Here is a 541500-nt window from a genome sequence, read left to right on the forward strand (position 1 = left end):
ATCTTCATTTCTCCTTGTTTTTCCTTTTTCTCTGTGTGCTGCATTCTACATCACACTTAGAAAGAGGAAAACACCTCTTATGATTATTTTTGTGCAGGAAGGTTTCCCTTCCTGCACTAAAATAGTCATCCCCGCAACGCAGGCGCCCTTGCACCATTGTGCAAAGATGGCTGCGTTGGCGCACGGCAGCCCATTGTGCGTCGGCGCAGGGGGAAAGGACAGCAATGCCCTGTATCTGATAGCTACAGCAGATTCCTGCCCTTTTTTGTGCCGTAGGGCAGCGCAGCACGAAGGCCTGTAGCACTGCCCTATGGCAAAACCTCATAAATTAGGCCTCTAGTTAGTATCACGTCCGGGCCATTGCAGTCTCTTAAACAACAACAAATGGCCAATATTTCTCTCTTGAAAGGTGGCATAACTACTGGAGGGTAAAAGAAGAGCTGAAGGAGGGTGTTGTATGAGGCTAGCAAATGTGCAGACATTCAATCAAAGCAAACTCTCTCTTGTTGTTGCAACAGGAAGGTCCCTGCATGGAGTATGTTTTGTTGTGGTTTACTGTATTTTCTCATCTTGTGGTATCGCAGCTTTGACATGGAATTCTCTGGTATGTTTTGATATAATGTGATGCCTCATGTTGGGTTATGCTTCGTTATGCTCTTATGTTGAGGTTTGCTGTGAAAAGATATATTTTGCTACCCTATTTTGTATTGTATTGTATTATTTTGTTATCCTGCAATATCATGTGTTGTGTTATTTTGTGGACTTCTGATATATGTTGTGTGCTATGCTGTACCCCAGTGTAATTTTGCAATGAAGGCAAATTGTTTCTGTTCAAAATGTCTGACCTTGCTTTGCGTGGGGTCTCCTGTTGTTTATACCGTTCTTTAATCATGGAAGACATTTTTCAAGAGCCCAGGACTGAGTCAGTGTTGGGAGCAGGCTTACCACCATGTCAGGTTCTAGGGTAAAGCAAAAGCTGGGTGAACCTGCCTCGACCCTTGGGAAACTGCATGTACAAGACTGATAGCAGCCCCTAAGAACGACTCTTCTTACTTAACTGGTAGCGAGCTGCAGCATGTGCACCAGGTCCCTTCAGCAAGGAGCAAGGACTGGGAAACCCCATGATTCCAACATGGCGGCTACAGATTGTTTTTGCAAAATTCGCACAGAGTGCACGTCTGCTGGCTATAGTAGGATGGTCATGGACAGCGGTCTGGGATGGGATAGACACAGAGGGAGGCAGGACACAGAGGGAGTCAGGACACTTTATCAGCAGAAGAACCGCAACCGCTGGCCCTCTTCAAACGTGAAGCCAAGTGTAGACATCTGCGATATACCAAGGACTGGTCCAAAACATTGTGGGCAACCAAGCGAGCCAATGCCATAAGAGGGTTCTCTCTAATAGTCTTATGACTAAAGTGGGTGAACAAATGCCCCTTTCTATATATGTATGTGAGCGTTGTGTGTATTTTGTGTATGCTGAGTGTTGTATCTAATGGCAACATGAGGTCTGCCAAGCATCAAAAGGTGCCAGTAGGCATAACTTAAAATGAAATATTATGTTTTCAAGGCAATCACTGTCTAATAGTTGTCATCGTATGTACGTGTCATGCCCTTTGGTGATATTTGACTGCTAACATCTGAATATTTCAGGTATGTTAACCTCTTCAATGCCTATGACGAGCTGGTCTCGTCATGGGCCGCGGTTGCGCTGTGCCCATGACGAGACCAGCTCGTCATAAACCCCGCCCGCTAATGAAAGCGCCGGCACAGGGCGGGGAAAGGGGCGGGCACTGAAGGGGTTAACTGTTGAGCTTCCAACTAAATCTTGCTTTGTTTTTGACTCATAAAACACAACTGTGATGCCCACTTTCCCATTGTCTATTGTTTCATCGATGAACCTGCAGCAGCTATGAGACACAGTCCACATAACCGGAGACTTTTGAATGATGCAGTCCGTTTCATGCTGCAACGCCTGTCCTGTACAATGGCAGGTATAGAGACGCTATCTCTCGCATCACGTTACATGGCATGTGCACCAGCGCAAAACTCTAGCAGGTTTGGGCTTATGTGTGCATAGTGCATTTACTAATCCATGAAATAAACATATTTGTAATTACAAACATTCATATAGGAATAGACTGAAGCATCAATAAGGGTTCATACCAAGTTTCCATTGACATTATGTCCTCTGTATTGGAACATTGACCTTGGAGTGATCCAGGGTCAGCAATTAGTTGAATGAGGGTCTGCTTCTGATTAAAGTATGAGATGATGGAGCATTCTGAGGTCAGGATCACACAGTGTCTATTTTTCTCTTGATGGCACATTTCTGGTACTGAATGTATTAGGGTGACTTCAATGTAACTATGTGCCCTATGAGACTTCCGCAAAATGCCTGCACAGCCATTTCTACTATTGCTACCTCTTCACTCCTTAGCACTAAATAGAACATTGAAATGAGGTCTTTAGAATCCAAAGGGCTCATTTAGAATGTGGTACCATAGCCCATAATGGACTTGTAATATAGCGGGCGGGATGTCCGCCACATTTGTTATACAGTACCTCGCTCGCCAAACTCTAAATAAGTCCTCAAGTCTTATCCTTGAGATGTACCTCTCTGACGAAGGAGAGATTCAAAGTGCTGTACAATAGCACATTAACCTATAATTAAGGAAACACACTAATACAAGGTAGGTGTAAACTTCCAACAGTGAGGCTTGCATTAGGTGCAAACATCCAGGGCAAACACTTCCACAGTACAAGAGGTTTTAGAGTGAAAAATACTTAAAGAATTGAAGAGGCATCAACTCACAATATACAATGGGCATTTTTTTATTGTAGGCAGCACACTGTTTCTCAGGTCCATTTCCAGTGATAACACACAGACTGAATGCTTACTTGACTGTGCCAATAGAAAGCTTAAAACTGAGCAGTCTGTCATAAGACGTCAACAGTGTTATCCCTGGTCTGAAATGCAATTTTTTATAATTGCCAGCTCTGCAGTGATTCGTATTAATTTGCTTCTCAAATCATACCTGAGTTGCGCATTCTCTTAATGCCGTTCAGTGATCCTGCTAAGTCTGGTGGGAATATGTAAAAGAAAACTGACAGAACCCAGGTATATTCATACCATGGAGACACTCATTAAACCTTCCCTATCACAGACAATATGGGAGTTTTTGAGGTGTTGGAAAGGAAGAAACTATTTTTCCCAATGGCTCTCTGCATTGCTCTTTGTACATCTGCATTGCGCAAGCTATATATCAGTGGGTTGCACATAGGTATAATGGCCGTGTAGAGCACTGCAAGAAATCTGTCTCGGTTGGGGGCATAGGCAGAGGTGGGTCTCAAGTACACACATATCATGCTCATGTAGTAAAGAATCAGGACGGTGAGATGAGAGGCACACGTGGAGAATGTCTGACGCCTTCCATCCTTGGATGGGATCTTTAAAATGGCAGAGATGATGCACAAATAAGAAGCCAGTGTTAACATAAAGTAAGTGAATCCTAGCAGGCTGCCAAGAAGGAATGTGGCCAGAGTAATGGGGTACGTGTCGTTGCAAGCAAGCTTGAGCAGTACAGTAATATCGCAGAAGAAATGATTGATACGGTTAGATGCACAGAAGGCTAGGCGGGCTATTAAAACAGTGTGGACAATAGGATTCAAAAAACCAAGAATCCAGGAAATTGCAGTCATCCAAAAACACACCCTCCTGGTAACGAGGGAAGTGTAGCGTAGCGGGTGGCAAATAGCGAAGTAGCGGTCAATAGCCATAACAGTTAGGATGAGGCACTCAATGCAGGCAAAAGAAAAGAAGAAATATAGCTGGGACATGCAGGCTGAGAAGGAGATGGCATTCTTCCTGGTGATCATCTGCAACAACACGCTGGGGAAGATGACGGAGGTGTAACTGATGTCCACCACAGACAGCTGAGAGAGGAAGAAGTACATGGGGCAGTGAAGACGGGGATCCACCCAGACAAGAACAACAAGAGTTAGGTTTCCGAGCAGCGAGATAAGGTAGATGAGCAGGAAGATGGGGAAAAGGACAAAGTTAACATGAGGGTACTCTGAAAAGCCAAGGATGATGAATTCCGATGCTGAGGTTAGGTTTGAATTGTGCATCTCTTCCATTCTCCTGGAAGCTGAGATGAACATAAATGTGAGTATGCATGCATGTGAACATGTGGCAGAAGGACATATACACATCAGAAAGCTCTTTATAAATGAATATCCTTCATGAACACAGGCTATAAGAGATGATATGAGATGCACAAAAGTGAAGACAATTGAAAGCTTTATTCAAAGACTAGTGGACATAAATTCATATTTTCAAAGACAGACTAAATATAAGTGCACGGTAACTCACCTGCTATGGTTCAATTTAATTTGACATCAATATATATATTTTTACAATGCTTATAGTGCTGTGCCTCATGACACATATTAGAATATATATATTCAGAACAATTTCATTAAGAAACGGTGGCACATGAAGATGTGATAAACTTCTCTTTTAATAATCCATAAAAATGGTGAGAAAAAGGCGGACATGTTTGTACCTTACTGATTGTGATCACGGCAAATTTTTGACCTTTTTAAATTTGGTCTTTCCTGATATCATTATGTGGAATTCTGCGAAATGTAGTCCCCTGCCTCCCAAAGTGAATTTACATTAAAAAACAAAACAACTTTGTGTGTTACCCTCATTTACATGTTGTTTAGCACCAGTTGTATATTTACTGTCATTTCCTGTGAACCTGTCCATGCTCAAGACCTGTTTGGGTTGAATAGCGTCTGTGTTTTTCTCACCTCATTTACTGATTATAAGAGGGAAGTTTATCACCTGTTCTTGTGCCACGATTTATATATGAAATTGTTCTCGGCATATTGCAAATTCGCCACCCATGTTAAGAGCATGCACAAGAGACCAGCATTGGATACGGAGAGAGTGTGAAAGGGTGAGAAGGTGCATATGTTGTGCGTGTAAACTAGAAGAAATTTGAGTAATGTAAATATAATAAAAGCAGTAATTAACAGGTATACTAAAACCCGCAATGGGGTCACAGGTAGTTAAGTGTTCATTAGAGGCAAATACATTGTTTTAAGCACAGATGTAAAAATAAATCAGACAACAACAATGAAATAGGATGTTACAGACATGGATATCAATTATAAATTTAACCCTCTAAGAAGTTTTGAAATGCCCAACAGGTCAGATACCAGCCCTGACCTATTCCAAGAATTAAGTGTGAGGGACAATATGTTATGCATGATACAATTGAGGAGATACTAATAAAGTGCAATACATTAGATTGCAAGTATTAATCAAAGGAATTGAAGAAGATTTGTCACATGACACTAACAAAGTATCTATGGCAAAATGTAGAGAAGCCATGGAATATGGAAATATGAAACTAAAATCAAAATGGGAAAGCAATGAAAATGTAAAAGAGGTGGAAAAGATTATTTGCTGGGTATATACTTTACACTTGCAAAACTGCTTGACAGCCATAAGAAAAGACATATATAAGACAAAACCGCGGTAGAACGGCCTTCTACGGAATTTGAAAATAGATGTGGCACAGATTTGAGTGGGGTTGAAGGTACCTCAATTAACAGGTATGAAAACATGCAGAGAGCATCTATTTGAAATGCAGTGCACCTCATGAGTATAGGCAAAAATCACTGGAAAGGGGCAGAAAATATGTTTCAGCAAAGACAAAGACAGAAAAACCAACAGAAGCAATCGGAAGAAAATATCCACAACAAAACTTGCTATGTTTCTGGGTTCTAAGACTATAGTGTATGAATATAAAGACAAAGTTGTTATTCTGAAGGACTCTTCAGAACACCTATCTTGGTCCAGCTACGCTTCCAGGTCACACTCTAGTGCTGATGTTACATTTTGTGTTTCCTGCAACTGTCCTTTTAGTCATTTCTCCTTGAATTTATACAGGTTGCTAGGTCTCATGCATGCAATATAGCGATAGTACATAACTGTGCATGCCAATAGTTGGTACATTCAGGGACATCCAACCTAGTTTGCTTTCCTTTCTCGTTCATTGTAGAGCGGTGCTCCCTTCCTGAGCGGTTGCCAGGTGTAGGTGAGGTCTCATACCCAGCAGTTGTGGGTAAGAGTTTCTATATTGTGTGGGCTTACTTCTGTCAGGTCCCGTGGTCTTTCAAGTGCTTCATAACATATACTGTGTTGGCATTCATTGTGTATGTTTTTCACCCCTATAGGTATGGAGAAATCTATTCACTGAGAGACCAGAGATTGGTTTCATATATCCTTTGAAGTTATAATCATTTATTTGTTTTTTCACGTTTTTTGAGAGCAGCAGCATTATTTGCGTAGGTCCTGATGAAAGCCTGATACGGCTGAAACATGTCGACCATTTGTCATCACACCCTAGCGGTTTAAATTTATACCGTTGGTGTACTGCTATTTTAATCCTGACACTAGGCATATATTGATTAAAATTGTTTTTTTTTTGCTTAGTAGTCAGTTTTAACATTCACTTACACTTTTCTAGCTTATCATTTGCGCTGCGTCCTCACTCACACGTCAGACTCGTCATAGGTGGGTTTAGGATACCCAATATACTCCATTAAAACATCCCTGAGCTCCTCCCTCACAGTGAGGGGGTTGTAGCCCTCAAAGGAACTAGGTGTTTCCTTTGGGAGGAGAGTCCCTATGATGAAGCATGTCACCTATGGTGAGTGAGGGATTACGTCCTTAAAGGGATCTGCCCTTAGATAACCCCATGAGCACACCTCCATTGTTGTTTATAGATACATTCTCAATTTAGAAGTATTTTCTTTCACATTTACTATTGATTTGTGATCAGACCCTAGGATGTCTTGGTTTATAATAAGTACAAACATTACACAGCTATATACTGTCCAGAACAACTACAAAGCCACATCTCAGAGGCCCAAGTATATCCATATGCACCACAAAACCCAACACATGTCCCATAGATGTAACACTGACTCCATCTGAATCACCCCAAAGGTAGCCAACATTTATAGGGATGTATGTGTCCAGGCAAAAACACTACAACTCCCACCATGCCCCCTGTCCCACCCCTGAGCAGGATGGAGCACTCCACACCAACCCAGAAGCAGTTGGCAGCCATTGGCAACCTCACCTAACAGATAAGTAGCCATCTTCACATGGAGGGCTGTTTGGGGGTGGGAGGCCTGCAATACTACTCCCCCATGCCCACTTGTTACCCAGCTCACCAAGATGAAGCACACCCTCCCACCCAGAAGCATGTGGCAGCCATTGTATGGTTCCCCCTCACCTAACAGGTAGGTAGCCATCTTCCCAGGGAAGGCTATTTGGGGGTGGGAGGCCTGCACTACAACTCCCCCATGAACCCTTGTTCCACACCTCATCAAGATGGAGCACACACACCCCCAGATGCATGTGGCAGCCATTGTATGGTTCCCCCTCACCTAACAGTTAGGTAGCCATCTTCCCAGGGAAGGCTGTTTGGGGGTAGGAGGCCTGCAATACAACTCCCACCATGCACCCTTGTCCCACCCCTGAGCAGGATGGAGTACTCCCCCCACCCAGAAGCATGTGGCAGCCATTGTATGGTTCCCCCTCGCCTAACAGGTAGGTAGCCATCTTCCCAGGGAGGGCTGTTTAGGGGTGGGAGGCCTGCAATACAACTCCCACCATGCACCCCTGTCCCACTCCTGAGCAGGATGGAGCACTACCCCCACCCAGAAGCATGTGGCAGCCATTGCATGGTTCACCCTCACCTAACAGGTAGATAACCATCTTCCCAGGGAGGGCTGTTTGGGGGTGGTAGGCTTGCAATACAACTCCCACCATGCACCCCTGTCCCACCCCTGAGCAGGATGGAGCACTCCACCACACTCAGAAGCATGTGGCAGCCATTGTATGGTTCAACCTCACCTAACAGGTAGGTAGCCATCTTCACAGAGAGGGCTGTTTGGGGGTGGGAGGCCTGCAATACAACTCCCACCAGGCCCCCCTGTCCCACCCCTCAGCAGGATGGAGCACTCCACACCCACCCCCACCCAGAAGCATATTTCAGCCTTGGATCACAACAACCAAACTTACAGTTACGTAGCCATCTTCCCAGGAAGGGGTGATTGGGTTTGGGAGGCCTGCACTACAACTCCCACCAGGCCCCCCTGTCCAACCCCTCAGCAGGATGGAGCACTCCACACCCATCCCCAACCCAGAAGCATGTTTCAGCCATTGGATCACAACAACCAAATGTACAGGTAGGTAGCCATCTTCCCAGGAAGGGGTGTTTGGGTTTGGGAGGCCTGCACTACAACTCCCACCAGGTCCCCCTGTCCCACCCCTCAGCAGGATGGAGCACTCCACACCCGCCCCCCACCCAGAAGCATGCTTCAGCCATTGTCCCACTACAACCAAACTTACAGGTAGGTAGCCATCTTCCCAGGAAGGGGTGTTTGGGTTTGGGAGGCCTGCACTACAACTCCCACCAGGCCCCCCTGTCCTACCCCTCATCAGGATGGAGCACTCCCTCCCACCCAGATGCATGTGTCAGCCATTGCACTGTCCACTCCAAACTAACAGATAGTCAGACATATTATGCTTCCTTGTCCCAACCATGAGCAGGATGGAAGTCTACACCACACACACACACACAGATGTGTCACAAATCCAACCCAAATGTGAAAACATAACAAGTAAGTAGCCAGTACATGCATCCAGCCATTCCTCTCAAAAAGCATGGTGCCATATGACAACACCAGCCTTCTCATCGCACAAATATACACACCAATACCATTGCCTCTCACAGTGTGCAGACAGCTAAGCAAATTAAATTGTCATAGCAACCAAAGTGTGACACACCAATTAACATGCTGAAGAAGAAGACAGTCAGGGCACAATCATTCACAGAACTGAATGCCATGTGTAAGTGCCATGGGGCCAGAGCAGCAAGGACCATATGAAAAGCAAGAAAGCATGGTTGGTGTCACAAAATCAGATATGGACATGACATGACAAAGGTATGCATGAGATGACAATGGCCACTTCATGCCCAGATGTAAAGTCTGCCAGGGCAGAGTAATCAACAAAGAGTTTCACAGAAAATCTCTTTTGCACTAGTCCCTAGATGGCAACATGTCCCTGTAATCACAAAATATGCACGTGGCACATGGTATATTTGGACACCTCACACCATGGACAAGTAATGCATGTACCTCAACATCATCTCAGGAGGCACAGAAGTACACATGCAAACAATGTGATGATTAGTCAACTGTGTGGTGTACAAACAGTGAATAATACACAGCTAACACAAAGCTTGTGGGGTGCACTACAATGACCATTTACCATCTTACCCACAGGTGACCAAGAACTGATTGCAGAGAACAACATCAGCAAACTGCAGAGCCAGTCTCCCACCCCCCGAAAATCGGACTCTTGGATGTTGACTCCCGGGATTCAGAGGACCAGGAGCTCGGAGTGCAACAGGTCTCAGAACATCCTCCACCCTGCCTTATCTGCAGCAACATCAACCTCACTGCAGACCCCTGCTGTTACGGCCTGTGTGTCCTCCACTGCTGTCACCACCAGTGCTGCCTGCAACACTCTCTCTGTCCCAGAGGATGACCACCCCACACCACCAACTGAGGAGGGCGGGGAGATGATGCAGGTGCCTACAGTGGTGAGGCAACAGGTCCGTGGCAGCAGGGCAGGTGGGAGGGGCAGGGTCACTCACAAACAACAAGACGCTGGGACCCAAGCCCTGGACAACATAAACAGAGTAATTGGGGCCGAGGAACAGGCCCAGTGACAAACGGGCCGGTCAGAAGAAGTGTTACGCAAGTTCCTCCTGCTGATGAGGTCCATCAACACCAGCATGGGCCAAATTGTGGACTTCTTGGGCCAGCAAGTGGCGGTACTGAGGGACAGGCCTGAGCCACAAACAACACCTCCACCTGGGCTGCAGGATGACAGTTCAACATCCTCCTCTGCGTCCACAGAGAGGGGTGAGTCCTTAGACTCCACTGCCGCTACAGCAGAGGACCGCCCTGCCAAGCGACGAAGGGGCCGTCCCAATAAATCACTGGGAGTATCCCGTGGCAAAGCACCTGCCAAACGTCAGACACGGAGCCAGCCATGATGGCAACCCTCTTCACTATTGCATTGACTTTTTGAACTGTCTTTCCCCATACTGCCTTGTGAATGGCATCTGTCTGTTGGACTGGGTCACCACATCAATGTGGTGACTACTCGATTCTCTTATTTACCATAACTGTCAACTCGCTGCTTCACTAATCACCCCGATGTAAATGTTCACCCCCCTTACAATGTCACCATTGTAAATAAATACTCCTTACACACATGTCGTTGTTTCTGCTCCGTCTTTGTTCCAGGATGTGCAGTCTTCTCCATGATTACAATGTACCAGGAGTATGGAATGTTTGAAGGCAAGGAGAGGCTGAAGGGACCTAGGAAAACACTACAGAACAACATTCACTAGTCTGGGTGTGGCATCACAGACATCACACAACGCTTACCATCAAGCTAATCCAACATGCACACATTACAATGAGCAACAAGTGCCAACATACACATCCTGTAGAAGTTCCAAACTACCCTGTCCCCGAAACATTGTCAGCCAACACTAAGTCAAGAACTGGCTGCAGTTACAAAGCTCACATACACCTTCACAACAACAGCAACATCATCAGACAATGGGTCCGTTGTACATTGTCACTCACCTTCAAGAGAAGTAGCGGGTGATGAGCTGTTGACGCAGGTCAACACCTTCCTCCTCTACACTGTCCTCATTACTGAACGGGTTGGTTTGCAGGCGGGGGCCTTTGTTACTCATCATCATCCATGATCAGGGGGATCTCCTTGCGAATGGCTAGGTTGTGGAGCATGCAGCGTGCCACTACAATCTGACACACCTTCCCGGGCGAGTACATCAGTGCACCTCCGGTCTTGTCCAGGCAGCGAAACCGTGACTTCAGGAGACCGAAAGTATTCTCCACCACACGAATTGTCCTCCCATGGGCATCATTGTAGCGGACATCATCTGGTGTCCTGGGATTCCGCAGTGGGATCAGCAACTAAGGATGGTTGGGATATGCGGAGTCACCTAGGTGTGAGGAACACAGAGAAGCCTTGTAATGTCACTGTGTCAGAGGACAGCATGTCACACACACACAGCACGCTATTTGATTCTGCATCCTCACCCACAATCCATGCACGCTCAGGAAGCTGATTAGCCATCAGCTGTGGAACAATGCTGTTAATCAGGAAGTATGAGTCATGGGCTGAGCTGGGAAATTTGGCACACACGTGCACAATGATCATTTCCGCCTGGCCCACCACTTGCACATTTATGGAGTGGTAATGTTTACGATACCTGTAGATGTGCTCACGTGACTATGGTGGAGCCAGCCCAACATGTGTGCAGTCAATGGCACCAACAACATGGGGGATGTGTCCAAGGGGATAAAAATCTCCCTTCACAGCCGCCAATTCAGGCCCCCTCTGGAAAGGATATATCTGTCCTTGTAGATCATCATAGCGGACAGAACATCAGCCAGCACCATGCTGAACATAGGTAGCAACATCCCACCTGTGCTGGACACCATGTGCTGGAATGATCCAGTGGCAAAAAATTGCAGGCCCCCATCAACTTAGACGTTAGTGTGAAAGCTGTTGGATATGTTCGGTGAGGCTGCATGTGGGGCTCCAACATAGCACAAAGGTTCTGTAGGGTGGCTCTATCCAGACAGAATTTCCAGATGATCTCCTCATTCTCCATGCTTGCCAGCACTGAGAAGGGATGATCCAGATTTGGTCTATTCCTAGATGAGATGAAAGTGGACACATGTCAATGCAATACATCATGAGATGGGCACAACATCTTACGTTTTGACTGACACAACGCCAACAATGACTGTCATCACAATTGAGTTACAGAGCAGCTTACCTGTAGGGACACCTTCTGCAACACTAATCGTACACTTGTCAACTTTCACACAGCAAGTACCTCCAAAACAACCTCGGTCTATGAGAATGCACATAGGGATATGGCCACATTTAGCATGGGCACGCCTGGGACTCTGTCATCCAGCCTATGTGTAAAAATGCAACACTACTGTCTCATACCTAGCTGTTGTACCTGCAACACCTTCAGGCGTAAGTTGAACATGGCACACATCAACAACACAATTACCACAGACTGGGTGTAAGCAACAAGTGTGTGCATGATCCAAGATAAGAAAATGGTGAAATCTGCACATTCTTAATTAAGACATACATCACTGTGATTTTCACTGCACTTTCAAACATTGACATGTGTCCACATTGGAGAGTCCATAACAACACTGTTCTGTGTACATGCCCATCAACATCACAAGTGACATGCGAGGGAGTACATGCCAATGTACAAAATCACCTACACAAACATGGCATGTGTAGTCAGTTGTGTGTTAACTGTGACATTGGCATTGTGTGCACAATGATGTGCCATTAATCATGTGGCCACTGTGCACTGTTGGTGACTGCCCATTGGCCATTTACACAGCATGATGTGTTCATAGGTGCTGTCAAAGTGCGCCGCCATCCACATCCCGGCACTCATATTGATGTATGGCACCCAAATCGCGTCAGCTACCGCCTGGCCCCAGCGGTGTGTCACCACCAATGCCCAGGACACAATTGCGGTAGTAATAGATATATATGAGTCGGCAAATGGCAGTTGGCATGCTCCGCCACCAAAATCCCGGTCACTCATATTGATGTATGGCACCCAAAAAGCGGTAGCTGCCGCCTGGCCCCAGCGGTGTGTCACCGCCAATGTCCAGGACACAATCGCAGCAGTGATAGATATATATGAGTCGCCAAATGGCGGTTGGCATGCTCCGCCACCCAAATCCCGGTCACTCATATTGATGTATGTCACCAAAATTGTGGTAGCTACCGCCTGGCCCCTGTGGTGTGTCACCGCCATGGACCATGCCATTACTGCCAATGGGAGCCGCTATTGTGGTAGCCTAATGCAATTTTGAAAATCGCGGTAAGCATGCTCCGCCACCGTGGAGACAGTCATTGGATGCATTTGAAAAATGCAGACCTGGAACACCAATTGCAGCAGCTTAGAACTAACTGAAACAACCCCAAGGGGCTATATATGTGTGGGAGAGAGCCTCACATTTCCACTGCTCCCACAGCCTGCTGCCTGAGACCCCTCATCTGCCGCTTCCGCCAGGGACTGCTGCCTGAGACCCCTCATCTGCTGCTGCCTCCAGGGACTGCTGTCTGTTACCCCTCACCACCCACTGCCGCTGCTGCTGTCTCATGTCCACAGTGATGGTGAGGACTGAGAAGATCTGGGCCAGTCCCTTCACCAGCGAGGAGCTGGAGGTCCTAGTGGACGAGGTGCTCACACAGTATCCAAGGCTATATGGTGCCCCAAATGTCATGGTAAGTCTTCAACAGTGGGAGTGAGAGTGTAAGGGGGGCACACAAGTAGTTTATCTGATGCAATATATGCCTGAGAGTGTGGGGTTGTGTCATGCACTGCCTAACATGCTGTTTCCAGGGGTAAGGGGTATGTAGCCGATATCACACGTTTCACTGCCTGCACATCAAGATTGGAGGGACATGTATTGTATTGTCAGCATACAGTGACGCAGCAAGTTGGTAATGCAGGAGTAAGGACAGTGATTGCTTAAGTGAATGGCTGTGTGGGTCCCTGTTGTCCATCTCAGTGAGAGCCCACCTGGCCTGCACAGTCACCGCCCAAAATGACAAGGACACATCACTAAATGGAGTGTTACATGTGACTTTTCTCATTACTTTCCATCAATGAGCCATCTCAGTCCTGTAGCTTGCACACGACAGGCCTTGTGAGAAGGGTGTGCGTTTGTGAGATCATGTCCCTCAATGTGACATCCATGACACAGTGGACCATTCACAGGGCAAGGACACTGTGGGCTGTGCAGTGTTGGACACAGTGAGTCTACACCCACACATATGTTGATATGTAATGTATGTCCTGCTCTACCTCTAAAATGGAGAGTAGATGTGGGCAGACTACACATGGCTTTCTGTTCTGGCATCCTGCATGTATATGAGATGGGCAGGTACTGTGTCCACCCTCAAACCTGCATGCATTTACGTGTGCTTCTCCCATGATGATGTTCCATGTGAGAGGCATTCTTGTCTCTGTTATACATATCTGTGGATTTTGGTTGAGTCTGTATCATGCTACTGTCCTGAGAGATTTTGGTACATAACGCTTTGTCACTGATGTTTTCCCCCTCTTGTCTCCCATGCCTGCAGCTCAAAGTACACCAGCGTAAGGCCGCATGGAGGGCCATTTCGAGCAAGGAGCGGACTCTGGGTGTATCAATCTGACGGCGCACCCACTACCACAAGAGGTGGGATGACATCTGCTGGCTGGCAAAGAATGTGGCAGAGATGACACTGGGGCTGCACCCTCGGACTGGCAGGTTGGCACGACGCAGCATGACACCACTAATGACCCGCATCTTGGCCATGACACAGCCGGATGCACGTTTAAAGGAGCATCAGCAGCAAACTAGGGGTGAGTATTCTGGGAAGGGTGACTTTGGCTGTGAGTGGCTGCATGTGTACACAGCCTGTGCAGCACTGGGCTATGTGATTTGGGTAGTGTGATGTAGTGGCTTGTAGGTGGCCTCTGTGCTGGGTTCAGCTGTCATGCATATGCCCTACCTGTACTTCCTAATGTAATTTGAGTACTGGGCATTTCCACAGCATTCTGAGTCATGGGCTTCATGTATCATCTGCATTGGGGTAGTCTGGGAAATCCTATGGAAGGGAACGGCAGTGTGCCCAATCTGAGTTGCTTTCATCAATGCATGCATTGCCTGACCTCAGATTTGTGAGGCTGAGACATCTGACACCAATGTGCAACAGTAGTTGTGCCCCAAAGTACAACATGGTGGATGGCATGGGCTCATGGCCATTGTGGAATGTCATGTTGGAGTCTGTATCTGTGTTGTCCCCTCCTGCTCCATCCAGATCTGACAGTGGCAACATGCTGTATGGTTCATCCTTGCACCCATCAGGCCCTAGGTGTGTTCAAAGCTATTTGTGTGTATGGTTGAAAGGAGCCATCAGCAGGATGTTGTGATGTGTGGTCATCACATGGCTCACTTATGCCTGGTGTCCTTGTTTACACGCACTGTTCGAGTTAAAAAGTTGAGGTTGCACAATGTAATTGCACAGGATGGTGTGCAAAATGTAGACTTCTTCATCTTCAGTGATCCTTTGCTTGCATATGTTTGTTCTGTTGCTGCCACTGAACTGACCCTACTTCTCTCTCTCTCATGCAGCATCTCCCGTGGGCAATGAGGGACAGGGAACGGACACAAGTGGTGAGGCATCAAGCACAACAGCTGCACAGAAGCACAGTGACAGATGTGACAAGTGCCTCGGAGGGGGACAGGAGTCTGCTGGAGGAATCACAGCCAGAGACGCAAAGCTCAACGTCATCTGATGCCAGCGGTGACGCATCCATGTTGGTGGGCACAGGGAATGGGGAATCTGCCTCCTCTTCCACCACACAGCGTACAGTGCCCACCCTCCCAGCCACTTCCTCTAGTGCTGCCCGTGTTCGCACCAGTAAGAAGGGAAGAGTGTCCTTCGCCACAGGCACCGCTGCCCCTGCCCCTGTCCCCCTGCTGCCATCAGTGCTGAGTCTGTGGACCTATTGCACCAGCTGGGTAAACGGCGTTTACTTAGCATGCGTTACTTCGCATGCCATTACTACACGGACGTTAGTACGCATGCGTTGTTACTTAGAAAACCTTTACTACGCAAGTCGGAACAGCGACTTGCGTTGGGGGGGGAAGGTGTTGGATTTAAAATCCAACACTTTCCCTAGTGTCCGCATGGACTGGAGTTGGAATAGTAAATTATACTATTCCAACATCCAGCACCCCCTACTGCAATTCGTTGTTCCGAATTGCGTAGGAAAGGAATGCGAACTAAAAACGCGGTTGTACTAACGACCGTGTAGTAATGGCATGCGTACTAAACGCATGCGAAGTAACGTCGTATATTCCACCAGCTGTGTGTGGGCCAGACAGCTCTCCTCAATGCCTTCATAAACCATGACAAAAAATTGGCACAAGTGGTTGCTTTCATGGAGGGCATACATTCAGACGTGGGTGGGCTACACGGCACTGTCCAGTCATTGTCCTCCGCATTGACGGCAGCCCTTCAAGGGGCACAATCTCAGAGTCCAGCTCCAGTCCCTTTGTCCACCCCCTGCAAGTGGCCACATCTGAAGATAGTGACCATGCACCACAGACCTCAAGTTCATGATACAGCACACGCAGCACACAGCAGCAGCAGCCCAAGCGGTCCAGGGCGCAGACACCATCCCCACACAAAACTAAAGCCACCTCAGAGCGCAAATACAAAAGTCCGTCAGGTGACACCAAGGGTCAAAAAGCTAAGAAACAGACCTCAGGGTCACATGCCTCAGAGGCATCCCTAGCCAAGGACTCTCCGGTCCCAAAAGCATCTTGCAAAGACAAGCAGACAGTTTCCATGCCCACTGAGAAGGTGGTGCCAGCCAAGAGTACACATAAGAAGGGCTCCAAGGCAGATTCACCCACTACCTCGACTCCCATTCAAAGCCCAGTGAAGCAGGGGAAGGAGGGCACTGTAGGGGGAACATCTGGTAAACAAGGGATGGAGGGACAAAGGGAAGGCCAGGCGAAGCGAAGCGTTCCGCTGGATCCAGCACGTCCCCAGAGGGCGGCCCTGATGCAGCTTTGGTGGTGAGTGTGCCTGTTGTGTCCACACCACTTCCTATTAATCCCAAGACAGGGAAGCCATTTAGAGTCCCCAAGAAGTGGAAAGGCACCCCTCCACATTCTCCCACCCACACTGTGTCTCACGTCAGCATGACTCCACCTCCACCTCCACGTGCCACTACACCATATGGACCAAGCAGCCCTCCGGCTTCCCAAGCCACTGATGCCTCTGCCTCAGCTGGGCCTCTCTCCCCTGTCAAGTCCTCTAACTGTCCCCGACTCACAGACAGCTCCCAGTCCACCCGCTAGCCAATTCTGAGTGGTAGTCACCCTCACACACCTGTCACTCCCACAGCGGTGCCTACACTGCCCATTGTTACACCCCTGACTGTGTTGCTGACCATGGCAGGGTACAATCGCACACATTCCCTGTGCAGCTTCTCATGGACTTAATCTGCACTTTGCCCTGCCCACTGCCCTTGTCGTTCACTGCTGTGTACCCTTTGCCTGTGCAGCTTCTCATGGACTTACTCTGCACTTTGTCCTGCCCACTGGCCTTGACGTTCACTGCTGTGTGCCCCTTGCCTGTGCAGATTCTCATTGACTTACTCTGCACTTTGTCCTGCTCACTGGCCTTGTCATTCACTGCTGTGTGCCCCTTGCCTGTGCAGCTTCTCATGGACTTACTCTGCACCTTGGACTGGCAACTGGCCGTGTTGCTCCTTACTGTGTTAAACTATTCCCTGTGCAGCTTCTCATGGACATACTCTGCACCTTGGTCTGGCCACTGGCGTTATTGCTCCTTGCTGTGTTCAACTATTGCCTGTGCAGCTTCTCATGGACAAACTCTGCACTTTGTGATGGCCACTGGCCTTGCTCTTGTCTAATATTGGTGCCTATCTGTGCAATATGTGAATAAAGACAGTTGTTCCTATTGTCTGTTTTGTCTGTGTCCTTACTGAATAAAGTTTTTTCTGTGTGTATATGGTTTACTGTGCCACTTCAACATTGCCAATGGCTTGTCTCACTTTTTCTAGTTTTTACAGGGGTGATAGGGACTTCAGTTCTTCCTGACTCTGATACTTGTGGGTGCAATGATGGTGGTTTTGGATGAAATACTGTTGTCATTATCATTCTTTGTTCATATTCGCGATATTGCACACATGTCAGGTTTGGGGGCACTGCCAGCACAGGATTGCAGGCAGGCTGGCGAGGGTCATCATGTATGTGTTTTCTTCTTTTATGTGTGCCCAGCAGTGTAGGTGTAAAGTCATCTTGTGATGGTCAGTCATCCTAGTCACTTGGCTTGCTTTCAATGTGTGCAGTTGGGTGGTCAAGAAGTGTGCAGTGTGAAGGGGTGACTTTGTTGTGAGTGTTAATGTGTGTGTGCCCCAGCAATGCCAACTACACACATGTGTCACCCAGGAGTAGAGTACCTGTTTGTGTGATTGTTCAGGCCTGTGATTGTGATTGTGTGCACATGTCTGTGTTGTATGTTGTGCACTGTGTTGGTGTGTCCTTGCAGTTCTGGCTGACTCCTACTTGTTGTTTCTGGCAATTGTGAGTATGCAGAGTGTGTGACTGGTAATTCAGTGTTGTGTTTTGTTAATCAGCCATGTGTCTTGATACTGTTTGTGGTGACTGTGTAGACCTGCTGAGCCACACTGACATTGTGTGCGTGTTTTCTCATGCATTGCTGTCACATGGGGCTTTTTTGGCTCCAGTATGGCATGTGGTTTGTGGTGTCATACCATCCCCTATCTGTGCTTCAGATACCTACCCATTGTGAGTCTGCACTCCATCTATTTGTGTATGGTAGACTCTTGCCATGTCCACTACTGACGTGCACAACACTTCACTTTCACGTCTGCTGTCCCCTTGTTTTGCCTGTGTGTGTGCCTCCCCATCACTTCATTTGTAACACTGTGCTTTGAGGTGCAGATCTTTGCCCAGGAGCAATGTGCCACTCAGGACATTTTCCCAATTGGTTATATGTGATTTTCTTGTACTGTTCAGCAGTCATGGTTGCTCATATGCAGTTCAACAGTTTGTGCCGCACAATCCTCTGGTAATGTTGTTTCCACTTTGGTGTCCCAGACTTGTGCATCTGTGGATGTTGGGTTAGGTGTATGTGTGTTTGTTGAGGTACAGCTTGACTTCCAGAGTGTGATGTTGTCAGTATGCTGTTTTGAATGTTGGTGTGGGTGCTCATGGTGTGTCACTCATATCTGTGTGGGACTGGTATATTTTGTGTGCACACACTGCTTGTCATGCATGCAGTGCTGTGAGTGTATGGTGCCTTGTCCTTGCCTGGTGTGCATCCCCTGATGTCCTGCTATGTTTGCTATGTGATTTATTGGCATGTGCAACTGTTGTGTGTTTGATGTGGCTGTGTACTGTGTTTGGGCTGTGTTGTCTCTTGCAGCTGACAGATGCTCTGTGTGTGGTGTTCTATTTGCATGTCAGTGTGTGTGTTTTGTTGGTGTGGTGTGTTTCATATCGATGTGTGTTGCCAGTGTGGTGCACCTTACTTATGTGTCTGTCACATGAACTTAGGTCCAATCTAGTTCCTGTGCTTGTAGAGGTGCGTCCTTGGTGTTTTCTCCTCTCATATTTGGGCTCTCTCTTGTCATTCTTGTGCATGTGCAGGTATGTGGTACACTGTGACACCACGTAGACTTGATGGGTGGTGTGGTATGTCTGTCTGTGTGTTGTTGAAGGCCCATTTCTCCCAGTTTGTGTCCATGATTGTTTTGCGATGGTGCACTTCTTGTTGGTGTTGTGGTATGTTTGTTGTCTGTGCATTGGTCCTGAATGATGGGGTTGTGCAGTCCTGTTCTGTCTGTGCTCCCATTGCCTTTCCACAGTTTGGCTGCACGGGTCATGTCTGGTCTTGTTGTGGTTCTGTGTGTGTTTTGTTGAGTTATGTGTTTAGCTGTGTTTTTGTACAGACAGTGGTTCTGGCATCCCTGTCTGTGTGTGAAGTTTGTGGATACCCCCCAGGGAGTGTGATTGTTTGTCTGTGTCATGACTGGACATTATTGACGCCCTTCTGTGTGTCTGACACTGGTGTTGTATGTTGCAGGTGTGAGGAGGTATGTGTGAATATTCCTACTTGTGTTTGAAAGTCATGGAGTGTTGCAATGGGCCCTGTGTGTTGTGTTGCTGACATACTCCTGTCAAGAAGTTACAGATGTGTGACTTCATACCCTTCCTTTCATCCCTGTGCCTATACATGGGTTGCCTTGCTGTCTCCCTGAGTTGTTGCACCGAGGTGACTGTGGTTTGACTTCTCTCACTGTGCAAGCCATGTGTGATTTGATGGGCTGAGGGTGTTGTTATATGTTCCTTGTCTTGCATGTGATGTACACATGCTTGGTAGTTGGCTCCTTGGCTTTCCATTTGTGTGCACCTCACTTCAGCTTTCCTATATGTTGTGCTCCATTGCTGCTGGCATGTGGTCTGTGGATGTGGCTGTGTGTCAGTGTGGGGTATGTCTGTGTGACTTGGCAGGCTGTGTGTCCAGTGGAGTGTTTGTTCATTTTCTGTGTGTGAGTTCATTTTGTGCTTGGACTCAGTTTTCTTCCAATGTGTGTGGTGTTGTTGTTGTTGTGTGTGGGTTGCCCTTGCCCTGTGCTTCTGTGATGTGTTTTCCTCTGCAGCCACACCTGCTGTGGCTGTCTCCCTTGTTGTTTGGTGTGTGGTGCAGGGTGTGAGTTCACCTGGCTTGTTTTTGTGCATGGGGGAGCACGGGGGCACAGGTGGGGCACATGGCATGTCCCTTCATGTTTAAGGGGGGCCTGGTGTGTGGAGGGTGGAGGTGTGGCCCTATGATCTTTGTTCACTGCCCATGCCTGGCACAGGCCCTGTCTTCTGCCCTACCTTCTGCATTGTACGCATGTTTTCCCTTGTCTTCACCGCTGCGGTGACGTGACCGGGACATTACTTCATGATCGCGGTAGATGGGTGACCTGGATGCGCAGAGGTGATTTGGTTACAGCTAGGACATGTGTGGGTACACTTGTGGATGTGTTCCTGTCCCCACCAGGGTGTCTGGTGTGGACAAGAACCCTATATCAGCCCATGAGTTGTGTGGTGTGGTTGTGTGCGGGATTGTGTGTTTGCGTACCTGCAGCAGCATCCACAACGGTCCATATGTTGCTGGTAATTTATCAGGTACAGCATCGGAAAGACGTGTAGAGCTGGTTCCATTGCGGTCGGGACTGGGTGGAAGGGGCCGGGACTCTGGTTTCGCGCTCCTCTGTCAAGCTTCCGCCGTCTCTGGTTGGGCGGTTTCTCCGCTGCGGTGCGACTGGCTCTTTGGGGCATCCTGATTTGTACAGCGGACCGGACGTCATTCTGCACAGCGGTGAGTCTCCATTGGCTCCCACCACGGCGGTGGCGGGCGCACTTTGATGGCGGTTTGCGTCGCACCGCGGCGGACAGGAAATGGGCTATGTTTGGCCATACTTATATGGCGGCCGTGAGGACCGCTACTGGCATGCGGAAAAAAGCATTTTCCGCCACCGCCAGCCCCGCGGTGGTGCCTCCGCCCGCCATATTAATAGACCCCTTATTGTTTACATATGAGAATATGTGGGTTAAATGGCTATTATATGCACCTGGTACTGTTAATTAGTCATGTAGAAGGAAAATGGGCATAGATTTGATTTGCAAGACGGATTTGTGTGTTCCATTGCCATTTAATCTATTTAGGAATGCCTTAGTATTGTTCCATCTAGGAAATGGGGATAGGGGTTTTATAAATTGGGGGTGATGGGCATTAAAAGGCTATTCCATATACCTGGTACTGTTATTTAGTAATTGGGACTATCTGTGTTCTGCATTGGGGATTATGGGGGCTATGTAATCACTGAATATATTTGGGACTGTATTAGGATTGTTCCAGGTAGGAAAAGGGGATAAGGGGATAAGGATTTTCTACATTGGACATGATGGGCATTAAATGGCTTTGGCATATATCTACCACTGTATTTTTATGATTACTGTAAAGAAAAGATAATAACTACTTTACTCACAGGGGATTATGGGTTTTAAACAGCTGTTGAACACATTTTCAATTATGTTATAATGGTCCTGTTAGGAAAATGGAAATAGATAATGTTTAAATTGTGGTTTAGGGGCATAAACATTTTCGTTAATGATGGGGGTTAAATGGCAGGTAAATAGACCCAGTTCTGTTATTTAGTAAATAATGAAGGTAAGTGGGCAGAGTTGTGTTCTGCATGGGGGATTATGGGTGTTACATGGCCATTGGATATATTTAGGACTGTATTTGGATTGTTCAATGTAGGAAATAGGGTTAGGGATGATGGGTGTTAAAGGGATTTTACATATGAACACATTTTCCCCTATATTATAACAGTCCTGTTAGGAATATGGAAATAGATCATGTTTAAATGGGGCATTCTAGGGGGTGAATGGAAGCTACATAATCTGGACATAATGTAGTGACGTTTGTTGAAGAAATGGGCATAAATACTTTTTTAATGGGGATAATGGAGGTTAAATGGCTAGTACATATACCTGGTAATGTTATTTAGTAAATGTTAAAGGTAAGTGGGCAGAGCTGTGTTTTGCATGGGGATTATGGGTGTTGCATGGTCATTTCATATGTTTGGAAATGTATTTGTATTGCATAAGGTAGGAAGCAGGGATAGGGATTTTCTACATTTGGGATGATAGGCATTAAATGGCTTTCACATATACTGACCACTCTATTTTCATGATTTCTGTAAGGAAATGGAAAAGGCTACTTTATTTACAAGGGTTTATGGGATATAAACAGCTATTGAACACATTTTGCCCTATATTATTATGGTCCTGTTAGAAAATGTGAAAATGTAAATAATGTTTAAATTGGGGATTATGGGTTGGGTAAATGGCTGCTACATGTTCTGGGGATTGTATTTTACATAGCCCTCTTGGGATAATCGCCAGAATGATTTCTTCATGGGCAGATGATGGGTGTTAAATGGCTGTTATATATACTATGTACAGGAATTTAGTTAATGTTAAAGGTAAGTGGGCATAGATGTGTTCTGCATGGGCGGTATGGGTATTACATGGCCATTGAATATATCTGGAAACGTATTGGGATTGTTCAAGGTAGGAAATAGGAATAGGAATTGTCAACATGATTGGCCTTAACTGGCTTTGACATATACCTAACACTGTATGTTTTTGATTTCTGTAAGGAAATGGTAATAGTTACTTTAGTCACAGGGGATTATGGGCATTAAACAGCTGCTGAGCACATTGACCCCTATATTGTAATTGGCCTGTTAAGACAATGGAAATAGGTATTGTTTAATTAGGGGATTGTGGGGGTAAATGGCTGCTACATACACTGGCCATTGTATTTTATGCAGCCCTTTTGGGATAATGGCCATAATGATTTCTACATTGGGGATAGTGGGTGTTAAATGGATGTTACATATACCTGCCACTGTAGAATAGCGATGTGTGTTCAAGCAATGGGCATAAATATTTTGGAAATGGGGGGTTAAATGGTTGGACCATATACCCGGTACTGCTATTTAGTAAATGTTGAAGGTAAGTGGGAATAGCTGTGTTCTACACGGGTGATTATGGGTGTTAAATGGCCATTGCATCTCTATAGACTATAGTAGGATTGTTCAAGGTAGAGAATAGTGATAGGGATTTTCTACATTGGGGGTGATGGGCATTAAATGACTTTGACATATACCTACCACTGTATTTTAATGACTACTGTAAGGAAATGGCAATAGCTACTGTACTCACTGGGAATTATGTGCTTTAAACAGCTGTTGAACACATTTCCCCCTATAACTGAATGGTCCTGTTAGGGAAATGGAAAAAGATAATGTTTAAATGGGGGGTTTGGGGGTTAAATGGCTGCTACATACCGTGGATATGGTATTTCACATAGCCCTCTTGGGTTGATGGCCATAATGATTTCCACATGGTGGATGATGGGTATTAAATGGCTGTTGTATACATATGCCACTGTAGTGTAGTGACATGTGTTGAAGAAATGGCCAGAAATCTTGTTTTAAATGGGGATGATTGGTGTTAAATGGATGGTGCATATACCCAGTATTGTTATTTAGTATATGTTGAAGGTAAGTGGGCATGGCTGTGTGTTACATGGCCATTTGGAGGTTTTCTACTTGAGGACGATGGGCATTAAATAGCTGTCATGTATATCAGGCACTTTATGTAGAATCTTCATTAACTGATAAAGTAGATAAATATGTGTGACCATCTACATATGGGGTTTCTCTCTCTTCAATAGCTATCATGTAATTTGGCACTATAATTTCCAGCAATGGTAAGAGCTATTTTATGTATGAGGGATTAGGGCTTTAACAGGCTGTTGAAAACTTTTGCCCTTCTACAAACTCACAAAAAGGGCCCGATTACGATCTTTGTCAGAAAGCCTCCATGGAAATGCTGGCAGTAGCCCGCATCATGATTTGGTGGACGGTGCCTGTTAGGCACTGTCACCATATCTGGCTTTGAGGACCATCCTCCAGGCAATCGGTGAGATTGCTTTCGGCAGACCGGTGGCGGACGGTCTTTGCGTCCGCCACGGTCCTAGCGCGATTCCCTCCGCCATCGTAATGTGACAGGGGAACAGCGCGGCACGATTGCGGAAGGACCGCCACCGTATGGCTGGCGGTGACGGGCCTTCCGCAATCGTAATCGGACACATAGTCAGTGCCAAAAAAAAAAAACACCACATGTTAATTTAAAAAGTAGACACACTCACCAATACACCTATAAAAAAAATCAGACCATGATCCTTTGCTAATAATACTGCTGAGAGAAGTAGGGAGCTCTTCCTTCAGTTATTGTTGTCAGCCCTGCACACACTCACGCACTGCATTCACATCACTACCTGCACATATCACTTTTTTGGTTTAGATTCCTTTATTAGACACATCTTTTAATTCACCTTCACACTCATACTCACCCTCTCCATGTCAAAGAAGAAGGAGCCACATTTCACAGATGAGGAGTTGAGAGTGCTTGTTGATGAAATCCTCAGAGTAAAGCCACATTTATTCGGGACCTTAGCCCAACAGACCCACATGAGCAAGAAAACCCATATGTGGGACAGGATAGTCAGCAAGGTCAACGCAGCAGCCCCATCCTGCGCACAATGGATGATATCAAAAAGAGGTGGGACGACGTCAGGAGGAGGGTCAAATATTTGCCCAGCAAAGATCACAAGGCTCCACAACAGATTAGTGGTGGCCCTCCTGTACCACCTGTGCACTTTGCTTCCTGAGAGGAGAAGGTGCGTGCCATCATTCCTTATTGGGAATACCTGATGAAATGGAGTCTGGTAAGTGTGCACCTTACATATCACGCTAGTTATCAATGACACTTCTGCAGGCATGAGGATAAAAAGGCTAAAAACTATTGCCATGTACAAATTTGTCCCAAACTCCCATCAAGGCCTTGTGTTTCAAACACCATGCACCAGTGTGAGCCATCTTGCCAGTATATTTACACTCCCTGTCAGGAAAGCATAGGTCCAGGTGGGCTGGGTGGGAGGTGTGTGTAGGACAGGGCCTGAAGCGAGATGTAATTGCAAACACCCCTCCTCCCACTCAGCCCAAACAGCACCCCTGGATCTATGGTATGACTTTTTTAAAGGTCACAGTAGGCAGTTCATAACTGAATTGGACACAGCCATAGGCTGTTAGTTGTTATGGTGACAGTTGCAGATCTCGATTGTGTCCGCCTCACGTGTAAACTGATGCGGTAAACTCCCAATAGTCATATATCAAGGTTACTCACTGACCGCATATATTTTCCTAACCACGCGGTAGGCGTGGTGTCAGTAAGCAATGGAATGCATTGGATGGGTTCGGAAAATTTGAACGATGCAGACCTATCACTTTGGCCACCTAGACTGGAGACCGCCTATGCAGTCTAGATATAAGTCTGGCAGTTTCCGATAGAGTTCACTTGCCTGCAGTAACTGCATTATTTTAGGATCTCTCCATCTCAGCTGCTGTCCACATCCTCTGCACCTACAATTTCTCACTGTACAGGGTGCAGGGCCCCAGCCTTCACAGCAGAGGAACTCAAAATACTGGTCGACACAGTCCTTCCCCTGTACAGGTAGCTATATGACACACCAGAGGAGCAGGTGAGTGATGATCAGACAGCATTGTTAGTTTACATGTACAATAACCATGCACATCTGGCATTAGTAATCATAGGGACAGCCATTTAAACCTGTTTTTAAACCTTGCAAAGTGTGTATGTAACTGTTCTGGGCAGGTACACTGCTGTATATATGTATGTACTGGTGTTAACATTATATCACTGTTCTCATGGGAAAGAGTCCTCATTAACCACAGGTGAAGTGCTGAGAATACCACTATGCTGACTCTTAGATTGTTTGGGCAAGCTGTTCATGACCTACGTGTACAAGTATTTGTATATGTAAATGTTACATGTGAACTAAGGGCCAGTCACCATGCTATCCTTACAGGTCAACTCCCGTCAGAAGGTCTACCTGTGGAGGACCATCACCCAGAAGGTGCGCTCCATGGAGGTCATACGTCGGCGCAGTGCCCACTGCAGAAAATGGTGGAAGGACTTGAGAGGATGGACCAAGAAGATCGCAAGAACCCCGCTGGGCCTGTCACCTCCTGGCACCCCTAATGCTACACATCCTGGCGGTGGCCTATCCAGACCTAGATGGGCAATTGAGAGCCAGACTGAAGCAAGGAGGGGGTGAGCATGTGCCTTGTAGTACAGTATATTAACCCATGCATTTGCAAATATTTGTGCCTGGCATTCCCTTTTTTAGGTCGTGAGATGCACAAACCCAATGTTTAGTGTTAAAAGATGCATACGCAACAAAATTGGAAGATGAATGATTATGTCGCTTTCAATTGGGACATGAGAGGCTAAAATAGTCAGGGTATTGCCAGTAGTCTCATTTTATGGTAATATGAACGCATGAGAACACCATGTGCAGGGAGAGGACCTTCAGTATTATTTGTTATTGCTCAACATTTTTTCATCCCTAATACTCCTGATCATCCCTATTGTCATTATGTTTCCTCAGGACACAATAATTAAATGTGTCTCAGCCTGACGGATACTGTTGAGGCATGGCTATTATAGCTATTAGGTGAGTCCATATGTCCATTACCCTTTGCTACCACTGGAACTCAAGACAGAGATCTCCTAATTGGATAGTCTTTATTTGATAGTTTCTGAACCACATGCTTGTTTTAACTACCATTAACACTATTTGTGACATTGCTAGCCACTCCTGCACACCCTATGGGTCACTACGTCAATTTTATCCAGAGAGAGTTGCGCTGTCAACAGAATAACGCTGTCAATGACGTTTGTGTTTTTTATCTTTTGCTACTATTTGTCTTCTTTTAGGTCATCCTCTGCATCTGTGGGTACTTTACCTGTAGAGCTACAACATGGTAGGTAGGTCAGTTCACTTTTACCATGATGTGTAGATACTTTTATTTTAGGTCCTGACGCTTAATCCTCCAGACAATTAGGCAAGAAACATGTTGACCCCTTAAGAGTAGAGCACTGTTATCCTGAACCATCACTTCAGATAGCCGCGACCCTTACTTTCATTTTAATCAGGTGAGGAGCCAGCCAGCCAGAATAAATTGCTAATTTGGACTTCCCAACCTGTTTTATTCTTTCACCTTCACCGCACCACATCTACACCTTTTTAGGCCCCACTGCACCATACGGCAAGGAACAAAATATATCCACCAAAGAGCCCCACATTGGGTGCCCGTCAGTTATTGCAGCGCCGACCCGACAAGGAGCAGGCCCAATGATGAAGCATGACACCTAGCTGGCTGGGTGTGTGAGGGCCCTAGTTCTGAAGGGAGGAATCCCCCCTCCCGCCCATCACTTCAGGACTTCCTTCAGCCCTTGTGACAGCATCCTGCAAGTCTCTGCCCTTTTCCGTGCCCATCAAGAAACTGCATGTCTCTTTCTCTAGTATCTGCCTGGGCATGTATGCTGGACCTTACAAAAAGCCCTGTGTCCCCCATTTTGGTTGGTTGGTCAACATGGGTCACCACATCAGCAAATGTTTGGCCTGTTCTCTATGTGGCCACAACAACGATGTAAAGTAAATTGAGGTTTGATCACTTAACTGTGAAATGCCATGCTACACTTCCAGGTAGCAGGTAATGTCCATGTTGAGGGCTTGAGGAGTAATGATTGTTCGGTGTGGCAATGTTAGGTCCCAGCACTGGGGCTAAGTGTACTCAAATGTATCTGATGGCCAAATGATAATTTTGCCTACTCATGTCCATTTCACACAGTCCATTCCCAGAAATGAGTGTCAGATATCATCATATCTATTCCAAAGCAAAGCCCATGTTTCTAACTCTGTAAAAGTGACAACACATGTAATTGCATGGCTAACAAAGTAGGTTTTTGTTGTAAACAGTGTTTTAAGTAAAAGGATAATGAAAAACACATTTTCAAAGGTTAGTATGTGTGTAAATGCTCTTGATTGGTCAGACATAATGCTTTGAAAACCATGATTTAGTTGCCTTACTGGTAGATTTAGAAAAGTCACATGACCATCATTTTGAGGTACCTGATATTTTGAGATGAAAAGCATAGCATCTAAGATATACATTGTGGGAGGGATATACTGACTTGGCCTTCTTAAAAGTGGACATCTGCAGAATTGACACAATGGTAGGAAGAGTAGAATATACATTTTCAAATAAGATGTTCAATACTACTATGTTGTATAGAGAATGCATCAAGCTGGCCCAGTTGTATAGTGATTCACATTAAGCATAAGGAAGATGCAGTAGTTGGATCTGGCAGTGTTCTATGCTGCGTTTACAGGCCAAACAGGTATAATGTTTCCAATCTGAAAAACAACCTGATTCATCTTTGTAAAACTGTGCCTAAATGACACAAGACTTGGGGTCAAATACCTTTGATCCTCGCTATGCCTATGTCCTATGTGTGTCCACGCTAAGAGAAACCCATGTGATACTGCAAACAACTACACCTGCTACTGGACATATGAGCAACTTCAATGTGATCTGTGTGATATGGCCCATTCAATGATTACACTAGCTTGATGTATAATAATCAAGATATGTAACCTGCGACACTAGATCTCCTAATAGGCCATGTACAATTTCTATTTAGTGAGTCGCAATTTTTTTGCGACTCTCTAAATATGAATTGCGACTCGCTATTAGGAAGGAGCGTTTCAAGCGTGTCCCTTCCTAATAGCGACATTCAACCCCATGTATGAATGTTTTACACTCTCAATTTTCTGCCCTCCTTTGAGGAAAACGTGCTGCATTTAAAGAAAAAACTGCTTTATTTAAAAGCAGTCCCAGACATGGAGGTCTGCTGAGCCCAGCAGGCCAACATACCTGGGAGGGCCAGCCATTTTCAATGAGGTCGCATATTGCGAGTGCCTCATTAATATTGATAAGGCATGCAATTTCTCTGACACTGTTGTACATGTCATTTTGCGAGTCACAAATTCCGATTCGCAATTGAGCGCAATTTGCGACTTGCAAAATGACATGGTTGTACATCTGGCCCATGGTAACTGCGGCCTACGTTGTTAGTGTCCCATGCATTTTGCGAATTACCGAGGGAATCCATCACCAATTATTTCACTGACAACTGGGGCACAGCCACTTCTAGGTTGCTGGAGTGGGCAGCACTAAAAGCAGCATTGAGTGACGGGGGCCTGGGTCTTTGGTGGGGGCAAGGGTCAATATCCACAGGGCTTTGATGCAAATGGAGGCCCCACTAGGTCAGCAGGAGACTGTGGTCTAGTTGCAGACTGGGATGTTACCCATGCTGATAGATACGTCAGGGCAACTCCTGGCCTGCCTCCTCTGCTGCCTAATGCCAACCCAGCACATGACGAAGATTAGGGATCATCTGAACCAGATGCACAGTAGTCAGGCAGCCATCCATGAAGCCTTCATGGTGTATTGTCGTAACCTATACTATCCTCCATATTCTGAGCGCCAGGAAGATATTTTCAACTTCCTGACTGGATTGAATCTGCCTATACTTGATCGTGCTGTATGTGCTGTGATTAACACCCTGTTGACTGGAATTGTAGATACACAGAGTGATTATGATTGCTGCCATGTTCAAATCTCTGGGGTGGGACGGCCTCCCGTCCAATCTCTACGAGGCCTGTGAGCCTTTACTTGCCCCAGTTTACTGTATCTCTTTTAGGCCACCTTGAGTGAGTGGAGACAACCGCAATTCATGCAAAAATCCTTTTTGGGATCTCTGGTAAAACCCAACAGTGACCCAACGGAACTAACATCCTACCATCCATTGTCCATGCTAGATATGGATTATGGAAACCTTAGTAAGGTAGTGGCGCTCCGCCTGCTGGTAAACAGTGTATAGGGTCCAAAACGTTTTTATCCCTGAAAGATCAACCAAGCTTAATATTCAGAGGCTAAATAGGGTGCTGGCCCGGGGGAGGTGGCCCTACATAGCCTGTCTAGTGATGGACTTAGTGAAGGCATTCCATACCGTTGATTGGGAATACCGGTTTACCACTCTGTCAAAACTGGGCATTGCGGGGCAGCTGCAATAAGAAATATGTCTTTTTCCTACCGAGCCGACTGTCCAAGTCAGATTTTGAAAATACATATCACCCTCTTTTAGAGTGAGCAGGGGCACTTATCAAGGTTGTCCCCTTCCCCACTGCTCTTTGCCCTGGCAATGGAGCCGCTGGCCAGCAGCCTTGTCAGGGGTGGGAAGCATGGGGAGTTCCACTAGGCGATGAGGTACATGGAGTATCCATTGATACAGACAACATGCTGCTCTATTTTCAATATATCCGCTGGGGAATTCCAGATACTAGCAGATTTCCAGAGTGTGTCGAGTTTGGGTGTTAACTGGGCCAAGTCTTGTCTTTCCCCTCTATGTGGACTATCCTCCAAAAGAGGTTATGGTGGGTGAGCAGAGGGTGCTGCGGGAGCTTCGGGTGTTTTGGTACCTAGGGATTTGTAACTATCATGATGCAAAAGATCTCATTGTGGAAATCTGGCCTCTTTGCATCCACAATGGCTTTTTGGAGCACTGTCCCAATTACAGACCAAAGATTTATATCACTTTCCAAGATAGCAATGCTTCCCCGCATCTTGTATTTTTTCCATCACCTAGCGGTAGCTGTTCCTCAAGCCACCCCCAGGGAGTTGGGCACCATGCTGGGAAGGTTCATCTGGAGTATGGGATGGAGAATTGTGGCTTTGTGTAGGCTGCAGCTGCAGGCGGGGAATGGTGTCCTGGGTGTGCCGATTTTTGAAAAATGCTACGTGGCAGCACCGCGACACTGGCTGGGGTGATGGTTGGATGGGAGGCAGTTGTACGAAGTGGGAAGGCTACCAGCATGATATGGCAGGATCGATGTTGCTCTCAGGAGCACAGCTCCTCTGTGGAGCTGACAGCCTGGTGAAAGTGGCTTATTGGGGCTATGAGAAGAGCATGAGGCTACTGATGGACATGATCCCCTACTCTCCATCCATTAGTCTACACTTCCTACCACTTTTCCATACAAGTATTGTTCGGGAAGGACTGACGGCATGGAGGGACACGGGATTGACCTCAGTGGGGGACCTATTCAGGGTTCATACCCTTTGGCACTTGGAACACTAATAGCTGATGTAGGATGCCCGTGGAGGATCACAGACATTGAACCGAAGCATCACCCACTAACCCACGCCCTGCACGTCATGGGTGCAGGTCGGAAACTGGTGACCTTGTTTGTTAATGCATGATCCCTACTCTCCATCCGTTAGTCTACACTTTCTACCACTGTTCCAAACAAGTATTGTTCGGGAAGGACTCACGGCATGGAGGGACACGGGATTGACCTCAGTGGGGGACCTATTCAGAGTTTATGCCCTTTGGCACATGGAACACTAATGGCTGAGATAGGATGGTCGAGGAGGATCACAGACACTGAACCAAAGCATCACCCACTAGCCCACGCCCTGCACATCATGGGTGCTGGTCAGAAACTGGTGACCTTGTTTGTTAATGCACAGATGTACTTGACGCAGTGACAGTTTAGGTCAACCTCCTTCCATTGGAGGGGATGCTGCTAGGGATATTAAGGCAGATGAGGACTCAAAAGATATCCAATCGAATCATTGATTTGGCAATACTCATAGCACGCCAAGTCATTTGCATGCATGGGAAGGCCACTGAACTCCCAACACTGCAATACTTGGGTGCAGTGACTCTCTAATAGGGTAGGTCTGAGGAAACCGCGCATCACAGGGAAGACGTAGTGTGCCTCCACAGAATTGGAATTGCTAACCTGCAGGACAACTTACTACAGGACTTACAGGATACACAGGAAGAACCACTGGATGGGTGAAGGACTTTGAAGGCCCAGGCTCATGGACATGTAGTCATTGACCTATCAGAGGTGGACCAGACATGGCTAGATGAAGCAGCTGCTCTATTATGTGAGTCAGACTGGGTGCCTGACATCTCCTCCTTCGATCACGTGAAGGGTGGGTCTTAGAATCCACATACGCTAAAATGGCAACTGTTAACAATGACTATTGAACTAGTGGCCCTGGTCTCACCCCCCCCAGGTCTGGACTGTAAGGCATTTGGGATGCTGACCGTCTAAATGCCCAGGATCCCTCTGTCATCGGCTATCTTGTTATGGTTATTGAGTTTTTGGAGTTGATCAATATTGAACCATATGCTCCTGTTGTAGTATACTTGACTCAGTGATGAATGTTTGTTATGCACAGCTGACCGGATCTGCATTGCCTGCTTAATGAAAGATGATTTACATCCATACAAATTTTTTCCCAAGACATGATCAGGAGATGAAAGTAAGAGATTGGATTTATTGTTGAAATGTCTTGTAACTCGTGTGCAGCTACATACACTGACCCATATGCCTCCAAACGCAATTCCATGTCTCTTTATTGTCTATGTGAGAAATTGTCTTAGTTTAGTGATGTGTGTCTTCCTTTCCAAAGGTTTTGGATCATGAACCATCCTTTATGTGCGTGCAGAGCTCAAGCCTACTTAGTGTGGACTCTTATTACTCTAGACCTTTTTGAGAAATGTAGCTCCAAGTGGGACATTTTGAGACCATGTCCTGACTGGACAGGTAGGGATTCTAGCTCATGCCCTGCTGGCTGGCCTCAGTAAACAGTGGTGGTGGAATACTACAGGTCCACCGAAGGACATGTTAACCCGGCCTGACAAAGCATACTGGCCTACAAGATAGTTGTGGCCCAGTAAGGTCCGCGTGCAAGCAGACCTGGGTGGATGATAGGGATTGTATTGAAGGGATTCAGATGTCAGAGGCCTGCTTTTGAAATAGGGTGGATCCTTCAAAGTTGTTTATTTCTGACACACACATCATCCCATGGTGGTTGGGATGCCCTATACTGACCTGGCTGCCTGCCCATCGGTGAGGCTGAGATCATGAAGAGCGGAGGCTCTGGTGGATGCCTGCTCCGACACTGCTAAACTCATCAGGACACAGGATCTGAGACTGTGCAATTGGGCTGATGGGGGAGTGGCAGACCAGGCTAGTTTAGTGTTTTGATTCATGTATTAATCTGTCAGCAATTATTGCATCAGATCAAGAAAGTTCTAAGGTTAGAAATGACAAAGGACTAGATTTTCCATCCAATTGAGTGGAAATATTGCATTGACACTTGACAGATCTGCCATATAGTTTGCCATCATTTTAATGTGGTGTTTATATATGTTTTTGTCCAATTTACAGATATTCACACTAGATAAAAGCTGGTTCAACAATGGCAGGGAATTTACGGTAACTTGAAGTCACTTCCTGTAAAGTGACTTGCTTTGACATCTTATGGTTCATATATTTTGCTTCTGCCCGGGGAACTAATAATTCTAGGAGCGGCCCTGGTGCCAATGCATTTATTTCTGCGGAAATACTTTTGTGTGTGCATTGATGTTCTGTTGCCATGAAATGTTGCCTTTTGCACTGTGGTGTACTCATCCATACATTTATGTATACATACATATATGTGCCTATAGCCATTTCTGATCAGACCCTAAATTTGTGTTTAGCCCAGTATTTTAAGGTCAGACTGTGGATTCCTATTACCTGTATTTTTTCCATTGCAGCTTGTGGTGCCGCCTGCACCACAATCCGCACGGAAAAAATGCAGCGTTTACAAATTCCTGCACTGTGTGGCACATATGGTGCAGGGATGGTTAGGCCCCTGTATACCCATAGCGGAGGGCCAGGGGGAAGGGGACCCTGTTAGAGGCCCCCAAAGTCACTTTATGCCTGTCTTTTCATGGCAAGCAGACCTCCATTAAAGGGCAGGTGGAAGGCGAGATTGTAATCCCAACGGTGGAGCCGAGGTTGGCTCCACTGCCCTTTGGGGATTACATTTCTGTCCCCCACCCAGATGGGCTCTGTGAGCCCATCAAAATCAGAGCGGAATTCCCCTGTGGATTTAACTCTGATCGCCAGTATCGTAATGCGGCAGTCGGACGGAAACCTCTGATGTCGGATGACTTTTCGCCTGACATCGTAATGAGGCCTTTTATACTTTTTTTATTGCTTCCAGTAGTTTATGAGGGGTAGGTAGACTTTTTCCTATTGTGGACTGGAAGGCATTATACCATCATTCCACTGCGTTGTTAGTTTTAGCGTGTTGGAATCTTCCCATGCGGCCTGTCCATATGTTTTAATATTAGCTAATAGTCCGGAATTAAACCATATGCAATCTGAGACCACAGAGCAGCTGATTACAAAAATGACTCACTGGCTAACCAGAATTGCTAGGGTGACCTATGTTTTGCATGCAATCAATGATTAGGGACAGTGGGCTTTTGGAAAGGTCCAACGTACCTGCCCCGATATACTACAATAAATAAGTACGAAGTTCCTCTGTGGGTCACAGAACACAGTAAGAGAGTTTATGTGATATCACGTTGATAGGTTGTCTTCCAAAGAGGAGGGAATTCCTCCTTTCGGAACTAGGGCCCTCACACACCCAGCAAGCTAAGTGTCATGCTTCATCATATGGGCCTGCTCCTCGTCGGGTCCGTGCTGCAATACCCGATGGGCACCCATAAAGGGGCTCTTTCCCGGAGACCTTTTGTTCCTCGCCATTTAGGTGCCGTGGGTGTGAGGGGCCTAGTACGTGTAGATGTAATGGTGGATGTACAAGATAGAACAGTGGGGGAATCCTCTAAATAAACTTTATTCTGGAAGGATCTCAGCCTGGTTAAAAAAAGGATTAGGAGAGGCGACTATCTGGCTATAATGTGTCAAAAAAGCGCTCAACTCCTAGATGGTTGACATGTTTCTCGCCTAGTAGTCAAGAATAATCTGTGGCGATTCCTCAGGACCAAATGGAAAGAAAACTATCTAAACCTAATGGTGAGGTGAAAAACTACCTATATAGACAAAGGAGGGACTGAAGGGCTTTTATTTAAGGAGGTCCAACATACATGCCCAGTTAGTCATATAGAAAAGAAAAAGTATGCAGTTCCTCAGACAGATGGGGGGTGTGAAGGGAAAGAAGAGACCGTAAGAAAGAGGAATTCCTCTATTCGGAACTAGGGTCCTCACACACCCAGCAAGCTAGGTGTCATGCTTCATCATATGGACCTGCTCCTCGTCGGGCCGGCGCTGCAATGCCCGACGGGCACCCTGAAAGGGGCTCTTTGGCGGAGATCTTCAGTTCCTGGCCGTATGATGCAGTGTGTGTGAGAGGGACCTAGCGGTGTAGATGTGAGTGCAGGAAAGTGAATTAAAACAAGTTAGAGGGTCCAAAAATAATTTTATTGGGAGTGGCTCTCTACCTGAATAAAAAGTGGAAACAGAATGGCAGCTAGCTGATGTTATGATTCAGCTTGGCTAAGCTCATCTGTGCTGGTCGACATGTTTCTTGCCCAATGGTCCTAGTGATCCGTGGCAATTCCTCAGGACCTATACAAGCTGTCAAGAATCTACACAAAGTGGTAAGTACAGTTGTTACCTACTACCTGTTATATGGGAACGGTCTCGCCATATGCCTAGGGGAACCTAAAAGGAAAGGAAACTGTAAGTAAGGCATCCCAAGCAAAGGCAATAAACGAAATGAGTGAGTACTGTACAGGTATATATCACATAGTGGTGATAACCCCCTAATGACTAGATGGTCTAATCTGAAGTCCTTAATCACCATGTGTCAATGTTTCTATACAGTGAGTAGTGATACTCCTACAACAAGTGAATTAAAACCAATCTAAAAACAACTAAAACAGAAGACTGGAAAGGTCATGGTATCCTAATGGAAACTAGGATAAGGTGACTACAGGTATTACAAGGTTGCACTTATGGGAAACTCACCTAAAATGGTTTAGTACCATGCTCCTATCCGTGGCCGTGGCGCCACCTGGACACCAAGATTCTGGTGTTCTAGTGAGAAACAAGGTAATAAGGGATAACAACAACAAATCCGACAAGTATTGTCAGCAGAAATGAACTATAAAGCCCACGTGTGTCCCTGTCACATGAGCTGCTGTGATGTGAGTCTCAGAACACAGGAGGTAATCAGATGAAACAATAGCACCACAGAACGAACTTCAAAAGAAAGAAGAAGTCACGGAAATTGCAAATGCCAAGCCAGTATAGGTATCAGCCAGTTAAAACCGCGTGACCATGGACACCAGGTACACAATCACACTCGCTCGCTCCTCATGGTGAGTCAAAGGCAAGCCCGAGGCTGCCGTGTATGGTAAATTGGCCAAAATCCAAGGATCCGCCAGCTCTCCGCGAGTACCGAGCGAGAAGCGTAATTTTGCCCAAAGTTTGAGTCCCGTGTTGCTCACTAGTCAATTGCGGTAATAATACCCAAAGTTAAGCAGGCACTGTCAACATCGCGTCTACGTCATGTTTGTCAGTTCGGCGGCGGGGATATGACCACCGATAGACATCCCAACAGAAGCAGAGACCACAACGACACCACTCACCTGATCAGTCGTTCACCTCAGGCCGCGTAGCGATACCACTGATATACTCACTTAAAGGTTGTTGCCAGTAGGGGGTATCAACCTACCCTCGCGCCGCTCGACCCGGGAATACTGATGGCCGGATAGGTGCCAGAACAGATATACCGGCGGAATCGTTCAGCAGGGGGCGTGTCTAAAACCCAGAAGTGTGTATCGTGTGGGTATAGCCTCGCAATAGAATGTCAATTACCGCGGCCATCTTGGAAAGGCCTCTGGACACAATCGAATCTCAGTTTCCCCTTTGAATATGGGTGTGGAGATTACGTGCAAAGTGGCAAGAACCTAGTATTGGGGTTGTCAAATAAGGCGGCCATCGTTCAGCAGGGGGCGTGTCTAATATCCAGAGGTGTGTATCATGTGGGTAGAGCCTCACAATAGGATGTCAAATACCGCGGCCATCTTGGAACGGTCTCTGGGCACAACCGAATCTAAGTTTACCCTTTGGATATGTGTGTGTCGATTACATGCAAAGTGGGAAGAACCTAGCATTGGGGTTGTCAAATGTAGCGGCCATCATGGACCGGTATTTGGGCACAAAGAATCCAAGAGACCCTATGGATATGGGGTTAGTGGTTACAAAGTCACAGAGTGGATAGAGTTTACCGCTAATCACATGGAACACTGATTTATCTCTCCACTAGCGCTGTCCATGGGATCTGATCATTCAAGCCTTCCCGGTCTGTCCTGAGACGGTGCACCCATCGCTGTTCGATCTTGAATAGTGCTCTCTGTGTAATCCTAGGGTGTGTCTCAAGGATTAACCATTTTAGGGAGTCTGGTGTGTGGTTGTTCTCTTTGCAGTGGGTATACAGTTTCGTAGTAATTCTTTGACATCTCACATTGCTCTTGTGCTCTGTTATGCGAGTTTTTACTGGTCGCATGGTCATGCCTACATATCTCTGTTCACAGGGGCAGGTAATCAAGTAAATACATTGCGTGGTGTTGCAATTAGTATGACGCTGTAACCTCCATGTAAATGAGTCTGAGAAAACCACCTCTTTAATCACCGCAGTTTGATGACACACAGCACAGGAACCACAAGGGTAGTGTCCTCTCACTGGTGGGAGACCCCAGAGGGTGTTTTGAACCTGGTGGTTAGTCTGTCTGGGTCTCGTGTTGATAAGAATATCTTTCAGATTTTGGGTGCGTCTGAAGGCAAAGCGAGGGGGCGGGATAGTGAGGTCGCCCGCCGTGAGAATCCCCCAATGCTTCTTAATTATACCCTTGATGGTAGTGGAGTTGGGAGTAAATGATGTGACACAAGTCAAAGTTTCTGTCTTTTCCTTAGTGTTAGGTTGTAGTAAGACTTCTCTCGGATTATTACGAGCCCTCTTCAATGAGTTTTTTACTTTGCGCTCGGGGTAGCCTCTTTGCCTAAGGTTAGAGCTCAGCTGGTCAGCTTCAATTAGGTAATCATTGGTGGTAGAGCAGTTCCTCCTCAAGCGGAGGAATTGCCCAAAGGGTAAATTGTCCCTAAGGGCCTTAGGGTGATGGCTACTGTATAAGAGTAAACTATTCCTATCAGTAGGCTTTTTGTAAAGTGTGGTGCTGAGGCCTGTGTCCCCTAATGTGACCATGAGATCCAAGAAAGGTACATTAGAGTCAGAGATAGTATGTGTAAATTTCAGGAATGGATTCTGGGCATTAATCCAATCGCAAAATGCTAGGCATGTCTGTTGGTCTCCTTTCCAGAAGATTAAAATGTCGTCAATAAAGCGCCTCCACAAGGTTAGATTATTGATATAAGGATTACTGGGGTGCCTGATGACCTCCTCCTCAAAACTGGCCATGTAGATACAGGCCACACTAGGGGCAAAGGTACTACCCATCGATGTACCCTGTGATTGGTGGAATAACTGTGTATTGTACTCGAAGTAGTTCTCAGTTAAAGCCAATGTGGCGCACTCCATCACAAAGGGAATGGGAGTAGGTGATGTCCACTCCTCTTTCATCAGGGCATTCTCGATAGCCACCAAGGTGGCACGTTGGGGGATATTTGTGTATAAAGCTTCCACATCCAACGTTACCAGGAGGTCGATATTGCTTGTGTCATGTGTCTCCTCTATGATTTGTAAGATATCCGTAGTGTCACGGATATAAGATGGAGTTTTTTTGACCAGAGGTTGTAAGAAATGATGAACAAATCTCGAGAGGGGTTCCAGGAGTGAACCTATACCCGATACAATCGGTCGTCCCGGGACTGGTGTAATGCCCTTATGTATCTTGGGTAGAGTGTAAAAGTACGGGGTCTTAGGTTCCCTGGTGTTAAGGAATTCAGCTTCCTTTTTGCTGATCCAACCATTACTCTCCGCTTCAAAAGTGATGGTCGCGATCCTGGTGGTAAGCCTCGGTGTGGGGTCAGTGGAGATCGGGGTGTAGTACTTAGTGTTGTCAAGTTGACGTCTACACTCTCGGTCATAGTCAATGGTATTCTGTATGACCGTCGCCCCTCCCTTATCTGCCTGTTTGATGATAATACTATTATCATTGGCTAAGGTTTTAGCTGCTGACAACTCCGCATTGGACATGTTGTGGTAAAATCCCCTAGCAGGAGTTGCACCCAAGTCACGAAGCACAGCTTTCTCAAATGTGAGTACTTCAGGGGGCACCATGTTGTTAGTGGGAGTAAATCTAGAAGGGTTACGTAAACCCGTATCCATAGACTCAATGGCTGGTTGGTCTTGGAAGAAAGCCTTAAGACGTATCTTTCTAAGGAATTCATGTATCTCACAATTATCCCTGAAATTGTCAGTTCTCGGTGTGGGGACAAACCCGAGTCCTTTTTCGAGAACTACCTCCTCCAAAGGACTCAAGGGTCTGTCTGACAGGTTCACCACTAATTCTTTTTCCCTCTGTTTCTGCCCCTGGGTGCTGACGGGAATTGCTCCTGATCCTGCCACTGAACTCCTTTGGTTGGTCCTCTTTTTCGACCTCTTCCTCTGCCCCAACCTCTGTCTAAAAAAGGAGGGTTGCCAGGGGGATAGAATTGGGGCTGGCCATGTGGAAACATAGGGTACTGCCAGAAAGGAGGTTGTGGTGGACCCGTGAAGACCGGGGCGTTGCTGTAAACAGGGTAAGGTGATTGAAAGTTCCTTTTCTGTTGGTTCCCTCCCCAACTATTGGAACTCGAGTCACTACTCGTTGACCCTCTTCTCGAATTGTCTGAATTCTCATCAGATGAGTAGCTATTCTTGGTTGCCTGGAAGTCTGCTCTCAAATAGGGATAAATCTTCTCTTTATCAAACTTCTGAATGTCCTTCTGAAGTTTGTTGATCTTAAGTTTGAGTAGATACTCTTTGTTTTCAGCGATCTCATTGTTTATTTCCGCCAGTTTTGCTTTAAACGGGGTATTCTGGGTTGTGGATTTTAGTGCACTCTCTGCTGCCTGGATCCTCACTAACAGGGCGTCTGCTAATCTCTGGGCCGTGTTAATAATGAGAACCAAGAGATCTCTGGTGCATTTCCACGAGACTAGACTCCATTCCTTCTTGAAAGTAGGGTCTTCCAGGAAAAGTCTAGGGAAGACATTAATGATGAGTCCACTGGGTGCTATATTCGCTCTTAAATACTTCGTCATGAGGGCCCCATGTAGTGTGATCTTAATCCACTCCCTTTTCAAAGTTGTAAGAGAAGTCCAGTCTTCTGTTTGTGACCCTGAGGCCACAGAAGCCACACTCCCCATAAGGGAGGGAGTCTTTCTTAAAATGTCAGCTACTGCTTCATCATTGAAGCTGAGCCCCAGGTTGTCCTCCATGACAGGTAGGTCAACACAGTGCAACCGTTGGGTGAGCGGTGCTTTGGAGATGGAAATGGTCCACTTAGCGCAATTACACCGTGTGGTATCCTAAATACTGTCCCACAGGGGTCGCCCGTGCATAAGACTATATAGACAAAGGAGGGACTGAAGGGCTTTTATTTAAGGAGGTCCAACATACATGCCCAGTTAGTCATATAGAAAAGAAAAAGTATGCAGTTCCTCAGACAGATGGGGGGGTGTGAAGAGAAAGAAGAGACCGTAAGAAAGAGGAATTCCTCTATTCGGAACTAGGGTCCTCACACACCCAGCAAGCTAGGTGTCATGCTTCATCATATGGACCTGCTCCTCGTCGGGCCGGCGCTGCAATGCCCGACGGGCACCCTGAAAGGGGCTCTTTGGCGGAGATCTTCAGTTCCTGGCCGTATGATGCAGTGTGTGTGAGAGGGACCTAGCGGTGTAGATGTGAGTGCAGGAAAGTGAATTAAAACAAGTTAGAGGGTCCAAAAATAATTTTATTGGGAGTGGCTCTCTACCTGAATAAAAAGTGGAAACAGAATGGCAGCTAGCTGATGTTATGATTCAGCTTGGCTAAGCTCATCTGTGCAGGTCGACATGTTTCTTGCCCAATGGTCCTAGTGATCCGTGGCAATTCCTCAGGACCTATACAAGCTGTCAAGAATCTACACAAAGTGGTAAGTACAGTTGTTACCTACTACCTGTTATATGGGAACGGTCTCGCCATATGCCTAGGGGAACCTAAAAGGAAAGGAAACTGTAAGTAAGGCATCCCAAGCAAAGGCAATAAACGAAATGAGTGAGTACTGTACAGGTATATATCACATAGTGGTGATAACCCCCTAATGACTAGATGGTCTAATCTGAAGTCCTTAATCACCATGTGTCAATGTTTCTATACAGTGAGTAGTGATACTCCTACAACAAGTGAATTAAAACCAATCTAAAAACAACTAAAACAGAAGACTGGAAAGGTCATGGTATCCTAATGGAAACTAGGATAAGGTGACTACAGGTATTACAAGGTTGCACTTATGGGAAACTCACCTAAAATGGTTTAGTACCATGCTCCTATCCGTGGCCTGTATCTACATGGCCAGTTTTGAGGAGGAGGTCATCAGGCACCCCAGTAATCCTTATATCAATAATCTAACCTTGTGGAGGCGCTTTATTGACGACATTTTAATCTTCTGGAAAGGAGACCAACAGACATGCCTAGCATTTTGCGATTGGATTAATGCCCAGAATCCATTCCTGAAATTTACACATACTATCTCTGACTCTAATGTACCTTTCTTGGATCTCATGGTCACATTAGGGGACACAGGCCTCAGCACCACACTTTACAAAAAGCCTACTGATAGGAATAGTTTACTCTTATACAGTAGCCATCACCCTAAGGCCCTTAGGGACAATTTACCCTTTGGGCAATTCCTCCGCTTGAGGAGGAACTGCTCTACCACCAATGATTACCTAATTGAAGCTGACCAGCTGAGCTCTAACCTTAGGCAAAGAGGCTACCCCGAGCGCAAAGTAAAAAACTCATTGAAGAGGGCTCGTAATAATCCGCGAGAAGTCTTACTACAACCTAACACTAAGGAAAAGACAGAAACTTTGACTTGTGTCACATCATTTACTCCCAACTCCACTACCATCAAGGGTATAATTAAGAAGCATTGGGGGATTCTCACGGCGGGCGACCTCACTATCCCGCCCCCTCGCTTTGCCTTCAGACGCACCCAAAATCTGAAAGATATTCTTATCAACACGAGACCCAGACAGACTAACCACCAGGTTCAAAACACCCTCTGGGGTCTCCCACCAGTGAGAGGACACTACCCTTGTGGTTCCTGTGCTGTGTGTCATCAAACTGCGGTGATTAAAGAGGTGGTTTTCTCAGACTCATTTACATGGAGGTTACAGCGTCATACTAATTGCAACACCACGCAATGTATTTACTTGATTACCTGCCCCTGTGAACAGAGATATGTAGGCATGACCATGCGACCAGTAAAAACTCGCATAACAGAGCACAAGAGCAATGTGAGATGTCAAAGAATTACTACGAAACTGTATACCCACTGCAAAGAGAACAACCACACACCAGACTCCCTAAGATGGTTAATCCTTGAGACACACCCTAGGATTACACAGAGAGCACTATTCAAGATCGAACAGCGATGGGTGCACCGTCTCAGGACAGACCGGGAAGGCTTGAATGATCAGATCCCATGGACAGCGCTAGTGGAGAGATAAATCAGTGTTCCATGTGATTAGCGGTAAACTCTATCCACTCTGTGACTTTGTAACCACTAACCCCATATCCATAGGGTCTCTTGGATTCTTTGTGCCCAAATACCGGTCCATGATGGCCACTACATTTGACAACCCCAATGCTAGGTTCTTCCCACTTTGCATGTAATCGACACACACATATCCAAAGGGTAAACTTAGATTCGGTTGTGCCCAGAGACCGTTCCAAGATGGCCGCGGTATTTGACATCCTATTGTGAGGCTCTACCCACATGATACACACCTCTGGATATTAGACACGCCCCCTGCTGAACGATGGCCGCCTTATTTGACAACCCCAATACTAGGTTCTTGCCACTTTGCACGTAATCTCCACACCCATATTCAAAGGGGAAACTGAGATTCAATTGTGTCCAGAGGCCTTTCCAAGATGGCCGCGGTAATTGACATTCTATTGCGAGGCTATACCCACACGATACACACTTCTGGGTTTTAGACACGCCCCCTGCTGAACGATTCCGCCGGTATATCTGTTCTGGCACCTATCCGGCCATCAGTATTCCCGGGTCGAGCGGCGCGAGGGTAGGTTGATACCCCCTACTGGCAACAACCTTTAAGTGAGTATATCAGTGGTATCGCTACGCGGCCTGAGGTGAACGACTGATCAGGTGAGTGGTGTCGTTGTGGTCTCTGCTTCTGTTGGGATGTCTATCGGTGGTCATATCCCCGCCGCCGAACTGACAAACATGACGTAGACGCGATGTTGACAGTGCCTGCTTAACTTTGGGTATTATTACCGCAATTGACTAGTGAGCAACACGGGACTCAAACTTTGGGCAAAATTACGCTTCTCGCTCGGTACTCGCGGAGAGCTGGCGGATCCTTGGATTTTGGCCGATTTACCATACACGGCAGCCTCGGGCTTGCCTTTGACTCACCATGAGGAGCGAGCGAGTGTGATTGTGTACCTGGTGTCCATGGTCACGCGGTTTTAACTGGCTGATACCTATACTGGCTTGGCATTTGCAATTTCCGTGACTTCTTCTTTCTTTTGAAGTTCGTTCTGTGGTGCTATTGTTTCATCTGATTACCTCCTGTGTTCTGAGACTCACATCACAGCAGCTCATGTGACAGGGACACACGTGGGCTTTATAGTTCATTTCTGCTGACAATACTTGTCGGATTTGTTGTTGTTATCCCTTATTACCTTGTTTCTCACTAGAACACCAGAATCTTGGTGTCCAGGTGGCGCCACGGCCACGGATAGGAGCATGGTACTAAACCATTTTAGGTGAGTTTCCCATAAGTGCAACCTTGTAATACCTGTAGTCACCTTATCCTAGTTTCCATTAGGATACCATGACCTTTCCAGTCTTCTGTTTTAGTTGTTTTTAGATTGGTTTTAATTCACTTGTTGTAGGAGTATCACTACTCACTGTATAGAAACATTGACACATGGTGATTAAGGACTTCAGATTAGACCATCTAGTCATTAGGGGGTTATCACCACTATGTGATATATACCTGTACAGTACTCACTCATTTCGTTTATTGCCTTTGCTTGGGATGCCTTACTTACAGTTTCCTTTCCTTTTAGGTTCCCCTAGGCATATGGCGAGACCGTTCCCATATAACAGGTAGTAGGTAACAACTGTACTTACCACTTTGTGTAGATTCTTGACAGCTTGTATAGGTCCTGAGGAATTGCCACGGATCACTAGGACCATTGGGCAAGAAACATGTCGACCAGCACAGATGAGCTTAGCCAAGCTGAATCATAACATCAGCTAGCTGCCATTCTGTTTCCACTTTTTATTCAGGTAGAGAGCCACTCCCAATAAAATTATTTTTGGACCCTCTAACTTGTTTTAATTCACTTTCCTGCACTCACATCTACACCGCTAGGTCCCTCTCACACACACTGCATCATACGGCCAGGAACTGAAGATCTCCGCCAAAGAGCCCCTTTCAGGGTGCCCGTCGGGCATTGCAGCGCCGGCCCGACGAGGAGCAGGTCCATATGATGAAGCATGACACCTAGCTTGCTGGGTGTGTGAGGACCCTAGTTCCGAATAGAGGAATTCCTCTTTCTTACGGTCTCTTCTTTCTCTTCACACCCCCCCATCTGTCTGTGAAAAACTACCTACCACTCAGTGGTCCTACGGGGACTGTACCCGCAGGTTTAGAGGCCAACCTGTGAATGAGACAAATATATTTGAAAACATAATACATTAGTTAGGCGTTTGTGATCACACATAAGTTCACTCCATGACTCTAGACCTATATGCTGATCAAAAGTGACCCAAACAATACGTAGTGATACCTGTAGTTATCACTCATAAAAATTATAGGTATGTAGTGCTATGAAGGGGTAATTTTAGCACACCCGTGATTCTCAATAAAAACAACAGTGATGATGAGGCTGTGACAACGGTGGTGATCAGAGTTATCTAAACCTCACCTAATGTTTGTTACAGCAGGATACTAGACACACGTAGTATTGTGTCTATAAATGAATAAAGATAAAGGAAGGGCAGTGATTAGCTGGTATGTTTGAAAACTGCTATTCGAAGAATCTCGAAACCCAGTCAGTCAATAACAAAACAGTGGTGCTGGGTAAGCCAAGGCGGTACGTAAGATACAATGTCCATCCTCCTCGTATTATTAAAAGACCCCTGCTACTCTAAGCCTGGAGTTATGGGAGGAGTGTAGTACTACAGACGACCGGGGGACCCAGCATGGTCATGGTCATATACCGGAGCTGCAGAACAGACAAGAATCCCCCAGAACCCAGTGGAGTGAGCAAATGGTTTAACCCATTTGCGGTAGGAACTGAGTAGTTCTGAACTCAACCTGAACAGCACTTGATTCTACAACCGCTTACCTTCACCATTTGCTGAAGACTGGGGGAGATTGTCACAGCGTCTTCAATACTCACCTGCTCCGAATAGAAGCACAGTGGTGGACCTACCCCGCACCACTGGAACTGGGATGGTAATGTCCTTCGGTGTGGGCTCGCTCTTATACCTGCCGCAGCTGCAGGCGGGGCCGGGGTGGGAAGGCAATTGGTTTCAGCTGTGGAGGAGTGTGTCATGTGACGTTCTTGTCAGAACGGCCGAAAAGCTAATGAATGATGTTGGCCATCTTGGAGTGTCTGGGATGCTCATTATAGAGATATTAGAGCATTAAATCGATATGGCGTGACGTGTGCCATGGTCAAGAATGGGGCTAAAAAGTCCCAGATTTATGAATGCTATGACAAATATAATCATACAGCATAGAAGTCCGAGGTATGTGACTGGGTTTGTAATGATAGTCTGTTATTATAATCTTTCAATAATTTGGTCTCATGGCCAAATTATGGTGCATGTATATATCTCGATTTAAGCCAACTCGATTTATCTCAGCTCATCGGTTTGAAAATAGCGTGTTGACGTGTGTTCAAGGATGAGGCAGTCATTTGTTGGAATATATGTTACCTCGTCCACGACAGGGTGGTCTGGAGGTAGTTACACAATAGTATGGAACAGTTTTTTCAATCGCGGTGAAAGAGGGCAGAAGTCACCTACTTCCCTCAGTATACAGATTTCTGTCATTATGATCAACCCCGCTAGGGAACACTGTGTAAGGTTTTGGCTTATTCTCAGTTATTGACAAGTGAACACAAAAAGGATTTCATCATTCAGTCTCTGATGGTCTGAGCCCAAACGAAGCACCCATCTTTGTTCCATTCTAAAGAGGGCAGAGTGTGTGATCTGTGGGTGACTTTCTAGGCCACCCACTGTAAGCTTTCTGGTAGATGTTTACAATCTTTGTAGTGTGTATACAATTTTGTGGTGGTTTTTTGGCAACAAATGTTGCTCTTACGTTCTGTTATTCTTGTCTTTATTGTCCTCATCGTCATGCCTATGTAGTTTTATTGCAAGGGCACATTATAAATACACACATCGAGTTGTGTTACAATCTTCCAGGTGAAGGAGTCAGACAGCGTTAACTCCTTTGTGGGTCTTGTTTGAGGGCACACCGCACATGAGCCACAGGGGTAATGGCCCTGGACCGGGGGGAGGTCCCATAGTGATCTCTGTTCATTGGTACTTGCAGGTTTCAGTCTGGTGTGAATGAGCACATCTTTAATATTTCTGGTGCGTTTAAATGCAAAACGGAGTCTGGGGCTCTCTAGGGATCCTGTGTTTAGAAGTCTCCAATGTTTGTTAATAACCCTCTGGATTGTGTTAGATTCTGGTGTAAAAGACGTGACACATGTTAATGTATCTGAGGATTCTTTTGGTTTGACCTCTAGCAAAGTCTCCCGGTGATTATTCCTGGCTCTCTTCATTGATAGTGCTACTTGTTTAGGTCGGTACTGCCTTTCCAACAGATTCTTGGATAAGGACTCCGCCTCCTTCTTGTAGTCATTAATAGAGCTGCAATTTCACCGAATGCGCAAAAATTGCCCAAAACGTAGATTGTCTCTAAGGGCTTGTGGGTGGTGGCTACTATATAGTAGTAAGCTATTCCTGTCAGTTGTTTTTTTGTATATGGTCGTACTCAACTGACCATTGTCGGGTCTGATGGTAAGGTCCAAAAAAGGTATGTTTGAGGATGAAATGGTATGGGTGAATTTCAGATATTCGTTCTTTGTATTAATCCACTGGCAAAAGTTATTGCATGTGGATAAATCACCACTCCAGAAGATGAGGATGTCATCAATGAACCTCTTCCACAATCTCAGGTTATCCTTGAAGGGGTTGTTGGGATGTAGAATCACCTCCTCTTCAAATGCTGCCATGTAGAAGCAAGCCACACGTGGGGCAAATGTACTCCCCATGGAAGTACCCTGAGACTGGTGGAAGAGTTTCTTCTTGTACTCAAAGACATTTTCTGTTAATGCTAGTGTAGCACACTGCATTATAAATGTGACAGGTGTGGGTGATGTCCACTCGACCTCATTCAGGGAGGTTTCAATGACTGTAAGTGTCTCACGTTGGGGAATGTTAGTGTACAGCTGTTCCACATCTAGTGTCACCGTAGGTTTATATCATCTATGTTTCTCAATTCCCCTATTATGCGTAGGATGTCAGTTGTATCCCGTATATAGGAGGGAGTCAATTTTACCAGTGGCTGGAGGAAATGATCACAAAATTTCGAGAGTGGCTCCAAAATGGAGCCTATGCCCGACATCATGGATCTACCTGGAACTGGTGTAGTGCCTTTATGAATTTTGGGGAAAGTATAGAAATAAGGTGTTCTGGGGTGCTTGGTTGTGAGAAAATCAGCCTTGTTTTTTGCTTATCCAGCCATAGGCTTCTGCCTCAAACACTGCACTGGAAATTTCTGTAGAAAATCTAGTAGTGGTTTTGACAGCAATCGGTGTATAGAATTTTCTGTTATTGAGTTGGCGTTGGCATTCAACGTCATAATCTGTAGTTGACTGTATGACTGTCGCACCACCTTTGTCTGCCTATTTGATGGTAATGCTACTGTCCTCTGCAAGGGACTTAATAGGTTGTAGTTCATTTCTGGAAAGGTTGTGAAAGGGGACCTGTCTCGTCTCCTGTCTCAGGTCCTTTAGAACTGCCTGCTTGAAAGTGAGCACTTCCACAGGGACCATATTACTATTTGGAGTAAATGAAGAGGGATTCCTCAGTCCCGAATCTTGCTGGATAGGTTCTGCTTTGTCCTGAAAGTAGGCTTTTAAGCGGATTTTTCTGAAGAAATTTTGGATTTCACAATGTTCTCGGAATCTATCAGTCTTTGGAGTGGGGACATATCCCAGTCCTTTTTCCAGTAGTCATTTCAATATTGGTCAGAGGTCTGTGAGATAGATTCACCACTAAAGTCTCCTACCCTGAGTTTTGCTCCTCATCTCCACTGTATTGGGTGGTTGATCTTGCCACTGCACTTGTTTCTGCCCACCTCTTTTGCGCCCTCTTCCCCTGCCCCAACCTCTGCCTAAAAAAGGAGGGTTTCCAGTAGGAAAGAATTGCGGTTGGCCTTGTGGATACATTGGAAAATGCCAAAAGGGCTGTGGTGGACCATGGTAGTTAGGTATGTGGTAGTTTGGGAGCTGAGGGCGATTAGCATTTCTCAAGTTAGTACCACCCCAACTCCCAGTGCTGGAGTCACTACTCGAGGAGCCCCTCCTGTTGGCATCATTACTTTCATCTGAGGAATAGCTGTCCTTAGCTGGTGTGTAATCAGCCTTCAGATAGGGGTACACCTTTTCCTTCTCAAATTTATGGATATCTTTTTGTAATTTGTTGACTTTCTGTTTCATCAAATAGTCCTTGTGCTCTGCGATCTCATTATTCAGTTCTGCTAATCTTCATTTAAATAGGGTCACCTGAATGGTAGTTTTAAGCGCACCCTCAGCAACCTGAATCCTTATCAGGAGGCCGGCAGCTATCCTCTTGGCGGTTTTTATGATCAGGACGAGCCAGTCACTAGTGCTCTTCCAAGCCACTAGGGACCATTCTTTTTTGAACACCGTATCCTCTAGGAAGAGTCTGGGGAAGTTATTGCTGATGAGGTCATTCGGAGCATATTTGCCCGCAAATATTCTGTCATCATCGCCCCATGTAATGTTATCTTAAGCCATTCTCTTTTCATCGTCATTAAGGAAGTCCAGTCCTCTGACTGGGTACCTGAGGCTGAGCTACTTTCTGCTCCTAGGATAGAAGGGGTAGTTTTCAGGATTTCTGCAGCTATGTCATCACTGAAGCTAAGTCCCTGGGTCTCCTCCATGTTAATGGCGAGCTCGGGAAGATAGCTATGTAGAGGGAAGGTCACGAGGGTTGGGCCAGTAGAGGCAATTGGCGTCTCTGGTATCCTTTTAGAATTGTCCAACGGGAGTGCCCGTGTTTGCAATCAATCAACGATTAGGGACAGTGGGCTTTTGGAAAGGACCAACGTACGTGCCCTGATATACTACAAGAAATAAGTACAAAGTTCCCCAGTGGGTCACAGAACACAGTAATAGAGTTTATGTGATACCACGTTGATAGGTTGTACTCCACGCAGGAGGGAATTCCTCCTTTCTGAACTAGAGCCCTTACACACCCAGCAAGCTAGGCGTCATGCTTCATCATATGGACCTGCTCCTCGTCGGGTCGGTGCTGCAATACCCGACGGGCAACCATAAAGGGTCTCTTTACCAGAGATCTTTTGTTCCTTGCCGTTTAGGTGCCGTGGGTGTGAGGGGCCTAGTACGTGTAGATGTAATGGTGGATGTGCAAGATAGAACAGGGGGGGAATCCTCTAAATAAACTTTATTCTGGAAGGATCCCAGCCTGGTTAAAATAAGGATTAGGAGAGGCGACTATCTGACTATAATATGTCAAAAAAGCGCTCAACTCCTAGATGGTTGACATGTTTCTCGCTTAGTTGTCAAGAATGATCTGTGGCGATTCCTCAGGACCAGATGGAAAGAAAACTATCTACACCTAATGGTGAGGTGAAAAACTACCTACCACTCAGTGGTCCTATGGGGACTGTACCCGCAGGTTTAGAGGCCAACCTGTGAAAGAGACAAATATATTTGAAAACATAATACATTAGTTAGGCATTTTTGATCACACATAAGTTCACTCCATGACTCTAGACCTATGATCAAAAGTGACCCAAACAATACGTAGTGATACCTGTAGCTATCACTCATAAAAATTCTAGGTATGTAGTGTTATTAAGGGGGTAATTTTAGCACACCCGGGACTCTCAATAAAAACAACAGTGATGATTAGGCTGTGACAATGGTGGTCATCAGAGTTATCTTAACCTCACCTAATGTTTGTAAGAACGCGCCTCATCAGTTACAGCGGGATACTAGACACACGTAGTATTGTGTCCAAAAATGAATAAAGATAAAGGAAGGGCGGTGATTAGCTGGTATGTTTGACAACTGCTGGTTGAAGAATCTCGAAAACCAGTCAGTCAATGACAAAACATTGGCGCTGGGTAGGGCAAGGCGGTACGTAAGATAGAACGTCCGTCCTTCTCGTATTATTAAAAGACCCCTGCTTCTCTAAGCCTGGAGTTATGGGAGGAGAACGTATAGTACTACAGACTACCGGGGGACCCAGCATGGTCAAAAGAGGTGGGCAGAAACAAGTGCAGTGGCAAGATCAACCACTCAATACAGTGGAGACGAGAAGCAAAACTCAGGGCAGGAGACTTTAGTGGTGAATCTATCTCAAAGACCTCTGACCGATATTGAAATGACTGTACTGGAAAAAGGACTGGGATATGTCCCCACTCCAAAGACTGATAGATTCCGAGAACAATGTGAAATCCAAAATTTCTTCAGAAAAATCTGCTTAAAAGCCTTCTTTCAGGACAAACCAGAACCTATCCAGCGAGATTCGGGACTGAGAAATCCCTCTACATTTACTCCAAATAGTAATATGGTCCCTGTGGAAGTGCTCACTTTTGAGCAGGCGGTTCTAAAGGACCTGAGACAGGAGACGAGACAGGTCCCTTTTCACAACCTTTCCAGAAATAAACTACAAGCTATTAAGGGCCATATGTATCAAGCCTTTTTCCCCCGTTTACGAATGGGAAAAAGCCTTTTGGGATGTATCATCCCAAAAGGCCATCGAAAAATAGAGAATCGCAAAATTTGCGATTCTCTATTTTGCGAATGCAATTAAGGAATTGCAAATTGCGATTCCTTAAATGCAATTCTGGAAGCACCAGAAATTAGCTATTTGGCATTAAGGAATTACAAATTACCACCAACTTCAAGTTGGTGGTAATGGGCGATTTTCTTTAAAAAAACACTTTTTTTATTTTTTTAAATTGCCATATGTCGCCCATACATGCCCTTAGGGCATGTATGTGCGCAAAATGTGCACACATGAATATTTCAGGGGTGCAACAGGGTGAACTTTTGTCACCTTTGCAACCTTGAAATTGCATTCTCAATTTGCGATTCTCTAGTTGCTAATCGCAAATTGAGAATGTCTTCCCATTCATTCCCATGGGCCTCCTAGCCCATAGGAATGAATGGGAAGGTATTCCTTATTTGCGAATCTCAATTTGTGATTCGCAAATAAGGCATATGTAGGATTCGCAAAAATTTTTGCAAATCCTATATACATTGCATTTTGCAATTCTCTAATTGTGATTCGCTAAAAATCGCAATTTGAGAATCGCATAACTTTTTTGCTACATATGGCCCTAAGTCCCCAGCAGAGGACAGTAGCATTACCATCAAACAGGCAGACAAAGGCCGTGCGACAGACATACAGTCAACTACATATTATGACCTTGAATGCCAACGCAACTCAATAACAGAATATTCTATACACCGATCGCTGTCAAACCCACTACTAGATTGGCAACAGAAATTTCCAGTGCAGTGTTTGAGGCAGAAGCCAATGGGTGGATAAGCAAAAACAAGGCTGATTTTCTCACAACCAAGCACCCCAGAACACCTTATTTCTATACCTTGCTCAAAATTCATAAAGGCACTACACCAGTTCCAGGTAGATCCATAGTGTCGGGCATAGGCTTCATTTTGGAGCCACTCTCGAAATGTTGTGATCATTTCCTCCAGCCACTGGTTAAAATTGACTCCCTCCTATATACGGGATACAAATGACATCCTACACATAATAGGGGAATTGAGGAACACAGATGATATAAACCTACTGGTGACACTAGATGTGGAACAGCTGTACACTAACATTCCCCAACGTGAGACACTTACAGTCATTGAAACATCCCTGAATGAGGTCGAGTGGACATCACCCACACCTGTCACATTTATAATGCAGTGTGCTACACTAGCATTAACAGAAGATTTCTTTGAGTACAAGAAGCAACTCTTCCACCAGTCTCAGGGTACTTCCGTGGGGAGTACAATTGCCCCAAGTGTGGCTTGCTTCTACATGGCAGCATTTGAAGAGGAGGTGATTCTATATCCCAACAACCCCTTCGAGGATAACCTGAGATTGTGGAAGAGGTTCATTGATGACACCCGCATCTTCTGGAGTGGTGATTTATCCACATGCAATAACTTTTGCCAGTGGATTAATACAAAGAACGAATATCTGAAATTCACCCATACCATTTTATACCCTTTTTGGACCTTACCATCAGACTCGACAATGGTCAGTTGAGTACGACCATATACAAGAAACCAACTGACAGAAATAGCTTACTACTACATAGTAGCCACCACCCACAAGCCCTTAGAGACAATCTACCTTTTGGGGAATTTTTGCGCATTAGGCGAAATTTCAGCTCTATTAATTACTACAAGAAGGAGGCGGGGTCCGTATCCAAGAATCTGTTGGAAAGGCAGTACCCACCTAAACAAGTAGCACTATCAATGAAGAGAGCCAAGAATAATCACCGGGAGACTTTGCTAGAGGTCAAACCAGAAGAATCCTCAGAGACATTAACATGTGTCACGTCTTTCACACCAAAATCCAGAGGGTTATTAACAAACACTGCAGGATTCTAAACACAGGATCACTAGAGATCCCCAGACTCCGTTTTGCATTTAAACGCACCAGAAATATTAAAGATATGCTCATTCACACCAGACTGAAACCAGCAAGTACCAATGAACAGAGATCACTATGCGGTGTGCCTTCAAACAAGACCCACAAAGGAGTTAACGCTGTCTGACTCCTTCACCTGGAAGATCACCAAACATACTAATTGTAACACAACTCGATGTGTGTATTTGATAATGTGCCCTTGCAATAAAAAATACATAGGCATGACGATGAGGACAATAAAGACAAAAATAACAGAACTTAAGAGCAACACTCATCGCCAAAAAACCACCACAAAATTGTATACACACTTCAAAGATTGTAAAACATCCTCCAGAAAGCTTATGGTGGGTGGTCCTAGACAGTCATCCACAGATCACACACTCTGCCCTCTTTAGAATGGAACAAAGATGGATGCATCATTTGGGCTCAGACCATCAGGGTCTGAACGATGAAATCCCTTGGGGTTCACTTGTCAATAACTGAGAATAAGCCAAAACCTTACACAGTGTACCCTAGCGGGGTTGATCACAATGACAGAAATCTTTATACTGAGGGAAGTAGGTGATTTCTGCCCTCTTTCACCGCGATTGAAAAAACGGTTCCATACTATTGTGTAAATACCTCCAGACCACCCTGTCGTGGATGAGGTAACATCTATTCCAACAAATGACTGCCTCATCCTTGAACACACGTCAACACGCTATTTTCAAACCGATGGGCTGAGTTAAATCGAGTTGGCTTAAATCGAGATATATACATGCACCTTAGGCCATGAGACCTAATTAATGAAAGATTATAATAACAGACTATCATTACAAACCCAGTCATATACCTCGGACTTCTATGGTGTATGATTGTATTTGCCATAGCATTTATAAATCTTGGACTTTTTAGCCCCATTTTTGACCATGGCACACGTCACGCCATATCGATTTAATACTGTAATATCTCTAAAATGAGCATCCCAGACACTCCAAGATGGCCAACATCATTCATTAGCTTTTCGGCCGTTCTGACAAGAACGTCACAGGACACATTTCTCAGCAGCTGAAACCAATTGGCTTCCCGCCCCGGCCCCGCCTGCAGCTGCAACAGGTATAAGAGCGAGTCCACACCGAAGGACATTACCATCCCGGTTGCAGCGGTGCGGGGTAGGTCTACAACTGGGCTTCTATTTGGAGCAGGTGAGTATTGAAGAAGCTTTGACAATCTCCCCTAGTCTTCAGCAAATGGCAGAGGTAAGCGGTTGTGGAATCAAGTGCTGTTCAGGTTGAGTTAAGAACTACTTAGTTCCTACAGCGATTGATTTAAACCATTTGCTTACTCCACTGGGTTCTGGGGGATTCTCGTCTGTTCTGCAGCTCTGTTATATGACCATGCTGCTTCCCCCATTAGTCTGTAGTACTATACGATCTCCTCCCAGAACTCCAGGCTTATAGAAGCAGGGGTCTTTTAATAATACAAGGAGGACGGACGTTCTATCTTAAGTACCGATTTGCCCTACCCAGTGCGACTGTTTTGTCATTGACTAACTGGGTTTCGAGATTCTTCGACAAGCAGTTTTCAAACATAACAGCTGATCACTGCCCTTCCTTTATCTTTATTCATTTTTAGACACAATACTACGTGTATCTAGTATCCCGCTGTAACTGATGAGGCGCGTTCTTACAAACATTAGGTGAGATTTAGATAAATCTGATCACCACCGTTGTCACAGCCTAATCATCACTGCTGTTTTTATTGAGAGTCTCATGTGTGCTAAAATTACCCCCTTAATAGCACTACATACCTATAATTTTTATGAGTGACAACTACAGGTATCACTGCATATTGTTTGGGTCACTTTTGATCTGCATATAGCTCTAGACTCATGGAATGAACTTATGTGCGATCACAAATGCCTAACTAATGTAGTATGGTTTCAAATATATTTGTCTCTTTCACAGGTTGGCCTCTAATCCCGCGGGTACAGTCCCCGTAGTACCACTGAGTGGTAGGTAGTTTTTTACCTCACCATTAGGGCGTCGATTACGATCCGGTAAAAAACGGGTACGAACCTTCGGTCGGAGTGTATTCTCCGTCCGACTCGTGCCCGGTTGTAAAACATTACAAACATGGAATTACGATTCGCATGGAAACACCATTTCCGTACGAATCGTGAAAAACACCGACCGACGAAAACATGCATACGAATGTGATCCGGGAATGCTGCGACGTGACGTTGGGACGCTTCCAGGCAGCGTAGGTGGCCCGGTAAGCACCGTACCCCCCCCCAGCCCCCGTACGTTCGAGTCGACCCCCCCCAGCCCCCGTACGTTCGCGTCGACCCCCGTGTATTTACACCCGAGTACGTGTCGAATTGTACGTGTCGAACCCCCCCGTGTATGTACACCCGAGTACGTGTCGAACTGTACGTGTCGTACCCCCCGTGTATGTACACCCGTGTACGTTCGAGTCGTACCCCCACCCGTGTATGTACGGTGCGTACCCGCTGGGTACGACACGGGGGTACGACACGTACAGTTCGACACGTACTCGGGTGTACATACACGGGGGTTCGACACGTACAGTTCGACACGTACTCGGGTGTACATACACGGGGGGTTCGACACGTACAGTTCGACACGTACTCGGGTGTACATACACGGGGGGGTTCGACACGTACAGTTCGACACGTACTCGGGTGTACATACACGGGGGGTTCGACACGTACAGTTCGACACGTACTCGGGTGTACATACACGGGGGGTCGACTCGAACGTACGGGGGCTGGGGGGGTCGACTCGAATGTACGGGGGCTGGGGGGGTCGACTCGAACGTACGGGGGCTGGGGGGGGTCGACTCGAACGTACGGGGGCTGGGGGGGGTTTGGCGCGTGCATACGGGGGCTGGGGGGGGTTCGGCGCGTACCGGGCACCTGTTTGGACGTCTCCATTGTTTGCTATAGGAGTTCGGTGCGGACGGTCTTTTAACCATACGGTTGTACAATCGGACGCCCGGGGCGAATCGTACTTGCACGGTCGGACTTCGCTTTTCACGTTTGTACGGTAAATCGTCCGAGGACGTGTCGGACACTTTTTCCGACCCGAGGACGTGTGGGGAATTATTCCCAATGCGACTCGTATGGGCTTTTTACCATGCGAATCGTGATTGCCAGTTTGTACGGCACTTGTACGATTCGTACGGTAAAAAGACCGGATACGAGTCGGACGGGAATTTTTTTTACCGGATCGTAATCGGCACCTAGGTGTAGATAGTTTTCTTTCCATTTGATCCTGAGGAATCGCCACAGATCATTCTTGACTACTAGGCGAGAAACATGTCAACCATCTAGGAGTAGAGCGCTTTTTTGGCACATTATTGCCTGATAGTCGCCTCTCCTAATCCTTATTTTAACCAGGCTGGGATCCTTCCAGAATAAAGTTTATTTAGAGGATTCCCTCCCCTGTTCTATCTTGCACATTCACCATTACATCTACACGCACATGGCCCCTCACACCCACGGCACCTAACCGGCAAGGAACAAAAGATCTCCGGTAAAGAGCCCCTTTATTGGTGCCTGTCCGGTATTTCAGTGCTGACCCGATGAGGAGCAGGCCCATATGATGAAGCATGACACCTAGCTTGCTGGGTGTCTGAGGGCCCTAGTTCCGAAAGGAGGAATTCCCTCCTCCTTGGAGGACAACCTATCAACGTGATATTACATAAACTCTCTTATTGTGTTCTGTGACCCACTGAGGAACTTCGTACTCATTTCTTGTACTATGCTTTGCATGGACATATAATACTAGCCAGAAAAGTGTCATGGATAGGTACAGCCCCTAAGGCTATAAGTGGTGACTGCTTAGTCATCAATGTAGATGATACATGACTGGTGGAGGATTTGTTGAAAAGACTATCCCACATTCCCATTACAGGTACACTTGTTCATGTTCTCCCTTTGGGCTTCTTTTGGCAGCCACTACCCCCAGTGATCAGTGATAAGGGATGGGTCAGTAACAGTAGTGCCACCTATTTCCCCCCTGATGTACAGCAAAACACAGAAAACATTAGGTATGGTGTTAGAGAAAAAGGGTGAGCCAATAATAGTAGTGCCAGCTATATCCCTCAGTATACACAGCAAAACACAGAATACAATGGGTATGGTGTTAGAATAAGAAATTGATATGAGCCACTGGAAGGTTTGGAAACCTGTGATTGATTGGATAGTCAACTGCATCTGTCAAAGGTACCTGGGCCAGATATGCCCAATGTGGAAGCACCTCGGGGGGGCCTAAATTGCGGGTAGAGAGCAACCAGAAGTTAAAATTGATCATATGGAACGTTGCTGGACCAAAACATAAGAGGCGTAATCCAGATTGGCTGAGGGAGGTGGAAGGGTTTGATGTATTATGCGTGCAGGAGACCTGAGAAACTAGTCAGATTTTTTTCAGATTGGTAAAGTTCATAGCAAACACAGGGGGAGTTCTAACCCTGATAGCCAATGCAGCGATTGTAAAGGTTCTAAAATATTGGAATGCATCCACATATTTTCATATCTTGCTGTATGAAGGCCGTAACAATTGGGACTAGATTGTAAATAATTATTATAATAATAATTTGAACAGTGACATGGCAAAAGTGGTCACAGCATTGGAAAAGGAGATAGATTCCTTGTATGAGGCACACTCCAAGCAGATTTATTTGATGTGGTTAGGTGATTTTAACACCCATAGTTGTGATATGATGTACAAAGCAGTCTTCTGGTTAACTGACAAGGAATGGTAAGTGATTCCCCACTTTATCCATAGTGACTATAGTAACTCACTTAATAAGATTCTAATCATCAAGATTTTGGAGTTTATTAACCCGGTTGACATTCGTTGGGGTCTATTACAAAAGACGTTTATGTGCCAGGAAAAGGGTTCCACTATCGTGTGCAGTTTGCTGACTGAAATGGTAGTCATGTACTTACATTTTATTGAGCATACTGCCATTGCTTTCACAACGAGATGGGTAGCCAAAAATAAAATACCAGAGGATAGTGTGCCAAAACCTGTCCTTGCAAGGAGAAATGGATTTACATAAAAATGGGAAAGGGTAGACAAGGATGGGTTTTTATCTATAATTTTGGTCCAAAGGCAGATGGAAGTGATGGCCTGTTTGGACCCTAATCAAGAGCCAGGTACAATATTGGAAACCTTTAACATGCTCTTGGCTGAATTTAAAACTCAACTGATGAGACCATGTTCTCTCAATCTCTCTTCAAGTGCTGGGTGGTTTGATGCTCCTTCTTACGAGCTTTCAAAAGCTTACACAATGCATTGAGTGTGATTCCTAAAGACAAGAGTTTGCTTCGGAGCCTGCATGTGCAGTATAAAGAAGCATGCAGGCTAAAGCTGAGAGACCTCAGAGAGAACACCTGTGAGAATCTGAGAGCAGCAGCGCTTAAGAAAGATAGTAAGGAATTTTAGAATTTGATCAAAGCCCCTTTTCTGAAAGAGGAAAATTATCCCTCAACAGATGTCCATGTTGAAGAAGAAATCTGGTTCTAATATTTTTCAAATATATTCGGGTTGGTAGGTGAGCACTTAACCTCTCCACCCATACAGAGGCCGACAGGACAGTGAGGCAGCCTGCTCTTCGATATAGCCAAGGTCAGGCATAGATTGGCTCTATGTAACTTTACTAAAGCTCCAGGACAAGACGGGGTTTCAGACTCCCAGACTTTTGCACCTCCTTGCTAACTAACATCTTTAACTCTATTGGCAAAGTGGGTCCACCAGAGTCCTGGGCAAAACCTATATTAATCCGTATTCATAAGAAGGGTATTAAGCCACTACCAAGTCATTACAGACCCATCTCCTTGCTCGATAGCAGAGCTAAACTAATTCGGCTGGCTTCTACTGAATAGGTTAGAGGAGTGGGTGGAAGAGAGTGATGCCCTTATTAAGACACAATATGGTTTAACCTCTTGAGTGCCCCGCCCTTTCCACGCCCTGTGCCGGGCGTTTCATTAGCCGGCGGGGCTCATGACGAGATAGTCTCGTCATGGGCACAGCGCAACCGCGGCCCATGACGAGACCATCTCGTCATGGGCACTCAAGGGGTTAAAAAAAGGAAAAGGGGCAGTAGACCAATGTCTTAATCTAAGCATGATAATTGGCAAGTACTAATAGCAAAAAAAGGCCAAATTTATATGGCCTTTGAGAAAAATAGAGATCATGACAAAGCCTATGTGTCCCCTATGTGTTCCCCAACGTTTTTGTGCACATGCATGTACGCCATGCATTTTCCCTCCATGGCCTGTCAACCATGATGCCTATGCTATAACATGGCCTGCCATCAAGTCTCCCATGAGAGAAACGACAAATCTGCACTGAGGCCCACACGTTTTGCATCATGTTTTCCTGCACTCGTGTCATTTTCATGAAAGCCCATTTTGTGGCTCAGCCGGAGCCTGAAAAGAGGTTTCAGGCCTCAGACGCTCTGAGAGCTGCAGCTGCGTATCCTTGGCCTCGCACACTTGGGCCTCAGCCAAAGGGACCCAGTCCGGGGTGCCGAGATAGTATTGAGCACGGTTATCTGCTTACTCCTACTGAATCACATTCCTGCCTGGAAAAGGAGGAATGAACAAAACCCGTCTGCAAAGGATAGAGCCTAGCCTTTCTGTCTCCTTTTGTGTGATTGCAAAACTCACGTCAGTGAAAAGCCCATAGCCCCCATGTAAGGCCCACGCAGTGAATAAAGAAATAGAAGCCACATCGGCTCTTGGTGATGGGCAACCTATGTCACAGATCAGTTCCTGCTCCGGACTTTAGATATCAGATAATACAAGATGTGCTGGTCGTCCTGACGCTGAAGGCCTCTCTTCCAGACTCCCCGGCTGCACAGCAACCTTCCCCCAGTTACACGTCAGTTACACGTCATGCTCGAGTTGAGCACAAGTAAGGCAAAGTTCCAGTAAAGTTCCAGCTGATCACGCAACCCCCTCCAGGTACCCACCCACCTATGACACTCACCTATGACTCATCAAGTGGACGCCCACATGGACACCCACCTTCACGCCTACTTACACGCCCACATGCTCTTATCTCATTCTCTCTTGCTCTGCCTGAAGCGCTCCTGCTTACGTATAATATGGGATGTATATATACTGTACTCTGTGAATAAAGTTGCAGAAGACCCTTCCTGATCCCTTGTGGTGATGGAACCATTCTCCCTATAACTCGAGTTATTGGAATAAAGCCCTTTTGAACCTGATACCACGGACTCAGCCTCTTGCTTTATGCATGATCCTATTGATACCTATAGAAATTATGAGTGCGTAATACTTTATTTACGACATTAATGGCGCCCGAATAGGGACGAATCCCCTTCCCCACGCGCCGGAGATGAAGGTCCAGTTTAGCCCCTTTCTACAGCCGTGACGGACTTCAAGTGTACACGTCGCGGGTTTTCCCGCCAACTCCCTCAGGCCAACGAAGGAGACGGACTGCGACCAGGCATCCATACGAGGCGGTGAGGATTGCGGATCGTCCCGACCCAGAGCCCACCCTGCGAGAGAGCTGTGTCCGAGGTTTCTAGAGATCCACCAAAGATACGCCCTTCCCGCGCAGCGTCGAGTGTCCGAGGCCTTCAAGTTCTGCTTCCCGGTGAGTTTCATGGGGGTTGCATAAAGACGGATTCATTTAATGAACACGGTAAAGACGTGTCTCACTTGTGAGACCGGTATGGTTGTGCTGTATTCCAGTGCATAAAGTTTTCAAGTATTCAAGTATTCAAGTGCATGCATAAAGTATTCAAGTATTCAAGTATTCAAGTATTCAAGTATTCAGGTGCACCGATTCAACTGTATGAATGTTATTGTCTTAGTCAGGTTCAGTTAGGTTTGAATGTGTCAGGTTCGTATGAAAGATTGTTTTATTGTGATTTTTTTTTTCCTTTTTTTTGGTTACATTTCAACATGTCGTTATTTTCAAAACTGCGTAAAATAGGTACTAGGAAAGGTGTATTAGAGAAATCAGTTAACATTCCGCCTAGAGACACACCTGTACATTTCATGTACTGTAAACATGGTTTAGATGCCGTGTTGTTTTTAGAGCTATGGGTGGATTACACGAAGGATTTAGGGATACAGTATAGATGGCCTATCACGGGAACGTGGGATGCTGAATGCATTATGAAGGTGGAGGAAGAGATATGGAAGAGAAAATGTAGACCTGCTCAGAAGGATGCCATTGAGTTTTGGCGCAAGGAGTCACATAGAAGAACAGAGAAAGAGTTCCACAAAGCAGAGAGAAGTAGACAGGAGTCTGAAAAAGCCAAAGAAAAGAAGTTACAGGAGGAAGGGGAGCGGGTAGAAAGAGAACAGGCTGAAAGAGAAAGAAATACTGTCGTTGCTGGTATTTATCCCGTCCTTTCAGAGGAACTAGCAAGAGTGGCCCCAGTAGAAAGACCCGTTAGAGTGCCACCACAAGTACCCCGAAAAATAAGACCAACAGCATCCGAAGCGTTTATTAACACCTACCTAGAGGAATCCCCACCAGCATACCTAGACGGATCTTTCCCTGCACCCCCAACACAGGCCCAGCTCCAGGAGCTCGAGGACGGCGGGGAGGGATCCGGGACAGCATCAGGAGGGGGGCCAACTGTAAAAGTTGACATCTCCGAATGTATATACGATCCAGATCCAGGAAAGGGCAATATGCTCGTGATTTCACTAAGACTTAGACGAGCAGTCGCATATTTGGAAAAATTACCAGATATGGATAAAGACCTAAAGAAAATGTACAAATTCATAAGAACAGGGGAGGGTCCTGAGTGCATAGCAGAGGCCACACAAAACAGAAAAGTAATTATTAAGAACTATATCCTTCGTTTCCTAATTAACTATCTGATCAGGGAAAAAGACGAAGGTGACGGGGACGTACACCCTTGTTATATAGGTTGGAGTGATCACATAGATGCCGGTCAGCATGATAAATCAGGACAGACAGACAGCATGTTGACCAAAATCCAAAAGGCAATAATAGCCTCACACGAAGCAGGACCGGACGGAAAGGCTGAGTCATCCTCTGATGACGAAGCCGGGGACAAAGACAAAGTACTATACATGGGCCATGCCCGGCGGTTCGAGAGGCCCAAGGGCCTCAATTACCGTAAACAGGGAACAGCTATAAAAGAAAGATATTCCCTTGAAAGTTTATTCCAAATTACCGAAAAGGCCCTGAATAAATGGATAGGTAACGACCAGCCCCTCACCCCGACCGAAAATGAATTAGCACGGTCAGCCACCCTGTGGGTGTCCCAATATGATACATATAATAATGATATAGTAGCCCAAACGTTCTTGAGCCTCCCACCGAACGAACAGCGCATAGCTGGTGTTTACATGGTCCAACATTTGATTACGTTGTATGAGAGTCAACATTCTGATCCCGGTCCATTGTATAAGTTGCTGGACGACATAGTACTAGACAGGTGGACGAACATGGGTACTGAATTGATTAATGTCATCCTAGATCAGCGACACAAATATATAGAATTCGTGACTAGGTCCCTGCTTCCCGCTCCACCCCAAGATAGGCGACAGTTATACGACAAGCTGAACCCCCTACGAGAGGTTCATCCTGTAAAGGATACAAACAATGTGCTACAACGGGTGTATGTCTACACCCCCTTGTCAAAATTAGAGATACTGGAAATGAAAAAGATGTTGCCCTCCCATGATAAAGACCCGGGGGGTTTTCACCGAGAACTAAAGGACATTCTCCGCTTAGGAGAGTATACATATGCTGACATTCTAAAGTTATTAAAAGTACTATTGCCTGCTGGTATTTACGAGAAGCTTAAAGAAAAGGACTGGGAGGTGGGAGAGAATAAGATTAGCTGGGATGTGTTGGAAAGAGAGGATGCAGCCAGAGCCGCAGGGGTTGGTCTGGGTCCCCGAGCTAAAGAATTACCTGAACTCCTTGTACAAGTTTTGCCTAGATTATTAGTTACTAAAAAGGAAGACTGGGATGCTATTTCAGCCTGTAAGCAGAAACCAGACGAGGACACAAGCGATTTTTACTCTAGGTTTGAGAAATGTTTTACTATCAATAGTGGCCTTAAGCCCGGTAGCGAATCATATCCCCATCTTTTCGTAAGCAAACTAGTAGAAAATTCCCTACCCGAGATTAAGTATAGGGTACTGAAGGTTGAGAGTACTTGGCAAGCAAACAGCCCTTCCCAAATGTTACAAATGTTACAATATCACCAAAACAGAATTAGAGAAGAACACGACCAGGAAAAGAGACGCATGAAAGACACAAAGATGAAGATGCTGGTGGCCCAATCGGCACCGGCAAATACAAACACGAACAAAAGTAGCGCGACACCAGTTAAAGGGAACTGTAATTATTGCAAGAAGCCAGGCCACTACGTAAATGAATGTGCAGTCCTGAAACACAATATAGCTATAGGTAAAACAAAGCCACGTCCATATCCTCCCAAGGAAAATAACACGCATCAGACATCAGATACGTTTCCACTGCCGCCACCGCCAGTCCATGCACCTGCACCCACCCACGCTACAGCACAAATGTATCAGCACGCTCAACATAACTATCCAGAATACCAAGCATATTCATGAAGCAGCCTAGAGAGGGAATTCGACTTGCCCCTTATTCCAGTTCCTGTGGAGCAAGAGGGTCCCTATGTACATGCACGTTTACTGGGACAGGATAAAAAGTTTTTGATTGACACTGGGGCGAGTAGAACTACCATCAGTCATTCCGAGGTTCCAGGGGCACCCCTCTCGGGCTCAAAGAGCATATCCCTGGGTTTTTCAGGAAAGCCAATTATTAATGAGGTTTCGGAACCAGTCTCTTTAGGAGTTGGTCCACTGATACATACAACAGACTTACTGCTTACTAAATCATGTCCAGAAAACTTACTTGGTATAAAGACATTAAAAGAACTGGGAGCAATTATCTGTTGCTCGCCAGAAGGAGTGCGACTGTATTTACGTGATTTCAAGGGACATTTTGTAATCAAAGATTTTGACATCAGGCTCCAAACTGTACCACAGCACCTATGGGCACAAGGTCCGACTGACGTAGGTTTCATGAACATTACACCACACCAGGTCACCCTCAAAGCAGGAGTAGTGCTGCCACGGATACGACAATACAAGATCCCACCTGAGGCTGAAGTAGGGTTACTGAAATTAATCGACGAACTCATTGCACAAGGGGTGGTGGTGGAGACTGATTCAAACGTATGCAACTCACCTGTTCTTCCTATTCTTAAGCGAACTGATCCCAAAGCACCACCTGTCTATAGATTAGTTGTGGACCTGCGAGAATTGAACAAATGTGTAGTCCCACAGTACCCGGTGGTCCCGGACATTTCTTCATTATTGACTGCTATTGATGCAGAGGCTACGTTCTTTACAGTTATCGATCTGAAGAACGCATTTTTCAGTATCCCAATACATCCAGACAGCCAATATCTTTTTGGTTTCAGTTTAAAAGGCCGCAGCTTCAGATTCACAAGAGCACCACAGGGCTTCACAGAGAGTCCTAGCATCTACAGTCAGGCACTCAAACGACAACTAGACAGTATTCATATGCCTACCACTACAGCACTGATACTGTACGTAGATGACATCCTCATCACAGCAAGATCAGAAACTGACTGCGAAGATGCATCACTCACGGTTTTACACTTTCTGGCTGACAAGGGGCACAAAGTGTCCCCTTCGACGTTACAATTCTGTGAACAGCAAGTGGCGTACCTTGGGCACTTGCTATCCAAGGAGGGAAGGCGACTGACACCGGAACGTATTCAATTGATTTCTGGCCTTTCACAGCCCAAGACACAAAAGGAGGTACGTTCATTCATTGGCCTCACTTCATATTGCAGGCAGTGGTTTCCCCAGTATGCTTACATAGCCAGGCCCCTAATACAGTTCACGACACAGGAGGCAGCTTCTACTAATGTCCTCCCTTGGACACAAGAACACACTGTGGCATTTGAAGAATTAAAAAGAGCTTTATGTCAAGCACCAGTTTTAGCGACCCCTGATTACAACAAATCTTTTATGCTTTTTGTGACAGAGCGGGATGGAACAGCACTATCTGTCCTCACACAAGATCATGCAGGAAAACACAAGCCCTGCGCTTATTTTTCTAGTACATTGGACCCAGTAGCCCAGGCTTTGCCTGCGTGCCTAAAATCTGTTGCAGCAACGGCCTTAGCCATAAGACAAAGTGACTCGATAGTGCTGGGCCACCCCCTGACAGTACAAGTACCGCACGCAGTGGAGGTTCTCTTGAACCGGACACAAACCCAACACCTGACTATAGCGAGACTGACAGGTTATGAGCTGACATTATTTCAACAACACATAGAGATCAGACGATGCAACATACTGAATCCTGCTACTCTTTTGCCCTCTAGTACAGAAAACGTTCCACCACATGACTGTGTTGAAGTGATACATACCGTGACTAAACCAAGACAAGACTTGACAGATGTTGCACTCCCAGACCCTGACCTAACACTCTATGTTGATGGCTCATGCATGAGGACGGGGGCGGGAGAATTAGTGGCAGCATATGCAGTGACCACTGCTACTGAAATCATAGAGACTAAAAGAATAGACATACTGTCAGCACAAGCAGCAGAGCTCATCGCTCTGACACAAGCATGCATAAGAGCTAAGCACTTGAGAGTAAACATTTACACCGATTCACAATATGCATTCGGGGTAGTTCACGATTTTGGAGTACTTTGGAGAGAAAGAGGTTTCTTGACCTCTCACGGGGCCAAGATACAGCATGGCCCCCTTATACAAGCCCTTCTGGAAGCGATACATTTACCGACAGCCATAGCTATCCTGAAATGCAAAGCACATACTAAAGCCACAGATACCATTTCTCAAGGCAATGATCTGGCAGACCGAACTGCTAAACAGACAGCTCAGACCCCACTAGACATGACGAACTCACAGATACCATCAATGACCAAAGCCATGACAGTCAGGGATCCTTCCAGGGATGTACAAGACATACAGACACATGCTACTCTAGACGAATTAAAGAAATGGTCGGAACAAGGAGGGGTACTGACTGATCAGGGTTGGATGACTAAGGGCAAAGCAACATGGTTTCTTCCTGATTCAATGGTACAAGTGATCATAAATACCGCACATAGTCCTGCACACTTAGGAGAGAAAGCAATGCTAGACAGCCTACAGAATATCTGGTTCAACAAGCACCTGCGTGCAGCAGCGAAACAAAAAGTCAGAACATGTATGATCTGTTGCCAATTCAATCCAGGTAAAGGCATTCCGGTGGAACAAGGTGGATTCTCTCCACCTGACCATCCTTTTGAAGTCCTCCAAATGGATTATATCCAAATGAACAGATGTAGAGGTTACAAATATGTTCTGGTAGTTGTATGTGCACTCACAAGATGGACAGAAGCTTATCCAGTCCCTGATTATACTGCTGTAACTACCGCCAGACAATTGGTGCGAGAATTTTTCCCACGTTATGGATTACCACGTGTCGTATATTCCGACAACGGTCAGCCTTTCTCCTCTGAACTCATGAAGCAGGTGTCCCTTCTGTTAGGGTATGCCTGGAAGTTTCATTGTGTTCGACATCCTGAAGCAGCAGGCCTTGTAGAAAGGCACAATCAGACCCTAAAGACAAAACTAGCAAAGATTTGTGCAGAAAAAGGTGTAGATTGGACGGTAGCCCTGCCGGTTGCCCTCTTTTACATGCGAATGGTAGCCCATTCTAGAACTGGCTTATCCCCTTACGAAGTGGTCTTTGGTAGACCACCGAATATGTGGGGCACTCCGATGCCTAAAAAGATTACTGATGTTGATAGTAACATGCTGACAGATTACCTGGCTTCCTTGATGTCTGCACTACTCTCTTGTCGTTCGCAGGTTGCCGCCGCCTTCCCTGACAACACCCAGGTCAAGGAACACTCCATCGCTCCTGGGGATTATATTTTAATAAGGAACTTTGACAGGACGAGTCCTCTTGAGCCGAGGTGGAAGGCGCCGAAGTTAGTGCTATTGACCACAAGGACAGCCGTTAAAGTCGAAGGACGGAAAGGATGGCTGCATATACATCACTGCAAGCGCTACTTCGGGAATAACGACTCTTTTAAAAAGGAAACAAACTTTTCAGACTTTGAGCCCCCTGTACTAGAGGAGACTCCTCAGCAGGAGTACAAAGCTAAACTTAGATCTAGAAAGCCAGACCCCGTTTGATCAATTAAGTCCACTAGGTGGTGAATCGGTTGAACATGTATTCTGGCTTGCATAAGATCTCGGACAATGATAATCATAAAAAGAGCAAGATGAAAAGCAAATACTGTAAAATATTACGTGGTAGATGTATAGTGACTTTGATTTTTCTATCTCTTCTGTGCATCACGATAATATGTATCAGCTTAATACTACATGCTATTTTTCCTCCTATTGCCTCACTCTTACACTCCTCCACTAATGATACCATAAAGCATACATTTAGTGATCTGCCATTCTATGAGCTATCCTATCGACTTGCCCTGCGCAACAATACCTTTATTCAGATGCTGCACCATTCACATCAGACTAGCAATGCTACAGACTGCTGGGTCTGTGGCCGACTTCGCCCGTATCAGAAGGTGAAGGGGGTGTTGCCTCTTTTCCCTTTTACGTTCTCCCATAATGGTTCTTGCGGAGCATGGTTTGCCTTAATGACATCCATCAACGGTGATGCCAAAGAATGTCAAGACAAGGAGTGTAGGGGTGACTGGGTATGGGGTAACTTGAATAAAGTCATGAATGAAGCATGTTTCCCAGACGAAGAAGGTCTTCCCCAAAGAAAAGGTACAGATCTAGAAAATGAAGAGTATCTGCAAGGAAATGCGACCCTCGACTTTATAATGTTGAATGTCAAACCCATACACAATGTAGGTCCATCCTCAATCACAGTCCTGCCAGTGAGAGGGGACTTGTGTGTCAGAAAAGAAGGCTCAGTACATTTGGGGCACAGCGAGTGTAATACTATAATAGAGTTTACAGACAAAGGAAAGTCCTATTTCAGAGCATCACGACACACCTACTTTATTTGTGGCCAGACAGCCTATGTACAACTGCCCTTAGACTGGGGTGGGACGTGCTACATATCATTTCTTTTACCACCCGTTTTCTTGGCCCCATCGAACTATCATCAAGATCTCCAACTAGCACTTATCAGACACAGACGAGGGCTCGATGCCTCCGGCATTGACCAGACCGAGACAGCTTGGGAGCAATATACAGATTTCAACAAAGGATTCTTTTTCTTCATAGGTCCCGTCCAGAATAGTAAACTTATCCGCAGGCTAACAAGGATTCTAGAAACAGTTGTAAATGAGACTGCATCAGCCCTGGGGAACTTGACCCAGGAACAGTCTGCTATGAGAATGGTCGTTCTTCAGAACCGCCTTGTTCTTGACGTCATCCTGGCGGATAGGGGCGGGGCTTGTAGAATCATTGGCTCCAGCTGTTGCGTTTTTATTCCTAATAACGCACCATCTGTATACAAAGCAATAACAAGGCTCCACAAGATTGCCCAAAGCATACATCAAGACCCAGGCGCGTGGACTTGGTCCAGTTGGCTCTGGGGAGTAATATCGGCATGGGGATGGAAAGTGTTTACCGTCTGTGGGTTAATACTACTAATGGTATTCAGTTGTTGTCTATGTCTGCAGTGTGGCCCGGCCATTTGCGGCCTGTGTGCTACTGCATGTGTTCCACGTCCCCATATACAAAGCATTGAAAATGGAAAAATAATGCTGCAAGAACAGATCGACTGTCTCATGAGAATAGATGTGACATAAAGGGTCCACTAGGGGACAAGGAGGGAATGAGAAAAATAGAGATTATGACAAAGCCTATGTGTCCCCTATGTGTTCCCCAACGTTTTTGTGCACATGCATGTACGCCATGCATTTTCCCTCCATGGCCTGCCAACCATGATGCCTATGCTATAACATGGCCTGCCATCAAGTCTCCCATGAGAGAAACGACAAATCTGCACTGAGGCCCACACGTTTTGCATCATGTTTTCCTGCACTCGTGTCATTTTCATGAAAGCCCATTTTGTGGCTCAGCCTGAGCCTGAAAAGAGGTTTCAGGCCTCAGACGCTCTGAGAGCTGCAGCTGCGTATCCTTGGCCTCGCACACTTGGGCCTCAGCCAAAGGGACCCAGTCCGGGGTGCCGAGATAGTATTGAGCACGGTTATCTGCTTACTCCTACTGAATCACATTCCTGCCTGGAAAAGGAGGAATAAACAAAACCCGTCTGCAAAGGATAGAGCCTAGCCTTTCTGTCTCCTTTTGTGTGATTGCAAAACTCACGTCAGTGAAAAGCCCATAGCCCCCATGTAAGGCCCACGCAGTGAATAAAGAAATAGAAGCCACATCGGCTCTTGGTGATGGGCAACCTATGTCACAGATCAGTTCCTGCTCCGGACTTTAGATATCAGATAATACAAGATGTGCTGGTCGTCCTGACACTGAAGGCCTCTCTTCCAGACTCCCCGGCTGCACAGCAACCTTCCCCCAGTTACACGTCAGTTACACGTCATGCTTGAGTTGAGCACAAGTAAGGCAAAGTTCCAGTAAAGTTCCAGCTGATCACGCAACCCCCTCCAGGTACCCACCCACCTATGACACTCACCTATGACTCATCAAGTGGACGCCCACATGGACACCCACCTTCACGCCTACTTACACGCCCACATGCTCTTATCTCATTCTCTCTTGCTCTGCCTGAAGCGCTCCTGCTTACGTATAATATGGGATGTATATATACTGTACTCTGTGAATAAAGTTGCAGAAGTCCCTTCCTGATCCCTTGTGGTGATGGAACCCTTCTCCCTATAACTCGAGTTATTGGAATAAAGCCCTTTTGAACCTGATACCACGGACTCAGCCTCTTGCTTTATGCATGATCCTATTGATACCTATAGAAATTATGAGTGCGTAATACTTTATTTACGACACCTTTATAGACTTTTCGGCGGCCTTCGACCGTGTCTCCCATTCAAAGTTATGGCAAATAATGGAAAATATGGGTATAGATACAGTCATTATTAAGTTCATCTGACAGATTTACTCCAAGGCCACAGCTTGTGTTGTGTGTGATATGGGAAGAATGGAGAGTGCACTAGGTCTTTCAGAATCTCAAAGGGAGGTAGATTGGGCTGCATCCTGGTCCTGATTACGAGTTTGGGCATGTAGGGTCACCTTTGTTTACTCTCTGCCACGGTTTTCATGGAGAAGGAACCGCAATGAAAACTGTGGCAGAGAGGAAACACGTAATATGCTTGGTGAGACCGCTGAGGTCCCGTCAAGCATATTGAGGCCTCATGACCACCATGCCACCACCAGGCCATGGCAATTCCCTGGCAGATGTGGTGGGGCAATGGTGGTCCGACCTACCTAATTATAAAAGGGTGGTCAGAAGACCGCCACTGCCGTGCTCCCGCGAGTCTGGCCATCCATGGACCGTCAGACTCGTAATCGAGCCCTAAATGTTTTTGGGGCAGGTGGTGTTTGAGTGGTGGCTTTTTTTGTTCTGGAAATTAGACGTTTTAAAGTTGGTGTAGCAGGTAACTGACCAGTTACGAACTCTGGGACATGGGAAAAATATCTTTTAGAATCTGAGTTGTTGGTTTTTGAGAGCTAGTGCTTGCTTCTTTAATGTTTTCTAGCACATCTCTAACTTCAATGTCAGTGATGTGGGGGGGGGTGGTTATGTTCTTTAACACTTATAACTGTTGTTTCTCTAGTTGATGCCCTCCCATAGCAGGTGTTTGAGTAATATTTTTTACATTTCAAATTCATGTATTTAGCGTATCTTTTCTCCTGGCTATAAGTGTACCCCATATATCATAGCAAAAGTTTGCCTTTTTGTGAAGAGATACATTTTGTATCTTCTGTCATTTTCTTAATTTTACTGTAAATAAATATATATGTAGAAAGAGTTAAATATGTTTTTTTTAATAGATTAGCAATTCTTGCATTTTTTTTCTGAGCAAATGTGTGTGCTTTTCAATTTCTTGCTTGTTGAGAAAGTTTTAGTTGTATTTTTCTGTTTTCAGCTTGCTGCTTTTACCTGTTGAAATAAAAAAAAATGCTACGTTATGTTTTTGGCAAAAAGTATGGTGTTTAAGGAGGGTAAGATTCAGGGTAGGAAAGTTTTAGTGGTTTCATTGTTAAGTTGCTTTTTAAGTATACTTATTATATTTAGTTGCTTTTGTTTGTTGTTCAGTGAAGCTTGCTTGTTTGAAGTTGGGATAGTCTGCAGAGAAGGGAAAAAATACAAATATAAATATTTATTTAGTGTATAGTGTTTATAAATTTAGTTAGCTAAATGTTGAAATAAACTAGAGAATATACTTACTTTGTACTGTTGACGTTTAATATATTTTTCCAAAGTTGCTTTGTTATGGTGGAAATCAGGCAGAGTTTCATTCTTCTCCTGTGTTTGCAGTTTAAGAGGTAGTTTGTTTTAATTATTTAATTATTTGGCATCTTTTATATTGTTTATTTAATCGGGAGAAGAGTTTTATTGGTTGTTGTTGTTTGTAGTTTTATTCTATTGGTTGTTATAGTGTCAGTGTAATTGGTATGTCAGTTATGTTCTTATTTAGAAAACACTATTTAATTTTGTTTACAGGTGTATGCGGTATTAAATGTGCATTTATTAAATTATGTGCATTTATTTTATGGAGAAAATAAGGCATATTTGACATTTTCCATTGATCTTTATAAATGTTATTTATTTTTTGGTAAATAATGCAAAGTATATTTTTATATTTGTATTTATTTTGCAATTGTGTTTTGCATAGGTAATATTGTTAGTTTCGATATTATTATTTGCTATGTTTATGTAATGATGATGATATTTTTGTTGATGGTATTTGTGTGTTTAATATTAGTAAAATCAATATTTTTTCTGACAATTTTATTTGTTGATTTTTGTGTGTTTTTTAAATTAAATATAGGTTGACAATATTTTTGTTGGAGATATTAGTGTGATGATAATTTTTTAGGTCGATATTAGTAGTGACAATATTATGTGAGTGAACCATGCAGAAATTAAGGAAGAGTGTTCCAGAGCCTGGCCACTAAATAAAAGAATACACAATCATCTTTTCTGAATTTCGCATATTCAGAAGGCCTTCCTTAGGGATGACTGATACAGTAAAATAGTGCTTTTGGCTGGGCCACACAAGGTGTGGGCACAGTCGAGTTAAAGCAGTTTGCACTGCTCCTGCAGTCTGCAATAGCAGGCCGGTTGACAGTAGTTTACTTGGGTCACTCAGGGTTGCACAATCAGCGCATCAGGCTCTGGTGACCCCTTTAACACCCATGCCATGGGTACCACTGGTACCATATACTATGGACATATAAGGGGGTTTAAAGTGCTTGTCAATTTGGGTTGCCAATTAACAGTTACCAATTTATGGAGAGAGCACTGGCCCTGTGGCCTGGTTTGCAGGCTCCCATGCACTTCCAGAGTCATAACCAACAGCATCTAAAGCAAATAGTGTGTGGGTGACCATCTGTTAGTAATTGGGTCTCTAGTTGGCAGAGGATTGCTCCCTGTCCACCTTAAATTAACCTGTGCTCACCCTCTGGTAGTTTGACACAGAGCAGGCAGGCTTATCTTACTTAATACACAATGTGTAAAGTATTTGAGCAACACATACACACACACACAAAGTAACACAATGAAAACATTACAAAAAGACTCAACGCCGGTTTAGAACAATAGAGAATATTTATCAGAGTAAAACAAGACCAAAACGATAAGATTCCAATAGGTTGAGACATGAATTTTGAAAGCATAAATCAAAAATAATGCTTATAAACCGATCTCATTTGAATGGAGAGATGCCTCACAATGTGACAGAGCTCTACCACCAAAAGAATCCTGCCCAGCGCAGAACATAGACACTTCAACAAGAAAGTTCTCCATCACCTGTTTTTTGACTCGCTCCCAAGACCGGCTGAAAAATAATCGACACAAGACAATGCTGTTTATTGTAAAACTGTATAGCTGATTGCATCACGATATATGTTGTAGAGCGCTCCGATACCTTCCGGTCTGGCTAGCGCTATATAAAACTCTTAAATAAATACTAGTTGTCGAAAGGTTACTTGAGGTTGTGACGAACCGGCACAAATTCAAAGTTCAGGCCGACCGCAATGGAGGACAGGCCGGCTACAGGACCCAGACATGTCCCGCTGAAGAAATACCTTGGCTGAAGCAAGTGTTGACATCGAGAGCCTACTCATCATCATCGTCATCAAGCTCTGTTGAAGTGAATGCAATGGGTCATTGTTGAGATGCAGAGCGTTGTGGTCGAGCTTCACATGCTGTGCATCTGCTGTCGTGGAGCAGTCTTTGCATCGGCGTTGAAGGGTGATGCAATGCAATTTCTCACGCAGTAGAGACAATGCATCTGTTTTTGAAGAACCCACTTTTGAAGCCCAGGACTGGAGGGTGCACCTGGGTTCAAGTGAAATGGGCCAGTCCTTGTTCTTTGCAGGGCAAAGAACAGCAGACAGCAGGGCAGCTCAACAAAGCAGAGAAACAGTTCCTCAGAACACTCTGTCAAGGCAAAGTGGCAATCCTTACAGCAAAGTAGTCTTTACTCCAGCAGAGTTCTTCCCAGGCCTAGTAATGTATTGATTTGGTTGCGGGTCAGATTGTCAGTACTTATACCCAAAAGTGCCTTTGATGTAGGGGTAAATTCAAAGTAACTCAAAAGTGCACCAAGATCTCTTTCAAACAAGTCCTGTCTACCAGGCTAACTGTGAGGGGTGATTCAATGTTTTGTGTATCAACAGGACACTGCTTATTGAAGTGTGTCAGCCCCTTCCATTCCTCCCTGCCCAGAAAGACCCAATCAGAAAGCAGAGGAGTGCTCAGAATGCAGATGAGCCTTACCTTCCTGTGTTTTCGGCTGTCTAGAGGGAATGCACAAAGTGTTGCTGTCGCCGAGCCCAGACGTGTATTGGAGAAAGGCTGCAGGCACACAATGCAGTTAATAACAGAGAAATTTCATCTTTCTAAAAAGTGGTATTTCTAAAACAATAATGTCAAATCCAACTTTATCACTAAAGAGGATTTATCATTACCATTCCAGAGATATGAAACATGATTTAGCTACTCCTTTCTAATCAGGAAATACAGCTTTAAAAGGTTTTAAGGAATTCCCAATGCTAGCCTGTGAGAGGAGTAGGGCTCACGGTAGTGAAAACAAATGTAGCTATTTGGCACTACCAGAACATGTAAACCTTAAAAGTACATGTCCTATTTTAGTTACACAGCACCCTGCCCATACGGCTATCAAGGGCCTACCTTAGGGTTGCCCTATATGTAATAAAAGCGGAGTTTAAGGCTTGGCAAGTGGTTTTAATTGCCAAGTCGAATTGGCAGTAAACTGTACACACAGGCCTTGCGATGGCAGGCCTGAAAGAGGTTTCAATGGCTACCTGTGTGGGTGGCACCACCAGTGCTGCAGGCCCACTAGTAGAATTTAGATGACAGTTCCTGGGTATGTGGTATACCCCTTTACTAGGGACTTACAGGTAAGCTAAATATACCAGTCAGGTATATACCAATGCCAACATGCTTTAGGGGAGAAGCACATACACTTTAGCACTGGTCAGCAGCGGTCAAGTGCTCAGATTTCTATGACCAACAAAAAGATACAACAAATAGTGGTGGTAAGCTGACAAAATATTGGAAGAAGACCACCGTAAGGATGAAAGATCTAACACCATCCAAAAAGGGCACTTTCCTACAGATGGGGTCAAGCGTGTGCCCTGCATTGTGTGTGGGGTCGATGAATAGTTGGGTGAGGCTGATGTTGTTCATGATTTTGAGGAGGTTGGCGGCGTTGGTGTTGTTAAGGTCGTCGACATGAAAATGGAGGTCTCCAAGGAAGATGTAATGCTTGGAATCAATGGTGAGCAAGGCGATGAATTCGGGGATGGCATTGCAAAAACTGGAGTGTGGTCCTGGAGGTCTGTAGGTGAGGGTGCCTCTGATGGTGGTTTTCCCATTGCTTCGGAGTGGGAAATTGAGGTGTTCCATGATCGGGCGGTGTCGTCCGTGGTGGTAGTGCGGTAGATGATTTCTTTGTGGAAGATGGCGATTCCACCTTCATGTTTATTGATGCCGTCCCGGTGTGCTATCTTGTCAAGCCTGTTGCATAATTGCCCTACTGCATAATCTCAAGGGTCCTTGGTATATGTAACAGCCATTAAACACATATCATCCTCCAAGTAGAAAATGGCTCTGCTAATTTTCCCAATTGGACTAAGTAGAATCCTATGTACAGGATATGCAATGACCATATGTCAATCATCCCTCATGTAAAAATGTGCAATTCCCATTTTCCTAACTGTAGAAATTAGAATTCCGTGGCAAATGCATTCTCCAGACTTTTCAAAAACATAATCCTGCACTGCAAATATGTTTTACCATTTTCTTTCAGAAATAATGAAAACGAAGTTGCAGGGATATGTAACAGCCATTTAACACCCCTCATACCGCATGTAGGATATCAATGCCCCTATTTTGTACCAGCAACAACATTAACACAATCCCAGTTATATTCAACGTCATTTAATGGCCATAATCCTACATGTAAAAAATAGGTATGCCCATTTTCTCACTACAAATCACTAAAGAGCAATGGCAGATGTAACCAACAGCCATATAACACACATACCCACCCCCCGCATGTACAAAATTACTGTGCCCACTATTTCAAGTGGATAAAACATCATGCCCGCGATATGGATAGGATATTTTCCACACATGTTCCACCATGTAAACATTATCCATTTCCATTTACCTAACAGGAATATAGAATATAGGGGAAAATATATTCAACAGTCTTTTAATCCCTGTCAGCCCCCATATAGAAAACAAGAGTCACCACACTACAGTGACAGGTATATGTAACAGCTTTTTAACATTCAACATTTCCAATGTAGAAACTTGCTATGCACACTATCATAAGAGGAATAACTTGTATCATGTGCCTGTGAGAAGTAGCAGCCATTTACCCCATATAATCCCCCATTTAAACATTATCTAGTTCCATTTTCCTAATAGGACTAGTATAATACAGAGAAAAATGTGTTCATTGGAGAGGATGTAGCCTTACAGCTAGAACGGTCGACCTCGAAGCTCGGCAACGACGCTCAACATCCTGTGATTCTGGGCAAATCACTTAATCTCCCCGTGCCTAACAACATTAAATGTGTCCGTCTGTAACGAAACTGGTGCTCATGTAAAGCGCTCTGATACCTGATATCCTCGGGTCTAGTGTGCGCTATATAAAACTCTAAAAAACTAATTTTAAAAAAGCCCATAATTCCCAGTGGCAGGTGTATGCAACTGCCATTTAATATCCATCATCCCCCATATGGAAATCATTATGGTCATTATCCGAAGAGGGCTATGTAAAATACCATACACAGGGTATGCAGCAGCCATATAATCCCTATAATCCCCCATTTAAACATAATCTATTTCCTTTTTCCTAACAAGACCATTATAATATTGGGGAAAATGTGTTAAACCGCTGTTTAAAGCCCATAATCCCCTGTGAGTAAAGTAGTTATTACCATTTCCTTACAGAAATCATGAAAATATAGTGGCATGTATAAGTCAAAGCCCATTAATGCCCATCACCCCCGATGTAGAAAAAGCCCTATCCCTATTTCCTACCTTGAACTATCCTAATGTATTTCCAAATAGATTCAATGGCCATCTAACACCCATGCACAAGACAGCTATGCAAATTTACCTTCAACATTTACTAAATAACAGTATCTGGTATATGGTCCAACCATTTAACCCCCATTTTCCCCATTTAAAAAATATTTATGCCCATTTCCTTAACACATGTTACTACACTACAGTGGCAGGTGTATACAAAAGCCATTTAACATTCACCATCCTCCATGTAGAAATCATTATGGCCATTATCCTAGGAGGGTATGTAAAATACCATGCCCAGGGTATGTAGCAGTCAATTACCCCCTTAAATCTCCCATATAAACATTAAGGTGCCGATTCCAATCCTGTAAAACCCGGGTACGATTCGTCGTACGGAGCGTATTCTCTGTACGACTCGTACCCGGGAAATCCACCGTACAATCCAGCAAGTAAGATTCGTACAGAAATACCATTTCTGTACGAAACGTACAAAACACCGTATGGCTAAAAAATACCAACGAGTCTGATCCGGGACAGCGCGTACGCGATGTCCGTACGGAGTCAGGCAGCGTTTTACAGACCAGCAAGTACGAATCGTCTCTACGTCACTCCGCACAGCTATTTTTTAACGGCAGGCAAAAAATCCCGGAAAACTGAGTCCGACGCAAAAACGGAGCCCCGGTACGCGACGGACAGCCATGGACCCCATCCTACGTGTCATCCCGGCCCTCTTAGCCTACGAACTGGTGCACCGAACCCGACGCACACGCCGCAGAAGGTGAGAACAACACCCAGGGGCCAAGGGGGGGTGAGGGGCAGGAAACATACCCCCTACCCAAATTAAAACCTACAATATTGAGGACATACATTACCTCCAGGGTCCGGTCACTTCGGGGGGCGTGTCCACCAATCCCTGCGTCCCGCAACGGAAGTGGATGTGTACGCGTACCCCTACGGCAACACTACAATAGTGATACGCACCGTACTCACACATCCATTGCGTGGGTACGGTCCGTATCACTATTGTCGTGGTGCCGTAGGGGTACACGTGGTACAGACCGTACACCGCTCTCAGAGCGTGTGTACGGCCCGTATCACTATAGTAGTGGTGCCGTAGGGGTATGCGTGGTACGGCCCGTACACACGCTCTCAGAGCGTGTGTATGGTCCGTATCACTTTTGTAGTGGCGCCGTAGGGGTACGCGTGTTACGGACCGTACACACGCTCTCAGAGCGTGTGTACGGGCCGTACCACGCGGACTCCTACAGCACCACTACTATAGTGGTACGGCCCGAACAAACGCTCCCAGAGCGTGTGTACGGTCCGTATCACTATTGTAGTGGTGCCGTAGGGGTACACGTGTTACGGACCGTACACACGCTCTCAGAGCGTGTGTACGGGCCGTACCAAGCGTACTCCTACGGCACCACTACTATAGTGGTACGGGCCGTACACACGCTCTCAGAGCGTGTGTACGGGCCGTACCACGCGTACTCCTAGGGCACCACCACTATAGTGATAGGGACTGTACCCACACATTCATAGCGTGGGTACGGGCCGTATCACTATTGGATTGGGGCCGTAGGGGTACGCGTGTTATGGACCATACACGCCCTCTAAATGCGGGGGTACAGTCCGTATCACACGTACCCCTACGGCACCAGTACATTTGGGATACAAGGCGTACACACGCCACAAATGTTTGCTTACGGCCTGGTGCAGCATATCACCATTATATTGGTGTGTGTGTAGGCCCAGGACAGCAGTGTACTGCACCAAGGGGGTGGGTGGGTGGATGTGTGGCTTCATAGGATTCCCAGCAGTGGTCAGACATATATGGGTGGGTGCACATCACTACCAGCAGTGGACAGACATGTGAGGGTTGGGTGTAAATGACTCCCAGCAGTGGCCTGCAATAAGAGGGGTGGGTGCAGAGGACTCCCAGCAGTGGAAAGACATGTGAGGGGTGGGTGTATATGACTCCCAGCAGTGGCCTGTAATAAGAGGGGTGGGTGCAGAGGACTCCCACCAGTGGACATAGACATGGGGGTGGGTGCATATCACTCCCAGCAGTGGACAGACATATATGGGTGGGTGCATATCACTACCAGCAGTGGACAGACATGTGAGGGGTGGGTGTATATGACTCCCGGCAGTGGCCTGTAATAAGAGGGGTGGGTGCAGAGGACTCCCAGCAGTGGACAGAGACATGGGGGTGGGTGCATATCACTCCCAGCAGTGGACAGACATATATGGGTGGGTGCATATCACTACCAGCAGTGGACAGACATGTGAGGGGTGGGTGTATATGACTCCCAGCAGTGGCCTGCAATAAGAGGGGTGGGTGCAGAGGAATCCCAGCAGTGGACAGAGACATGGGGGTGGGTGCATATCACTCCCAGCAGTGGACAGACATATATGGGTGGGTGCATATCACTACCAGCAGTGGACAGACATGTGAGGGGTGGGTGTATATGACTCCCAGCAGTGGACAGACATGTGAGGGGTGGGTGTATATGACTCCCAGCAGTGGCCTGCAATAAGAGGGGTGGGTGCAGAGGACTCCCAGCAGTGGACAGACATGTGAGGGGTGGGTGTATATGACTCCCAGCAGTGGCCTGCAATAAGAGGGGTGGTTGCAGAGGACTCCCAGCAGTGGACATAGACATGGGGGGGGTGTACATCATTATCAGATGACCACAACTCCACGGGTGTATGTATGCATCCCTAACTTTGGACTATGATGATAGTGCCATAACAACACATCACTAACAGCAGTGTCCCACTCCCAGGAGGATGGATGTCTTTCCCCCACTGCATGACACATCACATGTGGGTGTGAGGACAAATAACACATGCATACCCACCCCTGGCGGATGCAGCACAATACACACACTGAGACCATGCCACAAGACTGTATAGTCATGTCACTGCCTACTAAACTAAGAGAGCCAAAGGGAACACACACTGTCACGCACATCCCAGGACTGATAGGAATGTACAGGTACTGGGCCAGCCACCAAGATGTTGTCTCTCATGGAAGGAATAGGGTGAAGTTCCCACAGATACAATGCCCACAATTGTGAGTCAGGTGCCCAAATACCCTGCAGAACAAGTACCATATGTGTGCTAGTCCGGGATTACACACATGCATAGTGATGATAAGGGAGAATTTCTCCATGAAGGCATTTCAACATACTCAATACACAAGTACAGTGACTAGCAAGGATGGCACAGGCGATGCAGCCGGAGACATTGCTGAGCAGGCATGGCCATAGTTGAAGGGATCCGTCACCAACAAAGGAAATGTAGACACAGGTCAGCACAACAATTGTGCAATTCTTTGGAGGGAAGATGTCAGCTGCCACAGAGGAAGGAACACTCCTTGGGACAATGTCTCCAAACCAAAATAACACACACTAACAATGAGTTTTTTGCAGAGACCTTGTGATGGCACGCAGATACCATGGTCCACCTCATGACCATCAGACTAGAACATTTCTCAGAACCATAACACATTACCACAACACCAACTCCTGGAGCCTCAGCACCAACATCAATACCTGAAATGCAATAGTGTTCAAAGTAAAAATAAAATGCTTTATTCAGCATTCAAAAGAAATTGAGAAATAACACTATATACAAAGGCCAATGGCCAGTCCATAATAGAAGTCCTTGTGGGGACAAATGGGCACGCGTCTCCCCTAACTTGCCTGCACAGTGGAACCCTCAGGTTCGTTGACTGGGGGGGCATCATGTGAGGGAAGGACCAGGCACCGCAGGGACAGGAGGGGGAAGGGTAGGTGTGGTGGGTGCAGGGGTGGACGTCTCCACCACAGGGGGTGGGGCAGCGCCAAAGGTGGAGGTGAGCACGGCGCTGCACACTTCTGCCTGGGCATCAAGAGTAACCCCTGCACCGGAAGAAACCCCAGGGCCAAGAAAGGGGGGGGCCGAGGGATGGGGTGCAGCGCTCTTGGGGGAGGGGGTGGACATGGGGGTGGACTCAACACCCCTGCCCGGGGACTTCCTCGCATGCTTGCGTGGTGGTGTCACAGTGGGGGTGAGGGCCAGCTCAGCCATGTAGTCCTCTTTGGGGGACAGTTTGGCAGGGGAGCCAAGGGGAGTGCTTTTGGAGGGACTGGGTTGTGAGGCTTGTGGACTCAGACTGTGGCTGCGTGTATGTCTTTTTGCCCCAGACCCAGTGGGTGTGCCTACATCCCCCTGAGTGTGCGTGCCAGGAGGTGTGTGCTTGCCCTTACCTGGTGGTGTGCTGCCTGTGTCTGGTGGGGTGCGTGCTTGGGAATGTCTGGGTGTGCATGGGACAGGTATGGGAGAGGGAAGTGTGGATGGGGCTGTGGTAGGGGGGGACGAAGCGCTGCAGGAGAGCCACTGCTGCCGTCAGGGAAGAGTCCATGGACTGCAGAAACCTGCGTTGGTCAGACATCGTTGCTGACATGCCCTCCATGAACGACACCATCTGTGTCAGCAGTGTGGTGTGGCCATGGAGGACATGCAGCACCGATGACTGCCCAACCTGCAACTGCCGCTGTATGTCCACAGACTCAGCACTGAGGGCAGCAGGGGTGACAGGGGCAGGGGGTGCGGTGCCTGGCACGAAGGAGACATGGTGGTGCTCTGCACGGACAGAAGGGACCGGAGCAACTGGGAGGGCGGTGATGGGAATGGAGGAGGCGGGGACAGATGTTGGGCTGCTGCCAGGTGTTGTAGCAGCCTCCGCCCACTCGATGAGGTCAGCCTCGGACCCGTCTGCGTCGTAGTTGGGCTCGCCACCAGACAGGTCCTCTGACTGACTCCCCTCGCCCTCCGTGCCACTGGCTCCCGCAGACTCGCCAGCACATTCATAGCGTGTGTACGGGCCGTATCACTATTGGATTGGGGCCGTAGGGGTACGCGTGTTACGGACCGTACACACCCTCTAAATGCGGGGGTACAGTCCGTATCACACGTACCCCTACGGCACCAGTACATTTGGGATACAAGGCGTACACACGCCACAAATGTTGGCTTACGGCCTGGTGCAGCATATCACCATTATATTGGTGTGTGTGTAGGCCCAGGACAGCAGTGTACTGCACCAAGGGGTTGGGTGGGTGGATGTGTGGCTGCATAGGATTCCCAGCAGTGGTCAGACATATATGGGTGGGTGCATATCACTACCAGCAGTGGCCTGTAATAGGAGGGGTGGGTGCAGAGGACTCCCAGCAGTGGACATAGACATGGGGGTGGGTGCATATCACTCCCAGCAGTGGACAGACATATATGGGTGGGTGCATATCACTACCAGCAGTGGACAGACATGTGAGGGGTGGGTGTATATGACTCCCAGCAGTGGCCTGCAATAAGAGGGGTGGGTGCAGAGGAATCCCAGCAGTGGACAGAGACATGGGGGTGGGTGCATATCACTCCCAGCAGTGGACAGACATATATGGGTGGGTGCATATCACTACCAGCAGTGGACAGACATGTGAGGGGTGGGTGTATATGACTCCCAGCAGTGGACAGACATGTGAGGGGTGGGTGTATATGACTCCCAGCAGTGGCCTGCAATAAGAGGGGTGGGTGCAGAGGACTCCCAGCAGTGGACAGACATGTGAGGGGTGGGTGTATATGACTCCCAGCAGTGGCCTGCAATAAGAGGGGTGGTTGCAGAGGACTCCCAGCAGTGGACATAGACATGGGGGGGGTGTACATCATTATCAGATGACCACAACTCCACGGGTGTATGTATGCATCCCTAACTTTGGACTATGATGATAGTGCCATAACAACACATCACTAACAGCAGTGTCCCACTCCCAGGAGGATGGATGTCTTTCCCCCACTGCATGACACATCACATGTGGGTGTGAGGACAAATAACACATGCATACCCACCCCTGGCGGATGCAGCACAATACACACACTGAGACCATGCCACAAGACTGTATAGTCATGTCACTGCCTACTAAACTAAGAGAGCCAAAGGGAACACACACTGTCACGCACATCCCAGGACTGATAGGAATGTACAGGTACTGGGCCAGCCACCAAGATGTTGTCTCTCATGGAAGGAATAGGGTGAAGTTCCCACAGATACAATGCCCACAATTGTGAGTCAGGTGCCCAAATACCCTGCAGAACAAGTACCATATGTGTGCTAGTCCGGGATTACACACATGCATAGTGATGATAAGGGAGAATTTCTCCATGAAGGCATTTCAACATACTCAATACACAAGTACAGTGACTAGCAAGGATGGCACAGGCGATGCAGCCGGAGACATTGCTGAGCAGGCATGGCCATAGTTGAAGGGATCCGTCACCAACAAAGGAAATGTAGACACAGGTCAGCACAACAATTGTGCAATTCTTTGGAGGGAAGATGTCAGCTGCCACAGAGGAAGGAACACTCCTTGGGACAATGTCTCCAAACCAAAATAACACACACTAACAATGAGTTTTTTGCAGAGACCTTGTGATGGCACGCAGATACCATGGTCCACCTCATGACCATCAGACTAGAACATTTCTCAGAACCATAACACATTACCACAACACCAACTCCTGGAGCCTCAGCACCAACATCAATACCTGAAATGCAATAGTGTTCAAAGTAAAAATAAAATGCTTTATTCAGCATTCAAAAGAAATTGAGAAATAACACTATATACAAAGGCCAATGGCCAGTCCATAATAGAAGTCCTTGTGGGGACAAATGGGCACGCGTCTCCCCTAACTTGCCTGCACAGTGGAACCCTCAGGTTCGTTGACTGGGGGGGCATCATGTGAGGGAAGGACCAGGCACCGCAGGGACAGGAGGGGGAAGGGTAGGTGTGGTGGGTGCAGGGGTGGACGTCTCCACCACAGGGGGTGGGGCAGCGCCAAAGGTGGAGGTGAGCACGGCGCTGCACACTTCTGCCTGGGCATCAAGAGTAACCCCTGCACCGGAAGAAACCCCAGGGCCAAGAAAGGGGGGGGCCGAGGGATGGGGTGCAGCGCTCTTGGGGGAGGGGGTGGACATGGGGGTGGACTCAACACCCCTGCCCGGGGACTTCCTCGCATGCTTGCGTGGTGGTGTCACAGTGGGGGTGAGGGCCAGCTCAGCCATGTAGTCCTCTTTGGGGGACAGTTTGGCAGGGGAGCCAAGGGGAGTGCTTTTGGAGGGACTGGGTTGTGAGGCTTGTGGACTCAGACTGTGGCTGCGTGTATGTCTTTTTGCCCCAGACCCAGTGGGTGTGCCTACATCCCCCTGAGTGTGCGTGCCAGGAGGTGTGTGCTTGCCCTTACCTGGTGGTGTGCTGCCTGTGTCTGGTGGGGTGCGTGCTTGGGAATGTCTGGGTGTGCATGGGACAGGTATGGGAGAGGGAAGTGTGGATGGGGCTGTGGTAGGGGGGGACGAAGCGCTGCAGGAGAGCCACTGCTGCCGTCAGGGAAGAGTCCATGGACTGCAGAAACCTGCGTTGGTCAGACATCGTTGCTGACATGCCCTCCATGAACGACACCATCTGTGTCAGCAGTGTGGTGTGGCCATGGAGGACATGCAGCACCGATGACTGCCCAACCTGCAACTGCCGCTGTATGTCCACAGACTCAGCACTGAGGGCAGCAGGGGTGACAGGGGCAGGGGGTGCGGTGCCTGGCACGAAGGAGACATGGTGGTGCTCTGCACGGACAGAAGGGACCGGAGCAACTGGGAGGGCGGTGATGGGAATGGAGGAGGCGGGGACAGATGTTGGGCTGCTGCCAGGTGTTGTAGCAGCCTCCGCCCACTCGATGAGGTCAGCCTCGGACCCGTCTGCGTCGTAGTTGGGCTCGCCACCAGACAGGTCCTCTGACTGACTCCCCTCGCCCTCCGTGCCACTGGCTCCCGCAGACTCGCCAGCACATTCATAGCGTGTGTACGGGCCGTATCACTATTGGATTGGGGCCGTAGGGGTACGCGTGTTACGGACCGTACACACCCTCTAAATGCGGGGGTACAGTCCGTATCACACGTACCCCTACGGCACCAGTACATTTGGGATACAAGGCGTACACACGCCACAAATGTTGGCTTACGGCCTGGTGCAGCATATCACCATTATATTGGTGTGTGTGTAGGCCCAGGACAGCAGTGTACTGCACCAAGGGGTTGGGTGGGTGGATGTGTGGCTGCATAGGATTCCCAGCAGTGGTCAGACATATATGGGTGGGTGCATATCACTACCAGCAGTGGCCTGTAATAGGAGGGGTGGGTGCAGAGGACTCCCAGCAGTGGACATAGACATGGGGGTGGGTGCATATCACTCCCAGCAGTGGACAGACATATATGGGTGGGTGCATATCACTACCAGCAGTGGACAGACATGTGAGGGGTGGGTGTATATGACTCCGGCAGTGGCCTGTAATAAGAGGGGTGGGTGCAGAGGACTCCCAGCAGTGGACAGAGACATGGGGGTGGGTGCATATCACTCCCAGCAGTGGACAGACATATATGGGTGGGTGCATATCACTACCAGCAGTGGACAGACGTGTGAGGGGTGGGTGTATATGACTCCCAGCAGTGGCCTGCAATAAGAGGGGTGGGTGCAGAGGAATCCCAGCAGTGGACAGAGACATGGGGTTGGGTGCATATCACTCCCAGCAGTGGATAGACATATATGGGTGGGTGCATATCACTACCAGCAGTGGACAGACATGTGAGGAGTGGGTGTATATGACTCCCAGCAGTGGACAGACATGTGAGGGGTGGGTGTATATGACTCCCAGCAGTGGCCTGCAATAAGAGGGGTGGGTGTATATGACTCCCAGCAGTGGCCTGCAATAAGAGGGGTGGGTGCAGATGACTCCCAGCAGTGGACAGACATGTGAGGGGTGGGTGTATATGACTCCCAGCAGTGGACATAGACATGGGGGGGTGTACATCATTATCAGATGACCACAACTCCACGGGTGTATGTATGCATCCCTAACTTTGGACTATGATGATAGTGCCATAACAACACATCACTAACAGCAGTGTCCCACTCCCAGGAGGATGGATGTCTTTCCCCCACTGCATGACACATCACATGTGGGTGTGAGGACAAATAACACATGCATACCCACCCCTGGCGGATGCAGCACAATACACACACTGAGACCATGCCACAAGACTGTATAGTCATGTCACTGCCTACTAAACTAAGAGAGCCAAAGGGAACACACACTGTCACGCACATCCCAGGACTGATAGGAATGTGCAGGTACTGGGCCAGCCACCAAGATGTTGTCTCTCATGGAAGGAATAGGGTGAAGTTCCCACAGATACAATGCCCACAATTGTGAGTCATGTGCCCAAATACCCTGCAGAACAAGTACCATATGTGTGCTAGTCCGGGATTACACACATGCATAGTGATGATAAGGGAGAATTTCTCCATGAAGGCATTTCAACATACTCAATACACAAGTACAGTGACTAGCAAGGATGGCACAGGCGATGCAGCCGGAGACATTGCTGAGCAGGCATGGCCATAGTTGAAGGGATCCGTCACCAACAAAGGAAATGTAGACACAGGTCAGCACAACAATTGTGCAATTCTTTGCAGGGAAGATGTCAGGTGCCACAGAGGAAGGAACACTCCTTGGGACAATGTCTCCAAACCAAAATAACACACAGTAACAATGAGTTTTTTGCAGAGACTTTGTGATGGCACGCAGATACCATGGTCCACCTCATGACCATCAGACTAGAACATTTCTCAGAACCATAACACATTACCACAACACCAACTCCTGGAGCCTCAGCACCAACATCAATACCTGAAATGCAATAGTGTTCAAAGTAAAAATAAAATGCTTTATTCAGCATTCAAAAGAAATTGCGAAATAACACTATATACAAAGGCCAATGGCCAGTCCATAATAGAAATCCTTGTGGGGACACATGGGCACGCGTCTCCCCTAACTTGCCTGCACAGTGGAACCCTCAGGTTCGTCGACTGGGGGGGGCATCATGTGGGGAAGGACCAGGCACCGCAGGGACAGGAGGGGGAAGGGTAGGTGTGGTGGGTGCAGGGGTGGACGTCTCCACCACAGGGGGTGGGGCAGCGCCAAAGGTGGAGGTGAGCACGGCGCTGCACACTTCTGCCAGGGCGTCAAGAGTAACCCCTGCACCGGAAGAAACCCCAGGGCCAACAGAGGGGGGGGGCCGAGGGATGGCGTGCAGCGCTCTTGGGGGAGGGGGTGGACATGGGGGTGGACTCAACACCCCTGCCCGGGGACTTCCTCGCCCGCTTGCGTGGTGGTGTCACAGTGGGGGTGAGGGCCCGCTCAGCCATGTAGTCCTCTTTGGGTGACAGTTTGGCAGGGGAGCCATGGGGAGTGCTTTTGGAGGGACTGGGTTGTGAGGCGTGCGGACTCAGACTGTGGCTGCGTGTATGTCTTTTTGCCCCAGACCCAGTGGGTGTGCCTACATCCCCCTGAGTGTGCGTGCCAGGAGGTGTGTGCTTGCCCTTACCTGGTGGTGTGCTGCCTGTGTCTGGTGGGGTGCGTGCTTGGGAATGTCTGGGTGTGCATGGGACAGGTATGGGAGAGGGAAGTGTGGATGGGGCTGTGGTAGGGGGGGACGAAGCGCTGCAGGAGAGCCACTGCTGCCGTCAGGGAAGAGTCCATGGACTGCAGAAACCTGCGTTGGTCAGACATCGTTGCTGACATGCCCTCCATGAACGACACCATCTGTGCAGCACCGATGACTGCCCAACCTGCAACTGCCGCTGTATGTCCACAGACTCAGCACTGAGGGCAGCAGGGGTGACAGGGGCAGGGGGTGCGGTGCCTGGCACGAAGGAGACATGGTGGTGCTCTGCACGGACAGAAGGGACCGGAGCAACTGGGAGGGCGGTGATGGGAATGGAGGAGGCGGGGACAGATGTTGGGTTGCTGCCAGGTGTTGTAGCAGCCTCCGCCCACTCGATGAGGTCAGCCTCGGACCCGTCTGCGTCGTAGTTGGGCTCGCTACCAGACAGGTCCTCTGACTGACTCCCCTCGCCCTCCGTGCCACTGGCTCCCACAGACTCGCCAGCACTGGTGGCACTGGTGCTGGTTCCCTCCTCCAGGTCCGTGCAGGTGTCTCCCTCGGTTTCCAATGATGATGCTGTGGGCAAGGTGAAGATACAGAAAAACATCAGTCACCTGTATACATCTGACACATGAGTACAAAACCAATAGGTCACAGTGCATATCAGGCAATGCATCATGAGTAACAGCTAGATTACTCCGCATATATGTAAGCCCTGTACTCCCCAGTTGGTAGACCCACCATGCCACTTGGACACAAGGAAAAATAGGACACACCAGCCCAAAACTTGAATGAGAAATATGCTGAGAAGCTAGTGTCTGGGAACAGGTGAGCTCAGCAATACAATGAAGTCATGCCACCTCTTATTTACCCTGAAAGAAACAGGAGTGGTGCACCCAAGGCAAACTAACACACCTCAATACTAAAGGTGTCCCCACACTCAGAGACCTGTAAGTACTTTTGAACCCAAAACGAAAAAAGTCTGGTCCCTTGGGAATGACAATACTAAGGGTGGGCGTAGTTCGCGAAGTAGCACTTCGCGAAGCTACGCAAAGTGAAGTTCGCACTACGCGAGCTACGCGTAGCACTTCGCGAACTGCGAAGTAACATGTTCGCACTGTGCAAGATGTTGTTTTCAATGATTGCACAGTGCGGACAAGCATCCGGCACTGTGCAATCATTGAAAATGGCATCTTGCACAGTGCGAGCTGTAGTTTTCTGCTGCTCGAGTAGATTTTTACTCGAGCTGCAGCTTTCTCGACGCGAACTGGTAGTTTCTCATCGCGAGCGGTCGCGAGCATACGCGACCCCTCGCAATGAGAAACCTGACCTTCTCGCGTTGGGAATCTCGCCGGGAGGTTTATTTTCCATGCTCGCGATCGCGAACAAGGAAAAAGCCTCGCCAGGATGTCATTTTGCTTGCTCGCGGTCGCCAACTTGACGTTGAGGACCGCGAGCAAGCAAAAAATGACCGCAGCACTACGCAACACTACGCTACGCGTGTTCGCACTGTGCTACGTGCAGTTCGCGTAGCGCGAAGTAGCGCGAAGTAGCGCGAACTTCGCAAACTACGCGAGCGTAGCGTAGTGCTTCGCCCAGGCCTAGACAATACTTTACACAATTGACATGTTTAGAATGTGGTTACGTGCCATTTTGTGAACAGAACACACATGTGCCTGTATAAAAGATGTCTCCCAAGGAGGTGCACACACGACTACATTTACCCAGTCATTGAAGAAGCTGGCAGCCTTACTTAAAGAAGCCACTGTCCGAAAGAAATGGTGTGGCAGAAAGTACATATACATGGGCCCACGGAGGTCTTGATGACTTGACACTCGTAAGTTGGTATCACCAACAACCAAGGACTTACCCAAATTCCACAACATTGTGGGAACATGTATATGTATCATCTGAAAAACAGTCTTATTAGAACAGTGCCTTCTTTTAAAATGTGCCAGCGTGTTCCCTGAAAGTGTCAAGGTGGTTTGTTGTGCACTTCCTTGGGAGACAACTGTCATGCAGGCACATTATTGTACTTAACAACAAAACATCAAACTAAAGCATAGAAAACATGAAGACCTGTTGACAAGTGTTGTGAGTGCCAAGGTACAATACTTTTTGACTAACAACTTGAAATATGTCAGTTGTCACATGGCCATCCGTTACCTGATGACACAGTTGGCAACACATCTGACCCACTGCCGGTCATGTGGAGTGGCACACATGTCCAAACCCAGGACAATGCATAAGCTAATGGGCCTGCAATTGTGTTGTAAAAAGGCATACCTGCACTGAGGAGACACCCTCATGGCAAGCCAAAATGTCCACACAGATGTCAGCACACAAAGACTAAACTACGTAGCATCTGGACCACACACTGGTGCAAAAAATGTATGAACAGGAATCATGTATTTAAACAATTGACACATGCTGCAATGCACAAACATTAAACCCTGCACAACATGACTGGGTCACTGCACGTTGAGTCTCTGTCCAGCCAATTATCACACACAGGTCAGACCTGGCAAGGAGACATAAGGTTTGGCCATGTGGGCCTCGCCCGCACAAACCCCCCATACCTGAGACAATGTGATTGAGACAGATCAAGAATTGACACCTCTTAATCAGGGTTTACAAAAATGTGCAGCAAGAATTCCCAAATGTACTCCACATCACCTCGTGAGGCTGGCAACACATATTTGTGACAAACAACCATCAACAGATAGTTGTGAATAGACACACAGGCACTGCACAGTGTGAGTATGCACAAGCCAAATGGGGTCTCCCTGTCCAGTGGAGAACATGTAGCACACTTTGGAGAAATACAAATGAGGCCAGGGAACAATGCCACAGAGGCCAACCTATGCTGAACACACAGAGAATGGGCACAGTGTTGGATGACACACATGATTACGAGGCAAGGGTGTCTCAGGGGACTGTAGTGGGCACACTGCTCCTTGTTTCTGGAATGATCTGACTGTAACATGAGCAACCGTCCTGGCACTATGCATATCTCCCACTCATGCACATCATATCTGAGGCCACAACATTGGTCATGCATGCTGGAAGTGTGTCCATTTGAAACCTCACACTCCTATGTTGAGACTCATCATCAGTGCCAACAAATATGGCCCCCCAACAGAGTGAACAGGACAGGGCACAGGCAAGGTACCAACACATGTCACAGACCACCCTCACACATGATGCAGAAAGCAATGTGCACTTGCATTAACTGGCAGCCTAGATGACCTTGTGCAATTGTGATTACACACAGGCCAGGGGACACATGTCAAGGAGGGGAAGGGATGAATAAGAGCATCGGTTGACTTTGGGGAACAGAATATGCACTGCACATATTAACCCTGGCAGTGTATCCAGGCTACAGAGCACTTCCAAAAGCTGGTGACACACAACACAACAAACAGACATTTACTTACCCCCTCCTTACTGCTGTGCCTCCTGTAACTGCCTATCCAGGTCAGGGAAGACCACCGCCAGGACATGCGTCATGTGGGGGGTCAGGCGTCAGTGCCCGCCGTTGGGGCGTGGAGGTGAGAGCCCCAGCTGGACCCGGGCGATCTGCCGGGTCCAGCACCGGATGTCCTGCCACCGTTTTCTGACTTGGGCTAGGCGCAGACTGCGATCCCCCGCAGATCTCACGGCCCTGACGATCCGCTTCCAGATCCCCCCCTTCTTGTAGGCAGTTACCTGTGAGGATGGCAAAGTGAGACAACATCACTACAACTGCTCCATGTCACAGAGACACACATTTGAACATATTTGATATGTTGAACAGGGCATAGGATGCTGCCAAGGAATTGCTTGTTTCTCATATGGACATTGGCCTCTGTGGAAGCCCCAATGCACTACATGGCATTGAAAGTACACAGGTGGCAGAAGGGGTGCGACACACTCCCTGATCATGACACACACTGTGCATCACATGCAACACCAGGCTGATGGACAGCACCTCTAAGCAGTTACATGCCCCAGGCCACTGACGTAACCTCAGCAGAGTACACAGACACACACAGGCACAGATCAATCACCTGCCATTGGCAACAGTGGATACAAACCTCACACTGCACATGTGCCACTTGCCTGTGGGGTGTCACAGGTGTCGGGCTAGCTCAGCAAGTCAGACACACAGCACGGCTTACTTCTCACATCAGATGGGTAGAGCTTTTGCCTCCTCCATGCAGCTGTGGTGCAACACTTCACATAGACACTCACCCACATGACAAGGAACATTCACACACATCAATGTCCAAGAGGGCGTACACATCATTTGAACACTCTCACCACAGGTCCACTCAACTCATACACATCTGTGGGTACAGTCACCTGTCACACCAGGGGGACCACTGAATCACCTCAGGACAATAGCCAAAAAATGCCACCAAGGATTTTCCAGGCTGAATGTGTCATGCACCATGCAGAGAATGTCACAGTAAGCACAATGCAAGTGAGGAGTGCACACAGGAAATACCTCATGCTCTGCATGAGAGACATAACCCTTTCCCCCCCCGGGACCCACTCTAAACAACATTGCATGTCTGTCACACCTGAACACAATGCCAGAAGTGACAGTCACAAAAAAGGTGCACATTCAAAGTTAGTGGAGTCAGCACTCACCTGCTCCCCTGGTCTCCCATACAGGCTGGGGTACTGTGGGAGGAGGACATTCAGCAATGCCTCATTCTCCTCAAGTGTGAATGGCTGGGCCCTCTCCACAGTCCGCAACATGGTGACAGAGGAACCAAAGACAGCAGCAGTGTGGTCGACAGGAGAGTTGTGCAGGCAAGTGCCCTCTCATGGGTGCTGGCTGACTTATATCTGTCTTGCTGGGGGCATTCATTTACAGGGGTACAGAGTGATTGGTCAGACTCATTTGCATCCTACGTTTCCTCCAATCCCTTTAAACATACACCAATGACACGAATTTGCATGGTTCAAATTTTGAGCATCATAGCAAGGCAAACACCACTTTGCAACATTGTAATTTTTTGCCAAACTGACTTTTCAAGCCCACATGATGGCCACATTGCAACAGAAATCTCTGTATCCATGACAACCAGCATGCATTTTGGGCCTAATACTTGTCCCCTATGTAATTTTTGAATCCAAAAAACATGTACGGTGCATTTCACACGTACACGTACACGTACAGCACCACTACAATAGTGATATATGCACCGTACTCACACATCCATAGCGTGGGTACGGTCCGTATCACTATTGTACTGGGGCCGTAGGAGTACGTGTGGTACGGACCGTACATACGCTCTGAGAACGTGTGTACGGTCCGTACCACGCGTACTCCTACGGCACCACTACTATAGTGATACGGGCCGTACACACGCTCTGAGAGCGTTTGTACGGCCCGTACCACGCGTACTCCTACGGCACCACTACTCTAGTGATAGGGGCCGTACACACACTCTGAGAGCGTGTGCACGGCGTGTACCACGCGTACTCCTACGGCACCACTACTCTAGTGATACAGACTGCACCCACGCTATGGATGTGTGAGTACGGTGCATACCACTATTGTAGAGGTGCCGTAGGAGTACGCGTGGTACGGGCCGAACACATGCTCTCAGAGCGTATATACGGTCCGTACCACGCGTACTCCTACGGCACCAGTACTCTAGTGATACGGGCCATACACACACTCTGAGAGCGTGTGTATGGCCCATACCATGCGTACTCCTACGGCACCACTACTCTAGTGATACGGATCGTACCCACGCTATGGATGTGTGAGTACGGTGCGTATCACTATTGTAGAGGTGCTGTAGGAGTACACATGGTACGGGCCGTGCACACGCTCTCAGAGCGTGTGTACGGCCTGTACCACGCAAACTCCTACGGCACCACTACTCTAGTGATACAGACCGTACCCATGCTATGGATGTGTGAGTACGGTGCGTATCACTATTATAGAGGTGCCGTAGGAGTACGCATGATACGGGCCGTACACACCCTCTCAGAGCGTGTGTACGGTCTGTACCACGCGTACTCCTACGGCACCACTACTCTAGCGATATGGACCATACCCACGCAATGGATGTGTGAGTACGGTGCGCATCACTGGTGATAGGAGGCGCACACAAAAGGAATGGAGGTCTCCGACTCGCACAAGGCTGTACATCAAGTCATTGTCATTGCAGACTTTCATGTGCAGGGCCTAGGTGTGTCAGGCAGTGATATTGCACATGTCTTCTCATGTAGTTGCACAATTGATGTGTGATGACCTGTGTACACATGTCATGTGTGATGGGGCACTATGTGGCACACTTCCCCTTCACAGTTTGCACATATGTGCCTGTAGTACAAACGTGTCAAGCACACCATCACTGGTATGGCACACTTACCACCACCTGCAACTGTCCCCTGATGCCAGGGACAGGGATACTAACAACTGACATTTCACGATCAGCGTGCCCCGATGTGACTATGTCATGTGTGTGTCATGTCTTCCCATGAGCTTGCTGTTAGTGCTCCGTCAACTACATCTGCTGTTGCTGCATCCAACATGTGTCTGTGTGGAGATGGGCATGGCACACATACACGCACACCATGCCACATGTGGATTCCCACGTAAGCAGGGTCTGTATGCATCGGACATGATATTTTGTCTGTGCTTTCTGTTTTCACGTGTACCCCTTCATTGCAATGTGTTTGATCTGTACATTTGACATTCCATGTCACCTGTGCGTCTAGCTTGCCGTCAGCTGTCTGTATCAGATGACATCCTTTATATGCAGCTATTTGGATGTATGTCACTCCTGTGATGTCTCTGGCTGTTCACTCAGACTGGCCCCCAGGTCGTTTCAGGGCATGTCATGTAGACTTGCCAATCAAGCGGTGTATCTTGCTTTTTGTAGGAGTTTTACCAAGCTGGCATACGTGTCCTGGATGTATTGCACAGACCAGACTCTGTATTTATCTGATGTGTAGTAGCAGTTTAGCATGTGCTCTGTTTATTGACATTGATGTTGTTATGCTCTCAATCTTTGTTATTCTATACAATTTTCTGCAGGGCACCGCCTGTCCCACAACCAATGCCAGACTTGGGTGCCATGAGGGAACGTGCCTGCATCCGACGTTACACATTCACGCAACAGTTGATTGAGGACTTGACCAACAAGCTGGCACCACACCTCCAACCGCGATACAGGTATCCTACTGTGCTGACCCCCAAGATGAAGGTGATGGCAGCCCTACATTTTTTTGCCACAGGTATGTTTCAATTCACCATAGCTGATTTTGGTGGCATTTCACAGACAATGTTCAGCCGTGTCCTGCGTGATGTTTTGCCAGCCATGTTGGAGCACCTTGATGAATTCATCCATTTTCCTACTCCTGAGGAGTTGACAGGTGTCAAGGGTGATTTTTATGCCCTGGGAGGGATGCCCCATGTCATTGGGTCCATTGATGGGACACATGTGGCTTTGGTACCACCACAGGCACAGTAGGTAGCCTATCGCAACAGTAAACATTGCCACTCTATAAATGCCCTCGTGGTGTGTCTTGCTAACATGCTGATTTCCCATGTCTGTGCACGTTTTCCAGGGTCAGCACACGATGCCTACATCATGAGGCGTAGCATGGTGCCACAAATGATGCTGCGGCTGCACAACGAGCGAGCATGTCTTGTTGGTGGGTATACTCTGTTTGTCCTGTGTGTTGCGGTATATTTGGCTCTTACGGCATCTCCTGACCCACTTATTTACATGATGTTTCCATGTAGGGGACTCTGGCTATCCCAACATGCCATGGCTGATGACACCTCTCCGCAACCCAAGATCAGCTGCAGATCACCGGTACAACAATGCACACGGGCAGACCAGGCGAGTGATTGAGAGGACGTTTGGCCTCCTGAAGAGCCGATTCCGGTGCCTTCACAAGACAGGTGGGTCCCTCCCATATGCACCGGCAAAGGTCTGCAAAATCTTCCTCGTGTGCTGCATGCTGCACAACATGGCAGTGGAGAAGGCAGTGCCACTCATCCTGGAGCAGGATGAGCAGGAACATCCACCCGTGGAGGATGAAGGGCTTGGTCACGAGGCAAGTGAGGAGGAGGAGGAGGATATCCGGAGTCAGCTCATATGCAACTTCTTCTCATAATGGTGAGTCACTGAGTCTGAGTGTGCAAGCTTGTAGCCTTGGGTGGCATGTGTGTCACTCGAGTGATGATGTCATTCCACACATTTTAGCAGAGGCACTTTCTTTTCAATTAGCATGGGGACAACATTGTTCATGTTTAGTAAATGACCATGTATGCAGAGACAAATCTTTGAGCTGACTTCTTGTGTCTGTCATTCCCAGGTTCTTGCGCATGTTGTCTGCTCGTGTCATTGTTGTCCTCCTGCTATTCCTCATGAGTATTGCAACGTGTGCTGAATCAGCGTTCCATGCACGGACATGGGGAAATGTCATTTTGGGTAATGATTGCAGCAAGGCATTTTGAGGGTGGTACGTGTTTGGAATGTGTGGGGACTGCTTCTGTGCATGTTGTGTTACCACAAATATGTAAAAAGAGAGATTCTCTTGGGTATGTATAGCCACCTAGACCACAATCGTGTCAAGTTCACTCAAACATGCAAACAAACAAACTCAACTAAGAGTCTGAAACACCCAAAACAATAGCCGCATATCTCTCAAAGACAAAGAAACAAAATGGAATAAAAATTGAAGTTGTAGTTTATTAATAACGATATATCCACATATCTGCAATTATATAGTAGAGTTCATACAGACAATCAATAAAAAGTGCAAAAACATAAACAATGTCTAAAAAATATATATAATTAGAGAGCAAGGATACGATGTGAAATCGATATTTTCATCACAGAATGGTGTAATTCCAGTATAAATCAATATATATGTGTCACAGGTCTATTCTTAGTACAGTAGATCCAAATATGAGACAGTTTCTGGATTTTAGACCAATTCTGAGTTGTACAGGCGTCGACGCGTTTCGGTGGTAAATTCTAATTAAGATCCCACCTTCCTCAGGACAAAGATAAAAACTCTCCAATTTTTCTAAACAATTAAAAACCTATTGGAACAATAAAAGGAAAAGCTCATTTAGAACCAAAAATGATTTTCCATATTTTAGAGCAACAATCATAGTGGTAGTCATACTGCTGTAAATCATCTAAATATATTATTACAAACATCGACTAAAGTTAACAATAAAGTTTTTTATTAAAACAAGCGGTTTTCTATATCATGTGTTACACTGAAAAAACGGGAATTCCGCTATTTACACACACCTATCGGGCATAAAGCCCCATCTAGTCTTTGTCTATGAGTGCATGCGGCTACCGGTAACAGATCCACCGATTCTCAGATTCATCCCCATACCGATCAAACAAACTATCATGCAAACTAATTATAGGTTTCTAATACAGGAACCAAGACATAGAGATGCAAAAATGCATCAGAGTTACCCAATGGAGCCTAATGTCCATTCATACCACCGTCTTATATTGCATGAAGAATAACGGTAATACATACCCCTATTGCGGGTGTAGTCCATTTGAAAAAACAGATATGTGAATGTTATCTGTTGCGAGTGTGTTCTTAATGAAGTACTTTGAAGTCCCTGTTTGTTGAAACTCTAGGGATCTAATGAAAAGTATAAAAAAGATGATATGGGAAACTTATTAGACTCAGTCCTAGTGTCGACAAAATTTTTTTTTCTGAATAGGGTCATAAGAAATTTCCCGCATTTTTTATTGACTGTCTGTATGAACTCTACTATATAATTGCAGATATGTGGATATATCGTTATTAATAAACTACAACTTCAATTTTTATTCCATTTTGTTTCTTTGTCTTTGAGAGATATGCGGCTATTGTTTTGGGTGTTTCAGACCCTTAGTTGAGTTTGTTTGTTTGCATGTTTGAGTGAACTTGACACGATTGTGGTCTAGGTGGCTATACATACCCAAGAGAATCTCTCTTTTTACATATTTGTGGTACCCTGTCTCTTGGGCAGTGGGGTCCCTCCCATATTTTTTACATACATGTTGTGTTACCATGCATACATGTCGACTCACCATGGGGCACATAACATGTAGCATGACTCCCATGAATTGATATTCACCCTTCGTGACAGTCATCTGTAATGGATTTTGTATTCTGGTGAAGGCATCAATGTGTGTAAAACTTCCCTCTGAAACATACGGGATGCTATGGGTGGACATAGTGTGGGACATCCCCATAACAGGCTCAATGGGGAATTGTAGCCTCTCCGTGTGCAGCAGGAGGTGTTTGGCTCATCCCCTTAACTTGTGTGCCAGTTCATTTGGATTTACAACATCCGTGTTGTGAAGGGGGTGTCCAGCGTAGGTCCCACATGTTCAGTCAAATTACCTGTAAGTCTGTTCATATTGATGCATTTCCCTTAGTGTGAGTTTGAGTAATAAAGGTGTTCCTCACCCTCCAAAGTGCCTCATCTCTGTCAATGCAGGTCTCTTGCCACTTTGCATGCGTCATCTCAGGCGTAGTTGTCAAAGATTGTGCATATGAGTGTATGTGTAGTTCAGCAACATGCATGCAGTTCTTCATGGCTAATGATCTCTATTGTGCATGAAGTCCATGGTTGTGTATGTATTTGGGCAGGTTGCTCCCCCCAACAGGCCGTCAACGCCTGCTGAGGGTGTGTCTCCTGTGCACAGCTTGGACTTCTGTTTCCTGATCCTGTGTCAGTCATCTTTGGTGATTGTTCATCCATTTTCTCTGGCTGAGCCATGAGTAACCTGACACTCCTTCCTTTACGTACGCCTGTTGCAGTTGTCCTTTCTGACATCCTTGTCTTTGTTTGCTACTTTCGGCCTAGTTTCCAGTACATGCCGCCTGCTCCTGACGACCCTGCGGCAAGGGTCCACCAAGTTCCCAGATTCTGCAACCCACACCCATCCAAGATGCTCCTCCCTTCTTCCCTCCACCCATTCATTAGGCTGTCATCAGCTTGTCTGTGCCACTGTTGCAGCCACGCGGTGCCAAAGGCAGGACCGTCAGCGCATGCAACGTGCACATTGCACGACCCTCATGTCCTTGCATGACCCACATCACACAACAGTCTCATGTTGCAGCCACCCTCCAAGCAATGTCCAACCGAAAATCAACCGCCTGCTCTCAGGCATACCCTAAGCGCACACACAACACCTTCGCATGCTGAGTGTGCAACTCCAACTGCCTACACAGCGCCGCCCCGCCTTCCAGGCCCTGTCACACCAACCAGGTCATGTCCCTCCTACTCCACACCGGCTCCGTCCAACAGCACGCCATTGGACTCTGTTACCTCCTCAACACAACAGGCCCACACATCACCTTCATGACAGTGACCTGGATAAAAGCATCCTCAGCACACAACTTCTTCATTGCCATCTCAGAAGGATACAAGAGCACCCGCAGGGACGGCACTAACAATCCCAGAGGATGAATTGATATCTATTCCCAAGTATGCACTCAGGGTCACAAATCCTGTTTGGCACAAACCCTCAGAGTAACACTCATCTACAGATCTCCAGGCCTACAGCCACAAATCCGCAAAGCCATCAACACGTCCATCTTCATGCACGCCCTCACATCCACAGGATACATGTGGCTGTGGGCCAGGAACTTCTGGCTGAATGAGAACCACACCAGCATCCATCCTTAGTCCATCCACATTAGCATCCAGGTCTCCGACAAGCAACACACTGCCACACATCCCGCTACCGATCCCCCAAAGATGCTTGATGTAAGTCAACACAGACATGCTGTGTGGGACACTGGAACCAACACCACCACCACACCCTGCAACCTCACACACTGGATCAGCAACTGATCCAACAATCTAGCCACGCTGACGGACTTTCCTGTGACGCACATCAACAATTAAGCCACCTGGGACGAGGCAGACCTACTGGACTCATACACGTCTAGCAGGACTCTTGTGCACAGCTTGCAACACAAATAACTATCAGTGGCCTTACAACCCTGGAAAACAGCACACACAGCCATTACCATGTCATCAGCAAGGACAATTGGAGATCCTTCAGATGGTGCCGAGGCCAAATAAGCGCACGACTTCAAGGAGCTCATCAGCATTGTGAGTGCACTGACATCAGCTCTCCATCCAAAAGACACCCCACCCTTGCAAGGCTGAGCCAATCCCTTGCAACTTTCTACCACTGCAAGCTCATAGACATACACGCAAGCCTTGGCACACAGAGACAGAACGCACTATGATACGCGGGACCAACCCCCCTCAGGTTTAGCACTTCCATCATCAGGAGATGCAACACCCGGCTCATGTGCAACATCCACTGGGGATCTCCATCAGGCCCCTTCCCACACAACATCTCAACCACATCATTTCCCATCCTTGTAGCCCCCGTCCAGCACGTCATGTATGTATCATTGGAGTTAGCCACATTCCATGGTAGATAGAGGCATGCAGTGACCCAGGCCATTCTTAGACAACGGACGGCAGGAACGCAGGCTCTCAAGGAACATCACCGTGCTTCCCTAGCCAGCAAATGTCATCAGGAAGACAGGCAACAAGCAACTGATAAACTTCCTCCACGCAAAGAGCTCCAGTTAACCTGCAAAGACCATCTTCCACAGTAATCACCCCACTGCAAGCGTCATCATTTCCACCAACACCGACAACTTTGCCCTGCTCAACAATGGTGAGGCAACCCCCCTTGATCCCTCACCAGCATTATACATGATGTGCTCACACACTGTCAGCTCACACATCTCCAACACTGGTATCCAGGGGATGGACCAGGATGAAATCACCAAGTAGCTCACCAGCAAGGCCATGGGAGTGGGACTCAAGCCTTAAGCATGTAATACAGTGGCATCATCTGGCACATGGCCCAGGGCTCATCTCTCAGCGTGGCAGTCTTCAATGTGTCCATGACCCCCCTCTCCACCATCACATGCGCACACAACCTCATCATCATCTCGTATGCCATTGACAGCCAGCTGCTCCTCACCCTCACCAAAGACACAGCCATTGCCAGTTCCAACCTTCAAGAAGGCATGAGGTCCGTTGATGAATGGCTGAACATCAGCCACCTGAGGCTGACTTGGCCAGGACTGAGGTAATCATCTGAGGATTGTCCCCTTACAGCTGGGTCAACTACTTGTGTCCCACCCGCCAGGGCACTGCACCAGCACCCAGTGGCCACGCACACAAGATGGTGTGCATCATGGACTCGTCGCTCACAATTGCCATGCAACTCACCAGCATCTGTACCTCATGCTGCAACACCCTCCGCATGATGCACATGATCCACAGATAGATCCACTCCAAGGCAAGACTGACCGTCCCCCAGGTCCACGACACCAGCCGTGTCAACTACAGGCCCGCCCTCTACGGAGCAAGTACAGCCAAACTCCCGGAAAACTTGTCCACATCCAGGGTGCATCTGCACACCTCAGGTTCAACATCCCGTGCCCCAGCCACATCAACGTCCACCTGAGATAGCTGCAATGGATCACTGTGTGCTGCAGGATGACCTTTACAATCCTCACCCACACTCAGGAGGCAGTCCACAACCCCAAACCAACCTTGGACGTCTGTCATCCAAGACCCCGTTGGGCCAACTCCGTGCATCCAACCTTGCCCTGGCCACCATTCTTCACATCCACCGAACTCCAGCATGCAGGAGATAGTTCTCTCACCTGGCCAAACATACCTGGGACTCCCTCCCCGGGAACCTCCACATGAGCCATGACCTCTATGCCTTAATGATACTCTTCAAAATTGGTCTGTCCGCACAGTATTGCAAGCCCCCCCTCAACAGCTTGAGGCCATCACGGGTGAGTATTGTGCTCCATGTCTGTATTTGATGATACATTGTGAGCCATGTGTGTCCTGTACTGGACTCAGATCCCAGGGTATGGATGGCTGGAGTTAGTTCAACAATAAGGCATAGTTTGACATTTCCCCACACGTATGTTGTGGACTCATGTAAAATGACTGCAACATCTATTTAAAGAAATTTAGTTTTATTCTCGGTGGGGGCGTGTTTTGTGGGAACAAATAGGTGCTATACAGTGTGCCTAGAATCCAAAGTTCACAGGGGAAGATGGGATCCTTGGCATTTGAAGTCATCAGAGTCCAGAACACAATGTTTGTCATCATTGGTCACACTGTGACCAGCAAGTCCAGGTGGCAGAGAATGTCAGTGAATGAGGTAATGCTGTTGCGCATGAAGGCAGGCCAGGTGCCAGGCCAGGTGACCTGGGAGATGTGGATGGTCCGCTGCCTCTCGCGGTCTTTTCCGTGGACGACCCACCTTCCTCGCGGGACCCTCATATGCAGGCCTTGACGATGTTTGTGACGCTCCGTCGGATGAATCCTCCTCTTCCTCCCTCCCTGTGGCTGGTGGTTGTCTTCACCTGGTGGCACAGGGAGGGTTGCCCATGTTGTCGGCGATCCGACGGAGTGAACGGCTTATGTCCGTTTGCACCGCCAGGAGCTCAGCCAGTCTTGCCTCCATCCGTCCTTGGTGTTCTTGTTGACTGGCGTGTTGCTCGGCCTACTGGTTCTTAATCTCTGTGAGGGTCTCCACTACCTGGCTGATGGCCCTGGTGTCACGCCGGTATGCATCCATGATGTTGCGCATGTGTGAAATACCGGTCCCTTCAGCTGGCTGGTTAGGTTCTCGCCTCCGCCTGCCTCCACTTGCACCACCCCTGCCCACATGAGCCTGGCCTGCCGTTGTGGGCACATCGGGTCTACGGGATCCCTGAGGGATGGCAGTTGCGGGGTTGTCTGCCTCCTCCTGGGTGCCCGGCGAACCTTGTCCCTCCAGGTCACACTGGCTCAGTTGTTCAGTGTGAGCAGGGCTCCTGGGTGTCTCCTGGGATGTGGCAGGAATGGGTGTGGTGGTTGGCACAGATGTTCCTGAAGCAGGTGCTGCAGGGGCTTGGGCACTAGAGGGTCCAGGTGGGTTGGGGTCATCCGCGGAGTGTTGAGAGGCGTCTCTGCCGGTGGGCTCAGGTTCCTCCCGAGCCTGGGACTGTGATTCTTCCCTCCCAATGTTGGGGGGAGATCCATGAGGTTGCCCTGTGTGTGAGAGAGAGACAATGTTAATGCTGTTTCATGCGACATCCATGTTTCATACATATTCAAGTTGGCACACTTCCTCCAGGTAGTTGTATGTGCCTAGCTTTCTCCTCAATGTTCACTTGTGAATGGGTGTGTTGCGGGGGACAGATTGATATGTTCTCCTGAGTGTTTGACATGTAGATTTTTGGCTTGGATGCTTCTTTGGCTATGGATTGATCTTGTTGTGTCACATGTCCATTGCTTGCCCCGGGGGTGTGTGCTTGTGTAAGGGGTGTGTGTGACAGTGCCTGCTGGTGGGTGTAGTGTGATTTGGCAGTGGGTCTCCCAGGTGATGTATCTGTCCCCCCATGGAGCATGCTGCCATGACAGTGAGTGTGAGTTCCTGTCCTAGATATCTGAGCTTGTTGGGTTGGTGTTTGAGTTTGCAGTGGTCACAGGAGGGCCTTGTGCTGCCTACAGCAGGGCCAAGTGTCAGCTACCTTGTCAGTACTTTGCCAGTCCCTGTGCATTGAGCATTGTGCATGGGTATGTCCCTGGGCCATATGGGCTGAGGGCAATGGTGTCTGATTCAGAGTTGAACAATGTGTTTTGTGAGCCCCACCCTCCCAGCATCCCGGACATCCAGTCTTGGGTTAGTGCTTCGTGTAGCCTGGGACATGGCATGGCCTTGCTTTGTGAATGGGGCATACACATGTTAGTGGCATCAGTGTTGTTTTTGAGTGTGGTTGTGTCCGGTGAGGGCTTGGGGGTAGTTGCGTGCATTTGGTGTAGTTGGGGTGTGGATGTCATTACCCCCATGTTACGTAAGTTGTTTATGTACTCACCAGGCTCTGCAACTCCTTCGAGTCCATGTACTCCCACCGGCGGAAGCAGGGCCATCACCTTCTCCTCCCAGGGATGGTAATGTACCGGTCTGCGGGGCAGCCCACCTCCAGTGATGTTGCTCTGGGCGTGGTCCTCGTTCATTTTGCGCTTGACTGCCCTCCGCAGAACGTACCACCTGGCTTGGCATTCATTCCTGGTCCTTCTGATGGGTGCAACAGCATTCACCCTATCGACGATCCTCTGCCACAGGCGTGTTTATTTGGCTATGCTGGTCTGTCTGACCAATGTTCCAAAGAGCTGTGGCTCGACTCTGATGACTTCGTTGACAAGGATGTCCAGCTCCTCCCTTGTGAACTTTGGATTCTTGTCTGTGGGCATGGTGTGGGGTGAGGGTGTGGATGGTTGTGGGTGTGTGGGTGTGAATGTGAAGGTGTGTGTGAGAATGTGAAGAGGGGGTATGTGTGAAGGAGTTTGTGTGAAGGTGTATATGTTAAGGTGTATGGGTGCAGTTGTTGGGGTGTACTCTGTAGCTGCAGTGAATCTGTTGCAAAGGCTCATGGTTTGTGTGTGTGGGCCCTTTTTATTGGTCCATTCGTGGGTGTGCCTGAGTTTGAAATTTTGGTGGGTGTGTTATAAGAGGTGGTTGTGAGTTTGGGCCTCTGTTTGCCTGTTTGGATGTGCCAGGTCAGTCATTTTGATGTTTTTTCAACTGTAGACGTGTTTTGTGTTGTTGTGCGAGTCGAATTGACCCTCCTTGTGCTGTTTTACAGTGTCCTGGTTCAGTACGAGTCGTTTTCGCATATGTAAGGTGCGTACATACGCGATGTTGTTGTACCGTGCTCGCATACGCAATGTTGTTGTAAGGTCCGTACATACGCGATGCTGGGGGACGGGGCTGGGGTACGGTGCATACAAGTACGGGGCTGGGGTACGGTGCGTCCAAGTACGGGGCTGGGGTACGGTGCGTCCAAGTGCAGGGCTGAGGTACGGTGCTGGGGTACGGTGCGTACATGTATGGGGCTGGGGTACGGTGCTGGGGTGCGGTGCGTCCAAGTACAGGGCTGGGGTACGGTGCTGGGGTATGGTGCGTACAAGGACGGGGCTGTGGTACAGTGCGTCCAAGTACGGGGCTGGGGTACGGTGCTGGGGTACGGTGGGTACAAGGACTGGGCTGGGGTACGGTGCGTCCATGTATGGGGCTGGGGTACGGTTCTGGGGCACGGTGCGTACAAGGACGGGGCTGGGGTACGGTGCGTCCAAGTACAGGGCTGGGGTACGGTGCATACAAGGACAGGGCTGGGGTACGGTGCGTCCAAGTACAGGGCTGGGGTACGGTTCTGGGGTACGGTGCGTAGAAGGACGGGGCTGGGGTACGGTGCGTCCAAGTACGGGGCTGGGGTACGGTGCTGGGGTACGGTGCGTACAAGTATGGGGCTGGGGTACGGTGCAGACATGGGGGGGACGGGGTGAACATACGGGGGGTACGGTGCTGACATACGGGGGTACGTGCGGACATACGCGGACGGAGGAGGGGCTGTACGACTCGTATCCCGGGCACAAGTTTACCCAGGATACGAGTGGTACAGAGTTCGCTACGTACGGGACGTTTTACATACGCTTGTGTATTCGGAAGGGCGGTACGGATCGTACTTGTGCGCTCGGACTTCAGTTTTACGAATTGTAGGTAAAACTGTCCGGGTACGTCTCGTAGACCTTTCCCGATACGAATCGTATGTATTATTCACGTACGAATCGTACTTCACCGGTGGGATGGGACTTGTACGATTCGTACATAAAAAGATACGGATACGAGTCGTACGGGAAATGTTTTTACCCGATCGGAGTCGGCACCTAAATCTGTCTATTTTCCTAACAGGACCATTATAATGTAGGGGGAAATGTGTTCAACAGCTGTTTAAAGCCCATAATCCCCTGTAAATAAAGTAGCCATTATCCTTTCCTAACAGAAATCATGAGATTACAGTATTGGGTATATGTAAAAGCCATTTAACGCCCATTATCCCCGATGTAGAAAATCCCTATCCCTATTTACTACCTTGAAAAATCCTAATACATTTCTGAATACATTCACTGGCCACCTAAGACTCACTATCCCCTATGGAGAAAACAGCTATGCCCACTTGCCATCAACATTTACTAAATAACAGTACCAGGTATATGTACCAGCTACTTAACTCCCTTCATTCCCATTTAAAAATATATTTATGCCCATTTCTGTAACACAAGTCACTACACTACAGTCGTTCGTGTATGTAACAGCTATTTAACACCCATCCTCCCCCATGTAGAAATCATTATGGCCATTATTCCAGGAGAGCTATGTAAAATACCATGCCCTGGCTATGTAGCAGCCATTCCCCTCCATAATTCCCCATTTAAAAATAATCTATTTCTATTTTCCTAACAGGACCATCATAATGTAGTGGAAAATATGTTCAACATCTCTTTAAAGCCCACAATCCCCTGTGAGTAAAGTAGCTATTACTATTTCCTTACAATAATCCTTACAACACATTGGTAGGTAAATCTCAAAGCCATTTAATGTCCATCATTCCTGATGCAGACAATCCCTATTTCCTACCTTGAACAATCCAAATACATTTACAAATAGATCCAATGGCAATGTAACAACCATAATCCCCCATGCAGAACACACCTATGCCCATCTACATTCTACATTTACTAAATCCCAGTAACGAGTATATGTACCAGCCATTCAACCCCCATCATCCCCGTTGAAAAAATATTTATGCCCGTTTCCTCAACATACGTCACTACACCACAGTGGCAGGTGTATGTAACAGCTATTTAACACCCATCATCCCCCATGTAGAAATCGTTATGACCATTATCTCTAGAGGGCTAAGTAAAATACCATGCCCAGGGTATGTAGCAGCCATTTTCTCCCAATAATCCCCCATTTAAAAATTATCTATTTCCATTTTCCTAACAGCACCATTATATTATAGGGGAAAATGTGCTCAACAGCTGTTTAAAGCCCACAATTCCCATGGCCACCTTCCATGAACACTGGAAACAGGCAGAGATCAATCCCCTGCCCACCCGATGGACCTCAAGAACTACAGACCCATCTCTCTGTTCTCTTTCCCGGGCACAGTCATTGAGAAAGCCATCAACGCCCAACTCTCTGAGTTCATCAAAATGTTCCACATCCTGGACCTCCCCCAATCGGGCTTCAAAAGCAACCACAGCACCGAGACCGCTCTCTTTACCACTATAGATGACATCCACACCCTCCACAACTGAGGCAAAATTGCAGCCATCAATCTCCTGGACCTCTCGGCCGCCTTCAACACCTTCTCCCACCACACCCTCTGAGCAAGACTTCATAACGCGGGTATCCACAACAAAGCACTAGAATGGAACTTTTCCTTCCTCACCGGCCGAACAGAGTCAGACTTCCACCGTTCTACTCCGAACCCACAGAGATCAGCAGTGGGGTGCCTCAGGGATCCTCCCTGAGCTCCACCCTCTTCAACATCTACATGGCCACACTTGAAGCCACAGGCTAAACATTGTCACCTACCCCGACAGCACCCAGCTGATTCTCTCCCTCACAGATGAAACAACAGCCGCAAAGAGCAACTTCCATAATGGGCTTCGCAGTCGCCAGCTGGAGGAAGGACAGCTGCCTCAAACTCAACTTGGACAAGACCGAAGTCTTCATCCTGGGCTCCACCCCCTCAGCCTGGGACAAATCCCCCCACACCCACGACCACACACAAAACCTTAGCATCATCTTGGACCCCTCGCTCTAAATGAACCAGCAAATCACTGCTGTCTGGTCCTCCTGCTTCTGCACGCTCTGCCAGCTTCAGGAGATCTTCAAGTGGATCCTCACAGAGTCCAGGAACATTGTCCCCCATGCGCTCGTCAGTGGCAGACTCAACTACTGCAATGCACTCTACACTGGCAACACCCAATAAGTTCTAAAGAAACTGCAGAACATCCAGAACACCTCCGCCAGACTGGTTCTGAACATCCCCCACCCCCAGCCATATCACCAGTCACCTGAGAGACCTTCACTGGCTACCCATCAACAAAAGAATTACCTTCATGCTCCTCACGCACACCTACAAAGCACTCCACAAAGTCAGGCCTGCATACCTCAGCCACCACCTCTCCTTCTACACTGCCACTAGACATCTCTGCTCCTCCCAACTGGCCATGGCCAAAATCCCACAGATCTGCAACACCATGGCTGGAGGAAGATCCTTCTCTTACCTCACTGCAAAGACCTGCAACTCCCTGCCTCTACATCTCAGGCAATCACCGTTGCTGCCTCAATTCACGAAGGGCCTCAAGACCTGGCTCTCGACTGAACCCCAGATCTACCCCCCTCCCCACTCAGTGACTTGAGACCCTATCGGGTGAGTAGTCACGCTTTACAAGAAACCTGATTGATTGATTGATGGAGTAGAGTATCTATAACCATTTTCTTACAGAAATCATGAAAATACAGTGGTAGGTATATGTCAAACCTAATTAACACCCATCATCCCCAGTATAGAAAATCCCTATCCCTATGTCTTACCTTGAACAATCCTAATACAGTCCCAAATATATGCAAAGACAACATAACACCCATAATCCCCCATGCAGAATACAGCTATGCCCATTTTCCTTCAACATTTACTAAATAAGAGTACCAGGTGTGGGTAATAGCCTTTTAATGTCCATCTTCCACAATGTGGAAAATCCCTATCCCCATATCTAACCAGGAACAATAATGCATTCCTAAATCAATGGCAATAAAACACCCATAATCCCTCATGCAGATAAAAGGTATGCCAATTTTCCTTCAGCATTTACTAAATACCAGTACCAGGTATATGTAAAAGCCATTGAACCCACATAACCTGATAGGTGAACAGTAAGAATTGCTGAAGAGAGTTAACTTTCACTTTGCCAATGTAAGCTAAAACACATCCTGATAGGTAAACAATAAGAATTTCTGACGAGAGTTAACTTTCACTTTGCACATGTCAGCATTAAACTACACTGCCACCGGTGCACACTTTTAAGAATGCAGCCCGTCATTCCTAATGATCCTTTTAGTACGTCCCAATTTTATTACGTATATATTACATGAAATGTCCATAAATATTCATTTTTTCATAAAAAGTATTATTATCATGTTAATGAGGGACACATTTGAAATTGTTTGGTTTCTTAATATAAATTCACTACGGTTGGCATGAGACTACAGTACCCTGAATTCCACATAAGGGATCTGGGTAAGAAAATAAATGGACACTGGAATAAACACAAACTCAGAACACTCAACTTCAGACCATCTCAACACAACTAAATAATAGACATAGAGGTGCTCTGTAGCTGGTTTTCTGAAGGAGTTGAAAGTTTCAGAACTCAATGGTTGGTAATTTTCAGCAGAGACAGGACCCAAATGAGACTCTTGCCCACTGAATGGCCAGCAGTGATGCCATAAACACAAGCAACAGCTATCAGTAACCCGGGGATATGCAGTCTAGGTGTAAGCTCACAGCTGGATTATATCAATTTGGAACAGGACTTCAGGCTGAAATGAGAGAAGAGCATTGTCAGCCTAATTTCTTCCACAGTAACCAAGAAAACAAAGAGTAACTCCAAGGAAGCACATGTACGTGGAGTAGGTAATGGCCTTCTATAAACTCTAGCAAAGTTAGGAAGAACAGGACAAGAATTTAATCAAAAAGAGGGGCCAGAGATAATAGGGGGCGTGGCTTCGCGGGCCGACATGGCGGACGCGTGATAGTTAGCTCCGTCCAGCCCATCACTTATCCGCCATCTATCCTTGCTCCCTCGGACCCGCGATCGGTCCTGGAGGGAGCGCAAGGCACCTGCTACCGGAGGGGGCTGCTCGGTGAGCGGCGGCGGTGATTGGGGCAGCGGAGCGCGGATGTAGAGGCGCTCGCGAGGTGCGGCCCAGTATTCGGAGGTGGAGTCAAGTCTGGCGTGCCTGAGAGCGGACGCGAGCCGCGCGGCAGCCCCAGTGAGCCTGCGGCAGCCTTTGGCTTACACGGCCCGGTGGCGGCAGCGATTTTCACGGGGCAGATCAGCCCCGGGAGCCTGCACTGCGGACACCGGTGAGGAGCTAGGGGGAGGCTGGGTGCCCAGGCCAGCAGAGAGACTCGATTGGGCCTGCCCACCGCGCCCCGGAGTGAGGCCGGTGCCTGGGGCCTCGGGAGCCGGGGGCCCTCCTCCCGGGCATTTTGCAGCGGTGGTGAGGCGGTAACAGCAGGGTGAGCTGGGGGCAATCACCCAATCCCGGGATATGTTGGACGCAAAAATTGGCGCAGTGGGAGCGGACGTTATGTTACTGCGCCAAGATCTTCGGAACGCAGTGTCCCGCATCACGGAGGCAGAGACCCGCATTTCTGGGGTGGAAGATGACGTTGGCGTTCTCAAGCAGAAGGTGGCGGGTCTGGAGAGCATCCAGAGGGGTTTGGCGCTTCGGGTCGAGGATGCTGAAGGGCGGGCCCGGAGGAACAACTTGCGCTTTGTTGGCTTCCCGGAGGGGTGTGAGAATGGCAATATGGAGCGCTTTCTTACGCAGTGGTTGGAGAGTTGGCTCCTGCGGATGCACTATCCAGGTGCTTCGTCGTGGAGCGGGCCCACAGAGCGCTTCTACCGAAGCCCCCGGTGGGGGCTCGCCCAAGACCGGTGATTGCGAGACTGCTAAATTACCTTGACCGAGACACTGTGCTGAAGCAGGCCCGCGCCAAAGAACCTTTGCTCTATAACAACCAACGTATCCTGGTGTTCCCGGATTATACCAGAGTCATGCAGCAGCAACGCCAATCGTTCATGGCGACAAAGGCCAGACTGAGAGACCTTAATCTCCCGTATGCTTTACTATTCCCTGCCCGCTTGCGAGTGGTCTTTCAATCCCGCACCCACTTCTTTGACTCTCCCGAAGAGGTCTTTAAGTGGACTGACGAAACCGTACGGGTGCGGGTGAATACGCCTCCTGGTCTGCAGCCCGACTCCTCATTGAGCGAGGGGCCGTCAAAGAATCCTTGTGGACAGAGCCGGAAGGGGCATAGGAGATCGCGAACCCGGAGGCGCTCTGCTTCCCGTGGGGCCCCGTCCCGGGAGGACCCTGCCTCCCAACTCCGGACATTAAATCCTTGATACTTGTGAATAGGGTGGTGCCGGGGTGCTTCCTTCATTCGACTGTGTGACTGTTTGCTTTCAGGGTCTTGAGGGAGCACTTAGGAGGGCTGAATCCCCACCAACTCAGGGTTTTGTGGGGGGTGGGCCTGGGTGACATGGGCTGCAAGTTGGGGATCCATTAGCGGGCGGAGCCTGTGCCCCCCGGTTGGGGGCATGGAGCCAACCCCACCGCGACAGGTACTTCAGTGTTTTTGAGGTATGGGGAGGGGGGTTTGTTACGGGGAAGGGGTTTGGTTAGGGATATGAGTTGCGATTTCACATTGTGCACTTCTGTCATACACACCCGTGGCTGGGACCTTATATCCGCGCTACATCAAGGCTTGTCGCCCAATGGCTAGTGGGATGGTAGAGACTGGGGCGTTCCCGGGCACCCTTTGAATTGTTAGTTGGAATGTGCGAGGGGTCCTGGATAAAATTAAGCGAGGGGCAGTCCTGCGTCAGGCGAAAAGGGTCGGAACTGATATCCTCCTTTTGCAGGAAACTCATCTGATGGGCTCCAAGGCCCTGTGCCTGCAGCGATATGGTTTCCAGCAGGTCTTTCATGCTGGGTTCATGCAGGGCTCCAGGGGAGTAGCGGTCTTGATACATCGCAGGGTCCCATACGTACATCCGCAACAGTGGCTGGACCCGCAGGGGCGGTACCTGTTTCTTCGGGGCAAGATTGGGGAGGACTCTATTGTGCTAGGCTGTGTATATGCCCCTCCTCATTACAGTGGCCCTTGGTGGAGCGGTTGCTCTCCCTGTGGGCGGACATGCCGGACGTGGCCGCGGTGGTGGGTGGCGATTGGAATGATGTTATGGATTTGGGGAGTGACAGGAGCAGGGCGGGAGGGGGCCTGGGTGGCACCCAGCACACGAAATTGCACTCCCTGGTTAGGAGCCTCGATTGGGTGGACACCTGGCAGGACGTACATGGTGATAGGAGGGAATTTACGTACCTCTCGGCGGTCCATAAGTCTTTCTCTCGGCTAGACTATGTTTTCGTCCCTCGGGCAATTGCAACGCGGGTACTGTCTGCTGGGATTCTTCCTAGGGGTCTGTCGGACCACTCGCCGGTATTCGTTGTGCTGCGGTTAGGTAGGGGGCGGCAACCATTTCGTTGGCGACTAGCAGTGTGGAATTTGCAGAACGCTGAGTACGAGAAGCTTATGATGGAGGCGAATGCGAACTCCTTTGTCGCCAATGTGGGGTCGGTCCCCAGTGCCGTAACACTTTGGGAGGCACTGAAGCCCACTCTACGAGGGGTGGACATTGCATGGTGCGTGGCGGCCCGTAGGAAGCGTCGAGATGGGTTGGTTAGGGCCGAGGCGGAGATTGAAGGGCTTGAGCATTGATGCCGGGAGGAAGGCGGCGGACCGGGGGTGCGACAGCTGCTGTTGGCGAGGCAGTCCTACGCCTCACTCCTGATGGATGAGGCTCGCCAAGCATGGCTTGCTACACGTAGCAGAATCTACCAGTGGGGCGACAAGTCGAGCAAGATGCTACATCGGCTCTGCCAGGGTGTTTTTCATCCCCAGGTCACCCCGGGGGTGCTGGATGAGAGAGGGGTGGTGATAATTGACCCTATGACTATAGCTGAGAGCTTCGCCACTTCTTACGCGGAGCTATACGCCCCTAGGGAGTGTTTGCCGGAGGCTACGGTGGACAAGTTCATTGAGGATCTCCCGCCCAGAGCAGTGTCTGACGAGACGCGCTGGCAGTTGGAGCTCCCCCTCTCGGAAGAGGAACTGGGTAAGGCCCTAGGTGAGCTCAATTTTGGGAAGGCACCGGGACCCAACGGGTTCCCCAGTGAGTTCCATCATCGATATAATCTACAACTAGCGTCTTATTATCGGGCGGCGGTGGAAGAGGCCAGGAAGGCCGGTCGGATCCCATCAGACTGGCGACACGCAGAAGTGGTGGTGTTCCATAAGCCTGGTCGGCCCCCAGAACAGCATGCTTCTTACCTCTCTATCTCCCTCCTCAACGTTGAGGCCAAGGTTCTGGCCAAGGCCCTGGCTAATCGCCTCCTGCCTCACATTTTGGCATTGGTTCACCCGGACCAGGCCGGGTTCATGCCTCAGAGGGCGACACGGCACAACATACGGTGGGCACACGTGGCACTGGCGGCGGTCCGGCAGACGGGGGAGCCAGCTGCGCTCCTACTAGCGGACATGGACAGGGCATTTGATTCCCTGAGCTGGGTATATCTGTTCGCCCTCCTTCGTCGGCTTAACCTCAGTCCTCGGTTCCTGTCGTATGTGATGCTCTTGTATACCGACTTGACAGCTTCGGTCCGCATGGCGGGAGTGGTCTCGTCCAGCTTTTCTATTCGACGTCGTACCAGACAGGGTTGCCCCCTGTCGCCCTATCTTTTCGCACTCGCCACGGAGCCGTTGGCAGCCTGGGTGCATATGGATGCACAGCTGACGGGATTTTAGTGGGCCCCGGGCCTTTCGGACAGGATCGCATTATATGCGGATGATGTCCTATTCTTCTTAACGGCATTGGACAGGTCGAGGCCGCGCATACTGGAGATAATGCAGATTTTTGGGGAAACGTCCGGGCTGTATATGAACCCCCGCAAGTCCACACTGTGGGTCTTGGGTCCTCAGGTGAGAGTGGGTACGTGGGCGTCGGCACTACAGGTGGCGGAGGGAGGACTTAAGTATCTGGGAGTCTTCCTGTCGGAGGTACCAAAGCTATCCTGGGAGCGGAACTTGGCACCGGTCTGGGAGCACGTACGTGCAGATCTTACGACTTGGTCCGTATGCCGCTGACTATCTACGGTAGAGCGGCGATCTTTAAGATGGTTGCGCTCCCCCGCTTGCTCTATCAATTACAGAATCACCCGTACCCAATTGTGCCTCGCTGGTTCCGACTGGTGAATTCGGAGCTGAGCCGGTTCCTGTGGGGGCAGGGGGCAGTGCGTGTGGCGTTGCGCAAATGCTTTCTCTCCACTTATTGTGGAGGCCTGGTGACCTCAGATATCCTTTCATACTACCAGGCCTCACATCTGTTAGTACTCAATGAGTGGTGGTATGGGGACAGGGGGGACCCGGCTTATGCGTTGGAGCGGCACCTCATGGGGCGGTACACTCTACACACAATCCTCTATTCATCGAAATTGCGGGATGCACTGCCGCCGATGACGGGGGTAGTCTTCCAGGTCTGGCGGCAATCTCTAAGAAGAATGGGGTGGTGGAATACACTAACGGGGGAAACTCCTCTGTGGCACAATGGACGCCTGCCCGACCTGGCGGCCCTGCAAGGTTTTAGCGGATGGGATGCTATTGGCATCTCCACCCTGGGCGATGTAGTGCGGAATGGGTCCGTTAAATTGTTCCGGGATCTGCAGGAAGAATTTTGTATGCCTCGGACACAGTTTTACCGGTACCTTCAGCTCCGACATGCGCTTTTCCCCAGTCTGGAGGGCCTTGCTTCCATCCCCCAGTTTAGCCCGTTGGAAGTGAAGGTTTTCATGGGTGACCTTGCAACTAAAAAAATATTGCGGATATACCAGTCCCTGGTCATCCACAGTGTGCCTTCATTGGATAAGCTGCGGAAGGTGTGGGAGGAGGACATGGGTACACTGGAGGAAGAAGATTGGAGGGAGACCCTGGCCTCCCCTCGGGGAGCTGCCAGAGTGATGCGCCTCCGCCTTATCCAATTCAAGTACCTCCACCGGGTTTATTATACTCAGGTTCGGCTGTATCGGGTGGGCCTGGTTGCCTCCCCGGAATGTCTCCGGTGTGGTGGGGCGGATGGCACATTTCTGCATGCGTTCTGGCAATGCTCGTCGCTGGATCATTTCTGGAGGGGAGTCTTTTCTTGTCTGTTTGAGGTCCTGGGGTGGATGTTCCCACGCACGCCACAGCTATCTCTGCTACATGTAATGGAAGGTATCGGGGGCAATATCTATAAACGGAATCTTCTGCAGCTGGGCCTCACTTTGGCGATACGTGATATTGCTAAACTGTGGAAGGACACGCGGGCTCCCTCGGTGGCTGCCTGGAAAAACAGCCTGGACTTCTGCATGGGGCTGGAGCAGCCCATCTTTGTGGCTCGGGGCTGTCCGCGTAAGCATTATAAAATATGGAAGCGGTGGGCGGACTATAGAGGCCTGTGGCTGGAGCCTCCGACTGCAACAGAAGATGTCCGAGTGGAATGAGGGTAGAAATGGGGTGGCTGAGTCTGATGCCTGGGGGGAGGGGGGCACCTGGGGGGTGTGTGTGCTAGAATGGTCTGGTCTTTCCTCGGAGCGGGTAATATGTCTGTTTCTTTCCTTTTAGGTCCTCGGTTATTGGCGGGTGAGCAGCCTTCAGTGGGAATTGAGCAACTCGGGGGCGGGGGAGTTGGGATGTTTGAAGTGGGTATCCGGAATGGCATTTTACGTCCAAGATTGTGAGGCAAAAGAGAAAAAATAGTTTAAAAAAGCCAAGTAGAAAAAGGAAAAAATGGCTAACAACAAAACCAGAAAAAAACCTTTACTCTAGAAGCAAAGCAATATACAATTTTCTGAAGAATCACCTTCCTAAATACACAAAATCCTGTCCAGAGAGCATCACAAACTCCGAGTTCTAAGCTAGACTGCTCCTTACCTCAGGAGTCGCAATCTAAATTGCAATGTGCCCTTCCAAGCCCAGTACCAAACCCACCCAGATATCAAGAGCCCCAGCAAAAATCAAACAAATAAAAAAACAAAATCAGCAGAAAGACTTGAAGATATTTCAAATGAATACTTACGGGCATGGCTTAGCCGGCACACAAGATAGCGCCCTGATCCCCGAATTCCGCCGCACTAGAACACTCACAGACTTCTCATGGTGTTTGAAAGAGGTACAGACGGCAGTCTATATCGAATGAGGATGGAGGAAGTTGCCGGGATGTCATACCGGTAACTTTTTTGATGATTCAAGCACTCGTTGCTTAGTTCCAGTATCGTGGCCGTTTTCTCTATGAAACGGATGTTATTTTGAGAACCTGGAACTCTGCAGATATTCCTCACAGAATTTTTTACGGTCCCCCTGCGGCATCTTGCAGAAGTGCAGATAGTACTTCTAGTCAGGAGAAGATGTCAAGGATCGTAGAGATGCCCTGTTGGTATATTTCTGTGGAATACGAGTAATTTTTACCTAAGTTTGTTGTGGCAGATGTTTATACTGAAGCGGCCGCCATTTTGAGGAAGAGTGGTTTTAATATTACATATCATCAGAACCTAATGAACAAGTGCATTAATTATCAAAGAGGACCTTTCCATCTTCGGTGTGATGTTTATGAGCCCTCAATCTCATAATAAATAAAGCCTTTTCGTCTATGGGCAGTTTAAAAAAGCCACAATTCGTATTTCTGCCCAAAAAACAACTAACTGCTTCTTCAGCAAGTTCCTCCAATAAAGATAATTCACTGTTGGAAACACTAACTTCATCAGAAGAGATGGCTACTTCTTCATCATCACGCAGTTCCTCTCAGCAGTCCACCCTGAGTAAATCTCAATCTCCTGCCTCTTCTTCTAAAAGACTGAAGAAAGACCCTCCTTCACCTGAGAAAAGTATGCCTTCAATTTCTCTAGAGTTACTGCTGGAGGAGATTAGGGCACTGAGACCCGTCGTAGATGAAACGAATAAGCTTTTTCCAAACCTGGATGACAAATGGACACTAATGGATAATCGTATCTCTGTGGTGGAACAGCAGGTGATGGACTTACATGAAGGAACAGCTAAACTCCATCAGTTGGAAAGAGAGGTTGGCCAGCTCAAAAAACAAGCGGAAGACTTGAAAAACAGACACAGGAGGAATAACTTGCACATTTATGGTCTTCCGGAGGCACTTGAGGGGGATGATCCTGTTTCCTTCTTTGCATCCTTCCTTCCAAAACTGCTGGATATGCCATTGTCTACTTCTCTTAATATTCAGACGACTCATAGGCTAGGTCCTCGGGTCACCTCTTCATTGTTGCCTGCAAGAACCAAGGGAGTTATCATACTCTTTCTGCAATTTACGATCTGATGCAGGTTCTTGCTGCAGCCAGATCTAAACAACATATCTTGGATGGGTCATAGGATCTTTTTGTCTCATGATGTCTCCAATACCACTGCTGCCAGGAGAAAGGAGTTTCTAGGTCTTAGCTCATCTTTAAAAGTGATGGGTGCGCGTTATGGTCTCTTTCACCCCTGCATCTCCAAAGTTACTAACCAAAACAAGACTTCCACTTTTGAAGATGCAGCAGATTTATGCAATCTCATAGATCATCTGAAACTATGGATACAGGTGATCCGTCCTCACGTTGACTCTCCTTTCAATAACATGTTGTCCATCTGTTCTTTGTGTCTGTTGGCCTCTTTGTGCTGGATTATATAACATGTGATGGGGGTTCTTTTACTTGTTCTCCGTCATAGTAGTTATTTGCTGTTATAGTTCATTATATTATGATGTATGTTTTCTTGGTTCTTGTTGTCATACTATCATATTTGGTAATATAACTTGTTGTTTTCTCTGTTTCCCCTCTTCACAAATCCATCCTATTCGTCTGCACAGTATATAAGTCTTCATCCTTGTTTGTTTCCGGATGTGGTGTAGACACCCTCCTCTCAGGTGTGTCATCGTTTCTTTTGTGCCGTCACTACCCCAGATCCTTTTCTGTTTCCCTACAGGTATGTTTTTTTTCTTTTTCAGTCGTCCTGTATGGACTTGTACTGTCCTCTCTTCTTACCTTGTTTCTCCCCTTCCTATTTCCTCCTCCTCTCTCTACATAAATGTTGATTGTGTGGTTTTATAGCGAACTTACTCTCTATACATTCAGAGTTTCAAACAAAGGTTTTATTAATCCTATAAGGAGGCATAGAATACTATCCCACTTAGCCTCATATAATCCTGACTTAGTTTTATTGCAAGAGACTCACTTGACAGAGACTGAGGATTTGAAACTTAAACGGCATCGGGTGGGTTTCGCCTTAGTGCCTCCTACGACCACTATGAAAAATGGGGTAATTGTTCTACTTCATAAACGTTTGAAGTGATCTGTTATATCTCAGGAAACTGATTTAGAAGGCAGATGGTTATTATTTAAGTTGCTCATTAACAATATTTCTCTTACAGTGTTTAATATTTATGGCCCTACTCAACCGGATTATTCCTTTTGGCCTAATATTACAAAAAAATTAATTCAACACAAAGACACATTTTTTATTCTAGGAAGTGATTGTAACCAAGTTATCGACCCTTTCATTGTCGACAATCCCAAGTTTGTTTTATTCCTCACAGGACCCACAAACAATTCCAAAGTACAATATCTCAGACACACCTTGTGAATGCCTGGAGACTCTGTAACCCTGACACTACATCATTTTCTTTTTTCTCTCCCCCACATGGCACTCTGACCCAATTAGAATACATATTTCTTTCTTCTACCTTGACACAGAACCTAATTTCCTCCTCAATTGAACCTATTAGTATTATTTATTATAATTCCCATTTACAAGATCCACTTTTTTCTTCCTCTTTCATTTCCTTTATGGAGGAATTCTTTCCTCTAAATGAGGGTCCAGATACTTCTCCCTCATTGCTATGGGACACTTTTAAAGCAACTGCACGTGGCTTTATTATAGACTTTGTCTCCAGGAAAAAGAAACACTTACTTAATCAACAAAACACTTTGCTAGCCAATATCAACCGCTTAGAACACCAATTGTATACTTCTTCATCTGATTCTGCCTTACTGGAGCTTGTTCATGCAAAGCTAGATTTTAATAGAAAAAAACTACAGATAATGCTTCATCTAGTCTTCTTCGTATGAGCGCTCGGTGTTATGATAGAATCTATTTATTCATCAGATGGAAAAGTCCTTTTTAAAGATCAGGACATTTCAAATGAATTAATGACATTTTATAAAACTTTATATACTCCAGAGTCATCTTCACATTCTTCTTCTTTCTATGCCTATCTGAGTCGTGTTCCACCCCCATCTCGTGTAAACCTAGACTTCGACCCTCTAGAGGCCGAATTATCCATCCTGGAACTATCTCATTCCTTAAGTCTTCTTAAGAAGAACAAAACTCCGGGCCCATATGGTTGCACAGTTGAATTTTATCTACACTTCTCAAACCTTCTTCTCCCAAAACTCCTACAGCTCTTTCATTACTTTCATACTGCAGGTGAGGCACAGGCCACTTTTTTAGAAGCTACAATCTGTTTTATCCATAAAGATGGTTGCGATCCTGAACAGTGTAAAAACTACTGTCCTATTTCCCTAGTAAATGTCAACTATGAAATCTTTGCCAAATTGCTTGCTTTGCCTCTTGAGCCTCTTTCACCAAAGCTAATTGGTCTGGAGCAATGTGGTTTTGTTAAAGGCCGGTTCACTTCTGACAACTCTCATATACTATTTAATGTTTTAACTAAGGCCCAACTCTTTCCTATTCTCTAGCTGCAGTCTTTATTGATGCAGAGAAGGCTTTTGATAGACTAAACTGGTCTTTTTCATTTAAAGCCCTTCAGTGGCATGGTTTTGGTCCTAAATTTATTTCTTTGATCTCTCTGTTAAACTAGGTTCCGAAGGCCTCTGTCATAGTTAATCGTCTTGTTTCTCCATTTTTTCATTTGCAACGGGGTGTACAACAAGGTTGCCCTCTTTCCCTACTCCTATTCATTTTATCACTTGAACCCTTTCTATCTCTTATTTGCCAGAATACGTCTATTTCTGGTTTTAAATATGGTGATCAAAATTCAAAGTTATATGCTTATGTGGACGATATCTTACTCTTTATATCTCACCCCGAAACTTTGATCCCTCCTCTTTTGCAAGAAATTTCAGATTTTCCTTTGTTTCAGGTCATAAGATTAATTCTGACAAGACAGAAATTCTCCCCATCACCACATTTTGTTTCAAAAAACATTTTGATGCCACTGGATTCCATTGGAACAGCTCTAAAATCAAGTCTCGAGGCATTTGGTTTAATAATGCTATATTGGATTCAGTTAAAATTAATATGAAGGAACTGCTAGACTGTATTTCTAAACTTTTTTCCTCATGGAATCCTCTTTTTCTCTCCTAATGGGGACGTCTTGATTCTATTAAAATGATGATTAATCCTATTCTATTATATGAAAAAATGAAATGAAATGAAATGAAAAAAGTATTTGATTAAGCGCACTGCGGCCAAGCGGCTTCCTGGCGCTGGTAGCAAGAGCAACAGTCACAGAAACAGCCCGAAGGAGTTAGCCGGAGTACGCCTGAGAAAACAGAAAAGTTTTCAAAGATTTACGAAAATGGGAATAAATGAGAATGGATCGCATGGACAGGGGAAGGCTATTCCAGAAACGGGGGGCCAAAACAGAAAAGCGTGTGCCTCCAGTTCTGGTTTTGCGGAAGCGGGGGACATTAAGAAGGGCCAAAGATGAAGAGCGGAGAGTGCGAACCGTGGTGTGAGAAGAGATAAGGGAACATATGAATGCAGGAGCAGAGCGGGCAAGGGCCAAAAAAACCAGACAACCCATTTTAAAAAGAGAACGTTGAAGAACAGGGAGCCAGTGAAGAGACCTGAGGACGGGAGTGATATGATGGGTTTTGGGAAAGTGAAAAATGAGACGGGCGGCCTGGTTCTGAATAGCTTGCAAGCGGCGTGATTCGTAGGCTGGGATGCCCACGTACAAGCTATTCCCGTAGTCAAGACGGGAGGTAATCAGGGCCGTGATGATGATTTTGAGTGCCTCTGAAGAAAAGAAGCGGGAGATCTTTCGAATAAGGCGAAGGGATAGAAAGCAAGAGGAAACAACAGAGCTGATTTGTGCATGCATGGAGAGATCATGACTGACCTGAATACCCAGAGTTCTGACTGAGGAGACGGGAGTGGGAAGAGGGCCAAAAGAGGAGGGCCAAAAAGCAGAAGACCAGGGACTGGAAGAGCCGCCCGTCAAGACCAACTCGGTCTTGTCCGGGTTAAGCTTGAGATGGTTAGAGCTCATCCAATCCGAGATAAAGACCAAAGTAGAGCGAAATTTAGAAGAAGACAGAGGTGAGGAGGAAAGATCAAAGACAAGCTGGAGGTCGTCGGCATAGTTGTACACGGAGACCCCCTGAGCAAGAAGAGCGGAGATAAGAGGGTGAATGTATAGATTAAATAGCAGAGGAGAAAGAGAGGAGCCTTGGGGAACACCACAGGAAACCAAGCGGGGGGGAGCAGAGAAGCCAGACAGGTGAACAGCCTGAGAGCGGCCAGAGAGAAAGGAGGCAAGCCAAGAGAAAGCAAGGCCCCGAATGCCCGCTGCGCTGACACGGTCAAGAAGGATGGAATGGTCGACCGTGTCAAACGCAGCGGATAGATCAAGGAGAACCAGGGCTTGAGGAAGAGAGGAGTCAGCCTTAAGTTTCAGCTCATCGAGGACGGCCAGAACCACTGACTCCGTGGAGTGGCCTCGACGAAAGCCTGCCTGATGAGAGGCCAGGACATGGTTCTCCTCAATGTAAGCAGAGAGGCAAGAGGTGACATAGCTCTCTAAGACCTTGCCAAGATAGGGAAGAAGGGAAATAGGCCTGAAGTTAGAGGGAAGTGAAGGGTCAAGGCCAGGTTTTTTTAAAATGGGCAGGACAATAGCGGTTTTGAAGAAAGAGGGGACTAAGCCCAAGGCAAGAGAAGCATTAAGGAAAGAAAGAGGGGGAGAGGGACAGTTAGTGAATAGAGCTCTTAAAATCCGGGCCGGAGCGCAGTCAGCTGGAGAGCCTGACTTGATCTTAGCGAGCAGAGTAAGAAATGTGTCCGAAGAAATAGGGGGAAAAGAATCAAAAGTAGAAGAAAGAACCGAAAAAGAGGAAGTAGGAGTAGGGGGAGGGAGCAAGGGGATGTTGGCTTTAATCTTATTGATCTTCTCGATGAAGAATTCATTAAGCGAAGAGCAGAGGTCTTGAGAAGGGAAAGGAGTGGAGTTGGTACGATTCGAGAAAGCCAGATCTTTGACCAAGGAGAAAATCTCCTTGGATTTATTGGCAGAGAGAGCCACTTTCTCAGAAAAGTAATTGGTTTTGGCCAAGAGGACGGCCCGCTTGTATTCCAGGAGAAGATGTTTATATTGGGCCCGAAGAGCGGGGCAGTAATTCCGTCTCCAATGACGCTCAGAGCGTCTCAGATCTAATTTCAACGCTTTAAGCTCGGTATTAAACCACTTATGAGCGTCATAGGGACGAACGGCCTTAGTATTCCCAAGCGGGGCGACCAGGTCGCAAGAGGAGGACAGCCAGGTGTTAAGTGCTTCAGCTTGGGAGTCCAAGGAGAGTTCAGAAAGATCAGGAGTAGAAGAAGCAAGAGAAAGAGAAAGAGAGTTGAGGTCAATCCGATTCCAGTTTCGAACAACAAGGTTTTTGGGTAGGGAGGGCCTGTCGGGAGCACCAAGAGTGATGGAAAAGGAAATAAGGGAGTGATCAGACCAGGTGCAGGGAGAAATGCTGGGGGGAGAGAGCGTACAACTTGAAGACCAAATCTGGTCAAGTGTATGACCCTGGACATGGGTAGGGCCAACGACATGGGGGTGAAAATTAAGACACTGAAGAGTAGCCGAGAAATCCTTGGAGGACAAGTCCTCCTTAGCGTCACCCGGCCAAAAATTAAAGTCCCCCAACAGGAGAACCGAAGAATTGTTGACCACAAGTGTTGCAAGGAGTTCCTGAAGGGTAGCAACGAACAGGGGCATGTGCTGGGGAGGGCGGTACAAAAGGACAACCGTGAGAGGGGCAGGGAGATTAAGTGAACGAGCGACCAGAAAATCCACATTGGGTATAGGTGAGTGAGGGAGAAGCTGAAACTGTAAGCTGGAGCGAACTATCATGGCCACACCGCCACCCATCTTGCCGTCAGGGCGATCCGACCGGAGGGCGTAATAGGAGGAGGGAAGAATGGCCAGGACGTCAGGAAGAGAGTCGGACGAAAACCACGTTTCAGTAAGAAAAAGAAAGTCAGGGGACTCAGTGTGCAGCAGGTTAAATAGTTCCAATTGATGTTTCACAGCTGACCGAGTATTAATTAAGAGAGCCGAGGCAGAATTGGGAGAGATAGAAATAGACGATGCAGAGGTATCTAACAAAAGGGGGGGGTCTGAGACTAAGATGCCAAGCAAGTCCAAGTGTAGCAGCAATGAGGGTGCAAGAGGCTGAACAAATTTACAGGAGTGCAGTTGAGCGGAGGTGTACACCAGCAGAGAGGCAGAGTCCAAGGCCCCTGGTCCCGGCCCGTCGCGGACGGGCGCAGACGGGCTTAACTTAGGCGCAACTTCGGCGCGCCTTCGTCGCACCCGCTGCGCCTGTCCGCTGCGCTGCCGAGGAAAAATGGGCATGTTATAGGCGCCAATGATAGAAACAGGGCGTGGCAGGGGGTGGAGGGACCAAGAGACTGCACCGCCAACCCCAGAGCGTCCAAGATGGCGAGCTCACCCACCCCGCTCCAGTGACCAGCCGGCAAAGGAGGAGAGCGAGGAGCGGAAGGCGCTCGGGACTGCAGGCAGGTAGGAAAGAGCAGTACTTCTATTTAAAAGAGCGCAGAGTCCACAGCGCTGGCAGAGGGACTGCCGAGGTTCCGTTTTAAAAATGAAGCTGGATACAAGCGTTGCTCCCGGAGTCGCGTCGGGAGATCAGGGACGTCAGTCAAGCTGGCCGAAAGGGTCGCCAGGCAACAGATATACCAAACAGATATATTTTCGCTATGACTCCCATTCACATTCTGAATGTTTACTTTAAAAAAAAAATGGATTCCCTTCCCTCTAAATTTTTATGGAACAATAAATACTCTAGGATATCCCTGTCACATCTTCGTAACCTAAATCTACGGGAGGAGTGAATTTTTCCGATTTTTAACTCTATCGCAAGGCCTTTTCTCTTCAACAAGCTTCAAAATGGCTTCCTGCTGAAGTCTCCCCTTTCACACCTTTGTGGGTCAAAATTGAATGATCCTTACTTGCACCTTTTTCGGTTAAGGAATTTCTTGACTTCACCACAAAGGTCAGTGTTGCCTCTATTCTGTTGTTCAAACACACTTGTTCATTACTAAAACCTCACTGTCAATTGGAAATTATTTCTAGGGATGCTTTCCTTCAATCTCCCATTTGGTACAATCGTCTCATTACCATTAAAAATAGACCTCTTTATTGGAAATCCTGGAGACTTAAAGGGGGTTATTTGGAATTTGTTGGATGCGAGAATTATCACCCATTCCAATGTTTTACGGACTAACATCCAAATTCTGGTTTTTACCTCAAGGAAATTTGCAGATCTCATGGGCCTCTTCCTCTGTTAATTCAAAAAGGTTTGACCTGCCAAAATTTAAGAAGGTGCTAACTATATCCTACCTGGTAACTATGGATGCAATAAAGGTTGCCCCACTTATAACTGCAATGCCTGCACTATTGCATTTTAATTGGTGACTCATAATCAGGCTTATAGGATAATAATACAAGTTAAGGTCTAAACTGCACAGGATTTGAGATAATGAGTTGTGTGTTTCTTACCACACTCTCGCAGTTTTGCCCCGATAGATTCTCACAGATCAAATTTGTGCATCATTCCCCATTCACCAGGAGGTATTTTACACACAAGATAAATACATCCTTCTGGGCTAATGGCATTTACCACATGTGGAAATACCAAACCCTATTCTGCCCAGATTTGCAAGTTGCCCCAGTCTTCTTTTGCTGGCAGTATGTGCAGGTGGGTGAGGCTCAGAGGAGCTAGTAGCTGTCCAAAGAATAATAAATGCAATATGCTTCCTCTGCAGAAGCTTGCCTTCCCACACAGAGAATATTAAAAATAAAAAAGGTGTCAGCTCTATGGTCCTGATACTGGCAACTTCAAGCACTCCTGGAGTAGTGGTCACAGAACCTGCTTCGCACAACATGGCAGAATTTGTGTCCCACTCAGACCTTCCAGTGCGTGTGCAATAGTATGTATATTTTTTACTGTTCATGGGCAGATCCCCCCGCGTAGTGCATGATACAGCATTCATGGACCCTCTGATGAATTTCCTGATATGTCAAGGCTCGCTGCGTATCAGCCAATATCTTCCCTGCCATGAGATCTTGTCAGCCCTCTTGCGTTGAGCTCAGTTTTTGATGTACCACATTTCTGGGGACTTTCCTTGCTTTGTGAGCTCCTGACCCCTCAGTATCATGCCCTTGCTGCTGTACCCTGAGAGCTCTATGACTATAATTACCTGTTCTGGCGTAAGTTACTTCGCTGCGCACATCTGGATCCTTTGAAGAATCACATCCTGCAAAGAGAGCAGAAGAAGGGCCATTATCCATCAAGAGTCATTGTCAATGCACGTGCCTCCCAGCCTACACCATTGCCACATACACATCACCAGTCACAGGACTAAACACACAGGCTCCAAGCACCCAGATCAGTGGCAATATGAAGACCAGTATGTGATTTACTTTCTATTCTTTGTATATGCTATTGGCAGGAGTTCTACATGAGCATCAATGAATGCCTACTGAAAAAAATCCTACACAATTCTTATTAGAATTCATCAGTGATGATGCTATTGTAAGTAACTGAACAGGTGTCGTTCATGGATATCTGTCATACAATCTTGCTAGTTTGTACCCAGAAAATGTTATATTCGCTAAACCATGAGTAATATTGTAACATAGGTTTTTGCAAATTTTGTTGAACTGCACCAACTTTCTAAAAAATAATAAATATTTTTTAATAATAAAATGCATTGTAAAGGTCTGCATCATTCCTGCACCCAAAATACCTGTGCTTTTCTGAGGACAACAAGAGATGTGTCTTCTGCTACAGTCCCAAAGGAGAAATCAGCCCACCTTGGAGACAAGAAGAACCAAACACTTCATTCACTTCCATCTTGGCTTTAGAGTTGGCTGTGTTTATTATTGAAGGGGAGATCAGATTGCTACAATTTACCCGGTCTATGATGGTTTCTGAGTGGGGGTAAATTGGACTAAATCTGGTAAAGTAATTGGAACTGCAAAGACTCAAGGCAGCAAGGAGACAGGCACGCAGCTTAGATTTGGCAATGTTTTGGTTCATAGCATGCTACTTCCCATTGTCACTGTCTTTCCATCTGTCTGCATAGCACACCCACATCCACGTCTCAACCACATGTCATTCTCCTGAGATAAGGAGTGATGAGCTGACAAAACCTGTTCCAGGTGTCTGATCCATAAGAATGATGTCTCATTGGGTTGGCCACTATCTGCCCCATTGCTGCACCTCTTCTGTACTTCTGAGGAGAGGTTGGTGTGGCTAGCAGTGGGGACAAGGGGGCCCGTATGTCACACCGGCAAATGCATCTGTTACTCATCATAGTGCACTGATCCTGCACTAGTTCACGTGATAAAGAAGAAAAGCTCTGCAGGCGCATGCCACCGCCACACAATATCAGTAATGAAAATGGCCATCACTTGACAGCCTTTTGACAAACAATACCTTGCAGGTTGGCTGCCTGGAGCTCTCCATACCAATTGAGGCAGCCTTCTTATAGATGGTGCGTATGGATGGTAGTCAAACCAGATTTCTGTCTCTGGCTTTGAGACCATCAGTTAGAGGCGAGCACTTGGATGCGGCTTCAATGAAGGACAGAATCGGAAACATGGCTTCCTAATGCTCATAGGACCTACAGCAGTCATCTAATGAAACTCTTCACAACCCTCCAGTCTTCAGTGTGCAGTCAAACGTTTCTTAACACAGGCATGAGACATAACCTAAGCTGGAGAGGGCATCCTTCAGGCTGACTTGTTCCTTTCAAACCATCAGATGCCAATAGCATAGAATTATAGGAGATATGGAAATTGTGATTGTAATTGTGGCCATTAAGAACTCGTTGCCTCCACGGCAGAGTCCCTTGCAGCTCATGAATTTTGGAGACATTTTCTATTTAGACAGAAAATCTACTTTGGGAGCCTGTTACAATAATATTGTAACATTTACAGAGAACAAGCAAAAATATCAGTCCCCAACTAATTCTAATAGACATTTTTCCTCGTTCTTTACATTGGGAAATTGGATCAATCCAAAGGATTTTTGAGGTTGCAAATGCCCCAATACCCAGAATTCAACTGCTTACGACCGCAGAAAACCTTATTTAAATGTACAAAGGGCAAAGGGCTAGATGTATTACACCTTTTTGAGGTCGCTGTTTGCGAACGCAAAAAAGCATTTTGGTATGTATTAGTCCCAAATTGGGATTCTTTAATGTTAGGAATTGGGTTTCTGGTTGGCAGAGGTATGCACCCTATCCAAGCAGGAACCATAATCCTAGGCAGGGTAGGTCACAAAACAACCTAAATTATTCTGCGCGGACCCTGGTAGTTTGGCACAGGGCAGTCAGGCTTAATTTAAGAGACAATGTGTAAAGTATTTGCGTAACTCCTTAAACAGTAACACAGTGAAAACACCAGATAAAGCCTCCACCCCAGGGTAGGAAAATAGATTTTGATTTATAAATAAAACAGCAGTGATATATTTATTCTGATCTTGCAGCACAGGCTGCATCAGTTCCACTAAAACAAATCCCTAGGTCCACTTCTAAGGGTCCAGGACTGGGGTAGCACCACTTTGCAGGACAGGCTCACAAGCAGATGAGCCTAAAGGTTGGAACAGGAGGGTGCTAAGTCTTTTGTGTCCCTGAGACTTAGGCAACAGGATCAAGCCAGCCATCCCTTGGAGTCACTATGGGCTCAAGTGATGCAGGTTCAGTCCTTCTGGAGGGTTCTTGTCCAGTAGTTCAATGCTTCTGAAGGCACATTGGTCTTTCGAGGGCAGAGACAGATGACCTCTTAGGTGGAAGACCAATGCAAGGCATTCAAAAACTATGCAGCGGAGCAAATATGACTTCCTAGGGTGACGGGATTGTATCAGGTCGAAAGAAGAAAGGGATTAGGAATGGACAGGACAGAGCGTAATGGAAGGAAATAGAAGGCAGAAGGAACAGAAGACTAAACTTTGTTAAACTGGTTCTAGCTTAGTTGAGAAGTACCTTTTCTGATACAGCTCCAGTTTAAACAGGGTGTAATGCAGAAAGTGCCCTTCTCCATAGGTTAGCTCCTCCTGGAAAGTGCAGTGCCACATTGCGGTACAATTTGAAATCTGGTACCTGTATAATGGATTAATACTGCTCTTTGGCGCAAGCCTGGGAGACCTATCAGAGGCCCATTCCTTTTTCATTTTTTAACAAAACAAGTTTATTTGTTTTTGTTATTTGATTAACATTTGCAATGTTTCAACAATATTGAGACATACTATACCCAGAATTAAACCTCTAAATCCGTCATGGCTTCTTTCCTTACATAAGACCATTGTCTTGGCTCTATATACACGTCTTTGCAATTAGCTGCATCTATTGTGTGTGGTTACATGAGTATTCCGGCTTAGCTCCACCCTGTTACCACATATTCCTTATAGTCTCCCCATTGGAGGCGAAAATAAGAACCCACACACAGTCTCACAGTAAGTCAAGGAATTGACATCCATCCATTTCACTTCCCAAGGAAGCTAAGGGCAACAGGGGCCTCCTCTGCAGCCACCACCAAAGAGAAGAAAGACAAGACAGCAAAATCTTGGACAAATACAAATGTTACAACATACAAAATAGTGCATCTACGTGTCCATGACCAGCAGCCTCCTAGAAATGATTTTGAGGAGAACACGATTTTCAAAAGTTCAAGTAATGAAGGTTTTTCTCATTAACACACATTATATATCCCATCCTAGCCATTTAATTTTCTTATTGGCCTCAAATAAAATGTCTTGTATACATTCCACCAGTACACAGGTGCACCAGTATCCTCAGTGGATTATAGAAGTCTGGATTGATTTTCTGTAGCCTGTACTTGACGAGACAAACAGTTACTTGGAAAGGCCATCTTTTGAACCAGAAATAGACCAGCATATTTAGGAGACAGCTTTCCTGTTTCTTAATGAACTTTGAATTGTGACTGTCATGATGTGCAGTTTCCTGATACATGAATGCTACTCTTTGGCATGTACCTCGACCCATCTTTCCTATTCTTGATTGAGTTTGGTTAGATGAACACATTGTTTCTCATTCTGTGGGTGATGCTCTTTATGGAGTTGCTCACTGTGTTTGTTGGTAGTGGAGATCTGCAATGAAAGGTAATGAACATTGTTGTAGAATGGCCCTCCGTGCCCCCGCACCACCGAAACCTAGTGCCTGCAGCCCCAGCCCGCGGCCCAGCCGACCTTTCCCACCAGGACCCCTGCACCAACCCCGGACATCCCCGTCCATGGCCTCTCTCCTTTCGGCCACCCCGGGCCCGCGTGCCCACTCCCTGCAACAAGATGGCCGCCCGGCTCCAGCGCGACCCGGGCCTCGAGGCGCCACTCCGGCTGGAGGACATCCCGCTTCCAGGGGATGAGAGAGGGAGGAGCAGTTTCTATCGCACCTCTGAACTCCCCTGGGACGATGGGTTTCGATCGGCCCTCCGGCCTCCCTGCGAGCTGGCTCCGTGCCTGCTGGGTGTCTGGGACTCCTCCCGACCCGGCCCTGAAAGGATCAAAAGACAATAGCAGGAAACCCCGACAAGCGGCCCCCAGGTGACAAGACCCCTGCCTGCGCAGACTCCGGACATCAAAGCGGGGTCGACCTATAACAAGGGGTGCTCTGAGACTGTCCGGCAGATTCGACGCTGGAACAACGAGAGCCTGCTGACGTGGTCGCGGCTCCTGGAACTGGAACCCACCTGAGCCCTGCTGAGTGACTCGCGGCTCCCTGAAGATCGTAAGACCTCCGAACTTGTACCTGAGCCCTGCTGAGTGACTCGCGGCTCCCTGAAGATCGTAAGACCTCCGAACTTGTACCTGAGCCCTGCTGAGTGACTCGCGGCTCCCTGAAGATCGTAAGACCTCCGAACTTGTACCTGAGCCCTGCTGAGTGACTCGCGGCTCCCCCAGACTCTCACGGTCCCGCCGGACCCCGACTCCGACCACGTATCTCCCAGCTCGAGGATTGTGAGCTGTGCGCCGGATACGTCCCTGCTTTGAACCGTTACCAGAGACAGTCCCGCTACCCCCTACCTTTCCGAGACTCTTGAGCCCGTGCTCATCTTGTACATATTTGCAGTGATACCTATTGTGATAAAGCTTGTTTCTGAGAATACCCAGTGTGGTCTCTCTGTGTCGTGTGGTGCCAGAAGTACGATCCTAGCTGCGAGATTCCTCCCCCTGGGGAATCTCTCGCCAGTGCCCGGCTACAATACAATACGGGTGGGACTCAGGGAAATCAGGACCCCTTTCCGGGCCCCTCTGAGGTCGCCGTCTAACATTGGTGGCAAGCGACGGGATTCGGGCCCATCACCTAGAGATCGTACAGTGAACAACGGACGCACGACCAACAAAGATGGCAGAAGGAAGCACCATGAGCTCCGCAGAAACCAACGCTAACAGAGTGTTCCAGGTGGAGCATCTGGAAGAATACACACACAAAGAGCTAAAACAATTTTGCAAAGAACTTAAAATAGCTACCACTGGCCTCAACACTAAGGAAGACTTGCAGAAAGCACTGAAAACTTGGGTGGAGACCGGGGCATCCCGCCCGGAAGGCACGGGGGAGCGCCCCGACGAAGCCGAACCCCCTCCAAGTGAAAGCAGCGACAATCAGGTGCAAGGCATTGTACCAGACGGGGGCCTATCCCCGGGAGAACTCGCGGACAGAGAGAGAAGCCGCAGTCATGAACTCGAGTTAGCCAAACTCAAAATCGAGGGCGAATTGAAGTTAGCGGAGAAAAAGCTAGCGGTAGAGCAAATGCGCGTACAAGGCGAACTGGAAGAAAAGAAGCTCCAACGGGAGCACGAAGGAAGGAAGCTCCAACTAGAGCACGAATGCAGCTTAAAAGAACTCGAGCTCAAGGCCCGAAATGAGGACGGGAGGCCCTCGGGGAACCGAGAGACGGCCCCCCCAGCGGAACAGAAGGTCCACATCCCCAAGGATGTGGTCAAAGAATATTATAAAAACGATGACATTCAGCAATGGTTTCGGGCCTACGAGGTCGCCATGACCTCCCATCGGATCCCACAGAAGGACTGGGGGGCGGGGTTGTGGGGGCGGTTTCTGAGCGAAGGAAGGGACACCCTGCTCGACCTACCCCTCTCCCTGCAGACCTCCTACAGCCACATGAAAGAGGCTCTCCTCACAAGATACGGCCTCACCCCAGAAATGTACCGCCAACGGTTCCGGGACTGCAGGAAGATCCCGGGCACCACCTGGGTGGAGTATGTAAACTTTTTTTGTCGGGCCTTCGATGGGTGGGTCAAGGGCAGCAAGGTCACCACCCTTGCCGAACTCACTGACCTCATGTTATGGGAACATCTGGCTGCGAACTGCTTCGTAGAACTACGTCAACATCTGCTGGATAGCAAGCTCACAGATCCCCGGAAGCTGGCTGTGGAGGCCGACCGCTGGACCAACACCCGGGTCTCCCGGGGGATGGTAGGAGAGTACCCCCGAACCAGTCAGGGACCACCCCGCCAGAGAGGGGGAGGGAACCAGGGAGGGCCGAGAGAGTCCCAGCCTAGCCCCCCGAAGACACCACCTCCACCTTTCCCGGCGCCCCCCCCCCACCAGTAACAGGGCCCCCTGGGAGACGAGGACACCGGGTGACCGTCACCTGTTTTCGTTGCCAGAAACCCGGGCACTACGCCAATGACCCAGAGTGCCCCATGGCCACCCAAGTCACCCCTGCGAGACAGATAGCCAACGTAGCCCTAGGGGAGGAGGTTGAGGAAGCCGAGGAGTGGGAACCCGCCGCTATGGCCCTAGTATCCCTGGGAGATAGGGAAATGATCCCTGGTAGCCTCCTACCGTCCAACACACAGAAATATGGGCAGCTCGTCAAGATCAATGGCCACCAGGTAGAGGCCCTGCGGGACACCGGGGCTAGTATCACCGGTGTCCTCAGGCACCTAGTTCCCGAGGAGCAGATCCTCCCCAATGTCTTTTGCCCCGTAATCTCTGCAGACAATAGGGAAAGTTTGTGTCAGGTAGCCCTGGTGCCATTTGAGTGGGGAGGGGTGATAGGTAAACTCAAGGTGGCCGTAAGAACATCCCAGCCGGTCGACTGCCTCTTAGGGAACGACCTGGAGAGTTCTCCCTGGAAGCACGTAGAGCGCAAGGCCCACCTAGGAATGATGGGACTCCCCGAGTGGGTGTGTGCCACCACCCGATCTATGACAGCCCGACTCGCTCCTCGGAGAGAAGTCGAGAGCACCCCGGTCGAAGAAGCCCGTACCGTCCCCGCCGAGGGTCCTCCCGTTCCCCCATCGGAAGGGTCCGTCGCCAGCGACGAACCCGCACCATCCGACCCCGCCCCGGTCCCCGAGTTGGGGGATCTACCCGAGTTGGCCCATTGGCGCCACAAGGGCGGGCCCACCCGGGATGAATTTTGCCGGGAGCAAGCCACCTGTCCTTCCCTGGTCGGGCTGCGGCGCCAGGCCGAGGGCCAAGCCGCAGGTGACCAGACCGGAACGCACCGAATCTATTGGGAAAATAACATCCTGTATAGTGAGCAGAAATCAGTGGAGCTGGGATCCGGACGGGTACTGGTGGTACCCCTCCGCTTCCGGGATTTCCTCCTGGGCTTAGCCCACGATGTCCCCCTCGCCGGCCACCTGGGTCAGGACAAGACCTACAGCCGTCTCGTGACCCATTTTTATTGGCCTAAGATGAAAGCAGCGGTAGAGGCACACTGCAAGTCCTGCCCCACGTGCCAAGCCAGTGGGAAGAGTGGGGGGAAGCGCAAGGCTCCCCTCCAACCCTTCCCGGTCGTCAGTACCCCCTTCGAACGAGTCGGAATCGACATCGTGGGGCCACTGGACCCCCCCACCTCCCAAGGTCACCGTTTCATCTTGGTCCTAGTAGACCACGCCACCCGCTATCCAGAGGCTATTCCCCTGCGCACCATTACAGCCCCCGTGGTGGGCCGGGCCCTGATGGGGATCTTTTCCAGGGTGGGTTTCCCCCGCGAGGTCGTGAGCGATCGCGGCACTAATTTTATATCAAGGTATATGACGTCCCTGTGGCAACAATGTGGGGTGTCCTATAAGTTCACCACCCCGTACCATCCCCAAGGGAACGGCCTAGTAGAGAGGTTTAATAGGACTTTGAAAGGGATGATCGCTGGCCTAGAAGAGCCCCTCCGGCGTAAGTGGGACGTCCTGCTCCCCTGCCTCTTGTTCGCTTACCGGGAGGTCCCCCAGAAGTCCTTAGGGTTCAGCCCGTTTGAATTACTCTATGGGCACCCCGTCCGAGGTCCCCTCAGTTTGGTTAAGGAAGGGTGGGAGGCAGCACCCCAGACCACCCCCCGAGATGTGTTCCAATATGTCCTGGCCCTCCGGAACCAGACCAGGAGGTTCCGAGAACTGGCCGAGGCCAACTTGGAGGCGAGTCAAGAAGAAATGAAGCGCTGGTACGACCAGAATGCTACTCTGGTCGAGTTCCAGCCGGGCCAGCAGGTGTGGGTCATGGCCCCTGTGAAGCCTGGCGCTCTCCAGGACCGATGGACTGGGCCCTACAAAGTGGTTGAGAGGAAGAGCCAAGTCACCTACTTGGTGGACGTCCAGTCGCCTCGGGATCCCCTCCGGGTCCTGCACGTGAACCGCCTCAAGCCTCACTTCGTGCGGACAGAACTGAGCCTCCTGCTGGCCACCGATGACGGGGCCGAAGATGAGTCGGATCCCCTCCCGGACCTCCTGTGTGTCAAGGAGCAGGATGGCTCCGTGGAGGGAGTGAACCTCTCCCCAGCCCTCACTGCCCAGCAACAAGCGGACTGCCGCCAGCTCCTCAGACAATTTTCTGACCTCTTCTCCCTGACCCCCCGGGTCACCAACTGGTGTGTTCACGATGTGGACACCGGGGACAGCCCGCCGGTGAGACACCGAGCCTACCGGGTTCCTGACCGGGTCCGGTCCTGTATTCAAGCCGAAGTCTCGAAAATGTTGACCCTGGGGGTGATCGAGCCCTCTGACAGTCCCTGGGCCAGCCCCGTGGTCCTGGTTCCGAAGGCAGCAGCCCCCGGTGTCGCCCCCGAGCTCCGGTTCTGCGTGGATTACCGGGGGCTCAATGACGTTACCCGAGCCGATGCCCACCCTATTCCACGAGCCGACGAGCTCATTGACCGACTAGGGGCCGCCCGGTTCCTCAGCACTTTCGACCTCACCTGCGGCTACTGGCAGATTGCGCTCACCGAAGGGGCCAAGGAGAGGTCTGCTTTCTCCACCCCCGATGGGCACTACCGCTTCCGCGTGATGCCCTTCGGGATGAAAAATGCCCCGGCCACTTTCCAGAGACTGGTAAATAGGGTCCTGGCCGGGCTAGAACAGTTCAGCGCGGCCTATCTGGACGACATCGCTGTCTTCAGTTCAGAGTGGAGTGAGCACCTCCAGCACCTCCGGAGAGTGCTAACCGCCCTGCGCCAGGCAGGCCTCACCATAAAAGCCAGCAAGTGCCAGATCGGGCAAGGATCCGTAGCCTACCTGGGGCACCAAGTCGGGAGTGGCCAGGTCGCTCCTCTACAGCCAAAAATCGACGCCATCCTGGCCTGGGACCCACCCATCACCCAAACGGAAGTCCGAGCCTTTCTGGGACTCACGGGCTACTACCGCTGATTCATTCAGGGGTATGGCAGCCTGGTCGGCCCTCTCACGGAACTCACGTCTAAAAAACAGCCAAAGAAGGTGCAATGGACGGCTGCCTGCCAGGAAGCTTTCGATGCTCTAAAAAAGGCCATGTGCACGGCCCCCGTCCTCCAGGCTCCCGACTACACCAAGGAGTTCATAGTCCAGACCGATGCCTCCGAGCATGGCATTGGGGCCGTCCTGTCCCAAGTGAATGATCAAGGCCTCGACCAGCCCGTCGCCTTCCTCAGTCGGCGGCTGCTACCCCGAGAACAGAAGTGGAGCACCATAGAGCGCGAAGCCTTTGCCGTGGTCTGGGCACTCAAAAAACTACGACCCTACCTGTTCGGCACTCATTTCAGGGTCCAAACTGACCATCGGCCCTTGCGATGGCTCATGCAGATGCGAGGAGAAAACCCCAAGCTACTGCGGTGGTCAATCTCCCTCCAGGGAATGGACTTCACCGTAGAACACCGCCCTGGTACGGACCACGCCAACGCTGACGGCCTCTCCCGGTTCTTCCGCCTCAGCGAAGAGAACCCCCCAAGGTGATGGGCAGTTCTCTCCGGCTTTCAGCTGGGGGGGACGCGTGTTGGACCCGGCCTCGTAGAATGGCCCTCCGTGCCCCCGCACCACCGAAACCTAGTGCCTGCAGCCCCAGCCCGCGGCCCAGCCGACCTTTCCCACCAGGACCCCTGCACCAACCCCGGACATCCCCGTCCATGGCCTCTCTCCTTTCGGCCACCCCGGGCCCGCGTGCCCACTCCCTGCAACAAGATGGCTGCCCGGCTCCAGCGCGACCCGGGCCTCGAGGCGCCACTCCGGCTGGAGGACATCCCGCTTCCAGGGGATGAGAGAGGGAGGAGCAGTTTCTATCGCACCTCTGAACTCCCCTGGGACGATGGGTTTCGATCGGCCCTCCGGCCTCCCTGCGAGCTGGCTCCGTGCCTGCTGGGTGTCTGGGACTCCTCCCGACCCGGCCCTGAAAGGATCAAAAGACAATAGCAGGAAACCCCGACAAGCGGCCCCCAGGTGACAAGACCCCTGCCTGCGCAGACTCCGGACATCAAAGCGGGGTCGACCTATAACAAGGGGTGCTCTGAGACTGTCCGGCAGATTCGACGCTGGAACAACGAGAGCCTGCTGACGTGGTCGCGGCTCCTGGAACTGGAACCCACCTGAGCCCTGCTGAGTGACTCGCGGCTCCCTGAAGATCGTAAGACCTTCGAACTTGTACCTGAGCCCTGCTGAGTGACTCGCGGCTCCCTGAAGATCGTAAGACCTCCGAACTTGTACCTGAGCCCTGCTGAGTGACTCGCGGCTCCCTGAAGATTGTAAGACCTCCGAACTTGTACCTGAGCCCTGCTGAGTGACTCGCGGCTCCCTGAAGATCGTAAGACCTCCGAACTTGTACCTGAGCCCTGCTGAGTGACTCGCGGCTCCCCCAGACTCTCACGGTCCCGCCGGACCCCGACTCCGACCACGTATCTCCCAGCTCGAGGATTGTGAGCTGTGCGCCGGATACGTCCCTGCTTTGAACCGTTACCAGAGACAGTCCCGCTACCCCCTACCTTTCCGAGACTCTTGAGCCCGTGCTCATCTTGTACATATTTGCAGTGATACCTATTGTGATAAAGCTTGTTTCTGAGAATACCCAGTGTGGTCTCTCTGTGTCGTGTGGTGCCAGAAGTACGATCCTAGCTGCGAGATTCCTCCCCCTGGGGAATCTCTCGCCAGTGCCCGGCTACAATACAATACGGGTGGGACTCAGGGAAATCAGGACCCCTTTCCGGGCCCCTCTGAGGTCGCCGTCTAACATTCATGATGTGCGTAGGGACAGTTGAGAGCAATGCCCCCACAGAAGAATGTTGAAAGTCATCTCCATTATTGAGGTGTTTGAGACTCATTCCTCTGATATAGAGTGTCACTTAGTCTTATTGCTTGCCTAGCAGTCTGTGGGTGTGGACAGTGGATGAGACCAGCTCTATTCGAAGACGGTCACAAACCTCTTATGAGAAATGAACAGTACCTCATGTTCCTGTATTTAGTGGAAGTGGTAACATTGTCTAACTTTAGAAAAGTCACTAAAGGAACAAATACACCTAACTCTCCATGGACTTTGCCCTCACCTCTGAGGAGCTGAAACACTATGAGAAGGGAACTGGGAGAAAAAGAGAAAGGGCAGTGGAAAGTCCATGACTATCCACCGGATTCAGCCTCCATGATAGCAGTAGGAGAAACAGGATAGTTAGTCATGACGGTTCCCAAAGCAGGCAGTGATTCATAAACTGATATATACGGAGCTTCAACAACACCTTAGGCTAAAGAAACATGTTGTGTGCAACTCTGGCAACAGAAATGATAAGGAGTGGCTGAAAAACCAAAGCAAAAAAATAGAGTCTTCAACAAAAACTCTACAGACAAGATATTGAAGCCTCTGAAGAAATAAAGTCCAAACAAAGACATCTGAGATTTAGAATATTAACAAAATCAAGTCATTACATCAGGGGTGATATCACTTATTTTCTGGACTTAAAAAGACATGTCAATTTTTCAAAAGGAAAATAAAATGTCCCCTCATAAGTGGTGAACAATGACATTTGCCATCAAGTACCAGCATCAGCCGCCACGTTAGAGGCAACATGTACTTGGAAGTTACAAGACCAGCTGAGAAAAGGATTCCAAGGGATGCTTGTGTTCCATTAAAGGAAGAGATCATAAGTGGATTAAAGACAAAGCCAAGTTAGGGTTCACATTTGAAGACTCATATCCAGCCTTCCAATAGCTTCTGATCAGAAATCCCCCCCCCCCCCCAGAACAGGATGTTTAACATTGCCATCTCCTAATCCACCTCCAACAATTGCTTTTATCATGAAGTCCCAATTAATCTACAGGGTTTTTGGGGTGCACCATTAGGAGGATCCTCTCAGTTAATTATCTGCAATGTATGTATCATCTACTGTCTAGCAAGAAATATTCACCATGCTGACCATCACAATTTCCAGTTAGCTTTGAGGAAACTGTACAGATTCTTGACTTAATGAACTGATCATCACTAGCAAAAAATCCTTATATCGAATATTTTAGTAATTAGAATTTTCCAATTTGAGAGGCTTAAGTATGTTTGCAAATGATCTGCATCTATTATCCTCATGATTTCAAAGTGAAAGCTAGTTTTGCCAAGTTAAACGAGCTAACACACTAACCCCTAACTACCGCAGTCTTATCAACCACAGTTTCCTATATTAAGTATGAATTAATTCTTCATGATGATGGTAATCAGTTGTAATGAATTACTAATCTAATCTAACCCAATAATTTTACATTCATAAAATTATTAAAAGCATGACTAGTCACCTGTTCTATTGATTGAAACTATTATATATATCAAAGAGTTCTGATATTCAGCTATTGCAAATGTTCTTTACTTACTTAGCTCAATGCCAGTCAGTGCAAAGGTGTACCGCTGTGTGCTTCATAAATTGATCAAATACAATGATAACATTTAGTCAATGGTTTTCCTCAGAGACATTTGGCTTCTGTGAATTTGCAAATTTTCTCCGAACTTTGGGAAGTATTCTTCAACATTTTGCAAGCTTTATAATCACTTTGAGGGCTACAAAGCTGAATTTTTGGTAAAATTCCATCAAGGTAAGGTTTTAGGGGATAATATTCTTCCATAAAACATTTTCACATGCATTTTTTGCTGCAAGTGAGGGTTTATGCAGTTTAACAAGTGCAAAAGTGTTGCAAGAAGTTTCAGGATAAATTACAATTTTGCTCAACTCCTTATTGGCACATTACAGTACAAGTTAGGAGGCATCTCTGCTTATATTCTCCATACTCTTGGGACAAAATAATCCAAGATACTCCAGTGATGGATGGAGAGTTTTTATGTTGAAATATCATACACTGAAATATTGTTTAATATACATATAATGTCCTAAATATCTTTTTCAACATTATCGTCCCATTGGGTATAAATTTTCTATTATTAACTCCAGTGTTGCCAGAGGTTAGTCTAAATGTCTTTTCTTAGTTAAAGACTTGGTCAGGCATACCTGTTGTCCAGCGCAGGGGCAGTAGTTCCTCTCATGACATTGTGTTGCTCTGTTCACTGGTACCCTTGTTAGCCCTCTCCAGGCTCTGATGTCGAACAGATCCAGGAGGTGGCCAACCAGGGTAAGAAGAAAAGGACTGGGTCAACTCGGAAAGGATTATTCTTTTTTCTATCTTGTATATCTTGCCTGATTGACTGATACCTGTGATCTAGTGAAATACAGGGACAAATCAGCCTCACAACACATTGTACTTACTACTCCAAACATATCTCACACATTTATGTTGTAATTATGCTTGGTGCTTTAATATTATCCCATGTTCTTTTACCGGGGTAATTTCAATTTTGCTCAATACTCATTAGATTGGTATTTGGTGTAAGACATTCATTAGAGTTGAAGGAACAAATCCACACTAGACCCAGTAGTCCTTTGGTCAGACTCAATTCACATTTTTGTTATCACTTCTTCATCACGTTGACACTAAATATCACATAACTTGACAATGGGAGTGGATAACATTCTCAGTGAAAAGCATGGTGTGTCAAATATTTGTATGTTCTTTATCTTGCTTTCAGGCTAATCCTATCTACTTCACAAAGTACAGATGTGTTGCTCCTTAGGAATCTAGCCAGAACATATACGACATGCAACACAATCTCTGCTGAAGTTTTCTGCTAGAATCCAAACTGGATTTTGATTAATGCAATTTAGTGCACATTTCTGAGAACTAAAATGATTGGCAAGCAAGTTTTAGAAGTGTGGGTGTTTTTTTTTTTTTAATGAGGCATGATGTCTTGTGAGATCTCTGCTTTTGCGGAATTTTCCTTATCTCAAAGCAATTTTGTATGATTTCCAATTAAGTTTGCTTGGCTACAGTAAGGGTAATAGTGACTTGAGCCAGAAGGATCTACACACTTTATCATGTGTCCTTTCTTAGTTAGGATTGCCCACAACCTAATGCTGGGACACTCTGTAACTCATCAGTACTTTTTTGCTGTATTCAAAGAGCACGTTTTTGCCTCACTCTTACAGGGCAAACCATTTGGGGCTGCGTCAGATGACAGCACTGATGATTCCCTAAATTGGGCTATGCCTGATCCTGCTTCACCCCTTGAATATATTTCCTTTTCTATCCTATACTGTGATGGCTGGATGTATGTGGCTGCGTGCTTCAAAATTTCCGAGCCACAGCTGGTTGCCACAGCCTTTCCTCTGCCTCTTTTCCCTTCCTGTCCACAAGTTAATGCCACATATGTTTTAGGTGCAACGATGACTAGCCTCAAATTGTTTTACTCCACCTTCTATATGAAGGAGATGTGGTTAGCGTAACCAAGCATAGTCACTAACGGATCACAGTAAGAAAGCATGAAACTTAGGGTTGGTGGAAAGACTTGGGACTTGTATAATTATTCTAGATGGAGACAGATATTGGAATGTATGGTTAAACTTTTCAGGAACCCGTACATTGCTCATTGACATCCATGCCTTGACCTCTACTACATAAATCTGGGGGGAGGTATTGTGCCAAAATACCAAAGAAAAAATATTGTTATACAAGAATATCATGTCAAAAATATCATCCACTTACAGTTAATTTTGGTACAAAATATATAAGGTAAGAATATTGTTTTTTAAGTATATAATAAACTTGGGTCTGATTAGATTGGCGGTAAAACCGCCACCGACAGCCTGTTAGTGGCGGTCTCACCGTCATCCTAGGCATGTTTTCCGCCCTGCACATTAGGATTGCTGGCGGTTTGTTGGCGGTCTGCAAGACCAACCACAATGCATCTGACAGGCTCCTTGAGCCTGCCGGTGCAGTGGAGGCAAACTAATGCCTACAATGGAGGCGGTGCTGGCCAGGCACCATCGTAGGCATTACGATGTGCCTTTCCGCCGGCCCTTTCATGGCGGTGAACCCACCATGAAAAGGCTGGCCACATAGTGCAGGGATGTGTGCAGTGTCCCTTTTTTGCATTGCGGCAGGTGCTGCAGCCAGCAGCACCCACCGCAATGCAAAATATAGGCATTGTGACCGCGTTGGTGGCGATCACATCAAAATGCCTACTGCAGGACCACCAACAGCATGTCGGGCGGTCCCAGTGCCCGATAGGGTGGTGGCGGGCAGACGTAAGTATGTCCACCATTGTAATCGGTCCCTTTGTTTTTTAAATCATTGTGAATAATATTGTTGTCTTTAATACAGTTGTGCGAAACATCTTTTTAAAATTTTAAAGCTGATATATATTAGTTATTACAATATTATTAGATATTAGTATTATGATGATGTTTTTTAAAGTTGATATAGTTTGTAATTTTGAATGTGAAATGTAAATGTTTCTACTGTTTATTTGTAATTTTTATTTAGCAGCTGGTTGTTGAGGTTTTAGGGGATTAGGGTGGAAACTATTTAAAATATAAACTAAAGGTTTTAAAAAAAATGTATTATGTTTTATTTTAAGTAAATAATGAATTGAGAATTAATTATGTGAATGATTTAATTGATTAACTATTATTTCAGTTACCTTGGTATAGTTTGTAGTTTTAATGTGTCATTTGAATTGAATTACAACATTTTAATTTAGTAAAGCATTGTTGGGTTCATTGGGATCAAGGTGGGAAAGTATTTAGAATACAAATTATTATTTTTAATTTTTAATTAGCATGTTATGTTAATTAAAATTTTAATTTATATTTATGTTAGTAAATATTTAGTTGATTAAATGTTATTTAGATTTTTTATTAATTGCTAAATTGGTAATCTGTTTATTTAGAAGTAGTAATGCTTAATTGATAGGTTTTCATTAGTTTTTTTATTTGTTTGTTGTGTTTTGTATGGGTATCGGGGAGGGTGCACGGCAGCACACAGAAAGAAGGCAATGGGCAGATGATGTAATTTACTTTATTCTGGACCTAATTGACAAAGGCTTGTCAAGGGTCACAATCCCTGGGAAATTGGCAGGGATTGCATTCATGGGCAAGTTATTGTGGGGCTATAAGCCATCAGTGGGTGAAGGGATGAGAATGTTAGAGGGATGGGCAAGGGAGCAGGGACAAGAGGGACAGAAGAGGAAGCCACTGTCTTGGCGGATGCTGAGTCAGGTGATATCGGTGCTCCCGGGAATTTGCAAAGATGATCGAGATATGTTTGTTTTTGACGATGATGATGAGGATGTTCTTCTGGGCCTTCAGGGTTTCGGAGATACTGGGTTACAAAAAGGGTGGGGGAATAACTTGGCAGGACGTGGTAACACACAAAGCATGTGTACAGATATGGTTGAGCCGGTCCAAGACGCACCAGAAGGGGGTAGCAAAATGGGTAATGCTACAGGCAAACCAAACCCGCTTTACCTTGCCCGCTTAGATGGGCATCACGGTGGTTCGGCGCATCAGGTTCAGGCAGGGGGACTAGTATTCAGGCATGCCAATGGGAACAGAGTATCAGCGTACCAGCGTACCAGCTGTTACCAGTACTAAGGAAAGCGATTAAACAAATGGGGATAGATGGAGCGGGTTGTCAAACCCACTCTTTCCGCATTGGTGCAACGTCTTAAGCAAGCAACAGGGGCTGGGGACAGGAAGACATCATGCGACTGGGGCGTTGGTCGTCAGACTTTTACAGGCGCTATGTGAGAAGGGAGGAGGGGGATGAGCACGCAGTGGCTAACAATGATGGAAACTCGTGCTGATTTATCTCATTTCAGTTTCTGAGCTCGGCGGCACCCCCCCCCCCCCCTCCCGGAGGGGAGGGTGCCGGCCGAGCACGTTGCCAGGGCCGGTTGTGGTTCCCAGTCCGGCCCTGGGCAGAGGAGATGATTATTTGGGTCGTGAGGCACTCTTTCATAAAATGGGCCCAAGTTCCGGCACTTCAAAGTTATTTTGGGCAAAATTTGGGATTTAATGAATGATGTTTTAACATTTTTTGGAAAGGGAAAGGGGGTATGTATTGGAAAGAGTTGATTCCTTGCATAAATAGTATGTTGGTGGGTGTCAGGTGCCCTGAGGTTTTGTTGTAACATGTGGGGGAGAACGATCTGTGTAAGGAGAAGGGTGTTGTATTGATTATTGATGCGAAGCATGAGAAAGGACTTGGCTTTCATTAAAGATCAGTGGGCAGGTTGCTTTGTGCTTTGGACAGAGTTTTTACCTCAGAGAGTATGGCGAGGAGCGCTCAACCCGGGCACGGTAGACAGGGCTAGGCGAAATGTGAATACGGAGATGACCCTTTTTTTAAGGGTTTGGGTTTTGGCAAGATTTCCCATAAGGAAACATGCTTTGATGCAGTGGAATGTTTTAGAGGAGATGGTGATCATCTTTCAGGGATTGGCATGGACGTGTACCTGTTAGAGATCAGATTAGAGTTAGAGGTCCCTGGAGTAAACCAAGAAGGGTGGGGGCAGAAAAAAGGGGTCAGTGGTCACTCCCCCCTTTTGTCTGGGTGGAGGGGTTTTGGAAAGTTGGTCAGGGTTGGCAGAAGTTTGGGTTAGTGTTGGAAGTTAGGAACAGGGGCAGGGGAAGAGTAGGCAGGTAGTTTAAGGTAGTTTAAGGGTCAGCATAGACATTTTGTTACTTACAGTTACAGATAGGCAGGTATAGGAGGTTGTGTTAATAGAAGTGTATATATATTTTAACTGCAATATATTATAATGTTTGTTGATATGGTAATGGCAGGGTGGGGTGATGTTGAGGGGATCCTAGGGGCCGGGGCGGGGGTCAAAGGTCAGTTATCAGATGTATAGCAAGGTTTTAGTTTTGTAAGGCAGTTGCCAGATATGGAATTGTAATGTGCACCTGTTTCAATAAAGTGGCCTTTTTCACACACAAATTGTTCTCAGTTTAGTCTGCCCCCCTATCTCCCAAAACTGCAGATGTTGGCAGCATGAAACACATTCCTCAACCCCTTTCTGTTAATTTCAAACCCAAAGCAAGAAAAATATCAACACGTTAAGTTTTGTAAGTCCAAAATGAAGTGCAAGCCCTTATTTTTTCTGTGAAATTTGAAAGTGTGAGCTGTCATTAATATACAGAGCAGTGAATGGAAGGACTGCAGCTAATTAATTAAAAAATAAAACGTTTAACAATGTCAGCCCTTCAAGAGACGGTAACAATGCTGGAAGAGGGCTGCTGGGACCCCCAACACTACTACAATTCAATTATCAGAGGCACGTGCCGTGAAGCTCTGGCCCCCAGAAGAGCAGCATAAACCACGATTCCCACCCTGCTCTATCACTGACATCAGACCGGAAGCACTGATCATCAATGGCAGACCACAGGGGGAAAGGGGTTAGGGTGGAGGGGGGAGGAGTCTGTGACATGGGTGATGAAACACAAGTTTACGATTGTTCATTATTGTAATAAGTCTTGCCTGTTTCCCAAGTTCGAACAGATTTTACATAAAGCTCCCTAATGCGATCAGCTGTACAGACGCCCTGGATAATTCCATCAAATAAATAAACAAGCATTTGCAATGCAACAGGTCTCGCATCAGTTAGAGTTAGAGCTTTTGGCATTGCAAATAATAATGCAACACCAATAGCTCTAATTTTCAGTAATGCAAGACCCAACTATGCCACTATTGCACAAAACGCACACAGAGATGACAGAACAATGGGAGTACGTATTTGGTAAACAAAAGATATGTGATTACGAACTAGGCCATAGAGACAACACATAAATAAATAAAAAATACAACATAACTGAGGGTCGGAGTGTCCTTAATTATTAAAGAGAATCGGAATGTAAATACGCCAAAGGCAGAACAGACTGCAGAAAAAATCAGAATACATTTAATATATAAGCAGATGTGAATGTGTGTTCACACAAACAAATTTGTATAAAAGAGGAGAACATTGCTCTCTCCTTTTCACAATAATGAGACCAGTGGCACAACACAAAACCATGGGTCTTCCCTTCCTAATATGTGGGTCCCCACAGCATCCCTTATCTCAAATATTTATAGGCTTTGAAAGGAATGGGGGTTCCCTGACGGGTAAGCTAAAACTGGAAACACAGAGTCAGCAGAGGACACTGTGCTGACGGGATGAGAACAAAATGGCGGCATGTCATGTGTGCCACCTTCAGCAGGTGCAGGCCAGAAGGCAAATCATACCAAGGCAAGGATACTTTACAGGGTGGGGTACCCAGTGCCACGAGCTAACGGAAACCATGAAACTGCAATACCCAGGCGACAGGTGATGGTTGGAAAGAAAGACAGCAATGGCAGAAGGTGTGTACATGCCACTGCACTTGGGGCGATGTACTGGAAATACATAAGAAAAAACACTGCATTGAATGACTAAGAAAAATCAAACACAAGCAGGCGATTTTGGGGGCAGGGAGGGGCTGTTAGACTCTGCAAATGACAAAGGAAAGGATAGGTACAAAAAGGGAGTTTTCAATGTGACAAACTGGCAGCAGCAAAGGAAAAAAACATCAGTGTAAGGGCCAGTGAAACCATGAATACAATACACATTGATATTATCAGCAGGTGTGGCTGGAGAGAAGCAGGAGTGGGACAGGTACCTGGGTAGGGGGTGGGACAAGATGGTTGAGCGGGTCTTGGGTAAGAGGAGCGCCATCTGCCTTAAGAGGATGCGGAAGGCACAAACAGTATGGCGAAAGAGGGCGAGTCTGCAGGACTTAACAGCTGTGTGGACAAAGTGACACGGGACGGAGGGGCAGAGGGTGAGTTGGTTAGAAAAGCCGAATATCAGAGAAAGCCAGGCGAATGGTAATGCAAAGTAAAATATACAGGACAGGAACGGACAGGGAGGATGGGTGGTGGGGCATAGTTTCTTTCGGCGCAGTTGCAGATTGAATTGTCTGAGGGGTGGGGGGGTGATTTTAAGTGGGGGACAATGTCTACTGAGAGACTCCCAGTGGCTGGGTTGCTAGCTGTGCGTGCAGGAGGGATGGTCAAGTGTGGTGAGGCACAGGCGCCAAGGGGTTCAGTGTTCTATGGAGGTACAACAGGCCAGGTCGAAGTGCGATGGTGCATGGCGAAGGGAAAGACAGAGCTCATATTAAGGTGTAATAATTCCCGCCCTAGTGACTGGGGCCCAGGACGGGAGCAGTGCATGGATGAGATGGAATTAATCAGGGTCCTGGAGGCACGCAGAGTAAGGGGACACGTCTAGAGTGCAGGGTACATTGCCTGGGGATGGACAAGCCCGGGTAAGAGGGACCGAGCAGAGGCCGGGGAGCAGGGGCTCAGGGTCTGGGTGAATAAAGGACAGTCTGCAGCCGGCATGAGTAAGGAGGGCAGGGCAGGGACGAGCTGTGCATGCCAGACATATTGCACCCACCTGGATAAACTGAATGGTGAGCACCGCCTCCTACCACCACCAGCTGGTACGTTTCCTGCAACGAGCCATTCTTCCAGCCCGCCATGGAGGAGGGGCGGTGGCCTGGTGCTGCCGCAGGGGCCATGGTGCAGGGGGATAGAGGAACGATTCCTGAAGCTGAAAGCTGAAAGCTGTGAGCATGCACCTCGGCTGTCCAGGCACAAGCTGGAAGAGACGCCGAGCGTGCACATAAGCTATCCGGGCGCAAGCTGAAAGAGACGCCGTGAGCATGCACATTGGCTGTCTGGGCAAGTGCACTTCTCCTGTCCCCCTTTGACAACCAGTTCGACGACAATATATCTTGCCAAGGCGAGCGGCGCATGCGCTGCGTCGCAAGGCGAGACCTAAAAAGACTAACTACAAAAGATTACACAACGGCTGCTTGTTGAGGGTCATTTATGCTCAGACTTCTTCTCCTAAAGCTGCAAAACGGACCCCTCCTTTCATAGACTGTTTTGTGGGTAAACAGCATTGAACCCCTCCTTGGATGTATTAACAATCTCAATCAAATTCAGCTATTCATTGCAGCAACTTCACAATTCAGCAGGAGAACTAAAGGACCCTTTCCTTAATGAGTTCCTGTGGTTCATTTTAGAATGCTCATTTCACAAATATGTTGCTAAATGTATGTGATTGGGCATCGACTTCCATAGAAGTCCTATTCTCCATCAAAATGGGATATTTGTGTAACTAAACCTCAATAAAGATTCGATGCTGAACCCCAGTTGTAACTGGACCGTGTTAGCATGTGAATGAGTAAGGCGCTTTGCCTGTTTGCTCATGACACGTTTAGTATTACTGACAGTGACGTATTACAAGTCGCGGTTCGATATGGACATTACAGAGCAAGTCTTGAAATGGTCTCCTATTTTCAGAAAGTCACCCTAAACTCGTGCAGCGGAAGGACACTCTCTCTTCATCCTTGCCTCTACAGTACCCTACCTCCACTTTGTAAATTGTTTCATGACTCCATGCGCGGATGACATGCAGATATACTTAAATGTAACCTTGGATTGGGTTTTTCAGCATTTATCACACCTCCTAAACAGATGTCACAACACTTCCTCAAACTCATATTCACTTCTGCCGCCTCTAACCCAGGGGTTGCTCCTCCGCTATGGCGGAGGAGCGTCGCCCCACTGCTTACAAGCAGTGGGAAACATAAAATGACAATAACTTGGAGCCATTGTCATTTTATGTTTCCTGTCCTGCTGCTTTGCGGCGGGTTTGAGCGGGGCTACTCTGCTGTCTGAGCAGGGCAGGGGAGGAGTTGTTTGCCCACTCCAAAGTGCCCAGTGACTGTTTGGTCGGCCCTTTCAGGCCGCCCAAACCAGTCACGCGCACTTCACTGTTCTCCATGTAGGCTGTATTACAGACTGCATGGAGAACATGCCCACCCCTGCAGAATGCAGCACACATAGAAACAGCAAATCACCTTTATTGATTGTTTATGTGCAGGAAGGGAAACCGTCTTGCCTATGAACATTCATTCCCTGCAATGCAGGTCCCCCTGCACTATGGTGCAAGGGTACTTGCGTTGGTGCTAGGCAGCTAAATTTAGTGCAAGCACTAGGAGAAACACAGGGGTGTGCCGCATTCTTGTAAATACAGCACATGCCTGCTTTTTTAAACTGTTAGAGCACAGCATTAGCAATTTTGACTTAACACCGCACTCCGACAGTTTCCTTGTAAATATCCCTCACCGTCTCCTGCATAAAATAAATCTGCCATCCCCATTCCGAACATAGGGGAAGCATTGCTTGGAGTGTAAAACCCTTCGGAAGCAGAACAAAGAGGAGTATATAAGCGAGAGAGGGACTTAGTGGTGTGGTGGTGAGAGCAATGGCACCCGCCACTTGCTACCATGGAGGCTTCTTACCTCCCAAGTTGTAATGCATTCTTTATGGAACTACCAGTAAGGTGTTCCAATTGTCATTTCTTTAATATAAAACTGGGAATTTGGGAAGTAAGTGGTGTCACCCCATATGTATATTAAAGAAATTATTGTGTCTTGGCTTGTTTTGTCTCTAATAAAATCTTTGTTGCCATTTCACTTCAGGATTAAGGCCACGATTACATGTTGGATGATGCAGTATTCCTGGTTGGAACACCGCTCCTCCTTATTATAAGAGGCATTCCTGCACCTGTACTTTCTCGTGGCATGAACACCAGGCCTGAATGTACCAGACATAAATCTGGCCATTCGCAAATATTTGTAGTTGAGCATGTAAAGGAAGCAAATCCCTTTATTCACCAGCTTTAGAAATCCTTTGACATATTGATGCTTCACTCACACTCTTACAAAATGTCTTCAGTTTGCAGTCCAGAAAGGAAAAGTAAATACCGTATTAAAATTATTTTTGGCATTTTTCAGAATTTTACTTTACAAATGTAAATAAAAGTGCAGCAAAAGGTCCATTGTCATCTGTGGGTACTTCAGCACCTCCAGACCCCCTGGATCCAGCTCCCCTGCTCCAGATTCCACTCAGACACCCCTTCTTCCTAACCACAAATGCTACCTACAACTAGAGACCATTGCAACACTTTAACACATTGCCTACTACAAAGCCACCCTTCCCAGAGCACCAGAAAGCTAACTCGACTGAACCACATCTTGAATAAAATCACCATATTCAGCACTTACAATGCAAAACAATTGCATACTCTCCAACCCCATTCAGGAAAAATACACTTCTGAGTGCCATGCGTCAAACATACACACATGCATAAATGCAAAAGGAGATGACAAAATATATCAGCTACCCCATATAGAAGGAGCAGGCAAAGGATTCAGTGGTGTATGCAATGCATTTCTGACCTCAGCAATGAATGTGTGGTCGGTCGCACCTGTGAAACTCCACCTTGTATCTGAGGTGTCAAGAAGGACCAGAAAAGGTAGGGAGCTGGACCTGCTGCATTGAACCCAAGAAACCACCTGTAACTGGACATTGGGAGTTTACCCACCACGGCAATCCATGGTCTGTTGTCCAATAAGAGGTTCCTGAAAGTTTGGAGGGTTTAGAAGCACCAAGATGGAAGTTGCAGAATTGTTTCTAAAAGTTGGCCAAAGAGCCAAATTCACTCAAAACTAACTAAATAGATGCAACATCCCACGATCGTTTGGTTCTGAGCTTCTGACCCAAGGTTCAAGGATACTTCAGGACCATGAAAAAAAATATTTGACCTTGTCAAGCCCTGCTTGGCTGAAGCTTTCAGGCTTGATTTTTTCAATAGTTTGTGATGTGGTAATGGATCCAGATGAATGGAGGTAAATTGAGAAAATAAGTTTATTGAAATACTGCACCCATCACACGGAGCATCCCTTTACGTCGAGACCCAAACAGCAACTGACTCGTACCGTTCGAGACTCTGACAACGGACGCCCCATGCGTGAGCCCCATATTCAAACACATACAAATAAACATCCTACAACAATTGGATGCACGAGTACCGCATCATGTGAATGATGCATCGCGCGCCAGTCACGCGATGCATGACTCACACATAATGTCGTACCGAGCGTAGGTAACAACCACATCACCTTCCCCCTTATAAAAATTAACAGAAGGAAAATATACAAATACATTTTTTTTTCAATATCTAATCAACATATTAAATTTTTCTGGTGCTCTGATCGTACGCCCTCGAGAAGAGCGAGGATAAACCCTTGAAGAATTCTGGTTAACAGTAAGAGGAGCACAGGGTGTAGAAGATGGAGAGGAATTAATAACCCTACCAGAAGGTTCTAACCAGTGACTCCAATGAAGGTCCTCCTCTTCCCTCCCACGCCTGTCCTGCATTATTCTAACTTGGCGTGTGGACACCTTTACCAAATGTCTTTTATTCCACCAGCCTTTTCTATCAATAAACGCAGCCCCCTTTCTGACTTTCATAACTTGAACTGGATCATAAAAACTAGATTCGCCCTTCCTAACACAATTCGGTTTCTTAATAAGAACCCAGTCTCCAACCAGGACATCCTCATAAGACCCACTCTTTTTATCGAAACTTGTCTTCATCTGATCTTGTTTCGTATTCATCCTTTTATAAACTTCGTCCATGTTAATCTTTTTCTCCCCAGCAATATTTTGGAGCCAAGTTGGGAGTAACGTGGAATGTACCTCCCTGCCTCTTAAGTCCCATATTCAAACACATGTTATTGTTATTGTTAAGTGTACTTGTAAAGCGCAACATTCATCCTACCAGGATATCACGGCGCTGCAATATTGAGCAGTAAAACCTAGGGCAGTTTCCTGGGACTTATTGATTATTCTGATATGGGGAATAATGCAGTTTTTAGTTTTTTCTTGAAGATGGGGTGGGAGTCCGTGAGTCGGAGGTTGATGGGCAGATCATTCCAACATTTAGCAGCAATGTGTGAAAAGGCACGTCCGCCCATCCTGGATAGCTTGATCCGTGTGGTGGCTGCTTTGGCTGAGGCTTGTGAACGTAAGTTCCGTGCTGGAGCATAGAACTTAATTCTATTCCGTAGAATGAAAGGGCCAGTATTGTGTATTGTTTTATGGGCGATGCATAGCATTTTGAACGTGGCTCTTTGCCTCATAGGCAGCCAGTGTAAGGCTCTCAGGCAGCTTGTGGCTGAATCATACTTTCTCTTATTGCAAACAGCTTTAGCAGCAGCATTCTGGACCAGTTGTAGTTTTCTAAATAAGTAGTCCGACATACCCACAAATAGAGAATTGCCATAGTCCAGCCTGCTAACTAGTAGCGACTGGACTAGGATCTGTCTGCATTCCAGTGGTATCCAAGGGAAGACCCGTTTCAACCTTTTTAGTATGGCAAATCCTTTGCCACATATTGAGATGACATGGCATTTCATCGATAGAGTGGTGTCCATCTGAATTCCTAAGTTTCTAGCAGACGATGTGGGATTAGGTGGAGAACCTAAGGAAATTGGCCACCAGGTGTTGTCCCAGAGCTGTTTAGTCCCACCGAAGAGGAGAATTTCTGACTTGTCAGCATTTAGTTTTAAATAATGACCATGCATCCAATTGGATAGCTCTGACAGGCAGTTTTGCAGTCTACTTTTGGCGTCATTTTCCCCATTTAGGGTTACCATCAGCTGAGTATCGTCAGCGTAGGAGCAGATATTAATGCCCCATTTCTTGCCAATCGACGCCAATGAGGAGACGTATACATTGAACAATGTTGGGCTCAATGCTGCCCCTTGGGGCACTCCATATATAATCTTTCGAGGGGTAGAGGTAAAGTTGCCTAAACAGATGGACTGGGATCTGTTTGATAGAAAGGACTCCAGCCAATTTAGGGCTTTACCTTGTATTCCTTTTGCGGCAAGCATGTGAATTAACAGTTTATGGGACACGGTATCAAACGCCGCTGATAAATCAAGGAGTATCAGGGCGACCGTTTTGCCTTTATCGACCTGCATTCGGATATCGTCCATTACAGCCAGGAGCGTAGTCTCTGTGCTGTTATTTGATCTAAAACCGGTTTGGGAGACATCTAGTAGATTGTTGATTTCCAGATAACTTGACAGTTGTTTTGTTACCAGTCTTTCTGAAATCTTGGATAGGAAGGGGAGCTGTGAAATGGGACGATAATTGGCTGGGTCGTTTATGTCCGCGCCCGCCTTTTTTAGTAGTGGGATAACCGCCGAATTTTTCCAAACTTCTGGGAATACAGCTTGCTCCAAGGACTGGTTAAGAACTTTTGTGACTGCTGGGCCAATTATGGGAGTTAGTTGAGAGAAAATATAGTGTGGACAGACATCCCATGGCGAGCCTGATTTGATTTCTGACATGGCTTTGGTGACCTCGTCTTCTGAAAATGGGCCAAAGGTAGAGCAGTTGGCTTGCAAAGTGGAGTCCATCTGATACTCCACAGGGGCCCGGCTGTTATTTGTAAAAGAGGCATATATTTTGTCAATTTTATCGCTAAAAAAGTCACTAATTTTTGTGCAATTTTCTTGTGATGGCATTAGATTAGATGTAAGACTGGGGGGATTGCAAAGTTCTTTTACTATTTTAAAAAGCTCCTTGGACGAGTTTTTATTCTCTAGTATTTTTTGAGAAAGATAGTCTTTCTTTGCTTTGCGTATGGCGGTGTGGTATGTTTTCAGTTGATGTTTGTAAGTGGCTCTGTCTTCGGGGTTTCTACTCACTCTCCATTTATGCTCAAGTGTGGTGCATTTTCTTTTTTCAATTTTTAGGTCTGGGCCATACCATTTCTTCGAGGTTTTCGGTTTGGATCGGTTGGTTGCGCGAATCCGCGAGCAATGGTCTAGTGCTTTCTCTATGTTGCCACGCAATAGACAAATTTCTTCTTCGCATGTCATTTCAGAGTTGAGAATATAAGAGAAATCTTCCTTAAATTTATCCAAAGAGAATTTACTCCAACATTTAGTAGAGTTAGTCGGTTGAGCTAGCGTTCTTTTAGTCTTTATAGGTAGGTTTAATGTAAAATCTATCCTATAATGGTCCGTCCATGTCAAAGGGGTTATATTTGTAATGTTAGTCTTCGATATGTTAGTAAATATAAGATCTAACATGTGCCCCGCTCTATGTGTGGGGCGAGCTATTTTCTGCGTTAGTTGCATAATTTCCATGTCTGTGGCCAGTCGTTTAGTTAGGGGATTATCAGCTAGATCGAAATGAACATTGAAGTCACCGATGACTATAATGTTTTTATGGTTGAGACAGAATGGAAGGATTTGTTCTAGAAGTTGGGTGCTAAAGTCAATTGTGCTATTTGGGGGATTATAGATGATCGCGCATCCGAGGATCACCTGAGTATTGATGGAGATGGAGATAATTAAAACTTCGTGTTTGCCTAGTTGTGTGACTGTTCCTTGACGGCATAAAAAACTATCTTTAAATATCATGGCCACTCCACCTCCTCTCTTAATTGGTCGATTGAGATTAATGATTTTGTACCCATTTGGTAGGGCTGCAGTAATATCCGGGGTATTGTGCTCACCGAGCCAAGTCTCCGTAATGAAAGCAAAATCAGGTTTGCTATTCTGTAATATGTCCCATATTTCGATAGAGTGTTTGGGGAGGGACCTTGCATTGACATAAATACATGTGTAGTCCTGGGTAGGTGTGTCTTCAGGTGAGGGTGGCTCCGGGTAGTTACAATTCCATCTACAGTGACGACAGCTAAAGGGGCCCACGGTGTGGGAGGGTCCAACTTTAGCACAAAGGGAATTGTAGGATGGTAAGGGAGTATTAAGATTGAGCAGCTCTCCACGAGAGTATACCAGCGCAGAGTTGCCTGGTCTATCTGTAGTTGGAGAGACAGGGGTTGTGGCCCCTGGTCCCGGCCTGTCGCGAACGGGCGCAGACGGGCTCGCCTTTGGCGAGCCTTCGGCGCGCATTCGGCGCGCCCGCTGCGCTTGTCCGCTGCGCTTCCTGTAAGGACACATCTTTTATGTGAGGAATGAATGGAGGGGCATGGCTATTGGCAGGGGGCGTGCCCTTCAATCGGCCAATGGCGTTTCTGTTTTTGCTAGAGTCACCCGCCCGCGTCAGCTGTCAGGGCGCTGAGCGAGGAGAGATACCAAAGATCGTTCGTTTTTAAAAAGGAGGTAAAAACACAAATTATACACAATTTAAAATTGAGCAGAGGTTCCTACTCCCGGCTGTGCCTCAGGAGAAACTGCTTTCAAAAGATACAAATAAACATCTGCTTTCAAAACATACAAATAAACATCCTACAACAATTGGATGCACGAGTACCACATCATGTGAATGATGCATCGCGCGCCAGTCGCGCGATGCATGACTCACACATAATGTCGTACCGAGCGTAAGTAACCACCACAGTTTGACCTCCAGAATTTTTCTAAGGCCATGATTACAATGTCGGTCGGAGTTGTCTCTGACAAACACCGTTTCAGTGATGGTACCGCCTGACCAAAGGTCGGCACTTCCGCACACTTGATTATTATGCGTCTGCATATGGTGCGGTCACAAACTCCCATTTCTCTCGAAATCCACCCGTAGCACAAGCTCCCATTGAGAAATGGGAATTTAAGAAAATCTTTGCACATTGTGTCAGACAACTCACGGTGCCTGTGTCGTTTTCTGACAGCCTTTTCATGTCGGAAAGGTCGACATGGAAAGACTGTCGGTAACCGACATCATAATCGCGACGGCAGAAACGCCGACTTTAAGGGATTATGAGGAGCCTCGACCGACCGACGGGCTCCATGATCCAGTCGTAAGGCGTCGGTCGGTCACTCTAATGCCTGCCTCTGACCGCATGCATCCTAATGCGTCGTTTGGGCCGCAGCACTAGATGCAGTTTGGACCGCAACCAACATGCTCAAATCTAGTCATTACTTTATCTCCACCCCTTCCAGCATGGCCAGTGAGTATTATTGCCAAATGACAGGCTCTGAGATGTTGAAATCACTTTAAATCATCATTGCAGGTGAACAGCACCCACTTGTTACTTAACATAAAGTCTAATGCGTTTCTGACAGTTGGAGAGAGGATGTGACCTAACGGCCAGAACAGCAACATTTGGAACTGGGGAGCCAGGTTTGAGTCTCAGCGTTGGCACAACAGCCTGTGATTTTGGGCAAATCACATAATCTCCCTGTGCCCACCAAAAAATGAATGTGTCCTTGTGTAATGTAACTGGTGCTCATTTAAAGCACCTTCAGGTCGAGATTGCGCAATATATGAAAAGAAACTGCCACTGGTTCGAAAGAGGGTCGTTTTGTAGACTGAGATTCACAGGTTGATCTAGACATTCTGCAGCACACATAGAAGGAGCAAATAGCCTTTAGTGATTGTTTATGTGCAAGAAGGTGTCCCTTCCTGCACATAAACATTTATCCCTGCAACGCAGGCATCCTTGCACCATGGCGCAAGGGTGTCTGCATTGGCGCTAGTCAGCTTTTTTAGCGCCGGCGCAAGAGAAAACACAGGGGTGCGTCGTATTCTTGTGAATATGGTGTATAACTGCATTTATCAAATGACGCAGTGTGGCGCTGCTAAATTGCTTGCAGTGCTGTGCTGAGCGATTTGTTTGTAAATATGCCCCTGAGGTCTTTCCTATTCCAGTGATGCCAATTGAAATCAGGTGCAAATTTCCCACCAGCTAACTATTCTCCCAGACAGATAAATAGGGTCAGGACCGGCTCTAGGGTGGTGCGACCAGTGCCACCGCACCGGATGCTGACTTCAGAGGGTGCTGAGTTTGCAAGTTTATTTTGGTATTAAAAGTACCTACTGACGCCTTCCTTGCCTCCAGCCATTTCCAGACAACAATAAAAATGTCTCTTCTGGAAGATTAATGTTTTTCCAGAAGAGAGATCAGAGTTTTGTCTAGTTAAGGTTTTGACTGATAACAAAATAGCACAGAGGGTTAATATGCCTGCTGCGAATAACGTGCACCATGCATACCACAAAGTGCATATAATGTAAATAAGTCAGTGGGTTGCTGCTTTTCTAAGAGACATCATTTTGTTACTTGCAGTTTATAAGTTAAAATCCTAATATAGAACAGTGAACTATTAACTGTCATCAAAGAACTGAATGCACACTGCAAAGTATAGATTAGAGCATAGATTGATGTTGCAAAATTTGTTCATTTGGGTAGAATTTATTAAAGAAAACCCCCATTGCCCCCAACTATGGTGCACCGTTTTCAATTCTGAGTTTCTGCCACTCCAGTCAAGCACTCCTAAACGTTACTGCCTACCATTATGGATGACATGTCACTCCTACACCTTGCAGTCCTCTGGCTTATCTAAAATGTCCTATATGCTCATATACACACATATCTTTGATTGTCTCTGTGTAATGTGTGTGCGATGCAAGGTGCTCTGACACCAGACACTGGCAAGAGTAACGCTATGTTACTAATTAAATGCATTTGAAAGAAAGGGAGAGTGTTTATGGAGACTTGAGAGGCACTGTCAAAGGGTGGGAGTCCGTGGTGAAGGTGGTCATCACCTCCACCATGGATGGAGGACGCCAACAAACATTATCGCACCGGGCACCACCAATGCTAAAGCCGGTCCTGAATAGGGTGTTACAGTGTCACTGGAGTCTCACAAATGTACACATGGTTCTATGATAGAGGCACGCATGGTTAAACCACGCATGGTTCTACCACGCAGTCCAAACCACGTATGTGTCTTAACCATGCATTCCTTCACCATGCATGCCTCTACCATGCAATTTCGTGGTATAGGCATGAATGGTAAAGGCATAGGTGTGGCTAAGGGTGCCACTACCCTGACCACCACCTGCCCCCCTGCACTGTCCCTAAACCCCTGCCCCTCTACAAATACTACCGGGAACCCCCCCACCCACATGGTCACTAAACTACCCCATATACCCATTCCCCTCCCCCTGCCCTAAGGCCTAAAACCCTGCCCCTTTGCTTACACTACACTGACCACCCCACCCCCTGCTGTGTCCCTTAAACTACACCAACCCCTTCCACTGCCCTGAGACCTACACCGACCCCCCCAGTCAAAAACGACCCCAACTGCCCATTTCCCTCCCCCTACCCTAAGGCCTAAAACCCTGATTCTTTACGTACACGACCCTGACCACCCCACCCATCGCCATGTCCTTTAAACTACTCCAACACCCTTCCACTGCCCTGAGACCTACCCCGACCCCCCAGGCCTAAAACCTTCCCAGACTACCCGTTCCCCTCCCCCTGCGCTAAGGCCTAAAACCCTGCCCCTTTACATACACTACTCCAACCCCTCCATCCCCACGTTGTCACTAAAACTACACCAACCCCTTCCACTGAACTGCAGCCTACCCCGACCCCTCAGCCCTAAAAACTACTGCAGCTACCCATTCCTCTCTCCCTGCCCTAAGGCCTAAAACCCTGCCTCTTTACATACACTACCCCGACCCAACCCGCACTGTCCCTAAAACTACACGACCAGCCCTGAAAACCAGCCCCCCAGCTCCACTTACCTCACCGCGTCTCCTCCTGGCATCTTCCTGCTTCCGCCTTCACCATAGCAGGAGCAGCCAGCAGCTACACCGCGCAGTGCCTTAACTACACATATGCGTGGTTAAGGCATATGCATGGTTAAGGCAAGCGTGGTTGAGCTTGCGAAATCGGAACGTGCGTGGTTAATACCGTGGTGTTTACAACGTTTCCAGGGCACATTTTTTAACATTAAAAGTAATAAGCCACTGTACATGTTCCTTCAAGGTTACCATTATTTGACCCATCAGTGTTCAGCCGCCATCTTGAGCTGGGCAGTGCAGCGCAAGGAATGAAGGTCCATGCTAAGACTAGTTTAATATTATGACATGTATATCTGGATTTCATTCTGCACCCCGCCCTAGTGCATTGCTACCCAGCTGGCTACTTATTTTATGAAAATGCTGGCCCACCAACATTACTTTCTAAAAGCGGCGGCAGCTTCTGCACAGTGCCGCTCTTTCGGCCGCCATTTTATATTACTTTCAACAAACAGTGCATCACCAGTGTGCCTGAAATGATGTTCATATTTTGTAGATGTATTTTACCATATTGCTAGCTCCCTAAAAATCAGGAGGTCAAGTATGCTTTTAGCATTATCTCATTAAATATTTTAGTATTTTGTACATTTAACTAATATGTTCTTGAAAAATAAAGCACCAGTTGTGTAAAGTTTTCTAAACAATCTATCATTCACATTGTTTGTAATCAGGTACATTTTAATATACGATTAAGATGTTGTAGGCGGATATTGAACATATTGTAATACAACAATACGTAATTACAGTTATTTTGTGATATACATAATTAACCAGATCCCTCTGGATCTACAGGGTTGCCGGTATTTACATTTTAAAAGACTGATCAGGCCGAAATACAACATTTCAATTAAGTTTAAATTAAACTTGGTTGAATTTAACACTGTGTAAAAGGAAATAAATCTGGGCCCAGTTTTACTGAGAGCTTGCATTGTTCTTATGTCATGCACGGCACCACACGCCCCTAAATGGAATTTACTAAACCATGCAGCGCTACGTCGTGTGGCATTGTAAATCTGGAGTAACTCAAGGCCGCGCAAATCACTGCCTTGAGTTACTCTGCATTGAGAAGGCGTTTAGTGGGTGGAGCCTGGGTGTTCCAATGCATCCAGCCATGGATTTTTACGCAATCTTAGATATACTGAGGTCAGTAAACCTTGCAATGCGTTAAAATGCTACGCCTTCCCAATAGAGGCATAACAAGGAGAACTATCTTCATTTGTTCTCATTCATTTCCTCTTTGCACTTGTCCTGCATTCTGCAGCACACATAGAAACAGCAAAAACACATAAACGATCATTCTCCCCAACGCAGGCACCCTTGAACAATGGTGCAAGGGTGCCTGCATTGGCGCTAGGCAGCGTAGTTTAGTGCCAGCGCTTGGAGAAACGCAGGGTTACACTGTATCTTTGTAAATACAGCGCATCCCTGCGTTTTCAAAATGACAGAGTGTGGTGTTAGCAATTTTTGCTTGACCGCACACTCCATATTCTGTTGTAAATATGCCCCACAGGAAGTGGAAAATGCCTCTAAAGATTGTTTTTGTGCAGGAAGGTGTTCCTTCCTGCCAAAAACAATCCTGCATGTAATGCAGGCACCATTACACCATGGCGCAAGGGTGTCTGGGTTGGCGCTGTGCAGCACAAAGTGCACCAGCGCACTTTGGTTCATATCTCACTAGATATGGCACTTTTCTGCTCTCTCCCTGTCACGCAATGCAGCTCAGCAAGTTGTTTCGCTGCGTTGCAGGAATACTTAGAAAATCTACCCCCTGGTGTCTTATAAAATGTGTTTGCCAGCACAATATTGATAACAACAACTTATTTATAGGTATATATTCCTTCACCCAGCCCTATTCATCCATTGGTCTGCTGTTGTGCAGTTCACGCTTTCTTCCATTCACTGCAGCATACAGCATGGGGCACAGGGCCAGCCCACTTTAGCTATTGGCTACCTTCACCCTGTGGGATGGATGTGTCATCTTTCGAGAACTCCCCCAGCAAAGTACTTCCCTTCAGAGAAGATTTTATTTTTTGTTGCATTTAGCCAATGTTTTCAATATAAATTTTGTCAGGATGCAGCAACTCCCCATTACATTTTACAAAGAAATGGCAAAACCAAACAACCATTGATAAAGCCAAAGGCCTGCTACACAATATTGATCTAGGTCACTGTGGTTAACTAAGGGCAAAACGAAAACTCCACCAAAGATGACATTAGGTGAGCGTTCTTCGGGGCATATTACCAAGCACGGCGTTAAAATTATCGCCGCTCTAGCGGCAGGAAGCTGCCGCTAAAGCGGCGATAATGGGCTTGATAACATGCCGCAGAGTATTCCAATAGAAGCCCAGGTTGACACCAGAACATGGGCTTCTATGGGAATTCTCACGGGCATATTATCAAGCCGATTATCGCCGCTTATAATTTTAACGCCGTTTCTTGATAATATGCCCCTTAGTTCTTCAAGCTTTTATGTCGCGGTGACCCTCCATCCCCTCCTGCATGAAATTTCGTGTTTGGACCCACCAATGGGTTCAATATTGCACACAAGCTAAAACTTTGTAGGGGGGGTGTGGACGTCTCCCAAATAATGGAGACATATCTGACATTCACGAATCAGTTTCAATGTACCACAATCAAAGCATACATTGTTAAACACTGCAAAGTAATCCTTTCCTAAGTGAAATCACAGCGGGTGTATTTTAGGAGAAAACCCTCAAATCTATGTTGTGTTTGTTTATTGCAGTTACTCCAGTATTCGAAATTATTATGTCAGTGCCAGGGCCAGGGCCAGGGTTTGTGTTATGTATCTCCCAGGACATTTTGACCGAAGGTGAAGCATTTAATTATCTAGTATTTTCTCCTACGTGTTTCATCTTTCTAATGCTGAAATTATATTCAAGTATCCCTTTGAGAAACGCATTTTGAAAAAATACATAGGTATCATGCTATAGGATGCAAACAGGGAACTTGCCCCCCTTCCCTGGTGTTGTAGTAAAGAAAGGCCACCAATCAAAGTGACGTAGACTTCTTATATGCTGCGGTCCTGGTGTCACTGCACCTGCTGCACTATTGGTGACTATGCCACTATCTTTATGCAGTGCCTTTGTTAGGCCGCAGATGCAACATGTAGCCTGTCATGGAGGGACACTGCGTGTTTGCCTTCCTGACACAATGACATCTCACCTGCTAATGTATGGTGTTATGGTGCTGTTTGTGCCCCTGGCCTGTCACACCCACAGTGATATTCACTCATGACAACTACACTCTCATGCCTTACAGTTTGCTGCCATGAAAACTTGTTGTATTTACAAACGTGTTGTTCAGAAATAAAGACATACACACACACGCTTTCTTAAAGATACAACACAACTACCGGCCTTTAGTCTAAAGAATCTAAAATGCAGTATTTTGGTGGCTGTACCTTTTATGTTTGCAATGAACAGCACTAAATTGATCGTCTCACTTCTTTTCATAACACCCTTCTTCGAGGATACAGCTCACCTCTACTAATCCAGCCTCTTCCCAGCTCCATAGTGTTGTAGCCTAAGATGTTGCTTCATGATGGGACTTTCTTTCTGGGACAGGTGAGGGCAACATGCATAAAGTCGCCCAACGAGTACCACACACTTCCCGTCTAAAACAGCCAGACCTATGGACTTTGCCAGTGCTTGTTTTTAGTGCTGTCTTTTTCAAATAGCAGGCTCGTGCTACAGTCCTCAAGGAGACAATTTGCATGCGCGGATGTTAAGGATCTGTACCACATTAGTCACGGATGGTCGGAAGGCTGCACCCTGCCTGCTCGCAGTGTGCACATCATTGTAGATGTCTTCTGCCTCTTGCTTTCCTGGCAGTGGTGCCCACCCACCCACCGGGTCACGTGATCTGTACTCCAGGTGTTTGCCTGTCCTTCTAGCCTGCAAATGAAGCACGTAGTGTTGTTTCTTTTAACACATTTACTAATGGACTAAGGGGAGACTTACTAAGATCTTACACCGTGTTTGCGTCACAAAAGTGATGCACATCAGCGCCAAATCTTTTTTTCAGATTTACTTTCCAGCATTAAACTTGTTTAGCGAAGGAAATAACGTCCAAGTGATGCAAAGCAGCACATGACGCTGCTTTGCATTACTCTGCGCAAAAGGGAACGTACTATGGGCGGAGCAAGGGCATCCCCATGCAACCACCCAACGTTTCTGACACTAAACCCTATTTACTAAACAAAGTAGGCAGGATTTAGCATCAGAAAACTGCGCCTTCTTGAAGTAGGCGCAAGGAAGGGGAAATGCTTTCTCCGACTTTATACGCACGCTGCGCTGTAAAGCTCACATACAAAGAGAGAAAAGTGCTGAAGTCAGTCCAAGCATAGTATTTTGTATTGGAAGGGTACCCTTCCAGTTCAAAACCTATGCTAGACTCACGGGGCACCCTTGCACTATGGCAGTAAGGTGTGTGTCTGGTGCATAGCAGCTGATTTCAGCGCCGGCGCTAGGGAAAGGGGAGGAGAGTGCCATATTTCTATAAATATGGCGCCCTCCTTTCCACGCAGTGCAGCATTTGCGGCTGCTGCGCTGCGTGCGTAAGTGGTAAATCTGGCCCTAAGGGCTGCTAACTTCAAATGTCAAATGTCCATGGCTGAACTCAGAGCTAAAAGCAGACCTGTGAAATGTTGTCCTACCTGCCAAATATTGCAATTACAGCAAGCTGTGGAACCCGCATGGCAGGGGGTCTCTAACCCCAAGCACAAAGATTTATTTAACTCCACAATTTTGCAGGTATATGTGCTACGAGGTAACATAAATGAGACTAAATGGCAACATTAACACATTTTATTTGGTAAATAATGTTTTAACAAGTTGCTTTCTATGCAAATCGGAAAAGTGTTCAAACTTTTGCACCATGAAAATGTCGGTTACAATTTTTTAATGTATTAAATATAATTGTAGAATATTTTTAATCCATAAACCATAGGACTAGATTTCACACTGTGTAGGTTTGCCCCCTTTTTAAAGCATTACCACGAGGATAAAAGACAGTGTGATCCTCTGTGACAAGAAAAGCTTTGAAAAGTTTGGGCAACTGGGGCACTTTTGAAACAAATGGAATAAGATTGCAAAAATTGCCCCGGCGCTGGGTAATTAGACACTGCTGTTGGACCAGCATTTTTACCTTCCGACTGGAAAAAATGCCTGGTTATTCTTGCCATTGCCACAGCCAAACTGCTTCACATTAGTGCAACATTGCTCTAAACCTGTGCAAAAGTACCTTAAGCTGAGCTAAATCCCCCACCCTGGTGCTGCCTTGGCATTCTGGCCCTTGTAGGAGACCTTGATGCAAAGGCAGGGCTGTGGGTGGCTGATCCCATGTTTTGCAGCAGGTGCACCACACAGGTCAGGATGAAGTACAGAGCACGACCATGCACTATCGCCGCTACCTGAAGCTCCAGCGTAGGACCTGGGCGCCGCTGAGAGGAAGGGCCGAAGAGCCATCCGCTGAAGGAGGAAGCCTCTTGTAGCCGAGCTTAAAAAGACTTCCTCAGGCTCCTCAGGGAGTCCTTCTCTGGAGACCTGGACACATGCTAGGTCTGGAGGCTCTATAGGGTGGAAGCCTTGGGAGATGCTCCTCAGAGGCTTGGGGCTGCCAGGCAGTCTCCTCCTTCCCACGCGAGTAGTCTGTCTGCGGTGTTGTGTTGTTAGAACAAATCCGCAGGGGTGATCTACTCTCATGACAGCAAGGGAGTGGCTGGTTTGTTGTCCTGTTTAGGATCCAATGCTAATAGCACAAATGTGTTTCTCTATTCGGATAATTAACTGGTTTTCCCACAGGAGAGCTGTTAATTAGAATGTAATGAGTACAATACAACATCCCTTAATGATGGAAATATAACCTAAGAGTTACACACACCTTCGCGTGTAAACGTTACATGTGAGCTGGGAGACATAGCATCTACTTTCAATATTCATATATATCACTGGGCTACACAATATAGGGGGCCCGATTCACAAAGGTAAAGTTAGATCAAAAGTCTAACTTCGCTACTTTTCGGTAATCCCAAAGGTAACTTACGAGGAGTATCTTTACGACTGCAAGTACGGAGATTATGCCTCGTGTGTGACACCTCTGCCCGGGTGCGAACTCTCCGCCCCCAGTGCAGACGCTCCACCTTTGACTCGTTGCTTACCCTACTGAATGCCAGAAAGTAGTAAAGTTAGACTTTTGATCTAAACTTAGACTTTTGGAACTAACCTCGCCTTTGTGAATCGGACCCAGGGTGTTTCACTTCAACCTTTTACCCGCGATGCTTGGACAGCTGGAGGAGGCGTCAGCAGTCACAGGCAGCACAGCACTCCACTCACACCTCGCCCTCACACTCAGCAGGCCATCAGGGGAAACAAGGATGCACTCTGCTTCGTCTCTTTGTGAGCAACAGATCAGAGTGGAAGTAAAAGTATTCCCCTGTGAAGATCAGCAGTCTGTTTTATGACAGAGGCTTGCATGGCTAAACCATCCGTGCCTCTTCAACGCTGCCCCAACAACAAATGCGTCTTAACCCCTTCCCTGCTCATGACGGAACCACTCCGTCATGAGCCACGGGCGCCGTGTGCTCATGACGGAGTGGTTCCGTCATGCTGCGGCCATTGGCGGCCGCTCCGCCCTCGCGGCAATGATTCCCCGCCTGTGCGGGCGAACAATGCAAGTGGGCGGAGTCGTGACGGAACCACTCCGTCATGAGCACAGCTTGCCCGTGACTCATGATGGAGTGGTTCCGTCACAAGCATGGCGGCGCCGCGCTGACCCCAAACCCCCCCAGCGCCGCAGCGGAATTCGTGCCGCGGCGAAGGGGTTAACAACTCATTCCTTTGCGACACATGCCTTTACCATAGGCATGATTGGTAAAGGGATATGCGTGGTAAAGATCATGCCCCAGCCCCTTTGCCCTGAGTCCTAAAACCCGACCCACGTACTAAAAACTACTCCAACCGAGTCCCCCATACCCTGATGCCTCAAACTGCCTCCAGCCTAGAAAACCGTTCATTACCCCACCTTCCTGAGCCCTAAAACTGACCTCACCCTTGAAAACGACCCTGCCCCCCGCCCTGTGCCCTAAAACCTGGTCCCTGCTTAAAAGCAACCCCGACCCCACTCACCCGACTGCATTTTCTCCCGCATCTTCCTCTTCCTGTGCCCGCCCATCCTCACATCGAGACTGCGCACTGCCTTAACCTCACATATGCCTGATTAAGGCACGCGTGGTTCCGCTCTGCCCACGTTGCAAAGGCCGTATCCCTCAGCAGTCCATTCGAGGGATTTACAAAGAGGAATTTGTGCCCCTGATGCAATAAAACTAATGAAAGAAGAGAGTGGGGATTTGTGGCCTCCCATCCGCATGAGAGTCATGAAAAAGAGCACATCAATCCAATGTTTTGTGATATAGCATGTTTGCAGTTGTACATGTCACGTTACATTGATAAACACCATTGACACAGCGCACAGTACAAATTGAATTGTTTTCTGACAGTTAATAGCACTTTCTGATTAATGGCCTTTCTGAGGGTCCTAAAGGGGAGAGTTGGTATATAACACAATGTGCTAAGCTATCTCCAAAGATCAATAGGTGTCAACGCTGTCTACTTTAAAAGGGTTGCAACAAAAATAATAAAACTCACTGAGCTATCTCACTAGGATTTACACCGGTGACATGCAGTGTCATGCACAAGCCATATTAACATAGCAATGAATCTGAAAGACCCTGGTAAAACATGACACCTATAAAAATAAAACATTGTGCGGGGGATAAGGATCTCCTACTGCTCATAGCCGGGGTCTGGGGGCTAGCAGATGTGCTCTGAGCATGCGTGATGGGCAGCGTAGAGGTTCTGAGGGTGAGCCGAGATGCCTTTCGGGGATGGGTGGTAGGTTCCAAGAGCTAGTGAGATGTGATTGGGTTCTGGCTGCTGGCAAGGTAAGGATGAGAATCTGTGAGGAACAGCTGAGGGTCTGTTTGGGTCAGCCTAGGGTATGAAAGGGCTGGCTGACGGAATCTTAAGGCTAGCTAAGGACTTCTGAGGGTCAGATAGAGGTCTCTCGGGTGAGCTAGGCGGTGGAGTTCTCTGAGGACCAGCAGTGGTTGAGTTATGGTGGTCGGAAGGAAGCTTGAATGTGACTTCAGGAAAGCTGAGCTTCAGTAGAAGGGGCTGCAAGACTGAGAGGTGAAAGAATGTGAATGTCAGACAGTGGGTCGAAGGGGCCATAGGCGGATGGTCGAGGACTCGTGGAGAGCCTCTGATTGTTGGGGGCATTGGCCTTGAGCATAGGGTGACCATGGGGATCTTAAATCTGGCACAGGATCTTTGAAGACTAACTTAGGGTTGGCAGAGGTCTAGCTTGGGATCCCTTAGTGTTGACTGAGGGCCAGCTGATGGTCTGTGAGGGTCAGAGGATGGTCTGTGAGGGTCAGATGATAGTCTGTGAGGGTCAGATGATGGTATTTGAGTTCTGGCTGAGCTAATGTGTCTCCCAGCTGAAGGAACCGGAGAGCCAGAAGTCAGTCTGTTATGGCAGGCTGATGGCCATCTTAAAAACTTACTGATGATGACTTTGTACAGGTAGAGAGACTTTTAAATTCTACTTTCCCGGGTCCAAAGACCTGTCAAAGATGTTGAACGGGCTGAATCTCCTGCAGAGGAGCTCTGAGGAATGGTATAGGATCTTGGGGGGGTTAACAGAGACCCCAGCAGCAGGCACTACCTCACCATGCCAAGCAGGCTCTCACTACACCATGCCTCCTGCATAAACTGCAGGGGGAAGAAAGGTCCTGGAATAGGAACTTGTGCCCGCTGTCTCTACAGCCCATTCTGTCAGGGGTAGAAAAGATCTGCAGCAATCTGATGGCCCTACACACAATACTTGGTTGTGGTGAGGAGGCCCCACAGTAGTACCCTTTCTCCAAGCTTGGCTTTCTGCAGGTATGCTATAGCTGTTCTTTATGTGAGGTTAGCTTTACCTGACCTGTATACATGAGGGAACCTCACAGTGCTTCTAATTCTGCAGTTCATTTTCTGTGTTTTAAGGATCCACTTCACTTCTGCGCTGCTGATGCTGTGATTTGAGAGTGTGGTGGTATTACTATCTCCCATGCTGTACCTGTTCAGTTTGAGAGCGAAGCTTGCACTGCTGCTGTGCTTTGAGTAAGGTGGCATTGCTGACTTGCGTACTGTACCTGTTCAGTGTGTGAGGGAAGCTTGCACTGCTGCTGCTGTGTTTTGAGAGTGAGGTGGCATTGCTGCCTCCCATGCTGTACCTGTTCAGTGTGTGAGCGAAAAATGCTCTGCTGCTGCTGTGTTTTGAGAGTGAGGTGGCATTGCTGCCTCCCATGCTGTACCTGTTCAGTGTGTGAGCGAAGCTTGCACTGCTGCTGCTGTGTTTTGAAAGTAAGGTGGCATTGCTGCCTTCCATGCTGAACCTGTTCAGTGTGTGTGAGGGAAGCCTGCCCTTCTGTTGCTGGTGCTGTGCTATGAGTGTAAAGTGGCATTCCTGCGTTCCATGCTGAACCAGTTCAGTGTGTGAGTGAGGCTTGCACTGCTGAAGCTGTGATTTCACAGTGAGATGGCATTACTGTCTCTCATGCTGTACCAGATCAGCGTGTGTGAGGGAAGCTTGCCCTTCTGTTGCTGTGTTTTGAAAGTGAGGTGGCATTGCTGTCTTCCATGCTGTACCTGTTCAGTGTGTGAGGTAAGCTTGCACTTCTGCTGCTGTGTTTTGAGAGTGAGGTGGCATTGCTGCCTTCCATGCTGAACCTGTTCAGTGTGTGAGGGAAGCTTGCACTTCTGCTGCTGTGTTTTGAGAGTGAGGTGCCATTGCTGTTTCCAATGCTGTACCTGTTCAATGTGTGAGGGAAGCTTGCACTTCTGCTGCTGTGTTTTGAGAGTGAGGTGCCATTGCTGTTTCCAATGCTGTACCTGTTCAATGTGTGAGGGAAGCTTGCACTTCTGCTGCTGTGTTTTGAGAGTGAGGTGCCATTGCTGTTTCCAATGCTGTACCTGTTCAGTGTGTGAGGGAAGCTTGCACTTCTGCTGCAGTGTTTTGAGAGTGAGGTGCCATTACTGTTTCTAAAGCTGTACCTGTTCAATGTGTGAGGGAAGCTTATACTTCTGCTGCTGTGTTTTGAGAGTGAGGTGCCATTGCTGTTTCCAATGCTGCACCTGTTCAGTGTGAGAGGTAAGCTTGGACTTCTGTTGCTGTGTTTTGAGAGTGAGGTGCCATTACTGTTTCTAAAGCTGTACCTGTTCAATGTGTGAGGGAAGCTTGTACTTCTGCTGCTGTGTTTTGAGAGTGAGGTGGCATTGCTGTTTCCAATGCTGTACCTGTTCAGTGTGTGAGGTAAGCTTGCACTTCTGTTGCTGTGTTTTGAGAGTGAGGTGCTATTGCTGTTTCCAATGCTGTACCTGTTCAGTGTGTGAGGTAAGCTTGCACTTCTGTTGCTGTGTTTTGAGAGTGAGGTGCTATTGCTGTTTCCAATGCTGTACCTGTTCAGTGTGTGAGGGAAGCTTGTACTTCTGTTGCTGTGTTTTGAGAGTGAGGTGCTATTGCTGTTTCCAATGCTGTACCTGTTCAGTGTGTGAGGTAAGCTTGCACTTCTGTTGCTGTGTTTTGAGAGTGAGGTGCTATTGCTGTTTCCAATGCTGTACCTGTTCAGTGTGTGAGGTAAGCTTGCACTTCTGCTGCTGTGTTTTGAGAGTGAGGTGCTATTGCTGTTTCCAATGCTGTACCTGTTCAGTGTGTGAGGTAAGCTTGCACTTCTGTTGCTGTGTTTTGAGAGTAAGGTGGCATTGCTGCATCCCATGCTGTACCTGTTCAGTGTGTGAGGTAAGCTTGCACTTCTGTTGCTGTGTTTTGAGAGTGAGGTGCTATTGCTGTTTCCAATGCTGTACCTGTTCAGTGTGTGAGGTAAGCTTGCACTTCTGCTGCTGTGTTTTGAGAGTGAGGTGCTATTGCTGTTTCCAATGCTGTACCTGTTCAGTGTGTGAGGTAAGCTTGCACTTCTGTTGCTGTGTTTTGAGAGTAAGGTGGCATTGCTGCATCCCATGCTGTATGTGTTCATTGTTCAATGGTGGTTTTCACAGATGTGCTGATGACACCCTTTCCTGGATACAGAGCTGAGGTATAGCTCGCCAGGGAATCTACTTTTAACCTTTTACGCAGTTTAAAAAAAACTGTGATTATTAATGATTATTGTTTGAATCTGTACTCACCCTCATTTGCATGCTGCACTTTGCCTAGGTTAGTGGGATAATGGGTCGGTCCCTTCAAGTTAGAGCCAGGCCGCCGTTTTGGTAAGCGGGCTAGTTGCTCAGCCCAACACTATTTAATGTGCAAGTAGAGGCATATTATGCCCTTCCTACATCTTCAAAGGATTTTATCAATATTTATCAATATTTTTTAAAAGACTGAAGTATCTTGTCGAATTACAATTGGAGGTAGACAGGTCTGTTATCGGGTCTACCACCATATAGGACATTTCTGGGTTAAAATGCGTAAAACGTCCAAACCATTGGAACCTTTGTGTTTATTTATACCAGTTAAATGACAAAAGAATACCAGTATGAGTAATGATTTATGTTGATCATGTTGTGGTGAAAAGGCATTAAAAGTGGGATCACTGACAGAATATGAAATCTGTTAGAAAGGGGGGTCTCTAGTTGGCAATGGTTTGCACCTTTGTCTGAGTAGGGACCCTTCTTCCTGTTCAGGGTAAGGAGGACACACTTCTAAAATAAACCCTACTTACCCCCCTTGGTAGCCTGGCATGAGCAGAAATGCTTTTCTCAGAGGTAATGTGTAAAGCATTTGTGCACACATACAGTAATACAGTGAAAACACTACAAATGGACACCACACCAGTTTAGAAAAATACGTAATCTTTATCTAAACCAAACAAGATCAAAAATACAATTATCAAAATAAGCTTCTTAGAAGGTAAAAACAGTTCTGTCCATAGCAAACTACAGATGCAACACTTTTAACACAAAGTAACTTGGATGTGTCAAAATCAAAAACAAGAACAGTCGCAGGGAAGGTGATGCCTCGGTCCTTACGCGCCGGGAATGTGATGCGTCGGCTCCTCACTGAAGGGGATGTGATGCATCAGTTTCTTACTGCGCAGGGAGGTTATGCGTTGGTTTCTCACTGTGCCCCCGGTGTCCTTGTAGACTTGGCGCCCGGTGCTATGAGTGGGGATATTGGATGCGTTGGTTCTCGATGCGGCAGCGGCAACGGCTCTGAGTTGGTTTCTCTAGCTACGGTCCTTTGGTTCTTACAGCTGCACAGCTGGGCCTGCGTTGGAATCGATGAAGTGATCTTCGACTCCGTAGATTGGTGCACTCGATGCGGCATGCGGCGATTTCTCACGACACCAGCAGGCGATGCGTCGGTTTCTTAAGCAGCATGATGACAATACATGGAAAGTTAGTCCGCACGGTGGTGATACGTCGGACACAGGTGCAGATGTGTTGCGCTTTTCTAAGTAGCGTTGCTTTCCCAGCTCCTAACAGCAAGAACAACTTCCCAAGACCGAGAACAGCAGTAGGCACCTCTTGGCAGGTCACAACTCCCAGCAAGGAAGTTCAGGGGTACTGGGGGTCAAGTCTTTGTATTCCTGAGTCTTCAGAACAGGAGGCAAGCTCTACTTTAAGCCCTTGGAGATCTTCCTCAAGCAAGGGACATAGCACACAGCAAAGTCCTTGTCCTTTCCTTGGCAGAAATAGCCACTTCAGGCCAACCCCAGACAGCACACAACAAAGGGGCAGTGCTTCTCCTCAGTTTCTCCAGCTCTTCTCCTTGGCAAAGGTTCCTCTTGAATCCCAGAAGTAATCTAAAAGTCTGGGGTCTGGGCCCCACTTTATTTTAGCACAAAATCATTTGTTCTCTGGTGGCAGAGAAGCTCTTTGCCGAGCCAAAACCAGTTTCGTCCTCTCTGGAGCAGCTTCCTGGCAGGAGGTGGAGACAACATTGTCCAAGGCTGACCAGGCCCATTCAGGTGTGAAGGAAATCTCCTCCCCCTACTCTGAATGCAGCCCAGGTCTATTCAGCCCAGCCCGGACTCACCCTGGAAAGGCAAGACACACCTCACCCCCCCTAGTGGCTGTCTCAACAGAATGCACATCACCAGCCCCTGTCACTCCAATGGACGACAGTCAATACACAAACCAGCAGAGGCACACAGGATGGCTAAGCAAGAACATGCCTACATTCTAAAAGTGGTATTTTCAAACACACACTATAAGAATCATCTTTACTAAAATATGCATTTCTTTATTTTGAGTTCAGGCATACTAAACTCCACCTTTCTATCTTGTCCCAATGAGAAGTTACATTTATAAGATGTTATAAATAAACTCCCATTCTATCCTATGGGACAGCTATCCTTTCAATAGTGAAAAACAAAATTCACTGTAGTTCACTATCAAGACATGCCACACACATCAGGACATGTCCAACCTTTCACATACACTGCACCCTGCCCACAGGGGTACCTTGGGCCTACATTAGGGGTGACTCACATGTAAGAAAAGGGAAGGTTAGGGCCTCGTAAGTGAATGCACTTGCGAGGTCAACATGGCAGTACCAAACTGCTCACAGACACAGCAGTGGCAGGTCTGAGTTACAGTTACAGGCTACTCATGTGGGTGGCACAATCAGTGCTGCACGGCCCGTAGCAGCGTTTGGTTTACAGGCCCTGTGCACACACATTGCACTATACTAGGGACTTAACAGTAAACCAAATACGCCAATTATGGAAACATCGATCCATGACAATATGACAATAATTTAAAGAGGGAGCACTTGCACTTTGGCACTGAACAGCAGTGGGAAAGTGCCCAAAGCATCTAGACCAATATAAACAAAGGCCAACACACAATAAAAACACGGGAGGCGAAGGCAAAAAATTCAACTGAAACGCACGCCAAGGATGCCAGGTCTAACAAAATCCAATAATATAGTGTAACACAAATATCATGTCAAAAATATTGTTGTCAAAAATATTGTTTCCCTGTCCTTATAATGGTAAGTACATAAAGATAAAAAAATATATTGTTTCACACTAATATTGTTTAATAAAATGCACAAATATTGTTTATATATATATATATAGTTTAAAGTAGTATATCTTAAATATTTTTATATATACCGTTAATATAATGATAAATAAATAAATTGCTCAAATATTTAATACTACTGTATCATTGAAAACTATATTAAAAATGATATTCCTAACAATGATATTACTTACCTGAGAAAACAATATTCTTGCCAATAATATTTTTGCATCATATTTTTATCCTGATATTTCTGTCACCTGATGTTTACAACTCGATATTTTGTCCAAATACCTTCAAATTTCGATTTGCTTAACATATGCTGTTTTCTTGCTACTTTGTTTTTAGCTTCTGGTCATCAGGATGTTGAAAGGAGGATCCTTTGAGGTAACAAGGAAAACAGATGGCGAATCACGAGTAACAAAAAACCTCTACGATTTAAGCAAAGCAACATGACAGCACTCAACCTGGTGTGCAATAGAAGACACAATACTACAACTTACCCTGGTGTGCACCAGAAGACACGGTACTACAACTCACCCTTGTGCGCACTACAAGGCACAATATCTCCTATTATTGTCCACACTCCAGGGAGCTTTCCTGTGGCTCTTTAGCAAAGGGTTTTCACACTGAAATCAGGGCACAGTTGGAATGGTTATAGTCTGCAAATGTTTCAGGAACAATTACGTATTTGCCTCAAAGGGAAATGTGTATGCTTTATTGTAAATCTGCACTCTTTTAGTGAGGCAGCCAGTTCGCGATATGGAAGACAGTGTCCTGTGGTGAGAGAAATGGAAGCCAGTGTCCTGTGGTGAGAGGTATGGAAGGCAGTGTCCTGCGGTGAGAGGTATGGAAGGCAGTGTCCTGCGGTGAGAGGTATGGAAGACAGTGTCCTGTGGTGAGAGGTATGGAAGGTAGTGTGTTGTGGTGAGAGATATGGAAGGCATTGTCCTGTGGTGAGAGGTATGGAAGACAGTGTCCTGCGGTGAGAGGTATGGAAGGCAGTGTCCTGCAGTGAGAGGTATGGAAGGTAGTGTCCTGTGGTGAGAGGTATGGAAGGCAGTGTCCTGTGGTGACAAGTATGGAAGGCAGTGTCCTGTGGTGACAGGTATGGAACACAGTGTCCTGTGGTAAGAGTTATGGAATGCAGTGTTCTGTGATAAGAGGCATGGAAGGCAGTGTCCTTTGGTGTGAAGTATTGAAGGCAGTGCCCTGTGGTGAGAGGCATGGAAGGCAGTGTCCTTTGGTGTGAAGTATTAAAGGCAGTGTCCTGTGGTGAGAGGTATGGAATGCAATGTTCTGTGGTAAGAGGTAAGAGGTAATGAAGGCAGTTTCCTGTGGTGAGAGGCATGGAAGGCGGTGTCCTTTGGTGTGAAGTATTAAAGGCAGTGTCCTGTGGTGACAGCTATGGCATGCAGTTTTCTGAGGTAAGAGGTATGGAAGGCTGCATTCTGTGGCTAGAGTTATGGAATGCACTGTCCTATGGTGTGAGGTACGGAAGGCACTGTCCTGTGGTGTGAGGTATGAAGGCTGTGTTCTAAGGTGTGAGGTATGGAAGGCAGTGTCCTGTGGTGTGAGATATGGAAGGTAGTGTCCTGTGGTGTGATGTATGGAAGGCAGTGTCCTGTGGTGTGGAGTGTACACTAACTGTAACTGATTTACTACAAGACTTCAGCAAGGCTTATGTTAAACCATGTGAATAATAAATGTATTTTTAATGATGGGGCTGCAGACCCCAAGCAAATGCACAATCAAAACTTGTCTAAACAGTGGTACTACCTGTTTGGCCATTTATAAACTATGGGTGTGTCCATCAAGATGCATGCAGGGTACAGAAGTGGATTCTAGACTCCAGAGCTTCACGAGGAGATGGTCTGGCCTCTTATGGTGAAGAACAGGATGCTCAAGATCAGAACAAGTCACATGTGGCAAGTGAGGCTTCACAGGACAAGTGTGACCTTGACTGATGTCGCTGGCGAGGAACATCACAAGTCAATCAACGAGATTACTAAAATAACGAAAACAACATGTGTGCTGGTTACCATTTCTGGATTTATTTCAACATGACAGTACCTCAGAAGCCGACGGACACAGCAAGCAGAAGCTCACAGACAACACTTGCATAGGTCGAAGCACACAAACAATATTGCATCGGATCAAATGGTATTGCTGAAGTGGGATGGTGTGACAGGACTTGGAAACTGACTTCTTTCAGGTGAATCGTCTGTGCATTATCACTTCCTTGGATGGGACCTTCTCATGTTTACAGGCTCCCCTTCATCGTTCAGACTGATAGTAGTGAGGACAATTGAGTTTGACTGGTTCCACAGAAGACAAATCCAGGATGCTACTGAAAGGACCATGGTCCATACACATCTTTAATGAAGACAAAGGGAGTGATTTAAATTTTGACAGAGGGAGTTTACTCTGTCAGGGAGACAGAGTAAATTACTCCATCGCACTGATGGTGTCCCCGTCCGCCAAAATACTTTCTTTGCCCTTTGACAGATCCCTGCATCAAACTTAAAAAGCCTTGACAGTAACTGCTGTGACGGCGGTTCCTGCCAATGCTTTCAAATGACCGTCGGCTTGGTAGCCATTTGTAAATTTGGCAGGCAGGGAATCCTTCAGGGCGAGTAATTTACACTCCCTCCCTGAAGGAGTAAACCCTATTTCGAGGAGAATATGTTTATTGTTCGTTTACTCTTTCAAGGTCTTTTTGTCTTTACATATGACCCCCTAAAATATCAGGTTTCATATTTATGAATTCCTTTCTCCTATACTACCGGTTCACAAGGTATGTCTTTTCTTGTTTATTTTTTCTCACCCTCACCATCAGACATTTCCTGTCTCCTCACAAAAGCCTTGTACTTTTGTCTCTTCCTGTCTTTCCAGGAGCCACACACCAAGCCTTTCCACCCAGTTCAATTTAGCTTTTAGCTATCCTCACTGAACACGCGGCTTAAAACATTGTAGAGTAAGAGGTCTAGGACAACAGCTCTTTGGAGGGATTTGGGTCCCAGAGATGGCTTTTTATGTTCTCTGTTACCTCATTTAGGGGTCCATTGCTGAAATAGCTCCTAGTATAACAGCCTTTGCCCCCTGTGCCTACCAATGAGCTCTCTTTTACACAAGATCTTCCTGAGGTCCCTGGAGAATGCATGAAATGTGTCAATGAGTCTTTTGTGATAACCATCAATGGTGGTTAAAGAGTGTGTACTGGTCATGGCTTAGCAGCTTAGTGTGCTGAGTATTCACAGGCATTGTTGTGATGAGAGCAACCACCACCACAAACAAGAGATCATTGCAAAGGCTCAGAAGAGTGGGAAAGGATTTGGTACATCGCCTTATATAGAGGATACAGAATCCGCAAGACTATAGTGATCTGCATCTTACGGATGTTGCTAGAGATCAATTAATAGCATTAACCATGACTTGGACTGATTAACCTTCAGCTATGGCAATGATGGAGATGATGAGTGGGTTCCATAGGAGAAGCATGAACATATTTTATGCATATACAGAGTGGGCTGCAGGTAATTTTTACTGAATTGGAATGATTTGAACTTGATGGACTGTTGTTTGAGTGCGTGGATGAATGGAGGATAACTACACTCATTCCACATCTGCCCAGCTTAAAGCAGTCTATTTTGGCTCAGATAATTAGTGGGGACTCATCCAAGTTAGATTTGGAAATGCCGGCTACAATCTCTACTGACAAGCACCATTTCAGCTAATGGTGCGTGGCAAATAACAATGACTCCCATGATAAAAGAAGGGCGACTAGTTTTGTCAGTACTTATTAGTGTCTTGTGCTCCTCTGCTGACATTTGGCTGTTTACCCAACTTAATGAATGCTGTCCTAAAACACTAAATCTGGGATTGACAGCTCCTGTGCTGGTGGTGCATGCAAACTTACCCAACCTAGAATTAGCTGATGTTGGCCAAGGGGGAAGAAGTATGCATTCAGGGTGGACTTTCTAAACTTGCAAGACCATTACATAAGTAAGTCTTCCTATAATGTCCATTTTAGCTGCTCACGGGGTGGGTATCCATCAAACTAAACACTGGTTGTGGCAGCTACTTCATTACTGAGGTGAGGTTCATTATCCAGTTTATCTGGCATCCCCTTTTGATGCTGGATTTAAGTTGTTCCTCTAGTTTATGGCATATAGTACAAATCATGAATGTAGTCTGCTGTCCCACCTACCATTTGGAAATGTTAGTCCTATAGCTGCTGGTGTACAGGCTCCTGCCTCATCAATATTTGTGCTATTGTAAATATTTATATTAATGTTCCCAGCATCATTTTCAGGACTGCTGTGCATGAACAAATAAGGCATCACAGACAGTAAGCAGTACACAAGAATGAAGTGTGTAGTGGATAAGAGAAACTGTCAAGACACATACAGGGTGTTAATTTATTTCCATGGGACAGGTGGGATGTGCATTGCATCAAAAGAAACATAATTAGTTGCTGGAAGTGATGGAACATGGTAGTGGCTGCATAGTCTTCCAGTTTGTGGAGATTGTGTTTACGAGTTGTATTTAAGATGTTAGCGATAGCCAGAGGGTTCAGAATGCACTCACGTAGTTGTCAAATGATTAGACTAAGCACTGGTGGGCTTGGAGATGGTGGGTTGATGAAGGATTTGGGCACAGACATGATGCCTCAACAAATACCAATAGATAATCAGTGATAGGCATGAAGGGTGAAGGTCATGGAAGGATCTCAATACCAAAATAATGTCCTTATGTCCTTATTTTGTGATCTATGCCAGACAGAGAGTAACCCAGCCTGACAGAGAATCAGTTTTTTTTCAAGCTTGGAGTAAATCTGTACTGAGGGAAGAGGAACGAGACACTGATGTGGAAGCGGTATGCAAAGAGGTGATTTTAGAAGCCAAATAATGAAATGATGTGACCATTGGAGGGAAGCAGAGAGAGAAGCAATTGTAATTCAGGGCAAAGGCCATATATACTTAAACAGGTTAGTGGCTGGTGACCAATCTGAGAATGCCACGGAGTCGGAATCTGATTAGTGTGTGAGGTAGGACGACATATATTTCAAACCTTCTGCTTTTAAATCTAGGCAGTTTTTAAGAATGTGCCTTGTCAGTTGTAATATAAGTAGTGGATATTTCTAGGAGGATGAAGATGGAGGAGAGGTTGTGGTAGGGCCAAATGATGAAGATGGAAGGATGGGACTTTGTGGTCTTCCCAGAGTGCCTTTTATGGAAGCATTTAATATCATTGAGATCATTCTAAACTTTGACTACTCATGTAACTTGATCTTAATAGTAGGATCCACTTTCCACCACAGCAGGTCTGCTCTCTATCCAACAGAGCTCATTCTCTAGAGCTCCATCCCAGGTGACCATCAGATATTCCCCTTCGTTGGGCTGTGCAGAAACTGTCAAAGTGTCATGACTGCATCTTCACACAGAAGAACGCTTTCCTTTCGATTTCTTATGATCAATTCTCTTCCATGCTGCAGCATTTGTGCCCCTCAATCCCAAAGGAACTTGGGAAGCCTGATAAATGACAATGGTGATTCCTAGAGTCCCTCAGAGGTCAGGCTTGTTCTGCTTGCGGAATGTTATACCAACATCTCTGTTTTTCCTATAAATGCAGATAAATGAAAAAGGGCAAAAACCCATATCCCTTGTAGACCTGCATGGAATTCATCTAAGGGCCTGATTTAAGATTTTGTAAAGAGATTACTCTATCACAACAGTATGGATATGCCATCTGCTTTATTGCAAATGCCTTAAGATGTAATAAACTTGTATTAAGACAGATGGGATATCCATCACCTTTCTGATGAAGTAACTCCTTCGCTAAACTCTAAATCAAGCCCTAAAATACTTGATTTCGGCAAAAGGTGGAGAGCGGACCATGATGTGTCATAAGCACAAAGATCTTTCGTTGTCAGGAAATGTCTTTCTCACATCATTCTATCCATTCTATTTACTAAGCTGCAACAACCCAACTACTGCCTTCACAGATAAAGATGATGACATGAGATGTGATGAGACAGAGACCGTCTCTGACCCGCACTCATGCTCCAACATTTATATATACATTTAAATATGCCTGCACTGTTTATTAGAGATGATGTAGCTAAAATGGCTACTAACCTGCCCGATGCTGCAGCTGGCATGTTACTTTCTCCTTGTAGGACATTTTGTAAACAATAAACAGGTGGTCATGCGAAGAGGTGCTCTCATGGAGTTCTCGACCCTGGCCACACGCAAAAACCTCATATGACTTATATGACAACACTTGGATTACTCTCCCAAGGAGCTGATGGTTTACAGAAGTTAGAAGCATAAACTCCTTATGTTGTATGCACATGTATGGGAATGGTTAGATTGTGCTGCTATTTTCAGCAATAGACATGTATATGAAAGATGGATCTTTGCATGCTTGTGAAGGGAGTTACGGGTTCTCAGTACAATACTGCAAAGTTACACAAAGAACTAGACTCTTGACAGAGGACTGAATGTCCAGTGAAAAAAATGGAATGTTCAGAAACTCTTTCTGATAGCTCCAAATGCAGACATGGCTGCAGAGTTCAAGGAAGTGGCAGCTCAAACTTTCAGAATTGGGTTTGTAAGTACAAAGTGGCTCTTTAACATTCAGGTTGGACTGTTAATTACATAGCTGACTGTTCAACTTGCATAAGTAATGTACGTGTACAGACACCTTCAGAGTAGTTCACAGCCTTGAGGTCATTTTTAAATAAACACAGGGCCACACCTTCAGAGCAGCTGAGCAGCCCTAAGTTCATTTTAAAAAAACACAGGGTCACATTTTCCTTTTAAAGTTAGGGAAGGCTATGTTTAGTTTACATTATTATCTTCAGGCTGCAGATAGCAGGGCCAGATAGAGAGCAGTGTTGGAGTTTGATTTATGACCCAGGGCACAGAGGTGAAGAACTGAAGCACTGAGGTATTGAAAACTTAAATAAGGGTCCTTGTCAACTCAATATTGGAGCATGAATTTGAATGCTTTTAATTGGAAGAAAATGAAAATGAAGAGTTAACTTAATGATGAAATTAACTCTTCATTTTAATTTTATCCCATTTCAAAGTGTTGTGTTTGTAAACAGGAGGACTCTTGATCCTAGTGGCCAATAGACACTGTGCGATATTTATGACAGAAAAATAATGTAATTTGTTTCAAATTGGAGAAATTTAAAGTGGATACAAATATTTCTTTGAAACATTGAGTCAATGTTTTTCTCCACTTTTAATTAGGTCAATCAGGCCTTAATATTTTAACGAAGTATGTTTCTTCACTTTAAATTCCTCTTATTCAAACAAATGGATGTATTCTTCTGTTATAAATATGGCACAGTGTCTGCATAACACTGGGTGCAAGAAGCCTGCTGTTTATAAGTGCACTTTGAAATGAAAGAAAATGTAAATTAAGAGTCTTATGGAAACCATATCAACAAAAAGTTAGCTCTTCAGTTTCATTTTCTTCCATTTCAAAGTGTTGCATTTACACACAGCAAGCATCTTGCTCCCAGTCACTGGTAGACATGGTGTCATATTTATGTTTGAAAAATACAGCAATTTTTTTTTAAGGGGGCGAAATTTAAAGTGCAGAAAAATGTTCCATATTGGGAAAATGTTTGCAGAGCATTTTTCTGCATTTTAAATTTCTCCCATTTAGCAAAATGGTTGTATATTTGTTTTATACAAGTAACAGTGCTACATATGGTAAAATGTATATACTGTGCCACCAGTGCATACAACACAGAATCTCATTCACCCATACACATATATCCCATTCGTAAGCACACATGTTCATACATTCCCCTAAGACCACACTCTCACTGACTTACATGGCAGCTGTCAAAGTGTTCCCAGTCAAAGTATTCTGTTCAAACCCTAGTCTTTGGCTTCATGGACATTAGGCTTAGATTCAATGAAACTGAGTGTGGGGGTGTCTGGGAACATTGCACGAGTGGCTTGGCCTTCAGTAGCTCACAATGATTTTCACTGTTCAGCAGTAGCTCTCACTCCAGAAAAGGTTGGAGACCCCGGGTATACATCAGCGGGTGTCCAGCATATGGAACGTAACATTCAGCATGTGTCAGTGGATGTCCAGCATATGGAACGTATTGTTCAGTATAAAGAAATGGCTCACTAGTGTACATAATGTACAGTTCAGCATCTGTCCGGGATATGGATGGTAGTATTTAGCATACACAACTGTCTGCACGGGACACTGAATGACTTGTGAAAGGTGGAAAATTGGCTTTTCTGCAGAGAGAATCATCCTAAAGAACTGCATATATTGGATACACAATTGCTTGCTGAGACCTGTATTTTCAGGGTAGAGAAGTGCCTGATCCAGATAAACACACTGCTAGTTCAGGGAGAAGCATGAACTACATGTCCATTAAAAGTGGCTGCTTCTTCAGGGTAGAAAACTGCCGGTGGGATACACCTGACTGTCTGTGCAGGAAATGCTGCTGCTTGTTGGGGGTTGAGAGCTGTCTGTTCAATGCAACTGACTGCCTGTGCAAGATATATAGCTGCCTGTTCATTAAGGTGACTGCTTGTGCAGGATAAAGATATAATCTTGTGGTTGAGCCTCTTTGTACTATCAGTATGGCTTGGTTACACTAAATTTACAGCACATATACATTAAGTTGAGCTTTTTGTTATTGCCAACCATCAGGTTCTCATTCTCAAGTGCCTCTTCCCCCAGGGGTGTTAGAAACTTGCTGCGGAGGCTTCATTTATACACTCGATTTCTTGGTGTTGAGCGTCCATGAGCTACAGAAATACAGTGGTCCTCAGATGACTTGAAGTTAGGAGAACAGTACACGTATATATGGTCATCTACTGGTATGAAAATACATATTCATATATATTTGGCGTGGAGTAAAGTTCGTAAGGGATTGGGGATTCAATGGAAAATGGGGAAATATTTTCTTCTGATAAAGCACACATAAATGACCCAAACTCTGGAAGAGTTTGACGAAGATGGTATTTCAGCAAGTTGCGCTTTTGTTCGAACTGTCCCAACAACATGATGCACACATTTTGAAATGCACTGGTTCCACAGATACTCAAGATGGCGGCTTTGTCTCCCATGATACCCTGATGGTCATCTCTTATTCCATTAAGAGTCGTGGAACGTCTCCTCAGCATGGGCGTGCCTCAGGGACCCCCCAAATCTCACTGCATGCCCCCAAAGCAGCAGTTCTGGCCACATGGTATTGGGGGCAGGTGAATTGTTACTTCGTACAGTTATCCTGCAATGACAGAAGAGAATGCGTTACCGTCTGAGGAAATAAGTATGACCAAAGGACAACAAGCCATGGTAAGACAAATAGAGAGCAAGAAGGGCCTATGTAGAAAGAGTTTGGTACACACAGAGGGACAGTCACAATTGAAGTCAAGGCTGAAGGGAAGATATTCACACAGCAGCATGCATGGGAAAGAGATGGAAGCATATGTTATAAAAGGCACAATGGTATGTTACAGTTTGTATGCAGCACGGTGATCATCATGTTTTACAACCTAAGGCCAATGTTTCTGTTTATAGCATGATCTGGTGTTGATCCAGCAAGCAAGATGCTGCTATGCAGGATTTGTTGGATCTACGGTTGTTGACGGCATACCCTCTGGGGGGTAGTTTTGCAACTTACTGTGAACTAGTGCAGGAACACGTGTACCATATTTCAATAGGCTTGCTGTTTGGGTGCTTGGTGGGTGTCAGTGTCCTTGTATTTCTGGATAGGTATACTCACTGATCTTGCGGTATTTGTGTATACCCTCCTCTGGGCTTTGCCATAAATGGACTCAAATTGGCAATGGTTGTTTGGTGCAGGGAGATGCAGAATGTGTTGTATGGTTTGGGACATCTGATGTGGTTCGTATGGTGCAGTGAAGTGCTGCATGGAATGACACAAAAAGTTTGACCACTAATTGGGAAAGACACAGATGTAACAAGAAGACTGAGACACAGAGATTAAAGGCAAATCAGAATTTCTTCAAAGAGCTAGAAGAGCTAAAATTAATTCCTTAAGTGTGATGCCATCAACCGCCTGAACTCATGGTTCCCAAAACCACAACCACAATAGGATAGAGATAGGGGGCTAATGTCCTGATAGTCCCTAAGATTGGATATATTCATAAACACAGCTGTGGGGTCTTAGGGAGTGAGTCAATTCGAACCCCAAAACAGGCGTTGGATATTCATAAGCAACATATATAGGAAGCCACAATTTCCAAAAAAGACCTAAATTAAGTTTCCTTGTACACTTAGAAATCCAGGATTAACTATGAATTCTAACATGGAATAAATCAAAGTGTGTAGGATATTGATAAAAATATACTATGCTATAACATATTTTGGAATTACAGGGCAGGGCCTGAGTGGTCATGTGGGTAGAACTTAAGTTAGGACCCTGCTGTAATACATGACTTTTCATTCACCTGAAGCAATGCGTGATAATGGCAATATCAGTGTTTTCCGGCTGCTGACCTGTGGTATTTTCGCAGATTTGCAATCAAAATTTGACTGGTAACTGGTGATACAGACTGATTTGCGAGTACCAGTCGACGTGATTGCCCCTCTGTGTTGTCCCACATCCAAGTTCTAAAATGTAGGAGACTCTAAATGTCCTAATATTGCATCTGAAAATGTTGTATGTAGTCTCCCGCTCCCTTCATTTTGGGAATCAGGTGATCTGGAGGTGAAAGTGAAGTCTCTGTGTCTTCTATGGGACCCACCATTCAACAGGGTTGTGGCATGTGGGACTAGCTTGAGTGGCCATGAATAATTACAAATTGGTGGTTCTTTTTTCCATTTGATCCCACTTGGATTCAAAGAATTATGAGGATGAAGCTTCACCTGCAAAGAGGAATAGGGTGCAATAGCATCTTAGAGTGGTGGTCATTTGTCTAGGGTGCTCGGTAAAGCAGACCGACTAATCAAGCAAGGAAACTGCCTTCAGTGGCTAGTCATGGAGGTGGCTGTTATCATTACCACTTACTAACTAGAGTGAAATATTTGTATTTTTCAGGGGGATGTTGGACCCCTGCCACTGCTGTTCAGGTCCTTTTTTTAGGGGTCATTAGGGCCCTCTTCAGTATAAGATTAGGTGGGTAGTATGCAGCAATATATATTGTGCCTTCCTATAACTCAACTCCAGAAATGTATTTTAATTGGGTAATGCAGCCAGTATTAATTGATCATCGACGCCTTCCATAACGAAACAACTCAATATTCCTTTATTTGGATATCTCCCAGTCTTCCAAGACTAGTAGGTAAACACTCAAAGATATGTAACACCAACTCACTTGGTCTATAGCTTTGTCAGATTGTGTACCCTTGGATTAGGAGAATCTTAAAATTGACCCTTGTCATGCAATTCCTCCAATAAAAACTTCCCAATAATTTAACCCACTTGGATGACAATATTAAGCAAAAAACAATGCCAGAATTATGTAGGCTGGGTTCCATATTCCTGCCTCGTTTACCTGTGCATTACCCAGCATGCACTGCGACACCCCTCCAGCGATGACATCACACACAGCACAAAATGGAGGCCTGCAGGACAAGGAAATGTCTTCTTTTAGCCAAATTCTGTTCCACCCATAGGACTCCCTGGGCTAGTTGCCTGGGAACCTACACATGCCATCCTTACTTCTATGTGCAGCAGCAGGGGAGGGGAGAGCAGGAGAGCTAGTGAAACACTTACTGGAATATAACGCTGGGATTCGGTCTTATTGTCTTTCACCTTTTCCTCTGAACCAGAAGAGCTTCCAAAGCGGAGGAGTTTAGTGACTAAAAGAAAGGGCAAGAATTTCTATGAAAACCAAGAAAATGCTAAATTGTAGCACTTACATTTACATTTTTATTTTTCTGTCAATCTAAGCAAGCACACACCACCACATTCACACACATGCAAATAAAGGTCAGTTTTTCCCATATTTTTTATTATTTTCATTAATCTATATACCATAGACAAAACAAAATTCAATCAGCAATGCTTCCAGATTGATATTTCTCCATTGAATTGTAGGTGTATGCCAGAAAGTTGTGTGTAATGAGAGTAGAGGAAACATATGGTTAGATGAAACATTCACCCTCCCCTAGTTTCACACCACTGTTCTTCATATGTGTATGTAAAATGTGTTCTGACTGTTCTGTGAAGGTAGTTTCTAGAAATGATGTTGTCTAGGTCCACTTGAGGGGACGTTTGTTGTCTCTCTGATGCTCGGTAAGAGATAATAAGTATCCTGGACGAGTACAGTGGAATTGTGACTTGCTCTTGATTAGGGCTGGTGTTGCATTTACGCATGTGCTGGGTGTTGGTACTTCCACACTGACCTTCTCTTAGGAAAGTGATTGATTGTATTCATAATCTCAAACCCTCATTCATTTAGCCGGCCAAATCCACAACATGAAACCACCAGAGTGAGGTCCAAGAGTTTTCCACCATTGCACATTGCTGGCGGCATATGCCCCCAGACACTAGAGATAAACTAAATAGCACATATTCTGGGTCGAACTGCTAAACCTGAATATTCATATCACATGTTACACCTGGCATCTTTTCGAGTGAGTTCCCCTGACTTTTTTATTTTGGACCTCCTGTTTAGACTGCATGTTGAACCTCGTTTTTGCTGACTTTAGGACTCTGTGCACTTTTTCACTGCTGACCAGTGCTACAGTGCATGTGCTCTGTCTAGAAAATGTAATGGCATTTGGTTTCTCCATGATTATATTTGGTTTACCTAGTACAGGGCACTATGTGGGCCCATGGCCTGTAAATTAAATGCTACTAGTGGGCCTGCAGCACTGATTGTGACACCACACGAGTAGCTCTTTAAAAAATGTCTCAGACCTTCCCCTGTAGAGCCTGTGAGAGCATTTTCAAACTGCCATATCGACCTGGCAAGTTCACCTACTTGCCAAGCCCAAGCCTTCCCTTTTATTACATATCTCACACCTAAGGTAGGCCCTAGGTAACCCCATGGGCAGGGTGCAGTGTATTAAAAAGGTAGGAAATTCACTTTTGAGTTTTATATTTCCTGGTAGTGAACACCTCCTAAATTTGTTTTTCACTAAAGCAAGGCCTATCTTTCCCAGCATTGGAGCTGCCTTGTAACACTTTACAAGTGTAACTTACAACTGGGAAAAGGTAGGAAAAGTACATTTGGTGTCTCTGGACTCACAATTTAATATCACATCTTTAAGTGAAGTTGGATTTTAAGTTACAGGTCTGAAAATGCAATTTTTAGAAAGTTGCCCTTTACTTACTTTAACCATTCTGTGAGTCTGCCTGTCTTGGAATACACGTCGGGTTGGGTAACAGCTGGGCTTAGTGCATTCCCTCTAGACAGTCACACACACAAAGGGAGCTGAGGTGTGCCCTGCATATCATGATGGTCCATCCCTAGGCTGAAGGGTCTTCCTGAGCTAGAGCGAGAGGGAGGAGCTGACACTGGCACCTGAATAGGGATGTGCCTGACCCCACACAAAGAGTTGCATACCTCCCAAAAGGGTGTCTGGAGCCAGGGCAGGGTCTTGTGTGCTACAAAGACCTTTCTTTGAAGTCTCCCTACTTCAATGGCTAAAATGGGTATAAGTACTGGACCTCTGACACCATATACTAAGAACACTTCTGAAACTGAGGAAATTCTACCAGGAAGAAGAGCTGTTGTGCTGCCAGGAGGGACTGCCACTTTGCTGCTTGCTTTGCTCAGTTGGCCTGCTGCCTGCTGCTTTTTGCCTTGGGGTGAGAGGACTGGCCTTGACTCTTTACAGCCTGCATCTCTAAAGGTTCTCCAAGGGCTTGTTGGGCTTGCCTCCTGTTTCTAAAGTCTCAGGGATATCAAAGACTTCACCTGCATCTTGCTACCACTACCTGGGCTCCTCCGCTGTGGGTCCTTCTCTGCCAAGTGGTTGACTTGAAACACAGCCCTGACTTTGCAAACACAGCGCAGCCGACTCACTGCTCTGTGACAAGCTACTAGAGGGTAAGCACAGGTAAACATTCCTGGGCAGATTTACAAGGAAAGTGACTCAGTGCGTGCCACAAGCCATTTGGCTGCACTGCATTGAGTTACTTTCAAAGCACAGGGATGCAACATATTTACAACAATATGTTGCATATCTGTGCTTCCACCTGCGCTGGCACACAAACTGCTGCCCTGCACCAGCAGAGGCACCCTTGCACCAGGGTGCAAGGATGCCTGCATCATAGGGAGATTGTTTATGTACAGGAAGGGTTCCTTTCCTGCACATATAACTATCAGAAATGGCGTTTTTCAACTTCTATGTGTGCTGCATTGGCACACATAGAACTTGCAAAACGTCATTTTTTACTGAATGTTTATGTGCAGAAAGGGACACCCTCCTGTACATAAACAATCACCAGAGGTGATTTCCTCTTCCTCTGTGTGCTGCAGAATACAGCACGCATAGAAAGAGGAAAAAAACTAGGAGAATTGAATACATTTCTCCTCGTTGCGCCTCCCTATGCCTCCCCTGGGGACGTGTAGGACGCATTTTCAGATTTGCAATTTTTCGTAAATCCGGAAATGTGTCTTGTTCCATGGGTGTTGCATGGGAACACCCACAGCAACACCCATGGAACGCCCCTTTCACGCAAAATGCTGCATGCAAAGGGACCATATTTACGAGAACAGGAAAAGTAACGCAGGGTGGCTTTTCCTGTCTTTTTAAATATGGGGCACTAAAATGCGTCGCCGGTGCATAACAAAAAGTGACGCAGCAGTGGCGCAGGGGGCTTGTAAATCTGCCCCTTCATGTGTACTACACTTACCATGGCTAGCATTGTGGTTCCTGCTTGGACAGGGTGCATACCTCTGCTAACGGGAAACCGAATTTCTAACATCAAGCCTTGAGCTTCGTATCTGCACATTACCAACATTTTGAGGTGATTCCACCTCACTGTAGTGAGACCAAAGGTCCAGCGATATGGTGAAGACTGCCTGCTTGGGTCTTAACTCAGCTCTTTACCCATTTGGTATCAAACACGACAGGGTGTGAGTCATGATATCCTGCTTTGTGTTTGCTGTCTTTCTTCTCTTGGTTCTTAGGTTCATCTAATCTGCACCATTCCTGTGTCTCAAGTTATATTTTTTTGTTTCCTCTGACTCTCACTGAGGAAACAAGTGTGCATTCAGGAAAAATGAAGTACCATCAGAAATACTGCAGCGTGACAATGGGGAAAACATTTAATTACCACCATCTTTATATTAACTTGTGTAGCTGTGTAGATACCTGGTGAGCTGCCATTGCTGGGGGTACAAGCGCTATCGTCAAACCACCCGCTTTGGCCAAGGGAGTCCCGCTTTGACTGACCATCTGAGGAGTTCATCATTTCCTGGGGAGGAGAGGAGAGGACAAGGGGAGAAGAGAGGGCAAGGGTAGAGGAGAAGAGAGGAGAGGGCAAGGGACAGGAGGGAAGGGAAGGGAATGGAAGGGAAGGGAAGGGAAGGGAGGGAAGGGAAGGGAAGGGAAGGGAAGGGGAGGGAAGGGGTGGGGAGGGGGACGGGAATGTTAGTCAGCTATAATTGTCAAATCATTAAATGTAAGCAGCACATGGGTGATGGAAATGCTACTGTACACAATGGAGTGTGTGGAAGGTAGACAGGGAGGACAAGATTTATTTGTTTATAGGTAAGATGAAATGGGTGAAAGGAGACATCATGGTATTGACTTTGTTGCAGTATTTTATGTGGCTGGTCGAAGAATGCACCAACCCTGGCGAGTACTTGTAATCGCCTGCAGGGACTTCATGCAGATGCTGCATCCTATATCAGGTTTTCTGTGGATCTGCCTAATCTGTACACGCTGTCCATGAGTTGTAGCCTCCAGAACTGAATCAATATCCAGGTCCTAACAATTACCTACCTGACAGCATCAAATGACTCACTTTACCTGATATAGTAACTACCTCTTCCAAACCCGCCCAAATTATCAATGAATTCCATCTTGCATTTTCACCTTGTTTGGTCAATGTTTGTTCAACAAGAGAAGAAAGAAGCTACAAGCACAGAGAGGCCAAAGCAATCAATTGAAAAGGTGACATGTGATTGAATGCACAGCAGAGACTTCCCTCAGCCTTACCCCATCATTGTCTTCCTCCTCCGATGTCTCGTTCTCCCGTATTCCACTGCAGCAGCTGCTGGCGTTGGACGAAGAGCGTGAGAGGGGCTGCATGACACAGTAACCTGATGTCTGGGTGGACAGTACCCTGAGAAATACAGTACAGATTGCAGAACCTCAGTCCATTTCCATGACATTCTTCACTTTAGAAATAGAAGAAGAGAGCACTCTAAATATATCAAGAACAGCTAGTAAGACGGAAGGTAGGCATGCAACAAACAAGGAACAGCATCCGTGAGGTAAAGTTATTCTAAAACAGAAGGTATATTCATGTTTCATAGGTGATGCTCTCCATGAGGAAATACCAGGAGCATGAGCCTCTCTTTCCATTGAGATGATAAATGAGACATTGAGCTTTGATGGGTACAAAGGTGCTGTCTGTACATCTGGCATCAACAGGACCCAGCTGGTAAGGGTGTATCTGTAAGTTTAGCATCACCAATATACATATGCAGCATATGCAGGGTGAATTTGAACATCTATCAACAGCAATCTACAACTGAACAGGGTGTATATGTACATCTAGGGTCAACAATGCACTGCTGGAAAGGGTGTATCTGTCATCTATAGTTAACAATGAACCGCTGGAACAGGTGTATCTGTACATCTAGATTTAAAAATGAACTGCCGGAAGAGGTGTATCTGTACATCTAGAGTTAACAGTGAACCGCTGGAAGGAGTGTATCTGTACATCTAGAATTAACAATGAACCGCTAGAAGGGGTGCATCTGTGCATCTAGAGTTAACAATGAACCGCTGGAAGGGGTGTATCTGACATCTGAAGTTAGCAATGAACCGCTGGAACGGGTGTATCTGTACATCTAGAGTTAAAAATGAACTGCTGGAAGAGGTGTATCTGCACATCTAGAGTTAACAATGAACCGCTGGAAGGGGTGTATCTGTGCATCTAGAGTTAACAATGAACCGCTGGAAAGGGTGTATCTGTACATCTAGAGTTAACAATGAACAGCTGGAACGGGTGTATCTGTACATCTAGAATTAACAATGAACCGCTAGAAGGGGTGTATCTGTACATCTAGAGTTAACAATGAACCGCTGGAAAAGGTGTATCTGTACATCTAGAGTTAGCAATGAACTGCTGCAAGGGGTGTATCTGACATCTAAAGTTAGCAATGAACCGCTGGAACGGGTGTATCTGTACATCTAGAGTTAAAAATGAACTGCTGGAAGAGGTGTATCTGCACATCTAGAGTTAACAATGAACCGCTGGAAGGGGTGTATCTGTACATCTAGAGTTAACAATGAACAGCTGGAACGGGTGTATCTGTACATCTAGAATTAACAATGAACCGCTAGAAGGGGTGTATCTGTACATCTAGAGTTAACAATGAACCGCTGGAAAAGGTGTATCTGCACATCTAGAGTTAACAATGAACAGCTGGAACGGGTGTATCTGTACATCTAGAATTAACAATGAACCGCTGGAACGGGTGTATCTGTACATCTAGAGTTAAAAATGAACTGCTGGAAGAGGTGTATCTGTACATCTAGAGTTAACACTGAACCGCTGGAACGGGTGTAGCTGTACATCTAGAGTTAACAATGAACCGCTAGAAGGGGTGTATCTGTACATCTAGAGTTAAAAATGAACTGCTGGAAGAGGTGTATCTGTACATCTAGAGTTAACACTGAACCGCTGGAACGGGTGTAGCTGTACATCTAGAGTTAACAATGAACCGCTGGAAGGGGTGTATCTGACATCTGAAGTTAGCAATGAACCGCTGGAACGGGTGTATCTGTACATCTAGAGTTAAAAATGTACTGCTGGAAGAGGTGTATCTGCACATCTAGAGTTAACAATGAACCGCTGGAAGGGCTGTATCTGTACATCTAGAGTTAACAATGAACAGCTGGAACGGGTGTATCTGTACATCTAGAATTAACAATGAACCGCTAGAAGGGGTGTATCTGTACATCTAGAGTTAACAATGAACCGCTGGAAGAGGTGTATCTGTACATCTAGAGTTAGCAATGAACTGCTGGAAGGGGTGTATCTGACATCTAAAGTTAGCAATGAACCGCTGGAACGGGTGTATCTGTACATCTAGAGTTAAAAATGAACTGCTGGAAGAGGTGTATCTGCACATCTAGAGTTAACAATGAACCGCTGGAAGGGGTGTATCTGTACATCTAGAGTTAACAATGAACCGCTGGAACGGGTGTATCTGTACATCTAGAATTAACAATGAACCGCTAGAAGGGGTGTATCTGTACATCTAGAGTTAACAATGAACCGCTGGAAGAGGTGTATCTGTACATCTAGACTTAACAATGAACTGCTGGAAGGGGTGTTTCTGACATCTAAAGTTAGCAATGAACCACTGGAACAGGTGTATCTGTACATCTAGAGTTAAAAATGAACTGCTGGAAGAGGTGTATCTGCACATCTAGAGTTAACAATGAACCGCTGGAAGGGGTGTATCTGTACATCTAGAGTTAACAATGAACCGCTGGAACGGGTGTATCTGTACATCTAGAATTAACAATGAACCGCTAGAAGGGGTGTATCTGTACATCTAGAGTTAAAAATGAACTGCTGGAAGAGGTGTATCTGTACATCTAGAGTTAACAATGAACCGCTGGAAGGGGTGTATCTGTACATCTAGAGTTAGCAATGAACTGCTGGAAGAGGTGTATCTGCACATCTAGAGTTAACAATGAACCGCTGGAAGGGGTGTATCTGTACATCTAGAGTTAACAATGAACCGCTGGAACGGGTGTATCTGTACATCTAGAATTAACAATGAACCGCTAGAAGGGGTGTATCTGTACATCTAGAGTTAAAAATGAACTGCTGGAAGAGGTGTATCTGTACATCTAGAGTTAACAATGAACCGCTGGAAGGGGTGTATCTGTACATCTAGAGTTAGCAATGAACTGCTGGAAGAGATGTATCTATACATCTAGAGTCAACAATGTACAGCTGAAAGGGGTGTGTCTGTCCATCTAGAGTCAACAATGTGCAGCTGGAAGCGGTGTATGGGTACATCTAAAGTCAATAATGTACAGCTAGAAGGGGCATATATGTAAACCAAGCATCCTCAATACACAGCTGGAAGGGGTGCATTTATATATCTATCAACAACAATATACAGCTGAACAGGGAGTATCTCACTTCCAGAATCAACAACATACAGCTGAAAAAGGTGTATCCGTACATCTAGAGTCAAAACTATACAGATGCAAAGGGTGTATCTGCAAGTCTAAGACTAGCCTCAGCAATACACAGCTATAAGGGTTGAACTTGTACATATATCAACAACGATATAAAGCTGAACAGGTCGTGGCTGAGCTTCTAGCATCAACAATATACGGCTGAACAAGGTGTATCTGTGCTTCTAAAGTCGACAATGCACCGCTGGAAGGGGTGTATCTTTATGTTTAGCCTCAGCAATAAACAGCTCAGAAGGGGTATATCTGTAAGTGATGAATCAAAAATGCACAGCTGGAAGGGGTAAACCTGTAAAACTAGCATCAGCAATACCCAGCTAGAAAGGGTGTCTGAAAGTCTATCATCAACAATACAACACTAGAAAGGGTGTGTGTGTAAGTCTAGCATCAACAATACACAGCTGGAAAGGGTGTGTCTGTAAGTCTAAGATCAACAATACACAGATGGAAGGACGTGTCTGTAAGTCTAGCATCAACGAAACACAGATAGAAAGAGTTTGTCTGTGAGTCCTGAATCAACAATACATAGCTGCAAAGGTTGAGGTGCGTCCTGTCCCTGTATGGGGAATGGTTATCCCACATTTGTAGTCATAGTTGCTGGGTCACTTGAGGTGTGATTGGTGATCCAAAGGCATAGGTAGTTTAAATGCCAGTAGTAAAGAGGGTGCTAAGAAATGACTGAGAGTAAAATATATAATCTTGTTTCTCCTGGTAGGCCAGTGAGCTTCACTCAGATGTGGTTTGTGCATATTTTGGTTGTATTTAGCATGAGTTAGCAATCATTTTCCGACTGTATATGTAGAGCACCGATGAGCAAGTAGTGGTGAACTGAGAGCTGCCTCATTTTTTACTGTCTTTTCCTTCTCTAGGCTCCATATATCTGCCTTAGCTCTGGCCACCTGTAATACGATCACTGCTCAGTACTAGGGCCAGGGGGAGGACTAGGAAATTAGACGTTCTGGGTGGGCTCTAAATTGAGAAGATCAGCAGATGTCTCCGGGAAGATCTCAGCGACAGATCTGCTATAGTGAGTGAGTACTATCAAAGTGAGGATCCTGTTTCAAGTGTGTGCACTCGAGCAGGGCACATGGGGCATCTGTACATTGTGCGGTCAGGTGCCAAACTCCTCCTAGCTGGTAAGTAGCTTTGGCTGATGGCAATTGATGGGTTGTTTTATTTTTTATATTTTTAACAAACATAACACGAATATTGCCTACTTTTTGCATCCCAATCAAGGATGTGCCAGAGGTGCAGACCTGGAAATAAAGATTACAAAATCTGACCCATGTGGCTGAAAGAAACATTTTGACACTTCCAAACTACCAAAGTACCGGACCCTAGCCCTGGAACTAACTCTAGCCATGGAACTAACCCTAGCCCTGAGCCTAACCACAGCCATCAGACTAGCCCTAGCCCTGAATCTAAAACCAGCCCTGAACCAAACCTTAGTCATGATCCAAAGACCCACCTGAAACCAACCCTAGCCTTCACCTTAGACCTACTGTAGAGCCCAGCCTAACACTATCTCTGAACCTAAAGCCAAGAGCCTAATTCTAGCTGTGAACCTAACCCTAGCCGTATTCCAATCGTAAGACTTACCTCATTACTTATCTCACCATATAATAATAATCCTTACTTGTTAAGCGCAAACATATCACCCCTTCAGGTTTCAAGGCACTGGGGGCGGTCAGGGAGATTAAGTGAGCTGTTATCACCACAATACCATGACCCAGATGACATCTTGACCATAATATTTCAAACTTCCCATTCTCGGGGTGTGCCCCCACAGGCGCCTCTCCGTCTTCAGACCTATAGATCGGGCCATTGATGAGTCGGTGGCATTCAGGACTTACCGATTCTTTCGATTTGGGATCTCAGGAGAGCTGGGGCTGGAGGAGCCGTCAGACTTCTCAAAGATACTCGAAGGGCCATCAAGGCCTTCGTGGAGCCGCTCACTAGCCTCCCCCTGGGAACTGCAGAAGGAAAAGAAGTGTCTGTAAAGTTCAGATGTCACTGGAAAATTCCAAAGCAAGTCGCGTCATATTCAGAGCACTGCAAGATTTAGCACAAGAACCCAATGGTCTTCTAGGTCAGTTGTCAACAGTAATAGCCATAGGCCCAGATTCACAAAGGTTTAGCGTCGGGTTAGCATTTCTTTTGTAACGCTAAACCTATTTGGGGATTAACAAACCAATGCTAATTAATATTAGCGGTGGTTTGTATGGAAAAGTAACGCAAAGCAGCGTGAAACACTGCCTTGCATTACTTAGCGTCAAGGGGGCGTTACATGGGTGTTACATGGGCATTCCCATGCAACCACCCATGCTTTTTGACGCTAAACCCTATCCACCAACATTAGTAGACAGGGTTTAGTGCCACAAATTGACACTGCTGGAAAGTAGGCGTTAAAAGGAGAAATGTTTTCATTTCTCCTTTCTTTTCCTACCTTGCATGCCTGCTGCACTGTGCTGCACACATACAGTAAGAAAAGGTTTCAAACTTGTCTAGCAATAGTATTTTATACAGGAAAGGTACCCTTCAGTATAAAACCTATTGTAGACTCAGGCACGCATCCTAGCACAATGGTACTACGGTGTGCGCCTGGTGCACAGCAGATGAAATCAGAGCAGGTGCTAGGGAAAGGGGAGAGCCATTTCTCTGTGAACATGGCGCTCTCCTGCTCTCTCCCTGTTACACAATGCACAGCAGAGCAGCCTTTTTGGGTTCTGGCTACGTGACATGGCACCTTTCAGAACCTGGGCCATGGAGTTCTAATTTCAACCAAATATGTCAAGTAATAGAGAAAAGGGCCAGCAGTGAAGTTCTAGCTCCAACATGAGTGAGTTCATGGTTATTCTCTTGCTCATAGAACCTTAGAGGGTTGATCAGTTTGAGACCCAAGCAGTATATAGCTGTTCCTAGAAAACAAGGAGTGGATTTACTAATATGTTGCACAATGCAGCGCAGCAAACAAAATTGCGTTATGTAAGAGGGAGGGAGCAGGTCAATGCCATATCCGCTGATATATGACACTGCGGTTCTTTTCTGCACCAGTCACACTCTTTGAGGTTCCATATCACCACACACCAGAGTACAACAGAGTGAGTGTGATGTGCATAATGTCTAACATAGGTTTTGTACTGGAAGGATACCCTTCAAGTACAATATGCTATACTAAGACATACTTTACAAGTTTTACCACTTTGTATGTCTGCGGTACAGTTCATCAGACATGGAAAGTTTGAAACATTTAGGGGGGAAAAAAAGATTTTCCTACTTTGCCCCTCCCTTAAAGAGGAGTCATTTTTGGTGCAAAGTCTTATCTATTGTTGTTTTTAAATAAAAAACCATGGAACTTAGGGTAGGATCACCCACGTACCACTCATAGACCACATCCCTCGATACAAAGTAGCACAAAGTGCCACTTTGTGTTGCATTAAGCAACTTTCCAGCGTACAAAAGTGGTGTACTGGAATCCCAAAACACTTTGCACCATTTTGTCTCACTTTGGTGACTTTGCATCTACACAAATTGTTGCTAAATCTGACCCCTAGAGATTAAAGGGCAAAGATGCACAAGTTTCTAGTCATGAATAGTGCAAACTCCCAAAGCACACCTTTAGAAATTACACCTGGGTCCTTATATATCAGTTATATACGTTGGGGGCCTATTGTAGGACTTGAGTGACATCACATAAAACTAGCAACACATGGGTCGCCAGCCACATTTTTGTGAGTCTAATAGAGGTAATTTAGGACCATTGAGCAATCCTAGACATGTATGGGAAGGCTGCTCAATTTCCATACTTACAGCCCTCCTGCACGAACCTGCAGGAGGGCGCACAAAGGAATGTCTGATTGAAAAACAGAGGGGCATATCTACAAGGAAATGGTGCAGCACGATCCTGCAGCACATTTTGCAGAGCTGTGCTGCATCATTTAAAAAATGCTGGGATGTATCGCGTTTACAACAATACCGCACACCCCTGTGTTTCCCCTTGCGCTGGCGCTAACAATAGCTGCCTAGTGCCAACATAGACACCCTTGCTCTATAGTGCAAGGGTGCCTGTGTTGCAGGGAGTGATTGTTTATGTACAGGAGGGTGTCCCTTCCTGCACACAAACAATCAATAATGGTGATTTGCTACTTCTACATGTGCTGCATTCTGTAGCACACGTGGAAGTAGCAAATGGCCATTAATTAATGATCACTTATGTGCAGGAAGGGACACCCAAAGGCATGTTGCTCTTTCTTTGGGGCATATGTACATCGTACAAGGGGATTGTGCCACTGGAATGTCACCACTTTGCATGGCTTAATGCCGCTCTGTAAATAAGGTACCCTTTAAAGCAGCTATTTCCTTGTACATATGCCCCGCACACATAGAAAAAGCAAAAACAAGGAGAAATAAAAGTATTTCTCCTAGTTGCCAATCTAATGCATGCTTTTGCATGGGGTTCATTTTTGATGGTGCCTCAAATTTACAGATATTTGTAAATCTGGGGCAGCGTCAAAAAGAAACGTGTGTTGGGGTGGAACGCCAACATCAACACCCGTTGCATGCAGAAAACTGCGTGAAAGGGTACCATATTTACAAAGCGGTGTTTGTAAATATGAGGCAGAGCATTGCGCCACCAGAAAGTCGTAAAAAGTGACATTCCAGTGGCGAAATCCCCTTGCAAATATGCCCCAGAGTTGGCTCATTCACTATACTAAATTAAGTAGCTTGTCATGCCAGGAATAATCTACATTCTAGACATCCGGCACTACCACGCAGTGTGTGGCTGCTAGATGGCGCTCCTGGATTCGGGCCCTACATATAACTACACCTGAGAGCTGAGCTGCCAAGCAAATACCAGAAAAATACAGCCTTTGGCAAGACTCTCTGTTTCTACATATGTGACAGGTCAGTTTTTAAGTTCGAGAGTCTGAAACTAAATGGACAATGTGTACCAGAAAGAGAAATTTGAAATGCGGTATCTTCTGGGGTAATATAATTTAGCTCCACCCTTTTATATTGATAAGGCCACATATATGCATGTGTACTTTTGGCCTCATGTATTTGTGTGGTACAATCATAATCAGAATACGTGGTGCACTGGTATAGAGAGTGCAGTAATGGTGTGTTTTAAAATGTGTGTGCATTAACCTTTTTCCTTTTAGGGACAACTGGACTGCCGACAACACTCATCAATAGTACACCCCTGTCTTGTTCCACGCATAGTACTGAACCAGTCCGTTAGCTCCCCATTTACTAAACCCCTAGCTCTAGGTGAGCGATATAGAAGTTGGACAGCTTTTGTTAAATTGTGGGGGAATCCGAAAGTCTTCAGAGTCTCCCAAAGATAAGGCCAATGAACCTGATTGAACACCTTAGCGGCGGACTGGTTCAGTATTATGCGAGGAACAAAACAGGGGTGTCCCCTGTCCCCCCTTTTATTTAATGTTTATATTGAACCGTTAGCTGCATTGATCAGACAGGATACGTCTATCACCCCATTTAGATACGGAGATTTTAGGGTTAAAGTAGCCCTATACGCAGACGACCTCATGCTGTACACTCTGAACCCCGAAAAGGCTATTCCCATATTGATGGCTAAAGCAGAGCTTTTTGGAAAGGTATCACGGTACAGAGTAAATAAAGATAAAACTGAAATAATGGAGTGGAACCAACCAACACAGACTTTGGGGCAAAGCCACAAATGCGCTATCTGGGTATCACAATTACGCAGAAAGTAGCTGATGTGACCACTGTTAATTGGAGGAAGACCAGCCAGGAGGTAGGGAGGTTGTTGGTCAGGTGGGCAGATCTCCCCCTTAACCTTTATGGTCCGGACAACCTTATCAAGATGATTGTTTTGCCAAAGGTCACTTTCCTCTTTAATTCTATACCACTATCATTTGACAAAGGGGAGATAGCAAAGCTACAGGGTAAGATTGGTAGTTTTATTTGGGCCTCGAAGGGCCCCCGTATGTCGTGGAAAAGATTAAGGAGAAGGCTGGAGAAGGGGGGGAAGGTTGGCACTTCCTGACCTGTTGGCATATGGCCATGCTTTCCACTTCAAGAATTTTCGGATGTTGTTAAATAAACCTGACGAATTTGCAATAGGTATTTTCTATGGGGCAATGCTTAGTGAGTTGAGGGAGGGACAAGGGCAATTCCTTTTTAAGTTCGGAGATCCAACATTTTTTAAGAACGTAAGACTGAAGATTTTGTTGCAGGCAGTGAAAACTTGAGTCCTTATGCAGAAAAAAATAGGAGTATCTTATTATTCTGCTAATGCCCCAATATGGGGCTCTCCAGGAACCCCAGACTGTTTAAATGATCTGCTTAGCCTACCATTGAAGCATGCAGGAATTTCCCGTTGGGGCGATCTGAGGATGGGAACTGACTTGGTTAGTTGGGAAATTCTGAGCCTATGCACACGGGGTCAATTAACCAGATTCAAATTTTATCAACTTTCTGCCTGGTGGGCTACTCAAGACTGGGAGGAGCAGAGGGACGATTCCTGGTTAAACCAAGCAATGAAAGTTGGTACTATTAAGAAGGAGGTCGCTCTGTGGTATCGAATCCTGCTGGAAGCAGAGGATGACCCGGAGAAGGATATTCAAAAGCTCTGGGGTGATGAATTAGCAAACGTAAATCCGAGTGAGGCCTGGATGGCTTTGCATTGCTCCGGGAGGTAGTTAAACCTGCCTTTCTTAAACGCAATCACTTTTTTACTCTTTATAGGGTATATTGGTCCCCAGCAAAATTAGCAAAGCTTTCAGGAACACAGTATGTTTGTCCAAGATGTCAAGATCCCTGAGCAGACGACCTTCACATGTTTTTAACTTGCCCAGAGATTACCAAATTTTGGAGTGAACTCTGTAAATTTTTGTCAGATGTCACAGGCGTACAGGTAAGGGTAAGTCCTTTACTTGTATTCTTTGGAAGATGCCAAGGCAGTATCTCCGCTACAAACAAGAATGCTACAAGACTCATCTTTTATGTGATCTTATTGTGGAGACGTGAGATTTGTAGAGCATGAAAATCAGGTGTCCCACCCCCTTTCTCGGAATGTAAAAAGAACATTATATCTACAAGTCAACAGGACATGGCATGTGACCCCCGTAGTTGGGAAAAAATATGGGCTATGTTGGTGGATTGGTGTCAAAAAGCTGGGGTCCAATGATTAAGCCATTAAATAGCTGCAGGTCCTGTTCCCCTTTTTTTGTACGGCATACCAGAGAAGGGTGGAAGTGGAAACAGCTTGATTTCTTGAGTTGAACGACTCCATCCTTGGCCGGTCCCCGGCAACGGAAAGGGAGTATTGCCAACAAGTAAATTGACAGATTGAGGACAATTGTTTTTTTTTTAAACACATCAATAGGCTCAGATTGTAAGGGGGTGTGTGCTAAAATGTGTTTTAATACAGTGCATTTGCCAAGGGTTAGAAAAGAATGAATCATGTGTGTGTTGGTGTCATTACTATAATGTGGTCAGTTGTTGTTTCAATTAATAAAAGTGTGTCCACGTGAGAAAATACAATATATATGAATAACTTTGCATGTTTTTGATGTATTTACAGGAATATATGTGTGTTGCACAATTTATATGCCTTGGAAAGTAACTTGCTAAGTTACTGTGACTGTGGGTCATAAGCTTACAGTTGGGACATTTAAAACTGAACGTGAAAGCTGGTTTGATATGTTTCTTTTCTTTTGCAGGTGGAGACCAAAGCAATCTTAGCTAGTGAAGGAACATTGACTTTTTAAGATAGTGAGGCGAGGAAGAACTGGCAAGGTCAATTACATTTGATGAGGGAACAAAGGAGTGCTACCAGTTGGCGATATCTATCAAAGCAAGGAATTCAAGGACGCTTGAGAAGCGGAGACTGGGAAATGGGAGTACAGTACAAGGTGCTGGAACTCTTCATGGGAAATGGAAATAACAGGTTGAATTATGTGAGGTCATATGCCGCAAATTTTATGTGTGTGACTATGAGAGGTGCAGATTTTCACTGACTTCTGATTGTGTGGTTTTATGCTATACATGATCTTTTGTTTACGGGACTTCTACTAAGGTTCTGAGGCTGACATCTTTCCTTGCTTCGTATCAATAGGATTTCCTCTATTGTAGTTTAGTGTAGAGATAGGTAGATACTGCAAATCTTTTCCATGTATGGAGAGAAGGGTCGAAACCATTCCGCCACCCATTCGATTTTATTCTTAATTTTGTATTGAGATCACAGAGATTTTGATTTGTTCTTTGTTGCTAAGAACCAATATTGTATGTCTATTTGGCCTTCCTTTAATAATTGTGTACATCTACAGCATGTTTTTGCAATTGATTTATATTACTCTGAGTTTGGAATAAATCCTTTTTTCAACTTCAAGATGCAGACTCCGAATTTCAATGTGCTGTCAGAATGGTCACAGTGTTTCTGAGATTTAAAATTGCCAGTAAGCCCTTTTACTTTCAGGCTACAAAAAGAGGCCATTGATTAAAAGAAAGTGAAGGATGGCACCCGAGCTTTCTCACTTCCAAATCCAGTTTTCAAAGCATAATGTGTATGACTTTTTACATGGAGATCTTTTGCACCATTGGACATGTTTTGCTTTTGTTCTGACCTGATTATAGAAAGTCTATCTTTCTCTGGGGTTTCCTAGCTCTTGTGTCAAGATGGTGCAGGGCCCTGCTGTATCGCTGATGATGTGTGCAGAGAGATAAAGCTAATTCTTTCTGATATTTATAGAACGCCATTGAATGCCCAAGTTACGTATATGCTGTTATGCTTTATGTAGCAGCACCCCAGCTCACCCTGCTTCTGAACTGAAACCCATCCTGGATTGCCCCTCTTCTAGATCTGGAGAATTGAGTTGTCCCTCCTTTGTGTCTTAAATTGTACATTGTCATAGATCAGGTCCTAGGCATTCTCTAGTACAGCTCTCTTTGAGATTCTAGAATGGGATTCCCTCTGGTTTCAGGTAGGGCTGGGCGATAAATTCTGCTCTGCTGGGGGTGATCGTGGAGTTTTGCACACTCTGAATTCGGGCAAAACTCTAGAGTTTTTTCTCATGCGCGGCTTGTCAATGGTAAGCTGGAGAGCACCAGCAAGAATTGGTGTCCCCTAGCACTATTTTTGGGCGCTAGGGCGACATCCTGTGAGATTTTCTCAATGCGAGCGGCCGCTACCATCCATGTTGAGAAAGCTGCTGCTCAAGTAGAAAATCTAGTTGAGTGGCAGCAAAGAAGCAGCACCCTTTGGCACGCACGTGCTGCAGTTCGCAATGATTTTGCAGCGTGGAACAAACTCAAGTCACAAAAAATCAGCGCAACATGCTGATTCCACCCACTCATCGAACTCCTTGGAATCTCACAGAGTTTTCAGGTAACTCTGTGGAATTCTGCAGACTGAAACTCAGCGAGTTACGCCCAGCCCTAGTTTCAGGATGGCCTTTTCCATTCCTGGCTTTAAAGTGAGCTAACACATTTTGGGTTTTGATTCTGAAGTGTTGTTTTATAAATTTCAATTGTCTTCTCATTTTTTTAATGTAATGATTTTATAAAATGTGTAATTGTTTTTTGATTCACTTAAAGTTTGAGCTGTCTGTTTTGCAACCCTTCTGGACCCAAAAGATGGATCTGGACCTGTAGGGAACTGGAAAACAAAATCAAGGATATCCTACCTTCCCTCCTCCTGAATGTTCTCTATCCCGATGGCGCTGCTCCGCCGTCCACGCAGGCGGCTTCCCCTGGACCTTGATGGGCTTCTGCTGGGGAGAGCAAAGGACTACACACAAGAAAACAGGAAATGGAGTGCAACAATTAACCCAGGCATCCGGGGGATACATTTTCTAACTTGATTTTATCAATTTGTAATTCAGGGCATCCATTCTATGTCCAATAAGGTTGGGACCATGGCAGATGATCAGGATAACACACACAATTGTGTTGGTCGCTCAACAGGGTGTTAGAAGTATGTTTCCTGCTGCATCACAAATATCTCAAGAGATTGAATGAGAACTCCTCAAACACAATTTTTTGTTAAAACGTTCATTAAAACCCCTTTCTTCTAGCAGATATGGCTACCCCTCCCTATGTTTTCCTCAACTCTACTTCTTTCCTTCGGAAATTCTTCCACGTCTTTTTATAATGGATTAACTTTAATCTCTCATCATGCACAATGCTGTAGTTTATAGTTTAAAAAATGCAAAAAGAACTATTGATGGACAGAATGCAGAACAATGTAATACATTCACCCCAGTACAGAGATCTGGGCCTAAATCCATTGTTTTTTTGCTCACCATGCCATTCCAGTTTGGATCCAGCCATATGCAAATCAGTCTTGACCCTGTGCCCAATGAGTTATGGTCAACATAGAAAAAAGCTGTTTTACTTCTATAAGGCCTAACTTCGTCCTGCTGAGAGAGAAGGAGTTAGAACCTTATTTAGAGTTTGGAGGTTGGGCCACGGTTGGGCCATGGTTGGGCCACTGTGTCGCCAACATTATGAATGTCTCATCCTCTGTAGCTTATGGCACTTGCAATACGTCAGACAGGATATCAGCCAGGTTTTGACAGAGTATCCCTTCCACTAAACTCAAGGTGAGGTTGTGAGTCTAAAATCAGTGGCTTCCTGGACAGCATACACAGCATGAGTAGATAAACCCCCTTTGTCCTTATCTTCTAGAATTCCTTTTGCAGAGTAGTAAGCTCTTTCCATTCATCTAAGGCTAAGGACATAGACCCTAACTACATACCACACGTTTAGCAGCTTGTTTGCCACTATATTGTGGTCGAAATATTGGTCAACAAAACATTGCATCAACTGTATCGCCTACATCGCCTATGACTACATTGTGAAAGTAAGTATATGCTCACTGTACTTAACTCCACATCTTGCATCTAGACTTATGTTACAATATAGTGTTAGAGCTAATCTAGTGGATGCAATATTTTAGTAGGTTCTCAATTTCACTAACCAATACAAAACATATAGGGGTGTGTACACATGTACTTTATTGTATTCATCAGACTGCTTATGGATTTCCCTACAGGGATCCATGCGTATTGTTCCTAGAAAAATACCCACTCTAGATTGCTGGAGGGGGTTACACCAGGTAAGGGTCTTTTAAGTCCACTTTAAAGGCAGCAATCACTCATTTGGACCCTACAGATAAGCCTTGAGTACTCAAAGAGATGAGGCAGTGAGTGGTCTGGAATGGGGTGAGACAGCATGGGAAGTGAATCATCATGGTCCTTATCATTCAAGTCAGGAAGGACGCCATGTAAACCCAACTGCTTGTCAACATCCCCAGAAGCTCCCTGCTATCCAACTTCTTAATATTGCCATGAGTTCCCACTGGCAACAGGAGTCTCATAGGTTCAGGCATCAGCCACAGCACCTCAGAACATTGTGGTGGTCTTCTGACTTGGAGGACCTCTAGACCTGGCTGCAAGCCAGCTGAGTGTACTGACAATACAGGATGAACAGCAACTGAGCTTCCTAAGAGGAAATTCAAATATACCCACCGCTGAATAAATTATTGTTAAATCAGGTCAGCTTCTGCGCAAGAAAATCAGAGCCATGTTCATTCAACTAAGTTTATCAATACTAAAATCTATGCATTGCCACGTTCTGTTTAGAAGTTCCACAGCACCCATAGTAAGAGCTTCTCCTACCTAGAAAAGGACAGATGTGGCCCTCTGCAGGTTGCACGTAGATACAGGGATGTAGGCTTCGGGCATGCTTTGACCTTTTCAGCCTATTTCTCACTAAGGGTAAGAAATATGAGGCTGCAGTGTTAAGGTCTCAGCTTTGACTTTTAGAGCGGAAACTCATTAGAAGACTCATTAGGCTTGTCAATGTTTGAATGCTATCGCTCATTGTCTAGGCAAAAAAATACCTCTACTGGTTTGAAGAGACTAGTTCTTGATTCTTTACATTATGAGGTGATTCATTTTAGTTGATACGCCCATTACAACTTGTTGTTTGATGCCATTCCATTGACTGTGCCTTCCTGGTTGTGTGTCGGGGCTTCCTCTGAGTGCTTTAACAAAGTGTGACTACTTTAAGCAGCCAGCAACTCAGAGACTGAGGGGCATGTTTTCAGCAAAAGTGGCGGAGCGTGGGTTAGCTCCAAAATAGCTAATGCCGCACTTCAGCACTTTAGAAATGCAGAGATGCATCATATTTACAATAATATGGTGCACCCCTGTGTTTTCCCTGCTCTGGCTCTAAATTCAGCTGTCTAGCGCCAATGCAGGTGTCTGTGTTGAGGGAATGATTGTTCATGTGCAGGAAGGTGTGCCTTCATGCATATAAACAATCATTCATGGCATTTTGCTGTTTCTATATGGGTTGCACAATGCAGTACACATAGAAACAGCAAAATCGAGGAGAAATTAAACATTTATCCTCATTTTGCCATATTAAGACCATGTTTTCCCTGGTCTTAATTTTGGCACTGCCCCAATTTATGCCACCCTTGTAAATATGGGGCAGCATAAAAATCAGTGGGTGTTGCGGCAGAACGGCCACCTCAACACTCATTGTCCACCCTTTTCACAATAAGTATAGCGTGAAAGGGTGCCTTATTTCCAAGGCGGTGTTAAGCTACATTAAGTAGCTTAACGCCACCTTGTAAATAAGGCAAAGCCCTTTCGCCACAGGAACCTCTGTAAATGTGATGCTCCTGTGGCGATAGGGACTTGTAATTATTCCCCTGAATATCTTCTTAGCTCATGTCTCCATAGTGGGAATCTTTTCCCATACATGGCAAAATGAGAACCAACACGATTGTTTACGTTGCGCATGCTGGGTCAACACAATGTGTTACTAATCTCTCGGTTAAATTCATCTGCTATTCCTGTGTTGTGTGCAAGATGGCTTCTTCTTGCCACTGATCTTTGTATGCAGTGCTGTATGTGGATACTCTCAAATACCATACCAAGAGCCATTGAAGTGGTTTAAGAATTCATTTTCAGTGGGTGGTGATAATGAAGAGCGGGCTTGGAGGCTTGACTGGTAAACATCACAATAGAAAGAGACACTAGAAAACAATTATGTGGTGAAAGTCTGGAGATACACTCAACTACAAAGGGGTGGATGCAAGCCCAACATGAAAGGAGGTAAGAAAGACAGTGAGGCATGGAGAATCACAAGAGGGCGGAACGGAAAGACTTACCGCAGCAATTGCCTTTGGTCCCTCTGCAACACTGTGGGTGAGCACAAGGCTGGCCACTGCTGGACGGGATTGAGAAGGGGGTTTCTTCAGGGTGATCCCCAGCGTATCTAAGCTCTGACTGCGTCCGCGGATCACTCTCTGGACAAACATAAGGAGAGACAGACAGACAGACAGACATGTAGGAAGAAAGCACCAAAGTTGGAAGTGGGGAGAAGGAGATGGGAAGAGATTGACCAAGAGAGACAAATACATTTGGAAACGTGCAAACCACAGAGGAAGAGGAGAGACAGCAGAGTGAAAAAGACACATAGATATACACTACAAACAAGGGGACAGCAGTTTTAAGGAAGAAGACACTTTCTCAGTGACATCAGCACTGTATCCATGCTCTCCCTGTATTAGATAGACAGACAAACTTTGCAAAGAGAAAAAAATGGATGGAAACCTAATTAAAACAATAAAAATAATATGGGTGCAAAGAGCGAGAGAGACAAAAAGTTGCTCACCACTACAAATAAAAAGGAAGAGCGAGAGAATGGTACAGAGGGAGAGGTGGAGAAGTGGACATAGAACAAGAAAGAGAGGTGTTCAGTCAAGCCTTCTCCAGAAATGGTGTAGGAGACTCATGCTTTGGTCTAAAGGCCTGCTCACATGCGCAAGAGGAGAGAAGCCGCTCATTTGGTTTTTCAACATGTTTCTTGATAGAAGAAAGAAGCAGAAACAGAAAGTGGGGTGACAGTGTGAAGTCAGAGACACATATGGGAACGTGGAGGGACAATTTAGGAGACATGAAGAGAAAACCCTCATACATGCTATTTTAAAGCTCTTATGAGCATCATTTGTAATTGAAATAAGACTTAATTTTTGATTGCAATGGACTGGATAAAGTCGGTATTAAAGATTTTCACAGTATAAAAATTGTAAAATTTTAAATGATATGTAAACAGAATGCGGGTTAGACCCATGTGTTAAAGGTCAAGGAAGAACCATAGAGAGTTGGAGGTGTTGATAGACTAGCCCATCCCCAGCAACCATCATGACGTCAAGATGGGCTTGACGCGCCACCCAGATTCAATCCAATTCAAATCCAACCACAAAGAACATGGAGGATCAAGCCATGAAGCTGCTGGGCCCGCAATGTGTTGGCATACTGGGAAAGGCCGGCAGGTCTTCAAGGAGGCTTTCAAAACCCAACCAATCTCCTCTGAGAGCAGTGCATTCCCTTGAGGACGGGTCTGGCCCCCATCAAGCATTATAAGGCCTCAACAGCAACAGAATAAGCGAGGTCAGGCAGGACGAGAACCTGACTCCACAGTGATGCCTGGGAGGACACAACTTCAGATTTATCTACAGGCAGTTAAGGAATCTGACATGTCTTGCTCTTTACAAAACCAAATTCATAAACAATTGAATAAAGATACACATGTTGCAAAGAAGCAAATGCAGTTATATTTAGGCAAACCTAGGCTGCTGAGATGAGACATAAAGAAGCAATACATAAAAAAGTTGATCATTGAGAGAAATATCGGTAGTGGCAAGGGGACAGACAGCCCATGAGAAACAAGAAGGTGAAAAGGATGAAATAATGTTAAGCTGGCAAGGGAAATAGATTATTTCCACACAGATAAAATATCGTTCAAGTGAGAGATTTAGTTTTACCAATTCACAAGTACAGTGCCATCTACATATGCAGTTACCCGAGAGATGGTGACAAGGTATGCTGCAACACAGATTTATGTCCAGATGATTGCAACAAGAAGAGAAATGGCATATATCATCCCACTGAAACAATCCCATGGTACTCCTTGATTCAGGTTGCTTTAGGCCTGTGACAGGACTCCTCAAACACAAACATCTATTGTATATGCTTAAATTAAACAGCAATGGAGGTAGGCTTTGACCATACCCAAACCCTCATTTATTTTAGTGTAACAGTTGTAATAGATGATGATGATGCAATCTTAAGAATTTGGTGACTGTCACATTCAGAAATACAGAGTTTATTGTAAAGTATAATCCTTAGAGAACTCCTACCTCCCCAAATCTACTGTAGTCAGAAGTCTTAGTGCTCGTGCTCCTGACGCTGATTTGTGACGTGGCATTTGACTTCCAGCTGGTAGCACTTCAAAAACTTTTTTTACAATTGAATTTGTAAATACTGCTGTACCTAGTGCTTATAGGGAAAAATAATTTGCTGCAACTGGTATCACTCTTGACAAAGAAATTGCTTCGCCCTTTAACTTCATACTCATTGTACTCTGCTACCCAAGATACATATGGTCAAAATTACCGAAGGGTTCAAAAACCACAAGGGTGTCTTGAATCTTCTAGTTTGTGATCTTGAATAAAAACAGCTTTTAGTTGTTTACTGTCAAAGTGCAATTTGGACAAAATCAATTCTTACAGCGGGTTTTGGGTCAGCCCATTGCTTACCATTGGTTTGCCTTATTGTTAATTGCTTGCTTCTTACCCAATGGCTTTTCTTCCTGTTCTTGTGTTTGTCCCTCTTGTTTTGACAGTTCACTCTATGGAAGTGCATGTGTTTTCTTGCCCTCTCCCCTGTGTGGGGCAACACGCTCCCCACATACCCAGCTCTGACTTTGGTCTTTGTGTAGCGCCCCCACATCAAGTTTGTTATATTCCCTACTCCATACCGCCCAACTGTTTTTCTATTATTATTTAATCCATCCACCCCTTCTCTGTTGCGGCATTTCATTTACCTTATTAACCTCCACCCCTGTCCACTCCACCATTGCACCCCTGCCCTTCTCAGCTTGTGTGCTTTTAATAGTTTGCTGCTGATACTTGACTGTCATTTGTCATGTTCTTATTTGAATTCTACAGAAAACTGCATGCTTTCTGGCTGTCTTGTGTATATGTACTTGTGTCATCACCTATGCCTCTGTCTCTGACACTTTTGTCCTCCCCATTCACAATCTGGAAATCACTTGCCTGCAATCTGTAAGTCTTCTGAGCTTCCACTACCCTACCTATTGACCCCACCAATCACTTTCAGGTACTAACACCCCCCAACACCACTAGCAATAACTTCTAACTCCCTCTTCATTCACCACAAACAAATCCATATAAGGGTTTCTTCTGGGAACTCGATAACCAGCAACCGATAAAGTAATCACTAATCATGGGCTCAAGAGTAGTGCTCTACTTCCCAATAAGGGCTTTAATGCCTCATTAGGCATAGTAGGTGCTATATAAATGCAGTTACAACCCAATACAAGATATATGAGTTCACCAGCACCCTGCTTCTAAGTCTGTTGTGAGTTTACTCAGTTGAAATGGAAGAAACTAATAGAATATGCAATTTTTCGCACCCTCTTCAACACATCCAAAGTGTCAGGAAGGTCCATGCTGGCAAATTTCACATTCCATGGATGGCACCTTTGGTTAAATACTTAGAGACATCTCCCCAGTCCTATATGTTTGATCCATGTCAGGGGAATCCCTGATCGGGCTGTTACGTGTCTTGACATCTAACATCAGAGGGGGTGTGCAGCACAACTTCAGATGGTAACATCTTAAAGTCTAGGCTTGATTACATCATTTCAGGCTCGATAACTCCTATGCATTATGATACTTTGAACCCACTTCGCATCGAGTAAAACACTGTCTTATTCTTTATAGTCAAATACTGCTTATGCCCTAAAGATATCTTCAGACAGCAGCGTGTTGTTGCAATTTCCGTTCATTGGAGAAGTCTTATCATTTCACCTTGTCTTAATTGTGCCCCTCACACCACTCAGTTCCTTGGTAAAATATGTATGCTGCCAGTGCCTCACTCTGACAACCCTCTAATAAACATCTATTCAACATCACAGAGGATACTCATTGCAATTTCTTGTAATGACATCATGACTTTCAGGTCTGAAACCTCATTACTTTCAATCTAGGTAACATTTGTACTTTGTGAATCTTTGAGTACAACACCAAAACCTGTTTTATTCTTTCCAGTCGAATACCATATGAGATTTACTAGACTCCTAGATCTCATTTGCAAGACTAAATGCCAAATTTTGTGACCACAAAATCAATTGTTGTGGGGGACCCCATTCTGAATGAACAGCGGCTAAGAAGGATTCGGAGAAAGGCTTTTCGTCCCTAACACAATCACAATTTTCACATATTAAGTCATTGGAGTGTCACTGAACTACTGTGGCAACTCCCTTAAGTGGTCTTCCTGAGAACTCAAGAAGCATTGTGTGGGACTACCATTGATTCACTTCTGTTGTCACAAGGCAAGCTAAAAGTTACTTGGGTGAGAATCTAGTACCAGAGCATATCTTTAGTCACCAGAAGTGAACTTGCCAGGGGCAAATGGAAGCACTGGCCCGAGTGTTGACTAACACAATTGGAATTTTCCTTCTTGCAGTGGGATTTTTATAGAAACCAATTCAATCATTGGATCCCAGAACTTGCAAGATAACTATGTCCAGTCATCGCATGATGCTATTTTTTAAACTCAATCTAAAGGAAGAGCTTTGAAAGAGATAGATGACAGTGATCTTAACTTGACGGACTTGTAGGAGCATTAGATTTAAGATGTCTCGTATTGTAGTTTAGAATGACGGACAGCCTATTGCCGCTCAATTGACTTTACTGTTCTGTTTTAGATTAAGTACAATTGGGGCTACGACATCCATGGCACATTGTAAGGGCTGCAAGACTGAAGGGTTCTACTAGGTCACCGTCCACATGCAACCATACTCCTATTGGCGCAGAGGTCCTAATCTTTTGAACATTGGGTGGAACATTCATCCAGGATTAAGCAATTCCACCAGTATGGCACATATGAATGTGGGATGCTGATAAAGTAGCATTATTAACTTGAGTTGCTTCATTTACCCATTTGACCCTTGACAATTTTATCTGTTAATGTCTTTTCATTGTGATCTAGGACTTGATGGCCCCTTGAGCTCTGCGCCAGGGTTACAAATGAGGCATGATACCTGACATTTGTGGGTAAGTCCTTATACATCTTTTGTAGCACAATTCTGAGTTTCTATAGGTTTTTGCACCTCGTTAACACACATGGTCGAGGTTCTAGGTTACTGATAGTTATGACAGACTGACTTAAGTTCCAGGAATAAACACAGGTCCTACAAATAAAACATTATAGGATGAGTGCTACAGTGTATCTTATCAAAGATAACTTATGCTGATGTTGTTTTGAAACATGTCTTTTTTTTAGGTAAACTACCAGTGGATCCCTAAAAACGTGGACTTCCACAACGACCACTGATTCTGAATAAAACAACTAGTTTCATTTCGCTGAATTTATATTTTGTCTTGCACATACCCTTGCATAAGCTACCATATAAGGTCCTGAAGAAGGCCGCTACACATTTGTCGAGGGTATCAGGCTGAAACATGTCGACCGATTATTCACTCTATGGCAGGTTGAATTCCTTCCTGCTCTAGCTTGGTTTTTATTCCTAGCACAGAGACACCCCAATAATGTTTATTGCATACCCTGGAGCACGTATTGCCCTATTTTTCACACTTTCACTTTTTGCTCCGAACCCTCACCACACTCAGTTCATCCAAAGTAATTAGTTTACCTCTCTCCTCATAAACACCTCTGAGCTCCTCCCTTTTAGAGAGGGGTTTGTAGCCTGCATCATGACTAGGTTCATGATGCGAGGAGTTACCCTTGATGAAGCATGCCACTTCTGGGTGGGTGAGGGAAACCGTCCTATTAAAGGAGCACCAGGGGTTTTGTTTGGTCATTGAATAGGGGAGTAAACCCTTGTGGGTCTCTAAATCTCCTCTGGCCCTCTCAGCTTTTGATTGAAAACTCCATTTAAACCCGAAGGTCAGCTTCAGAATTATTGTCGATTCTAGGCATGCATGAATAAATAAGTAAATGAATGAATTAACAAATGAATCAATGTCAATTTCTGGAGTACATTTTTCTAATTAACTCAACTTCGAGCTCATCACCCCAAGATAAAATGGAAGCGATATAGGGGAAGTGTTTTCGCTATCAAACATTATTCACCACACCTGAGTCAAAATAGACTGTGCCAAAAAAGCAGACTTCCAACAATAAATCCGGGTCTCCCTATGTACACACCTGACTATGTGAAGTATTAGCGTGTAACTAACGTCTTAATAACAGACACACTTAAAAAGGTATGCTAGTTTCTAATATGTGAATCCAGCAAAATATGTCATCTATCAAATTTTAGGGTTCACCATTGTGTGCTTTAAGTCTGCTTTTTCCAGCTATCCTCCCTCATATGCAGACAGAGTAACAAACCTGATGGAAAATCAAATGCACTATAGAAAATATATCAGAGAGTTGACATATTATTGTAATTCTCCCTTTGAACACATGAGCAATCACCCACCAGAATCTTGAATCTAACATCCACTGATAAAGTCAAACATTCAATCTCCCTCTTCATAGCATGACCCACAGCATTCCTTTCACTGCATTTTCTTGAAGTCCACTATCATTCTTAACTGATTCAGTTTATATTTCATCACATAGCACAGGTCTCTTATAGGCACTATTCTTACCAGTACCCTAAAATACCTACTCTCTAGCACCATGTGCAATTCCATGCTTCTTGATTATTGATTTAATATATCAATCCCTCAAAGACTACTCCCTCAAGTCTTCAATGTAGTCCATCCCTTATGTCTTGGAACATGGAATTACAGCACAGGGGTTCAGGAATTGACCCTGAATCACCTGATAACCCCCACCATTTCACAGCTTCATTCCATATCTCCCGGTGGTAGGTGGAAATTAATTTATTTGCAGGTCACCTTTGTCCCAAAAAAGTCACCATTTCATGGAGACCTGTAAGATGTAGCAAGTCAAAAATACCAACATGTTCTAGCACTCTGGATAAGTTGGCTTCCTACAAGCAATGCGCCGGGTCACTTGCACAAAGAAGCAAAGCACCTATAATCTGATCATACCATGAATTCACAATGGTGCTGAACATCATTCTCCTTTTAACATCACCTGTTCCATAAATATATGACTAAACACGTTTTTCTGCTGTAGTGTAATACTCTCTGTCCTGAAGTCTCGGCTTTCTGACCAAAGGCACTTATTGGATGTAGTAAACACAGTGGGCCTAATTCACAAACATAAACCAACACTTTGTGGTAAGTTTACGATTTGTTGCTCTTCGCGAATGAATTTTACGAGTAGTACCTTCACGACTGTTGAGTCACTGCACTCGTGGCAGAGACTACGCACACTTTTGAGATAGTCTTAAAGATACTACTTGTAAAATTTGGTCAAGAATAGCAAAAAATGTTTAACTTACACTAAAGTGCAAGTTTACCTTTGTGAATCAGGCCCAGTGAATCCCTTCTGAGGCCCTGATTTTATTCACTGTGTTACTCACCAGTGATTGACCTCCATCAGAACTACTTGCTAGGGGTCGATGGACCACATCTCACACTCACATACATCAATTTTAAACATTTGATAAGGTATGTAAAGAGTGGTAAACTCTCCTCCTGCATATCTTTCTTCTCTGTCAAACATCCAGTGATACTGCTGAAACAAAAATATGCACAAATCAGTTGAATTTGGCTTGAGGCCAAGGGTTGCTCCAATCACCAAGTTGAAGGAAGCATGGAATTCCTGATGCATTAGATTACATTTGACTGACACCGTATTTTTTTTAGTATATATATATTTGTATTTTGCTATTATATATTTTCACATGATAGAATAGTATTTCCTGTCACATTACACAATCCTATGATACACATATTTCCAGGGTACATTTCAGAGAAGACATTGGTGTTTTATTGCTGCTTAAAGTGCACATGGATGATATCTGTCTTGCATGAAGTTAAAATTTGGTGCCCACATGCAGGAGAAGGTATCCAATCAGTCCTCCATTCCATGACCAAGGGGGGCCATTACGATAATGTCCTGCAACTTTTCCAAAAACTTGCTGATGCTCCAAGGTGTTTCTCAGGCTTTGGCATTGGTCAGCTGGAAATATTTAGACTTTGGCATGTTTCCAAAGATTGGACCTGGCTAGAAGTATTCCTTGTATTGGCCTTATGTTTGCTTTGAAGTTGAAAATAGATGAAGGCAAAGCATGGAAGCCAGTGTTCAAGTTTCAAGACAGGCAAGTTGAAAATACGATTGTGTTCCAGTTATTGGTAATGATGATGATGGAATCAGTGTGACCAGCTCATGCTCTTGGTTGATGAGCCTTTCAAGCGAGAATGGAAGGTGATGGGATGCCCTGCCATTGAACATGTGGGAACTCTCAGGTCTGAAACTGGTGAAAGTTATGAATGGATGATTACCTCCCACTCCTGCTCACCTTGAAGTTCTCAAAGAAGCCCCCTCCACCATTTTCCATCTTGTCATCATCGCTCACAAGTCCCATCATGCTCTGGCTCCGAAGCTGCAGCTCTTCGTACAAGCTTTCCATCAGGGCTCCTCTGGTCCGTTCCTGCAGGGCAAAAATAGAAGAACATCTTCATGTGGGCTGCAGCAGTAATATTCAACTTCTTTTCCAAACTAAAATCCTCAAACGACTTCTCTGATACCATTCCTGCCTCCCAGACAAAGGACCTTAATTCCCATCTCAGACGCTACTGGATGATTGTCATCAACATCTCTCTTGACCATTCAAAAATGGTTTACTTAATTTTTTAGCAACCGTTCACAAAGGATCAAACCTGACTTTGCTCTTTCACATCCGCTCTCTATTTTTTATTGAGTACTTTATAAAATCATCCTTGAATATTCCTTGGTCCTGAACCTGTCTTAACTCTTCCACTCACTTTTGGCAAAACCTATAAAAACATGCTAATGATACACAAATTACTTGAAGATGTCCTTTCTGAATAGTATATCTTTCACATTCACCTCCCTACCCCTCCTGCCCCTCATTTTGCAACTCCAGGTTAACCCTGGTTAGACTCCTTCGACATCCTCAATAGCATTACATCTACCATTGAAGCTTCCAGATCTCTTTGTATCTTTCAATATTCTAGATACAGCGTACATTCACACATCAACAATAGCGTAGTGGGGCTGTGTGGGGGGGGCAGGTGGGAGGGTGGACCGTTGGCAGATGACGGAATAGGTAAAATTAAATAAATAAATAAAACCTATTCTTTCGTCTGTCAAATTCCCCCCACCCCGCTCCACCGCCCCATCACCCATCGCCCCACTGCGCTTACCTGAGCCGGCTGCGACTGGATACAACCTCTGATGTTCATTTATTTTACTTGCACTTTATGCATCCTTTCTGTGTAAAGGACTCTTTCAACCAAGAGCCCTGAGTGTGCTACACAAAACTATATAAATATATACATTAATAAACACATAAACTAAAAATGATAGGCACACTCTTTTCTGAACATGTCGAGGCAAGCTTTCCAAACCAGAAAGATCACCAATGTCACAGAGTAATTGAATGCATAAGATGGCAGAGTTCACAGTGGAACAATATATGGAAAATGAAAGGATGAATCAGAACTTTAAATACTTAAGGAATCATGGGTAGATATAAGATCAATGACATTGTAAATATATTGCAGAAGAGTTGACTAATCTAGGATAAGTTACGTTTGAAGAGAGGAGGAAGGGATACAGGGGCTGAGAATAAGAAAATCAATCACTGAATTAAGAAGATATTTCATATGGAGGGGAATTGATGGAGGTATGAGGCTGAAGAAAACAATGGAGAAGGGCATGGATGTGTTAGTTGTAGGAAAGGAACATTTTCAAAATGATAAGGAATGGAAATATGAAAGAGTTGGATTGGGTGGATGAAGGATGAATGTTTGGCTGAGTTAAAGGAGAAATTGAGGTACATATGCATGTAGGATGAATGAAGGAAAGTTAGAAGGATGAAGGCTTTAACGCATGATTGAATCGAAGTAATGAGTGGTAGAATGTTGGTCAAATGTTGGAAATGTAAAGGTCATATTTGATGGGTCACTTGGAGATTGGCCTGAAGTGGAAGGAAACATAAATGAATATATGAGCTGTAATAGACATGCATATATTGGATTTGATAGCACAGTGGTGGAGTAGTGTGTAGACAACAGGCAGGTGATTGTATGGTGCAATACCTAATTGATGGTATGACATGATGGCTCTCATAAGCCCCGCTGACCCAAACACTACTCCTACATGGTTGTAAAGACTTTCTTTAGAAAACCTATGATTATTATCCCTGGAATCTCAATAACTATTCAGGGGAAAAGTCAAACTAAATGAAATTGTAGAATCATCTATACCATCATTGAAACACAACATTTCACACTTAAACTGATAGGTGAGGGGTTACTTCAGTAGTCTATACTAAAAGCTGCTTTACATGTGTTATGGGAATCCAAGAGCAAGAATTAGACATAAGATTCAGATTTAGATGAAAACAAATTGACATAAAAACCTTGGAGATAGCAATCAAGTATGTACATACAGACCACTCTGCCATGTTCATAATGACTACCTCCTAGAATCAAGTACATTAACAACATGCAGTCATTGCATAAATGCTTGCCTCCAGCTTGGCGAATTTCTCAGCTCGGTAGCAGCTATACTCTGCATTGATGAGTTTGGCCAACAAGAACTCCCGAAACTCTGAGCACTATGGAAATAGGTAAAAGAGAGGGTGGTTAGGTTAACAGGGTATGAACACTGTAGTACAATATATATATATGACTTGTGTGGTATGGTATGGCTATGGTGTAGTAAAGGATGAGATCACACAGTGCTGGATTGGATGGAATGAATTATACTGTTATATTTATTGTGAACGTATCTCCCAAGATGAACATATGGGGGCATATTATCAAGGACGGCGTTAAAATTATCGCCGCTTTAGCGGCAGGAAACTGCAGCTAAAAGCGTCGATAATCGGCTTGATAATATGCCGCAGAGAATTCCAATAGAAGCCCATGTTCTGGTGTGAACATGGGCTTCTATTGGAATTCTCTGCGGCATATTATCAAGCCCATTATCGCAGCTTTAGCGGCAGTTTCCTGCCGCTAAAGCGGGGATAATTTTAACGCCGTCCTTGATAATATGCCCCAAGGTGTGCTTATAAAGATGAAGTCATTACAATAGTCTGTGAATGAGAACACCAGTAACTACAATTTTGTTTATTTATTTTGAATTCTTCATCAAGGAAATACCAGGCAGGTCTGCACCAGAGGAGAGAATGTGGGGTAGAACCTTTCTTTAAAGTTTTGGAAGAAATTTGAACAACCACATGCCCCTTTGCAGATGGTTTGGAAGTCCTGAGGTGAAGTAAATTATGGAAGGTGATGCCATTTGTGTTCTGAAATGGAGTACACAAAAGTCTCCAGATGTTTACCTTTAGAGCCTGGGCAGTGAAGACATTCTTCTTCCAGTTTAATAGAGGTGTCTGTTTACTTGGTGGATAGAAATGTGTTGAGAAGGTAGCGGAGTACACTGACTGTAGATGGCTTTAAGAATCATGACTTTTGCATGAGCATGATTGTACTCTGTTCATGCATGCACTTTTTCTCAGCCTGGAACAACTGATCCTTGCTGCTTGAAGCACTCACAGTTACACATTGTGTCCTTTCAAATGCCCTCAGTATAGGTATTGAGAACAAGGGGTGGACCAGAGTGCATTAGTCCTCAGACGACAGGAAGGGACTGCTCCATATCAAGATCCTCAACCTTATAGTGTGGGAATTCATTAATAAGATGGTGGGAATGGTTAACTATGAGGGGCAATGAGGAAAATGGAAATTGGCACCAAGTCCTTGGTAGAGTGACTGGCATATCCAAAGCACATGCTAGCTGTTCCGGATTTCCCAACTTCACCATGTCTGATACTGCTGACAGTTCTGAATTTACAGGCTTTCCATTGAGACTACATAGTCCCAATTAGAATTGAACCTTGAAGATGAGTTCAGCCAATGTGTTAGAGTGGCCCTGATGGTTGTTACAGAACTCAGAGTATATCAAAGTGTCATCAGCATGCACTGAACTCAGAATGCCAGAAATTACATCCACTATGCATGCCCTAGTAAATGCAAATTGATGATGAACTGCATCAGGAAAAAAAATATATCCCTGAAGAATGCACAGTTCAAAGTAGTCCAGAGGGTGCTGCCAATTCCAAGAGTCAACCGACACTGCCTGGCTTTGTGAAGCAAGGAAGTCATTAGAACAGACATTCACTAATCCCATCTGTGCAGTGTACTCACTAGTATTCACTAGAACTTAGACTACTAAAAAGGAAATGCAAATCACTGGAATACAAGTGGAGATTGTCTAAAGAATGCAGTGATAGACAGCTCTACAAAGGGGAGCTGACGATCCACCACAACGCACTTGAACGTGCTAAGAAAAACTACTATGCAAAACGCATAGAGGACAACAGTAATCCACCTAAAGAGCTTTACAAAAGAGTGAAGGAGCTCTGCAAGCCAACCAGCATGTTCCAAACAATGATCCCTTCAATAGACAATAGCGAGATAATCAGCATTTTATTCATGGACAAAATCTTTCAAATCAACTTCTCTTTTAAAAACCAATCCACTGCCAACAAACCGGATTGGGAAACCATGGCTCTCCACTCTGAAGCACACTCTCACTTAAGCACCTGCCCCCTCCTTCTCTGAAGAGCGGGTAGCAAAAGCAATTACTGAGGTCAAGTGAGGTTCCGCGCTTGACCCATGTCCTCACTTTATCTTCTCTTGGCTCACAATGGTCCTATGTCCGTATGTTGCCCACATTTTTAATTCATCCCTGGAATCTGCAGTATTCCCAGATATCTGGATGGAAACCGATGTATTCCCATTATTAGCTGGCATGGAAGCCCAGAACCCTGCAAACTATCGATCAATCTCCAATTTCCTTACTTGTCCAAGGTTTTGGATAGCCTGGTCATCAAACAATTGGTTAACTTCTTAGAAACCAATGAGCTCCTAGACCCATCTAAGACTGGCTGTATAGCTTCAAACAGCACAGAAGCCACCCTACTCACAGTATTGGACAACATCAGATCTGTGGTGGACCAGGGCAAAACTGCCGCCCTGATCCTTTTGGCCTTTTCGGCAGCGTTTGATACCATATCTCACATACTCCTGCTGAGTATTTTGCACAAAAAGGGACTTCACTCGAAAGCCCTTCAGTGGTTCAACTCCTTTCCATGCAATAGAACACAGAGAGTTCAAATGAACCCCTTTTCCTCTAGTTCAAAAACCATTAACTATGGTGTTCCACAGGGAGCCTCTCTCAGTCCCACCCTTTCCAATGCCTATGTCTCCTCTTTAGCCAAGATTGGCAGGAAATGGGGCTTTAACACCTGCTCCTACGCTGATGATACTCAGTTTATAATTGACTTCAAAGGAAGGCATGAGGACATAAGGAACTACCTAATCAACTGTCTCTCGGAAATAGCAACTTGGATGAAAGAACACCATCTAAAATTAAATGCAGAGAAATCCGAGATCCTGCTTTTTGGAGGGGCTCACCTAATCTGGGACAATACCTGGTGGCCTCAGACACTAGGGACTGCCAAGGAACCAAAACAAGTTGTAAACAACCTGGGCATCCTTATCGACAACGTACTAACCATGCAGGACCAAGTCTGAGCGCTGTGCGGAAAAAGCTTTGCCACGCTAAAGCTATTTAGAAGACTTTTTTCATAGATCCCCTGAACTGTAGAAAGACCATCACTCAGGCTCTAGTCTCTAGTAAGATGGATTAAGGAAATGGGCTCTATGTGGGCATGCCAGAGTATCTTTTCTCCCCACTGCTGGTGATTCAGAACGCAGCTGCCAAGCTTATTTGTAATATAAACAAATACAGCTCGGCATGAGAATGTTTGAGGGAGCTCTACTGGCTGCCTGTGCGCCAAAGAACCAAGTTTAAACTCCTGTGATATGCACACAGAGCGCTACACAAGCGTGGCCCTTGAATTCTGCAGGACAAAATTGATTTCTACACTTTCACATGAAAACTGAGGTCTTCCAATCATGCTTTGGCCAAAATCAAACGTATTAAGAAAGTCAGAGTAGGAGGCCGATCCTTCTCTAATTTGGCAGCCTTCACTGGAATGAACTCCCCTTAGATCTTCGCTTTACGGAAGATTACATGGTATTCAGAAAGAAGTTGAAAACATCACTGTTCCCTAGGATGTAACCGATGACATTTGCAGCTTTTGCCTTGACTCCCCTGCTCAGATATCTGGGTTGTTACTCACTTTCACATAAGGACACAGCTTTTCTAGAGCCGTGATATCCCTCGGGGTGACTGTCGTGCTTAATAAATATAAAATACAAATACTAAGGTCTTCTGGTCCAAGATGTCTGATAATATGAAGAACTTGTTCCACAACTGAAATTCCAAACCTTCATTTACCACCCTGGAGGTCACACAAGAGACTGGTTATTCTGGTGTGCATTGCATAGGTCTGAACTCTGATGCCAAGCAAGGGTCTGAGAATGTTGATTGTGAACTTGTTATCTAATGACTGTTTGGATGAAAGTGATGTTCAAAAAGTAGTTGCATGTTGTGGAGCTAGATATATCTATGATAGTGTACAGTGTCCAGTTAGAGGGAGAGTGTCATTTACAAGTGTGCTATGTTGTGGAGTACAAAGACTCGCAGAGTGTGCAACTTACCAATGTTAAAAATAAATAAATAGGTGCAGCATCAGCAGCAGGTTTTTGTGGCAGCAGCAAACTTTGCTCATGGCCATGGAGATACTGGCGCATTTCAGTAGTTGTCTACCTTACGCCCTGCAATAGCCCCAGCTTGTAGATTCTTAGCTGGCTTTGTCCACCTGCAGCACCACCACCTACACCATGTAAGGCTCGCCTCCCGATACTGTGCCGGGCTGCTACGCTACCCTGTGAATAAAGACTTGTCACAGACTGGAATTGTAAATGGTCATGGTGAGAGAGAGCAGCAGTTTTTAAATACCCTTTGCATAATCCGGGATCCGATAAAATCAGAAAACTCTTGCTTCTGTGCATTGGGTGAATTCCAATTTAGCGAAATACACAAAAAGTGGGCAGGGCAGAATATGATCAAAAGAAAGAGGTTTGCCCTCTGTTTTGAATTATTGGACGCATCCCTTTTTGTATGTCGTGTTGTGTAACAAGCCTGCTTCTTTCTCACATTTCTTCATTACTTTGTGTAGTAAGCTAGATTTTAAGGAGAAAGATGGTTGGGACAGTAGCCTCTTTAAAGCCCTCTATTAAGCGGTTCCTTGTAGGAGGGTGATTTCTTTCAGGTCTACAATCAAGAGAGCATGGCTTTCTCTGCCACAGGTACCACTGTAGATATACCTTTGAAACATCTGCTTAGACCAAAGCACATCTAGTGTCTGATGACCTTTGGCCCTTTCTTTCTAAATCCTTGAAAAGATTTGCTGGTTAAGTTTTTCATTCATCTGTTTATGCTAGAGATGGATACCTCCTCTTTTTTTCATTTTCAAGAGTATCACTGTGGCTTACCATGAACAGTATTTGAATGGCAATCTCATAAAATGGACTAGCTCTCAATATGTCTCTTCCATTGAAACAAATATTGATCTTTTAGTTCTCAAATAAGAGTCAGTGTATGGTGTTGGTGAAAATGAAGACTATAACTCCACAGCTTAATGGGAAAATTTCCTGATCTGTGAGAAGACTCACCTTCCGAAACACAGCTGGATTCGGTAGAGCCGGTCCAAAGCAAGGGACATCATCCCGGGCTGTTACTGACACCTGGGAGGAGACAAAAGACAGAAAGAGATGTTACTGGACCAACCAGAAGAAATCCAGTCACAAACTTTACTCATCCTGGGAAGTCTTCCACAAAATCATCCCTGGTGATGAATACATAGGATGCTCTGGACAACTAACGAGTGAATAGAAAAGTACAGTCAGTCATTTGCCGACGAATCCTAATATGGTCTTATACAACCTAATTCTGTAAGACCTAGATTTCAGTACTAGAATCTCGTATCTGCTTCAGACAAAATTCTTCATATCTCAATGGAATGCTTCTATGACACACAGCAAATGATCATTCAGATAGATGAGGGAGGTGTTTACTATAGTCTAGGTTTCGGGTGGATGCTGGCTGTGGTTGGATGATAGGGGTTAGACTTGATGTGTCCTGTCCACCATTTTGCAGCCATATCAGCTGCCATTCATTATTACAGTCCTCAAAGCTTGTTAGTGTACAGTGTAGTTAACTCTGGCATAAATAAATACAAAGTCTATGGATTTCCATTTCAAGGTCCATGGATTCCCTTGTGTTTTCGATATTCTATGTTTAAGGATCCCAACCACTAACACTTAATGGTTGAATATAGAATGACTGATGCTTAACACATAATGGAAGTTCAGTCTCCCTCCCCTAAGAGCCAATCTTCCCATCTTTGGAGTCAGTCATGATCTCCAGCAAAGGATGCCCCAAATCCTAAATGGACTGGAGGCCAAACTCAGAGGGACATTTTGAATTGACCTATGCCTGGCTAGGGCCCACTCCTGGATTATGCTGAATGGTAGGGGGTCCATAATATCCCAATATGCCACTGCTTACAATATAATAGTCATCAATGACCTTTGACGGCTATCTGTGGGGTTTGATGGTATGACATGGACTTAACCTGGGCATGTCATGCTAAGTCTGAGTATAAGAAGCTGTTTCCGGCATACAGTGCCGTAAGAGGAACATAAGGCCATGCATCTGAACGAGAGACAATATCTCTCTGCATAGATAGCAGTTACTTAAAATGCCCAGCTGATATTTGGGAGACAAATATATACACTTGCTAAAATTGAAAAGCTGCCACTGGGGGACAAAATATTCTTATTTTCGGAAATGTCAAGCCAACATTTGGGGGCAAATTATTTTTTTACTAAAAATTAAAGTTGGTGTTTGAGGAGAAAAAGTTTGTTTACGGAAAATTTCAATCTGGTGTTTTGGCGACAAAGTTAGTTTATTTTCTAAAATTCAAAGAGGGAATTTGGGGACAAGGGACATATTTTCAGAAAAAAATGTTAATTGGTTACAAACTTGTTTAACAACTAAAAATGAAGAGCTGGGACAGGGGACACAATGTGTTTATTTTCGGAAAATGTCATGTTGATGCATAGGGTAAAAATCAGTTTTGTAATTGCATTGGCAAATATATTCAAGCAAACATTTGAGTGATAATTTATGCAGCACCTATTGATTATGTTATATCATCATTGATAAGATGTTGGAGGGCACTTTGTTCCTGCTTCCAAGGCTTTTTCAGGTCTCAACTGGAGGTATTTCATAATCTATTCAGGTCATAAGCCTACTCCTTGAGCACAGGCGCATCACTCAGAGCTCCTCAGCTCAACCAGCTCAAGGGAGCCTTATCAAACAAAAGCACATCTGGAACACACTGCCTTGCCATCTCAGCACCCACTTCTCTCAGATGCATTCTGGTAATTGCAGTGCATGGTAACACGTACTTCCATTAGGCAATATTTCATTTTCACCATGGTAGGTGCCGCCAGTGCTGAGTATCTCTAGACCTAAGCTCATGTAACACTACAAGTAAGAATACAGGTGGATGCCTGAGCCTACTTTGTTTAGTTTTTCCTATCCACAAACATTCCCAGAAGTATGCAAGGTGCAGGTTTCCAGTTGTACCCCTGAGAACACAAAGTGGAAGCAAGAGGAGCTGCAGTACGTCCTCCCTCACAGTAGTCATATAAACAAAAGAGACTACAAATGAATCTTGAAAAGATTCAGAAATGTTCTAGATCACAGGTGTTTGCATGTTTGTCTTTCATTGTATTATGAAGAAAATGAGGGAAACTACTTGCTCACACTAGAGGGGGTCATTATAATATCGGGAAGAATCATGACACAGCATCAGCCATGGGACCGACCAACACCTGGTCGGCGGTCCGGACCGCCTCTTTAGGATGCAACCGAACACTGTTCGGTCGAATTCCTACATTTTACTATGAGAGCATGCATTCCAGCCGTAAACTGGCTGTAAGGCATCCTCCCATAGTGAAATAGGAGGTGCAGTTCATCTCTGCACCCTGGCCACAAGGTGCAGGGATCACCTGGGGGGACACCATTGGTGCCCCCTTGGCCTCCAACCTGAGGCTGCACACCCAAGGCCTTGCTGGGGGGTCCCCAAAAAAGCTTTCTGACATGGTTTCCATGTGGGACAGGCCAGCATGGAAACCATGTCGGAAACCGTCATCGCAATCTCAACGGCAGTAAGGCCTGCCCTTGAGATTACAGGCCAAATTCCAACTGGTGGACAGGTGTTTCTGAGCCCATTGGAAGCCAGCTCAAATGACCGGCCGGTTTCCTTTCTGACTGCATCAATCATAAGGAGGCAGTTGGAAAGGAAACCGAACAGCCCATTACGATGCAGCTGTAAAGGCTCCCAACCACCTATTTCTGGTGGGCTTATCCTGAACTCTTTTTCGATTGAGAATGCAAGAGTGTATTAATCTATTTTTAAGACGTGAGCTCTCTTTTGTAGGTTTCTTTGTCTAATCATCTGGTGGATTCTCGTTAGACACCTGAAAGGGTTGAAAGGGGTATAAAAACAATTTACACAAGTATCCTTCTCATACCAAGTAAAAAACTGAGGATGAGGTGAGGTTTATTGATTGATCAACATGTTTCTGTCACATGAATCTTTGTCTATGGGGAGTGGCTGAAGTGTGAGCCGAAAGCTCCGCGCCGGCCTAAGCAATTATCCTGATAACTAATATGTTGGCCTGAACCCGGTGTCATGCCGAGGAGACCTCTGAGCCCTGGCAGTGTCCCAGAGTATCGCTGGGTACCCCCGGGTGCTTAGAATGCTGTGGTGACCGGCAGAATTGGAAGCGGAGTATTGGCGAGCTAGGGACAAGATGGCGCACTAGAGCTCTGATACGTTGCAGGAAGAGGCGAGGAGGAGCTACTGGGCACCCACGAGCGGTTGCTGCGTCCCCAGCGGAGTCTGGGAGGTCCGGATTAGGAAATGATACGGAACTGCAGTTGAAGGTACGGGGGATCACTCCGGAAGGCGGGCCTGGGAATCGGGGTCCCGCTCTGCTGCTCAGCGGCTGTGCGAACCCGAGCAGGATCGGAGAGCTACACGGCGGGTCACTTCTGTGGCACTAATTTGTGCCTGCTTGCCCAGTGGCCCTTTGCCAGGGACACTTTATGGCACTCTCCCTTTCCCCTGGCAGTTAAGATAGTATTACTACCTTTACAGCACTGACGTGTCCTTATCGGCCTGAATTACCCTGTAGGTGTCATGGCTGTGCTGATTACCGCTGAGGGAGGACTTGACACAGGCGCCTTGACTGCAGACTCCCTGCACCGCGATCCTTCTCTCCCGACAGCAGAGACCCGATGCAATGTATACGCGGGGAGTGTAGCGCCCTACTCCAAATGGTGGCCTTTGCTCTTGGCGGTCCAGAGGCAGTGAAGGTGATGCAGGCCTGAACCACGAGGAGCTGCCGCCTGCAGAAGTAGCCTGGAGCAGGAGGAGTGATGATTGGGTCCTGTGGCACTACTGGGTAGAAGACTGAGTTTAGCAAATCATGGAGAAGGGCCCCGATTGTGCATTGTAGCGTCAGAAGTGCTGAATAGCCCTTTCAACATCTGAGGTTCGGGGAATGCAGCCTCTCTGCTCTTCTTGCCCCTGGGGGCTGTGTGTGGCATCCTACTGCTGGAAGTTGAGACCCTGGCATACAGCGAGGTTAGGGTTGACCGACGACCCCGGGAGGCTGCGGACGTCCAGCAGGGGCTCAGTTCTGACCTTGTGGGTTGCGCCCCAATCGGGGGGTTGCTGTTGAGCACTGCCGGGAGCGTCAGAGCGGCACTGCAGTGATATACTGGCGCTGTTGCGTCCCACTGGAGGTGATAAGCCCAGCTGGAATTACAGAGACAGCGCTTAGCTGATGACCATGTGAACCATTGTTTAAGAACATTGCTAGCAGGGCACGGTGGGACCCTTGTAGGGGCACTGGAAGTGACTGGATAATTGGCATAAGAGGAGTAAACTCCACGGGGAATATTAAGACTGTGCAGGCTTAACCCGGAGAAGTGCGAAGATTATAGGTGGGCCGTAACCCTTTCAGTTGACCCCTGGTGGACTGATAAGAGGGGCTTTACACTCTAAGAAGGACACTGTTCCCGTATGAAGATGGGGAAACCCAGAGGTAAGCATGCGGGAGAACGTATCAGATCAGAAAGAGCCTAGCCAGGCGGCATGGAAAACCCAGTCCAGCAGGAGTTGGCCCAAATCCTGGAGGCTATTGATGACACTAAAGAAACGCTCCATCAGGACATAAGTAATGTGGCGGTGGGGCTGGGTCTTCTGAAAGCAGAGCATACATAGCTGGCAGAAAGGGTGATGCAAACTGAGACAACACTGGCGGAACTTGCACCAGCTCAACTGACTTTGTCTACACAGATGGGGGATATATCTCACAGGGTCCATGTATTGGAGAAGAGAACCGAAGACTCCGAAAGACGAAACCGAAGGAACAATGTTAGGGTTCTGGGCCTGCCAGAAGGAGTGGAAGAGACCAACATGATTACATACCTGGAAGGTTGGCTTCGGGATGTGGTGGCGCCAGAGGGTCTAGCCCAGTTTTTACATTTTGGAAAGGGCCCATCGAGTTCCTGCTCGGCCCCCGGCACCCGGAAGACCTCCATGCCCCGTGGTAGCTAGACTGCTCCATTTCAAGGACAGGGACATGCTATTGCAAAAAGCACGTACAGATGGGCCCTTCACGGTGGACAACAGTAAAGTGTTGCTGTTCCCTGACTATACCTTGAACGTTAAGCAGCGTCGCACCTCCTTCCTTGCGGTTAAAAAAAGCTTTGCGAGATGAAGGGATCCAATATTCCCTGTTGTTCCCAGCCCGCCTATGGATAAAACTAGATGGGCGGACACAATTCTGTGATGGCACTAAGGAAGTGTGGGATTGGATAGAAAACTATAAAACTGGTAGCCTGCCTGAAATGCAAACTCAAACAACTCCTCCTGGAGGGCAAGAATCGGAGAAGAATCAGCAGAGACAAACGCGATGAAGACCTTCGCAGAAGCCAAGTTCCTCACAGGTGGAGAGGGAGAGAGCAGAGGCGTTACAGGTGGTAACAACAATGCTGCAGGGACACAAAACGCCATCGGCGGAAGACACTGGCTCGGAGAAAGGATCTGGTGGATCCAACACGGATAGGTCCCAAAGCGGCCGTGTTAAGCTTCCACATGTGACCCCAGGCACCGCTGAACTGATTGAGTCATTGGACTCTTGATACTCTCTTGTTTTGCCTTTCTCCCTTCCTTTCCTATCCTCTCTCTACTCTCCTTGATGTGCTCCCTCACACTACAGCATTTCTTTTCTATCTGTTTCAACTGCAGGGTGCTTGAAATAATAAATGGGGTGATTGGGTGTGCCCCCGGGTGAAGGTGACCTTGACCATTCAGGGCTGGTGCACTTTAGACTACTACCGAAACCACTGTAAGAACATCTTTGGTGGCAACCGCGCCCTCTTGCACCTCTGTAGCCACTAGAGGACCTTGTGTATTTACCACAGTTTTGATGGGGACTAGTTTTGCAGTACCTGTCCTGGGGAGGGGGAGTTGGGGGTTTAAGTTCTTTTAGGGGTTGTTAATTGGGAACAGGCATGTCACATTAGAAGGAATGACTGGGAGAATGTTTCAACTGCAAGGATGGGTTCTCCATTTGATTTAAAATGTTCATGGAATGTGCGGGGGATGCATTCAATGTTGCGGTGTCACAAAATACACGCATACTTAATTCGCATGGGGGACCAAATTGCGCTGCTCCAGGAGACTCACATAATGGCACAGGAAGGGGTGGCCCTACAGCGCAGGTGGCTAAGCCAAGCGTTTTACACCAATTACTCGGCATTCGCGAAGGGAGTACTGATTTGGGTAAGAGCGGGGGTTCCTTTTGAATGCACGAATCAACTTACAGACCCAGAAGGTCGCTATGTGGTAGTCACTGGGAAGTTAGATGGTAGAGATATAGTATTGCGGAACATTTATGCCCGCAATACAGAGCAGCCTGCTTTTTTCTCGCAGCTTTCTGGGAAGTTAGCTCCTGTACTAACAGGATCAGTAATACTAGGGGGCTATTTAAATTGTATCTCTGATGTTGTCCTTGATCGCTCCCATCCTCCACTCCCTGATGCACCAATCCATAAAATAGCGGAAGCTAGGAGAGACTGGCAACAACGATGGGGTTTGGTGGACACTTGGAGGGCGCAATACCCAGGAGTTCGGGATTACTCCTTTTTCTCGGCTCTCCACGAGCTTCACGTTTGGCTGGATGCTGTTCTCTGCTCACCCGATGTACACAAGGGGGTACAGAGTAGTGAATATCTCACTAGGACCATATCGGATCATAAACCGATCCTGCTCCGGGTGCAATGGTCTCGCACACGGCCTAAAATACTGAAGTGGCGACTACGCCCTGAAGCCTTAGAGGATCAGGTTTTCCACGAAGCGGTGGGAACGGGAGTTGCCCAATATTTTCAAGAGAACGCTGATACAGCATCAACTTCCTCTGTGGAATGGTATGCCTTTAAGGCATTTGTGAGGGGTCACTGCATATCAGAGACGCTGGGAGTTCATAATGTGCTCTTGCGGGACATACAGGAAGCAGATCAGCGTATACGAGAGGTAGAAAGGCAACGTCCTGAGAGGTCTGATAGGCAGGGGGACCTCATAGAGGTGAAAGAGGCGGTTGCAGTACAAGTGGAGTGTCAGCGTTGCTTTGACTACAAGAAGTATATCACTCACGTGCACACGGAAAGGGACAAGTCCGGGCCTGCTATACCCAACAGGGCATTAATGACTGGTTCCTTGCTTACTATGCGGCGCTGTATCAGAGTAAATTGACCCTAGCAGATGACGATGTTAATAGGTTTGTGACTTCAGAAGACCTTCTGCAACTTGACAGAGAGAAAGCGGACATGCTGGGTTGGGATATCACACTTGTGGAAGTGAGGGGGGCAATAAAACACATGGCAAGGAATAAGACACCTGGGGCGGATGGCCTACCAGTTGAATTTTACTTAACATACATCGACTTGTTAGCCCCTAGATTTGTAAAACTTTATAACAATACAAAACAGGCGGGACAGTTGCCTGCGGCAACTCAAGAGGCAATCATTATTCCCCTGTTGAAACCAGGGAAACTGTCTTGGGACAGGTCTGCATATCACCCACTGTCTATGCTTAACACAGATTATAAAATCCTGAGTCGGATTTTAGCTACCCGTCTCCTTCCCTACATGGCGAAGTTAATACACCAGGATCAATCCGGGATCATTCCAACTAGGAACACAGCTATTAACGTAAGGTGCCTATTACGGATCTTAGAAGCTGATTCTTACCAGAAAGAGGCTGCAACCGTTTTTGCAGTGGATATAGAAAAGGCATTCAACAGTCTGGAATGGCCTTACTTGTTCCAGGTCATGCATAAATTTGGACTAGGGAGCATATTTGTTGCTCTATTATACAAAAATTCCACTGCCAGGGTTAGAACGGGCTGGTTAATCTCTGATACCTGTGAAGGGGGACGAGGAACGAGGCAGGGATGCCCATTATCCCCCTCTTATTTGCCCTAGCTATGGAGCCACTTGCGGCCCAGGCCAGGACGGGACTACATTACCATGGCCTTCATGTGCATGGGCAGACTCATTATTTTGCACTCTATGCACTCTATTACTTATGTTCTTAGCGAATTCGGGTGAAGCGCTTATTGGAGTGAAGCGCTTACTTCACGATCTTGGTAGAGTAGCTGGGCTCAAAGTGAATTGGGCAAAGTCCTGCCTGTTCCCAGCAGCCGCGACTAATGCTGGCTCCCAAGACACTGACGGTGTGAAGTGGGAGTATAGATGTTTGTTGTATCTACGAACCCAAATACATCACACGCAAGGCGATTTACTGGAGGGCAATATCGGTAGAGCCATCAGAGGAATGAAAGGCAACTTTGATTTTTGGATTGCATTTCCTCTCTCAGCAGCCAGCCACTTGGCCCCACTTAAAATGGTGACCTTCCCGAGATTGTTGTACAATTTTTAGACCCTACCAATTTGGATACCGGCAAGATTCTTTACACAAATCAAGACAATGATCACAGGGTTTTTATGGGAAAATGGCTGGAGTAGGGTGGCATTGGGAGTCCTTAAGAGATTGAGATCGGAGGGGAGTCTGGCAGTGCCTGACTTCAAGGCTTGTTACCTAGCTCCTCAGCTACAGTGGCTCACACAGGAGGTAGCGTTTGGGTTTCGAGGAATGGGGAGACTGGAGGTGGGGTCCCGTCGCTGCGTGTACTGTTCCAAATTGTCTTGAAATTGCCCATCTGGCTCGATACTATACCGGGTGCATTACGAACAGCACGGCAATGTTGGAATAGGAGCCTGAAACGTGCACGGATTATATATCCCTATGCACCTGAAATCCACTTATCCATGTGTGATGCATTGCCTCATTGGGGTAACTGGCAAGCGTTGACAACCTGGAAAGAGCAGGGACTGTCCACAATAGGAGACATGTATGAGAACAATACTTTGATTCCCTTCAGTGACTTACAGGAACGATATGACTTGCCCAGAGGAGATTTTTTGTTCCACTCTGCACTTGCTGCAGCTATCCAGAAGCATTGGAGGGAGGGCTTAAATGAACCACAGACATCGATGGGGTACCAATATATATTGACGGAGGCAGGAACCTTTAAAGCGGTCACCTGTCTCTATAAGTGCATGACGCAAGAAATGCTAGTTCCTTTGATTGTGCTGAGAGTAAAATGGAAAGAGGACCTGGGGAATGAGATTCCAGAAAAATCCTGGGCTGATCTTGTGGAAAGGGCGTGGAAGAGTACTAGGAATGCCCGATTCCAACTGGTTCATTTTTATGTATTGCACAGAGCGTATCTCACACCGACAAAGATCAACAAATATTTTGACATTGGAACAGCAGCATGCCCACGCTGTAATAAGGAGAGGGCAGATTTTCAACATATGTTGTGGGATTGTCCCCAGCTGGAGAGCTATTGGGTAGACATGGTCACATTATTGACTGAGATCACTGACAGGGAATTGGAGACCCTGCCTCTCACATTGGTTTCCCCATATGACAAAAATAAGGTCACAAGAAAATTCCTAGATTTGGGCCTATTATTAGCTAAACGAGATATCACTATGCATTGGGAAGCAAAGAATGGCCCAAATGTTAAAAGATAGAAGACTGAATTAATTAAATGGGCGGAGTATAGTATATATAGTTCAGCTGCAGCTAGCAAAACAAGCGGGGAGTGAGAAAGAATTGGAGGCAGCAAGGGCATGGGAAACATTGGTGGTGCTTCTGAAGATCCCGGATAATGAGAGCGATGAGGATCCCATGGCTGATGTTCCTGATGAACTGGAATAGATAGTTCACCCCTGGGCACTGTATGGCAAGGCGGACATAGGCTCTGAACATGAACTGTTCCCCTGCACCTGGCACGGATTGGTTTCCCTGAGCAATATTTTAGTATCACTTGTGGAACTAACCTGTAGTAATTCCAGTCGGTAGAACAATTTCTGATTTTATGTGGCACACCTGGTGGGTGGGATAGGAGGGTGGGGGTGTTGTTTAGAAGTGTTAGAAGCGTAGGACTAAATTAGGGTATAGGATGTTGACGAACTGCACGTTATATGATTATTCCTGTATACATAATTCCTACACTGTGGATAGGGAGATTAGTATTAGTATGTAACTGAGTTATTATATTTGTCTTGAATGTAATGTTGATCTTGTTACCTGACTTGTATTAATCCTGACACAGCTCGTATCATAGGAAGTCCCTGTGCAGATGTGTAAAATGCAAAAAACAAATTTTGAAAAAAAAGAATCTTTGCCTACGCTTCAGGGAGTATCAGGACCACAAAGACACCTATACTTAATCTGACCTACATCTCTAACCGTAATCAACAGTGTGTCTAGTGTGGTGAAAGAAAAGGAAAAACTGAGGCTTGAGTTAGCTTTTGCCTGGAGGTTTCTCCTGCAGCATTTAATCAGAGTAGAATTTGCTTATGAAAAAATAAAACAGAAGAGTCTTGTAGTGTCTCACCTCATTCATAAGCCCATTATAATAGAGCATTATTGCAGTTTTGTACACACCACACAAACAGCTTATAATATTGCCATATAAGAGGTAAAGTAATCACATGTTAACAAACTACTTACACTCACCAAGACATAGTTTCTTTGCTAATTAGAGGATATCACAGTACTATCCATAAAGGTTCTATTCTGCTTCTGTGGTGTTGCCCATAGTGGAGACTCAGGGCCTCATTTACAAATAAATGAATCAGCACGGCCATTTTGCTGCGCTGAGTTGCATCATTTTCAAAGTACACTGATGCATCGTATTAACAACAAAACAACGCATCTGCGTGCTTTCCCCAGCGCTTGCACGTTATTAGATGCCATGCGCCAGCGCATGCACCCTTGCATCATTTTGCAAGGGTGTGTGTATTGCAGAGATGATTGTTTTCATGCAGGAAGGCACAACTTCCTGCACAAAAACAATCACTGATGGCATTTTTCTTTTTCTATGTGTGCTGCATTCTGCAGCACGCATAGAGGAAAAAATAAGGAGGAACAAAAGTATTTGTCCTTTTTGCGTCACTCGTATGCCTGCCCAGGGGAGGCATAGAATTCTGACGCATTCCCAGCTTTTCAAAATGTTGTAAATCTGGGAATGTGTCAGGTTCCATGGATGCTGTGTGGGGACACCCACAACAACACCCATAGAACGCCCCTTTCAGGCAGAGTAATGCGTGAAAGAGGCCCATATTTACAAGCCAATGAAAAGTCATGCAGGGTGACTTTACATGCCCATCTAAACATAGGCAAGCCCATTGCGCCACTGGTGAGTTAAAAAAGGTGACGGACTGGCGGCGCAATGGCCTTCGAAATGGGGACCTATGGGGCAATGAAACCTTTATTATTCCCCATGGAGAAAGTCCTTCTCATATGCCCCCAGCAAGGCTAGAGTAAATCTCTGTCTTTTTTAGGGTAAAAAGAAGGCATAGAGGAGATTGCCTTGCAACACCTACTTCTTACCCCTTAAGTGGGATTTTATGTTGCAGATTTCTCAGCATCCAAGTTGGTCGGAGCCAATTCGTACAGCTCAATGGACAGCGTTTCTGACTGACCGATTACGATGTCGGATTCCAACAGCCGTCCCGACTCGGTCTGTCTAACACGAAAGGGCTGTCGGAAACTGACTTTGGGGCACCTAGTAAGGAGTCAGGCGGTTTAATTCCTGACGTCATCGTAATCAGGCCCTAAATGTACATTTATGAATATGCCCCATAAGGCCATAGTTATCAAAACTTTATGCCAGGTTTGCCTCACAAAACCAGCACATAGTATTGATTTTGGGAATTACTTTCCAGAGACACCAAATGGCTTTGCAATACCTTGTGCTAATTTGCATCAAGGGGGTGTACCATGGGCATTGCCATGCAACCACCCATGGGATTAGGATGCAAATGCATATCTACTAACTTTAGTTCATAAGGGCCTCTGAAGGGCACCGCCCATGACCCTGGGGAATGCCAGAGAAGAACTTAGGAAACTCCAGTAGGACCTCGCAGCTAGAGATAGAGATGTTTCCTGTCAGCATTCACTGTAGTGTGTGGCGGTGAGTGCCAGCAGTCTGCACTTTCATCAGTACTTTCATCTGCCGCTTCAAGAAGAGACACAAAGTGGGCACAGGTGCATCCACTCTTTGCGAAAGTACTTCATACTACAGCCTCACCGGGTCAGATTTGGTCCTCCTCGAGGCATGCATAACATGAGAGAAAACTTTACTCTAAACTTTTTTTTAGATTTGAATTTTCTCTAAAACATTCTCAAAACGTTTCTAACTACAACACACATCCAAATTTCAAAAGTTCTAAACTATGTTGAAACACACTGTTTTGCACTGGAAAGGTTCCCTTTCAATCCAAAACCTATGTTTGCACACCCATTGCACTATGGTGCAAGTGTGTGTGTTGGCTCAAGTCATCTTAAAGTGTGCCAGCACAGACGGAGAGAGAGAGAACCTCAGCTTAGTAGATATGGTGCTGTTCTGCTTTATCTCTTTCACGCAATGCAGTGCAGCAACTTCTCTTACTGCACTGTGTTGCATGAAAAAGTAGAAAAAAATGTGCTTCATAGTTTTTAGCTCACTTCTTTGGAATATTGTAATTTCAAACTCACCAATCTTTTACAAATATTAAAACACTCAAATACGCCTAGGGAGAGTCAGATTTGCTTAGACACTGGAGGAATTAATAAGTACCTCTTCATACCACTCCAGAAAAACAAAGATTTTACAGCCAATTTCTTTGAATAGTTATAGTAAATCTATGATTAGGTGTCCACACTGTGTTTCTGTTGCAGTACATTTATATGTCATGATGCATAAATGGCTGGAGAAATAGTTCTCAGTGGTAGAGTCGGGAAGATATCAGGAGATCAGATTGATTCTGTAGGATCTTCGATACACTATAGATATTCCTGTAGTCGCTGGCCTCCTGCAGGAGGCCATTGCCAGGCAGCGATTAATAAACCTTCGACCAACAGACAGACTTCTCCTGAGTCACTCATTTCTCTCTCACCTTGTAGGCAGTCCCCCCTTGAAAACCATGGACTGCTTGCACTACCATGTAGCAGTGGATGAAGTTGGATGCGATCATGTCTGGCACAAAGGGGGTGTTTTCATCCTGGAAGACAATGGTGACGATGTCGTTCCCAATATGACGCTTTCGCTGAAGCTGGATGAGAGAAGGGAGAAGAAGAAAAACAGGTCAATGGTGTGATGTGTGGTGAATGTGATTGGTTCCCATCCCCTCTACATTATGAACCATTCAGTTATCTCCTTTGGTTTTGTCTGCTGGAAATATAGATTGAAAGTAGTTGTAACTACAAAAAATGGCAAGGCAAAGGTGTACTGGGAGTCGGGGTAAGGGGTGAATGACAAGAATATTGAGTCAAAAATATCAAGTTCTATAAATATTGTGCAACAAATAGTCACTACAAAGATATAAAATGAAGAAGGTAAGAATATTGTTTTAATGTATATAATATTGTTTATAAAAATATCATGGTTTCTAATATTGTTTACTTTAATGTAGTTGTATTAAATATGTTTTTCAATTTATTTAATATGCATTAGTTATCATATTAATTTGGTATGTTTGTATTTTTAATATAATGTATGTTACATTTTTGGTGTAGTTTGTAATTTTTTAATGTGCAATTCAGTTTTTTTACATTAAATTAGTCATTTAAAATGTGGTCGCGAGTTGTTTTTTGTAGAGGAAAACAATGGGTGTTTACCATTCAGGGAAGGGTAGAATCAAGGAGTAGTTAGGAGTAGTAAAAGGTAGTGGGACTGAGGGATTGGTAGCATTAAGATATAGGGCCTTATTAAAATGGCCGAAAGACCATCACTGACAGGTTGTCGATGGCGGTCCTTCGGCCATCGGAACAGGGATCTCCGTCCGCCATATTATTATGGCAATTGGACATGTGGAGGTCAGAAACACCGACTGCCATGGTCCCGACAGGCACTCTTGATCCGACTGCCTGTCGGACCTCCCTGTATTCCCTGAATGGCAGCGGTGCCTGACAGGCACCGCTGTAGGGATTACAATATCCCTTTCCGCTGGTTGTGCTGCGGCGGACAAACCACAGTAAAACAGCAGGTGGAAACAGTTTAGGGGCCCATAGTTGGTGCCCCTAATTCCCTGGGCCAGGGACATAGGCCTTGGGGGGTACCTATGGTGCCCCCATACATATCCCTATACCATGTGGTAGACACTGCATGCTGCCTGCCATGTAGTGCAGGGATATGTGTGGGGTGTCTGTTTTGTCTTGCAGCGGGTGCTGCAAAGCGCATCCCCGTCGCCATACAAAACATTGGCAATGTGACTGCCACAGTAGCGGTCACATCCTAATTTACCCTGTGGGACCGCCGCTTTGTAGGCGGGCGGTCCCAAATACAATATGATGGCGGACAGACTGAAGTCCGTCCGCCATCGTAATGAACCCTTTTGTTCAGAGCATTTAGGGTTCCTAAAGGGTACCGCTATGGGGTAGTAAAGGTTTTTTAGAGTTCAGATAAGAATAGTGTTAAGGGGTTGTTCATGATTTATAGTGTCAAGGGATGGGTGGTGTGAAAGTGTAGTAAAGGATTAATAGCATTCAGGGAAGGGTATTGTTAAGGGGTATTAAGATTTTTTAGGGTTCAGGATAGAGTAGCAATAAGGGGAAGTAAGGAGGGCTTAGATTTTGGGAGGATATTGTTAAGACTTGGTAAGGGGGGTATCATTAAGGGTAGTGAGGCTCAGAGATGCGTAGCATAAGAAGGTAGCAACAGCTCTTTATGGTTCAGGGAATTTTAGCGTTATGGGGATTTACATTAAATTGTAAGTAAAGCTTTTTTAGGTTCAGGGAAGAGTAGCTTCAAGGAATAATACGTTTTGTTTTAACGTTTTTGGAAGAGTAGTTTGTAAGTGGTAGTAAGGTTCTGTTAGGCTACAAGGAAGGGTAGGGTTAAGTGGTGGCAAGGGCGTTTTAACTTTCAGGGAAGAGTAGGTTTAATCAGTAGTAAGGGGGATATAGAGTTCAGGGAAGGGTAGCATTAAAGAGTAGTGAGGGATTTGTAGCATTGAAGATGTAGTATTCTGGTTTTAGGGTTCAAGTAAGGGTAGTGTCAAGGGGTAATAAGTATTTGGTGCATTTCAGGGATTGATAGTGTTAAAGGATAGTTAGGGGCTTTTAGGTTTCAGGTATATTTAGCCTTAAAAAGTCACAAGGGATTTTTTTTGTGTTCAGCGAAGTCTAGCAATAAGGAGTGTTTTGAGGTTTAAACATCTCAGATATGGGAAGTGGTAAGAGGTACTAAGGGGTTATTAGGATACAGATAGATATCATAACAAGGCATGTAATAAAAATGACTTTTAAAATTCAAACATTTTTGAATTGACATAGGTAATATTGAAGACCACAAATTATTACCTTGACAATTTTAGCTCAAATTTAATGTAGTTGATATTTTGAAAGTGACTTTGTTACTTACAACCTCTTCTGCAGCAGTGTTCTTGATGCCCCTCTCCTTAGCTGTGTGTATTTCTCTACACTTATGTCTCCATCCCTGTACCTGCACGATGTGAAACCTTTGCATCAAGAATGTCGTCTGCAATACATTTTACCAGATTAATTTTGCCCAGTATTTAATTTGCCAAGCCTTGAAGTTTTGTTCAGGACCCCATGGTGGTGCTGTTGAAGGTCGGGTGCCCGATACCAAGTCTGCATAGTCTTGAGTCCGGCTCATGTCTCTTTAATCCACCACCACACACACCTAGCCTCTTTATCTCACTGCTATTGGTTCTTTTCCATCACTGCTTTTTCCCTGTGTCGTTGTTTTTCTGTCTTTCTCTTTCTCCTTCTTTTTCCCTTTTGTGTTTTTCCCTTTCTTGGTCTGGATCAAAGTTTGGTGTGGAGAAATTAAGGACAGGCCCCAAAAAACATGAGCGCAATTAGGGCACAGGCGCAAATTAAGCATTCATTTGCTCCCAATATCATTTAAAATAAATGTAAGAACTAGTTATTGCCAATGAGCTTACCATCCAACACTTCCTGCTAGTGACATTTTCTTTTCAGGTCCTGGATGGAAGAGGGTATCTGCGGTTGCCCAACCGCCTCTCTAAACGCACCAGGAAAGCCCCTCTGCTCTATCTTCGACCCTCACCAGGCCTGCCCTATCCCGTCAGTCAGAATTATCCCTTGACCCACAATGGCATTCCACTACCTGACCAACGTAGTTCCTCTTATGAATGGCCCAGTGTTGGATGGGATAATTATTGAACCCAACAAACTATGGTACAGAGGTTTTTAGAATTTATCGGATGTGATAATCAGTGCCTTTTCTGAGTTTCCCTACAGAAATGGTCATAACATGCACATTTTGGTGCCTATTGCAGAAAAAATGCACATGTCCCGGTATTTACCCCCGTAAATTTCAGCAAATTTCACCTGCAGAAATTTACCTGGAGAAAATATCAGGGGTGCTGTGTTTGCCCTAAAACTTTATGTTCTGGTGTGTGTGTGTGTGTGTGTGTGTTAAAAGGAGTTTTCTCACTTATCCCACTTGTAATGTGGCTCTACTTAGTGCCCGCTGACAGACCTTCTAAAAGACGCACTATTAACACACCTTCCACCTCTCCATACAGCAGCTGAAAGTGGAACTAAAGATACATATAGGGGCTTTCATCCATCCATTTGTTGGTTACATTGACATTTACACTTGGCTTCTGCCCACCACAGCACATACCATGTGGCAATGTGTCAGTCCACTTCAGCAACTGCCTCCACTCGGTGTGAGTGATGGCTTCTTCCCTGTGTACAATGTACACATGCACCACAGAAACAGTCCTCAAGTGTGTCAGGGCTCATGGAACAACATGTGCTTTCTTTTTTAATTTAATTTCTTTTTTACTTTTCCAAGGGACCAGCCTTTTTACAATCACTGCTACCAGGCCCTCGCTGGCACTGGAGGAGTCTGGCCCAGCAAATCACATCTATCTTCAAATGTGATGTTCATTCACAAACACCTTGTTGAAGAACCATTCCAAGATGGACCACCTGTGCGTTCGCTGGCATGCATGTGGAAGTGTGGGCAACCACCTTTAAATGTTTTGGCATTTTATAACTTTTAGCCATTTTGGGAGATTAAAGTAATAAAGCATGCCAAAATTCAATTGCTGTGCATCCATATATTAAATGGCAGACATATTTCTTTGGCCTTATTTGGTTAAAGGAGGAATTGAAAGGGCATTATAGTATTCCAGAACATGGACTCTTCCGTTATAACAGAATCGATAAATTATGCAGGCATTATCATCTTTTTAAGATAGTTTGCAGACATACACGCTGCCCACTTCATCCCACCTTCCATGTTGTGCTCCCCCTTTCTCTACTTCTCTTCTTCTTCAAATACCACATGCATCCCATTAATGGTGAAATATGTTGGCAGGTGAAATCAGAGTGGATACCAAGGGCCTGATTTACAAGAAATGACGCTTTGCCGCGGTACCGCAGCGCTGCGTAAAAATTTTCTTGAGCCTGCAGCAAAAATCGTTATGATGCTGTGGATGCGCCGTATTTACAATACTGGTCTCCATTGTGCAAGGACCCACGAATGTGTCTGAAATACTGAGGTATCTGTGGGAAGGATGGCGCAAGACATCAGGTACGAAAGTGGTAGTTAGTCATAAGACTGACGCAACTACAGCAATGCATCAAAAAACAGAGGCAAAGCGTCAGTATTGACTGACACAAGTAGTCTACTGTATGGGCACCAATGTAATTGAGTTTGAAAAGAACAACTCACTTTTGACTCTATTACATTGGTCCTGTATCTCTTGCATACGAGTGGGCATAATATACTTTTGTGTGCCACTATACCTACGTATATGTGACATGTTGTATGCAACTACTAGGTGTGTGGATACAAGTCATTAATGTTGTGTAATGTGACATTAACAGTGTTACCTACCTTATGAATTCACTTACGTGTTGAGGGGACGTGATGTTCTTGCAGATTACATTGTCGGAAGGGACTTCAGCTGGTCAGATTCCTATGCCACAGCTAATGCATCATTCCTATGCCTGGGTTTTAGAGGAATAGGAATTTTGACACATTGCAAGCGCAGCAACCCTCTTCCTGACGATGCTTCACTTTTCCAAAAAGTCTTAAGTACCACTCCATCAGTTTTACAGGGGATTTCTTGAGGGAAAGTCAAATTTGCATATAATAATTCAAATACAACGCAGCCGATTCCAACAAAGGTAAAAACTGACGTAGGCCGAAGAAAAGTGATGGATCTGCCTAGATGCGTCTGCTTGTAAATATGGAGCAAAGCAACCCTGCAGGTGCATCAAAAATAATTACGCAACAGCGGCGCAAGCTCCTTGTAAATAAGCCCCAACTTTGGCCAACTTCGGATAAGTGGAAAATATGTGCCTGCTTCTTACACGCCAGCATTTCTCCATTCCCTTCCACACATGCACCTTCAATGTGTAACTTCGATCCACTTTACTCGTGATGGAGCAAGGATTCAAGAGAAAAAACAAAACTTGCTTGGAGCAATCCTTCATTAACTTTGACTAACAGTTAAAACTGTAGATAAGACAAAACTAATATGCACCAAACACCGACACACTGGAAGAGGGCTATACGCATGCTTAATTAATGTGGAATAATATGCAACGCAACTAAAACCGCTTTAAGTTGTAAAAACACTTTTGCGCATGTGCATACTGCAAAAGGGACTAACATCTGGTCCTGCGGAACCGCAGGCCCGGCATCTGCTTGACTAGATTAAAAGAAAAGCCACTTACATTAATGCTTTTGCTCAGAGAAATAATAATAACATGGGACAGAGTAGAAGTGGGTGGTAAACAGTGTGGAATGATATATTTGAGAAAATAACATCTGTTTATGATTCTTTTATCAATAGTGTGCATTTGGGCCTGTTTCACATATGACCGAGAAAGAAAATGGCGCTGAATGACAATGAGTTGCGCATGCTCAATAGATTGATACCATGAACTAATGACCGATAGAATGAACCGCTGCCAAAAGTCAAGGACGGAAGACGTGGGAAAGTGAAGACGTGAAGATTCGTACCATGAACTAATGACCGAAAGAATGAACCGCTGCCAAAAGTCAAGGACGGAAGACGTGGGAAAGTGAAGACGTGTACGCCTCGTCTATGGAGCCTGTATTGAAATTTGTTATTTAAAGTTGTTACATTATATGTATGTGAAAGGAAGTGAATAGGCTAAAGGGGAAGTGTTTCCGAAACAAAGGTACCTTAATAAAAATGAATATGTCAGCATAGCGTGATGAAGACACCCCTAGCCCTGTCCAATCATATTCAGTATTTTACTAATATTTGCAACTATGGAGGGTGGGACATGGGGAAATGAAGACTATAACTAGAGTGACTTTAGAATGAATTTGAGGGAGAGCTGAAAAGTCAAGTAGGAGCTGAAACATCAAGAGAGAGGGAGCTGAAACATTATGACAGGAGCTATACGTGAAGATTCAAGAAAACGAGAGCAGTCTGGGAAGATTCAAATCTGAATGACAGCCTGATTAGTTTCGAACATTCCGGAAGAATATCGAGGAGGGAGAGAGTGTAAGAGAGGGATGTGCCGTGGTACGTCGGGTTATGGCAGAGAAGTCTATTAAGTATCTGTCCTGTCCTGATCCTGTCCTATATTCTCTGTCTCCTGATCCTAATTCAGGGGACCCCCACCAGTCTTTTGACCAGAGGGGTGGTTTTCCATATTTCAAATAGGTAAATATTATTCTGACTCATATATTACATATTTCTTTACCAATGTATTTTGCCTTGAACCTTTTGTCTATCCACTCCTTTTTCATTGATTCATTGAGTGAGTTTGAGTCATTGATTGTATCTGCTAAATGATATTTTCTCTCCCATGTGAAAATGATGGTGTTTGCATTGTGAATTTGTATTGAAAAGCGTTCACCCTTATGACTGAAAATTATAGATAAAACTTATGAATCTAGCCCAGAGTCTGTGGTTATTTCACTAAGATCTATGAATTAGTTAGTTAACTATTAATATCACCATCAACTAACTCATCTAATGGTCCATCGTACAGAGGAAAGAGAGTTGATCCGTGAATGGTTAGTTAGGTATCAAATATTGTTCCAAAATCATTGAGATTACATGAAAATAACTAACCAATATCTAAGTGAATTATAAACTTGATCCCCAGCGGTTAACAGTAAATGTGTATGTGCCTTAGGGTATATTTTTGTGTGTTATCCCTGGTCTTTCGCTTCATCACTCGTGTGCTGAAGAGAGTTGTTCTAGTCTGTAAGTTTGCTATTAAAACAGAGGCTCTGAGTTCTAATCCCATTTTCCTTACATGCAAGAAGGGTCAGATTGGAACTATTTTACCTTTAAGTCCTCCTGTGGAATTAATGGCAATCCCCTTTGCACCTTTATTGAATGAAACTGGACCTCACCTGCTGGACGTCCCCTTCTGTGTAAGGCAGCTTGGTGGAAACGTGAAACATGATCTCCTTTCCTCTGTAAGTCGTGTAGACGGACTCAGATCCCGTCTGACCCCGGGTCACATCCAGTCCCCCGCGGAACCTGTGAGCAGGAAGAAGGGGAAGAAGATGAGAACCATTGTGATGCATCACTAAACGTTAATAATGACGTCATCCACCACTGTCAGAAATAATGTTCATTTTGTTGCAAAAAATGAAAATGTAAAAAATAAGTAAAGTGTTATTATTATTATTATTGTTGTTGTTGTTTTTATTACTATGAATTAATGGTAAATATGATTATTTCTGCTGCTAATAATAATGATAATAATAACAATGACTATTGCTATTATCATTTTTAATGGTGATGATTTAATGTTTATTTTCTGAGTATTATTAGTAGTAGTAGTATTAGTATTGCTATTATTTCAATAGCAAATTACATAGTACAGCAGTAATCTTTTGGTCTTTAAATACTATATACATTTTTAAAAAGTCATGTTATATTTTTGAGTTTTATTAGAATTGTAATACATGGAATTCTGTAATCCCTGTATAAATGCACGTCTCTAATTTCTTTATAATCAGCGACTAGTGACGTGCTCAGTCGCCGAATTTAAAGGAAAGACATCAGAACTCAACTATTATAAGTTTTCGCAGTCGAGTTCTGATGTCACAATGCCTGCTGCCAGCAGAGCATGTGAGAGGCAGGTCAAGTCATGGAGTATAATTGAAGCAGCTGTTTAAAGCAATGGAAACGGTCCTTGCTTTTCTTTCTTCTGCTCGATTTTTTTAACTTATAATGACATGAACAGAGAATATGTTTATGTTTTGCACTTCTTAGATAGAAAAAAGATAGAATCTTTCTGCATGTTTCTACATGCCTAGCTAGTACAACTTGTTTTTTTTTAAACTGACTTGTATTGATCTGTTTCTAATATCTTTTTGCAAAAAATATCTAAACAGGTTTTTGATGTGTTTAATTTTGCACTAGAAGTTTTAGTTGTATTCTTTATGTTTGCAAACATGCTCACTCTTTCATATATATGAAAGTGCTATGTACCAAGGTTTTAAGTGGTTTTTGGGAAAGGTGATTGTGTGACCATGTATTTTATGTGATAAAGTACCCCAGGTGTACATGATAAGGATATTGCAAGTCACCTCGGAAATCCATAATTTTATAAAACAACTGTCTTTGGCCTTATTCCTCTACATGGTTATAGAACTTTTCGGTGACTTGAAATTTCCATATCATGTACAGCAGGGGGTAATTTTTCCCTTATCTAATGCATCTTGTATCTAAAAGGCTAAAATGAATGGGAATGGAGTTCATGCTCACTGCCGGGAGACATCCTAAACCTCCATCACTTTCCTGGACCTGTGCTAAACAGCGCCTTCCACCTCCGTCTGCAGTGTAATCTTCATGCTGAATCTTTGCACAACTAGAAATGGTCTGGTGTCCTCCTGAGCTAATTCATGGGCATTATTACACCATTTGACTATGAATGTTCCTTTTCAGTTTTACATAAGGTGTGTCTTTTGACATGTAGAATATACAGGTTACCGATGTATTACCATCTGTTTGCAAACCAGTAATGCAGACTGCCTACTGACTAGACCAGTGAACAGGATCCAATACGACCTATGTATAAAGAGGTTGCATTGCAAACTGACCATGTGTATGAAGTCACAACACCACCAGCCTAATAAATATTAATCAGGCAGGTCGCCATTTTCAACCCCTTGTGAAAGCAGGAGGGTGGCCTGCAAGGGACAGGTGACCTTCATCTCTACATTGGCCTTCCCCCTTGTGATTCACAGACTACCCAACTAGGGCGTCTATGTCTCAACGATGGTGTGCAACCAAGCAAGAGTAGTAGCAAAGTTTATTGATGACTGCTTGGAAACGCAAGAGTGGTGACAAGGTTCACAGTCTGCAGGCCTGAGAGTGGTTCATTCATGCAGATTGGTGCACAGGACAGTGGATATGCTGGTTACAGGAGCTATGTGCTCATTAGCTCAGCTAGAAGGCTGAATGGTGCTGGTGGGAAAAAGACCTTAACACCTGAACAATCCATAGAGACACAGAGGGTCAGTCTCCAGCGTCCACTCTTCCTCTTTCAAGAAGAACAAACAGAGCAAACCTTAGGCTGAGATATCATTTCTTCCTACCTATGTCTTGAAGACTCTTAGAAATAAAGAATCCCTGCTATTCAGATACCTTGTAGTTTTCCTTGTAGTTGATATGCTCACTCAGTCGGTCTTGAAACAGTATTCTCATGTGCATTCTAGCATCTATGTATAGTGCTGTGATGTCAACAGTGGAGCCCCTAACCAGAGACTTGTGTAAGGCAGCGAGGGGCAGTGAAAGGTGCAGCTCCTAACTAGGATTCCTATTTTGGAGATTGTCTAGAGCAGCAACACCCTCTCCATCCCCCCATCCACTGCCTCAGCATCCCACAACACATTTGCCAGGTTGGTTTCACAGAGAAAAAAGGAGGAACTTCTTTTGATTTTGGGAGATTTAGAATCCTGCAATTAGTTCCCTAGTGCAGGAGAGTCCCACACTTGGGATGTGATGATGCTCGGTGCCTTAGGACCAGAATCAGCATCACGTTTCAGGAGCCTCAAAGACTTGCACACATGGCTTGAAGTAGGCAGACTCTAAGCTTCAAGCATCGCACTCTTCAGGTCTCTCTGTTTCTTCTCTTACCCTGGGTTCGGCACTGCTCCGCCCACCAGGCTTCCGGAGGCTCCACAGCGTGCATCTAGGACAACACAATAGACTCACTGCCCCTGAGGGGAGATGAGGAGGGAGACTCCAAGACTGGAGATGGAGATGTAATCAATGACAGGATACTGGTTTAAGAAAAAGAAGACTCTACTTTTGCTCTTGTCACCAAAGTCTTCCCTTCTCATCTCAGGGATCAGAGCATGGAGCAGACTAGGAAGATGGAGCGGATTAGGCTTGAATCTCAGCATCCCCGGGCTTCCCGTATCCAGGCTCCAGATGGGTCGAGCTGAGTGAATCATGACTCTGAAGAAAGCATAACTTTGGCATCAAGCAAGACATGGTTGGAGCTGTGATTGCTGGTGAAGCAACATAAGGTGTGGGTTTTCTGCCGCTGCCTGGTTTTCTTGGAAACTGTTTGCCTGTCAGTGCTTTACTCTGGCCCAACCAACAGAGACTCCTGAGGGGGGATTGTTACCTGACCAGTTTGGCTAGGCTTGTTGGTGTCTACCTTTTTCAATCAGTGCCATGCAGGAGCTATCCTCGTGTGATGCTGTCCTGAATTTTTACAACAGTGGTAAGCGTGTTGCCTCTTCACCCTCTCGTTCATAGTTTTTCTATTTCTGCACTTATGTTTTGTAGCTCTGAAGTTTCCATCTTACATTCTTCTAAACTTCTTCTAATGGCATCAGCTCTTCCTTTGCCCATCACCCATCCAGACCATTAATGAAATGAAAGAGGTATCTGCCAATCAGACCAGGAGGCGGTAACCACCCACTGAGCTTGGAATCAGTGATCTTTGCTACCTCCTGAGAGCGATAGCAATAACATCTCCTTTAATTAGCTCAATTATAGGTCATCTTTGGTTGCTTCTAGCCTAACAAGCCGCTATGGGAATTTACAATTTACCCAGCATCTAATTTGGATGTCATTTAGCACATATATGCCTGAATAAGCAGTTATCTAGTTAGGGGACTGTTTATATTATCTGACCAGCTAACTGGATTACATTTCAAATGTTTAACCTCTGATAAAATGTACTTCTGAAAAACAATTTTCCTAACTAATTTTATGAGTTTTAGAAACAAATAAATGCACCTTTACAGCTGCTGCCACAAAATAGATACAAAAATGCCAATTTTCTAATAATATTGAGACATATCTCATAAGCACATGTGGGTCCATATTCTGACAAGGTCTTCTAAAATGGCAGAATAAGGGCCATGAAAATGTTTCTCGCCACACGCACAGTCCTGTAAAAACACAGGATTTCTATCTACAGACAACCAGGGCTGACCAGTGCTAGTACATTACCTATTTGCATGCTTGGCTGTATTGCTGTAAAGGGGTCATCCATACCTACAGAAGCATAGGAGGGCTGAGGCAGACAGTATATGCTTTCACCTCAAAGGAGACCCACAAGCAAGGGAAAATGGTTAGGAGTTCACAGTTGGCAGAGGATGGCTTTACAGGTGGCACCAACCAGGATGTAGGTCTTTGCAATGACAAGGATTTTACAGAAAGTATGTAAGCCAATGTCATAACCTCCATGCAGCGGGAGCTAAAGCACTGAAGTATATGGTGAAATGAGATGGCCTTCATACTCAATGATTACTCACCCGCGAAAGTTCTGCAGCTGGACCCTCTCCCCCAAGAAGTCAAGGAACTCAATGAAGCCCAAACTCTCATCGTTGTTACTGAAGACCTCTTCCTCTGTTGTCTACGGAGAGAAAAACAGTGCAATGAAGTAGTGACCATGGGCGATATTGTCGACTAAAGAGAAAGGGGCGTTGGTAGTAGAAGAAAATCCCCTTTCAGGTCTTCTCTTGCCACCAAGTTATAGCCAGTGATAAGGAAGTCTGAGAGGGTGGGACAGCTGTGATGCCGCTCACAGAGTGAGAGTTATGTTGAGATTAAAACTCAGACTAAATGTGGCACTCAGGTCCTTCTGGCAAAAGTCACTTGTCAACAAGGAAAGATTGGCAATCAACAAGGGACTCATTGGCCAGTTGTTCTCTGTGACAAACTGCACGGTGCAAAGAGAAAACTAGTCATCGGTGATGACCAACAATTTTTCCTAATAATATATATGGTGGACATGATTTTAGACACCCTGGGGTATATTTAGTAAAGATTTTTGAGGGCACTCACATAGAAAACACAACATACACTGTAGTGGTGAGGATTGTACTATTGAATATGGACATCAACAATATCATGGTAACAATATCGAGGACATAATTTTGAGCAACAAAATATCGAAGTGCAGATAGGGATGTATAGATTTACTGTTCCTAACTCTACATCTATGTACCTTCAAAATATATGTACCATGGGGATATGTGGATTTAGGTACAGAAATATTAGAGTTGCCTACCTGTCTATATTTTATTTCCAGTATTCTGCTCTTGGTATTCTGTCCCATTGCTGCTGTTGAGTCGATACTCAAGGGCCTACCAGTGCCGAGATACTAGAAATGTGTCCATGTGTGCCAGCCTTAGTAAATACACTTTAATGTGGGAATGGCTGACTGCATTCAGAATCTGATTCTATGGTGTCAGATCTGAGGGTGTCCCTATAGTTTGAGTACCAGAAGAGTCTGCACAGAATTAGAAAATAGTGCCAACCGAGAAGTAGCTATATAATTATCAGCACAAGTGTGATAAGTGTGAAAAAGACACAAGAGCTCCTTCTCCGAGGTAAAACGTGTTCATAGCTGGCACTAATTACCCATTGCAAAAATACCCCATTTCGTTAACACATACTGCTGGCCACCACAATACTTCAACACAAGTATGGATGGAAAAGAAAAGCAAAGAGTGGCAGGGATTTATTTTTAATTGTAAGTACAATAAATGGATTTTTTGTACCTCATCATCTTCTTCCAGGCATTCTCCCTATCAGGACTTGTGTGCAACTTTCTTCAAGTCCAGCCACAGACACGGACTACAAAAATATGCATTTACCTCTACATTTGTGTGGATGAGCTCACACAATGGCAACTGTGGTATATTTTTATAGTTTATGCAGAAACAGGTAGAAACACCAGCCTCTCCACTTCATATCCTGATGGTCAACAAGTGCCTTTCTAAGCCCATATCTGGGATGGGAGAAAGGGGCTTGTGGGCGATGTTGTGGAATCCGCCCGCACCATTTCAGGTGTTTCTGCAGCTACAGAAGGTTCTTACCGGACAGAATTATTGAAGACCTGGGTGTATTTAGTTTTGGATGTCCATGGGCTTTTTTTCAGTATACTATCTGATGTGTATGTGGCCTTTAATTACAGTCATTATTGTCCAGAAGGTATGACAGTATGCAATAATTATTTTTGTAATAATGTCTTAGAGCATAGCACACTTGAATAATAATGCACAAAACAAGGAGAGAGATGACAGAAATGACTGTGCATATATGGTAATACACTTACTTTTTAAATTGGTGATAGAACCTTTACTTTAGTTGAATTTATAATGAGCTGTAAATAAGAAGCCTTGATTGGGTTTGATTCATGGCCATATCCATATAAAATTGAGAACAGACAAGAAGTGCCTCCTGATCTTCTGCCTCTTTTTGCGCTCTTTGGCTACCAGCAGATGAAACCTCTTAGATCTGGGAAATGGTTAGTCCAAGCTGCAATGTTAGTCATTACAGTTTAAATCCTGTGACAATAAACAAACTATTTGAATTCACACTCCATTGAAGTCTGACCTACGCTAAGTAAATTCACAGATAATGAAAGTGGGGATAGCGTAAGAAAAACACATGGTCTGTTTTCGCTTTAGAAAATATAGTTATAGGCAATCCATCCCTCATGTAGTTTCCTGACTGCAAGGTATAGCCAGCAAATGTAAGAGGCTCAACACTGAACAATTTACCCCACTGACTGTAAATCAGTGCAACACAATAGAACTTGATGCACTCCATGAACTACGGAATATTCCAAAACACAAGGAAATTAAAGAAGATAGGCACCTGCAATTCACCTGAATAACTGTAAGACACCAACAAGATTATGCAAATCACTGCAGTTTGCCAAACTAACATCCACCCCAAGAACTAAAAGAGGTCTAAAGACACAGGGAAACAATTGATTATAAACACCTGCAATTTATTACATGACTGTGAACAAAAATATGCAACCTATTGCTGTGTCCCAAGCCAAAGACCATCCAGGAACATCCAGTTATCTCAAGACACAAGGAAATGAAAGAGGATACGCTCCTGAAACTCGCCTCAATGATTGTGGGACATCAACAACCGTATGCATATCATTGTGATGTCCCAAGCCAGGATCCAATCCACGAACTGCAAAATATCCCAAGACACAATGAAATGAAACCGGGTGCACACATGTAAGTCATGTTAATGACTGGGAGACATCAATAACAACAATTAAATCTTTTCAGGATCCACCCTATGAACTACAAGCTATTTAAAGTCACAAGGGAATTTAATGTGATACACCTGAGATTCACTTGAATGACTGTGGATCATTAACAACAAAATGTAAATAGTTGTGATGTACCAATCCAGGCTCTACCCCATGAACTACAAAATATCATAAGGCACAAGGGAATAAAAGAGGGTACACACATGCAATTCACTACATTGACTCTCTAGCCGCTCCCTTCATCCAGAGGTTTCTAGATGTGCCTCACCTGTCCGTGTTTTTGGTAGATAATCCCAAATTTGAAATTATTGCTGATGACATGCTCGTCGAATGTAACCACAAGTTGGGATGCCTGGACAAAAAAGAAGAGTTGAAATAAGCTGTCACCAGCAAATATCTGGTAGTTGATTTTTGTCCTCAAAAACAAGGATCTGTATCTTACCTTCGGGTAGAGTACTGGTAGAAATCTATCAACATTGACCTCCTCACACAGAAGCTGAAAAAACACATAAGAATTAGAGAATGGTAGTCAATCTCTTGCCTCAATGGCTCAGACAGGGGGTTGGGTACCTGTTCTGTGACAGCATCTGCCTGTCTGGCTTGGAGAAGGCTTAGGGCCTTTATATGTTCACAAACCTAAGCTCCAAGTTACCTTGTAATATCCCTTTCATGTATTGTTATGGTATTTTCTTCCTTACCAGGTATGCCATGGTGCCTTCCCAGTTGTGTTAAACATATTGAATTGTTGTGACCTCCCCCTTTACCTAGTTGCCAAGTGGTCTTGTGTCAGGTGTGACACCTTCTGCCAGTGCTGATGTTCAAGGCAGGACGACTTTGAGCAGTAAAAACTAAACAATAAGTCAAACAGTGCAACATGCTTTTGCTAAAAACAAAAAGAGCACACTGAAGATGTCAAACATGACAAGGTGCCAACTGGACACTATGGAGCTGCAGATTATAGAAAGAATAAAAATCAGCACTGACCAAAATTAAGACAAACTTAACTCCTTGTAAATAGAACCGTTTTCTGCAATGAGAAATACAAAATACTCTTCTGGCCCAGATTTGCAAAGCCCGTTTGTGGTTGCAACCCTGTGATACTCTAAAGCACACGGTTTGCAACCACAGATGGGGATTTTGTTTTGCATTAAAACCATTTTGCGATTTGGTTAATGTTTGCTGATTCACATAGTGGATTTAGGAATGCATACATAATCTCTATTTGGAAGGCACGTGGTTAAGATATCCCTTTTAAATTGTGACTGTAGTGCTATGTATCAATGTTTTGAAACCATAACCTGGTTGCAAAACATTAAAAAGTTATTGACTCCTGGGTTGGGGTGGTAACCACATGCAAAAGGGAGGGGGTCCCCTTGGGACCCGTTTCCCTATGAGAACATTAGAAAAGGTTGTTGGTGTGTAGGGAGTAGACTAAAAAGCGATCACAGACATGGTGGCCTGCTGACCCCAGCGGGTCACCAGCACTCTGATGGCCATCAGTCTAACTGAGTAGCAGTCTAAGACCTATCTCATGAGTAGTAATGAGGTAGGTCAGATTGCGACACTTTCCAAATGCTAATTGTGTGACCTAACCTATCAGTACATAGGCTTGTTCACAATATTCTATCCCATTAGCAAGAATTAGTGCGCAATTTGTGAACACTTTTTGGCAAACAGAATTTTTTGTACAACTATGTATGTATGTATGTATGTATTTGCCAAGTACGGCCAGGCTGCTCTTTTTATTTTTTATATCATGAATTGCCACCTAGAGCATGCCAAACATGTTTGCTCCTGCTGCTTACAATATAGCTCTGTGTGCTGCTGCACTGGAAGGAGGGATCCCCGTACAGAACCATGCATTCCATAATTCATGAATTTTTAAAGATAAAAATGCCTTTTAGTTTTTTCCTGCTTGCTAAATCCTAAATTAAATTACATTAATTTAAATTAAATTACATTAAAATAAATTCTGTAGATTTCTTTTTAAATCATTCTCTGTTCAGCAGAGTTTGAGTGTATGCAGATGCAGGAATAGTGTAAAATTTACCCTGCAAGTCTGTGAGAAACAGGGCACATCTGCTCTGTTCTGTTCTCCAGAAGAAGCAGACATTGGCTCTTTTTCTCCAGCACACTCAGAGAGAGTTTGCACAACATTTTTCTTGAACCTTTTGAGGGGAGGCAAGTCTGTCTACTGAGTAATTAGTTGCAGTAAGAAAGAAATGGCATAATTTAATGACATGCTCTAATTTTAGAGCGCCCTGTAATAAGAAAATTAATAATGGTTTTTTATGCGTATTGTGTGCGCCTATTAATCATAGATACATCTTGAAGTAGTCACCTTCCAGGGCTGGACTTGAACCCCACCTCACCTTGGCCATCTGCACAGCATTGGGGAACTCTGTAAGGCAGGAGATGGGGATCAGGTCATGTTTGGTGCTCGTCCGCGTCCTGTAAAAGGCAAAGTCCAAATTAGAAGAGCTTCAAAGGTGGGGTGAGTATGTCATCTGCTAGTCACATTTCCTCTAACCTTACGAAGGACCTGTGCAGTGTTTGAGGGATTTTCACATCACCTGCTCTTCACAGCCTCCCTGTTCTAGGTGTGGTCTAGTCCAAGGAAGTAAGTGACACATTCTGGACCTCTAATGCTCAGAGATTTCTCTAAGGTCTAACACAACATAGTGATATTGCTGATATAGATTGCAAGCTTTGGGCTGATCAAACAGATACAGATGGCAGCTAAAGAAGACCAGTTCTGCTCCTGCTGAGGACCTCTGTTGTCTCCAAATCCATGGCTTGCTGCAATCGATTCACTCTTCCTGAAAAATGGACATTTCTACCCTACACAGCCTAACATAATTTGCCCATGAATTGTCAAGGATCATTTTGACCTCATGAATTTAGCATAACAAACTCCAATATGATCTTTCATGATAAAGGCCCATGAGCTGCTTGGCCATGAGGGACAAAACGTTGACAATACTCACCGCATCAGACCGAACCTATATGACTAGCACAAGAATGAGCATGAAAAGACTGACAAACTATTGCTCCATATATTTAGACAAGGTTTAGCTTTGGCACAATCGACACACTCACTATCCCACTTAATTCACTTGCTTTAGTCAGATTCGCTGCACTAGGCCTTCGCACCTTTGTCCACTGAACTGAAGAGTTCTAAATGCAATAAGTTAGAAAATATGGCCCTGCTTAATTTCTAGACTAATTAGTGCAAATAATATATATTGATTGAACCTAAATTACATCGCCAACCAGATCGTGTCTTTCTTCATGTTCCAGCCAACATTTGGCGAGCCAGCCAAAATTCCAGTTCATCTTCGCTTGACTGCTGATGCAAAGTCGCCTGTCCCTGCTGTACAGATCATTGGGCAGCAAACATAGAGTGAGCAGATGCTATGTTTCCTGAAGTTCTGCCTATTCACGTGAGTGGGTAGGGTCCAGAACCGCCGTCGCTAAGGTGAGGACAACTTGGACTCCGTCCCTCTTTTATAATTAAACCTTATCTGTGGCAATGTTCAATATGGATGATGTGACATGACAAACATATGGATGATTTGAATCAGCAAATTTTTTTCTGTATGAGGGACAGGAAAAAATGAAAACTTGGGAGGCAGCCCGGATTAGACCCAGAGGTATAGAGGATAGCCGGGGACTGAGTAACTGGTGTGAAGTCTGACGTTGCAGCAAGGAGACGGTTATGTAACCCGTGGTGGAAGCCTTTACTCTGAGTAAGATCAGACGCTCGACTCTCAAGTTCCCAGATTTAACATATCTGGAAGGTGGTTTCTGGGGAAAAGTGATCAAGGCTGATGCATCAGTCTAGTCTGACGGTTTGGTAAGGGGACAACCAGATGGTTGGTGGAAACTGGTTTTACCCTGAGCATTGTCAGACCCTTGGTAGCCTGACATTAGTCTATGAGAAGATAAACTGACTTTAATGAGGAGAGGGAGGGTTAGAGTCCCCCATCTGAGGTGAGATAGAGTCCCAACCTCAAATAGGTTTAAAGCCCCTATTCTTATCCTCAGAGGGGTTGAAGTCCCCAGGTATAAAAGGATGGTGGTAGTTCCAACATGTACTGAAACAAGTCAGGCACTGTTAGAAGGAGCAAAGGGGATTGGTTTCCCCGGAGGAGGTTGGTTTTCCCAAATACAGGAGGTTAGGTCCTCCAAGTTAGGATATGTAATGTTCCCAGGGTTTGTTAGAGGTTTTGGAGTACCCAAGAATAATTTTAACAAGGGGTATAGGTTGTAAACTGGATCTAGTCAGATTTGAAACTGCAGTATAAAACAATTGGTGTTATATTGCAATGAGTTGTCTTTGTGAAATGTTTTGTTATATGTTTAAATATTGGATCAAAAGTAAGAGATTCGATGAGATTCTACTCTCACCAGAGCCTCAAATGCCAGCATGGTATATGGTCAAAAAGAAGGGTTATCACATGACTGTGTTTTTAGATAACGCCAAGACCCACATAGAAAATTGTCAAAATGTGGGTCATTTGAAGAAAATCAAATAGACTGTTTGGAAGATTGTTTGAGAGAATGTGACAAGAAAGAGAAGAAGCTAAAGTTATTACAGTGGTAAGCATTTAATGCATGAAATATTATGCAAAAAAGAGAGTGCACAGAGTCAAGAGACACATTGAGAAAAGTAATGGACCCAAATGAATTTTCAAGCAAAATAATGGCTCAATGCAAAGCTGCCTTCCTCGCCTGTCTTGACGAGACAACTTCCAAAGATGACATTTTAAAAAACTTCTCACAGATATCTGGACACATAAAAAAGGCTCTATTTGTGGAAAAGAAAAAATTGCATGCTAGGAAGCAAGGGTGGTTGGAAACAACATGTACCAAGGCCTATACCAAACTAAAACTTGTTTTACATAAATACTACAGAGATAGAGAAGAAATTAAAGAGACTAGAAGAGAGTATAGGTGCGCCCTTAAAGAAAGTAAACACTCACTAAGAGAAGAAGACTGGTCTGCATTGCATGCAGCCTCTGTAAACAGAGATAATACGGCCTAAACGCCCCCTTTTTGGTCAACGAGGCACACCGTCTATTGAGATAGCCATTGCCAAAGACCAATGGGTGGAACATTATTCCAGCTCCATACAGGAGGTAACTAGGGAAACAGGCCTGCTAGAACTTGACGAGTTGCCACCTATTAGACAACAAATTGATATTTATTTTGACCTAGACGAGGTTAACCGCGCCATCACGACAAGTATGGGAGGGAAAGCGCCTGGACCCAAAGGAATACCTGTAGACCTTTATAAATCTGATCTGCCACTATGGGGTCCGCTTTTAGCACAAGTGATTGCAGCGTGTTGCTCCACTAGTTTTATACCTACTTGGTCAGAATCGATATTGGTCACCTTCTTTAAGAAAGGCAACCGTCAGAACCCTGCATGTTACCGACCTATATCATTGCTAGACTTTCTGGTCAAGGTTGTGGGTCGAGTTACACTAACCAGATTACAGGATTGGGCCGAAGATAACTGTATTGTGTCCGATCTACAATTTGGCTTTCGAAAGGGTCTGGGTACTGTGGAGCAGAGTTTAAATTTAAACATTTTCTTGGGTAAATACACCAAGGCTAAACAAGGCAGGCTAAACCGAGCATTTGTGGACTTAACTGCAGCCTTTGACTGTGTCATTCATGATAAATTATGGAAGATACTGGTAGGTTTGGGGGTGAAAGCACCACTCGTACAGTTTTTGAGGCAACTCTACCATGATGCAACGGCAAGGGTTCGTTAAGGGGTTGGCAGGGAGTGTACAGTGCCATTCAACATACGTAGAGGGGTGAGACAAGGATGTGTTTTGGTGCCCTTCCTATTTACATTATATAAACGATCTGGGACAGGTATTGGCGAACAAGTGCCAGGATTTGACACAAATTGATAAATGTCCCATACCTGCCCTAATGTACGCGGATGACGCTGTCCTGATGTCACGAACATCACTGGGGCTCCAACGGGTAGTGTAAAGATTCACCACGTTTATGCACAACTTGGGTCTCACAGTAAACACCTCAAAAACCTTTATAATGAAATGTGGGCCAGGTAGTAATAAATGTAGAGACATCAACATCGATGGAAAATTGGTAGAATTTTCTAAAATCTTTTCCTACCAAGGGATTCTTTTCATCCAGAAGGGGGCTTGGACCCGGGCAGTCCATGCCAGGAAATTATTGTTTTTGGAAAGTGACTACCGCTTTAAGCAACTTTAGTAGAAAACTGAGTAGACGTCCACCCGTAGAATTACTGCAAATCTATCAGGCAAAGTGTGTCTCAACGGCTATATACGGAGCAGGCATTTGGGGCTATGTAGATTCTGAGCCCCTACAGCTAGTCGAGAACACCTTTTTTCAGATTGCTGCTGGCAGTCCCAAACAGTAGGTCCACTCACATGTGTCACGTCGAATTAGGAATATCGTATATATCTGACATAATAAAAATACAACCTGTATTAGTGTGGCATAAGATACGGATTACTGTAAAAACCTCCCATAATCAGAAAATTTTACATGACAGTCGCAAACTGCAAGAGGCCCTGAATATACAGTGGTTAAAGTACGACTAATCTTGGGCATCCTGAATATTATAACGATCCTGACACCATAAGTGCAGTTGTGAGGAAAGGCCTTAAAAGAAGATGCCTGTCATTTTTGGAGACAAGTAAATCCTCTATAAAGATGTCTAAACCAACAGTACAGGCCCATCAGCTAACACGGCTACATACAGAATTCAGCAGTATCTGAGAAACACTTTAGGTGGTTATGATAGATTTGTGTTAACACGTTTTAGACTAGCCATCGTGCACAGATTAATCAGTTTCCCCTACATGAACGACTGGTCCAGATTTATGAGTAAATGCTCAGTCAATGATGTGTCCCAACAGTCGACACTGCACGTTCTTTTGCTTTGCAAATTTTAACCTGTTCAGAGAAGGAGGTGGATTTTGCCAATTTTAAGAATACTTGACTTTAGACAATGTCGGCCTGCGTTATTGGTTATGCAACTACTACAGTACGAATATTTTACCACCTCAATAGCTGTGTTTTTATAAAACGTTATAAAATGTAGGAAAACTATTTTATTATGCGTTATCGACGACTATGATGTGGGAAAGATATAGATGTATATTCATGTACTGATTTTTAGATTGTATTTTTATATGACTTTTTTAAATTATGAATTGTTAATTACGGTGTATGATTTTATGTGCTTTTATGTTTTCTTTCAAGAAATCGAATAAAGCTTTATTGTATTGTATTGAGAAAAGTAATGAAATATGAGAGGGAAATGATGAGAGAGGTACCTGATGCAGCCTGTCAAGAAACAAGAACTGTCAGTAGAGAGATACTTTGTGCAAAAGAAAGAAGATACAAAGGCAGGTAAGGGTGAATTTATGAAACAGGCTTTACTACACTGTCCAACTGCACTACCTCATTCAGAATTCAAAGTAAGACATCTGCCACAAGAACAGTTAGAAAGAGGACAGGGAGAACAAAATACTATGCAGAATGCAGAAGTTGTGGGGAGACAGACATATTTCTCCGATGCACTAGACAAAAGGTCTGCATTAGAAATAATGTTGAGATCAGCTGCGTATTTATTAGTGTTCCATGCAGACTGCTTAAGAGTACATTGACAGTTTTGTATTGAAAGGAGAATTCGATACTCTTACATGTACTAAGGTACAATATTGATGCAGAACATAAATGATTTGTATTAGGTCAGCGCTATTAAAGAACAATACACCACAGATACTGACATATCACTGAATGTCTTAGCTGCACTGGGACATAGGATGTCCCCTGATACCATACACATTTGTTCAACAGGTGGGCTTCTACTTGGGACAACGTTTGTTGAAAAGGCAGAGACAATTGAGCACAAAGTGCATAAAATAAATGTTGGCTGCACCACCACTAAACAGCCGTAAACAAGTCTGCACATTTTTAGGAATGGCTGGCTACTGCCACCATTGGATTTCAAATTTTCACTATTTGCTAAATTATTATTGGCCCATACCTGCAAGGACAAACCCAAACATTGCCTTGGACAGCAGACATGAACGTAGCTTCTTTGCCATTAAGCAAACTTTATGTGAATATCAGAGGAGTAGACAAACGGCAGGATAGATATGCAAGACACATCATTTGATGATGCTGGAAGGGAGTCATGTTATGGATGGATGTATTCATGCTTGTGCACATAAATACCTTGGTCACCTGCATGCCTTCCCTCCACTACCCCTTCTCCTGAGGGTGCTCTAGAAGATTCAGAGGGAATGTGTAAAAGAAATTCAGATTGCATCTTTTTGGGCCAGAAGGACTTGGCCCATATGTACGAAATTCTGAACTTTTGATTCCCAAATAGTGAATCCACAGATATCGCTATTTGGGAATCGCAAAACGGAATGTATGTAAACTGCGATTAGGAAATCACAAATTGGGAAGTCGCAAAAGTACAATTTCCTAATAGGAACTTGCAAAAGGTACACAATAGTTCTTGCACGGCATGATCATGTGTCCTTCTTTTCACAAACTCAGGACTGCTATAAAATCCTCCTTTTAACTATTGCAATAGCAGGGACACTGCAGCACTAGAATATAGACAGAGCCCTCACATAGTAATTGTTTGAAAGGCATATGCACATTTTTTTCTGAAGAGCATCAAAGGAGTGGATGTTCATGTGCCCCATTTCTTGGATCCACTGGGAAGTTCTATTTTAGTGATAGAGGATAATACACGCACACGCGGAAACTGTGAAAAACATGCTAAAGCAGCTAAATTCCATGTGAGTTGAGTCTTCATGTGAAAATCTTGCCCATGTTTAATTTGTTTTGAGGCACCTGTAAGGAAAAGCATAACTTGGCATGCAAAGTGTGTGCAAAATAGTCAAGAGTTGCCAGTGTGACATGGTTTCAGAGTTCCAGTGAGAAAAAGCCAAGCTAGGTATGCCTGGTCATGCGACATGCTTACAAGTTACATCTGACACTTGTGAGAGAAAAGTATATCAGTACATAATGAATGAACAGAATGTTTATTAGTGCAGTGTTCACCCCAACGGCATCTTGCCCTTTTGACTAGCCGAGAGAACAAGTGATTATAGTGACTACCATAGGTAAAAGGAAAAGATGTGCCTTCAAGGCTCTGCAAATAGAATAGGATGGGCTTCGGTAAGTTTTTCCAGAGTTTACTTCCAGTACTGAGAACACCCAGCCTCCTAGGTGCAGGAAACCATGGCCACATGGCAAGCGGTAGAGCAAAAAGGGTCCAAGGAAAGATAGGGATAAATTCAGGGCATGAAAGAAATTAGCTCCTGGCCATATAGAGCACAACAAACTATGCAGAGGGATTTAAATTCAATATTTCTTTCCACTGGTAGCCAGTGTATCTTACGACAAGCAGCTGTTACATGGTCAAACGTCTACAGCCTGAAGAGTGGTCTCACAGCCATATTTTGGAGGGGTTGAAACATGTTAATGGTTTTTACTGGGACACATTTGCATAGTCTAGTCTAAACGAGATGACTGTGCCCACCGATAGAGCTTTTCGCTGGGGTTTAATAATAGAAGGAATAATCTTCCTTAGGGTTCTCAATCCATTACCAGCAGGAGAGGTCTTTGAGATCCAACCACAGACATTACCTCACTGTCCCTCGCTTTTCCAAAGCCAGGCTAGGGAGTAGATCGTTTGGGGTGGGAACCACCAAACTGTGGAATTACTTGCCGCTCCACCTACACATGCTGAACTCAGAGCTGGAGTTCAGAAAGGCATTGGAAGCCTGGCTATTCAAGAATAGGGATTAGCACCTCGTTCGCTCTGCTCTGTTGGCTTCTTCCTTAGCGCTGGGACACCTCAGCGGAGGTAGCTCTGCACTTTATACATGCCCTTTATTATTATTATTATTATCCATATCAAAACAGAATCCAAGATTCTTGACTAGGACCACCAGATGGGGGTTGGAGGGTACCCAATTGTATAGGTTAAAAATAGGATGTTCTTAGAAAATCAAGGTTTCAAATTAATAACTTGCTTTTGCCTGCAATAAGTTTAATATATTCTCTGACAGACAAGATAGAATTGTTAGAAAACAAAAGTGAATAATATGTTGTATCTCTTCAGGGCGTGGTGATCAAATCTGAAGATCAATACAAGGTCATCCACATAGGATACACACTCCATGTCCAAAGATCTAATGATGCCAATAAGAGGCTTCATGTATGTTAATCAGAATGTGTGTTCGTGATGATCTCCGGGACACTCCACACAAACCTTTTTGACGTATTTTGGGTGCTTTTTTAAAGTTTGCACCGGATCACCACCAGATCAGAATCGATGGTAATAGCATTTCCAAAATGGTCATTTTGAGACTAGTGGAAATTAGGAAATGCTATATACATGTGGTTACTGATTCAGAAATAAAAAATTCCTATTTACAATTTCATGTTTACGAATCGCAAAATGCGATTACTACTGGGTAGAAATTGCATTTTGAAATGCGACATATGCCTTTCATACATACCGAAAGGCAATTTTGCATTTTTTATCGGACCGAAAAAGCGTTTTGGACAGTTAAGAAATGCAAATCCAATGCTACATGTGGGCCTTGGTTCCCACTATTACAGAAAATGTTGATGCATTCCCAGAAAAACTTGATAAAGTTGTTTACAAAGTGATAAAAAAGAATAGAATTGTTTATGAAGCATTACAAAATAGAAGGAAAATAGCAAGACAAACTGGTTAGGGATGGGAAGAAGACACCACTAAAAGGTGAAGAATGGGAAAAGCATGTGCCTATGTACAAGAGAAATCTAGCAATTCCACCAACAATAAAATATTATACTGTGGAGTTTCACTCAAAACCCACCTAGCAAGGAGATCTCTCTATATAAATTGAATGTAGGAAGAGCTACAATGCATACATTTGAACAGGGTAAAACTATTTTCACGTGCTCACCCATTATTAGCTTCCTTTGGTGGAAGTGGGAAAGAGAAAAAAAACATCTACAGCTGCACCACATCAAGGGTAGCAAGAGCCATATAAATGCAAACCTTTATCCCTCCACTACCCTTCTCAGTCCAAATAATCTGACGAACATATCCATCACTCAAATTACTTTCATATTTTCACTATACTAATTCACCGCTAATCCTTTCTGGGTTCCGAAGTAGCGTGCTACTCACCGAACAAAGCATTTCAACGCCCCAGCAGGGGTAGTAAGCTCTATATAAATGCAATTACAATACAATACAATTATATTTTGATTCAGAAAATACGACTTTTACTGGGTTCGTAGATTTCTATGGAATACATGACTAGTGATATGATACTGGAAGGTATGTGAGAAATACAGAAAGATGCTACTAATAAGAAAGAAAGATAATGGTTTGTGACTGGCACACGTTTGAATAGGTGCTGGATGGCTAAAACCAGAACACAGTGTATGCTGCCAGACAAGTATCTCTACCCAACAGCATTAACACTGCAAAGCCCTGCACACAATCAGGAGAAGTGCCTTAGTGAATTATGTGATCATGCTTTGAGTAACAAGAACATTGGGAAAACATGCAACAGAGGTGTGTCACACTTGTATGGTGTGTAAAGCCCTAGGGGTGAGCTAAAGTGCCACTGTGCCCATCACCTAGAAGCAGTGGGTGCGGTCAGAAGGAAGAAGGACATGCTCAGAATTTAAGATTTGCAAATATGTGCAGAAACATAATTAACATGGATGGACATTTGCTGATTACAAAATTAAGCCCCACTTAATAATTACTGCCACCATCTAACACACCATCAAATAATTACAGGTAGACCAGTGTCTACTACCATACCACCTACCAGACGTGCTTCAAGCGCTGATGGCACCACAGAAATGCTCAATAATGAAATGCCTGCCTATCTCTCTGAACTAACAAAGGCGCAAAATTATTTTCCAAACAGGCAGCCAGTGACAATAACAACCCCATAGCGATAAAGTTCAACAGGGGGAAGCCATATATCCCCCTGTTGGATGTTTGACTGGACAAGGAGAAAGAGGGAGGTGTAGTGTCCTAGCCACAGAGGACACAGACGCAGGGTCAGGATTCTCTCAACTTTCTTTATTGCTACCTTCCTTAATCGATTCCTTCTCATTACTGCCATTCCCCAGGGCATGACTCCGCCTCTTCCCTTATCCCATCCTCAACCCGCCTCCTCAGCCGAGGAGGTCCTAGTGCCCAATGATTGAATGCAATACTACAGGAGGAAGAGAGGATCAACTGTAAAAACCCCTTCCTCAAACACACAAGTCGCACGATTTTTCGATTCTGCAAATCAACAGTTATGTATTACTGTTTTACTTTTATTTTTATGTCTTGTTATATTGCAGTTTACCTTGCTTTTTTACTACTCATGCCTAAGCTCATGTCAAAATGTTACTTGCTTGCAGAGAGAAATAGCTACATAAAGCAATATACTCATAGTATTCATGCTAGCTTGTTAGACACATGTCAGAAATAGGACAAGAAAGCACCAATGATTCATGCTTTGTATCCTCATTGATACCCCATTTCCGATAGATTAAACTCGATTAAGGAAGTACCCCTGGGAAGAGCGTTATGTTTCTTCCACCTTTATCTCTTGCAGGATTAAGGCCCGAATGCAGCCGACACATGTCCAGGTAGCACATTTTAGGCTTAACGCCACAAAGTATGACTCACTGATCGAAACATTACATGTCCTCACAGATAGGAAGAGCGTTGAGTGTGAAATGGGATAAATGAAGAAAATAGGTCATCACAAGGTCAAAGAATGGATAGCTACTAGTTCGAGACTTAGGCTTTTTACGGGTGGCACACCCGCCCACCGAGTGCAGCAATTACTTAGCAAAACCCTTGCCCCCAGACTTTCCAAGTAGGCCAGGACTCACAATCATTGAATCAGTCTGTGCTCATGACTGGTGGCATCTCGTTATTGAGTTCACCTGTGGGGCCATATCTCTATGGAAAAGCACTAATACTAGTCAGGATGCAATAGGAAAGTGTGCGAGTACTCGGACAACAATATTGTAGTATATGCTTGGGTGAATGGGGTGGTAAATACTTGTATGTCATAAAGTTAACATCGTTTTCTTTACGTTTTAGGGGGAATGGCACCTTCAATGTAGGGAAAAATACCAACTACAACACCACAGTAAACAACGCTGACATCCAGGAGGGCATCTCCAGCCTGATGGACTACTACTGGCAGTGCAGATGGTCCACAATATGCATTGCTCCCCCCTTAGTGTTGACTGTAGTGTTTACTGTAGCGCAGTCCACAACGCAAATTGGGGACTGAATGTACCATGTTGCAAAGGAGCAAACTTTTCTGGGAGATGATGTAGCGTCCGGCCACATCCTTTTCCCTGCCCAAACTGATTTTCATGACCTCCTCCACCATTTATCACATGCTCCTAATGTTCCTTTTTTTTTAAAACCGTATTCCTGCCCATTGATCACACCTCATCCGGCCCAAGCTGGAGAGTACGGTCCGAGCTGGAGAGTATGGCCTGAGCCTGAGAGTCCGGCCCAGGTGCGGAGAGTACAGCCTGGGTACGGAGATTTGGGCCCGACTGCAGACGTACAGATACAACTCGTAAATTACCTCTGTGAATACCAAAAGTCGTAAGGTTAGACTTTTGTCTCGGATTGCTTTTGTGAATCGGGCTCTTAGTTCTTTAGGAGGCTTCCAATCAACATGGATTGAATTTTGGATCCTTCGACTACCTGCTTGATGACTCTGTTATTCCTCAATGTTGTTCCAGAATCTCCACTTAAGGACCGCTGATGCATGCACTTGAGGTACACCAGGAAGCCTTCTTCAGTTCTAATGAAGATAGCAATGCCTTCAAGTATGACCAACTATTATCATCTCTACCAGCTAGCTAAGAGGAGGAGGACCTCTGAAGGGGACAACTGCATCCGCAAGGCCGCCGAGCATTACTATAATGGTATTTGCTACTATATATGAGAACTTCTCTCGTGTACCAACTGATTGAGTCAAGAGTATATGGAATTATGTCATACCCTAATTAGTCAAAAAAAGAAGACCAGTTTGATACAATTTGAATCCTTTATGGTCAACACAGAACCTCAGCAACTGCATCATTAGGAGTGAGCACTGGGTGTGGCAGAGGACTTTCAAAGGGGTAAGTCACCGCATATCTAGCTTCTTTGCTCTTTGTGTTGTCCTTACAATCCCTAACATGGACTGATGCCTGTTTTAATAGCCATACAGACCCAAGCATTGATGCCCTGCACATACCTATTTGTCAGCTCGCAGAATTATAGTTGCAAATTATTATAGTTCCAACATAGGGGCTGATTACGATGTCGTCTGGAAACTCTTCTGACCGAATCGGTTTCAGAATTGTTTCTGACTGAATCGGCTTCTGTGAGTCCGACTGCCCGAGTTCAATGCTTCCGAAAATCGTTTGGTTGGACTCGAATTGACTGCAATGGGAGCCTAAGTTCCGAATTACTAAAGGGGGGGTTGGGGAGAACCTTTGACCCTGTGGCGGCCTCCTCATGGTGCCTGTCACACTGTGCATGCATGGGAAGGGGGACCCAGGGGTACCCGCACAGGAGCGATTTGGAGGGCTCTGGGTGAAGGGGGCCTGCTGCGGGCCCCCAAAGTCAGATTACAACAGCTGATTCATGTTGTAACAACCGATTCAAAAAGGCTGTCCGAATCTGACATCCTAATCGCTTGACTGGAAACGAGGTCCGTACACCTCAACGATTCAGCTCCGACTTGGTCACTCCCAATACCTTTCGGAACTGATTTGGACAGTCTGAATGCTTTCCAGCTATCGTAATCGGTTGTTTGGAAAAGTATTCGAGTTGGTCGGAAAGGTGAGTTCCGAATTTGGACGAATTGAATGCTGCTTGGTGCCTTTCAGAACGACATCGTAATCAACCCCATAGTGTCCAGTGCCTGTGCTGCCTAATGATTACTTCAGACTGCTTAAGGATTGTAAAATATTGGGTATGATTTCATTTGGAATGTTTCATGTTATAATCTTCAGAATTTATAAAAGGAGGGACCTGAGAGAGGAACCAAGGGCTCCGCTGAGAGGACACGCTTTTCTGCAGCATTGCCACACTGCTAAATATTTACCCTCCCTCCAAATAGAACAAAACACAGTGCATTCTTGCCTCACCTACTTCATATCCTCACCGGAGGACTAGGTGACTCAATGCTCGGTGTTTGGTTGTCCAGTTGGTGGGCAGGTGGATTGATGATTTGGGCCTGGAGGGTGACCACAGGGGCCGGTGTCTCACGTTGTGGTACCCAACACCACCCATGAGTTGTATGCTCATTTAGGGGGGGCCTAGAGTGGAAGTGAGCAGCGGTGGGGATCTGCAGCTGCCCACTTGTGCTTCGGGGTTCCAATGATGCGTGTCTGATGTTCGTCAGGGACTCAAAGGTGCCATGATTGTTGGAAATCCCCCATCCTCCAATCTTCCGCCCTCCCCTTGGTGATGTGATGTGTTTGGAACTGCCTGCCTCCTGGATCAGAGAAACTGAAACATTAGTGACAAGGACTGCAACCTGGCGGCCATCTTGGGCTCCCAGAAAAGGCATCTATTGCTTAGATGGTTTGCTAGATACTAGGTTTAGTTAACCCAGTACCTTTCTATATAGAGTTTAGTGGGCTAAGCAAAGATTCTTGAAGCAAGAGCGATCATAGAGTAAAGCCAAGTTCAGTGATAGAAGGGACAGGGTTGGAATGGAAAAAGTAAAATACACCACAAGCTGCGCAGCTCAGACAACTATGTTGTGCTTTAGTGTCTTTGCCAGAAGGTCTGTGTAGTGTCACCCCAGGAGTGAACATAACACTGCAATAACCCCAGAGGTATAAAAGACAAAACACTGGTAACAGATTTGTAAATTTTAGGTACAGCTGAATGTGGTAGAATTGGAAAATATGGGTTGGGTCGACAGAGTATCAATCTTGAGGCACTCCATTCACATTATGCTAAGAATTTTGGAAAAGGTAACAAGTTTGATCTTATTTGCCCTGATTTTCTGGTAGTGACTTCAACCTTTGAAGCGTCTTGCCATATTCCAACTGCAGCTACAGAGAGATGTATGCCAGCTGAAGCTACATTGGATGAGATAAGAAACAACACGTCTGATTGTCTTTGATTCCTTAGGCGAGGAGGATAGTTTCTCTCACTTCTTTTCCTCAGAAAGAGATCAATATAAAATAAATCTTGTTGGATTTGAGGCTAATCACAGTCTGACGAGGTGTGTGCAGGCCAGAGTCACTTTCTAAAGATACCAGTGCTTGAAAAGCTCCTAACTGGCATCGTTATTTGGGTTCCTTATTCTTGTTATACCTCTTCTGTTTACCTATCCACCAACCTCCTCTCTTGTATCTGCTAGCCTTCTCACCTGTCACAGACTTCTCAAGGGGGATATTTGCCTGTAGGCAAATATGAAAGAAGTTATATGAAAGATATGAATTTAAATGAAAGAAATTAAAGGATATGAAATGAAAGAACTGTGAGACTGCAAACAAAATTGCTTTAAAACCATTGTAATAGCTAACCCCTTGCTGATCTATTAGCTACAGTCTTGTTTTTGTATTGTTCCCATGTTATACAAGGGTCTGCACAGTCTTCTCACTTCTGATGCACTTAACCTCATTCTTGTGTTTGGTATCCTAAGAAAGGATTCATATATTGTCTAGCTCAGCCGCATATGATAGTTTACATTTTTGTATCATTCTCAAGGTCCTTTTTCATTCTTCTCGTGATGAGGCTGTGCACCAGCCAATCTTAGAATCTGTTTCTGTCTTGTATTTTCATTTAGAGCAGTGTCAGTAGAACACGTACAAAAGTCATGCCGATAGAGATGGGGTTTTATTTCTTTAGAGTGGACATGCTGCTTCAATGCATAGCAATAGTGTACTTTGCCTGTTTTGCTGAATGAATGTGTGCAGACTTCACATAGGTGTACATGTACATGTGACAATTTGATGCCTCAGCTGAGAACCACCTACAGTCGTCTGAGTTGGGAGAGGCCTGGACCGGACTTCCCACAACGACCTTATGCGCCAAATGTAGTGGAGATATTCTGAGGTTTTGAGGGCACACTGTGTAAATATGCAATGTTGGCTGAGTAGGAGACGATGGGTAAAGCTGGCTTAGGCAGGTAGATCAAAGGGAGTGTCAGGAATCAGGACATTGTACATGCATCCCTCGATAAACAGAATTGAGCATAAGAAATTAAGCAGATTAGGGGAACACAGACAGGAGAATCAGGACCCTAGCACAGACCCCATAAGGATGAATGTGCATGCTACAGAGGCTCACTCATTCAGACACCCAAGAATTTTCATGAGCTTCACAGCTGGGACTGGAAAACTTCCAAGAGCAAGGAGTTCAGTGAATGTGAGTGCAAGATACTTCTGTCCTCCCTCCACAAGAGTGGTAACACAGATAACTGTAAGACCCCTCCTTTGTCCTTACAACTCTGCCTCCATCCACGGATTGAGCTGCAGCACAAGGTTGGCAGATACCTTTACTTGCTCCTAAAAGGGTAAGTGAGCACAGGATTAGGACAAGAAATCTAAGCAAGTATTGGCCTTGGCAAGAGTGACTCCCACAGACACCATGTGCCACCGGCATGAAAAAAGCATTTGTTGGTCCCTGATACATTGGGTGGGACTCACTCAGAAAGATGAATTTGATTTGGAACGCTTAGGAAGCCATCTATAGATCCAAAATAATTAGATAGACAATGAACAATGGCCAGTCTTCCTGAATTGGTATGAGTAAGCAAACTAAAAAAAGCATGTTTCAAACAGGGCTGGTGCATCCACTCCAAACCTCCTCACTTGTTTTCCCAGATTACCACTGACATATTAGAATCAGGAGAAGGGAAGGTAGAGGATATACTAGATGGTTTAAGTTTCCTCATGCTGGACTGTGTTGCTAGGGCAACGCCACCCAGAGCGCTTGTAAATAGGACAGTGCAGGGTGTCCAGCAAGCACAAGGTGCACAAGGAGGTGATGTGCAGTTTTTTGCTGTGCTACAACTTGGGGTAATGCACTAGAGGATGGTGCACAAGACTAGAGGTGTACTCGAGAACCCCATTTTCCCAATCTAGACTATGTGTCAAATGTGTGCAAGCTGGACCCTGAACAACACAAGTTCACAGCCCAACTATTAACTGGGATAGCCGTAAGCGCACTGCGATCTGACTAGCTAAAGCCCCCATACTGTGAGGGACAACCCACACCATCTTCCAGCAACACAGAGCTACACAATGCCTAAGATGGAACTGAAGAAACACTCCTGTCTCTGAGAGAAGAACCAGGATTGGTAGGAACATTTCTATGCAAGTTCCCTAGTCCCTGAAGGTTTGATCGGTTTCGAAAAACAATTTTCCAACACCTGTGAAAACCCTTTCAGATTCAGTGAGGAGTTGCAGGTTATGCTTTAATAATAAAAGCCCAGCTGGGCAAACAGAGTGAAGAGAGTGAATGAGTTTTAGGGAAGGGCATTTCGCCACAACATACACTGGCTGGGGAAGCTTCCTTAGCAGCAGGTATGAATGGACTGTTGAATGTTGTGATGGATGTGTGTCCAGTTAAGACAGATTGGACGGAAATCTGAAATTGTGAACAGAATAAAAGAGAATTGCCCGCTGATTACTTAAAGCAAAAGATGTCTTCAAAGATGTACGTACATTGCCCGACTGCTAGAACAACCTCAGGAAGCTGTAGGTGCTGCTTTTATTCAGGGATTACTACCAAACGTTCATGAGCAGTCGCATACTATCTACATCAGGTCCACCAGAATGGTAAGACTGAGGAAACCAATCTGCATGCCTGAGGAGCATTGACGCAGTCTCTCTGTACGAACTGTTGAAGGCAGGAACTTCGACTAAAAACTGTATCCGAGCGGACTGTGGGTCTGCGTAGAAGATTTGTGCCAGAGCGCCCTATGCAGCTGCATCGAAGAATTGTGCTCATGTAGACTGGGCCCCTGCATCAGAGACTGCACCTGACGCTGCAGTTCTGACTTAAATCCCACACCTGACACAATATCATACTTGAGCCAGTAGTGGGTTTGTCGGCAGCTGGAGGCATGCATTATTATCAAAGCCCCCGCAAGCCTTTGAGGACTCCAGACACTGGCCCCATTGCTACCAGCTGCAGCCTGTGAAAGAGGGCAGAAAGAACCTTCAGCCACCACATCTCCTCCCAGAAGAGGGAGCGAAAAGCACATGTGCTATGTACCCCCTCCAGCTGCATGAGAAGGACTTAAACAACAACACTGTAGTGAGAAGTGTAAAACAGGATTGTGGTAGACATATCAGAGGCAGGATGTTAAAGGGTCACAATACTGTGGCCAGAATATATAGAGAAAAATAAGTAGAAGGGGTAAGTGCATATTCTTAACCCCGTCAGCGATGTACCTTGAAGATATATAATTTACTAAGGCATTTAAATGTGGAGGTATGTATAGAAAATCTATACAAAGTTACCTTTTGATATTTTGTACCTCAATATTCTGGTCAGGACATTGTGACCTTTCAATATTTTGTCTTCAATTTTCCTGAACAGCACCATAAAATGGGAACTATAGTCTGTTTGTGAAGTATTAAGCTTTACAGTGTTTTTCATTACCAAAGCAAAGCTTGCACACTACCTTTTTGAGAACATTGGGCCTGGGCTCCATTGCACCGAATACTGAATGATTTGTATTTGGTCCAGTAGCTCATGCTTGCCTTGTGGCCCCCTGAACGGGGTCTGACATAAACCTGCGACAGGGACTTGCTCTGCATCTCCGCTTCAGAAGCAAGCTGAAGAATCCACTTTAAGGAGCAACTTCCCTGCAGCTTGCAACATTAAGGCAATTGAAAGGGTTTTCGGCTGCTAGGCTAATCCTGGGAAAGGAGTAGTGCCTGGAATTATATTCTACTTAGCGCATACTGAACAGTTTCATCACAACCTAGCTAGTTTGGTACTTATACAAAATATTGACCTGAAAATATCAGGGAAAGAAATTGTTATTCAAAAATATCATGATACAAAAGAAAGTTGTCTAGAATATCGTTTGTTGGGTAAGCGATATCATTTTTAAGAATATAAGTGTTTTTAATATTGTTTTCAGTAATATTGTTGTAAAAAATTATTTTGAAATCTTCTGAATCTGTTTAAGTTAATATATTAATTGTATGTGTTACCATTGTTGGTATAATATTATTTTTATCAAAACATGGTTTTGAATTTTAAGTGATTTATAATTTTTTATTTAATTGCTATTAGTAATTTATTGAGATGTTGTGGGTTTTAGGGTTTGTAGGAGGATATGGTGGGAAGTTAATTCAGTAATAATTAACAACTGATTATTAATTCCTAATAATAATGTAATTGATTAATAGTTGTTTAATACTGATGTTTTTAAGTTATATTTTAGATGCGGGTTTCCGGGTTTTTAGGGGTATAGAGTGGGAAATTAATAAAGTAGTTATTAACGAACAATTATTTTTTAATTGTTAATTCATTATAGAATGTATTGCTAATTATGTAAGTTGTTTTATACTGATTTATTGTAGGTATATTTTAGGTGTGGACAGCTGGGTTTGCGGACATATAGGGTGTGAACTTAATTGAGTAATAACTAACAATTAATTATTCTTTTTTAATTATTTATTTCATTTATTATTGATTATATTAATTGTTTATTGCTGATTTATTTTAGTTATATTTTAGGTGAGGGCTGCTGGGTTTGTAGTGGTATAGGTTGTAATTTAAAGAAATAAATATTTATGATTACATTATTAATTGTTAATTATTCAATTGAATATTAATTATGTAAATTGTTTAGTACTGATTCGTTTTAGTTACATTTTAGGAGGGAGCTACATGGTGGGTAGGGGGATAGGGTGGGAAGTTATATAAAACTAAATGCAATTTAATGTCAATTTTTTCACATTATATGTTATTTGATTACTAATTCTACAGATTGATTTGGTTATTAACAATTGTGTAAATGTTCTATTGTTCATTTTATTTTTGTATGTATTATTTATATATGTATTATACATGTATTTTTAAGAATGTTTTACTTTTTTTGGGATGAGTTGCTTGGGAAAAAAATAAAATAATTGATATGTATATGTAGTCTATTGATTGGTAATTAATTATGTATATATTTTTCTTAACTTATGATTTAACATTTTGAATAACTTTTATGGTAAGTGTTTGTGGAAGTTCATTTGTGCTGTGACATTTGTTATTTGAATTGTTGTTTAATGTATTAATTGAAATTGAATCTATTACTAATTTTTTTATTGAGGTAGTTAGGGAAGTTGAATGTATTCTAACTAATTTGATTTTTTCCTTTCTTTCCTATTTATATTTTTATTTGTTTTAGTGTTTTTGATACATATATATATCTTATGTTAAATAATAATGTTTAAATTTAGGGCCCAATTCAGATGCGGTTTGGGGAGCTTCCCAACCGAATGGGTTTAGGAATGGTTTCCAACCGGATCAGATTGGGAGAGTCCAACAGATCGAGTATGATGCATCCGGATGCTTCCAGATACGATTTAGTTGGACTCCCATTGACTTTGTTCCGACTGAATGCATAGGCTTCCATTGAAGAAAGGGGTGGCTGGGGAAAATCGGGCACCCTGTAGCAGGCACCTCCTGGTGCCTGCCACACTGTACATGGCTGGTAAGGGAAGATCTATGGGTACCCTCACAGGCCCAATTCAGAAAGCTCCAGGTGCAGACGGGCCCACTAAGGGCCCCCAAATTCTGATTCCAAATGCCGATTCTATTGGTACGGCCTTACTGATTAAGGGCCAAACCCTTGTTTGTTATTTGCCGATTCAAGTCAGACGGCACGATTCGGAAAAGTTGTTCAAATTCAGAATTGTACTCGGTCATTTGGAAACGCGGCCCGTAGAGACGCGAAATTCTGCTCCGTAGGCTCGGTCATTCAAAATGCCGTCGGGGTTGGATTGGGATATTCCTAACGCCTAACTCGCATCATACTAGGTCGGTCAGAAACTTTTCCAAGTCGGTTAGAAAGACACATTCCGGATCAGAATTGGATGGAGCAAATGCTGTTAGGAGGCTTCCTAACCGCATCAGAATAAGGCCCTTAACGTTTAAAAGCAATTCTACATTACTAGGGGTATTCATATGTGAAATGCTTTTCCTGCTGTTGCTTGGACTCTCTTCCAAAATCCAAATAATTCCTTGGTGCTGTGCTGACTGAAGTTGGAACACTTTCCCTACTATTGCACTGTTTGGAGTAGGAATAGTAAATTTAACCCCTCCAAGGTGCAACACTTTCCCTAATGTTGCGTAGACTGGAGCCGGAATAGTAAATCTAACCCCTCCGAAGTTTGACACTTTCTCTACTGTTGCATAAAATGAAGTGGGAATAGTATATCTCATATTCCCAGACTCCAATACTTTTCATAATGCTGATTAGATATATTTTATGGTATTATGAGTTTATTGCTTAGATTTTGTATTATTTGTTTTTTTTTACTTGTTTTTAATGCTTATAGTATTTGTAGTTAGTGTACTTATGGGGTTTTAAATTCATTATATTTTATTATTGGCTAAAGTAATTAATTTATGTTGTCATTTAATTGTTTATATTTTTATATAATTGTATTTATTATTTTTCTTTTTTAACCTCTTTTTTCTATTTTGTGTATATACATATCTTAATTTATATGCTTTTTTATAGTAATAAATATAAAAGATTAAAAAATAAAATTAACATAATGTAAAATATATAGTTTTAATACTTGTGTTAAACTATATATATGTATATCTATATATATATTTATAGATAAATAAATATAGATATATGTATCAATGCATATATATGTGTGTGTGTGTTTATATAAGTGTATATTTATATAAAGTATTAAATATTAGTGGGATTTATTTAATTTTACACTATATTAATTTTATATATTATAACATTTAAGATTTAGTACTTTAAACTGTATATATATATATATATATATATATATATATATATATATATATATATATATATATATTCACTGAAAAAACCATAGGTTTCACACATGTTATAGTTAGCGGAAATTTTACTGATAAAAAACCAATGAAATTCCCCCGTTATAGTTAGTGCAGGAAACTATAACTCACGCGACCGCAATCCTCTGCTGATGCTAATACTGTATTTAGACACTTATTTGCCCATGTCTTCTTCCATAAATTTTTAGCTATACATATATTACAAATATTTTTTTTTCATAAAGACACATATGTCATCAGCAGAAGATTGCGGTCGCGTGAGTTATAGTTTCCTGCACTAACTATAACGGGGGAATTTCATTGGTTTTTTATCAGTAAAATTTCCGCTAACTATAACATGTGTGAAACCTATGGTTTTTTCAGTGAATTTGCAAGGTTTTTTAAATGCTAATTCCTAACTATAACGTGTGTGAAACCTATGGTTTTTTCAGTGAATTTGTACGGTTTTTTAAATGCTAAGTTACTTTACGCCATTCGTGGCGTGCACGCCCACTTAGCAGTTCGTTCCGTGCGCGCACGGTGCGCTTCGCATTCCGTGCGCGCACAGTGAGCACGCGACTTTACGCAGTTAGTGCCGTGCGCGCACGGTGGGCACGCGGTGCGCTACGCGCACCGCGTGCCCACGTTACGCTAGATGGGCCATGTACGCACGATGCGCTTCGCGCACCGTGCGCACATGGAGGACATATTATGCGCTTCCTTGTGATAGGTAATCTGTTGAAATTTTTTGGGGAAATGCTGTGCTCTTATATGCCATGCACAAATGGTGGCCTTCGGCCACCATTTGCACACGGGGTGGAGAGAGTGGGGTTTTTTTTTTTTAATAATTATTTACCGTACGCGTACGGTAAGCGTACGGTAAGCGTAATCGGCGAAATTTTCGAAAAAAAATAAATTACCGTTTTTTGCCTTGGGGGATCTTTGAAGACTCAACTAACATGGTTATGTGCATGGGCGCTGTCTAAACAGCCCCTTTATATGTTTTTGGCATTTGCTTATCAGCTCCCCCCTCAGAGTGCGAGAGAGAAAATGGCAGCCGCCGCTTCCTGGTTTCGACCGATTCGAATGTTTACTAAGATCTAAGGGCCAATCAGAATCGTGCTCGCGCACGCCACCGTACGCGTACGGTAAGCGCACCGTAAGCGCTCCGTAAGCTGGCTCAGATATATATATTGATTTAAAGGCTATTTTCTCAGAATCTACTGAACAGATTTACACCAAACCTACAAAAGGCACTTCCTTGACCTGAGGACTACCTCTCTGCCAAATTTCAAGTAATTCTGTTCAGCCGTTCGGGCTGTAGCTGTGTCTAAAGGTCCTATGGAAAAATGCATGGGAAAAACGCGTTTTGGGACCCCCCTTTTATCTCAGCCCCCGCTTGACGAATCCCCCCGAGACTTTCAGGGTAGGAGCGGAGCGTAGCGCCCCACCTATTTTGAAAAATTCGCGAGGATTCGTCAACCGGCGCCAAAGTTATTCAAAATAGAATGTTGCGGATTTCCTATGGAAACGTGGTCCTAACTATAACTACCTACTGGCGACCGCCAGTAGGTAATATATATATATATATATATATATATATATATATATATATATATATATATATATATATATATATATTTAAAAATGTCTATTTTGGGATGATTTTTTGCGATATTAGTGTCAACAGTTTAGATAGAGATCTTATGGGCATATATTTTGCGCTCCCGGGGGCGTTCTGCCTTTCTCATGGAGACAGATCCATGCAATTGGGGAAATGCCTTTGCCCCTGCACCTATGCTGTATTACCAATAAAGGTGCAGGTGCACACTGGCTGTCGGATAGCACACAGACTGTGTCATTCACAGGGAGTGGCACACAGTTAGAGCGTCCTTAGGACATCTGGCAAGGGTCGCCTCACTGGCGGGTGCAGTCACAGCTCAGTTATGCCTGGAATCCCTTCACTCTGCTCTGAATTGAGAGTCTAACTAGCAGTTTCAAACCCCACATCTGTCTTTCAGTGCTACAGTGACCCCAGTGAAGGCACAAATTTGCGCTTGCACTAGAGATTGCACAGACCGTGTGCACGATCTGGAATAATGCAACAGACCTCATGTTTCATTATTTGTGGCATGTGTTCATTGTAATTGTGTACCTTTCATATAACTTTCACTGGGTGTGGAGCAGCGGTCGAAGTGGCAGGATCTGAGGGAAACGACGTGCATATACTTTTCTAACTTAAAAAAACCAGTTCCCCTAGTTTTTGCGAATACTCCCAGGATGGTTAATTTCGATAGTTTAAATGCTTCCGCTGAAGTGTAAGGCAAGGAGTCACCTGTGATCTGAAACCGAGGGTGGGCAGACAGCTAAACAAGCCTTCATGCCAGGGAGCCTGCCTGCCTGAAATAAATCTAAATGTGCACAACCGGTTGCTGTGCACAAGTAAAGGCTGCTTGGAAGCCCCTATTGGCTTTAATTTTGGGAATCACTTGAAGCTTCCTGATGACACAGTTTTATTCTTTTTGAGTAGAACTGCAAGGGAGATACCATCTGAGCTGTGACGGGTGTGCTTTGACTGGACAGTTACAAGGTAGTTGCACTATGTACACTCTGGGTATTACTAGAATCTACATTTTGGAAGCGCTTTATCTTAAACATTTTGGCTCAGTTTGTAGCAGCCTTTCTTGTACTGTGTGTAATGCAAGTTTAAGACAATGACTAGCACATTTACAGTGCTGTATGTTACAGACTGGGACTCCGCAGCACAACACATACACAACTCCCTGTTCTCCACAGCATCAACCAGGTTTCACTTCTGTGGCCCTTTGGTTACAGACACCGACCTCTGCAGTGCATTAACTAATAGAGCTTTCGTAATGTACGATAGTGCATCTCCCACTGATTAACTTAACTTGCATTTAGTTTTCATTTCAGCTATGCATTATTTTATGTAGTTACCTGAAGGTGAAAGACTGAAAGAAGTTACAGAATATTTTGTTTTTTTAGCCATGCATTTGACTCCGCTGCCACGTTCACTCAGCCCGCCCCTTTTGCACACAGCATTACAGTTCCCATACTTTTTTAATGCACTTTGACCTCTGTTGGGGAGAGAGAGGGAACCCACATTTGGGAACGAATTTAGCAGCATTCACTCACCTTAGCAGCAGCCGCAGGTGTTCAAGCTTATCAATCTGCTCATACCTCACGGAAAGCACCATGTGGCCCAGGTTGGCATCGTTGGCATAAAAGTTCTGGTGTTCCTAGGTGGCAACAAATGGTCTGTTAACAACAGATAAAACTTCATGGCTCAGAACATTTTGTTTTTCTACATAATGCTAAGCTTTACTAAGACCCTTTAGGGATTCCATTCAATATTTGCTAGGACATCCTAAAACACTTGGTGCAAAAGAAACAATCATTGGCAAAGACAGTTGGACTCACTTTGCTACTGCTTTGTGGTCAGTTGCTACAATTGTGCTTGCCAAATCTAAATGATTATAAAATGCACCTATGCTGGTAAAGCCAATAGTGGTGACCAGCTGTCGTGAAAGTCTATTTCGTGTACTTTCAAGAGGCGTGACACAACATGATGTTACACAACATAGCAGCCATACTAAAAGTACAGAAGATAATGTTTTCATACATTCAAGATGGCTGAAGCTGTCTTTAGCGAGATCACAAAAATCAGACACGGCAGACTAACAAATAACGTTTTGTTACCTTGGTGATAATTCTGTTCATAGGGTGACTTTGCATTGAGGAGCACGTCCAGCGATAGTGTGGTGAGAGTGCGCATCTTTACAATGTGACTCACTCGGATATGGCTTTTCATTTAGTTTTACTTCTTTGTGTAATTGGTTGTGAGCTGCACTTTATTCAAGAAGCTTGTTTACTGTGTGAGAATGAAGGCACCACATAATTTCCTGATTTAATATTTTATTTCTGCAGCTGCATACGTCACATGATTTCTGTTAAGCAGCCGGTACCTGCTCGGCGCATTTGTGTCCCCTTAAGGCCTTGATATGTCTGGGTGTCCTTTTTGGATGAGGCTCTCTGCCTCCCTCCTCCACCCCCAATCAAATCAATTATTACAAATAAGGGCCTAATTAAGATGTCGGTCGGAAAGCATTCCAACCGACTCCTTCTCAGAATCGGTTCCGACGGACTCAGGGTTGGCAAGTCCGACCAACCAACAATGATGTTTCCGAACACCGTTCGGTTGGACTCCCATTGACTTGAATGGGAGCCTGTGTTCCGACTGACAACACAGGCTCCCATTGAAAAAAGGGGTGGTTGTATAAAACCCTGCACCCTGTTGCAGGCACCCCATGATGCCTGCCACATTGTGCATGGTGGTAAAGAGGGATCCCAGGGGTAACCCCATGGGCCCCAACCGAAGGCCTCCAGGTGAAGGGGGGGTGCTACGGGCCCCAAAAGTCATTTCTGGCAGCCGTTCTGTGTCGGACAGACCAATTCGGAAAGGCTGTCTGAATTTGACATGGTAATACGTCGGTTGGAAATGCGGTCCGAAGAGCTGTACGATTCGGCTTTGACCAACTTGGAGTCTCCCAATGCAGTCCAAAACCGAGTCGGAAAGACCAAACGGTTACCTTCTATCATAATCGTTCGGTTGGAAATGTTTCCGAGTCAGTCGGAAACATGGGTCTCGACACAGGTTAGGAGAATCCGAATGCCGTTCAGAGCCTTTCCGACCGACATCGTAATGAAGCCCTAAGTGTGTTTGCCTGATGAAGAAAGAATATGCTACTTACCAGTATGCATCTGTTCTTGGCATGTAGAGCTGCAGAGCCACACACTTAGGATAGTAGATCGCCATCTGGTGTTGGGCTCGGATGCTTGCAGGTTGTTGTTGTCTTCGGAAGAAGTCTTTGGTCACGAGACAGGTGACTCCTCCCTTGGACTACAGTGCGCATGGGCATCAACTCCATCCTCAGATTGTTTTTCGCCATGATGGGAAATGATGGAGTTTGTAGAAAAGAGAGAGATGTCCATGTGTAATGTCTAAGTAAGACGCTGCTGGAACAGATACAGGTCCCGGGGAGGTGGGTGGGCGTGTGTGGCTCTACAGTTCTACATGCCAAGAACAGATGCATACTGGTAAGTAGCATATTCCGTTCAAGGCATATGAGCTGCAGATCACACACTTAGGATAGACTATATAGCAGTGTCTCCCCTAGCGGTGGTCACCTGTATCGGTTGCAGCAGTTTGAAATAAAGTTGTAAGGACAGCCTGACCCACAGAAGCTTGTTGCTTTGCTTGCACGTCAACACAATAGTGTTTATTGAAGGTGTGTGTTGTAGACTATGTGGCTGCCTTACAAATATCTTCTAAGGGAATGTTTCCTAAGAATGCCATGGAAGCCCCTATTTTGCGTGAGGAATGCGCTCTAGGGAAAACTGATAGTGTGCGTTTAGCCTTGTGGTAGCATATTTGGATACATTTAACTATCCACCTGGCTATCCCGGATTTGGAAATGGGGTTGCCTTTATGTGGTGGAGAGAAAGCAACAAATAATTGTTTGGTTTTGCGGAATGATTTGGTTCAGTCAATGTAGTAAGCAGGGCTCTTTTAACGTCTAAGGTATGAAGAGCTCTTTCAGCTACCGAGTCCGGATTTGGGAATAACACTGGTAGTTCAACTGATTGGTTAAGATGGAACGGAGATATTACTTTTGGCAGGAATTTGGGATTTGTCCTAAGAACCACTTTGCTGCGGTGTAATTGTAGGAATGGTTCTTGTATGGTTAAAGCCTGGATTTCACTTACCCTTCTAAGGGATGTGATAGCAATAAGGAAAGCCACTTTCCATGTGAGGAACTGCAGTTCGCATTTATGCATAGGTTCAAATGAGGGTCCCATGATCCTTGTAAGAACAATGTTTAGATTCCACACTGGGGAAGGTGGTAATCTGGGTGGAATAATTCTCTTAAGGCCTTCCATGAAGGCTTTAATCGCAGGTACTCTAAATAGTGACAAGTGTTGTGGATTTTGTAAGTAGGCTGCTAATGCTGCTAGGTGGAGACGTATGGATGAGTACGCTAAATTACATCTTTGTAAGTGTAGTAAGTAGCAAATGATGTTCTGGATGGATGCATCCAGTGGGCATATATCATTGTTGGTGCAGTAAATGGCAAATTTTTCCATTTTGCAGCGTAGCAGGCTCTAGTGGTAGGTCGTCTGGCCTCTTTTATAATGTTCATGCAGTCTGGTGGTAGGTTGAGGTAACCGAACTCTAGGACTTCAGGAGCCAGATCGCTAGATTCAGTTGACCTGGATCTGGGTGTCTGAATTCTCCATGGTTCTGGGTTAATAAGGATGGGGAGAGGTGCAGTTTTTGGTGTGGAACTAGAGAGAGTTCCAGTAGCGTTGTGAACCAGGGCTGGCGTGCCCATGTGGGAGCTACTAGGATCAGTTTGAGAGACTGTTGCCGGAGCTTGCGTACCACGAATGGAATGAGTAGGAGAGGTGGGAAAAGCGTACGCAAATCTGCCTGACCAGTTCATCCATATCGCATTGCCCTTCGACTGTGGGTGGGGAAACCTGGCGGCGAAGGTTGGGCATTTTGCGTTTTCGTGTGTGGCGAACATATCTATGTCTGGTTGGCCCCATTGTTGGAAAAAGGGGAGTAGGACTTGTGGGTGTAATTCCCATTTGTGGATCTGTTGAGTCTGACGACTTAACAGGTCGGCAATCTGATTGTGAACCCCCGGAAGGTGATCTGCAAGTAGGTATATGTTCTGGGGAACGACCCATCTCCAAATGTTCTGTGCGAGCTGGGACAGCTGGAGAGAATGTGTGCCTCCTTGTTTTTGTATATAATACATGGCTGTCATGTTGTCCGTACGGATGAGGACAGTCTTGTTGTGTAGATGTATTTGGAATGATTTTAGTGCTAGGAATATTGCCCGTAGTTCCAGGTAATTGATATGGAGCACTTTCTGTTGAGTGGTCCATTTGCCCTGAGTGGTGTGTCCTAGGAGATGGGCTCCCCATCCCGTGAGTGATGCGTCCATTGTTAGCACTATTTGTGGAAGAGGCTCGAGGAACGGCCGCCCTTTGGACAGGTTTATTGTGTTCCACCATTTTAGAGAGCGATGTGAGCGGCTGTCCACCAACACCAGATCTGTTAGTTGTCCGTGAGCCTGATTCCACTGACGTGACACTCTTGCAAGGGACGCATTTGTAGTCTTGCATAAGGCACAATGAAGATGCATGACACCATCATGCCTATGAGTTGCATGAACACTCTTGCTGGAAGAGAGTGTTGGGTTTGGGATTTTGCGATCAGAGCTTGTATATTGGCTATCCTGGCTGGGCTGGGATATGCCAGGGCTTTGGAGGTAATTATGGTAGCTCCCAGATATTGATGTATGTGGGAGGGTTGGATATGAGATTTGGGATAGTTTATTGTGAATCCCAAGCTGTGTAAGAGTTGAATAGTTTGGTGAGTGTGTAGAATGCATTTATTGAATGAGTTGGCTTTTATTAGCCAATCGTCTAGGTACGGGAAGACATGAATTTGTTGTCTTCTGAGATGCGCTGCTACAACTGCTAGACATTTGGTGAATACTCTGGGCGCAGTTGTCACCCCGAATGGAAGGACTGTAAACTGATAGTGTTGTCCGTCCACCATAAACCTTAGGTACTTCCTGTGAGCAGGATGTATGGGAATATGAAAATAAGTGTCCTTGAGATCTAGTGTGGCAAGGAAATCACCTTGTTGCAGTAGTGGGAGCACCTGTTGAAGAGTGATCATATGGAAATGATCTGAGTTTATATACAGATTTAGGGGCCTGAGGTCGAGTATTGGTCTTAGAGTCCCGTCCTTTTTGGGGATTAGGAAGTACAGTGAGTATACCCCTGTACCCTGATGTTGTAAGGGAACTGGTTCTATTGCGTGTTTTTGAAACAATGAGAGAACCTCTTGTTTGAGGAGCGTAAGATGGTCTGGTGACATGGAACGCTGCTTGGGTGGTATGTGTGGGGCGGGTAGTGGTGAGTTCCAGGCAGTAACCATACTGGATAATTTGTCTTACCCACTTGCCTGTTGTGATGGAGTTCCAGACAGGTAGGAACTGTTTGAGTCTTCCCCCGACTGGAGTCGAATGGTCTGGGGGGAGTGGAGGAAAGTCACTGTTTTGTGGTGGGGGAGGTACGAGTGTGGGTATTGCCTCGACCTCGTCCCTTGGTGTTGTTTCCTCTATATCCTCCTCTAAAATATCCTCTGCTGGGGGATGTTTGTTGAGAGGTTTGGAAGGTAGAGGAGGTGTCTGCTCCCATATTCTTGGAGGCTCCTCTGTAGAAGGAGCGCCGAAAGGAGCCGCGTGGTTGTGGAGACTGCAATGCTCCCATGGACTTAGCAGTCTCGGTGTCTTTTTTCATTTTTTCGAGTGCAGTGTCTACTGCTGGCCCAAATAACTGTTCTTGTTTAAATGGTTGGCTGAGTATGGTACTTAGTACTTCTGGCTTAAAGCCTGAAATGCGTAGCCAGGCATGGCGTCTGAGGAGTACACTTGTGTTTATTGCTCTAGAGGCGGTGTCTGCGGCGTCAAGTGCGCATTTAAATGACGCATTTGAGATGAGTTTTCCCTCTTGTATAAGGTCATTTGCCTGGGTCTTGTATTGGGCTGGCAGGTGTTGTAGCAGATTCTCCAACTGATCGTAGTGAGCTCTATCATAGCGTGCTAGTAGGGCTTGGGTGTTGGCAATACGCAAATGATTAGCGGCTTGTGCTGCTACTCGTTTGCCCGAGGCATCTAATAATTTAGATTCTTTGTCAGGGGGTGGTGTATCTCCCATGGTTTGGGAGTTGGCGCGTTTCCTTGCGTTGGAAACGACCAAAGAATCTAGAGGGAGCTGTCCTTTGATGTAACAAGGATCTTGTGGGGCAGGTCTATATTTTTTCTCAATTCCTGGGTTAAGCACCCTGGCACGGACGGGGTCTTTAAATACTTCTGTGGCGTGTTTTGTGACACCTTTAATCATAGGTAGAATTTGTACTGTTTTCTGAGACTGTTCAAACGTGTCTAAGAGGAAATCTTCCTCGGGTGCATCGGAGTGCATGGTGACGCCATGGTAAAGTGCTGCCCTGTTTACTAGTTGTCCAAACCCCAGGTGGTCATCTCGAGGTGATGGTTTGGAGGGATATGGTGTAGGGTCAGGCATATCTGGTAGAGGGTATACCCAATCATCCAATGGTGCGGTATCTGGATCCGTGAACGGATCATTAGGATCACCAGGATCACCACCTCCCCCTAGGTCATCATCATCATCCTGTGGAGGTGGTGTATGTGATGGAGATGGTAGAGGTAAGGGTGGTGTAGGCAGAGGGGGTGGGGTAGAAGGTCGTATGGGAGAGGAAGGAGGAATAGGTGATATTGCCGAGTCCTTCTTTCTTATAGGAACTGGGGCAGGTGTTGTGTCCAGTTTCCGTTTCTTATATGGCACTGCAGTGACATGTCCAGTCTTTGGATTAATATAGATCCTTTTTTGTGTTGGATCTGGATGGAAAAGTTCTTGTTCTTCAGGAACAGATTTTGACGCCGATTTGTTCGGTTCCGATCGAGGTTTTGGTCGATCGGTCGAGTCTTTGGCTTTAGGAGGTGTATTATAGTCCTTAGCCGGTGGTTTTGGTGCCGATGAAGGTTTCGGTGCCGATGAAGGTTTCGGTGCCGAAGTTAAGTCTTTCGGCTTGGGAAGTTTCGGTGCCGGTTTATCTATGGGCCTCGATGTTTTTGGTGCCGAGGGTGTCGGCTCTGATTTCGGTGCCGATGGGTCTTTTGTCTTCGGTGCCGAAGGTGCAGGGGGTACCATTACATGCAGCTTGCTCGGGCCTGAGCCACCGGAAGGCTTATGTTTCTTCGGAGCCAAGCCCGGAGGCGGGGCTTCTGAAGGGTGTTTTCGGTCTCGACTGAGGCCAGCTGGCGAAGTCTTGACCAATGCCTTTGGTTTTGGAGGGGTTGGGGCAGGGGCAGTGGTACTCACGCGTTGCCGAGGAGTAATGGGGTCGTCTGAGTTGTCTGCTTCTGAGATGATTTGAAGTTCCTCGGAATCTTCTTCCGGGACATCGGGACCCTCATCAAAGATGTTTTCTGGTTCCGGGGCTGGTTTGTGTGCCATGATATGGCGTCGAGCTCTTCGATCCCGAATGGCCTTTTTGGATCGAAATGCTGCGCAGGCTGGACAGCTGGCTTCGTCGTGTTCCGGCGATAGGCACAGGTTGCAGAGTTTGTGATGGTCACTGTGCAGAAATTTTGCTCCACACTGGGGGCATTTTTTAAACGGCGTCCTTTCCATGAGCCGTAGGCCTCACGGCGTGGATAGGCCCAGCAGCCCGCGTCGACGTCCGGAATCGAGCCGATGAATTCGATGTCGAGTGAAGGTGCTTCGATGTAGTTGTAGAAGTTTTTCGCTTCGAAAAGCTTGTATTTGAGATTTTCAACCGGAGTGGAAAAGTTACATCCGAACCCAATGGCGGAAAGAAACAATCTGGGGATGGAGTTGATGCCCATGCGCACTGTAGTCCAAGGGAGGAGTCACCTATCTCGTGACCAAAGACTTCTTCCGAAGACAACAACAACCTGCAAGCATCCGAGCCCAACACCAGATGGCGATCTACTATCCTAAGTGTGTGATCTGCAGCTCATATGCCTCGAACATGAAGGTTACTATTTATTCCTGCCCAATGTCTCACAGTGAATTTAGGGGAACTTTCTGGTAGCCTGTCACAAGAGAATCTACTTTAAAACAGAGCATCTGTGTCACACACATGTACATCTAACCTTCCCAAATACCAATTGCAAAAACTGATGCATTAATACCAATGATGTAGTCTAGAAAACTAGTGCCTAGACAACTGATGGTCCAGTTATGTGGTCCAAGGGCAACAGAAAGTATGTGGCTCTGGACACCTCAGCTATGGAATATGCTCAAAGTTTATTAAGTTGTCATCTGCACATGCCACCTTTCTACATCATCGCCTACTCCATTGAACGTCCCAAGCAGGATCATTCTCAGAACCTGTGCATAGAATCGAGTTAGCTTTCTGAGGAAGATTCAAACAGAAACATTGGATTTGAAGTTGCCAATTTCAGCCAGTATGTCCATTCCAATTGCCGGCCATTGTGAGTTACGGGCCTAGAATGGGGCAAAACATGCAAGACCAAGAATTACTGGCTCCAGTTCTGCATATCATCCCCAATTATAGGCCTGTTTCCAGGCAGATTTCCCACAAAATGATAAATGGGCTCAGAAACACATTTGGTTTTACCAGGTGCATTCCCTCACACATTAAAATGTGGAATTATCGCCTGACTCATGATGGTTATGCCCACCTCCGGTATAGGATGGTAGTTTCGACACCCAAAGCAACCATCACAGGCCAGTTCATAAATCCAGGGAACAGAAAAACACTCTATTATGATGTGGACACTAAGGGACCACTAAGATATGAGGAATAACAGGGTGAATCAGATTGACTGTCTCCTACTATCGTTCCTCATTTACTGCCACACATGTGTCCGGTAACTAACTCGTAATGGAGCCTACTGTATCAAAACACAGATAAGGGTCATACATGATTTGATGTAACAGAACCGTGGTGTCAAGGTTCAGTTAGAATGTCATTATTTGAAATTGCGTTCAGTTTGTGCCGAGGGTGGCAGGGGAAAGTCACGCTGTGGCAGGCTGAAGAGAAGAACACCTAAAGGCTTCCTGTGAGCAGTTCATCTACTTTTATAACAGTGTTTGGCGACGAGGATGTGAGTGTGAGTGGCTATCTCCTTTTATAACAATAAACTTTACCTTCAGTTTCATAAATTTGGCCACGTGTTAACAACAGTTTGCAATTATGGATCAAAAGCTTGCAATTATGGATAGTGCGCAATTTTCAACACATCTGTGCTTTTCTCAAAAACTACAGCTTCAAATGTTTGTGAGCCGTGAAGTTTTTTAAGATGGCTGCCGCTCGCCTTCCTCCTCGCGGCACGTGCTGAGCCTCAAACACTCTTACCTTCCCTAAGAAGTGGTGGCGGTACAGCTTGGCCGTAGGGTCGCACTCAAGCTTCAGCTTGGTGCAGGGGGAGGGGAGGTCCGTGCATGTCGGGTCTGGGAGGTCATGGCATGTCCCTTCGATCCAGTAACCCCCAAACTGTGGCAGGATGATGAGCGGGTAAGGACGCCCTTTGCGCAACACCTTGAGGAAATAGTAAGGTACAGGAAACAAGACAGGAGAGGGATACAAAGAACAGAAGGCTGTAAGACGCCAGAAGCAGAAGAGACAGATATAAATAACAACAGAGGAAGAAGGCGAGAAAGGAAAGAGACAGAAGAAGAGGCGAAAAGAGAAAGAAAGAGGCAGAGAAGAAGAGAAGATGGAAGTGAAGGGAAGGATGGAGGAAGGGAAGAAAATGAAATAAACAAAACGATGAAAAAATAATGAAAAAGAAATAAAGAAAATAGATAAACGGAAAAAGAAAGAAATACTTGAAGGAAAAAAGTCAAATCAAGTGCTAAAAGGGAGAAATGGAAGGGTGGAAAAAGATAGTATCTGGGTGAAAGGAAGGAGGGATAGAAAGTAACGGGCTAATAAAGGGGAATAAAGGGAAACATACAGAAAATGAAATAGGAAAAGGGTGAAGTAAATGTAGAGAAAGAAAGAATGAAAGAAATAAAGAGAAAAGAAAGAGAAGTAAAGACTCAAATGATTTATACAAATACTTGTTTCAAGTAAACATTTGTTGGCAATGAATGCAGTTATAATGGGCCCAATAAATGACATAATGAAGCCAATCCTTAGTAATACCAATTTCTAATATGGATATTAGGATCCCTTGGGAGTCACAAGCGCTGAGAGCTGCAATGGGCTCTCCCTTCGTCCTTGCGACTTGCAAGTTATTGTGGGCACGCTTTGTGACCATAGAGGCATCTTCAAATTGTGATGGAAACACATCCGCTCTTTTGACTAACCGAAACTTTAAGATAGTAGGCGGATTCTTCATTTTTAGGGGCTTCCATTTTCTTTATGCAATTGAATGTTTTTCATCACTGAACTAACCTTACAGTTAATGACAAACTTCAAGAATGAATCAAGCAATGTTTTGGTGGGAAATCGTTTGCAATCCAAGGGGCTTATTTACAAGCCCCTTGCGTCCGCCGACATGTAAATCCTATTATATCCTAATGGATTTCTATTTTCGTGGCTGGAGTAACCCGTCTGCCGAGATCTAAATCAGGCTCTAAGATTGTTCCGTTCCTTCATCCTAATCCTTCCTCTCATGCAGAAGTAGACGTGCACTCCGTAGATGAATGCAGAGATATTTCGAGTAATCAGGATAGAGTTTCTTCCTTTCATCAAAGTAACAACTTTTAATTAACATTGGTCCAACTGGAAGAAGATTAAGGGCCTAATTTACAAGGATACAGACGGCCCATTTCTCCACCCTGACGGAGGTGCGACCCGCCAAATTGAGATATACATGACTTACAGCACTGGCAGGAACCACAATCACAGCGGTTCCAGTCAGAGCTTTGTGAAGCATCGTGCACGGCTCCATCAAATGATGGAGCAGTGCACCACACTGTTTTCTTTTATATTTTCAAAAATGATATCTCGAAGTGGAATTTTCTTTTTGAAAATGCAATGGAAAATGCTACCTAACCATGTGAGTGCTCTCCCGTGGTGAGTGGAGCATGTAGCAGTTTTGACTGCCCCTTACCGCCAGGGTTTTCCTGGCGGTGACGGGCAGTGAAAACTGACCTCTAATTCCGCCTGATCAAACAAGGCGGGTTGAATTACAGGTCTTCCTCTGACAGCCCTTACTTTGCAGGCCTGTTGGAGGGGTTTAATCACAGCGGAGACAGAGTAGATTCAGCCGTAATAGGTTGGGCAGACCACATTCTTGGCGGTAAGGATACTCCGTCGTGGTTGTGATGGAGTATCCTTACTGCCAAGAATTAAACTAGTTCCACAAGGGGGTATGGCAGCCTCATTGCAGAGTCGGAGGGGGTTTCCATCTCAGACAATTGTGAAGCTGCTTCATTGGCACCTTATACCTTAGTGTCTCACTACAAACTGGATGTTAATTCCCTATATCACTTGGCACTCAGGTATTGCCTGCTGTAACAGGAAGATGGATTGAGATATTTCTATTAATGTACATTTGGGTGTCGCGTGCATATTTCGTGTTACCACTATGTTACTTTGAAATGCTTTGAAGCTGCTTTGGCTTTGGTATGTCTTCACATGTAAACACATGGAAAGAGAAGGAAAATGATGAAGTAATATTCAGATTAATTACCAGTAATCCATCACTCTGATTGATTTGTCCTTCCTCATCCCAGGCCTTACTCCTTCCTAACTGATCTCAGGTTCAGCATCAAGCTTGATTAGTGGTACCAGGATGGATGATGGGTAATAAGCCCTTATAGAGGGTTTCTTGAGAGGAGAAAGGTCTTTAATTAGAAGGATATTGCTTAAAAGGTGTCTGCCTGGAGGAGACTCCTCAAATGTAAGGTTTAGAATGAGGAAGAACAAAATGGCATAATAATAATAATAATATAGATAAGCAATCTGCACATTAGAGGGCAGATAAACTAGCCACATGGTGAAGGACTGCCCCACGCTGTCCTTCTTTTACAGCTTAAGATCTCCAGGTCAACTTTCAGACATTGGTCACGCACAGACAGGGGTGCCATGGTGTTCACACATGTCTGGGCACGTACTAGGAGGAGTGAACCTACACATTCATCTTTCCAGCAACAGTATTGCATTGATCTGGTTTCATTTAAGCTTCATCGCTCATTGACGTGACTGCTTACCTCGTGGATGCTGGGGTAAGGGATGTACTCCTCTTCCTTCTATAAAAAGAAAGACTATGTTAACAAGCCGAACTCGGAAGCAAGTTCTAGAATAACATCCTAGTCAACATCAACACTGCCACAATCCTCCCAAATTCAGAAAGGAACAAAATCATTGAGGTTTCTTAGAATATTATATCTTCCTTCGCTAGGTATCTGTATCCACAATGACCCCCCCTCATTGTAAATGATAGTGATTCATATCTGTGAGCTCAAGCCTATGTTCTGGTCCCTGTTGTTCTTTAACTTGGAATACCCCAGTACACACACTGACATACAGGATATTGCTACATGATTTCCTTTATTACCAGTTTGTAGGATAGAGCCCACTCCTACTCTCATTCCACCCACACTCACCAATTCCTACAAGGGAACTAATACCTCTTTGGGCCATTTGGCTATATAGGATTTCCTGGCTACTAGCCACTCACCTTGTCAGCGTTGATGCTTGGAATGACATCTATGCCCTATGTCACCTATGTTTCCATGTGAGGGTACTAAATGTTTTATTTTTAGATTATTTCAAAATTACATTATATGTATTTATATTTTTAACTATTTTAAATTGTTTAATTCTGTTTCACATAATTTCTAGTGGGTTTTTGTATGTACTAAGAGCCTCATTACTCTGTCAGTGGGAAAGAAATCCGACCAACTCCTTGTCGGAATCGGTTCCGACCGACTCGGGTTCGGAGAGTCCAATTGACCGATTCCGATGTTTCCGAACACCGTTCAGTCGGACTCCCATTGACTTCAACGGGAGCCTTCCGATCGCCAACAAAGGTTCCCATTGAAAAAAGGGGTGGTTGCGGAAAACCTTGCACCCTGTCGCAGGCACCCCATGGTGCCTGCCACACTGTGCTTGGTTGTTAAACGGGGACCCACGGGCAAAGGGGGGCCTGCTACCTGCCCCCAAACTCAGTTTCTGACAGCCATTCCGTGTCGGACAGACCGATTCGGAAAGGCTGTCCGAATCTGACATTGTAATACGTAGGACGGAAATGTGATCCACAGAGCTGTACAATTGGGCTACGGAACGGCTCGTGTTCTGCAAATGCCAGTTGAAACCGATTCAGAATGACCAAACGGTTACCTTCCATCGTAATCAGTCGGTTGGCAATGTTTCAGGGTTGGGCGGAAATATGGATTCTGACACGGGTTAGGAAAATCCCAATGCCATTCGGAGCCTTTCTAACCAACATCGTAATGAGACCCTAAGTCTCTACCTCTGTTATTTTCAATGGGGGTGTTGCAATACCAGTGGTTGAAAATGTGTGTGCTGGATTACTGCTCTGAGCTTAAGTAATTTACTGCTGTTTTGGGTGTAGTAACTTTTGATGTACAGTTTGTGAAGAGCAATGGGCTTACTCTTTTATTGGTGGGTGCATGTCCCTTCATAAACCCCTCCGTAGCCCTCTCCAAACACCTCTTTACTACTCTCCAAGCCAATCCCATTTAGTGGTAAGTAAGAATGCTCCATTTTCCATCCACTTCTCAGGTCACTAACACATTTACTAGGTAGTAAACTTACTTAATCGCTTGGTTTTAACAGTTTTTTTCAGGGTTATGTGTGACAGTAATGCTTTAGAAAAGAGAGTTATAAATACCACACTTTTTGACCAGTCCAATCATCTCTGCAAATGCAAACTATGGGTAGATTTATTAACATTTTGCATCAGGTTTGCACAGGCAGCCGGCACAAATCTCTGTCGGCCAAGCAGGAAGCAGCCAGCCAATCACAATGCTGCAATGTAGCATTGCAATTTTTTCTGAGCACCGTAGTTCGGCGCTCAGACAGGGCCTGGGGGCCTGGTCATGTTTTGCACCCAGGCTGTAATGCAGCATGGGTGTAGAACTTAATAAGTGAAACATCATGCACACTTCAGTGTCCCCACCACTCCTCCCCTGGTCTGCGAGCAGAGCAGCCCCACCCCGCCCCATGCTGCCGCAGCAGGAGCAAATAAAATGATGATAACATCAAGTTATTATCATGTTATTTTTCCTTTCCTTCACTACTGCAACGCAGTGGGGCGACGCTCCTCCGCCTTGGCTGAGGAGCCACCACTGGGTTTGCATTACAAAAATGATGCAAACTGGAAAAAAAATGTATTTTTAGACTGTTTGAACATTGTTGCCGTATGGATGTGGAACAATTGTCTTAAGCTTAATCGGGACAAGACAGAGATTATTCTACTTGCAAAGCCACTCTTATTTGGTACAACCACTGGTGTCCCGGCAGTCTAGGCCCTGCCCCAAGAAAGCAGGAAGGAATGTTGGCATTATTATTGACAGCACCCTGTCTTTGAGAGACTAAATCAACTCTGTATGTGGGACATGTTATGGGATATTGCAAATGCTACACAAAATGTTTAATTGGCTTCCACATAATTGAAGGAAAAGCCCCGATCGAGAGCCATCTTGATTATGCAAATGTCCTATATGTGAACATGGCGGATTATTTGTTTACCGCCTACTGACCATTCAGAATACAGGATCAGGCGTGATTTGTAACCTCCCCCCGAGAACTGCATCAGACTTCATTGGTTGCCAGTGCATACACGAGCAGGTTTTAAAATGGTGTGTCATGCACACAAGGCACTCTACTCTTCAGCCCCTGCTTACTGTCAGAAAAAAAAAATCTTTTGATAGATGCCTCAGGTATTTAAGATCTATCATCTCTGCTCTGCTGTACAAACGGCGTATATGGCTTGTGAGAATGGGAGCCTATTCCTTTTCCTTTTTGGTGTCTCATCATTTGAACTATCTCCCACAGAATGTAAGACTTATCTCCAATTTCAGCCCATTCAAAAAGCTTTTATAAACTTGTATGTTTTGATGCCCTGCTCTTCTCTGTGTCCTTTTCTGTACTTCAGTTTGCTTTGCCATAACCCATTGTGCAAAGATACCCATTTGGGGGTGAATTTTGTGCAATATAAGACTCAACAATATTTTGAATTTACTTTTGAGTGCAAAATGGGTTTTGTACTGGAAAGTTGCCTGAAAGTAGCACAATATAGAACAAAATGGTCCCAGCACAATATAGACAATAAAAATCAAACATAAACAAATCAATAGGCAAATAAATCCGGAAAGAGAGTTCTAGTGTTATTTAATCACACTGAACTTTAAATTTCATATATTCAATTTACACTTTATGCAAAAAACATTTCACGAAACAGAGTAGATGTGCCCAAAAAGGTGGGGAAGGAAGGGTCAGTGAATTAGTGCAAAATTGAGGGACATGTGAAAGGAACAATATATACTTTCATTAACAATCAAATTGATAGGCATGTTTCTTTCAACACCACATATTTTCCATGGATCTAATCTCAAAGTACGATACAATGTACATATATGCCGCCATATAAAATGAAAATCACAGTGCAACATGCACTGTTGATGTTACTGGCAGTTATGTTGTGTCGACGTTTCGACCCCTTGGTTCGTGTAGGCATTCGTTGAGACCTGACAAAATGGGGTCTTCCTCAGGACAGGGTGAAAAGTGGAAAGAAGGACGGGCACCGTTACTGCCTGGCTGGCAGGTTTCTGAGACGCGTGATGTCGTCAAAGAAAGGGGGTCCAGAGCCTCCCAGCGGTACAATGAAGAGAGTGATAGCCACTTTGCCAAAGGGGAGTCAATCCCCTATTATTCAAGGAAAGCAGTTCAAAATACTGCCTATGCACAGCCTTGAGTAGATATAAGTCGGCTGGAGCGGGAAAAAATGTGCAACATCCACTTGGTCACCCTGAAAGTAGCACAAAGCAGCGCTGTGCCCTGCTTTGGGTTACTTTGCCTCAAAGGGGTATCTTAAAGGTGATACAGCCATGCAATCACCCAAGGTTTGTGATGCAAAGCCCCATTTACTAACAATAGTAGACAGGGTTATATGCCATAAATAACACCTCTTTGACATTGACTTGGAGTAATGGTTTTATTTCTCCCCCTTTTCTGATTTTGCTTGTGTGCTGCACTGTATAGCACACATCCAAAGTGTGAAATATTTTAAACTTTGTCTAGGCACAGTAGGTTGTAGTCTCATGCAGACACCTTTACACTATGGTGCAAGGGTGTGTATGTGGTGCTATGCGGCTTGATTATGCACAACAGCTAGGAAAAGAGTAGGGCAATCCTAGTAGATATGCCCTTTTCCTTCTCTCTCCCTCTCATTCAACGCAGTACAGCAGCTTTGGCCGCCACCTTGGTTTGTGTGACATCTCTGTAAATCTGCTCCATTTTGTGAACTAAGGACTGTTTTGCTGAAGTGATGCTGTACATGTGAACATGTTATCGTATCCAACTTTATCGGTATGAGAATTACTTGACAGAGAGAAACACACACTCACACATGCAGACTAATGAGGAACGAATTGTGAAGGATAATAAGAAGAAAGGGATACAATCAGGGAGGGGGGAAATGGAAATTAGAAATTATGGATGAAAGGCAGGAAAGAATTAAGGGTAAATGTAGGAAGATAAAAAGTTATGGTGTGGGGAGCAATGAGGAAGGAAGGATTTAACAACAGACAGAAACAAAGAAGCGATTGAGGAAAAGGTTGGAGGAAGAGAGCGAGAGGGAAAAGGGAGGAAGGAAGGAGGGAAGGAAGGAAGGAAGGAAGGAAGGAAGGAAGGAAGGAAGGAAGGAAGGAAGGAAGGAAGGAAGGAAGGAAGGAAGGAAGGAAGGAAGGAAGGAAGGAAGGAAGGAAGGAAGGAAGGAAGGAAGGAAGGAAGGAAGGAAGGAAGGAAGGAAGGAAGGAAGGAAGGAAGGAAGGAAGGAAGGAAGGAAGGAAGGAAGGAAGGAAGGAAGGAAGGAAGGAAGGAAGGAAGGAAGGAAGGAAGGAAGGAAGGATATTGTGAAATTTAGAAAGTTATGAATGTTAGCAAAGAGGCAGTCAGTAGGAATTTAGGGAGAAATGAAGGTGAAGAAATTCATGAAATAAGAAAAGGAGAAAGTGGAGAAGAATAGATGTAGGGATAAGGTAAGAAACTAAACTAACAAACTGCTGTGTATTTAAAGCAAAGCTCTAAGTGAACACCTGCCCCATCTTACAACTCACTTTCTGCAGACACATACATACCAGCAATGAGAGATACCCATGGCAAGACACTGACCTTGAGAGGGGAAGGGAGAGAACATCTCTGCTCATCAAGACGACTCCCCTGCAACAAAGAGAAGGACATTGGCGATACAGAGTTAGAAAGAGAGAATGAGATGTAGACAAAGGGGAAGAGAGGAGAAAGGGAGGAGAACGAAAGGGGAAAAGAGAGCAAAGAGGGAGTGAGCGAAAGGAGAAACATATAGAGAGAAACAGATGGCAAGTGAAAAAGAGAGAAAAGGAGAAACAACGAGGAAAAGAGAACGAAAGAGGGAGAGAGGAAGGGAGAGGGAGAAAAAGAGAGAGAAACAGAAAGTGAGATAAAAGTGATTTTCAGTTTTTGGAATAAAATGAGAACATATTGATAATGGGCTACTATCTCACAGGACCAATCCTGGACCACTGTCCATTATAACTAGGGCTCCAGGTATTATGGTATTTCTTTTTTTAACATTTACACCTGTATTTATTCATTATTATGATTAAGCCATTTTATCTGTATTTATCCATATTTATTTAGTGTTTTGCCGATAAACGACGTTGTAAATATTTATTTAACTGACAGATACGCAGTCATACTTTGATGTCTGTCGTGTTTTGGCTATTTTAGCTGCCAAATATTACAAAACAATACATCCACTGGTAAATATTAGCATTATACCACAAATGTATGTTGACATATACCGTTATTTAAAGAAATGTCATCCTGTTTTTTTAACTTTCCATGCTGTCCATCTGCTCAGCTGTTGGGCTGTAATTTATGAAAGACAGCACGGAGAGTCATTTAAAAGAAGCTCAGTTTTCTGTATTTATCCACTTTTAACATTTACACCTGTATTTATTCATTATTATGATTAAGCCATTTTATCTGTATTTATCCATATTTATTTAGTGTTTTGCCGATAAACGACGTTGTAAATATTTATTTAACTGACAGATACGCAGTCATACTTTGATGTCTGTCGTGTTTTGGCTATTTTAGCTGCCAAATATTACAAAACAATACATCCACTGGTAAATATTAGCATTATACCACAAATGTATGTTGACATATACCGTTATTTAAAGAAATGTCATCCTGTTTTTTTAACTTTCCATGCTGTCCATCTGCTCAGCTGTTGGGCTGTAATTTATGAAAGACAGCACGGAGAGTCATTTAAAAGAAGCTCAGTTTTCTGTATTTATCCACTTTTATAAATAAATGCAGACAGAAAACATATTGCTTTTTGTCTGTATATATCTGTAAAAATCCACAAAAATGGGAAACCGGGAGCCTTAATTAAATCTACTAGCCTGGTTATGCAGTAGTGTGAATTGTGTCATAATCTGGTACATGGGGAGGGGATCAGTGCCAAAATCTGGCCTGAACAGCAGCACAAAGGGCAAAAGCTAGACCACCCTGTGATAATGCTTGTGCTGCAGGCTGCCCTTGAAATGAGCTCTCAAGGACTCCAGCTCCATGTGATCCTTCAGGACACTTGTCTCTGTAAGACCTGACCAGGGGATCAGAAGACAGTGGCAGTCCCATCAAAGGGCTGTCCTCTTGTCACCAGTATAGTGTATAGAGCCACCAACCTTGCGAGGCCTGTACAGGTCATCGGAAAGCTCTCAAGGTGGCGTAAGAGAGTGGTGTCACCTCAAAGGACTTCACAGATACCACTAAACACTACAGGAGCTGACCTGGGGATCCAACGGTACAGACACGCACCTCTTTACTATAATGAAATGCCTTCAAAGTGTGAGGCTCGCAATGGCACCATTGACAAGTAAAAATGGATCACAATCTATAAAATGCAAATTCACAGCTGTTTGTGCATATCACTGTCATGTGACCTTTAACCCAAGAGGTTTTGAGGGGAACCTGCACAATTTCGCCTCCCTGCTTTTTCTCTGCAGTCTCCCCAGTCTCATGTTTTAGCCCCATCCCACCCAGAGGTGGGCGAAATTGGCAGAATTTGAGTCAGTGGAATTTCTAAGAATTACATTAAAACTCTGCAACATTCCATGAAGTTCTGCAGCGGGGCAGAGTGGGCATTTGGTGCTATTTTGCAAAATACACCCTCCCGTTCAAAAATGGATGCAAGGATGCATTTTGCGCAAAAAAAATAGCAACCAAATGCCACTCTGCCCCTTACATACCCTGCAGTGATTACGGCAGAGTATGTAAGAGCACTGCCACCGAGTGGTATGCAGTGATTTTTGAACTTCAGAAACCCACGATTGGCCCGTGCCGATAAGAGCAGTGGGGTGGTGGGGGCGGGGTGGGTGCGAGATTTGACAGACAACGACGATGGAAAGTTTAATATTTATTTAATTTTGCCTCCACGTCATCTGTCGAATCCCCCCCACCACGCCACCACTGCATATCACTCTGCAGTGCATTCCCCTTGGCATACCCCTCGGCGCCATCACATATTCTGCAGAAATTGCTGCAGTAAGGCACCAAGGGGCATGCCCTGCAGTGGTTGTTTATTTCCAAACAGGGCTGGAGGAGGGAGCAGTCCCTCTAAGTTTAAAAACAACAGCAGATTAAACATTACTCTGCAGTGATTTTTAAACCTATAGGAATGCTCCCTTTTGCAGCCCTGTTAGAAACAAATAATTACTGCAGTAAAAGTAATTCCGCGCTCCAGGAGTAACGTGGAATGACCAAATTTCTCCGATTCCACCAGCATAATTAATTATTCCACCCAGGCCTAGTCTCACCCTCCTGATTGGGTCAGACTGGCATAATCAGGCAGTGCTTGATGGGATGGCAGGTAAGTTTCCTGATAATAAAACAAACATTGCCTGCAGCAAGCTCAAATCCATTCAGTCATCCAGTCCCTGGAAAATACGTATATAGCGAGCCTTTGCGAGTTTACGACTGTCCCCAATTTGCAAACATGGGCCGCTTTTTAGGGTATTTGATTTACTAATATGGGCCACTATTATTTTGGTGCCCTGGCCTATTTTCTGTCCCAGTTCGACCTTGCCCCCACCTTCAAATTAGCCATAATGTATTTACATTTTGTATGGTGAAAACCTTCCTGGACACTTTCACTATTGCTTTTTCCTTTCCAGTTTCCGCCCTCTGTCACCGTCTGTTGCATTCAGTTTTGGTCTCCCCTTCCCTCCATGTACCACGCTTGCTGCTCTCTCACGCTCTTTGTTTCAGTTTTTATTGATGCTGCATGATCATCTGGTTCATGGTGCAAACATTGAGGTGCTGTCAGCAAAGAACAATATTACTGAGAAGCGATGGACTCAAGACTACGAACATGGCTATCAGACACAAACAACTAATGGGTGTCAGGTTAATATTGGGGGAATCCATAAAAACAATGTGCACTAAACAGTGCCTTCACCCACAAACGCAAGCGGCAAAATGGCCAGAGACCCACCTGCATCTTCTCGATCATCTCAAACAGATCAACAGGCTGGAGAGAAGAGAAGAAGAAAGCTTGTTAGGGCAGCAGAGCACCACATAGGGTCTCACCAGCTTAGTCCACCTTTTAATCTGTCCCTGTGGACTGACGACAAAGACTTCAGAGCTTGAGCTGGGAAACAGAAGCAAGATTATCAAATAGAAAGTGAGAGTGGAACCCAACCCCCTGCGTGATCACTCTACTTGGAGGACAGTCAGTGGAACCACTCAGTCAAGTCAGTTCTGTTGAGAAGGACAGTAAATAAAGAGCCCTGGCAGGAAGGAGGTGTGAGGCATCAGTGTCAGCACAACTGGAAACGTACTCCTGCTTCTCCGCTGCCTTTCAAGAATAAGGAGAAGACCGGGAGAAGCAAAGTCAAGAGTTAATGACACACTGCGATATATGTTATGTTATTTGGATCTTGAGATAGCGCGTGATTCATCCCCATAGGGCTATCTCGGCAGGCGATCAGAAGGTAGGTGGAATAGAGGCAGCATTAGAACAACCACAACCAAGCTATAAGGAGTTTTTTAAAATTCAGATAGACTTGAGAATCCATGGATGAACAATGGAAGTGTGTTCCAGTGGTGCGGGCCAGTCATATGTTGGATAAGACACTCACAAGACCAACATACATATGACAGGGATCTGCTTTCTTAAGCTCCCTGAATGGAGTAATAGTGTTGACAGGAAAAAGTTCAGGCAATGTGTAGAAGAACAAGAAAGGGCAGCAGCAATTCCTGAATGACAAATCTTTCTAAGTCGCATACGGGTTGATGGCTCTGCGTATTGTGTTTTTTGGGACACTTACAAACACAATACATCTCAGTGACAAGAAATTCCTGTTATTTCTACTTTTGTAAATCAGCATACAATGTACAAATGTGCGTATGATCATGTTGTCAACTGTTTCTATTTTATGCAGCTTACTTTCACTATTGGTGAGTTCATCGATTAGTTTCTTTGTGGAACCATGAGCGATATACACAAACGATCTCTTGCAGAATTCAGAATTTGGTTTAGTTTTCAGAAATGTATAGCTTTTCTGGTTTACTTATGGGGTAAATACCTCTTTATATAACTATAACCAGCACAAAATATGAAATATTAATTACTACTTAGAAAATAGAAAACAAAAGTCATGAACAAAAACTCTGCTTGTGTCTGAACGGTGGGAAGAAGGCAATGTTTATGCAAAAAACCTCTTGTTGATGCATTTTTATCAGGGGTGGTTTCTCTATTAGGGCTCTGGGGCAGCGCCCCAGTGAAATTCCTACACATTCCTACATAAATATTAAATAGATCGATTTATTTAGAGATACAACCGCATCTCTAAACAAATCGATTCATTTAAGTCTAAGCTGTCTGTCGTAGGCTGCCTGCCCCACCTTGCTCTGAAGCAGTAGACGGAAGCCAGGCAGTAAATCAACTTTAAGAACTGTGACGCACGACGCAGGGCTTACTTTTCTAAAGCCCTTCATTTTCAATGTGGCCAATGGCAGTCTCCACTGAAGGCCAGTGGTGCTTTTAGCATCATGGTTTCAGGTGTCAGAGTCTTCATCCCTGCATGAAAGCAGGTGTCTGTCATTCACAGGCATAGATCCCACCCTTTCCCATTCGTCACACGTCGGAGTGGATCCAAGCACGTGTGATTTGGTGTCTTGTCTTCGGTAATGGTACGAGTTAGAAAGCTAATCTTGGGTTATGTATATTGCGCTTAGACCCCTTGCCACGCTAACCTCCCCCACTGTGATACCCCAGTCCATGGCTGCACGTTGATGGCCCCTTTAGATGTGGGGCTGCTGTATTTGTTCCCCCATGAAATTGATCCAAAAGATGAGCAGGGTTTTTGTTCCCTTGCGAAATAGCTTGTGAGCACTCACTTTAGTTAGTGAATGCTTGTTATCTGTGCAATTAACGTACCCTGAAATTGCCATTCTATTTTATTGTTTGAGATTTGCATTCCCCTCTCTATCAATATGAGGCCCCCGTACCTTAGGCCCTCCCTTGCAGCAGACACCAAGTTCCAGTTTGATACCAGGTAGCCAGGCGGCCTGTAAAGAACACCTTTCGCATTCAAATTAAATATTTAGCCAAATGTCCTTATCTTAATCGTTCATAACGTCTTTCTCCTCAGCTCTTTTTGGTTTTTACATACTGCGCTGCAAAGTAACCCTGGCTAAACATGGGTAGAGGGAAGTTTGTAAATGCTTGCTAGCCTTTATGATAGAGTATGCATCACGTAATTAAATGCTTTTTATAAAACTGTAGGTGGCTCAGTGAGTTAGACGCTCACCCATTAGTAATCTGCTGGTTCAGAGAACTGAACCTGTGCACCGGGGTAGGGTTACAGTGAAATGACAACTTAAGGTAGCTTAGAGAGAAGGACCTTCCAGGCACAAGAGGCTTCCTGGGCATAGACAATGGTTGGTATATATCCAAAAATTAAGAAACGTGAATGACTGCCATGGCCTCACATTCTACCCCAGATGTTAATTAAAGTTATATAGTGCATTAGCAGAAGATGGCTGCAGAGGTCCCTCCTTTTATCAACATCAGCTGCTTGTAACGTATAGTCAAAAGCAACATTTACATATGTAAAACATGGCAGACCTGTCTGTGAACCTGCACACATATTCTTATTCATGAAACCAGTGTGGCGGCAGTGTAGCCAATATTCAAATATCCGAGTCAAGCGCACATGGAGAAATGTATGCTTATAGTAAAGGCAAATATCTGCTGGATGGCGATAAAAGTGGCCCTAGCTTCATGCCCTTAACATTTATTCCAAAAGCATGGATTGATTTACGAACAATGAATGTTAAAAACGTTAAGGCAATGCATGCCTGTGATTTAGTTCTTCTCTTATTTCACATGTTTTACTCAATCTTGCATTCCCCAAGAGTGTTAGCTATTTCATTGTGTTGTGTTTCTGTATTATTTTGAGCATCTTATTACTCTTGTATAGTTCATATTTTGAGTTGGGCCAGGTGTTTATGAGGGGCTTCGATTGAGAGCTCTGGAGCTGAGGCTGAAGGCAAAGCAAAGTGCCTCTCAGTGGGTTGGCCTCTCTGCAGAGCACACAGAACAATTGTCACATATTCCAGTTGCTATTGAAATTCTATAAAAATGTGTGTGAAGAAGGTGCACAGATGTCAAAATATTTTCAAGGCAAAATCAAATAAAGTGCTTAAATGTGAGTGAGTGCAGTATATGTTTGGAAGTGGTGAAGTGAGGAAGATGCGCGGAAGTGCATTCAGGGAAGAGTGAAAAGAGGGTGCTGAAGAGGAAAGAGAGGTGGTTGAGTAGTGCAGATGGATGAGATGTGCAGAGGAAAAGGGCATACATATCTAACATAAAGGGCACACAACTGAAGGCCGAAACTCCTTCCACTGGACTCAATACTATTTATTTCACAGACTTGCAATTTCAGAAGTGAAACATTTACAATGTTAATTATTTCTAATAACTCATTGCTGTTACTCATTTATCTTAAACAGCAAACAACAAGTGATAAAGCCAGTTGTTTGACAGGTTTAGGTGTATCTCAGTTTTCGTGTTCTATATCTGGGTGCAATTACATCTCAGGGAGAAACCAAAATACCAGTCGGGTGGCACACTATGGGAATCAGAAAATGGTTTTACATTTTCCCTTTTAAGGAGCTCTCACTATTTAAATCTCACAAGCCGCCACTGCCCCTGGTGCATTGTAAAAGGATAGTGCCAGTCACAGAGGAGCCCCCATCCTCCTAGAATAAAAACCTACTTTCAGTCCTGTTGGTTGGTCACCATACTTTGCGGTTGCCTTCAGTATTCTGAGAATGGACAGATGGGGGACTTTATCTCATTTATTATGGGTCTGTTTCTACTCTAAATATTCTTTTTATTCTTCCTTTTTTGGAATTTGTATTTTTTAATATGTGTTTCTTTGGCATTAACCAGTACTTTACTGTGCATTTATACATACTTGACATTGTGAATCGAATTGAATATTTTGAGGGCCATACCCCCGTGAGAAGGGTGGGACAAGAGAGCAGCATGAAGAAGCTTTTCTCTATGGGTCATTTAGCAAATTAGCTGCCCAAACCCGACTGACTACAAAACAATGCCATTTTAAAATATTAATACATCATGCAAGTTACATCACACTTTGAATAAGGATATTGTATTTATTTAGAAGAAATTAGGTTAAATTCAATGCGGTGGTGAGGGAAAAAAGTAAAAAACGATACACCCTTTGTACTAGCAGGGAGAAGAGAAACAGACCCATTAAACACGGCGTTCCGACAGTTACCCGGAAATTATTTACCACAACCCCGAGGGGCCATATGCACGCTATTACTAAGGAAAGCTCGCTTTGTAGCTAACGTCAAAAGGTGACATTGTCAGCCAAAAAATTCTCAAAACACATTAACAATCACAGGCGCATGTTGATGGACAGAATGCAGAACAATGTCATACATTCACCCCAGTACAGAGATCTGGGCCTAAATCCATCGCTTTTTTGCTCACCATGCCATTCCAGTTTAAACCCAGCCATATGCAAATAAGTCTTGACCCTGTGCCTCATGGGAACAGTTCAGCCCGAACTGCCAAGCCAGGTCCTCCCTGGACTGAAAACAAGCATCCTAGGACCGGTTTCGGGGTTTCACCCCTCTTCAGCCAGGATAGCTTGATTCCAGTGACATGGAGAGAACGGGACCCACGTCTGGGCATACCCGTCCCACTCGGGGTGACAAATGCAAAACAACAGTTGATAGACAGAGGCACAGGGTCAAGACTGATTTGAATATGGCCAGGTCTAAACTGGGGTGGCATGGTGAGCAAAAGAATGATGGATTTAACCCAGATCTCTTGACTGGGGATGAATGTTTTGATTTGTACTGCATTCCATCCATCAATTGTGTGTCTTTTGCTTTCTTGCCGTAAGTGCACCAGGTATGCCCAGACGTGGGTCCTGGGCTCACTGTTCCACTGGAATCAAGCTATCCTGGCTGAAGAGGGGTGAAACCCCAAAACCGGTCATAGGATGCTTGTTTCTGGTCCAGGGAGGACCTGGCTTGGCAGTTTGGGCTGGACTGTTCCCATGAGGCACAGGGTCAAGACTGATTTGCATATGGCCAGGTCTAAACTGGGGTGGCATGGTGAGCAAAAGAATGATGGATTTAACCCAGATCTCTTGACTGGGGATGAATGTTTTGATTTGTTCTGCATTACATCCTTCAATTGTGTGTCTTTTGCTTTCTTGCCCTAAGTGCACCAGGTATGCCCAGACGTGGGTCCTGGGCTCACTGTTCCTGACTGAAGAGGGGTGAAACCCCGAAACCGGTCCTAGGATGCTTGTTTCCGGTCCAGGGAGGACCTGGCTTGGCAGTTCGGGCTGGACTGTTCCCATGAGGCACAGGGTCAAGACTGATTTGCATATGGCCAGGTCTAAACTGGGGTGACATGGTGAGCAAAAGAATGATGGATTTAACCCAGATCTCTTGACTGGGGGTGAATGTTTTGATTTGTTCTGCATTCCATCCATCAATTGTGTGTCTTTTGCTTTCTTGCCCTAAGTGCGTCAGGTATGCCCAGACGTGGGTCCTGGGCTCACTGTGCCACTGGAATCAAGCTATCCTGGCTGAAGAGGGGTGTCACCCCGAAACCGGTCCTAGGATTCCTATTTTCGGTCCAGGGAGGACCTGGCTTGGCAGTTTGGGCTGGACTGTTCCCATGAGGCACAGGGTCAAGACTGATTTGCATATGGCCAGGTCTAACCTGGGGTGGCATGGTGAGCAAAAGAATGGTGGATTTAACCAGATCTCTTGACTGGGGTTGATTGTTTTGATTTGTTCCAAATTCCGTCCATCAATTGTGTGTCTTTTGCTTTCTTGCCCTGAGTGCGCCACGTATGCCCAGACGTGGGTCCTGGGCTCTCTGTGCCACAGGAATCGAGCTACCCTGGCTGAAGAGGGGTGAAACTCCAAAACCGGTCCTAGGATGCTTGTTTCCGGTCCATGGAGGACCTGGCTTGGCAGTTCGGGCTGGACTGTTCCCATGAGGTACAGGGTCAAGACTGATTTGCATATGGCCAGGTCTAAACTGGGGTGGCATAGTGAGCAAAAGAATGATGGATTTAACCCAGATCTCTTGACTGGGGGTGAATGTTTTGATTTGTTCTGCATTCCATCCATCAATTGTGTGTCTTTTGCTTTCTTGCCCTAAGTGCGTCAGGTATGCCCAGACGTGGGTCCTGGGCTCACTGTGCCACTGGAATCAAGCTATCCTGGCTGAAGAGGGGTGTCACCCCGAAACCGGTCCTAGGACGCCTATTTTCGGTCCAGGGAGGACCTGGCTTGGCAGTTTGGGCTGGACTGTTCCCATGAGGCACAGGGTCAAGACTGATTTGCATATGGCCAGGTCTAACCTGGGGTGGCATGGTGAGCAAAAGAATGGTGGATTTAACCAGATCTCTTGACTGGGGTTGATTGTTTTGATTTGTTCCAAATTCCGTCCATCAATTGTGTGTCTTTTGCTTTCTTGCCCTGAGTGCGCCACGTATGCCCAGACGTGGGTCCTGGGCTCTCTGTGCCACAGGAATCGAGCTACCCTGGCTGAAGAGGGGTGAAACTCCAAAACCGGTCCTAGGATGCTTGTTTCCGGTCCATGGAGGACCTGGCTTGGCAGTTCGGGCTGGACTGTTCCCATGAGGTACAGGGTCAAGACTGATTTGCATATGGCCAGGTCTAAACTGGGGTGGCATAGTGAGCAAAAGAATGATGGATTTAACCCAGATCTCTTGACTGGGGGTGAATGTTTTGATTTGTTCTCCATTCCATTCATCAATTGTGTCTTTTGCTTTCTTGCCCTAAGTGCGTCAGGTATGCCCAGACGTGGGTCCTGGGCTCACTGTGCCACTGGAATCAAGCTATCCTGGCTGAAGAGGGGTGTCACCCCGAAACCGGTCCTAGGATGCCTATTTTCGGTCCAGGGAGGACCTGGCTTGGCAGTTTGGGCTGGACTGTTCCCATGAGGCACAGGGTCAAGACGGATTTGCATATGGGCAGGTCTAACCTGGGGTGGCATGGTGAGCAAAAGAATGGTGGATTTAACCAGATCTCTTGACTGGGGTTGATTGTTTTGATTTGTTCCAAATTCCGTCCATCAATTGTGTGTCTTTTGCTTTCTTGCCCTGAGTGCGCCACGTATGCCCAGACGTGGGTCCTGGGCTCTCTGTGCCACAGGAATCGAGCTACCCTGGCTGAAGAGGGGTGAAACTCCAAAACCGGTCCTAGGATGCTTGTTTCCGGTCCATGGAGGACCTGGCTTGGCAGTTCGGGCTGGACTGTTCCCATGAGGTACAGGGTCAAGACTGATTTGCATATGGCCAGGTCTAAACTGGGGTGGCATAGTGAGCAAAAGAATGATGGATTTAACCCAGATCTCTTGACTGGGGGTGAATGTTTTGATTTGTTCTCCATTCCATTCATCAATTGTGTCTTTTGCTTTCTTGCCCTAAGTGCGTCAGGTATGCCCAGACGTGGGTCCTGGGCTCACTGTGCCACTGGAATCAAGCTATCCTGGCTGAAGAGGGGTGTCACCCCGAAACCGGTCCTAGGATGCCTATTTTCGGTCCAGGGAGGACCTGGCTTGGCAGTTTGGGCTGGACTGTTCCCATGAGGCACAGGGTCAAGACTGATTTGCATATGGCCAGGTCTAACCTGGGGTGGCATGGTGAGCAAAAGAATGGTGGATTTAACCAGATCTCTTGACTGGGGTTGATTGTTTTGATTTGTTCCAAATTCCGTCCATCAATTGTGTGTCTTTTGCTTTCTTGCCCTGAGTGCGCCACGTATGCCCAGACGTGGGTCCTGGGCTCTCTGTGCCACAGGAATCGAGCTACCCTGGCTGAAGAGGGGTGAAACTCCAAAACCGGTCCTAGGATGCTTGTTTCCGGTCCATGGAGGACCTGGCTTGGCAGTTCGGGCTGGACTGTTCCCATGAGGTACAGGGTCAAGACTGATTTGCATATGGCCAGGTCTAAACTGGGGTGGCATAGTGAGCAAAAGAATGATGGATTTAACCCAGATCTCTTGACTGGGGGTGAATGTTTTGATTTGTTCTCCATTCCATTCATCAATTGTGTCTTTTGCTTTCTTGCCCTAAGTGCGTCAGGTATGCCCAGACGTGGGTCCTGGGCTCACTGTGCCACTGGAATCAAGCTATCCTGGCTGAAGAGGGGTGTCACCCCGAAACCGGTCCTAGGATGCCTATTTTCGGTCCAGGGAGGACCTGGCTTGGCAGTTTGGGCTGGACTGTTCCCATGAGGCACAGGGTCAAGACTGATTTGCATATGGCCAGGTCTAACCTGGGGTGGCATGGTGAGCAAAAGAATGGTGGATTTAACCAGATCTCTTGACTGGGGTTGATTGTTTTGATTTGTTCCAAATTCCGTCCATCAATTGTGTGTCTTTTGCTTTCTTGCCCTGCGTGCGCCACGTATGCCCAGACGTGGGTCCTGGGCTCTCTGTGCCACAGGAATCGAGCTACCCTGGCTGAAGAGGGGTGAAACTCCAAAACCGGTCCTAGGATGCTTGTTTCCGGTCCATGGAGGACCTGGCTTGGCAGTTCGGGCTGGACTGTTCCCATGAGGTACAGGGTCAAGACTGATTTGCATATGGCCAGGTCTAAACTGGGGTGGCATAGTGAGCAAAAGAATGATGGATTTAACCCAGATCTCTTGACTGGGGGTGAATGTTTTGATTTGTTCTCCATTCCATTCATCAATTGTGTCTTTTGCTTTCTTGCCCTAAGTGCGTCAGGTATGCCCAGACGTGGGTCCTGGGCTCACTGTGCCACTGGAATCAAGCTATCCTGGCTGAAGAGGGGTGTCACCCCGAAACCGGTCCTAGGATGCCTATTTTCGGTCCAGGGAGGACCTGGCTTGGCAGTTTGGGCTGGACTGTTCCCATGAGGCACAGGGTCAAGACTGATTTGCATATGGCCAGGTCTAACCTGGGGTGGCATGGTGAGCAAAAGAATGGTGGATTTAACCAGATCTCTTGACTGGGGTTGATTGTTTTGATTTGTTCCAAATTCCGTCCATCAATTGTGTGTCTTTTGCTTTCTTGCCCTGAGTGCGCCACGTATGCCCAGACGTGGGTCCTGGGCTCTCTGTGCCACAGGAATCGAGCTATCCTGGTTGAAGAGGGGTGAAACGCCAAAACCGGTCCTAGGATGCTTGTTTCCGGTCCATGGAGGACCTGGCTTGGCAGTTCGGGCTGGACTGTTCCCATGAGGTACAGGGTCAAGACTGATTTGCATATGGCCAGGTCTAAACTGGGGTGGCATAGTGAGCAAAAGAATGATGGATTTAACCCAGATCTCTTGACTGGGGGTGAATGTTTTGATTTGTTCTCCATTCCATTCATCAATTGTGTCTTTTGCTTTCTTGCCCTAAGTGCGTCAGGTATGCCCAGACGTGGGTCCTGGGCTCACTGTGCCACTGGAATCAAGCTATCCTGGCTGAAGAGGGGTGACACCCCGAAACTGGTCCTAGGATGCTTGTTTCCGGTCCAGGTAGGACCTGGATTGACAGTTTGGGCTGGACTGTTCCCATGAGGCACAGGGTCAAGACTGATTTGCATATGGCCAGGTCTAAACTGGGGTGACATGGTGAGCAAAAGAATGATGGATTTAACCCAGATCTCTTGACTGGGGGTGAATGTTTTGATTTGTTCTGCATTCCATCCATCAATTGTGTGTCTTTTGCTTTCTTGCCCTAAGTGCGTCAGGTATGCCCAGACGTGGGTCCTGGGCTCACTGTGCCACTGGAATCAAGCTATCCTGGCTGAAGAGGGGTGTCACCCCGAAACCGGCCCTAGGATGCCTATTTTCGGTCCAGGGAGGACCTGGCTTGGCAGTTTGGGCTGGACTGTTCCCATGAGGCACAGGGTCAAGACTGATTTGCATATGGCCAGGTCTAACCTGGGGTGGCATGGTGAGCAAAAGAATGGTGGATTTAACCAGATCTCTTGACTGGGGTTGATTGTTTTGATTTGTTCCAAATTCCGTCCATCAATTGTGTGTCTTTTGCTTTCTTGCCCTGAGTGCGCCACGTATGCCCAGACGTGGGTCCTGGGCTCTCTGTGCCACAGGAATCGAGCTACCCTGGCTGAAGAGGGGTGAAACTCCAAAACCGGTCCTAGGATGCTTGTTTCCGGTCCATGGAGTTCGGGCTGGACTGTTCCCATGAGGTACAGGGTCAAGACTGATTTGCATATGGCCAGGTCTAAACTGGGGTGGCATAGTGAGCAAAAGAATGATGGATTTAACCCAGATCTCTTGACTGGGGGTGAATGTTTTGATTTGTTCTCCATTCCATTCATCAATTGTGTCTTTTGCTTTCTTGCCCTAAGTGCGTCAGGTATGCCCAGACGTGGGTCCTGGGCTCACTGTGCCACTGGAATCAAGCTATCCTGGCTGAAGAGGGGTGTCACCCCGAAACCGGTCCTAGGATGCCTATTTTCGGTCCAGGGAGGACCTGGCTTGGCAGTTTGGGCTGGACTGTTCCCATGAGGCACAGGGTCAAGACTGATTTGCATATGGCCAGGTCTAACCTGGGGTGGCATGGTGAGCAAAAGAATGGTGGATTTAACCAGATCTCTTGACTGGGGTTGATTGTTTTGATTTGTTCCAAATTCCGTCCATCAATTGTGTGTCTTTTGCTTTCTTGCCCTGAGTGCGCCACGTATGCCCAGACGTGGGTCCTGGGCTCTCTGTGCCACAGGAATCGAGCTATCCTGGTTGAAGAGGGGTGAAACGCCAAAACCGGTCCTAGGATGCTTGTTTCCGGTCCATGGAGGACCTGGCTTGGCAGTTCGGGCTGGACTGTTCCCATGAGGTACAGGGTCAAGACTGATTTGCATATGGCCAGGTCTAAACTGGGGTGGCATAGTGAGCAAAAGAATGATGGATTTAACCCAGATCTCTTGACTGGGGGTGAATGTTTTGATTTGTTCTCCATTCCATTCATCAATTGTGTCTTTTGCTTTCTTGCCCTAAGTGCGTCAGGTATGCCCAGACGTGGGTCCTGGGCTCACTGTGCCACTGGAATCAAGCTATCCTGGCTGAAGAGGGGTGACACCCCGAAACTGGTCCTAGGATGCTTGTTTCCGGTCCAGGGAGGACCTGGATTGACAGTTTGGGCTGGACTTTTCCCATGAGGCACAGGGTCAAGCCTGATTTGCATATGGCCAGGTCTAAACTGGGATGGTATGGTGAGCAAAAGAATGATGGATTTAACCCAGATCTCTTGACTGGGGGTGAATGTTTTGATTTGTTCTGCATTCCGTCAATCAATTGTGTGTCTTTTGCTTACTTGCATAAAAGACACACAAAGGGTAACTGTTCAATGTGATCCATAACGTCTCTGAGGACATAAACCATGCGTAAGAAGAACGTGTGACTTGTACATATCACCAGAACCCCGAACCAGCATTCCTGGACCATAAAACATGCTCCACTTGCTTTGTTTTCCAAAATGATAGGTTAAAGGACCCGCCTCACATTAATTGCCTTGCCGCTGTTGAGTCACGGGGAAGGCTTATAAGCCATCAGAAGTGAGCAGCTGGGAGCAGCGAATGGTGCCTAAGGTGAAGAAGCACCAAAGACATAAACAGGAAACAATAAAAATAAAAACAAGCAAGCGGCGAGGAGAGAGTGGAAAGAAAACATAGTGCACTGAAACAAAACATATGGCCGATAGTGAAAGGATCCATGTAGCAGGGGCAGTCTCCAGGGAAGGAAAAAATAGGCAAAAGGCGGGACAATGTACACTAACCATCAATGAAATTAAAGGAATTTCAAAAGATAGACAAAACAACCAATGAAATGCGCTGGGCATGATCAAAGCTCACAGAGTGACTACAGTATGGCTCGAAGTCTGCGCTTGCACGCTGCCTAGGCTCAACATAAAAAGGGCTCAGCACTGGGGATGGGGTGGTGAAAACATAAGGGGTTAAGCACATGAGATCGATAGTGCAATGTCTACAGTATGCCAACACAAAATCCGCAATTGAAATCCTCCTCAATAAAATTAATTAATATTACATGAACAGTATACATATCAGTGCCACAAAAGAATATGGGAAGCAAATCTCATAGACTATCAGCTGTGGCTGAACACCTACTGCCATGCCTATAGTGATACCTTCTTTGGTTTCAATCTCTGAACAATCAGTCGGGAGAGAGTAAAGGAAGCATGCTACTTACCTTGTGAATACTGGGCAGAAGGGGGGAATGCGGATCTTGGGTGGGCGAGTCTAAGACATCCGTAATGCAATGCTCGACATCATCGGATTGCCTGCTAATAAGGAGAGAGATATCACGTGTTAGAATTTGCACAGTATGTCAACCCCCCTTTTCCTCCTGTTTCACACCTCTTCACATCCTTCCAGTTAATTAAATGCTCACCTGCTCAGCTCGTGGCATAGCAAACTTAAAGTTCTGCCTATATCAGTTGTATTGTTTGCAGTTTTCATATAGCACAAACTTGGCTCGATGGCATTGGAGCGCTTTACATGAGCACCGATTACATTACACAAGGACACTTTCATTTTTGTCAGGTCGGGAGATTAAGCGATTTGCTAAGAATCATAGGATGTTGCACCGATGCTGAGACTCGAACTTGGTTCTCAAGTTCCAAAGCCAGTTGCTTTGCCGATTATGCCACATCCTCTCCCCATGTTCGGTTAGTTGTGTACCATTTATTAGTTAATAGTAACACCTCTGATTTTGAGGTCTTAAAATTGGCAGAAAAGCGATATGAAGCACTTTCTAAAAACATGCTATGTCATTATCATTTAGCCAAAAGTTCTCAACCCCTTCTACCGACTCACAGATGAGCACTTTTGAAATGTACTCATACAGGTTCCCTGGGCAAACATCTGCAAGGGCACTCCCGACTATACTAGCCTACACCCCTGATTTAAATGATTTAAGCAGAGACAATTATCTCTGGCAAGCTCCCACTTCAAGCTTCCTGCACTCAAATGCAAATAAATATAGGAATTAATTCCGCTTTTGTTTCTTTTAAACGTTTCTCTTTGCAGTTCCTTAATGCTGGGAGGTCAAGAGTCCCCCTCCCCCCGCCCACTGCTCACACAGTTATAGGAAGCACCCCTGGCTTTTCCCTCACTAAGTAAGCACATTACCATTGTTGAAGAGGTGCTTGGCAGGGAGTATATCTCCAGATGGAAAGGTACTTTGTTGTGATGCAGGGGGTTGGTGAGGGTGGGTGAGGGTGAAGAAGCAGCAGCCACGCACCTCCCACCAGAGCCAAGTTTTAGGTGGACAGCTGATGCAATCTCTAAACTTTTGAACTACGAATTAATGAGACCTGAGTCCTAGCCCTGCCTTCACCTCATTGTGTGATCCTAAGCAAATGGATTCACCTGTCTTCAACCCCCAGATGCTCTCCTCCCATAAGGCCCTCAAAGGCAGCATGGTGAGCTGTTAGACAGCATGAGATCCTTTTTTTTCCTTTTTTTGTCATGAATCAAAAGAATATCTTTGTCTTATCAAATTGACATGAACAATGTGTTAAGTATAAGTGAAAACGTTCATTTATGAAAAATTGATTTATCTGTTCAAAATTGATTATATTTTTATACAGAAAAAATGAAAATATAAAAAATACGAAAAATAAAAAAAATATTAAGAATACACTTTTGTGCTTTGTGTGCTAGTTTATATATAAATAACTGTTGTTTAGGTCAAGAGGGAGTATTATTAGATAGATTGGCTTCATTTTCCCCTTTTCTCCCTGACCTATTGGAAAATTATCTCGTATAAAGGGGGTCCCAGTATTTTCTGCACAGCATGAGATCAGCTGTATCTTTTGGTTGGAGGCCTGCTCTGCCCCACTGTTGCTTCAATTGGAAGCTGCTGACAAAGGTAGGAGCTGGAGGAGAGGGCAGCACACAGGTCTCTCTGGGAGCCTCAGGTATCTACTACTACAAAGAAGATAGTACCTGCTCTGCTTGTCCCCATAAACACCCCCTATAGTCATTGGGTCAAGACACCCGCCAGGTCAGAACAATGTCAAGATGGACCCAAAGCTTCCTGGGTGTGAAACGAAGCACAGGGCTCCAGGTTGGTGTAGTGAATAGAGGGCTGATTACACCACAGTACACCACTGTCTCTACGTTTTACTTATTTTATTTACTGTACCTACTTTGCTGTAACAAAAAAAGAAAAAGTATTATTAAAGCCAGTAGGTCTTGGATAAATGTGTCAATGCACTGAAATATAGTGTTAGCACATTAAAACATGACGCGTAGCACCACGGGGTTGGGTGTTGGAAAAGTGATGGTGGGTGAGTGGAAGGGCGGGAGGCAAAGGGATGGGAGGGTACAGCACAGCTGGTAAATGAATGGTCCACCTACATGTGTGCCCGCGCTCCTTGGCAGCACGGGCCCGATCCACAAAGAGTCTTCGCACTTGTGACGGAATCTCCTCCGCTGTGGAGCCTCCACCGTGAGTGCAGAGGCCCTTAGTGAATCTGCACTGTATGTGCATTCAGCCATTTTAGGTTTGTCTTAAGCCCATTCCAAAATATAATTGTTGATATACATTTTCATGTCAACATATGAAAATGTAGTAGAATACATGAACTAAACTTAGATAGATGGGTGTCTAGAAAGAACAACCTGTTGAGTGGGATGGAGGTTGACGGGCACCTAGGGACCAAGGAGGCAGAGACACATTACCCGAACATAGAAGGAAGGAATGAGAAGCAGGGAGAAGGAGAAGTGCATCTGTAGCCCAGCTGGAATGGTGGCTTGGAGCTAAGGATGCTGCTAGAACAAAAAATGTTGGGCATGCAGGGACCAACGAGTGGACTCAGTGGAAAGAAGCAACCAGAAGTACAGTTAGTAGAGATAAAATAGTCCAACATACTTTGTAATGTAAGGTGGTGGAACGATACACCCATTAGCCAACAGTGTTTGACTTGGCTCTTCTTGCAGGGTCATCGCTAAACGTTTTGCCTTTTTCCTAACTTTTTCCCTAACATGGTGTTGGTGGTTTTAGGACTCTGGGCACTTTAGCACTGGTTAGCAGTGCAGAGTGCGTGTGCTCTCTGTCCTCCATAGGCTAACATTGGGACCTCCACCGTTATGGGATAACTCCTAAATAAAATAAAATAAGTATGGCATGCTTGGTATGTGTGGAATGGAAATGATAAATGCTGTGCAATGGTGTGGGCAGATTTATTTTTACTATTTTAGGAATGCCACTTTTAGAAGTTGGCATTTCTGTGTGCTGTGTGCCTGCCTGCATGTCTGTTTCTAGAAGTGACCGGGGCTGGTGAGGAGTGGGTGGCTCCAGGGAGGCAGGGTCAGGCTGAATGGGAGGTCTGCAACTCGAGTAGTGGGCGGAGAAATCCCCTGTCCCTGAATAGGTCAGTGCCTGCCCTGTACAAGGCTAGCTCCACCCCCCTACTAACTCCCCTCCCAGTGCCAGTTGGGACTGGAACTTCCAAGACCCTTCCAGAAACCCCTACCCCTAGAACCTTCCAGAAGCTTCTGCCCCCTTCTAGACGCAGGGCAGGGAGGTGTATAAATACAGGGGCTGTGACCTCATGTGTTGTTGTGCTTGTGCTGACTTGAAGGGGACACTCTGCCAGGAGGAACCGCCGCGGAACCCTGTGTGCTGGCCCCTGTGCCCAACTTTGCCCCTCTACCTTCTACTGGACTGGGAAGGAGCTGCGCTGGAGCCAGGGCTACTGATCTTCAGGATTGCCATCCTCTCTGCGTGTGACTGTCCCAAGGGATTGCTACTCTGCTGGGGAAGAGCTGCCCTGTAGTCTGCTGACATTTGCCCAACCCTGCCTGCTTCCTTAGCGCCTCATGAGCACTGTATTTTACCCAGGACAAGAAGGAGCGTGGATCCTGCAGCACTGTGATTACCGACGTGCTGCGAGGGAATCCGGGTGTGGGGCATTTCCCCTGCGTGGGGCCAAGAACAGCGGGAGCCCATCCCACATTTTCAGCGCTCTTATGCCTTTTACAACAGCGGGAGCCCACCCCACGTGCTGCCAGAGAGAGCTGCCTATTTAAAAATACAGCGGGAGCCTACCCCGCACCTTGCCAATTTTGGTGGGTGACCACCCACTTATTTTTATCTTTAAATGGTTTAATTGTTTTAATTTATAAGTGGGTGCCCACCCCGCGTTCCACCGCCAGAAATCACCGCCGCAGCCCGATACGCCCAAGATCACCGAGAACCGAAGCCGGCACCTGGTTGTGGGCGGGGCCGGAAGGAGCAATGCAGGAAGCCAGGCGAATCAGAGGGAAGGAAGGCCGGCCCCCCGTATGCCGGTGGGAGCCCCGCGTGTCGCCGCCAGGAGAGCCCTGCACCCTTTTCCTATTTTTGACCGGAGTGGGAGCCCACCCCGCCGGTCCGTGCCCCCGCAGTCGAGGGAAGCCGCCAGAGAGGTGCTGCGGTTGGCGGGGCTCCGGTGAGCTGAGGGGAGCCCCGCATAGTGCACCTGCTGCCGAGAGGTCGCCGGTGACGGAAGGAGCCCTGGAGCAGTGTGAGAGGACTGCCGGTGAGTGGGGCTGACCAGGGGAGCGAGAGTGAGGCACAATGCGGGTGCCTGTTCACCTGAGTGGCCCCGCAGGACGGCAGGCCGCTCCAACATTGGGGGCAGTACTTGGATGCAGGAGCCCGGAGTGGGGGCTGCCCTTAGAGCACAGTGAGTGCTCTGACCTGGCGGACTATTCAGCGGTGCCACAGTTGCGGGCCGCTGCAATGCTATTGGCAATGTCTATTTATTTTAGAGTCCCAGAGGGGGGGGGCTTCAGCGTGGGCGGTGACAGGGTCCTTTTGGCTACCCAGCGGCGCTGCAGTTGCAAGCCGCTGCAACGTTTCTTCTTGTGGGCATTCTTGGAATTTTAGAGTCCCAAAAGGGGGGACTCCAACGTGCCAGACTCTTTTGGGCCACACAGCGGCACCGCAGTTGCGGGCCACTGCAACGTTGGGCAAGATATTGTTTTTAAATTCCAGTAGGGGCATTTTTGATTACCGAGTCCCAGAGGGGGGCTCCAACTTGTCCAGTACTGATTTAATCTCCACAGCTGCACCGCAGGAGCGGGCAGCTGCAACATGGGCATTCCTTCTTAGAGCGTCCCAGAGTGGGGCTCCCCAGGCGCAGTGGTGCCAAAGACTAATCTGCAATGTTGGTGGCATTTGTAATGTGCACAGCTTTTCCCTAATGTTTCCACTGCTGATTGGGGCATGATGTACATGATGTTGCCATGATGGATGCATATTGTGTTTTTAATGCCTAATGCGATGATGCCTAACATCATGCCATGATGTTTTGGGGTATGCCCACTGCTAATGGGATTTATGCCTAATGTTTTCATGCTAACGAGATGCCGCATGCTAATGTGTTTATGCCCAATGTGACTTATGCTGATATGATGCATGATGTGTTTATATGCCTACGGTTGATGCCTAATGTTTTTCCCCCGATGCTTACATTGCTGGTTGTCTGCATAATGTGCTTATACCTGATCTAAGGTGGCTTATGCCTAATCTAATGTTGTTTACGCCTATGAGATGCATCATGTTTCTTCGGCCTAATGTCATGCTAGGATGTCTTAGGATGATGTCTCATGCCCATGTGATTTATGCCTAACGCTAATGTGATGATGCTAAGTTCATTATTCACCCGTAGCTACTGGCTGTTATTCCTGGTTGTTTTACCTTTATTCTTCGGGGCTTGTGATGGTTCTGGCAGTGACCCAATTGGCATTGCCTTGTACATAATACCCTGTAAATTGCTACCTGGTGCCGTTTGGCATTGTGTATATATGTATGTGATTGCATTCTAATGTGTTTTTATAATACAAAGGCTATTTTTATATAACCTTGTGTGGAGTCTCTTTTGTAGTGTGTCGCCGCTGGGTGTGTGTGTTGTGCAAACGCTTTACCCATTGCCTCTGGGATAGGCCTGACGGCTCATGCCAAGCTACCAAGGTGGTGAGCAGGGGTTATCCTCAGGGTGTAGCTCCCTCACCCCCTGACTACAACTGGGGTTTCTGCCTGGCTTTGGCGCTTGCCCTAGCCTACCGGGAAACCCCGTTTCTAACAAACAGCATAAAGTAAAAGAGACCCATTCATTACACTGAGCCAATCCCTGATTGACAGAGTCTGAAGCCACTGCTTAAAGGCGGGGGAGCTAAAGTCCCTGTACGTTTATAAAAAACAAAATATGAGTTAGCTGTTGACATCTGACTGCCAAAACCAAAACCCATCAAGAAGTTCCATTTGAGAGCAGAAAAGCCACACTCAAAGATGCACACAGGTGACAAGTTCTTCAGATAGAAATCCTTGTAGCCAGATGCCTTCCTGTTCATGCACTTTGAAGGACATTGAAGCTGCAATGGAGTTGTGGTGTCAAAATATATAATGACTCCAAAACAATCAGAGTTTCATACTGCAACAATAAAGTCTACTAGATGCACCATTGTTCGATAGAGCAGCACTATGCAAAAACCGGTCATCGGAGGCGTCACAATATGATCAGAGTGCACATTATTCATACTATGTGGATCTTTTTAAGGGTGTCAGTTGCTTATTCTGCAAAGTCTCCAACTTTCAAAAGGCAAAAACTTATGGCGCAATCTTTCTCATGTAATGCAACTAGAATTTGGAACTCGCTACCTCCAAACCATCGCACCAGCACTTCTTTCCGGATATTCAAAACGGACCTTAAAACTCCTCTATCAAAGACATTTTTCTCAATAACGCTCCTTTCCAAGTTCCTAAGTTCACAAAGTTATTAGCATGACCCTGACTGGTACATGACACTCTTGAGGGCTAAAACAGCCTTTGCACTTTAACTCTGTAAATATGTAATATGGGCCTGATTCACAGAACTAACTTAAGACAAAATCCTAAACTTACTACCATTTTCGTATTCACAGAAGGCACTTACTCATTTTGGTATTCACAGAAGACACTTAGTCACTTCGGTATTCACAGAAGTTAGGAGTCCTAACTTTAGGACTCCTAAATGCCTTCTGTGAATACCGAAAGTCTTAAAATTAGGATTTTTCTCAGTTTAGGAGTCCTAAAGTTAGGAGGCCTAACTTTACTACTACTAAACTGAGATAAATCCTAATTTCAAGGTTTTCGGTATTCACAGAAGGCATTTAGGAGTCCTAAAGTTAGGAGTCCTAACTTTACTACTACTAAATTGAGAAAAATCCTATTTTTAAGGCTTTTGGTATTCACAGAAGGCATTTAGGAGTCCTAAAGTTAGGAGTCCTAACTTGAGTCCTAACTTTACTACTACTAAACTGAGAAAAATCCTATTTTTAAGACTTTCGGTATTCACAGAAGGCATTTAGGAGTCCTAAAGTTAGGAGTCCTAACTATACTACTACTAAACTGAGAAAAATCCTAATTTTAAGACTTTCGGTATTCACAGAAGGCATTTAGGAGTCCTAAAGTTAGGACTCCTAACTTCTGTGAATACCGAAATGAGAAAGTGCCTTCTGTGAATACCAAAATGAGTAAGTGCCTTCTGTGAATACCAAAATGGTAGTAAGTTTAGGATTTTGTCTTAAGTTAGTTCTGTGAATCGGGCCCCCTAATTTTAAGGCTTTCGGTATTCACAGAAGGCATTTATGAGTCCTAAAGTTAGGAGTTCTAACTTTACTACTACTAAATTGAGAAAAATCCTAATTTTAAGACTTTCGGTATTCACAGAAGGCATTTAGGAGTCCTAAAGTTAGGAGTCCTAACTACACTACTACTAAACTGAGAAAAATCCTAATTTTAAGGCTTTCGGTATTCACAGAAGGCATTTAGGAGTCCTAAAGTTAGGAGTGCTAACTTTACTACTACTAAATTGAGAAAAATCCTAATTTTAAGACTTTCGGTATTCACAGAAGGCATTTAGGAGTCCTAAAGTTAGGACTCCTAACTTCTGTGAATACCGAAATGAGTAAGTGCCTTCTGTGAATACCAAAATGAGTAAGTGCCTTCTGTGAATACCAAAATGGTAGTAAGTTTAGGATTTCGTCTTAAGTTAGTTCTGTTAATCGGGCCCACAGTATTTATGTAACCTTAATCCCTTTAACTTTTCTAAATATGTAAACTGTCATGAATATGTCATTTGTAAATAAGTAACCCCTTACCATGAGTAACTGTAGTAGCTTTAAGTATTGTCACCTCCTACAAGTATTGTCACCTCCTACAATGTTACTCTGAATTTCTCATGTAATGGTCTTGGCTCTATTGTAAAGACCTCTGACACCTCTGGGTAATGTATACCCTATATAAAAATGCATAAATAAATATTCCTTTCTATAGTTTTACCATTTGTGTGTGTTGTGTGTTTCCCTGTCCAATGGAAACGTACCTCAATTCTCCCACTTTTGAAAAAAGATAACTTGGACAGCGCTGAGCCGTGTAACTATCGCCCTATCTTGAGACTCCCATTTGCTGCTAAACTGGCGGAGAAAATTATGAATAAACAAATCTCAGAATACATAGAAGTGAACTCGCTGCTAGACAAATCACAACATGGTTTCAGGAAAAATTATAGCACAGAATCTGCTTTAATCATAGCTACGGAAGAAATACATGAAGTTCTCGATGGAGGCAGGACAGCGGTACTGGTACTGCTTGACCTCTCGGCGGCATTTGATACGGTCAGCCATGAGATTCTGGTTGACCGGCTCCAAGATTTAGGGATAAAAGGAACAGCAATAAATCTCTTAAAATCATTCCTAACAAATCAACAGCAAAATGTGGCAATGGGAACGTTTGTCGCCAGGCAGTTTTCCCTACCATGTGGAGTCCCACAAGGATCAGCACTGAGCCCTACACTTTTTAATCTTTATGTCACGCCACTAGCGTCGATTATAAAAAATGCCCGATTTACATTGGCCTCTTATGTAGATGACACTCAAACTGTGGTGTCTCCGACAAACAGAGAAAATAGCCCTGTAGGGGCTTTCAGCGCTTGGATGACAAAGGTGAGGGAATGGATGGAAAGAAATAGCTTGAAGCTGAATGCCTCAAAGACCGAGGTCATCATCTTTGGCAATAAACCCTCCCTCTGGACTCGTGGCTGCCAGAGCTGGACACACTGCCCACACCCTCAACCAAGGTGAAGAACCTAGGTATTATAATAGATAGGGAACCTAAATTCAAAAGAACAAATAAGCAAAATTACATCTGCATCCTTCTGCTCCATAAGGTTGATCAATAAGATCAAAAAATATATACCGGCTGAACCTTTAAAAGCAGTGACCTTAGCAATGGCCCTTACACGGATTGACTATTGTACCAGTCTATCTCTCACTCGTGCAACGGGTCTTGTTAACAGACTTTAGATTTTACAGAATGTGGCAGCTCGCCTCATTTTTAAAATTTCAAAAAACAAATCTGCAAGAGAAGCCATCAAAAGACTGCATTGGCTGCCAGTCAGACAAAGGTGCAAATTCAAGGCCTTCTTCTTGGCTTGGCTTTTAAATCTTTGCATGGACTGGAACCAAACCAGTTTAGGAACAAATTGAAATGGTATACACCAGCAAGAACTCTACGATCAGGTCTGGCAAAGAATATGATGGTCCCCCCCCATCTGAGAAGGCTACATGGGGAGGTAGAAGTTTCTTTAGGACAACAGCAATGCTCTGGAATCAATTGCCATTTGCCCAAAAACAGCACCTTCGTTGCTTAGTTTCAGAAAGGGCCTAAAAACCTGGTTATTTACACAAGCCGGATAAAAGCTTCTTAGTTCTCGTCTCAAGAAGTAACTCCAGCTCTGCCTCACTTGTCTCAGTTTTCTATAGCGCTAAGATGCTCTCGGGCATTAGTTGCGCTCTACAAGTTTTATTTACATTACATTATATTGTGTGTGTATAGTGTGGAAAAGGGGCAGGGCCAGTGCTCATAGGACAGTCTGCAGTCCAGTCCTGCCGCTCGGTGACATAGCATGAACCACCCTGCTCTCTGTCCCCCATCCACATCAAAGCAGTCATGTGATTCCAGCCACAGACATGAGCATGTGCAGCACGTGCCCTCTGACTTTACCTAACTTTGGGGGAACAACTGAAAATCGCTGAGTGATAAGCGTGCGTATGGTGGGGTGGTGGCAGAAAGGACTAGAAGGAGCTTGTGTGCCCACCCTACTTCCTCCCGCATCTTCCCAGCCAGAGAGGCAGGCTGGGTCAGTGTGGCAAACCCAGTGGTAAGGGAACGAGAGTGCTGCTGTAGCTGGCCAGTTTGTAGTGCTTAATTCAGATGGAAAGCCTTATTCTAAGCTTCCCCCAAGGGGTGGCACATACATGAAGTGTGGGACAGAAACAGACAATAGTATGCCCAAGATCACACAATTTTCTAAAGTTTGAAAAATATAAATGGATGTTGGATCTGCTTAATCGACAGCCGCTACCTTCACCTCTAGGGCATGGGCCGCATCTCTAATTTCACAGTAGTTCGATGCCTGCCTTTATTTTCCAACCCCTCCATACAGAGTCAGGGAGCGTCATTTTGCTCCCTGAAGCAGCCGCAAGTATTTCCTCCCTTTCTACAGCTGAGGCTCTTTGTGTTTTTGAGAGTTTCTGACGGTGGGGACAAATGACACAAGCACCAGCCTGTCTTCAGACCAAGGAGGAAACAATGGGGGAAGGTATATTTAAGATGTGGGTGTACCAGGCTGTGACATGAGCAGGACTTAAGTGGGTTTCAAAAAGTGGCTGGTCTCCAAAAATGGGCGTGGCCTGTATAATTAAGAGCATTGTACAACACATAAACTAAATTTCCATGATTCCCATATTTTGCCACTCGACTGGTATGTTGGTTCCTCTCTGAGGTTTCTGCAACTCTATCCAAGAATACAACACAACAACCAACATACAACTAAAACCATCCAGGTCTTTTAGATTTGTCAACAGTTATCAGCTGTTTAATATAGATGAGCGACAACAATGATTTTATTGTAAGTAATTAACATTAAAATGTTTACATTCTGAAATTGTGAGACTCTGAATTAAAGAGTCCTGTGGAAGAGGTAGTGTTGTTCAGAGTGTCTCAGTCACGCCTGCTATGTTAACTCTGATAGATATGTATGTCATTATTCCTTCCACATCTCCTCCATCTGCATATCTTACACCTCATCTCTTTCCTCTTCAACACCTTTTTTTCACTTTCTCTTGAATGAACTTCCTGGCAGCTCCTTCGCTTCGCCTTCCTCAATCACACAATGCGCTCACCCACCTCAAAGCACTACATTTTCTTTTACTTTACCCGTGTCAATATTATGAAAACTGTGCGCTTCCTTCTCACACATTTGCACAAAATCACAATTACAACTGGACTACATGACCATTGGTTGGTGCGCCCGGCAGAGAGGCCAAGAATTGACTGATCATGTATTCTGACCCTATTTATGACCACTGACAGCCACTGTGAGAAACCCGTACTGCCTTCATTCTCTGCTCCAGGGCTCTCATTCATGCCCTGTTAAAAACACCAGAAAGGGGCTTGATGTAGAGTATGTACTGTACAAGAGTAATATGTTAAACCCCCTAGAAAACTGAAACACAATATCCTGGAAATAGCTACTTCCCTTAAGGAATGCAACATTAAGTAAACATGTGAAATGTAAACAGGAACTCATTCTCTGCCATGGATTAGCTTGAAGTTTTTTAGAGTAACTGTTAGGATGTCAATTCAATTCATTAAGCTTTGTTCGATTTCTTATAAAAAATCATAAAAGCAAATACAATAAAATCATTTGTGTTTGGCCTTAATATTTCAAAATCAGAAAAACTCATATATTTACATTATTGTTATACAGTTATCCATGCAGGGTACTGATCTTTTACAACACCTAAAAACAATCACCCTACGGCAGACCGAAGACCTACTGGCCTTCAGAAGCCTCCTCAAGACCTGGCTCTTCGATCAGTAGCAGCCCCCCCCCCCCCCAGCGCCTTGAGACCCTCACGGGTATGTAGTGCGCTTTACAAGTGACTTGATTGATTGTTAAAAATATAGTATGATAGTTTGTCTGCATCTGATTACATTCTTTAGGAAGTATACTATCGACCTAGTAAAGTCTTCGTTATTTAAAAATTGTAACAAAAAAAAAAAATGCGAGACGACATTGTCTAAATTGTTTGGGAGTCAATAGTGCTATTTGCTGTAAAGTTAAGAGCATGAATATAGGGCCAAATAGGGGCCCGCTTCAAGCTCCACTCAAAGCACTAGCCAGTAGTGATTGGTGGACACAAATCATGATGTATGTATTTTGTTTTAGGAGAAGTGCTGCCAGGGATCTGTTGTGATGAGAAGTGATGGTGGTGATGAGATATAATGTATGTTAGTGATGCAGATGTTGTGAGTGATATAGGAGATTTGATGTAAGTGACTTCACATGATAGAATTTATTGTAAGTGATGTGGTGCATGTTGTGTGTGTAGGGGAAGCACTGTGCACCTGTAAGTGCAGGCTGAGTGGTGTGCCTTTGAGTGCAGGCAGGGGGAATATGTGTGTGCCCTTGTGATTTGTGAGTGCAGGGTGAGGTGTGCATCTGTGAGTGCAGGGTGATTATTGTGCCAGTGTGAGCTATGAGTGCAGGGTGAGTGGCATACCTGTGTGAATGCAGAGTGAAGTGCGTGTTTGTGTGTGTCTGTTAGTGCAGGATGGGTGGGGGTGCATACCTGAGGGCAGAGTGAGAGGTGTGCCAGCATGAGGGCAGGGTGAGTAATGTGCCTGTTAAGTGGCGGGAGAGCAATGTGTCTATTTTAGTGCAGGATGAGAGGAATGAGTCGAAGGTGAAAGGTAAGAGGTGTGCTCATGAAAGGGCAGCAGGAGAGGTGTGTTCGTGAGAGGTCAAGGTGTGGTGTATGCCCATATGAGGGCAGAGTAGGAGGTATATATCTATCTGAAAGCGAGATGAGAGCGTTACCTTAATGAGGGCAGGATAAGAGGTGTGCCCTGTCAATGCTGGATGAAAGGTTGCCCATGCAAGTGCACGGAGAAAGGTGCGTCCATCTGAGTGCAGAAGCAAGAGTGTGCTTTTCTGAGTACCGGTGTGTGTGTGAGTGCAGGAGACGGGAATGTCAGTGGTCAGTGTGAGTGCAGTAGGAGACTTTTGCCCATGTGAGTGCAGGGTGAGAGGTTTGTCTGTTTCAGTGCAGGGTAAGCTGTGTGCCCCTGTGACTTCATGGTCAGTGGTTCGCCCTACTGAGGACAAGGTATAAAGTGTTAGATGACCCATTGACACTGCCAATGCTCGTTTTCTTTTTTGTTCTGAAGCAAGCTATGGTTTAGTTATAGCTGTCTCCAACCAGGCCTAATCCAGTTACAGTCTGTGAGTTTAAGAAAATTGTTAGCAGTGCTTATATTCTTGACCAGTAGGTGCCAGCAAATCATTACAAATTCCTTTTATCATCTCGCTGAACGTCTATCTAGTGAATCTGAAGGAAGCCACGTTGACCTGGGAATAAAAAACGTATTCTCACGGAGCAGCTTTCAAAGAATTTAAATAACTTCTGCGTCCAACGAGATCTGGACTAGCTTCCTACACTCGCCAAGGAACCTCAAACCAAAGCATGCACTGCAACCTACCCGTTTGGCAAACAAGACAGACGACAATGTTACCAAACTCATACCGCAAAGCCCTGAAAGGGGCTTGATGTAGACTGTAGAGTATGTACTGTACAAGAGTAATATGTTAAACCCCCTAAAAAACTGAAACACAATATCCTGGAAATAGCTACTTCCCTTAAGGAATGCAACATTAAGTAAACATGTGAAATGTAAACAGGAACTCATTCTCTGCCATGGATTAGCTTGAAGTTTTTTAGAGTAACTGTTAGGATGTCAATTCAATTCATTAAGCTTTGTTCGATTTCTTATAAAAAATCATAAAAGCAAATACAATAAAATCATTTGTGTTTGGCCTTAATATTTCAAAATCAGAAAAACTCATATATTTACATTATTGTTATACAGTTATCCATGCAGGGTACTGATCTTTTACAACACCTAAAAACAATCACCCTACGGCAGACCGAAGACCTACTGGCCTTCAGAAGCCTCCTCAAGACCTGGCTCTTCGATAGCAGCAATCCTCCCCCCCCCCCCCCCCCCCCCAGCGCCTTGAGACCCTCACGGGTATGTAGTGCGCTTTACAAGTGACTTGATTGATTGTTAAAAATATAGTATGATAGTTTGTCTGCATCTGATTACATTCTTTAGGAAGTATACTATCGACCTAGTAAAGTCTTCGTTATTTAAAAATTGTAACAAAAAAAAAAATGCGAGACGACATTGTCTAAATTGTTTGGAAGTCAATAGTGCTATTTGCTGTAAAGTTAAGAGCATGAATATAGGGCCAAATAGGGGCCCGCTTCAACCTACTGCAACCTACCCGTTTGGCAAACAAGACAGACGACAATGTTACCAAACTCATACCGCAAAGCCCCGCCCCCTTCATAAAGACATCCAATGGGATAACACAGAGAGTGGCAGATGTAATGTTGCTAGTACTGCTCATCATCAATTACCACCAGGAGTGCGAATACTGCAAGAAATATTCTTTATTTCTTATCGGCGAGAGAGCGCCGGGAAAGACGCGACCTCGCGGGTCCTGTTCGCTTCGCGCATGCGCCTTCCGCCCGTTTTCACAAGTCCTCGCGTGCTACGTCACCACGTAGCGCGTGAGGACTAGAGCGCAACACTACATATCTCCCTCCTTTTATTAAACAAAGATTTAGTGGTCCATAAAGTCCCTTGGGTCGCTTAGCTACCCTCTTGTTCAAAGTCTCGGAAGTGGCTGGGTCTTACTACCACTCTGCCCGCTCTAGTGCGCCTTACCGGAGTGGAGGAATCTTCTTGGGTACCTTCCTCCGCATGGCTTCCCGCTTGGCCTCTCGGTGTATTCAGTTCCTCTCTCTCCTCGGGGTTCTGCTCTCCTCTCCACTCTGTTCCTCGATCTCAGGTGTTACTTGCTCCCCATGCTCCTCACTGCTTTCTTCTCCTCTCCTGTCTTTCTCTACAGCTGCGTTACTTCCTTCGTTTTCCCTTGCGCTTATGTCTTGTGGTGTCCTTTCACTCTCCTCCTGGGGCCATCGTAGGATCTTGTTACATTTGGACATACGGTCTTGGGACCACACATTCCCATCACTGAGCAATGCAGCCCTATCGTACACTTCTTTCACTTGTAGAGGCAGGCTGTATTTGCTGTCTCCCTTCTTTTTCCTTTTGGCTAATCTGAATCTCACCCATTCCCCTCTCTCCAGGGTTGTGGCCTTCATTTTTCTCCTTTGATTGTAGTATTCAGTATATATCCTTTGGGCTTTCTCAAGGTTGTGATGTACTACTGCCGGAGACCACTTACTGGTAATCGTCTTTTCTCTCCACGTTACACTGTCTTTGGTGAATGGATGCCTTCCTCTCAAGATTTGGAAAGGGCTATACCCCGTGCCTGTGGGGGTGATACGGTATGCCCATATCATGTTCTGTATCTCCTTCTCCCAGTCCTTGCCCATCATGATGGCTGCTTGGATGGAACCATTATGACTCTATTGAAACGTTCCACCTATCCATTACTCGACGGATGATACACGGAAGGGTGTTGTATTTTTATTCCATTCCTCTCAGCATATTTGTACCACTTTTCGGAGGTGAATTGCGGTCCATTGTCGCTCAGGATGGTTCTCGGGATTCCTTCCCTGAGGAAAACTGAAGTCAAGAACTTAATCACTGTTTCCGTATCCATCGCCTCTTGAATATGTATCTCCGGCCATTTGGAGTATTTGTCTACAAGAACGCACAGATATTTGGGCGTCCCTTGGTTGTCCAGCACCGGTCCTAGAATGTCCACCGCCACTTCTTCCCACAGATCCTTCGGTAGAGTGAATTTTCCCAACGCCGGCCTTAAACGATTCATTGTCTTGTCTGCTCTCTGGCATTGGTCGCATTCTCTTACATGTCTCTCCACCTGGATGTCCATTCCGGGCCACCAGTACATGTGCTTCGCTCTCATCTTGGTTTTCACTATTCCTAGGTGTCCTTCGTGCAACAGCACGACCAGGCGAGATACTAACGCTGCCGGGGGGATAACTTTATCACCTCTGTACAGGAAAATTCCTTCGTCTCCCACTGACAGCTCCTCTCTGACTTCATAGAACTTCCTGAGCGCCTCTCGCAACAGTCTTTTCTCAGGCCATCCATGTATTATGTGTTCCTTGACCTCCCTAATCTCACTGTCGTCTTCGTACGCTTGGGTCCACTCTTGCTTACTTATCACCCTTTCGGGGTCTTCCATCACCACTATCATCTCTTCCTCTTCTGTTGCTGGGTTGGGGGCTTCTTTGATCGCTGCCGCTCTACTGAGGTAATCAGCAACTTTGTTTCGTGTCCCTGGTATGTACTCCACATCATACCTGTATTCTAGTAACTTTAGTGTCATCTTGGCGATGCGCGGCGTGGCGCTGGCATGTCCACTTGAGGTGAGTACTTTGACTAATGGCTTGTGATCAGTTTTGAGTTTGAACCTCGTGCCCCATAGGAATTGACGGAACCTTCCCATGGCCCACACCACCGCTAGCATCTCCTTCTCGATTACACTATATTTCTGTTCTGTGGGTGATAATGATCTGGATGCGAAACAGAGGGTCTCCGCCGTCCCTTCTCTCCTCTCCTGCATGAGGACTGCTCCCAATCCTTTCTCACTGGCGTCCGTTGTCAATATTGATTGTCCCAGCGGGTCGTATCCTTGCAGTGGTACGGCTTGGCTGATGTCACACTTCAATGCTTCAAATTCCTTTTGTGTTTCTTCTGTCCACTTGAACGCTGTTTTGTCCCTTATCAATTGTCTCAGGTGGTGTGTCTTGGTGGCAAAGTGTTGCACGAATTTGCTATAATATTCTGCCATCCCTAGGAAGGATCTCACTTCTTCTTTGTTGGATGGTGCCACAGCATTACAGATCGCTTTCAGATTTGCGCGTTTGGGCGTGAGGACTTGTCCTCCTATTTCATGTCCCAAATATGTGACAGACGTCATCCCTAGTCGGCACTTTTCCCATTCTGCGGTCAGGCCGTTGGTTTCCAACACACGAAGTACCTTATCTAACTTCTTATCATGGTCTTTCCTGTCTGACCCCATCACCAGTATGTCATCCTGGAAATATTGGATGCCCTCGATGTCCTTGAAGAGGCGATGCATTAATTTCTGGAAGACCGCCGCTGCGGAAGTGAGACCAAACGGCATCCTGCGGAATTGATAGCATCCAAAAGGCGTTATAAAGGATGTCAATTTCCGGCTTGTTGGATGTAGATCAATCTGGTGATAAGCAGAGGTGAGGTCGATGGTGGAAAACCACTTTATCCCCTTTGTTTTGGACAACATTTCTTCAATGCGTGGCAATGGGAATTTTTCCACTACTAGGCACTTGTTCAGTTCTCGAAGGTCCACACACAGACGAACTTTCCCATTTGGTTTCATGGCTACTACCAAGGGGGCCAGCCATTCCGAGCTGTCTATGGGCTCTATTATTCCATTTTCTTCTAGTCTACGTAGTTCAAGCTGTACAGCTTCTTTTATGGCTAGAGGCACGTTGCGGACTTTGTGTGATACCGGTCTTGAATTTTCCTTGAATACTATCTTGTGTGTGAATTTCTCTAATTTGCCCACTTTCCCGCCAAATACCTTCGGGAATTTGCTTTTCATTTCTTCTAGTTCCGGCCAGCTCCCTGGCGCTGTAAGTAGCACTTGTGTGTCCCCTCCTGGGTCTAACTTGATCCCTAGGTCCCCTTGATCCATCCATCCTAGGACGGATGGGCCTTTTTCTGCTACATATAATTTGCACTCCGCACATCTTCCCTTTAATTCGAAGTTCAACTTCCTGTATCCCACCATGGGAATGGGTTCGCCTGCGTACGACACTGGTCGTTTGTCCGGTGGTTCTAGCCTTGATCCCAAGCTGGGCTCAAATTCTTCCCTCCACACTGCCCTTTGGACTATGGTGTATGGAGATCCCGAGTCTGCTACAATCTTGATTTTCACACCTCCTATTAGCATGTCGCATTGTGGTTTGCGGGAGCGCTTGCCCTCGATGCCTAGCACTTGCTCGTCCACGCATAATACGCCGTCTTCCTCATCTTGTTCTTCTTCTTCCTCCTGTTGGTCTTGCATCACATACTTCACCATTGGTCTCTTCTGAACATACATTTTGCTCGGAACGCTGGGCAACGTTTGTCTTGGGCAGCATGCACTGGACTACCACACCTGTAGCACGTCGTACTGTTGTCTCTATTCGGCATCCATGTTTGTCCCGGTTTCCCTTTCCATTTATTTTGTCCTTTCCCTTCGGGCGGCATGGTTTTGCTCCTTCCCTGCGGTTCAGCGTCATCCACCTTGTTCACCATGGTCTTCTGGATGGTCTCCCTTTTTGCTGCGTCAGCGCACCTTTTCGTCATTTCTGCCTTTTCACCATGGCTATTACTTCCTTCAGTGATGCCTCACTGTTTGTCCACAACTTGTCTTGCACTGTTTTGTTGGTGGTGTGCATAACTATCTGATCTTTTATGAACTCGTCATTCAGGACTCCGTACCTGCACATTAACGCCAACTTCCTCAACGCCGCCACATAATCATCTATGGATTCGCCGGTTTCTTGTTTCCTTTGCTGGAAATTATACCGGTCAATGGAGACACACACCGCGGGGCGGTAGTGGGTGTCGAGGTCTTCTATTGCGTGTCTGAATACGTCATCATCTGTGTCCGGCCTGGTTGCGGGTACCAGGTTCTGAAAGACTCTTATCCCTTCCGGGCCTAAATTGTGAAGTAGGATCCTTTTCTTCCTCGCACTGGGGAAGGCCTCCCCATTTTCATCTACTAGCGCTGCAATATAGTTCTTGAAGTACTCTCTCCAATCTTCCCATTTCATTTGAGGTTCTTCTGGTCTCGTCAGGAACGGGATTGGCGTCATCAGTGAAGATGCTTGCGTGCTCATCGTGGTGCGTCCTTCTGGCACCGCCCCTGGGCCTCTCGGACTGCCTGGCGCGTCCGCGCTCTCACCTTGCGCTTGATCTTGTCGGGGCTCTCCCGCTCCCCTGTCTCTGCGTGCTGCTGCTTCCGCCAGGGTCTCTTTGGGTTGGAGATGGTCTTCTTCATTTTATTTATTTATTTATTTATTTATTTCCACCTGGCACTTCACCCTGTGGTTGTCTTCTGTCCCTTGTTGCTGCCTCTGCCACGCTCTCCCACCGTATTATGCTCCTTGAAGGTGGTTCCCCTCCTGTGGTCCTCTCTGGTGCCTTCCCAGCCAGACAGCACTTCTTGGTGAGGTGACTGTGATTAAGTTCCCCCTTTTTTTTCTCATTACTCCTCTCAGATCCCAACTCTCATCGCCACTGTAATGTTGCTAGTACTGCTCATCATCAATTACCACCAGGAGTGCGAATACTGCAAGAAATATTCTTTATTTCTTATCAGCGAGAGAGCGCCGGGAAAGACGCGACCTCGCGGGTCCAGTTCGCTTCGCGCATGCGCCTTCTGCCCGTTTTCACGCGTCCTCACGCGCTACGTCACCACGTAGCGCGTGAGGACTAGAGCGCAACACTACAGCAGACAGTGGCCGAATGTAACAACTGGACAGGAACAACAAGAAAACACCGAACCACATGGAAACCTACACCTTGCAGGATCACAACACAAGAAACATGCAAAGGAAATGCTAAGAATGATAGTGTCACAAAGGCATGGGCATAGCTTAGTCAGTGAGTTTCGAGGGGCGAGGGGGGAGAGTAAATCTTAAATTTCCCCACTAAAAATGCGGTGTGCCACATGGTGAATGAGTGAGATGACCAAGGTTTGAGATGGACTGTTCCCTTGAAGAGCAGGGTCAGTACTGATTTGAATCAGGTAGGCCTCGAAGGCTGATTAGGAGTTTGGCAGACAAGGTTCTATGTCACAACAGCAACTGCGTACCTTGCCCCCCAATCTCATGGTCTGAACGTCTGATTTTGGGTCAGGTGTACTGCAAATTTTACTTCACTAGTGTGAAACGTCCTCCAATCGCCCGATAGAGCAGGAGCCATTGGAGATAAGTTGTCCGACCGTCCACCCTATTTGGAGTTAATGGTTGCATGACTTCTTTTTAATTGTCCATCACAACTAGGTGACATCCTGGTCAGGCCTAGCCTGGTGGTGAGGAATTATATAAACAGAAAAATTGAATGTTACCCCAAACAATCGCCACTGGTTAGACTATTCGCAAGTATTTATCCCATCCCCTTTTGGGTGTTTGGGTGTCAGAAGCATCCTTGGAAACTGACACTGGCACAGCTTTCCAAGCCGACAGGAGCCAATATCTGTCAATTCCGACATATTGCATCCATTCCAGAAGTACTTATGTGGGTGCCGATTTACTACTGTTTTTTACAAAACCGGTCACCATATATTTAAGCTCCAGATCCAAAAAATGAACAAGTTAAAATCTCAGTGAAATCAGGACAATGAGATAAAACGACACAGACATAGCATACCCACCTCAAGGCCCCTGACCCAAATACCAAGCCAAGAATGGATGTATTTGGGGGCATCACACCCCAACACCCCTTCTGAAGCTACGCTCCTGCACAAAGTGTAGGGACCGGAACATATCAGTAGATACATGTGGAATATGCCTGTCTGAGTGCAGAATAAGGTTTGTACCCGTGTGATATCAGGATATCATTGACATAAATATCGAGTCCTAAATGTCATTTACAAAAATATCTACCCAATGGAGTAGTAATAGAAACTTTACATTAAATGGAAAGAGAATTTTGTAAATGATTTGTATGACCCAAAATGCATGTTAGACGGTATTTATGTATATGATATTCTGACATACAACCTATAGAGTCCTCGCCATCAAATGTTTTGTATTTTGTTGGTTTATTTGCAATTGTTAGTATCAACCAGCAAACTAACTAAGCTATCTCGTCAGCTGACTGGACATTACATCACGTTTTCACAGTACTCACCAACACCCACAGGCGTGACCTCTCCTCCCTCCAGGTTTTGCTCAGATTTACTAAAGCATTTGGTAGACACAAAGTGATTCCAAGTCTAGCAAGGGTAGGGGGGCGTGGCCAAGCCGCCAACCAAGATGGCCGTGCGGCATTGAAGCATCGCCAGCCGAGTCAGCTATGAAGCCCCATCCCTCGCGCTATCGACAGGAGAGCTACCGAAATTTGCGCCGCAGAAGTTGCGGAGGTGCTGCTGTGCGCAATGATCCGCCCAGACGACGACACAGTGCCTCCATGGTGGAGATCTGGTGACCAGCGGGCACAAAGGGGTGCAAATGGCGCCGATGGCCTGAGCCTTCACGGGAGGCGTAGCGGAGGAGGAGTGAAGCACAGCGCCTGCAACCGAGGTCGTGTGGGGACTACAGGCGGCGGTGAGTAGACCGGGTGCAGGTTCAGGCCGCCTCCTCGCTCTCCCTTCCTTCGGAGCATATGTCGACCTAGGCGGGGTGCGGCCGCTCTGGGCTGCCCCCGGGCACCCCACACGCTCCCGCCCCGTCCCTTGGGCCCCGCGTAGACAGGGCCCGCGGGTGAGCCCGGGAGGCACCCAACCGGCCGCTGAAGGGTGCGAAGCCGGGTGAGAAGCTTGTGGTGGCCTGTTTCCCAACTGCGCCCAGATTGCTCCCGACACGTCCCCCGCTACCGCGCGACCCTCCACAGCACACCCTGTGGCCATATACAACTCCATTTCTGGACTCCTTCCACATCAAGATACTGCCTGCCGTTCCACCGAGGCGCACACCACCTTTCAGGTTGCCGCCGGGGCCCGCATTTCACTGGCGGTGCCCCGCCACTACCACATTGTTGGCTCCCGTCTATCTCTGAGGAGTGCCTAGACTCCCCCGCTTTCAGCTGTTGGAGCCTCCCTACTGTGCCGCCTTTGGGGCGATCAGAACAGCGCATTGAACTGCGGGGCCCACGCATCCTCACCTGGCACAGTCCCTGGCTGGTCCCCGGCACACCAAAGCGGAGGCTCTGTTGTCCACCTGGAGAAGTGTGGCTCAATGATTAGAGCGGCAGACCCTGATGCAGAGGTCTAGCCCGGGACCAGGGTTCAATGCCCCGCCTCGGTGGGCCTTGGGCTCAAAAATTCCACGGACCTGATAATTCTCGCCTCGGTGCCTATTCCAATCATGGAGTCCCACTCTGCAACTCTGGGCAATAGCTTGCTTAATCTCCACAACGGCCCCCACAACGCTAAGGATGCCTGGCCTCCACCTTGGGGGTGCCCAGGAGTGGACGCCTCACAGGGAAAGCCAGGATGGGTTCCACAGCGGTATTCGTACAAGCGCCTTGAGACCCTTGCGGGTGAGTAGTGCGCTATACAAGTATCAAATTTACATTTACATTTACATTTACCTGCACCTTACCCTAGACCTGACCTCGAGCAATATATTTGAAGTCTGGACCAGCGCTCCTGCCCTTCGGGGTGTCGGCAACCCCACGTACCTGGTGCCATCAGAAGCGATCGAATACCTGCCACATGGTGCGAAGGGACCCTTGCTCTATGCATTCCTGATCCTTGGTTTGGCCCTGCTCGCCTCCCCCTTCACGTACACGGCCCACTCCTCTATGGCCTAGCTTCCGTTGCTGGGCTGCGGTATGGACGCAAGGATCCCAAACATACGACCCTTCCATTTGAGAAGTTAGTGGAGAGGGTTACCGATGACAGCTCCATCATGGCAGATGGCGAACAGGGTCCGGACCGCACTGAAGATCCTTCCGCCCCATCAACCTCCTTGCTTCAAGAGATGAGAGCGGGCTTTCGTGCCCTAGATGGGTGGTTTGACACCCTTGATAGGAACATGGCGACTTTGGGGGCCAAAATCCAAGTGCATGACAGACGCCTGGATGTCGCCGAGGATATAGAAGATGGCACCATGCAGTCCATGAAACAACTGGAACGGGTGGAGCACATCCTCAAGGAGGTGGCTATTAAAAACGAGGACCTTGAAGCGCGCAGCCGGCACAATAACATACGCATCCTAGGTGTGCCGGAGACCACAGCAACGGGTGGCCTTTCTTTTTTTTTTTTTTGCAGAGTTTTATATAGCGCGAACTTGACCCGATTCCAATCAGGTATCAGAGCACTTTACATAGCACCAGTTACGTTACATGAGGACACACATTAATTTTTTGTTACGCACAGGGAGATTAAGTGATTTGCCCAGAATAACAGGATGTTTAGCATCATTATCGAGACTCGAACCCAGTTCCCCAGGTCCGAGGTCGAGCGCCATAGCCGTTAGGCCAACTCCTCTCCCCGGACTTCTTTGTTGAGACTCTCCTCTCTAACCTGTTTGGTAAGGGGTCCTTTACCCCAAGATTTGTTGTGGAGTGCACCCATCGTTCCCTGGGGCCCGACCCAACCCAGGCTGTCCCCCACGCTCTATCATTGCACGCATCATGAAGTTTCGGGATAGAGACACTGCATTGCGCCTCGCTAGGGAACGTGGCAGGGCTCAAAGCTTGCTTTCTTCCCAGACTTTACCATCATGGTGCAAGAGGCCCGTCGCAAATACAATGGGGTAAAGGCCACCCTCAGGAACTTGGGTTTGAAATATGCCATTTTATACCCCACCAGATTAAGAGTCGACGTTGAGGGCCGGGCTCGCATCTTCGAGAATCCCACCGATATTCAGGACTTTTGCCACGCTATAAACAAAACAACAAACAGGCGGCATCAGGCGGGAGTAGACCCTCTCCCCCACATAGCGGCTCCAAAGCCAGCATGGAACTTTTCTCTAGCTCTGGAACCGGATATCTCTGCTGACTGGTTCTTCTATGTCTTTGCAGAATTCTAAAGGGATGTTAATACTCATAATTTTTTATATGTTTCAAATAGCTGATTGGCTGTCGTGACGTTGCCACCCCTCATGGTGTATACCTTGGGTTTGCTTTTGGTCAAACGGAAGTACCGTTTCAGGGCTTTTTCTTTCCATTTTAGAGTTGCTTGGTACTATACGTTATACTGTCTATTGGGGTTCTGCCTCGCTTTTTTTGTAGTGAGGTTGGGTGGGGGTATTAACTGCCATGACATTGCAGTTGATGTTTACTCTTTGATTTGTTCACTGTCGCAGTCCAAATTTAATGGTTGGTGCCTGCATCTCTTATATGTACCGCGTCCACTAGATGACTCAGCTAGGAAATGTTGACAGCCCCTCCAGCTTATCTATGATGTCCTGGAATGTCCGGGGTCTCAACGATAACCGTAAGAGACGGCAAGTAATTCACTATCTGTTCCGACACAATGTAGAGATTGCTTTTCTGCAAGAAACGCATTTCCCCAAATCCAACTTGGTCTGATTTGCTTCAGGATGGGGAGCTCACAGGTATTTCACAAATTTTAGCAATTATGCCAGGGGCACGGCCATCCTTGTTCATAAGAGAGTTCCCTTTAGTTGTCACTCAGTCATCACGGACAGCGAAGGTAGATACATAATCGTGGCGGGGGCACTAATGGACCTTAGTGTTGCGTTGGCATATGTGTACGCCCCGAACAGTGATTCACCAGAATTCTTTCATGCTCTACATGCCCAGCTTTCAAAATTGGATCCCATTTCCCTGCTGGTGGGTGGGGACTTTTATCTACTCCTTAATCCCGAATTGGATAGCACTGGCCAAATCCCATGGCACTAAGCCCCGTGCTTGCCGTGCTCTGTTGGACCTGTGCGACCAATTCTCTCTAATTGATGTTTGGCGCAAATGCAATCCATCCCACACCGACTTCACATACTATGCAGGCCAATACAACACTTGGACTAGAATTGACTATTGGCTTCTCTCCCCTGGGGTCTCCAGTTGGTACCATTCTATTGTGACACCCCGAGAACGTACTCCAACCACTTCCCGGTAAAGCTCCTTCAGGTTCCACGTCCCGACGGGTATGAGAGGCAGTGGTGCTTTTCTAGTCGCGCCCCCGGTGACGACTTACTCGACGCTGAGGTACTTGAGGCCGTTGAAGATTACTTTACTATTAACACAGGCTCAGTTGACACTTGGGCAGTTTTGTGGGAGGGATTCAAGGCATACATATGGGGAGTGTGCATCGCTAAACATTCAGGGGTTCTTAAGGCTCTCCGCACTACGCTAGCACGGTTAGAGCATGATCTCACTGACTTCAACAATGCAACGCGACGATCCCCCTGCCCTGATGCGACGGGGAAACGATTGACGCTCCTTACGGAATATAGAGATGCAGCGGATCGCAAGATCCTCTTTTTGGGTAAATATCAAACCGCATGGCGCTATGGTGAGGGAGAACGTCCTGGACGAGTTCTAGCTCAGATGCTTCGACCTCCATATAGTAAAGCATACCTCACCGAGCTAAGCTCCTCCACCGATCTGTTACTTCACTGCACCACGGAGATCCGTGAAGAATTCCTTGCCTATTTCACATCTTTATATACCTCTAAAGTAGGGCAAGACCCCAAGGCACAGGAAGCCTATCTCTCCGAGATTGCGCTGGTATACTTTGAAAAAAGTATGCAGGATTTCTTGGCCAAACCGATCTCTGAGGCTGATGCCCCTGGGCTAGATGGCTTTACTGGGCAATTCTACAAAGCCTATAAAGAATTGTTACCGCCACATCTAATCGATGTGTACGCAGAAGCCCTCGAAAAACAGATCCTGCCCCATACGCTTCGCGAAGCAGTTATCATACTTCTACCCAAGCCTGGACCCGACATTATACGGGTCGTACAGACCCTTATCCCTTCTCAATTTGGATTATAAAATACTTGCCAAAATTGTCACCAACCGCTTATCCCAATTGATGGAATACATTATTTCACCGGCTCAATCCGGCTTCGTCCCCCATCGGTCGACGTCTTTGAATCTCAGAACGCTATTCTCGGTCCTTCATAGAATAAGCCCCGAGGTTCCCGCTGCGGCAATTCTTTTGGACTCTGAAAAGGCCTTTGATACCCTGGAATGGCCTTTCTTCATGTCGGTCATGCGCCCCATGGGTATGCTGATGGGACTCATAGCTACCATGGCGCTTCTGTACAGTCACCCCACAGCGAGACTTTGCCTCAATGGCACGCTTTCCCGGCCCTTCCCCTTATCCTGCTGCACGCGACAGGGGTACCCTTTGTCCCCTGTATTATTCATTCTTGCCATGGACCCCCTGATCTGTCACTTCCAGGAGAGGCATCTGCGGAGTGGCCTCCAGTTCAACACTGGGCCCTTATTAGTTTCGCTCTACACAGATGACACCATATTGTATGTTCGGGAACCCAAGGTGAATTTAGAGCCCGCACATTAGAGAGATTCTCAGGTTCGAGCAGCACTCTGATCTTGGCATTAACTGGCGAAAGTAAGTTATTTTTCCCTTAACTTCCAATACGACCCACTGGGAATGTGAGTTCCCTCTTGAGTGGTGCTCAGACTCTGTTAAATACCTAGGCATTCACGTCCACTTAGACACTGATAAGATCATTCGTCTCAACTATGGACAGGCAGTTGAAACACTTGCGACCTAGGTGGAACGTTGGCTTCGGCTGCCTTTATCCATCGCCGTCAGAGCCGCTATAATCAAGATAGTAGTCCTACCCAAATTTTTATATCTTTTTAATAACATCCCTATTCCCCTCCCTAACAGTTTCTTCTCCAAGATACAAACGCACCTTATACGATTGGTCTGGGGGGACAAGCAAGCACTCGCTCGCTGGCAGGTTCTCACACTTCCCTATGAGAGGGGAGGCTATGGAGTGCCAAATTTCCATCTATACTACCTCGTGTTGCAATGCAGCTACGCCTTTGCATGGTACCATCCCGAGGCCAGGATCCCTTTCCTCCGCCCAGAGGCGGATTTTGTTCTCCCTGACTGGCTGTCCACTGTCTTGCCGAAGGGGATTTCCAGGGACCCGAACGATATACAGATGGTCTCCGCTACCAGCTGGGCATGGAGCAAACTTACACGACTCCCTGGTGCCCAGACGCTGCATTCCTCGGCGCTTTCTCTACCCAATGCCCGCTGGCTTCTCATAACAGGTGAGAGTCTGGTACAGCGCTTTCTATCCAAAATTGACGTCACAAAACTGGGAGACCTGTATCCCAACGGACATATCTTTTCTATTACGGAGGGCGACCGCTTTCATGACGCTACGTTCATGGACAGCTTTTTGTTCGGATGGATCTCTGAGCCGCGATTCCAGGGTTTCCCATTGAACCAGATTCGTTCACTCCCCTTTCGCTCATTATTGAAAGCGAGAATGGGGTACACCCTGTATCTAAACTCTACAAGGCTTGCTCCGGGATGCTACCGATTTGTGATGACAAGGTCTGAAGGGACTGGGAGGAGGCTTTGGCCCGCCTCATCGCCGACGAACAATGGGCCAAATGCTGTGCAGTCACAAGAGATTTTTCGCTAAACAGCAGGCATAAATTACTACATTTTAAGTTTCTCCGTAGACTATACATCACACCGGTCAAAGTACACAGACTCGACCCGACTAGGCCTCACACCTGCCGCAAATGCGATGCCCCACGCAGATTTTGCACGCCTCACCTGGATCTGCTCTGTTATACAACCATACTGGGAAAAAGTTCACAAAGCGCTAGGTGACATGACTACACTGTCCCTTATCCCCATACCGGAGGTGGCACCTTTAGGATATGCAGTGAACTTCCCCAAAAAAATTAGGAAATTCGCAGCCCTCAGTTTTTTATTGGCCAAGCAAGAAATAGCGATCCACGGGGGCCTCAAGACAGCTCCCACATTGCCGAATTGGTTAAATAGCCTAGCACACTGTAATATCAACAGTGAGGTTTATTTCAGTACCCTACCTAGCTCCTCCCGCCCCAAGGACATTTGGGGTCCATACAGGGCATATGTGGAGTCTATTCGCCATAACTCTGACACACTGCTGGAATAGGGCATCACCCCCACAGTGGTTGGATAGGATGATTCATGCTCCTCTAAACTCTGTTGCCTTGAACGATCCCCGGTCGAGTGGTACTTGATCCCCTACCTCTCTATGGTCCCTTCTGTGATTATTGGGTTTCAATGGGTCCGGGACCCCGATACAGAGCGACACAGGACATTGGTTGGTGGTTGGAGGGAGGCCGTGGAGACTGTGCTTTCCATTTCAAGGCTATAACCCTGGCTGTTAATCCTTTGATTGTTGATGCAGGCCGAGCCAGACTTTATGTTGTTACTGTATGATACGCTGCACTTTCTACGATTGATCTGTCAAAACTGTGACCACCTATGGTAATATTGCTATGATTTGTTCAAAACGGTAAATAAAGTAAAAAAAAAAAATCTATCAAGGGTATTTCCTATCCACCGCAAAAGGTGATTTGGGCTGGAATGGTACCTTTTTCTCAGTGCAGAAACCTGCTTGCACTGCTTGGTATCAAGGGGTATTACTGGGGTGAAGCAGCATAAATTCCCATAGGTTTAGATGCAAAGTCTGGGCTTTGCATCAACAACCAATGCCTCCTTCAAGCAGGAGTTAATTGGGGAGAATGTGTTACACTGGCGTAACGAAACTCGAGGGGGCCTCCCTGCAAGACACGTGGAGGGGCCCCCTCCGGGCTCAAACAGGAGCTCTGCAGCCTGAGTGCTGTGCTGAGGGGGCCCCCTGGAGCTTGGGGGTCCCCCCGCACCACGGGGCTGCGGGGGCCTGTGTTACGCCCCTGATGTGTTAGTCTCTCATTGCATTTTTGCTGAAGTGCACAGCACACGTCCAATGCGCAGGATCCTGATGAATTGGTCTAGATATAGGATTTTGTACTGGAAGAGTATTGCTCCAGTACCACTCCTAGGCTAGACAGTGCACACTCATCTCTGTTCCATGGAGCAAGGTTGTGTGTTGCACAAGGCAGCCTGTTTGTGCTCCAGGGGTTGGGATGACAGCTACAGCAGGTCAATCTTTGCAGCTAAGGCTCTGTGCTGTGTTTCCTCCCTTCTGCAATACAGCGCAGCACATTTGGTTGATGTGTTGCGTTGTTTAAAAAATGAGTAAATCTGGCCCTCAGTATGTTGATTTGTCAACCCTTCAGAAATAAGCAGCGGAAAGTACTCACCTTGGGGCGGTGCAGGCGAAGAACTTGTCCACCCTGTGAAAACAAGAGAGAGGGGATCAGAGTGAATTCCTCAACTCAGGAGTAACTGCAGCTGAAGTAGAGGAGAACAGCACTGGTTGAGACTAGGCAGTCAAACTGATCCTTCCCACACAGTCCCTTCCCCCGTCAATAATGCTCCTTCCCGCACAGCCACTGACCCCTACCTTTACTGCTCCATCAGCTCCTGACCCCTGACACTGCTGCATCTACAGCACAGCCTCACTGACCTCTGCCGATACTGCATCTACCGCACAGCCTGACCCCTGCCGGAACTGAATCCACCACAAAGCCAAGAAAATCAGCGAGGGATACAGGGCATCGCTCCAGTCACGAAAACCCAAGGGGTGCTGGTAGGATCACTTGTCGGAATCAGCTTGAATAGGCGAGGCGCATCACCATGCACCTCGCCTCTTCAAGCTGATTCCCCAATTGACGTCCCGTCCAGCAACACCTCCACAGGTCCTATCCTTAAACACTTTGGACCTTGCCCCTACCGGAATTCTGAAAGTACACCCTCTCGCCACTGCCATATAAGTAACTGTAACCTGGTCCTGATGATGGCCTAATACCTCTACAGGCCGAAACGCCGTTGACTTCTACAGCGGAATTCTTGGCGCCCCCTTCAAGGACACCCCCCTTGATTATTTTTTTTATTCACTACCATTTAAAGTTTGGGTATCCTAAATATGTAATTTTAACTCCACTTGTTTCGTGTTGCGCCCGTCACTATTGCTGTACATACTTCCTCACGTGTCACTTGTGCTGTCACAATCCTTCACAAGCATTTGTGCACAGTATCTGACAGGTTTCATGTCATTCAATGTAACACAGTGCTACCGTTCCATATGCTTGTACATATGAAGCTTAATATGTCAAATATGTATATTCCCTAAAATACAATTTATATCACAAAAGAAATGTCTCCCTGGTTTTCTCCCCTTTTGATTGAATTCTCAGCAATGAATTGTGCTACATGTATTTGACCTCCAAATAACACCCTTTTGAGACATTGTTGTATGTTACAGATGATTGCCCTAGTCTCCTTAGGGTATATGGGCTACCTCCTGTAGTTTGATACTGATATTGCATCTACGGCACAGCCAGACCTTTGCCGATACTGCATTTACCCATCTTCCTGACTCCTGCCAACACTGCATCCACCCACACAACAACCCATGCCACTGCTGCATTTACTCTCAAAGCCAGACCCCTGCCAATATACTGCATCTACCCTCACAACAACCCAACCCTTGCCACTGCTGCATCTACTCTCACAGCCAGACCTCAGCCAAAACGGCATCTCCCCACCTTCTGACTCCTGCCAACACTGCATCTACCCGCCCAATCCAACCCCTGCCACTTCTGCATCTACTCTCACAGCCAGACCCCTGCTGATATTGCATCTACGGCACTGCCAGCCCCCTGCCAATATACTGCATTTACCCTCACAACAACCCAACCCCTGCTGAAACCCTCACAGCCGGACCCCTGCCGATACTGCTTCCACCCACACAACAACCCCTGCCACTGCTGCATCGACTCTCACAGCTAGACCCCAGCCAATATACTGCATTTACCCTCACAACAACCCAACCCTTGCCACTGCTGCATCTACACTCACAGCCAGACCCCTGCCAATACTGCATCTACCCACCTTCTGACTCCTGCCAACACTGCATCTACCAGCAAAACCGAACCACAGCCAATATACTACATCTACCCAGACATCCGATTCCTGCCTACTCTGCACCTACCCACACTGCTGACCCCTGCCAATGCTGCATCTACCTGTACCGCCCAACTTCTGCCTATATTACATCTACGAACACAGCCCGACTGCTGCCAATACTACATCTATCTAGAAACCCCAACCACTGACAACACTGAATTTACCCATAAAACCCAACCCCTGCCAATTAGGTGTCTATACAGCATTTACGGGTAAAACCCAACCCCTGCCAATATACTGCATCTACCCAGACATCCTGACTTCTCTCACTGACGCATCTATCAATACAGCCGATCCCTGCCAATACTGCATCTACCTGCACAGCCTGACAGCTGTTTATGAGCATCTACCCGCACAACCCACCCCTGTCTATTTTGCATGTACCTGCACTGTCGACCCCTGCCAATATACTGCATTTATCCAAACATCCTGACTCCTGGCTAATATGCATATACCCTCACAGCCTGACAGGTGCCTATACACATCTACCCACACAAGCCAGCCCCTACCAATGCTGTATCTACCTAGACAGCCTGACCCACACCAATACTGCATCTACCCACACAGCCGACCCCTGCCAATGCTGCATCTTCCTGCTCAGCCAAACCCCTACCAACGCTGCATCTACCTGCATAGCCTGACCACTGCCAATATCACTTCAGAAGTCAACTGCACCCGTTATCATGGACAATTGTGCTGGGTATGCCCTCAACAGACAATGTGTCTATAATAAGGAAATCTAATAGAGTTTTAGTATTGATATTGCTCACTGATCTGGTGTTGATCCAATGCAAATGGTAGTCCACTAGAACAAGCATTTATTTGCTGGTAAAATAATGGGTCTCAAAATGTCTGGACCAAGTGTATCCCAGGGTTTAACTGGAACCTTAACTGGAGATATTGGAGCCTTGTGGGTAGACTTGGTCTTGTCACTCAACTTACATTCATAATATTCCCCTCGCCTTAGGCTTTACAATAAAATTGGGGCACCAGTGCTCAGCTCGCACATTATTTTTTGTGAGGATTCTTCCCATTTGACCCACCTGGGCAATATCAGCAATGCGTTCCCACAATACTTCATGGGGTACAATTTTGCATGACCTCATGATAAGATGTCCTTCTATTGTTAATTAATTTCTCACATTCTAATAGGAAGAACATCTTCAGGTAAATCCTTGCACTTTTCCCACCACCCATGTACAATTATATCCTTTACTTGGAAATGCAATTGTAAAAGGATGGCTGGAACACTTCCTGTTCTTTCTCCAGAAGCAGGAATATTCACTGTTAACACAGATTCTTCAGGCACAACGTTTCTCTACTCAGAATCCCCTGCAAACCTCAAATTTTGATGAAAATATAATTTTTTCTCAAATTTCTGTGTGGCTAAGTTCTGGAATCTGCGTGGATCCACAAATACTTGGAAATGCAATTGTAAAAGATTGGCTGGAACACTTTCTGTTCTTTCTCCAGAAGCAGGAATATTCACTGTAAACACAGATTCTTCAGGTACAACCATTTCTTGTACACAACTTTCAACAGGTATGCGGGAAAGGCACTCTGCTACAAGGTTACTAGTATCTGGAACATATTCCTTTTTAAAATGAATTCCCTCAAGTCCCAAGACCATTCTGGCTATCCAGGGAATAGTTCTCTCAATAACATTGGTGAAGAATGCTGATAATAATGGTTTTTGATCCATTCTCAACAGCAGACCCACAGGTAAATTTTGAAATTATTGATTGAACAGCAGTGAGCTAATGCTTCCTTTTCCCCCACACAATAGTTATAGTTATGTTCAGACCCTAAGAGAGGTCTAGATGTTAATTCCATTATTCTTTCTTTTCCAATCTGCGATAATGTAGCCCCTAGGCTTTATTGCTCGTATCAGTGGTAAGTATGGTCTTAAATTTGATACTGAAATTTCCAATGCTGTGAGCACTGACTATGGCATTTTTGACTCTCATAAAGGCATTTTGGTACTCTGGGTTCCAATCAAATAAAATGCCTTTTTTAATTAATACCCACAGGGGATGGGCAAGGTCAGCAATGTTCTTAACATATTTGGGCATGTACTCCGAGAATCCCAAAAATGATTAAATTACCTCTTTATTAGAAGGAGAAGATTGATCTTTAACAGAATCATTTAGGTTGTATTTTGGTTAACCCTCTTCCTGAGAAATTTTGTAACCCAGGTATTCTACGGATATGACTTGTATCTTACATTTAACCATCTTGATAGTAAGACATACATCTCTAAGGTTAGTAAAAACCTTCCTTAAGTAATTATCATGCTGAACTTCTGATGAACCATATATAAGTGTGTCATCTTGAAAACACAGTACGTTTTGCAGACCAAGTAGTACATGTTACATCACCCTCTGGAATACCCCTCGCACGGAAGCTAAACCAAACTGCATCTTACAAAGGGAGACATAAATGACGTAAGAGACTTGAACTCTGTTTTTAGGGCAACCTGGAGGAAAATAGAAGATCTAGAATGTTACATTATATAGCAGCATGAATACCACTAAGCATTTCATTGATCCTTCGTAGAGGGTGTCTATCCACCTATATGTTAGAATTAAGGTCCGTGAGGTCAACACAAAGGCATATGCCATTACCCCATCTTTCGTGGCAATAACTACAGGAGTCAATCATTCAGATTTTTCAATTTGCTCTATTACCCCTTGTTTCTAAAATGTGTCAAGTTCCTTCTTTAAGGGATCTTTCCTGGGAGGGCAATGGGGCATGTTTTATGTTCTACAGGTATGGTGTTAGATTTTAGTTTTATTTTGTGCAGAAATTGTTTCAGCAATCCTAATTTTTTGGAAAACACTTCTGGGAAATCACTACGTACACTCAGACAAGAAACTGACCTACTTTTATTAAAAGTTGCTCTTCATTGTTGGGGTCGAATTTAGTACAATATCTTTTGGGGGTCACCACTCAGCAAGTTGGGCCCGTGTATAGTGATATAACCTTTCCCACAGTGGATGTGTCAGAGTGCGTTAGAAGATGAGTATATAGGGACATATGTAACCATTCCTTTTAAGGGGTAGCAGGAGCCAGGAAACGTGAAATTAGTGTAGAGTTATTGGAGTCACCTTATTAACACCAGAATATGGTGAATATGTAAGTTTTGAGTTCTCTATGTGACCGGGTTCGAGGTACCCCTTAGACATGTAAAGCCTGAGTCCATGGCATCTTAACTGGCATACAATGGTTGCTATTGGCATTGGAATCTACACTTGATGTAAAATGGCTATGAAGTTTTATCGGGAATTTGGTTGCAAAGAAATCACAAGTAAAGAAATATGAAAACCTGAGTTATGGGTAGGCAGTAGTAAAATTAGTGGGATAAAGAGGCAGTAATACAAAGAAAAGAGGTAGTCACCTACGACAAAAATGAAATGTTCAGCAAATGGAAGCACACACCAGAATAAGAGGATACAGCAGAACAACAACATAGAGGAGAAGAGAAAGAGATGACCGTAGAGTGAGGAAGCAATGACCGATAGATGGGAACAAAGATACCTGTGATAGTAGGGCAACTCAGTGGGTTGAGTGTAAGGAGTAGAGGTTTGTGCGTAACCCTCTCAACACAGGATCAAAAAATGGGAGTGCTGACTCAGCCGGTCATCCTTGTAAAGGCAATAGTAAAATCTGTTGCTTATTTAAAATCAAAACACAGTTCAGTGTGTACTGTGCGCTGTACATACAAAAGGTGAGCATTATTCGAGGCAGCATTTTCTGAAAATAGAAAGCAAACATTGTACCAACCAAGACACAGAGTGAGAGTGATGAATATTTGTGGTAAGACTGCAAAGAAATGTATAGAAAATAGAGTTTCATGTGTCCCAAGGAGAGATGGATGATGAAAAGCGCTTATAAGCAGCACTTATAAACAGTGCTTCATGCAGTTAGGTGTCTCTAGGCGCTATGATATAACAACTATAACTAGAACAAAAAATACCCTCTTCTGGCGTGGCTAACAAGATTAGCCCACTGCTTGGGGGAGGAGGTGTTACCATCACAGTGCTAGAGAAATCCTATCATCCCCCAACAAGCAGAAAGGGGCACATGGAATGAATCAGAAACCAGCAGTAGTCAGTGCCAAGAACCTGCAGCCATTCTAAGTAGTCACATATTAAGGCCAGGTGTTTTTCCCTCCTGCCAGGATGTGCCCAGGTACAAGCTTTGAATGCTGGCGGTTTCCTCTGCCGTGGCCTCACCTAATCGAATGATAAGTGGTGTATGATCTGCTAAGGATAGACGGCAAACCCAAATGAGGTTGATAGTCAGAATATTGAGTACAAAAATATTGACCTACATAAACAGCATAGAGCGAATGTCGATTACCACATAAAGGCAAGAATATGTAAGTCCGTATAGATTTAATATCACAACTTACTTTAGCGATAGATAGACAGGCACAGACAGACAGACAGGCGGACGGACAGATGGGTGGACAGACTTACAGCTGGACAGACAGACAGATGGGTGGCTTAGCGATACCGGAAAAGCATCCTTACACCTACAACAATTTAACTCAAAGGCACGTCGACAATCTATACTTTCTGCAAACTCCACGAGAAATTGCACAGTCCAACGAGACTCCCAATAAGAAGAGTCATACAGTCCAAATTAAGGGTATATACACAGCAGGCATTACCTGGCAAGATGGATATCATACTAGAGAAATCACAATGCCAGGTGTACAAATGCATATTTAAGCTACCAAAACACACCCGGAACAGCCTGATTCATTTGGAGTTTTGGTCTGGCGCAACAACACTATGAAGGCCTGGGAATGCAGGTAAAATATTATTATCAAGTCTTGAATGCACCAATTGGAAGCATAAAGGGCATGCCAAAACCCATTTATGAAGAGGCAACCAATCCATGGAAAACATATATGCAGGAAGCAATGGAAACATTGGGCCTGGCAACACAAAACTGGGGGCGAGGGGGCCTAAGTTATGTTGCAATCAAAAGCGCACTTAACAAACATATCTACCAATTGTCATGGGAAGCAGACCTAGCAAAATATACAGCACGGGGAGGCCTCCAGGGGCTGATAACATCATATTAGATAGCATAAAATACAGCCTTACCTGAAGCAAGCAGTGGGGGGAAGGCTTTAACCCCTTCGCTGCTTGGCCGTCCCCCCCCACTCCCCCCCACCCCTCCCCGCCCCGTGCTAAGCCTTTTTTGGGCTATTTGGGGTAGTTCGCTCTTAGGCCCCTGTAACCCTTTTACCACATAAGGTATGTACACCAAATTTGCGTCCTTTTTTTCCAACATCATGGGGATTCTAAAGGTACCCAGGGTTTGTGGATTCCCTTGGAGGGGACCCAGAAATTAGTCAAATTACAGGTACATTTGGGTATTTTGGGGGAAAAATGGGAAAAAAGGGCCACAGATGGAAGCGTCTGTTTTTTTCCCTGCCAATGGTATCAATAAAGGGGTTGTGGTGCTGAAATCACCATCTCCCCAGCTTTCAGGGACATGCAAACGTTTGTCAGAAAACCAACATTTGTATACAGTTTTGGCATTTTTCTGGGACATAGCCTATTTTTGCTATTTTGTGTGCTTTCAACCTCTTTCCAGTGAATGGTAGAAATGAGTATGAAAGCAATAATGGATCTTGAAAAGCTATACATTTTAGAAAAGTAGATAGAATTCTGAATTCAGCAGGGGGTCATTTGTGTAGATTCTTCAAGGTTTCTTTATAGAAACTAACTGTTGAATATAGGAAAAATTGAAAATTAGTTGAAAAAAACAGCCATTTGTGTCAACGTTTTCACCTGTAACTTCTTCTAATTATAACAACTGTTTGAAAGCAATATACTGTTACATCTGCTGGACCTTTCTAGTGGTGCGGATATATAGGATTTGTAGGTTCACCAAGAACCCGACGAACCCAGAGCCAATAACTGAGCAGCGTCTTGCAATGGTTTTTTATTATGTACTGGGTATATAGCAATTAATTTGGGAAAATATATACATGGAAAAATCGGTATGAAAGACACCTATGTATTTCTGAAATTGGAACAAAATATAGAGTTTAGAAACAGTAGATATTTGCACATTTCCGAAATTGTGAGTACCCATACTAGCATGGGAATAATAGGTCATTTTTCAAAATGACTTCTTTTTTACACATTGTCTATCATTTGGAAGGCAGAAATGCATCGAAAGTCAATAGGTAATAACAGTTGCTCTACAATTCTGTATTACCCTAAGTCTCCCGATACAAATGGTACCTCACTTGTGTGGGTAGGCCTAAGACCCGCGACAGGAAACGGCCCAAAACGCAACATGGACACACCACATTTTCACAGTGAAAACCGACCCTTTTTTTCCAAAGTGTCTAGCTGTAGATTTTGAACCCTAGCTCTGACGGCACCTTGGGAAACCTAGCAAACTTATATATATTTGAAAAGTAGACACCCAGGGGAATCCAGGATGGGGTGACTTGACTGTCTCTCACCAGGTTCTGTTACCCAGAATCGCTTGCAAACCTAAAATTTTGTTAAAAGAAACACATTTTCCTCACATTTCTGTGGTGGAAAGTTCTGGAATCTGTGTGGATCCACAAAATTCCACCCAGCCCGCATGCCCCAAAGTCTTCAAAGAAAAATGGTACCTCACTTGTTTGGGTGGGTCAAGTACCCGCGGCAGGCAAGGGCCCAAAACCTATTGAGGCGACTTCAAATTTACCTATCACAAAACAACCTGGTTTTGCAAGGGGGGTCCCCTTTTTGGAGTTTTTGGAGTTTTGAAACCTACCAAACCCACACATTTCTGAAAGCTAGACACCCGGGGTGTCCAGCAATGTATGGCTTGTGTGGGTTTCCCAACATTTCCCTACCCAGAATCCCCTGCAAACCTCAAATTTAGCTGAAAAAAATCCCTTTTTTCTCACATTTCTGTGTGGGAAAGTTTCCCTATGTGCCGGCAGAGCTAGGGTTCAAAATCTACTGCTAGGCACTTTGCAAAATAGTGTCAGTTTTCACTGTAAAATGTGGTGTGTCGACGTTGCGTTTTGGGCCGTTTCCTGTCGCGGGTACTAGGCCTACCCACACATGTGAGGTACCATTTTTCTCGGAAGACTTTGGGGCTTGCTACTACCCCCATCTGCCCCCCAGGAAAGACTGTTGTGCCCAAAACACAATGGGGAAGCAAAGGCCCTTGCCCAAGGGGCCGCTCTCCCCTTCCTGGTGCTAGTGGGTAGATTCCTGCTTGGGGATCGCCCTCCTGGGGTGATCCCCTAGCAGTGATCCACTAGGGAAGTGTACCATTGGAAAGGGGAGATTCGCTCCTTTCCAACGATACCTCTCTCAAGTGTTTCGAAACTCGGGGGGCTGAGATAGCCTCACGAGCACTGAAACACTGAAACTGAAACTAAGTTTCAGTTTTGTTTTCAATGTAATGACGACAGCGCGCCAGGCGCGCAATCGTCATTACAATGTAAACCAGGGAAGGGCCACAGGAGGTTAGGGAAGCTCTTCTCCACCTCCCAAGGCCTCCTCCAAAAAATTGATTTCATGCCCCTGTCCTCATGACGGAAATGGTTCCGTCATGAGCACAGGAGCACCGGTGCCCATGACGGAACCATTCCGTCATGAGCACCGAATGGGTTAAAAAACATTCAATGGGACAGGCTAGTTTCCCTTGACCTTTTTATGGACATTCAATGCGGTAGACCAATAACAGGTCCTCCTACGCACGACACTGTTTTTAAAGAATCTCGAATCTAGTCTGATTAAAAACTCCATCTAGATATACGAGTTTTTTAGCACCACATTTAAGAATTCACTTCACTAGCGCACTCACATTTCCATTTTTTTTCCTGATCACTCCTGCAATAACCAGTGGTTAACCTCCGGATGGGGGTAGCATACAACTAAAGAGAAACCCAATGATGATGCTGTCACGTTTTTAAAAAACAGGGCGGAGAAACAAGATATTCCGCCTTACGACTTGAGTACGTGAATGAGTGTTTGTTTATTGAGAGAATACATGAATGTTGCAAATCCTGGTTACTCAGGTCAAGTGATCCATTCCCTTTTGATATCCAGTATTAATGCAAGGAAGCTGAATGGACCACGATCCCTTCCTTCTCCCTCCTTTTGATTTAATATAGTTTCCCTTCTAACCAAAGAACTAAACCCTGGATGGAAGTCCCTTGCCTGTATAATCAATTGCAGAATCTGCAATTATAAAAAGGAGTCTCAGCTACATTTAGAGCCAAATGTACGACCCGTTTTTGTATGCACAAACGGGTTTGCGAACCCGTTTGTGAATGGAAAAACATATTGGGCCATGTACATAGCCTATTTAGCGAGTCGCAGTTTGTTTGCAACTCGCTAAATAGGTTTTGCAACTCGCTATTTGAAAACGTTTAATTTTTTTATTGCATTCCGGGACGCATTAAAAAATAATAGCTGGCCCAGACATAGTGGTCTGCTGAGCCCAGCAGGCCACCATCCCTGGGAGGGCTGGCATTCACAGCACAATGGGCTCGCAAATTGCAAGAGGTTCATTAATATTAATGAGCCTCGCAATTTGCGACCCCTTTGGGAATCCCAAAGCAGTGTAAACACACTGTTGTGCATTTCATTTAGCGCCTCGCAATTTGCGACTCGCAATGTGTCGTAAATTGCGAGGCGCTAAATGAAAGGGTCATACATCTGGCCCTAAGTCTGCTGTTGCCCCGGCCTGCTACAACAATGTCAGAAGCTGCTAAAACCAATATGTCTGTCTAAAGGGTTTTGAACATGTATAGTAGCGGTAACAGCTCTGTTCGCCAGCACCGTACCAACAGATTTGGCCAAGTTTGGGAAATATATGGCTGATTTGCTTGCTCGGCTCTCCGATAAAGAAGCTTTGGTTGACATCTGAAGAAGCTTGTTTAGCAGCAAAGTAAACAAACAGGAAACCGACTTGTTTTCTAATTTCTACATTAAACTCGCACACAACTCAAGGCGCTCAGTCACCTTAAACCAAGTGGTGCTTAGACACACAGCGGCTGACACAGATGTTATTATCTGTTCTATACTTCCACAGCCGATGGCTTCAAGATACTGAATCGGGCATTTTTTTTTAATTGCTGCTAAAATAATTCATTTTTTAAGATGAACAAGTATTTTGAAACAATTTTACTATGACATCCGCTTAGAATTGTACTCATGTTTTCTATTTACAAATGTAAGAAATATTGCAAATGGTTTTAAGTAATTGTGCAAAAAAAAAATTCAATCCCTAGATTGATAACCGATAGCTCTTGGCTAGAGTACGTCATGGGTAAAGACCAGGAGCATCAGGCTTTAATATTTCCCAATTAACTTTCACATCATCTCATCAAGTGAAACCCCACGCCATGGCCAGCTAAGCCTGACAAACACAAGCAAACATTTAGACACCGAAACTCCAGGCGGGCTGGAGAGCATGGTACCAGGCGCTAAGGCTACTGAAGCACCTTTAAGTCTCTCAGTGTTCCAACCCCTAATGCATTCTGGGACTTGTAGTCCTATTTGGTTCAGTGGAACATGAACACACTCTAAAAATAACAACGTGTAAAATCTTCAAAATCTGTCCATACCCGGTGAGGGAAGTGACAAGGCCAGCTGCATTCCTCAAACTCCAATACCCTCCTCCCCAAATAACCCTTCACAACAACCGAAAGCAGAAATAAGTTATTTCCAGGGGCAGATAGGTGGGTTTAGTTTTGAACTTTGCATGGAAATACAAGTTTGAAATCAAGACAAATGCACATAGTCCCACAAAGAGGCTACCTGTCCCATTTCTGCCAAATCACATCATGTCATAACACTCTACAAGCAGTCCCAGCCTTTTAGCTACAAGAAAATTGCATTCTGGGATTTGTAGTTTTGTTTCTTTTCCTAATTATAAAAAAGGCCAGCAAATAATGGAAGTACTGGCCGAATGACTTACAAAGATATAAAGGAGGCCTCCTTAAAACAACACCATTCCAACAATCACACAGTACATTATAGCACACTGACACTGCCTATGGAAGCAATTCATACCGGGCTTGAAAGTATATTTAAAGCTACTCTGAACACAGGGACATCAGAACAGCAAGCATGTTGGAGGAAGCAGCTCTCACAACCATTAAAAACACATATTTTCTCAAAACGGTGCCTGGAAAATCAATGTTTATTGAACGAATTGCCTGGCTATAAAGTACACCAGTTCCCAAAAATACAACAAGCATTTGCAATGCAATAGGTCTCGCAGTTACACAAGTTTAAGCTATTGGCATTGTAAATGACAATGCCTTTTATGTATGTTTTTAAAACGAAAACAAAAATCAAAGGCATTGTTATTTGCAATGTCAATAGCTCAAACTCGCGTAAATGGGAGACGCATTGCAAATACTTGTTTTATTTACAATAAAATGTCGCAAGCAGAGCTCTGTGCAGACAAAACCTAAAAAGTGATGAAGGACATATCTAAATTAAGCCTTAATGCTCTGTGTTTATTGGAGATTAGGAAGCATAATTCAGCAACATTACACATAGCTATGCGGCACTTTGAATTGGTGCTATCTAATGCGGCATTTCTATTGCTTCCTTCTCTAATAGCACCTGAATGTAATCCAATAGAAAATGCAAATGGTTTCATGTAGTTATTGTGAATGGCATCTGCCTTCTACTCAATAAAGAACACTTTTGATATGATGTACCCTGCTGGCGCGAGTCCAACTGCCTAAGTCTGCACAAGAGTTGGCAAATATGTGGCTAGATCTTCATAGTTCATTAGGCAAGACGGTGTGGTCACTTTCCAAGAAGCAACATCCATTATAGCAGCCCATTGAATGTGATGGTTTCAATGTTCTCCACAATGCGCAGAGTCCATCAACATCCGCTACTTGTCTAAAGAGTGTGAACGGTCAAAGCGCATAATCGCTTATGCATCAGGTGTTCCAGCAGCGATTCAATAATGCAAGTTTTGCAATACTTCTCTTGAGATCAGTCCCCTCCAGGAAATCTGCAGCATCCAGGCATGTCTTAGTCGATATGTTTGCGACTACTCTGGCCTACTGCGTTTTTTGTATGCTCCAGATTTTGGAGTATTTCTTCCATAACTTCCTACAGCTGCTTATACTGACATATTATGCTGCAGAATAGGCTATGCGCAAACAGCTGCTCTAGATTCTCCTTTCCTCCCTGTTGCACTCTCACATGTGCTCTTTCTATAAGGCTGTTGATCTAAAGTACCATCTAGATTCACAGCGCTCTGGCGTGACCTGATGTTCGGCACTAGTACAGCATACCTAAACATAAATGCATGGTCCGGCCGTGCAGGTTTATAGTTCGATTCGTTCATGTTGAGAAATTGCTTTCTCAAGTTGTAGAACTTTAGAGACTGTGCACTCTCATCCTCTTCCAGCAGAAATGCACAGATGTTCTCTCCATAAAAAAAAAGTGCATCGCGGGCAAGGACCTCACCCAAGTTGGGGCCTTGAGCCTATAATTACTATTGGCATCAAGAGAGCGCTCATATTCCCCTTGCAGAAGAAACTCCTCATCAATCGTATGGCGGCAACTATCATTCACTGGAGTAGGTCTACATCACAGTGGAACTCTGGTTGAGGGACTCGGATTAAATCTAGTTTGGACTCCTCTCGGTCTCTTTTTAGACAACCTAAAAAGTGCCTAAATCCTCCGTAAAAGTCGGCCTGCTCTACTTAGCTAGTACTTTTTGGAGACATGCGTATTTTAGATGGGTACACAAAGGACACAGCGCCACTTTTAGTAAATAACAGCTACTCTCCCACCCCGTCTTTGACAACAGGATCAATGTGGTAAATATATTAATGGGGTCGGAAGTGGAGGGGCTGTGGGGAAGTGCAAAATAGACTTATGTTCTGCTGTGAGACACATACCTGCGAGAAACAGACCATCCAGATGTTGGTCAAGTAGGAAGTGATGTACGTCTCTTGCAAACTATGGGGCATATCAACAACAACCGGCGATAATTATCGCTGAGCGCACTTAGCGCTCGGATATTTATCGCCGGCTAGCGCCGATTTTTATCGCTGAGATAGCGTGCCATTAGCAACGCTTATCTCATCAGCGATAAAAATCCTAGCGCTAACTGCCTAACGTGAGATTATCGCTTCATAGCGTGGGGCTTGATGATAGGAGAAATGTCGCTTAGCGACATTTCTCCTATCATGTCAGGTCAGGAACGCCCACTTTGCATCTCATTAGAGATGCAAAGCCGGCCGTTAGAAATCCCCACGCTAAAGCAAGGTTTCACGCGTTAGCGTGACCTTGCTTATATAGCAATAAAATCATCGCCGCTTTTCGGCCGAAAACGGCCGCTAAAGCGGCGATAATTTTTTATCGCCCCGTTGTAACTATGCCCCTCTCATCGGTAAGCCTTGTCAAAAATCAACTCTATGATAGCTACTGTTAGCAGCAAGCTATTCCTTCAAGCCGTGGAGCTAACTAGAAAGCAACACACAGGTCTCCCAGAGAAAAAAACGAAAAACAATATGTACGAAATAGGGCCTACGGCTGATCCTCGCCCAAGGTAAAAAAGATTGAGCGTCATCTAAAAGAACAGAATAAAGCTGCTGCTAGAAGAGCAACACATCCAACCCAGGACACTACGTCTTCCCTGGAAAACAAAATCAAGTCCAACCAAAATTCGGAGGTAACTCTCCAAAGTTTGCCTGCTCAAAAATATGGAACTATCTTCCCTTATGTCTGAGGATCGTATCTGACTGGGCTATCGTAAAGAAGAGACTCAAACACAATCTGCTACACCCAGTGATATACTTGAGCTGCCGCCATTCACCACTTTCCCAGCATGCGCGGGCTGACTTAATTCTGTCCCCATGAGTGTTGCACCTCACTTGTGCATTATATTGACAACGATGTTTGAGTAAATATTGTCTTAATGGCATGTTGCTTTCGTCTTTTGGCATGTAATATTTCCTTTAGTGGAGAAGTGTGGCTCAATGATTAGAGCGGCAGACCCTGATGCAGCGGTCTAGCCCGGGACCAGGGTTCAAATCCCCGCCTCGTCGGGTCTTGGGCTCAAAAATTCCACGGACCTGATTATTCTCACCTCGGTGCCTATTCCAATCATGGAGTCCCACTCTGCAACTCTGGGCAATAGCTTGCTTAATCTCCACAATGGCCCCCACAACGCTAAGGATGCCTGGCCTCCACCTTGGGGGTGCCCAGGAGTGGATGCCTCACAGGGAAAGCCAGGATGGGTTTCACAGCGGTATTCGTACAAGCGCCTTGAGACCCTTGCGGGTGAGTAGTGTGCTATACAAGTATCACATTTACATTTATGTAACTGCTTTTTAGTTGGGTTTCTACTATCGATGGGCACTACAAAGAATACACAAGCAAACAATGCACCTGATAACGCATAGACGGGAACAGAGCTGGGAATAGGTTGGTGTCTAGCCGATATCTGGTTTGACCAATGATAGTGTAGTGTCCTACTTCAGACATCCGACAAACAAACGAGCACCGGTCCACAGCCTTGGACTACAGCGAACTGGTTTGAATTGGCCTCTTCAACAAATGCAGGGAGAAAGGTCCAACTTTAAACAAATAAACAAAAACCTGCTCTGAATTTAATTGTTTTATGAGTGATGTTATTCCTCATTCGATGCGTCACAGACCGTGATAAAAAGCATGAAAGAACAACACTCCCTGCACTGAGAGAAAGAAATTCAAGAAGGCAAACAAACACACAGAAATGGAAAGAAATGTCAGCATTTATCTCGGCTTTTTCCATGCAAATGTGTTTATTGCAGCGTTTTACTAGTATTCGGCCTGACTCTAAGTGCAGCATAACTTGGCAAAACTGAACCACTGGCAGGAAGATAAAGCACATGTGGCCTCCCCACATGTATGGTCTTGTATAGGCAGGTTTTGTTTTCAACTTATAAGTAGTAAAACTGGTCGTCAGTATTCGAATGTGCGCAAAATTTAATTGGATATACAAGAGCAACATTGAACTACTTTTGGTATAATCGCGGCACCTGCGCTTTACTTATAACATTAAAAGTAAAGCGCGGGTGCCTCGATTATACCAAAAGTAAAGAAATAGAAAAAAAAACCAATTTCTTTACCTTTGGTATAATCGCGGCACCCGCGCTTTACTTTTAATGTTATAAGTAAAACGCAGGTGCCGCGATTATACCAAAAGTAAAGAAATAGATGTTTTTTTCTTTTTCTTTACCATTGGTATAATCGCGGCACCCACGCTTTACTTATAACAACAAAAGTAAAGCGCGGGTGCCGCGATTATACCAAAAGTAAAGAAAAACAAGCATTGAAAGCATGCGTCATCGCTGTGAAAGCGAAAGTGATCACGCGCTCTGAAAGCAAAAGTGATCGCGATCCTGATGACGCACGAGTTTTCAAAGTGCTGCTGAAGGCTAGCGGTTCGCGCATGCACGGTCGAGTGAACGCAAGCGCTAGGCCAGCCAGCAGCACTTTGAAAACTAACATACAAAATGTCTCTCTGAGCCAGCGCATGCGCTGGGCTCAGCGAGACCTAAAAAGGACAGGTTTTGAAGAAATATTCCAAGCATCGCACCATCAAACAAGAAGCTGGCGGACGGGGGCTGGTGGAAGGGGCTGGCAGGGGTGGGGGGACAGCGCACACCGTCACCCAGATTCTGCATCTTTGCTCGTTAACGCCTCCCAGCATGGAAGGCAGATGCCTGGGAAGGAAGGAACTCCCTCACCAGGCACCCTGCCCCCGAGGCTGGGAGAAAGATGCAGATCTCCATAAAGGGCCGATGTGGTGGCCCCACAATGAAGCGACAGCAGAGTGAATTTAAAAATCCCTCTTCGATGCGGGGCTTAAAGCGAGCATGCAGCCTGAAAGGTGTCTTTAAGCACGGCTGCTGGTGGAAGAAGGGCTACTCACTTCCTAGATGGGTGCACAGCCACGTGTTTGTAATGAACGGTGGTGGACCGGGGCCCGTGGTGTGTAGGGATGGTACAGGCTGTAGTGGGCAGGCTTGTGGTGTGCAGGGATGGTATGGGCTGTGGTGGGGTGGCTCTGGTGCACCTAAGCATACACGCCCAAGTGCGCAATGCCACCCCAACCCGCTTCTGGGGGAAATGAGAGGCTGTCGCACCTTCATTTCCATTATGTACCCAACCTGCTGTGGAGCAAGCATTCTTAAAGAAAGCCCCATTGGACTGCTGTGAGGGGAGAAACCCCCTTTCTCACACTGCATTACTCTGGAGGGTGCTGTGGGGCATGTGGCTAAAAGACTGCACAGCGAAAAGAAAGGTGTGTGCCACCATTGTTTTTGATCAGGTATGTGACGCTGCATAAATAAACATAATGCCCCCCCAAAAAAACAAGAAGATGGGAAGTTTTCCACAGAAATTCGAACTTGTTTCTTAAAATAACAAGAGCTTTGTTCTTGCTATTAAAGCTCATTTGTTCTTTTTGCCCCTTGGTCAATATTAAGAAGATAAACAAACAGAAACATCCACATAAAACGAGAAAGCATGCTTTTTTTTTAACACAGACACTAGATTTTACAATGGAGAGACCATCATACTTTATAACCAAGAAAAGAGGGTAAAAAGAACGGCATGATGGCTCTGTTTAAATCTGTTTTCTTTGGGGGGTTTTTTCAGTTTTTTTTTTTGGGGGGGGTTTTGAGGTTTTGGTGGGGGGGTCATAGGGGTAGAAGGGTCACCCGGGTGTAATACCATGACACCCATGAATAAAGAAGGGAAGGGTGAAATGTGGTTGGCGTGGTTGGGGTATCCACATTCTAAGGGGTGGAAGGGAGGGTGGGGAATCGAAGCAAAAAAGAAAAGGAGCAGGAGTAGGAGTAAAAGACATAGAAATTATATGATTAGAAACTTAAGTTTATTTGTAATGAGAAATCTAAATGAATTTTAGCAATTGCAAAATCTTATCAGTCAATGCCAATGGAATGTTAATTAAGCAAAAATATGGCGCTCTCATAAAATGGTTAATTTCATCTGACCCCCAAATAGTATATTTTCAAGAGACTCACCTAAAATCAAATTCTCCAAAACTTTTTTTACCTAGATTTTTCTCCCACGCTTTCTTCGCATCAGCTGGTTTGGCTCAGAGGAGAGTCGCAATTTATCTTTCTAGAAAAATACCCTGGGAAATCCTACAAGTTCGGAGAGACACACAGGGGAGATGGATATGGGTAATATGGTTAAATTGCAGGGAAAATGTTTTAATCTTGTTAATTACTACGGTCCTGTTGCTGACGAGACTGAAAGTCTGATCAAAATTCATGAGTCTTTGAGGGGAATACCAGGACAGAACATAGTTGGAGGTGATTTTAATTTTATACAAAACTTGAGGAAAGATACATCAAATAAAAATAAAAAACAATTAAAACCAAATACTTTAAGAGCTGTGGAGGTCCTCAAAAAAGAATATCAACTGGGAGATCCTTGGCGAATTAGGAATCCGGAGGATACAAAATTTACTTGTTATTCACATCGCTTTGCTACTGCATCTCGAATCGATTTTTATCTTATATCAAGATCTCTTCAAATTTAAAAAATCGATAGTGGGTGCAATCCCTTTTCTGATCACGCCAGAATCGAACTTACGATTATAATAGATGGTGGGAAAGGGGAGCGGCCGAGGTGGCAGCTCGACCGTACTCTCCTCCAAAATCAGGACTGGGTAAGGGATTTCAGGGAATGGATCTTGGAATTTTTTAACTTACATTCCAACACCGCTAATGTGTTTTCTGTCTGGGGTGGGTTCAAAGCTGCTGCCCGTGGTCAGATTATCGCCTATACGGCAGCCCAGGCCAAAGCAAGATCGTTCAAAATAGCTCAATTTCAGGCTGCAGTCGAGAAAGAACATATTCTTCGGGATCGGAAATGTCCCAACGAATTCGAACAGGCAAAAACCATCTTGCGGGATTTTTTCGTCTTAGAAGAGATCTGTAGTTCCAAAATGTACCAGCAAAAGGTCTATGAAGAAAACCAGTTAATAGGTAAATTGTTAGCAAATGCAACAAGGAAAAAACAGGAGTCAGCATTCATTTTAAAGATACAAGACCGGTCGAGATGAAGTTGACAGGGAAAGGATCTCACAGATTTTTGTTAAACACTACCACAGTATCTACTCAACGGAATATTTAACAGGCGACAATATGATTTTTAATTATTTTTCCAACGTCGCAATTCCTAAACTTTCTGAGAGTCGGGTTTCCCAACTAGAATCAGAGATTGAAACAGCAGAAATATCAACTTCTGTAAAAGAAACAGCCGGGGGAAAAGCATGTGGGCCAGTTGGATGTCCCATCGAATTTTATAAACTTAAAAGAATTGCTGACCCCTCTGAAACAATTGTTTAATGACATTAAAGAGGGAGGTCACATACCGGCAATATTTAAGGAGGCGACAATCGTATCATTTGTGAAGAAAGACAAAAACCCGGCAAGCATTAATTCCTACCGGCCCATAAGTCTTTTAAATTCTGACTATAAAATTTTAATGAAAATATGGGCCAAACGTTTTACATTTGCGACTCAATAGGTGATTAGTAGCGACCAGACCGGATTCATAGCCGGTCGATCCATGGCAGCCAACACCGAATTCCTAATTCAAGCTTTAGACTATTTCAATACCAACTTGACTCCGGCATGTATTGTCATGGTAGACGCGGAAAAAGCTTTCGACTTAGTCAATTGGAGCACCCTGTTTTTTACCCTAAGACAATTTGGATTTCCAGCCCAGATTGTCGACATGTTACGTAACATTTATCAAGACGCCTCGGCCCTGATTTTTATTAACATGAAAACAGCCGGCTCGATAAAAATTAATAGAGGAACCAGGCAGGGATGCCCTCTTTCACCGTTGCTATTTACCTTTTTTATTGAACCCTTAGCAATCAAGATTAGAAACAAAGCTGCTATTCGATCTCCGGTTTTCCGAATGTCCAAAATAAAATTGTTTGCCGACGACATTATTTTATATCTGATGCCCGATAAAGAAAACATTGAGAGTGTGTTAATAGAATTTAGAGAATTTGAACAAATCGGTGGTTATAAAATAAATTCTAATAAAACAGAAATACTAGCTTTAAATACTGATCTAAATTATCTTTCATCGGACTTAAGAACACAAGCAGCCAATAAAGATCCGATTAGGTATTTAGGAATTTATATTATCTCTCATTACCACCAGCTGTTTGAATTAAATTACATCAGGATGAAAGAAAAAATCAAGAAGCTTTTTAATCAGTGGCTTTTATTACCACTCTCAATTGTGGGCAGGGTATCTCTTATCAAAATGTCAATACTTCCGTTGCTCATATTTTTATTTAGTAATATCCCTATAAAAATCAAGTTCTCCTTTTTTAAAGAAATAGAGACGATGTTCAGAAGTTTCGTATGGAGGAAAACATTTTCTAGGGTTAAATTGCCAATAGTACAACTATCTACCTCACAGGGCGGTCTAGCCCTACCAGTTGCGAAAATATATTATGAGGCCGCCTTTTTAGATATTGTGGCGGGACTGATGGGTTCGACATTTAAGCGAGACAGCTTCTTTTTGGATAAAATGCTACAGGAAAATGGTTCCAACTTACAAGTGTTCCTAAAGACTTCCAAATATCCCATAAAAACCCGATATAAGACCTTAAGGGAATAATATCTTAGACTTCAGTGTTTTTTAAAAAAAACAGACTCCTCCGGCATGCAATTCTTGAGTTTGAGGGAATGTTTCGATCTTGGGCTCCAATTGAACAAAAATCATTTAATTAAATGGGAAAAGTGTGGGCTAAAAGAATTAAGACACTTTTTTATTCTGAATCGAATGATTTCGTGGCAAGAGGTGATGACTAGAGCAAACAGCCCGAATAGACCTACTTTTTTCGAATATATACAAATCGTTTATTTCATAAGGAAAATACATGGCATTTTTAATTCTCCATCCGAACTAGCGGTAGCCCTATACGGGGCCAAAACAATAGGCATAGGGAATTAGTATAGGCTGCTACTTCAACAGAATCAAGCGCCATTGGTTGAAAGCCACCTAAGAAAAATAGACCACGTGACACAATGCAGTCTTCTATGTAAAGACTGGGAGACGATTTGTCGTCTAGGCAATAAAGCATTACGAGCGGCTGACTTTAAAAGGATGGCCTTTCTATCACGTTGGTTAGCCTATTTGACTCCGGAGGCCTTGGGAAAAGATACCCGGAAGTTGAAAATAAGTGTTTTAGATGTCTTGCTAATGGTCAGGGTGGCTGGCACCATACTTTCTTCTCTTGCCCGAAACTAGAACTATTCTGGAATACAATTTTTGTGGACTTGGGAAGGGCAATTGGGAAGAGTATTCAGCCAGAGGCCGAATTGGCTTTGTTTGGCATCGTTAAAAATAGAACGATATTTAGTAGGGCTGAAGAGACCTTTATATTTATTTCTTGCATGGTTGCCCGTTCCTTAATTCTACAGAATTAGAAGTCCACCGATGCTCCCTCTCACTTGAAGTGGTGGATGAAAATGAGAAGAACCTGTAATTTTGAAAGAGCATATGCAAGCCGGGTGGGTGCCATTAAGAAATTTGAGAAAAACTGGAAGTATTTTAGAGAGCTGGAAAAAGATAAAGGAAACTGAACAATGTCTTGGTCATGTTGTTAATAATTGTAGTAGTTTTTACAATCAAATGTTTTTCTTTGCGATTTTTGCACTTCTTCAATAGAATCTATTAATATTTCTGTGACATTTTCAGGGGTAAAGCATAGGAAATTGAATTGTATTTTGTTATAAATTATAGTAGTCCCTGTAGATTGATGCACTAGCACTTTTTTTTCTAAACAATCTATACTTGAAAAGCACTAGCACTTTCCTTTATGTAATTGCTGCTACAATGATAGATATCATATCTTTTCCTATAGCACTTTACTGCTGTTGTTTGGTATATTGAGTCCCTTCCCAGACATTGTCGAGATCGTTGATTATTATTTTTTAGTAACACAAAGGAAGGAAGGAAGGAACATGGCTGGGAAGGCTATTCTATATTTTATAAATGGACGCACTAGCACTTTTTTTTTCAAATGACTATACTTGAGAAGCACTAGCACTTTTCTTTATGCAATTGCTGCTCACTAATTACGGATATTATATCTTTCCCTATAGCACTTTATTGTTGCTGTTTAGTATATTATGTCCCTTCCTCAACATGGATGAGATCTCTGATTATTACTTTTAGTAATATAAAGGAAGGAACTTAGATGGGAAGGCTATCTAATACTTTTTAAAGGTTTCAATAATTGTATTTTTGTATTTATAACACCTTGTCAATATAAATTGTATTCTGTATATGGATGCTATGTCGTTGCTCTGCTTTGCTCAATAAATTTTTTTTTTTTAAATAAAAAAAAAACATTGTGATGGCCAACAGAAGGTTACAGGAAAAAAACTGCAATGTCCGTAGAGGAAAAGGGAAGAGGGGTGGGAAGTGGGTCCATCACTTGCTATACAGTGTGATGGCCAAACAAAATGATGCCTGAGTGAAATTGCCAGAAACAGAGCTAAGCACAAAAAGGAGGGAAAGTTACAGGAATACACCAATAACAAGCAGCTTTTCTGAATGCCACAGACAACAACCAATAGCAATTGGTGGGTGTGCCATAGAATATGGTACAACAGGTCTTGCAGACAGCTCAAGCGCTGTCAAAGGCTCGACCTAAAAAGGTGCATAAGTGCTAAATGAGCCATACAAGCGCGGCAACATTGAACCAATCAAGTTGTTCAAATAAATAAACCAGTTGAAATTAATAAATAGGACAACAGTTAAACTACTAAATAAAGTGTACCAATGCTAACAAGACGCCATTGAGAAGAATACCTTAGAGGAACACAACAGTTCGTATTACTATGTGAAAAGCTGGTCAGGTTTTATGTAATCTAGTTCTGCCCCAGTTCATTGACCGGATAGCCAAGATTAACCCAATTATATTTTCAGCTTGCAGCCTGTCAGACCTGTTCAATGTTCCCTGTGTGCAATAATCATACAGGACGTCCGTTTTTTACCATGAGAGTTTTGTTAAGTACTGTGTGGGCGTGTCGGCGAAAACAGGCATCAGCACTCTAGGCACAGTATTACAGCTTTAGATTGGTAAAAATACCATCCAGGTCAACCTAGAATGAATGAAAGCAACCCCTGACACGTGTTTCGCTCTTGTTATGGGCCTGAAAAGGCTTGGCCCCCCTTCCCTTTGAAAAACACACAGCCCCAAAGGGATGGGGATCACCAGAGCCTAATAAGACTCAGGGAAGGTGGCGTGACAGCCCTACTGCTCTTCCCACTCTCCAACTTTGTTGCCAGAATTTTGGAAACCTCGCAGACTGTTATCGATAAGGAGGTCGAAGATAGACTGAACTGTATTTATTGAGGTATTCTAGTACTACACTTGTGTATAAGGATATAGGCTCTATGTTACAATTTATGAACCAGTCATGTTGAAAATACTTGATAACATAGAACTTCATTGCATAAGTTTGAAGGTGGTTATCTTTAGCAAGCAAAGCATATCAGTGCGGAGTATCATTTGCATATGTTTCATAGGTTCTAATTGTGTTTCGGCTCTAGCTGGATATAGTGCTTTATTCAACTAGGGATTTGGACATACAGAGATTTTCAACAGATATATCACACACAATATCAGACATTAGATGCTGAAATCAGTGTTAAAGGATTATTAAAAGTCTCCTGTCGTGTTTAGATATCAAGGCGCCTGCAGTACAGACCCAGTCGAGCTGTGCAAGCAGGCAGTGTGAAGATTTGCTGTGTCTCTGTTTCTCTCTCCTCTCCCATTCCTCTTTCCCTGGGTCTGCTCCTGGCCAACATATTGTCAGTGTGTGGCTGGCAGGGGATTTACAGATGTGTGGTAGGACACATGGGTTCCATTAGGTCCAGATTGCAAGGTTAGTGCATCTTGACAAGTGACTGCAGACTTCACTAAACCAGTCATTGCTAAGAGGAGCAAAGGAAAGGCATCTCTTGTTTTGGAAATTTTCTCTGAAAAAAGTGTGAACGATCCTCACCAACTTGGGAAGATGCACAGCTGATGAATTGGTACATGCCGGTTCATTCAATTTTCTCACAATTTCAAACACTGCATTAGGTGCTGGGTCTATGTGTTCTTGATAATAATTGCGACAGACTATAACAATGCTTTCTTAGATACCTTGTGTTTCTGATGATGTATACTTTTGAAGTCAAGATCAGTGATGGAAAAAGAAAAATTTCCTCTGGGATCCCATAAACTTTGTAACGTCATGAGGGTCAGATCCCCAAAGACCGAAGTGTGACAGTCAACCTAGACATTTATTTTTAAACTCTTCCCCCAAAAAGTTGGTAACATGAGCACGTGCAACAGTAATTCTGTTCTGGCTTACTTAATTGGTCACACATAGACGTTTTTAACCGGCTAAGGTGCCTGGCCCAAAGATCTTAGGGTCCGATTCACAGAACTAACTTAAGACAAAATCCTAAACTTATCACCATTTTGGTATTCACAGAAGGCACTTACTCATTTTGCTATTCACAGAAGGTGCTTACTCATTTCGGTATTCACAGAAGTTAGGAGTCCTAACTTTAGGACTCCTGAATGCCTTCTGTGAATACCAAAAGTCTTAAAGTTAGGATTTTTCTCAGTTTAGGAGTAGTAAAGTTAGGACTCCTAACTTTACTACTCCTAAACTGAGAAATATCCTAACTTTAAGACATTCTGTATTCACAGAAGGCATTTAGGAGTCCTAAAGTTAGGAGTCCTAACTTTACTACTCCTAAACTTAGAAAAATCCTAACTTTAAGACTCTTGCTGATGAAATCTGTAAACATTTTAGTCACAGGTTTGACTCATCATGAAAGAGCATATTCTGAAAAAGCACAACATGCAACAAGCGGATTGCAGGTTTGAATTATACGCAGACAGCTCAGAGGGCTGTTGCTTTTGCCGCAGAGCTCATTGTATTACCTGCAGGTCCCAAGTTATAATCTTTGTAATACAGTTCAGTGACTTATGAACTGGCATCAAGAAAGTAAACTACAAGGCATAAGTGAAGAACCTTACTGTTTTTTAATCAATCTTTCAATATACTAAGGTTGTGAAGAGGTCGTGTTTGGGTTGTAATAAAAACTTATTAGCAAATGCTATATAAATGGTTATCAGGAGACTTATTCTTATAAAGATATATTTGAAAACCCTATAACCTGATTCCAAATCATAGTTCAGTTCAATCATTTGTGAAGTGACAAGAGGAATGTCTTTGTTTTCTCAATGGCATTGGTATCAAGGTGTTTAAGCGCCAGCCAGCCCTGAGCCAGCATAAGATGCAAACAAAAGGAGAACTGATGGTCCCTGAATTGAGGCATTTGTGTTTAGCCCAGCTGGAACAGAAAGTAAGAGGCCTCCCCGTCTGTTGATGCTTGATCTTCTGAACATAAAGCAGGCAGAGTGTGTGCATCACTGGATGTGTCCCAGAAGCAGTAAATCTGGGATCTGACTCTAGCTGCTGGATCTAGGTCTTGGGATCTAGTGAGATCCTGCTCATTTTCAGCACTGGTCAGGATGAAAGGTGCACCACCAGCATCCCTCCATTTGTTTTGCACACTGTTTTAAGAGGCGCCTGATCACATGAATACCATGAAGCAGAAGGATATGAGGCCTGAGGCTTTGTGGTTTTAAGAAGGATTAAAGATTAATGGGAATTTGCAGACCAGTTATTAGAGGCCTGCATGCTTGTTACTCGTCAAGTTAAGCCGCGAGTGCCGTGGCTAACAATTTCAACGATGGTCCATGAGTGGACAGAGAGGGTCTCCCTCAACAGTAGTAATTGGGGATCTATTGATTCATATATATTATTCCATAATAGAGGCAGGGGATCTTGCAATGTAATTGAAGCGGAATTGGAATAAACACCAGGCACAAAGTAAGACCAGTAATGAGTGTTTGTATATTTACATCTAGGTGTAAATGTCAAATCTGCCAAGTATCCGGGAGACAAGCAGAAGCTTGATTTCATTAGCAGTTAACCCAGATACCAAACATCTCCTGCGATTGAGGCGTGCATGTGGATACAACAGACGTAGATAAAGATTGCCGCAAAAGGCTCACCATGATTAGATCATTCACCTGGTGGATGTATCAAACAGTGCATCATGGAGAAGGTTTTAGAAGCTCTGCCCTTAGCTCATCTGCATGAGAAGGGTTAAGCTTAATTATAGAGATTTCCAAATGTTGATGAATAAATGCCACTACTCACCTGAACTGGAGTCTTGGAAGAGAACTTTGGATGAACGAATATCTGCTGGAATGAAAGCAGGGCCCAAGCACTGTCTATGCCATGCGTGGGAGGGTGCTTATGTATCTAATGTTGGTCCTGAGTGGACCAGGATAGCACGCCCTGGAATAGAGGTAGTTTTTGTGTGACTTTATGTGAGCTGCGCTTCGTGAGTCCCGGGCTGTGAGCTGTGCTTCGTGAGCCCTGGGCTGTGATCAGCGCTTCGTGAGTCCTGGGCTGTGAGCAGCGCTTCGTGAGTCTTGAGCTCTGAACTGTGCTTCGTGAGTCCTGAACTGTGAGCTACGCTTGGTGAGCCCTGGACTGTGAGCTGTCCTTCATGAGTCCTGGGCTGTAAATTGCACTTCATGAGACCTGGGCTGTGAGCTGCACTTCATGAGTCCTGGGCTGTGAGGTGCAATTCATGAGTCCTGTGCTGTGAGCTGTGCTTCATGAGTCCTGGACTGTGAGATGCACATCATGAGTCCTGGACTGTGAGCTGTACTCCATGAGTCCTGGGCTCTGTGCTGCACTTCATGAGTCCTGGGTTGTGAGCTGGGCTCCTGGGTTGTGAGCTGCATCTCATGAGTCCCGGGCTGTGAGCTGTGCTTCATGAGTCCTGGGCTGTGAGCTGCACTTCATGTGTCCTGGGCTGTGAGCTGAGCTTCATAAAAACTGGGTTGTGAGTTGTGCTTCATGGGTCCCAGATTGTGAGCTGCACTTAACGAGTCCTAAGCTGTGAGCTGAGCTTCTTGAGTCCCAGGCTGTGAGCTGCACTTCATGAGTCCTGGGCTGTGAGCTGCCCATCATGAGTCCTGGACTGTGAGCTGCACTTTGTGAGACCTGGGCAGTGAGCTGCACCTCATGAGTCCTGGACTGTGGGCTGCACTTCGTGAGTCCCAAGCTGTGAGCTACGCTTCATGAGTCCTGGACTGTGAGCTGCGCTTCATGAGACTTGGACTGTGAGCTGCACTTCGTTAGTCTTGGGCATTGAGCTGCCATTAATAAGTCCTGGCTCTGAGCTGCTTTTCATGAGTCCTGGGCTATGAGCTGTGCTTTATGAGTCCCGAGCTGTGTGCTGTACTTCATGGGTCCCGGACTATGAGCTGCACTTCATGAGTCCCGGATTGTGAGCTGCACTTCATGAGTCCTAGGCCGTGAGCTGAGTTTTATGAGTCCCGGGCTGTGAGCTGTGCTGTGTGAGTCCCAGACTGTGAGCTGCACTTCATGAGTCCTGGGTTGTGAGCTGCTCTTCGTGAGTCATGGACTGTGAGCTGTGCTTCGGGAGTCCTGGACTGTGAACTGTGCCTCGTGAGTCCTGGACTGTGAGCCGCGCTTAATGAGCCCTGGACTGGGAGCTGCCCTTCATGAGTCCTGGGCTGTGAGCAGCACTTCATGAGTCCTGAAAGGTGAGCCACGTTTTGTGATTCCAGGACTGTGAGCTGTGCTTCATGAGTCCAGGACTGTGAGCTGCGATTCATGAATTCAGGACTGTGAACTGCGCTTCATGAGACCAGGACTGTGAGCTATGCTTCATGAATCCCCGATTGTGAACTGCACTTCTGAGTCCTAGGCTGTGAGCTGAGATTTATGAGTCCCGGGCTGTGAGCTGCGCTGCGTGAGTCCCAGACTGTGAGCTGCGCTTCATTAGTCCTGGGCCGTGAGTCGTGCTTCGTGAGTCATGAACTGTGAGCTGCGCTTCGTGAGTCCTGGACTGTGAACTGTGCTTCCTGAGTCCTGGACTGTGAGCTGCGCTTTATGAGTCCTGAACTGTGAGCTACGCTACGTGAGTCCTAGACTGTGAGCTGTGCGTCATGAGTCCAGGACTGTGAGCTGAGCTTCATGAGTCCAGGACTGTGAGCTGCACCAATAATTCACTGGATGCTAGGCGCACCTATACATGCACACAATAGACATACACCAGAGAAGCCACACTCTGCAGCTGGTGAGTTAGTGAGACGGAGGAGAGACACAGCAAGACCCGGTCCACACTATGCAGCTGGCAATTTAGTGAGACGGAGGACAGACACAGCGAGACCAGGGCTGGACTCTGCAGCTGGCGATTTAGTGAGAAGGTAGGAGATACACAGAGAGACCAGGGCCGGACTCTGCAGCTGGGGAGTTAGTGAGACAAAGGAGAGACACAGCGAGACCGGGGCCAGACTCTGCAGCTGGCGATTTAGTGAGACGGAGGAGAGACACAGCTAGACCCGGGCCACACTCTGCAGCTGGCGATTTAGTGAGGAGGAGGAGAGACACAGAGAGACCAGGGCCAGACTCTGCAGCTGGGGAGTTAGTGAGACGGATGAGAGACACAGCGAGACCAGGGCCCGACTATGCAGCTGGCAATTTAGTGAGACGGATGAGAGAGACAGTGAGACCCGGGCTACACACTGCAGCTGGCGATTTAGTGAGACGGAGGAGAGACACAGCGAGACCAGGGACGGACTCTGCAGCTGGGGAGTTAGTGAGACGGAGGAGAGACACAGCAAGACCAGGGCCCTACTCTGCAGCTGGCAATTTAGTGAGACGGAGGAGAGACACAGCGAGACCCGGGCCACACTCTGCAGCTGGCAATTTAGTGAGACGGAGGAGAGACACAGAGAGACCAGGGCCGGACTCTGCAGCTGGGGAGTTAGTCAGACGGAGGAGAGACACAGCGAGGCTCGGGCCACACTCTGCAGCTGGCGATTTAGTGAGACGGAGGAGAGAAACAGAGAGACCAGGGCAGGACTCTGCAGCTGGGGAGTTAATGAGACAGAGGAGAGACACAGCGAGACCAGGGCCAGACTCTGCAGCTGGCGATTTAGTGAGACGAAGGAGAGACACAGCTAGACCAGGGCCAGACTCTGCCGCTGGGGAATTAGTGAGACGGAGGAGAGACACAGCGAGACCAGGGCAGGACTCTGCAGCTGGGGAGTTAGTGAGATGGAGGAGAGACACAGCGAGACCAGGGCCACACTCTGCAGCTGGCGATTTAGTGAGACGGAGGAGAGACACAGAGAGACCAGGGCCGGACTCTGCAGCTGGTGATTTTGTGAGACGGGGAGAGACACAGTGATACCAGGACCAGACTCTGCAGCTGGTGATTTAGTGAGACGGAGGAGAGACACAGCGAGACCAGGGCCAGATTCTGCAGCTGGCGAGTTAGTGAGACGGAGAAGAGACACAGCGAGACCAGGGCCAGACTCTGCAGCTGGGGAGTTAGTGAGACAAAGGAGAGACACAGCGAGACCGGGGCCAGACTCTGCAGCTGGGGAGTTAGTCAGACGGAGGAGAGACACAGCGAGACCCGGGCCACACTCTGCAGCTGGCGATTTAGTGAGACGGCGGAGAGAAACAGAGAGACCAGGGCAGGACTCTGCAGCTGGGGAGTTAATGAGACAGAGGAGAGACACAGCGAGACCAGGGCCAGACTCTGCAGCTGGCGATTTAGTGAGACGAAGGAGAGACACAGCTAGACCAGGGCCAGACTCTGCCGCTGGGGAATTAGTGAGACGGAGGAGAGACACAGCGAGACCAGGGCAGGACTCTGCAGCTGGGGAGTTAGTGAGATGGAGGAGAGACACAGCGAGACCAGGGCCACACTCTGCAGCTGGCGATTTAGTGAGACGGAGGAGAGACACAGAGAGACCAGGGCCGGACTCTGCAGCTGGTGATTTTGTGAGACGGGGAGAGACACAGTGATACCAGGACCAGACTCTGCAGCTGGTGATTTAGTGAGACGGAGGAGAGACACAGCGAGACCAGGGCCAGATTCTGCAGCCGGCGAGTTAGTGAGACGGAGAAGAGACACAGCGAGACCAGGGCCAGATTCTGCAGCTGGTGAGTTATTAACCCCTTCAGTGCCCATGACGAGATGGTCTCGTCATGGGCCGCGGTTGCGCTGTGCCCATGACGAGACCATCTTGTCATGAACTCCGCCCGCTAATAGAAAGCCCGGCACAGGGCGGGGAAAGGGCGGGGCACGCAAGAGGTTAAGACCGAGCACAGACCCAGGAAGGCTGTGCTCTGCAGTCAGTGTGACAAATGAGAGGTCCAGAAACATCTGGCTGTGCAGTAAGTGGGACTGAGGAGAGATGAACAACAGAGGGAGGCACAAAGAGAGGCCAAGCTCAGCAGTAAAACAGAGGAGAGGCATAGAGAGGCCAGGCTCCGTGGTAAGAGACACAGAGGAGAGAAACAGAGAGTCCAGGCTCTGCAATAAGTGAGACAGAGGAGAGACACAGAAAGGTCAGGCTCCGCAATAAGCAAGAAAGAGGAGAGACACTGTTAGACCTGTCAGCCCTAGGGTGGTCTTTCCCTGTGTTTTTGCCCTTGCCTCATTTTTTCCACCCTCTTTTTAGTTGGCCTTAGGTCTCCGAGCGCCTGCCCATTGCTAATCAATGCTAAGGCGCAGGTGCTCTCTTCTCCCAACATGGCTGCCACAGGCCCCTGCTACTGCAGAGTGGTCTTTTTAGTAGCAGCCTAGTCGCCAGGAGCTGGCTGGGACCTACAACATTGTTGCCACACCAGCCGCCTTTTTCTCCCATAGTTAGAGTAGGGAAGCTCCTGGAACCTTCTAGAACAAGGGCGGGGTCTGCTTTTGCCGCCTTAGAGAGTGGTCACCTGACCTGGGCATACTTAAGGAAAGGAGGGAAACTTTTTAGTCAGTTGGGGCAACGCTGACCTGGGGGAACCTACGCAGGAGACTTAGGCGGTAGGGCCTAGTCAGGGACCTATACCACTGGGAGTGACAGGGCTTAGGTGCTGCCTTCCAAGCTGTGTGAGGAACACTGGACTAGCCCACTGATCTGGCCCGGCGGGAGGAGAACCCAGGGACGACCTGCAGGGACTGACTAACCTACCCACAGCCACCAACTCAGACAACCCCCCCTCCCTCAAGAAACCAACTACTAAGGGCGCAGGAACCAACAAGCGCCGAAGAAGATCTTCTAAAGTTACCTCAGGACTGCTGGGGGATCAACCAGGTATTAGCGCTCTGTCACCCCGCGCTCCCTGACACCACCTGGGACCCCTGTACTGAACTGCCACTGTCGTGTGGCCTGCCCCCCATCAACCTGCCCTGCCCTGAGTTTCCGCGCTCCCCCGCTGGGCTTAGGGGAGCGCTGGGTACCGGTGATATCGCCTACGCTGCAGCCTGGGCCTAGAAGTCCTCTCACCCCGGTTGGGGCGCTAATAATAAACTCACGAGGCAGCCCGGCGCCGCCGACATATCCAGAACCCCCGGGGCGGGAGTGCAGGGCCCCGCCATCGCCGTCGCGACCGGGGCGCCCCCCGACGTGGGTCCAGTTGCTGGATCTCCCCGCGACGGCCCCCGAGCAAGGAGAGGGCCGCCGGAATCAGAAGAAGGCCGCGCTAGGCCCGGAGGCCGTTGCCTCACATCACGTGGCGGGGGCTGCCATTGGCGGCTGCGGGCGCGCCTTCCTCGGGACCTGCGGGGAGTGGCTCCCGGGCCCCAGGGATCAGCGGAGGGCCCGGAACTGGCTCCCCACCACCGCTGGGTTTCCCGGCTGCATCTGGACCCGCCGGGAGCCCCCACGCAGCCCCCGCATATCCCGGACACCGCCGGAAAGCTTTCCCAGCTGGAGGGAGGGGCTCAAAGGAGAGTGAGCCCCCTCCCTGCCTGACATCCACTGCAAGGGCCCCTAGGAGGCCAAAGGTTCAGGTAACCCCCGGGGAGGAGTGCGGAAGGCCCTGAGCTCGCCCCTCCCCCAGGGTAAACTATCGTTGGGCCCAGTTGGCCCCCACTTGCCCCAGGAATGGGGAATAATCTGCCCAAGGCCCTGGTAACTCCTGCGCTATGAAGGGCTGATCGTTCACCCGATGCGTGGGTTATCGTTGGCCTAAGGAACTGTTAGTTGCTAATGCTCCTCAGAATGTAGGAAATGGTTACTGACCGAAAGTTTAATTCTTGCCTAATGAACTGCTCTGATGTTTAATTCTTGCCTAATGAAATGTCATGTTTAGCACTCTAGTGAAATGCCATATCTAGCGCTCTAGTGAAATGCCATGTTTAACACTCTAATGAGATGCCAGGTTTAGCGTTCGAATGAAATGCCATGTTTAGCGCTCTAATGGAATGCCATGTTTAACCCTCTAATGAAATGCCATGTTAATTTCTAATGAAATGCTCTAAGGGAATGCCAGGTTTAGTTCTAATGAAATGCTTTGATGAATACCGGGATTGTTGGTTACCCTGATTCTGATCTAGATAAAAGCTATTTGATTTTTACTCACACTCACTGGTGTGGTGTCAGTCATTGCGTGCGTTTCCTGTCTCAGTGGATGTGTGTGCTGTATGGTCACTTTACACCTAAGCTTTCGGGTGCCTACCTGCTCGCGCCAAGCTACCCCCTGGGGGACTGGTTACCCCAGTTCCTACATTGTTGGCGAGCGATGGGATCAGGACCTGTGGCTATACAGCACCCTCCAGTGAGATGGTGGGCGCCGCATTTGGATGCCTATTGTGTATGTGAGCTGCATCAATTGACCCCCCCACTGTCTAAACTGAGTGTGCGGAGTCCTGGTAAGCCCGATACTGTTGCCTACATCCTAGTGTCTTTCCCCTTGATATCTGGGTCCCCACCTGTTAAAATGGAGTTCCAGCTAGCCAACCTTGAAGGGTATACAGTGAGGCAGCTGAGAGAATTCGGTCAGGAGATGGGGGTGCCTGGTGTGCGGAGAGCCAAAGGAGAGGAGCTCTGTGCAGCCTTGAGGGCATGGGTAGAGGCCCACCCAGAGGGGAGAGGGGATGGGGGACAGGAGGGGCAGGGTGCACCGTAGGAGGAGCTAGACCTACTGCATGTTGATGTTACTGAAAACTTGCTACCAGGGAGACGTTCCGGGGCAAGCAGTAGTGTAGGGTCTAGGAGGAGTGCGTCACCAGAAGAATATGAGGAAAGGAGGGAGGAGAGGAAATTGAGATGGGCAGTTGGCCAAGCTGGACCACGAGAGGGAGAGAGAAAGGGAAGGTAGGAGATTTGCGATGGAGGAGAAGAAGTTGGCGCACGAGCTTCAACTTAAAGAGTTGGAGCCGCGAGCATTACAGTTAGGTGCGCCAGGGAATGCTAATGGTGGCAGCGTACCAAAGGCTCTACATGAGCCTAAGGTTTATTTACCCAAAGATGTGATCGCGAGTTACACTGTGGGGGATGACATCGCCAAGTGGTTGGAGGCGTATGAGGTGGCCTTGACAGCCCATGGGGTGCCTGAAAGCAACTGGGGGGGTGGCCTGTACCGATACATACCTCCCAATGTCAGGGACACCCTCCTGTACCTAGAGAAGGCGGACCAATTCAAGTATATCCCCATGAAGGAGGCGCTACTGAAAAAGTTTGGCCTCAACCCGGAAAGGTATCGCCAGAAGTTCCGTAGCAGCCTTAAGCTGTCCACGCAAAACTGGGTAGATTTTTTTGACTATGCCCGTAAGGCTCTGGATGGTTGGGTGCGTGGCAGCGAGGTGCATGATTATGAGGGCCTGTACAATTTATTTTTGAGAGAGCACCTTTTGGATAAGTGTTTTCCGGAGCTGCGCCAACATCTGGTGGACCGCAAGCTGACTGATCCCCGTGAGCTTGCGGAGGAGGCGGACATTTGTGTTAGTACCCGGGTGTCTCACAAGGGCCCCGGGGGAGATGGCCCGAAAGGCGGACAGGGTTTCCCCCAGAAGAAAGAGGGAGGAGAGAAAAAGACAGAGTTCTCACGAGGCCCACAAACTAGACAGTTTGGGAAAGGAGTAGGTACCCCACCTCAGTCCAGTTCCCCAAAGCCCACTTACCCTGACAAGAGTCAGCAGCCAAGAATTGTCCGTTGCTACGAATGTGGGGAGGTTGGACACTACAAGGGCGATCCTAAGTGTCGCAAGAGACCCCCAGCCCCCACAGGAGGTAAGAGCCCCAGGGTGGCTAGTGTAGCGCTTGGGATCGAGCTGCCCCTAGATAGGGAAGGGGAGTGGACAGGCCTGACCCTGGTTTCACTCGGGGATAGAGAGATGGTTCCAGTGACTTCCCTACCCTCTAACACTGCTAAGTACCAGCAGAGGGTGAAGGTTAACGGGGAGGAGATGGAGGCTCTGAGGGACACAGGTGCCAGCATGACCACCGTAGTGAGGCGGCTGGTGTCCCCTGAGCAAGTGATCCCTGATGTGTTCCATCCGGCCATATTGGCTGACGGCAGTGTGAGCCACTATCCTGTGGCTCAAGTTCCCTTTGAGTGGGGAAGAGTTAAAGGCCCATTGAGAGTTGCTGTGAGCCCTGCCTTGCCTGTGGAGTGTTTACTAGGAAATGATCTAGAACACACCGTCTGGAAAGAAGTGGAGTTTAGAGCCCACACTGAGATGCTGGGGTTACCAGGGTGGACTTGTGTGGTCACGAGGTCCATGGCTGCCCGGCAAGGAACTCAACACGGGTTGGGGCCTGAGACAACGGCCCAACCCAATGCTGGTCCCGAAGAGGAGAATGTGGTGGAAGACATGCCCCGTGTGATGGATGGGGAGCCCGCGGAGGTTCCCCCGAAGTCCGCGGAGGTGGATGTTGTTCCCGTGGGGAACTTGCTGACCCTTGCCGAGTGGCATGTGGAAGGAGGGCCTACCCGGGAGGAATTCTGTCGGGCGCAGAGAGAGTGCCCCACGCTTGACGGCATGCGGCGGCAGGCCGAAGCCCAAGCGACCAATCAAGAGACCGGCAGTTACCATGTGTACTGGGAGGAGGGCCTCCTTTACAGTGAGCCTAAGGTTCCGGTGCATGGATCCTCGAGGGCCTTAGTGGTCCCCCAATGCTACCGGGCCTTCCTATTGGAATTGGCGCATGAAATACCCTTAGCTGGACACCTGGGTCAGGACAAAACCTTTGCGCGGTTGGTCCCGCATTTTTATTGGCCCAGGATGGGAGTTGCCTCTGACACCTACTGCAAGACCTGCAAGACTTGCCAGGCAAGTGGCAAGACTGGGACTAAGGTGAAGGTCCCTTTGGAACCGCTCCCGGTGGTTGGGACCCCTTTTGAGCGGGTCGGAATTGACATTGTGGGGCCGTTGGACCCTCCGCCCTCAGCGGGACACCGGTTCATTTTGGTGTTAGTGGACCACTCCACTCGGTACCCGGAGGCTATTCCTCTGAGGACCATCACTGCACCGGTGGTGGCGTAGGCCCTGTTGGGGATTTTTACCCGAGTGGGATTCCCCAAGGTCGTGGTGTCAGACAGGGGCACGAACTTCATGTCGGCCTACATGCAGGCCATGTGGAAGGAGTGCGGAGTGAACTATCGGTTCTCCACTCCTTACCACCCCCAGACTAACAGGCTCGTAGAGCACTTTAATAAGACTCTGAAGGGGATGATCCGGAGCCTGCCAGAGGACTTGAGGCGGAAGTGGGACGTCATCCTCCCTTGTCTGCTGTTTTTGTACCGTGAGGTGCCGCAGAAGGGAGTCAGGTTCAGCCCTTTTGAGCTGCTCTATGGCCACCCCGTTAGGGGGCCCCTCAGCCTGGTGAAGGAGGGGTGGGAGAAGACTTCGAAGAAGCTTCCCCGTGATGTCGTCAGCTACATGCTGGCATTCCGCAGCCAGATGGCCAAGCTGTGGAAGGAAGCCTCAGACAACCTGGAGGCTAGCCAAGCCGTCATGAAGGAGTGGTATGACCGCAACGCTCGGACGGTGGAGTTGGACGCTGGACAGAAGGTGTGGGTAATGGAGCCTGGGGAGCTTAGTGCCCTCCAGGACCGGTGGACTGGTCCGTACGAGATTGTGGAGCGACGAGGCCAGACTACCTATGTCGTTGATTTGAAGAACCCCGACAGCCCCATTGGGTGCTCCACGTCAACCGCCTGAAGCCACACCATGAGCGATCTGAGCTTGCTCTCCACATGGTGACAGATGGGAGCGAGGAGGAAGAGAGTGAGACTCTTCCTGACCTTCTGGTGGCCCAAGAGAAGGATGGATCGGTGGAGGGAGTAGTCCTCTCCCCATCCTTGACCTCAGAGCAACAAAGAGACTTCCGCCAGGTGTTGGAGCAGTACGCCTCGTTGTTCTCCCTCACGCCTGGAATCACTCACCTGTGTACCCATGATGTGGACACAGGGGACAGCCCACCTGTAAAAGTCTTACCGGCTGTCCGATAGAGTCAAGAACAGTATCCAGGGTGAGGTGGCCAAAATGCTGGAGCTGGGGGTGATCGAACCTTCCAGCAGCCCGTGGGCTGGTCCGGTAGTGTTGGTGCCGAAAGCGGCCCCACCGGGTACCACACCAGAACTTCAGTTCTGTGTGGATTATCGGGGATTGAACTCTGTCACCAAAACAGATGCTCACCCTATCCCAAGGGCAGATGAGTTGGTTGACCGGCTGGGAGCAGCCCGGTACCTCAGCACCATCGACTTGACATCAGGGTACTGGCAGATTGCCATGGCCGATGGAGAAAAGGAGAAAACAGCGTTCTCCACCCCGAGGGCCACTTTCAATTTAGGGTGATGCCCTTCGGGCTCAAGAATGCTCCGGTCACTTTCCAGCGGTTGGTGAACCAGGTGCTGTCTGGCCTGGAGTCCTTCTCAGCGGCATATCTGGATGACATAGCTGTCTTCAGTGACACCTGGGAGGACCATCTGCAGCACCTCCAGGAGGTGCTACAGGCTCTGCAACGTGCTGGTCTGATTATCAAGGCTGGCAAGTGCCAGATTGGACAGGGATCTGTCGTCTACCTGGGACACCTGGTGGGCGGGGGTAAGGTGCAACCCCTCCAGGCCAAAATTGAGACCATCATGGCCTGGGAGCCCCCCAAAACCCAAACTGAGGTCCGAGCTTTCCTCGGCCTCACAGGATATTACCGCCGGTTTGTCAAGGGGTATGGTACCATCGTAGCCCCCTTGACGGAGTTGACGTCCAAGAAGCAGCCACGAAAAGTGATCTGGACGGCTGCTTGCCAAGAGGCATTCGAGACCCTGAAGCACGCGATGTGCACCGCTCCGGTGCTTGCAACACCTGACTTCACAAAGGAATTCATTGTGCAGACGGACGCCTCTGAGCACGGCATAGGTGCTGTGCTCTCGCAACTGAACACCGACGGCCAAGACCAACCTGTGGCCTTTATCTCTAGAAGACTCCTCCCTCTGGAACAACGGTTGAGTACCATCGAGCGAGAAGCCTTCGCTGTGGTCTGGGCTCTGAAGAAGTTGAGGCCATACCTTTTTGGCTCTCACTTCCTGATTCAGACAGACCACCGACCCCTTCGCTGCCTCATGCAGATGAGAGGCGAAAATCCCAAGTTGCTAAGGTGGTCCATTTCCCTACAGGGGATGGACTTTCGGGTGGAACATCGGCTCGGAGTTGACCACGCCAATGCTGACGGTCTCTCACGGTTTTTCCGCCTTAGTGACGAGAACTCCCTAGAGGTTGGGTAGCTCTCCCCACTTTCGGCTGGGGGGGACGTGTGTTAGACCTGTCAGCCCTAGGGTGGTCTTTCCCTGTGTTTTTGCCCTTGCCTCATTTTTTCCACCCTCTTTTTAGTTGGCCTTAGGTCTCCGAGCGCCTGCCCATTGCTAATCAATGCTAAGGCGCAGGTGCTCTCTTCTCCCAACATGGCTGCCACAGGCCCCGGCTACTGCAGAGTGGTCTTTTTAGTAGCACCCTAGTCGCCAGGAGCTGGCTGGGACCCTACAACATTGTTGCCACACCAGCCGCTTTTTTCTCCCATAGTTAGAGTAGGGAAGCTCCTGGAACCTTCTAGAACAAGGGCGGGGTCTGCTTTTGCCGCCTTAGAGAGTGGTCACCTGACCGGGGCATACTTAAGGAAAGGAGGGACATTTTTTAGTCAGTTGGGGCGACGCTGACCTGGGGGAACCTACGCAGGAGACTTAGGCGGTAGGGCCTAGTCAGGGACCTATACCACTGGGGGTGACAGGGCTTAGGTGCTGCCTTCCAAGCTGCGTGAGGAACACTGGACTAGCCCACTGATCTGGCCCGGCGGGAAGGGAACCCAGGGACGACCTGCAGAGACTGACTAACCTACCCACAGCCACCTACTCAGACAACGTCCCCCCCTCCCTCAAGAAACCAACTACTAAGGGCGCAGGAACCAGCAAGCGCCGAAGAAGATCTTCTAAAGTTACCTCAGGACTGCTGGGGGATCAACCAGGTATTAGCGCTGTGTCACCCCTGCACTCCCTGACTCCACCTGGGACCCTTGTACTGAACTGCCACTGTCGTGTGGCCTGCCCCCCATCAACTTGTCCTGCCCTGAGTTTCCGCGCTGCCCCGCTGGGCTTAGGGGAGCGCTGGGTACCGGTGATATCGCCTACGCTGCAGCCTGGGCCTAGAAGTCCTCTCACCCTGGTTGGGGTGCTAATAATAAACTCACCGCCGCAGCCCGGCGCCGCCGACATCTCCAGAACCCCTGGGGGGGAGTGCAGGGCCCCGCCATCGCCGTCATGACCGGGGCGCCCCCCCGACATGGGTCCAGTGGCTGGATCTTCCCGCGACGGCCCCCGAGCAAGGAGAGGGCCGCCGGAATCAGAAGAAGGACGCGCAAGGCCCGGAGGCCGTTGCCTCACATCACGTGGTGGAGGCGTCCTTCCGGACACCGCCCCGAACCCATTGGTTCACCCAGTCACGCCCCGCGGGCCGCGCTGCCATTGGCGGCTGTGGGCGCGCCTTCCTCGGGACCTGAAGGGAGTGGTTCCCGGGCCCCAGGGATCAGCGGAGGGCCCGGATCCGGCTCCCCACCACCACTGGGTTTCCCGGCTGCATCTGGATCCGCCGGGTGCCCCCACGCAGCCCCCGCATATCCCGGACACTGCCGGAAAGCTTTCCCAGCTGGAGGGAGGGGCTCAAAGGAGAGTGAGCCCCTCCCTGCCTGACATCCACCGCAAGGGCCCCGAGGAGGCCGAAGGTTCAGGTAACCCCCGGGGAGGAGGGCGGAAGGCCGGAGGGAGGCCCTGAGCTCGCCCCTTCCCCGGGGTAAACTATCGTTGGGCCCTGTTGGCCCCCACTTGCCCCAGGAACGGGGAATAATCCGCCCAAGGCCCTGGTAACTCCTGCGCTATGAAGGGCTGATCGTTCACCCGATGCGTGGGTTATCGTTGGCCTAAGGAACTGTTGGTTGCTAATGCTCCTCAGAATGTAGGAAATGGTTACTGACCGAAAGTTTAATTCTTGCCTAATGAACTGCCATGTTTAGCGCTCTAGTGAAATACCATATCTAGCACTCTAGTGAAATGCCATGTTTAACACTCTAATGAGATGCCAGGTTTAGCGTTCAAATGAAATGCCATGTTTAGCGCTCTAATGGAATGCCATGTTTAACGCTCTAATGAAATGCCATGTTTATTTCTAATGAAATGCTCTAAGGGAATGCCAGGTTTATTTCTAATGAAATGCTTTGATGAATACCGGGATTGTTGGTTACCCTGATTCTGATCTAGATAAAAGCTATTTGATTTTTACTCACACTCACTGGTGTGGTGTCAGTCATTGCGTGCGTTTCCTGTCTCAGTGGATGTGTGTGCTGTATGGTCACTTTACACCTAAGCTTTCGGGTGCCTACCTGCTTGAGCCAAGCTACCCCCTGGGGGACTGGTGACCCCAGTTCCTACAGACACATTGATGGAACCGGTACTTTCTGGTTGGCTGAAGGGAAGCCCCCACCTAGGAAGAACATACTGCTCCTATCAAGGGTGGGTGATTACACTCACTGTCTAACCTGTGCTCACCCTTGGGTAGCTTGGCACTGAGCAGTCAGGCTTATCTGAGAGGCAATGTGTAAAGCAAAGGCACAACGTTTACTCGTGATAAATACACTGAGAATCACAAAAGAGACTTCACACAGGACGTGTGTAAATAACATTTGTCTCCACGCACATATTCAATCATTATAACATAAACATAAGGTACTTTTAGGAATAAAACGCATTTGAAAATATTACTAGCAGTATAACCCGGATCACTGACAGAATATCGAGGAGGAGAATATCGACCTGCCAAAATATCGAGGAAAAAATATATAATGCCAAAATATCGAATCCCTATCTACACACAGGTAAGTACAAAAATATTGAATCCAAAATATCGTTGTAAAAAATAGAGTTGGTCAAAATATCGAAATTTTTAAATGTCTTAAAAGTAATGTAAAATTAATGAAATAATAAATATAATTAACTGAAACATACTTAAAAATACTTAAATAACTTTACAATTAATAAATATTTAATGTAAGTAAAAAATATATATATATATATATATATTAACGTAATATTAATAAAAAATATTCAATATTTTTAGCGTAGGATAGCGGGCGGGTAAAATTTACTATTACCACTCCAGTAAGTGCAACAGTAGGAAAAGCGTTTGATAGCGGGATGGTAAAAACTACTATTCCCACTCCAGAGAGTGCAACAGTAGGGAAAGCGCTGGATAGCGGGAAGGTAAAAATTACTATTCCCACTCCAGAGAGTGCAACAGTAGGGAAAGCGTTGGATAGCGTATGGGTAAAAATTACTATTCCCACTCCAGAGAGTACAACAGTAGGGAAAGCGTTGGATAGCGGGCGGGTAAAATTTACTATTCCCACTCCAGTGAGTGCAACAGTAGGGAAAGCGTTGGATAGCGTAGCGGTAAAAATTACTATTCCCACTCCAAAGAGTGCAACAGTAGGGAAAGTGTTGGATAGAGTAGGGGTAAAAATTACTATTCCCACTCCAGAGAGTGCAACAGTAGGGAAAGCGTTGGATAGCGTAGGGGTAAAAATTACTATTCTCACTCCAGAGAGTGCAACAGTAGGGAAAGCGTTGGATAGCGTAGGGGTAAAAATTACTATTCTCACTCCAGAGAGTGCAACAGCAGGGAAAGCGTTGGATAGCGTAGGGGTAAAAATTACTATTCCCACTCCAGTGAGTGCAACAATAGGGAAAACGTCAGATGGCGTAGGGGTAAAAATTACTATTCCCACCCCAAAGAGTGCCACAGTAGGGAAAGCGTTTGATAGCGTAGGAGTAAAAATTACTATTCCCACTCCAGAGAGTGCAACAGTAGGGAAAGCGTTGGATAGCGGGAGGGTAAAATTTACTATTCTCACTCCAGTGAGTGCAACAGTAGGGAAAGCATTGGATAGCATAGGGGTAAAAATTACTATTCCCACTCCAAAGAGTGCAACAGTAGGGAAAGCGTTGGAAAGAGTAGGGGTAAAAATTACTATTCCCACTCCAGTGAGTACAATAGTAGGGAAAGCGTTGGATAGCGTAGGGGTAACAATTACTATTCCCACTCCAGTGAGTGCAATAGAAGGAAAAATAATAATTTAATATTTTATTAAAAATAAATTAATTATTAATACTAATAAAAAAGTATTAAAAGTAATTACCAATCACACAATCTTTAATAATTAATTAATTATAAATACCAATAAATATATTTTTTTAATTAATTACCTATTAATAATTAACAGCCAATTAATTTTCAATACCAAAAATTAATAAATACAAATAATACCAATTAATAATGAATTAATAATAAATTAATTATCAATATACAAAAATAATCTCAAAAATTAATTATTTACAATTAAATTACTTCCCACCATATTCCCCTATAAACCCACAACCCGCTACAAATAATAAATTAATACAATTAACATAATTATCAATTAAACAATTAATACAAATTAATTACCAATTAATACACATTAATTACAAATTAATTACCAATTAATACACAATAATTACCAATTAATACTTAATCAACAACCAATTAATTTTTAATACCAAAAATTGATAAATAATCAAAAATACCAATTAATAATTAACAGTAAATTAATTATCAGTACACAAAAATATTTTCAATAATTACTTAATTATAATTAAATTACTTCCCACCCTATTACCCTATAAACCCACAACCCGCTCCGAATAATACATTAATACAATTAATATAATTATCAATTAACCAATTAATACAAATTAATTACCAATTAATAAAAAATAATTACCAATGAATAATTAATTACAATAAATGAATTATCAATACCATTTAATAATTACTTAATAACAATTAAATTACTTCCCACCCTATTCCCCTATAAACCCACAACCCGCTACAGAAGTAAAACACAAAATTAAATAGAAAATAATTAATAATTCCTAAAAATTATTATTTAATATTCTATAATTAAATTACTTCCCACCCTAATCCCCTATAAACCCACAACCCGCTACGGAATTAAATTACACAAAAATTAAATAACATAAAATTCATTACTTTAAAAATATTCAAAGATACATTCCAAAATTAATACATACTTTTATCACATATACTAACACTTAAAACACTATAAAAAAATCGATATTTTTAACAACTATATTATGACTGTCGATATTACTTACTTCTATATTATGTAAATCGATATTTCTTACCTGATTTTCGATATTCTTCACCACTATATTATGGCAATTCGATATTCTGTCCATTCTATATTAAAAACTCGATATTCTGTCCAGTCGATATTTTTTTTTCGATATTATGACTGTTTACCGTATAACCCTACTCAGATTGTTATGATAATAATAGTATGTACACTGTGGACAATTCACAATCCAACCCTCCCAACAGAGCGATGTGGATATCTACCCTAGGCCCACACTACCAGTCCTGATAATACTCTCCGGCACAGTTTTAGGTTACACTCTGGGTCACAACAATATAAAAAATAAATTATGTACATAAAAGAAACAAGAACACTTTTTAGCAACACCACGGGCCGGAGCCACGCGGGTAAACCCAATGTCAAAAGCATTACGCTTTTGGAATGAAATCAGCATATAAAGCTGCACAGGTGGCGAGTGTCGTGAATCACAGACGGTTCGCAAATTATCACTCCCACTCACACACTCACTCGGCACCGCTACACGGTGCGACAGGTATCAGCCCGGTCCATATGGAACGCTCTTGCACACATAGCACTCAGCATCCTAATGTGGTGCTACCGGTACCCAGCAGGTCAGTGGATAATACCATGCAGAATCCGTGGCCCCAGCCTCCCTCCACCCTCTAGTTTACCCCAATTCTCCTATACCACCGGATGGAAGATAACCAGCCCATCCTCCCAGGTACTAGACCGCATGCAGCAGAAGCCACACGTAGTCTGGGTCACTGGAAGCAGGTGGGGATAAGGAGCAAGTTTTAATTAGTAGGTAGACGTAAACAAGGGGAGTTTAGCAGCCACTTAGGAAGTTCACCCACAGGTTTCAAAACACAATGGAGTCACGCAGTCTCTTGACCTACTTCTGAACTGTCTCTGAAGCGCTCCTTCAACCCAGTCAGTCTCTCTCACTGCTACCTTGAGCCAAGATGTCTTCAGGAGGAGCCAGGTGGGAGAGGGCAGTTAGTTTGCCTGGATATGGGTCAAAGGGGAACAACCAATGAAAGGGGAGTAACACAGGGGAGCCTCTCGATGGAAGGAGGCAGCCATCATAAACGTTAATAAGGGTCGTGCCCAGCCAATCTGGGCACAGTGTCTGGTGCCCATTGGTATGGGTCACACCAGAAGCTTCAGGTCTCAAACACGAAGAGTATAAATTTCGTACCTCCCTGGAAATGAGGCACAATGACTAGTGCACATTGAGATGGGTTGCACTAGGTAATTCCGGTCACACAAAACGAAGAGTTGCAATTTCTGTACCTCCCTGGAAATGAAGCACAATGACCGGTTGATGATGATACCGGTTGAACCAGACCAGTCAGGGTAAACACACATGCACAAGTTCAGAAGAGCCACATGAGGTAGAATGAAGCACTACTATGGGTACACCCCCACCTCCACCGGTCGCACCCTGTGAATCGGATACTGCACGCAATGAGTACACAGTCGGCATGATGCACAAGATATATGTGACACGATCGGTTAAATGGGCCACGCGTGGTCCCGCAACCAGTGAATCCGCTCACTACCAACTAGACGCTTATGAGTGTCAAGGTCCTTCGGTACAGAAACCACACACCTTAGATGCGGGCAAGATATCTGGGGCTCCACAGTAGAGAATCCAGTCTCTAGGCAGGAGTCTTAGTTCCACGCTCACACCGGGCTCCCTGTTGGGATTCAGTAGCCGAGGTGGACATCACTCTCCAGATGTCACAGGTAGATAATGGAGGTCCCTTGCTGGAGATCTTTGATGTCCCTGTGATCTCCCGGAGAATAGGAGGCCCGCCGACAGGCCTTTGGAGAGCACAGTTAAGGGTGCCACACTTCATCAGGTCTTTGGCCCAGGCCAGCCACTATTCAGAAAAGGCATGCAGTCCCCTTTAAGGTCAGTAACCCTCCATGTGCACAACAGAGTCGTCTGGCAATGTGCACCACACAGTCTGAGTTCTCCGGTCCTGCACATCCACAACCGTTTCTCCCCCCTTGCAGAAAGATGGCACCAGTAGTTATACTGTTGTGTGTCTTTGAAGTTAGGAGTGGTTTAAAGGGTTTCCCTTTGAACCCCCGATATTTCCCCTAAACTGTAGGCCTGTCTGCCATGGGGCCATGGAATTTAGATCTTAATCTTTAGTGGGGCCATGATCCCGCCCCCAGAGGCCAAGTGTCAAAACATGTCTCTCTCCGATCTGTGCCATCCAGCTCTCAAGGTCTTGTTGTTCTAGTGGTATGCCCATGTGTGCCAAATATGGGCACAATAGGTGCGGGTGAGCATATACTGTGGCCTGCAATGGCAGTCTGCTCTTGAGTTTAATTACAATAGATGTCAGTGTGCATACACTGGTCTGCAATGACAACCTGGCACATAGGCTTACACAGCCACTAGAACCTTAGGTGCGAGTGCACGCATTCCACCCTGCCTGAGCCAGCCGGACATGGGCTGAACCCCTTGTGGGTGCAATTGCGCACACGCGGCCTACGACGGTGGAGCAGGCACCCTGTCTTTTCCTCTCGACCCTGGCACTAGCACCGTAGGCGCAAACGCACGGACACATGCCTGCAATAGCAGACCTGACCTTGGTGTTAGAACACTGAGGATGCAGGTATGCACTCACCGGCCCGCAATGGCAAGTCAGGCACCTATCCAAAATGCCATAGGTGCCACGGTACATCCTCAAGCCTGCAACGGCAGGCTGGACACACATTCAAAACAGCATAAGGGATAGTGTGCACACCCAGGCCGGCAATGGCAGGTTGAGCACATAGTTAACACCACACAGGTGTGAGTGTGCACTCCCAGGTCTGAGTTTGGAGACCAGCACATGGTTCAGAAAACCGTGTGAGCTCCTCTTCCTAGCCTGTGTAGGAAGGCGCATGGACTTCCACACTGCCTTGACAGTGAAGACATGCTCAGAGTCCTGAGGCCACACATGAGAATTGGCACCACAGCAGGAGTATTACCTGGGAAAAGCCACACTCCAAGACAGAGGTGGCCCCCCATGACCCCATCCATATGTCCCTCTCCAGCCTTCAGCCTACCACCCCTTCTAAGCCCGTTAGGGCTTTCCTGGGGGAGTACCCTCATGGTATGGGATGACCCACTCAGGGTTGGCTGAAACTTAAGTGAAGCCAACCTAGACTGGTGAGTAATGGCGCCCCACAGGCCTGCAATAGCAGGCCCATCCAGGGTAGTCCGGCTATCTGGAGGGTGGCACACTCAGAGCTACGACACACTACTAGCCAGTGCCATACATAAGTGGTGTACCTGTTTACGGGGTATATGGAGGTACGGCACCTAAACCCATTGTGTACATGCCCCCTGCCTATACGCGGCATGGTGGGCATGCGTACCTTCTCTCTGCAGTACAGTGGGAATGTGGAGAAGGTCAACAAAGACTAGGAGGAAAATGCTGAAGGTTTTGGGGCAAATTCCCCTAAAAAGGGCCATGTCCAACAAACAAAGACACCAGATTCTACAATAACTGAGACAGAGGACAGACACAGATAGTACAGGCTCTGTAATAAGCGAATAGGTCTCTATTTATTGCGTAACTCATTTAAATATGGACATTCACAAATGCTATTTGCATGTGTTGAAGCACAAATGCTGCTTAGCACCTTAAAGCCAGCCCTACTGAGCTTCTCAAAGCAGTGGGTAAAGTAGGAAAAAGGGATTGCTGTATATAATGCATTTAGGAGATATAGAATTAATGTGATAAACAGTTTGATGACAGGTTATGCTTTCCTTTAAAAAGTCCCTCATATATTCCAATGGGAACACTTCCTGTAAGTTGGAGTGTTACTCCAAATAGCCAATAGCATGTGGTGAGTGAGACTAGCCCTCTAACCAGAGCCACCCTCTGCCTGTTTTAAAGAATTGCTTTGCATTTTCTGAGGGTCATTCTCTTCTCCATCGGCCACAAGTCCAGGAGACCACTCGCAGGTTTCCGTGTTTCTCTTCTGCTCCCTAATGGAGTACTATATTATGCCCCTGTGGGTGACACACAAAGTGCGCCGCTAGTTCACAATCGAGGAGGGTGCCTCCTCCTTGCGAGGTGATGGGGTGACCGATTGCCAATAGCACTGATGAATACAAAAAAGTGATGGGTGGGATATTGAAATAATCTCAGCTACTGGTAAGCACTCTGGGCATCACCCCAATCTATTGTTTTCTTGTCCACCATGCCAGCTCAGACAGGAAATATACAAATCAGCATTGGACCTGCTCCAATAGGAAGAGTCCAACCTGAACTGCCACGCCGCGTTCCCTCCGAGAGGGAACACGAACAACACCAGACTGGTTTCGTCGATAATGTGCAGCCGGAGTCCTGTGGGGTAGTGATCCTATGATCCACGTATAGACACACCCGTTGCACTTAAATCATCAGAGGAATAAAAAAAGTAATGGGTGGGGCCTCTCAGTGTGCTTGTTAGAGACTTTGGGGCAGATTTATGACAACTGGCGCATCCCTGCAAATCAGCAGGGATGCGCCAGGTAAGATGCGTCACGCAAGTTTACCCTTGCGCCACCACAGATGCACCGCATTTACTATGTGGCCCATCGTGGTGCAAGGATAAACAGATGCATGACGCATCTCCCGTCGGAAGGGTGGCGCATTGCTGGAGTCATGTCGCAAGCACGACGCAACTCCAGCAATACTCGTGGCCTGCCCATACATAATGTGGTGTGTCACACCTTACGCCTGCTTTAAGCAGGCGCAAGGTTTTGACGCATCGGCATCGGAAAAGTGGCTGAGTGGAATCTTGTAGATTTCACTCAGGCCCTTTACCGAGGCTTTACTGCGCCGGAACGCCCCCCCCCCCCTGCGCCGGAACGCCCACATGAAACCCGACGCAGGTTTCATGTGACACAGGGCTTTACTACATGACACATCTCCCTAGATGCGTCACGTTGTAAATAGGGCACAACGTGGCACATGGTTTTTGCCGCCGCTGCGTCACAGAAGTGACGCAACGGCGGCGCAAAAGTGGCGCAAGGGGCTCGTAAATCTGCCCCTTTGTTCATGCCATATTAAGTTCAGTATTTATTGTATATGTGTTTGTCTGTTTAATTATGCACAGCACTCTGACACCCACTGAAATCTGAGAGGCTAGGTCCTTACGGCCAGAGCTGCCGATTTTGAAGCTGGGGAACAAGGTTCAGCGTCGGCTCAGCATCCTGTGATTCTGGACAAATCACTTAATCTCTCCAGTGCCAACCAAAAATGAATGTGTCCTTGTGTAACGTGACTGGTGCTCATGTAAAGCGATCTAATACCTTCGGGTCGAGTTTGCGTTATATAAATCTGCAAAAAAAAAAACTTTTTAAAACTGGTGTAAATGCATAAATATCTTGAGTAGAAGCAGCAGAGGCGCTGTGCTCTGACCCATGTTCTCATCCAGCAGGTAGCAGAGATGGAGAGTTGAAGGGGTGTGTCTCCTTGAAGCCATCTGTTGAGAGGATGTAACTCTGCTTGAAACAAGACAACATGTGCATGACACTAGTAGGGTGACCAACCGTCCGTAAATTTCACGGACAGTCCGTAATTTCGGCCGTCTGTCCGTTGTCCGTGAAGGATTCTTTAACGGATGCCATTTGTCCGTAATTTTAACCGGGCACCGGTCGCACCACCCTAAAGCCGGCACAGCTTCCACCCACCTCCCTTCTTGACTCCGATGCTGTTGAGGTCGGGTGTAACAGACTCCGATGCAGTACCAAAGCTCAGATACCCAGCAGCATTGCACAGCAGGATGGCAACCCTCACACCTTCCGCCCTTGATGAGCTATTAAGAGGTGCTTGAAGGTGACGGAGAGGGAGGGGCTGCAGCTTCAGGAGCAGGGGCGTCTATTCAGATGCAAACAGCCCTGAATGCGTCATGTCTCTGCAATTTAGAGGGGCCTCACACATTCCCTTTCTGCCCAGGGCCCCAAACGTCCTAGAACCGCCCTGATTACACCGAGGCAGCAGGTGGTTCTCTTCACAGAGCTTAATTACTGTCACTAAATTGTAAGCAAACCTCAGTTCTTCAAACATGCAGTCTATAATGTAATATAAAAAAAAAAAGAAATGGCACAATCGCACCCACACTGATTAACAAAGTATGGAGGACAATCAGTTAAATCGGTTCTCTTGGAGTATCTCCTTTAAGTACTGTACATCACAGTGGGGGGTGGCAAAACTAACATTTTGGAAAGAGAGCCTGTCTTCTCGATGTCCTGTCCAGGAGGGGTGACGAGCCCTACCCCACCCTGGAAGAGACCAAGATGATACTAGAATACTGCATGCCCACCCCTGTGCCCACCCTGGTGGATCCTATTCACCCTCCTGTGATTGCTCCTGTCCCCCCTAGTGATGGCTCCAGTCCCCCATGTGGTGGTTCCCCCCCCCCGCCTGTGATGGCTCCTGCCCCCCCACCCCTGTGGTGGATCTCGTCTCTGCCCTGGGTGGCTTCTGTCCCAGTCCTGGAATGGCTCCTGCGGCGAGGGTGAAGTTCTTGATGGGCCTCTTCTCAAAAAGGCTCAGCTCAAAATTAATATGAAAAGTTGGGCGAGTGATTAGTGAAGGGATGGGTGGATGGCTGGATGAATGGATGAATGAAAGATTGAATAGATGGATATGAGAGAGGATGGATGGATTGATGAGTGAGTGGAGGGATGGATGAGAGAAAAGGTAAATAGCTGAATGTATGGGTGGAAGGGTAGCTGGATGGGTAAAAGGGTGGATGGATGAGTGAAAGGATGGATGAGTGAAAGGATGGATGAGTGAAAGGATGGATGAGTGAAAGGATGGGTGAGTGAAAGGATGGGTGAGTCAAAAGGTGGATGATGAGTGAGTGGGTGGATGGATGTGTGAAATGATGGATGGATTGATGAATTGATAAGTGCAAGGGTGAATGAATGGATGGGTGAGTGAAATGATGGAAGTAAGGATGGATGAGTGAGTGAAAGGGAGGGTAGATGGACAAAAGGTTGAATAGATGAGTGAAGGAGTGAAAGGATAGATGGATGAGAGAAAGGATGGATGCGTGATAGGGTCAATGGGTGGATTCATGAGTGGATGAGTAGATGGATGGGTGGGTGGATGAATGGAAGGAAGGATGGCTAAGTGAAAGGGTCGATGGATGACTGAAAGGGAGGATGGGTGGAAGGATGAGGGACTGGGTGGATGGATGAGTAAGTAAGTGAAAGGATGGCTGGATGGGTGAAAGGGTAAATGGCTTGATGGATGAGTTAATGGATGGATGGGTAGAAGAGTGGATGGATGAGTGTACAGATGGATAGGGTGAAAGGGTGGATGGATGGATGATGGATTGATGAGTGAAAGAATGGATGAAGGGATGGATGAGTGAAATGATAGATGGAAGGATACATGATGGATAGGTTTGCAAATGGTTGAATATATTTGGATATGGCTGGGCTTACTTGTATACTATTGCGCGACCTCCTCTGATGTGTCTGTAAAACGTACCTATTGTCCTGAATTTTGACCTCCTGTCCTGAATGTGTCCTGAATTTTGACCCTTTGTCCTGAATTTCTACACTCACCGTCCTGAATTTGCACCAATGCCAGTTCGTCACCCTAGACACTAGTGGTGTACCACATACTCAACCCCCAAACTGTCCATGTATATATGCATTGAGAACATAGTATCAATTCCTGAAATATGGAGCTATGGACATACTGGGAAGATGTCCACTCTGGAAATATCCTCAGGGCGGAGTTAATTGTTTATCTGTAGATCAATGTTTCAGGGGTGGTTATTGTGACAAGCAGCCACGGCACCAAATACAGTGACAATCCCCAGGGCCTCCACGCGTAGATATAAAGTTCTCTGTATATGTGTGCAGGTCTGCTCACCATTTGAGAGGGGAGACCCTGCCATGGAGGGGCGGAGCCTGGAGATGGGGGCGGGGCTCCCACAGCATCACAGCTTGAGCTGTTGTACAGGAATATTGGAGAGGTTGGGTCTTGGGGAGAGGGTGTGGCCTAACGGCTAGAGCGGTCAACATTGAAGCTGGGGAACCAGGTTTGAGTCTCAGCAGGGACGTTCCACATCCTGTGATTCTGGGCAAATCTCTTAATCTCCCAGTGCCTGATCAAATTAATGTGTCCATCTGTAACATAACTGGTGCTCATGTAAAGCCCTCTGATTCCTGATATCCTCGGGTCTAGTTTGTGCTATATAAATGGTTGAGCACCTGAACCATAATTGCCAGGTATCTCTTGAACCTTCTATGGTTAAGTCTAGGGCTAGAAAACAGAAAAGCAGATTTCGGAGGGGTGTTTTTAAAAAAATGACTAATACTGTGGGGGTGCTTTCAAAGAAGCGGACCATCTTTGTTCAAAAGGTTTCACAAATGCCTTCTGTGTTAGAGTAATTTAAGAGCTCTCTTTAAACTTAAGAGCGCTCTTTAAATTTAAGAGCTATATTTTAATCCTATCAGCTCTCTTAAAACTTAAGAGCGCTCTTAGAATTTAAGAGCTCTCTTAACCTTGACATATTGCAGGGTTCCATTTCGGATGGCTGTTCAACAAAGAACATTGGGGCATATCAACAACAACCGGCGATAATTATCTCTAAGCGCACTTAGCGCTAGGATAATTATCGCCGGCTAGTGTGAATTTTTATCGCTGAGATAGCGTGCTATTAGCAACGCTTATCTCAATAGCGATAAAAATCCTCACGCTAACAGGCTAACGTGAGATTATCGCTGGAAACCCAGCGATAATCTCACGTTACCTTGTTGATAGGGACAGGCAAACTTAGCCATGATATCCTCCTCCCATAGGATATCACTGCTAAGTCAGAAAAATACCAGACGTAAAAAAGCAGCGTTTACCGTGGTTAGCGCTGCTTTTTTTGTCTCTAACAGGGTTAGCGATATTCTTGATAATAGGAGAAATGTCGCTTAGCGACATTTCTCCTATTATTTTACTCTGGAACGCCCCCTTTGCATCTCATTAGAGATGCAAGGGGAAGCGTAGAGTAAAAGGGTGCTAACATGCAAATTTGCATGTTAGCACCCTGTTGTTGATAGGGTGCTAGTTTTATCTCTGCATTTTTGGCTTTTAAAGCCAAAAAAGCAGAGATAAAGCCCTTGTTGATATGCCCCATTGAGAGGTTGCTCGGTGAATTTCTTGAATAAAAAAAAAAATCTAATAACAAATTACCGCCACAAGGGCTAATATTCCAAAATTGGGGGTTGATGTGATCCATTTGCAAATGATTATTTGCATCCGTGTTTTGTATAAATGAAAGCATACGTTAACACGTTTAAAGATTGTGCGTTACAATAATATCGAAGGACTCATTTTAAAAATCAAAAAAATGCATCAATACGGAGTTAACTCTAATTTCCCGAAGACAAAACTGCTGATGCCCCGCACTGGATGAAGAGTCTCTTATAAACTGCACTCCTTGGAAAATAAAGGGACTATCACAGGGACTCGGAGGTATCTGCCCAGGGTCACACGGCGGGTGTATGTCACGATATCAAATACCAAAATGTCGTGGCACAAGAACATCGTAAGAAAAATCTCAACAACCACAATATTGTGTCAGTAAGTGTAACTTCACTATTCCGAACTCCACAGCCAGGTGCCTTGAAGACTATGGGGCAGATTTACAAGCCCCTTGCGCCGCGCATGCGTCACTTTTCCCACGTTAAAAGCGACGCAAAAGTGGCGCACGGGGCTTGTAAATCTGCCCCTTGATGTGCAGACAAGGACAGTAAACCTGTACGTACCTCTGTGTACCTACCTTGTCGATGTTCTGGTTGTCGATATTTCTGCTGCACTATTTTTGTAGAACGACATTTAAAATTCGATCTTCCGGAACCATAGCACCAAGCTGTGCATGTGTGGTTTCATAGGCTGAATCTGTCTTTCAGAGGCAGCGCGGCGCTCTACACAGGACACACTTCTTCGGCGCTAGAGACTTGTGAGAGGCGCAGAAGGAATTAAATGACCCTTGGCGGGGTTCACCTGAGGACAACATCCTAAATTCTCGGGGAGTTGTTAAGTCCTCTCAGTACATCTGCATTGCTATAGACGAAATGCTATTTCTTCCCACGGCGGCCTTTGAACTATACATTCCTGCGGGTGACGCGCTCCATGGTTTTGTGTCGAATCCCTGAACTGTACATTCAGAGGGTGAGGCTTTCACCAAACGTCGTGGCGCTGGGAATAGGCGTGCGGGGGAGGTGGGGGAAGAGCGCTTTTGCACCCTCGTAAAACTTGAAACAGTATAGACCGAGAATAAACAAATAAGGAACACTTTCGATTTGTTCGACTGGTAGGCTGGCAATCCCCCCCCACTGCCTTTAGGGAAGTGGTGTCGGCCAGCACCCCATCTCTAAAAATTGTTCCAGGACCACTCCAGAAGTCAGCCCCATCACCCCGCCCATCATAGAAGCGAGCAACTGCATGGTTTGAGTTCTAATCCCAGCTACCACACTTTACAACTTTGTGTGATGCTGGGCACATCCCTTAAAATCCGCGTCCCTAAAATCACCTCATTATTCGAAGTTTTATATCTGTCAAAACTGCTCTTTTACCTCCTCTTCTGTTCCTTCCTCCCCATGTCTACAAGCACTCTTACTTCTCTGAGGTCTTCGTGGCACACCAGTCAGGGGCACAGAAAAGTCACACTTACCCTCCATAGGCACCAAAAGTAAAGCTCCTCTTCCTGGAAAACATGGCCGCCTCTCGGGGTACAGAGCAGCTGTCTAAGACCTCTCTCGTGCCCAGCCGGCTGCTTCTCTGTGCTGGCGCGCGGCATCAGGGAGGGCGGGAGCGCGCGCTGCCCCTGGGCTCTTCAATGGAAGGGCAAGAATAGCGACTCCCAGCTTGAGGTGAGCCGACGAGCACTGAGGGTGAGGAAGCTCCCGTGGAGGGCTGCCCGGGGAGGGAAGGAGGGAGGAGGGGGAGAGCTGGTGGTTTGCAGCCACATTATATGATAGCTAAGCTTCTGGGAAGGAGCGGGAGGCGAGATTGAAACCAGTAAAAGGAGATGTGATGCATATATTGTATTGTAATTGTATTTATATAGTGCTTACTAGCCCTGACGAGGCATCAAAGCGCTTTCCGGTGACTAGCACGCTACTACGGAACCCAAAAAGGATTAGTGGTGGATTAGTATAGTGAAATTTGAGTTAATGTGCGCGGTGGACATGTGAGTATGTTAGTTGGATTGAAAATGATAATGGGGATAGAAGAGGGAAGAGTCTAGAAAGTGTTTATTGGGAGATCATAGAAGCAGGCGCGCAACACCCATTGGACTCACAGGGCTTCAGCCCCCCCCTTCCCCGTCGTGTGTGGCAGCCCGGGATGAGACAGCCTCGCGGCGCACACAAAGCCGCACCCGAGCACTTCACAGGTCTTTAAAAGACCATTTGCATGTTAATGAGGCCTCGCTGTTGTTTCACCCCTTCTAAGAGCCCCTGCAGCTCCGCTCTGCCTATGGCTTAAAAGATTCAGCCCCCCCCCCCCGAAATTTGGCTCTAGTTGCGCCTCTGCATAGAAGTAAGATGAGGTTTGGGATGAGTAAAGGAGAGATGGAGGAGGAAAGAATCTCTAGAAATGGATTATGGAGATCAGAGTAATAAAATGAGTTTCAGGAAAAGTCAAAGGAGGCATAGGCGAGGGAAGAATTTAGAAGGGTCGTTTGGAGGTCACAGTATTAAAATGAGGTTTGGAGTGATCCAAGGAGGGTAGAGACTAGAAAGGGTTATTTTGGGAATCATAGTAGGAAAATGAGGTTTTGATTGCGTCAGAGAGTGGAGGTAGAGGATATATTGTGAGAGGTGTAGGGTGAAATATAGGGTAGTGCATTGGAGACAACATGGCTTAAACACATTCTCAAAGGAAATATCTGCTGCATGGGTGAGATTTATTGGCTTTGCCAATGCTTGTTTTAATTTAATTTTATGGTCCGCTTGATTTATGGCCAGAGCATGTGCAATTTTTACATCACTCCCAGTTGTGCCATTTTAGAGGTGCCATTTTGGAAGAGTGCTCTCTAGGCTTTGTCAGTTGGGTTATGGCATCCATCCATGCTGTATTTTAGACTGGCAGCAGAGAGAAGCGCACTAACGGCGAGCCCGTCTGCACCCTTCTATGCACAGACCGTGTCCAGGGCCCGGGACACAGCCAGTCTTTTTTCCGCAGCCGGTAACCAAGTATTTACTACTTCTGTTAAATAATTTGCACCTGTGTAGGACTGAACCTATCAGTCTGAAGTTCCTCACTAGTGCAACGGAATATCTAAGGCGCGGCACACACATTTCATCTTTACCCCTCCCCCTTATCGTTCTATAATTTCTAATCGCGCTGTAGATCATACTCATCAGAACCCCAATATATCATTCATTCCAATCAATGTCTGTTTGATGGTTAAGGCTGTAACTGAGGGGAGGAATCTGGAAGAATCATTTTTATTCTGCATTTATAACAGAAAACTGCTTCAAGCGGACTCGGCCCCCGATCTTACATTCCTCCCGGTTATCTTTTCATATTAGCCAACGGACCAATGCGATTATTCACAAAAAAAAACATTTTTAGTCTCCTCGTGGACTATCAAGTCACTTTCCTTTAAAGAATATATTCTCAATATTTCTCATTCAAAATTCCACTTAATAAAAATTAAATCCAAGAAAAGTGCATTAATTTACAGACTCTCTGGTCCTGTGAAGAATGCTATTACTTCAATGCTAGAGTCAATCGAACCCCAGAGGCCCAGCATCGAATGCAGTTGAAAGCAGCTGAGTATAAGGCCATAGCTACCGAGGCAGCTAGAAACCTAGCGAGGGATAGAGGAGGCCGACTCTATGACCAGGGGGACAAAACGGGCAAATTAATTGCCTGGATAGACAAAAAGCAGATGACGCAGAGGGTAGTGGCGGAGATTCGGACCGAGGGGGGCCCCCCCCCCTTACTGAACCCCAAGAGATAGTTAGCGAGTTTGCAGCACACTTCAACAGAGTATATAGCAGAGGGACGGATCGTTCAGAGGTGGATTCCTCCATTCTCTTAGCGAACATCCAGCTGCCCACACATACTGAGGAAGATCGTGAGTCCTTGGATGGCGAACTCACCGCTGCTGAACTGGCAAAAGCCATTCATGACCTGCAGCACGGGAAAGCCCTAGGCCCCAACCGCCTCCCTATTGAGCTGTATAAACTCAAGCCTGATTGCCTGGCCTTGCACCTCAAAAATATATTTGAGGAGAGTAAAACTTTGGGGAGGCTACCGAGGACCAACGTATCGCCACTTTGGTGGCTATCCCTAAAGAAGGGAAACTTAGAGACCTTTGCTCCTCATACAGGCCGATATCGTTATTAAATGGGGAGCCCAAGATACTGGCGAAGCTCCTTGCAAATAGGATCAAGCCAATCATTACCAAATTGGTCCACCCAGACCAATCAGGCTTCATGCCGCACTGTAATACAGCGCTCAACCTGCGACGACTCCACGGCGTGATGGATCGTCACCGCATGATTCAGGAGGATGCGGTTGTGGTATCGTTAGATGCCGCTATGGCATTTGACACCCTTGAATGGCCTTATATGATGGCGGTCCTTAAAAAGTTGGGCTTTGGGCCTAATTTTATCGGATTGGTGCGCCTCCTCTACACTGAGCCCCTGGCCCAGGTAGCGGTGAACAACAAGAGCTCTGAAATTTTCACATTGGGGAGGGGGACGCGACAGGGCTGCCCCCTCTCACCCTTGCTCTTCGCCCTATGGGAGCTTGAGGTACCGACGGAAAGGTGAGCAGCTACCATAGAATATTTTTAGAATATTTTTAGCTATACTATGCTGTAAACTTTAGCAAATCACAGGTATTGAAGATCAGTATGTTGTAAAATTCCTGAATAAGCATACAAAGGAGTTTTAATCTTCCTTTAAGTTTGGTGTCTTAGTCGAGTTTCTGGTTCATTTTGAGGCTTGGTACACTGAGTTTGGGGTGTTTATCTACCTCATATGTTTTGCCTCTAGATACAGGGCATTTGGTTATAGGAATGATCATAGGCAGGGTATAAAGCGGAAAAAATTTCTTTACAGTACTTTGCCACATTCTTGTTTTCCCTATATCTTTGTAGTGCGGGGCCTCTTAGTACCTGAGCAGTGTCCAGGTGAGGTGAGGTCTATTGCCCTACCAAAAAGGGTAAGCATAAAAATTAATTGGTTGGTTTGGTGACACACTATGCATATGAGACTGATGCATCGAATACAGTACTAATGATATAACGTTTTCCTTCACAGAATTCACAGTAACCATTGTGAGTCGGAGGGTTAATGTCCATGGTTGTTACAGGTTGTACCGTTTCTAACCAGTTTTACTATAATTTGTTTTTGGTGATGGTGGTGAATTCTATATTTCACTATTAGGAGTGCAACTATTATACGAGCAAAGGCCCTGACGAATGCCAAGGGATTAAATACCCGTTAGGCAGAAACATGTTGGCCCTTATGTAGACAGATAATTGTCACTGTCTTCTTTTGCACTGTTCTATTTTTTAATTAGGAGGCGTGTCCAGTCCGTAGAATAAAGTATTTAGAAGGAGGACATTCCATCCTATTTTAAATCACTTTCTTGTTTGTTGCACTATTTCTTCTTACTTTACCATCAAAAGATCAGTCATCATGGACGGTTTGTGTATTTGGTGGACCAAATCCTGATACAACAATAAGGTGCGGAGCTGAGTGTCCCACTGATCAGGGGACCAGCCTCATTTGCACATGGGTTTGGCCAAATGATAGGACTGATCATTGAGTCTAATTTGATGGAAACCCTTTACAATCTGTTGTTGTGGATTAATCAGCCATTTTACGAATAATCGATGATGTACCGGTCTCCTCTATGCATGTAGTGTTAGCCTTTTTTCCTTCTTTATCCTTATTAATACGTTATGTGTGTGCGATAGATATTTTGAGATCTTGTTGACTCAGTATCGACAGTGTAGCCTCTCAAATTTGGCTGTTAGACCCCCTGTGTTTCGTGTGTTATACATTCAGTTGGTGCTGGGGATAAAATCAGGTGTGGGTCTTTAAAATATATATCCCTTGGACCCTATTTTAAATGGTTTTGTTTAATCTATCAGGGGGTCAAGCCAGGCTGTGCCAGGCCATCAGAGAGACAACTACAAAAAAATGGAGCTCTAGGGGCAGAGAACAGGTCGTCCCCCACTCATACGTTTCTATACAGCAATTGACCTGTTCCCAAGGTGAATATACAGTTCATACGTCTATACCCGTTGTCATATATTTTAAGACAATCTCTACAGCATGTGGTTACACCATCTATGCTACTTATGGGTATGGCTCACCAATTTAGAAAGAGAAGAAAAGTCATACGAGGTACAATAGTCTCTGTAATCCCCAGGAATCTGTCTCTAAACACCCTATAATAGTGAAAAAGTGTAGGAAAGGAGCGAGGAAGCCTCACGGTAGCAACACCAGGGAGGTTTAAGCAGGAAGGTACTCGCCTGCTACCTCAAGGTCTCATCATCAGCTAACCTCGTTCTGAAAAGTAAGATTGTGTAAGGGAGGAAGAATGGGTACCAACCCAAAAGATAAAGTGCTTAGGTATGTGTGAAAGAAAAAGTAGTGCCAAAATATGTGCAGGAAGGTACTCGCCTGCTACCTCAAGGTCTCATCATCAGCTAACCTCGTTCCGAAAAGTAAGATTGTGTAAGGGAGGAAGAATGGGTACCAACCCTCGTATGACTTTTCTTCTCTTTCTAAATTGGTGAGCCATACCCATAAGTAGCATAGATGGTGTAACCGCATGCTGTAGAGATTGTCTTAAAATATATGACAACGGGTATAGACGTATGAACTGTATATTCACCTTGGCATCAGAGAGACAAGCCAGGCTGTGCCATCGGGGGGGCAAGCCAGGCAGTCTCAGGCCATCCGGGGGGCAAGCTAGACTGTGCCAGACCATCAGCGGGGCAAGCCAGCTCATGCCAGGCCATCAGGGGGCAAGCCATGATTTACCAGACCATCAGCGGGGCAAGCCAAGCTGTGCCAGGCCATCAGTGGGCCAGGCAGGCTGTGCCAGGCCATCAGGGGGGCAGCCAGGCTGTGCCAGACCATCAGGGGGCAAGCCAGCCTGTGCCAGGCCATCAGGGGGGCAGCCAGGCTGCACCAGACAATCGGGGGCAAGCTAGGCTGTGCCAGGCCATCGGGGGGTAAGCCAGGCAGTCCCAGGCCATCAAGGGGGCAAGCCAGCCTGCGCAATGCCATCAGCGGGCAAAATACAGGCTGTGTCAGGCTATCAGGGCAGCATGCCAGGCGGTGCCAGGCCATCAGTGGGGTATGCCAGGATGTGCCCTTTTCGAAATGCTTTCTGTTTATTTATACACAAACCTCAGACCTTATAATGGTGGTGACCAAAGGGACTCCAGGTGACAAAGACATAAGGGGTCCTGTCCTGGGCTTACATTTTCCAAATTATTGTTTGACAAATACTTGAGTTGTGTAAACCTGAGACGTATTTTGTTGTTGTTGCAGTTTTATAACGCAAACTCGACCCTTACTCAGAGCGCCTTACATGAGCACCAGTTGCATTACAGACGGACACAGACAGACTTAAAATCTGATAATGCACTAATGTGTTTATTAAAATGCCAGCAACATGGCCATGGTGTCCGTCAGCAATGAGTCATCTGGTCACCCTATGGAACTATCCCCTTTTGACATTTTAGGCTTGTGGTAACTTCGTGCATACCTTTATTGCACTTTGCTTCAAAGTGACTGTTGGACTTGGCCCTTTTTGCAGGGTCATCCCTGAACTTTTTGCCTTCCTCCTATATTTTGTCTGACCTGGTGTTGGCTGTTTTATGACGTCTGGGCACTTTACCACTGCTGATCATGCTAAAGTGCATATGCTCTCCCCATTGTAAATTGATGTATGGATTAGTGATTCCATGATTGGCTGGTTTGATTTACTTGTCAGACCCTAGTACAGTGCACAGAGTGTGCCCAGGGCTTGTAAACCAAATGCTGCTAGTGGGCTTGCAGCACTGGTTGTGCCACCCACAGAAGCAGCCTGTTAAATTGTGTCTAAGGCTTGCCATTGCAGAGCCTGTGTGCAGTCTGGTACTGCCATACTGACTGGGCAGATACACCCACTTTCCAGTCCCTAAACCTTCCCTTTTCTTCATATCAGACACCCCTATGGTAGGCCCAAGGGCAGGGTGCATTGTAAGTATAAGGTAGGATATGCCCTGGTGTGTGTGGAATGTCCTAATAGTGAATTACAGCCATTTTCGTTTTTCACTATTGCAAGGCTACCTGTTCCCCATAGGCCAGAATGGGCAGTTTGATTATTACATCTTATAATCCTAACTGACTCAGGGAACATGGTGGAAATTCGAGTTTAGTATGCCTGAACTCAGAATGATAAAATACATCTTTTAGTGAAGTTGGTTTTAACATTTTGTGTTTGAAAATACCACTTTTAGAAAGTAGGTATTTTCTTGTCTAACCATCCAAACCTGCCTCTGCTAGGTTGTGTATTCCTTGTCTGGAGTTTGAGTGACAGGGGCTGGGGAATTCCAGGAGTCAGGGTGAGTCAGCACAGGGCTGAATAGAGAGACCCGCATCTAGATGGGTGGGAGGAGTTGCACCTGGGACCTGAATAGGGCTGTGCCTTCCCTCCACAATGCTGGCTCCACCTCCTGTGGTGTGTCTGATGTCTCTGCCCTGCACTGTGAAAGGAAAGAAGGAGTCATGTAAATAGAGTGATCCAGGACTGACCAGAACTGGTTTGGACTAGGCAAAGGCCTCTCTACCTTCAGAGAACAAAGAGAAACTGTGTATAAATATTGGGACCCAAACCCAAGAACTTTAGATCACTTTGGGAAACAAGAAGAAACCTTTGCTGAGGAGAGGAACCAGAGAGACTGAGGAGAGACTATCCCTAAGCTTGAGGGATTGACCTGCAGTGTTTGCCTGACTGCCAAAGAGAGGAGGAATAACTTTGTATACTTTATTCAACTTGTGAAGGATCTCCAAGGGCTTGAGAAAAGAGCTTGCCTCCTGCTGAAGTCTCAGGGACAACAAACTTCACCCACCGGCTCCCCAAGAGTTCTTTGGAAGTGTCTGCTGTTTTGCGAGGCTTTTTGAGGGACTGCGTGTCGCAAGGAGCTGAAAGCGCGACTCACAAGCAAGAAGCGTGTCGCCGCACTGCCGCTGTCGCTTCACAACGAGAAAGCGCCTAGCATCGCCGGAGAAGAGGATCGACGTCGCAGCAGACGCCGCCGCATCATCGGGAACCATGTCGCAGGGTCTGACGCGGCCAAGAAGAACCGTTGAGTCATCGCAGGGTCCCTGAAGCGCCTTGCATCGCCGGAGAAGAGGATTGACGTCGCAGCAGACGCCGCCGCATCACCCGGAAGCGTCTCGCAGGGCCTGTCACGGCTTGCATCGTTATCGAAGCAACTCGCATCGCTGGAGAAGAGGATCGATGTCGCATCAGATGCCGCCGCATCACTGGGACGCGTGTCGCAGGGCCTGTCATGGCTCACATCGTTGCCGGAGCGTCCCGCCCCATCGGAGAAGAAGATCGACGTCGTAGCAGACGCCGCCACATCACCGAGAAGCGTGTCGCAGGGCCTGTCGCATCAAGAAAAGACGCCATCTTTGTTTCTTTGCACTGGATCTGCATCGCATCACGGCGTTGCGTGCCACATCGCCACGGATGCGCAGTAAGAAACCGACGCATCACCTCCCCTCGCAAAGAAGAACCGATGCATCCCCCACGCAGCAGTAGGGACCCGACGCATCACAGTTCTTGCGTGTAAGGAACCAACGCATCATCTTCCCTGCAAAACTTTTGTTGTATTGCGTTACGCATCTTAAGGTACATTGAACTCAAATTGTCGCATTTTAACATCTAAAGAGAACCTCAGCGAATTCTACCATTTTAAGTACAGTATTGTGGATTTTTGTCATTTTGTGGTCTTGTGATAAGTCTATATCAAGAATACTTATTTTTGATATAAAACTTGTTTGGCGTCCATCTGTAGTGTTGTCACTTGATTACTGTATGTGTTCACAAATGCTTTACACACTGCCTCTGAGATAAGCATGTCTGCTCGTGCCAAGCTACCAAGGGGGTGAGCAGGGTTTATTTTAGGAGTGTACCCCCTTACCCTGACTAGACGCAAGGGTCCCTATTTGTCAAAGGTACCTATCTCTGCCAACTAGAGACCCCCAAATCTAACAGTGACCTTTGATTCATAAACATATTTTGCGTTCACTGATCTATATCAAGGCATATTGTGGATAGCTACACTTCTGACCAGTTCTGTCTTTCCTTCTGAAGATCTGTGCCCACCGCCTGAACCTCCTGTAACAGGAAGGCAAACATGCTAGCGTGAAGAGCTGCTAGAGTTTCTAAAAAGGGTAATGGCAAGGCTTTAATTAGACTGCATCTTCAGCACGGAGAGGATAGGCTGGGTGCATTTTAGAAGCAGCTCCCTCTAATGCCGCCTAGGGTAGACCACAAGAAATGGCAGGCAGGAGGGAGAGCCAGAGACACTACTTTCCTCTTCACAACAGCACAGTGGGCAGCCTTTCCCTGAGTTTCTAGAACACACACAGGTAGGGCAGATTCAGGGTCGAGAAGTCTGCTATTTCCTGGTGGGCTGCAAGATAAGGGGATGCTTCTGCGACGCGTTGTCATCGATGTCATCAATGATTTCATTTGAGATGCCATGAGTGATGTCATTGAACATGTCATGAGTGATGTCATTGAACATGTCATGAGCGATATAATATGTGAGGTCATAAGCAGTGCATGACCGGGGACGTATAGTTAGCTCACTGAGCTGTAACTGGCTAGGCCCTGAGCCCACCTTTTGCAGGTGTCCGTCCTCCGCTGCAGACCACCTTCGGATGTGCACAATGAGAGTGGAGCGAGCAACCTGGAATTACAGATCTGAGTTTGACTCAACAGTCTGGACTGTAGTGCCGCAGTCGTGTGGAAGCTTCTGTCGCTGTTGCGGGTCACCGTAAACTAAGCTCTGCATACCATCTTCTGTAAGTAACAGGCCTTATGGCACACAGTGCAGCCAGGTGTGCACCGCTACCAGGACAGGTGACCGACGGCTCTGTGTACAGCCTTTGGCCGTGCCCAGAGGTGTCAAAAGTGTGGGGCCTGGTGTGGGGCAAGGCCCTGTGCCCCACCCTCAGTGGACACCCAAACCCTCTGTGCAGGGCCTCCATGGTCAACTGACCTTACTGCGTACGGGCTTCAGCCATCCACAAGCGACTGACCCCACTGTGTACAGGATTCAGCCGTCCACAAGCGACTGACCCCATAGCGTATATGCCTCCAGTCTTGTGCCTGACTATGATAGGCGAACAACCCCCACTGTGCAGGCCCGTCCTGCACCCTCTGAAGTTCTCCAATTCATCTGTTCACTGCCTTGGCCATGCACAGTGCGTCCAACCCCACTGCGCACTGCTTTTGGCTGCGAGCAGTGGTGGTGGAGCTTAGAGCCTTGCCTGTGGCAAAATCATGGACTTTGCCACCTACAAGGCACGTTCTCAGCCATGATGAGAGAGGGCAGGGCCTCACCTGTGGTCAGGCCCTCCGCCACACCTTCTGCGGACACCCTGACCCCGCTGAGCAAAGCCTTCGAGCGTGCACAGCAGAGTGTTGTACAGTCTTGTCTGTGACCAGGTCCTACACCCCACTATCTACCAGACCCCACCCCACGTCACATGGTCTTTGGCTGGATGCAGCAGGGCCTGTCCTGCAGCCATTACCTGCACCCGTCCTGCGTGGGTGCCCTGATCCCGCTGCACACAGCCTTTGGCCATGCACAGCTGGGGTGCAGCAAAGAACGAAGGCCCAGCTCCGTGCTCTCGGCAGATGCCCACTCCCGAATACCCTACGCAGAGAGAGCGGTGCGTAGGGCCTAGCCGTGTACCCCCGTGCTCCGTAGGCATCAAGCCCCAATGCACACTGAAAGGGTTCTAATATTTTTAGAGACCGGGAACCCTAGTTTGAATCTGTTGTACCTCCATAGCAAACTTTGTTACCATGTAACTGCGATCTGAGAGTCTCACTGTGTTCTGCGATACCAGGCACTGGTACTGTGGATCCAGTAACAAAATGTAACTTTTTTATTTTTAAATATTGTGGGGACCTTTTTGTACCTATCCGCATGGACCTGAGGGTCAGGGGGTGCTCACCCGGATGCCTTATGCGCCATTTCATTTTTTTCAGGATTCAGAGACCGAGTCCCCTGGTTCTGTGATGGTGAGTGCAACATTATCTCTTGATGTTTGGCCAGCCAATCAGATGATTTCAGTATCACGGATCTGTGATACAGAAATGGCCAATGGAAGAAAAAGCTCTCTCAGCCAGTCAGAATCGAGTATTTTTTAACTCAGTACTGCAGATGCTCTGTCACTAAAAAATTCAAAGAGCTCTAGCTTTTTTCAGAATTAACCTGTAAGCACATTTTTTAAATGTTAATTTCTCAAAAACGACTGGATTGATTTACACCAAAGCAACAGGTGCACAAACCTTGAGTGAAGTTTTAACTTTGTATAAAGTTGAGTAGAATTCCTTTGTTTCTCCATTGGAGAAGAAGCTTCCCGTGAGAATTAAAATTGGAAATTGTACTTTTGAGACCCCCCTTTTTCTTCACCCCTGCTTGACTGATCAGCACAGACCTTTATATAAAGGACCCAAAGTGAATGAACTTCGGTGTTTTCTGAATATTTTGTGCTCATTTTCAAACAAAGATCATTGAGAAAACAAAAAATGCCTTTTTCCCTGGAAACTCGGACCTAACTACAACTGCGCCGCCTGTCTGAATTGTGTATATTTGGATCTGTTTCACCAAACTGCACCAAAATTGGCAGAAAACTACCATGTTCAATTCATTATTAGTGTATTCAGTTGTGTGCTGATTCATCAAAAGGGGGCACTTTTACAAGAGGGGAGGTTCAAAAAGTTTTCATTTACTATTCACTTTATCACGTTGCGTGAATCAGCATTAAACGAAGCAAACCTTTAGCATTTAGCTCTTCTCTTGGTATGTTAAGTTTTATACAAATCAATCAAAGGGGAACACACTTAAAGGGGGGTTTACCAAATCTTCCTCCATATGGTAGTAACTTTGTTACCTTTTCCCAGTTCTGAACAAAATTTGACAGGGCGATTTCATTTTCAGCCTACTCTTGATATATTGAGTTTCATGAAAACCTTTCAAGGAGGGCAGAGTGAAATGGGGGCGACGCAAAAGTGTTCATTTACAAATAATTTTGGCACTGGTGAAAGAATTGTCATATTTTGCTACCAACTTCACCAAGGGCATGCAATCAAGTTTAAGGCAGATCTGACAAAGGGACAGACTTAAAGTTAGGGTAAAGAAAATGCTTCTTTGTTAATATCTTTGGTGCCGTATGAACTTTGCCAGAACCTTAGAATGTTTACCTTACCCTTAGCATATTTTGAGTTTCACGCACATCCATTGACAGGGGTACCGTTCCAGAGGAAGCACAAAGGTTTTCATTTGCTAATGATTTGCTAACCTTCTGTACTCTGCTGACCCCCGATGCGCACGGCCTTTAAACATGCAGGGCCCGATTCACAGAACTAACTTAAGACAAAATCCTAAACTTACTACCATTTTGGTATTCACAGAAGGCACTTACTCATTTTGGTATTCACAGAAGGCGCTTACTCATTTCGGTATTCACAGAAGTTAGGAGTCCTAACTTTAGGACTCCTAAATGCCTTCTGTGAATACCAAAAGTCTTAAAGTTAGGATTTTTCTAAGTTTAGGAGTCCTAAAGTTAGGAGTCCTAACTTTACTACTCCTAAACTGAGAAAAATCCTAACTTTAAGACTTTCGTTATTCACAGAAGGCAGTTAGGAGTCCTAAAGTTAGGAGTCCTAACTTTACTACTCCTAATCTGTGAAAAATCCTAACTTTAAGACTTTCGTTATTCACAGAAGGCAGTTAGGAGTCCTAAAGTTAGGAGTCCTAACTTTACTACTCCTAAACTGAGAAAAATCCTAACTTTAAGACTTTCGTTATTCACAGAAGGCAGTTAGGAGTCCTAAAGTTAGGAGTCCTAACTTTACTACTCCTAATCTGTGAAAAATCCTAACTTTAAGACTTTCGGTATTCACAGAAGGCATTTAGGAGTCCTAAAGTTAGGACTCCTAACTTCTGTGAATACCGAAATGAGTAAGTGCCTTCTGTGAATACCAAAATGGTAGTAAGTTTAGGATTTTGTCTTGAGTTAGTTCTGTGAATCAGGCCTGCAGAGCACAGGTTGGCTTAAGGGCCTGGCCTGGAGCCTTGCTGGGAACTTTATTGGTGGACCTTTCTTTAATGGATTTGTGAACCAAACTTTACTACCACAGACTGAAAATGCACAAAGTGAGTTAAAAACGTCTTTGTCCAGACGGGGCTTTTTAATATTTAAATGTAGATCCCTGTAAAGTCTGCAAACCTGGGTTGAAGGATTACCCACATACTAATGGTTTAGCTCTGTATATCTTTGAACCCTTTTGATCCCACAGAAACATTATTGTAATGCTAATTTCTTGAAAACTACTGGGTGGATTCACTCCACACTAAACAATGATACTTCCCTGAGGGAAGTCTTACTTTCATTCCAAGATTCCTATAGTTCCGTTTAGGGTTTCTTTCTGTAGCAAAGAACAATATTACCGATGGGAGTTAAAATTGGAACTGCTACTTTTTGACCACCCCTTTAAGTGTACCCCACACTCAGAAAAACTATAAAAGCTAACATGCTGAGGGTCCGCCGAGTACTGTGCTCATCCTTAAAACTGCACCCACGTTATTAGCAAATCACTGGTTCTTTGCAGGGCCGGACTGAGAATAGCAGCCAGCCATGACAGACTGCTGCTCGACCGGCCCCGGTGGAGGGTGGAAGCGAGAAACACTGCTCCTGCTTTTGTTACAGAGGGGTGATGGTGCAGCGCTGCTGCAAAACCAGCCCCATGAGTACAAAACCGCCCCCGTGAGTACAAAACTGGCCTCCACCCCCCTGGCCCACTGGGGAAAGGCCTGGTGCCCGCTACGGCCAGTCTGGCCCTGGTTCTTTGACACCCCATTTCATTTTGCCCCCTTCTCATATCTGCATGAAACCTGAGATTCCTGAACTGGGTTTAACGTAGTAAGCACCTGCCAAGGTTCATGCAGATCCAGTACAGAGCACAAAACTTATTAGCACCTGAAACCGTTTCCCCCCCCCCCCCACCCTTTTCGACACTGCCCCCCAGGATGGGTCTGCAGGAATATTTCCGCACCCACAGAAGATTAAACTTGCGAAATATCCGCCAGATTTCATGTGGATTCATCACATGATACCCTAGTTGTTAGCAATGGAACACATTTTAGACCCCCTTTTTAAAAGTGCCCCCACCCCCCCTTGGCGCATCTGCACAAATTTAACAAAACAAAGATGAAGCGAAACATACTAAGCATCTGCTAAACTTCGTGCAAATTTGTCAAGGAGCACTAAAGTTACGGCAAATTAAAACCACAGGTTTCAGCTGTCAAAATATCACTAACATGTAACCTTTCCATGCGCGCGGCTCAACCACCTCTTTAAAAGCTAAGGGGCATATCAGCAAGGCGGCGCTATGAAATGATCGCTGTTTTTGCGTCCGTTTTCGGGCAAAAAGCAGCGATAATTTCATCGCCTTATCAGCAAAGACACGCTATCGCGTGTTTTGCTGATTTAGCGCCCCTTACAACAACGCCCAGCTTTGCATCTGTAATGAGATGCAAAGTGGGCGTTCCGTGCCAAAATAACTGGAGAAATGTCGCTAACCGACATTTCTCCAATTATCAAGCTGCACGCAAACAAGCAGAGCGATAAGAAAAGTAGCGCTAACCACAGTTATCGCTACTTTCCTTACGCCTGCTTGTAATCTGATTTAGCCATGTAATCCAATGGGAGGTGGATTACATGGCTAAGACCACCCTGCCCCATCAGCAAGGTATCGCTGACGCAGTGCGATTATCGCTGGATTTCCAGGGATAATCACACTGTTTTCCAGCTAACGCATGGATTCCTATCGCTTGGGAGATAAGCGTTGCTGATAGCACGCTATCTCCTTGATAGAATCCAGCGTTAGCCTGCGATAATTATCCTCGCGCTAAAAGCGCTGAGCGATAATTATCGCAGGCGCTTGCTGATATGCCCCCGGGTTCTCAAAAACTGCTCAACAGATTTACACCAAACTAATCAAACCATTACCCTTTCAGTAAACCTCTGACTGGGGTAATTTATTTCTGTCAATTTTTTCTGTATCAAAGCACTGAGAACCATATAGGAATGAAAATGGGAAAGTGTTGTGCCAATTCCTGGTCCCGTCCTCAATGCATCTCCGGACTCAAGCTGCACCTTGCAGACGAAGTCCAAAAAGACTGGTACCAACCTGGGGTCTCTTCTTCTCCTGTTTGTTGGGGGGACGGGGGGCAGGTCTTACCTGATGGCTTGGGCTGGATTGGTTAATTCCTACCAAATGTAGGGAGATGTTTCAGTGGGTCATAATAGCTGATCAGGAGAAGGGAACCACTGTACACCAGTGCAATTTGTGACTTTGCACATCTCACCTGGGCGGGGGGGGGGGAGCAAGGGATAGAAGACTTCAAAGCAACACGTGCACGTCAAATGGGCTTCTGATAGAGAGTGAAACTGGCCTGCATACAAGTCATTAGATCTTTAAAGGGGTTCATATTTAAAAACTGTCAGTAGGCTATACAAAAAAGGAAATATTGTCATCAAACTGAGGTGTCTTGCAGAATAGCACCTACCGCACACTATACAGAGGTAGCATCTCGTATTCAAAAGATGTGCCTTAGATGAGCTCTGCTTTATAACTTGGTATAAAGTTATGACATCAATTTTGCAAACCTACATATGTTAGAAGAGTGAGTGCAAATTATAATATATCAGAACAAGACTGAACTTCACACAATAGGAGATGCATCTAATATAAGCTGACGGCCTGGTGTACAAAAAGTAGGAATTGCGATTCTTATTGAATCGCAATTAGGAAATTGCAATTCCTTATGTAAAAAAATTTTCAACTTCTAATTAGCAATTACTTGTGGGTCACAAATCATTTTTTTTTTTGCAGAGTTTAATATAGTGCGAACTTGACCCGAAACGGGTATCAGAGCTCTTTACATAGCACCAGTTACGTTACATTAGGACACACATTAAATTATTTTTGTTAGGCATGATGAGATTAAGTGATTTGCCCAGAATCACAGGATGTTCAGCATCATTGCCGAGACACGAACCCAGCTCCCCAGATTCAAGGTCGACCACCCTAGCCGTTAGGCCAACTCCTCTCCCCACTTACCTTGTGAATATTAATGAGATAGGCTGCAATTAGCGATTCATTAGGAAATGTAGCCATCACAGAGATAGTGGCCTGCTAGGGTCAGCAGACCAGCATGTTTGTGATTGCAATTAAATAAAGCAATCTTTTTTTATTTTAAATGTAGCCCATTTTCTTTAAAGGAAAAGAGGATGCATTTAAATTTTTTTTAAATGAAACTTTGAAGTTTATTTTTATGGGACCAATGCCTGCTTTAAAAAAATATTTTTTCACAATTCTCAAAGGGGAAGGGTTTCCAAGGGGGGCCCTTCCCATTTGCGAATGGGTTACCACTACTTTCAAAATGGTGGTAAAGTATTACTGTTTTGCAACCGGAATTCAGTGGTTAAACAGTAATACATACCATTCTGATTCGGTATTTGGAAGGAAAGCCCAAAACACGCCCCTAACAAATACCAAATCGCAAATGCTAATTACAATTCTGTAACCAGGTACCAAATCGCATTTTACATGTTGCATTTTGTACATTTGAAAAAACATTTTTCTGGTTGCAAATGGCCCAATTCTGTTTGTGACCAGAAAAATGCTTTGCACATCTGGCCCTCAATATTTAGAATTAATGAATTAGAAACCAATTAATAGGTTGTTTATGTAAACCCTAAAAACTCATTGATTTACATTGATGAAATTCTTCATAGAGAACAACTGTGATGCCCCACAGTAACTGGCGCCGCTTTTATTGATGACAGAAAGATGGGCATGGACTTTAACCCAGTACCCGGAGGGACGGCAGCCAATCGAGGTATCTCATCCGCTTGGCATCAGGACTTCTGGGACGCGTCTGTTGCCTTATGCAATAACACAGGCGCCGCTCTTACCTTGAAGAGGAGTCTCTGAGGATCTCCTGTGAAGCAAATTATGCAGCCATGACATTGCTTATGCATCAAAAGACGTCTCAGAGGAGCGGCTGTTAACTTACAAGACTAATGTGATCATTGCGCCAGCATCACGCGGCATGCTGAGAGCAATGCCTCTTCGTTTTAAGAGAAGGAGGCCCCACGCGACATGTGTCTCTGAGGAGCCTCAATTCATTCTTGGTTAATGATGACTGCTCCAGTCACCAGAGGGGGGATGGCGGAGTGCGCTCCCTTTAGAGAGAATGTGGTCCACATGTGGATAGAGAAAGGGAGGTGCTGCTTTCAAGGAGAATGTGGAACAGCAAGTTACGCCTTGAGTTAGAACGAAAGTCATCACATTATTGTGAAATCCACCACTTTTTTTCCTAAGGTGCACTTACTAGTTTTTTGGCTTCTTAATGTTGGCCGCAATAGTCGAACGTGAGTTAGAGATTTCAGAGCACGCCCAGAATCAGCTGGTCAAAGAAGAAGGAATTCAGTGCTTAATTTGAGCCAGTGGTTGCAGGTGTGGCCCATTGGCACTTATATTTAGATCTCGCCTGCGACAGCGCATGTGCTGCATGCGCTGTTGCTTGTGAGAGATATTGTGTACAACAAGGGTCTTGCAGCCTGCCCATTGCTCAACACTCATAGACTTGATTGTCACTCTTATTTGCTGCCTTCTAATTGGCCAGCGGATGCTGGTGTGATTTCCTCTTCTTTTGACTGGAGCAGAGTCCAAGCTTTATTACTCCTTCTGCTGATCTCGCCCCTAATACAGACCATTGAATTGCCCATGGCCCCATTCTAGCCTCAACTCAAGGCCAATGCCTACACCTAACAGAGCACCCTACTTCCCGCCAATGAGTTTGGTAAAAAAAAAAAAAGAAACAAATTGATAGGTTGCAAAGGGGAGAGGATGCATTGAAGCAGATGTGGTGGCACGTGATTTGCCTGGCAGGAATACCACCTTCCCGGTTGTTCCTGTGAACATATGAAGTAGTAAGGGTGGATACAGACTGTAATGATTGAAATGTAAAACAAAAGGTAAGGAATGACTGGGAGCAACAAGGCAGCCCTCTTGGAAGTATAGAAAATAAAGTTCCAAGCTGGCCTTCTGCCACTATTGGCTTTTTCAACACTTGATATACGATTCTATAAGCTGTGACAAAGATAAACATGGCAATTTTGGTACTTTATTTTCTATACTTCAAAGATGGCTGCCACAATGCATATATATTGAAAATGACTGCCATCTTGGAAATATATCAAAAAGAGTTCAAGATGGCCGCTCGCCAGAGTTGGCTTACCCAATGATTGCACCGCATTGGCAAAGCAAAACCGGCAACAAACAAGCATTGGTGAAGCACGACCAATTGACTTTGCCATTGCTTGTTTAAAGTACACTTCATTAATATTCATAATCAATTAAAGCTGGCAGGTCCTTCACAGCTTATTGCCGCTGTCACACACCGCTGGGGGAAGTGTTTATCTATCCCTCGTTTCTAAGCCCTATCTACCAATCTAGCAATTGTGTTAACACTTGTGAGATAAGAGGAAACGCATGACCAGGGCTTTAAGTGCGATGAAAAAACTGGGGGGTCTCTCAAAGGGGCGTGGCCAATGTAATTAAGGGCGTGGCTTAAAAACACATAAGCTAAAAATCTGTGCTTAGCATAGTGTGCCGCCCAACTTGTATTTTGCTGTTTCTGTAATTGCATCCAGATATATGATACAGCAAGTAACATCATACCTACAACAAGGCAGGACTATTGGCTTTGTCAGTGGGTGTTAGTTGCATAAGATAAATAAGCAGCAACTATGGCTAGTTGTATATAATATTGAAAAAGCTTCCACTTAAAGCCCTGGTCACACCACGACAATGTTGCTGCTCCTGAGTTTCAAAAAGAGAAGGGAAATCCAGAGAGAAAAAGACATTCTTGCCGTAACTTCTCCACTAGTGAGAAGAGCAGTGTGAGCAGCGTACATCGATGTGCCCGCTGTCACTGCAGTCCAGGTAAAAACGGACCGCCTGTGCCAGGGCACAAAACAGAGACCCGTTTCGAGGCCCCCTTAAAACAAGCATTGGCATAGCCAATAGGTCTCGCCTTTGGGACCTTATAAGTGTTTAGCCATGCAGCAGTTGCATAACTAAATACTTCTAAGGTCCCAAGAGCGAGACCTATTGGCTATGCAAAGCGGTCGTGTGCGGCCGCGAAAGTGAAAGTAATCGCGGTAAAGTGCGGCGCACGCGCCCGCGCACATGCACTGTAGCTCTAGGCTGGCCTGGTAGCACTTTTTGGAGCCCTCTCAATAAGTATCGCCAGACCAGCGCATGCGCTGGGTCAGGCGAGACCTAAAAACTGCAGGTGCTCCGACCGGGTGAGACCCGGCCCACTTAAAGCCCTGTGCATGACAATATGCATTTAGTGCTATGAAGAGATGATCATGTTGCAGGTAGCACTACACAAATGCCACGTTTATTATTAGCCTTCTAAATTTGAAAGTCATTTTATTGGGCACTGGCTGCCCCTCTTGGCCGTCTCGCTGACAGAACCCTGGGACAGCGCCAGGATTCCCCATCGAGCAGTGATACTCAAAGTACTGGGGGGGCGGGAGGGGGGGGCGCTTGTGGCCGGCCCTTCTTGACCTTTACACGAGGCCCCCCTGGTGAACAGCAGCACAAGGTGCTGTCTAGTTGCCAAGCATTAATATTCAGAAAGAAATGTTAAATAAACATGCAAGTATTTATTATCCTGCAAATTCATGCTTGCCCGTTTATTTAACTTTTCTTTAGACCTCCTTACACAATCCATGACCCACCCACATCCACTACTGCTCCCCAGCTGGCATCGGTGTGGCCCTTGGTCACACCACAGACAGTGCTTTGTAGCCCCCGGGCAAATGTTTGCGAGTACCCGTGCAGTAGAGTGTCAGGAAGTGGGCGCCGAGGTGGCAAGCCGTCAAGGGCACCTTGGACAGCAGTTGTTGTCTGAGGACCGGAGCGTCAGCCGCCCCGCCCCCCTCAGCTGTGATGTCTGCTGGACTAATTAACACATTTTCAAAGCATCCGGAAATGTCAGTGTGAACAATCAGGGCTGGTCCTGCTGTCAACACACACGTAGGGGGGCAGCCGGGGAGGGGGGGTGGGGGGATGCTGCATGCGCGCGTGCTGCATCCCTGTTCTCCATCCCCCCTCCGCCCCCACCTCTCTTGCACTGTGTGTATTTATAACCCTTCCCTGTCCGGCCGCCTGCTAGGCCGGGGCCAAGGGCCCACGCAGGGAAGAGTTATGTATCATGGTGGAAAGGAGGTGAGAGGGGTGTGGGCGACGGGGCGGAGGCGGGGGGATGGGGGCCGGTGGGTCTGGAGATGCTGGTTGTAGGCGTGCCCGCCTGGCACCGCTGCGAGGCGTCTAGCTGTGCTCTTGTGATGGAAAGGTTGCCTCCGCTCTGCCCGTCACCCCTCACTCGTGGGCCTGCAGAGGTTTCAATCACAGCATCTCACACCACAGGGACTCCAGCATGTTCACCTCTCCATGAATCCTCCCTCACAAGAGCTCAGCCTCTTATCAGTGTGTGCTCGTCACTGGGCTGCACAGTGAGCTGATAGGAAGGAGGGGCTGGGGAGGTCACGAGGTCACATGGTGAGTGTGGAGGGGCAGCGCCGGAAGCATGTAAGAGACGTGCGACATTTGCTTCTTGCGCCACAAAACAAACCAGAGCTGCAAGATGTTAAAATGAGGAGCAGGTGCCAGGTGAGCATTGAGCGAAGGGCCTTAGGCCGTGAAATAATGAAGAAACCCATGGAAGTGGAGCTGAACACAACTATAAAGCAATCACCAATGTGTCTGAAAGAAAATACATTTCTGTAAGTGTGAAACCCTAATAACAAGAAAAATTGCAGCTGTGACAACACAAAACACCGTATCCTCAGTGCTTGATTAAAAAAAAAATAATAATAAGTGCCAGGGCTTTCGCCAGGAGGCCACTGCAGCTGGCACCACACATTGCCCCTGCCATGCGGCCAGTGATAGCAACAACACAACTACTATCCCTCACACTCCTACAAGTGTGACAATTCGGACTATTCCGGGCCCTGAAAGCTATAAGAATGGCTTGGGTGGCAGGTAATAGTAATTTTTAATGGATATTGAATTAATAATTGAGTGTTGCTGTGGTCATCTCTAAAGTAGCCAGACAGCGCCACCTTGTGGCAGACGGTCACAAGCGCCGGTGTTTACATTTACGTACCAGTGCCGAGCACCGGAAACCACCTGCTGAAATTAAGCACTGCTTATCCCCAACAACTATGTTCTGTGACAACCCATAGCAAGTCAGTGAGTGATGCTGCAAGGGTCAGGCAGGCCTCAGTCGCCGGGTCACTCCAGCAAACTCCAGACAAGCCAAAGTCCCAATGTAGGGCTGTGACAAGGTCACGCCCATGGGGTCAGTGGGCCGGGAGACGAGTCCCGGGAATGGTGGTGGTGAGTGTTGAAGAAGGTTCAAGGATGCCCAGATGGATGAGGGCCAAACAGAGCAGCAGACACGCCGGTAGGTACCCTGGCCACCCTTCCCCCAGCACGCAGTTAAAGTCACACTCCCTGTCTGGACAGGACTCTTCCACTGCAGGAGAATCAGTGCGTCTGCCTCAAGTCTTGCAGCTGTGCAGACCTCTTCTTGACAGAATGTGTTTAGTTTGTCTTCTTGTAAATTCACGAGCAGTGTCGCTTGGATGGAATTTTGTCCAGAATCGTCTTTTTTGTGGCATTATTCAAGAAACCAAGGCCCAGATTCTGAAAGGTGTCATGGAACACAGTACAGCAGCCTCAAATGCTGCGCTGCGCTGCGCTGCGTTGCGTGACAGGGAGCGAACAGGTGAGCACCTTATCGACAGGGATATGGCTCTCTCCTCCCCTCTCCCTAGCGCCAGCGCTGATTTCAGCTACCGTGGACCACACCTTAGCGCCATTGTGCTAGGGTGCGTGCCTAAGTTTAGCAGTTTTGTACTGGAAGGGTACCCTTCCGCACAAAATACCATGGCTAGACAAGTGAAAAACCCTTTCCTACTTTGTATGTGTGCTGCACAGTGCATTCATGATTTTAAGCAGCGTTAGTTTTGGGTGTTAAACCCTGTCTACTACTGTTAGTTTATAGAGTTTAGCGTCAAAAAGCACGGGTGGTTGCATGGATAAACCAATGTACCACCCATGTAAGTAATACAAAGCTGTGCTTCACTCTGCTTTGCGTTACTTTTAGGATACTTTGCAACACAAAACAAGATTTGAACTGGAAAGTAAGTCAGGAAAAAAACATTTTGTGTTGGTTAGCTTCACTTTTGCGACGTTAACTCACTGCAGAATGTTTGAGTATCCACCCCCAAGGATACAAAGAGGGCCGGGGAGTGGGGTGCAACAGTCTTTTCAGTCAAGTAAGTAGGCCATGTGCCCCTTCTCATCACCCATCCACACAGACTGGCAGAAGGGCCCTTGCCCCCCAGCACATGTAGCGCCGTGAGAGCAGTGTGGAGAGCTGCAGGCGCATCCTGTCTCGCCTTTCACTACCCGGCAGGAAGAAACCCAGTTCATGGCTCTAACATTGCTGAAAGAGATGGGGGGCACCTATGAGCTGTTAATGACTGTAGGGAGGGAGCCTGGTGGCTCCCCAAGTGCCCTCCTGGAGGTCAAACAAGGCTGCTCCAGGAGACATGCAAGCCGGGTGAGTCTCAGTGTGGCACTGGCCCTCTCTTGGACAACATGTTAACAGCATTTGTGATTCGCTACTCAGCATCCAAGGGAGAGCGTGGTAGGGCATCCTACTTTTCAAGTAGGGTAGCATTTCACCTTGGGTGAATAAAATGAGGTGAATGTAGTCGAAGGCCAGCAAGAGAGATGACAGTGAACTCCGTCTCCCAAATATAGACATCAAACCTGAAGTCCGTAACACCAGCCATCTGGTTTACAGAAACCCTTCATGGGACGCTATGGTAGGCGTCTAGGAGCTCTGAGCTTGTTGCCCTAGCAGACTTATGATTGATGGCCCAGTGGGTAAATTGCAGAATTTCGATCATACGGACATCCTGGCTTTGGCTTTATGTTGTAAAAAGCCGAAGTTCTAGTCAAATCGCTACACTGTGCCCAAAAACGGCAAGGGCCTGATTTACAAAGGTAAATTCAGCCCTGAAGTCTAACTTTAGACCAGAAGTCTAAGGTCCTGATGCACAAAGGTAAACTCAGACCTGAAGTCTAACTATAGACCTGAAGTCTAAGGGCCCGATCCACAAAGGTAAACTCAGACCTGAAGTCTAACTATAGACCTGAAGTCTAAGGGCCTGATGCATAAAGATAAACTCAGACCTGAAGTCTAAGTTTAGATCTTAAGTCTAAGTTTAAACCTAAAGCCTGAGTTTAGACCTAAAGTCTAACCATAGACCTGAAGTCTAAGTTTGGATCTTAAGTATAGACCTGATGTCTAAGGGCCTGATTCACAAAGGTGAACTAAAACCTAAAGTCTAAGTTTAGACCTGAAGTCTAAGGGCCCAATTCACAAAGGTAAACTTAGACCTAAAGTCTAACTATAATCCTGAAGTCTAAGTTTAGATCTTAAGTCTCAGTTTAGACCTAAAGTCTAAGTTTAAATCTTAAGTCTAAGTTTAGACCTGAAGTCTAACTATAGACCTGAAGTCTAAGTTTTGATCTTAAGTCTAAGTTTTGACCTGAAGTCTAAGTTTGGATCTTAAATCTAAGTTTAGACCTAAAGTCTGAGTTTATACCTAAAGTCTAACTATAGACCTGAAGTCTAAGTTTATATCTATAGTCTAAGTTTAGACCTTAATCTGAGTTTAGACCTAAAGTCTAACTATAGACCTGAAGTCTAAGGGCCTGATTCACAAAGGTGAACTAAGACCTAAAGTCTAAGTTTAGACCTGAAGTCTAAGGGCCCAATTCACAAAGGTAAGCTTAGACCTAAAGTCTAACGATAGTCCTGAAGTCTAAGTTTGGATCTTAAGTCTAAGTCTAGACCTAAAGTCTAAGGGCCTGATGCACAAAGGTGAACTAATACCTGAAGTCTAAGTTTAGACCTAAAGTCTAACTATAGACCTGAAGTCTAAGTTTGGATATTAAGTCTAAGTTTAGACCTAAGACCTGAAGTCTAACTATGGACCTGAAGTCTAAGTTTAGACCTAAAGTCTAACTATAGACCTGAAGTCTAAGGGCCTGATTCACAAAGGTGAACTAAGACCTAAAGTCTAAGTTTAGACCTGAAGTCTAAGGGCCCAATTCACAAAGGTAAGCTTAGACCTAAAGTCTAACGATAGTCCTGAAGTCTAAGTTTGGATCTTAAGTCTAAGTCTAGACCTAAAGTCTAAGGGCCTGATGCACAAAGGTGAACTAATACCTGAAGTCTAAGTTTAGACCTAAAGTCTAACTATAGACCTGAAGTCTAAGTTTGGATATTAAGTCTAAGTTTAGACCTAAGACCTGAAGTCTAACTATGGACCTGAAGTCTAAGTTTGGATCCTAAGTCTAAGTTTAGACCTGAAGTCTAAGGGCCCAATTCACAAAGGTAAACTTAGACCTAAAGTCTAATTTTAAACCTAAAGTCTAAACTTAGACCTGAAGTTTAAACTTAACTTTATGAAACGGGCCCTAAATGTGTAAAGTTCTCAAATCTTGTGAAGATTAAATACTTAAATGAAAAACAAATGGGTTTTTTTACACAATCTTCGAGCTCTCCACTGCCCCATGTGAGTATCCATACACACCCAAGGCAAAATGTTTTATTTATTTTTCTTAATCCCTGGTTTGAAGTGGCTTGCATTTTCCGAGCGGGTGCCTTACAACCATCCTTCTCAAACACAGACAGGGGCTCAGGGCAGTCACTGAAGAGAGCAGTGAGAGCTGAAAGTGACCATACACTTTATTAATGAAGTAAGAGATCCCCCAGTGAATCATCGAGCGGATAGTTCATTTCAGTGTTTCCATATTCATAGCAGCTCATAGAAAGCACTGTTGTGAGAGGGCATCAGTCCACCAGTCCAGCCTAGAGGAGGCTGGAAGGAGAGATCAGCAGTGCAGGTGGGGGCTGCCGGGCACAGGCAGGCTAACAAGGTGACTGCACTTGAGGCTGCTATAATGGAAAGGTTCTCTCAAGCTTCCCAGCCCCACAGAACAGAAAGCATATGGCAAGGAGCAGTGCAAGCTTCACTCAAACAAAGCAGACACTGTAGGGCAGCAGCAGTGCAAACCCATGCACACATTCACATGCACATGAACACACACACGGACACCTTCACACACAAACACATACACACCCCATAACTAGTATTGACAGTTGTAATACATGCCTACGCATCACAGGCGTAGCTCCAGGTGGAGGGGGGGGGGATTTGGGGTGCAACACCACCCTAATAAATGGATCCTGGTGTGTGTAATTGGGTCCAGGGGCCTCCAGTCAGGAAGGCAGTGTCTGTGTTTGGAGTTCCATTTGGATTAGTAGCCCTCATACAACAGAAAAATGTCTCTATGATTCTTTGCAGAGCTTGCATCTACCCACCCCTCCTCTTCCTTCTCACACAAAACAAGCCAAAAATGAATAAAGGACTGGGTGGCTCTTATGTGGTGCAGAGAAGCCTTTTAAATGTAAGACTATTTTCATCCATTTTACTGTTTTAATGGCATTGATGGTTGGGAAATCTCTGTTCCACACCCCCTGACTCTAACTGACTGAGCTACACCCTGATAGCATGTCAATACACAAACAACAAACAGATGCAGTACAAGCAGCAGTCATGCAGCCATCCCTCACACAGAACTGCTGCACCACAAAAGAGCTGTGCAAGCTTCCTTCACACACAGTGAACTACAATGTAAGGATCCCACCCCGCTCGCACACAAGCACAAAATAGAAGTGCAGTGCAGGCTTCCCTTACATACAATCACAGACCACAGGCGGCAGAAAGGCAATACTCACACAGAACAGGCTTCATGCAGACAATAGCAGTCATACATCCATCACATGTACAGAACAGGCACAGTATGAGCAGCTACTGTGAAAACCTCCATCATACACAGAACAGGTAAAGCACAGTCAACGCTAGGGCAAGTGTCGAGGAGGGTGGGCGCACACTGCCTCACATCCCAGCACTCAGTTTGCTCTGATGCATCATCATAAGTGCAGTGCACGTTGACACTTACTTCAGTGTCAGGCTTTAGTTTTTCACCCTTGTTTGTGCAGTCAGTGCTGTGTATCTCTAGACATGTGTTTCAGGATAGTTGTCCTTCTTCAGTAGAGAGCAACACATTCTTTTTGGGGGTGCTGGAAATGTGTCTGAGTAGTACAGTGACCTGAGACGACTTTGGGCAGCATTTCCAGCACCGCTAAAAAGAATGTGTTACTCTCTACTAAAGAAGGACAACTACCCTGGAACACGTGTCTAGAGGTACACAACTGAGAGCCTTGAGGAGAATTAAACCGTTCCATAACGACTTCAAAATGCGATGCGAGCCCCAGTGATTTCTAAACTGGACTATGGTAGTGCTATCCGCTGCGGCCTTACTAGAGTGAAGTTGGCGCCACTTAGGCCCTCTCTCTGCTGCGAGGCTCATTACAGGCTCCAATTGCTGTAATCACATCACACCTGAGTTGAAATCTCTTAAATGGCTCCCGTATGAAGCAAGGATTCATCTCAGAATTACCTGCATGACGCATAAAGCTTTACACTTCAACACCCCAATCTAAATTGCAGAAAAAACTTGAGCTCTTTGGGGGCTCTCGTTCCTGTAGAGGCTCTAGCCCCTTACTGCTCAAGCCACCGAAATTCCATAAAAAGAAAACTTACTATCAAGCTTTTTCTGGTATTGCTCCAAGAATCTGGAACGCCTTGCCACCTGAAATAAGACTTAATAACTCCACGGCTTCCTTCAAAAAAGAAGTCAAAGAGTTACTGATGAAGACATTTTTGGGCTAGCTTCCAATCACCTTAAGATGCATTGACATTCTTTTGTTCCCTTTAGTTGTCATGATATGCTATGTTTGTTTTCTTTTCTGATAGTGTTACGATTACCTCGGGTGTGCCCGTTAAACTGCCAAGATGTAAAGTGCTCTGTTATCCTTATGTGGTCTTGTTCGCGCTAAAAGTCTTCAAATCAATAAATTATGATTAATAATGATACATACATACATTGGTATATATCAATGTACATGCATGCATGCATAGAGTGGCTTGGAGTAAGGTCTGTCAACCATTGCTCTGTTCGTATTTCAGTCATGTTTAGGCTCAGCCCACAGGTCAACATACAGAGTGGTGCAGCGGGTCGGCCACCTTCAGCCATTGACTATTTGGCCAACAGGGCCACGTCCCACAGCACGGCCGTTGGGTATCTGTAGTGTCGAGAAGTGTGAGTGATGGCATTCTGCTGTTAGCTTGAATCCATGTAATGGGCGAGCCATGAAGGCAGAATCACTGTTTGGAGAACTAAAGTGGGGCCAACTCATTGCTGAATCTTCTGCAGCCCTCATCATGGACATCTTTCATAAGCAGCAGCAGTGCTGCTCAGCAGCGACCACGAGCAGCAGTGCCAGCAGCAGTGTCCACTCCCCTCCACTCTCCCTCTCTCAATCTAGTGAAGTGACCGTAACGGCAACACAAGTGGCCCGATTCACAGAGGGCCTCTGCACTAGTTGTGGAGGCCCCCGGTCATGGCGGGGGCCCCGCACTCATGAAGGGATCTCCATACTACAATTAGTATGGACCGTGGGGCACCCACCATAACTGTGGGGCCAACGCAACAAGTGCGGATGTCCTTTGTGAATCAGGCCCACGGTGTCCTCCCACCAGAGACGGAGTCTGGTGAACGAGACATTCGATGGAGCAGCCGCAGGTGGAAGCGGTCAAGAGCCTTGAGTGACCACACATATCGGTGCACGCATGACCCCACAGCTGTGTCTGCTGCCGCTGGCCAACCCCCCTTGACCCCAATATCTTCTCTTTTCAACACACCCAATAACTCCACCTGCTGTAAGGTGTCAAGAGGCCTATGAAACACTTTGGATGTATCTGACCCTCTTAGTATAACTCTAACCTGCTTCGGCCATGTTTTCTTGCTCATGCTAATGCTGACCACACAATGTATCTATCCTGGATCTTAAAAGCAGGCTGTGGATTGGCAGATTATATTTTTGTTACAAACTGAAAGCCATTTCCTAGGATCTCATGAGCTCAGCTAGGCACCTGCTCGTGTTCACTGTGAACAATTCATTATGTGATCAATACAAGAAATCAGTGGGTTCGATTCACAACGGGACTTATGACTCATTAAGTTATGGGTTTGGAATCTTCGCACTTGGGGCGGAGTCTCCGCATTGCAGCGCACGTAAGTTTATGAGTTGTAAGTCCCTTTGTGAATCGGACCCAGGATGGTTAAGGTATAAAATTTAGGTGCACATGCATCAAAATAGGCAATTGTGATTCCTTAATTGCGATTATTAATGAATCACAAATATGGAATCGCAATTGCCTATGCAAGTAGGAATCGCAAATAAAAATTGCGATTTCTACACATTTCTTAACTGCAAGTCGCAAATTGCGAGTCGCAATTAAGGACTGGCTTCCCATTCATTCCTAGGGGCCTAGAGACCCATAGGAATGAATGGGAATTACACGCGCAATTTGCGAGCACCCAATAGGTACTCGCAGATTGCGCATGCAATTTCAAGGTGAAAGGGTGCCAAAACGACACCCTGTTGCACCCCTGAAATGTCAATTTTACCACATGTTGCGCACACACATGCACCAAGGGCATGTGTGTGTGTAACATGGAACTTTGAAAAAGTTTTTGCAAATTTCTATCAACATGAAATTGACGGTGATTCGCGATTCTTATTTGCAAAATCGCAAAAAAAAATTGATAATGCATTGCATTTAGGAAATCGCAAATTTAGTGATTACTTAAATTGCGATTTTTGCATTTGGGATGATGCATCCTAAATGCAAAGATACCGGTCGCAAAGCGGCAGATTCTGCGAATCTGCCCGTTTGCGACCGGTATTTTCGTTGATGCATGTGGCCCTCAGTCTTTTAAACATTTGGGTCAGCCATAGTAATCAAGTAATATTTAAGCTTTTTAATACTTTACAAAATTAAGTTGATACCACCATTGATAGTTTGATACATATGAATAAATAATTTTCCTGGTAGGAGAAAAGGAACAAGGAAAGCACTTTTATCCATAAACTTATCAATTAATTTGTAAACCTACATACATCAGTTCATTTTAGTAGCAAATTCATGTACAATTTACAAAATACTTTAATTACATAACAAATCTAGAATATCAAATTATTAATGAGACTAAAAAAAAAAACAATCGTACCACACCCACGTAGTCAATCACCTGTGGGGGCGGGAGATTCATCGGTGAGGTGACCATGTAAGTCAATATATTTATTGCATTCTTGTTATTAAAACCATACTTTCCTCTCCATATAGACATTACTTGTCTTCTCATTATCTTTGCCTACAGAGTTTGCCCCTGTCAATAATATATATATTTTTTTGAGTTTTATATAGCGCGAACGAGATCCGAGATATCGCTTTACACGACCACCAGTTTCGTTACAGTTGAATACATTCACTATTTTTTTTGTTAGGCACGGGGAGATTAAGTGATTTGCCCAGAATCACAGGATGTTGAGCGTCGTTGCCAAGACTTGAACCCGGTTCCCTAGTTTCGAGGTCGACTGCTCTAGCCGTAAAGCTACATCCTCTCCCTGTAATCAGGATGTATAATTACTTTATGATTTATACTTTCATATTCACTTGTTTTGAGCTTCATGTGTGTCTTATAAGATTAATCACGGTTGTGAAAGAGGTATGATCCAGTGTAGGTGACATACATTATAAATAGGTAGGGTGACCAAATCTTGAGAACCAGAAACCGGGACAGTTGGGGAAAATAGAAGAAGGACTACCATTTTTCATCAACGGAATGGCGCAGAATGACAGCTGTCATCAACATAGGATCACAGAAGATGCATTAACCCCTTCAGTGCCCCGCCCTTTCCCCCTCCTGTGCCGGGCCTTTCATTAGCGGGCGGGGTCCATGACGAGATAGTCTCGTCATGGGCACAGCGCAACCGTGCTCCATGACGAGACTATCTCGTCATGGGCATAGAAGAGGTTAAGAAAGTAAATACAATGTAATTTCTACAATCAAAATCATACCTATTAATTCAATTGCTTTCTTATAACAGTTTCTAACTAGCAAAGCTTTGGAACACCCAAAAAAGTGCCTCTCACTGTTTCAGTCAACCCCTTCTAAAAACCGGGACATGAGACAAAATTGCCGAAATCTGCCCAGACATCTGGTGAAAAACGGGGACTGTCCGGACAAATCCGGGACGTCTGGTCACCCTATAAATAGGGCTCCAAGTTTTATGGTATTTATTTTTTTAACTTTTCCTTATTTATTTTTTGCTAATATTATCCGCATTTATCCATATTTATTTTGTGTATTGTGGAAAAATTGAGCTGAAACTAGTATATTTCTACATGTATTTAACCGATAAATGTTCACTTACACTTAAATGCCTGAGAGATTTCAATGATATGAAAACCCAGATACAATAAATGAATGTACTTATATGAAAACAGATGCATATCAGTAACAACCTTGTGCATATCTACTGCTGTTTAAGCAACTTTACAAAAATTCCTTGTTTTTTTTAACACCCTTGCCTGTCCATCTGCATAGTTATACGCTTGGCAGCCATTACTGACAGCATTTAGAATCACTAAAAAAATAAAAAAACAATTTCCGTTTTTATCAACATTTAACAGGAAAATAAACAGGTTTCTGTCTGTATTTAACTGTAAAAATCTGTGAAAAAAACAGAAAACAGGGAGCCCTAATTATAAATGTAGTTGTAAGCTTCTATGACGTCTTGCTTATTTTCATCTAGAAGTTTATACATTTGAAAAGGAATAATACAATTTTTCTCATAATTTTCTTACATTTTTCTCAAGTTTGTTGTTTTCACCAAGAGTCAGTGTTCAGTTGGCTTAGCAGGTCAGTCGTTGAAAAGTGAGTCTGCTTGGATAAATGCATACTTGTTCAGTACCTTTGGATACTTAACTACTGAGTTTGTCATCTGCGGAGGTGATGATAGCATACACTGGCTTGGTAGGAGAAGGGAGAATCCTGGGAGTTAGGAGGTAGTAGTGTGACGTTATCAGTGCAGGAAGCGCGGGGGATGGGGGCTGAAGTGTTGCTTAGGTCCCATTGCAGACCCCACTGGATGGATGGGTTGGAAGAGGTGTACCTGTTCAGCCGCCCAGACCTTCAACAAGCCTAACCAGGCTGCATCCGGTGGTGCTGTGATTGTAGCGGGGTCAGTGGACAAGCACAAATGTACCTTCAATGTCCCTCTGTAGTAAGAGCTGGCAGGCTCTACCCACCCAGTGGCGGTGCGTCCATTTGGGCGCTGGAGCATTGCCCCACCAATGCCACATGGCCCCATTCACGTACTCACGTCTAAATTCGTGCAACTTCCAAATAACTTTCGCTGATGCTCGCAGTCACTGTGTAAAACGCTAATTGTCCGGTACATGCCAGAGGCAATCGGACGCTGCAGTGGGTGAGGCTGCGGCAGCGGTTTGACTTGAGTGACAGACACAGTTACTGACAGCGCGATAGCGGCACTAGGCGCAGCTGCAGCAGCAGTAGTGCGCATGTTCAGAGTTGGGCTGGTCATTTTTATGACCAGCCCGAACATGCGCACTACTACCTTCCCTATTCCCCTTAGGAGAGCGAGGGGGTTGCTTCATGCAGCAGCCCCCGGTCTCCTATTGGGCGATTGGGCGGGGATTATCCCTGCTCTAGCCAATCCGCAGGATTGGCTGAGACACCGCTCACTCGGCAGTCTGAGCCTGAGGGCACTGCTGCTATGGCAGTCGTAATCCCACATCCTTTATGGTTTCACGGCATGGTACCTACTTATGGTTCTGCTGTTAGGATATAACTCCAGTGCTGTGACGTGAAGGCGCCAAGGGTCCAGGAGCAGAGGCGGCGCGGACCGGCGGTCACTATGGTCAGGTAAGTTTTATTTATTTATTTTTTATTTTAATTTCCCGGCCCCCACCCCCGCGCGGTTAGCACTTAATACTTATATTAAATAGTACTTTAGACATTGATCGGGTTGAAAGGTAGACCGGGCAACGCCAATAAAGTTTGACAAACTATGCCAAAACGGCTTTTTTGAACAGTGCAGAAATAACTTTGGATCAGAAAATGATTTTTTCGGGGGAAAGGCAATTAGCAGTTTCAACTCGCAGCAAAAGGCCTTTTCGCTCTTTTGGGGTCTTCGCGACCTCGTTCCGCAGCAGCCAGTGGTTCGGAATCGCATACGGTCCATCCTGCCTGCATGTTGTTGGGCGTGGGGCTGGAGAGTAATTAAAAAAGTGTGAAAAACTCTGCATATCCACTTTTAATTCCCAGTTTAGCGCCGATCTCGTGCACGAAATCTAGCGGTGGCTTGAGATGGTGGTGCTTTTGCCTTTTCAGACGGTGCTTGGGGGTTGGGGTTTACGTACTGTATGACCCTCTTACTGCTCAGTAGCTGCACAGCCACAGTCATCTGCGAAAGTCCAAAAGAAAAATGCCATCTGTGTGTTTACGGACTGGCGCCTGTCCCACAAGTGTCAGAACCACTGCAAGTTCCACGGGTGCGCTGTCAGAGAAGGCTGTGGACTGCCTCCGTCATCTGCCAATAATATAGCGCCAAGAGACGGTTTTAGTTGCAAAACTGCTTTGCAAGACAGGTGAGGTCCGCAAACACCTCGGTGTGACATGCGAGGTTAAAGGTTTCACTCTAAAGCAGGGTACACTCTGCCTTTCATCCTTCCTGTCTGGACACGAGTGCCCGGCTACCCTGAATGCCAGTAACATATGTGGAACATGCCTGTTCAGGGTGCCCTACTAAGTGTTTACATGTGCTGTCCATTCCTAGAATGGGTCTAGGAATGCATGAGTAACGCTGGAGACCGACCTTGCACAGTGACAGTGAGGGCACACCCTACAGAAGGAAGCCATGAAGAAGGAAGCGTGTGCCCTTGACAGAAGATATTGGGTAAACTGTGAGGGCAAATACTTGTATTTATATAGCTCTTACTACCTTAAAGGATGCACTGAAATTGCTCAGTTCCCCGTTCTCTGTATTTCCTATGTAGCTGAGCGCTGTCAATTGTGTGCCCATTTCAAAATTCTGGACCTCTTATGTTTGTCTGCTTCCAGAAGTTTTTTTTTTTCCTGTTGCAAAATGGTGGTCCTTATGTGTTTGTGTGCTGTCAGACGTTTTTTATTTTCAAAATGTAATAATGCTATTTTCCACAAATGCCAATCAAATTCAACTCTGGAATATTTAGCTCTCCCATTCCAGTGTCTAATTTAAAATGTTATTTCTGTGACAAGTGTATCATGTTTAAACTTTAACCGTGCAACGCTTTTGTCATGGGCTTTCATTAAAACAATCCTCCAGTAAAAATGACAAGTTTTTGTTTTGGATGCGTTGGTGAGCGGAATGGAGATTACCGTGACAGGCATCAGGGAGGAGTCTGCCTCTGCAGCCAAGACACTGCTGCGCCAACCCAGTCAGAGCCCAGCGCTCAATGCCCAGCTCCACTCATAAGACAATCAGCTGCAAATGACATGTTTGTGTTCGTCTTCTCGTTTCTTTATGCGCTGCAGCTATTATACTGTTCTAGCTTTTCACTGGTTGCGCTTCACTGTGTCTGTCTGGTACCCACGAGCTAGCTATTTTATAATGTTGTTTATCTGTATTTTTTTCAGAGCATACTTTGAGGCTTGAGCCATGCCAGGTGTTTTTTTGGAGGGGCTTTGATTAAGCACGCAGGCGCTAAGGCTAAGGCGCTAAGGCTACAGCCAAACAAAGTGCCTGTCAGCTTGTTGGCCTCTCTGCAGAGCACACAGAACAATATTTGTGTATTCCATTTGCAACTGAAATTCTGTGTAAATGTGTGTGAAGGGGGTACACTGATGTCAAAATATTTGCAAGGCAAAAGTGAGAGAAATTAAAGTGCTTATATTTGAGGGAGTGCAGTGCATGTTGGGGGTGGTGAAGTGACAGAGATGTGAGGAAGGGCATTTGGGGAAGAGTGAAAAGAGGGTGCTGAAGAGGAAAGAGAGGGGGTTGAAGATGTGCAGATGGACAAGATATGCAGAGAAAAAGAGGATACATATCTAACACAAAGCACACATAATTGAAGGCCAAAAATCCTTCCACAGGCCTCAATGCTATTTAATTCACAGACTCACTATTTCTGAATTTCAGAATGTAAACATTTTCAATGTTAATTATTTATAAGAAATCATTGTTGTTACACATTTATCTTAAACAGCTAACACCCAGTGACAAAGCCAATAAGACAGGCTTTAGGCGTATATCAGATACTGTACCAATTACATCTCAGAGAGAAAGCAAAATACCGGTCTGATGGCACACTATGGAAATCACAGAAATGTATTTGGCATGTTCCTTTATAGGGAGCACCCACTTTTTTAATCTCACTTAAAGACCTGTCTGCACATATTTCTATATGACTGGTTACAGCCAGCAGCTGTGGGTGCTTCCCGAAGTTTGGTTAGAGCATATTTTCCAAAGTTAATGCTGCATACAGTGCAAGACACTGGGCAAGCATACATTTTAAAGGGCTAAAGTTGTCATGCAGAACAATTTACATATTACAGTAACTGTTGAACAAATTAATGCAAGAAGATACGGGGCAGTTTTTAATGTGTTTAATATTTCAAGACTATACGTTCCCACTGCTTAATAAGCCTTGCTTTATCGCTGCATTCATTTGCTTTAAAATGCACCTTTTTAAATTTTCTTTCTCAGGAGAGGGCCTCTCCCTAGACCCCAGGTTTGTCTATTGAACTTGTTCACATCGCTAACTAGTGTTTTCTATTGGAAAGGGTAGAGCCATAGCAGTCTTGCTTAATACCCTAGCCCTCTTCAGAAGTCAGACTTGCTTGGCAACCCTGAAAATCTCTGAAATAATGTATGAGTTTTCTTTTATGAATGCCTAGAAGAACTGAATTTTTAGTCCATTTATCACAGAAATAGTGCTGAAAATCGCACCAAAAAGATGCCAATTTTTTTAAAATGTCTTCACGGGGGAGAGCCCCCCCGAACCCCCTTATTGCCGTCGGGCTCGCTCGCTGCACTCGCTCGCATAAGTTGATTCGTTCTGCATACGCCTCACCAGTTTCAAATTCCACCAGCCGCCATTGTCTTTAACCTTTGTTCCCACCGTTCCAAGGGAGGGAGGGAGCTGCAGCGCGAGGAGGTACACTGCCTAAATGCTCCCTTGTTGTCACCGTGGTAGTAGAAACAGAAAATGTCAGCCAAAGAATAAAAACTGGCTAAAACTGACAATGAGTATGTAAAAAACTTGTTTAGGCACACAGAGAATAGGGTAAAGTGCACCAATGGATAGAAGGGAAAGCCCTCCCCGGAGGAAGGTACCTCCATTATTGAGCAGTGGTATAGAACCCAAGAACAAACACACCCCAGACCATGGCTAGTGTTTCTAAACATCTCAACACCACAGGAATCTCAGGTGCTGAATCATAAACACACCCAAGGATAACTGAGACACCAGATTCACGATTTGGGGGATGCAGTGTGAGCTTTTACCGCTACTGCACCACCGCCACCACCACCACAGCACCACCACAGCACCACCACACCACCACTGCCTTCACCACCACTACAGCGCCACCACCACAGCACCACCACCGCTACAGCACCTCCACCGCCACCATCACCATAGCGCCACCACAAGAGCACCACAACCACAGCACCAACACCATCACAGCGCCACCACACCACCACTGCACCACTACCACAGCACCACACACACACACACAGGGAGAAGGATATATTACATGTTTTGAGCTTTCCATTTACAGGAGTGGGCACCAGGGGTTGCACCAATAGCTACAATACGGAAAGGCCCAGTGCCTACTGTAGGGTCAACTGATGAGGTGCAGGCAGGGTACTCACAAGTGAGTGCAGTGAGCGTGATGAGTGTGGAAAGTGCAGCGAGAAGCAATGTGACTAACAGTAGCATCAGCAGCTCAAGATTGAGACAGGAAACTGATTAAGAACTCAACATTTGTCACTTTTAGTGCAATCTCCATCATTCTCCTATTGATCCAAAATGTAGTTTCAGAGAAGTCAGGCGCACACTGCTACTACAATACTTGATAGGTTCAGAGCAGTCAGGCGCACGCTCCAACTACTACACATGGTGGGTTCAAAGCGGTCAGGTGTTCGCTCCAACTACTACACGTGGTGGGTTCAGAGCAGTTAGGTGCATGCTCCACATACTACACGTGGTAGGTTCAGAGCAGTCAGGTGCATGCTCCAACTACTACACATGATAGGTTCAAAGCAGTCTGGTGGATGCTCCAAATACTACACGTAGTAGGTTCAGAGCAGTCAGGTGCACGCTCCAAATACTACACGTGGTAGGTTCAAAGCAGTCAGGGACATGCTCCAACTACTACACGTGGTGGGTTCAGAGCAGTCAGGTGCATGCTCCAACTACTACAGGTGGTGGGTTCAGAGCAGTCAGGTGCATGCTCCAACTACTACAGGTGGTGGTTTCAAAGCAGTCAGGTGCATGCTCCAAATACTACATGTGGTAGGTTCAGAGCAGTCAGGCGCAAGCTCCAACTACTACACGTGATAGGTTCAATGCAGTCAGGTGCATGCTCCAACTACTACACGTGATGGGTTCAGAGCAGTCAGGCGCCCACTCCAACTACGACACGGTGTGGGTTCAGAGCAGTCAGGATCACACTCCAACTACTACATGTGATTGGTTCGGACCAGTCAGGCCATGCTCCAACTACTACATGTGGTGGATTCAAAGCAGTCAGGCGCACGTTCCAACCACTCCTGAACATTTTGACCTCTGTGTCTCTGCCTGCAGAGTACTGCACCTCTGGGACTCTGTGTCTCTCCTAGATACTCTGCATGCAGAGTGCTGCACCTCTAAGATCCTGTGTCTCTCCTAGATACTCTGCCTGCAGAGTACAGCTCCTCTGGGACTCTGTTTCTCTCCTGATAGTCTGGCGACCGAGCGCTGCACTCCTGGGGCTCTCTGACTCTCCTGATACCCTGGCTGCAGAAAGCTGCACCTCTAGGACTCTATGTCTCTCCTAGATACTGTGCCTGCAGAGTGCTGCACCTCTGGGATTTTGTATCCCTCCTGATATTCTGGAAACTGAGCGCTGCACTCCTGGGGCTCTCTGACTCTCCTGATACCCTGGCTGCAGAAAGCTACACCTCTAAGACTCTATGTCTCTCCTGATACCCTGGCTGCAGAATGCTACACCTCTGGGACTCTGGGTCTCTCCTAGATACTCTGCCTGCAGAGTGCTGCACCTCTGGGACTCTGTTTCTCTCCTGATATTCTGGCGACAGAGCGCTGTACTCCTGGAGCTCTCTGACTCTCCTGATACCCTGGCTGCAGAATGCTAGACCTCTGGGACTCTGGGTCTCTCCTAGATACTCTGCCTGCAGATTGCTGCATCTCTAAGATCCTGTGTCTCTCCTTTATACTCTATCTGCAGAGTGCTGCACCCCTGGAACTCTGTATCTCTCCTGAATTCTGTCTGCCAAGTACTGCACCCTGGGACTCTGTGTCTCTCCTGATACTCTGGCTGCAGAGCGCTGCACCTCTAGGACTCTATGTCTCGTTTGATACTCTGGCTGCAGAGTGCTACACTTTTGGGACTTTGTGTCTCTCCTGATACTCTGGCTGCAGAGCATTGCACTTCTAGTACTCTGTGTCTCCCCTGATACTCAGGCTGCAGAATGCTGCACCTCTGGGACTCTGTGTCTCTACAAATACTCTATCTGCAGAGTGCTGCACCTCTAGAACTCTGTATTTCTCCTGAATTCTGTCTGCAGAGCGCTGCACCTCTAGGACTCTATGTCTCGTTTGATACTCTGGCTGCAGAGTGCTGCACTTTTGGGACTTTGTGTCTCTCCTGAAACTCTGGCTGCAGAGCATTGCACTTCTAGTACTCTGTGCCTCCCCGAATACTCAGGCTGCAGAATGCTGCACCTCTGGGACTCTGTGTCTCTACAAATACTCTGGCTGTAGAGTGTTGCACCTCTGGTACTCTGTGTCTCTTTTGATACTCCGGTGGCACAGTGCTGCACCTCTAGAACTCGCTGCCTCTCCTGATACTTTGGCTGTAAAATGCTGCACCAGTGGGACTCTATGTCTCTCTGGATAATCTGGCTGCAGTGTGCTGTACCTAAGTGACTCTGTGTTTCTCCTGATACTCTGGCTGCAGGGTGTGGCACCCCTGGGACACTGATACTCTGCCTGCTGACTGCTGAACATTTCGACCTTGTGTCTCTACTGATACTCTTCCTGCAGAGTGCTGTACCCTGGGACTCGGTGTCTCTCCTGATGCTCTGGCTGCACAATGCTGCACCTCTAGGACTCTGTATCTCTCTTGATACTCTGGCTGCAGAGTGTGTCGTCTGTCACACTCTCTGTCTCTACTGATACTCTGCCTGGAGGGCGCTGCACATTTGGGACTCTGTGTCTCTCATCATACTCTGCCAGCATAGTGTTGACCCCTGGGACTCTATGTGTCTCCTGATATTTTACCTGCAGAGTGCTACACCTTTAGGACTCTGTGAGGCATATGTACAATGACTTAACGGCTTTTGTTTTATCGCCGTATTTACAAGTTAGCGAAACTTTTCTGGAAAAATTTGAATTTTTAAGATCTCCCCTTCTGTTAGTGAGACTTAATGAAAATGAAATGCAAGGTGGGTGTTCCCGTGCAAAAACAGCCGCTAACCCCACTTTGCGATATTTACAAGGAATTCCTCGTATGGTGCAAAACCCAAAAACCTGCCTCTAACTCCAGTTGGAGGCAGTTTTTAAAGACCAGAAAATAGCAGGTCTTAAAAATGGTGCAAACACTTGGGGCCTCATTTTGGAAGGTTTTGGTGCTGGACAGCGCTGCAAGGAATATTGCTGCACTGCTGTGCGCCAAAACTACAGGGAAGGAATGCACATCATCAAAAGATAGGGCACATTTCTGGGCCTCATTCATGAAAAGTGTTGCATTGCTGCGACAAAACAGCGTTGCAACACTTTTCACTACGCCCTTCTTGTGACACAATGGATGGGCTGTATTCACTGTACGTTGCTCCATGTCGCAACTAATGACAGATACGTCTGGAATCTTGACGTATCAGTCAGTGCTAAAGTCACGTATTGCTGCAGTTGTGTCACAAGCCTGATGCAACTCCAGCAATGCATGGGGCCAGCCTATCCCTGTGACACTCTGGCGGCAGATCGCTGCACCTATGGGGCTCTGTGTCTGTATGATACTCTGGCTGCAGAGCGCTGCCCCTATGGCACTCGGTATCTCTTCTGATACTCTGGTTGCAGGGTGTGGCACCACTGGGACTCTGATACTCTGCCTCCTGACTGCTGAACATTTCAAACACTGTGTCTCTACTGATACTCTGCCTGCAGAGCGCTGCACCTCTAGGACCCTGTCTCTTTCTTGATACTATGGCTGCAGAATGTGGCACCTGTCAGACTCTGTGTCTCTACTGATACTCTGACTGCAGAGCGCTGCAACTCTGTGTCTCTCCTCATACTCTTTTTTTTAAAGCGAAAACCTCTGATACCATTGATCACACTTTTTACTTATCTCAGCAAGCCTATTTATTGACTGCGAGTATTATCTCTTTTGTACAAATCTTAAATTCTTTGAAACAAAAAGAACACTTCTTCACTGTGCCAAATACATGTCCTTTACATAAAACATGGACAACACTTTGTGCAACCATTGAAAAATACTTTACATATAATACATTGACTTAATGACAAATCTACAAATATAGACAAAACATGAGAAAATTATATCTCTACAGTACTCAGATATCCCTCTTTTTTGTAAAACGCGGGAACTCAAGCTTATTGTTGCCTCTACGTGAATTACTCTCTGACGCGTTTCGACCTGTGGTAAAAGTGGACCTGTGTTTTATTCGAGAGGTCTTCATCAGCGCTCATATGTGGTTCCGACTGGACATCTTTCTCGTACTACCAGTTGTAGATTACTGACGTCTTGTTTTGCCTATTGGCTTAGTTCGCTGGGCAGGGGAAACTGGAATATGGTTCTGATCCAATCTCGCTTTGGGCGGTTGGAGTCCCTTATTTATTCATGCACTCATGGAAAACAACTCGTCTCTTGTTCGGTTTTTCTTCGACTGCTTCTTCTGCTTCCTGTTCGGTCTTTCCCCTAAGCTGTATCTTCTGCCACTGGAAATCTTTCCGTATTCTTTTCCATGAGTGCATGAATAAATAAGGGACTCCAACTGCCCAAAGCGAGATTGGATCAGAACCATATTCCAGTTTCCCCTGCCCAGCGAACTAAGCCAATAGGCAAAAGAAGACGTCAGTAATCTACAACTGGTAGTACGAGAAAGATGTCCAGTCGGAACCAGTTTTAAAGCTTTATTCGACATTTGTCATAAAAGCATTCCCCTATCCCTAATACAATAAATACTATATATAAAAATACATATTAAACATGGAATGTCGAGTTAATAGATAATAAAAATACAAGTACTTCAATTTGTCAAATTTCTTAAAATATAGATTTTTCTATAAATAAAATACAATAATTCATATGGGAGAGTGCAAGATTGAGAATATACATAATTTCATTACGATACGATTGCCATAAGTGAACGAGTACGAATTGACCATGACCAGGCCAAAAATTTTGCTACCCCAACCACAAGCAATATGGAACAATCTGTTTCAAGTATCCTTAGGGCTGCGGATTGGCTACGGGTTCCCAAACTAGAGCACACAGGTTTTAACCATTTGCGTCTGGGGGACGAATACAATGGGCAACAGAACAAAAGATGGGAAATGTGCTCAATTTGTTCTTTACAGTGGTGGCAATGTTCATCCCATACTGGGGACCAGTGCTTCTTAAACGCATTCACCGGGAGTGTACCTATGCGAAATTGAAAATAAAGTTTTCTATCAAAGGGTTTTTCAATGATATCCCAAAAAATTTCGCAAGAAGGGTACATTTTTATGTCCAAGAAGCGAGATGTTAGGCTTGTACTTGTGACGTCACTAAACATTGTAAAATATACCATTTCCCAATATAGGTCTTTCAGCTTTGCCTTCGTAGGAAAGCAGGTTACGTCTTTGGTATCCCATAGATGATTCAAATTCATTTTTATAAGGAGTCCCCGGAGCTCCCTTAACCATGGGATAGTATGGAAACGGTCGAATTTAATAACGTCCGTCAGTGCCGCAGCATAATGGCTCAATTCTGGGGTCACCATAATCCGTCTCCAATATAGAAGAGGGCGTAGCCTCGCTATGTCCTCTATTCCTTTTCTTCCCATATCCAATTTTAGTGGGATTATGGGTGTGCTTTGGGGGACCATCACAATACCTCGTAAAAACCTGTTTTCTGCTCGGCCCAGTTCTCTCAAATTAGAAAACCCCCATAGTTCAGAACCATATAAACAAGCCCCTAGTACTTTCATAGAATATGTTTCCAACACACAATTTACTGGCTTTGTCAGTGAGGAGCGATGTTTTAGGGTAATTGCGCCTGCTAGCTGCCTAAACTTCAGTAAAGTTGTGGTTATGTGTGGCTTCCAACTCATTTTTCCTTGGAGAGTGATGCCTAGGTAAGAGAAAGAGTCCACCCTTTCTAGGGGTGTACCTTTATATTTTATTACACCTTTAAAGGTGGACTGCTGGTTGAGGCACATGAATTTTGTTTTGGAGGTGTTCAGTTCAAGGCCCCTCTCGTCGCAAAATATACCAAATGCATCAACCACTTTTTGGAGCCCACTGGGAGTGCGGGAAAGTAGGAGCGTGTCATCTGCGAACATGAGGATAGGTACACGAGAGCCTGCGATTACTGGGGCGTCACTAGCAATCTTCTCTAGATGCTCAACAATGCCGTTTATATAAATTGAGAAGAGAGTCGGTGCTAGGACACACCCTTGCCTCACCCCACGTTCTACCGGAAAGGGATCAGTTACTTCTCCTTGCTTGCCCCACCTTATTCTTGCAAAATTATTTTCGTGGAGACGAACAAGGAGTGTGAGCAATTCCTGGCTTAAGCCCACGTCCGCCAAGGTCTGCCAAAGTTTCTCTCTGGGGACCAAGTCGAAAGCGGCTTTTAGGTCCACAAAAACTGCATACAATGTCCCCTTCTTTAGGGTAACATTTCTCCAGTAGATGGTTAAGAAGTGGAGGACTTGATCAACGCTGCTAGTTAGAGGACGAAATCCAGCTTGGTAAGATGACAAAATATTGTTTTCGTTGATCCATTGCTGCAGTTTATTTTGGACTAATCGGCCCATTAGTTTTTGTGCTGTATCAATCAAACTAATGGGTCTATAATTTTTGGCCAGGGTTCTATCACCTTTTTTAAATATGGGAATGATTTCGGCTCCCTTCCAAGAGGCAGGCACTTTCCCTCCCATTGCCACCGCATTAGCCAGCAATGCAAGGTATGTACACCAGGAATTACTATCCGATAAAAATATATCAGCCGGAATTCCGTCCATGCCTGGAGCTTTGCCCCCGGCCACACAATCCAGTACAATACTCACATCCTTTTCATCAAATATTGGGGATTTGTAAAAGACTTGTGGAGGCGGACAACCAATGGAAAATATAGGATTACAGGCATACTGTGGTTGGAAGTATTCCACCCAATTGCTTTTCGGAACATGGTTCATAGGATGGGGTGCTGTGCCACCCTTATCCCATTTTACTGTGGACCAAAAGCGCTTAGAATCCTTAGAGGCACACGCCTCCTTGAGTTCGCGCCAATAAACCTCATCCCAACGCTTCTTTGCCAATTTTTGGGCCTGTCTATACTGGTTTCTTGCCAACCTTACTGCTGCTGCATTTCCTGTTCTCAGTTCCACGCTAAGGTTGTCTCGTGATATCCTGCAACTCCTGTCATACCATCCTTTACTCTCTTGGACTTTTTTCTTTTTATTTGGGGCTGCTGTTTTAACAAAGAAACTTTGGATTTTTGAAAATAGTTTCTCGTGAGCAGCCATCATGTAGTCTGTAAAATCAGTCCTCCCATAATGGCACTTTATCTTAGATACCTCAGTCGCCACTAATTCCTTTAGAGTCTCTAAGTTGTCAACATCTTCCAAGAGCATACTCCACTTCAGGTGGCGAAGATTGTTTGAGCTTACAAGATCTTGCGTCACCATTTGGTTCCCTCTTGGGAGATCGGACATTTCATGGTAGGGATGGAGTGTCAGGCACAGTGGATTGTGATCACTTTCTATTTTGTCTTTCACTTCCATATCCACCAATTTATCCCAAGCCCTTACATCCAGTAGTATATAATCTATTCTGCTGGCTGCTCGACCATTGTCGAATGTGTTTTTCCCCATTAAGTCAGAGGATGCCCGTCCATTTACTGCTCTAAGGCCTCTTGATAGACAAAGACTCTTCAGTTGGATTGCTACTGTGCTCCATTTTCTAATGACTGGGATATCCAGTTGGGGAATTCTCCACTTGGTATCCTCATCTTCGGCCAGTGTCCTATCCTCTTCGCCCAAAGGTTCGAAGGTGGTGTTAAAATCCCCGCCTATTATTACATGTGGAAGCACTGGTAGCATTTCAATATAATGCTCAAGGGTCGTTAGGGTCTCTGATGGTTTACCCCTACCAACTCCCCTGGAGTAAAGATTGAACAGGGCTAGTTGTTGACCATTTTGCCAGCTAATGTCAAGAGCTAGGATATCATTAGAGGGTATGGACCTTCGTTTAACTGAGCAATTCAATGTTTGTCGTACCCAAATTAACAGGCCCCCAGAGTGTCGACCCACTCGGTTTCTTATGGCTGGGACATAAAAGTTCAGATATCCTTGTCGGAAAATTGGGGTGAGCGCCCAAGTTTCTTGCAACATTATTATATCGTACAGGTCGATAAAATCGACCCAATCTGGGATATTTAGCTTGTTTGCAATGCCAGCTATATTCCAAGAAATAATAGATAATGGCAATATGTCCAGTTGGTGCTGGATCTGGTCAATGGCAGAAGTGTATATACGATCTTCAGGTTCTATACCTGGCACTAGGTCACTATTCAATATTGGTGGATTCTCAATTGCCTCTAGTGTTCTTTTTTGTCCCATCCAGACTCCACTTAGATCCTCTTGGGAGGGAGTGGGAGATGTCTTAGAGGCCGGGGTCAATTCATCTAGTACAGGCTCAATAAAAATCAGTGACCTATCATGTCCCTGGTGCAGCTGGAGTTCAGGGGCGACAGGAAGAACACATGCGAGTCAATCACACTCGTTTAGGTCAGATAGCACGGAGTAGTGATTATCCAACCTCAACCCCCACTCGCTTGATGGGTCAGTCCTGGCCCTTCTATTTCCCACAACTGTCCACTTTGTTCTTAATGTGCTAGGTTTAGCTATTAGTCCTCTTCTACTATAGAAGAAATCCAGTGTCAGTGGTATTATTTCTGCTGTTCTAAGTTGTGGAGGGAAGATGTTCCGTAGGACATCAGGTAGAGCTTCAGGACCCTTAAAACTCAAAACCACACAATCCCCTTGAAATTTCTTTGCCTTAGTGCCTATCCACTTAACCCTTCTTGCTGTGAGCAGATCATCAGATAGTTTTACCTTACCCCAAGGGGATATGTGCATATTATTGGTAAGCCACTGCAAAGCCTTATTTCGTAGGGAGTCCGAGGACTCGGTCTGCCCTGTTTTCAACGTTGGTGTGTTTGCGAGTACTAGGATCATGGGGGAGGCTTCAACAATTAATTCAAGTGGGCCAGTTTCTGGATTAAGAGTCTCAGTGATAGTATTGCCTACTGGTTGTGCTGTTTCTAATGTTGGGGCAGTATTAGGAGTCTCACCATGTCCAGAGCAGGCTTGATGAATATGGTCAGATGGAATTTGTAGGCCTGTATTTGTAGTACCCCCAAGTGATTTCCCTGCAGCATCTATGTGTTCAAATTTTGATATTATTAGGTTTGATATTTCCCCCATCCCCTCATTGGTTTTTCTTAGGAGGGTCTCTAGTTTATTAACTTTATTAGCTAATTGGTCTACTTTTGATATAAGAGGTTTCATTAGCCCTGATAACTTAGACTCCAGTGCTCCCATGAGCTTATTTAAAAAGGTATCCTCCCAATCTACACTTTCGTTCTCTTCTTCCCTTATCCCTTCTTCCACCCTTTTCTTTACTCTTCTTGGTGGGGTTACAGATTTAGTTTTACAGGAACGTAGGCCACCTCTTCTAGGAGGTTCCTTAGTAATCCCTTTTTTAACTCTTGGTGCAGGGACAGGAGTGGGAGGAGTATTGCTCTCAGGATCTAGCTCCACAATTGTTTGGCTCTTCTAAGATAAATAAATCAACAATAGGATCGAGTTGTTGAACAATAGAAGGCGTGGATACATTTGTTATAGAGGAGTCATAAGGGACCTCAATCGGGTCATTGGTAACAATTTCATCTCTAGCAGACTGAAATATCCCTGATTGGTTAATTTGGGCACAAGGTGGGGAATCCATAAGTCCCAGGGAAGACCTCCGATCATTATTAATCTTTGCCACCACCTGGACCAAATAATTATCCATTGTATTTGCCAGGGTGGCAGGTGTTTTTTGTCTCGACATTATAATCTGGCAAATCCTGTACAGATCTACCCTGATAGTAACTGTAATAAGGCAATTTCACTTTCAATAAAAAATATATATCGTCTTACCACAGGTAGATTTGAGGTTGGGGGAAAGAGGGGTGGCCCAGTCCAGTCTCTCACAGTCTAGAACGGGCTAAAACGGGCCCGCCCTTGGCCCGGGCTTCGCCCGGGCGCTGCCCGCGCGCGTCCCACGCTGCGCGGGGCCTGTGTGTAATTTATACAGCCCGGGCGCTGCCTGATGACATCAGCGGCAGGCGCCCGGAGCTGAGGGTGCTGGGAAATGTAGTTCCGCCGCCTCCCGGCGGTGTCCCAGATCGAGCAAAGTTCCTTTTGGCCCCGTTGAAGAAGCCGTTCCCCTCACGGCGAGCCTGGTTCAAAGTTGTGGCAGTGGTAGGTTCAAAGAGCGCGTCCCGCGCTGCGTGGGGCCTGTGTGTAATTTATACAGCCCGGGCGCTGCCTGATGACATCAGCGGCAAGCGCCCGGAGCTGAGGGTGCTGGGAAATGTAGTTCCGCCGCCTCCCGGCGGTGTCCCAGATCGAGCAAAGTTCCTTTTGGCCCCGTTGAAGAAGCCGTTCCCCTCACGGCGAGCCTGGTTCAAAGTTGTGGCAGTGGTAGGTTCAAAGAGCGCGTCCCGCGCTGCGTGGGGCCTGTGTGTAATTTATACAGCCCGGGCGCTGCCTGATGACATCAGCGGCAGGCGCCCGGAGCTGAGGGTGCTGGGAAATGTAGTTCCGCCGCCTCCCGGCGGTGTCCCAGATCGAGCAAAGTTCCTTTTGGCCCCGTTGAAGAAGCCGTTCCCCTCACGGCGAGCCTGGTTCAAAGTTGTGGCAGTGGTAGGTTCAAAGAGCGCGTCCCAGTCGGAACCACATATGAGCCCTGATGAAGACCTCTCGAATAAAACACAGGTCCACTTTTACCACAGGTCGAAACGCGTCAGAAAGTAATTCACGTAGAGGCAACAATAAGCTTGAGTTCCCGCGTTTTACAAAAAAGAGGGATATCTGAGTACTGTAGAGATATAATTTTCTCATGTTTTGTCTATATTTGTAGATTTGTCATTAAGTCAATGTATTATATGTAAAGTATTTTTCAATGTTTGCACAAAGTGTTGTCCATGTTTTATGTAAAGGACATGTATTTGGCACAGTGAAGAAGTGTTCTTTTTGTTTCAAAGAATTTAAGATTTGTACAAAAGAGATAATACTCGCAGTCAATAAATAGGCTTGCTGAGATAAGTAAAAAGTGTGATCAATGGTATCAGAGGTTTTCGCTTTAAAAAAAAGTATTTCATGATTCTGGCCTCTGATAACCTCATAGAATCCCCCCCTTAGTTTCATATCCCCTCTCCTCATACTCTGGCTGCAAAGTGTGGCACCTCTGCAACTCTGATACTCTGGCTGCCGAGTGCTGCACTTTTGGGACCTTTGTCTTCCCTGATACTCTGCCTGCAGAGTGCTGCACCCTGGGACTCTGTGTCTCTCCTGATGCTCTGCCTATAGAGTGCTGCACCTCTGTGACTGTTTGTCTCTCCTAATACTCTAACTGCAGAGCGGTGCACCTCTAGGACTCTGTGTGACTCTTGATACTCTGGCTGCAGAGTGTGGTACCCGTTGGACTTTGTGTCTCTACTGATACTCTGGCTGGAGAGCGGTGCACCTTTGGGACTCTGTGTCTCTCCTCATACTCTGCCTGCAGAGTGCTGCACCCTGGGACTCTGTGTCTCTCCTGATACTCTGGCTACAGAGCGCTGCATCTCTAGGACACTGTGTCTCTCCTATCTCTGGCTGCAGTGAGGTGCACCTCTAGGACTCTGTGTCTTCCCTGATACTCTGGCTGCCGAGTGCTGCACCTTTGGGACTCTGTGTCTCTCTTGATACTCTGGCTACAGAGCGCTGCACCTCTAGGACTCTAAGTATCTCCTAATACTCTGACTACAGAGAGGTGCACCTCTAGGACTCTGTGTCTCTCTTGATACTCTGGCTGCAAAGTGTGGCACCTGTTGGACTTTGTGTCTCTACTGATACTCTGGCTACAGAGTGCTGCACCTTTGGGACTCTGTGTCTCTCCTGATACTCTGGCTGCCGAGTTCTGCACCTTTGGGACTCTGTGTCTCCCCTGATACTCTAGCTGCCGAGTGCTGCACCTCTGGGGCTCTGCGTCTCTCCTGATACTCTGGCTGCCGAGTGCTGCACCTTTGGGACTCTGTGTCTCTCCTAATACTCTGGCTGCAGAGAGGTGCACCTCTAGGACTCTGTGTCCTGATACTCTGGCTGCAGGGTGCTGCACCTCTGGGGTTCTGCGTCTCTCCTGATAATCTGGCTGCCGAGTGCTGCACGTTTGGGACTCTGTGTCTCCCCTGATACTCTAGCTGCCGAGTGCTGCACCTCTGGGGCTCTGCGTCTCTCCTGATACTCTGGCTGCCGAGTGCTGCACCTTTGGGACTCTGTGTCTCTCCTAATACTCTGGCTGCAGAGAGGTGCACCTCTAGGACTCTGTGTCCTGATACTCTGGCTGCAGGGTGCTGCACCTCTGGGGTTCTGCGTCTCTCCTGATAATCTGGCTGCCGAGTGCTGCACCTTTGGGACTCTGTGTCTCTCCTAATACTCTGGCTGCAGAGAGGTGCACCTCTAGGACTCTGTGTCCTGATACTCTGGCTGCAGGGTGCTGCACCTCTGGGGCTCTGCGTCTCTCCTGATACTCTGGCTTCCGAGTGCTGCACCTCTGGGACTCTGTGTCTCTCCTAATACTCTGGCTGCAGAGAGGTGCACCTCTGTTTCTCTGTCTCCTGATACTCTGGCTGCAGAGAGGTGCACCTCAAGGACTCTGTGTCCTGATACTCTGGCTGCAGGGTGCTGCACCTCTGGTTCTCTGTCTCCTGATACTCTGGCTGCAGAGTGTTGCACCTTTTGTACTCTGTGTCCCTATTGATACTCTGGCTGCAGGGTGCTGCACCTCTGGGACTCTGTGTCTCCCGATACTCTGGCTGCCGAGTGCTGCACCTTTAGGACTCTGTGTCTCTCCTAATACTCTGGCTGCAGAGAGGTGCACCTCTGGGGCTCTGCGTCTCTCCTGATACTCTGGCTGCAGAGAGGTGCACCTCTAGGACTCTGTGTCCTGATACTCTGGCTGCAGGGTGCTGCACCTCTGGGGCTCTGCGTCTCTCCTGATACTCTGGTTGCCGAGTGCTGCACCTCTGGTTCTCTGTCTCCTGATACTCTGGCTGCAGAGAGGTGCACCTCTAGGACTCTGTGTCCTGATACTCTGGCTGCAGGGTGCTGCACCTCTGGGGCTCTGCGTCTCTCCTGATACTCTGGTTGCCGAGTGCTGCACCTCTGGTTCTCTGTCTCCTGATACTCTGGCTGCAGAGAGGTGCACCTCTAGGACTCTGTGTCCTGATACTCTGGCTGCAGAGAGGTGCACCTCTGGTTCTCTGTCTCCTGATACTCTGGCTGCAGAGAGGTGCACCTCTAGGACTCTATGTCCTGATACTCTGGCTGCAGGGTGCTGCACCTCTGGTTCTCTGTCTCCTGATACTCTGGCTGCCGAGTGTTGCACCTTTTGTACTCTGTGTCCCTATTGATACTCTGGCTGCAGGGTGCTGCACCTCTGGGGCTCTGCGTCTCTCCTGATACTCTGGCTGCAGGGTGCTGCACCTCTGGTTCTCTGTCTCCTGATACTCTGGCTGCAGAGAGGTGCACCTCTAGGACTCTATGTCCTGATACTCTGGCTGCAGGGTGCTGCACCTCTGGTTCTCTGTCTCCTGATACTCTGGCTGCCGAGTGTTGCACCTTTTGTACTCTGTGTCCCTATTGATACTCTGGCTGCAGGGTGCTGCACCTCTGGTGCTCTGCGTCCTTCCTGGCTGAATAGTGCTGCAACCCGGGACTCTGTTTCTCTCCGGAGATGCTGCAACCTCTAGGTCCCTGATTCCTCATTCTCTCAATGAAGTTCCACGACACAGCACCTTGAGAAGGCCAACTCTCTTTATATGTGCCACTCAACTAACAGCCAGAGCACCAGCACGTCATAAACCTATCAGCCAATGAAGTCTGTACAAAGCCTGTGGTTGTTGGTTTCTGCTATTTGAGTCTGTTGACGCCTCTACAAGGCTCTGCCGTGAACTGATTATACATAGAGAGTGTATTTGGCAGGGGTTGTGAGGTGCGGTCAGTGGCTTCTCCACTGCACTGTCCTTCCCTGCTGGGAGGAAGATGGAGCTGGTTGTGGTGACAACCGTAGAACTGAGAGGCCCGGGATCTTCGCCACATGACCAAGGTGGGTAATCCTGAGCGAATCACGGTAGTGAACGCGCCATGCTGGTCACAGCTCCTTATAACTGTGGCAAAGAGGGAACCCTCCCACAGAAGTCAGGCAGGGCCATAAGGTTGTAGGCAGGCTTGAGAAGAATTTCATTTAGCCCGGAGTTATCAGGCTAATTTCGGTAATTCCATGTTACTCTTTGATGCCGAATTACTGATAAATATGCGGTTACTCCTTCTTGCATAATTAAGAGTAATTGGGGGGAAAAAATCCTACCGCAAGAGCACATTTAGTGAGTGCAAGCGTCCGCCCACTATTCCTGTTCTGCTGCATTTAGTGCTGTGTTTTTGCACAACATGTATCCTCACGTCCATTTTGGATACGAAGGTGCATTTTGTGCTGAGAAAATAGTGGTAAATGCCAGTAGTAAATTGGAGAAAATCCTTCCCAAAAGCACATTCAGCGAGCGCCAGTGGTTGCTCGCACTCTCTATTTGTGTTCTGTTGTATTTAACAGTCGTTTTTTTGCACAAAATGCATCCTCGTGTGTATTTTGGCTGCGAGGAGGCGTTTTGGCGCTAAGAAATAACGCTAAACGCAGAATGACTGTTCCTGCATAGTTCAAAAGGTTCACAGGAAATTGTGCGCACCATGGAATCACACGGGTTACGCCCACCGCAGATGTAGGGTGGTCAGTGGTGAAGGTGGCCATCACGCGTGTTTGGTGAAAGGGCGGGTGCGGTTAGTCTGGGAGGGATGTCATAGACAGCGTCACGCTCTCCACCAGCTGCACACGTGGGCAGTGGCTGCAGTGTGATACTGTAGAGGGGGACACTTTTCAAGCTCTACTTTGCAGTCATTTTAATTTTCCTTTTTCACTGTATCTTGGGCTCGTGACACATGTGGATTTCAGAGGCGCGGCCTTCGCCAGAGCGTTCAAAGCACCTTTTATTATTCAAAATTGGCATTGTTTGTGGTGCCCTTATGAACTATTAACCTCTTCAATGCCCGTGACGAGCTGGTCTCGTCATGGGCCGCGGTTGCGCTGTGCCCATGACGAGACCAGCTCGTCATAAACCCCGCCCGCTAATACAACGGCCGGCACAGGGCGGGGAAAGGGGCGGGCACTGAAGGTGTTAATACTGTTATTATTGGTAGCAATAATAACAACAATAATAATAATAATAATAATAATAACAACAATAATAATAATAATATGTGGGAAGGGAAGGGGCGTCGGCATGTTTTTTGTTGGCATATGTTGTTGCCCGATGCCCTCCCTTCCCCCTTCCCTGTCTCTCCCTCTCTTACTCTCTCGGGGGCTTATTTGCAAGCCCCTTGCGCCGCCGGTGCGTCACTTTTAACATGGGAAAAGGGAACGTAGGGGCGGCGCAAGGGGCTTGCAAATAAGCCCCTCGGTTTCTGTCTCCCTCTGTCTCTCTCTCAGTCTCTCCCCCAGTCTCTCTCTCTGTCTTTCCCTCTCTCTCAATATCTGTCTCCTTCTGTCTCCCTCATTCTCTTTCTTCCTTCCTCCCTCTGTCTCCCTCTCTCCCTTTCTCTCTCCCTCCATCTCCACCCCCTCGCTTTCATTGCCTACCCTTCTATCTCTCTCTCTCCCTCCCTCTTCTACTCTTTCTCCTTCTCTCTCTCCCCCTCTCTCGCTCTGTTTCTCCCTCCCTGTATCTCTCTCCCGCCCTCTCTCTCTTCCTCTCTCTTTCCTTGTCTCTCACCCTGCCTCTCCCTCTCTGTCTCTCTCTCTATCCCTCTCTCTCCCTCTCTGTCCTTCTCTCTCCCTCCCTCTTTCTGTCTGTCTGTTTCTCTCTTTTGCTCTCTCTTTCTCCTTCCGTCTTCCTCTCTCCCTTTCTCTATCCCTCTATCTCCACCCCCTCTCTTTCATTGCCTAGCCTTCTATCCCTCCCTCCCTCTCTCTCTCTCTCATTCTCTCTCTCTCTCTGTCCCTCTCTCTCAGTCTCCCTCCCTGTATCTCTCTCCCTCCCTCTCTCTCTTTTTCCTTCTCTCCCTCCCTGCCTCTCTCTCCCTCTCGCGCTCTCTCTCTCTTTCCACGTATCTCTCTCTCTCTCTCCCTCTCTATGTCTCTCTCTTTCGTTCTCCCTCTCTTATCTCTCCCTCTCTCTCTCCCCCTCGCGCTCTATCTTTCTTTCTCTCTCTCTTCTGCTTCAGTCACTCCCTCAGCCCCACTCTTTCCATCCTCTGCCTTTCTCCTATCTCCCTTTGCTTCTCTTCCCATTGCCCCGATCTCGCTATCTGCCCCATCTCACTCCTTCCTCGCTGGTGATCCGTCATTCGTTTCCATCCTCCCCCGGACCGCCCTCACTCGAACCAGCCCAGTCTCTTCCCTCCAGTCCGGCTTCAGGCGGGCAGTGCGCCAGGGGACACTCATGAACTCGGAACAGACCGCTCTGTATCCTGCTCGGAAGCCCCCCGCTCGGCTAGGGGCGCGAGGCCCGCCGGTGGAGTCTGGGGGGCTGGGGCAGGGGGTGCTGTCAACGTGATGGACACCCCGGCGTTGCGGGTGACAAAAAGTTGCCCTTGGGTGACACTTGACGTGGTATCGTCCAGATCACTAACGAATGAATGAATAATAAACACACATGGACGCATGGGCCTCTTCCACACTCGCTCCCCAGCCTCTCCACCCCTCTTCCCCGTTCCCTTGAGCCCGACCCCCGTTTGTCGCATTATCTCTGCTTAGCGCCCTCGGTCTGGATGCCACCACCGAGGTCCCGTCTTCCTTCTTTACCGCTCCACCCTGGCTTTGCAACTCGCCCTCTCGCCTCCTGCACCCCTTCCCTCTCCCTGTCCTCTCTCTGCCCCATCTCCAGCCTTGCCCAAGCTCTGCCCTCCACCCTCAAGCGCCCTGTTGAGCTGTGAACCCTCACGCACCTTTATCTTCCTTGTCTCCTCCTGTCCCCTTTCTGCTCGAGACCCCCCTCAGTCCGCAACATCTCCCTCTCCCACCCCTCACTCCTTGCCATCGTCCCAGCTCGCCCCCCTCACCCCCTCCCTCAGGCTCTGCACCAAAATCCTTCGCACGCCAGCGGCCCCGACTCACTCGGTGCCATCCCGTCCACGGCCCACTGTCCCCTGGTAGCGCACCTCAGCGCCTCACTGTGCCACCCCCCGTCACCCTGCCCTCGCCCCCACCCCGAGGGAGCCCCGCGGATCCCACACCGCGCTAATTGCTGCGGCAGGCAGCGGAGAATGTCAGTCTTACCTCAGTCACTGCCTCCTCCCTGCTGGTGGCAGACAGAACCGGCGCGGCACCTGCGCCCCTCTGCGCGGCATCAATTATTCAGTGGTGGAGAGGGATGCGGGAGGCGGCCTCCTGCGCGGCGTGCACCTCAGTCATGTATACCTCCTGCGCGGCGCATACTGGCGCATAACTCCCTCACCTATGCCTCCTGCGCGGCGCATACTGGCGTGGAACTCCCTCACCTATCACTCCAGCGCACACAGGTGCGCACCACCCTCACCTATGCCTCCTGCGCGGCGCATACTGGCGTAGAACTCCCTCACCTATTACTCCAGCGCACACAGCTGCGCACCACCCTCACCTATGCCTCCTGCGCGGCGCATACTGGCGTGGAACTCCCTCACCTGTCACTCCTGCGCTGCGCACACAGGCGTCCACCTCCTTCATCTATCACTCCTGCGCAACGCACACAGGCGCTCACCCACTCACCTATCACTCCTGCACTGCGCACACATGCGGCCTCCTGTGCGGCGCATACTGGCGTGGAACTCCCTCACCTATCACTGCAGCGCACACAGGTGCGCACCACCGTCACCTATGCCTTCTGCGCGGCGCATACTGGCGTGGAACTCCCTCACCTGTCACTCCTGCGCTGCACACACAGGCGAGCACCCCTCCTTCATCTATCACTCCTGCGCAGCGCACACAGGCGCGCACCCCCTCACCTATCACTCCTGCGATGCGCACACAGGTGGAGAGGGATGGGGGAGGCGGTCTCCTGCGCGGCGCATACTGGCACATAACTCCCTCACCTATCACTCCTGCGAAGCGCACACAGGTGGAGAGGGATGCGGAACACAGCTTCATGCGTGGCACATACTGGCGCATAACTCCCTCACCTATCACTCCTGCGAAGCGCACACAGGCGCGCACCTCCCTCACCTATCACTCCTGCGCTACACACACAGGTGGAGAGGAATGCAGGAGGCGGCCTCCTGCGCTGCGCACACAGACGTGCAAATCCTTCATCTATCACTCCTGCGCGGCGCACACAGGTGGAGAGGGATGCGGCCTCCTGCGCGGCGCATACTGGTGTGGAACTCCCTCACCTATCACTGCAGCGCACACAGGTGCGCACCACCGTCACCTATGCCTCCTGCGCGGCGCATACTGGTGTGGAACTCCCTCACCTGTCACTCCTGTGCTGCGCACACAGGCGTCCACCTCCTTCATCTATCACTCCTGCGTAGCGCACACAGGCACGCACCCCCTCACCTATCACTCCTGTGCTGCGCACACAGGCGTGCACCTCCCTCACCTATCACTCCTGCGAAGCGCACACAGGTGGCGAGGGATGCGGAACACGGCTTCATGCGTGGCACATGCTGGCGCATACCTCCCTCACCTATCACTCCTGCGCTGCGCACACTGGTGGAGAGGGATGCGGCCTCATGCGCGGTGCATACTGGCATGGACCTCCCTCACCTATCACTCCTGCGCTGCGCACACAGGCGTGCACCTCCCTCACCTATCACGCCTGCGCAGCACATACAGGTGGAGAGGGATACAGGACACAGCTTCATGCATGGCACGTACTGACGCATAACTCCCTCACCAATAACTCCTGCGTGGCGCACAAAGGCGCGCACCCCCCTCACCTAACACTCACATACCTCTAGCGCCGCACACACAGCCACGCACAGGTGCACACCTCCTTCACGCATTCCTCCTATGTGGCTTGCACCTCCCTCACATATACATAAGGGGTGGGCGGAATTTGCGAAATTGACTTTCGCAAATTATCGCGAAATTGCGCAAAATCTCCGCGAGTACGCGGAACTTTCGCGAAGATGCAGAGATTGCTTTTCACGCCCGTTCGCGATGTGTTTTTGCGTGCTCACGGGGAAATATATCTCCAACTTGCCCATGTGGTCGCTAATGGGCGCGGCCATCTTGCTCGCGATGCTTATTTCCTGTTCCGGGTCGAATGACATGTTCGCGATCGATCGCTATGACGTGTTCGCGATCGCAAACTCTCGCGGGATAGCGCGACCTGCTACCAACAATCCAACATCTCGTGGCGCACGCGAACGAATAGGAAAACTCGTTGGCGAACGCAGGTACCCAGTAAGTCGCGACCGCACGCGCAAGAACGCATTTTTAAAGCGTGAACAAGAAAAATACTTCCGTTTTGCGGCAGATTGCGAAAGTTTTGACATTTTCGCGCTCTCCGCGGAACACGAAAATGTCAAAATATCGCAAATTCCGCGAAAGGAACAAAATTTACCGCCCAGGCCCAATATACATACCTTTATTTATTTATTTATACTTTTAATATGAGAAAAAGTGTCGTGCTGGTGGCGCAAGGGGCTTGTAAATAAGCTCCCTCGTGCCCTGTGCACACAGCCGTGCACCTTCTATGAGGTGCACACAGGCACGCACCTTCCTCTTGCATACCTCCTGGTAGCGTACAAAGGCAAAGAGGGATGCGGGAGGCAGCCTCCTACGTGACGCAGACAGGTGCGGACCTCCCTCATTCATAACTCCTGCGCAGCACACACAGGTGCACACCTCCCCACACATAACTCCTGCGCAGCACACATAGGCATGCACCTCCCTCACACATACCTCCTGCATGGCACACACAGGTAGAAACCTCCCTCATACATACCTCCTGCACGGTGCACACAGGCCTGCACCATTCTCTTTTAAATAAATCCTGCGTAGGGCACACAGGCACGCACCTCTCTCCCGCATACCTCCTGCATGGCACACATAGGCAGAAAGGGAGAGTGGAAGGCAGCCTTTTGTGCGTCACACACAGGCGCAGAGGTGCGCACCTCCCACACCCATACCTCTTGCGCAGCACACATAGGTGTACACTTCCCTCACACATACCTCCTGCACGGCACAAACAGCTGCACAGAGGCATGCACCTCCCACACGCATACCTCCTGTGCAGCACACACCTCCCTCATGCATACCACCTACGCGGCTTGCACCTCCCTCACATATACATACCTCGTGCCCTGCGCACACAGCTGCGCACCTCCCTCATGCATTACTCATGCATGACACACACAGGTGCGCACCTCTCTCACGCATACCTCCTGGTGGCACAAGTAAAGAGGGATGCGGGAGGCGTCCTTCTACGCGATGCACACAGGCGTGCACATACCTCTCAGATAACTCCTGTGTGGTCACACAGGTGCACACCTTCCTCATGCATACCTCATTCACAGCACACATAGGCAGAGAGAGATGCGGGGGCAGCCTCCTGTGTGGCGCACACAGGTGTGCACCTCCCTCAGATATACCTCCTGCGTGATGTACACAGGTGCACACCCCCCTCACACATACCTCCTGCACAGCGAACACAGGAGCACACCTCCCTCACCTATGCCTCCTGCAAGGTGCACACAAGCATGCACGTCCCTCATGCAGAACTGCCCTGTGCATACAGGTTCTTACCTCCCTCACCTGGATACAGGCATGCACCTCCCTCATGCATACCTCCTAAGCTGTGCTATCTCGATGCCAAGGTCATACTGTCTGTACCCGCCGCTCTAAGGGTGGGAGCAGGCCTATCTAGTGAGAAAGGTATGCACTAATAAGAACAGGGTATTCATTAGTATAGCAAAGCTCAACCTTGGAGAAACAAAAACTATTGCAGCTGCTTTCAGCGAGGCCAGAGAGGAGAAGTTAGTTTTGATCATGGCTCAAAATGGCAGCTGAACATAAAATGGTGCTGCGAATGCTAACTTAAGATGTACAATGCATGAGCAACACAGCTAAACATTTTTATTCCAACAGACCCTCCTTTTAGCATTCGCTAAACGTTTATATTACTGCCTAGAAACAGATAACATATTGCAGGAATAAAAGCTACCGCTACAAGCTGATGTATGCATAGTCAATATTCGAAGATTCACTCATCAATCAGCATAATGTCGTTAATATCTTTCTGCAACATGGTCGCAGCATTACTGTCATGGACTGATATCTTTGTGTTAAGTGTCAGAGCACTTACACAACAAGCGCAACAAGCCAGGAGGAAGTGTATGCAAAGGCAACATGTGAAGATAATAACAGCAACTGCCACCAAAAAGATAAGGATCTTCCAACCCCACGTTGTTAGCATAATCCAGAACCAACTGATAATGTCCAAGTACCGGTCTCTTGGTGTAGGTCTGATGATAGTCTGTGCAATTTTTGTATAGCTTTATACACACTGGGGGCATGGTCTGATATGTAAACACAACAGCTACTGCCAATGACGCGACAGGCCCCTCCCCGATCAGCAAGGATGACGTCTAACACCATCCGGTTTTGTAATGTAACAAGCCTCGTAGCCTGGAGCTCAGCAGTAATATTGGTCAGCATCCCTGCTGTTGTATGAATAACCCCTATCCACAACTCATGTGAGCCCACGAAGCTGAAGGCTGTTAGCCATGCGGCCCCAGAAAGGTAGAAGACCCCTTGCAGCATTATCAAACTGCTGCCAAACCGTATCTGTTTGATCTATATCCTCAGTGTCCACCACCCTTCTGACTCGGGGCAAGTATATGCTCCTAAATTGCAGCCAATGATCTTTATGGTAATTGGGCGGAGCTATATACCATGGAGGAAGGAGAAAAGAAAGCTAACACCTGCCCGACCATCCCTTTGGGAGCCAGACATAAGCTTAGGATACACAGACAAAATAGACATTAGGGGGTGGGATTAATGGCGGACTACCGGTCGTTCTCAATCTGTATGTGGAATTGCATCTGCTCTCGCACACCTTTATCCTCCCGGTCCCCTGGACATAGAAACTAGCTGTTGTGTTGAACACTGACAGTGGTATTGGCTGGTCCTCTGTAACATTACGAACCTGGAAAGATTGGAAATAATCAGACATATTAAACCCTTGGAAATCAGCCATTTCCATTCAAAACCAGGTCTCGTTCTTTACCTTTTTGTGTGCGTTCATACAGGACCTTAAGAATAATTTACCAAATGTCTCTTGTCCTGTCGGCCCTGTGATGGAAATGTACATTCTGTACCACGGTGCAAGAATCAGCCGGTGTCCTATCCAGAGTAGAAAATTGGGGATGAGGACGCACCATACTGAGCAATTCAAATCAACCCTTTCAACTACTGATGTATGACAGTGGCATGGACAGCAAAGTATTACTTTTATGAGTCACTGAGGGAAGCAATCTACAAATCCAACAATTAGTGGTATTAGACACCTCATGAGCCTGATGCAACAATTGTATAAATACATTATTTGCATAAGACTTTCGGTGCTCTCCTTTGTGAGGGGCCAAAGTAACAAACTGTGTTCAGGGGAAATGGGTGTTGTACCAACCAAAGAATGTACAGGATACTTTTCCTCCTGGAAGCAAGCTATTCCAAGTACTGTTATTAATGCAATCACAACTATCAATACAAAAACTATTTTACTCTTTTTGGACCAGCCCTGTTGCGCTAGTCGCGGTGATGCAAATGGCTGTTCGTCCTCCTCAATGGGCTGACCAAACAGATACATTATGTAACAAGGAAAAAGGAATGCACTAAAACTGATGGCAAGGGCAAGTGTTCCCAGTGTCCGTCAGAGCCTCACGGGTAGACTCCTATTGCCCATCAACGTTGGCGCTCTTGAGCATCGGCTGAGGAGCTGCTCAGTACTAGCTCTCTATTAATCCCACGCCATCCAGGATGATGTACCCCCCCAAGCGGGAGCACATTCTATTTATCCTGTCCAATGTCAGAACAGTGCACCAATCTCGTCTCACCCTGAACTAACACCGTTGGTACTACAGCAATTTACTCCCTAACTTGCACAGTCCATCCCTGACTAATCTGATTTCTCCTTTGGTGCACTATTCTCTAACCCAGGGCGCAAATTGTACCTGGTGACTCCAGGAACAGAGGGGTCAATGAAGAGGGCCTCTTTTATTGCTCTGAATTCCGGAGGGACTGCTGCATTTAGTGCGTCGTCTTTCTCAGCATCCGTTTGGGTCCATATAAGCTGCTCGGCACTGAAGGGGACGAACTGAGGTATCTTCTCTCCCTCAGCATCCCCAGTATCATCCCTCACCCATTGGTCATAGGGTAAGGGTACTCTGTGGCAGTGACTAGAATGTATCCAATTCTTACGGCCAGCGACTGTCACAGCAGTCCTGGTAGCGAGGAGCACTTGCTCTGGCCCTTTCCAATGGGGCTCCAAGCACTTCTTCCGCTGAAAGTTTCGTAGAAGCACCCAGTCCTCCGGCTGGATGTTATGACCAGGCCCCTCTGGTACAGGCGGAAGCAATTCCTTTATCTGTTGGTGGATACAATGCAAATTTTCAGTTAACTGGTACAGGTAATCTGTCAATAAAGGGTACTCAATCTCTAAATACCTACACAGGACGCCCCAGACATTTGCCAGGCATCGGAACACGACCTCTTAGGGTGACAATCCTGTCCTAGAATGTGCTGTCGTTCTTGTGGACAAAAGGGCTAATGGTAAAGCATCAGGCCACTGCAACCCTGTGGTCTCCTGCTTCTTAGCCAATTTCAGTTTGAGAGCACCATTGTACTTCTCAACCAAACCTGCTGACTGGGGGGGGATTCGCAGCATGAAACTTCTGTCTGATGTGTAGTCCTTCACAAACTAACTGAATAACTTTGGCATTGAAATGACTTCCGTTATCACTCCAGATCAAACGGGGCAAGCCAAAACGAGGAAAGAACTCCTTCTGAAGTATCTTTGCAGTCGCAATAGTTGTATTTTCTTAAGTGGAGTAAGCCTCAACCCATTTACTGAACGCACAAACAACCACCAACACATACTTCAAATTATTGACCCTGTCCATTTCAATAAATTCCATTTAAAGGACCTCAAAAGGGAAAGTGGGAGTTGCAAAATTAGTGGGTGGAGTAGGGGTACCCTTGTCAGGATTGTGCATCATACACACCATGCAATATTTCACTAAATGTGTAGCTGTCTTGGAGATGTTGCCATTTTGCAATACCGGGTCTAACAGTTTGCAAATACCCTTAGCACTGATGTGAGCTGGGCCATGGGCCATCGTGACTACAGGAAGAACATATGCATCTGGCAACACCCATCTCTGCTTCCCTGACTTGCCAATCCAACATCGCTCATCATTCAAGTTTGCTGTACTTTCTTGCCACACTGCTAACTCCTCCATCGTGGCCTGACTTTGTATCTCCTTCACATTTTCTAGGGTGTCCTCAAACATAGTTACCTCGGGCACCCACCTAGCGGGACCTGCTACGAACATTCTGTTCATCTCAGTTCAGGCTGTTTCCTTAGCTGTCTGGTCTGCAAAGGCGTTCCCTTTGCCTATATCGTCAGTAACCTTTCTATAAGTGTTGCACTTCACTATGGCCAATTTCTTAGGGAGTGTCAGAGCGGACAAAAGCCTATGTATAAGAGGACCATGCTGAATGCATGTCCATTGGGAAGTAAGGAACCCTCTCTCTGCCAAGAGCCGCCCAAAATTATGGGCGACTCCAAAGGCATACTGACTGTCAGTATAAATATTGAAAACTAGTCCCTCACTCAATTCACAGGCTCGAATAAGGGCAACTAACTCAGCTGCCTTGGCGGACTGATAAGGAACTCGTGATGTTTCAACTAACGTATGCAACGTGGTAATTGCGTATGCTGCAGTGGTGGTGCCATCTGGTAATTTGAAACAAGAGCCATAGACATAAGGTTCCCCATGGGCGTCAGATAAGGGAACATCAGTCCGGTCTACCCGTCCTTTTGTCTGTTCTTCCGTCCGGAAGATACAATCATGTATGTCAATCTCCTCATTCTCAGAAGGGAGGGGTAGTAACGTGGCTGGATTCAGAGTGGCACAGCGTTCGATCCTAATGTGGTTTTGAAAGAGCGTTAGCTCGTAACCTTTCAGACGTGCACTGGTGAGGTGCTGTGTCCTTGTCTTATTCAAAAGTGTATCCACAGCATGGGGTACAATAACTTTGAGGTCAGTATCGAGTACGAGTCCCGCCGATTGTCTTATTGAGACGGCCACAGCCGTTACTGCTCTTATACAGCTCGGGAGGGCTTGGGCAACAGGGTCAAGTACAGCAGAGAAATAAGCACACAGTTGTTGCTTATGCCCGAATTTTTGTGTTAAAACAGAAAGTGCACAACCACCCAGCTCATGGACATACAAAATGAAGCATTTGGCATAATTACGGGTACCAGGCGCTGGAGCCAAGCAAAGCGCAGTTTTTAATTGCTCAAAAGACTACTGACACTCTAGCGTCAAAAGGCAAGGGTTCATGCACATCTTTTAGTGTTAGCGCAGGCAGGGGCTTATTAAGCAATGAGTAGCCAGGTATGCACTGCCTGCAATAGGAAGTGATACCTATGAAAGCACACACATCTTTCTGAGTTTGCAGGACATTTTAACAATGGTACTGATGCGTTCAGTAGTTAATCTCCTACCATCCTTCGACAGTAGGTGACCTAAATAGGTGACTTCCAATCGACAATACTGAAATTTGGAAAGGGATACCGTATAACCATGGTCAGCTAAACAGAGTAACATTTTAACCATACTATCTCTGCAACCTTGTTCTGTGTCTGAGGCGAAGAGCCGGTCGTCGACATGTTGGAGCAATACATTACCTGTGGGGAGCGACAAGGAATCCAGCTGACTTTTCAATGTCTGACTATAAATACTCGGACTCTCTGTATAGCCTTGAGGAGCGCGATAGAATCTAAAACTTCTACCAGCTAGGGTGAACCCATACCTGCTGTCAGGATGAATGGGGATACCGAAGAAGGCATTTTTCAAGTCAATGACAGAAAAGAATTTAGCAGAAGAAGGAATCAGTGTCAAGAGTGTTGTAATGTCAGGGACCACTGGAAACTGTGGAATCACTATTTTGTTACCCTCTCGCAAGTCAATCACAAAACGATAAACATCTGCATGCTCATCAGAGGAACCGAAAGGAAAGGATTAGAAGAATAGGACTATGACAAATATTTGCAGTCGTCTCCACAACCACTCCTTTCTCAATCAAATCCTATCCAATTTTTACCAGAGCTCTGCCACCTGCCTGCGGTATCTTATACTGAGAAATACAGGGTAAAATAGCACCTTCCTTGACACAAATCAAAACAGGCGATATCTGCAACAAACCCACATCTGGGTCACCTGTTGCCCACAGTGTAGATGGCACATCTTCTTAAATTCAGCAGGGAGGGGCGCATCTTTAGACAGACACTGTTTAGCGCACACCACATCAGGATCTATCATCATATAGACGCCGGCTGGGGAGCAATGAATCGTAGCATGCAATTGTTTTCAACAAGTCCAGACCCATCAAGTTTTCTCCACAATTAGATATCAACAAAAATGGAGAATCCACAGTGAAAGGACCAATAGTCAGAGCAAGAGGCTTTAAAAAGGGGCTCACAACCGGTATACCAGAAAATCCTACAGAAACATGATTATGGCCATACCGAGCCGCCCCAGGGACTAAGGAACGAGAATTAGAGCTGTTTCCTGCACCTGTATCCACCAAAAACTCCTTCGTTGAACCATGCACGTCCGCACTAACGTACGGACCTCGTTGGTCTATGGGTATCAGAACTGGTCCCTCACCCTGTCCCCTGCTGTCCTAGCTGTAAGACATCCCGGTCACCTCATCCATATCATAGCCATCATGAGAATATTGTTTTCATCAAGGGTCGTCAAAGTAGTTCTGATCAGTACGGCCCTGAGATGCCATTTCTTTCTGAGCCCTGTCCCTGCCACCATCTTCTCAACCCCGTCCCCAAGACCCTCGGCCTCTTGGGACCGCCACCTTCTGTAGAAGCAGTGTTCCTCCTCTTTACAGTATGCACACTGATTTGCTCCCAAGGGTCCGGTATTACCGGGTCTGCTTGTGTGTGGAAGCTGGCAGGCCATACCACCTCGTCCTCTACCATTCCCTCTAGAAGCATGCTGTAACAACACCTTCATCTTCAAATCTTTGTGCTCCTTTTCCATCTTCTCCTTCTCCTCATTTACCCTGTGCTCACAAAACTGTGCCATATTCAAGGGGAAGTGGTGTACCAAGTGCTCTTGGAAGCCTGCAATCGTGTAAAAATCTCAAGAAGCAAATTGGAAATGAATCCATTAACAAACACCTGCACACCACCTTCAATCGACAAATCTTGCCTACTATAGTCTAAGAACACACCTTCAAACCGGGCGAAAAAATCAGACACCCTCTCATCTTTCTTCTGACGACAGGCTGATAGCTTGTCCCAATCAAATTTTCGGGGTGGAATAAGGGAATGCAAATAAGCGATAATTCGGCCAGGCAAAGCAAGTATCTCTGCCTTAGGCTTCTCACCAGGCTTCCTTTCCTGGTCCCATACTCTAATTTGATCCCAGGTACCACCCAATACAGCGACGTGGTCCTGTGTGTGTACCTGCCTCCAGATATCCACAGGAACTAACAAACCAAAGAACATTTCGATACACGCAAGCGTCATTACTATCGAAGAAGCTGCCTCCGTCAATTCTTTATAATATGCAGTAGGATTTTTCCTAGGGTCAGGTAACTGGCTTTTAAGGGACAAGGCCTCACTCATTTTCCATGGGGTACAAACCCACTGTTCCTGGATACGGGCCGCTACCCCAGGTCTTGTAACAATATTCTGCTGTTCCCGTAACTCTGGTATTTCAAGGTGATATATGGGGTGAACCTCCTTCATTGGAAACTGAGATACTGTCGCCGAGCACTTCTCAAGCAGCCTACCCCGATAAGTAACCAGCGTAGTGACATTACCAAAGACTTGACCAGGCACCATATCAGCAATGTATACATGATCTTTAATATCATAGATAATCTGCAGTGCTGCATCATTGAAACACTGCTCCCAAAGTCCAATCAAAGTGGCAGACATGTGCTTAAGGGCATGCTGTTTATACAAAAGGCTCATAATCTTTAAACATACTCCACACAACCTCCACACTATAAATGGGGCTTCGGGCCCACTGTGCAGCCTGGTTAGCCACTACCTGTTTCTCTGCATCTTCCATTTCAGATCGCACCAACGTTCGCCCCAGGCGTTCCTTAAATTACATCCAGTCTCTACACTCAGGGCCACGTACTGGTGTCCCACTACTCTGTAATGTTGGGGAATGGAGGAACACAGTGGGAGTGAAAACAGAGGTAGTGGGCATTAACGTCTCTGCTGGCTGGGTCATGGGTGTAATGGCTGGCGAAAGGGATGCCGAAGCAATAGGTGTTGAAGGAATGCTAACAGTCTTAGTTGCCACAGACGGCGAAGGCAAAGAAAGGAGAGGCGGTGCAGTAGCCAAGGCAGACTGGTCAACAGAAACAGAAGCAGAAGCAGAAAAAACAAATACAGAAGAACCGGGTAGCTGGGCCTGTGGGGGAGAGCGGGATATACCCCCTGCGGGGCATACGGAGGTGGAGGTCGAGCATCTAGCAATTCTTCTACAAAAGAGTCATTTTCTTCTTGGGCTACATAAGATTTATCAATATTCAGTCTAAACCTGTCTTCACCTTCAATTCCTATCTCCTGCTTCTCTCATATCATGCGCTACAGCTTTCTGAGTCAATGTTTGCATCCTCCCCTTCCGGGCCTTTTTCTCTGCTTTCATTCGCCTCTGTTTAGCCTCTTTTTGCCATGCTCTGAGGGAATCAAACATAGACTGCCTACTTCTTCTCGCAAACAACTTCTTCTGTAAAAAAAAATGTTTTTGTTCATCAAAAGTGCTGTTAACGTCCACTGCAACTCGGCATTGTCCCTTGTTTATTTGTGCTATAACGTACTAAACATAATAGGGCCAAGGCCATGTTTTTCATACATATCAAAATTCGGAGTGCCTTCCAGAGGCGCTGGCTGACTTTCTTCCAGTCGAGCATCACCAGAACAACATTGACAACAAGAAACCAAAAAACGGCTGAACACTGGCATTTTCAAAAGTAAGCCAAATTCGTTATGTTGCCAGGTAAAGTGTTTACAAACACTTTGTATCCAAACCAGTCCTCAGACCGTCCCAAATGCAAACCAAAATCAGTCCTCAGACCATACCAAAGACAAATTAAAATGGTACCATGTCCGCAAAGAACCAAAACAAACTCACCTGGTGCACATAGGTCAAATGAATTTATTCTCCACTGACGACACTTTGAAACAAGCGGTCAGATCCAAGGGTTTTGCCGTTCAGGACCCCAGTCAGGATGACCGCTGGATGAGGCACCGACCGGTTAGACAGACCGGGCAGCTGGGAGTTCAGGAACTCTCTCGTGCACGGATCCCTGGTCTACCCGTCCGACCTGATGTTGGCCACGACCTCCTCACCCGTCCATGGGTGTGGGGATGGATCGCCCGATGGAGTCCCTGTTCGGGCACCAACTGAAGGAAGTAACCTGATTAGGACCACCCAGGTCACTCGTGACCACTTCTCAGCCTTCCATACAAATGAAGGGTTGGTCAGACAGTTGAGAATACAAACAAACTATATTTTATTCAGGTACACTCGAGCAGAGTCCAGTCTGACCAGCCTCCTAGGATTGCTGCAGAGGGACTGACTTCAGCAAGCATGGTGATGCATTATGTACAATTCAGAAACAGCAAAGGCAGCCCCTGACTGGAAATTTCCAGTTGGCAGCAGTTAAACAAAGCTCAACCATAGAGAAACAAAAACTATCGCAGCTGCTTTCAGCGTGGCAGAGAGGAGAAGTTAGTTTCGATCATGGCTCAAAATGGTGTCTGAACATAAAATGGTGCCGGGAATGCTAACTTAAGACATACAATGCATGAACAACACAGCTAAAACATTTTTATTCCAACAAACGTCCCTCACCTATACACCCTGTGCAGCGCACACAGGCGTGCACCTCCCTCATGCAGAACTCTTTCCCCTGCACACAGGCGCACACCTCCCTCATCTATAACACCTGCATGGAGGACACAGACGTGCACCTCCCTCATGCATACCTTCTGCATGGCGCAAACAGGCACACACTTCCCTCATGCATTACTCCTGCCCGGCACACACAGGCACGCACCTCCCTCATGCATACCTCCTGCCTGGCGCACACCTCCATCACACAGAACTCCTGACCCACCCTCACAGGGGCGCACCTCCCTCACCTATAACTCCTGCATGGCGCACACAGGCATGCACCTCCCTCTCCCGTAACTCCTGTGCAGCGCACACAGGTGCATACTTCTCTCACGCATACCTCCTGCGCAGCACACATGGGCAGAGAGGGATGTGCGAGGAACAGTGCGCACCTCCCCCACCTATAATACCTGGAGCCTCACAGCACTTAAGTCCCGCAGGGTGGACTACTGATTGTGAACACTTTGCAAGACACTTGGCACACACAGAGTTATTATAAGACTTTTTGCAAGTCACAGAACACATGTTTTGGTGTTTAATTCCATAACACCTGCCCTAAATCAGTCCCATTAAAAGGACATAGCTAGGCTGGCTGGATAAGGTGCTATTCAGGTAAGATTAATCTGACCTACTGTGTTTTTGTTAGAACACCTTTATCACCTCCTGGAGTAAGCTTTGACTGCTCGCTTTTGCCACCAATGGAGAGACAAGTTTCTAAAAGGATTAACTCTTAACCAAATGAAATAGTCAGTTTTGAGACATCAATTGTAAACAGTGGTATCCTCCAATGAAGCTGCTACTTGATCACCCATTGCCCCTGACCAAAAGAAAAGATCTCACAGTATAATTCAGCTTTTTTACTTTTACAGAAAATTATTGTGGGACATTTGAGAAAAGGTTAGCAAAGAAATGTCAGAGGCTGCAGAGAAGTTTTGAGCCTGCTGAAGGTTTTTTGCACAGAGCAACAACCACCTCTTTTTCAGAATTTACGTTGGTAGGAACTTATGACGAGGTAAGCAAGATATAGCAAAGGGAGTTCAGAGCTGGAACTTTGATCTCTAGATCTCAGGTATGGACATGGGCAGGAAAGGGTTGCACTGGGAGTGTTATTTAACAGAAAGGTCAAGAACAGAAGCGGAGTACACAGAGAGCAGGCTGAAATTCAGCAGACACATTGAGGATGGTTCAAGATCACAACCCTTTGGCACATTCATCTCAAAACTAAGACATGTTTCTTTGCATTGTGTACATGGAAAATGAAGGGCTAGAGAATTGAAACATCAGCAGGAGTCTCAACGGACTTAGCATCACAGACGGTTTCACCAACATGTTTATCTCTTCTCCAGCCACTTATGTTATTTGCTGATTCTGCCCACTTCCATCCACCCCTCCCTTCCATGCTCTACTTTTCATTGCATCTCTTGCTCAGCTTGTGACCTGCTCTTGTTGCTGCAGTCCCCTCTTACATCCACTTCACTCCTGCATTATCTCCTCTTCACCTCTCATCTCTGCCCAAGCACCTGACCTTCTCTCTGATTCCGCCACTCTTACATCCATCTTTCTCCTTAATGCTCTACACCTTTCCTCTCATTTTTCCACCCAGTCTCTCGCCTTATCTTTCCTCAGCGTTTTCACTGGTTCTGCCCCCTTTACATCAACCTCTCCTTTATCCCCACCCTTTTCTTGCTGGTTCTGCCCCTCAACATCCACATCTCCATTCAATACGCTGCTCTTAATCACTCTTCTCCCCCTAGCCTCTTACCTAACTTCAGCAGGGTGAGCAGTCTAAATATCGAGTTTTAAATTTCGACCTACAAGTATATCGAGTTGTTAATATCGTAGGTAAAGAATATCGAAGTCAAGAATATCGATGGACAGAATATCGACCCCAAGGTAAGTATTATCGAAATTAATAATATCGAAGTCATAAATATAGATGTAAGTAATATCGTAAGCAAAAATTTCGATGTCAATAATATAGATATTTTATTAGTGTAATGTATTTTAATATGTATTTTATTTGTCTGTTAAAGATTATTGTAATGTATTTTAATACATTTAAAAATAAATGTTTAGAGATTAATAATTATTTAAGATTTAATTTAGCGTTTTAGTATCAGAGCGGGTTGTGGGTTTATAGGGGTATAGGGTGGGAAGTAATTTAATTATAATTAATGAATTAATATGTATTGTTTAATTGGTATTTATGATTAATTAATTGTTAAATAATTATTAATTGTAAATTAAATATATTAATTAATTGTTAATTAATTATTAATTGTAAATTAATTTTATTAATTGGTTAATTATATAAGTTATAATTAGTTTAATATTAATATTTATGTATTGGTATTGTTAATTAATAAATTGTTAATTACTAATTAATTGGTGATTTAATTTTATTAAGTGATTAATTGATGATTAAATTAATTATGTGAATTTTTATGTGTAGTGGGTTGTGGGTTTATAGGGGAATAGGGTGGGATGTAATTAAATTAAAATAATTAATGATAATTTTTATTTATTTCTAATTAATAATAATTAATTGTTAATTAATTATTAATTGGTAATTAATTGTTATTCGTACGTTAAATATAGTAGATATAAATAATTTATTATTTCATGTTATTTGTTGTTATTGCTAATTAATGTATTGTTAATTAATAATTAATTTGTGAAAAATTGTAATTTGGTAGTTAATATGTATAAATTAGTAAATAATAACTATATTAATTATAAAGAATGTATTATTAATTGTAAATAATAGATAAATTGATATTTAAATGTATTGTGTATTTTGTATGTGTAGTGTGTTGTGTGTTAAAGGGGGAATAGTGTGGGATGTAATTCAAAGTTATTTATGTAAATATATTTTTAAAATAATTGGTATTTAATAATAATTATTTTGTAAATTAATCATTAACATGCTATTTTTTTATAACTAATTATTCAATTGGTTATTATGTTTATAGAATCCCTATGCTATCCACTGCTTTCCCAACTGTTTAACTATCAGGAGTGGGAATAGTAATTTTTACCCCTACGCTATCCAGCGCTTTCCCTACTGTTGCACTGTTTGGAATTGAAATAGTAATTTTTACCCCTACGCTATCCAGCGCTTTCCCTACTGTTTCACTTACTGGAGTGGGAATAGTAATTTGTACCCCTACGCTATCCAGCGTTTTCCCTACTGTTGCACTCTCTGGAGTTGGAATAGTAATTTTTACCCCTACGCAATCCAGCACTTTCCCTACTGTTTCACTTACTGGAGTGGGAATAGTAATTTGTACCCCTACGCTATCCAGCGTTTTCACTACTGATGCACTCTCTGGAGTGGGAATAGTAATTTTTACCCCTACGCTATCCAGCGCTTTCCCTACTGTTTCACTTACTGGAGTGGGAATAGTAATTTGTACCCCTACGCTATCCAGCGTTTTCACTACTGTTGCACTCTCTGGAGTGGGATTAGTAATTTTTACCCCTACGCTATCCAACGCTTTCCCTACTGTTGGACTCACTGGAGTGGGAATATTAATTTTTACTCCTATGCTATCCAGTGGTTTCCCTACTGTTGCATTCTCTGTAGTTGGAATAGTAATTTTTTTCCCTACGCTATCCAACACTTTCCCTACTGTTGCACTCTCTGGAGTGGGAATAGTAATTTTTACCCTTACGCTATCCAACGCTTTCCCTACTATTGCACTCTCTGGAGTTGGAATAGTAATTTTTACCCCTACGCTATCCAACCTTTTCTCTACTGTTGCACTCTTTGGAGTTGGAATAGTAATTTTTACCCCTACGCTATCCAGCCCTTTCCCTACTGTTTCACTTACTGGAGTGGGAATAGTAATTTGTACCCCTACGCTATCCAGCGTTTTCACTACTGTTGCACTCTCTGGAGTGGGAATATTAATTTTTACCCCTATGCTATCCAGTGGTTTCCCTACTGTTGCATTCTCTGTAGTTGGAATAGTAAATTTTTTCCCTACGCTATCCAACACTTTCCCTACTGTTGCACTCTCTGGAGTGGGAATAGTAATTTTTACCCTTACGCTATCCAACGCTTTCCCTACTATTACACTCTCTGGAGTTGGAATAGTAATTTTTACCCCTACGCTATCCAACGCTTTCCCTACTGTTGCACTCTTTGGAGTTGGAATAGTAATTTTTACCCCTACGCTATCCAACGTTTTCCCTACTGTTGTACTCTCTGGAGTGGGAATAGTAAATTTTACCCTTACGCTATCCAACACTTTCCCTACTATTGCACTCTCTGGAGTTGGAATAGTAATTTTAACCCTACGCTATCCAACGCTTTCCCTACTGTTGCACTGTTTGGAGTTGGAATAGTAATTTTTACCCCTACGCTATCCAACATTTTCCTTACTGTTGTTTTTGTTGGAGTTGGACTAGTAGTTTTATTGTGTCTGGTATTTAATATGTTTTGTATTATTTTAGCTATTGTAATATATCATTAATAATAAAAATTATTCACATTAAAAATATTTATTATTATTTTCTATATGTAATTATTAAATATTTATTGATGTTATTGTTTTATGTGTATAGATGTATTGGTAATTTTTAAAACCCTTTAATAATTTATACGTTACAGAAATTATTATTAAAATTAATTATTAAGTAAGTATATATATTATATATTATATGTATATGTTTAATTAAAGATTTATTAAATTATATATATTAATTATACATTTTAAATATTATACAATATATTTAATTATGTTTATTTAATTTCTAAGTATTATTTGGTTTATTTTACATATATGTTTAAAGTAAAAAAAAAACGATATTTTTAATTACGATATTTTTGACATCGATATTTCATTTTCGATATTTTTGTACTTACCATGTTGTAGATAGGATGTCGATATTCTTGACATCGATATTTTTGTTGCGATATATTTGTAGGTGGATTTTCTGTCTGTCGAAATTATGTCATACAACCCTTCAGCAGTTCTCCTCCTTTCCGTCCATCTCTCCCCTTCTAACCTCCCACTCTCTGAATGTTTTTTTACATTTTGGCATGGATTCTGTCCCTCCTAACATTGCTATATTTTGCATGCCAGGTGGGCAAGACACTGAAAACTCAAGGCAGAGGCCTGGCTCTGCTCAGCTCAAGGTCCTCTTGGAACCGTGAGCCCAAAATGAGCGAGCTTTCACAGCAGGCTATGTGGCTGAGTGGCTACATCTGCCCACCATACATCACAGGGAGCCAGGCTTGAATCCCAGTCTAGGCTAAGCTGCCTGTGAATCCAGGCAAATCTCTATGCTGGAAAAAATAACTTAGTCTGTGTCTGTTGTAAAGAACTCTGTTTATGGCTTAGGTTTGTGGTATGTAAAGTTGCCAAAAATAGAATATGGACCCTGCCTGTCACCCAGGCTCTAGTCTTATCTCCAAGAATTAAAGATGAGGTTTCAAGCTATAATGCTATAAACAGATACCCAGGTTGTGGCTGAATTGCACAGTGAGAAACTGGAAAATCTGGGCTCATCCCCAGCTTTCATGCTTGACTAATTGTGTGATCCTAAGCATATGCTTTATTTCACCAACCTCCATTTTGCTCATTAGCACACATCAAAGCACTTTCAAATATGTGCATTAAGAATTTGCTGTGTAAGACATCTGGTGAACAATATGTAGCTTTTAAAAAAAATAGTTTTGTTTCTAGCTCAAATACTTATAAAAACGAATAAAAGGTGACAAAAAATGCAGCAACACTTGTTGCACAGTGGCAAGCCCTTTGCAAATGCTGACTGGTCACCCTTCTGTTGCTGATTGCTGTATTTGGGTATTTGACTGGTATTAATGAGATGAAACCTTTACCCAGATAGTCATAACATTGTAAAAATTACAAAATACTGAGGTCTTACTATTAAAAAATGTGCCGCATAATTCCACATAATTTGCCTCTTCTACCTACACAAGTTAGTAAATCTTGCCACCTAAATTGGTCCTTTCCTGCCTAATAATTGTAGTTGTCCTTCTCTTAGTTCACTAATACCATTATCACCAGGGCAGGCGCAGAAATGTGTCTCAGTCCATCTCAGAAAACTCGCATTTACAAACTACATCTCAATGCAGTGATATTATCTGATGTGCTAAGGTAAAAATATTCTTTGTTTTAAAGAAATATACATTTTTTTTATTTTGACAACACCGTCTCCCTTTCCTCTATCCTGTTGACTAACACCCATTGGTGGTGGGACCTGTTTCCAGTGGCGGCTCCTCCATAGGGGCGTTTGGGCGCCGCCCCCCTGCTTTCTCGCAGTGCGAGAAGGCAGAAACATAAATGGTAATAACTACCATTTATGTTTCTGCCTTCTCGCACTGCGAGAAAGCAGAAGTGCCTGATCGGGGGTGGGCGGTCCTGCTTGAGGGCAGGGGGGAGTGGCTTGCCCACTGTTGTGCATAGGGACTGTTTGGTCCGCCCTGGGGCCGATCAAACAGTCCGTATGTACAACAGTGGGCAAGCCACTCCCCCCATGCCCTCGAGCAGCGGCGCCCACTCTACATAGTGAAAATGGTCCCGGCTGGGGCGCTCTCCACTGCGCCTCAGCGTTGTGATTGGCAGAGCGGAGGCAGGGAGGCTGCCTTTCATTGATGACGACATGACGACGAGAGCTTCAGGACGGCGGGAGCGGCAGTTTGGACGCATCCAGAAGCTGCGGTGTTGCAGGACGGAGCGGGAGTTGAAACGCATCCAGAAGATGTTGCAGGACGAGGATGGTAAGTTTTATAATATTCTTTAATAATTTACCCACCCGCCTCCACCCCCCGTGACGACCCCTACCCCCATCATGCCGGCCGTTACTGTTGACAGAAGTATGAGTTGCCCAAGGCAGACCGGCTGGAAGTCTCCGCATTGGATTATCCGCTCGGCTCCACAAATGGAAAAGCACGTTCACTTTCCAAGCGCCAGAATTAATAATAACTCCTATTAGTGGGTAACGGGGAGATGCAAAGGTACATAGCAGCTCTGTGAGATATGATTGCTCCGTACTTGTCTGCTGCACTGTAATTACGGGTTTCCAACGCCTCCAGCCCGAGCTGTATTTACTAGACGCTATGTTTGTAATCATGGGCGAATTATGGTATTTAACTTCTGAATGCTCCGCGCTGGAGTCGGAATATATCCTCAAGCACTCAAGGAACGTGAGAGGCCCAGATAGCCACACTGAAACAGGAGTTAAAATGTTACTTGGTGTTTTGTACTGGTCTGCTCAGGTCTCTCATGACTTGTAGATGGCAAGTATTCAAACGTTTATACAAAACTATTTTAGGCCCTCCTTAGGCCTAAAATAGTTATGCACATTCATTACTATTTTAGACCCTCCGGTGCCGTATCAATGCCAGTCAGGGCCGGCTTTAGGGCGGTGCGATCGGTGCCACCGCACCGGCTGCTGGAATCCTGGGGGCGCCGTGTTTGAAAGTTTATTATGCCTTTGAAGCACCTGCTGCAGCGTTTCTTTCACCCCGCAATTTCCAGGGCTCACATAAATGTCAAGATAACTTGTGTGATTAATTATCTTCCTGGAGAGAGAGATCAGCATTTTGTATAGTTGTGGTTTTGACTTAGGTGAACTTAGTGCAGAGGGTTAATATGCCTGCTGCAGAGAACGTGTACCATGTAGATTACAGATGTAAACAGATCAGCAGGTTACTTGCAATGTATAATTTAAAGTCCTAATATAGAATAGTGAGGTATTAACTTTCATCCTAGAACTGCATACACTCTGCAAAGTACAGAAATCGATTCTTATTATTAAAGAAAACTCCCAACTATGCTGTTTCTTTTTCGACTCTGAGTTTGTGCTTCTCCACACCAAGCACTCTTGAACTATACTGCCTACCAGTATGGATGACATGTGACTCCTACACTTTTAGTCCTTTGGCTTACGTAACATTTCCTACACAGTGATTTACACATGTATGATTGAATGTCTGTGTGTAATATGCGTGTGATGCAAAGTGCTCAGACACCCTGCACTGGTATGAGTGGCGCTATATAACTAATTCAATGCATCTGAGAGAGTGTGGTTATGGAGACTTGGTCACTGTCTTCGCCACCCAATCTTTGGCCCTAATGGAGACCTGAGGTGACATATAGTTCATCTTTCTTTGGCAATAAGGTCAGGCGGCTAACGCCAATGTTCCCTATTCTTTTAAAATAATGCAGTCAGGCTAAATGGATGGCACGGGTGCAAGCAGGAATGAAGCACGATATGGGACAGTTTTAAATGTGTTTAATTATTTCAAGTCTACATATCCTACCTACTTTTATAAATATTCTTGCTTTCTGAAATGTGGTTTAACCTGCATCCTTTGGGCCTTTTTTTTTTGTTCTTCAAAATTTCCTTGGCGTGAGGGTCCTGCAGTTCCCCTTTAGTCAATCAGGCTCGCTATGACACAAAACACATTTAGACCCTTTTTTTACGCCACACCACTTTCAAATGTCACCAGCCACCACTGCCTGTTTCTCTCTTTTATTGTGAGCCCTGCAGGACACCCTGCTTTCGTTCACACAGGGGCAGGGCTCACTGCACAGCTAAGGGCACTTCCAGTTCTCATCAATCACTGATTTCTGAAGCCCTTTCAGCCTGGAGCTGAGAGGCCGGGGGAACCTCCCCCGTGCCCCCCTCCCCTGGGCCGTGCAGCTCTGCATCTCTGCTGGTAACGCTGGAGTATTTTTAAGGGCAGTGACCTGGTGTGGAACTCCTTAGTTGTGAGCAGGAGTGGCGCCCTGGGCAGCGGCCCACTCTGCCCATGCCTAGCGCCGGACATGTTGTCACAGCCCTATCCTATTAGCACACACTTCCCTCTCAGGTACTTACTTCCATCACTGGAGCCCACCATCCTCAGCTACACACCCACGCATGCAACTTACAGGCACCCCGTCATGACTGTTTCACAAGCACAGACCTTTCTTAAATGCACGGGCACACGCCCTGTCACGGACACGCGCTTCTTTCTCGCGCACACAGGCGCACACACACACACACGCTATAGTAGCTTCAGCGACACACCTCTCTTAATATCTCTAAAGCTCCCTCCGGCTTCCTCACGCGCCCTTGTGTACTGTGTCATGGGTTTTACCCACCCCTTGCAGTCGCCGAGACACCCAAGCATTGTCAAAGGTCAGATCACAGGCGCTGCCCCTGAACCCCAGCACACTCCGCCGTCAGTCCGTGACTGGAGGATCGCTTCAAACCCTCCTTCACAGCTGTGGGCGAGGAGTCAAAGCCTGGCTCGCAGGAGGTGGAGTGAGGCTGACTGGGGTCAAGTAGAACACAATTATCACAGTTGGCATCCAGGATTGTGAGTTTTCGCAATCAACAACAATTGCACCCCGGCAATGTATAATGACACGCACAGTAATAATAGCTGAAAGCACGCAATCAATAACATGACAAAACAACCCGCCTAGAACACAAATAAGACTGTTGTGGCAAATCACGGCACCTAAACTGCACGCACCATGTACAGTCATTAAATGATTGTGAGTATAATCCTGTACGAGATACACCGACCATTAAGCAGATGCCTTTCAAAATCAGCAGACAACTCAACAAAACATATACACACATACAGTTCACTACTTAATATGAGCAGTGTGTTGTGAAATGGTGGCTCACATATTCAGTTCACTACTGAGAGAGAGCAGTGTGCTGTGAAATAGTGGATCACATATACAGCTCACTTCTAAGTGTGAGCAGTGTGCTGTGAAATGATGGATCACATATACAGCTCACCACTGAGTGAGAGAAGTGTGTTGTGAAATGGTGGCTCACATATTCAGTTCACTACTGAGAGAGAGCAGTGTGCTGTGAAATAGTGGATCACATATACAGCTCACTTCTAAGTGTGAGCAGTGTGCTGTGCAATGATGGATCACATATACAGCTCACCACTGAGTGAGAGAAGTGTGTTGTGAAATGGTGGCTCACATATTCAGTTCACCACTGAGAGAGAGCAGTGTGCTGTGAAATGGTGGCTCACATATACAGTTCACTTCTGAGTGTGAGCAGTGTGCTGTGAAATGATGGATCACATATACAGCTCACTTTTGAGTATGAGTAGTGTGTTGTGAAATGGTAGATCTCATACACACTTCTCAACTGAGGGGCATATTTACTAGTAAAATGGTGAAGTGTGTTGTTAATCCAAGAAGAATAACAACATGCTCCTTCACTTTAGAAACGCAGGGCTGCACCATATTTACAAGAATATGCTGCAGCCCTGTGTTTATCCCCACGTTGGTGCTAAATTTAGCTGCCAGTGGCTTAACGCTGCTGTTACAATCCGGGGTCTCTGGTTGGGCGCAGGTATGCACTTGACAATTAAGCAATTAAGCGACAAGTGCTCCCATGCAATTAAATCAAAGAGACCTTGGTAATCATCCACTTTGCTACCCTTCACCCAGCCATCCAGTGCTCTGCAGAAAAAGGTCCACATACGTACTCCCCGCAATCTTGGTACACCCCCTGAACCTCTGTCTATGCAATTCAGGAGTTAGCCCATATCTGGTCATTAATGCTTCCTTCATGTGGGGGTAAAGAATTATACATGTCAGGGGGCAAATCTAAAAGTGTGTCACGCCCCTCACTGAGGAACCGTCCCCACAACCCCGCTCCCCAATCTCTCTCAGGGACCCGGTGGGAAGACAAGGCTACCTCATAGGCCGTGAACCATTGCCCTATGTCATCATTCTTAAAGTACTCCTTAACTACATCTTTTGGCATGTACACCCTTGACTCTGCCACCAGAGGGAGGGTTTTCCAAACTTTTCTCTTTTATCGCCAACTCCCTCATTCTCGCGTCATGCTCCATCTGAATTTTTCTTTCTTCAAGAGCCATTTTCTTGCTCTCTAGCTCCAATTGGCCATTTAATTTCAGCTTCGCCAATGTGATCTCATGATCCCTGGTGGCCTGTCTGTCTGCCAGCTCCTCTGGCGACAGGCCTCTGCCAAAACTGTGGATGCTTTCCGCTAGTTCCAATGGTACAGTTTCCTCAACTGCACCCCTTGATTCAATCCAGGCTTTCAATGCCTTGTGGAGATCTCCTTTGAGCCGGCATCCTACATGTGGGACCTTGAACTTCTTGCAAAAGTACTTGAGTTGGGTTTTTGTGTAGCTATCCAGTTGTGATTCATCCCATTCCATCTCTCCTACTTCAGAAGCTTCAGAGGTCGTTTTCTCTATGCTGTTTGGGCCAGGCATGACTCCAAACACAAGGGATCTTCTTCTCTTGGCAAGCAAAATTAAATTGAAAAGTTCCGTGGCTTAAGCTACTGGACTGTCCTCACTGTGCAATGGCAAGTAATCACTGCGCAGACACCAAAAATGCAAATCCGCAAATCCTCACCGCTGCCACCAATGTTAGAATCCGGGGTCTCTGGTTGGCGCAGGTATGCACTTGCGACAAGCAGGGACCCTTTCCTCAAAGTCAGGGCGAAGGATTACTCTTAGAAAATAACCCCTGCTCACCCTCTAGGTAACGTGGCGCGAGCAGTCAGGCTAGGTTCCAGAGGGCATTAGGTTAAGCATTCAAGGCATCCCACAATAACCACCAACCCACCACACAGAGACACAAGGCTGTATTTATAAAAATAAAGTTCTTTATATAAAGTTCTTTAAGCAGGCTTTAAAAATACAGTTCCACTTTAAAATGAGGTTCCTGATGTCAAACTCTTAGGCAGGCTTTAAATACAGTCTTCCACTTTAAAAATGAGGGTTCCAGTTACTTTTCTCAATATCCTATGAGGCCACAGTTCTTAAAAGGCAATTTTTAGTACAAAGTACGCTTCTTGGGGGTCTGTGCGCATCGTAGGGCCTTCCGTACACTTCGTACCACTATTTGGACGCGTCGTGCCGTTTCTCACGCTTCTCGCGTGAGCACGCGTACTAGGACTCAAGCCGTACGGACCGTACCTTCGTAGGTATGCGTCGTATGAGTCCGGTACGCCTCTTGCCACACCTCACGCTTCCCGCCTGAGCAGCGTCTGTATCTTTAAAGCTGAACGGACCGTACCGGCGCAGGGACGCGCCATACGAGCTGGGGACGAACCGTGCCAAGGCTAACGCTTCCCGCGTGAGTCGCGTAGCAGGACAACAGCGCAGGTACGGACCGTACAAAGAAAAGTACATGTCGTACCAAGGCGCTTTCGGCTCACAGTACCTTGTTCTTTGGGGGCAATGTTCGTGGCGGCCTCAGAAGTCCGTAGAGGGGCGTCCCACGTCGCGTTGCAGTCCCTCTTGGTCAGTGGACGGCGATGCTTCGTGGGGCGCTTCAGGACTTCACAGGGCACCTCGGAGGTCAGAAGCAGGAGGGGCAGCTCGGGGGTGATTTCTCAGCGCGGCGCGCTGTCGGCTTCGTCCAAAAAAGGCGAACCAGTGCGCCGCCGGTCCTCACAGTGGTCTCTACGGCCAGGGGGTCGCAGAGGCTCGGCGCTTGGGCACAGCAGTCTCTTCCTTACATTGCGAGCTCCGGTTCGAGGGGGCAATTGTTTACTTTGCTCAGGCCAGACAGGGCAGGCCTTTACGGTGCTCACAGCAGCACAATCGATTCAGGAGTCGCGTTGCTCAGCGAGAGGGGGCACACAGGTTCTCTGGGGTCAGCGTTGCAAATCCACCCACAGCAGCTTCCTCTTCTTCCAGGGGAGGGTAGCGCCCACTGTTCCTGGGGCGCAGTTCAGGGGGCAAGTTCACAAGCAAGCCCTTGGAGATTGTTTAAAAGCACAAGTTGAATTTCAAAGTCTTTCAGTCTTTTCCTCCTCTCCTTCAGCAGCAAGGCACCCACCACAGGCCAGTCTCTCAGGCTTAGAGACAGTACTCCTCCATGCAGCTTTCCCAGGTCCTTCTCGTCGGGCAGAGGTTCTTCTTGGCGCAAACAGGATCTGATTTCTTAGGAGCAGGGCTCGTTCTTTTATATCAAGTTTCTTTTGTTCTTTGTCGCCAGGGGGCCTGTGCCTGGCTCAGTCCGGTTCTGGAGCACTTTGTTGTGGTGACTCTGCTCTTTTCTTTCAGCGCACAGGGCAGAGACATCAGCCGCTCCACAGGGGGCGGAGCCAGCATTGTGATGGCAGAGCACAGGTCTATTCAGAGTCAAGGTGTACTCCTCCCACCCATCCTGGTGTAATCTCTCTACCCACCACCTGGCAGCCAGCCTGTCTCCTGGAATACCCCAGCCCTGCTCCCCACTGTAACTAGGCAGAACTCACACACACAGCAGAGGCGGACTGAAATGGCTAAGCAAGTAAATACTAACTTTCTAAACATAGTATTTACAAACACAGGATATTGAAATAAACTTTACTAAAAGAAGTATTTTATTATTCTGAGTTCAGGCATACTAAACGTGACTTTCTACCATGCTCTCTGAGTCCGCTGGGATTACAGTGTGTAGTAATTCCAGTAGCCCATTCTGGCCTATGGAGAGCAGGTAGCCTTCAATAGTGAAAAACGAAAATGGCTGTAATTCACTATTAGGACATGCCACACACATCAGGGCATGTCCTACCTTATACCTACAATGCACCCTGCCTTTGGGCCTACCAGAGGGGTGACTAATATGTAGTTAAGGGAAGGTTTGGGGACTGGCAAGTAGGTGCACTTGCGCAATCAGCGCGATAGTACCAGACTGCACGCAGGTTCTGCAGTGGCAGACCTTAGACATATTTTGCTAGGCCGCTTTTGTGGGTGGCACAACCAGTGCTGCAAGCTCACCAGCAGCATTTGTATTTACAAGCCCTGGCACTCCTGGTGCACTTTACTAGGGGCTGATAGTAAACCAAATAAGACAAACATGGACACCAATCAATGTATACATTTTACCAAAGGGAGCACTTGCACTGTGGCACTGATTAGCAGTGGCACAGTGCCCTGAGCAGCTAACACCAACAAAACACATGAGGCACATCAGCAAAAAGTGGAAGGGAAACTCACGCCAAGGTGCCAGGTCTAACACGTGTCCCCTCCAGCTGAAATGTGGAGGGAACTACCCTACCCCAGGGAGTTCCTCTTCACTAAGGCCGAAAAACCTGGACAGACCGTCAGCATTGGCGTGATCTGTGCCAGGGCGATGCTCCACCGTAAAGTCCATACCCTGTAGGGAGAAGGACCACCTCAACAGTTTTGGGTTCTCACCACTCATTTGCATCAACCATCTGAGGGGCCTGTGGTCGGTCTGAACCCGGAAGTGAGACCCAAACAAGTAGGGTCTTAGCTTCTTCAGCGCCCAGACCACAGCAAATGCTTCTCGCTCGATTGCACTCCACCTTTGTTCCCGTGGAAGTAACCACCTACTAATGAAGACTACAGGTTGGTCCCAGCCCTCCTCAGTCATCTGTGAGAGAACAGCCCCTACTGTTGCAGGGATTCTGCTTATGCACAGAACTATGCGCAGGAACCCAGGACCTCAGAGAATTGTGGTGTACCAAAAACTCCCCTCAGAACCCAGAACCCCTTATCCGACTAGCTTAGTGTCTCATTCGTTATCCGAGGTTTATCTCGGCGGTCCCAATGTATAGACAACCCAGAACAAGCGACGTAGAATATTCTCAGGAATGGTGGGAATCAGAAATACCTGTTTGCTATTATTCTCATATCAGTCCACAACAGAATAAACAAAGACACAGTAAAGTTCAAAGAGTTTATTTTATAAACCTTGTGTCCTAAGATGCAGTACTTTGGCTAACATAAGCAGACAAATGGTCAAGATCAGAACCATCAGCATTGTTACAATACCATAGAAAATGAAAGGAGCAATCATAGTAAAATGACAGTGGAAATCGTCCAACTTCCTTTCTCTAGTAAACTAATAGTATTATTATTATTAGACTAATAGAAGGTCTCTAGGCTTGAATGGGGAACCCCATACCGTAAAGATCAGCTCAGGGCGATCACATCACAAGATCAGCTAGGCTCTGCTCCTGGGAAAGCTCTTCTTCCGAATGAATCTAAAACATGCTGCACTACAATATTAAAAGCACTCGTCTTTCAGGTATCTGCAGCTGCGTGCATGTTATGGCTAAAAAGTGGGCCGATCAACCTGCACCCAACAACATGCACCGTCTAGCGACCCAGACTGTTTCTTTACACAATGTACAGACCAAGGTCGCTGCTCACTGTTAAGGATGTTAACAACAGACAGTTCTCATGTGAAGCAAAGTCGAGTAAGCATTTCTCAAATAATAACATGCAACAACAGTGTCGCGTGCAAAAGCAGCAAAAGCGGCAAGATGGCTTTCTAACATCTAACGCGGTTGTGCTAACTTAGCATTGTACATAGGGAGATAGTAATCATCACTACACCCCCCCTTGATCGGACCACTGACCACTAGGGGTGCACTTTCAAGAACGCAGAGTTCAAGTCCGATAGAACGGAACCAAGGGCATGAACTATAAGTCCATATAAGGTAAGTGAAAAAGTTCAAAGAAAAAAAAATAAAAAGAAAACTGATGTTTCAGGGAAAAAAAACATTTAAAGGGGAAAAAAATATAACATCGATGGTTGCACCATGAAATGAAGAGGGCAAAAAGTTAATCCATCAAGGTGTAAGCACAATAAGTTGCAACAGCTTCCAAGAGGAAATCATGGGAACGTTCCGCAAAATTATCTGCCATCCAGTTCAGCAAGGGGAAGGAACACACGTGTTCCTCGAACATTGGAGCTTCAAGCGCCATACAAGGACAACAGGCGGGTTCTTCAAGATAACTTCTTTCTAAGAAGTCAGCAGCAGCCGTTCCGATGTCCCAATTTCCCAAGACTCCATGTGCTGCTCCACAGGCCATAATCCTGACGCCAGAACAGTCCAACTCATGAGCCACTAAGGGGCTCATCAGCCGATCATAATCCAGGGCAGGAGACACCGAGTTCGACAGGCACAAATCCAGAGCCCATTGGAATGGACAATCTAGGCAATGAAAGACAGGTTGCACACAAGTAAAGAAGGGAAACCGGAAGGACAATCCATAGGCGATGCTTAAGGTCGCCAACGGTAAGGTGCCATAGTATTCAAGCATCCGGTTACGAAGATGGAGCAGCCGGGGCATGCTGTCTTGGAACGCAAATTGCGCAGCCATAGCGTAGTACGCAGATCAAGAAAAGTACCCCAGCTACGAGGGCGAGAAGCAAAGGGAGACCTCCGAAGACGCTGGAAAAAATAGAATGAAAAAATGCGGGGATCACACCAAAAATAGTTTGAAAGGAGGTCACGAGGCCAGAGCCTACAATTTTAAAAAAATGAGCCAGGCCACTTGTTGACGAGGCATTAAAGATAGTCTGAATCAGGGTCCCAAAATGAAGTGGGAGATCAGTATTCAAAAGCGCCTGCACCTCCGTGCGTGTGTTAGCTACGTGAAGGACAAATGTTTCACGGGATGAAGTCAACGCGACTTCTTTTTGAGACAATAGAGCCCTTATTCTGCTCATCTTGTTGAACTCTGCTTTCAAGGTTGGAATGGAAGGCCAGATGGAGACATCGAGCCGTCCATGCGGGGGCGGGAAAAGGTCGTTATTACAGCAGACTACCCTCTGTGATACAGTCACTATGTAAGGAATTTCCACCAGCATCCCACAGCAAGCTTCATTATTTAATAACAAATAACTACCGTTAGCAGGCAGCGTAAAAGACGGTGTTATAACTGGCACCGGAATCCCTTTCAGGATGCAAGCTAAATTAGGAGCGTGTATATTACAAGCACCATGCAATTGAATGTGCCTTCACACTACAGAGTGATCTGGAGTGGAAGTGCACTCTTCACCTTTCAAGTAAACCTCTTTACCGTCCCTGACACACCTATACGTGAAAGGGAGTGACCAAACTTCGTGCAGAAAGGCAGTACCGAGCTGTTCATATCTGCCCAGAGCGTAATGTTTCATGCACGAACTGAACTTAAACAGGGGGAATGGTAACGTGATCAACCCATGTAGAAGCCACACAGCGGAGTTTAATTTGGCAACAGAAAAAGGCAAAGGTTCTAACTTTTCAATGTGCAGCAATGAGTATGTAGCATCTTTCATGGACATGAACTGTTGTTTTGCAGTTAAATTAAAAGGGAGGAACAAAGATGAAATATTCATGAAATCCCAAGGGACTTTCCCAGCCTTTAACGTTTGCAACGTCCATACAAATTGCATAATGGAACGCAATTGATTCTAACCATGATACAATACAGACAAATCATCCTGCACAATGTCTACCACAGATGAAACAATATTATCTAAGGTATATATTCGTGAAGATAAGGTGTTAATGCTATTATCAATTACAGCCAATACTTTTTCTATATTGGCTTGGTCAATTGCTCTTAATCTGGAGGCAGCCTCAATCTGTGAAAGCTTCCAAATTTCATTGTAAACAGCATATACCCATCTTTTGGACCTGCCAACCGCAGGTCCCTTAACAAAATCATTCAAATCTATTTTGTCATTTAAACGTGATAAATTAAGTTTAACAGATGCTAAGGTGGAATGTTGCAGCCAGGACTGGCATAATTTACCGACTAAGTAAGTAGTTACAGAGTGAGAGGATTCAAAACGGGGGTCCACACGAACCTGGCTATACCCCCGCTTCAAATCCAGAAACAGGTGCTGACAGGAATCTGAGCTCGTTTGCCACACTAACCACCCTTCAGCATTCAAGCCAGAAATGTTGAAGGAAGTGTTGGAAACGTATGACTGCAACGCATCAAGGGACAGATCCATATGATTATCCCAGTTGGGATAAGCACCCAGATCCGGAGTGGAGGGAGAATTAAATTTTTTAGAAGTAGCCAATCCAAAACAGGTGGTCTGAAAAATTGACGAATTTAAAAATAGCATGTGGTTCGGGATGAGGCAGGCACGATGCAAAGCTTCTGTTCCCTGTACCTGCCATGGTTTAGAACCCCAAACCGATTTAAGATTGATAGTAGCTTTCCACAGATCATATCCTTCGATTGCCAAACGGTCCATAAAGGACTTGGAATATAACAATTTGGTGTGTGTCAGGTGAACTTTAGAAGCTGACTCAGCCGCAACCTTAAAATAAAAGGAGGCCGGATTTGACACACTAAAATCAGTGAAATATGTGAATTTGTCCACCAACTTGGTGGAGCTGCCCAGCCGAGGGGTCGGACAGTGTTCCCATTCAGTATAATTTACAAAATTCCTAAATGTATTTGCTTTGAGTAAGAAATGGGTGCCATGATGTTGATAGCAGAATTGCTCATCATAATTTGCACTATCTAAATACAAATCTTCAGCATCAAATGCAGCATAATATTTCAAATCAGAAAACAGTGCTTCAATGGCTTTGACATCGCAATCATCTGAGTGGATGTTCTGCTTAACAACATCACCCATAGAAACACGAAATACATTTGGCACATTAATCACTTCAGTGGGGCCATGAATTTGAAATTTTACAGCATCCCAAGCGATCCCATCACGTACAGGCCAGGCGGTAATGTTCACAAATGTCTGGTCCCTTTTCATGATATGTGATGAGGAGTGGGGGGCCAAAGTTCCATCAATTAGACGAATTGTAGATCTTTCTTTCAGGTAGTGTCCATTGATAAGTCTAAAAAACACTACCACAAAGCCAATAGACATAAACAAAAAAAATACATATGAGCACCAGCCAAATGTAAGTCCAAGGGGGGATTAAAAAATGTCTTTTGAACCAGGCCATAAAAATCAAAACTTTGGACGGAGCAATGGAAGTCATTGACTGAGTGTCAAAAGAGTCTCTTGAGTGGGCAACTGTGGTAAATTGTAAAACAGGCAATGTAACATCCACAGGTTAAGCATACTCATTATCTTCAGGTAAACCACCAGCTGTCGGTGGCACCAAAGGACCAGTAACTGTATGCATTTCGACGGCAACATCAGGCACGGTGTTAGAAGCTTGGGCCACAATAGAATTTCTCAGCATCGAAGGGCATGAAACCGCCGGTGTCATACTAAGAAGAATCGGCCACTCGCTGTAGCTTGACATTGTCAATAGAGATGTACCTGTTATCCTTGCGACCAGGAAGTGGAGGTAAAATGACTGTACGTGTACCCTGTACTCCAAGCACTGGAACTGGTGCACGATAAGAGGGGCCGAACTCCTTCTTGTTCTCCACCTTCTTACGGACCAGGTCACCAACTCGAGGTAGCCAGCCGACTACCGGAATCTGAAGTGCAGCATCAGACGTGGAGGGTACGTGTTCCTTCGCTAGAGTGTCTCTGGCTTCTTGAAGATTCTGCAATACAGCACAGTGATAATCTAGGTCAAAGGGTGCGGCCGACGCCGCCATGTCTAGACCATCAAGGTCTGGGACAAACATTCGTATGCCAAAGAGCATCATGTATGGGGTCCGCCCACCCAGAGACCTTCTAGGGAGGTTATTAAGTGCACGTTGCACGTCATACAAGTGGGCTAGCCAGTTCCGGCCAGTACCTAAAACCCTGGCTGTCAAAGATTGCTTTAAGTCACGGTTCATCCGCTCCACCACACTATTGCCCTCCGGCCGGTATGGAGACGAAAATTTGACTTGGACCCCCAAATTTCTCATTGCTTCTTTGTACGCCTTAGAGGCGAACGCAGGGCCGTGATCAGAATGAAAAGTACCACATGCAAAACTTCCAATGAAGACACGCAAATCCTTGATGACAGTAGGGCATCAGCACTCCTTTGTGGCCACACCCACAGAAAACGTGTGCACGAATCCACTGCAACCAAGATGTACTTGTAGGCAGAATCAGAGGTAAAAGTACCGCAATGATCTAAATAAACACAAGCAAGTGGTTTATTAGATATGTACAACTGCGTTTGTGGTGGACGCGCCGCAGACGAAGGCTTTATCTGCTGACAAATGTCACAATTAAGAACATAGGCGCGCGCTTGTTTGTATAAGCCGAACCACCAGTAACATTGCTGTAATAAAGATACCGTAGCCGCAACGCCGGCATGTGCGGACGCCATGCCCTCGTGGGCCGCTGATATCAAAGATGGTCTGCAGTCCGCGTTGGGAATCAATCTGTCGCCAACGTCATTAATCCTCACTAACGGGACGTTATCAGGACTTAAGCGATAATGGTAACGAGAAGGGAAACCTATCGGAAAGTTCTTTCCCGTCTCTGTAGCAGCAATAGCTGCCAAGATGTCATCATCGATCTTACTTTGTGATCTTGTAACTGCTGCTACTAAAAACGTCGCCACTGCGGTTTTTGCTGCCTCTTCAGCCAAACTGTTACCGACAGCATGGACGCCAACACGTTGGTGACCAAGAGTGTAAATTACATTCACGAGAGGCAGACGTTCTTTAAGATCTGCCACTCGAACCCAAAGCGTTTTATGCTTAACTGTGCCACCTTTGGAATCACGATAGTCATTTTGAGACCAAAAGTGTAGATTGTCGTTGTATGCTTGGACACAATAAAATGAGTCACTCACTATAGGAGTAGTGACTCGAGGATCAGCAAACTCCAGTGCAAGCACCAGAGCACGAAGCTCCGCCAATTGTGCGGTACAATCACCCAATGACTGTGTATGTACTACATCGGATTGGAATTCACCATTTACGAATGTACCAACCACAATTGCGCAGGCCGCTGAATAGGTGTGCTTCGATCCAGTTGCGGGTTGCGCCGACCCGTCAGTGTAAATGACACAATGGTAATCATCGAGCGGGCGCAAAGACAGAGGAGCTGGATGAACGAATTCATACTGCAAGAACTCCTGAGTCTGTAGTGCCGCGTCAAAGATATATGTGACGTCGGGCGATGTCAAGGAAGTGGCCCATTGTATCCACCTTGGATGCAAAGCTTTAGAATTGGGTACACTAGCTTTCGTCACTGCCTCAAGGGCAGGATATGGTGTTACCACCAACATGCGTTTCCCTCGCGATAGCGCTCGTTCTTTCAGGATCGCCATCTGTACTGCCGTCAGTACTTTCTCGACAGCGGAAAATCGCAGCTCAGCTGAAGTGTACAGATGTGATTTGTAAGCAATGGGGACCGTATCGCCCTCATTGAACGTTAAGTACGTGAAACCCACTGCGCCCGGCACAATTCTAACGACCAGGTTAGTGTGGTTATCACGCGTTTGTAAGTATTTTGAAGCAAGAAGGTCAGCTTGCAATGACTGCAATGCAGCTGAATGCTCCGGCAGCCAACAAGATTTGGAAAAAGTAGGTTGTACCAAGGCATAAAGCGGCTTGATACGCTGGGCATAATTAGGAATGTAGGTGTGACCGAAATTCAGAAAGCCCAGCAGGGATTGTAATTTCTTCAGTGTTGTAGGAGCACGAAGGCATGCACATTTCTCAAGGAAGTGCGGTGCCAATCCTCGACCTTCATTGTTGAGTTCGTACCCCAAGAACAACACTGTATACTCGGCAATGTGAGACTTAGCAAAGTTGAACTTGTATCCGAAGTCTGCAAACATAGTAATTATGTTATCTACGCGAGTAAGGTGTGGGATCAACTCGTCGTCCGTAACATAAATATCATCGACATACGAGTATGCTTCCGGGTCTACCATCTCCAAGAGAGAGACCACACGAGCGGCAAAGACACCAGGGCTGTTTTTATAGCCCATTGGTAGCCTTTTGAACTGTTTTTGTTTTCCACCCGAGGTGAACGCCGTCCACTCACTACTAAGAGAGGATAGGTTATGGCTATAAAAACCATTGGAAATGTCAAGTGTGGTTTTAAACCTTTTTCTCACAAGACTATCGACGAGAGCCGAACTGTGGGTATTTTGTACTGCACATGTCCGGCAATGAGAGTTTAGGTGCCGGTAATCCAAAACTAGTCGGTGCAACCCGTCAGGCTTCGTCACAGTCAACAAAGGATTATTCATAGGTGACACACATGTTTTGATTACTCCTTCATATTCCAATTGTTCAAGGATTGACGCAACGTGAGGTCTAGCTTCGCGACGCATGGGGTATTGGGGTTGAGGTTGGGGCGTAGTCCGCAACGGAATCTCATGGCTGGGAGACAATTTATCCCAGCCAACCTGATTTCGATATAACGCAGGTGCTAGCACCTGAGCCCAGTCCTCGGCGTACTTTTTAGTTTGGACCTTCGGCACTGTGTGCGCAAAGGACGGGAGGATTACCTCCTCCCCTCTAGGAGCTTCTAAAACGAAAGCCAGGGGCCAATCTGCCTCCGCCAACAGAATATCATAGGAAGTGGTCAGATTATCCCCCAAAAAACCTTGAATTGTACGTTGTATGTCAGCTTCAATTTGAATGACTTTATTATATAGTGTATCAGGGGGAGACACCCGAGTATCAGCAGTTTCAATATTCACAAATATATCAGTTGCTGTCGCCACCAGATATGGACGCAGTGCTTGTCGCACTACTGTAACTTCCGCCGCGCTGTCTAGCAGCGTTAGCGCCCATGTCAGGTTCCGAAGTTGTGTCCGTACCATCTGAGGCATACCTCGCTGTCAACGCAGCAACTTTCTTCTTCTGAAACGGGGGTCTTTGACGCGCAGACTTGTCCTGCTTGCCTTTGCCGTCTGACTGGCGGGGTTTCTCAGGCCCTTGGGCACCCCTTCCTTTCCCACGGTTCCCTCCACCGGAGTGTGAAGCCCATGTTTCCTGTGAAGAACGAGGAGAGCGTTGTTCAGAAACCTGAAATCTATCAGGTGACTTAATACAAGATCGATCGCGCAGATCATATGTGCGTTCGTTAGACGACTGTACGGGTGAGGCGTGACGAGACCCCTGTTTCTGTTGCTGCTTCCCCTGTTTCTTAGCTCTCCAACTTTGTTTAGGAAAGTTGGGGCGTTCGTCTTTAGAAGACGAGCTCACCTTAGTCTGTTGTACTATATCAGGAATGATCACAGCCGGTTTTACACCCAAGGCACTATGACCCACGGTCCTATATGCCTTCGCAATTGCTTTAGCGAACTCTTTGGGCTTGTCAACATCATCCACGCGGTCCATCATATTTGCAACTTGGAACTGCATGGCATCTCCTTTGAGGTTGCCCATTACCATGGAGCATACCACATCGAAGCTGTCGACAAGCCTCATTCCCAATTCAATCGCAGCTTCCGCCCCGTGATTCTCTTGAACCTTTTTGATCACGGACGGTAGCACAGACATAGATGGAGTGCCATTGCACTTCGAATAGGTCGCAGCAAAGACCTTACCCCAGTTGTCACAATCGGCCATATCTGGGACCAGGTCTTTAGGCAAAGTAATGGTGAGGATCCTGTGTTTCTCCACAGGAGTAGTATTTGGAAAAACTGCTTCCAGTTGGTCAAATTTCTTAGCAAGCCAATAAGGAAATTCATCCTTACTGGTGGGGCGCTTGCCGACCACCGAATTAACCATAACAGGACTAATAACCACCGCGTGGTGGGCTGTAGGTTGTCCCGCAACAGCAGGTGCCCCCACCTGCACGGTGCGTGACACGTACTGCACCAAAGCCCTATGTACTGTAATAAGGGCAGTGTGGAGCACACACAACTCAGCCACTGCCACCGTGAGATAGCGGGGATGAGGCGTAAATCCGGCTAGCACCGGCCATGTGGCCCCTGCAATAGACAACGGGCCCATTCTCGCCGGTGCAACCGCATGGGGAAGGGCGCCATTAAACCAAATAGTATGCTGCCAGGCAGAGATTGGAATTTCTTGTGTCCTATATGGGGTATAGACCGCAGGAAGCTGAGTGGCAGTATAGGTGTGAAACGTATCATCGTCATCCACCGCCGGAAGTCTCCCATGAGTAAAACAACTCATACGGGTATGACGCATCAGCGCTCACCACAAAAATAACAGCCATCCCATCATCTGGCACCCCATACGTCGTCAAATGACGGCGCAGAGGTGCACGACTATGCGCGGCTATGTCAACCGCCATTAGGACACGCTAAAGAGTATCAACGATATCAACAGTAGCACTGGGGTTCAGAAAAACAACCTTTTTAATGATCAAGCTTGAAGGAACCTATTAGTCGAAACACAGGTAGGTTAAACTGTCACTCCCGTCAACCGGAAACCAGAGTGAGGGTGTTGTGGACTAATATAAGCACTACTAAGGCGTTTCAAATCAATAGACCAAACATTAGGTGCGCCATGTTGCAGGGATTCTGCTTATGCACAGAACTATGCGCAGGAACCCAGGACCTCAGAGAATTGTGGTGTACCAAAAACTCCCCTCAGAACCCAGAACCCCTTATCCGACTAGCTTAGTGTCTCATTCGTTATCCGAGGTTTAGCTCGGCGGTCCCAATGTATAGACAACCCAGAACAAGCGACGTAGAATATTCTCGGGAATGGTGGGAATCAGAAATACCTGTTCGTTATTATTCTCATATCAGTCCGCAACAGAATAAACAAAGACACGGTAAAGTTCAAAGAGTTTATTTTATAAACCTCGTGTCCTAAGATGCAGTACTTTGGCTAACATAAGCAGACAAATGGTCAAGATCAGAACCATCAGCATTGTTACAATACCATAGAAAATTAAAGGAGCAATCATAGTAAAATGACAGTGGAAATCAGCCACCTTCCTTTCTCTAGTAATCTAATAGTATTATTATTATTAGACTAATAGAAGGTCTCTAGGCTTGAATGGGGAACCCCATACCGTAAAGATCAGCTCAGGGCGATCACATCACAGGATCAGCTAGGCTCTGCTCCTGGGAAAGCTCTTCTTCCGAATGAATCTAAAACATGCTGCACTGCAATATTAAAAGCACTCGTCTTTCAGGTATCTGCAGCTGCGTGCATGTTATGGCTAAAAAGTGGGCCGATCAACCTGCACCCAACAACATGCACCGTCTAGCGACCCAGACTGTTTCTTTACACAATGTACAGACCAAGGTCGCTGCTCACTGTTAAGGATGTTAACAACAGACAGTTCTCATGTGAAGCAAAGTCGAGTAAGCATTTCTCAAATAATAACATGCAGCAACAGTGTCGCGTGCAAAAGCAGCAAAAGTGGCAAGATGGCTTTCTAACATCTAACGCGGTTGTGCTAACTTAGCATTGTACATAGGGAGATAGTAATCATCACTACACTACACCATGCTCTGATGCGTCTGTCTGCACTAGGAATTCTTTGGAGTAGTCAGGAGCCAAGAGCACGGGCACCGTGCATATGGCAGTCTTCAGGGTGTCAAAAGCCTTCTGACAGGTGTCAGTCCATATCACTTTCCTGGGCTGATTCTTCGAAGTCAGCTCTGTCAAGGGGGCAACAATGCTGCCATACCCCTTAATAAACCTCCTGTAGTACCCTGTGAGTCCTAAAAAGGCCCTTACCTCTGTCTGGGTCTTTGGGGGCTCCCAAGCCAGGATGGTTTCAATCTTGGGTTGTAGGGGCGCCACCTGGCCGCTCCCAACTTGGTGTCCCAAGTACACCACGGAACCCTGCCCGATCTGACACTTGCTTGCCTTGATCGTGAGGCCTGCCTTGCGCAGTGCCATCAACACTTCCCAGAGATGTTCTTTCCATGTGCCACTGAACACTGCGATGTCATCCAGGTATGCGGCGCTGAACTCAGTCAGCCCAGCCAACACCTGGTTGACCAACCTCTGGATAACCCTGAATTGGAAATGCCCATCTGGTGTGGAAAATGCGGACCTCTCTTTGGCCCCATCAGTCAAGGCGATCTGCCAGTACCCAGACGTTAAATCAAACGTGCTGAGGTACCGTGCAGCCCCAAACCGATAGATGAGCTCATCAGCTCTGGGGATGGGGTGCACGTCAGTCTTCGTGACTGAATTGAGTCCTCTGTAGTCCACACAGAACCGTAGTTTGGGTGTGGCACCCGGCGCTGCAGCCTTTGGGACCAAGACCACTGGGCTGGCCCAAGGACTGCTGGAGGACTCAACCACCCCTAGAGCAAGCATATTTGAGACCTCCTCTTTGATGCAGGCTCTGACCCTGTCAGTTACTCTGTAAGCTTTGTGCTTCACAGGCAAGCTGTCTCCTGTGTCCACATCATGGACGCACCAATCTGTGACACCAGGAACCAGGGAGAACAGGTCAGGAAACTGCCCCAGCAGCTGACGGCAGTCATCCTGTTGCTCAGGGGTCAGGGTGGGTGAGAGGTTAACTCCATCCACTGACCCGTCTCGCTCTGAGGCTACCAGGAGGTCAGGAAGAGGCTCAGACTCCTCCTCCGTTCCATCATCTGTGGCCAAGAGCATGCCCACTTTGGACCTCTCCAAGTGGGGCTTTAGTCGGTTGACATGTAGGACCCTCAAGGGGTTCCTGGGAGACCGCAAGTCCACCAAGTAGGTGACAGAACTCTTGCGCTCCACAATCTCAAAGGGTCCTGTCCACTTGTCCTGGAGAGCACAAGGCTCCACAGGGGCCAGGACCCATACCTTTTGACCAGGTTGAAGCTCACCCAGAGTGGCATTCTGGTCGTACCACCGCTTCATTTCCTCCTGGCTGGCTTCCAGATTTGCCTCAGCAAGTTGCCTGAAACGCCTAGTCTGGTTTCGGAAGGCCAGCATGTAACTGTATACATTCTGTGGAGGTTTCCTGGGAGATTGCTCCCAGCCTTCTTTGACCAGACTAAGAGGTCCTCGTACTGGTTGGCCATACAAAAGCTCAACGGGACTGAACCCAAGAGACTTCTGTGGCACCTCACGGTACGCAAAGAGAAGGCATGGTAAGAGGACGTCCCACTTACGCCTCATGGGTTCCTCAAGACCCATAATCATGCCCTTTAGGGTTCGGTTGAATCTCTTAACCAACCCGTTTCCTTGGGGATGGTAAGGGGTGGTGAACTTGTATGTCACACCACACTCTTGCCAAAGGGATTTCAGATATTTCGATATGAAATTGGTCCCCCTGTCGGACACCACCTCTAGAGGGAATCCTACTCGTGAGAAAATTCAAATCAGTGCCTGTCCCACCACGGGGACCGTCACTGTCCTCAGAGGGAAGGCTTCAGGGTACCGGGTGGCATGGTCCACCAAGACCAGGATAAACCTGTTGCCCATGGCTGTCTTGGGGTCCAGTGGCCCCACAATGTCAATCCCCACTCGCTGGAATGGGGTACTAACCACAGGGAAAGGTTGGAGTGGAGCCTCTTGCTTCCTTCCACTCTTACCACTTGCCTGGCAAGTCTGGCAGGTCCTACAATGAGCATCCGAGCTCTTGTGCATTTGGGGCCAATAAAAGTGGGTGACAAGCCTCTCATAGGTCTTGTCCTGCCCCAAATGCCCTGCTAATAGCACATCGTGAGCCAGCCCCAGTAGGAAGGCTCTGAACTTCTGGGGTACCACCAGCGCACGGGCTGACCCAGGTTCAGCAACCTTAGGCTCTGAGTACAGGAGGTCGTTCTCCCAGTAGATTAAGTGAGTACCGGACTGATCACTATTGGCCTGGGCTGCAGCCTGCTGCCGCATACCCACTAGAGAGGGGCACTCTTTCTGCTCCCTGCAGAATTCCTCCCTGGTGGGGCCTCCTTCTTGCTGCCAATGGGTCAGCTCAGGCAGGTCCCCCAGTTCGGCTATCTGTTCCCCCGTAGGCTCCAGAGCATCCCCCTCAAGGTCTGCTTCCTCCTGGGCCATGGGAACTTTAGGGGCCGGTTTCCCGCGCCTCCTGCGCCCTCTCCCTAAGGCCGGTTCCTGGGCCTCTCCCTCAGGCTCCAGGGTCCCTTCAACACCCCTACTGGCTGCCATTGACCTGGTGGTCACGCACGCCCAATCAGGTAAACGCACCATCCGCAGGTGACCTGTCTTCTCCACCTTTTCCCAAGGGGAGCTCTCCAAATCATTCCCTAGGAGACAGTCTACAGGCATGGCATTTCTCACAGTGACTTGCAGAGTACCAGAGACCCCCCCCCCACTCAAAGGGAACTTGAGCCATTGGACAATGACTCTCTGTGTTGTCAGCATTGACAACCCCACAATAGGCATGGGGTACAACCTGCTCTTGAGATACCAGGTGCTGCCGCACTGCAGTCACGCTGGCGCCTGTGTCTCGAAGAGCCTCTACCTTCTTCCCATTGACGGTCACCACTTGCCCATATTTCTTAGTGTTAGAGGGCAAGTCGGCGTTAGGGACCATCTCACTGTCTCCTAGTGAGACTAAGGTCCGCTGGACGGGGTCCCACCCACCTGGGACTTCTACCTCCTCCCCAAAGGCTACTGTAGCCATCTGCTTCGGTAGAGCACCAGTGGGTGCTGGTTTCACATACTGGCGACACTTGGGATCACTGGCAAAGTGACCCAGTTCACCACATTTATAACATTGAGGGGGCCCCTTGGGAACAGGTTTACCTGTCGGGGCCCCTGTCGGCTTCGGGGGTGGGGGAGGCTGAGAACCTTTCTGCTGGTTCCCTTGGGTATTACTTTGGGGGCCTTTTGGGAATCCTTTCTGTTTTCCCCTGTCCCCCCCACTCTTCTGCTGGGGACCCTGCCCACCCTTGGCGGAGTCTCCCACTTGACCCTTGTGGACCCTGGTGCTGACCCAGCGTTCCGCCTCTTCAGCAAGCTTCCTAGGGTTAGTCAGCTTGCTATCTATCAGGTGTTGGCGTAGCTCAGGAAAACAATTAAGCGACAAGTGCTCCCATGCAATTAAATCAAAGAGACCTTGGTAATCATCCACTTTGCTACCCTTCACCCAGCCATCCAGTGCTCTGCAGAAAAAGGTTACATACTCCACATATGTACTCCCCGCAATCTTGGTACACCCCCTGAACCTCTGTCTATACAATTCAGGAGTTAGCCCATATCTGGTCATTAAAGCTTCCTTCATGTGGGGGTAAGAATTATACATGTCGGAGGGCAAATCTAAAAGTGTGTCACGCCCCTCACTGAGGAACCGTCCCCACAACCCCGCTCCCCAATCTCTCTCAGGGACCCGGTGGGAAGACAAGGCTACCTCATAGGCCGTGAACCATTGCCCTATGTCATCATTCTTAAAGTACTCCTTAACTACATCTTTTGGCATGTACACCCTTGACTCTACCTGCACCGGCGTTGCGCTGCCACCAGAGGGAGGGTTTTCCAAACTTTTCACTTTTATCGCCAACTCCCTCATTCTCGCGTCATGCTCCATCTGAATCTTTCTTTCTTCAAGAGCCATTTTCTTGCTCTCTAGCTCCAATTGGCCATTTCATTTCAGCTTCGCCAATGTGATCTCACGATCCCTGGTGGCCTGTCTGTCTGCCAGCTCCTCTGGCGACAGGCCTCTGCCAAAACTGTGGATGCTTTCCGCTAGTTCCAATGGTACAGTTTCCTCAACTGCACCCAGGCTTTCAATGCATTGTGGAGATCTCCTTTGAGCCGGCATCCTACATGTGGGACCTTGAACTTCTTGCAAAAGTACTTGAGTTGGGTTTTTGTGTAGCTATCCAGTTGTGATTCATCCCATTCCATCTCTCCTACTTCAGAAGCTTCAGAGGTCGTTTTCTCTATGCTGTTTGGGCCAGGCATGACTCCAAACACAAGGGATCTTCTTCTCTTGGCAAGCAAAATTAAATTGAAAAGTTCCGTGGCTTAAGCTACTGGACTGTCCTCACTGTGCAATGGCAAGTAATCATTGCGCAGACACCAAAAATGCAAATCCGTAAATCCTCACCGCTGCCACCAATGTTAGAATCCGGGGTCTCTGGTTGGCGCAGGTATGCACTTGCGACAAGCAGGGACCCTTTCCTCTAAGTCGGGGCAAAAGATTACTCTTGGAAAATAACCCCTGCTCACCCTCTAGGTAACGTGGCGCGAGCAGTCAGGCTAGGTTCCAGAGGGCGTTAGGTTAAGCATTCAAGGCGTCCCACAATAACCAGCAACCCACCACACAGAGACACAAGGCTGTATTTATCAAAATAAAGTTCTTTATATAAAGTTCTTTAAGCAGGCTTTAAAAATACAGTTCCACTTTAAAATGAGGTTCCTGATGTCAAACTCTTAGGCAGGCTTTAAATACATTCTTCCTGTTGGACTTGGCCCTTTTTCCCTGAAATTTTTCGCTTTTCTGGGAAATCACATGTGTAAATGCAAAGATTGAATGTGTGCAGACTGAGTTTCCCCATTTTAAAAATCTAACTTAAAATGGATGCTATTGCTGTGTGGTTGCGCCGTTTGACTGAGCTAGGTTAACAGTCTAGCCGTTATTTCCCAGCAACCCCAGCTTTTGGAGGGAAGCCTGGCACCCAGGGTGCTCTACCCCTCCCCCTAGGCCAGTTAGAGCCAGTTTCCCCAGACGCTTCTAGAAGCTTCTGGCACTGTCTGGAAGGTGGGGTGAGGGGCGTATAAAGGGCGGAGCTGGGCTGCCATGTGCTCAGTCAGACAGAGGGTGGACCAGGGAGAGAGGGGACCTGCTGCCAGGGGTTACCGCCACATAGGCCTGTGGGCTGGCCCCTGAGCCTACCTACCCCCCCCCCCCCTACTGTCCACAGGGCGAGGGAAAGCTATAGTTGGGACAACGCAGACCTGGAGAAGCCCTCGCAGGAGTTTTAGGCAGTAGGATTAGTCAGGAACCTATGCCTCTGAAAGTGACAGGGCTTAGGTGCTGCCTTTCAAGGGAGTGAGGGATCCTGAACTACCCACTGATCTGGCCCGGCGAGAGGAGAATCCAGGGACGACAGGCAGAGACTAATTAGTCCGCCTTCAGCCACCAACGCAACTTCCCCCCCTCAAGAAACCCTCAGACAAGGGGCCGGAACCAGAGAGCGCTATTCACAAGCTGCCCCCTGGAAGGAGAGCACTATTCACAACCTGCCCCTGGAAGGAGAGCGCTATTCACAAGCTGCCCCTGGAAGGAGAGCGCTAGATTTGGTGAGCGCTATCTTTGAATGGACTGCACACTGCCCCGAAAGCTGGTGGGACCGCCTAGCGCCGGCAAAGCGCTATACATCCTGGCCCAAAGGAGGTGAGGAGCGTGTGGCCAGGGAGAGCTGGGCGCTGAAAGATATAACGGTAGCCTACGCCGCGTGCCAGCCTCATTAGGGGCCCAGCGGGAACCCACCCCGCGTGTGTGCCCTGCAGCGCGAGTGCCAACTGCCTCGGCGCTTATTCACAACCTCGGGAGCCTACCCCGTTTTTGCCCTCCACTTAAAAACGGGACCCTACCCCGTATTGCCCCCGCCAGAAAGAGAAACTGACGGAATCACCGCCGCCGGGGGCAGACGAGGAGTGGGCCGCCGCGCTGCCTGCGGCGACCCAGAAGGGGAAGGAGTGGCGCGAGAGCCAGGCGGCAGCCTACCCCGCGCTGGCATCACCCCCAAGGCTCGACGGAGACGTCGCTCCGTGGCGAGGGGCTCTCCGGAGGTGAGGAGAGCCCCGCAAACCGGGCATGAAGAACGCTGAGAGGCATTGCCCGGCAACAGGAGCCCCGGCCACGTCATCGGCCGCGCCCCCGCGACAGCCGCGCACGGATTGGCTGCCAGACGGTAGGAAGCAGCCCGGAGGCCGACGGAGACTTCGCTCCGTGGTGGGTGCCCTCCGGAGCCAGAGGAGAGCCCCGAGTGCTGCCTCGAAGTCCCGGGTCCCGGGAGGGGGCCCGGGTGAAGCTGAGGGAAGCCCCGTGTGGAGCCGCGAAGCGGAAGTACCGTCGAAGTCCCGGGTCCAATGAGAGGGGGCCCGGGTGAAGCCGAGGGAAGCCCCGTGTGGAGCCGCGAAGCGGGAGCATCGTCGAAGTCCCGGGTCCCCGGCGGGAACCCGGGTGAAGTCCTTCAAGTGAGCCCGGTGAGTGGGGCTCGGCCTTGCCTTGGTGGGAGGGGTGAAGTCGGGGCACACAGTCGGTGCCCGCCCCAGTGAATGGCCGGAAAGCCCCGTGGGGCCCATACTTACTGTGGGGACATCCCCTGCTTTCCAAGTCCCGGCGGGGACCTCAACCTCGCAGGAACTACTGGACTCGGTACAGCTGCCCTGCAGGCCAGTGGGCAGCTGCAACGCGTCGGGGGCCATTACCCCCCTCGCAGGGCCCCCGAGGAGGGGCTGCTTTGTTCCCCCGGACTGGACTAACTTACCTTCCTCAGCTGCCCCGCAGGACAGTGGGCAGCTGCAACGTCCTTGGGCCTGAGTAGGCGGGGGATCCTGCCGTATGCCTAAGGGTCGCAGGTTGTGATGTTGACCCCCCCACAGGCTCCCAGTGGGGGAGTTCACCTTGCTGGTGAACCTTTGTGCAGCGCTATGGTAAATGTACTGTTTTAACGCGCTATTGCCTTACTATGTGCAGCGCCATGTTAAAGGCTATGTTTTAAAGCGCTATTGCCGTGCTATGTGCAGCGCTATGTCAATGGCTATGTTTTGGAGCGTTTTCGCCTTGCTAGGTGCGGCGCTATGTTAAAGGTTATGTTTTAACGCGCTATGGAGTTGCTATGTGCAGCGCTATGTCAAACGCCATGGTTTAAAGTGCTAATGCCTTGCCATGTGCAGCGCTATGTGTATATGCCTGTTTTAAAGTACTATCGCCTTACTAGGGGCGGCGCTATGTTAAAAGGCTCTGTGGGAAGCGCTATTGTTTTGCTCTGTGCAGCGCTAGTTTTAGATGCCAGGGTTTGATGTGTTGATGCACTGCCTACCCTAATTTCTGCCTCAGGCTCAGGAGTCAATCATATTGGTGATACATAAGGGAATGCCATGATGCTTTTATTCCAGGTGTCCCGGACTATTGCTGATGTTGTGCCATGATGCTTTTCTTGCAGGTTGGAAGTGAGGGACTTATTTTCATTGTCTTCTAAATCGCAAGGATTCCGGCAGGGGCCCGATTGGCCCTGCCCTGTACATAATTCCCCCCTGTAAATTTGAATCGAGCGCCAGTTGGCGCAGGGTAGAGATTTCCTGACACCTTGTGGTTTTGACAATACAAAAGTTCTTTTTACCTAAACTGGTGTAGTGTCTCTTTTTGTAGTGTGCCTTGTTTGTCGCCTGTGAGTACTGCGTGGATGCTTTGCACATTTCCTCCGGAGTTTGGCCCGCCCGCTCTGCACCACGCTACCCGTTTCCAACATTGGTGTTCAGCGGTGGGATAGGACTTGTGTTTGCGCAGTACCACAGCGGCCACAGGTTGCACTGCAAACTGAGCGTTTAAAGTAATCTCAGGGTTTTGGGGAATTATTTTTTTTTCCTTGATTGTGATTTCCTCCTGGAAGTGTATTTTAAATTGTGTCTCCCTGTTGCACTGTGGGTGGTGTGTCCCGGGTGTACCGTGCCAGGATGGGGTTAACCCACAACGAGGATGATCTTATGGAGTACACGGAGCAGGAAGTGATGTATTTCTGCAGGGAGAGAGGGATACCCCCAGTAGGCAACACGCGCCGGAAGTTATTTCGCTATGAGGCCCTCAAGAGGGGGGAACCCTTAGAGATCGGTGGGGACCTGTCAGATTACCCCTCCGCATATTTAAAGGGTGGATTTAGTGGAGACCCGGAGGAGGACCTCCAGTGTAGGGAGGATTCAGAGAGTGAGGGGGCTCAGTCCATAACTTCGGAGGGTGGTGACACTGATGAGGAGGAGGAAGATGATCGGGGGGAGATGCCAGTAGCGAGGGAGGACACCAGAGTTTGGGAGTCCCGCGCTGGGTCCAGTCCCGGGAGCACTGCCCCGTCCCTTTCCCTGTCCCCAGAAGAGTGGGTGGATAGGAGGGAAGAAAGGGAGCATCAGCTGGCGCTGGAAAGGCTCAAGGTGGAGCTAGCGCGGCTGAGGGTGGAGGAGAAGAGGCTAGAGACGGAGAAGGTCCTAGCGCAGGAAAGGATGGTGGAGGCAGAGAGGGCCTTTGCCAGGGAGAGACCAGCTCGGGAGGGTAGGTTGTCCCCTGAAAGTGCTTTTTGTGGTCTGGATTCACCAGTAAGGGTGGGATCCAGTGGTGGCAGCGAGAGTAGATCCAATGTAGGGTGTCCCACTCCCAGAGCCCAGGAGATGGTACCTGATTCCCAGGAAGAGGGGGGCAGGTTAGAGTTCAGGGGCAGGGTAAAACTGTCCCACCAGTCCTGGGGGGAGTTTGCGGAGGTGTGTGGGACTGCATTGGAGGATTGGGTGGTGAGGAGTGCAGTGAATGAGTGGGAAGGGCTGGACTGTTCCCATGGGGCACAGGGTCAAGACTGATTTGCATATGGCTGGGTTCAAACTGGAATGGCATGGTGAGCAAAAAAACGATGGATTTAGGCCCAGATCTCTGTACTGGGGTGAATGTATGACATTGTTCTGCATTCTGTCCATCAATTGTTGTTTTTGCATTTGTCACCCCGAGTGGGACGGGTATGCTCAGACGTGAGTCCCGTGCTCTCCATGCCACTGGAATCAAGCTATCCTGGCTGACGAGGGCTGAAAGCCCGAAACCGGTCCTAGGATGCTTGTTTCCAGTCCAGGGAGGACCCGGCTTGGCAGTTCGGGCTGGACTGTTCCCATGGGGCACAGGGTCAAGACTGATTTGCATATGGCTGGGTTCAAACTGGAATGGCATGGTGAGCAAAAAAACGATGGATTTAGGCCCAGATCTCTGTACTGGGGTGAATGTATGACATTGTTCTGCATTCTGTCCATCAATTGTTGTTTTTGCATTTGTCACCCCGAGTGGGACGGGTATGCTCAGACGTGAGTCCCGTGCTCTCCATGCCACTGGAATCAAGCTATCCTGGCTGACGAGGGCTGAAAGCCCGAAACCGGTCCTAGGATGCTTGTTTCCAGTCCAGGGAGGACCCGGCTTGGCAGTTCGGGCTGGACTGTTCCCATGGGGCACAGGGTCAAGACTGATTTGCATATGGCTGGGTTCAAACTGGAATGACATGGTGAGCAAAAAAACGATGGATTTAGGCCCAGATCTCTGTACTGGGGTGAATGTATGACATTGTTCTGCATTCTGTCCATCAATTGTTGTTTTTGCATTTGTCACCCCGAGTGGGACGGGTATGCTCAGACGTGAGTCCCATGCTCTCCATGCCACTGGAATCAAGCTATCCTGGCTGACGAGGGCTGAAAGCCCGAAACCGGTCCTAGGATGCTTGTTTCCAGTCCAGGGAGGACCCGGCTTGGCAGTTCGGGCTGGACTGTTCCCATGGGGCACAGGGTCAAGACTGATTTGCATATGGCTGGGTTCAAACTGGAATGGCATGGTGAGCAAAAAAACGATGGATTTAGGCCCAGATCTCTGTACTGGGGTGAATGTATGACATTGTTCTGCATTCTGTCCATCAATTGTTGTTTTTGCATTTGTCACCCCGAGTGGGACGGGTATGCTCAGACGTGAGTCCCGTGCTCTCCATGCCACTGGAATCAAGCTATCCTGGCTGACGAGGGCTGAAAGCCCGAAACCGGTCCTAGGATGCTTGTTTCCAGTCCAGGGAGGACCCGGCTTGGCAGTTCGGGCTGGACTGTTCCCATGGGGCACAGGGTCAAGACTGATTTGCATATGGCTGGGTTCAAACTGGAATGGCATGGTGAGCAAAAAAACGATGGATTTAGGCCCAGATCTCTGTACTGGGGTGAATGTATGACATTGTTCTGCATTCTGTCCATCAATTGTTGTTTTTGCATTTGTCACCCCGAGTGGGACGGGTATGCTCAGACGTGAGTCCCGTGCTCTCCATGCCACTGGAATCAAGCTATCCTGGCTGACGAGGGCTGAAAGCCCGAAACCGGTCCTAGGATGCTTGTTTCCAGTCCAGGGAGGACCCGGCTTGGCAGTTCGGGCTGGACTGTTCCCATGGGGCACAGGGTCAAGACTGATTTGCATATGGCTGGGTTCAAACTGGAATGACATGGTGAGCAAAAAAACGATGGATTTAGGCCCAGATCTCTGTACTGGGGTGAATGTATGACATTGTTCTGCATTCTGTCCATCAATTGTTGTTTTTGCATTTGTCACCCCGAGTGGGACGGGTATGCTCAGACGTGAGTCCCATGCTCTCCATGCCACTGGAATCAAGCTATCCTGGCTGACGAGGGCTGAAAGCCCGAAACCGGTCCTAGGATGCTTGTTTCCAGTCCAGGGAGGACCCGGCTTGGCAGTTCGGGCTGGACTGTTCCCATGGGGCACAGGGTCAAGACTGATTTGCATATGGCTGGGTTCAAACTGGAATGGCATGGTGAGCAAAAAAACGATGGATTTAGGCCCAGATCTCTGTACTGGGGTGAATGTATGACATTGTTCTGCATTCTGTCCATCAATTGTTGTTTTTGCATTTGTCACCCCGAGTGGGACGGGTATGCTCAGACGTGAGTCCCGTGCTCTCCATGCCACTGGAATCAAGCTATCCTGGCTGACGAGGGCTGAAAGCCCGAAACCGGTCCTAGGATGCTTGTTTCCAGTCCAGGGAGGACCCGGCTTGGCAGTTCGGGCTGGACTGTTCCCATGGGGCACAGGGTCAAGACTGATTTGCATATGGCTGGGTTCAAACTGGAATGGCATGGTGAGCAAAAAAACGATGGATTTAGGCCCAGATCTCTGTACTGGGGTGAATGTATGACATTGTTCTGCATTCTGTCCATCAAGTGTTGTTTTTGCAGGTAGTCATCCGGGAGCACATGCTCAGGAATTGTTCCCCAAGGTTGCGTCACCACCTAGGACAGTGTGGGTTCTCCGACCCCAGGGAGCTTGCACGGGAGGCAGACCTCTGGGTGAGGGCCAGGGTGTCTGAGGAGGCATTGGGGAGTGACCCTGAAGGGGGTGGTGCAGGGATCTTCCAACCCAGCGAGGTGGGAGAGGTGGCGAATAGCCCAGCTAGGTCCCCGGGAAGAGAGAGGGTTGTAAGGCCTCACGTCCTATCCATAGGAAGGAGTGAGACGGGGAGGTGTCCCGAGGTGCCCCAACCGCAGTCTCAGGGCCTGGAGAGTTCCGTAAGGGAGCCCCAGGTTGGGAGCCTAGGCTCTCCTGATGTGCCGCCCGATAAGGGGGAGCCCCTAGTGTCAGGAGGACCAGGGGCATCTGTAATCAGAGCTCCTGAGGTTCTGGAGTTGGCCCAGTTGCAGGGTTTAGATCCTGGGCTGGGGTGCCAGGTTCCAGGGGTACTTTTCCAGGTGGGAGGGTGCGGAACTCTGGAAGGGGGTGCAGAGGGAGGAAGGTCTCGCCTCGGGCACCGGCTCAGCCACAGGGCTTAGATCCTGGGTTGGGAGGCCAGGGATGGGTACTGCCTGACCTGGCGGGTGGGACATCTGTTAGCATTGTCCCCCCAGAAGTGTCTTCCAGGGGTACTTCTCCTGTTGGGAGGGTGCGGAACTCTGGGAGGGGGTGCTGGGGGAGGGAGGACTCGCCCCTGGCACCGATGCAGCCCAAGGGTTTAGACCCTAGGCTGGGGAACCAGTTGAAGGGTCAAGGCCATGGACTGGGTAGAGAGTGGTGGTCTGAGGGTGCCTCGCATAGGGTGAGGAACCCCAGAAGGAGAGGTAGGGGGAGGAGAGCTTCGCCCCTGATGGCTGGTCAGCCTGAGGGTGCGGACCCCAGGTGGGTGGACCAGTGGCAGTTCGGAACTGCAAGGAGGAGGAGGAGAGTGGTCAACGGGAACTACGGGCCTGTGGTTACTGCCCCCCACTCTGTGCGACCGCAAGGGCCAGAGACATCTGGATGGCCCAGGGGCCAGTCCTGGCCACAACCAGCTAGGGAACCCCCGGGTGGTGGCTCAGTCGATTGAGGAAGGTTTGAAAGAGGGAACCATCGGGTCCCAGAGTGGAGGAGAACCTGCGGGTGCTCCTGCAGTTGCGGGCCTGCGTCCACCTTTTCTCGCCCCAAGCAGGGAAGCCCATCAAGGCATTAATCGGTCTACCCTGGCTTTTGGCTGGAAGGGGGTTGTGTTGGACTTGGCCCTTTTTCCCTGAAATTTTTCGCTTTTCTGGGAAATCACATGTGTAAATGCGAAGATTGAATGTGTGCAGACTGAGTGTCCCCATTTTAAAAATGTAACTTAAAATGGATGCCAGAGCTGTGTGGTTGCCCCGTTTGACTGAGCTAGGTTAACAGTCTAGTCGTTATTTCCCAGCAACCCCAACTTTTGGAGGGAAGCCTGGCACCCAGGGTGCTCTACCCCTCCCCCTAGGCCAGTTAGAGCCAGTTTCCCCAGACGCTTCTAGAAGCTTCTGGCACTGTCTGGAAGGTGGGGTGAGGGGCGTATAAAGGGCGGAGCTGGGCTGCCATGTGCTCAGTCAGACAGAGGGTGGACCAGGGAGAGAGGGGACCTGCTGCCAGGGGTTACCGCCACATAGGCCTGTGGGCTGGGCCCTGAGCCTACCTACCCCCCTACTGTCCACAGGGCGAGGGAAAGCTATAGTTGGGGCAACGCAGACCTGGAGAAGCCCTCGCAGGAGTTTTAGGCGGTAGGATTAGTCAGGGACCTATGCCTCTGAAAGTGACAGGGCTTAGGTGCTGCCTTTCAAGAGAGTGAGGGATCCTGAACTACCCACTGATCTGGCCCGGCGAGAGGAGAATCCAGGGACGACAGGCAGAGACTAATTAGTCCGCCTTCAGCCACCAACGCAACTTCCCCCCCTCAAGAAACCCTCAGACAAGGGGCCGGAACCAGAGAGCGCTATTCACAAGCTGCCCCCTGGAAGGAGAGCGCTATTCACAAGCTGCCCCTGAAAGGAGAGCGCTATTCACAAGCTGCCCCTGGAAGGAGAGCGCTAGATTTGGTGAGCGCTATCTTTGAATGGACTGCACACTGCCCCTAAAGCTGGTGGGACCGCCTAGCGCCGGCAAAGCGCTATACATCCTGGCCCAAAGGAGGTGAGGAGCGTGTGGCCAGGGAGAGCTGGGCGCTGAAAGATATAACGGGAGCCTACCCCACGTGCCAGCCTCATTAGGGGCCCAGCGGGAACCCACCCCGCGTGTGTGCCCTGCAGCGCGAGTGCCAACTGCCTCGGCGCTTATTCACAACCTCGGGAGCCTAACCCGTTTTGGCGCTCCACTTAAAAACGGGAGCCTACCCTGTATTGCCCCCGCCAGAAAGAGAAACTGACGGAATCACCGCCGCCGCCCGGGGGGCAGACGAGGAGTGGGCCGCCGCGCTGCCTGCGGCGACCCGGAAGGGGAAGGAGTGGCGCGACAGCCAGGCGGGAGCCTACCCCGCGCTGGCGTTACCCCCAAGGCTCGACGGATACATTGCTCCGTGGCGAGGGGCTCTCCGGAGGTGAGGAGAGCCCCGCGAACTGGGCCTGAAGAACGCTGAGAAGCATTGCCCGGCAACAGAAGCCCCGGCCGCGTCATCAGCCGCGCCCCCGCGACAGCCGCGCACGGATTGGCTGCCAGACGGCAGGAAGCCAGGAAGCAGCCCGGAGGCCGACGGAGACTTCGCTCCGTGGTGGGGGCCCTCCGGAGCCGGAGGAGAGCCCCGAGGGCTGCCTCGAAGTCCCGGGTCCCAGGAGGGGGCCCGGGTGAAGCCGAGGCAAGCCCCATTTGGAGCCACGAAGCGGAAGCATCGTCGAAGTCCCGGGTCCCAGGAGGGGGCCCGGGTGAAGCCGAGGGAAGCCCCGTGTGGAGCCGCGAAGCGGGAGCATCGTCGAAGTCCCGGGTCCCCGGCGGGAACCCGGGTGAAGTCCTTCAAGTGAGCCCGGTGAGTGGGGCTCGGCCTTGCCTTGGTGGGAGGGGTGAAGTCGGGGCACACAGTCGGTGCCCGCCCCAGTGAATGGCCGGAAAGCCCCGTGGGGCCCATACTTACTGTGGGGACATCCCCTGCTTTCCAAGTCCCGGCGGGGACCTCAACCTCGCAGGAACTACTGGACTCAGTACAGCTGCCCTGCAGGCCAGTGGGCAGCTGCAACGCGTCGGGGGCCATTACCCCCATCGCAGGGTCCCCGAGGAGGGGCTGCTTTGTTCCCACGGACTGGACTAACTTACCTTCCTCAGCTGCCCCGCAGGACAGTGGGCAGCTGCAACGTCCTTGGGCCTGAGTAGGAGGGGGATCCTGCCGTATGCCTAAGGGTCGCAGGTTGTGATGTTGCCCCCCCCCACAGGCTCCCAGTGGGGGAGTTCACCTTGCTGGTGAACCTTTGTGCAGCGCTATGGTAAATGTACTGTTTTAACGCGCTATTGCCTTACTATGTGCAGCACCGTGTTAAAGGCTATGTTTTAAAGCGCTATTGCCGTGCTATGTGCAGCGCTATGTCAATGGCTATGTTTTGGAGCGCTTTCGCCTTGCTAGGTGCGGCGCTATGTTAAAGGTTATGTTTTAACGCGCTATGGAGTTGCTATGTGCAGCGCTATGTCGAATGCCATGGTTTAAAGTGCTAATGCCTTGCTATGTGCAGCGCTATGTGTATATGCCTGTTTTAAAGCGCTATCGCCTTACTAGGGGCGGCGCTATGTTAAAAGGCTCTATGGGAAGCGCTATTGTTTTGCTCTGTGCAGCGCTAGTTTTAGATGCCAGGGTTTGATGTGTTGATGCACTGCCTACCCTAATTTCTGCCTCAGGCTCAGGAGTCAATCATATTGGTGATACATAAGGGAATGCCATGATGCTTTTATTCCAGGTGTCCCGGACTATTGCTGATGTTGTGCCATGATGCTTTTTTTGCAGGTTGGAAGTGAGGGACTTATTTTGATTATCTTCTAAATCGCAATGATTCCGGCAGGGGCCCGATTGGCCCTGCCCTGTACATAATTCCCCCCTGTAAATTTGAATCGAGCGCCAGTTGGCGCAGGGTAGAGATTACCTGACACCTTGTGGTTTTGACAATACAAAAGTTCTTTTTACCTAAACTGGTGTAGTGTCTCTTTTTGTAGTGTGCCTTGTTTGTCGCCTGTGAGTACTGCGTGGATGCTTTGCACATTTCCTCCGGAGTTTGGCCCGCCCGCTCTGCACCACGCTACCCGTTTCCAACATTGGTGTTCAGCGGTGAGATAGGACTTGTGTTTGCGCAGTACCACAGCGACCACAGGTTGCACTGCAAACTGAGCGTTTAAAGTAATCTCAGGGTTTGGGGGAATTATTGTTTTTTCCTTGATTGTGATTTCCTCCTGGAAGTGTATTTTAAATTGTGTCTCCCTGTTGCACTTTGGGTGGTGTGTCCAGGGTGTACCGTGCCAGGATGGGGTTAACCTACAACGAGGATGATCTTATGGAGTACACGGAGCAGGAAGTGATGTATTTCTGCAGGGAGAGAGGGATACCCCCAGTAGGCAACACGCGCCGGAAGTTATTTCTCTATGAGGCCCTCAAGAGGGGGGAACCCTTAGAGATCGGTGGGGACCTGTCAGATTACCCCTCCGCATATTTAAAGGGTGGATTTAGTGGAGAGCCGGAGGAGGACCTCCAGTGTAGGGAGGACTCAGAGAGTGAGGGGGCCCAGTCCATAACCCCGGAGGGTGGTGACACTGACGAGGAGGAGGAAGATGATCGGGGGGAGATGCCAGTAGCGAGGGAGGACACCAGAGTTAGGGAGTCCCGCGCTGGGTCCAGTCCCGGGGGCACTGCCCCGTCCCTTTCCCTGTCCCCAGAAGAGTGGGTGGATAGGAGGGAAGAAAGGGAGCATCAGCTGGCGCTGGAAAGGCTCAAGGTGGAGCTAGCGCGGCTGAGGGTGGAGGAGAAGAGGCTAGAGACAGAGAAGGTCCTAGCGCAGGAAAGGATGGTGGAGGCAGAGAGGGCCTTTGCCAGGGAGAGACCAGCTCGGGAGGGTAGGTTGTCCCCTGAAAGTGCTTTTTGTGGTCTGGATTCACCAGTAAGGGTGGGATCCAGTGGTGGCAGCGAGAGTAGATCCAATGTAGGGTGTCCCACTCCCAGAGCCCAGGAGATGGTGCCTGATTCCCAGGAAGAGGGGGGCAGGTTAGAGTTCAGGGGCAGGGTAAAACTGTCCCACCAGTCCTGGGGGGAGTTTGCGGAGGTGTGTGGGACTGCATTGGAGGATTGGGTGGTGAGGAGTTAAGTGAATGAGTGGGAAGGGCTGTGCCAGGTAGTCATCCGGGAGCACATGCTCAGGAATTGTTCCCCAAGGTTGCGTCACCACCTAGGACAGTGTGGGTTCTCCGACCCCAGGGAGCTTGCATGGGAGGCAGACCTCTGGGTGAGGGCCAGGGTGTCTGAGGAGGCATTGGGGAGTGACCCTGAAGGGGGTGGTGCAGGGATCTTCCAACCCAGCGAGGTGGGAGAGGTGGCGAATAGCCCAGCTAGGTCCCCGGGAAGAGAGAGGATTGTAAGGCCTCACGTCCTATCCATAGGAAGGAGTGAGACGGGGAGGTGTCCCGAGGTGGCCCAACCGCAGTCTCAGGGCCTGGAGAGTTCCGTAAGGGAGCCCCAGGTTGGGAGCCTAGGCTGTCCTGATGTGCCGCCCGATGAGGGGGAGCCCCTAGTGTCAGGAGGACCCGGGGCATCTGTAATCAGAGCTCGTGAGGTTCTGGGGTTGGCCCAGTTGCAGGGTTTAGATCCTGGGCTGGGGTGCCAGGTTCCAGGGGTACTTTTCCAGGTGGGAGGGTGCGGAACTCTGGAAGGGGGTGCAGAGGGAGGAAGGTCTCGCCTCGGGCACCGGCTCAGCCACAGGGCTTAGATCCTGGGTTGGGAGGCCAGGGATGGGTACTGCCTGACCTGGCGGGTGGGACATCTGTTAGCATTGTCCCCCCAGAAGTGTCTTCCAGGGGTACTTCTCCTGTTGGGAGGGTGCGGAACTCTGGGAGGGGGTGCTGGGGGAGGGAGGACTTGCCCCTGGCACCGATGCAGCCCAAGGGTTTAGACCCTAGGCTGGGGAACCAGTTGAAGGGTCAAGGCCATGGACTGGGGAGAGAGTGGTGGTCTGAGGGAGCCTCGCATAGGGTGAGGAACCCCAGAAGGAGAGGTAGGGGGAGGAGAGCCTCGCCCCTGATGGCTGGTCAGCCTGAGGGTGCGGACCCCAGGTGGGTGGACCAGTGGCAGTTCGGAACTGCAAGGAGGAGGAGGAGAGTGGTCAACGGGAACTACGGGCCTGGGGTTACTGCCCCCCACTCTGTGCGACCGCAAGGGCCAGAGACATCTGGATGGCCCAGGGGCCAGTCCTGGCCACAACCAGCTAGGGAACCCCCGGGTGATGGCTCAGTCGGTCGAGGAAGGTTTGAAAGAGGGAACCATCGGGTTCCAGAGTGGAGGAGAACCTGCGGGTGCTCCTGCAGTTGCGGGCCTGCGTCCACCTTTTCTCGCCCCAAGCAGGGAAGCCCATCAAGGCATTAATCGGTCTACCCTGGCTTTTGGCTGGAAGGGGGTTGTGTTGGACTTGGCCCTTTTTCCCTGAAATTTTTCGATTTTCTGGGAAATCACATGTGTAAATGCAAAGATTGAATGTGTGCAGACTGAGTTTCCCCATTTTAAAAATGTAACTTAAAATGGATGCCAGAGCTGTGTGGTTGCGCCGTTTGACTGAGCTAGGTTAACAGTCTAGTCGTTATTTCCCAGCAACCCCAGCTTTTGGAGGGAAGCCTGGCACCCAGGGTGCTCTACCCCTCCCCCTAGGCCAGTTAGAGCCAGTTTCCCCAGACGCTTCTAGAAGCTTCTGGCACTGTCTGGAAGGTGGGGTGAGGGGCGTATAAAGGGCGGAGCTGGGCTGCCATGTGCTCAGTCAGACAGAGGGTGGACCAGGGAGAGAGGGGACCTGCTGCCAGGGGTTACCGCCACATAGGCCTGTGGGCTGGGCCCTGAGCCTACCTACCCCCCTACTGTCCACAGGGCGAGGGAAAGCTATAGTTGGGGCAACGCAGACCTGGAGAAGCCCTCGCAGGAGTTTTAGGCGGTAGGATTAGTCAGGGACCTATGCCTCTGAAAGTGACAGGGCTTAGGTGCTGCCTTTCAAGAGAGTGAGGGATCCTGAACTACCCATTGATCTGGCCCGGCGAGAGGAGAATCCAGGGACGACAGGCAGAGACTAATTAGTCCGCCTTCAGCCACCAACGCAACTTCCCCCCTCAAGAAACCCTCAGACAAGGGGCCGGAACCAGAGAGCGCTATTCACAAGCTGCCCCCTGGAAGGAGAGCGCTATTCACAAGCTGCCCCTGAAAGGAGAGCGCTATTCACAAGCTGCCCCTGGAAGGAGAGCGCTAGATTTGGTGAGCGCTATCTTTGAATGGACTGCACACTGCCCCTAAAGCTGGTGGGACCGCCTAGCGCCGGCAAAGCGCTATACATCCTGGCCCAAAGGAGGTGAGGAGCGTGTGGCCAGGGAGAGCTGGGGGCTGAAAGATATAACGGGAGCCTACCCCACGTGCCAGCCTCATTAGGGGCCCAGCGGGAACCCACCCCGCGTGTGTGCCCTGCAGCGCGAGTGCCAACTGCCTCGGCGCTTATTCACAACCTCGGGAGCCTAACCCGTTTTGGCGCTCCACTTAAAAACGGGAGCCTACCCCGTATTGCCCCCGCCAGAAAGAGAAACTGACGGAATCACCGCCGCCGCCCGGGGGGCAGACGAGGAGTGGGCTGCCGCGCTGCCTGCGGCGACCCGGAAGGGGAAGGAGTGGCGCGAGAGCCAGACGGGAGCCTACCCCGCGCTGGCGTCACCCCCAAGGCTCGACGGATACGTTGCTCCGTGGCGAGGGGCTCTCCGGAGGTGAGGAGAGCCCCGCGAACCGGGCCTGAAGAACGCTGAGAAGCATTGCCCGGCAACAGAAGCCCCGGCCGCGTCATCGGCCGCGCCCCCGCGACAGCCGCGCACGGATTGGCTGCCAGACGGCAGGAAGCCAGGAAGCAGCCCGGAGGCCAACGGAGACTTCGCTCCGTGGTGGGGGCCCTCCGGAGCCGGAGGAGAGCCCCGAGGGCTGCCTCGAAGTCCCGGGTCCCAGGAGGGGGCCCGGGTGAAGCCGAGGTAAGCCCCATGTGGAGCCACGAAGCGGAAGCATCGTCAAAGTCCCGGGTCCCAGGAGGGGGCCCGGGTGAGGCCGAGGGAAGCCCCGTGTGGAGCCGCGAAGCGGGAGCATCGTCGAAGTACCGGGTCCCCGGCGGGAACCCGGGTGAAGTCCTTCAAGTGAGCCCGGTGAGTGGGGCTTGGCCTTGCCTTGGTGGGAGGGGCGAAGTCGGGGCACACAGTCGGTGCCCGCCCCAGTGAATGGCTGGAAAGCCCCGTGGGGCCCATACTTACTGTGGGGACATCCCCTGCTTTCCAAGTCCCGGCGGGGACCTCAACCTCGCAGGAACTACAGGACTCAGTACAGCTGCCCTGCAGGCCAGTGGGCAGCTGCAACGCGTCTGGGGCCATTACCCCCATCGCAGGGTCCCCGAGGAGGGGCTGCTTTGTTCCCACGGACTGGACTAACTTACCTTCCTCAGCTGCCCCGCAGGACAGTGGGCAGCTGCAACGTCCTTGGGCCTGAGTAGGCGGGGGATCCTGCCGTATGCCTAAGGGTCGCAGGTTGTGATGTTGCCCCCCCCACAGGCTCCCAGTGGGGGAGTTCACCTTGCTGGTGAACCTTTGTGTAGCGCTATGGTAAATGTACTGTTTTAACGCGCTATTGCCTTACTATGTGCAGCGCCGTGTTAAAGGCTATGTTTTAAAGCGCTATTGCCATGCTATGTGCAGCGCTATGTCAATGGCTATGTTTTGGAGCGCTTTCGCCTTGCTAGGTGCGGCGCTATGTTAAAGGTTATGTTTTAACGCGCTATGGAGTTGCTATGTGCAGCGCTATGTCGAATGCCATGGTTTAAAGTGCTAATGCCTTGCTATGTGCAGCGATATGTGTATATGCCTGTTTTAAAGCGCTATCGCCTTACTAGGGGCGGCGCTATGTTAAAAGGCTCTATGGGAAGCGCTATTGTTTTGCTCTGTGCAGCGCTAGTTTTAGATGCCAGGGTTTGATGTGTTGATGCACTGCCTACCCTAATTTCTGCCTCAGGCTCAGGAGTTAATCATATTGGTGATACAGAAGGGAATGCCATGATGCTTTTATTCCAGGTGTCCCGGACTATTGCTGATGTTGTGCCATGATGCTTTTCTTGCAGGTTGGAAGTGAGGGACTTATTTTGATTATCTTCTAAATCGCAATGATTCCGGCAGGGGCCCGATTGGCCCTGCGCTGTACATAATTCCCCCCTGTAAATTTGAATCGAGCGCCAGTTGGCGCAGGGTAGAGATTTCCTGACACCTTGTGGTTTTGACAATACAAAAGTTCTTTTTACCTAAACTGGTGTAGTGTCTCTTTTTGTAGTGTGCCTTGTTTGTCGCCTGTGAGTACTGCGTGGATGCTTTGCACATTTCCTCCGGAGTTTGGCCCGCCCGCTCTGCACCACGCTACCCGTTTCCAACATTGGTGTTCAGCGGTGGGATAGGACTTGTGTTTGCGCAGTACCACAGCGGCCACAGGTTGCACTGCAAACTGAGCGTTTAAAGTAATCTCAGGGTTTTGGGGAATTATTGTTTTTTCCTTGATTGTGATTTCCTCCTGGAAGTGTATTTTAAATTGTGTCTCCCTGTTGCACTGTGGGTGGTGTGTCCCGGGTGTACCGTGCCAGGATGGGGTTAACCTACAACGAGGATGATCTTATGGAGTACACGGAGCAGGAAGTGATGTATTTCTGCAGGGAGAGAGGGATACCCCCAGTAGGCAACACGCGCCGGAAGTTATTTCTCTATGAGGCCCTCAAGAGGGGAGAACCCTTAGAGATCGGTGGGGACCTGTCAGATTACCCCTCCGCATATTTAAAGGGTGGATTTAGTGGAGACCCGGAGGAGGACCTCCAGTGTAGGGAGGACTCAGAGAGTGAGGGGGCCCAGTCCATAACCCCGGAGGGTGGTGACACTGACGAGGAGGAGGAAGATGATCGGGGGGAGATGCCAGTAGCGAGGGAGGACACCAGAGGTAGGGAGTCCCGCGCTGGGTCCAGTCCCGGGGGCACTGCCCCGTCCCTTTCCCTGTCCACAGAAGAGTGGGTGGATAGGAGGGAAGAAAGGGAGCATCAGCTGGCGCTGGAAAGGCTCAAGGTGGAGCTAGCGCGGCTGAGGGTGGAGGAGAAGAGGCTAGAGACGGAGAAGGTCCTAGCGCAGGAAAGGATGGTGGAGGCAGAGAGGGCCTTTGCCAGGGAGAGACCAGCTCGGGAGGGTAGGTTGTCCCCTGAGAGTGCTTTTTGTGGTCTGGATTCACCAGTAAGGGTGGGATCCAGTGGTGGCAGCGAGAGTAGATCCAATGTAGGGTGTCCCACTCCCAGAGCCCAGGAGATGGTGCCTGATTCCCAGGAAGAGGTGTGGTAAATAAAATCTTCTTTACCGGACTGAATTTCATACGGGATCTTGAAATAAAATAAAATAGCTCAGAATAACAAGAGGCAGAATCCGTGGTATAAGAGTTTTTTTAAATGGGCTTTATTCCATCAAAAATGGCCGACTCGAGTCGCGGCCTTCAGGTTCCGTCACCACGAGGGTTCAGGAAGTGAAGTACAATACTTTATTGACAAGAAGTAACTTTTATAGGTCATACACTTACAATGAAACAAATGCAAAAAAGGCGTAACGATTGATAAGATAAATTAACATAGTGATACGTAATTGAAACTAGGCGTAATAAGGAGCAAAAAGAAACATGATTGGCTCTGGTTATCTTACATAGGTGGATCTATACGATAATACTTAACATAGATGCGTGCGCAGCAGTATGACGTGTGATTGACGTGCAACTAGGGGGTGAAGGGGACTTGACATTTAGCTCTACATGTGGAGACGAGAAGTCTGGGGGGTCAAGTCAACCTAATCCCAAATCATATCTAACATCCTATGTTTAGAGAACTATGTTATCCACAAGGAAGGACTCTCGGACAGAATCTATTCTATACTAACTGTGTGTGCGTGTACAAGCGTCTAAGTGTCTATATGAGATGCGAGGGGCAGAAAACTTTCCATGGCAACAGGGCTATGAATCATTTGCAGGAGGACGGAAAGGCTGAGTCCTTTGCTTGTGAGCTAAAGGAAATGTTTACCTAAATCACTAGACAGGAATGCATCGGCTGGAGAGCAAAATAGATAATTCGAAGGTGAAATACAGCTTCTTGGCAGGCAGGCGAAAACTGGCCGAGGCAGGCACCGTTAGCTGCACAGGGAGTAGGACAAAGTTCATGGATACAGATGCGAGCTCAAGCTGGAGCTGTCAGAGACAGAGAGCAGGGAAAGGCTTTGAGGACAGAATCGGGCCTACTTGCCTGAACTGTAAAAATGTAGTAACTTAGCCATATAAAGTCGGTGGCCTTTCATACTTAGGAATCGAATATCCAGCCCATCGATGGCGGATCTGACAGAGAACATGTCGACGGTAGACACACATATGTTTGCGTCTTAGAAACTGGAACTGGAGGGAACATACATGTACTTGTAACATGCATATAGAACCGTTGGGGTCCAAGATAGGGGACATAACTGATCAGGAAAATCCACATTTCCACATTCCCTCCTTGTCCCCTACTTGCCCTTCAAGAGATATCAATCTTCATCATTCCATCGATTTGCTCATGGAGCATCATTTCTTCTTCCTTCTTCTTCCGGTATTTTGAACGAGAACTGTGATATGGAATGCATGATGTGGCACACAGACCACAAATCGCTGGTCCACATTGCAGGCATAAACAACAACTGAAGAGCATAAGAAGGCCAATACCTAGGAAGGATAGAACTCTCCATCCCCAGGCTGATATCACACTCCAAAACCACCCGGACCACGTCCAAGTGCCTGGATTTTCGTGTATCTGGCTTACAATCTTATGAAGGCGTGTTATAGCTTTATATACAGATGGCGAATTTTCTGGTATGAATATGCAGCAGCTGGATCCGATGACCCTGCAAGCTCCGCCCCTATCGGCCAGGATGACGTCAAGGACAAGACGATTCTGGAGAACAACAATTCTCATCACTGATTGTTCCTCTGTCAGATTGCCTAGGGCGGCTATAGTCTCGTTTACTACAGCTTCAAGAGTCTTGGTGAGTCTGCGTATCAGCTTACTATTTGATATGGTACCTATATAGGGAAAGATACCTTTATTGAAATCTACATACTTGTCCCATGCCGTCTCAGTATAATCGACAACTGGGAGATCTCTACGCTCTCTTTTGTGTACTAAATGAACATTTCGATAATAATCAGGGGGAGCTAGGAAAACAGGTGGCAAAAGGAATGCTATGTAACAGGTACCATCCCAATCTAGAGGCAGACGCATATATGCCGTCTGACCACATATAAAGTAAGAATGGCTAGAAGCTCTAAATGAAGATTTACCTTGATCACTATATTCTACTGTAGTAACGCATTGGCTATGGCCCATATGTATGGAACCAACTTTTCTCACACATAATTCACCCTTAACTGGAAATACAGACATAGTGGGCAGAATTAGTTCAACTTCGGATTTGACATTCAAAATCATAAGATTAGGCGTAAAATTACCTAATTTATACACTTCATTTTCTAAATCAGTTCCTGTTCTACTGGGGTGACCCTCCTTATTGGGGTGACAGACTTTGAATAAAACTAGATTCAGATTTCCCCATATCCAATGTTGTTGATAAACTGCTGTGTCTGGGTCTATGGAATTTAATAAACTAAACCATGCTCCACAGGAGCCATTGTGTGTGAACGGATGTGGAAAGAAAGGCAGAACTCCTTTGTTATTCTGATAGGGAGGGAGTCGGCCACACACCCAACAATTGGTGGCATTACTAGTCTGATGGGAATGATGTAACATACTAATGAAGGTGTTGTTGCGCAGCGCAAGTCTATAGGACAACTCATGTGGGGGTAATTCACTAAAAGAATGTTCATCAGTTATATTGAAAGCACGTTTAGAAACAGGATAATACATATGCAACAATATGCTTGCAGTAACTATTAAAAAACTCAAGGAAAACAAAATTAATAAAGTCACAATACAGTGGCTACGCAGTAATTTACAATAAGCATGTCGTTTTATTATGATTCTGGACTCTACATCATTCAGACCTAAGGGATACATGTCGGGACAGATTCAACCGCTTCACCTTGGAGAGGACTTAAACAATCAAATCGTCCGACAGTTTGGATCTGGACCTGAGTTTCTGCTTATAGAGTTCGGTGCTACTGGCTTCAGCCAAAGGTAGCTTTGAGTCAATGGGGGAAGACACACGGGGAGTACTGTTTGTGTCAGGAGGAAGTCCATGAAATTTCTTGATATGGCTGGAATGCACCCAGCCTTTTCTCCCTTCGATCTTCACAGCTGTTCTGGTCGTCAGCAGGACCAACTTAGGAAGCCTCCACCTTGGCTCCAGTTGGGTTTTCCGATCGAAATTCCTGACGAGAACATAATCGCCGGGAATTACGTCATGAGGTTTCACCTCGGTGTTGTCGGGAAAAGCTGCGACTACCTGTGAACGACAAGATTGTAGTGCAGACATCAAGGAAGCCAGGTAATCTGTCAGCATATTACAGTCAACATCAGTTATTTTACGGGGTATAGGCGTCCCCCACATATTCGGTGGTCTACCAAAGATCACCTCATAAGGGGATAGCCCTGTTCGAGAGTGTGCTACCATCCTCATGTAAAATAGCGCAACTGGTAAGGCTACTATCCAGTCCACACCTTTTTCCTGACATATTTTAGACAATCTGATTTTTAAAAGTTGATTATGTCGTTCCACGAGACCTGCTGCCTCGGGGTGTCGGACACAGTGGAATTTCCACTGATATCCCAACAAAAGTGAGACATGTTTCATTAATTCGGATGAGAAAGGCTGGCCGTTATCTGAATATACAACACGTGGTAAACCGTACCGTGGGAAGAATTCTCGAACTAGCTGCTTGGCAGTAGTCGGGGCAGTGTAATCTGATACGGGATACGCCTCTGTCCAACGGGAGAGAGCGCAGACAACTACGAGAACATATTTGAATCCTCGACAACGTTCCATCTGAATATAATCCATCTGGAGGACTTCAAAAGGATGGTCAGGAGGCTGAAATCCACCCTGCTCTACGGGAACACTCTTTCCTGGATTAAACTGACAACATATCATACAGGTACGAACTTTTTGTTTAGCTGCTGCTCGTAAATGTTTGTTGAACCAAATGTGCTGAATGCTGTCTAGCATAGCCTTCTCTCCTAAATGTGCTGGACTGTGAACTGTAGCTATAATGGCTTGAACCATGGAATCAGGGAGAAACCATACAGATTTCTCCTTCGTCATCCATCCTTGATCTGTCTGGATCCCTCCTAGTTCAGTCCACTTCTTTATTTCTTCTGCTGTGGCATGTGTCTGTATGTCAATTACGTCAAGTGCGGGATCCTTAATTGTCATACACTGTGTTGGTGTCTGAACTATTGGCTTTGTCATGTCTAATGTGCGATTCTGAGCAGTCTGTTTAGCTGTTCTGTCAGCTAAATCATTGCCTTGAGAAATGATATCAGTAACCTTCGTGTGTGCTTTACATTTCATAATCGATATAGCAGTGGGTAGATGTATTGCGTCTAACAAAGCATGAATGAGGGGTCCGTGCTGAATGTGGGCACCATGGGAGGTTAAATAACCTCTCTCTCGCCACAGCACGCCGAAGTCGTGTACAACTCCGAATGCATAACGTGAATCAGTGTATACATTAACTTTCTTATTTGTGGCTTGAATACAGGCTTGGGTTAGAGCAATAAGTTCTGCTGCTTGGGCTGACAAAGTATCTATACAATTTGTCTCAACAACTTCAGTGTCTGTTGTGACTGCATACGCGGCCACTAAATCTCCTGTACTTGTTCTCATGCACGATCCGTCTACATACAACGTCAGGTCTGGATCTAACAATGGAACGTCTGTCAAGTCTTGTCTAGGTTTCGTCTTTATTTCAATGATTTCAACACAATCATGAGCTAGTGGGTCTGTTCCAATTACAGGTAATAGTGTAGCAGGATTCAATGTATTACACCGTCGGATCTCTATGTGTGGTTGAAACAATGTCAGTTCATAACCGGTAAGTCTTGCTATGGTCAAGTGTTGTGTTTGTGTTCGGTTCACAAGAACCTCTACTGCATGTGGTACTTGTACTGTCAATGGGTGTCCTAATACTATGGCATCGCTTTGTCTGATTGCTAAAGCTGTCGCTGCCACTGATTTCAGGCATGCAGGCAAAGCCTGAGCTACGGGATCTAATGTACTGGAAAAATAAGCACATGGTTTGCGTGATCCTGCTTGATCCTGAGTGAGTACTGACAAGGCAGTACCTTCGCGTTCTGTAACGAAGAGTGTAAAATGTTTGCTATAACATGGTGTTGCTAAAACAGGTGCTTGACATAAAGCTTCCTTTAGGCTTTCAAAAGCTTGTGTATGTTCCTGAGTCCAAGGGAGGACAGTCGATGTGGCTGCCTCCTGTGTGGTTAACTGAATGAGTGGTTTTGCTAGAAATGCGTACTGAGGGATCCACTGCCTACAATATGAAGTGAGGCCTATGAAAGCTCGCACCTCCTTTTGTGTCTGGGGTATTGACATGTTAGCAATTAACTGGATGCGATCTGGTGTAAGCTGCCTTCCCTCCTTGGACAGCGAGTGACCAAGATAAATAACTCGCTGGACACAGAATTGCAGCTTAGAAGGAGACACCTTGTGCCCCTTGTCGGCTAGAAAATGTAAAACTGTCAGAGAAGCCTTTTCACATTCTGGCTCGCTTCTTGCGGTGATCAGCAGATCATCGACATATTGAAGCAGTGCAGTATTGACTGGCATGTGGATACTGTCAAGTTCTCGTTTCAGTGCTTGGCTGTAGATGCTGGGGCTTTCTGTGAATCCTTGGGGAGCGCGTGAGAATTTAAAGCTGCGCCCATTTAAACTGAATCCGAACAAATATTGGCTTTCCGGATCTATTGGGACGCTGAAAAAGGCATTCTTGAGATCAATTACAGTAAAGAATGTTGCTTCGGAATCAATTGCTGTCAACAATGATGATATATCAGGGACCACAGGGAATTGTGGTACAATGCACTTGTTTAGTTCACGCAAATCAATAACCAATCGGTACACTGGTGGGGCAGTAGGATCAGTTCGTTTAAGAATCGGAATTATCGGTGAATTACATACATTGGAGTCTGTTTCTACAACTACTCCCTGGACAATCAGCTCATCAATGATTTTCAGCAAAGCCACTACAGCATCATGCGGTAACTTGTATTGTCGCATTCGTGGTAGTACCACTCCTGCTTTCAATGTGACTCGATAGGGTGTAATGTTCATGCAGCCAACATCCGTAGGGCCTTGTGCCCATAGATGTACTGGTAAAGTCTGTAGTCGGGGATCCATGTCTCTAGACGCATAGTGACCTTTAAAATCACGTAGAAACAACCTTACTCCTTCCGGAGAACAACATATTATGGCTCCTAGTGCTTTCAGAGTTTTAATTCCTAACAGATTTTCTGGGCATGATTTAGTAAGCAATAAATCTGTAGTTCGTGTCAAAGGTCCTATCGTAAGTGGTAGAGGCTGTGATACTTCATTAACAATAGGTTTTCCTGAAAAACCAAGGGAAACATTTTGAGAGCCTGAGAGGGGTGCCCCTGGAACTTCACTACGTTTTATAGTTGTTCGACTTGCCCCTGTATCGAGTAAGAATTTTCTATCCTGACCTAATAATTCACTATGTACATAAGGTCCTTCTTGATCTACAGGAATCTCGATAAGCGGTAAGTCAACTTCCCTCTCTAGGCTGGTTCATGCGTAACGCTGATACTCAGGGTATTCATACTGTGCAGTCTGATACATTTGTCGTGTTGTGGTTTGTGTGGCAGTAGCAGGCAACGGTGGTGCAGCTGGCACAAACTGTATGGGTTGCTGTGAGGCTGGCATGGACTGTTGCTGAACTGGCATGGACTGTCCATGCTGCATAGTTCCTTGTTCATTCTGATCGTGTCTAACTAATCGTGGTCTCTCTTTTGCAATACCTGTAGCTATATTACGTTTCAGGACTGGACAATCGTGTACATAATGGCCTAGTTGTTTACAGTAATTGCAGGTTCCTTTTACAGGAACTGCAGAATCACCAGAATGTGTCACACCCTTTTTGTGACCATCTGCTGGTACTGTCTGAGAAACTAGCATTTTCATTTTTGTATCCTTCATGCGTCTATGCTCGTGTTCTTGTTCATCCCTAATTCTATTGTGATGATACTGTAACATTTGTAGCATTTGTGACGGAGTGTTACTTTGCCAGGTACTCTCGAATTTCAATATTCTATTCTTCACTGGAGGCAATGCATTTTCCACTAATTTTGTCACAAATAAATGTGGATATGAGTCACTATTTGCTTTTATACCACTATTTATACCAAAACATTTTTCAAATCGAGCATAATAATCGCTTGTGTCTTCATCTTGCTTTTGTTTGCAGGCTGTGATTGCACCCCGATCCTCCTTTTTTGTAGTTAATAAACGTGGCAGTACCTGTACTAGTAAACCTGGTAACAGTTTAACTTTATCCCCGAGCCCTGAACCTGCAGTTCGGGCCCTTTCTTCCTCTGCTAATGCTGTCCAGTCTATCTTTTGGTCTCCCACTTCCCACTCTTTTTCTTTCAGTTTTTCATAAATGCCAGCAGGCAAAAGCACCTTTAATATCGTCATAATATCAGGAAAGGTGTACTCTCCCATTAGTAACATGTCTTTAATTTCTCGGTGGAAACCCGCTGGGTCTTTGTCATGACTAGGTACTACTTTCTTCATTTCCAATAATTCCATTTTTGATATGGGTGTGTAAACAAATACACGGTGAAACTCATTGTCTTCGCCTTTTATTGGGTGCACTTCTCGTAAAGGATTTTGTCTATCCATATAGTACGGCGCTCTTTCTCTGCGGGGCAGCGAGAGAGAATCCGGACTTACAAAAAGGACATACTGCTTACGTGACACTAATATCTCTTTAATTAGCTTGTTACTAGAACCTCTCCATCTGTTCGTGAGTAGTTCCGTTAATATATCAGGTAAAGGACCAGGGTCAGCATGTTGGCTCTTATATAATATGAGGAGTTGCTGAATCATATATATTCCAGCTAAACGTTGTTCATCTGCACTGAGATTAAAAAACGTGTGTGCTACGGTCTCATCACCGTATTTTTCAGGACTGTCAATCCAGTGAACGGCTGATCTGGCTAATTCTTGCTCATCCATGGAATCGAGGAGGTGGTAACCCCTTCGTTCTCGTAGTATTTTATCTGCGGCTTGAAACGAATGTTCAGGAGACTTCAGATTTATTACAGGCGTCGCATACGTTCTGCTATTATTTGGACATACAGAGTGTATGGGATCAGAAAAACATCTAGTATTTTCACAGGATCTTCCTCTGCCTACATAGGCTATGGTCTCTGACTGTCTTGCGGAATTCCCTGATTCGGACACTTCATCTTGCTCAAACTCGTCTGTTCCCAATCTTTCTTCATGAATACGCTCTATTTCTTTACGGATTTTTCGGTACATGGCTATTATACAATTTTGCTTATCGTGTCTCCCTTCTGATATATTCTGACTCCATCTTGTAAGAATAAGCATTGTATTCGGGTCTACCCCCGGACGGTCTTGATTTCTGATCACACAGTTTATGAGGAAACGTAACAGTTCCCCCTGTATCTCTACTTTCTGGAATTCCATAGCTCTGTTAATACATCCTGGATCTCGTCCCGTTTGAACAAAAATGATATATGTTATCTAGATGCGTAGTCATTCCTGGTAACCTTGCTAAATACTCTGCGGCTCGCCTGATACGTAATGATGCCAGGACCATTTCGTCCTCTTTACCAGCCACTGGGTCATATCTACAATTTACAAGGAGTTCCTTAAGTGTACGTTCACTTACGAATTTAGGTGTACGTGAATGCGCTGACTCTTGAAAAACAAGTTTATTTATTCTGGGTGGTGTAAAGGTACTGCTAGCACCTCCCGTGGCCCCATCTGGGGCGTCGGGTGTGAATGGATTCGTTGAACGTGACACAGCAACTATGGGTGTCGATACCCCTGTACGATCGACTGCGGAGACAGATGCGGAAACAGATGTGCTTGCCGAAGCTTGTATCGGGACTTGCTGTTGCACGGGGACAGATACCTGATCCTGACGTTGAACCCCTCCGCCAGACGGTCTATGTGGTGTGGCGTTAGCATACTCGGGAGCTGCGTCGTCTAGATATGAGGAAAGAAAAACATCTTCTGCGGTTCTGGGATGCCCTTTAGGATGTACCTTAATTGGAAATAATGGGGGTGGCAAGTCTTTTGGCATCTCTGTAACAGCCTTAGGTAGTCCTTCGGCTAGAAGGGGATACATACCATTCATAAGAGCATTTCTTTGTCTATTTACTTGTTCTGATTTCACTCGGATACCTTCCTCAATTAATAAATTTTCTTGAACTTTATTTGAACTTTCTTTACTCCTCTCTTCTTGTCTACGTGCTTTTTCTGTACGTCTATGAGATTCTTTACGCCATAACTCAACAGCGTCTTTCTGTGACTGTCTGACCTTTCTTTTCCATAACTCTTCCTCTACTTTCATGATGCACTCTGCATCCCAGGTTCCCGCTGCGGGCCACCTTTGACTTTCCGGCAATCCCTTGGTATAATCTACCCATAGATCAAGAAACAATATGGCATCTAAGCCATGCTTATGGTACATAAAATGCCCTGGAGTGTCCCTAGGAGGAATAGGAACTGCTTCTTCAAGCACCCCTTTTCTGGTAGTAATCTGTCTTAACTTCGAGAAAAGCGGCATATTGACAACTGATCTGATACTTACTCTTGAATTTACTTAATACGAAAAACACAATAATGAACAGTGAACAATGAACAATCATTCATACCACAATATGCAAGACATTTAAACACTTTAAATATTGAACATTAAATATTTTAACAATGACCGACAATGATGACAGTCTACCTAACTAATCACCACGCTGAATTCTTGACAGTAACTGAATACTTCGGAATACTTGATATACTGCTAAACAGTACATATACACTGCTAAACAGTGCAGACCGGATTTGTGTACCCAAATCCGTCTTGACCGGCACAACCTATGTGCGCGTCAACACGCCTCCCCGGCGATGGTACTCACCGAGTAGCTCCTTGAAACGGAAGGCCTCAGAGAATGGACAGGACTCGATGACTGCGGACAGCGGACCCTCTGGACATCGGGATTTCGAGAAACCTGGTGGGCCTCTGTATACCTCGGATCTTGCTCTCTCAGCTAGGCTCTGGTCGGGATACTTCGCACTTCTCACCGCCTCGTCTGGGTTGATCGCAGCCTCAGTCGCCCCCGCTTGACCGGAGGGAGCTTACAGGAAATCCTGCTGGTACGCGTTTATGGTCCGTCCAGCTGTGGCAGGAGACCGGGCCTGCAACGCACCGCCGGCGCGTGAGATGAGAAAGTGTCCCTGTTCGGGCGCCATTATGTGGTAAATAAAATCTTCTTTACCGGACTGAATTTCATACGGGATCTTGAAATAAAATAAAATAGCTCAGAATAACAAGAGGCAGAATCCGTGGTATAAGAGTTTTTTTAAATGGGCTTTATTCCATCAAAAATGGCCGACTCGAGTCGCGGCCTTCAGGTTCCGTCACCACGAGGGTTCAGGAAGTGAAGTACAATACTTTATTGACAAGAAGTAACTTTTATAGGTCATACACTTACAATGAAACAAATGCAAAAAAGGCGTAACGATTGATAAGATAAATTAACATAGTGATACGTAATTGAAACTAGGCGTAATAAGGAGCAAAAAGAAACATGATTGGCTCTGGTTATCTTACATAGGTGGATCTATACGATAATACTTAACATAGATGCGTGCGCAGCAGTATGACGTGTGATTGACGTGCAACTAGGGGGTGAAGGGGACTTGACATTTAGCTCTACATGTGGAGACGAGAAGTCTGGGGGGTCAAGTCAACCTAATCCCAAATCATATCAAACATCCTATGTTTAGAGAACTATGTTATCCACAAGGAAGGACTCTCGGACAGAATCTATTCTATACTAACTGTGTGTGCGTGTACAAGCGTCTAAGTGTCTATATGAGATGCGAGGGGCAGAAAACTTTCCATGGCAACAGGGCTATGAATCATTTGCAGGAGGACGGAAAGGCTGAGTCCTTTGCTTGTGAGCTAAAGGAAATGTTTACCTAAATCACTAGACAGGAATGCATCGGCTGGAGAGCAAAATAGATAATTCGAAGGTGAAATACAGCTTCTTGGCAGGCAGGCGAAAACTGGCCGAGGCAGGCACCGTTAGCTGCACAGGGAGTAGGACAAAGTTCATGGATACAGATGCGAGCTCAAGTTGGAGCTGTCAGAGACAGAGAGCAGGGAAAGGCTTTGAGGACAGAATCGGGCCTACTTGCCTGAACTGTAAAAATGTAGTAACTTAGCCATATAAAGTCGGTGGCCTTTCATACTTAGGAATCGAATATCCAGCCCATCGATGGCGGATCTGACAGAGAACATGTCGACGGTAGACACACATATGTTTGCGTCTTAGAAACTGGAACTGGAGGGAACATACATGTACTTGTAACATGCATATAGAACCGTTGGGGTCCAAGATAGGGGACATAACTGATCAGGAAAATCCACATTTCCACAGAGGGGGGCAGGTTAGAGTTCAGGGGCAGGGTAAAACTGTCCCACCAGTCCTGGGGGGAGTTTGCGGAGGTGTGTGGGACTGCATTGGAGGATTGGGTGGTGAGGAGTGCAGTGAATGAGTGGGAAGGGCTGTGCCAGGTAGTCATCCGGGAGCACATGCTCAGGAATTGTTCCCCAAGGTTGCGTCACCACCTAGGACAGTGTGGGTTCTCCGACCCCAGGGAGCTTGCACGGGAGGCAGACCTCTGGGTGAGGGCCAGGGTGTCTGAGGAGGCATTGGGGAGTGACCCTGAAGGGGGTGGTGCAGGGATCTTCCAACCCAGCGAGGTGGGAGAGGTGGCGAATAGCCCAGCTAGGTCCCGGGGAAGAGAGAGGGTTGTAGGGCCTCACGTCCTATCCATAGGAAGGAGTGAGACGGGGAGGTGTCCCGAGGTGCCCCAACCGCAGTCTCAGGGCCTGGAGAGTTCCGTAAGGGAGCCCCAGGTTGGGAGCCTAGGCTGTCCTGATGTGCCGCCCGATGAGGGGGAGCCCCTAGTGTCAGGAGGACCCGGGGCATCTGTAATCAGAGCTCCTGAGGTTCTGGGGTTGGCCCAGTTGCAGGGTTTAGATCCTGGGCTGGGGTGCCAGGTTCCAGGGGTACTTTTCCAGGTGGGAGTGTGCGGAACTCTGGAAGGGGGTGCAGAGGGAGGAAGGTCTCGCCTCGGGCACCGGCTCAGCCACAGGGCTTAGATCCTGGGTTGGGAGGCCAGGGATGGGTACTGCCTGACCTGGCGGGTGGGACATCTGTTAGCATTGTCCCCCCAGAAGTGTCTTCCAGGGGTACTTCTCCTGTTGGGAGGGTGCGGAACTCTGGGAGGGGGTGCAGGGGGAGGGAGGACTCGCCCCTGGCACCGATGCAGCCCAAGGGTTTAGACCCTAGGCTGGGGAACCAGTTGAAGGGTCAAGGCCATGGACTGGGGAGAGAGTGGTGGTCTGAGGGTGCCTCGCATAGGGTGAGGAACCCCAGAAGGAGAGGTAGGGGGAGGAGAGCCTCACCCCTAATGCTGGTCAGCCTGAGGGTGCGGACCCCAGGTGGCTGGACCAGTGGCAGTTCGGAACTGCAAGGAGGAGGAGGAGAGTGGTCAACGGGTACTACGGGCCTGGGGTTACTGCCCCCCACTCTGTGCGACCGCAGGGGCCAGAGACATCTGGATGGCCCAGGGGCCAGTCCTGGCCACAACCAGCTAGGGAACCCCCGGGTGGTGGCTCAGTCGGTCGAGGAAGGTTTGAAAGAGGGAACCATCGGGTTCCAGAGTGGAGGAGAACCTGCGGGTGCTCCTGCGTCCACCTTTTCTCGCCCCAAGCAGGGAAGCCCATCAAGGCATTAATCGGTCTACCCTGGCTTTTGGCTGGAAGGGGGTTGTGTTGGACTTGGCCCTTTTTCCCTGAAAGTTTTCGCTTTTCTGGGAAATCACATGTGTAAATGCAAAGATTGAATGTGTGCAGACTGAGTTTCCCCATTTTAAAAATGTAACTTAAAATGGATGCCAGAGCTGTGTGGTTGCGCCGTTTGACTGAGCTAGGTTAACAGTCTAGTTGTTATTTCCCAGCAACCCCAGCTTTTGGAGGGAAGCCTGGCACCCAGGGTGCTCTACCCCTCCCCCTAGGCCAGTTAGAGCCAGTTTCCCCAGACGCTTCTAGAAGCTTCTGGCACTGTCTGGAAGGTGGGGTGAGGGGCGTATAAAGGGCGGAGATGGGCTGCCATGTGCTCAGTCAGACAGAGGGTGGACCAGGGAGAGAGGGGACCTGCTGCCAGGGGTTACCGCCACATAGGCCTGTGGGCTGGGCCCTGAGCCTACCTACCCCCCTACTGTCCACAGGGCGAGGGAAAGCAATAGTTGGGGCAACGCAGACCTGGAGAAGCCCTCGCAGGAGTTTTAGGCGGTAGGATTAGTCAGGGACCTATGCCTCTGAAAGTGACAGGGCTTAGGTGCTGCCTTTCAAGAGAGTGAGGGATCCTGAACTACCCACTGATCTGGCCCGGCGAGAGGAGAATCCAGGGACGACAGGCAGAGACTAATTAGTCCGCCTTCAGCCACCAATGCAACTTCCCCCCCTCAAGAAACCCTCAGACAAGGTGCCGGAACCAGAGAGCGCTATTCACAAGCTGCCCCCTGGAAGGAGAGCGCTATTCACAAGCTGCCCCTGAAAGGAGAGCGCTATTCACAAGCTGCCCCTGGAAGGGGAGCGCTAGATTTGGTGAGCGCTATCTTTGAATGGACTGCACACTGCCCCTAAAGCTGGTGGGACCGCCTAGCGCCAGCAAAGCGCTATACATCCTGGCCCAAAGGAGGTGAGGAGCGTGTGGCCAGGGAAAGCTGGGCGCTGAGAGATATAACGGGAGCCTACCCCACATGCCAGCCTCATTAGGGGCCCAGCGGGAACCCACCCCGCGTGTGTGCCCTGCAGCGCGAGTGCCAACTGCCTCGGCGCTTATTCACAACCTCGGGAGCCTAACCCGTTTTGGCGCTCCACTTAAAAACGGGAGCCTACCCCGTATTGCCCCCACCAGAAAGAGAAACTGACGGAATCACCGCCGCCGCCCGGGGGGCAGACGAGGAGTGGGCCGCCGCGCTGCCTGCGGCGACCCGGAAGGGGAAGGAGTGGCGCGAGAGCCAGGCGGGAGCCTACCCCGCGCTGGCGTCACCCCCAAGGCTCGACGGAGACGTTGCTCCGTGGCGAGGGGCTCTCCGGAGATGAGGAGAGCCCCACGAACCGGGCCTGAAGAACGCTGAGAGGCATTGCCCGGCAACAGAAGCCCCGGCCGCGTCATCGGCCGCGCCCCCGCGACAGCCGCGCACGGATTGGCTGCCAGACGGCAGGAAGCCAGGAAGCAGCCCGGAGGCCGACGGAGACTTCGCTCCGTGGTGGGGGCCCTCCGGAGCCGGAGGAGAGCCCCGAGTGCTGCCTCGAAGTCCCGGGTCCCAGGAGGGGGCCCGGGTGAAGCCGAGGCAAGCCCCATGTAGAGCCACGAAGCGGAAGCATCGTCGAAGTCCCGGGTCCCAGGAGGGGGCCGGGTGAAGCCGAGGGAAGCCCCGCGTGGAGCCGCGAAGCGGGAGCATCGTCGAAGTCCCGGGTCCCCGGCGGGAACCCGGGTGAAGTCCTTCAAGTGAGCCCGGTGAGTGGGGCTCGGCCTTGCCTTGGTGGGAGGGGCGAAGTCGGGGCACACAGTCGGTGCCCGCACCAGTGAATGGCCGGAGGGCCCCGTGGGGCCCATACTTACTGTGGGGACATCCCCTGCCTTCCAAGTCCCGGCGGGGACCTCAACCTCGCAGGAACTGCTGGACTCGGTACAGCTGCCCCGCAGGCCAGTGGGCAGCTGCAAGGCGTCGGGGGCCATTACCCCCATCACAGGGTGCCCGAGGAGGGGCTGCTTGTTCCCCCAGACTGGACTAACTTACCTTCCTCAGCTGCCCCGCAGGACAGTGGGCAGCAGCAACGTCCTTGGGCCTGAGTAGGCGGGGGATCCTGCCGTATGCCTAAGGGTCGCAGGTTGTGATGTTACCCCCCCCCACAGGCTCCCAGTGGGGGAGTTCACCTTGCTGGTGAACCTTTGTGCAGCGCTATGGTAAATGTACTGTTTTAACGCGCTATTGCCTTACTATGTGCAGCGCCGTGTTGAAGGCTATGTTTTAAAGCGCTATTGCCGTGCTATGTGCAGCGCTATGTCAATGGCTATGTTTTGGAGCGCTTTCGCCTTGCTAGGTGCGGCGCTATGTTAAAGGCTATATTTTAACGCGCTATGGAGTTGCTATGTGCAGCGCTATGTCGAATGCCATGGTTTAAAGTGCTAATGCCTTGCTATGTGCAGCGCTATGTGTATATGCCTGTTTTAAAGCGCTATCGCCTTACTAGGGGCGGCGCTATGTTAAAAGGCTCTATGGGAAGCGCTATTGTTTTGCTCTGTGCAGCGCTAGTTTTAGATGCCAGGGTTTGATGTGTTGATGCACTGCCTACCCTAATTTCTGCCTCAGGCTCAGGAGTCAATCATATTGGTGATACAGAAGGGAATGCCATGATGCTTTTATTCCAGGTGTCCCGGACTATTGCTGATGTTGTGCCATGATGCTTTTCTTGCAGGTTGGAAGTGAGGGACTTATTTTGATTGTCTTCTAAATCGCAATGATTCCGGCAGGGGCCCGATTGGCCCTGCCCTGTACATAATTCCCCCCTGTAAATTTGAATCGAGCACCAGTTGGCGCAGGGTAGAGATTACCTGACACCTTGTGGTTTTGACAATACAAAAGTTCTTTTTACCTAAACTGGTGTAGTGTCTCTTTTTGTAGTGTGCCTTGTTTGTCGCCTGTGAATACTGCGTGGATGCTTTGCACATTTCCTCCGGAGTTTGGCCCGCCCGCTCTGCACCACGCTACCAGTTTCCACCCTTCCACTTTAAAAATGAGGGTTCCAGTTACTTTTCTCAATATCCTATGAGGCCACAGTTCTTAAAAGGCAATTTTTAGTACTAAGTACGCTTCTTGGGGGTCTGTGCGCACCGTAGGGCCTTCCGTACACTTCGTACCGCTATTTGGACGCGTCGTGCCGTTTCTCACGCTTCTCGCGTGAGCACGCGTACTAGGACTCAAGCCGTACGGACCGTACCTTCGTAGGTACGCGTCGTACGAGTCCGGTACGCCTCTTGCCACACCTCATGCTTCCCGCGTGAGCAGCTTCTGTATCTTTAAAGCTGAACAGACCGTACCGGCGCAGAGACACGCCGTACCAGCTGGGGATGAACCGTGCCAAGGCTCACGCTTCCCGCCTGAGTCGTGTAGCGGGACGACAGCGCAGGTACGGAGAAAAGTACATGTCATACCAAGGCGCTTGGGCTCACAGTACCTTGTTCTTTGGGGGCAATGTTCGTGGCGGCCTCAGAAGTCCGTAGAGGGGCGTCCCACGTCGCGTTGCAGTCCCTCTTGGTCAGTGGACGGCGATGCTTCGTGGGGCGCTTCAGGACTTCAAAGGGCACCTCGGAGGTCAGAAGCTGGAGGGGCAGCTCGGGGGTGATTTCTCAGCGCGGCGCGCTGTTGGCTTCGTCCAAAATCTTTTATAGCAAGTTTCTTTTGTTCTTTGTCGCCAGGGGGCCTGTGCCTGGCTCAGTCCGGTTCTGGAGCACTTTGTTGTGGTGACTCTGCTCTTTCCTTTCAGCGCAGAGGGCAGAGACATCAGCCGCTCCACAGGGGTCGGAGCCAGCATTGTGATGGCAGAGCACAGGTCTATTCAGAGTCAAGGTGTACTCCTCCCACCCATCCTGGTGTAATCTCTTTACCCACCACCTGGCAGCCAGCCTGTCTCCTGGAATTCCCCAGCCCTGCTCCCCACTGTAACTAGGCAGCACACACACACACAGCAGAGGCTGACTGAAATGGCTAAGCAAGTAAATACTAACTTTCTAAAAGTAGTATTTACAAACACAGGATATTAAAATAAACTTTACTTAAAGAAGTATTTTATTATTCTGAGTTCAGGCATACTAAACTTGACTTTCTACCATGCTCTCTGAGTCCGCTGGGATTACAGTGTGTAGTAATTCCAGTAGCCCATTCTGGCCTATGGAGAGCAGGTAGCCTTCAATAGTGAAAAACGAAAATGGCTGTAATTCACTATTAGGACATGCCACACACATCAGGGCATGTCTTACCTTATACCTACAATGCACCCTGCCCTTGGGCCTACCAGAGGGGTGACTAATATGTAGTTAAAGGAAGGTTTGGGGACTGGCAAGTAGGTGCAATTGCGCAATCAGCGCGACAGTACCAGACTGCACGCAGGTTCTGCAGTGGCAGACCTTAGACACATTTTGCTAGACCGCTTTTGTGGGTGGCACAACCAGTGCTGCAAGCCCACCAGCAGCATTTGTATTTACAAGCCCTGGCACTCCTGGTGCACTTTACTAGGGGCTGATAGTAAACCAAATAAGCCAAACATGGACACCAATCAATGTATACATTTTACCAAAGGGAGCACTTGCACTGTGGCACTGATTAGCAGTGGCACAGTGCCCTGAGCAGCTAACACCAACAAAACACATGCGGCACATCAGCAAAAAGTGGAAGGGAAACTCACACCAAGGTGCCAGGTCTAACAGCTGCCTTATAAATAAGACGAAGACCATATCACCACCACAAATTTCTGAAAATTGACGTTGTGGTGGCGAGAGGGGCTTGTAAATATGCCTCTGAGTGTGAGCAGTTTGCTATGAAATAGTGGCTCACATATACGGGTTACTAATGAGTGTGAGCAGTGTGCTGTGAAATGGTGATGCACGTATACAGTTCACTACTCAGTGTGAGCAGTGTGCTGAGGAATAGGGGATCACATATACAGTTCACTACCGAATGTGAGCAGCTAGTTGTAAAATGGTGGATCACATATGCATTTCACTACTGCATGTGAGCAGTGTGCTGCGGAATAATGAATCACATATATAGTTCAATACTAAGAGTGAGCAGTGTGTTGTAAAATGGTGGCTCAAATATTCAGTTCACTTCTGAGGGTAAGCAGTGCGCTGTGAAATGGTGGATCACATATAACGTTCACTACTGAGTGTGAGCAGTGAGTTGTAAAATAGCGGATCACATATGCAGTTCACTACTGCATGTGAGCAGTGTGCTGTGGAATAATGGATCACATATATAGTTCAATACTAAGAGTGAGCAGTGTGTTGTAAAATGGTGGCTCAAATATTCAGTTCACTACTGAGGGTGAGCAGTGTGCTGTGAAATACTAGATCATATATACAGTTCACTACTGAGTGTGAGCAGTGTGCAGTGAAATGGTGGATCACATATAACGTTCACTACTGATTATGAGCAGTGAGTTTTAAAAAGGTGGATCACATACACAGTTCACTACTGTGTGTGAGCAGTGTGCTGTGGAATAGTGGATCGCATATACAGTTCACTTCTGAGGGTGAGCAGTGTGCAGTGAAATGGTGGATCACATATACCGTTCACTACTGAGTATGAGCAGTGAGTTTTAAAAAGGTGGATCACATACACAGTTCACTACTGTGTGTGAGCAGTGTGCTGTGGAATAGTGGATCGCATAATCAGTTCACTTCTGAGGGTGAGCATTGCACTGTGAAATGGTGGATCACATGTACTGTTCACTACGGTACATCCAAATTTTCCCCCATCTCTAAGGAAATAAGGAACCTGCACTGGCTCCCAGTAAGGAGTCGAGTGCGCTTCAAATCACTTTGCATGGTCTTCAAAGCTCTGCAGGGCAAAGGCCCAGACTACCTGAACAAGCTGTTCCAGTGGTACATTCCAAAAAGAGCCCTCCGCTCGCTAGGGGCTAAGCTGGTTTCTGTACCGTTCAGGAGGAAAGCTTTGTGGGGGTGCAGAAGCTTTGTAGTGTATGCGGCGAAAGCCTGGAATGACCTTCCGTTTCGTCTAAGAAACTCCACTGACCTGTTAGATTTTAGGAAGGCTTTGAAGACCTGGCTTTTTGCTGAATAAACTTAGTTCCTCCTTGATCCCTGAGGCTAGATATGTTAGCGCCTGAGTGTGAGCAGTGTGCTGAGAAATGGTAGATCACGTATACAGCTCACTATTGAGTGTGAGCAGTGTGTTGTGAAATGGTGGATCACATATAGAGTTCACTGCAGAGTGTGAGCAGTGTGCTGTGAAACAGTAGATCACATATAGAGTTCACTACTGAGGGGCTGAATCCGATCTCCCTTGGAAGGGCTCTGAACGTGATCCGGCCGGAAAAAGTATGAGCCGTACGCGTGTTTTCTGTCCGACTCGTACAGCTGTGAGAGCGAGCAAGTACGATGCGAGCAACACGAAATTCGCCGACCGAATCGTTTCAGGGTCCAAACCACTCTGTACGTCTCATACGTAAGCAAACCGTGCCATGCAATGGAGGCGATTTATGACCAAGCCAGTACTCACAAAAGTGATGGCAGTGCTCTCAGCCTATATTTGGAGTTTGGGAATGCATGTATTCCCTTACATCGATGACTGGCTACTAAAGGCAGACTCACCATGGTCTGGCATAGACCACCTCTGGACAATGGCTGAAGTCCTGGCATCACTGGTTTTCACTATCGACGAACCAAAATCCCACTTGAGCCCCTGAAAGAGGCTTCCATTTATTCAGGCAATTCTGGATATACTGTCCTACAGACCCTTTCCTTCATTGCAGCGAGTCTGGGACATTCAGGGTGGGAGCCTGATGTTTTGTGATCAATCCTGGGTTTGGTGAGGATGGCTCTGATGCTTCTACTGTCTTCATGCATCCTTCTCATCCTGAATACCAAGTGGCAAAAGTGGGCCTTGCAGTGGAATCTCATCCCAGTGGTCCCAGCATCAGGGATGCCTCTCCAGCTCTATCCAGATCTCAAGAGAGATTGTGCAGAATTTACAGTGGTGGCTGACAGACTCCAACGTGACCTGCAGCAAGTCACTCTCCCTCCGACACCCATGTGTCATGGTGGTGACAGATGAATCACTGCTGGGTTGGGAGAGGTGGAGATCAGATGCCTCCAGTCTCCAGGGAGAACCAGCTCTATATCAATATTCTGGAGCTTTGGGTGATTCAATTGCCCACATAAGCCTTCCAGCCACCCATCAAAAGTAAGCTGGTATAGGTCCTCATGGACAGCCCGACCTCCATTTGGTACTGCTACAAGAATGGCGGAGTGGGGTCCTCGATCTTGTTTCGGGAGGCGCTAATCCTCTGGATGTGTCTGGGTGAGCAGAACATCCTGCTGGTCACCAACAACCTGATGGGGTCTCTGAATGCCAAAATGGATGAACTGAGAAGGCATCATCTGGCAGTCAAGAAATGGCATCCATATTCAGATGGGGGAGAGCATGTCCTCCAACATTGAGGTATGCCTTGGCTAGATCTATTTTGTACCAATGAGAACATCCAGTGTCAGCAATTCTGTGTGCTGGATTTTCCTGCAAAGCATTCATAGGAGACCATTCCAGCTGGAATGGAAGGAAGGACTCCTCTACGCATTCCCACTGCTTCCTGTCCTGCCTCAATTTCTGAGGAAGACCAAGACAGACTGGGCCCGATTCAGTCCTATTTCGATGATGTTGGCTAGAAAAGTGTGTTACCCAGAGCTCCTGAGCATTTGTTCTCTGATCAGGCTCTCACTTTTGGAGGTCCTGCCTCCAAGCCACCACAACCTGCACCTCTATGCATGAAACTAAGCAGCAGCAGCTAAAAGCAGTTGACTTGCCGACCCAGGTGGTTGATGTCATCCTTGCAGCTAGTCGGCCTCCACAAAGTTGGTTATTGGGGCAAATCTGTCAGGATTTGACAGTAGCAGCGCCTACACTGTGAGCTATGGACTATAACTCCCATGATGCCTGTAATGGGAGGAAGTACTTTAGACACCGTAGCGCATGCAATCATGTGCGTAATTTTGTTCTGACGTGCCGTTCTCGCTCGGCTGAGTGAGAGATCTTTCTGCGGCTGAAGAGGAGCCGCTCCGTATTTTTCCTGGCTTGATCGGGTTTGTGACGAGCAACCGTGAGTACCCTGGTGACGGGCTGGCTGGTCCTGTTACTGTCGGCGTCACCAGCGGAACATTGTTAAGGAGCCTGGGGGCTTTGTGATCCTTCGTGCTTACTGAGCGGAATGTAGCGATGTATTTGTTGGAACCTCGCATTACCGTTTCAGGGTTTTGTTTTGATCTATTCTGCTCGTGGAGTAACGAGCTTAATTGAACTGGAATCCATAGCGGAACGCAGTGGTGATTCAACCACGCGTTTCTGTGTATGGAGAGACTTTCGGGAGACTCAGAACTGCGGTTATAAAAACCGGCAGAACATATCGTGTGTGGCGTTTTGGAAACAGGCTGTGTCATATCCGGTGGAACTTGTTTCTTTGTTTCCTTTCTGGATTTCGTTTTGTTTACTTTGGGGGATAGGGAGGCACGGGTGCTTATGGTCTGAAATGTATTACAGAAAACACCAATTTAAGAAACCTGTTATAGATTGATTATCCATGAAGCCTTGGTATGTATGAGGAGTTACATGGTGATGACTATACTGATGATCTTTGGTGTAGTTTGAGTATTAATCCTTGTGAGTTCTATGTTCTAGATGCATGGTATAGACACCGCAAGGTCCGGGATTGTATGATAAGAAAAGGAGACGACGTATGCCAGTAAAGGTATAGAAAAGACTTAGTGAGACTTATTGAGAGTAGTCTATTTGTATGCACTATTTATATCTGTATCTTTTGTTGTTACAGGGCCTTTATTCCCATCGCTGCTCCTTCCTTTTCCCTTCCCTCGCCTGATCCCTCGAACACCCTGTACTTAATCATCGGGGTGTTGGTGATATCAGGAGGTGGACCATTGCTCGTCGCATCTGGATTCTGCAGAGCATACCTGTTAGAAAAGGTAGACGGACCGGGAGGGTCGGCCGGGGTCAGGAGGAGAGGTCTCCGGGGAGAGCCGTCTCCAGCGATCGTACAGACAAGTAACTTCCCCCCCACAGACAGATATCACACACGGATAAGGTTCAGTGATCTTTATCGACACTTATTTAAGGTACGGTAAAATGGTACAAGGAGGTCTGGACTCAGGGGTCCCCTCGATTAGAGTCTCGTAAGGTAGGGAAGGGGGTAGCGGGACAGTCTATTTACCACTCAGGTAATTCGGATGAGATGGTGATGAGCTCACAATCCTCGAGCTTGGTGGTTAGGTGGTATGGGCCGCGGCAGCGCCAGCAGGTCCCGGTGCGGATGGTCGATACAACGGGCCGCGGCAGCGCCAGCAGGTCCCAGGAAGATGAAGGTTGCAGAGGGCCGCGGCAGCGCCAGCAGGTCCCGGTGAGGTTGGTCGTTACAACGGGCCGCGGCAGCGCCAGCAGGTCCCAGGAAGATGAAGGTTGCAGAGGGCCGCGGCAGCGCCAGCAGGTCCCGGTGAGGATGGTCGGTACAACGGGCCGCGGCAGCGCCAGCAGGTCCCAGGAAGATGAAGGTTGCAGAGGGCCGCGGCAGCGCCAGCAGGTCCCGGTGAGGATGGTCGGTACAACGGGCCGCGGCAGCGCCAGCAGGTCCCCGGAAGATGAAGGTTGCAGAAGGCCGCGGCAGCGCCAGCAGGCAGGACGATGGTTCACAAGAGCGGGCTACGGCAGCGCCAGTAGACCGTCAGGGTTGAGTTCACTCGGTGTCTCTCGACTCCAGGATACAACTGCCTTCCTGCTCCGGAGCTGTCTTAGTTATAGGGCTGGTGCCCTTTGATGTCCGGACCCTCGCACTTGGAGGTCGGAGGGTCCGGGATGAAGGTGTCCAGACACTCAGCAGGGGGTGGAGCCAGCGCCTGGGGGCTGCTGGAGGCGATCGGCACCTGGCGGGGGAAGAGCTCTTGACGCTTCGTTCCCCCATTGACCTGCCAAGTGGTCCGCTCACCTCCTGGGTGGATGGTGGTGCCGGGATGTCGGGGCCGGCCAGGCCCGGGGTTAGGGTCGAGGTGAGGCCACGCGGCCGCGTGGTGCAGGGCCCAAGATGGCGGCTTGACCTGGCCGGGGAAGCCGGTGGGGCTGGACCCCGTGATGAGTAGGGGTCCGAGGGCAGAGGGTCCGTCGGGAGACGGGGTACAGGGGCTTGTCACGGGGGTATGCTGGGTGGGCCGGAGCTCGGGCCCTGTCGTGCGGGGGGGAAGCCAGCCCTCTGTGTGGCCTGTCCAACATGCGTCCCCCCCAGCTGAAGGCGGGGAGAGTCACCCATCTCCTTGGGGACTCTCTTCGTCGAGGCGGAAAAAGCGGGACAGGCCGTCCGCGTTGGCGTGGTCTTGGCCTGGCCGGTGCTCCACAGTGAAGTCCATCCCCTGCAGGGAAATGGACCAGCGCAAGAGTTTTGGGTTCTCCCCCCGCATCTGCATCAGCCATTGCAGGGGTCGATGGTCGGTTTGTACCCGGAAGTGGGTACCGAAGAGATAGGGCCGGAGCTTTTTGAGGGCCCACACTACTGCAAATGCCTCCCTCTCGATTGTGCTCCAACGCTGTTCTCGGGCCAGGAGACGTCGACTGATGAAGGCCACCGGCTGGTCATGACCTGCGGGGTTCAGCTGAGAGAGGACGGCCCCGATGCCGTGGTCGGAGGCGTCGGTCTGTACTACAAATTCCCGACTGTAATCGGGGGCCTGGAGCACCGGGGCGGTGCACAGGGCGGCCTTCAGCTCTTCGAAGGCCGCTTGACAATCAGGAGTCCAGTGGACCCGCTTCGGTTGATTCTTGGATGTGAGTCCCGTGAGGGGCCCCACGATGCTGCCGTAGTCCTTCACGAACCGCCGGTAGTAGCCGGTGAGCCCCAAGAAGGCTCGGACCTCGGTCTGGGTGACGGGGGGCTGCCAGGACTGGATGGCAGCAATCTTAAGTTGTAGAGGGGCCACCAGCCCGCTTCCCACTTGGTGCCCCAGGTAGGTCACAGACCCTTGGCCAATTTGGCACTTGCCGGCTTTAATGGTGAGGCCGGCCCGCTGGAGGGCTTGGAGGACCTCTTGGAGGTGACGGAGGTGGTCGGACCAGTGGCGGCTGTATACAGCGATATCGTCCAGGTAGGCAGCGCTGAATTCTTCGAGCCCTGCCAAGACCTGGTTCACAAGACGTTGGAATGTGGCGGGGGCATTCTTCATGCCAAAGGGCATGACCTTAAATTGATAGTGGCCATCGGGGGTGGAGAAGGCTGACCGTTCCTGAGCCCTGGGTGTGAGGCCGATCTGCCAGTAGCCCGCCGTCAGGTCGAAGATACTAAGGTAGCGGGCGGCCCCCAGCCGGTCGATCAGCTCGTCTGCTCGGGGGATGGGATGAGCGTCGGTCCGGGTGACAGCGTTCAAGCCCCGGTAGTCGACGCAGAATCTCAGTTCAGGGGCGGTGCCGGGGGCAGCGGCCTTGGGAACTAATACAACCGGACTGGCCCAGGGACTGTCCGAGGGCTCGATGACCCCGATCGTGAGCATCTTGGCCACTTCCTCCTGTATGCAGGCCCGTACCCGATCTGGTACGCGGTAGGCCCGGTGCCGGACAGGGGGACTGTCCCCGGTGTCTACGTCGTGCAAACACCAAGGGGTGACCCCGGGGGTGAGTGAGAACAGGGCAGCGAACTGCAGCAGGAGGTCCCGGCAGTCCTGGCGTTGCTCCGAAGTGAGGGCGTCGGAGAGCCGGACCCCATCCACGGAGCCGTCCTTCTCCTGAGTCTTTAAGAGATCCGGGAGGGGCTCGGAGTCTTCTTCTGTACCACTGTCGGTCGCCATCAGGAGGCTTAGTTCGGAGCGCACAAAGTGTGGTTTGAGCCGGTTGGTGTGGAGGACCCGCAGGGGGTTCCGGGTGGACCCCATGTCGATGAGGTAAGTGACGGGGCTTTTACGCTCGACCACTTTGAAGGGCCCCGTCCACTTGTCTTGCAGGGCACATGGTTCGGTGGGGGACATCACCCATACTTGCTGCCCAGGCTCGAACTCAACGGAGGAGGCATTGTGGTCATACCACCTTTTCATGTCCTCCTGACTGGCCTCGAGGTTCGCCTTGGCCATCTCCCTGAAGCGCCGGGTCTGGTTTCGTAGGGCCAGGAGGTATTTGAAGACGTCTGGAGGGGTCGTTAGGGGGGCCAACTCCCAGCCCTCCTTCACGAGGCTGAGGGGCCCTCGCACAGGGTGTCCGTATAGGAGTTCAAAGGGGCTAAAGCCGAGGGACTTCTGGGGTACTTCTCGGTAGGCGAAGAGGAGGCACGGGAGCAGTACATCCCACTGGCGACGGAGAGGCTCTTCCAATCCCCCAATCATCCCTTTGAGAGTGCGGTTGAACCGCTCCACTAGTCCGTTTCCTTGGGGGTGATAGGGGGTCGTGAATCTGTATGTGACCCCGCATTGTTGCCAGAGGGACTTCATGTACTTCGATATGAAGTTCGTACCTCGGTCGCTGACGACTTCTCGGGGGAAGCCTACCCGGGAGAAGATCCCCATCAGGGCCCGGCCAACCACTGGAGCGGTCACGGTCCGTAGGGGCACCGCCTCGGGATAGCGGGTGGCATGGTCCACTAGTACCAAGATGAACCTGTGTCCTTGTGCCGTGCGAGGGTCCAGCGGCCCCACAATGTCTATCCCCACCCTCTCGAACGGGGTGGTGACCACCGGGAAGGGTTGTAGAGGAGCCTTAAGCTTCCGGCCACTCTTCCCGCTTGCTTGGCATGTGGGGCACGATCGGCAGTGGTTCAGGACGTCATTCCTCATTTTTGGCCAGAAAAAGTGGGTCACCAGTCGACTGTACGTTTTATCTTGGCCCAGGTGCCCAGCCAGGGGGACATCGTGGGCTAGGTTGAGTAGAAAGTCTCGGAAGCGGAGCGGTACCACCAGAACTCGACTGGCCCCCAGCTCGGCGATTCTTTGCTCGCTGTAGAGCAGGTCGTTATCCCAGTAGACCCAGTGGGTTCCGGTGGTGTCCCCGGCGGCTTGGGTGCTGGCTTGTTGGCGCAGCCCCTCGAGGGAGGGACAGGTCTTTTGCTCCTGGCGGAACTGTTCTTGGGTGGGCCCCCCTTCTTGCCGCCACTGAGCCAGATCCGGAAGGTCCTGGGGTTGCGCGTTTTCTTCGGGGGCCGGGTCTGGGAGGTCGGCCTCGCCGTTGTCCTCTACGGGGGCAACCGGGGGCGGAGGTGCCGGCCATTCGGTTTCTTCTGATCGGGGGGCGGCCCGGCCGGCCATGGATCGGGTGGTTATGCAGGCCCAGTCCGGGAGGCCCAGCATCCCCAAGTGCTCTCTTCTCTCGACGGTGGCCCACGGGGAACTCTCGAGGTCATTCCCCAGGAGGCAGTCCACGGGGGCATCGTCCCGGACCGTCACTTTCAGTAGGCCGGAGACCCCTCCCCATTCAAACGGGACGCAGGCCATCTTGCACATGCTTTCAGAGTTATCTGCCGAGCGGACGGGGCAGAGAATGTTCGGCAAGATCTGCTCGGGCTTCACCAGGTGACAGCGGACGGCCGTCACGCTGGCGCCGGTGTCGCGCAAGGCCTCAGCTCTCTGTCCATTAATGGTCACCCACTGACCGTATTTCCTGGTGTTGGCGGGTAGGGGAGCCCGCGGAACCATGTCTCTTCCCCCTAAGCATGCCAGGACCATGGCGGCCGGTTCCCACCCTTGCTGGTCCGGCTCACACTCCTCGGGACCCTCCCACGACTGCTCCTCCCCCAGGGCAGCGGCAGCTACCTGGCGGGGTTTGGGCGTTTGGTTCAGCGGGCAGTTCGGATCGTTGGCGTAGTGGCCTAGTCGTTGGCATCTGTGGCACGTGACGTTGGCTCGGTACCCAGGCCGCACCGGGGGGTTGCCCCGGCCGGTCGGCGGCGGGGTGCTGGCCACGGTTGTTGCTGGCAAGGCGTCTCTCCCCCGCCCCTGGCCTCCTCCTCCTCCCCGAGGACGGTGCTGGCCTTGGTTGCTTCTGTTCTGGTCGTGTGGCCCTTTCCGGCCCACTCGGGTGCTCTCCCACCGGTCAGCTTCGGCGGCGAGCTGCCGGGGGTCAGTCAGCTTACTGTCGAGTAGATGCTGCCGGAGCTCGACGAAGCAGTTGTTTGACAGGTGTTCCCATACCATGAGGTTGAAGAGCTGTTCGTAGGTGGTGACCTGACTTCCCTTGATCCAACCCTCGAAGGCCCGGCTGAAATAGTTCACGTATTCCACCCAAGTGGTACCTGGGATCCGGGTGCAATCCCTGAACCTCCGGCGGTACATCTCGGGCGTGAGGCCGTAACGGGTGAGGAGGGCAGCCTTCATGTGGTCGTAGGACGACATTTGGTGATCGGGGAGCTGCAGCAGGGCATCGCGACCCTCGTTGATAAATCTCCCCCAAAGTCCGGCTCCCCAATCACTCCGGTCGATCCGGTGGGAGGTCATTGCGATCTCATAGGCCTTAAACCATTGTTGTATGTCGTCTTCTCGGACATACTCGCGGACCACATCCTTGGGGATGTGAACTTTTTTCTCAGTTGGTCCCGGGGTGTGTGGTCTTTCAGGCACCCCCAAGTCCTTATGCTGTTTGCGCAGTTCTATCTCTGCCAATTGGCGCTCGTGCTCGAGCGTTATCTTTTTCTCTTCCAGCTCTCTCTGTCTCTGTTTTTCTTCTCGCTCCTCTCGAATCCGCATCTGCTCGAGGTTGAGTTTCTGTTCAGCTAACTTGAGCTCCCCATCCATCTTGAGTCGTGCCATCTCTAATTCGTGCAGTCTGACTCTGTCTCTTTCTCGTATCTCCTCCGGTGAGAGGCCCGTTCCCCGTTCCTCGGGAGTCGTGGCGTTCCCCTCTGGTGTGACGCTGTTTTGGTCGGAGGGTCTTGCGACCCCCGTTTCTGTCCACGACTCAAGGGCGTGCTTTAGGTCATCCTTGGTACTCAGGCCAGTGGTAGCAATGCCAAGTTCTATGCAAAATTGTCTCAGTTCGCGGTGGTTGTACTCCTCTAGTTTCTCCATTTGGAACTTCTCGGTGGAGCTGCTATCTTTGGTCGACATCGTGCTTTGTCGTGGGGTGAGCTACTCTCTGTACGATTACGCGTTGATTCGGATCCCGCCGCTGGCCACCAATGTTAGAAAAGGTAGACGGACCGGGAGGGTCGGCCGGGGTCAGGAGGAGAGGTCTCCGGGGAGAGCCGTCTCCAGCGATCGTACAGACAAGTAACTTCCCCCCCACAGACAGATATCACACACGGATAAGGTTCAGTGATCTTTATCGACACTTATTTAAGGTACGGTAAAATGGTACAAGGAGGTCTGGACTCAGGGGTCCCCTCGATTAGAGTCTCGTAAGGTAGGGAAGGGGGTAGCGGGACAGTCTATTTACCACTCAGGTAATTCGGATGAGATGGTGATGAGCTCACAATCCTCGAGCTTGGTGGTTAGGTGGTATGGGCCGCGGCAGCGCCAGCAGGTCCCGGTGCGGATGGTCGATACAACGGGCCGCGGCAGCGCCAGCAGGTCCCAGGAAGATGAAGGTTGCAGAGGGCCGCGGCAGCGCCAGCAGGTCCCGGTGAGGTTGGTCGTTACAACGGGCCGCGGCAGCGCCAGCAGGTCCCAGGAAGATGAAGGTTGCAGAGGGCCGCGGCAGCGCCAGCAGGTCCCGGTGAGGATGGTCGGTACAACGGGCCGCGGCAGCGCCAGCAGGTCCCAGGAAGATGAAGGTTGCAGAGGGCCGCGGCAGCGCCAGCAGGTCCCGGTGAGGATGGTCGGTACAACGGGCCGCGGCAGCGCCAGCAGGTCCCCGGAAGATGAAGGTTGCAGAAGGCCGCGGCAGCGCCAGCAGGCAGGACGATGGTTCACAAGAGCGGGCTACGGCAGCGCCAGTAGACCGTCAGGGTTGAGTTCACTCGGTGTCTCTCGACTCCAGGATACAACTGCCTTCCTGCTCCGGAGCTGTCTTAGTTATAGGGCTGGTGCCCTTTGATGTCCGGACCCTCGCACTTGGAGGTCGGAGGGTCCGGGATGAAGGTGTCCAGACACTCAGCAGGGGGTGGAGCCAGCGCCTGGGGGCTGCTGGAGGCGATCGGCACCTGGCGGGGGAAGAGCTCTTGACGCTTCGTTCCCCCATTGACCTGCCAAGTGGTCCGCTCACCTCCTGGGTGGATGGTGGTGCCGGGATGTCGGGGCCGGCCAGGCCCGGGGTTAGGGTCGAGGTGAGGCCACGCGGCCGCGTGGTGCAGGGCCCAAGATGGCGGCTTGACCTGGCCGGGGAAGCCGGTGGGGCTGGACCCCGTGATGAGTAGGGGTCCGAGGGCAGAGGGTCCGTCGGGAGACGGGGTACAGGGGCTTGTCACGGGGGTATGCTGGGTGGGCCGGAGCTCGGGCCCTGTCGTGCGGGGGGGAAGCCAGCCCTCTGTGTGGCCTGTCCAACAATACCTGACAAAATTAGTTGCTGGTGTGGTACTCGAAGCACAAACCCCTCACAAGCCAAACTGTCTGATGTTCTTTTGTTTGTTCTTTCATTAGCCCAGCAAGGTCTTGTGGTGGGCACAGTGAAAGGTTGCTTGTTGGCCTATTTTACCCTTTCTGTGTTTATTTGGCCAACCGCCTTTGTTTAGTCACTGATTGTGATGCAAATTAAATAAGGTTTGACTCTCTCAATGCCTCAATGGGATCTGAACTTGGTCTTGATATTTCTCATGTGCTCACCCTTCGAGCCTATCCACAGTTGCTCCCTAAAGCTCTTAATACTGAAAACTGTCTTCATCATTGCAATCATGTCAGCACGCCATGTGAGTGAACTGCAGAAGCTTTCATGCTAACTACCCTATACCACCTTTTTGCTACACAAATTGTAACTGAGGACCTGGGCGACCTTCTTTCCAAATGTTGCAACTCATTTCCATATTGTTCAATCGATCATTCTACCAGGCTTCATTGCCCCTTCTCAATTCTCAAAAAAGCAGGAGAGGCTCCATTGTTTTGAACTTAAAAAACCACTAAGCTTTTACATCCATCCCACCAACGACCATCGCATGGATGATCAGCTCTTTGTAGAATTCTGTGGTGCAAGTTAAGGCACGGTGTTGCAGAGGAGCACTCTGTCAAGGTGGATAACCGTCTGCATGAAAATCCGCTGTGCGTTGGCCAAGAAGCAGTCTCCTGAAGGCCTGTGGGCTCATTCCACCAGGGCCACTGCTGCATTGCAATGACAGGTGCTTGTCCTGGGCATCTGCTGGGCTCCAATAAGGGCATCTGTGCTTACAGTCACAAAGCACTACTAACTTGATAGCCAGGTCTTGAGGAAAGATCTCTGCATCTGCTTGGTTCTGCAGGTTGTTTTGGTTTAAGCCCACTCCCCAGACTCCCTACCTGTGAGAGGTACTGTTATGGTTTCTACTCTAAAGGTGAGCAATCTACAGTAAGAAGTCTCCATTAGAAGAATAAGGTACTTACATTTGTTAAAATTCTTTCTGGTGAATATTCTATCTAACCGCAGACTTACTCGATGCCGTACCATCAGCCCATTCTGTGGAGTGGCCTCTTTAACACCGGAAAAGATCCCAACACATTATCTCTGACAATTTGTTCCACATCTGAATTTCTAGAAGGAAACGGATGCAAAAACTGACAGCGCACAGGAGCAACGTTGTCATGAGGCTCTGATTTGTCACTTCCAGAGCAGTGCAATGTGCCACCTACCGTCACATGGGATCATTCTCGAGGCATCATCCAGATCCAGTCTGGCACCTGGGGATACTCTAGAGTTAAGGAATATAAGCAGTTTGAGCAGGGGCATCTTGAACCCCCACTTTAGCATTTGAGCAGGGGCCTCATGAACCCCCACTTTAGCAGTTTGTGCAGGGGCATCATGAACCCCTTCTTTAGCAGTTTGACCAGGGGCATTATGAACCCCCTCTTAAGCAGTTTGTGCAGGGGCATCATGAACCCCTTCTTTGGCATTTGAGCAGGGGCATCATGAACTCCCTCTTCAGTAGTTTGTGCAGGGACATCATGAGCCCCCTTTTTAGCAGTTTGATCAGGGGCATCATGAACCCCTTCTTTAGCATTTGTGCAGGGGCATCATGAACCCCTTCTTTAGCATTTGAGCAGGGGCATTATGAACCCCCATTTTAGCAGTTTGTGCAGGAGCATCATAAACCCCTTCTTTAGCATTTGTGCAGGGGCATAATGAACCCCCACTTTAGCAGTCTGTGCAGGGGCACCATGAACCCCTTCTTTAGCAGTTTGTGAAGGGGCATCATGAGCCCCCTCTTTAGCAGTTTGAGCAGGGGCATCATGAACCCCTTCTTTAGCAGTTTGAGCAGGGGCCTCATGAACCCCCCCTCTAGCAGTTTGAGCAAGGGCATCAAGAACCCCCTCTTAAGCAGTTTGAGCAGGGGCATCGTAAACCCCTTCTTTAGCAGTTTGAGCAGGGGCATCAAGAACCCCCCCTTTAGCAGTTTGAGCAGGGGCATCAAGAACCCCCTCTTAAGCAGTTTGAGCAGGGGCATCATGAACCCCTTCTTTAGCACTTTGAGTGGGGGCATCATGAGCCCCCTCTTTAACAGTTTGTGCAGGGGCATCATGAGCCCCCTCTTTAGCAGTTTGAGCAGGGGCATTGTGAGCCCCCCCTTTTGCAGTTTGAGTAGGGGCATCATGAACCCCCTCTTTAGCAGTTTGAGCAGGGGCATCGTAAACCCCTTCTTTTGCAGTTTGAGCAGGGGCATCATGAACCCCCTCTTTAACAGCAGTTTGAGCAGGGGCATCATGAACCCCTTCTTTAGCAGTTTGAGCAGGGGCATCATGAACCCCCACTTTAGTAGTTTGAGCAGGGTCATCATGAACCCCCTCTTTAGCAGCTTGAGCAGGGGCATCATGAACCCCCTCTTTAGCAGTTTGAGCAGGGGCATCATGAACCCCCACTTAAGCAGTTTGAGCAGGGGCATCATGAACCCCTTCTTTAGCAGTTTGTGCAGGGGCATCATGAACCCCCTCTTTAGCAGTTTGAGCAGGGGCATCATGAACCCCCTCTTTAGCAGTTTGAGCAGGGGCATCATGAACCCCTTCTTTTGCAGTTTGACCAGGGGCCTCATGAACCCCTTCTTTAGCAGTTTGTGCAGGGGCATCATGAACCCCCTCTTAAGCAGTTTGAGCAGGGGCATCATGAACCCCCTCTGTAGCAGTTTGAGCAGGGGCATCATGAACCACTTATTTAGCAGTTTGAGCAGGGGTATCATGAACCCCCTCTTTAGCAGTTTGAGCAGGGGCATCAAGAACCCCTCCTTTAGCAGTTTGAGCAGGGGCATTATGAACCCCCCACTTAAGCAGTTTGAGCAGGGGTATCATGAACCCCTTCTTTAGCAGTTTGTGCAGGGGCATCATGAACTCCCTCTTTAACAGTTTGAGCAGGGGCATCATGAACCCCCTCTTTAGCAGTTTGAGTAGGGGCATCGTGAACCCCCTCTTAGGCAGTTTGTGCAGGGGCATCATGACTCCCCTCTTTAGCAATTTGATCAGGGGCATCATGATCCCCTTCTTTAGAAGTTTGAGCAGGGGCATCATGAACCCCCTCTTTAGCAGTTTGAGCAGGGGCATCATGAACCCCTACTTAAGCAGTTTGAGCAGGGGCATCATGAACCCCTTCATTAGCAGTTTGTGCATGGGCATCATGAACCCCCTCTTTAGCAGTTTGAGCAGGGGCATCATGAACCCCCTCTTTAGCAGTTTGAGCAGGGGCATCATGAGCCCCTTCTTTAGCAGGTTGAGCAGGGGCATTATGAACCCCCACGTAAGCAGTTTGAGCAGGGGCATCATGAACCCCTTCTTTAGCAGTTTGTGCAGGGGCATCATGAACCCCTTCTTTTGCAGTTTGAGCAGGGGCATCATGAACCCCTTCTTTAGCAGTTTGAGCAGGGGCAACATGAACCCCATCTTAAGCAGTTTGTGCAGGGGCATCATGAGCCCCCTCTTTAGCAGTTTGTGCAGGGGCATCATGAACCCCCTCTTAAGCAGTTTGAGAGGGGGTATCATGAACCTCTTCTTTAGCAGTTTGTGCGGGGGCATCATGAACCCCCTCTTTAGCAGTTTGAGCAGGGGCATCATGAACCCCCTCTTAAGCAGGTTGTGCAGGGGCATCATGAACCCCCTCTTTAGCAGTTTGAGCAGGGGCATCATGAACCCCCTCTTTAGCAGTTTGTGCAGGGGCATCATGAACCCCCTCTTTAGCAGTTTGAGCAGGGGCATCATGAACCCCTTCTTTTGCAGTTTGAGCAGGGGCCTCATGAACCCCTTCTTTAGCAGTTTGAGCAGGGGCATCATGAACCCCCTCTTAAGCAGTTTGTGCAGGGGCATTATGAGCCCCTTCTTTAGCAGTTTGAGCAGGGGCATTATGAACTCGCACGTAAGCAGTTTGAGCAGGGGCATCATGAACCCCTTCTTTAGCAGTTTGTGCAGGGGCATCATGTACCCTCTTTAGCAGTTTGAGCAGGGGCATGATGAACCCCTTCTTTTGCAGTTTGAGCAGGGGCATCATGAACCCCCTGTTAAGCAGTTTGTGCAGGGGCATCATGAGCCCCCTCTTTAGCAGTTTGTGCAGGGGCATCATGAACCCCCTCTTAAGCAGTTTGAGCAGGGGCATCATGAACCCCCTCTGTAGCAGTTTGAGCAGGGGCATCATGAACCACTTCTTTAGCAGTTTGAGCAGGGGCTTCATGAACCCCTCTTTAGCAGTTTGAGCAGGGGCAACAAGAACCTCTCCTTTAGCAGTTTGAGCAGGGGCATTATGAAACCCCACTTAAGCAGTTTGAGCAGGGGTATCATGAACCCCTTCTTTAGCAGTTTGTGCAGGGGCATCATGAACCCCCTCTTTAGCAGTTTGAGCAGGGGCATCATGAACCCCCTCTTAAGCAGTTTGTGCAGGGGCATCATGAACACCCTCTTTAGCAGTTTGAGCAGGGGCATCATGAACCCCTTCTTCATCAGTTTGAGCAAGGGCATCATGAACCCCCACTTTAGCAGTTTGAGCAGGGGCATCATGAACCCCCTCTTAGGCAGTTTGTGCAGGGGCATCATGATTCCCCTCTTTAGCAATTTGATCAGGGGCATCATGAACCCCTTCTTTAGAAGTTTGAGCGGGGCATCATGAACCCTCTCTTTAGCAGTTTGAGCAGGGGCATCATGAACCCCTACTTAAGCAGTTTGAGGAGGGGCATCATGAACCCCTTCTTTAGCAGTTTGTGCAGGGGCATCATGAACCCCCTCTTTAGCAGTTTGAGCAGGGGCATCATGAACCCCCTCTTTAGCAGTTTGAGCAGGGGCATCATGAACCCCTTCTTTAGTGGGTTGAGCAGGGGCTTTATGAACCCCCACTTAAGCAGTTTGAGCAGGAGCATCATGAACTCCTTCTTTAGCAGTTTGTGCAGGGGCATCATGAACCCCTTCTTCTGCAGTTTGAGCAGGGGCATCATGAACCCCTTCTTTAGCAGTTTGAGCAGGGGCAACATGAACCCCCTCTTAAGCAGTTTGTGCAGGGGCATCATGAGCCCCCTCTTTAGCAGTTTGTGCAGGGGCATCATGAACCCCCTCTTAAGCAGTTTGAGCAGGGGCATCATGAACCCCCTCTTTAGCAGTTTGAGCAGGGGCATCATGAACCACTTCTTTAACAGTTTGAGCAGGGGCATCATGAATCCCCACTTTAGCAGTTTGAGCAGGGGTATCATAAACCCCCTCTTTAGCAGTTTGAGCAGGGGCATCATGAACCCCTTCTTTAGCAGTTTGAGCAGGGGCATTATGAAGCCCCCACTTAAGCAGTTTGAGCGGGGGTATCATGAACCCCTTCTTTAGCAGTTTGTGCAGGGGCATCATGAACCCCCTCTTTAGCAGTTTGAGCAGGGGCATCATGAACCCCCTCTTAAGCAGTTTGTGCAGGGGCATCATGAACCCCCTCTTTAGCAGTTTGAACAGGGGCATCATGAACCCCCTCTTTAGCAGTTTGAGCAGGGGCATCATGAACCCCTTCTTAAGCTGTTTGAGCAGGGGCAGTTTGCGCAGGGGCATCATGGGCCCCCTCTTTAGCAGTTTGAGCAGAGGCATCATGAACCCCTTCTTTAGCAGTTTGAGCAAGGGCATCATGAACCCCCTCTTAAGCAGTGTGTGCAGGGGCATCATGAGCCTCCTCTTTAGCTGTTTGAGCAGAGGCATCATGAACCCCCTCTTAAGCAGTTTGAGCAGGGGCATCATGAACCCCTTCTTTAGCAGTTTGAGCAAGGGCATCATGAACCCCCACTTTAGCAGTTTGAGCAGGGGCATCATGAACCCCCTCTTAGGCAGTTTGTGCAGGGGCATCATGACCCCCCTCTTTAGAAATTTGATCAGGGGCATCATGAACCCCTTCTTTAGAAGTTTGGACAGGGGCATCATGAACCCCCTCTTTAGCAGTTTGAGCAGGGGCATCATGAACCCCTTCTTAAGCAGTCTGTGCAGGGGCAGTTTGCGCAGGGGCATCATGAGCCCCCTCTTTAGCAGTTTGAGCAGAGGCATAATGAACCCCTTCTTTAGCAGTTTGAGCAAGGGCATCATGAACCCCCTCTTAAGCAGTTTGTGCAGGGGCATCATGAGCCTCCTCTTTAGCTGTTTGAGCAGGGGCATCATGAACCCCTTCTTTAGCAGTTTGAGCAGGGGCATCATGAACCCCTTCTTTAGCATTTGAGCAGGGGCATCATGAACCCCCTCTTAAGCAGTTTGAGCAGGAGCATCATGAACCCCTTCTTTAGTAGTTTGAGCAGGGGCATCATGAGCCCCTTCTTTAGCAGTTTGAGCAGGGGCATCATGAACCCCCTCTTAACTTAAGCAGTTTGAGCAGGGGCATCATGAACCCCTTCTTTAGCATTTGAGCAGGGGCATCATGAACCCCCTCTTAAGCAGTTTGAGCAGGGGCATCGTGAACCCCTTCTGTAGCAGTTTGAGCAGTGGCATTATAGGAAGGGAAGGGTGAAGGCAGTATGGTTTGGACGGATGGATGAATGGAAGCCTGGATTCTTTTAGAGAGAAGGATGGAGACGGGAGAGATGCAGAGATGGAAGAATGGAAGGATGGCTGCATTTAGAAAAGAATGGGTGTTGGATGAATGTGGAGATGGATGTATGGATGTAGAGATGGATGGAGAAAGGATGATGCAGAGATGGATGAATGAATGAACGAATGATGGATGGATGGGTGGATTTAGAGAAGGATTGAGAGGATGGATGCAGAGATGGATGAATGGAAGGATGAATTATGGATAGATGGATGGATTTAGAGAAGGATGGAGAGGATGGATGCAGAGATGGATGAATGGAAGGATGAATGATGGATGGATTTAGAGATGGATGGAAAGAGGATGGATGAGGAGAAAGAGAGATGGGGAGATGGAAAGATTTAGGGAAGGGAGGGGAGAAGGATGGATGGAGAGATGGATGACTGGATGGAATTATGGATTGATATTGAGAAGGATGGAGAGAGGGTGGATAGAGTGACAGATAAATGGATGCAGAGTTTGATGGATAATGGAAGGATGGATGATTTAGTAAAGGATAGAGAGAGAGGAAGATGGGGAGAAGGACGGATGAAAGTGATGGCTAATACAGAGGATGAAGGAGAAAGGAAGGACAAGAGGATGCGGGCAGCAGGATGAATAAATACAAAAGAAATTATGAAAAATTACAGAAAGGAAGATGTGAGGAAGGAAGAAAGTTAGGAAAGATGGAAAATACTGCAAGTTAGAGAGACAAAAGACTGAAAGAAGGATGGACAGACAAGGACGGATTTTCAGGGAGAACAAGCTGCTGAATGACTGCTGGGCACCTAAGTGCTATTTGGAATATGGTTGAAAGTGTGGTCTCGTTCATTTTACTGGCTGCTCCCTTGAATCTGCGGTTAGACAGAGTATCCACCAGATAGAGCAGACTGAAGAAAAGTAACTTGTTTGGCTGCAGCATGCAGTACTCTGAGCAGCCACAAGATGTCACCCTACAATTTCTTTTTATGGCCTCACAGTAACTACTGCATTGCTGTAAGGCGTATAGGAATGGATCACAAAATAATGCATGTTTCCAAATAGGTTAGTACCGGGATGTTGCTATATATGGAGCAGCAGCTGCATTAGCACGAGGACCAGGGGTCTAAGGGGTCCGCTGCATCCCAATTATTGTTTAAAAAAAAAAGAAATTAACTGTGAAACCTGAGAGACCCCCCCCCCCTCCCCCCCCCCGTACACCTCTGGTGCACCCTTTACTGAACAGCTTTAACATAGACCCACTGTTCTTCCAAGTGAGTCAGACGCACCAGAGGTTTTAGCGGGCCCCAGGTTATTACATTCATTGGGCCTCCATAAAACGAGCACATGGATTAGGGCTTAAGATATATGGGGCCTATTTATTGAAAAGTAACATAGCGCAGCAAATCGCATTACTGTGCCGTGTTACAGGGAAAGTGCAGGATTACGCCATAGTTATTACAATATGGCGCATTCTTTTCCTTTGCCCAGCGCTGGTGCACAATGGGCTGCCTAGCGCCAATGCACCATTGTGCCAATGGGCCTGCGTTGCATGCAGCATTGTTTTTTTTTTGCAGGTCACAAAAACCATCCTCAGAGGCATATTCCTCTATGCGTGTACTGCACAATGGATCACACATAGTAAGAGGAAGCAACAAGGAGAAATGAAGACATTCCTCCTCTTTACGCCTCCCCTGAGATGGCGTATCTTATTGGTGCATTCCCAGGTCTACCAGTGATGGGAAATCTGGGAGTACGTCAAAATCCATGGGTGGATGCGCGGGAAGACCCACGCAACGCCCATGGAATGCCTTCCCAGGGCAGAGCCACGCAACGCAGCGATTTGTGCTGCGTTGCATTACTCCTGATTTAACAAGCCACGCAGGGCCACGCAAAGTGCCTTGATAAATCACATTTTAGGGTCTGCGTCTTGCATGCACCACGTTACGTGGTGCAAACGCCATGCAAACCCTTGATAAATAGGGCCCCTTATATCCTTCAGGAGAAGAGAAACAAATCCAGATGAAGCATCTGGTGCCATCCAGTAGCACCAGCCTTGATAGCTGCCTGGTCTTTAATAAATGGGCCAGGCTGGCTTTAAAATCTATAAATCAATCAATGTTGCAGCACAAGGGGGCGGGCACTGAAAAAGCACACGCCTGAGAGATTGATGCGCTCTAGCCCCGCCCCTTCTTCTGAACCACGCCTTCTTCTGGCGGGCCAGCTGGAGTAAGCTTACCAGATGACACGATGTCACCAGTGATGCAGCGCTCCTGTTGTAGGATGGCGTCTAACCCAGGCGCGCAACACCCATGGGACTCAAAGGGCTTCAGCCCCCCCCCCCCCCGTCGTGTGTGGTAGCCCGGGATGAGACAGATTCCCGGGTACACACACAGCCGCACCCGAGCACTTCACAGGTCTTTAAAAGACCATGTGCATGTTAATGAGGCCTTGCTGTTGTTTCACCCCTTCTAAGAGCCCCTGCAGCTCCACTCTGCCTATTGCTTAAAGATTCAGCCCCCCCCCCCGAAATCAGCTCCACTCTGCCTATTGCTTAAAGATTCAGCCCCCCCCCCCGAAATCAGCTCCACTCTGCCTATTGCTTAAAGATTCAGCCCCCCCCCCCCGAAATCAGCTCCACTCTGCCTATTGCTTAAAGATTCAGCCCCCCCCCCCAATTTTTTTCTTAGCCTCCTCCCCCCCCCCCCCCTCCCCCCCGAAATTTGGCTCTAGTTGTTCCTCTGGTCTAACCATCTTACGAGCTCTGGGAGTCACTCACCTCAATTGAACCCATTGAACGAACACACCTGAAAACATTGGTTTGTTAAAGGAAACCTCTGCACTGGAACATCGTGTCCTTGACGAGATGGAGCCGTCTGGAAACTTAAGCTTGGAGTTTATTTGTAAATCGAAGAGGAGGGCTGATTCTGCTGCTTCAGTGTGATTAATATGAGGGATAGCTCTGCTGTGTAAGGAGTGATTGAAAGCTAGTCATCCTGTGAGATCTTGTGCCTGAGACAGAGGTCAGTGTTTCAGGGTTTTTCACTCGGGTACCCAGGATGGTCCAGTTAGTCTGAGCACTTTCCCACATTTCCTTTGCTATTGTCAGTTAAGGAAAGCAGAGGTGGTAAACATGATCTCTGGTGGCGAAGGTCACACTGTGTGTCATTGGTGAGCCAGGACCAAGTGCGCGTTGAGTTGAGTAGCTCTCGAAGACATTCAGAGTTCTCGTTCTTCGGGCAAAGTTGAGTGATTTTATTAAGGAAGGCAACATCATTTCAGCACAACTGCCTCGTGTTAATGTACTCATTGAAGGTAGATTTGCAATTACACTCGATTAGACCTATGCTGAGTTTGTGCCGGTGCCTCCAGGTGGTGGGCACCGGCAATAAGTTTTGGTGATCAGGACTTATATCTCATCATCAGACCAAGAGAGAGCAGACCAGAAAGGAGACAAAGAAGGAGGGGGAGACCTGTAGGGTAACAGTGGCAAAGGAAGAAAGCAGAGATGAAAAGGAACCTGTGAGAGTGAGATGAAGAGACAGGAGCTGAAGGCGGAGTCAAGAGTGGCAGCCTTGGTATTCAGCAACCCCGGCATTTGCCCGCGTAGGCAGCGGCCTCCTAATTAAAACTTTGGGCCCTTGCACTTATGATTTTTTTCTAGAAATGTCTCATTATTTTAGGCAGTGAGCACCAGTCAGACACCAAAAGTGTCCCATGCACCTTTAGACAAGCTTCAAGAGAGGCATAGCAGAAGGTACCTACCCCCCGTCTTCCCCATACATTCGCTCTGCATGTGACATGTGGTGCAACACAGTCTGCACGAAAGTGGGCAGTGGTGTGCTTCACTCGTTCGCCCCCGTGAAATGTGAAATCAAGTCTAGCCAAGGATAATCAAGCATCGGCAAAGCCAATAGGTCATGCCTTTAAGACCTGTTGGCATTGCCAATGCTTTTTAGCCATGCTGTTCAACACTGCAGCTGTGCAGCATTGTTTTTAAACAAAAATGCGATGATGTGGCCGCTGCGTCATTTTGTAGGTACGTACATGTGTTTATTACGCATGTGCACTTATAAAAGAATACCGGCTTTTTATTAATTTAGCGATCCCAGTTGGATATGTAAAAAAAATCGTCTAGAATTGGTGTAACAACACGGGCCCCCACAGCTCTGGGAATTCTGCTTGGGTCTTTGAGTATGAGTTTACATCAGCCCTAACCAGGCTGGTTCTGACCCTCTTTATTGTCATAACACATTTTAAATTGGCATGAAGTGTGACTACTCAAGCAAATCAAATCAAAACGAGCTTTATTCGATATTAGACATTAAAATCATAAAAGCAGGCATATAAAAAAAGTATATTGACATAAATTGCATATAAAATTCATCAATACACGTCTTGTGAGTATGAAGTCCTAAAAATTCATAAAGTACATTTAGACAATCTGTAATTTCTAAAACGAGCCAACCCACCCTAAATAATTCCAACCTGTTACGTATCTTGCGGTTTAGTTATTTAGGCATTTCCTAGTCCGCAACACACTCTTTAGAAAACCCACCACAGAACCAATACAGTAAAAATTACCCAACATCTGTAAATGCACGAGGGCGGGGCGACATTGCCTCCATCCTCCCTGTTTTACTAGGGGTATTATCCATCTACACCTTTCATTACTGTAAAATGTACAGAATAAGATTGCATGTAATGTAGATTGTAATGAAATATTATCAATGGGGCATCGGCAAAGTTCCCTTGACCAATCATTAATGGTTGGATGGGTAATCAGACGATGAAAAGTTCCAAATCTAAATCTTGTTAACAAGTATCTATCGTATCCGCCCTTTACACATAATAGATATGGTTGGATGTCACGTGTTATAGCGATTATTTGGTGTTTGACCACCATAGGTTTGTTCATCTCGAGGGTTAACCTATTTTCTTCTAGGTGGATCATACAAACTTTTTTTAAATCCTTCCGGTTAATAGAGTTCATGTTATCGGGTGAGGTGAAGAACTCTGGGTGTCCGATATCCTGCATAACATTTTTTGCATATTTAAGCCATAAAATTTTGCCGGCATTATCTAATCTTATAGCATCCATTATTATTTCTCTGTTAAGGCCAGTACTGGCCGAAGTCCAAATTCTATGTCACAGCAAAATCGGTTGAACCTTAATTAAATCAGAGATATATACAACTCCTAATTCACTGTGACAATTAAAAACTGGGGCACTAGCTGGGACGGCTAAAATAAACCTTAAAAAGGCATTTTCAATACGTTGAATTGATGTACATTCTTGGAAACCCCAAATGCCTGCCCCATAAAGTGCTATGCTCACGCATTTTGCTTGATACATTTTTAATAAAATTTCAGGCGGCCTTTTCCCCAGTTTTTTT

The 541500-nt window shown here is 46.7% G+C and overlaps 2 protein-coding genes across 4 annotated transcripts; both read right to left on the reverse strand.

Annotated features, from left to right (window-relative positions):
- Nucleotides 1-172983: 172983 nt before the first annotated feature.
- On the reverse strand, nt 172984-440433 carry LOC146813071 (rap1 GTPase-activating protein 1-like). Of its 3 annotated transcripts, none has more exons than XM_085620062.1 (25): nt 440368-440433; nt 334325-334357; nt 305450-305543; nt 293168-293203; nt 289801-289848; nt 284652-284690; nt 281845-282027; nt 272970-273073; nt 249091-249169; nt 247161-247214; nt 246987-247070; nt 243948-244048; nt 239571-239700; nt 232117-232272; nt 219129-219200; nt 214007-214093; nt 211808-211939; nt 203481-203618; nt 199981-200084; nt 192163-192282; nt 187079-187205; nt 186230-186332; nt 182676-182761; nt 182455-182524; nt 172984-180221 (listed from the first exon to the last, which is right to left on the reverse strand). In XM_085620062.1, exons 4-24 carry the CDS (start codon nt 293183-293185, stop codon nt 182501-182503), a joined length of 1989 nt encoding a protein of 662 aa, XP_085476188.1. In that variant the 5' UTR covers nt 293186-293203; nt 305450-305543; nt 334325-334357; nt 440368-440433; the 3' UTR covers nt 172984-180221; nt 182455-182500. The 3 variants fall into 3 exon arrangements, with proteins under 3 accessions (XP_085476188.1, XP_085476189.1, XP_085476187.1); XM_085620063.1 differs by having other exon boundaries at nt 305450-305540; nt 440368-440422; XM_085620061.1 differs by lacking the exon at nt 440368-440433 and adding an exon at nt 387468-387584.
- Nucleotides 440434-446188: 5755 nt separating this feature from the next.
- LOC146813072 (uncharacterized) lies at nt 446189-474158 on the reverse strand. Its single transcript, XM_085615257.1, has 2 exons — nt 472929-474158; nt 446189-446656 (listed from the first exon to the last, which is right to left on the reverse strand). Exons 1-2 carry the CDS (start codon nt 474156-474158, stop codon nt 446189-446191), a joined length of 1698 nt encoding a protein of 565 aa, XP_085471383.1.
- Nucleotides 474159-541500: the final 67342 nt, after the last annotated feature.

This window comes from Triturus cristatus, chromosome 7 (genome assembly GCF_964204655.1).
Source record: "Triturus cristatus chromosome 7, aTriCri1.1, whole genome shotgun sequence".
NCBI lineage: Eukaryota > Metazoa > Chordata > Amphibia > Caudata > Salamandridae > Triturus > Triturus cristatus.

What these genes read in the sequence shown, in the direction of transcription:
- LOC146813071 (XM_085620061.1), bottom strand. Translation starts at nt 387,511, where the DNA reads ATGTTTTCCAGGAAGAGGAGCTTTACTTTTGGTGCCTATGGAGG. An exon ending in ATGCTGTGCAGATGGCCAAG is followed by an intron (nt 247,215 to 249,090) that starts GTGAGGTGGGGT and finishes GTGTTTTTTCAG; the next exon opens with CTTCTGTGTGAGGAGGTCAA. An exon ending in GCTTCTTTGAGAACTTCAAG is followed by an intron (nt 203,619 to 211,807) that starts GTGAGCAGGAGT and finishes ATGTTTGTCCAG; the next exon opens with AGAGTGATCCGCGGACGCAG.
- LOC146813072 (XM_085615257.1), bottom strand. Translation starts at nt 474,158, where the DNA reads ATGGCGATCCTGAAAGAACGAGCGCTATCGCGAGGGAAACGCATGTTG. An exon ending in CGTGCACACGTTTTCTGTGG is followed by an intron (nt 446,657 to 472,928) that starts GTGTGGCCACAA and finishes ATCCACCAACAG; the next exon opens with ATAAAGGAATTGCTTCCGCC.